General features: G+C 43.6%; 6 protein-coding genes and 1 long non-coding RNA gene across 9 annotated transcripts; 5 read left to right on the forward strand and 2 right to left on the reverse strand.

Moving 5' to 3' along the window:
• Positions 1–379: 379 nt before the first annotated feature.
• On the reverse strand, positions 380–326,037 carry NEURL1 (neuralized E3 ubiquitin protein ligase 1). Of its 2 annotated transcripts, none has more exons than XM_069753689.1 (6): positions 325,485–326,037; positions 72,436–72,677; positions 49,041–49,362; positions 10,726–11,406; positions 6,336–6,482; positions 380–1,671 (listed from the first exon to the last, which is right to left on the reverse strand). In XM_069753689.1, exons 1-6 carry the CDS (start codon positions 325,573–325,575, stop codon positions 1,430–1,432), a joined length of 1,725 nt encoding a protein of 574 aa, XP_069609790.1. In that variant the 5' UTR covers positions 325,576–326,037; the 3' UTR covers positions 380–1,429. The 2 variants fall into 2 exon arrangements, with proteins under 2 accessions (XP_069609790.1, XP_069609791.1); XM_069753690.1 differs by lacking the exon at positions 325,485–326,037 and adding an exon at positions 143,266–143,434 and having other exon boundaries at positions 655–1,671.
• Positions 326,038–383,360: 57,323 nt separating this feature from the next.
• LOC138665821 (calcium homeostasis modulator protein 3-like) lies at positions 383,361–396,072 on the forward strand. The gene is made up of 4 exons (XM_069753691.1): positions 383,361–383,543; positions 386,982–387,267; positions 392,189–392,444; positions 395,315–396,072. The coding sequence occupies exons 2-4, from the start codon at positions 386,990–386,992 to the stop codon at positions 395,663–395,665; spliced, it is 885 nt and encodes a 294-aa protein (XP_069609792.1). The 5' UTR covers positions 383,361–383,543; positions 386,982–386,989; the 3' UTR covers positions 395,666–396,072.
• Positions 396,073–406,115: 10,043 nt separating this feature from the next.
• Positions 406,116–413,133, forward strand: LOC138667791 (calcium homeostasis modulator protein 3-like). The gene is made up of 3 exons (XM_069755881.1): positions 406,116–406,492; positions 411,628–411,883; positions 412,563–413,133. The coding sequence occupies exons 1-3, from the start codon at positions 406,206–406,208 to the stop codon at positions 412,998–413,000; spliced, it is 981 nt and encodes a 326-aa protein (XP_069611982.1). The 5' UTR covers positions 406,116–406,205; the 3' UTR covers positions 413,001–413,133.
• A 36,715-nt stretch (positions 413,134–449,848) lies between these two features.
• LOC138665823 (uncharacterized) lies at positions 449,849–453,744 on the forward strand. The gene is made up of 2 exons (XM_069753693.1): positions 449,849–450,195; positions 450,354–453,744. The coding sequence occupies exons 1-2, from the start codon at positions 449,897–449,899 to the stop codon at positions 451,231–451,233; spliced, it is 1,179 nt and encodes a 392-aa protein (XP_069609794.1). The 5' UTR covers positions 449,849–449,896; the 3' UTR covers positions 451,234–453,744.
• On the reverse strand, positions 452,961–454,190 carry LOC138665824 (uncharacterized). Its single transcript, XR_011318529.1, has 4 exons — positions 453,912–454,190; positions 453,761–453,820; positions 453,584–453,652; positions 452,961–453,020 (listed from the first exon to the last, which is right to left on the reverse strand). It is a non-coding gene; the product is annotated as an uncharacterized lncRNA (long non-coding RNA).
• Positions 454,191–471,786: 17,596 nt separating this feature from the next.
• Positions 471,787–477,800, forward strand: LOC138665825 (calcium homeostasis modulator protein 1-like). The gene is made up of 2 exons (XM_069753694.1): positions 471,787–472,570; positions 476,405–477,800. Exons 1-2 carry the CDS (start codon positions 472,022–472,024, stop codon positions 476,864–476,866), a joined length of 1,011 nt encoding a protein of 336 aa, XP_069609795.1. The 5' UTR covers positions 471,787–472,021; the 3' UTR covers positions 476,867–477,800.
• A 40,607-nt stretch (positions 477,801–518,407) lies between these two features.
• Positions 518,408–532,723, forward strand: CALHM2 (calcium homeostasis modulator family member 2). 2 transcript variants are annotated; one of them, XM_069753696.1, is made up of 4 exons: positions 518,416–518,522; positions 521,481–521,508; positions 522,761–523,346; positions 530,134–532,723. In XM_069753696.1, the coding sequence occupies exons 3-4, from the start codon at positions 522,804–522,806 to the stop codon at positions 530,548–530,550; spliced, it is 960 nt and encodes a 319-aa protein (XP_069609797.1). In that variant the 5' UTR covers positions 518,416–518,522; positions 521,481–521,508; positions 522,761–522,803; the 3' UTR covers positions 530,551–532,723. The 2 variants fall into 2 exon arrangements, with proteins under 2 accessions (XP_069609796.1, XP_069609797.1); XM_069753695.1 differs by lacking the exon at positions 521,481–521,508 and having other exon boundaries at positions 518,408–518,522.
• Positions 532,724–546,042: the final 13,319 nt, after the last annotated feature.

Raw genomic sequence — 546,042 nt, forward strand, 5'->3', positions numbered from 1 at the left:
AAAAGTCTATGTGTTTAGAACTTTACAAAATAAGTCGGTTATCTTTTAACATAACTTGAATGTTAAAATTTTAAGTAATTCTTGTGTATATCACTCAACGCTGCAGATATCAAGGGGGGTATAATTTGGCATGAGGAGATATTCAACATAGCATTCCATTCAGACTGTAAGAAACATTTTTTTCCAGCTCCAATGAAAAGTGAAACTGCAGCCAATCAGTAGTTGCTGATTGGCTGCAGTTGTCATGTGACGACCCAATCAATAGAAGCCAGGAGGCCGATGGGGGTCATAATGCAGAGTACAGAAGAACAATGCCAGTCCGGTTTTTATTTTATGACCCTGGGCCCATTTAGAATGTGTTAGACAACCCCATTATAGGTAGTAGTAACGTAAAAATGATTTATTTACCTAACCATATGTGCCGATCTTTGGATCAATGTGTGTATATTTATACATGGCCCATAATACATAACTGCCCCATGGTCCTGCCATATTGTAATACTAAAAGTGAAAAGATAAGAATGTATTTCAGGCCGATCACACTGGAAACTAGAACTAAGAAAGCAGTGACTAAACGTCCCATATATCATCCTAATACAGCAAGTACAAACATAATCATTACAACAAAATGATTTGGTCATTGCAATTTTTTTTGGGGGGGAAGCACCTTCTGTTCAATTTTTTTTATTACTTCTTTTTCTTTTTTCATTGCCTGCTCATTTGACTATGTGTTATTAGGAAATCGTTATCATCAGCACTTGGGGAATTCTGAAGATGAGTTTCTTGGAGGTTTGAGGACACAAAACATTAGTCGTGATTACCCAAACGCTCATCTAGTTTTCACTGTCTATGAAAATGACTAGTACAAGGTACATGAGCAGCACAATACACATCATCTTGGACCAACGCTATCACATATTTTATCTAAATATGTACCTGTTACTAATTTCATTAAAAAAAACATTGGTAACCCCACTATGGCTCAAATCTTTCTAGTTTGTACTTTCCAACAAACAAAAAAGTTTCCAATATCTACACCTACACACCATGAAAAGGTTTACATCTCTTCAGACAAACTCTTGACCATGTCTAGTGTTTTGAGCAACTATTGCTTAATATTCTTGCTGACAAGAATTGGCCTCCAACAGGATTTCCATTTTTTTTCCAATAAGATTGCCAGATCTAAATTCAGATGATTAAAAAAATCCCAAAAGCTCCAGTGATCCCTATTAAAACCTCCATACAAAGTTTTCAAAAGAATGATGGATGATCACAAGACTATGCTTCCCTGATATCTTGTTTTCCAGAATCGCTGACTTCAGAGTTATAGACACTGTCAGATTTAAGTGCCTCGGAATTCTTCAAGATTATCTTTAAAAAGAAAATTATAAAAGTTTGTCTTCGATTGAACCCAGCCTACTTATTTGCCCTAACTGCTGCGATATGTCTTGATGATGTCTTTGATGAGACGTCTGCAGATCGGACAACAGGCATTGTTCATCTTCTTGAGTTTCAGGCCACATGTGTAGCACAAACACATATGTCCACAGGAGTAGATGACCGTGTCCACCAGGTTCTCATAACAGATGGTGCACTCATCGCTCCAGGATCCTGAGACAGATGGTGAGATCGGTGACTCGGGCATGCTCACAGGGGAATTTGGAGCTGTTCCTGTATGGGAATTTTGTAAAGAAACATAGAGGTTACTATTGTAGTCATTAGAACGCTTATAGAGAATAACATTTAACAATGTAGAATTACGGTAGGTCTGTTTCTTTTATTCAAGGACACAAAGGTTATATCCAAACTATGACACATTAAAACATCATAATAGCCAAATTTTAAATTATACCCATATTTATTTTCCAGCAGAAGAAAATAAAAGGAGAAATATCTAGTAATAAAGGAGTTTTCTCATCAAATAAAATGAAATCAAAAGACTAGGATATGCCCTCATTTCATGTCTGAGGATGATCCAACACTGATGAGAATGAAAGGGATGCAGCCAATGTTGGACTGGGGTGTAAAGGGCCCACCATTATCCAACTTCAGGGACCCACTTTCAAGCTGCATGCAAATGTCACTTTATCCTCAAAAATATATTTTTTTTTATAACAATGAACTGGGTGGATTGTAAATCAATATGATGCTGCCTCTGTCTGTACATAGTGATTAAAATATATTGTGCCAAGTACTGCTCATCTAAGAGAGTAGTGGCCCACTCTTGTACAGGGGCCCACCGGAGGATTCTCCTGTTCTCCTGTGGGCTAGTCCAAGCCTGAATGCAGCATTGATATAGCATTGGAGCCCCTTCACAATCTTTCCCTGCAAAGCTTCAATTAAAAGGGTTGTCCAGGACTATTTTTCTTCTACTATGGGCCTAAAAACTAACAGGCGGGTAGTTGCTAACAGAGGCAACTACTTGCCTCTTCTACCCCGTGCCAGCTCAGAGTGGTCACCAACAGCTCCTGCTGGCAATTCAGCTTCTCCCATGTCAACAGAGCAGCATTTCCTCCTCCAGGCTGTTCTGTCAGAGGAGTGTGACTACTGGCGTTATGCTGATTAACACCCGCCTCCCCGCAGTTGGGCAGCGGAGAGCTGGCTGAATCACCAGCAGGAGCAGTCTGTGACTGTTCTGTGCTAGCAGAGATCTTCACTGGGCACAACAGGTAGGTAGTTAGCAAGCAGGTAGTTCTTAGGCCTATAGTAAAAAAAAAATAGTCCTGGATAACCCCTTTAAGTTAATGGGACCAGCTGCAGTTCCGCGCACAGACAAGTGACTAAATCTGTTACGGATCAGCAGCTCAGAACTAGGGTAGAAGGGGGAACAGCTGACCCTGTACTAGGACTAGGTTGAAACTCTACGATGGAGTGGATGTTTAAAGGTACCTTCACACATAACGATATCGTTAACGATATCGTTGCTTTTTGTGACGTAGCAACGATATCGTTAAGGAAATTGTTCTGTGTGACAGCGACCAATGATCAGGCCCCTGCTGGGAGATCGTTGGTTGCTGAGGAAAGTCCAGAACTTTATTTCGTCGCTGGACTCCCTGCAGACATCGCTGGATCGGCGTGTGTGACACCGATCCAGCGATGTCTTCGCTGGTAACCAGGGTAAACATCGGGTTACTAAGTGCAGGGCCGCGCTTAGTAACCCGATGTTTACCCTGGTTACCAGCGTAAAAGTAAAAAAAACAAACACTACATACTTACCTACCGCTGTCTGTCCCCGGCGCTCAGCTTCTCTGCACTCCTCCTGCACTGACTGTGAGCGTCGGTCAGCCGGAAAGCAGAGCGGTGACGTCACTGCTCTGCTTTCCGGCCGCTGTGCTCACAGTCAGTGCAGGAGGAGTGCAGAGAAGCAGAGCGCCGGGGACAGACAGCGGTAGGTAAGTATGTAGTGTTTGTTTTTTTTACTTTTACGCTGGTAACCAGGGTAAACATCGGGTTACTAAGCGTGGCCCTGCGCTTAGTAACCCGATGTTTACCCTGGTTACCGGGGACCTCCGGATCGTTGGTCGCTGGAGAGCTGTCTGTGTGACAGCTCTCCAGCGACCAAACAGCGACGCTGCAGCGATCGACATCGTTGTCGGTATCGCTGCAGCGTCGCTGAGTGTGAAGGTACCTTTATTCCTTGTGAATAGACCCACCGATGTTTCCTAGGCTAAACTCAAACTAAAGGTACCGTCACACTAGACGATATCGCTAGCGATCCGTGACGTTGCAGCGTCCTCGCTAGCGATATCGTCCAGTGTGACAGGCAGCAGCGATCAGGCCCCTGCTGTGCTGTCGCTGGTCGGGGAAGAAAGTCCAGAACTTTGTTTGGTCGCTGGACTCCCCGTAGACATCGCTGAATCGGAGTCTGTGACACCGATTCAGCGATGTCTTCGCTGGTAACCAGGGTAAACATCGGGTTACTAAGCGCAGGGCCGCGCTTAGTAACCCGATGTTTACCCTGGTTACCATCGTTAAAGTAAAAAAAACAACCGCTACATACTTACCTACCGCTGTCTGTCCTCGGCGCTCTGCTTCTCTGGTCTGGCTGTGAGCACAGCGGCCGGAAAGCAGAGCGGTGACGTCACCGCTCTGCTTTCCGGCTGCCCGGCTGCCCGGCGCTCACAGCCAGACCAGAGAAGCAGAGCGCCGAGGACAGACAGCGGTAGGTAAGTATGTAGCATTTATTTTTTTTACTTTTAGGATGGTAACCAGGGTAAACATCGGGTTACTAAGCGCGGCCCTGCGCTTAGTAACCCGATGTTTACCCTGGTTACCGGGGACCTCGGGATCGTTGGTCGCTGGAGAGCTGTCTGTGTGACAGCTCTCCAGCGACCAAACAGCGACGCTGCAGCGATCCGGATCGTTGTCGGTATCGCTGCAGCGTCGCTTAGTGTGACGGTACCTTAAGGCCTACAGCTAGGGGGGAAGGGTGTGCTTGAACAATCTAGGGACTGGGAACAAAAACAGGTAACCTCCTAGAAGGAAAATAGAGGAAGCTGCAGAACCGAATGGAAAACCAAAAACAAAACTGGCAGAACTAGAGATCCCAGAACTACACAATACCAAATGTAGAAAGCTAACAAGGCACCAAGCCAGAACACTAACAGATTAACACTGAAAAAAAAAGAGGTAAATTATTTGTGCCTAGAGTCTTGAGGAGAGCTTTGTTTGCTGAATGTCATGAGTCTCGCCTGGTGGGTCATCCTTTCTTTTCCTTCCTTGTGCGACCCTCGCATTGCTTAATAAAATGGTCAGCCTTTCCACAATTCAAGTATAGACCCTCAGAGAACCTCTTCTCCCTCTCCTGGGAACGAGAGGACATCGCCCCAAGTTGCATCGGTTCCCCTCAGTCAACGGGGGTATCCTGAGGAGCTGGGTCCAGCATAGGAGGATTCATCTCTTCATTCTGCCTGTCTCTCAATATTCTATCCACAAGATGGTGGATGGTCAAAACGAAATAGATTCTAACAGAATCAGTGCCGCTGTTCTTTAATTCTCACAGTAGTTGGCTGTCCAAGAGGTTTATACCTCAGCGGTCATAAAGTAATACTGAATCCTTCTTTACCCTTAAGAAGGGTAGATTACATTGAATTGAAGCTAGGCAAGGACATATACGAGGGGGTATTGATATAAAGTTGGCCTGGCCTAGAAAAAAAAACTATGGCCCTGATTCATTTGTAACATTTTTGCGTAACATGAAGAATTGCAACTTTTCACGCCAGTTTCGACCAGCTTCGCCAAGGTTTGTGGAGGTGGGTAGAAGCCAATGCGGGATCGTGCATGGCAACACCCGGTCAACAAATTAATCAAGAGTTGCGGCAAACATTTCTGGCAAGGCTCACGGAGGAGCACGCTATTGACGCGATGCACTGAGTTCAATAAATGGCATGCAACTTTTTATGAATTAGGCATGCAGGGCCATCATTAAGACTGGCATACAAAAAACACCAGTCTTGTCACAGTAAATGACTTGTTTACATAGCAAAAGATTTATTTTTGTTCACTAGAAATATTCCAGGCCAAATATTCATCGATACCCTTTTGTATCGTGAAACCTCATTGGCATCTCCCAATGTTGCAATGAAAAATTGTTTTCCAAAAAGGTGGTTACCGCTTCACTTCCTTCTGATAGCACATATCAGGGTGCTCCAGAGACGATGCATACTACTGATTTCAGCTCATCATAAAGATCACTTTCATTCTATTCTTTTCTACACTTTTATTTTTTTATATCTATTTTTATATACTTTTGGTAACTACATTTTTAAACATTTGCCCCACTTCTTCACTCCCTCAGACCATCATAAATCATGAGAAGAGCACATGAATTGTATCTCTCTGACTCCAGCACCCTAATATACCATTCAGCACCCAGTATCCTTTAGACCTGTATACTGTAGGAGAAAATTACAGCACTGGGCACGTGCGGCCACTTACAGGCCCCACTGATCCTCCGTTCTGAGTGCCCGATCTGACAGACCCCGCCCTGCCAATCTATGCTATGTACTATAAAGGAAGGAGACTATGGTGCACTCTTTTGGGTGTCTCAACTCTTACTTTTTTAGAAGTCTCTTACAAGTTTCTGTTAGTCATATGTCATTTTAAAAATGTTATCGTATGTGAAGATCACTCAGTTGGCCACATAAGAACATCTTAAGATTATCTCCTTTGCACATAACTTCTAAGATTAGAATTTGTTTTTCTGGAGAAACAGGAACATTTGGTAACCAGCCTGAGATAACCTTTCATGAAATGCTTGCAAAGGCTGAAATCGGGTGCATCTATCTACATATCCTCATTCCTACTAATACTATGTTGTGGGAACCAGCACTCACCATTGATAGAGTGACACAGAGGTCCTGGTCCACTAATGTTGAGCACAGGGTCGGAGATGCCACTGCACAGAGCTGTTGGGCTGTTTGGTATTGATGTAGGAGAACTTGGAGTTGAGGGGTCTCTGAAATCAGTGGCTAGTGTGGACCCTGTAAAGGAAAGCATAAGGATTACTTTTTAATGTGTTCTATTTTTAAGCAGAGGTCTACAGATATGCCATAGATAGCTCTAATGGGAATATGAAAAATCGGATTGGAAACAAATCAACTAAAGGGAACAAAATACAGCAAAAAAAAAACTATGGGCTCCAAATATATCTCTCTCCGCTCCAGCTCCCTGGTACTTCCCACCGGTCTCGTTACTTGCTTCAGCGATGACACGTCCGTCTACCCACTATACTGTGGCAACCAATGACTGGCTTAAAATGTATGACCAGAAGACACTTAAGGCCCTTCTACACATTAGACAGTTGCTGGAACAACAATTGTTTGGCTGATCTCTTCTGACTCCTCCGTGAACAGGAACGCTCAGTTCGACCAAACGCCCCTGTATTGTCGAAGAAAAAGCTGATACAAGACTTCTCCTGCAATGGTTTATCTGCAGGGATAACGAAAGGATCAAAAGTGTCGATCCAGCGGTAAAATAAAATGCTGGAGTGGAGCTAAAGGGAAAAATCCTTAGTCGAAATTTTAATTTGTTAAATTTATTGTAAAACTTAATGGATATTGTAGTACATTCTATATGAGCCTCAAACAAAGACAACTGCTAAGGCATGGTACAATTCCTACACTACAGTATAACATAGGAGATAATTATGGAGTTTGGATAAGCAGGTCATGTATGCAATTATCAGATAATATTATATCACCCTGCAGACTCTATACACACTAAAACATGCAGTATTCATGAATCCAGTACCATAGTCAGACGATCACATGTACAACAATACGATATGTCATCGCCCCTTTGTGTTGGCCAGAGAGCCTACAGAAAATCCTACCACGGTTCATATTAAAAAGCATCTTTGTGAATAATTCCCCGAGGCAGTTCATCCGATAGAGATAGATCCAGGACAGAGGGATGATATTAGACATGACTACACAAACACTGTCTGCTATATTCCATAATCAATTGGGTGATACACTAGATGAAATAACGACTGCTCCGTAATGGACCATGATAAGTACAGTACCTTCATCATCTGATCATGTCTATAATACCGCAGCGACACAAGGCAGATTATATATCAGGAAACCACATTTGTATTAGTATTTTTCTTGACTTTGAGTACTGGTGTAATGAAAAACAAAAGTACAAGTGCTGTGACCGACAGCCACCCAAAGTGTCTGGGGGGCATCACATTGTCCCGCAGTTATATTCTCATAAAGTAGAACGAAAGCGCAGATAGCAGAGCTGCATAACGTGGAGCGCGGTCACGTGTTGTCTCATGTACTCTATGTTCCACGATCAATTATGTCTATTCTCTGCATGCCGCTGCCTAAGATATCTCGTTTATTATTACCAGCCGCTAATTCCTTTGACAGACGCTCTAAATAATAAATAAGATGGTAACTGCATTATTAAATTGCTGCAGAGATGTCCCATATTTCTCGCTGCCGCCTTTTTCTAAGCAACGGGGTTTTGTTTTATTTTTTTGACTTATTGTCTCATAACACCTAATGACTACACAGTCACAAAAAGGTGATGCATGAAAAAAATTATTTTGCTAAATATACAGTTAGGTCCATATATATTTGGACAGAGACAACATTTTTCTAATTTTGGTTATAGACATTACCACAATGAATTTTAAACAAAACAATTCTGGTGCAGTTGAAGTTCAGACTTTCAGCTTTCATTTGAGGGTATCCACATTAAAATTGGATGAAGGGTTTAGGAGTTTCAGCTCCTTAACATGTGCCACCCTGTTTTAAAAGGGACCAAAAGTAATTGGACAGATTCAATAATTTTAAATAAAATATTCATTTTTAGTACTTGGTTGAAAACCCTTTTTTGGCAATGACTGCCTGAAGTCTTGAACTCATGGACATCACCAGCCGCTGCGTTTCCTCCTTTTTGATGCTCTGCCAGGCCTTCACTACGGTGGTTCTCAGTTGCTGTTTGTTTGTGGGCCTTTCTGTCTGAAGTTTAGTCTTTAACAAGTGAAATGCTGCTCAATTGGGTTGAGATCAGATGACTGACTTGGCCATTCAAAAATATTCCACTTCTTTGCTTTAATAAACTCCTGGATTGCTTTGGCTTTATGTTTTGGGTATTTGTCCATCTGTACTATGAAACGGCGACCAATCAGTTTGGCTGCATTTGGCTGGATCTGAGCACACAGTATGGCGGCTCTGAATACCTCAGAATTCATTCGGCTGCTTCTGTCCTGTGTCACATCATCAATAAACACTAGTGACCCAGTGCCACTGGCAGCCATGCATGCCCAAGCCATCACACTGCCTCCGCCGTGTTTTACAGATGATGTGGTATGCTTTGGATCGTGAGCTGTACCACGCCTTCACCATACTTTTCTCTTTCCATCATTCTGGTAGAGGTTGATCTTGGCTTCATCTGTCCAAAGAATGTTCTTCCAGAACTGCGCTGGCTTTTTTAGATGCTTTTTAGCAAAGTCCAGTCTAACGTTTTTATTCTTGATACTTATGAGTGGTTTGCACCGTGCAGTGAACCCTCTGTATTTACTTTCATGCAGTCTTCTCTTTATGGTAGATTTGGATATTGATACGCCGACCTCCTGGAGAGTGTTGTTCACTTGGTTGGCTGTTGTGAAGGGGTTTCTCTTCACCATGGAGATTATTCTGCGATCATCCACCACTGTTGTCTTCCGTGGGCGCCCAGGTCTTTTTGCATTGATGAATTCACCAGTGCTTTCTTTCTTTCTCAGGATGTACCAAACTGTAGATTTTGCCACTCCTAATATTGTAGCAATTTCTCAGAAGGGTTTTTTCTGTTTTCGCAGCATAAGGATGGCTTGTTTCACCTGCATGGAGAGCTCCTTTGACCACATGTTTACTTCGCAGCAAAACCTTCCAAATGCAGCACCACACCTCAAATCAACTTCAGGCCTTTTATCTGCTTAATTGAGAATGACATAGCGAAGGGATTGCCCACACCTGTCCATGAAATAGCCTTGGTGTCAATTGTCCAATTACTTTTGGTCCCTTTAAAAACAGGGTGGCACATGTTAAGGAGCTGAAACTCCTAAACCCTTCATCCAATTTTAATGTGGATACCCTCAAATGAAAGCTGAAAGTCTGAACTTCAACTGCATCTGAATTGTTTTGTTTAAAATTCATTGTGGTAATGTCTATAACCAAAATTAGAAAAATGTTGTCTCTGTCCAAATATATATGGACCTAACTGTATGCATGTCTGCACAAGGTATTGCTAATCATTTTTAGTTGTCTTATTCCAAATGCACACCATCAGGGGGAGTGATATCAATCGATACTGACCCTATTCACTCTCTGAGGAATCATTGCGAAACATGCCTCGGAGGGTGGGATGGAGGATGAGCAGTGCACTTTGATATAAGGGCAGCAGCACTTGGGATCCGCTGCAATTAGTGATGAGCGAGTATACTCATTGCTCGGGTTTTCCCGAGCATGCTCAATTGTTCTCCGAGTATTTCAGCATGCTCGGGGATTTAGTGTGTTTCGACGCATCTGCATGATTTGCGGCTGCTAGACAGTTTCTCTAACAAAAAGGCAATGCCCACATGTATTCAGGCTGTCTAGCAGCCGCAAATCATGCAGCTACGTCGACCAAAACTAAATCCCCGAGCACGCTGAAATACTCGGAGACCACCCGAGCATGCTTGAGAAAACCTGAGCAACGAGTATATTCGCTCATCACTAGCTGCAATGCTCTTTCTTTGTTTTTATATGTCCTCTATCTATTTGGTGTGAGCACAGCGGACGGAGATGCAGCCGCATTTGGAATTTATATCACTCTTCCACTTAGTTGTACCAAGCGCAACTTGTTCAGGTGAGCAACAAGCCCCCTCATCTCACCTTTACCTGGTGCCTGCGATGTTACACAAGTTGCGCCTCTCGTCTCTTTTCTCTGCATTCTTGTGAATATCAAAATTTTATTGAGTGATGATACAGTAGTTTTCTATTTTTATACATCACTAAATATTGAAAGTATCTCGTCATTCTGAATTAGAGTAATCCACTTAGATCTTGAAAGCAAAGTACGACTTGTACATGTATGGGAGTGAAAAGTACGAAACAGAAAAAAAGGATTTTGAGAAGACTCAAAAAAATGCTTTTCTCTTTTTACCATTGAACAGGGTATTACATAGTATTTGATGTCAGACAAATACACATCCCTAGTAGAACGTTGAGCTATTCAAAGTAAAGTTCTTACCCAATATGCGTATCTGCATAATTGCTCCATGTAGACCAAAGAACATCCACAAAGGCTGTGAACAGTCCACACAGACTTGCATTCCAGTACTGACACCATTATGACTCAAATGTAGTTCACCTTCTGTATTTATCACAAACCCCAAGATGTCCCCACTCTGAAGAGGAACCAGCACTCGACAGACAGCCCAGAACTCCTTTCTGTCGACCAGTGACTCTGGATTGTATGGAAGGTCACTCGGTCTCAATGTGCTGGGATCACAAGATGTCACGCCATAAGACAGATTACCGGACCTTGAAGCATTTGATTTGTTTATCTTGACAAAGATGGTTTCATTTATTCTAAGAGATCTATTGGTAAATACTAAAGTCCGTTCTTCTCGGGCATGCTCCAGCCTGGCCACAGTTTGGTCATCTAAAGTCTTGATATGGGCCCCTCGGAGCTGATGGAACCAGAGATCACTCTCCAACTGTGATGGAAGTAAGTGGGAATGCTGTGAGTTGAGAGAATTCTGTGGAATCGGACACATTGCTGTCATGGACTGAAAGTTTTCTTCCTGCAAATTCAGGTCACACAAGCTGACGGACAAGCGAGTATCTTCTGTTTCTCTTCGTAGGGATGGCCGGGGGATGGCAGTAAAAGATCTCGGCCTCACGGAGTCCGGTGGGATGATTTCACTATCTGTAGATGCAAAGTAGAATTTAGAATTAGTAAAATGTGTTTACTATGAATGCATTCAAAGACTTACATTACAAATTTGTTCTGCAAATTTACTCCTACACAATTCAACCAAGAGTTTGTTTACACAGGATGATGATTGGCTTAACAAATGTCCATAAGAACTCTGGTTCCTAACCCCAAGCCTGTGTAAGGCTACGTTCACATTGGCGTTCCGCCAATGTGCGTCGCTGTTGCGCCGGCGACGCAGCGGCGACGCGCCCCTATGTTTAACATAGGGGACGCGTGCGTCGTTTTGGTGGCGTTTTTCGCCACGTGCGTCGTTTCCGACGCTAGCGTCGGACGCAAGAAAACGCTACTTGTAGCATTTTCTGTGCGTCTGATTTTCGTCGGAAAACGACGCACGCGTCGCAAAACGCGCGCGTTTTTGCGCGCGTTTGCGCGCATTTTAGCGTGCGTCGCGCGTTACGTCGCCGACGCACGGCGGTGCAATGCTAATGTGAACGTAGCCTAAACTTGTCTGATGACCAGAAACTAATGTTCTTGGCTGCATATCCCCTTGTCCTTGTGTGCTGCCAACAATAATGAAATTGTATAGTATCAACCAATGGTAGAAATGAACATTCATCCACACATACTGCCGAAGATGACTGGTTCTCCAATGTATACTTTAGGCAGAAGGCTCTGATCGATGCAGCTGTTTAGGCATAAAGAACCGAATATGGAAAAAAAAATCATTATTACAAAGTATATAATCATATGCACTGGTTTTGCCACTGTTTTGGCATGTGCTGGGTGAATGGGCTTGTTCGAACCATGCAGAAAGCTTTCAAGGAGCATAAGCAGAACAGTGAAGTGTGAACAGAGCCTAAATGTTTTTGTCATCGGGCTCTTACAGTAAGTGCTATAGATAAGTCACCGGTAAGGGGAGGCAATAAGATTCTGCCACCCAAAAATGATTTTAAGAGCTTTGACTATGAATAGAGGAGAGTATATGATTTACCTCCAGATTAGTAGAAGATAAGTAATGCAAATATTTTCCCAAAAAAAGCAAAACATCTGTGTCCTCCATTATATACTCTCAATGGATGAGCAGATTGTAGGACGTTTTATGGATATACATACTGTACATCTATTGTTTTAGAAGATTTTTTCACTACATTACTGATACAAGAAGGTTATTTTATATGGTCATTGTTCTCAAATTCATCTCACAAGGAACATATAGAGTTACTTCATAAACCTAGAGAAAAAAAAACTGGGAAATCGGTCAAATGTAATTGGAAACTAGAAGCTGACCTATTATAACAAGACGCTCTCCAGATAAGAGCCAGGTATGTCACATGCTCAATTAAATGTCTTCTGCTTAATGTGGAACTGAACATGAGCCTCGCAGCTTGGATATAAGAATGTTCCTAGAATGTAATCTTAAATCTCACAGCGTTCTGTTTTATGAGTGCCTGGCAGGCTTCTCACTTTGTCCCCGGGATCTCCTCCTCGCTGAATTTTCAACTTGAAGACCTCACATTTTTACTGATGACTAAGCAGTAAAGTGACTATAATATAAACATAAGCGAAGATGGAGAGTGTCCAGATGGAGAACTACAACATCCATCACCTAAAGGAGCCTCAAACTTGGATTAAAATAGGTTGTCCACTTCTAGACAATATTCGGTCAAACACTATTATTAAGCAAATCTAGCTAAAGTGAAAAATGTTGATGTCACCTATGGCTTGGGCTAAACTAGATGGCATGTGGCTCGTTTGCTCTTATGAGCATCAATTCCAAATTCAGGTGGCCATATACATCAGATAGTTGTCGGCCAAACCCTTGTTCAACCAATAGGTATCGCCCCAGATAAGAATCCGTTATACAGCCGGCCTCTGTCTTTATCAGCAGAGATCGGAACCAGCTCTGATCACTGTTGTTTAACCATTTCCGCTTACTGAGCGCCAAGTGGGTACCACGGCAGCCGCGGGCCTGTTGAAGGTCCCCCATGGCTACCATCTCTCCTGTGAAGCCTCACCACAGATAACTGTGGCATTGCAGTATATAGAACAAGCGATCAAAGAATAGCAGGTTCAAAATCCTTGAGGGGAATAAAAGGTTAAGTCAAGGTTTTTTTTCAAAGTTTTTGTTGAATACATATTCCAGACCTTCAACATGAGGTATGTTTTATTCTGTTTTTTTTCCTGTTTAATCTTTTCCCTGTATTTTCTTTTGCTTTCCTTTTCCCTCTTTTCCAAATTATTTCTATTCATCTCTTCTTTTCCTTATTCTTTCCTTCCTCTTTTTTTTCTCTCTATTTATTCCTGCCTTTTTTCCTTGCTTTTCCCTTTCCCAGTTAGTTATGGTTAGTGTTGAGCCACCTAGTGTTCGGGTTCGGTTTGTCGAACAGCGATGTGTTCGACGAAATGAAATGAAGCCAATGGCAGGCAAACACAAACACATACAAACACATCGAAAACACATAGAAAACACCTTAAAAGGTGTCAAAAATCTAACAAACTGCTCAGAAGACACAACAAACACATGGAAAAGTCATAACTACATATAGTCATGCGAAAAGAAAAGAGGTGGAGGAGTAAAAGGAGGAGGAGACACAGATATAGGCATATCATGCCCTTCTAAAATCAAGAAAGGCTGGAGTAAAAATCTAAACTCACTCTACCAACTCCCAGACGTCTTGACAAAAAAAAGAAAAAAAGAAATATCTTTAGGTAGAATGGCGGCGGGTCCATTCAGAACATTGGGAGTTGTGCCAAAAAATGAACCCAATACATTCAGACTAATCCACCATTTGTCATGTCCAAGGGGCAGGTCAGTAAACCACAACATCGACGCGGAACCAAGTACAGTACTATGTACGGTACCTCCTTTGACGAGGCAATCAGGCAGGTCAAGCAGTTGGTAAGGGGCACCCTAATGGCCAAAACAGACATTGAGGGGGTATTCCGGTACTACCTGTGCCTCCGAATGGTGTCCTCCCATTGGGCTGCTTCTGTGAAGGAGCATACTACATAGATCGCTGTTTGCCCATGGGGTGCTCCATATCCTGCTCATTATTTGAGGCATTTAGTTGCTTCCTCGAATGTGTCGTCATGGACATTTGTAAGGCGGCACATATTATCCATTACCTCGACGACTTCTTATGCCTGGGCCCAAAAGATTCACCACAGTGTGAAAACACGCGGTATGTCCACCTGTGAGAAGGAGAGAGCTGGAGGGAGAGTGGACACTCCAGAGCCGAGGGGTTAGATTGAGAAAGGAAGAAGGCGGTGTAGCTTGCTTCATGGATGGGGTACTCTGCTGAGTAGCAGAAATTGCTACTAGGCCCCAAAGGATTTCCTGGGCCAGATGCCGTTAAAAAAATAGTACTTAGGTAAAAGGCGGTGTAGTTTGCTTCATGGGTGGTGTACGCTGCTGAGTAGCACTAAATTCTTCTAGGCCCAAAAGGATTTCCTGGGCTAAATGCCATTACAAAATAGTACTTAGGTAAACAGGCGGTGTAGCTTGCTTCATGGGTGGGGTATGCTGCTGAGTGGCACCAAATTCTACTAGGCCCAAAAGGATTTCCTGGGCTAGATGCCATTACAAAATAGTAGTTAGGTAAACAGGCGGTGTAGCTTGCTTCATGGGTGGGGTACGCTGCTGAGTAGCACTAAATTCTACTAGGCCCAAAAGGATTTCCTGGGCTAGATGCCGGTACAAAATAGTAGTTAGGTAAACAGGCAATGTAGCTTGCTTAATGGGTGGGATACGCTGCTGAGTAGCACCAAATTCTACTAGGCCCAAAAGGATTTCCTGGGCCAGATGCCGTTAAAAATAGTACTTAGGTAAACAGGCGGTGGGTGGCTGGGCTACTCTGCTGACTAGCAGACACTGAAGCTTTGGAGCAGACCTCTGAATCCCAGGCCATAGTATGAGTAAACAACTCTGCAGACGACCCACCTGGAATTGACGATGGCAATGTCATGTAAAACTCAGCAAGGGGACTAAATAAAAGAGTCTCCATTTTTCCAAAAATTCGGCCACAGACACCACTTAAGTGCCATCAATTTCGCCAGAGTTTTTTAAAACGGTTGGTGAGGTGATTTTCAAAAATCATCAAGCTTTTAATCTCCCCAAGATGACACAGGGGTAGAAAAGTCCTTGCGGATCCAGGATTTGTTCATCTTGATGAACGTTAGTCTGTCTACATTGTCACTGGACAGCCGCGTGCGCTTATCTGTCAGCACACCACCAGCAGCGTTGAACACATGTTCAGCGAGAATGCTGGCTGCGGGGCACGACAAGATCTCCAAGGCGTGAGTGGCGAGCTCAGGCCATTTTTCAAGATTGGAAGCCCAAAATGAGCAAGGGTCCAGTTCCACAGTCATGGCATCGATGTTAACTTGGAGATACTCTTGTACCATCCTTTCTAGGCGTTGGCTGTGCGTCAGACTTCTCCTGTGGCCTTGCAAAGGATGGTCTAAAAAATCTTGAAACGATTGGAAAAAATTGCTGTTACCACCAGATACGATGTTACTGTTACGGTTTGAGTAATGACTGGATAGTCCCACGGTTGGCAAGTAAGAACTCAGAGTTTCACTACGTGCACCACTGGTGTTTTGTGGAAAAGCAGATGTTACAGATGTAACAGTCTCTGCTGATACTCCTGCATGCGTGAATCCCTTTCTATGGCAGGAATTGTTTCGCCAAATTTGCTTTTGTACCGGGGATCTAAGAGTTTGGCAACACAGTAGTTGGCATTACTTCGGATTCTGACAATCCGAGGGTCATGTTGCATGTAGTGCAGCAAGAAGGCACTCATGTGTCTTGCGCATCCAGGAGGACCAAGTCCTTGTTGTCTTGGTGGTGGCGAGGTGAGAATCATGCTTCCTTCGTCTGCCCTCTCCTCCCAACCTCGCACAACAGAAATTTGATCAAGGTCTCCCTCATCTGATGAGTATTTCATGCCCAGCGCCAGTTAGTCCTCCACTTCTTCCTCGCCTCCTGCACCTTCCTCAACAGTTTGGCTGCTACCATGCGCCCTCAGTAATCCCTCTCCCCCAGCCTCCAATGCCAGCCACCTTGGTGCTGCCAACCTTCTTGACCTTGAAGATATGATCCCTTCCACAAACGACTCCTCCTGTTCCTCCTCCTCCTCCTCTTGTTCCCCCACCTGACTCTGAACACTGCTCCAGCATGTAAATCACCGGAATGGTCATGCTGATAATGGCATCGTCAGCACTAAACATCTTCGTTGCTATTTCAAAACTGTGCAGAAGGGTGCATAGGTCCCTGATCTGAGACCACTCCTGTAGCGTGATTTGCCCCACCTCTTGATCTCGTTGGCCCAGGCTATACGTCATAACGTATTGCACCAGTATTGCACAGTCGCTGCAACATGTGCAGAGTTGAATTCCACCGTGTGGGCACATTGCATCTCAGCCGGTGAACTGGCAGGCCCAACGACTTCTGTAGAGATGCAAGTCGTCGAGCTGCGGGAAGCGAACGGTGGAAGTGAGCACACAGCGACCGTGCCCTCTGCAGAAGCCCATCTACTCCAGGATAGTGGGATAAAAATTGCTGGACAACCAGGTTCAAAACGTGAGCCATACAAGGCATGTGTGTGACATTGCCCCTGTGAAGGGCCGCACACAGGTTTGCAGCATTGTCGCATACAGCTTTCCCTGGCTGCAGGTTGAGTGGAGACAACCAATGATGGAACTCGGTCTTCAGAGCTGACCACAACTCCTCAGCTGTGTGACTCACATTTCCCAGACATTTCAATGTAAACACTGCCTGATGCCGTTGAGCCCTGGTGACAGCATAGTGAGGAGGTGTGCAAGATTCCTTCTGCGCAGTTACAATGCGGGTGGCATTACCAGACAGGCTTTGGGTGCAGGTAGTGGACCGAGAGGAGGTTGAGGAGGCAAAAGCAGTGGAGGAACTTCTAGATACAGAGGATCGACGAGCAACTCGTGGGGACGGCAAGACTTGGACAGCAGCCCCTTCTCTTGATGTCGCCGTAGTTACCCAGTGCCCAGTCACCGACATGTAACGCCCCTGTCCATGTCTACTCGTCCAAGTGTCTGTGGTGAAATGCTCCCTGTCACACACAGAGTTTCACAAGGAAGCGGTGATGTTGTGTGCGACATGCTGGTGTAGCGCAGGCACAGCTTTCTTTGAGAAGTAGTGGCAACTGGGCATCTGGTACTGGGGCACTGCAACGAACATAAGGTCTCAAAAATCCTCTGTGTCCACCAGGCGGAAAGGCAGCATTTCTGTAGCCAACAGCTTGCAGATGGAGAAATTCAACCTCTAAGCTTTGTCATGGCTAAGAGGAAATGGTCTTTTACTTGTCCACATCTGAGGGACTGGGGGCTGGCGGCTGTGCTTAGACGGAGTTGAGTAGGGTGTCCCTGGCAAACTGCTGGTCTGTGAGGAAGGTGCAGGCGGAGATGTTATGTTCCCTTGATCAAAAGGTGGTGTTGATGTCGGAGAGCGCTCAACACCAGCAGGTGTTTCCACTTGCAAATGTCACACTGGCTGTTGCGGGTAAAGAGGTGAAAGGTCTGCATCCAAAACCACGTGTGACTGCAGTCCCCACAGTCACAGAGGATGAAGAGGACACGGATGCACTTGATGAGGCAGAGGGTGGTTGACCCGGCCCCACTAGGCCACATTGTAGCACAGTGAGCTTCCCACTGCAACTTATGCCTCATATCCATGTGACGGTTCATGCATGAAGTACTCAAGCTAGTGATTTTTTGGCCTCTACTGAGATTTTGTTGACAAATCTTACAGTCAACATGCTTTGGGTCATCCTTTGCGATGTCAAAAAATGCCCAGGCTATGCAAGGCTTAGAGCCCATGCGACCTGAAGAGCCACCACGACTTCTGGTCTGAGGCAAAGTTGGGGTTGAGGATGCAGGTGTTGACGTGCTTCCAGTACTCCGTCTCTGTCCAGGAAGGCGCACCGTTACCTCGTTGTCAGACTTGTCACTAGCTTCCTCCTCCACCTCCTCTGCTGACCTCATGGACTGGCAGACTGGGGATTGACAGTAAGTGGGGTCTACAACCTCATCATCATCATCCTGTGTGTTCTCACACCCATCGTCCTCAGAGCCAACCTCTTCCTGCCCCGACCGAAAAGTCAAGTTTTCGTTCCAATCAGGTATCTCAGTCTCATCATCATCTTCCTCATTGTCTCCACCAACAGGAGTTACAGTTTGGGAACGAGGGTCTACATTATGCTCAGAACCTTCTTCATCTGGGCCTGGATCCGACTCACAAAGATTCTGGGCATCAGTTCAGATCATTTCCTCGTCTGCATTCACAGAAGCTCTGGAGAAGACCTCTGATTCCCAGGCTATAGTATGCGTAAACAGCTCTACAAACTCAACCATGTGTGTTACCCCATGCTTAGACGGGCAGCTGGAGACTTGGGAGCTGTGAGGAAGCAAGTGCGATTGGGGTGACAACTCTGAGGACTGGAGAAGTTGTGATGTTGAAAACACTCTTTCACAGGCGGTATAGTTAGTTTCACAGGCGGGCTACTCTGCTGAAGTGCAGACACTGCTCCTAGGCTGAAAACTATTAACTGGGTTAGATGCAGTAAAAATAGAGATACACAGGCGGTGTAGCTAGCTTCAGAGGCGGGCTACTCAGATGACTATCAGACAATGCTACTTGACCAAAAGGATTGGCTGAGCTAGATTACCAAATGCTGTGACAAACACTTGCACAGAACTGGCACAGACCTGCCTGGCAAACAGTGCTATGAACTGCTGTAACCTACCCTGAAAAGGGCTGATATTACAACTAGTCCCGACTCCTCCCGACTCCCTAAACCTATCTCTCTGACAATTCACTCCAAAAAAACTCTTAGTCTTTATAGTGCCCACAGCAGCAGCGGTGCCGTCTAACACTAAGCTGCAGCAGTGAGGAAATGGTGGCGACGGGGCAAATGGCTGGTTCTTATAGGGCAAGGACATGTGACGTAAACAGCCAATGACACATGCCCTTGCTTGTCTGCATCACATACACATTGCTGTGTGTGTGTGCACTGCTGATAGGCTGAGAGACTGCACCGCCCCACTGTAAATGCGGGAAAGAAAAAAAAATGGAGATCGGCATTATTTCAGCACAGATCTATCCCCCGCCCACAATACATTGAAACAGTCTATTAGCAATGATAAACAGTGTTAATGTGCAAATCAAGCTACAGTCATGGACAACAATTTTGAGACTGAGACAAAAATTAATTTTTCCAAAGTTTACTGCTTCATTTTTTCTAATGGCAATTTGCATATACTCCTGAATGTCAGAGTGATCAGCTTAACAGCAATTACTGTACTTGCAAAGTCAATATTTGCCCAGAAAATGAAATTTAACCCCCAAAACACATTTCAACATCATTGCAGTCCTGCCTTAAAAGGAGCAGCTAACATCGTTTTAGTGATTGATCCATTAACACAGGTGTGGGTGTTGATGAGGACAGGGCTGGCGATCAATCAGTCATGATTAAGTAAGAATGACATCACTGGACACTTTAAAAGGAGGCTGGTGCTTGGTATCATTGTTTCTCTTCAGTTAACCATGGTTATCTCTAAAGAAACACGTGCAGCCATCATTGCACTGCACAAAAATGGCCTAACAGGGAAGAGTATCGCAGCTACAAAGATTGCACCTCTGTCAACAATCTATCGCATCATCAAGAACTTCAAGGAGAGAGCTTCCATTGTTGTCAAAAAGGCTCCAGGGCACCCAAGAAAGACCAGCAAGCGCCAGGACCGTATCTTAAAACTGCTTCAGCTGCGGGATCGGACTACCAGCAGTGCCGAGCTTGCTCAGGAATGGCAGCAGGCTGGTGTGAGTGCTTCTGCACGCACTGTGAGGTGGAGACTCTTTGAGCAAGGCCTGGTTTCAAGGAGGGCAGCAAAGAAGCCACTTCTCTCCAGAAAAAACATCAGAGACCGACTGATATTCTGCAAAAGGTACAGGGAGTGGACTGCTGAGGACTGGGGCAAAGTCATTTTCTCTGATGAATCCCCTTTTCGATTGTTTGGGACCTCTGGAAAACAGCTTATTCGGAGAAGAAGAGGTGAGCGCTCCCACCAGTCTTGTCTCATGCCAACTGTAAAGCATCCTGAAACCATTCATGTGTGGGGTTGCTTCTCAGCCAAGGGAATCGGCTCACTCACAGTCTTGCCTAAAAACACAGCCATGAATAAAGAATGGTACCAGAATGTCCTCCAAGAGCAACTTCTCCCAACCATCCAAGAGCAGTTTGGCGCCCAACAATGCCTTTTCCAGCATGATGTAGCACCTTGCCATAAAGCAAAGGTGATAACTAAATGGCTCATGGAACAAAACAGAGATTTTGGGTCCATGGCCTGGAAACTCCCCAGATCTTAATCCCATTGAGAACTTGTGGTCAATCATCAAGAGACGGGTGGACAAACAAAAACCAACAAATTCTGGCAAAATGCAAGCATTGATTATGCAAGAATGGACTTCTATCAGTCAGGATTTGGTCCAGAAGTTGATTGAGAGCATGCCAGGGAGAATTGCAGAGGTCTTGAAGAAGAAGGGTCAACACTGCAAATATTGACTTGCTGCATTAACTCATTCTAACTGTCAATATAACCTATTGGTACTCATAATATGATTGCAATTATATTTCTGTATGTGATATAAACATCGGACAAACACTAATAAAAAACAGAGGGCAGCAGATCATGTGAAAATATAATTTTGGTGTCATTCTCAAAATTTTTGGCCATGACTGTAGGCTTTTGGTGAACGAACAGTTATCGAACAGAAACTCGAACATCCCGAATTTTAAGCAAATTGTTTGGGTTCGTCGAATGACTCGAACACAGCCCCAAACAGCTCGAATTTGAAATTGGCGAACAGTTCGACTCGAACACCGCTCATCTCTAGTTATGGTAACAATTTACGTACACTGTTATTGCTCATTATATATATGTATGATGTTTTTCCATCTTCCCCTGTTATAAGTTAAAAATTTCCACAATAAACATATTAACAATAAAAAAAGTTAAGTTAAGAAGAAAATAAAATGTTTTAAAAAAAAAATGAAAATGTGAATCACCCCCCTTTTCCTCAGCTTAAAAATAAATAAGTAAAAAATAAACATAATGTGTCAGATGTAACAAAATCTAAAAGTAGTTAACTTATATGGTACATGGCAAATAAAAAAGGAAACGCCAGACTTGCTATTTTTTCGGTCACTACTCCTCTCTTAATGGAATAAAAAAAAGAGATCAAAACGAAAGTAACTCAAAATAGTATCAATAAAACCACAAGATGGCCACACAAAAAAAAACAAGCCATCACACAGCTGCCAAAAAAGAAAAAAAGGTATGGGTCTAAGAAAATAACAGAAAAATAACTGTTCTGACAAAGTTTTGAATCTTTTTAAGCAATTAAAATAATAATGAAAAACTATACTGGTTTGGTATCGCTGTACTGGTACTAATCTGAAGAATTATGTGATCAAGTCATTTTTACCACACAATGAACACTGTGAAAAACAATCTACTATATAATTGTCTAAGGGTCACTTCCGTCTGTCTGTCTGTCTTTCTGTCTGTCTGTCACGGATATTCATTGGTCGCGGCCTCTCTCTGTCATGGAAATCCAAGTCACTGATTGGTCGCGGCAAAACAGCCACGACCAATCAGCGACGGGCACAGTCCGGAAGAAAATGGCCGCTCCTTAGTCCCCGCAGTCAGTGCCCGGCGCCCGCATACTCCCCTAAGGTCACCGCTCACACAGGGTTAATGCCGGCGGTAACGGACCGCGTTATGCCGCGGGTAACGCACTCCGTTACCGCTGCTATTAACCCTGTGTGTCTATGCGGCATCAATAGTAAAAAAATGTAATGTTAAAAATAATTTAAAAAAAACCCCTGCTATACTCACCCTCCGTAGTCCGACGAGCCGCTCGTGCCGCCCGCCATAATCCGTTCCCGGCGATGCATTGCGAAATTACCCAGAAGACTTAGCGGTCTCGCGAGACCGCTAAGTCATCTGGGTAATTTCGCAATGCATCCTGGCAACGGAAGATGGTGGCAGCCGCGCGCATATCGCTGGGGCTTCGGTGGATGCCAGGGGGTGAGTATATAACTATTTTTTATTTTAATTATTTTTTTAACAGGGATATGGTGCCCACACTGCTGTATACTACGTGGGCTGTGTTAGATACTGCGTGGCTGCTATAAACTACATGGGCAGTGTTATGTACTATGTGGGCTGTGTGATATACTCTGTGGGCTTTGCTATATACTTCGTGGGCTGTGCTATATATTACGTGGCCACTGTTATATACTGCGTGGGCAGTGTTATATACTACGTGACTGGGCAATATACTACGTGGCTCTGTGCTGTATACTACATCGCTGGGCAATATACTACGTGACTGGGCAATATACTACGTGGCTGGGCAATATACTATGTGGCTCTATGCTGTATACTATGTGACTGGGCAATATACTACGTGACTGGGCAATATACTACGTGGCTGGACAATATACTACGTGACTGGGCAATATACTACGTGACTGGGCAATATACTATGTGTCTGGGCAATATACTACGTGGCTGGGCAATATACTACGTATCTGTGCTGTATACTACATGGCTGTGTGCTGTATACTACATCCCTGTGCAATATACTACGTAGCTGGGCAATATACTACATGACTGGGCAATATACTACGTGGCTGTGTTATATACTATGTGGCTCTGTGCTGTATACTACGTCGCTGTGCAATATACTACGTGGTTGGGCAATATACTACGTGACTGAGCAATATACTACATGACTGGGCAATATACTACGTGGCTGGGCAATATACTACATGACTGGGCAATATACTACGTGGCTGGGCAATATACTACATGGTTGGGCAATATACTACGTGACTGGGCAATATACTACGTGGGCTGTGCAATATACTACGTGGACATGCATATTCTAGAATACCCGATGCGTTAGAATCGGCCACCATCTAGTAATAATAATAATAATAATGTCGGAATTGCTTTTTTTTTCATTAATTCAAATTGACTCTTCAGAGAGGAAGAGGACTAGAACTCTAGCGCCACCTATAGGAAGTAGCAATCCTAAAAGTCTATAAGCCTTGTCACATAACTTAGGATAAAAGCCAAAACCAAAATCTCAATTTGCAGACACTGTGTTTCGGGGTACTGACTCATCACACTTGGATTTTTTTCTTCCCATTTTGAAGTACAATATGTGGTCAAAGAAATGATGTTACGCAAGATTACAACACCAAAAAATAACCTCCATGTTTCAAAATGTTCTCGTGATCTGTGGAGGCTGAAGAGACCCCAATGATCAGACATTTATCACCTACCCTATGTATAATTGATAAGTTTTATTTGTGGCATAAACTCCGAATCCTTTAGAACATTTGAGGCTCCTCTCACTCAACAGATTGTGAAAGAAGCAACCTTTACTTGTCCATATTAAAGGGTTGATCTCCTAAAGTCAACCTTTGATATTTAAATGGGTTTTAAAGAACATAACCATAGAAGTTATTGTTTCAAATTTGCCTAGGATACCTACTCCGATACCTGGCCATGAAACCGGAATAATGCAGCACCTTCTGTAGTAACGTGTCGATATATATCGGCCAGTCACAAGGTTTACGCTGTTGCTATCCCTGAACTTTGGTCATTTTCTGCTCATGTCGTCTAGTCCTTGCTGATTTTGAAGTTCTTTTAGTCAGACAGGCAAACCCTTTAAATATTTTCTATATACTAAGACCCTGATCTCTATTTTCTCAGAGATCTACATCTGTTCTTGTGATGGTTTGCAAGCTCAAGCTATAACAGATACCGACTGGCATCTTGTTAATTTGTTTACTAGCTAGAATGAAGGCAAAATCTACTCATGACTTCTATAAAAAGATCTCAGTCAGGGGCCATTTAAGTCTCCATGTAATCATGCACTGTCTTCAAAGCTGAATAAAGAGACTATTTATTACACGCAGCGGATCCATGCAGCTATATTACGCTAAGCTGCTTCTATTCTTGCCCATGAAATGTCAGACACCACGCTACCAAAAGACCAGCACCAGAAATAAGGACGACATTTCTACGTTCAGTCTCTCACTAGGAGAAAGGTATGTCATTGCTTGGACAATGGCAAAAAGGTCACTTGAACAATCCATCAACATTGGCTAAATCCCATTTATAAAAGATCTCTAATAGGGTCCATCGTATAGGTCATATGTTTTCTCAATGCCTTTAATTATTGAATTGCATTAAATTGTTAGAATCTGAGGTTTACAAATTTACAATAAAAAAAAATCCTAGCAAAAATCTTTTTTTTGTGTGTCTTCGGTGTTCATCAATGTCCCCATTCTCCTCACTGGTCTTTCTAAAAGACAACTGTCTGCAGCAGGAGCCTCCCCCCTCTGCTCTGTTTGCAGTAGAACACCAATTGTAAACCCACATCAGCCATTCACCAGCTAAAAATTTAAGAGAAATTACAGGGGTTTTCATGGAATTTTATTTTAATTTATACACTCCCAGTAGGTACAAATAACAAATGGAGCTTTGCTAAACCTTACCTGCTTCAAAGCCGTCACAGGCGACAGTAAGTAGAACTCCATTTGTTATTTTTAAGGGTATGTGCACACATTCAGTATTAGGCAGCACTTTAGACGCAGCACATGTCCTCTGCGTCCAAAGCACTGCCGGCTTTTGAACGCAGGTAATTCTGCATTTGTTCATGGGACCATGCGGAATCACCGGGCCCAATACATTGTACGGGTGAAATTTATCTTGCAGAGGCTCACGTCTCCGCAAGATAAATAGACATGTTGCGGTCTGGAAAGACGTGCCCTATGTCCGTCTCCGCAGGTAAGTCGCGGGCGTCTGTGCATGCATAGTGGACACGGGATTTCTTGAAATCCCATACACTAAACTAACATATGGATGCTGCGGGTTAGACGCTGCTGATGTACTGACCGTGGGAACGTACCCTAAGGGTATGTGCACACGTTCAGGTTTTTTCGCATTTTTTTCGCGTTTTTCACGATAAAAACGCATTACAAACTGCAGACATATGCATCCTATCATTTAGAATGCATTCTGCAATTTTTGTGCACATCATGCGTTTTTTTCCGCCAAAAAAACGCATTGCGGTAAAAAAAGCAGCATGTTCATTAATTTTGCGGATTTTTCGCGTTTTTACCGCTATTCTATGCATTGGGAAAAAAAACCACACACACAAAAAACGTGCAAAAACGTGTCAAAAACGCATCAAAAACGCGTGAACATACCCTAACACGTAACATATACTGTTCCGCAAGCTTTGTAGGGATAATACAATTCTAAATTACTAATTGCCAAGGGCAAATAAACCTCTATACCAAAGACTGTGAATTAACACTTAACTTTTACTTTGTATAAAGTACTAAAGTGAATCTCAAAAAATCAATGTTAAAAACACAAGATGGAGCCTTGCTGGGGGTACATCCCCTTGCTGTTAGCGGTTAATAACCTCCTAAACTTGTTATTTTCACCCAGTGAGAGCCTATGAAATAAAAAAATACATATTGCTGGAAAATTTCTTTATGGCCCCCCCACTTTTGTATTTTCCACCCACTCCTGGCTTTGGCTTATAAAGACTGAGGTAAAATTCTCACCAAACACTGAACGTGTGAAAGTGGCTTGTACGCTTTAGGATTGCTACAAGACTGTTAATCTGCAGGATCCTACTGAAATTGTGTGAGCAAGTTTACTTTCAAAGCTATTATTACTAGACTGAAGGTCATACACATTTGACTACAGTTGGTCGAACTCGCGGATCACCCGACAGTCTTATATGTATTAGGCCTCCTGACTTACCCCCAACAGATGATATCAGGAAAGAGAAAGATTTGGTTTTGGAGATTTCAATGACTTATCCTTTTGTTCGGCAAAGAACTAAGAGATTTTGGCAGCGCATTTCTTGGTGAGGAAACAGGAGTGTTAAGCTGAAGCGGTCTGATCTCTGTATGGTGGCGTCTGGAGAGATTGCTTTTAGCGTAAGGTCCAAATCCCACCGAGGACAACATCTGCCGGGAGTTTGTATGTTCTCCCCGTGTTTGCGTGGGTTTCCTTTGGGTTCTCTGGTTTCCTCCCACATTCCAAAGACATACTGATGGGGAATTTAGATTGTGAACCCCAATGAGAACAGTGAGGATGATGCCTCTGAAACGCTGGGAAATTAATGGCGCTATATAACAGCGTAAAGTGAATAAATAGCTGGGCCCCTTAGTGTCCCTGTATGATAGGGGGAAGATTGCTTTTATATATTGTGTACACATATGTTATAGGCAGTCAGAGCTGGGTGCATTCACACTTTTCCATTCTTTCTATATCATTTTATCGCTACTGATAAGCCCATTAATAATTATTGTCCAAGAGACTTGCTTATAAGGGAAAAAGAAAAAACAATTAAAAGTGAAATGTGTGTCTTTGCAGATAATCTGCGCTATACAAATTATTTTCTGTTCATTGGACACATCTGTTCTCCTCGCCAGTGTCCACACTTACAAACAGAGAGAATGCAATGCTTTAAATGAGGAGACAAAGGCTCGGCAGCCGAGGGTCAGGCCGGGGAGATAAACATGTACCTTTTGTTGGCATTTAAGTGGTTTCTAAGAGACAGGCTCCCACCACCTTTGTCACTGTGAAACACACTCTCGGACGGCTGTTTCCATGGCTATGCAAGTACATGACGAAATTGAGATTTTCATCCCTCCCAACCGGCGCTCTAAATTTTCCACTGCCGTTCTCCGGAGCCATGTGGTTGTCTTCGTGAAAGAAGTCTTTAACATCCACGCCTCTCTTGGCTCACAGGTGCAAGCTGGATTTAACAAATTGTCTACTTAGTCATCTTTTTCGGGTTTTTTTAAATGTTTTTGGCACTACACAAGATATATTTCTAAAGAAGCACACAATGGTACACACCCATGGCATTCTCGTGGCCAAAAGGGCAAGGGAACTGCTGCCAGATGTGAGATACTGGTGGAACATGGAAACGGGAACATCAGATGTTGATATTCTTCTAATACCATGACTTCCAACCTTCGACAACAGCAAGACCTATCCATTTTACAGTAGTGATAGCAGACTTATATAGGGATGTCGAAAAATACTTGGCAGACAAAGCAGTGATGAGTAAACGTGCTTGGATAACATGTTGTTCGAGTATACTTTGGTGTTATCTGAGTATCTTGGGAATGCTCAAATTATATGTTCAAGTCCCCGTAGCTGAATGATTCGCGGATGTTAGACAGTCTCAACACATGCGGGGATAGCCTAACAAACAGGAACTCCCCGCATGTGTTGTGGCTGTCTAACATCCGCGAATCATTCAGCCGCGAAAACTCGAACATATTACTTGAGATTGCCCAAGATACTCGGATAACACCCGAGCATGCTTGGATAACACGGTATGCGAGCACGTTCGTTCATCACTACCACACATCTTTTAGGAAAGGATAAGGCTGTGTAGCTGTTGAGTTTTTGGGACAGAAATTCAAAAATCCTCTTCAAACACTATAGATTTGACATAGAAATGAATTATAGTTCAGTTTTCCAAGAGTTTTTGAAGCAGTATTTTTAGGATGATTTTGGATAGTTTCCATTTCAAAAACTCCTGAAATAACTAAACGAGAACACAACCTAAAGGTTCCCTCAAAGTATAAAAGAAAACAAAATTTTGGGTATCTTTTACCCTCTTTTGCTAGTATTTTTGCACCGTGCTTTATATTATTTAAAATTATTATATTGATAACCTAATACATTTTAGTTGTACAACAGCTCCCACTGAATATTGTTTTGGGATATATGAACCATTAAACAAAATTAAAATGATATGTTGTGAAGTTGCCAGGATTGATCCGGGCTGCTTGGGTATCGTTCATCGCCAGCACATACTGTATATTATAAGAATTTTCTACATAAATAGCAGGTCCAGAGAGATTCTTGTTAGATTTGTGAGCATCGAACAGAGTAATTATGTCATTATTCACATGCAGAAGAAATAAAAGCTAACATGTTTAGTCCAGATACAGGGAGCTAACTGCGAAATATCAGCCACAAGCTTTTATTGCCATTGTTGCTACAGAAAACTAAAGATGATGTCTGGAACTCCGGCTCCAAGTTATGAGGTGATAATACTCAGGGATCCTGAGCCTGGAATATATTATCGTATGGATAGCCATCACTGTTGCCCGGATGCCCATTCAGCCAACATATTTTCTTTAAATTGGCATTGTATCGTTCCTTTGTTATTCCTCTTAGCCATGAATAGTTTTACGAATGGGTGTTACCAGTTGGTGGTGTGTCCCTGCACACACTAAGGCTAGGGTTTGATTATGCTAACCATATTCTGATCAGAGTTTGATCCGATTTTCTCGGACGTGGGGAATACGAAAAAAAATTCTCCGTCTTCTCCATTCTGTCACTCTGTGAAGAATGGACCACACTTGGATGTGATGCGAGTGCAATCTGATTCTTTCCACGCACCCATAGACATGAATGGCTAAGTACGATCCAAGAATAGTATACTGCGATTCTTTTCCTTGGACCGACTCGGTCCAAGGAAACAAGAATCGGACATGTGTATGGCCTCGTAGAATAACATGGTGACTAGTGTTATCCGTCAAAATGATGGATAGCCCTAGTCAGATTTTTATGGTCGTGTGCACGAGCCCTTTTACTGTCCAATCAATAGTGACAGTAACGTCTGTGTAGGGACACACCCTTTAATGAGAAATGGTAATGCCCAGATGTCAATTGATCCCTAAAAACTCAAGAGGAATAACAGAGGAACAGCACACACAATGTAGATCTAAAATTGTGATTTTGATGGGAAATACCAGTATTCACTAAAACTGGCATGTTGGGGAGCTGAAAAGTTCTCTTTAAGTTGCTTCAAACAGTTTACTCACACTTTCTAATATATATTGAGTCAAGTTTTGCAGTTTTCAATGGCTCTGAATTAGCTGCGGAAGCAAAGCTGATTTAGGCTATGTTCACACCTTGCGGCGTCCCTCTGCGGGTTTTCCCGCAGCGGATTTGATAAATCTGCAGGGCAAAACAACTGCGGTTCTCCCTGCAGATTTATCGCGGTTTGTTCCGCGTTTTCCGCTGCGGGTTTCCGCCTATACTATTGATGCTGCATATGCAGCAATATGCAGCATCAATAGTAATGTTAAAAATAATAAAAATTGGTTATACTCACCCTCTGACGTCCCGATCCCTCGGCGCTGCACCCGGCGGTCCGGTTCCAGAGATGCTGTGCGAGAAGGACCCTTCGTGACGTCACGGTCATGTGACCGCGACGTCACCGCAGGTCCTGGTCGCACAGCAACTCTGACCGGACAGCCGTGTGCAGCGCCCAGGAGCTCCGGACATCAGAGGGTGAGTATAACCAGATTTTTTATTTTTTAACCCCAAATATGGTTCCCAGGGCCTGGAGGAGAGTCTCCTCTCCTCCACCCCGGGTACCACCCGCACATTATCCGCTTACTTCCCGCAACGTGGGCACAGCCCCATGCGGGAAGTAAGCGGTTCAATGTATTCCTATGGGTGCAGAATCGCAGCGATTCTGCACAAAGAAGTGACATGCTGCGGGTTGTAAACCGCTGCGTTCCCGCGCGGTTTTTCCCGCAGCATGTGCACAGCGGTTTGCGGTTTCCATAGGGTTTACATGTTACTGTAAACGCTATGGAAACTGCTGCGGACCCGCAGCATCAAAATCGCGGCGGTTCCGCGGTAAAAACCGCTAAGTGTGAATATAGCCTTACAGCTATGATGATATCTATATTGTTGCTACATGGGGATCAATGTCCCTATTCTTTTCGCACAGCTCAATTATAGCCCCTAGTAAGAATGTGAAACAAATAGGGTTTAAAACCAGCAACGTGGTCACATTTTCTGTTTTTGTTGGGTTGCTTCAACAATCAACATGGTTTTTTTTTCCACGTGAGCAAATCATGGTCTTATGACATGTTGCATTGTGTATTAGACATTGGATGCATACATACTATAGAATGATCAGAATACATAAACATTTTATATATAAGGTATATAATGGCCCTTATTGTGCTTAGGTCCATATGGCACAATCTCAAGTAGTCATTAGGTAGCATTCACACAGGCAATGCGGTTTTATTGCTTTCTTAAAACTCCAAGGGATTCAAGGCAAAAACAGCCTTTTCTGGGCACAAAGGTAGAGCAGCAAATAATTAGTTAATTTTGCAGGGTGCATATACGTCAGTGCAGCCTCCCCTGAAAAGATTACAGTCCTCTCCCTCTGAGGTTCTGGCAGAGACTGCCAACACCAGAGGTATTTTTTTCTTCCCAGACATAATAAGCAACATATACAGTCTGTTCTCCAGGTGCAAACTTTACACAAAAAGGAGGTAGTTATATCCCCTTAAACCTGAGCTTCAGCAGTTTCCAGCACCAAACAGAAGTGTTCAACTCCATGCACACTGAACAGGCTGCAGCTTCCACACATTGCTATGCAGCTCCAACACACCCACTGCTCAGCTTTCCTAGCTGACCCTTGCAGTCTCCATTCAGAGAGAGACACTGGCTTATCTCTCTCCCAGCTACAGCTCACATTTTGGCTGGTAACTCACCAGCTTAAACACACTCTTCCCTGCTCAACTTCCCCAGCTCACTGAAAGCTCCCAGGTAAAACACATGCCCTGGTTTTTAGTCAAAGCTAGACAGGTGCATTTAATCAAGACTTGCAGTGCTAGGATTTAACCCAGTCCTACCTGGCTTTCCTATAGGTCATATTTATGTGACTATGGTCTACAAACAGAAAACAGATTGTGTTATTAAAGACATAGGCACTATTAATACATTAGTCTAAGTAGTCGCTATTTTTTGGATTTTTTTTACGGAAGTTTAAAACACACATGTGTGACTTTTTAATTACTGTATTTGATGCAGTCGAAAGTTGTGATCTTGTTTGCTAATTATTGTTTTAGGAGCAGATATGAAAAATAACATCCCAATGTCTTGAACTACATCTCATCTGTACACTTCGTTCTGATTGCTGCTCTTGCATTCTTGTTAAGTTGTTACCATGGAGAACAGACCTGGATTAAATCAGCATTTAGGACATGATGGGACTGATAACATATTTCACAATAACCAGTTAACATTTTACAATACTCCAGTCTCCTCCAGAATGCATTCTATCAACAACTGAGAAGATTGAAGAAAACCTAAATGTATGGTTTGAGTCTCAATGACCTGAGTGGGAATAAGTCACATATTAACTAGTGATAGCACTTAGTTTATAAATTCAGACTTGGCAAAATACTTTGGTGAAACCAATATATATCCTGCCTTGGTGAACACTAAAAATATAAGTAGATCTTTGGTAAAATAATATGTATACACCAAGTGTAAAAATGAATTTGAGAGGAGGATATTTGTAAGATGTTAGTGTTTCTATATTGACAAACTGTTATATAGAAATGTTTTTGTAGTTAAAGAGGACCTTTCACCAGTTTTAGAATATAAAACTAGCTTCATTATGGAAATAGTGACTGCAGAGCTGATCAAAACATAATTTAAAACATTGGTATCGATTCATCAAAGCCTTTAAGCCAAAAAACTAATAAGCTTTGAAAAGTTGTAAAATCTTTGTGTAGTGTGAGGCTAAGAAAATTTTTGCAACTTTTAGCACTTTCACAAGAGCTCCAACAAAGTGCTGCGGATTGATGGGGGATGACGACCCTCACTTACTCTAGTCATTGAGGTGCACACTGTGGCATTCTACTTCACACCTCACCTGATTAATTAAGAAGTGCATGCCTCCTAAAGAATCAGGTGCATCACATTCAACCCTGTCCCTTCATCGATACCGATGTGAAAAATGCCACTCTTCTTGAATCCAGAAAGTTTTTTATTTTTCTCCATTGTACAGATATTAGCTTGCTAAGTTTAATTTTCACTCAGGTTATGTGCACACGTCCGGAATAGCCGCGGAAATTTCCGCGGCTATTCCGGAACTCCCTGCTGTGGGAAAAACGCATGCAGAATTGGCATGCGTTTTCCCACTAAACACTAGCGTTTTAAAAAGCGTAATTAGCTTGCAGAATGGTAACGTTCTCCAAGCGATCTGTAGCATCACTTGGAAAACGGATTGACAGGTTGGTCACACTTGTCAAACATAGTGTTTGATAAGTGTAACCAACTTTTTACTATTGATGCTGCCAATGCAGCATCAATAGTAAAAAGATCTAACGTTAAAAATAATTTAAAAAAATAAAAATTTGTGATATTCTCACCTTTCGGCATCCCCAGCAGTCTTCCTGCTCCTCGCGATGCCCCGGTCCCAGTAATGTCTAGCGGCAATGACCCCAGACGACGTAGCGGTCTCGCGAGACCGCACATCATAACAGGTCATTGCCGCAAAGCATCCTTGGGAACGCGAGCATCACGAGGTGCGGGAAGACTGCCGGGGATGCCGGAAGGTGAAAATATCACAATTTTTTATTTTAATTCTTTTTTTTAACAATTATATGGTTCCCAGGGTCTGGAGGAGAGTCTCCTCTCCTTCACACTGGGTACAAACCGCACATGATCTTCTTACTTCCCGCATGGTGGGTGTAGCCACATGCGGAAAGTAAGCAGATCAATGCATTCCTATGTGTGCGGAATCCCCACGATTCTGTACAAAGCATCAACATGCTGCGTTTTTTTCTGGAATGGGATTCCGCAGCGGAAAAAAACGCAGCATGTGCACAAAAAAATGTTGAATGCATTCTAATAATAGGATGCTTAATGTATGCATTTTTTTGCAGTTTTATAGCGAAAAAAATTGAAGATTCCTGAACGTGTGCACATAGCCTAAGATCAAGGGGGCGTTAGCAGAGATTCTTCTCTATGGGTGTTTACTTTTTCCCCTACATAATGTTGCCCAATCATGAGGAGGTGTTATGCTGTGGGGAAAAAAAACAAGTCCAGGTATTGGACTGCCAGAGATCTGTTATTGATAACCTATCTTAAGAATCAACATCTTAAGCACCAAAAACCCCTTTGAAACAATTTATTTGTGGAGATTGGTCTTTAGGTCTGTTCACAGTGGCGTAGGAAGAAAGGTGCGGGGGGGGCGGTCCGCCCCGGGCGGCACAATGCTGGGGGCGGCCGGCGCTGCAGAAGAAGATAAAAAAAAAAAAAAAAAAAAGACGCCCCTTTAAATCTTCGGGCGGCGCCGTCCGCCGCCACGACCAGGGCCAGCTCCCCCCACCCCCGGGTCCCGCCCCCGCCCCCGCCCCCCGCTCTATACTCACCTCTCCTGGTTCCTGCGGCGCCGGCAGCTGCAGCCTCCTCTGACTCTGCGACGTCTCAGAGCTCTGCCTCTCTGTCCTGAGCGTCGCAGAGCCGGAGAGACGCTGACTGCACCGGACCTGCGCTGGGAACGGGAGAGGTGAGGATTTTACTTTTTTTTTTTTTTCTTTATTTCTGACTGTCTGGGGCTGGGGCAATGCTGGAGACCATGGGGCAGAATGCTGGACACACTGGGGCAATACAGGAGACCATGGGGCAGATTGCTGGACACACTGGGGCAATACTGGAGACCATGGGGCAGATTTCAGGACACACTGGGGCAATACAGGAGACCATGGGGCAGATTGCTGGACACACTGGGGCAATACTGGAGACCATGGGGCAGATTGCTGGACACACTGGGGCAATACAGGAGACCATGGGGCAGATTGCTGGACACACTGGGGCAATACTGGAGACCATGGGGCAGAATGCTGGACACACTGGGGCAGTACAGGAGACCATGGGGCAGATTGCTGGACACACTGGGGCAATGCTGGACACTGGGGCAGATTGCTGGACACACTGGGGGTAATATACTGGACACACTGGGGCAATGCTGGACACTGGGGGTAATATGCTGGACACACTGGGGCAGACTGCTGGACACACTGGGGAAAGGCTGGACACTGGGGCAGATTGCTGGACACACTGAGGGCAGATTGCTGGACACACTGGGGGTAATATGCTGGACATACTGGGGCAGATTGCTGGACACACTGGGGGTAATATGCTGGACACACTGGGGCAGATTGCTGGACAACATGGGGGTAATATGCTGGACACACTGGGGCAGATTGCTGGACAACATGGGGGTAATATGCTGGACACACTGGGGGCAGGACTTGAGGCATGGGCAGAATGTAGATACGGGGCATGATTGGAGACACGGGGCAGGATTGGATCATGGGGCAGGACGGATACGATGGAGGCTGGTGGGGCAGGATGGGGAGATCATATGGGGTAGAATGGATACTCATGAGGGCAGGATACGACAACATATGGCTGGAGCCAGGAATGAGATAAACGGGGCCAGGGTGGGGAATATTATTACCATAGGGGATAATTAAGGGATATTGTTACTGCAGTGATGTATTTATTTTATTTTTTGAGTATACTGTTTTAAATGGGGGGCGGTCCTGTTACTGTGCAGAGTGACACTATATCACCTTTTTTTCTTCATGTGGTGTAATGTAGAAGTTGTGAAAAATTAAGTAATGTGTTCTGCAAGCGGAGCTCGAGATAACTGTGTTATTTCTTGCAGAAACGAGTCCTGGCTGGAAGGAATGATGGCGGTCTGTGCTGGATAAAAGATGAAGGACTTCACCTAGAGACGTCACTGGTGAGTCAGTGTTACCTATACACTGACACTATACACTGTATACTATATAGAGGTCCTGTGTATAATGTCACCAGTGATCTCTGTATTACCTCTACACAGACACTGCATACTAAGTACAGATCTCCTGTGAATACTGGCACTTATGGTGATAGTATTGTGGTTTTTTTTTTATTACTGATCAGTATTGTAGTATTCAGTCACTATGTGGTGGTAATATGTGGTCTGGAAATGGTGCGGTGGTATTTGTCCCTTGTATGTAGTATTATTCGGTCACTATGTGGCCTAGTCATGGTGTGGTGGTATTAAGTCACAGGTGTGGCATGTGGGGGTGACACCATTAGGCCCAGTTTAAGTTCTACAAAACAGGAAAACCATTTTTGGTAACCTTTGTGTGTATTGAGCTGGAGGGGGGGTGGGATGGGGGGGGGGGCGCCAAACTCGGGAACAGCCCCGGGCGGCAAAAGCTCTAGCTACGCCTCTGTCTGTTCATAAAACCAGTCATATAATAATGATTATTATGTTTTGGTTTAGGTTTTAATAATAGACCAATAAAAGTTGCTCCAAACTATGCAACCAAATTTTACAATTCCCAAACCATCTAAAAATTGGAACTAAAAAGCAACTTAGCAATAAGTCTTTTTATCATCATATTGTTTCATTAGCTTCTAAACTGACCTATGTGTCTCCAACAGACAACTGTGCAGTCTAAAGGTACCTTCACACTGAGCAACTTTAGAACGATAACGATAGCGATCCGTGACGTTGCAGCATCCTGGATAGCGATATCGTTGTGTTTGACACGCAGCAGTGATCAGGATCCTGCTGTGACATCGCTGGTCAGAGCTAGAAGGCCAGAACTTTATTTCGTCGCTGGATCACCCGCTGGCATCGCTGAATCGGTGTGTGTGACGCCGATCCAGCAATGTCTTCACTTGTAACCAGGGTAAACATCGGGTTACTAAGCGCAGGGACGCGCTTAGTAACCCGATGTTAACCCTGGTTACCATTGTAAATGTAAAAAAAAAAAACACTACATACTTACATTCTGGTGTCTGTCGCGTCCCCCGGCGTCAGCTTCCCTGCACTGTGTCAGCACCGGCCGGCCGTAAAGCAGAGCACAGCGGTGACGTCACCACTCTGCTTTACGGCCGGCGCTTACACAGTGCAGGGAAGCTGACACCGGGGGACGCGACAGACACTGGAATGTAAGTATGTAGTGTTTTTTTTTTTACATTTACAATGGTAACCAGGGTAAACATCGGGTTACTAAGCACGGCCCTGCGCTTAGTAACCCGATGTTTACCCTGGTTACCCGGGGACTTCGGCATCGTTGGTCACTGGAGAGCTGTCTGTGTGACAGCTCTCCAGCGACCACACAACGACTAAACAGCGACGCTGCAGCGATCAGCATAGTTGTCTATATCGCTGCAGCGTCGCGTAATGTGACGGTACCTTAATTCTGAGGTCCCTTTCACTCTCTTCTAATTTTACCAAAACGTACGAGACATAAAGAAGTTAAGCATCCAGAAATCATACTCTTCATGGTACCCAAAAAACTCATGGAACTATGCGGACTAAACTTTCCCACTCATAAAAAATACATTTTTTTTTTTTTTTACTAAGCTACGCCCTGTTGTGAAATAGAAATGTGATTCCTGAGATAGTGGAAAGATTTTAGTGTATCAGCTAATAGAACAAATGCCAGTTTTAATAACATGAATTTCAGAAAGGAAAGACTTGGATTATTATGCTGTTCACATTAACAGATAGTAAATGTAATCTGATTGCCAATAAATGGTTCTGTTGAGCACTTTATGCCATTTTACTAGGCAGACTCCTGTGCATTTGCCAAATTGGGATGAGTTCTCATTATGATTGTAATTCCAAGAGATAATTCTAGTAAGAACACATTATTGGTTCCCAACTGTTGTCGGCAACGTCACACTGAAAATCGAGAACATGAAGATATAGAGGTGATCATTTCTAGAATCACGTCTTGTAAACATCTGAAGACCAGGTCAAGGTCTGTGAAGATAACTGCATAAAAACATTGTGTGGCATCTCCCTCCCTTTTAGCAAACTCTCTGTCACACATAACGAGATCGTTAGCGGGATCGTTGCTATGTCACAAAAAGCGTGACGTTGCAACGATATCGTTAACGAAATCGTTATGTGTGAAGGTACCTTAAAAGGTGAAAATGATTCAGTACCATAAAGCAGGGGTCCCCAACTCCAGTCCTCAAGGCCCACCAACAGGTCATGTTTTCAGGATTTCCTTTGCATTGCACAGGTGATGCAATTATTACCTGGGCAGGACTAAGGAAATCCTGAAAACATGACATGTTGGTGGGCCTTGAGGACTGGAGTTGGGGACCCCTGCCATAAAGTACCCAAAGTGCCAAAATAACAGAGCTATATCATTTCTAATTTTCCTCATAAGAGCCAAGTGTAGAATATTTATGACGTCGGTCTTGGGTTTTAACACCAAGCTATTGTAAAATTATGGTGTGGGGGTAAAGCTCCTGCTCGAATTTAGTAGGAGCAAGTCAGGTATCCGACTGTGAAACATAACTGGGAACCCAAGGTAGAAGACAGAAGCAGTTTATTACCACTTCTGCCTCCTATTTTACCAGTTACATACAGTTAGGGCCAGAAATATTTGGACAGTGACACAATTTTCGCGAGTTGGGCTCTGCATGCCACCACATTGGATTTGAAATGAAACCTCTACAACAGAATTCAAGTGCAGATTGTAACGTTTAATTTGAAGGGTTGAACAAAAATATCTGATAGAAAATGTAGGAATTGTACACATTTCTTTACAAACACTCCACATTTTAGGAGGTCAAAAGTAATTGGACAAATAAACATAACCCAAACAAAATATTTTTATTTTCAATATTTTGTTGCAAATCCTTTGGAGGCAATCACTGCCTTAAGTCTGGAACCCATAGACATCACCAAACGCTGGGTTTCCTCCTTCTTAATGCTTTGCCAGGCCTTTACAGCCGCAGCCTTCAGGTCTTGCTTGTTTGTGGGTCTTTCCGTTTTAAGTCTGGATTTGAGCAAGTGAAATGCATGCTCAATTGGGTTTAGATCTGGAGATTGACTTGGCCATTGCAGAATGTTCCACTTTTTGGCACTCATGAACTCCTGGGTAGCTTTGGATGTATGCTTGGGGTCATTGTCCATCTGTACTATGAAGCGCCGTCCAATCAACTTTGCAGCATTTGGCTGAATCTGGGCTGAAAGTATATCCCGGTACACTTCAGAATTCATCCGGCTACTCTTGTCTGCTCTTATGTCATCAATAAACACAAGTGACCCAGTGCCATTGAAAGCCATGCATGCCCATGCCATCACGTTGCCTCCACCATGTTTTACAGAGGATGTGGTGTGCCTTGGATCATGTGCCGTTCCCTTTCTTCTCCAAACTTTTTTCTTCCCATCATTCTGGTACAGGTTGATCTTTGTCTCATCTGTCCATAGAATACTTTTCCAGAACTGAGCTGGCTTCTTGAGGTGTTTTTCTGCAAATTTAACTCTGGCCTGTCTATTTTTGGTATTGATGAATGGTTTGCATCTAGATGTGAACCCTTTGTATTTACTGTCATGGAGTCTTCTCTTTACTGTTGACTTAGAGACAGATACACCTACTTCACTGAGAGTGTTCTGGACTTCAGTTGATGTTGTGAACGGGTTCTTCTTCACCAAATTAAGTATGCGGCGATCATCCACCACTGTTGTCATCCGTGGACGCCCAGGCCTTTTTGAGTTCCCAAGCTCACCAGTCAATTCCTTTTTTCTCAGAATGTACCCAACTGTTGATTTTGCTACTCCAAGCATGTCTGCTATCTCTCTGATGGATTTTTTCTTTTTTTTCAGCCTCAGGATGTTCTGCTTCACCTCAATTGAGAGTTCCTTTGACCGCATGTTGTCTGCTCACAGCAACAGCTTCCAAATGCAAAACCACACACCTGGAATCCACCCCTGACCTTTTAACTACTTCATTGATTACAGGTTAACGAGGGAGACGCCTTCAGAGTTAATTGCAGCCCTTAGAGTCCATTGTCCAATTACTTTTGGTCCCTTGAAAAAGAGGACGCTATGCATTACAGAGCTATGATTCCTAAACCCTTTCTCCGATTTGGATGTGGAAACTATCATATTGCAGCTGGGAGTGTGCACTTTCAGCCCATATTATATATATAATTGTATTTCTGAACATGTTTTTGTAAACAGCTAAAATAACAAAACTTGTGTCACTGTCCAAATATTTCTGGCCCTAACTGTAGTTCTGAATGAGCACTATCTAGAGTACAGAGGCATTCACACTGATGATGACCAAGCAATCACGTTTGCCAGGTGTCTGCCTGACATAGCAGATATACTAAGTCATGGCAGAACCCAAATAAGCTCTGCCAGTGACTTCTGTCAATATAGCAGCCCGTTTTTCTCTGTAACTTGGGCTCTTATGGATGGCACAGTTACAGTGGGAAAAAAAAACGATCAATAATGTAAAGAAAAGTTGCCCAGAGATCTTTTATGATCTTTTGGGGAGCAAATAATGTAGAACAAATACATATATAAACACATGCAAAAAACTTAATAAATAATAAAAAGAACTCCCCACTGCAAAAAATTTTGAAAATATCTGATTTTTTGTTTCATATAAAATACTTTTTATTACATACATGAAAAAAAAAAAAAAAAAAAACACAAAATCCCGCACATATTAGCCATCTTCACAAGCATAATAACCTTGAGAGTTACAGGTTATTTGTTGTGAAAGATGAACAGTAAAAAGCAAAAATCTTTTGTTTTTCTCTATTTGCATCACATACATTTTATGCAATTATATATATATATATATATATATTTATATATTGTAGGGGTTTCACTCACTCAGCTGCGACGGCTGACACTCAGGAGACGTGTTCCTTTAAAGTTCACTGGGTTTATTGCTTCATAAACCATGTGGCAAAACAACAGAAAACAAAATAGCCTTTGGTTCAGGCAAAGAAAAGCAAGTGTCCAGTTCTTCCGGCTCAGTCCTGAAGCCGTAACACAGGAGGGTTTCACCTCCACACATATCTGCTGTGTAAAGCATTAGCCAGTCTTAAATAGAGCTAACCACACCCAGTAACCCATCACATGATTAGCCATGTGGTCTGACATTACCACAGGTCCTGAAACACATATATATACATGGTTATGTGCAAGACAGAAATACCCCTGGGCTACCATACAGTAACAAGGCACTTATGTGGCACATACCTCCCATCGACTACACACCCTTTAGCCATGCTACAATATATATATTTATTTATTTATCAATGACTCTGAAGCAGGGCTAAAATAATCATTCTGCCACACAAAAAAAGCCTTATGTTCCACATCAGTAAAATAATAAAAAGGTTGTGACAGAGGAAAAGCGAATAGGCAAAAAAAAAAAAAACAAGAAAAGTAATTCAACTTTCAGGCCTGGTCATTAAGGGGTTTACTATTCACATAGGCCCTAATAATATCGCCATTCAGTCTCTAAATAGCTATGTTATATGATGTCCAATTTTAAAATGCACATACACCTTAAAGGGGTTTTCTGACTTTGGGGTTCAAGTCTGCAGTCACTCTATTTGACTGAAGATTTGTGAATACTCACAGAGCACAGTGCGCACTGTCAGGATTCTACGGTGCCAGGAGGTCATGTGATGTCAAGTATGCGCCATGCATACTCCACATTCTGACTAGACATGTCTGGCCTTGCTCAATTCCCTTGTATTCAGCAAGACCACACAGATTCTACTTGGCACAAGACCACATGTATGCACACCTCAATGCCAGCAGTAGAGATTCTTGACAGCTCGCACACTGTGTGTCGTGAGGATTGACAAGTCTGCAGTCACATAGAATGACTGCAGACTTGTATCTCAAGGCCAGACAACCTCTTTAAGATTGGGCATTATAATAAATTGCCCATATGGCAGTACAGTACAATCTGTGGCACCTTAGTACGTGGTAGGAGGGTGTGTTATGCCATGTGCCAGTGCCGTGTAGTCACAAGGAAATATATACTATAACTACATGTTATGTGACACAGAAGTAATATTTTGATTCTAGATAAAATATGGAATTTTCCACAATGAATTGACTTGTTTAGTCAACACTGAAATGTCATGGGCAATATAAAATATTTTCTGTCGCCTGACCGCAGCCGGTTCTGGTTAAGGCAGTTTTTTAGGTGAATGTTTATAATACACAAAGGTTTAAGAAAATCATGTGAAGGAAAAAATGAGCAAGTAACATAGTAGATCAGCCAGTGGATGATGTAATTTGCTGTAGGCTGAGTTTGCTGAATATATATGTTATAAGCTTTTGCACACCCACTGAAAACAATGAAGACAATTTGTCCAAGTTAATAAACACAAGATTAATGATGAAGCCTAACCCAACAGTAGACGGGGCAGAAATCCACAAATCCCGTCATGCAAGTCAACATCTCATTTTGGGAAAACTATGATAGTGATCTCCATACAATCACTGAGAGGGGACCTCATGGAGACAGCCGCCTATTTAAATGAAGCACTTCTAGTGCTGGCTTCAGAAACGAGAAGTGGACAGCTGCCAATGCCAATGGGAGATGCGGTTGGGTAACATGACTGACAGTCACGGGATCGCAAATGATTTTTTCTTTGAGATAAAATATTGTTTAAAAACAGGCAGGGAAATGTGTTACCTTACAGAAAGAATCAGCTGCTGTGCTGTAAAGTCTGTGTGACTGCCAGACATATGGTGGATGGGAGATATGTATCACAGAGGTGCATGTCCTCTGTGATATAAACCTGGAGCAATGCTCTGGTAAGACGGGTTAATCAGCCATGACAAGTTGATTAGGAGAAGCTGAAGAGTTGGGAGAGAAGGCTGCTCAAAATATCTCCACTCCTGGGTGTTGTTCACATTGTAAAATTAAGCTTGCTTGCCTCACAGTTGCTGTGTATAGAAGTGTGTAGACCTCCTTGATTGTGTGGCTTTGCAAAAGGACTAAGGGTACCGTCACACTATACGATTTACCTACGATCACGACCAGCGATATGACCTGGCCGTGATCGTAGGTAAATCGTAGTGTGGTCGCTGGGGAGCTGTCACACAGACCGCTCTCCAGCGACCAACTATGCCGAGGTCCCTGGGTAACCAGGGTAAACATCGGGTAACTAAGCGCAGGACCGCGCTTAGTTACCCGATGTTTACCCTGGTTACAAGCGTTAAACTAAAAAAAAACAAACAGCACATACTTACATTCTGGTGTCCGTCAGGTCCCTTGCAGTCTGCTTCCCGCACTCAGTGACTGCCGGCCGTAAAGTGAAAGTGAAAGCACAGCCGCTGTGCTCTGCTTTCACTTTACGGCCGGCAGTCACAGTGCGGGAAGCAGAGACGGCAAGGGACCTGACGGACACCAGAATGTAAGTATGTGCTGTTTGTTTTTTTTTAGTTTAACGCTTGTAACCAGGGTAAACATCGGGTAACTAAGCGCGGTCCTGCGCTTAGTTACCCGATGTTTACCCTGGTTACAAGCGAATGCATCGCTGGATCGCATCGCTAGATCGCTAGATCGGTGTCACACACACCGATCTAGCGATGACAGCGGGAGATCCAGCGATGAAAGAAAGTTCCATACGATCTGCTACGACGTACGATTCTCAGCAGAATCCCTGATCGCTGCTGCGTGTCAGACACAGCGATATCGTAACGATATCGCTGGAACGTCACGAATCGTACCGTCGTAGCGATCAAAATGTTATAGTGTGACGGTACCCTAAGAAGCTGGACTCTAAGTCAAGCAGGCAAATCAGCACTATTGTATGGACTGTATGCTTTATGTTTTACTTTGTGCCGGACTAGGGATGTATTTAAGATTTCCAGTAATGTTGTTCATGAGGACTGAAATAAACCAGCCAAACTTTTAAATAGAAACAGTTCCTGTAATACCTCATATCGCAAGTGAGTATCATTGTTACAATTCTCTTTTGCGTCTTCCCCTGCCCAGGAGCTGTGCTACGTTCAGACCATGCTCCTGTACGGTCAGACACAGCCATTACACAGTACACAGCAGGGGCACTTTTATAAGATTATCTCAGCACAGGAACATATTTTTTAAACACATCCAATTGTGGAACTTTGGTTAGGTTCACATTTGCGTTCAGGAGGGCTGTGGATGGCTGCGTACTTCCTCCCTTCTTCCTCCCTGAAGCTGCACCTACTTCTGTATGCGTCCTGCGTTTCCCTGCATACTTATCTTTCAGAATTGTCGTATTATTCTCTCTGTAAGGTTTCAAGTCTGATATTAAAATGAGTATTTTATATCAGGGGTGAAAACGGTAAAAGAAAAAAAAAGATTAGACAGCCATTCTGATATGGATTTTCAAAGCAAGTACACTAGCCTTATCAGGTGCATTTAATAATTTTAACGGAATTTCATTGTTTTATATGTTCAGTCGTGTTTGGAAAGGTGACATAATCTAGAACTAATGGTGCACATCATTCTGCAGACTTTGGTGATGATGTATATTCCTACATTTGTTCCTTTTGACAATACAGCTTCCAAATGTCCAGCTTGTTCCAGCACAAAATATATGCCTCGTGACCTGCCAGGCGGGAGCCTCGCTGCCAGCTGCAGACTCCCATTTAAAAGCCAATTCATGTCTAATTTGGCAGTAAGACTCCAATTTGTGACTCGCTGCCATCGCTCCTGACAACAAGAAGGTTAAGAAGCCAGCTCACGTCTGACTTGGCAGTAAAACAGAAGTTCAATCAAATAGAAGCCTGTATTTTCATGCACTGTTTGCTTAAAGATGAAGTCACAGTTCCAGAAGAAAAAAAAACTCATTTTCCCTGACAATCACACTGCATCGAGGACAATTTACGGAATGTAACTACTTCTGCGGCCTAGGCATGTACATCAGCACCCAACATGGTGGTATCATGCCACTGACATACAGCATATATGATGTGGCTTCAAAAACTGTTGCTTTTCTCATCTAGTTAAAAGGATTATCCAGGACTATATTATTTTTTGCTATGAGCCAGGTTGCTTACTACTGCCTGTTCTATTCCACCCGCTCAGACCAGTCACTGACCGCTCCTGCCGTGGGCTCCCTACAGTGAAGCAGCGGGGAGCTAGCTGTCAATCCACATGACATCAGCAGTAGTGATGAGTGAGTATACTCGTTGCTCGGGTTTTCCAGAGCACGCTTGGGTGATCTCTGAGTGTTTGTGACTGCTCAGAGATTTAGTTGTCCTTGCCGCAGCTGCATGATTTGCGACTGTTAGACAGCTTGATTACATGTGGGGATTCCCTAGCAACCAAGCAACCCCCACATGTACTCAGCCTGGCTAGCAGCCGTAAATCATGCAGCTGCGTCAACAAAAACTAAATCTCCGAGCAGTCACAAATACTCGGAGATCACACTCGCTCATCACTAATCAGCAGTCATGTCCCATAAAAAGAACAGAGCAGAAGAGAAGCTGCAACTCTGTCAATGTAACATCAACAAAAGCTGCAGATTCACTGGCGCCGGGCACAACAGGCAGGTGGTTAGCAACTACCTGCATGTTAGTTCTTAGGTCCATAGTAAAAAAAAAAAAAAAAAGTCTTGGATAGCCTGTTTAATATTTTTTGCTGAAGAAATTAATAAAGTAAATGTAAACTAAAAAGTTCTTTAAGGACTGTGCTGTTTTTGGCCTCAAGAACAGCAATTTTTTGCTATTTCACTTTAGTCTTCCAAAAGCCGTATTTTTTTTAATTTTACCATCAATTTGAGGGCTTTTTGCTTTTTGCACAGCATGTTGTATTTTTTTTTTAGAAAGGCATCATTTTTGGGTACATGCTGATTTATTAACTTTTTCTATTGAGAATTTAAAAAAAAAGAAAGAAAAGAAATTCTGCCATTATTTTTATGTAAGAAATTTTGTGTTATTCACGGTGCAGTACAAATGAAGTATTAGTAGGCCAGCACAATCATGACAAAACTAAAAGTTAAATGTTTTTGTTTTGCTACTATTGCAGAAGAAACATACTTTATAGAGATGAATGAAGCATCTTGTTAAGTTGTTAAGAATTTTCTGAACTCGCCGAATTCTAACAATTTAAGATTCGATTCGTGAAAAAATTCAAAGATGGCTGCCACTGTTGTACATGTTACAGAAGATCGTACCAGACAGAAAAGGCTCACATGGCATCTCCATAATGCCTTGCAGTTATCACATCATATTGTATAGCTCAACCAATCAGGAGGGACTATAATAGCCTGTATAAAAGCTGATGCTGGAAATGCAGCCGCCATTTGGGGTGGACCTTCAGTTTTCACATTAGTCACTGGTATTTTTTAGACTCTAACTTTCTGTTGTTTCAGGAAACAACACATGTACGTTGCCACAATAGTCATTGTGAGGGTAGGAAAAGCAGAGTGAGCTGTGACATCACTTATTGTGATTGTTGGGTTCTGTGTTATCAGCGTTGTATAAAGTTGTTACCTGCCATCTTAATCCTGCCTCTGATGAAAGGAGACTGCTGAAAACTCTTCCTGAAATGACAGGAAGTAAAAACCAAAACGCTAAAAAGTCCCCAATGACCATTGTGATAATTGCGAGCTTAGTAATTTTTTTTTATTTTTTAGAAAAGATTGTAGTATAAAAAAATATTGACAATATTTTTTTTTTTAAATACGGTTATTACAAAAGCCTGATTTAAACAATAGATCATTTTCTGATGATAGCTTCCCTTTAACCCTGCTGTTCTGTTCGGTCTGGGGAGACCTATTTTGAACTTTGGTATTTTTTGGGGTGTTCAAGATGCGGTTCTGAAACTTGTGGTTGATTGACTTAAATGAGGATGGGTCGGTCGGCCACGGGTTTCAGAGCCGCATCTTGAATATTTTAAAGAATATTGAAGTTCAAAGTCGGTCATTTTTGACCAACAGAACAGCAGGGTTAAAGAAAACATAACTTTTACAATCATATTCTCTGCTCTTAAACTACATTTGGTGAAGTTAATTTAAAGTTTCTGGCAGAAGACACTATTGTATTTTAACTTATGGCCGGCAACCAGCATGGTAATATAATCTTGGCACAATTGCCTCGGTCTGCAAAAGTTCTAATAGGCCTTTGTGAGGAGCTGGCGGCTGTGCCCTCTGCTGTCCCGGCTTTGGCTGCTCAGGGACTAAAGCAGCTGTTCTCGGTGAATAGCGTCATGAGACGCAGGCAACAAAGAACTGTATCTATCTTAGTGACAAAAATTTCAATTAATTCTAGATGTGAGAGACGTCGAGATGAGAAGTACAAAAAAATCATTGCTCAATGTGATTTCTTACTTTAACCCGTTATTAACTGGAATCGTTCCATTTTCCTAGACTCGGGCTGCATATTTTTATTAAGTTACTGTATCCAAGAAAATATATAGACAATAAGGCCAATAATTTACAGGTTAATTAATCAATCAAGGCTAATAATAAAAACAATGTAAAGGGAACCTGTCACCAGATTTTACCAATATAAAGTTCGGCCACCACCTCAAGTCTTCTTTTATAGCATTCTAGTATGCTGTATGTCTGTCCCCAGTCCCCTCTGCAAGGCACAAAAAGGACCTTTTATTATAGTCACAGATGGGGCGGTCCGGTCTGATGGGTATCACAGGTCTTGATCCGATGCTTCCTCTTTTCTTATGATCACCGTCCTCCTTCCCAGCTTCATGTGGATGATGTGTCCAACGTCATCCACAAAGTGTCCCTCATCAAAATCCGGTGCACTTCTCTCTGCCCTACTGAGGGCACAACACTCTACCACTCTACTACACATGCGCAGGCTTTACCTGAGGGTCATTGGAGCTCTTTGACCTCTTTCGGCGCATGCGCACTTTAGTACTTTACTCTGCTCCTGGCAGGGCAGTGAAAAGTGCACCTGTGCAATAGCGCGATGGGGGACACTGGGGCCCTTTGATGCAGTTTTAATAAAACCACAATTTTTTCTGCTGTAGATGAGACTCCTAGTCCTAGTCCTAATCCCTGGATTCAAGCTCTCTGCCCCTACATTACCCTTCTCTCAGGTGAAATAGCAAAAATCGACTGACAGACTCCCTTTAAAGAAGACACATTTGCCATAAATATGTCACTGACATAAATGTCACTGTTCTCCTGAATCTGGAATATTTTTTTGCTCCTGGGTCTCTCTATTCCCGTCTATGCCCGTCTAGAGGGCGCGGCCTTGCCCCATATACTTGTATTGAGCAAGGCCGCGCCCCGTCTAGTGATGCGGCCGACCGACCAGGAGACTCTTGACTCCTCTCAGTCTTGAGCCATTCTCTGCCTGCCTGACATTGTCTCCTTGGCCTCATCCACTGTGTTTGCTGCAGATACTTTCTGTTCCTGGTCACTTTTTTTGTTAACATTTAGCACGGAATCTGGGAAAGGTCCTAAAGTACGTGATACGTGTCTAAAGGGCTTCATGAGCTTGACAGAAGCCAAAAATGTGCGCTATTGGCCTTTGGAAGGTTTACATTAGTGTATCAGATGAAATAAAGAAAGAGAAATGAGGAAGCCACGGTACCAGCAGCCGTACAGAGGGGTGGTGGGGTCCGGCAGGTGAGTATGTTTATCTCTTATTTTAGCATCGCCATTCTTAAAAAGTTTTTAAGTAGTGGACAACCCCCTTTGAACACTTTCATCCAACAGAAAGAAAGTGTCCAGAAAGAAAGGGATAGCAAATCGATTACTTGTTCTTTAAACATGGGAGCCTATGTATAACATCTCAGGCATCTATGGAGAATAAGTCAGGAGATGACCACATCTTCTGACAGCTATTGAAATCATATTTTGAGTGGACTACCACTTTATTTCCAGGAGGGCCCCGGTATACAATGTGAATTTCATAATAATATTTAATCCTTCATTGCTTACTATAGTATTATTGAGCCAGACTGTTGGATACAACTTAAGATAGAGAATATTATCAGCTAATACGATGTAATCCTCTATATAAAAGATGTAAATTTACTTTTTAAGAGAGTTACTTGCCAAAGATTATCTTCAGCTCTGAGATGCTAATAAGTCGGATATACTTTGTTTGTTTTCTGAATCAGAGCTTTTCCTTTAAATAGTGACCTTTGAATATTGCAAAATTGCATGAGTGCTCGGCTCTGTGCATCCCATACTTTTCATCTATTTGCTTTTTTTGCACGGGATTCATAACGCTGTGGAAGTAAGAGTTTTCATCCTCCATGATTATTCCTATGTCCAATAATCTATGGAGGTGTCAAAGTCTCAGGTCAGGTTGGCACATGCACCTTGGGCGTTGATGTACCAACTAGGAAGGCACATGGGCAACGAGAACTTGAAACACTGAGAAATCTCAGGAGACGCAGGATGGATGAAGTGGAACCCAGCAGAGATCAAAGCAAGTAAAGCACAGTATGCACAGAAGGTGGAGCACACCAAATATAGAGGTCAAGAGAATTAATCCAAAGACACTGGTGGCTGTCAATGGGTCTTAAATAGGGCTAGGGTGATGATGCCACTGATCCACACCGGGCAACCTGCAATACCCAATGTGGAGCCCAACAGAGGGCAGCGGACCAGGGAGAAGGGAGAAAAGCCTTGTATAGCTGGGACAGGTGTGAAACAAGAGTATAAATTGGGTGCTTTTACGAAGCCAAGTGACATTTCCTAAAGTCTTTTCGCACCATTTTAAGATTATATACATCATGTAAGAAAAATTTGTGATACACTTTTTTCTTAAAATGCAGGTGTGTTTCTGATAAATGAAGGTACGATACATACAGTGCACAACTCAAGATTATAGCTAAAGAGTGAAACATCTGCAACAAATGGACATCAACTGTACTTACCTAGTAACTCTACACCGCGTGTCAACCCATAAACGTCGATCAAAGCCCAGAGTGGTTCCGTGGTCCTGACTCCACTGAAGAATAGCATTGCACCTGAATCATTTACCCTATAAAATACTCGGCCCTTTTTATCCACCCAAAAAGCAATGATGTTTCCTTCATTTGCAAATTCTTCCGGCAATGCCTTGGCCCAGAACCCACTCTGAGACACAAGGTCAGGACAAGCATATTTGGGTAATGTGTCAGGGTTAATCCGTGAAGGATCTTTGGACGTAAACCCAAGTCTGAGCGCCCCACTCCAGCAACATTGCTTCTTCGTAATCTACAAAAGACACAAGAACAATAAACATATATTAAAACCTTGCATTTTTGGATGTTTCCATATTTCTGGAGAATATTACAAAGTAGCAAGATTTTTAAAATTCATTATTAAGAAATTATAATAATCTTTAAAGTAATTTCTGCAAATTGACCAAGTTGGATTAACTACTAGTGGGAAAGCTTAATACATTCAAAGTCAAAGGCACTGCATGTGCCACCATATGGTGATGTATTCTACCCTAGAAAAATGCTGATATTGGCAATGCCCAAGGCTGGTATTGGCAATGCCAAAGGCTGATATTGGCAATGCTAAAGACTAGTATTGGTAATGCCCATGGCTGGCATTGGTAATGCCCAAGGCTGGTATTGGCAATGCTAAAGTCTGGTATTGGCAATGCCCAAGACTAGTATTGGTAATGCCCAAGGCTGGTATTGGTAATGCCCAATGCTAATATTGGCAATGCCCAAGACTGGAATTGACAATGCCCAAGGCTGGAATTGACAATGCCCAAGGCTGGAATTGGCAATGCCCAAGGCTGATATTAGGCATTGCCATTATCAGCCTTGGGTATTGCTAATATCAGCCTTGAAACTCAATGTTTCCCAAAAATGCTAAATAAATCACTTATACATTTATGCAGGTGACTTTGCCCCTATAAAAAAATCACAACTCGAGTAAAGATTTTGGTGGTTTGGTAGGAGCAGCTTTGGTGCACCCTTAGTATGGCAAAAGGCACAGTGCACCATTAGATCCACTCATTTTGCATAGTGAGCACTTTGTAATATTAGGATTGACAGCAGTCAGGTGAACACTGCTTGATCTCACCCAGCATGTCTCAGTACCTCCGCAGGGACACCGCAGGAGACCAGCCGCGCTCACATAGTGTCACTGTGAACTCTCAACGCTGGCTCCTGTTTGCAGCCACTATTTGAAACTGCACTGCAGTCAGCAAACAGTAATGAGAGCACACACTGAGACTTAGGGTACCGTCACACTATAACATTTCGATCGCTACGACGGTACGATTCGTGACGTTCCAGCGATATCGTTACGATATCGCTGTGTCTGACACGCAGCAGCGATCAGGGATCCTGCTGAGAATCGTACGTCGTAGCAGATCGTTTAGAACTTTCTTTCATCGCTGGATCTCCCGCTGTCATCACTAGATCGGTGTGTGTGACACCGATCTAGCGATCTAGCGATGCGATCCAGCGATGCGTTCGCTTGTGTGGAGACCAGACTGAACCAAAGGATCCATTTTGTCTCCCAGATGAAATCTGCTTCTGCACAGCAAACTTGACATTTCCTTTTATAGAAGTAATCACGCGCGCATTTCTCCTTGATATTGTAGCCTTTCACCCACATACCAGATATTGTAACTTTTCACTAGTATAGATTTGCTTTGTAAGTGATTATGAAATATGAGCGCTTGTGCGCATGTCTGTAAATGCCTAACTTCTTACTATATAAAGAAGGGGCAGCGCCCAGTGAGGCAGGCGTGCTCCGGGGCTACCCCTGTTTATGAACACACAACCTTTGTGCTGCGTGTCATTTACTTGGATTCCTCAATCCAGGAAGCCAGGGACGGAAGAGGACTCAACATTTCTTGGCGCCCGAAACAGGGACCCGAGGCGAGAGTGTCTACTCGAGATTCACCTACGGATACGGACAACGGAGATCTGGGATAATGGACGGCAAATGAATTGAAAAACCTGGCCAGGTAAGAGACATTATTAGTTCTCTTTTATCTGCCCTGTATTATCCGAAAGATCTCTACGAGCCGTGTCACGCTGGGTTAGTCTAGTAGTGAGTAGATACCTATAAAACTCGGGTTACCATATTGTATAGATTTATGAGTCCTGTCCCTGGCAGTGTGTGAACAAGTGTGAAGGTTGTGGCATGTTATGAAAGAAGGATAAAAGTACGTAGAACAATAAGCCGAAATTGTTAGGACAAGTCTTATTAGTGAAGTCAGCCTAACTGGGTCATGTGGTTGCGTCCTTTCGGGGAGACCTCCGCCCATGCTTGACTCTCTTTGAGAAACTTGTTCCTTCATTTTTTGGATAAGAGTTTGATAGAATGAGCCCAGGACACGAGTCCATGAGCCTGGGACAAGTATGATAACAGAGACGGAGAGTTTGGTGATCTGTTTGGTGTTGCTGATCCTGTTTGCATGCATTGTAGGAATCAAGTTTATTCTGCACATTAGAAAGAACGGAGCAGATCAGCCCTTCAATATCTTAGCTCCCTAGGAAAGAAGACAACGAGACATCACTCTAGTGAGGTGATTGTCCAAACGTCACCTAGGATAAGTGTAGCTATTATTGAAAAGAAAAATGGGAAATAAACAGACAAAATCCGTCTCAGGACAAGTAGAAGCAAAAGATATCATACAGGAAAGATGTGGAAAGACAGTCAGAAGGCAGATCAGAAGGGTAAGAGAAAAATTGGGAATTTCAGAAGCACTTATGTTTAGCACTGAATAGGAAAGACTGAGTAAAGAACGAGGTGGAATTATCAAAGACAATGGGTGGGAAGAAATCATACACTGTATGATAAAGGTCTCAAAAACAGCTAAAGAGGAGAATTGGAAGTATGATCCAGACACTTCCAAATGGAGTATGGGTACGGGAAAATGTTGTGCCACGACTCATTCAGTTCCTCCTCCTTACCTAGATCCGAATGTTCAACCATTTGTACCTTCTGAAGGAGGACAAACCAAACCAAATTTATATCCTGGGTTAAATGGGGTGGAAGGATGGGTGTGCAAAAATTGTGGCCAGCAGAATCCAGACTGGAGAACTGAATGTTCTGCCTGTGGGGCCCCCAGAGGTCATCAATTGTTAGCTCCTGTTAGGATAGTACCGAAACCCTTCAGAGAAACTGGTGTAGATGGAGCAATGGCAACTAGATATCACCAAACCCGACAATACTTCCCTTGGTCCCCCGCTGAAGGAATGTCTCTTCTACATAATGCACCAGATCCTACCCAGTACCCAGTTAGATTCGCACAGTATATACAGCAAATTATGCAGACTCATGCACCAAAGGGGTTTTGGTAGAGATACAATCACCTGCTAACACTCCTCTGTATCCAGTCAAGAAGAGAACTCTTGATAAGGGTTCTATGCCCAAATATCGTATGGTACATGATCTAAGAGAAATAAACAAAGTTCTAGATCCAATCACCCCAGTTGTACCCAATCCTCATACGTTACTATCACAGATACCAGCCAGTTCTCAAGTGTTTACTGTAATAGATCTTTCAAATGCATTTTTCTCGGTTCCTTTACACCAAGACAGTTGGCATTTGTTTGCATTTACATTTAAGGGCAAACAGTTGGCGTGGACACGCCTTCCACAGGGAATGATACACTCCCCTACTCTTTATTCAAATGCCCTACAAACAGTCCTTCAGAGGTTTGAACCCGAACCACAGGTAGTAATTTTGCAGTATGTGGATGACCTACTACTTTGCTGCCCAGATCTAGAAACTGCAGAAAGGTCCACTGTGAGTTTACTATGTTTCCTAGAAAAAGAAGGGTGTAAAGTGAATAGACAAAAGCTACAAGTTTGTCAGACCAAAGTGGTCTTTCTAGGTCATTGCATTTCTCAAGGTAAAAAGCATCTTACACCTCAAAGAACTGAAGCAATAAGACAGATGAATGAGCCTAGAAATCATAAACAGCTACGAGCATTTTTAGGAATAGTGTCTCATTGTAGACAATGGATTATACATGCCAGTCAACTAATGCAACCACTGTATGACTGTGTAAAAAGTGAACCTTATTTGTTGACAAAAGAAGGTCAGATTTCGTTCCAACAATTAAAAGATGCCCTTGTTTCAGCTCCAGCGTTAGGGCTACCAGACTACACCAAACCATTTCAGCTTATGGCTGCAGAAGTTGATTCCCATGCTACAGGAGTTCTTACCCAGAAGCATGCAGGGAAACAAAGACCAATTGCATATCTTTCAGCAAGGTTAGATCCCGTAGCTAGAGCAGCGCCAACCTGTGTACGTGTAGTTGTTGCTGTCTCACTATTCTTGGACAAAGCATCAGAAATTGTCCTACAACATCCACTCACAGTTCAAACTACACATGATGTTTATGGGATATTAAACCAGGTCAAACCAAAACACATTTCCATGGCCAGACATTTGCGGCTGCAGTGTTCTTTGCTGCTCCCCTCTACTATCACATTTGCAAGGCTTCAGACTCTCAATTTAGCTACACTGCTACCTCTCGAGTCTGAAGGGGGGAATAAGGACACTGATACACACACAAATTTTTTCCCTACAGACACACATGATTGTACAGAGCTCATTTTACAAGAAACGGTAGGCTTACCCAATGTATCCGAAACACCACTTCAAAATCCAGATTTAGAGCTGTTTATAGATGGTAGTAGGTTTGCAGATGACACAGGTAACTTCCATACAGGGTATGCAGTTGTGTCAGAATCTGAAACTCTCAAAGCAGAACCGCTTCCACCGAAACAATCTGCACAAGAAGCAGAACTAACAGCATTGATTGAAGCTCTAAAAATAGCTGAGAATCAGACAGCTAATATATACACTGATTCTAGGTATGCACATGGTATTGTGTTTGATTTTGGAGTAATCTGGAGAGCTAGAGGTTACATGACAGCGTCAGGACAACCTGTAAAACATGCTTCTCTGATCAAACAGATCTTAGAGGCTGCACAAGAAACAAAAGAAGTAGCAGTAATCAAGGTAGCTGCACATGTGAGACTCGACACTAGGGAATCTAGGGGAAATGATAGGGCTGATAAAGCAGCCAAAGCAGCAGCAGTCAAACCCTTACAACAGGTCCATACTGTAAATCCCACGGAAAATACTGAAGATAGACTGAGACAAGCACAGGAAGATGCAGGAGAAGAGGAGAGGGACAGGTGGAAAAAGGAAGGGGCAGAAGAACAAGAGGAAATTTGGAAGAAAAATGGACTAATATGTCTACCTAGAGCCTGGTAGCCGATAGTAGTTGGTGGATTACATCACCCTACGCATGTGTCTGCAAATGCAATGACGCTACTGGCAAAGCAAGTCTGGTTGGCTCCAGGTTTTGGCAACTACGCAAGAGACTATTGTGCTGCATGCGCTATATGCCTGACACATAATCCCGGACAGACAGCAAAGACCCCTATGAAGCACCACGTCCGACCTCTCTACCCGTTTCAACGGTTGCAGATAGACTTTATCCAGCTGCCAAAGAGTAATGGGTATGAGTATGTGTTGGTGTGTGTGGACATGTTCTCGGGGTGGCCAGAGGCCTATCCAGTTCGGAAGGCTTCAGCTAAAAACACTGCTGTAAAGCTAGTTACCGAACTGGTGCCCCGTTATGGTCTCCCTGAAGTGATCGAGTCAGATAGGGGTACTCATTTCACTGGAGAAATATTTCAAAATGTACTAAAAATGTTGGGTGTTGAAAGTCAGTTACACACTCCGTATCATCCTCAAAGTTCTGGTAAGGTAGAACGCATGAATGGAACTTTAAAATTAAAAATACAGAAAGCCATGGCTGAAACAGGAAAGCCTTGGACAGAATGCCTTCCACTGGCCCTTTACTCAATACGCAATACCCCAAGGGGTAAGACTAAACTGTCTCCATATGAAATTTTGTTTGGCAGGACTGCCAATTTAGGATGTTACTTTCCACAGCAACTTGTGTTAAATATTGAATCACTGACTTCCTATGTGCAAAATCTTCAGAAACAATTAACTAAGGTGCATGCACAAGTTTTTGCTTCCCTTCCAGATCCTGATAACACTGAAGGAAGTCACAAGTTGGAACCAGGTGATCAAGTCTATATAAAAAGACACACCAGAAAGGCTCTTGAACCAAGATTTGACGGACCCTTCCAAGTCCTGTTGACAACACCTACATCAGTCAAGCTTGAAGGAAAGGCATCATGGATACATGCAAGCCATTGCAAAAAAGCAGTATAAAACTCATGATATTGATGTTAATAATGTTAACCACAACGAAGGCATGGGAAGGACTAAATTCTTTAGCCCCTTTGAACAATAGATTCGTACAACATCATAGAAAATTAGTGCACGACTTGTTAAACAATACACAAACCCTGACAGATTGTTGGATCTGTACCCATTCGCCGGTATCAGCCACAAGTATACCTTTTCTAGCAGTTCCCGTATTAGCAGAAGAAATATTCGCTTGGCCTAATTGTTCAGACAACCTGGCCAACAACCAAACTGGTAATACTAGGCTATGGAATACTACAATCGCCATACCAATTGTGGGATGGGTAGAATTTCCTTGGTGGCAGGGTAATCTCTCAGGGAGTAGTACACATCTACAATATTTGGCCTATAAGGGTGGAGCCTGGGTCCCTAGGAATAAGACTGGATTAACTAATTTAGGACAGGTCCCCACAGAAAATCTACAGCTCAGTTTCAGTACAACCGCCCTCCCTCTGATGCTTTCAAACCTGTAGTATTGGAAAGATACATACATAATAGAAAATGGGAACATTCTGAGTTGTTCCCCCAAGGTGATGATAACAGTTGTACAAGTAAGCCGGGGAACCTGGTTTGTAATGAATCCAATGAGTATGTCAACGGAATGCATGTATGTGGTAATCCCGCAGCCGGGTACTGTAGCCCCTTGGGACAAAAACCCTCTTGGTGTATGCTTCAAAATGTATCTAGTTTTGTGGATTTGGCTCACAGATTGGTATTGCAGCACTCAGCTCTATGGGATCTGCCTGAAGGTACATTTTGGATATGCGGAGAAGGAGCATATAAATGGCTTCCCGTAGGTATAAAGGGTACTTGTACATTAGGACGCCTAACCCCGGCTACTTTCATAATTTCAAATAAACAAGTGAATATGCAAGCCGTACCCAAGCACACACTATATAAAAGAGCTGCAGATAACTCACCACGTTCCTCAGGGAGGCCACATATAGTACAAATGGGAATTCCCAACAAAATTGCTAGTACCATTTTTATTTATCCTATGTTAACACAAATGTGGGATAAATTAGTTAGAGCCACGGATTATCTAGATGATCAGATCTGGGATATATTGGATATACTAAACACTAGTATAGCTGTACAGAATCAGCTTATAATAGTCGTCAACCAACATACCCTGGTATTGGATTACCTAACTGCCTCACAAGGGGGTATGTGTCAAATCATTGGACCCACCTGCTGTCATTATATAGACCCGAATAGTACTATGAGTATGACATTTAAATTAAAGGACGTACAACGACTCAGAGATCAGTATGACAAAGACAATGACCAGAATAAGGATAGCTGGTGGTCAGATACCTTTTCTTTTCTTAACCCAGCCAACTGGTTCAGAGGGATCGGTGGGTGGGTTGCCGGGATTATGCAGAGCATAATACATATAGTTATGATTATTGTAATCATATATGTGTTATTCAAGATTGTACTCAAGGGTATCTCAGTATGCACAAATAAATTTTGTGTAAGAGTATAAAGTTTATTATTGCCGTACTAATTTTCTTTTATATTTTAGTATACTGCCGCATAAAGAAGAAAATGCACAAGCTTCATGCAAAAATTTATGACAAATAATAAAAGAATATGTCAAAGGGGGGAATTGTGGAGACCAGACTGAACCAAAGGATCCATTTTGTCTCCCAGATGAAATCTGCTTCTGCACAGCAAACTTGACATTTCCTTTTATAGAAGTAATCACGCGCGCATTTCTCCTTGATATTGTAGCCTTTCACCCACATACCAGATATTGTAACTTTTCACTAGTATAGATTTGCTTTGTAAGTGATTATGAAATATGAGCGCTTGTGCGCATGTCTGTAAATGCCTAACTTCTTACTATATAAAGAAGGGGCAGCGCCCAGTGAGGCAGGCGTGCTCCGGGGCTACCCCTGTTTATGAACACACAACCTTTGTGCTGCGTGTCATTTACTTGGATTCCTCAATCCAGGAAGCCAGGGACGGAAGAGGACTCAACACTTGTAACCAGGGATAAGCTCCTGATACTTCACACTAGAGGTTGTAGGGGTTCAGCTTGCGGTAGCTGCTTAGATTCGTACAGTCACAGGGTTTTAATATCAAAACATCACAAGTTTACTTTCCTTAATAAACTTTACAGCTCCAAAACAAAAACAGATTTTCTCCATAAACAGTCCCTCCTTCAGGCACAATGAAACAAGGTACGGTAAATGTAGCTGCCTGACCAATATCAGTATTTCAGGCCATAGCAGCTCCAGCAGTTCACCAAACACACCTCTGATCAGCTTCAGCACAATTTTAACTCTGCTGAGCTAACCCAGCTGCTGTTATTAGTCCTGCAAGTCCCGGGCTGTATTATGGGAATTGCCTTTCTCACCCAAATTCTTTTGGTTTCTCCTAAATCCTGGAGCCAAAAATCCATCCAAATTTACCCTCTCAGTAACCTAGTATTACTGTTACAGATTTTACATTACCAAGGCCAACCACCTTGGCGGTGGATCTGCCATCCAGGACCTTAACTCCTGCTTTTTTCCAATGATTGAGATCAGGCAGTGCAGTTTGCAAATTCAGGGGGTGCACCAAGCCCCTTCATACAAAATAAACAATTTTTTTCCGGTAACTAAACCACTAAAACTTTTATACTAACAGATATGATTTTAATAAGTGCTAAGTCCCCTGCAAGTGTTTTAATGTTTTTTGTTTTTTTTATTTAATGTTTTTCATGTCCTTATAATGCTATAGCATGTCTATGCAAGGGATATGGAGCTCAGGAAAAAGAATGGTGGATCTAAAAATAATATTGTAAAAGGGTGGATATTGACTTTGAATAATAACTAAAGAATCTGGAAAGTGTTATTGGAATCGATCCACAAAACATGGACCCGTTATAACGAGCTGGAACGACATTAACACGATCATAAAAATTACAATAAGGTAACAAAAGATAACAGTCTATGTCTTTTCTGAAATATCCCATATATGTTTTTTTCATAAAAAAATCCTTCAACAAAATATAAATTTTTTTGTTTTAAAAATGGTCCAAACGTTCATCTAAAAAGTCAATCGCTAGTATATTTTGATTGTCAAATACCATAAGAAATCACATACAACAATACGGAGACACCATCGACTTTTGATATCTGGTTTATTTTTGTAGGATAGTCAGCCAAGACAAAGAGGTTGCATGTAATTGGACTTGACAGACTATAACCGCAATCATCACGGCTGGTCCAAATATGCTTGTTCGATCCGTATCCTTTCCTTCAATGTAAATGATGGAAGCCAGGCGTGAAGTTTCTGAGCTGTGAGCAGTCTCCGAGTGTGGCTTCTCTCTCAAAATAAATTGTGTACACACTTTTCCCTTCACTTGTATATTTTAAACGGTAAAGGCCAGATGTTTTTTCTATCTTCATGCCAACTTAGCAAAGAAAATTAACATATCCCGAACAAGAATGACAAGCAAAAGCTGCCAGAAATGTTTTGCCACAATTGGTAATTGACTTGGAGGCTCTGTTATGGCTCGACCATAAGCCATTGCTGGATGAGGTGGAAAGGTGCATGACGGTCAGATTAAGGGTGAAGTGATTCTTGGTACAGTTCTTCATACTTTCTTAATATTGTGGTAATGTGGTATATCCATACGGCCAAATTTTGAAGCTTCAATAATTGTTGAAGTTATGCAACCTTCTACTAATTTAGGGGAATTTATAAAGAACATTGAGTTTCGTTATAGCTTCAAAAGTGGACACAAAGGTGAGCAGCTTTAAATGTGTTTTCCCAAATCGCAATTTAACCTCAACTTGCAGAACGCTGAAAGTCTAAATTCTGGGATTCCTGGAGATAGTAGTTTCAAAGTTCTGAAAGTTGACGGTAGACATAAATCCATTGGATTTATCCTGTAATCTAACATGTTGCTCCAGGCAAACATCCCATGAGACGGATGCTTATTGCCCCATATTAGAGGAAAAATCACTTCCCGAATCCACATACGGTAGTCAGACTAGTTAAATTGATCAACGTCCCATCACAGAAGTTAGTACCCATAACTTGTAATAAAGGACCCTAAGAACAGGGCTTCAGAACCCTGAGAACGGGTCTCTGTAGAGCTCCTCTTTAGTGAAGCAAAGGTAGGTATGTTTGACCCCCATACCATTCAATATCTAGGGGAATACCGGAGAAAGACGTGTACACCGCTTGGCTTTTTCTGGCCGTCCGTTTGACAATGGTTAGAGCAGAGGTTGAAAATGCATACCTATACATCTGTTCATAGGAAGCTATACAGATTAAATAGGGTCAACTAAGTGCCTTATGTTATTACATCGACTATTTACTCCAGCTCATTTCTTTGGTTTTCTACATAACCCTGTTATCCTGTCATCTGTAGGATTTAGTAACCACCATTCTGATGACTGTCATCACCACAAATATGAAGAGATCCAGAGTATATAAAATATCCAATTTTTTATTAATGATAAATTAAAACAAGGGGAAAAAAAGCAGGAATGCCTCATCATGAGAGACACCACAAAATCCCTTAAAGGAATTGACAGTAAATCAGTATAAATATCTGAATACAGCCAGGTATAACATCCAATAAGCATCTGTGCTATAACTATACAAATAGTAGAACCCACACGACACAGGACAATCCCCAACTGGTACTGAGCAAAGACAAACTTAGCAGTGAAGGGGAAAATAAACTGCAGCCAGAAAATGGGGTCTATGTAATATAGCTACCTAGAGGTATAAGTGGTGACTCCCCACCCCGACGCGCATTTCACCGATGGCTTCTTCCAGGGGCCCCTTTAATCCTTTAAGGGATTTTGTGGAATCTCTCATGGTGAGACATTTATGCTTTTTTTATTTCCCATTGATGATATTGTTTTAATTTATCATTAATAAAACTTGGATATTTTATATACTCTGGATCTCTTCATATTTCTGGTGATGACAGTCATCAGAATGGTGGTTACAATATTGATTTGAAGTGTCAGCTTCACATGTATTTTGGACTTTTTTTTCTAATCTGTAGGATTTAGTCAGGTCATGAATAGAGTTGAGCGACCTTGACCTTTTTAGAGTCGAGCCGAGTTTCGCGAAACCCGACTATCTCAAAAGTCGGGTCGAGTGAAATCGGCCGATTATGACGTAAAGTCGGGATCGACCGAAACACGAAACCCAATGCAAGTCAATGGGGCAGCATAGTCGGCAGTGAGTGGGGGCCAGGAAAACACCTAGAGTGCCCATTTTAATGTCAAAACCATCCATTCTTCTTAATGAAGCTTGTCAAGCGTAATTTACCTTTTAATAATTGGAAGGCATTTGAAATTGGGGTTCATTTGGCTAAAGTTGTGGTGGGTAGGGCAGGTTCAAGTAATTAGTGGGCCCAGGAAATCTGGACCACGTCACGGCAGTGGAGCAGGGAGAGGTAAGTATTTCAACTTTGCAAGTGCTGTGAACCTGAGCAAGCAGGGGGGGCCCACTCGTTGGCATTGGCACTGGCACAGGGCCCCTCAAAGTACAGCGGTGTGTTTGCACGGCGGGGGCGCCTCCCACCGTCAGCAACACTTCTGCGTACTATGAGAGGCCCTGTGCCAGTGACGTCGCCAACTAGTATTCCTCCCCCCACCTGATGAAGGAACCTGCACTTTCATCTGCACCTTCCTGTTTGTCCCCGTGTAAGGTGGTATGGTATGCGGGAAGGGGGACCTGACTTTCAGCAGGGTCACAATCTTGCAGTGTAGCGTGCACGGGAAATGTTGCGTTATGGGTCAATGTACCAGCAGACTCATCTATCACTGGCTGGGCAATGGGCAGGATGAGGAGGAAACACAGATATAGGCCCAAAGAATAAAGTGGGCTAAATGCAGTTCAAAATTGGTAACACAGGACTAATCAGGGGGCATTGCAGTAGAGGACAACTGGAATGAGAGGCTGACACAGAGAGTAGGCCCAAATCAGTAAGTAGTCGAAATGCAGTTCAAAATTGGCAACAGTAGTAAACAGGCGGCACAGCTTTGTTCAGTGGAGGAGAACAGCAAGGAGTGGCAGACACCGATAGTAGGCCCCAACCCAACTAGTAGGCCAAATGCAGTCTAACATTAACAACTACTTAACGAGCGCCTGAAAACGGAATTTCAGGACAGGAAACCAGCAGAACAGCAAGGAGTGGCAGACACCGATAGTAGGCCCCAAACCAACTAGTACGCCAAATGCAGTTGTTCCGTTTAACCACAATTTAATGAGAGCCTGAAGATAGAAGTTCAGGAAAGGCAACCTGGAGAACACCTTGGAGTGGAACACACCATCTCTCTACACCCCATACCCAATTTGTAGGTCTAATGCAGCGTAGTTTCCAACAACTACTAAACGAGAGCATGATGATCGAAGCATTGGCGAGGAAACCTGGGGAACACCTTGGAGTGGAACACACCATCTCTCTACACCCCATACCCAATTTGTAGGCCTAATGCAGCGTAGTTTCCAACAACTACTAAACGAGAGCATGATGATCGAAGCATTGGCGAGGAAACCTGGGGAACACCTTGGAGTGGAACACACCATCTCTCTACAGTGGAACACACCATCTCTCTACACCCCATACCCAATTTGTAGGCCTAATGCAGCGTAGTTTCCAACAACTACTAAACGAGAGCCGGAAGATCGAAGCTCAGGAAAGGCAACCTGGGGAACACCTTGGAGTGGAACACACCATCTCTCTACACCCCATACCCAATTTGTAGGCCCAATGCAGCGTAGTTTCCAACAACTACTAAATGAGAGCATGATGATCGAAGCATTGGCGAGGAAACCTGGGGAACACCTTGGAGTGGAACACACCATCTCTCTACACCCCATACCCAATTTGTAGGCCTAATGCAGCGTAGTTTCCAACAACTACTAAACGAGAGCATGATGATCGAAGCATTGGCGAGGAAACCTGGGGAACACCTTGGAGTGGAACACACCATCTCTCTACAGTGGAACACACCATCTCTCTACACCCCATACCCAATTTGTAGGCCTAATGCAGCGTAGTTTCCAACAACTACTAAACGAGAGCCGGAAGATCGAAGCTCAGGAAAGGCAACCTGGAGAACACCTTGGAGTGGAACACACCATCTCTCTACACCCCATACCCAATTTGTAGGCCTAATGCAGTGTAGTTTCCAAGAACTACTAAACGAGAGCCGGAAGATCGAAGCTCAGGAAAGGCAACCTGGAGAACACCTTGGAGTGGAACACACCATCTCTCTACACCCCATACCCAATTTGTAGGCCCAATGCAGCGTAGTTTCCAACAACTACTAAACGAGAGCATGATGATCGAAGCATTGGCGAGGAAACCTGGGGAACACCTTGGAGTGGAACACACCATCTCTCTACACCCCATACCCAATTTGTAGGCCTAATGCAGCGTAGTTTCCAACAACTACTAAACGAGAGCATGATGATCGAAGCATTGGCGAGGAAACCTGGGGAACACCTTGGAGTGGAACACACCATCTCTCTACAGTGGAACACACCATCTCTCTACACCCCATACCCAATTTGTAGGCCTAATGCAGCGTAGTTTCCAACAACTACTAAACGAGAGCCGGAAGATCGAAGCTCAGGAAAGGCAACCTGGAGAACACCTTGGAGTGGAACACACCATCTCTCTACACCCCATACCCAATTTGTAGGCCTAATGCAGCGTAGTTTCCAACAACTACTAAACGAGAGCCGGAAGATCGAAGCTCAGGAAAGGCAACCTGGGGAACACCTTGGAGTGTAACAAACCCTCTCTCTACACCACGGAAGGGCTGATTCTTAGGAAGGAAGGCTGTCGGAAAGAAGCAGGGCGCGTCCGAGGGTGATTATATTCTTATTAGGTATATACTCACCCTCGGACGCGCCCTGCTTCTTTATTTGTAATGAATGTTTATTTGCAATGTGGTTTTGACTTACTCTATTTTTTTGGTAAATAATGATTTTATTATTTTCATTGTTTTGCATCTTCTTGGCAATAATATAAAGAAGACGCGACAGGACAACACTCGGTGGATGCCATATCTGTGTTTAAAATTGAAAAGACCTTTCAGTTAACTACTTGCAGGAGAAAGTTATTGTAGCTGGTGGCCATTTTTAGTACTGTACCAGATTTTTGTTGTATGTGTTTGTTTTTAATGTTAAAATGTCTGCATTTGATATCTCTCCAGTATTTTCTTTTTTATAAGCAAAATACTTATTTTTATATTTTCTGATGTTGGTTCCAGGGGTACACGGGCAGCAGTGGTGTGGTCAGTGGAGGCCTAGTGGAAGGAGTGACCGCAGACAGGCATCGAAGGCCTAAAATAATAACACATGGCTGTAGGCAATTTTAAATTGGTTCCAGGGGTACACGGGCAGCAGTGGTGTGGTCAGTGGAGGCCTAGTGGAAGGAGTGACCGCAGACAGGCATCGAAGGCCTAAAATAATAACACATGGCTGTAGGCAATTTTAAATTGGTTCCAGGGTTACACGGGCAGCAGTGGTGTGGTCAGTGGAGGCCTAGTGGAAGGAGTGACCGCAGACAGGCATCGAAGGCCTAAAATAATAACACATGGCTGTAGGCAATTTTAAATTGGTTACAGGGGTACACGGGCAGCAGTGGTGTGGTCAGTGGAGGCCTAGTGGAAGGAGTGACCGCAGACAGGCATCGAAGGCCTAAAATAATAACACATGGCTGTAGGCAATTTTAAATTGGTTCCAGGGGTACACGGGCAGCAGTGGTGTGGTCAGTGGAGGCCTAGTGGAAGGAGTGACCGCAGACAGGCATCGAAGGCCTAAAATAATAACACATGGCTGTAGGCAATTTTAAATTGGTTACAGGGGTACACGGGCAGCAGTGGTGTGGTCAGTGGAGGCCTAGTGGAAGGAGTGACCGCAGACAGGCATCGAAGGCCTAAAATAATAACACATGGCTGTAGGCAATTTTAAATTGGTTCCAGGGGTACACGGGCAGCAGTGGTGTGGTCAGTGGAGGCCTAGTGGAAGGAGTGACCACAGACAGGCATCGAAGGCCTAACATAACAAAAATGTCAATACAATGGTATTGTCAGTGGCAGGCATTGAAGGATGTCAGCGCATAGACTAAACATTGGTGGAGCTGTGAGATAATTTTGCAAGTGGTAGAGCACTGTTTGAGCTGGGGGGGGAACTGTCTTGTGGCCGGCGGTACAGGCCCAGGGCCCCTCATATTACAACGGTGTGTCTGACGTTGGGTGCGCACCACCACCGCCAGAGACACTTTATTGTACTAGGAGGGACCCAGTGGCAGTGCCGTCGACCAAAAGCGGGCACACCCACCTCTTCAGACAAACTGCACTCTCACGGGTGCTGTCGCCAAGTGTCGATACCACGGCCCCGTGTGGGGAGTTTGGCCATTTAGTGAGGTGTAAACATGTCATATGCTGGACAATCAGGTGCAGAAAATTACGAGATTGGAAAAGGCATTCAGAATAGTCCACAGGCAAGACCTTTTCATAGGAAAGCTAGGTGTCAGCCGGGCAAGGTGGGGCAAAAGATTTCGAAATCCAGTTGTGGTTCATTTTAATGAAGGTTAGATCATCTACATTTTGGGTAGCCAGACGAGTCCTTTTTTCTGTTAGTATTGAACCTGCAGCACTGAATACTCTTTCTGATAGGACACTAGCTGCCGGGCAAGCAAGCTCCTGCAATGCATATTCTGCCAATTCTGGCCAGGTGTCTAATTTTGATGACCAGTAATCAAATGGGAATGACGGTTGAGGGAGAACATCGATAAGGGATGAAAAATAGTTTGTAACCATACTGGACAAATGTTGTCTCCTGTCACTTTGAATTGATGCTGCAGTACCTGTCCTGTCTGCGGTCATAGCAAAATCACTCCACAACCTGGTCAGAAAACCCCTCTGGCCAACGCCACTTCTGATTTCTGCCCCTCTAACTCCTCTGGTCTGCTGGCCCCTGCAGCTCGTGTGAGAACGATCACGGGCGCTGTGTGCAGGGAATGCCAGAAGCAAACGGTCAACAAGAGTTGATTGTTTGGTTGCTAATATTAGTTCCAAGTTCTCATGTGGCATTATATTTTGCAATTTGCCTTTATAGCGAGGATCAAGGAGGCAGGCCAACCAGTAATCGTCATCATTCATCATTTTAGTTATGCGTGTGTCCCTTTTGAGGATACGTAAGGCATAATCCGCCATGTGGGCCAAAGTTCCAGTTCTCAAATCTGCGGTTGTGCTTGGTTGAGGGGCAGTTTCAGGCAAATCCACGTCACTTGTGTCCCTCCAAAAACCAGAACCCGGCCTTGCCGCGCCACCAATTTCCAGTGGCCCCGGAAAAGCTTCCTCATTAAAAATATAATCATCCCCATCATCCTCCTCGTCCTCCTCCTCCTCTTCGCCCGCTAACTCGTCCTGTACACTGCCCTGGCCAGACAATGGCTGACTGTCATCAAGGCTTTCCTCTTCCTCAGCTGCAGACGCCTGATCCTTTATGTGCGTAAAACTTTGCATCAGCAGACGCATTAGGGGGATGCTCATGCTTATTATGGCGTTGTCTGCACTAACCAGCCGTGTGCATTCCTCAAAACACTGAAGGACTTGACACATGTCTTGAATCTTCGACCACTGCACACCTGACAACTCCATGTCTGTCATCCTACTGCCTGCCCGTGTATGTGTATCCTCCCACAAAAAACATAACAGCCCGCCTCTGTTCGCACAGTCTCTGAAGCATGTGCAGTGTTGAGTTCCACCTTGTTGCAACGTCTATGATTAGGCGATGCTGGGGAAGGTTCAAAGAACGCTGATAGGTCTGCATACGGCTGGAGTGTACGGGCGAACGGCGGATATGTGAGCAAAGTCCACGCACTTTGAGGAGCAGGTCGGATAACCCCGGATAACTTTTCAGGAAGCACTGCACCACCAGGTTTAAGGTGTGAGCCAGGCAAGGAATGTGTTTCAGTTGGGAAAGGGAGATGGCAGCCATGAAATTCCTTCCGTTATCACTCACTACCTTGCCTGCCTCAAGATCTACAGTGCCCAGCCACGACTGCGTTTCTTTCTGCAAGAACTCGGACAGAACTTCCGCGGTGTGTCTGTTTTCGCCCAAACACTTCATAGCCAATACAGCCTGCTGACGTTTGCCAGTAGCTGCCCCATAATGGGAGACCTGGTGTGCAACAGTGGCAGCTGCGGATGGAGTGGTTGTGCGACTGCGGTCTGTGGACGAGCTCTTGCTTCTGCAGGAGGACGAAGAGGAGGAGGAGGGGGTGCGAACGGCTACAGCCAATTGTTTCCTAGACCGTGGGCTAGGCAGAACTGTCCCAAACTTGCTGTCCCCTGTGGACCCTGCATCCACCACATTTACCCAGTGTGCCGTGATGGACACGTAACGTCCCTGGCCATGCCTACTGGTCCATGCATCTGTTGTCAGGTGCACCTTTGTGCTCACAGATTGCCTGAGTGCATGGACGATGCGCTCTTTAACATGCTGGTGGAGGGCTGGGATGGCTTTTCTGGAAAAAAAGTGTCGACTGGGTAGCTCGTAGCGTGGTACAGCGTAGTCCATCAGGGCTTTGAAAGCTTCGCTTTCAACTAACCGGTAGGGCATCATCTCTAACGAGATTAGTCTAGCTATGTGTGCGTTCAAACCCTGTGTACGCGGATGCGAGGCTAAGTACTTCCTTTTTCTAACCATAGTCTCATGTAGGGTGAGCTGGACTGGAGAGCTGGAGATCGTGGAACTAGCGGGGGTGCCGGTGGACATGGCAGACTGAGAGACGGTGGGAGATGGTATTGTTGCCGCCGGTGCCCTAGATGCAGTGTTTCCTACTACGAAACTGGTGATTCCCTGACCCTGACTGCTTTGGCCTGGCAAAGAAACCTGCACAGATACTGCAGGTGGTGCGGAAAATGGTGGCCCTACACTGCCGGAAGGGATGTTGCGTTGCTGACTAGCTTCATTGGCCGAGGGTGCTACAACCTTAAGGGACGTTTGGTAGTTAGTCCAGGCTTGCAAATGCATGGTGGTTAAATGTCTATGCATGCAACTTGTATTGAGACTTTTCAGATTCTGTCCTCTGCTTAAGGTAGTTGAACATTTTTGACAGATGACTTTGCGCTGATCAATTGGATGTTGTTTAAAAAAATGCCAGACTGCACTCTTTCTAGCATCGGATACCTTTTCAGGCATTGCAGACTGAGCTTTAACCGGATGGCCACGCTGTCCTCCAACAGGTTTTGGCTTTGCCACGCGTTTTGGGCAAGATACGGGCCCGGCAGATGGAACCTGTTGCGATGTTGATGCCTGCTGCGGCCCCTCCTCCTCCGCTTCAAAACTGCTGCCGCCTGCACCCTGTTCCCCCAATGGCTGCCAATCGGGGTCAAGAACTGGGTCATCTATTACCTCTTCTTGTAGCTCGTGTGCAACTTCGTCTGTGTCACCGTGTCGGTCGGTGGTATAGCGTTCGTGATGGGGCAACATAGTCTCATCAGGGTCTGATTCTTGATCATTACCCTGCGAGGGCAATGTTGTGGTCTGAGTCAAAGGACCAGCATAGTAGTCTGGCTGTGGCTGTGCATCAGTGCACTCCATGTCAGATTCAACTTGTAATGGGCATGGACTGTTAACTGCTTCACTTTCAAAAGCCAGGGACGGTATGTGTAAAGAGCTCCATGGAGTAACCCGTTGTGTCGCCTGCTGCATTCTTCTCTGTTGTTGTTTTTGCTGAAGAGGACAAGGAAGCGACTTGTCCCTGACCGTGAACATCCACTAACGACGCGCTGCTTTGACATTTACCAGTTTCACGAGAGGAGGCAAAAGAGCTAGAGGCTGAGTCAGCAAGATAAGCCAAAACTTGGTCTTGCTGCTCCGGCTTTAAAAGCGGTTTTCCTACTCCCAGAAAAGGGAGCGTTCGAGGCCTTGTGTAGCCTGACGACGAACCTGGCTCCACAGCTCCAGACTTAGGTGCAATATTTTTTTTCCCACGACCAGCTGATGCTCCACCACTACCACTACCCTCATTACCAGCTGACAATGAACGCCCCCGGCCACGACCTCTTCCACCATACTTCCTCATTGTTTTAAAAACGTAAACAAACTAACGGTATTTGTTGCTGTCACACAAATTACACGGTGAGCTATAACTTCAGTATGATTTAGCTACCCCTTTACAGGTGAGTGAGACCATAACGAAAATCAGGCACAAATGTTACACACTCTGTTGTTGGTGGCAACAAATGAGAGAGATGCCACACACGCAGGACTGTCACTGAAGCACAAATGTAAATATTAATCTCCCACTGATTTGATTTTTTTTTTTTTTCAGGGAGACTTTAGGAAAAAAAATATAATAGAATAAAATGATTTTTTCAGGAAGAATTTAGAAACCAAATAAAATAAAATGATTTTTTCAGGGAGAATTTAGAAAACAAATAAAACAAAAAAAGGCTTTCTATGGCCCACTGAGTGAGAGATGACGCACACAGGAGTCAGGAGTGGCACACAAGCCCAGAGGCCAATATTTATCTCCCACTGATTGATGTAGTGATTTTTTCAGGTAGATTTTGGAACCCAAATCAAGCTAAAAAAATAATAGGCTTTCTATGGCCCACAATTGGAGAGAGAGAGAGAGATGGCACACCCAGGAGTCAAGACTGGCACACAAGCAGAAAGGGCAATATTAATCTCCCACTGATTTGGTTTTTTTTTTTTTTTTTCAGGGAGACTTTAGGAAAAAAAAAAAAAGAATAAAATGATTTTTTCAGGAAGAATTTAGAAACGAAATAAAATAAAATGATTTTTTCAGGGAGAATTTAGAAAACAAATAAAACAAAAAAAGGCTTTCTATGGCCTACTGAGTGAGAGATGACGCACACAGGAGTCAGGAGTGGCACACAAGCCCAGAGGCCAATATTTATCTCCCACTGATTGATGTAGTGATTTTTTCAGGTAGATTTTGGAACCCAAATCAAGCTAAAAAAATAATAGGCTTTCTATGGCCCACAATTGGAGAGAGAGAGAGAGATGGCACACCCAGGAGTCAAGACTGGCACACAAGCAGAAAGGGCAATATTAATCTCCCACTGATTTGTTTTTTTTTGTTTTTTTCAGGGAGACTTTAGGAAAAAAAAAATAGAATAAAATGATTTTTTCAGGAAGAATTTAGAAACCAAATAAAATAAAATGATTTTTTCAGGGAGAATTTAGAAAACAAATAAAACAAAAAAAGGCTTTCTATGGCCCACTGAGTGAGAGATGATGCACACAGGAGTCAGGAGTGGCACACAAGCCCAGAGGCCAATATTTATCTCCCACTGATTGATGTAGTGATTTTTTCAGGTAGATTTTGGAACCCAAATCAAGCTAAAAAAATAATAGGCTTTCTATGGCCCACAATTGGAGAAAGAGAGAGAGATGGCACACCCAGGAGTCAAGACTGGCACACAAGCAGAAAGGGCAATATTAATCTCCCACTGATTTTTTTTTTTTTTTTTTTTCAGGGAGACTTTAGGAAAAAAAAATAATAGAATAAAATGATTTTTTCAGGAAGAATTTAGAAACCAAATAAAATAAAATGATTTTTTCAGGGAGAATTTAGAAAACAAATAAAACAAAAAAAGGCTTTCTATGGCCCACTGAGTGAGAGATGACGCACACAGGAGTCAGGAGTGGCACACAAGCCCAGAGGCCAATATTTATCTCCCACTTTTTTTTTTTTGTTCCAGGGAAAATTTATAAACCCAATAAAAAAAATAATAAATAGGCTTTCAATGGCCCACTATCTGAGAGACAGAGAGAGATGGCACGCTTAGGACTGGCACACAAGCCCAAAGGCCAATATTAATCTCCCTTTTTTTTTTAAGGGAGAATTTATAAAACCAAAAAAAAATAAATAAATAGGCTTTCTATGGCCCAGTATTTGTGAGAGAGAAGGCACGCTCAGGACTGGCACACAAGCCCAGAGGCCAATATTTATCTCCCACTTTTTTTTTTTTGGTTCCAGGGAAAATTTATAAACCCAATAAAAAAATAAATAGGCTTTCTATGGCCCACTATCTGAGAGAGAGAGATGGCACGCTTAGGACTGGCACACAAGCCCAAAGGCCAATATTAATCTCCCACTGATTGATTTATTGATTTTTTCAGGTAGAATTTAGAACCCAAATAAAGCAAAAAAAAAGGGCTTTCTATGGCTCACTGAGTGAGTGATGATGCACACAGGAGTCAAGAGTGGCACACAAGCCCTGAGGCCAATATTTTTCTCCCACTGATTGATGTAGTGATTTTTTCAGGTAGATTTTATAACCCAAATCAAGCAAAAAAATAAATAGGCTTTCTATGGCCCACTGAGTGAGAGATGACACAGACAGGGATGGCACTCTAGCAGAAATGTCAATCTTAATCTCCCACAAAAAAAAAAACAGGGAGTGTCCTTCAATTACTATCTCCCTGCAGTAATCTCAGCCAGGTATGGCAGGCAGCAATAAGGAGTGGACTGATGCACAAATTAAATAAAAAGTGTGTACAAACAAAAAAGATAGCTGTGCAGAAAGGAAGGAACAAGAGGATTTGTGCTTTGAAAAAAGCAGTTGGTTTGCACAGCGGCGTACACACAGCAATGCAGCTATCAGGGAGCCTTCTAGGGCAGCCCAATGAGCTACAGCGCTGAGGGGGAAAAAAAAAAAAAAAGTAGCTTCCACTGTCCCTGCACACCGAAGGTGGTGTTGGGCAGTGGAAATCGCTACAGCACAAGCGGTTTGGTGGTTAATGGACCCTGCCTAACGCTATCCCTGCTTCTGACGAAGCGGCAGCAACCTCTCCCTAAGCTCAGATCAGCAGCAGTAACATGGTGGTCGGCGGGAACGCCCATTTATAGCCCCTGTGACGCCGCAGACAGCAAGCCAATCATTGCAATGCCCTTCTCTAAGATGGTGGGGACCAGGACCTATGTCATCACGCTGCCCACACTCTGCGTTTACCTTCATTGGCTGAGAAATGGCGCTTTTCGCGTCATTGAAACGCGACTTTGGCGCGAAAGTCGCGTACCGCATGGCCGACCCCGCACAGGGGTCGGATCGGGTTTCATGAAACCCGACTTTGCGAAAAGTCGGCGACTTTTGAAAATGAACGACCCGTTTCGCTCAACCCTAGTCATGAACTCTTCAAATTTTGCACAGGATTATTTCCTTTTGGTGATGGCACTAAGTAGTTTATGCAAAATGTGGTTAACTTCAAAACCGAGGTCAAGGTTTGGAGACAGCATGGACCTCTGAAAGTGGACTACTCGTAAGGGGCATAGAGACCTTTTAGACACGCTCAGGTTGCTCTAGAACCCTGGTATTGACTGCACTCTCCATAGCCTTGGATGGTATCTGTTCTCACTTAAAACAGAAGCGGACACATCACAACACACTGTCATGTAAGATTACAATCCCATGAACATCACCCCATGACTTAAATGTGCTATCAATAATTGGAAGAGGAGGAAAACATGTCTGGTCACAGGAACAAGATGTGATACACGGCAGAGTATTGTGAGGTTCTGCAATCTCAAGGTTCCTACTGCTCATCACACAGTTGGATGACTGCTTTAGTGGATCACTTGGGAAAGGATAAAGGTACTAATTTCTTGACAAATCGTCTCGGCTCTAATGTTGTGGTCGATACAAAGGGTTTCTTCTATTCCATCTGCACTTGTAGATTTATTAAAGGCCCTAATATAAATCAAGCAGCAGGAATTTCACTTTATTCCTTCATCTTTGCCCGGCCATTGTGATTGCAGTGGTGTGTTCTTTCTCCCCAGAGCAGGTTGTTGAGTCTGCACTTTTACACTGTGACATCTTACTTTCGAGGCTGATTAATGTGTCTTACTAGACTTGTAGAATAATACAAGTTCAATCATCAGTGAAAGTTTATAAAACTATAAGATGTGCACAATCTTATCCGCGGTTATGTAATCACTATATAACAGATTTATAGGATAAGAAATACCAGTCTTAGGAACGGTAATGGGATAAGATCTGGTGCTGCCGTCAGACACTTTCATTCCCGTCAATGACAATGCAACGTACCTTAAGTCGCACTTGTTCGTGTATGACTATGGGTCTGTTGCTGAAGGTGATGGCGTTGCAGAAACTGGCCTGTCTCTTTACTGCTTTCTGTGTGGAATCCATCATGATCTGGGATCCCTTGGCATGGAGATGGAAAAGGAGAGGACTGATTAATAATCCTCCACATTGTGGCATGGGCATACAGTGCTTCTGCTTGTGATGACATCGATGAGAGGAGGTTGGAAATGTCCCACCTAGAGAATCTAAAAAGAAAACAGGATTAAGAAAGAAGAACAATGTCCAAAATATTCATCACATTTAATTTAAAGATTTATTCCCCAAATTGTAAGATATTCTCTATGTACAGCTGTCTGACCCCCAGCAATCCCAAGAACAGGGCTATAGATCCCCAAAACAGGGCTATATATCCTGAGAACAGGGCTATAGATCCCAATCACAAGTCTACATATCCCGAGAACAGGGCTATAAATCCCAATAATAGGGCTATTTATCCTGAGAACAGGGCTATAGATCCCAAGAACAGGGCTATAGATCCCGAGAACAGAGCTATAGATCCCGAGAGCAGGGCTATAGATCCCGAGAACAGGGCTTTAAATCTCGAGAACAGGGCTATAGATTCCAATCACAAGGCTACATATCCTGAGAACAGGGTTATAAATTCCAAGAACAGGGTTATAGATCCCCGAGAACAGGGCTATAAATCCTGATAACAGGGATATTTATCCTGAGAACAAGGCTATATATCACAAGAACAGGGCTATAGATCCCGAGAACAGGGCTATAGATCTCAAGAACAGGGCTATAGATCCCGAGAGCAGGGTTATAGATCCCGAAAACAGGGCTATAGATCCCAAGAATAGGGCTATAGATCCCGAGAACAGGGCTATAGATTAAAATAACAGGGCTATAGATCCCGAGAACAAGGCTATAGATCCCGAGAACAAGGCAATAGATCCCGCGAACAGGGCTATAGATCCCGGGAAATGGGCTCTGCATAAACTAGTCTTGAATGAAAAGGAGGTATACAAGATCAGCCTCTGCTCCATTCATTGTCTATGGGACTGTTGGAGAAAACCCAATATAGTGCTCTACTATTTTTGTCAGTCCAATAGTCAATGAATGGAGCAGAGATCGAGCAAGAGCACAACCTGTTCACTCAAGATGGGGTTCTATTAAGACTAGTTCCTTGGTTACAGAATCTAATTCTCAGAATTTCAGGGCTTCCCAGTGATTGGACCCCCAGGGATCTGTACATTAATCCAAAGGCTAAGGGATAACATATTATTTTGGGAATAGCCATGTAAGGGCACATATGTCTTAAATTAATGATGTACTTAGAGGGCACCCTCTCTGTAAGGCTACAGTATGTGTAAAGTTGTTTTTTTTCTGAGGTGGTAAAAAACGAATGCGGTTTTAAAATATAAATTAATAGGGGCAGTCTTTCAATCATATGTAAAGCATTTTTTAATTTATTTTTGTTTTTAAAGTTTCTTGATATAGTACCATCCATAGGTGTAATATGAGCATATATACATTTAGACCTTTACTAACTGGCAAAGTGAAATATGTTTTTCATATTTACATATATCAGGGCATGTTTATTGTTACTGACATTCGGCCATTGCATGACGTCATAGCCTCCCGATTCCACATACAGATTTTTTTTATTATAGCGCCATTTATTCCATGGCGCTTTACATGTGTAATAAAAAACCAAGTACAATAATCTTAACCAATACAAGTCTCGACTGGTACAGGAGGAGAGAGGACCCTGCCCGCGAGGGCTCACAGTCTACAAGTAGTTTGATCTCCTTTTTTTTTTTGGCGAAACCACTGCCTATTAAACATGTAGCACATAGAGTAAATGGCAAGAACTGCTTCTGATGATAGCGTTCCAGACAGAAAGAGGGAATAGAGTTAAGCCTCTAAATCACTCCAAATTGACTGCGCACCCGGCAATAGCGCCCCCACTGTGAGTAGAATAAGTTGTTAGGCGGCACGGTGTGCTCACATATTTCCTCCAGATGGAAGCGTTATTGAGCCATATGTATCCAGGGAGGGAAAGAAAAACATTTTCTAGGTTAAAGGGACTTGGTAAAGCATCAGCCTGATATCCCAGCCCAGTCTAATATAAGGTTACATGGAGGTACGGACTGGGGCTGAAATTCAGCCCTGGCATCTGAAATCACACAGGCCCATGTTGTCCCCGTCCCCATTAAACCAGATGGGCTACATTACTAATATTACCCTGGATGGAGGAAAGGAAGATTTTCTACAAGACCAATATAACTAATGATACCCGTGGCTGCTGGGGTAAGTGACGGAGCAACTTTTGTGCTCCATCACAACTCTTAACAGTATGGGTGTCTTGAGAACACCAATTCTGTTAACAACGTAGCAGACAAGGCAACCACGACCAGACAGGCCCTTCTGGCATTTGCCAGAATTACCAAATGGCCAGTCCGGCCCTGGTTACATGCAGGTTCTGATAAAATCTCATCTTTGGTATAGGGTGATCTAAAACCTGTTAGAATGCTTACATAATTCAAGAGAATCTCAACACTTTGCCCTGTTCCCTATAGTAGGTGAAAGTAACAAGAGATGGACGTGATGGCCACGGGCACCCGTGCTTGAGCTGTGAGTACATGGAGTTGTGCAAACCATTCAGGCATTAGCTATGGTACTCTTCTCCATGTATACTTTTTGAAAGATTTTCAGTCCCATGTACAATGCATATTGCAAGTTAATACAGGTGGAGAGACAAGAGAAAGCGACACTGGAGACCGGATACCATAGCTTTCCTCTAGCATGGAAACTGACATATACCAGAGGATTTAGGATGTGTGTATATGTCCTGAGACTGCAAAGCAGGATCTGCAATGATATACATCCTATTAAGTGTTGTGGGCCATCCGTGTTTCCATCTTACAAGTCAGAGCAGAGGGAACCCAACAATACAGCTCTCTCCGCACCATTAAAAGTGCAAGTCATAAAGAGAACAGAAAAAAAATGGAAAATGAATCTCCTGTGCAGTACTCTGAAAGAATGACAGGAAGATGCCTTCTCTTCCTCCAAATACGTTCTGTCCAGGTTTCCCCATCCGCACGCGCCTCACTATGTAAATATTTCCTACACACGTTTCTCATCGCCTCGTCTGTCTTCCACCAAACATTCTGCCGTTTCTAACAGTAGATGTGTGGCAAGGCTCGACCTCCCATATTCAGTTCCGTTTAATCATGAAGGCAATGGAAATATATAGAAATTGAAGATTTTTGAAATTTATTTTACTCACTCATATAGCGCCATTAATTCCACAGCGCTTTACAGACATCATCACTGTCCCCATTGGGGCTCACAATCTAGATTCCCTAATCAGTCTTTGGAGTGTGGGAGGGATTCAGAGAACCCGAAGGAAAACCACACGAACACATGGAGAACTTACAACATTTTTGCAGATGTTGTCCTTGGTGGGATTTGAACCAAGGTCCCCAGCGCTGCAAGGCTGAAGTGCTAACCACTGAGCCACCATGCTGTCCAAAAGTTGATATTTTTCTTTTAAATATGGATATTTACAAAAACATTTTTCATTTTTTTTCTGCCACCACTGTCACCACACACTTTGTTCCCTGTACCCCCACTACTTTCCCCCTACAGTAATATACAGAGAGTAGATCTAATGGAAAAGGGTAGAAAGGCAAAATGAGCAATTGTAAGTACACAGTGCTATATAATATGATGAATGCAATAAATTCAGAGGATAAACACTTGGATGGGAGGAGGAGGAGGGCTTCTTTAACTAGATCTCTGTTTCTGCACTGCCTGGTGGTATATGTCAGAATGTATATTGGCCCTGTAAGATACAAGATTGCAAAATAAATAGATTTCTGTTCTCTCCATTCTGTTCTCATAGCATTGCGCAAGATGCTACCTCTCTCCATTTAAAACTTTAAAACTAGTGATGAGCGAGTAAACTCATTGTTACCCCCACAAGCAACCAGGCAACCCCCACAAGTACTCAAGCTGGCTAGTAGCTGTAAATCATTCAGCTGAGGCGATGAAAAATTAATCTCTGAACACTAATACTCGGAAACCACTCGAGCGTGCTCGGGAAAACCCAAGCAATGAGTATACTTGCTCATTACTACTTAAAACCACTCTGTCAGCAAGTTTTTACACTGAATCTGAGAGCAGCTTTATGTAGGGACAGAAAGCCTGATTCCAGTGATGTGTCGCTAGCTTATCAGCTTGCTGTAGGTTCCATACAATCAGTGTTTTACCAGCAGGAGATTATCGCGACAGGACTAAGTGTCACATGCAAACCAGTCCAGCTAATCTGTGTAACCCCACCCCCACCACTGATTGGCAGCTTGCTGACAACATACAGTCTACACAGGAAGTTTCCTATCAGTGGTGTGGGCGAGGTTACACAGAGCTCAGCATCAACTGCAGAGAAAATAGGGATTCTATCAAAACCGCACCAAGTAGTTCAGTAAGGGACACCGCTGGAATCAGGGTCTCTGCCCCTACATAATGCTGCTCTCAGATCCATAGCAACAATCTATTGACAGATTCCCCCTCCACCTTACTGCTGACGGCACCTTACCAGAAGAGGGCAATAATGGCTTCCTGTTCTCACCATAGGTTGGATGGGAATCTATCAGACATTTATAGCATATCCTGCCAATATTTAATAAATATCTAAAATGGAAAGCCTTGTGTAGCATAGGAAACTAAGGCAGTAGCGTATGCAAGCAATGACTTTCCCTATTAAAGGGAACCTGTCAGCAGGATTGTGCACAGTAACCTACAGTGTCAGGTCGGCGTCGTTATACTGATTACAATGATACCTGGTGATGAAATCCGTCTTGTGGTTGTTGTTTAATCTTTATTTGCAGTTTTCAGTTAGGCTGGTTTTACACTAGCGTTCGGCATGGCTGTGGATGGCAGCCTTCTTCCTCTGTGAAGCCCCGCCCACTGCCGCGCCTCTTCCTTCAGCTCCGCTATGTCTGCATGCGTCCTGCGTACCCATCTTTAACATTGTGCACACAGGCCATGTGGATGTATGCGGATGCCTCCACATGCGTCGTTTTGACGCTGCACTGACCTGCGTCAAACTCAACATGCTGCATTTTGTTGCAGTCGGCGCAGCTTCAAAAAGACGCATGTGGAGGCATCCGCATACATCTGCATGGCCTGTGTACCCAATGTTAAAGATAGGGTATGCAGGACGCATGCAGACGTAGGCGGAGCTGAAGGAAGAGGCGCAGGAGTGGGCGGGGCTTCACGGAGGAAGAAGGCTGCCATCCACAGCCCTGCCAAACGCAAGTCTGAAACCAGCCTTCATGATATGCTCGTGCTCTGGGGGGTCTTCATGTGGCGCTCTGATCACTGACCTGACCCCTAGTTTACATACTGAGTATAATATGTATTGGAAAAAAAAATCACATTCAGCAGGCGCAGCGCTGTAGCATGGTCGCATCTATAATATGCATTCAATTATTTTATTTAGTGATATACATTTATTTAAAAAAAATAAAATTCTATCTCAAAATGGCAAGGGCCGCTTCTGCACAGGTGCCGACCGGCGCCATTTTCAAGAGGAAAAAACATTGTCTCCACCAAAATGGTGCCGGCGGCGCCAGCGCAGTAGCATCTATCGGCGATCTGATAGGTGCTACTGCACAGGTGCCATCTTGCTAGAGGAAAAAAATGGTCTCCGCCAAGATGGGACAGTGCTAATGTCACGACTCCAGCACAGTGTCCACTGCAGCCTATCACTGATGAAGATTGGCATGAGCAGCTCAGCCCAGTGATTGGCTGCAGTGGTTATGAGTGCTGTAGAAACTTTTTATAAAGATAAAAGATATAGTCTATGAATATCATGTTGGTGGGAGTCCAACTTTCTATACCGCTGCTGATCAGCTATTGGAAGGAGCTGTGGCACTTGTGAGTGCACCGGCTGCTGCAGGTTACAGTGCTCTGTTATCTACATGCCCCTTACTTATAGGCAGGGCCGCCATCAGGGCATTACAGCCGTGACTGGCGTAAGGGGCCCGGTGAGCAGAGGGGGCCCGCATCGGGCCCCCTCTTACCTGCTCACCGGGCCCCTACCGGCAGCCGCAGGCTGAACCGGGCCCTTAGCGGCGGCCGGCACTGCAGCTGTACGCTATTGACATGCGGGCCCGCGCCCGCACGTCAATAGTTAACAGCCGCCAGCCGCAGCGTGCAGGTCGCCGGCGTCTGACGTCATTGTCAGTCGCCGGCGAGTGCACAGTGCAGCTGCGTGGAGAGAGGAGCGCGGCAGGTAAGTAGAACTTTTTTTTTTTTCTATTGAGAGCGGAGAGCGGAGAGCGGCGATCGGGGGGGAGGTTGGGCAGAAGGCAGCTGGACACAGAGGGGGCAGAAGGCAGCTGGACACAGGGGGGCAGTAAAGCTGGACACAGAGGGGGCAGAAGGCAGCTGGACACAGGGGGGCAGAAGGCAGCTGGACACAGGGGGGCAGAAGGCAGCTGGACACAGAGGGGGCAGAAGGCAGCTGGACACAGGGGGGCAGAAGGCAGCTGGACACAGGGGGGCAGAAGGCAGCTGGACACAGAGGGGGCAGAAGGCAGCTGGACACAGGGGGGCAGTAAAGCTGGACACAGGGGGGCAGAAGGCAGCTGGACACAGATGGGGCAGAAGGCAGCTGGACACAGGGGGGCAGAAGGCAGCTGGACACAGAGGGGGCAGAAGGCAGCTGGACACAGGGGGGCAGAAGGCAGCTGGACACAGATGGGGCAGAAGGCAGCTGGACACAGAGGGGGCAGAAGGCAGCTGGACACGGGGGCAGAAGGCAGCTGGACACAGGGGGGCAGAAGGCAGCTGGACACAGAGGGGGCAGAAGGCAGCTGGACACAGGGGGGCAGTAAAGCTGGACACAGGGGGGCAGAAGGCAGCTGGACACAGAGGGGGCAGAAGGCAGCTGGACACAGAGGGGGCAGAAGGCAGCTGGACACAGGGGGGCAGAAGGCAGCTGGACACAGAGGGGGCAGAAGGCAGCTGGACACAGGGGGGCAGAAGGCAGCTGGACACGGGGGGCAGAAGGCTGGACACAGGGGGGCAGTAAAGCTGGACACGGGGGGGCAGTAAAGCTGGACACAGAGGGGGCAGAAGGCAGCTGGACACAGGGGGGCAGAAGGCAGCTGGACACAGAGGGGGCAGAAGGCAGCTGGACAAAGGGGGGCAGTAAAGCTGGACACAGAGGGGGCAGAAGGCAGCTGGACACAGGGGGGCAGAAGGCAGCTGGACACAGATGGGGCAGAAGGCAGCTGGACACGGGGGCAGAAGGCAGCTGGACACAGGGGGGCAGTAAAGCTGGACACAGGGGGGCAGAAGGCAGCTGGACACAGAGGGGGCAGAAGGCAGCTGGACACAGGGGGGCAGAAGGCAGCTGGACACAGAGGGGGCAGAAGGCAGCTGGACACAGGGGGGCAGAAGGCAGCTGGACACAGATGGGGCAGAAGGCAGCTGGACACAGAGGGGGCAGAAGGCAGCTGGACACGGGGGCAGAAGGCAGCTGGACACAGGGGGGCAGAAGGCAGCTGGACACAGAGGGGGCAGAAGGCAGCTGGACACAGGGGGGCAGTAAAGCTGGACACGGGGGCAGAAGGCAGCTGGACACAGAGGGGGCAGAAGGCAGCTGGACACAGGGGGGCAGAAGGCAGCTGGACACAGAGGGGGCAGAAGGCAGCTGGATACAGGGGGGCAGAAGGCAGCTGGAAACAGATGGGGCAGAAGGCAGCTGGACACAGAGGGGGCAGAAGGCAGCTGGACACAGGGGGGCAGAAGGCAGCTGGACACGGGGCAGAACGCAGCTGGACACAGAGGGGGCAGAAGGCAGCTGGACACAGAGGGGGCAGAAGGCAGCTGGACACAGAGGGGGCAGAAGGCAGCTGGACACAGAGGGGGCAGAAGGCAGCTGGACACAGAGGGGGCAGAAGGCAGCTGGACACAGAGGGGGCAGAAGGCCGCTGGACACGGGGGCAGAAAAGCTGGACACGGGGGGGGGGGGCAGAAGGCCGCTGGACACAGAAGGGCAGTAAAGCTGGACACGGGGGGCAGAAGGCTGGACACAGGGGGGCAGTAAAGCTGGACACAGGGGCGGCAGAAGGCTGGACACAGAGGGGGCAGTAAAGCTGGACACAGGGGGCAGTAAAGCTGGACACAGAGGGGGCAGTAAATCTGGACACAGAGGGGGCAGTAAATCTGGACACAGAGGGGGCAGTAAATCTGGACACAGAGGGGGCAGTAAATCTGGACACAGAGGGGGCAGTAAATCTGGACACAGAGGGGGCAGTAAATGTGGACACGGGGCAGTAAATCTGGACACAGAGGGGGCAGTAAAGCTGGACACAGAGGGGGCAGTAAAGCTGGACACGGGGGGGGGGGCAGAAAGCTGGACACGGGGGGGCAGAAAGCTGGACACAGGGGGGGGCAGAAAGCTGGACACGGGGGGGCAGAAAGCTGGACAGGGGGGGCGGGGCTGAAAGCTGGACACGGGGGGGGCAGAAAGCTGGACACATGGGGGGCAGAAAGCTGGACACATGGGGGGCAGAAAGCTGGACACATGGGGGGCAGAAAGCTGGACACGGGGCAGAGTGCTGGACAGAGATGGGGCAGAGTGCTGGACAGAGATGGGGCAGAGTGCTGGACAGAGATGGGGCAGAGTGCTGGGCAGAGTGCTGGACAGAGATGGGGCAGAGTGCTGGACAGAGATGGGGCAGAGTGCTGGACAGAGATGGGGCAGGGTGCTGGGCAGAGTGCTGGACAGAGATGGGGCAGAGTGCTGGACAGAGATGGGGCAGAGTGCTGGACAGAGATGGGGCAGAGTGCTGGACAGAGATGGGGCAGAGTGCTGGACAGAGATGGGGCAGAGTGCTGGACAGAGATGGGGCAGAGTGCTGGACAGAGATGGTGCAGGATTGGAAACAGATGGGGCAGGATGGATACGATGGAGACAGATGGGGCAGGATGGGGAGATCATATGGGGTAGAATGGATACTCATGAGGGCAGGATGAGAGAACATATGGCTGGAGCCTGAAATGAGACACACGGTGGCCAGGATGGCGAATATTACCATAGGGGCTAATTAAGGGATATTATTATTGCAGTGATGTATTTATTTTATTTTTTGAGTATACTGTTTTAAATGGGGGGGCGGTCCTGTTACTGTGTAGAGTGATACTATGTTGCCTTCTTCATGTGGTGTAATGTAGAAGTTGGGAAAATTAAGTAATGTGTTCTACAAGCGGAACTCGAGATAACTGTTTTATTTCCTGCAGAGACGAGTCCTGGCTGGATAAAGTGATGGCGGTCTGTGCTGGATGAAAGATGAAGGACTTCACCTAGAGACGTCACTGGTGAGTCAGTGTTACCTATACACTTACACTATACACTGTATACTATATACAGAGGTCCTGTGTACAATGTCACCAGTGATCACTGTATTATCTATACATTATATACAGAGCTCCTGTGTGTAATGTCACCAGTGATCACTGTATTACCTGTACACAGACACTGCTTACTAATTACAGATCTCCTGTGCATAATGGCACTGATGGTGATAGTATTGTGGGTTTTTTTTGTATTACTGATCAGTATTGTAGTATTCAGTCATTGTTGGTAATATGTGGTCTGGTCATGATGTGGAGGTAATATGTGGTCTGGTCATGGTGTAGCGGTATTTGTTCCTTGTATTTGATATTATTCGATCACTGTGGTGGTAATATGTCATCTGGTCATAGTGTTGTGGTATTTGTTCCTTGTATGTAGTATTATAGGTCATTTTAAAAATTGAAAAATAAATAAAAATATACCTAAATTGTATTACATATTTTAACAAATATTTAGTAGGTTACAGTAGAGTAGGGCCCGGCCAAAAGTGTCTACCTTGTTGTGGTGGCGGCTTAAAAAATCTTTTGGCCAAAACAAAAGCTGCCGGCTATATGTGTGATCTGGTGATGGGAACTGTCAATGTGTGATAGGTGAGAAGTGGAGATTTTCCAAGAGAGAGTGGTGGGACTGTGGACAGTTCGTGGGGTGGAGCCTGGAGGCGGGGCTGGGGTGGAGCCTGGGCGGAGTTTCAAGGGGGCCCCGAAAATTTTGCCAGTATGGGGCCCCGAAATTTCTAGTGGCAGCCCTGCTTATAGGAACTATGGGGTATAACATTGTCCCGTGCACTTCACTAGGTATGCAACGTGCAGGCACACAGTAGTGTAAGGGCTCATGCAGACATCCGTGGATATCGGTTAAACCCCGACTGCAATGCACAATTGGCCGGGAGTCTCCTGACCGGAGCAAGGCAGCTTTATATATTTCTATGAGGCTGTCACATTAGGGTCAAGAGACCCACGGTCTGCGCTCGGACCAAGAACCGCGGACGTCAGCATGAGCCCTTAGGGCTCTTTCACATGTTACTTTTTCATGCACAAGTGCTATCATTTTTTTCCCGGTGAGCACTTATACCTATGATACTCTGTGGGGCTGTTCACGTGTTGGATTTTTTCCTCAGACCAAGTGGTCTGTGCGACATTGCACAGACATATCTGATATTAAATATCCAAGAATCTAATCAAAATGGTCAATGCAAGTCTATGGGTCAGCGAAAGAATATGACCGCATTCGAATGCCATATGTGTGCTGCCTGTTTTCTTCACCGCTCTGAAGGTGGAGACATTTTTTCCAGTGAAAAAAATTGATAAAATTCTCATGAAGATCACTGATGAAACTCAGTCCATTTTTCTTGCACGTCAAAAAAAACCTGACGTCTAAATAGGGCCTTGCAGTGAAGAGCCTACGACATTTGCACAAGGTTGGGGCCTCCTTTACTTGAGGATTCGAGTCTTACCATCTGATATTGATGGTTTATGCAAATGACACTTCGTCAATATTCCAATCTTGGAGAACTAAGCCGGATAATCAGCATCAAACTGTATTGGAGACAATTTAATTTAATAAAAAGGAAAAAATGTCAACGCAGCCAGGGTTGAATCATACATGTGGAGCAGAGGAGGTCTAGGGATGTATGGCTCCTACGTAATCTGTAATCTGACTGGTCACTAGGCTACACTCCCATAACACGCCTTGTGTGCACATGATATACAGTACCAGATATGACTGCACAATGGGATCTAATATGAACCACATTGCACAACGTCCATCAGCACATTGGTTTTATAAACAGTGATGGAAGTATCAGGACGTATTTGTGTATCCTGTCTACAGCTGTATGCCGGGGTTTCCTTTTTTCTCCATGTTCCTTCTGTCGACATCCTTGACTTGTTGATCAACGCATACTTCATATAAACATCACATGTTCCTAATAACTGCATGAAAGATAATGTCACTGGCCCGGGCTGTATGACCGATTTGGAGAAATGACAAGATCCTGACAATGGACAGAGGACGCTAGACGGATCACATGGCTCATGTAGCTTTTAGAAGCGTAAAATCAATGTGTCTGATATTGTGCTGGTAGAGCTGAGGTCCTGTGACGAGCGCTGTGTGCGGACACAGAAGATAACTCGCGGACAGCAAACGTGCAACAGGCAGCTGGAGCTCTAAGCAGAGGGTGTATCCCATACACATGGGTCATAGTGGAAGTTGCAATTTAAGGTACCGTCACATTAAGCGACGCTGCAGCAATATAGACAGCTCTCCAGCAACCAACGACGCCGAAGTCCCCGGGTAACCAGGGTAAACATCGGGTTACTAAGCGCAGGGCCGCGCTTAGTAACCCGATGTTTACCCTGGTTACCATTGTAAATGTAAGAAAAAAAAACACTACATACTTACATTCTGGTGTCTGTCGCGTCCCCCGGCGTCAGCTTCCCTGCACTGTGTCAGCGCCGGCCGTAAAGCAGAGTGGTGACGTCACCGCTGTGCTCTGCTTTACGGCCGGCCGGCGCTGACACAGTGCAGGGAAGCTGACGCCGGGGGACGCGACAGACATCGGAATATAAGTATGTAGCGTTTTTTTTTTTTTTTACATTTACAATGGTAACCAGGGTAAATAATGTTTACCCTGGTTACAAGTGAAGACATCGCTGGATCGGCGTCACACACGCCGATTCAGCGATGTCAGCGGGTGATCCAGCGACAAAATAAAGTTCTGGCCTTCTAGCTCCGACCAGCGATCTCACAGCAGGATCCTAATCGCTGCTGCGTGTCAAACACAACAATATCGCTATCCAGGACGCTGCAACGTCACGGATCACTATCGTTATCATTCTAAAGTTGCTCAGTGTGAAGGTACCTTTAGAGGCGTCCCGTGAAAATGATTATTCAAACCTCAATGCAGCTCGTCAAATAAAGTGTATTTGCAAATATACAGCCATGAAAAATAGTGTGCGGGTTATCAAATACATTAAACCATTATTACATACATAAATACATTAAACCATTATTACATACATAAATACATGATAAACCATTATTTCTTATTTTTAGGGACTCTATAGCGACAGGGTCTGTTCCGCAGGATTGGCGCATAGCAAATGTGGTGCCAATATTCAAAAAGGGCTCTAAAAGTGAACCTGGAAATTATAGGCCAGTAAGTCTAACCTCTATTGTTGGTAAAATATTTGAAGGGTTTCTGAGGGATGTTATTCTGGATTATCTCAATGAGAATAACTGTTTAACTCCATATCAGCATGGGTTTATGAGAAATCGCTCCTGTCAAACCAATCTAATCAGTTTTTATGAAGAGGTAAGCTATAGGCTGGACCACGGTGAGTCATTGGACGTGGTATATCTCGATTTTTCCAAAGCGTTTGATACCGTGCCGCACAAGAGGTTGGTACACAAAATGAGAATGCTTGGTCTGGGGGAAAATGTGTGTAAATGGGTTAGTAACTGGCTTAGTGATAGAAAGCAGAGGGTGGTTATAAATGGTATAGTCTCTAACTGGGTCGCTGTGACCAGTGGGATACCGCAGGGGTCAGTATTGGGACCTGTTCTCTTCAACATATTCATTAATGATCTGGTAGAAGGTTTACACAGTAAAATATCGATATTTGCAGATGATACAAAACTATGTAAAGCAGTTAATACAAGAGAAGATAGTATTCTGCTACAGATGGATCTGGATAAGTTGGAAACTTGGGCTGAAAGGTGGCAGATGAGGTTTAACAATGATAAATGTAAGGTTATACACATGGGAAGAAGGAATCAATGTCACCATTACACACTGAATGGGAAACCACTGGGTAATCTGACAGGGAGAAGGACTTGGGGATCCTAGTTAATGATAAACTTACCTGGAGCAGCCAGTGCCAGGCAGCAGCTGCCAAGGCAAACAGGATCATGGGGTGCATTAAAAGAGGTCTGGATACACATGATGAGAGCATTATACTGCCTCTGTACAAATCCCTAGTTAGACCGCACATGGAGTACTGTGTCCAGTTTTGGGCACCGGTGCTCAGGAAGGATATAATGGAACTAGAGAGAGTACAAAGGAGGGCAACAAAATTAATAAAGGGGATGGGAGAACTACAATACCCAGATAGATTAGCGAAATTAGGATTATTTAGTCTAGAAAAAAGACGACTGAGGGGCGATCTAATAACCATGTATAAGTATATAAGGGGACAATACAAATATCTCGCTGAGGATCTGTTTATACCAAGGAAGGTGACGGGCACAAGGGGGCATTCTTTGCGTCTGGAGGAGAGAAGGTTTTTCCACCAACATAGAAGAGGATTCTTTACTGTTAGGGCAGTGAGAATCTGGAATTGCTTGCCTGAGGAGGTGGTGATGGCGAACTCAGTCGAGGGGTTCAAGAGAGGCCTGGATGTCTTCCTGGAGCAGAACAATATTGTATCATACAATTAGGTTCTGTAGAAGGACGTAGATCTGGGGATTTATTATGATGGAATATAGGCTGAACTGGATGGACAAATGTCTTTTTTCGGCCTTACTATGTTACTATGTATTACATCTTCATCTGCAGAGGTGCACCATGCTGTATCTTCTGTGGCTGGATTGTAAGTACACGTACAGCGGTGGACGCACATGATCAGTGGTTGTCCTGCTCTGTCCCTCTCCTTTATGCTGTGCATAGGTCTGCCAGTGAAAAGGCTGTTTTTTTTCCGGAAACACGGATAGATAACTACATTTATAGATAGATAGTTACAGGAAGATAGATAGATACGGTGCATTGCGAAAGTATTTGGCTCCCTGGAACTTTTCAACCTTTTCCCACATATCATGCTTCAAACATAAAGATACCAAATGTAAATTTTTGGTGAAGAATCAACAACAAGTGGAACACAATTGTGAAGTTGAACAAAATTTATTGGTTATTTAAATTTTTTGTGGAAATTCAAAAACTGAAAAGTGGGGCGTGCAATATTATTCGGCCCCTTTAACTTAATACTTTGTTGCGCCACCTTTTGCTGCGATTACAGCTGCAAGTCGCTTGGGGTATGTCTCTATCAGTTTTGTACATCGAGAGACTGAAATTCTTGCCCATTCTTCCTTGGCAAAACAGCTCGAGCTCAGTGAGGTTTGATGGAGATCGTTTGTGAATAGCTGTTTTCAGCTCTTTCCACAGATTCTCGATTGGATTGAGGTCTGGACTTTGACTTGGCCATTCTAACACCTGGATACGTTTATTTGTGAACCCTTCCATTGTAGATTTTGCTTTATGTTTGGGATCATTGTCTTGTTGGAAGACAAATCTCTGTCCCAGTCTCAGGTCTTTTGGAGACTCCAACAGGTTTTCTTCAAGAATGGTCCTGTATTTGGCTCCATCCATCTTCCCATCAATTTTATCCATCTTCCCTGTTCCTGCTGAAGAAAAGCAAGCCCAAACCATGATGCTGCCACCACCATGTTTGACAGTGGGGATGGTGTGTTCAGGGTGATGAGCTGTGTTACCTTTATGCCAAACATATCGTTTGACAATGTTGCCAAAAAGTTTGATTTTGGTTTCATCTGACCAGAGCACCTTCTTCCACATGTTTGGTGTGTCTCCCAGGTGGCTTGTTGCAAACTTTAAACAACACTTTTTATGGATATCTTTGAGAAATAGCTTTCTTCTTGCCACTCTTCCATAAAGGCCAGATTTGTGCAGTGTACAACTGATTGTTGTCCTATGGACAGACTGTCCCACCTCAGCTGTAGATCTCTGCATTTCATCCCGAGTGATCATGGGCCTCTTGGCTGCATCTCTGATCAGTCTTCTCCTTGTTTGAGATGAAAGTTTAGAGGGACGGCCGGGTCTTGGTAGATTTGAAGTGGTATGATACTCCTTCCATTTCAATATGATCGCTTGCACAGTGCTCCTTGGAATGTTTAAAGTTTGGGAAATCATTTTTTATCCAAATCCAGCTTTAAACTTCTCCACAACAGTATCACGGACATGCCTGTTGTGTTCCTTGGTCTTCATGATGCTCTCTGTGCTTCAAACAGAACCCTGAGACTATCACAGAGCAGGTGCAATTATACAGAGACTTGATTACACACAGGTGGATAATATTTATCATTAGGCATTTAGGACAACATTGGATCATTCAGAGATCCACAATGAACTTCTGGAGTGAGTTTGCTGCACTGAAAGTAAAGGGGCCGAATAATATTGCACGCCCCACTTTTCAGTTTTTGAATTTCCACAAAAATTTAAAATAACCAATAAATTTCGTTCAACTTCACAATTGTGTTCCACTTGTCGTTGATTCTTCACCAAAAATTTACATTTGGTATGTTTATGTTTGAAGCATGATATGTGGGAAAAGGTTGAAAAGTTCCAGGGGGCCGAATACTTTCGCAAAGGCACTGTATGTATAAAAAAAAAGCACAGCAGCACTCTGTGAATGTCAAGACATATAGTGTCCATGGAAATATCAACTTCCAACTGCATTGCCCCTCAGTAAGATGTACTTACAAAAAAAGCGAAGGTTCTTGGCGCATAGATAGATAGATAGATAGATAGATAGATAGATAGATAGATAGATAAATGATAGATTCTGCTATTCTCTGGTCACATGGGATAAGCTGGTACCTGCCAGTGCCGCAGAAAGTGATGAGACAAGAACTACAGTGAAGATTCTAAAGAGGCTTAAATGCCAGACCATTATACCAGAGAGTTGCTTTTTTATTATTTCAAATAATTCTGTGTTTTATTTTAGTTATTTTTATTGTTTTCTTACATTTTCTGGACTTTCCCTTTGGTACACCATGTGGCTATATAGTTAAAGACTAACCATTGATTTATGTAATGAAAATGAAAAACAATCGCACATTTGAAAATAAACACCTTTTTCGTATATCTTATTAGAGAGATTTGCTTCTTTCTCCTCCCGGACTGATCACTCATTCTGAATTCATGGGTAAAATCTGTATTCAGTGAAGATAGTCTTTCACAGTACTGAGATAGGAGATGACAGTTGGTGCTTTAGAAATTCTATGGAGAGGGGAGGAGCTGGAGGCAGCCATGGGCATTCATCTGCAAGTTCCATAGAAATTATGAGCGCCAACTGTCATCTCCTATCTCTGTAATGGGAAAATCTGTGTTAACTAAAGACAGATATTATTCATGTAATGAAAATTTTAATAATGAAAGATTAAAAAGATGTGGATTTCTCTAATAAAATAAATTACAAAATGTCTTATTTTCATGTGTAATGTTTCAGTAATTGAAAAAAAGATAAAAACAGTGGTTACTTTTTATCTAGTCCTTGTCAAGTTCACATATATTTATGGTTTTTTTTTTCCAAAGTCATTAAGGTGACTTTCTGAAGATGTATGTGTAGTGTTGTGGTGGTGGTGATGGGGAGGGGTATATCGGCAGACCACATCCTTGTTCTCACAGATTCTTGGATTGGTCATGACCTGTCACCTTGTAGTGCTAGAAGATTGCAAGAACTGTCTGCAAGAAGATCACAGGTATCTCCAAACTGGCATGGAATAGTTAATTAACACTTTGAGGGTGTTTCCAGTCTTGACCAAAACTGAAGCCTTAATGAGGTTGTACCCCCAAAAAAATATATTTTTAATGGGCTTCTTTAATGGCCACTCCTGTTTTATTTAAAAAAAAAAATTGTGGACAATCCCTTTAAATGCCTTTTGCTTCAAGGGCCAACCTACTTTTGTATGGATGATGGCCAAGCGCTAGTAAAGTTGCAGTGCTCCCCATACTGCCCGCAGCTCACCAAGGTGTAGCTTAGTTACTAGTTCTATGTTCCCAAACACCAGGCCTAACCTTTCATGTTTTACATTGGTTCTGTCGGTTTTATTACGGCATGAGCGGAATGTGTACATGTTATTGCCATAACTTCAGACAGCGACTCTTAGCCGTGTGCTCGTAACACGTAACATCTGTTCATTTAATAGTTCTGTCCCTCATTCCTCCGTTACTTGACTATGGTGCCCAAAACAGATAGCAATCAACCAGCCCCTGGAGATCTCCTGCGCTCTCCGGCTCTTGACTCCCAAGAAAAATGCATTGGTCCAGACCGGTGTGTATATATAATATAGAGGGAAATAGATAAATCACTGTCACATCCGGAACTAACTAATGAATAGCCGTGCTGATCACAATCAAAATAGAATTAAAATCACATTGAAGAGAATTACAGAGAAGCAATATGTAGAAAGTTGAGTCGATGAAATGCAAAAAGCTTGGATTTAGCAAAATAAAGCGCTTCCTTAACAACAAAATGATTGCTGCTGGATCCACCATGTGCCCTAATTAATCAGATATTCGCAAGAAAACATGGCAGTATGTGTTTCATTTTCCTGCAGCACCTCCAGAGGATAAATGATGTATTACACCACAGCGCACATTCACATCAATGGTTTGTCTGTGTAGTGTGGGACATGACAAGTCCTGGACAACCCCTTTAAGATTTGACATAAAGACAAAACAGCTAAATTTAAACTTCATTTAATTAACTTGATTAGAATAATAAAATATGTCCCCAAAATATGACAAGAAAGGAAAATTGCCAAAATTACCGATAAGTCACCTTGAAACTTTACTCTTATTTTATGTCAATATGTTAGTTTTTTGTTACCCTTCAGTTTTGATGAATTTTTGGCAGCTATCATTTACTATTTATACACTACTACACAAAATAATGAATGGGGGGGGGGAATGTATCATCGTGTAATGACATATTATGAAAATCTGATTTTTATTAGAAACTTATTTTTATAGTCTTTTCTGTTTTCTTTATCTGCTTTACAGGTTCTCCACATAAAAATGTAATAAATATGTCAGTTATCATACATTCCACTAGAGCAGACGCCATAGATGGCTACTTCATGTTTGCTGCAGCTCCCTTGTCAGCTTTGCTGTATAGACTGGGACAGAATCAGCAGAGGAAAGAGATTTTTTTGACTGCTCTTTTGCACACAGATAAGGCACTACGTTAGGAAGGAGGTATTCCCATACACAGAAATAAGACATAGCATCCTCCCTCCACTCCCTGGTCACTTGAGGAAGTGGATGTACATTATTGAATTCCTAGAGAATAAATCACTTACTGCCTGGGGAATAAAATGTTAAAAAAAAAAAAAAAAATTCTAGAAATTTACAAATGTTCAAGAAATCATAATTTTAATGGTCTCTGTATAGTGCATAAGAAACTGTTAGCACTAGAAAAATAAAGTGTCATTAGCTTTTTAAGTGAAAAATATAAGTGTCTAGATGAATAACATCCAATTTTGACAAGGTTAACTGTACATTACAGTGTTCATGTACTTACTGTACATTACATGCCTTTAGCAATAGTGTAGCGGAAATGCCGAAAAATTAAAACTTAATCCGATAAAAGGATAATTTACAACCAGTGGTACCAAGGGGAAATGCTATAGATTGAATATTATTATTATTTATTATTATAGCGCCATTTATTCCATGGCGCTTTACATGTGAGGAGGGGTATACATAATAAAAACAGGTACAATAATCTTGAACAATACAAGTCACAGCTGGTACAGGAGGAGAGAGGACCCTGCCCGCGAGGGCTCACAGGCTACAAGATCATGTGCTAAAGAGTATAAACCAAGCAGAGAAGAGTTCTCTAGGACAAACCTGAGGATTTCTAAGTGAGTCAAACAAACAACATCCAAAGACCTACAAGTCATAAATTAGGATTCAAGCCTCTGAGAAATGTCATCGGTCTGGCTGAAAAGGGTTGGCTACAGGGCTGGACTGGCCCACCAGAGAACGGGAGAATTCTCCGGTGGGCCCTGCCTTCTCCTTCAGGAGAGTTCATAGTACCAACCTTGCAGCTGCTATGGGGCTCTTGATTGGGGGAGAAATTTGCGCTCATAATCAAATCCTCTGGTGAGCCCAATGTTCTTCAGTTTGATACTGGTTGCCTATATTTAAACCTTACATTAAAGGGGTTGTCCAAGACTTTATATTGTTGGCCTATCCTTGGGATAGGTCATCGGTATCAGATAGTGGGGTGCGACCGTTGGCATACCCAAGATCAGCTGTTCTCAGCGCCATAGGGATCAGTTGCAGAGTACAACTACACAGCTCTGTCACCTGTACAGCGGCTGCAGCGGGGTACTGCAGATTCACCCCTGCGCATTCGAATTGGTGCGGTTCTGCACAAATCGGCCATGGTGGCCACTATATAGTTGATGCTGTGTAGTATATATAGTTGACAGGTGTCTGCGGTGTAGTTCCGCTCCACAAATGATCAATCCCGGCACTAAAAACTGCAACTTCACCGATCTTTTAATGACAACCTATCCTAAGGATAGACCAACAATATAAAATCCTGGACCACCTCTTTAATCCAGTACATCCTATTTTAAGCATGTAGTGAATAAGGTCTAAGCCATCAATAGCTTCAATATGCCTAATCCCTTCTGAAAACTGACAGTGGCCCTATAAGAGGAACGAGCGAAAAAAATGCAAAAAGAAAGGGCCTAAGCGGTCATCTTAAAGGTTTGTTCCCATCTCTGTCTGCCATGGACGAGATAAGAACCATCTGGTTCTGGTCATCACAAAGGCAAAGATGGGATAACCCTTTAAAGGGGCGATGCAAAATTAAAGAAAAGAGAATTTTTTTCAATTTAAACAGTGTGAAATACCGCACTACAAGTGTCCAAGACCAAACCTAGAACAAATCGATAGTTTTTTAAAAAAAAATAAGACCATAACAGACCTTCCCGTCCACGAAGGTTGCAAACACCACCTAGTACACAATGTTAATTTTGCAAGCCCGCTTCTTGCTTACCCTATATAAAGTGAGGGAAAAGAAAACATTTTTTTCAGTTTATAACCAGTGCCTCTCTAGTCCATAGGATGTGTCTGGTATTGCCACTTAGACCCCATGCAATGGTCATATCTGGCACTAAAGCTTAGGCCCTGTTTATACAATGCTGCACCCATGTGATAGATTATCCAATGGGAGATCAACCACTAGGACCCCCACTAAAAGCTAGAAGAGGGGATCTTCATCTCTTTCCAATTAATAGGAATCTGTCAGCAGGTTTTTGCTATGTAATCTTAGGACAGCATGAGCTAGGGATTAAAACATAGATCTCAACAATGTGTCACACGTCAGGCTTTGTGCTGTTGTTTACTTACAATGAAGGTTTTATCACCTGATGATTATCATTGCCTACAGCAACATGTGCTTACTAGTCCGACTTCGCCCATTCCTGTGAAAAGCAGCTCATTATCATTAGACAGTGTGCATAGGGGCTAGCTTTCTCAGCTCTGCTGCATTGCTAAATCTAAGAACTCTGGCAGCACGGTGGCGCAGTGGTTAGCACAGCAGCCTTGCAGCGCTGGGGTCCTGGGTTCTAATCCCACCCAGGACAACATCTGCAAAGAGTTTGTATGTTCTCTCCGTGTTTGCGTGGGTTTCCTCCGGGCACTCCAGTTTCCTCCCACATTCCAAAGACATACTGATAGGAATTCTAGATTGTGAGCCCAATCGGGGACAGTGATGATAATGTGTGCAAACTGTAAAGCGCTGCGGAATATGTTAGCGCTATATAAAGATTATTATTATTAAAAAATAAAGATTATTGTGTTAGAATTGCTGCACCCAGTGAACTAAGTGATACACCGTTGGATTCAGGGTCTCTTTGCCTACATCATGCCACTCTGAGATGAGGTAGCAAAAACCTGGTGCGAGATTCCCTATAAACGATCTTGCAGCATTAGCTGAGGATACATACTGTTATGGTAAGTATGGAAACATCCTTCGCTTTGTGAGAAATTTTCATAGCGCCAACATATTCCGTAGCACTTTAAAAATACATTTATTTCTTTCTAATGTGCTAATTTTTTTAATGTCTCACAAAAACTATAAATCTCACAGCATGAAACTCGGGTGACACTGGTAAAAAATGAAACTATAGCAATGCAACAGACAACTGGGGAATCCTCCCCTGCAGGAAGGGATTCGGTCATCAAACACTTGGCTTGAAGACAGTTGCGTCCGATCTCCTGACTTGTGGCAAACGAGAATGTGACAAACAGTACTCTTTATTAATACTATCTCTTTTTTAGGTACTATTAGTATAATGGACCCATACACATTAGACTTAAGGTACCGTCACACTAAGCGACGCTGCAGCGATTCCGACAATGATCCGGATCGCTGCAGCGTCGCTGTTTGGTCGCTGGAGAGCTGTCACACAGACCGCTCTCCAGCGACCAACGATGCCGGTAACCAGGGTAAACATTGGGTTACTAAGCGCAGGGCCGCGCTTAGTAACCCGATGTTTACCCTGGTTACCATCGTTAAAGTAAAAAAAACAAACACTACATACTTACCTACCGCTGTCTGTCCCCGGCGCTGTGCTCTGCTCTCCTCCTGTACTGGCTGTGAGCGTCGGTCAGCCGGAAAGCAGAGCGGTGACGTCACCGCTCTGCTTTCCGGCCGCTGTGCTCACAGCCAGTACAGGAGGAGTGCAGAGAAGCAGAGCGCCAGGGACAGACAGCGGTAGGTAAGTATGTAGTGGTTGTTTTTTTTACTTTAACGATGGTAACCAGGGTAAACATTGGGTTACTAAGCGCGGCCCTGCGCTTAGTAACCCGATGTTTACCCTGGTTACCAGCGAAGATATCGCTGAATCGGCGTCACACACGCCGATTCAGCGATGTCAGCGGGAGATCCAGCGACGAAACAAAGTTCTGGACTTTCTTCCCCGACCAGCGACATCACAGCAGGGGCCTGATCGCTGCTGCCTGTCACACTGGACGATATCGCTAGCCAGGACGCTGCAACGTCACGGATCGCTAGCGATATCGTCTAGTGTGACGGTACCTTAACATCAGCCAAACCTTCCGACATTGACGGTATTGACCATAACCCAATGTGTATGGTGGTCCCTGACATATAATGTAGGGGGAGATAAGTATCCGGCATGTCTGAATCCAGAGTTGTCTATCAGCGGCTTTCTCAAAGAGAACACATGAGCTCTAGAAATGGGAGAGTCAGGCGAGAAAGTTACTGGCTGAACGATTGGGCAAATCATGGGGTCGCTCGAGGGCTATGGGAACCCAATACCCATGGAGGTCCTGCGTCTACCAGAACAAAAGCCATTACTGGTTTTCACCTGTCCACTCTGGCTCACAGGGGTCTGCCGCTTTGATTTGCCCAATACATGTCACTTTATGTCCTTTTATTAGTAATTCTTAAAACAGACCAGTATAAGCTAGATCATACCACTATGCAGTCTCCAGTTTTCCAATTCATCTACTAGTTAGGGCTCACTGTCTGTGCTGTTATATCTCTGCTCTGGTTCTTAAAAAGTGAGTAAAAAACAACGTTAATAACTAAATAAATAATTCAACATATGGAAAAAATGATCTCTAATTCAAGCAATTTACTGTAATGAAATACATTCATCTGTTTTACTGTAGAGCCGTATATTTGGGATAATGTAATACATAATGTCAAGGCAGCTTTCCTTGCATATCGGAGATGTTTTCCCCCAGTCCAAATACTTCCTTCCATCTGTTCTCTGACTTACCCGAAATACAACATTGCAATATCTGATTCTTCGAATGATGGAAACTCCAAAACAAAAAGTATGTGCCATGTGTCTAATGTGTCTACTGAACTGTTATGTATGCTAATGACAGGTGTTATGAAGGCAATCCAGAAACACAGTGTGCTTAGCGATCAGAGCGCACACAGTGATCTGACAAATACCCAAAAATACAAGAACGAGCTCTGAGACGTGGAAACTCTGTAGACTGCACACCTGATCCTATCCTAAACACAACTAAAAGCGGCTGTGGATTGCGCCTAACAACTACCTAGGCAACTCGGCACAGCCTAAGAAACTAGCTAGCCTGAAGATAGAAAAATAGGCCTGACTTGCCCCAGAGAAATTCCCCAAAGGAAAAGGCAGCCCCCCACATATAATGACTGTGAGTAAGATGAAAAGACAAAACGTAGGGATGAAATAGATTCAGCAAAGTGGGGCCCGATATTCTAGGACAGAGCGAGGACAGTAAAGCGAACTTTGCAGTCTACAAAAAACCCTAAAGCAAAACCACGCAAAAGGGGCAAAAAAAACCCCACCGTGCCGAACTAACGGCACGGCGGTACACCCTTTGCGTCTCAGAGCTTCCAGCAAAACAAAAGACAAGCTGGACAGAAAAAAAAGCAACAAAAAAGCAAAAGGCACTTAGCTATACAGAGCAGCAGGTCACAGGAACAATCAGGAGAAGCTCAGATCCAACACTGAAACATTGACAAGGAGCAAGGATAGCAGCATCAGGCGGAGTTAAGTAATGAAGCAGTTAACGAGCTCACCAGAACACCTGAGGGAGGAAGCTCAGAAGCTGCAGTACCACTTGTGACCACAGGAGTGAATTCAGCCACAGAATTCACAACAGTACTTCCCCCTTGAGGAGGGGTCACCGAACCCTCACCAGAGCCCCCAGGCCGACCAGGATGAGCCGCATGAAAGGCACGAACAAGATCGGAAGCATGAACATCAGAGGCAAAAACCCAGGAATTATCTTCCTGAGCATAACCCTTCCATTTAACCAGATACTGGAGTTTCCGTCTAGAAACACGAGAATCCAAAATCTTCTCCACAATATACTCCAATTCCCCCTCCACCAAAACCGGGGCAGGAGGCTCAACAGATGGAACCATAGGTGCCACGTATCTCCGCAACAACGACCTATGGAATACATTATGTATGGAAAAGGAGTCTGGGAGGGTCAAACGAAAAGACACAGGATTGAGAACCTCAGAAATCCTATACGGACCAATAAAACGAGGTTTAAATTTAGGAGAGGAAACCTTCATAGGAATATGACGAGAAGATAACCAAACCAGATCCCCAACACGAAGTCGGGGACCCACACGGCGTCTGCGATTAGCGAAAAGTTGAGCTTTCTCCTGGGACAAGATCAAATTGTCCACTACCTGAGTCCAGATCTGCTGCAACCTATCCACCACAGAATCCACACCAGGACAGTCCGAAGACTCAACCTGTCCTGAAGAGAAACGAGGATGGAACCCAGAATTGCAAAAAAATGGAGAAACCAAGGTAGCCGAGCTGGCCCGATTATTAAGGGCGAACTCAGCCAACGGCAAAAAGGACACCCAATCATCCTGGTCTGCAGAAACAAAACATCTCAGATATGTTTCCAAGGTCTGATTGGTTCGTTCGGTCTGGCCATTAGTCTGAGGATGGAAAGCCGAGGAAAAGGATAGGTCAATGCCCATCCTACCACAAAAGGCTCGCCAAAACCTTGAAACAAACTGGGAACCTCTGTCAGAAACAATATTCTAAGGAATGCCATGCAACCGAACCACATGCTGAAAGAACAAAGGTACCAAATCAGAGGAGGAATGCAATTTAGCCAAGGGCACCAGATGGACCATTTTAGAAAAGCGATCACAGACCACCCAAATGACTGACATCTTTTGAGAAATGGGAAGGTCAGAAATGAAATCCATCGAAATATGTGTCCAAGGCCTCTTTGGGACCGGCAAGGGCAAAAGCAACCCACTGGCACGAGAACAGCAGGGCTTAGCCCTAGCACAAATCCCACAGGACTGCACAAAAGTACGTACATCCCGTGACAGAGATGGCCACCAGAAGGATCTAGCCACTAACTCTCTGGTACCAAAGATTCCAGGATGACCAGCCAACACCGAACAATGAAGTTCAGAGATAAGTTTATTAGTCCACCTATCAGGGACGAACAGTTTCTCTGCTGGACAACGATCAGGTTTATTCGCCTGAAATTTTTGCAGCACCCGCCGCAAATCAGGGGAGATGGCAGACACAATGACTCCTTCCTTGAGGATACCCGCTGGCTCAGATAAACCCGGAGAGTCGGGCACAAAACTCCTAGACAGAGCATCCGCCTTCACATTTTTAGAGCCCGGAAGGTACGAAATCACAAAGTCGAAGCGGGCAAAAAATAACGACCAACGGGCCTGTCTAGGATTCAAGCGCTTGGCAGACTCGAGATAAGTCAAGTTCTTATGATCAGTCAATACCACCACGCGATGCTTAGCTCCTTCAGGCCAATGACGCCACTCCTCGAATGCCCACTTCATGGCCAGCAACTCTCGATTGCCCACATCATAATTACGCTCAGCGGGCGAAAACTTCCTGGAAAAGAAAGCACATGGTTTCATCACTGAGCAATCAGAACCTCTCTGTGACAAAACCGCCCCTGCTCCAATCTCAGAAGCATCAACCTCGACCTGGAACGGAAGAGAAACATCTGGCTGACACAACACAGGGGCAGAACAAAAACGACGCTTCAACTCCTGAAAAGCTTCCACAGCAGCAGAAGACCAATTAACCAAATCAGCACCCTTCTTGGTCAAATCGGTCAATGGTTTGGCAATGCTAGAAAAATTACAGATGAAGCGACGATAAAAATTAGCAAAGCCCAGGAACTTTTGCAGACTTTTCAGAGATGTCGGCTGAATCCAATCCTGGATGGCTTGGACCTTAACTGGATCCATCTCGATAGTAGAAGGGGTAAAGATGAACCCTAAAAATGAAACTTTCTGCACACCGAAGAGACACTTTGATCCCTTCACAAACAAAGAGTTAGCACGCAGGACCTGAAAAACCATTCTGACCTGCTTCACATGAGACTCCCAATCATCGGAGAAGATCAAAATGTCATCCAAGTAAACAATCAGGAATTTATCCAGATACTCACGGAAGATGTCATGCATAAAAGACTGAAACACAGATGGAGCATTGGCAAGTCCGAACGGCATCACTAGATACTCAAAATGACCCTCGGGCGTATTGAATGCAGTTTTCCATTCATCTCCTTGCCTGATTCTCACCAGATTATACGCACCACGAAGATCTATCTTAGTGAACCAACTAGCCCCCTTAATCCGAGAAAACAAGTCAGATAACAATGGCAAGGGATACTGAAATTTAACAGTGATCTTATTAAGAAGGCGGTAATCAATACACGGTCTCAGCGAACCATCCTTCTTGGCTACAAAGAAGAACCCTGCTCCCAGTGGTGATGATGATGGGCGAATATGTCCCTTCTCCAGGGATTCCTTCACATAACTGCGCATAGCGGCGTGTTCGGGCACGGATAAATTAAATAATCGACCTTTAGGGAATTTACTACCAGGAATCAAATTGATAGCACAATCACAATTCCTATGCGGAGGTAGAGCATCGGACTTGGGCTCTTCAAATACATCCTGATAATCAGACAAGAACTCTGGGACCTCAGAAGGGGTGGATGACGAAATCGACAAAAATGGAACATCACCATGTACCCCCTGACAACCCCAGCTGGATACCGACATGGAATTCCAATCCAATACTGGATTATGGGTTTGTAGCCATGGCAACCCCAACACGACCACATCATGCAGATTATGCAACACCAGAAAGCGAATAACTTCCTGATGTGCAGGAGCCATGCACATGGTCAGCTGGGCCCAGTATTGAGGTTTATTCTTGGCCAAAGGTGTAGCATCAATTCCTCTCAATGGAATAGGACACCGCAAAGGCTCCAAGAAAAACCCACAACGTTTAGCATAATCCAAATCCATCAGATTCAGGGCAGCGCCCGAATCCACAAACGCCATGACAGAAAACGACGACAAAGAGCATATCAAGGTAATGGACAGAAGGAATTTGGACTGTACAGTACCAATGACGGCAGACCTAGCGGACCGCTTAGTGCGCTTAGGACAATCAGAAATAGCATGAGTGGAATCACCACAGTAGAAACACAGACCATTCAGACGTCTGTATTCCTGCCGTTCAACTCTAGTCATAGTCCTATCGCACTGCATAGGCTCAGGTTTAACCTCAGGCAGTACCGCCAAATGGTGCACAGATTTACGCTCGCGCAAGCGTCGACCGATCTGAATGGCCAAAGACAAAGACTCATTCAAACCAGCAGGCATAGGAAATCCCACCATGACATCCTTAAGAGCCTCAGAGAGACCCTTTCTGAACAAAGCTGCCAGCGCAGATTCATTCCACTGAGTGAGTACTGACCATTTCCTAAATTTCTGACAATATACTTCTATATCATCCTGACCCTGGCACAAAGCCAGCAAATTTTTCTCAGCCTGATCCACTGAATTAGGCTCATCGTACAGCAATCCGAGCGCCAGGAAAAACGCATCGACACTACTCAATGCAGGGTCTCCTGGCGCAAGAGAAAATGCCCAGTCTTGAGGGTCGCCGCGCAAAAAGAAATAATAATCAAAACCTGTTGAATAGGATTACCAGAAGAATGAGGTTTCAAGGCCAGAAATAGCTTACAATTATTTTTGAAACTTAGAAACTTAGAAACTTAGTTCTATCTCCAAAAAACAAATCAGGAATAGGAATTCTTGGTTCTAACATAGATTTCTGATCAATAGTATCTTGAATTTTTTGTACATTTATAACGAGATTATCCATTGAAGAGCACAGACCCTGAATATCCATGTCCACACCTGTGTCCAGAATCACCCAAATGTCTAGGGGAAAAAAAAAAATGAACACAGAGCAGAAAAAAAAAAAAATGATGTCAGAACTTTTTCTTTCCCTCTATTGAGAATCATTAGTTTGGCTCCTTGTACTGTTATGTATGCTAATGACAGGTGTTATGAAGGCAATCCAGAAACACAGTGTGCTTAGCGATCAGAGCGCACACAGTGATCTGACAAATACCCAAAAATACAAGAACGAGCTCTGAGACGTGGAAACTCTGTAGACTGCACACCTGATCCTATCCTAAACACAACTAAAAGCGGCTGTGGATTGCGCCTAACAACTACCTAGGCAACTCGGCACAGCCTAAGAAACTAGCTAGCCTGAAGATAGAAAAATAGGCCTGACTTGCCCCAGAGAAATTCCCCAAAGGAAAAGGCAGCCCCCCACATATAATGACTGTGAGTAAGATGAAAAGACAAAACATAGGGATGAAATAGATTCAGCAAAGTGGGGCCCGATATTCTAGGACAGAGCGAGGACAGTAAAGCGAACTTTGCAGTCTACAAAAAACCCTAAAGCAAAACCACGCAAAAGGGGCAAAAAAAACCCCACCGTGCCGAACTAACGGCACGGCGGTACACCCTTTGCGTCTCAGAGCTTCCAGCAAAACAAAAGACAAGCTGGACAGAAAAAAAAGCAACAAAAAAGCAAAAGGCACTTAGCTATACAGAGCAGCAGGTCACAGGAACAATCAGGAGAAGCTCAGATCCAACACTGAAACATTGACAAGGAGCAAGGATAGCAGCATCAGGCGGAGTTAAGTAATGAAGCAGTTAACGAGCTCACCAGAACACCTGAGGGAGGAAGCTCAGAAGCTGCAGTACCACTTGTGACCACAGGAGTGAATTCAGCCACAGAATTCACAACACTGAACACATCGAAATAGCCTCTCGCCCTTTCCAAAACATCGTAATCTGGAGCGCCTTCATCATTAACCTGTGTGTCCCTCACCCGGATCACGTGGTGGTAAGAAGGGACAGGGTAAATAAACAATAGATGGAGGACAGAATTTAGGAAACAAGCTGAGATGATAAAAGGAAAAAAGCTACACAAAGTACAATGTAAACACCCAAAACAAAACAATGGAAATTGTACAAAGTCTGCTGAGTATTTTTAAAACAGGTCCATACACATTAGATAGATGATAGATTAGATGATTCCTTGCCCTACAGCTCTCTCCTGACCCCATACACATGCGCGCTTGGCACGAGTGTGCAAGTGTTCACAGTAGGGAGAGCGGTCTAAAGGTACCGTCACACTCAGCAACTTTCCAACGATCACGACCAGCGATATGACCTGGCCGTGATCGTTGGTAAGTCGTTGTGTGGTCGCTGGGGAGCTGTCACACAGACAGCTCTCCAGCGACCAACGATGCCGACGTCCCCGGGTAACCAGGGTAAACATCGGGTTAGTAAGCGCAGGGCCGCACTTAGTAACCCAATGTTTACCCTGGTTACCATTGTAAATGTAAAAAAAAAACCACATACTTACATTCCGGTGCCTGTCACGTCCCCGGCGTCCGCTTCCCTGCACTCCTCCTGCATCCTGTGTAAGCGCCGGCCGTAAAGCAGAGCGGTGACGTCACCTCTGTGCTCTGCTTTACGGCCAGCCGGCGCTGACACAGGATGCAGGAGGAGTGCAGGGAAGCGGACGCCGGGGGACGTGACAGGCACCGGAATGTGAGTATGTGTTCTTTTGGGTAAACATCTGGTTACTAAGCGCGGCCCTGCGCTTAGTAACCCGATGTTTACCCTGGTTACAAGTGAACACATTGCTGGATCAGCGTCACACACGCCGATTCAGCGATGTCAGCGGGTGATCCAGCGACAAAATAAAGTTCTGGACTTCTAGCTCCGACCAACGATCTCACAGCAGGATCCTGATCGCTGCTGCGTGTCAAACACAACGATATCGCTATCCAGGACGCTGCAACGTCACGGATCGCTATCGTTATCGTTGTAATGTTGTTCAGTGTGAAGGTACCTTAAGCCTCTGCATGACTCCTATGGTGTCGGCTTATCACCGCTACATCAATATTTTGCGAAATTGGATTTCAATGCCTCATATTCACATGTAAAGCGCATGGAATAAATGGCGCTATAAAAATGTATAATAATAATAAATAAATGACATCTCCTGTCAGAAGTCCATTAGCTGGTTTGGCCAATAAACACCTAATGTGTATGATCAGTTTACAGGGGTTGCAAAGTGGGGTAAAATGAAAAGTGGTTGTAGAAACGAGAAACTTTTCAATTTACCTGTTAAGAAATACACAAAAATTGAGCTTGGATTAAGTTGGTATACACGCAGCACATAAATGCATGTTCACATTGGCCATAAAGAACACAAAACCTACAAGAAACAAAATGAGCAAAAAACCTGCTGTAACTAAATAAGTAAAAAGCAAAAGTGCATTTAAATAACTCAGAGTTCTTAGTAATACTGTATTTGGTCAAAAATAGCATAAAAGCCATCCCACCGTCATCAAGGTGCCCTGATCGGGACGGTCCTACTTTGTAATATTAAAAACCTTACCATGACCTCAGTGTGTGAATAAGGACAGACAAAAGGACCGGGTCCCAATCTATGGACACCAGTCTGGGGAAGCTTTTAAATGTCAGCTCAGAAAAGGGAGGCCACGTCCCGGCTTGCATAAAATGCAAAAATACAAAGAAAAACACAAAAATTGAGCTTGGATTATAAAACATATCTAATGTGTATGATCAGTTTACAGGGGTTGTTGTCAACCTCTCCAATGAGTAGAATCCAAAGTGGTTGTAGAAACGAGCATCTTTGCAATTTACCTTTTAAAAATCCTCTCTGTTCTCAGGAGCAGATGGAGAGTTAAATTTATAGCATACTGCTTATTGCCTGGGTTACCATCCACCTCTGCAGTCTATCAGAGGAGGTGTTTCCTAGGAAAAGATCACACGCTTGCAAGCTGTTTGCTCTATTGGTAATTATTTGTCTTATGCTGATAGAAAAATCTATACATTTGAATGAACAAATTAATGGATGTGGATCGAATCTCTAACAAAGTCATCCTGAGTAAATCGATCTTATGTCTGTATCCTGCCAGAAGAGAAACATTGTGGACAAGTAGGATAAATGTCAACAATTCCCCCTTCCTCAGCCAACCCTTAGATTAGAGCAGTGTTTTCCAAGCTCCAGTCCTCATGGCCTCCAACACGTCACGTTTTCAGGATTTCCTTAGTACTGTACAGGTGGTGGCATCAGGAATTCTCTTACCTGAAGTCCTGAGAAGATGACCTGTTGGGGCCCGTGAGGACTGGAGATGGGGAAACACTGGATTAGAACATAGTGGTACAAAGAATATGGATAAAGTCTATTCAGAATTAGCCAAACTGGCCCACAATAGAGTCCTCAGGTGGGCATCATTTTGGATCTATAAAACAACTAAACACTAAAGGTTAAGAAAAGAAAACTGTTTGGAGATAATCACTTGCCCCTGTTTGAGGACTATTGCTTATGGGATGATTAAAAAAAAATGGCCGTTGAAATTCCGAAGACCTGAACCCTTTTCTCTTCTGACATCATCTGTCAAGGAAGAATCAGATGGTCCCCATAGACATTGAATTGTCTGCATGTTCGGACAACTTTCATTCAATATATACGGGTGCCTTTGTCTGATTTTTAGTGATATTTGGAGCTTTACTTATTAAAATGTAAAAAAAAGTGTATGTAAAAGAAACCCCAATAAATTATTTAGTTTCTTGCTTCGTTTTATTAATCAGCCTACTACAGTTCTCTTATTGAATCATTATATGACCTTTAGTAGACACCACGCAACGCTTTGAGTTCTGAGGAAGAAACTATAATTAAATGTTCTATTAATATTATCACTGCCATCGATCACTATTCTAAGCAGCAATCAATCACTCTGTGAATTGCACTAAACATCGATATTTAATATGATTTTGGAGGATTCCGAGAACGAGCCATCATTAATTAATGCATACAGGTTCACTCTGCCAAAGAATGAGAGAAAATCAATGATGCAGGAAAGGATCCAAATTTGTAGTAAGGGGTGTTTAATGTGTCAGAACTTGTCCAATGTGCCCATTACACGTGTTGCCTGCATCTTGTCCACTATTAATATCAGTTTTCTAGGAAGTACTGTATGTAACTGATCATGGGATGATAGGATATCTAGTTTTATAACGGCATTGATAACAGCGGGAAATCCCATAACATGGCGCCTTGGATGCTATGATGTAAGTTTGATCTATTTGATCCTCAAGGATTTGGGACTTGCAGCGATAATACAAACCCATATAAACAGTAACATATAAACCTGATGCAGCTTTAGTGATCTCCAAATGTGGAAAGACCACAGAGTAGAAGCAGCGCCCCAGCAGATATAGGTGAAAATTTGTGACTTTACCCAGATAATGTTTCAGATTCTCATTTGAAGCCTTTCTTGAAATAAGAAGCTGAAACGTTGTATGTGTCCAGAAGAATATAATAAACTAGATGGTGACCCGATTCTAACGCATCGGGTATTCTAGAATATACATGTCCACGTAGTATATTGCCCAACCACGTAGTATATTGCCCAGCGACGTAGTATATTGCCCAGTCACGTAGTATATTGCACAGCCCACGTAGTATATTGCCCAGTCACGTAGTATATTGCCCAGTCACGTAGTATATTGCCCAGCGACGTAGTATATTGCCCAGCCACATAGTATATTGCCCAGTCACGTAGTATATTGCACAGCCCACGTAGTATATTGCCCAGTCACGTAGTATATTGCCCAGCCGCGTAGTATATTGCCCAGCCACATAGTATATTGCACAGCGACGGAGTATACTCACCTTCCGAAGGCCCGTTGAAGTCCTGCTATACTCACCATCCGCTGCCTTTCCCGCTCCTCAGGACGCTCCCGGGACCGCTCCATTGCAAGCGGCAGCTTCCGGTCCCAGGGCTGGTGTGCGACAAGGACCTGCCGTGACGTCACGGTCATGTGACCGCGATGTCATCACAGGTCCTGCTCATACCAGCCCTGGGACCGGAAGCTGACACTTGCAATGGAGCGATCCCGGGAGCGTCCTGAGGAGCGGGAAAGGCAGCGGATGGTGAGTATAGCAGGTTTTTTGTTTTTTTTATTATTTTTAACATGACATACAGTGGGGCAAAAAAGTATTTAGTCAGTCAGCAATAGTGCAAGTTCCACCACTTAAAAAGATGAGAGGCGTCTGTAATTTACATCATAGGTAGACCTCAACTATGGGAGACAAACTGAGAAAAAAAAATCCAGAAAATCACATTGTCTGTTTTTTTAACAATTTATTTGCATATTATGGTGGAAAATAAGTATTTGGTCAGAAACAAACAATCAAGATTTCTGGCTCTCACAGACCTGTAACTTCTTCTTTAAGAGTCTCCTCTTTCCTCCACTCATTACCTGTAGTAATGGCACCTGTTTAAACTTGTTATCAGTATAAAAAGACACCTGTGCACACCCTCAAACAGTCTGACTCCAAACTCCACTATGGTGAAGACCAAAGAGCTGTCAAAGGACACCAGAAACAAAATTGTAGCTCTGCACCAGGCTGGGAAGACTGAATCTGCAATAGCCAACCAGCTTGGAGTGAAGAAATCAACAGTGGGAGCAATAATTAGAAAATGGAAGACATACAAGACCACTGATAATCTCCCTCGATCTGGGGCTCCACGCAAAATCCCACCCCGTGGGGTCAGAATGATCACAAGAACGGTGAGCAAAAATCCCAGAACCACGCGGGGGGACCTAGTGAATGAACTGCAGAGAGCTGGGACCAATGTAACAAGGCCTACCATAAGTAACACACTACGCCACCATGGACTCAGATCCTGCAGTGCCAGACGTGTCCCACTGCTTAAGCCAGTACATGTCCGGGCCCGTCTGAAGTTTGCTAGAGAGCATTTGGATGATCCAGAGGAGTTTTGGGAGAATGTCCTATGGTCTGATGAAACCAAACTGGAACTGTTTGGTAGAAACACAACTTGTCGTGTTTGGAGGAAAAAGAATACTGAGTTGCATCCATCAAACACCATACCTACTGTAAATCATGGTGGTGGAAACATCATGCTTTGGGGCTGTTTCTCTGCAAAGGGGCCAGGACGACTGATCCGGGTACATGAAAGAATGAATGGGGCCATGTATCGTGAGATTTTGAGTGCAAACCTCCTTCCATCAGCAAGGGCATTGAAGATGAAACGTGGCTGGGTCTTTCAACATGACAATGATCTAAAGCACACCGCCAGGGCAACGAAGGAGTGGCTTCATAAGAAGCATTTCAAGGTCCAGATCTCAACCGTATAGAAAACCTTTGGAGGGAGTTGAAAGTCCGTGTTGCCAAGCGAAAAGCCAAAAACATCACTGCTCTAGAGGAGATCTGCATGGAGGAATGGGCCAACATACCAACAACAGTGTGTGGCAACCTTGTGAAGACTTACAGAAAACGTTTGACCTCTGTCATTGCCAACAAAGGATATATTACAAAGTATTGAGATGAAATTTTGTTTCTGACCAAATACTTATTTTCCACCATAATATGCAAATAAATTGTTAAAAAAACAGACAATGTGATTTTCTGGATTTTTTTTTCTCAGTTTGTCTCCCATAGTTGAGGTCTACCTATCATGTAAATTACAGACGCCTCTCATCTTTTTAAGTGGTGGAACGTGCACTATTGCTGACTGACTAAATACTTTTTTGCCCCACTGTATTTTTACTATTGATGCTGCATAGGCAGCATCAATAGTAAATAGTTGGGGACACACAGGGTTAATAGCAGCGGTAACGTAGTGCGTTACACCGCGGGCCGTTACCGCTGCCATTAACCCTGTGTGAGCGGTGAGTGGAGGGGATTATGGAGCGGGCGCCGGGCAGTGAGTGCACGGGAGTATGGGAGGGACTAATCGTACTGTGGCCGTCGCTGATTGGTCGCGGCAGCCATGACAGGCAGCTGCCGAGACCAATCAGCGAATGAATAACCGTGACAGAAGGACAGACAGACAGACGGAAGTGACCCTTAGACAATTATATATATAGATAAGCTTTCACATTTTCACCTATATCTACTACAGGTTTGGACTGGCCCACTGGGGTCTGGGTAATTCACTGGTGGGCCCCCTATGTGTATTGTAGTGTATATATATATATATATATATCCAAGTCCAGTTACTTGGATAACACCAGAGCATAGTAGGATAACACGTTATCCAAGCACATTCGCTCATCACTATTTCTGGAGTGTTCTTTTAAAAGATTGTTGTTATTTTTACAACAATCACGGTGGCTCAGTGGTTAGCAGCACTGCATCGCTGGAGTCCTGGGTTCAAATCCCACCAAGGACAACATCTGCAAGGAGTTTGTATGTTCTCCCCGCGTTTGCGTGGGTTTCCTCCGGGTTCTCCGGTTTCCTCCCACATTCCAAAAACATACTGATAGGGAATTTAGATTGTGAGCCACATCGGGGACAGCGATGATAATGTGTGCAAACTGTAAAGCGCTGCAGAATATGTTAGCGCTATTTAAAAATAAAGATTATAATTATTATTATTAGACACAGGTTGCCACCAGCAATGAGTCTTCACAATCAGAATATAAAATATATGGGGTTAAAAAAGTTATCTTCAATAAGCAGCTCTTGACACTACAAGGACAAAAGTAATGGGACATTCCTTTTAATGATTGAATTTAGGTTCTTCACTCAGTCCTCTGCCAAGCCATCTTCCTTTATTAACAAATGTGACAGAATGACTTGTTCTACAGAGTGCAGCGACACCGTTGTGGTCCTGTAATAGGACGTCACCATTGTAACAAGTCATGACAAGACATGACATTTCTTCCCTCCTAAGCGTTCCACCGTTATTATTGAAAAGTGAAAGCATTTAGGAATGACAACCACCCAGTCATATAGTGAAGACCGCATAAAATTACAAAGCGGGGTCCCCAAATGCTGAGGAGCATAGTGTATAAAGGCACCGACGCTATGCTGCCTCCATAACTGGAGTCCAAACCTTCTCTGGCCTTAACAACAGCACAAACACTGTGTGCTACGAGCTTCTCGGAATGGGTTTCCATGGCCGAGCAACTGCATGCATGTTTTACATCCCCAACACAAGGCCAAGTGTTGGATGGAGTGATATAAAGCCGCTAACACTGGACTCTGGAGCAGCGGAAACATATTCCATGGAGTGAAGAGTTATACTGCTTCATCTGGGAGTCTAATGGACTAGTCTGGGTTTTGGTGAATGCCAAGAGAATGATTCTGGCCCGACTGCATTGTGCCAGCTAAAACGTTTGGTGGAGGAGGGACAATGCATTGACCAAGGCCCTTTAGTTTCAGTATCAGCATAGCAAAAACTTTTGGACATTTTCAGCTCTGTAGGAACAGTTTGGGGAAGACACGTTTCTATTCCAGCAGAAATGTGCTCAGTGCACAAAGCAAGGTCCATAAAGGCATAGATGGTGGAATTTATTGCAGAACATAACAAAGCCTGGACCTCAACCCATTCGAACACAGTAGGGATGAAGTAAAGCGTAGATTAAGAGTAGGTCCTCTCGATCAACATCATGGTCTGATGTTCTTGTATATAAATGGGCACATATTCCCATAGACACCCTAGGAACGTTGTTAAAAGCTTTCCCAGAAGAGCAGAAGCTGTTTTAGCTACAACGGAACCAACTCCATATTAATGCCTGTGGATTTAGAATGGGATGTCATAGAACCTCCTGTAGGTGTAATGTGGAGGGTGCACAAGAGGGACCAATGGATTTGGCCACCCGCTTTGAAGCCCAACTGAATGTAAATCCCTTCCAGCCATTACAGTGTGTAGAAGCCACCAGTAATAAATAACATTTACCTTTTCCTACATTGTGTTTATTCAATGAAAAGATTACAGTTTACCTTAAGCAACACCCTTAAGATACACCCAAGACACGGAAGACAAATTGACATCACATTGTTATTTACATGTACGGAGGTCAGTTTACATCTCCATGACTTACGTGTGTAGACAGCCCAGTGCAGATCAAGGACATCTCAAAGGCATTTTTTGATCCCTCTATACTACATGTAACAGTAGAAGATACAGAGAAGCTGCACCATGTCAATCACATGAGACCTAAATACTCTGTATAAAACTATGGAGTTAAATATGGATATTTACTTCAATAATCACATTAGATAATACTGGTATGGTGTATGCTGATGGTAGGAGTGTTAGCCAATCCATTCTTAAGGTGCGTATGTCTAAAGAGTCTTCATTTAAAAACTGCATTTTGTGATTATTTGTGTTATCGTTGACCAATATTTACATTTGTTTGGTGATCGGAAACATATAAGTGTGACAAACATGCAAAAGAATAGGAAATCAGGAAGGGGGCAAACACTTTTTCACACAACTATATATACTGCGTTGTGTATCTATGACATTGCCTACCATTCAGGTATATAGCAATTTTTATAATTCAAGTATATAGAATGCATAGTGATAATAGGTATAGGTAATGTGGTAACGGTATAAACTATACTCACTACAGTAAGATAATCAGGGGACCCAAAGCAGCGTGGCGCCCACTCGACGTGTGTTTCGACGTTGACCTTTGTCAGGGGGTGGCATCATCAAAAGAGGTGTGTGTTTGAAAAGTGTTGTTGGCTAATCAGAAGGTAGAATGTGTGTAATAAGCCAATAGTGTGAGGGGGCGTGGTATGGCATATCATGCTTCTTGGGACAATATCAAACAGAGGGAAGGTGTGTGACCAATAGCATTGAGGGGGACCTGGTGTGATGCATGACGCAGCCAATCAAGCCGGAGAATCAAAAGCGACCGCGTAATGTGATCCACATCGTTAGGAGCACGTAGGAAACCACGTAACCCGACGTCACAGAGAACACAGAGATACATAGAGATAGTGAGGAAAGCTTCGGGAACCAGGATGCGCATGCGTGCCGCCCCGCTCAATCAATAAAATAGAGAACATCAATGGAAGGTAATGGGGAGAATATTGTAACATGTACTTGTCACAAATCATTAAGGGATTCATGGCAGCTGTGGGTCTGCTGAAATATAAATGTTGTTTTTTCCTTTTGGTCCAGCAAACGTTAATGTCAGTCTGTTGCTGGCAGTTCCTATTAGGATGGTCAGCTGATGTTGGTTGGTAACCACTCCCACCTCCCTTTAAATAGTCACATGACCCATCAGCTGATGGTCGGTTATAGAGTTCTTCTATGCAGACCAGCTTGGTGTGTGAAGCTCTCCTGTGATGGTGGTATTGCTGCTGTTTAAGTTCTGATTCCTGGTGCAGTTTTCTCTGCTGCTGCGGAGCGTAGCAGCAGAGCCTCAGCTGAGTATTTTCCTTTTTGTCTGTCCCGTGTTTGTCTCTTCCCCTGTTTGTTACTTTCTGCAGTGATGAGGCTAGCAATGGCATCCTTGCCGGCCAGGGCACTAGAGATGAGTCAGGGAGTAGGTATATGATGGCAGCGGGGAGAAGGACCCACATAGGGCATCAGGGGAGCTTAGGGACAGGCACAGGTTGGAGTCAGGAGGTGTCCCATACCTCACTCCCTACCGTTAAGGCCTTTCTCTCCCTTTTCTATCCTATCGTATTTATATGCTGTGTCGTCTGCTGGACTTACCCATATCTGAGCGTGATATTATCAACTGGTCTGTGTAAAGGATGGTGTGCTCAGGAAGGAGGTGTTTTGGAGATAATAAAATGTAAATAATTGTGATATGCTCGCTGTTATATCCTTGCACTGAATGCAATCTATTTTTCTGTCTGTCATGTCGTATTTGCAATACACAGAAGGAAAATAAGCAGTGACACTTCACATAATCATCAATGATAATGGTCACTATGGAAACTGCAAAACCGTATCAGTACCATTTCCACTTTATCCAGACACCCATTCATGAGTGCACGGCTCACTGAAGGTACAATGTGCTCATAGACACGGAAACATAATGCTAGTCACATAACAGATATATAACTTATAAGACCTAAAACACAGAACATGTGCAAATAATAAAGAGACAATGAATACATCCCAATGCTATAATCTCCACCTAGCACATTATCCTTATTATAACCTCCTGCTACAGTGAGTGATGCTCCTGCTTTACAGATTACATAAGATCTGCTAAAGCCTCTGCATTGCAGGGAGTTCCAGATCAACCCGGATTTACGTTTAGGAAAGTAATAACGTGAGAGAATACAATGAAGCAAAGGCCGAAAGTCTGAAAGAGAACCTGTCGCAAATATGTATTTCTTACCCAATGAAAACGCCGCTGTTCTCCGGAATTTGGCATCGTTTGTTTCCTGTGTTCCTGCACTTCCATTTGGAAAATATTGCCAACTGGGCGTGGTCCTCGAAAAAATGTTCACAGGGAAGAGCTGAGGATCACGCCCATCTGGCTAAATAGGCTACATTTACATATAGGGAAGTCGCTGGAATATTCTAGGAACGGAGAGTTGCAGAAACAAAAGAAAAACAATGCCAGATTCAGAAGGATGGCATTTACATCAGGAAAAAAAAATTATATATAATATATGGCGAGTACAGGTCCTTTTTAAGAAAACGATCAAGTGAACCATTCAAACAAGAATAGGAGCACGGGACGACATAGTATTGGAGCAACCTGGCCCTAAAGATAAGGGGCCACTAATATCTCCAAAGCAGCTGCTGATACAGGGGCCCTATTCTCTCTGTGCCGGCCCCCGGAGTAGGAGACCCTGGTATTGTGGCTGTCATACTACAGAGGCGGCTATAATATGCTTATGCTAAGCCCATATGGCAGGCGGCTAATTACTGTAAAAACAATTGCAGAACTTAGTACATAACTGCAGTTTTGCTTCCTCATTCTTTAGTCATTTCCCCTCTTCCTTTATTTTCACAGTTTGGTAAAATCTTCGGTCAATTTCTTACAAAGTACAGCAGCGTACGGCATAGCAGAGCTGGAATGGTGACTTTTGGCTCTGCTGCTCCTTGTGAAACCTGCGAGGCAAAACTTTGTGGAAGCTGTATGACACCACATACTAGTAGTGTGTTACAGCGGGGTAATGTCCATTTACATAGAGACACAATGTTTATGTAGATCCCTAAAGACGTATCAGATCTATTTACATCACATTTGCATGACATGGCTTATAAGCCTCTTTACACTGGCATGCCAGGCCTGTAACCCTGTTTTTGAAATAAAGCAGTAATATTATTCAGGAGAGATAGGATGCATATCTTTACAGGGGTATTCATAAATTTGGAAGTTATCCCCTATCAATGGGAAAATAGATAACCGAGTCGCTCGGAGTCCGACTGCTGGGACCCTCACTAGAGATGTGTGAAAAGCTCGGATAAAGTCTTATCCGAGCATGCTTGTGTACTAACCAAGTGTCTTCGGCGTGCTCAAAAAATAAGTTTGAGTTCCTGAGGCTGTTAGACAGCTGCAACACGTGCAGGGATAGCCTAACAAACAGGTAATCCCTGCATATGTTGCTGCTGTCTAACAGCCATAAGACATGCAGCCGCGGGGACTAGAACAAATTTTTCTAACACGCTGAAGACAGTTGGTTAGCACACGAGCATGCTCAGATAACACCTTATCCCAGCACGTTCGCTCATCACTATCCCCCAGCAATCCTGAGAGGTGAGGATATGTACATGGTTGATTGTGCGCATTGCCGCGCCATTCATTCTTATTGGGCCAGACGAAGATAGCAGCGAGGTGCATTTGGCTGTTCTTCGGCGCTCCCGTAAGGAATGGAGACGCAGTGCACGACTGACCTCTGCCACATTCACACCGCGGAGTCGGAACATCTTTTCACAGCACTTTTGACTCAGAACAATACTATTCTGACAAAATCGAAATCTGTTGGTTGAATTGAGCGGATGTGGCCAAAACTAATTTCGGAAGATTCACTCACCTGTTTAGGTCTTGGCCTAGGTTACTATTATTAAATGAACTATATAAGCAGATTATTGCTATTTCAATATCAACGAAACACTGTCATATTAATCAATTCATCAATGAACCCACTTCCATTTTCTGTCGCGGCACATCATGGAAGATGAACATCAGTACAATATGTTGTAAGGATTGTACCGTATGCGCCTTAGGTAATCAGGTCCCAGCGTTCTCCTAGGCCCGCATGACGGTTTTCTGTAAAGGCCTCTCCGTTCCACCATGTTTATTACCAGCTGTCGCGGAGCACTGTGATTGCCCAGTGAGCGGCTGTGTTGGACGTCACCGCACATTCCCTCGATGTGCCATGTCTACACGTAGGTACACAATCTGATGGTGGCAGTGACGGCCTCTCTGATGGGAAATTTGGGATGTGACACAATTTCTATTAACAATTTTCATCACAATGGAGATTAATTAGATACTTGTAATTACCTAACTCTCGTGTTTTCCATATTTTCTTAATTGTCTCCCTTGGTATTTTCCTGGACAGATTTAGGTCAGATTCACAACACATCCATTATTACTTTAGCTTTTTTAAATATTACATTATTTACATAATAATGTGGCTGCTCCTTTCCTAAAAAAAACAATGGGGTGGAATTTGTGAATTGTATGTTTCTAATGGCAATCAATCATAGGACAGCTTTTATTTTCCAGCATCAGAATACGAAATGAAAGCCGCTCTGTGATTGGTTGTTATGGTCAATAAGGACAGGATTACAGTTCTGCAAGTATATAGGGCATACAGTTGTGGCCAAAAGTATCGACACCCCTGCAATTCTGTCAGATAATACTCAGTTTCTTCCTGAAAATGATCGCAAACACAAATTCTTTGTTATTATTATCTCCATTTAATTTGTCTTAAATGAAAAAACACAAAAAGAATTGTCCTAAAGCTAAATTGGATATAATTCCACACCAAACATAAAAAAGGGGGTGGACAAAAGTATTGGCACTGTTCGAAAAATCATGTGATGCTTCTCTAATTTGTGTAACTTACCTGTGGCACCTAACAGGTGTTGGCAATAACTAAATCACACTTGCAGCCAGTTGACATGAATTAAAGTTGACTCAACCTCTGTCCTGTGTCCTTGTGTGTACCACATTGAGCATGGAGAAAAGAAAGAAGACCAAAGAACTGTCTGAGGACTTGAGAATCCAAATTGTGAGGAAGCATGAGCAATCTCAAGGCTACAAGTCCATCTCCAAAGACCTGAATGTTCCTGTGTCTACCGTGCGCAGTGTCGTCAAGAAGTTTAAAGCCCATGGCACTGTGGCTAACCTCCCAAGATGTGGACGGAAAAGAAAAATTGACAAGAGATTTCAACGCAAGATTGTGCGGATTTTGGATAAAGAACCTCGACTAACATCCAAACAAGTTCAAGCTGCCCTGCAGTCCAAGGGTACGACAGTGTCAACCCGTACTATCCGTCGGCGTCTGAATGAAAAGGGACTGTATGGTAGGAGACCCAGGAAGACCCCACTTCTTACCCCGAGACATAAAAAAGCCAGGCTGGAGTTTGTCAAAACTTACCTGAAAAAGCCTTTCAAAAAGCACTAGAAAACGGTTTGAGAGAAAGCACTGGAGACTTCTAAGGTGGCCAGCAATGAGTCCAGACCTAGATCCCATAGAACACCTGTGCAGAGATCTAACAATGGCAGTTTGGAGAAGGCATCCTTCAAATATCAGGGACCTGGAGCAGTTTGCCAAAGAAGAATGGTCTAAAATTCCAGCAGAGCATTGTAACAAACTCATTGATGGTTACCGGAAGTGGTTGGTCGCAGTTATTTTGGCTAAAGGTTGTGCAACCAAGTATTAGGCTGAGGGTGCCAATACTTTTGTCTGGCCCATTTTTGGAGTTTTGTTTGAAATGATCAATGTTTTGCTTTTTGCTTCATTCTCTTTTGTGTTTTTTCATTTAAGACAAATTAAATGAAGATAACAATACCAAAGAATTTATGATTGCAAACATTTTCAGGAAGAAACTGAGTATTATCTGACAGAATTTCAGGGGTGTCAATACTTTTCGCCACAACTGTAGATGTCAAACTCAAGGCCCGCCTGCCGAATCAAGTCCGTCACGTCATTCTATGCGGCCCGCGAGGCCAAGACACACTTCAGCACTGATCCATCCAGCTCCATACGAGGAAAGTGGAGAGCCGTTCGGAGCAGTGCTGGAGTGTGTGCCGGAGCTCAAATCTAAGATGGCAGCCACTCCTTGTGCAGGCAAAACCCCATCTACTAAGTACTGGCTGCGTTCTACAAAGACACAGCCAGTGCTTAGCAGAGGGGATGGAGCAGGCACAGGGATGCGATGGAACAGGCACAGGAAGGGGATGGAGCAGGCACAGGGAGCTGATGCGATCTTCAAATCTGAGCAGATGCAGCCAATAGAGGGGGCACAAGAGCAGGCGCCATATTTGTGAGTGAACAGTGCACACCGTGAACACAGTCAGCCTGCAAAAATAGTGAACGCCGTGATTACAGTCAACTAGGACAAATAGTGAACGCAGTGGATGTAGTCAGCCAGAACAAACATTGAAGGCAGAGAACGCAGTCTACCAACAGAAAAAGTGAACGCAGTCAGCCAGTACAAACAGTGAACGCAGTCAGCCAGCACAAAAAGTGAACACAAAGGACACAGTCAGCAAGCACTTTTATGTGGTTCCATTTTTGAATCAGAGCAGCCAATACTTAGCAAAGGGAGCAGTCCATCTTGGACTCTGAGGTATGGTACAGCTCCTCTCTAAGCCCTACTACCTAGGAACAGCTCTCTTAGCCCTACTACCCAGAGACAGCGCTCTTAGCCCTTCTACCTGGGGATATCTCTCTTAGCCCTACTACCCAGGAACAGCGCTCTGAGCCCTACTACACAGGGACAGCGCTCTTAGCCCTACTAACCAGGGACAGCTGTCTTAGAGAACTCCTATCCAGAGATATCTCTGTTAATAGCCCCTGGCCAGTCTGTACATTGCAGTTCAAGTTCGAACCATGCTGCACAAACATCTGCATGAGCCCTTACAATTACAAGTGGCCTTCTGAAGTCAACCATAATGCTGATATGGCCCTCAGTGAAAAAGAGTTTGACACCACTGATATAGGGCATGTCTACAAGACAGTGACAGCTAATTTCCTGATTGGCAGCTGTTGTGTTGTTATGGATCCTCACTCTAATATGGATGAACCATCTTAAAAATAGGTCATCAAAATTATGCGAATGAACCACCTCATTAAATGGGTTCTCAGGAATAAAAAAAAACTGAAAGAAAAGTTATCAGTTACTGTAAATAAATTCTTTTAGTTAGCAAATCATGGTCATTTTGTCTATGGAGGTATTCATTATAGAATTAAAACGGCTGACCCCTTGTAACACTGACCGAAACCTGCCCTAGAAAGTTTGGAGAGCTGCCTGTGAGCATGAGCAGGTTGAAGCTCCTCTGCTGTGACTTGGAGATATCCTATATTATGTACTGTCATTTAAATAGACAAAGCAGACAGGAGTGTGAGCAGCCTCTTCTTACCTCAGCACCTCCTGGTATCTCCAGCATTAGATCAGAAAGAATTGTGGACAGCAATGTAAGCAGTCTCTTCTTACTTCAGCATCCCTGGTATCTCCAGAATAAAATCAGATAGACCAGGGGGGCCAGCAGTGTAAGCAGACTTTTCCAATCTCAGCACCTCTGGTATCTCCAGTATTAGGTCAGATCGAAAGGTTGGACAGCAGTGTGAGTAGTCTCTTCTTACCCTAACATTGCTGATATCTCCAGCAACAGATCACATAGACCGGGTGGTGAGCAGTGTGAGCAGCCTCTTCTTAACTCAGCACCTCCTGGTATCTCCAGTATTAGATCAGATAGACAAGGCGGGCAGCAGTGTGAGCAGCCTCTTCTTTCCTCAGCACTCCTGCTATGTCCAGTATTAGATCATATAGACAGGGCGGACAGCAGTATGAGCAGCCTCTTCTTACCTCAGCACTGCTGGTATCTCCAGTATTAGATCAGATAGACAGGGCGGGCAGCAGTGTGAGCAGCCTCTTCTTACCTCAGCACCCCTGGTATCTCCAGTATTAGATCAGATAGACTGGGTGGACAGCAGTGTGAGCAGCCTCTTCTTACCTCAGCACCTCCTGGTATCTCCAGTATTAAATTAGATAGACAGGGCGGGCAGCAGTGTGAGCAGCCTCTTCTTACCTCAGCACCTCCTGGTATCTCCAGTATTAGATTAGACAGGATGGACAGCAGTGTGAGCAGCCTCTTCTTACCTCAGCACTGCTGGTATCTCCAGTATTAGATCAGATAGACAGGGTGGTCAGCAGTGTGAGCAGCCTCTTCTTACCTCAGTACCTCCTGGTATCTCCAGTATTAGATCAGATAGACTGGGTGGTCAGCAGTGTGAGCAGCCTCTTCTTACCTCAGCACCTCCTGGTATCTCCAGTATTAGATTAGATAGACAGGGCGGGCAGCAGTGTGAGCAGCCTCTTCTTACCTCAGCACCTCCTGGTATCTCCAGTATTAGATTAGATAGACAGGGCGGGCAGCAGTGTGAGCAGCCTCTTCTTACCTCAGCACCTCCTGGTATCTCCAGTATTAGATTAGACAGGATGGACAGCAGTGTGAGCAGCCTCTTCTTACCTCAGCACCTCCTGGTATCTCCAGTATTAGATTAGACAGGATGGACAGCAGTGTGAGCAGCCTCTTCTTACCTCAGCACTGCTGGTATCTCCAGTATTAGATCAGATAGACAGGGTGGTCAGCAGTGTGAGCAGCCTCTTCTTACCTCAGTACCTCCTGGTATCTCCAGTATTAGATCAGATAGACTGGGTGGTCAGCAGTGTGAGCAGCCTCTTCTTACCTCAGCACCTCCTGGTATCTCCAGTATTAGATTAGATAGACAGGGCGGGCAGCAGTGTGAGCAGCCTCTTCTTACCTCAGCACCTCCTGGTATCTCCAGTATTAGATTAGATAGACAGGGCGGGCAGCAGTGTGAGCAGCCTCTTCTTACCTCAGCACCTCCTGGTATCTCCAGTATTAGATTAGACAGGATGGACAGCAGTGTGAGCAGCCTCTTCTTACCTCAGCACTGCTGGTATCTCCAGTATTAGATCAGATAGACAAGGTGGTCAGCAGTGTGAGCAGCCTCTTCTTACCTCAGTACCTCCTGGTATCTCCAGTATTAGATCAGATGGACTGGGTGGTCAGCAGTGTGAGCAGCCTCTTCTTACCTCAGCACCTCCTGGTATCTCCAGTATTAGATCAGATAGACAAGGTGGACAGCAGTGAGAGCAGCCTCTTCTTACCCCAGCACCTCTAGTATCTATAGTATTAGATCATAATATTCATTAGGAGCACATTTTCCTGCACATGAAGAAGGTATGGAGCTTCCTACTGCACATGCTCACAGGCACCTGACATGTCTGAGATTTTAGGACAGGTCTCTGCCAGTGTAATCAGCAAGCAACCATACTATTTCTATAGTGATTGCTTCTCTAGACAAACAATTGTGATTTGCGAATTATAAGTACAGTATATAAGAATTTATTTACAATGTCACTTCCTTAACTTATACAGCCAAACCACAGATGGACAGAACAACATCTACACCTATGTTGCAAATGCCGCATGGCAGCCGTGTATGCTCATCCTATTAGCCTGTGCTTACCCCAGCAGTAGTGTGCCATGGGGCCCATTACTGCACAGTTAAACTATATGCACATTACTGCAGTTTTGAGATTGGATTTTTCACAGCACAATTTTTACCATTTTCTTTTACCATATTTCACTTAAAAAAATTGATACAAGTCACAGATCAATGTGGCACATTCAACTCTAAGGGTCCATGAAAAAGGTGAGCATCCTAATTTCATCCTTGCGATGTCTATTTTTTAGGCTTCTTTTTGTACGTAAGAAAAACTGATAAAACGCTGATGGTGAAAACACACACAATGACCAAAGCATGATCAAGCACGCTGGTGAAAATCGGTCCTTGCGAGGATGAGAACCTTAGAACCTTACTTAGTATTTTGGGAGGTGAGGTCCATTTTTGATGTGTGACACTTTTTGCAAAGTGTAATGTTTTCTCGCGTCTGGTACAATGGAGCATGATGACGATGTTGAGAATTTTCTTTCAATACTCAGCCAACATGGAACACAGAAGCAGCAAACACTGTATTATACTGTACGTCTTCCTGTACAATGTAAATAATAAAACGTCCCACTTCCGTAGGGGTTAAGTGTCAATTTAACATTCCCTTCTGTTCTCTATTATAAGTATCCATAATGAATGAGACGTCTCAGTTTGTACAATGTGTGGCAGAACTTTTACAGAATAAAAACTGACATTCAATCAGATTAAAAGCAGCTTGTGGAAAGATGATCCCTGGCCTTGCGCTGATGCCAAATTGTTGCCTTCGCTGTCAGTAGATCTTATTACTTCATTAGAGTCGCACTAGGTGATCATTGACTGACTGGCCGACTAAGACCTTCATGTTTCCTTCAACAGCACGCCAACAATTCTGCTTCTTCTGTATCTTTAATACGAGTGCAATGCGAGTGAAGAAGCTTCATGAAAAAATGAATTTCCTGTACAAGGGCGAGTGGCAAAATTTGTAGCTCACGAACACCGATGCAAAATCTCGAAAAGAGCCCCCCCATTATCTTAAATAGTAATGGCCTTCTTATAAGCGCAAAAGTAACACCCATAGGCTCCAAGGTTTGGGTGCAATTGCAACCCCCCATATATTGTTAGATGGTTGATCAATCCCTGACATTTGATGACATCATATATCAAAGGAGAGAAGAATCAGTCATGTTTTATTACAACTCGCCTTTTTTTTTTTCTGAAGATAAGGTGCCGCAACGGGTGTCAGGCAGCATCTTACTGCGCTGCTTCAATAGAAAATATATGAACGTTCACTTCAACTGAGCGTAGACGTGTATAGAAAGATTGGGAAAAAATTAATATAATTCAGTAACATAACATACGTAATTTGATAACAAGTTCGATACAAAACTGGGACCATTCATCAATATACTGGTATATTAAGCTATTACAACAGTTTTACACCAATGTCACAACTATTAGAAAAAGGAGAACAGTCTTGTCTTTCAAAATATCACCGTACTTTTAGTTATTTATGTGACAAACACAAGACGATAATTTCCATTGTTTGTGTAAATTTGCAGCCGGTACTTACTGCATGTCTACAAGTCAGGAACAAGAGGGATCGGCCTCATTCGAGTCAATGGAAGATGTGATCTGGTTTGATAACAGACATGACGACAGCGCACCACCATCTGTGACCCTCAGATTTATAGCTGCTTTTTTTCTAGACTTATCAAAGAAGTTAAAGAATACAGGACTAATTTTATATCCACCAACTTGACCAAAATAGATCAAAAAGTGCTGACGTTACATAAGAAGCTCTCATCTGCATGAAGAGCTATATGGAAGAATGACCTATAGGAAATAGGAAGATTATTTTGCAAGATAGTAAATATTGGGACTGTTGATTTTGTATTCTAAAAAATGTTGAAATAGTATAAGGTCAGGTCAAGAATCTAAATATTGATATTGGTCTGAACGCTGAATGGTGTCCAAAATCTATGTAAATAAAGTTTACAGAAGTTCTCCCATGATGACAACTTTTCACCTATCTACAGAATAGATGGTAAGTGTCTGATCACTGGGGGTCTCCATTAATCACAAGAATCGGAGTCTGTTTAGATTAAGTGGCTGAATACTTTGTTAGAGTACAGCGCTCTGCTATCTACTTATGGTCTGTAGACTGAATAGAGGACAGAAAAAGGCAGAAATCTACTCCTCTCAAACAGGCACGGGAGCCTGTTTTTGTGATCAAGGTAGGTTTCTTAATGGTGGAATCCCCAGTGACCAGATACTTAGATAGGTGGTAAGTTGTAATTTTGATTCTGCGGCGTTTCAGAGAAAAACATACTTTTAATAGCTGCCATGGACCGAGCCACACTTATGACTAGTCATACAGGTTCCCCGCTGGCTTCTCTCTGCCCGCTAATAGTGACTGACAATTCTCTGCCTTCTATGCTTGTGCATACCATCTCAATGAAGCTCTGGGCAACTTCCAACTTGTGCAGATTTAAAAAAAAGGATGCTATAGAGGTGCATAAGATCTTACAATATCTCTGTATGCATCCAATTCGACATTGGGTGGTAAGTCGAAAGTCACATGAATTTAACGAAAATTGTAGTATGTTCATCAGGGGCGATAATAAGGAGAAACTGAGACATCTCTGTAGTACTATATACTCTAGACTAGAAGACCATTGTTTACTGCAATTTTAAATGGTCACTTTAATAAAGTTTCAATATATTTCTTGTAGAGATGGCGCTAATTAATTTGCAGGCCATCGGCCATATCAGTAATCTGTGGCCATCGTGTACATTATACATGGTCCACCACCACACAGATCACGCATGTCATGTTCAATGGGAAGGTCAAAAATGCTCCTGAGATATATGCATTATTGGCTCATTAATCTCTAGAGGTCTCAGCAATCTGACTTGGTAAACTGAAGGTGAAGGTTGGAAGAAATATTTTTTTTTAGCTTGGAATAATGTTTTCTGTGTCTATATTGAAAGATTAAAAAGATGATGGCAGCCAGACAAGCAAGTGAAGCCAATACTACGTAAGCCGTAACTACTAGAAGAAAAAGGTCAAAGCTTTAAAGGTACTCTGGACCACCATGGAAAAAAGGGTCAAAGCTTGAAAGATATCCTGGACCACCATATAAAAAATGGTTAAAGCTTGAAAGATATCCTGAACTACCATGGAAAAAAAGGGTCAAAGCTTGAAAGGTACCCTGAACCACCATAGAACAAAGGGTCAAAGCTTGAAAGATATCCTGGACCACCATAGAACAAAGGGTCAAAGCTTGAAAGGTACCCTTAACAACCATGTAAAAAAGGGTGAAAGCTTGAATGGTACCCTGAACCACCATAGAACAAAGGGTCAAAGCTTGAAAGATATCCTGGACCACCATAGAACAAAGGGTCAAAGCTTGAAATGTACCCTTAACAACCATGGAAAAAAGGGTGAAAGCTTGAAAGGTACCCTGAACCACTATAGAACAAAAGGTCAAAGCTTGAAAGATATCCTGGACCACCATAGAACAAAGGGTCAAAGCTTGAAAGGTATCCTGGACCACCATAGAACAAAGGGTCAAAGCTTGAAAGATATCCTGGACCACCATAGAACAAAGGGTCAAAGCTTGAAAGGTACCCTTAACAACCATGTAAAAAAGGGTGAAAGCTTGAAAGGTACCCTGAACCACCATAGAAAAAAAGGGTCAAAGCTTGAACGGTAACCTGAACCACCATAGAAAAAAAGAGTCAAAGCTTGAAAGATATCCTGGACCACCATAGAAAAATGGGTCAATGCTTGAAAGGTACTCTGAACTGCTTTGAAAAGCTGAAGAGACACCAAACTCAATTGTTCTAGTTAGCCACATATACAAAATCACATTGAACTGAAGCCATTGGCAATGGAGCTGCATACAGTACATGGCAACAACTCAAGTATTGTGGAAAAAACTTCTGGCAAATGCTGAAATCTCCGCATTGTCTGCTCATCTCGACGTCCGGGAGTTATTTTACTACCTATGGAACAAATCTTCTTTGAAAGTCTAAGGACAAAGACAATTTTATTACCGATAGTGGGAAGTATTAGATTTCATCATTTATCACACAAGAGACTCTTTATGGACGTCTGCAACGCAAAACGGGATGCAGCTCTACAACTGATTCCAACACTATTACATAACAGTACCTTATTATGAACGCTGCTTCCTCGTCTGTGTGATTAACCATTTCAAGGCCAAACCTTGACATAAGTCACAGGGTTAAAGCAATCTGGTGATGGTGAATGCTGCTTTGCCGCGTAAATTAATGCTGCCTCTATACTCCAGCTAGCACAAAGACCCCCGAGGAGATTTGCACATTTCAATCATTAATCTCTGCACGTCCCTACACAGGGTCCTCTCTCTCTCTGTCTTTCCTTCCCACATGAGATATGCATGTGATGGCCGCACTCTCAGCCTAGGGAAACCTCTCCCAGATCTGGCTGCTGTGTATACACACATGTATGTACAGTATGTCTGCTGAGGACAGAGGATCCATCCATGGTGTATAATGAAATGGTTCTAATAATACAGACTTACATCATATAATGAATAAAACCGTCCGAGAGCGATTCATTCCTTCGGTCCTAGGGTCATAGATGAAAGATTGGTCTATTTGATGTACTGCGTTTAGGTCAAAGTTTAAATATATAATGCAAATATAGAGTACCTGGGCCAAAACCTGAACCCATGCACTGAATAATAGCCTAGATGTCTCACATATTTTAACCATATGACTAAACTGAAATAAATGTCCCATGTACCATGCAGACGAGCAACTTGACGCTCTTGGGCCCCAATGCAAGGTCTTAAAATGTGTCAATTATTATAATGGTGCTTTCCTATGTAACTGTAAGACTTTTGGGCTCATGAGACACCTGGGAGTTGGGTGCATTTGCTACCTCTGTGCCCTCTATAGCTAAAACTCATCACTTTTAACGAACAAGCAGAAATGATGTAGAATTGCAATTTCTTACTATATACCGGAATGGCATATATTTAAACTCACTATAGCTTTCCCGTCACCTTGTCAGTAGAGTCGCGCTTCAGTCTTATAGGCTGATGAGGCTTATAGGCTGTTGAGTTTATAGGCTGAACTGGATGGACAAATGTCTTTTTTCGGCCTTACTAACTATGTTACTATGTTACTATGTTACTATGTTACTATGAGTCTTTCCAGGATTACATTATTGATGGTCTATGCTGAACAGAGACCATCAATATTTTATCAGTGGAGGTCTGACTTGACACCCGTTACCTGTTTAAAGAGGATCTGTCACTTCCCATTCAAATGTAATTCTTTTCTTTAGATTAAATGTCACTGTCCTCCTAAATCTAGGCTTGTTTTTTTGTTTTTTATTGTTCTTGCACCTTAAGATAATAACACTTACTCACCTACAGTGCCGACACAGGTCCTCCTTTTTGTCAGGAAAGCCAGTGCCGACACCGATGGAACGATGTCGGAACTGTCTCTCCCGACATAACAATCACAACCAATCAGCACACTTCATGCTCGTCTCCCTTGGATAAATCAAGACTTCTGGAAAAAAGACAGCCACAGCGCTCACTTCCTCCAGATGTCAATTACCTAAGTGGGGGAGGAGAAAGAAGCGTTGATTGGCCACAGGGATCACGTGACATAACAATGTCATGCAATCTCTGGGAGAGCTAGTGCCGCCACCACTGGAACGGCACCAGCATTGGAGGTGAGTATAAGTATTATTATTTTAATAGGGGGAAACAAGGGGTTATCTGAGTAGAGAACCCTTTTAAGTTAGAGGAGGGTTGCTGTTAGACCTTGCAATTTAAACACTGGAGAGACTGTAGCCCTCACACAAGCACCACAGTCCATTCAAACAGCTGATTTTCAGGGGTTTGAGGAGTCGGACACCAACTGACCTGATATTGATGGCCTGACACGATATTGTGAAACTCCCTTTAAGTTGTACATACCCATTGGATAAATGTTTGGTGAACTTGGAAGCATAAATAAGGGGGAATCAGGAAGGACAGACTCTAATATGGCTATTTCTGGTCGGATTAAAGGTCCAAAGTAGGGATTTCAATTTATATTAGGAGATTGTTGCAATTTTTTTAATTACATCCTCTGGGTACTTGGCAAATGGCAAGATCAGCTTGTGTGTATAGAATTTCTACAATTTACCATTGAATTGATATCTGAGACTAAAGAATGCCTCAAAATGACACTCCGACCCTAGCAAAATAGAGAATACAGTAGCGAAAATTACCAGAACTCTTCTAAAAATGACCTAATAATTACCAAAGGATACATAGGCAGCTGTTATGGACCTGGTGGTTAGGAGCACCCGGAATGACCTGATGGGTAAACTGACACAGGACAAGCTCTGGGAAGTGGGAGCTCTGCTGACCGCAACCCCTAATCCTATCACACAACTAGAAATAGCCATGGAGCGTACCTAACTCTACCTAGACGCCTCTTCACAGCCTAAGAGCTAACTAGCCCTAGAGAAGAAAATAAAGCCTACCTTGCCTCAGAGAAATTCCCCAAAGGAAAAGGCAGCCCCCCACATATATTGACTGTGAGTAAAGATGAAAGTCACAAACACAGAAATGAAACAGGTTTCAGCAAAGGGAGGCCAGACTAACTAAACAGACCGAGGATAGGAAAGGTATCTTTGCGGTCAGCACAAAAAACTACAAAAAGACCACGCAGAGTATGCAAAAAGACCTCCGCACCGACTCACGGTGCGGAGGTGCCACTCTGCATCCCAGAGCTTCCAGCTAGCAAGGCAAAATCATGATACCAAGCTGGACAAGGAAATAATGAACAAATAATAACTAGCAGGGACTTAGCTTCTGCTGGAGTAGACAGGTCACCAGAAAGATCCAAGAGCGAACTGAACCAGTACAAGAACATTGACAGCTGGCATGGAGTAACGATCAGAGTGGAGTTAAATAGAGCAGCCAGCTTAAGACTAAACTAGGTCACCTGTGGAAGGAACCTCAGAACCAGCAGCTCCACTCACAGCCACCAGAGGGAGTCCATGGACAGAACTCGCCGAAGTACCGTTCATGACCACAGGAGGGAGTTCGATAACAGAATTCACAACAGTACCCCCCCCCCTTGAGGAGGGGTCACCGAACCCTCACCAGAACCCCCAGGCCGATCAGGACGAGCCAGATCGGCAGCATGAACATCAGAGGCAACAACCCAGGAATTATCTTCCTGACCATAACCCTTCCACTTGACCAGGTACTGGAGTTTCCGTCTCGAAATACGAGAATCTAAAATCTTCTCCACCACATACTCTAACTCCCCCTCGACCAACACCGGGGCAGGAGGGTCAACGGAGGGAACCATAGGCGCCACGTATCTCCGCAATAACGACCTATGGAACACATTATGGATGGCAAAAGAAGCTGGAAGGGCCAAACGAAATGACACAGGATTGAGAACTTCAGAAATCTTATATGGACCAATGAAACGAGGCTTAAACTTAGGAGAGGAAACCTTCATAGGAACATAACGAGACGACAACCAAACCAAATCCCCAACACGAAGTCGGGGACCAACACAGCGCCGGCGGTTAGCGAAACGTTGAGCCTTCTCCTGGGACAATGTCAAATTGTCCACCACATGCGTCCAAATCTGCTGCAACCTGTCCACCACAGTATCCATACCAGGACAGTCCGAAGGCTCAACCTGCCCTGAAGAGAAACGAGGATGGAAACCGGAATTACAGAAAAAAGGCGAAACCAAAGTAGCCGAGCTGGCCCGATTATTAAGGGCGAACTCAGCCAAAGGCAAGAAGGACACCCAATCATCCTGATCAGCAGAAACAAAGCATCTCAGATATGTTTCCAAAGTCTGATTAGTTCGTTCGGTTTGGCCATTTGTCTGAGGATGGAAAGCCGAGGAAAAAGACAAATCAATGCCCATCTTAGCACAAAAGGACCGCCAAAACCTCAAAACAAACTGGGAACCTCTGTCAGAGACGATATTCTCCGGAATGCCATGCAAACGAACCACATGCTGGAAAAACAATGGCACCAAATCAGAGGAGGAAGGCAATTTAGACAAGGGTACCAAATGGACCATCTTAGAGAAGCGATCACAAACCACCCAAATGACCGACATCCTTTGAGAGACAGGGAGATCTGAAATAAAATCCATGGAAATATGCGTCCAGGGCCTCTTCGGGACCGGCAAGGGCAAAAGCAACCCACTGGCACGAGAACAGCAGGGCTTAGCCCGAGCACAAGTCCCACAGGACTGCACAAAAGAATGGACATCCCGTGACAAAGAAGGCCACCAAAAGGATCTAGCCACCAAATCTCTGGTACCAAAGATTCCAGGATGACCAGCCAACACCGAACAATGAACCACAGAGATAACTCTACTAGTCCATCTATCAGGGACAAACAGTTTCTCCGCTGGACAACGGTCAGGTCTATCAGCCTGAAACTTCTGCAGCACCCGCCGCAAATCAGGGGAGATGGCAGACAAAATTACCCCCTCTTTGAGAATACCCGCCGGCTCAGGAACACCCGGAGAGTCAGGCACAAAACTCCTTGATAGGGCATCAGCCTTCACATTCTTAGAGCCCGGAAGGTACGAAACCACAAAATCAAAACGGGAGAAAAACAGCGACCATCGAGCCTGTCTAGGATTCAACCATTTGGCAGACTCGAGATAAGTCAGATTCTTGTGATCCGTCAAGACCACCACGCGATGCTTGGCTCCTTCAAGCCAATGTCGCCACTCCTCGAATGCCCACTTCATGGCCAACAACTCTCGATTGCCAACATCATAATTGCGCTCAGCAGGCGAGAATTTTCTAGAAAAGAAGGCACATGGTTTCATCACCGAGCCATCAGAACTTCTTTGCGACAAAACAGCCCCTGCTCCAATCTCAGAAGCATCAACCCCGACCTGAAACGGGAGCGAAACATCTGGCTGGCACAACACAGGGGCAGAAGAAAAACGACGCTTCAACTCCCGAAAAGCCTCCACAGCCACAGAGGACCAATTGACCACATCAGCACCTTTCTTGGTCAAATCAGTCAACGGTTTAGCAACACTAGAAAAATTAGCAATGAAGCGACGGTAAAAATTAGCAAAGCCCAGGAACTTCTGCATGCTCTTCACAGATGTCGGCTGAGTCCAATCATAAATGGCCTGAACTTTAACAGGGTCCATCTCGATAGTAGAAGGGGAAAAAATGAAACCCAAAAATGAAACCTTCTGAACTCCAAAGAGACATTTTGACCCCTTTACAAACAAGGAATTCGCACGAAGGACCTGGAACACCATTCTGACCTGGAACACCATTCTGACCTGCTTCACATGAAACTCCCAATCATCCGAAAAGACCAAAATATCATCCAAATATACAATCATGAATCTATCCAGGTACTTTCAGAAGATGTCATGCATAAAGGACTGAAACACAGATGGAGCATTAGAAAGCCCGAATGGCATAACCAGGTACTCAAAATGGCCCTCTGGCGTATTAAATGCTGTTTTCCATTCGTTGCCCTGTTTAATTCGCACAAGATTATACGCCCCTCGAAGATCTATCTTGGTGAACCAACTAGCCCCCTTAATCCGAGCAAACAAATCAGACTGCAGCGGCAAAGGGTACTGAAATTTGACCGTGATCTTATTAAGAAGGCGGTAATCAATACAAGGTCTCAAAGAACCATCCTTCTTGGCCACAAAAAAAAACCCTGCTCCCAACGGTGATGACGACGGGCGAATATGACCTTTCTCCAAGGATTCCTTTACATAACTCCGCATAGCGGCTTGCTCTGGTACAGATAAATTAAACAGTCGGCCCTTAGGAAACTTACTACCAGGAATCAAATCAATAGCACAATCGCAGTCCCTATGAGGAGGTAGGGCACTGGACTTGGGCTCATCAAACACATCCTGGTAATCTGACAAAAACTCAGGGACTTCAGAAGGAGTGGAAGGCGAAATTGACAGCAATGGAACATCACCATGTACCCCCTGACAACCCCAGCCGGACACAGACATAGATTTCCAATCCAATACTGGATTATGGACCTGTAGCCATGGCAACCCCAAAACGACCACATCATGCAGATTATGCAACACCAAAAAGCTAATATCCTCCTGATGTGCAGGAGCCATGCACATGGTCAATTGAGTCCAGTACTGAGGCTTATTCTTGGCCAAAGGCGTAGCATCAATTCCTCTCAATGGAATAGGATACTGCAAGGGCTCCAAGAAAAAACCACAGCGCCTGGCAAACTCCAAGTCCATCAAATTCAGGGCAGCGCCTGAATCCACAAATGCCATAACAGAATAGGATGACAAAGAGCAAATCAGAGTAACGGACAAAAGAAATTTAGACTGTACCGTACCAATGGTGGCAGACCTAGCGAACCGCTTAGTGCGCTTAGGACAATCGGAGATAGCATGAGTGGAATCACCACAGTAAAAACACAGCCCATTCCGACGTCTGTGTTCTTGCCGTTCAGCTCTGGTCAAAGTCCTATCACATTGCATAGGCTCAGGCCTATGCTCAGATAATACCGCCAAATGGTGCACAGCTTTGCGTTCACGCAAGCGCCGATCGATCTGAATGGCCAAGGACATAGAGTCATTCAAACCAGCAGGCGTGGGAAATCCCACCATGACATCCTTAAGGGCTTCAGAAAGACCCTTTCTGAAAATTGCCGCCAGGGCACACTCATTCCACTGAGTAAGCACAGACCACTTTCTAAACTTCTGACAATACACCTCCGCTTCATCCTAACCCTGACACAAAGCCAGCAAGATTTTCTCTGCCTGATCCATTGAATTCGGTTCATCATAAAGCAATCCAAGCGCCAGAAAAAACGCATCTACATCACGCAATGCAGGATCTCCTGGCGCAAGGGAAAATGCCCAGTCTTGAGGGTCACCACGCAACAAAGAAATAATGATTTTTACTTGTTGAACGGGGTCACCAGAAGAGCGGGGTTTCAAAGCTAGAAACAGTTTACAATTATTTTTGAAATTCAAGAACTTAGATCTATCCCCAGAAAACAAATCAGGAATTGGAATTCTAGGCTCTAACATCGGATTCTGAACCACAAAATCTTGAATGTTTTGTACCCTTGCAGTGAGATGATCCACACAAGAGGACAGACCTTGAATGTCCATATCTACACCTGTGTCCTGAACCACCCAGAGGTTAAGGGGAAAAGAAAGACAAAACACACTGCAGAGGAAAAAAAATGGTCTCAGAACTTCTCTTATCCCTCTATTGAGATGCATTAATACTTTTGGCCAGCTGTACTGTTATGGACCTGGTGGTTAGGAGCACCCGGAACGACCTGATGGGTAAACTGACACAGGACAAGCTCTGGGAAGTGGGAGCTCTGCTGACCGCAACCCCTAATCCTATCACACAACTAGAAATAGCCATGGAGCGTACCTAACTCTACCTAGACGCCTCTTCACAGCCTAAGAGCTAACTAGCCCTAGAGAAGAAAATAAAGCCTACCTTGCGTCAGAGAAATTCCCCAAAGGAAAAGGCAGCCCCCCACATATATTGACTGTGAGTAAAGATGAAAGTCACAAACACAGAAATGAAACAGGTTTCAGCAAAGGGAGGCCAGACTAACTAAACAGACCGAGGATAGGAAAGGTATCTTTGCGGTCAGCACAAAAAACTACAAAAAGACCACGCAGAGTATGCAAAAAGACCTCCGCACCGACTCACGGTGCGGAGGTGCCACTCTGCATCCCAGAGCTTCCAGCTAACAAGGCAAAATCATGATACCAAGCTGGACAAGGAAATAATGAACAAATAATAACTAGCAGGGACTTAGCTTCTGCTGGAGTAGACAGGTCACCAGAAAGATCCAAGAGCGAACTGAACCAGTACAAGAACTTTGACAGCTGGCATGGAGTAACGATCAGAGTGGAGTTAAATAGAGCAGCCAGCTTAAGACTAAACTAGGTCACCTGTGGAAGGAACCTCAGAACCAGCAGCTCCACTCACAGCCACCAGACGGAGTCCATGGACAGAACTCGCCGAAGTACCGTTCATGACCACAGGAGGGAGTTCGATAACAGAATTCACAACAGTACCCCCCCCTTGAGGAGGGGTCACCGAACCCTCACCAGAACCCCCAGGCCGATCAGGACGAGCCAAATGAAAGGCACGAACCAGATCGGCAGCATGAACATCAGAGGCAACAACCCAGGAATTATCTTCCTGACCATAACCCTTCCACTTGACCAGGTACTGGAGTTTCCGTCTCGAAATACGAGAATCTAAAATCTTCTCCACCACATACTCTAACTCCCCCTCGACCAACACCGGGGCAGGAGGGTCAACGGAGGGAACCATAGGCGCCACGTATCTCCGCAATAACGACCTATGGAACACATTATGGATGGCAAAAGAAGCTGGAAGGGCCAAACGAAATGACACAGGATTGAGAACTTCAGAAATCTTATACGGACCAATGAAACGAGGCTTAAACTTAGGAGAGGAAACCTTCATAGGAACATAACGAGATGACAACCAAACCAAATCCCCAACACGAAGTCGGGGACCAACACAGCGCCGGCGGTTAGCGAAACGTTGAGCCTTCTCCTGGGACAATGTCAAATTGTCCACCACATGCGTCCAAATCTGCTGCAACCTGTCCACCACAGTATCCATACCAGGACAGTCCGAAGGCTCAACCTGCCCTGAAGAGAAACGAGGATGGAAACCGGAATTACAGAAAAAAGGCGAAACCAAAGTAGCCGAGCTGGCCCGATTATTAAGGGCGAACTCAGCCAAAGGCAAGAAGGACACCCAATCATCCTGATCAGCAGAAACAAAGCATCTCAGATATGTTTCCAAAGTCTGATTAGTACGTTCGGTTTGGCCATTTGTCTGAGGATGGAAAGCCGAGGAAAAAGACAAATCAATGCCCATCTTAGCACAAAAGGACCGCCAAAACCTCGAAACAAACTGGGAACCTCTGTCAGAGACGATGTTCTCCGGAATGCCATGCAAACGAACCACATGCTGGAAAAACAATGGCACCAAATCAGAGGAGGAAGGCAATTTAGACAAGGGTACCAAATGGACCATCTTAGAGAAGCGATCACAAACCACCCAAATGACCGACATCCTTTGAGAGACAGGGAGATCTGAAATAAAATCCATGGAAATATGCGTCCAGGGCCTCTTCGGGACCGGCAAGGGCAAAAGCAACCCACTGGCACGAGAACAGCAGGGCTTAGCCCGAGCACAAGTCCCACAGGACTGCACAAAAGAAAGGACATCCCGTGACAAAGAAGGCCACCAAAAGGATCTAGCCACCAAATCTCTGGTACCAAAGATTCCAGGATGACCAGCCAACACCGAACAATGAACCTCAGAGATAACTCTACTAGTCCATCTATCAGGGACAAACAGTTTCTCCGCTGGACAACGGTCAGGTCTATCAGCCTGAAACTTCTGCAGCACCCGCCGCAAATCAGGGGAGATGGCAGACAAAATTACCCCCTCTTTGAGAATACCCGCCGGCTCAGGAACACCCGGAGAGTCAGGCACAAAACTCCTTGATAGGGCATCAGCCTTCACATTCTTAGAGCCCGGAAGGTACGAAACCACAAAATCAAAACGGGAGAAAAACAGCGACCATCGAGCCTGTCTAGGATTCAACCATTTGGCAGACTCGAGATAAGTCAGATTCTTGTGATCCGTCAAGACCACCACGCGATGCTTGTCTCCTTCAAGCCAATGTCGCCACTCCTCGAATGCCCACTTCATGGCCAACAACTCTCGATTGCCAACATCATAATTGCGCTCAGCAGGCGAGAATTTTCTAGAAAAGAAGGCACATGGTTTCATCACCGAGCCATCAGAACTTCTTTGCGACAAAACAGCCCCTGCTCCAATCTCGGAAGCATCAACCCCGACCTGAAACGGGAGCGAAACATCTGGCTGGCACAACACAGGGGCAGAAGAAAAACGACGCTTCAACTCCCGAAAAGCCTCTACAGCCACAGAGGACCAATTGACCACATCAGCACCTTTCTTGGTCAAATCAGTCAACGGTTTAGCAACACTAGAAAAATTAGCAATGAAGCGACGGTAAAAATTAGCAAAGCCCAGGAACTTCTGCATGCTCTTCACAGATGTCGGCTGAGTCCAATCATAAATGGCCTGAACTTTAACAGGGTCCATCTCGATAGTAGAAGGGGAAAAAATGAAACCCAAAAATGAAACCTTCTGAACTCCAAAGAGACATTTTGACCCCTTCACAAACAAGGAATTTGCACGAAGGACCTGGAACACCATTCTGACCTGGAACACCATTCTGACCTGCTTCACATGAGACTCCCAATCATCCGAAAAGACCAAAATATCATCCAAATATACAATCATGAATCTATCCAGGTACTTTCAGAAGATGTCATGCATAAAGGACTGAAACACAGATGGAGCATTAGAAAGCCCGAATGGCATAACCAGGTACTCAAAATGGCCCTCTGGCGTATTAAATGCTGTTTTCCATTCGTTGCCCTGTTTAATTCGCACAAGATTATACGCCCCTCGAAGATCTATCTTGGTGAACCAACTAGCCCCCTTAATCCGAGCAAACAAATCAGACAGCAGCGGTAAAGGGTACTGAAATTTGACCGTGATCTTATTAAGAAGGCGGTAATCAATACAAGGTCTCAAAGAACCATCCTTCTTGGCCACAAAAAAGAACCCTGCTCCCAACGGTGATGACGACGGGCGAATATGACCTTTCTCCAAGGATTCCTTTACATAACTCCGCATAGCGGCTTGCTCTGGTACAGATAAATTAAACAGTCGGCCCTTAGGAAACTTACTACCAGGAATCAAATCAATAGCACAATCGCAGTCCCTATGAGGAGGTAGGGCACTGGACTTGGGCTCATCAAACACATCCTGGTAATCTGACAAAAACTCAGGGACTTCAGAAGGAGTGGAAGGCGAAATTGACAGCAATGGAACATCACCATGTACCCCCTGACAACCCCAGCCGGACACAGACATAGATTTCCAATCCAATACTGGATTATGGACCTGTAGCCATGGCAACCCCAAAACGACCACATCATGCAGATTATGCAACACCAAAAAGCGAATATCCTCCTGATGTGCAGGAGCCATGCACATGGTCAATTGAGTCCAGTACTGAGGCTTATTCTTGGCCAAAGGCGTAGCATCAATTCCTCTCAATGGAATAGGATACTGCAAGGGCTCCAAGAAAAAACCACAGCGCCTGGCAAACTCCAAGTCCATCAAATTCAGGGCAGCGCCTGAATCCACAAATGCCATAACAGAATAGGATGACAAAGAGCAAATCAGAGTAACGGACAAAAGAAATTTAGACTGTACCGTACCAATGGTGGCAGACCTAGCGAACCGCTTAGTGCGCTTAGGACAATCGGAGATAGCATGAGTGGAATCACCACAGTAAAAACACAGCCCATTCCGACGTCTGTGTTCTTGCCGTTCAGCTCTGGTCAAAGTCCTATCACATTGCATAGGCTCAGGCCTATGCTCAGATAATACCGCCAAATGGTGCACAGCTTTGCGTTCACGCAAGCGCCGATCGATCTGAATGGCCAAGGACATAGAGTCATTCAAACCAGCAGGCGTGGGAAATCCCACCATGACATCCTTAAGGGCTTCAGAAAGACCCTTTCTGAAAATTGCCGCCAGGGCACACTCATTCCACTGAGTAAGCACAGACCACTTTCTAAACTTCTGACAATACACCTCCGCTTCATCCTAACCCTGACACAAAGCCAGCAAGATTTTCTCTGCCTGATCCATTGAATTCGGTTCATCATAAAGCAATCCAAGCGCCAGAAAAAACGCATCTACATCACGCAATGCAGGACCTCCTGGCGCAAGGGAAAATGCCCAGTCTTGAGGGTCACCACGCAACAAAGAAATAATGATTTTTACTTGTTGAACGGGGTCACCAGAGGAGCGGGGTTTCAAAGCTAGAAACAGTTTACAATTATTTTTGAAATTCAAGAACTTAGATCTATCCCCAGAAAACAAATCAGGAATTGGAATTCTAGGCTCTAACATCGGATTCTGAACCACAAAATCTTGAATGTTTTGTACCCTTGCAGTGAGATGATCCACACAAGAGGACAGACCTTGAATGTCCATATCTACACCTGTGTCCTGAACCACCCAGAGGTTAAGGGGAAAAGAAAGACAAAACACACTGCAGAGGAAAAAAAATGGTCTCAGAACTTCTCTTATCCCTCTATTGAGATGCATTAATACTTTTGGCCAGCTGTACTGTTATGGACCTGGTGGTTAGGAGCACCCGGAACGACCTGATGGGTAAACTGACACAGGACAAGCTCTGGGAAGTGGGAGCTCTGCTGACCGCAACCCCTAATCCTATCACACAATTACAAATAGCCGTGGAGCGTACCTAACTCTACCTAGACGCCTCTTCACAGCCTAAGAGCTAACTAGCCCTAGAGAAGAAAATAAAGCCCACCTTGCCTCAGAGAAATTCCCCAAAGGAAAAGGCAGCCCCCCACATATATTGACTGTGAGTAAAGATGAAAGTCACAAACACAGAAATGAAACAGGTTTCAGCAAAGGGAGGCCAGACTAACTAAACAGACCGAGGATAGGAAAGGTATCTTTGCGGTCAGCACAAAAAACTACAAAAAGACCACGCAGAGTATGCAAAAAGACCTCCACACCGACTCACGGTGCGGAGGTGCCACTCTGCATCCCAGAGCTTCCAGCTAGCAAGGCAAAATCATGATACCAAGCTGGACAAGGAAATAATGAACAAATAATAACTAGCAGGGACTTAGCTTCTGCTGGAGTAGACAGGTCACCAGAAAGATCCAAGAGCGAACTGAACCAGTACAAGAACATTGACAGCTGGCATGGAGTAACGATCAGAGTGGAGTTAAATAGAGCAGCCAGCTTAAGACTAAACTAGGTCACCTGTGGAAGGAACCTCAGAACCAGCAGCTCCACTCACAGCCACCAGAGGGAGTCCATGGACAGAACTCGCTGAAGTACCGTTCATGACCACAGGAGGGAGTTCGATAACAGAATTCACAACAGTACCCCCCCCTTGAGGAGGGGTCACCGAACCCTCACCAGAATCCCCAGGCCGATCAGGACGAGCCAAATGAAAGGCACGAACCAGATCGGCAGCATGAACATCAGAGGCAACAACCCAGGAATTATCTTCCTGACCATAACCCTTCCACTTGACCAGGTACTGGAGTTTCCGTCTCGAAATACGAGAATCTAAAATCTTCTCCACCACATACTCTAACTCCCCCTCGACCAACACCGGGGCAGGAGGGTCAACGGAGGGAACCATAGGCGCCACGTATCTCCGCAATAACGACCTATGGAACACATTATGGATGGCAAAAGAAGCTGGAAGGGCCAAACGAAATGACACAGGATTGAGAACTTCAGAAATCTTATACGGACCAATGAAACAAGGCTTAAACTTAGGAGAGGAAACCTTCATAGGAACATAACGAGACGACAACCAAACCAAATCCCCAACACGAAGTCGGGGACCAACACAGCGCCGGCGGTTAGCGAAACGTTGAGCCTTCTCCTGGGACAATGTCAAATTGTCCACCACATGCGTCCAAATCTGCTGCAACCTGTCCACCACAGTATCCACACCAGGACAGTCCGAAGGCTCAACCTGCCCTGAAGAGAAACGAGGATGGAAACCGGAATTACAGAAAAAAGGCGAAACCAAAGTAGCCGAGCTGGCCCGATTATTAAGGGCGAACTCAGCCAAAGGCAAGAAGGACACCCAATCATCCTGATCAGCAGAAACAAAGCATCTCAGATATGTTTCCAAAGTCTGATTAGTTCGTTCGGTTTGGCCATTTGTCTGAGGATGGAAAGCCGAGGAAAAAGACAAATCAATGCCCATCTTAGCACAAAAGGACCGCCAAAACCTCGAAACAAACTGGGAACCTCTGTCCGAGACGATGTTCTCCGGAATGCCATGCAAACGAACCACATGCTGGAAAAACAATGGCACCAAATCAGAGGAGGAAGGCAATTTAGACAAGGGTACCAAATGGACCATCTTAGAGAAGCGATCACAAACCACCCAAATGACCGACATCCTTTGAGAGACAGGGAGATCTGAAATAAAATCCATGGAAATATGCGTCCAGGGCCTCTTCGGGACCGGCAAGGGCAAAAGCAACCCACTGGCACGAGAACAGCAGGGCTTAGCCCGAGCACAAGTCCCACAGGACTGCACAAAAGAAAGGACATCCCGTGACAAAGAAGGCCACCAAAAGGATCTAGCCACCAAATCTCTGGTACCAAAGATTCCAGGATGACCAGCCAACACCGAACAATGAACCTCAGAGATAACTCTACTAGTCCATCTATCAGGGACAAACAGTTTCTCCGCTGGACAACAGTCAGGTCTATCAGCCTGAAACTTCTGCAGCACCCGCCGCAAATCAGGGGAGATGGCAGACAAAATTACCCCCTCTTTGAGAATACCCGCCGGCTCAGGAACACCCGGAGAGTCAGGCACAAAACTCCTTGATAGGGCATCAGCCTTCACATTCTTAGAGCCCGGAAGGTACGAAACCACAAAATCAAAACGGGAGAAAAACAGCGACCATCGAGCCTGTCTAGGATTCAACCGTTTGGCAGACTCGAGATAAGTCAGATTCTTGTGATCCGTCAAGACCACCACGCGATGCTTGGCTCCTTCAAGCCAATGTCGCCACTCCTCGAATGCCCACTTCATGGCCAACAACTCTCGATTGCCAACATCATAATTGCGCTCAGCAGGAGAGAATTTTCTAGAAAAGAAGGCACATGGTTTCATCACCGAGCCATCAGAACTTCTTTGCGACAAAACAGCCCCTGCTCCAATCTCAGAAGCATCAACCCCGACCTGAAACGGGAGCGAAACATCTGGCTGGCACAACACAGGGGCAGAAGAAAAACGACGCTTCAACTCCCGAAAAGCCTCTACAGCCACAGAGGACCAATTGACCACATCAGCACCTTTCTTGGTCAAATCAGTCAACGGTTTAGCAACACTAGAAAAATTAGCAATTAAGCGACGGTAAAAATTAGCAAAGCCCAGGAACTTCTGCATGCTCTTCACAGATGTCGGCTGAGTCCAATCATAAATGGCCTGAACTTTAACAGGGTCCATCTCGATAGTAGAAGGGGAAAAAATGAAACCCAAAAATGAAACCTTCTGAACTCCAAAGAGACATTTTGACCCCTTCACAAACAAGGAATTCGCACGAAGGACCTGGAACACCATTCTGACCTGGAACACCATTCTGACCTGCTTCACATGAGACTCCCAATCATCCGAAAAGACCAAAATATCATCCAAATATACAATCATGAATCTATCCAGGTACTTTCAGAAGATGTCATGCATAAAGGACTGAAACACAGATGGAGCATTAGAAAGCCCGAATGGCATAACCAGGTACTCAAAATGGCCCTCTGGCGTATTAAATGCTGTTTTCCATTCGTTGCCCTGTTTAATTCGCACAAGATTATACGCCCCTCGAAGATCTATCTTGGTGAACCAACTAGCCCCCTTAATCCGAGCAAACAAATCAGACAGCAGCGGCAAAGGGTACTGAAATTTGACCGTGATCTTATTAAGAAGGCGGTAATCAATACAAGGTCTCAAAGAACCATCCTTCTTGGCCACAAAAAAGAACCCTGCTCCCAACGGTGATGACGACGGGCGAATATGACCTTTCTCCAAGGATTCCTTTACATAACTCCGCATAGCGGCGTGCTCTGGTACAGATAAATTAAACAGTCGGCCCTTAGGAAACTTACTACCAGGAATCAAATCAATAGCACAATCGCAGTCCCTATGAGGAGGTAGGGCACTGGACTTGAGCTCATCAAACACATCCTGGTAATCTGACAAAAACTCAGGGACTTCAGAAGGAGTGGAAGGCGAAATTGACAGCAATGGAACATCACCATGTACCCCCTGACAACCCCAGCCGGACACAGACATAGATTTCCAATCCAATACTGGATTATGGACCTGTAGCCATGGCAACCCCAAAACGACCACATCATGCAGATTATGCAACACCAAAAAGCGAATATCCTCCTGATGTGCAGGAGCCATGCACATGGTCAATTGAGTCCAGTACTGAGGCTTATTCTTGGCCAAAGGCGTAGCATCAATTCCTCTCAATGGAATAGGATACTGCAAGGGCTCCAAGAAAAAACCACAGCGCCTGGCAAACTCCAAGTCCATCAAATTCAGGGCAGCGCCTGAATCCACAAATGCCATAACAGAATAGGATGACAAAGAGCAAATCAGAGTAACGGACAAAAGAAATTTAGACTGTACCGTACCAATGGTGGCAGACCTAGCGAACCGCTTAGTGCGCTTAGGACAATTGGAGATAGCATGAGTGGAATCACCACAGTAAAAACACAGCCCATTCCGACATCTATGTTCTTGCCGTTCAGCTCTGGTCAAAGTCCTATCACATTGCATAGGCTCAGGCCTATGCTCAGATAATACCTCCAAATGGTGCACAGCTTTGCGTTCACGCAAGCGCCGATCGATCTGAATGGCCAAGGACATAGAGTCATTCAAACCAGCAGGCGTGGGAAATCCCACCATGACATCCTTAAGGGCTTCAGAAAGACCCTTTCTGAAAATTGCCGCCAGGGCACACTCATTCCACTGAGTAAGCACAGACCACTTTCTAAACTTCTGACAATACACCTCCGCTTCATCCTGACCCTGACACAAAGCCAGCAAGATTTTCTCTGCCTGATCCATTGAATTCGGTTCATCATAAAGCAATCCAAGCGCCAGAAAAAACGCATCTACATCACGCAATGCAGGATCTCCTGGCGCAAGGGAAAATGCCCAGTCTTGAGGGTCACCACGCAACAAAGAAATAATGATTTTTACTTGTTGAACGGGGTCACCAGAGGAGCGGGGTTTCAAAGCTAGAAACAGTTTACAATTATTTTTGAAATTCAAGAACTTAGATCTATCCCCAGAAAACAAATCAGGAATTGGAATTCTAGGCTCTAACATCGGATTCTGAACCACAAAATCTTGAATGTTTTGTACCCTTGCAGTGAGATGATCCACACAAGAGGACAGACCTTGAATGTCCATATCTACACCTGTGTCCTGAACCACCCAGAGGTTAAGGGGAAAAGAAAGACAAAACACACTGCAGAGGAAAAAAAATGGTCTCAGAACTTCTCTTATCCCTCTATTGAGATGCATTAATACTTTTGGCCAGCTGTACTGTTATGGACCTGGTGGTTAGGAGCACCCGGAACGACCTGATGGGTAAACTGACACAGGACAAGCTCTGGGAAGTGGGAGCTCTGCTGACCGCAACCCCTAATCCTATCACACAATTACAAATAGCCGTGGAGCGTACCTAACTCTACCTAGACGCCTCTTCACAGCCTAAGAGCTAACTAGCCCTAGAGAAGAAAATAAAGCCTACCTTGCCTCAGAGAAATTCCCCAAAGGAAAAGGCAGCCCCCCACATATATTGACTGTGAGTAAAGATGAAAGTCACAAACACAGAAATGAAATAAGTTTCAGCAAAGGGAGGCCAGACTAACTAAACAGACCGAGGATAGGAAAGGTATCTTTGCGGTCAGCACAAAAAACTACAAAAAGACCACGCAGAGTATGCAAAAAGACCTCCGCACCGACTCACGGTGCGGAGGTGCCACTCTGCATCCCAGAGCTTCCAGCTAGCAAGGCAAAATCATGATACCAAGCTGGACAAGGAAATAATGAACAAATAATAACTAGCAGGGACTTAGCTTCTGCTGGAGTAGACAGGTCACCAGAAAGATCCAAGAGCGAACTGAACCAGTACAAGAACATTGACAGCTGGCATGGAGTAACGATCAGAGTGGAGTTAAATAGAGCAGCCAGCTTAAGACTAAACTAGGTCACCTGTGGAAGGAACCTCAGAACCAGCAGCTCCACTCACAGCCACCAGAGGGAGTCCATGGACAGAACTCGCCGAAGTACCGTTCATGACCACAGGAGGGAGTTCGATAACAGAATTCACAACAGGCAGCTTGGTTCATTTATAAAGGGCTGTTACATTGCGGACAGATGAAAAATATAATTTATAGCATTAAAAAAAAACATAATTTCAGATTTATTCTGAAAACGGACTCTGCTCAACTAGATTATTGCTTAATGTTTTGTTATTGTAAAACTTCCAGAAACAGGACGACTTCTGCTTTTCTTTAAAATATCGTTAATTCTGCATAATCAGAAAAACTCAAGATCCACACACACAATACAAAATTACAATGTACGTATCCGATCTGTATACAGATGGGGAGCCGAGATGATTATGGGGCGCAACTGATTGGGGAAAACTGATCAATGAATTTTATGTAGAAAATGCATTAAGAAAAATGAAGCAAAGACATCGGAACTGTGACACTTGGTCTGAGCGCGATGCATATGAGCTCCCACCACGTTTTCTAACAAAAAAATTTGGGCAAAGTCATCCTTCAGGTTTAATATTTCCAATAATGGCCAACACCGGACTGATGCCACACCACATGACGTCAGGGCAAAAGAAAGATCGGGTATGTTGACTTTAAATGCCTGATTCATTGGTTGTTGGACGAGATAAGACGTCCCCAGAGGTGTCAGAAAAATAGAATACTCCCCTTTACCCATAGGACAACACATGTCCGCTCATCTGAGCCTAATGGTCATGTATATCAGAGTCAGAAGACAGTTTTGAACACTCTTCCGACAACTATCTTTTGTGTTTTGGGACATTTCATTTTTTCCCTAAAGGTTTTTATATGGGCTGCGAGCGGAACCTACAGCAGTATTATAACATCAAATTTGACTATATCCTCTTTCCAGTGCATATTGTATTTGGACCAGAAAGCAGAACTTGCAGATGAGTAATAAAGTCTTCCGGTTAATTCGTGTTAATTTTTTACTTGCCAAATATAGTAACGAAAAAAGAAAAAAAAAAACCTGATGGGACAAAATAAAATATAAATGGTATACATATCAATTCATAAAATAATGAAATATTAAAATAGTAAACAGGCAAAAAAGTGAAAATCACCTTGATGCCTAACCAAGGTGAGTATATATATATATATATATATATATATATATATATATATATATACACATATATATATATGACTATATATATATAGTCATGGTAAATACCAAAGTCAATATGGGAGGTATATAATAAGATGCATCTCACGAAAGTGGATGGAGCATACAGCAAATATGAACATGAAATCAAGAATAAAGGTTAAAGTGCCAGCACTATTGAAAAGTCCCAAAGAGTAAAATTATATAAAAGTGCAGTAATTCAGATGATAATCAGGACAAATAGTAAGCAAAGTACGGTATATTGATTTTCACCCACCAATGACTTGATGAGAGTTTTGCTCATGCTTCATCAAAGGTCAAATATAGTGCTACAAAGCATACAAGAAAGTATATTTATTATACTTATTTATATTTTTAGTATATTTATGTAATATTTTCATAATAAAACCTCTGCAAGAAGTCAGCATATGTTCATGGCCTGACCCCAGGGTACTATGCTGTCCTAATAATTACAAGCAGCCACCATGGGCACAGAGTGCAGCCTATATCCATCTACCCATAGATGTCATTACTCCCACAGAATTATCACCATCTAGGAGCCAAACTGATTACACATGTAAGATTAATTAAAAGTGCTTTACATTATTGAAAAAAATATAGAAAAGTGCTGTAAAATTGCAATAATTTAATAAACATAATTGTATGATTGCCTGTGGCCATCAGCAGGGTTGTGACGGTAATTCATTCGGAGGCACAGTGACTATACCAGGCACATTTTTAGGATATCATCCACCTAGGATTGTGCAATGATTGGAGTAAGATCACTTTTATAAGCTCATTCAGCAGATAGTAAAGCCTTCTGTAGCCCCTCACACCAGTTTGACTCCTGGGAATAATCAATTATCCAAAGCATTGCAATGGAGAAATGCAGCCATCCAGGCGGAGCAGGGACCAGCACATGCAGCAGGGTCTGACATCCATGTCTTACAATATACAACAAAGGACATAAGGCAACAATGTATCCTGCATGTCATTGCCCCCACACACCAGGCATCCTCCCCAGTGGCCCCCTGTGCTTACCATACAGTGTGCTCCTGGTGACCTGTCCTCCCATAGTAGATGATGAGGGGCTGCAGTCACATCACAGGGCACTGCTCACACCCAGCAGCCTGGCTCATGCTGCACATGTGCATGCACCCAGCTGATCCCTAATAATACTCCTACTACAGCGATGCTCCAAGGAGCTGACACCACAGGAGCCTCCCTCTCCAGCAGCAGCAATGTCATGTGTATGTACATAGGAGGGAGGGACTGTGCCTGCCTGAAATAACAGAGCCAGGCTTAACACCAGGGATCTCCCCTGTGCTGCACACTCCTGCCCCGGAGACACTGCTGCCTGCACTGCCCTGCTGCTATACTATATACTGTGCTGCTGTAATATATACTGTGCTGCTATAATATATACTGTGCTGCTGTAATATATACTGTGCTGCTATAATATATACTGTGCTGCTGCAATATATACTGTGCTGCTATACTATATACTGTGCTGCTGTAATATATACTGTACTGCTATAATATATACTGTGCTGCTGTAATATATACTGTGCTGCTATACTATATACTGTGCTGCTGTAATATATACTGTGCTGCTGTAATATATACTGTGCTGCTATACTATATACTGTGCTGCTGTAATATATACTGTGCTGCTATAATATATACTGTGCTGCTGTAATATATACTGTGCTGCTATAATATATACTGTGCTGCTGTAATATATACTGTGCTGCTATACTATATACTGTGCTGCTGTAATATATACTGTACTGCTGTAATATATACTGTGCTGCTGTAATATATACTGTGCTGCTATACTATATACTGTGCTGCTGTAATATATACTGTGCTGCTGTAATATATACTGTGCTGCTATAATATATACTGTGCTGCTGTAATATATACTGTGCTGCTGTAATATATACTGTGCTGCTATAATATATACTGTGCTGCTATAATATATACTGTGCTGCTGTAATATATACTGTGCTGCTATACTATATACTGTGCTGCTGTAATATATACTGTGCTGCTGTAATATATACTGTGCTGCTATAATATATACTGTACTGCTGTAATATATACTGTGCTGCTGTAATATATACTGTGCTGCTGTAATATATACTGTGCTGCTGTAATATATACTGTGCTGCTATAATATATACTGTGCTGCTGTAATATATACTGTGCTGCTGTAATATATACTGTACTGCTGTAATATATACTGTGCTGCTATAATATATACTGTGCTGCTATAATATATACTGAGCTGCCATAATATATACTGTGCTGCTATAATATATACTGTGCTGCTATAATATATACTGTGCTGCTGTAATATATACTGTGCTGCTGTAATATATACTGTGCTGCTATAATATATACTGTGCTGCTGTAATATACACTGAGCTGCTATAATATACAGGTATATATTGTGCTGCTATAATATATACTGTGCTGCTGTAATATATACTGTGCTGCTATAATATATACTGTGCTGCTGTAATATATACTGTGCTGCTATAATATATACTGTGCTGCTGTTATATATACTGTGCTGCTATAATATATACTGTGCTGCTGTAATATATACTGTGCTGCTATAATATATACTGGCTGCTGTAATATACACTGAGCTGCTATAATATACAGGTATATATTGTGCTGCTATAATATATACTGTGCTGCTGTAATATATACCGTGCTGCTATAATATATACTGTGCTGCTGTAATATATACTGTGCTGCTGTAATATATACTGTGCTGCTATAATATATACTGTGCTGCTGTTATATATACTGTGCTGCTATAATATATACTGTGCTGCTGTAATATATACTGTGCTGCTATAATATATACTGTGCTGCTGTAATATATACTGTGCTGCTATAATATATACTGTGCTGCTATAATATATACTGTGCTGCTGTAATATATACTGTGCTGCTGTAATATATACTGTACTGCTGTAATATATACTGTGCTGCTATAATATATACTGCGCTGCTGTAATATATACTGCGCTGCTATAATATATACTGTGCTGCTATAATATATACTGTGCTGCTGTAATATATACTGTGCTGCTGTAATATATACTGTGCTGCTGTAATATATACTGTGCTGCTATAATATATACTGCGCTGCTATAATATATACTGCGCTGCTATAATATATACTGTGCTGCTGTAATATATACTGTACTGCTGTAATATATACTGTGCTGCTATAATATATACTGTGCTGCTATAATATATACTGTGCTGCTATAATATATACTCTGCTGCTGTAATATATACTGTGCTGCTATAATATATACTGTGCTGCTGTAATATATACTGTGCTGCTATAATATATAGGTATATACTGTGCTGCTATAGTACCCTATAATATACAGGTATATACTGTGCTGCTATTTTATACAGGTATATACTGTGCTGCTATAGTGCTCTATAATATACAGGTATATACTGTGCTGCTATTTTACACAGGTATATACTGTGCTGCTATAGTGCTCTATAATATACAGGTATATACTGTGCTGTATAAATGCACACTGAAATAATAGTAATACATTGTAAAATTAAGACCTAAGTAGAAAGTGACTTACAGTGGCAATAAACATTCCTGGCACCCTGATGGCGTCCACCCCAACGCGCGTTTCGGCACGCTGCCTTTGTCAGGCACAAAGGCAGCATGCCGAAACACGCTTTCGGGAGGACGTCATGCGGGTGCCAGGGATCTTTATTGCCACTGTAAGTCACTTTCTACTTAGGTCTTAATTTTACAATGTATTACTATTATTTCAGTATGCATTTATACACACCTTACTCGGTGCATTTTGAATCTAATGAACTACACTTTGATATTTACTAACTGTGATTTAGATTCTCTCTCCTTTTTGCATTAGCACTTTATTCCATTTTTACACATTTGTCTATATAGTTTTGTGCCTTGTAGCATTGGTTTTCATTTTACCTTACTTTTTTTTGTCTGTGCATATTTACCCTGGCAATTCTATTTAGTATTTTATTCTCCTGGGTGCGTCCTTGTTTGTATGTAATTTCAATGTAAAATTTTTATTGATGTTTTTTTTCTGTTATTGTACCTGTTCAATTAATAAATTATTGTGTTTTCACATTACAATATACGGGACTTTTTTGGTCGGTTTTTCTGTGGTTCTTGCTTTTTTTTTTTTTCATAATATACTGTGATATAACCCAAGAACCCAACCATAGATAGAGGACAATAGCATTACTTTTAGGGTTATGGATGCACTGATTTCATTAAATCTATATTTCTTCACCAATGTCCCACGATTTCCATTTGGAAAAAAAAACCCTTTAGGTTTCTTCACTTTCTGACAGCTGCAAAATGTTTAATAGCAAAGAATTGGAAAAGACCTCAAGTTCCATCATTGCCGGAGCTATAGTCACACGTTAAAGATGTTAGGAACATGGAATACCTGACAACATTGCTTCAAAATAGAGTTGATAATTTCAGCGACATGTCGTAACTGTGAGACTATTGGGCAGAACATCATCTACTAATAGTTGAGGTCCTAATGATCCATACAATCTCCATGCAGCTTATGAGTATTCCAGTAAAGAATATTTAAGTCTATGATCATAGGATCTTCTTCTCCTATTATTTCCCCTCTCGTTTGTATCTTGTCTTGTACTGATTTATCATTTCCCTAATGGCCTTTATTTATTTTTTATTATTGAAATTTCCTTATACTGTAACATTCTAGAGTTATTCAGGTCAAGTCTTCAGCTTATAAATGTTATATTGATAAGAACATTGCAATCATTTAACAATATTTTATTGCTGTATTTGTGGAAAACTTCAATAAATACACCATTAATTAAAAAAAAAATAACCCAACCATTCAATACCCCATATTGTATATATTTTTTCAAGAATTGTTAAACCCCATTTGGTGTAAGCATACTTCCCACGTCATGTAGTTTACTGTTCCATAAATATATATGGCGGAGTGTAAGAAACTGCAGTTGAACAAATTTTGGAAATACTTGTGGCAGAATCCGACAGTGTGGACCTTTACGGGGCCTGGTGATTGCAATCTTTACTGGAGCTTCCATCAGATTGGGCTACTCCAAAAGTGACTGCTGGCTAGGAAGCCTGCCCTATTATGCTGCTGTGGTTCTCTGATGGACTTCCTTCTTCGCACGTGCCAACCTATATACCACTCGCAGGAGTGCAGCAGACACTTTGAAAAGAACTGCTCTGATACTTCATGAACCAGTTGGGCAATTAGAGTTTCAGTCCAAGTCCACAGCATTAAAGGGGTTTTCCTGCCTTGCAATATTGATGCCCTATTTTCCAGATAGGTCATCAATATGAGACTGGTGAGAGGGTTCAATATTCAACAACTCAACTGATCAGTTGTTATCAGCTCCGGTGATAAACAGATGCAAAAGGTGATCGAAGATGGCCAGCAAAGCTCTGCACATTGTGTAGTGGCCAATGCCAACAACTTTTAATGAATTGAATAGATGCATTGAATAAGAGGAACCGTTAAGGGAATTGTCCCAGTGCCAATTGACCCTTTCATTTGAGGGCTGGTCACAGGAGGATAGCCTTACAGTCAGTCCACAGAATAGATGTTCCCCCTGTTTAGCCGTCACGATCTAGGATTCTCTTTTCTCTTCCGAAACTCATGTCCTCTCTGTCTTCTGTCCTAAGCTCTGATGTCTCTTCCTCTGCGTCAGGCCTAGGACCCATGATTATCTCCAATGCTGCCACTGCTGGAGTTTCAGGCTCTAATTAGACCCATGCTGGTGTTAGACTCCGCTTCCTCCCAACTGGAAGGTAGGAAACTCCATTTCCAAGTATTTGACTATTGGCAGAGGCCTGCTAAACATGAGACAAGAGAGAACAGACACCAGGTGGCCAACAGAGTGACACATAATAAGGTTGGTAAGATTAGCCCATTCTACAGTGTTCGCCCCAGGGCAAAGTTAGGGACTTTTAATTTCCTGCCCTGTCATCAATAATACAGGATTTCTTTTTATAAACTCCTTAATGTCTGTGAACACGTTTAAACTGTAAAAAGAAGTGCAGCGAGCAGGGAAATACAGTGCGGACACTACTGTACTGATCGGTCTCAGCAACGTACTTTGTCATATATTCAGTAGTGTAGCTACCGGGGGGGCAGAGGGGGCGGTCGCCCAGGGCCCCGTGCTCTGAGGGGGCTCACCCGGAGTAGCGCGCCGATACAGTTACATTCTGGGGCAGAGCAGGGAGAATCGATCTCCCTTCTCTGCCGCTATGGGGCCCCTGAGCAGGCGGGGGGGCCCGGTGCCAGCAGTGGGCCCCCTGCATGTCATCGCAAGTTCAGCTGTTTCGGCATCTAGCTGATACAGCTCACCGCATTGATGAGAGAAGGAGCGCTACGCTCCTCCCATCATCCCCGTCAGCGTCTGACTTAACCGACACTGACAGTGGGCATGATGATGTCACTGCCCGGCGCTCGCTGTCAGAAGATGAGCAGGAGCGGGAGCTCGGAGCATCGCTGGAGCAAGGAGGAAGAGAGGTGAGTATTTATTGTATTTTTTTTATGGGGGCTGCCTTATACTACAGTGTCTGCCTATGGGGGTACTGCTTTATACTACAGGGTCTGCCTATGGGGGTGCTGCCTTATACTACAGGGTCTGCCTATGGGGGTACTATCTTGTACTACAGTGTCTGTCTATGGGGGTACTGTCTTATACTACAGGGTCTGCCTATGGGGGTGCTGCCTTATACTACAGGATCTGCCTATGGGGGTACTATCTTATACTACAGGGTCTGCCTATGGGGGTACTGTCTTGTACTACAGGATCTGCCTATGGGGGTGCTGCCTTATACTACAGGGTCTGCTTATGGGGGTACTATCTTAAACTACAGGGTCTGCCTATAGAGGTGCTGCCTTATACTACAGGGTCTGCCTATGGGGTGCTGCCTTATACTACAGAGTCTGCCTATGGGGTGGTGCCTTATACTACAGGGTCTGCCTATGGGGGTGCTGCTTTATACTACAGGGTCTGCCTATGGGGGTACTGTCTTACACTGCAAGGTCTGGCTATGGGGGTACTGCCTTATACTACAGGGTCTGCCTATGGGGTGCTGCCTTATACTACAGGCTCTGCCTATAGGGGTGCTGCCTTGTGCTATATTGAGGACTATCTGCTACATTATACTATATGGAGGTTATCTATGGGGCCATCATACAGTGTGGGGATTACAGTGAAGGTGCCATCATACAGTGTTGGAGCCATCAAACAGTTTGGGGGCTACTAAGGGGTCAGTATACTGTGTGGGTGGTAATATACAGTAAGGGGGCATTGTACTGTGTATAAGAGAGCATCATACTGTGTATAGGGGAGCTGTACAGGGGGGAACTCGGGACTTTATTAAATGTAAAGTGGGCACTTATTGATATAGGGCAGAGTTTCTCAACTCCAGTCCTCAAGACCCACCAACAGGTCACGTTTTCAGGATTTCCTTAGTATTGCACAGGTGATAATTTCATCGCCTGCTCAAGAATTAATTCCATCGCCTATGCAATACTAAGGAATTCCTGAAAACATGACCTGCTGGTGGGTCTTGAGGACTGGAGTTGAGAAACACTGTTATAGGGGAACTCAGGTTACTGTGACTGTCAAAGGGGCACACAGGACAATATTACTTTCTAGCGGGCAAAATATGGACAGTGTTTTCTAGGGCACTTGCGCCCAGCATTACTATATTATAGAGGGGTGTTTTAGAATTTAGAGGTCACAGAGAACCACACAGTAGGTGCAGTAATAAGGACACATACGGCAGCAGCGGCTCAGTATTGGGGTATCAGCAGGATGAGGAGTTTGTGCAGGTTGGGAATAGATGGTGATGGCTGGAATATGAGACATGAAACGTGTATTTGTTGTATTCTCTGCAGACAAGTCCTAGCTGAAAGAAGTTGTCATGTCGGTCTGGGCCAGATGGAAAATACGGGAAAAATGAACGATTCCATCAGAAAGAACGTCAGCAGTAAGTCACCATCTATAACTGTGCTGTGCTCTTATAAGTTCTGTAGGGCTGGTATCTACCACTGACCATATGGTGATAATATCCATGTTGGTCTTTATATAGAGATTATCTTGAGTAACATGGTTGTCATCTGCTGAGGTTCTCCTCCACTGCTAGGGTGCGTCACCGAGTTATAATCAAGGTTACCTGGTTAGGGGCCCACTCAGAAGCTTCGCCCCCCTGAACCAAAACCCTAGCTAAGCCTCTGCATATATTGGAGATGAATCATTTGATCATTGGAGGTTGGACACGATGACCCTGGAGGACCCTTCCAACCCTAACATTCTATGATTCTATGATCATTTATTTCATACATTGTGTTCAACTGTATCTACATATTCATGACCACTTAGATGTTACTGAGTGGGGATTGTGACCACCAGCCTGAACACCCAGAGCAAATCCAGGAGAAATTATTATCACCATTTTTTATTTGTACAACTGTATATAGATGATCTATCTATTATCTATCTATCTATCTATCTACAGTACAGACCAAAAGTATGGACACACCTCATTTATAGATTTTTCTGTATTTTCGTGACTATGAAAATTGTAAATTCACACTGAAGGCATCAAAACTATGATAACACATGTGGAATTATATACTTAACAAAAAAGTGTGAAACAACTGAAAATATGTCTTATATTCTAGGTTCATCAAAGTAGCCACCTTTTGCTTTGATGACTGTTGTGAATTCTGTGGCAGAGCTCCCTCCTGTGGTCACAAGTGGTACTTCGGCTGATTCTCTCTATGAGCTTTCGTTGGTGGAGGAAAGTGGTACTGCGGCTTCTGAGTTTCCTTCCTCAGGTGATGTGGTGAAGTCGTTAGGTGCTGCTCTATTTAACTCCACCTAGTGCTTTGATCCTGGCCTCCAGTCAATGTTCTAGTATTGGACTTGCTTCCTCCTGGATCGTTCCTGTGGCCTGCTGCTCTGCATAGCTAAGTCTGCTTTTGTTATTTTTGTTTGCTGTTTTTTCTGTCCAGCTTGCTTATTTGGTTTTTCTTGCTTGCTGGAAGCTCTGGGACGCAGAGGGTGTACCTCCGTGCCGTTAGTCGGTACAGAGGGTCTTTTTGCCCCCTTTGCGTGGTTGTTTGTAGGGTTTTGTGTTGACCGCAAAGTTACCTTTCCTATCCTCGCTCTGTTCAGAAAGTCGGGCCTCACTTTGCTAAATCTATTTCATCTCTACGTTTGTCTTTTCATCTTACTCACAGTCATTATATGTGGGGGGCTGCCTTTTCCTTTGGGGTATTTCTCTGAGGCAAGGTAGGCTTATTTTCTATCTTCAGGCTAGCTAGTTTCTCAGGCTGTGCCGAGTTGCATAGGGAGCGTTAGGTGCAATCCACGGCTGCCTTTAGTGTGGTTGGAGAGGATTAGGGATTGCAGTCAGCAGAGTTCCCACGTCTCAGAGCTCGTTCTATGTTTTTGGGTTATTGTCAGGTCACTGTATGTGCTCTGACTTCTATGCCCATTGTGGTACTGAATTACCTAATCATAACAGTACTGGAGGCCGAAAGTACTAATGATTCTCAATAGAGGGAAAAAAGAAGTTCTGAGACCATTTTTTTTTCTCTGCACTGTGTTTTGCCTTTTTTTTCCCCTAGACATTTGGGTGGTTCAGGACACAGGTGTAGCGATGGACATTAAAGGTCTGTCTTCATGTGTGGATCAGCTCACGGCAAGAGTACAAAATATTCAAGACTTTGTGGTTCAGAATTCTATGTTGGAACCAAGAATTCCTATTCCTGATTTGTTTTTTGGAGATAGAACTAAATTTCTGAGTTTCAAAAATAATTGTAAACTATTTCTGGTTTTGAAACCTCGCTCCTCTGGTGACCCAGTTCAACAAGTTAGGATCATTATTTCTTTTTTGTGGCCAAGAAGGATGGTTCGCTGAGACCTTGTATAGATTACGGCCTTCTAAATAAGATCACGGTTAAATTTCAGTACCCCTTGCCGCTGTTATCCGATTTGTTTGCTCGGATTAAGGGGGCTAGTTGGTTCACCAAGATAGATCTTCGTGGTGCGTATAATCTTGTGCGTATTAAGCGAGGCGATGAATGGAAAACTGCATTTAATAGGCCCTTATCTACAGCATTCTGGAATGCTGCAGATAAGCCCCCGATGTATACTGAAAGATGAGAAAAAAAGGTTAGATTATGCTCACTGGCGGGCCGTCCGATCCGATGGGCGTCACGGTCTGGTCTGGGGCCTCCTATCTTCATAGGATGACGTTCTCTTCTTGTCTTCATGCTCCGGCGCAGGCGTACTTTGTTTTCCCTTGTTGAGGGCAGAGCAAAGTACTGCAGTGTGCAGGCGCCGGGCCTCTAGGACTTTTCCCGGGGCCTGCGCAATGCAGTACTTTGCTCTGCCCTCAACAGGGCAGACAAAGTACGCCTGCGCCGGAGCCACAGCGTGAAGACAAGAAGAGGATGTCATCGTAAGAAGATGGGAGGCCCCGGACCAGACTGCGACGCCCATTGGACCGGACCGCAGTGGGACCGCCCCTGGGTGAGTATAATCTAATCGATTTTTCTCATCTTTCAGGATGCATCGGGGGCTTATCTACAGCATTCCAGAATGCTGTAGATAAGCCCCTGATGTCGGTGGGCTTAGCTTATCTTCCATTTTGGGGGTGACAGGTTCCCTTTAACAGTTGTTGTAGAGATGTGTCTGCTGCTAGAACTCTGTGTGGCATTGACCTGGTCTCTAATCTGAGCTGCTGTTAAACTGCGATTTCTGAGGCTGATGACTCAGAAGTAGAGGTGACTCTTGGTCTTCCTTTCCTGGGGCGGTCCTCATGTGAGCCAGTTTCTTTGTAGCGCTTTATCGTTTTTGCCACTGCACTTGGAGACACTTTCAAAGTTTTCCCAATATTTCAGACTGACTGACCTTCATTTCTTAAAGTAATGATGGCCACTCGTTTTTCTTTACTTAGCTGCTTTTTTCTTGCCATAATACAAATTCTAACAGTCTATTCAGTAGGACTATCAGCTGTGTATCCACCAGACTTCTGCTCAACACAACTGATGGTCCCAACCCCATTTATAAGGCAAGAAATCCCACTTATTAAATCTGCCAGGGCACACCTGTGAAGTGAAAACCATTTCTGGTGACTACCTCTTGAAGCTCATCAAGAGAAGGCCAAGAGTGTGCAAAGCAGTCATCAAAGCAAAAGGTGGCTACTTTGAACAACCTAGAATATAAGACATAATTTCAGTTGTTTCACACTTTTATATTAAGTATATAATTCCACATGTGTTAATTCATAGTTTTGATGCCTTCAGTGTGAATTTACAATTTTCATAGTCGTGAAAATACAGAAAAATCTTTAAATGAGAAGGTGTGTCCAAACTTTTTATCTGTACTGTATCTATCTAATATTAGTTTATCCCCTATGATTTTATTGATCACATACTTGTGCACTGATAACCTTCTGAGGACTCACATTCAGATGAAATGTATTGCTGCCAATCAGAGGGTAGCCAGCTGACGTTGATGTGCAAGTCTCTGAAGTCAGCTGCCATCTTCTGCGCCGGTTATGTAAGAGGACACCGCACGTCAGGGGAGCAGGGGAAGGTGAGTATAATTGGCTGTTTCTTCTTTTATATTTGTTGGAGAAGAGCCACAGAATAGGGACATTATTACTGGAAGAAGTCCAGGATGGGGGGCATTATACCAAGAAAGGGAGACATACCGGGAAGGGATTCAGGATGGAGACATTATGCCAGGATAGGGGACATTATTATTGGAAAAGGAAAAGGATGGAGGACATTATACCTGGAAGGAGCCCAAGATGGGGGATATTATTAGAGGAAGGGGCCAGGAGGGAGGACATTATTACAGGAAAGGGGCACCAGATGGGGAAATAATTACAGGAAGGGGGACATTGTTACATTAGAGGGTGAACACGTATGTCTTCTCAGGATCTGGAATACTGCAATGGCCCATACATCTGAAGAACATGCAGGGGGATCCAAGGTCCAAATTTTGCACCAGGGCACATTGGACTCTAGTTACACTGCTGGTGACTGTTTAATGAAAAAATGTCCAAGGTTATTCATCTGTTTTGATAGACTGATTGTATGTACAAAACAATGGTGTTGTGCCATTCAAGATGACCCCTTTCAAAATGCAACCACTTTGGTGATCATGTGCTATGATCTTTCTGAGGAAATGCAATAGTGCATGCCGGCCATTCAAAATCTTACATTGTGGTTCTTTATTCTGTTTTTATTCTCATTATTGTAAAATACTCCATTATGACCATATGCTCTGAGATATCACAACCTCTTAAAGAGAGAGTCTTTTCAGAAAAAGACCTATTGTTTTCTACGACATTTTATTTGACACATTTGGCGGTAATCATCACTTTCTATGAGCTATCTCTAAAGCTGACCAAAGCTGTCGACTGAGTATTTGTGTTTTCAATGGAGAAATAGAGAAAACAGACACCTCGGGAAGCAGCTTATCTCCCCCTGATCGGGCATTGAAACTCGAACTGATGTCAGAGGAGAGTCGGGATACCCCCATACACATCAGATGGTCAACGGGTTCAGCTGTTATCTGATGTGTATGGGGTCCTTAACAACTGGCTGTGTGAACCTTTGTTATATTTGTGTATCCCTTTTCTTCTTTGAACAAGGCAATGATCTCTTCTCTTAAGTTTTTGGATCTTTGATTTGACAGTGCAAGAATATTAGTGAAGTGGAGGTCATTTCCCATGAGATTGGCAAAGAGTCCTCGGTAACGCTGCCGAAAACTGGTGTCTGGCTGTGCAGCAGGTCATAACCCCCAAAGAGAGCTCAAGATAATTGTTGTAAAAGGGGTTGAATAATGTTATGACCAGAGGAGTCAATAATGGTGATATTTTGGATTGAAATTGGAGAAACCATTAATTATATTAGATGCGTTGAAAGTTTGCAAATGTTGCTAAAAAAGCTGATTGCAATGGGGACTGAATAATTTCAGTGCAACTTTATTTTTCCAATGAAGTCTACTCATCCACAATCAACTGGTACATGTCCCTCCATAGCTGCACATGCAAGCGAAAAGGGGAATGAAGGAAAATGGGGTCTACACCCACTGCTTAGATGATAGTGCTAGCTCTACTTTATGGAGGAATATTATATACTAGATGGTGGCCCGATTCTAACGCATCGGGTATTCTAGAATATGCATGTCCACATAGTATATTGCCCAGCCACGTAGTATATTGCCCAGTCACGTAGTATATTGCCCAGTCACGTAGTATATTGCCCAACCACGTAGTATATTGCCCAACCACGTAGTATATTTCCCAGTCACGTACTACAGTGCCCAGTCATGTACTATATTGCCCAGGCACATAGTATATTGCCCAGTCACGTACTCTATTGCCCAGTCACGTACTATATTGCCCAGCCACATAGTATATTGCCCAGCCACGTAGTATATTGCCCAGTCACGTAGTAAGGTATATTGCCCAGTCACGTAGTATATTGCCCAGTCACGTAGTATATTGCACAGCCCACGTAGTATATAGCAATGTGGGCATCATATCCCTGTTAAAAAAAATAATTAAAATAAAAAATAGTTATATACTCACCGTCCGTTGGCCCCTGGATCCAGGAAGCGTTTACCGACGCTCCTCGCGCGCTCCGGTCTCAAGAGTGCATTGCGGTCTCGCGAGATGATGACGTAGCGGTCTCGCGAGACTGCTACGTCATTATCTCGCGAGATCGCAATGCATGGACCGGTCTCCGAAGCGTCGTGAGGCGCAGGAAAGGCGCCGGAAGGTGAGTATATGATGATTTTTTATTTTTTTTATTATTTTTAACATTAGATCTCTTTACTATTGATGTTGCATAGGCCGCATCAATAGTAAAAAGTTGGTCACACAGTGTTAATAGCAGCGCTAATGGAGTGCGTTACACAGCGGCATAACGTGGTTCATTAGCGCTGCCATTAACCCTGTGTGAGGGCTGACTGGAGGGGAGTATGGAGCGGGCACTGACTGCGGGGAAAAAGGAGCGGCCATGTTGCAGCCGGATTGCGTCCGTCGCTGATTGGTCGTGGCAATGGTCGTGGGCGTTTTGCCACGACCAATCAGCGACTTGGATTCCTTGACAGACAGGGACCGCAATCAATGAATATCCGTGACAGACAGACAGAAAGACGGAAGTGACCCTTAGACAATTATGTAGTAGACTAGATGGTGGCCTGATTCTAACGCATCGGGTATTCTAGAATATGTATTTATGTATGTATATAGCAGCCACATAGTATATAGCACAGGCCACGTAGTATATAGGAGCCATGTAGTATATAGCAGACAAATACTACGTGGCCTGTGCTATATACTATGTGGCTGCTATATACATACATATTGTAAAATACCCGATGCGTTAATACAGGCCACGCAATATATAACAGTGGCCATGCAGTATATAACACAGCCACGTACTATATAACACAGCCCACGCAGTATATAGCAGCCCACGCAGTATATAACACAGGTGACGTAGTATATAACATAGGCCACATAGTATATAACACTGGCCACGTAATATATAGCACAGCCCACACAGTATATAGCAGACACGTAGAATATAACACTGCCCACACACTATATAGCAGCCACGTAGTATATAACACTGCCCACGCAGTATATAACAGTGGCCACGTAGTATATAGCAAGCAGTATAGAACATAGCCCACGTAGTATATAGCACAGCCACATAGTATATAACACTGCCCACGTAGTATATAACACTGACTATGTAGTATATAGCAGCCACGCGGTATCTAACACAGCAAACATAGTATACAGCAGTGTGGGCACCATATCCCTGTTAACAAAATAATTAAAATAAAAAATAGTTATATACTCACCCCCTGGGATCCAGCGAACCTCTGGCGATACGCACACAGCTGCCGTCATCTTCCGTTCACAGGATGCATTGCGAAATTACCCAGATGACTTCTCGTGAGACCGCTAAGTCTTCTGGGTAATTTCGCAATGCATCGCCGGGAACGGAAGATGACGGCAGGCGCGTGCGGCTCGGCAGACTACGGAGGCTGAGAATAGCAGGTTTTTTGTTTTTTTTATTATTTTTAACATTGCATTTTTTTACTATTGATGCCGCATAGGCAGCATCAATAGTAAAACGTTGCGGACACAAAGGGTTAATAGCAGCGGTAACGGAGTGCGTTACCCGTGGCATAACGCGGCATTAACCCTGTGTGAGCGGTGGCTGGAGGGGAGTATGCGGGCGCCGGCCACTGACTGCGGGGAGTAAGGAGCGGCCATTTTCTTCCGGACTGTGCCCGTCGTTGATTGGTCGTGGTTGTTTGCCGCGACCAATCAGTGACTTGGATTTCCATGACAGACAGAGGCCGCGACCAATGAATATCCATGACAGACAGAAGGACAGACGGAAGTGACCCTTAGACAATTATATAGTAGATTCACTAATTAGCTATGTCTAATAATCCTGAGTGCATGGTGCACTTCATTAACTGATTATTCAGAGTTGGATTTTCCCAACCTTACATATGGTTTATTGTAATGACTTCTGCATATCACTGGAACACAATCGCCCTCAGCTACTCATTCACCGAAACATCCTGTTTGATCCTTCGTTCTGTATTATCACAGCTAAGAGACCTTTCTTGAAAAGCAAACAACACCGATCAGCTTGAATTAACAAACCCACAGAACCAGGACGCATAAAGTAGATAAAGTGTCCTCTCCGCGGCTAGGAGAATCACAACGTTCCCATTGTGTTGTCAGGTCCGATCCAATGGTAACAATCTATGCTACAAAATCAATGGGGGTCTGTAAATTACTCCAACTGATCTCTGAAACTGAGGGGGGAATTCTTTGTAATACAGGACTAAATAAAGCATTACTGGTTTGGATACAGGAAACATCAGGTATAATGGAATGGAGAGGACTAGGAATATTGTACTGTGCCGCTTCAGATGAATAGGTAGCCATCATGCTAACTTTGCCAGACTGAGAGCCGCTCACATCATTACATATTCACCCATATACCTCTTCAATATGGGACTGAATGTCCCAGTGAATGGAATAAAAGAATGAAGGACTATTTTTGCAAAAGGAATGGTGCCGCTTTTTCTATACTCAGCACAGTAGACAAATTGGTTCATGGGTTTCCTATAGTAAGATGGCCGCCCGACAGTTCCTTGAGATATGCATCATTGAGGTTGATAGCTTCGGTGATATGAGCTTGGAAGGCATGCTCCAGCACATATAGTGCTGAGAGAGTTATTAGGGCATTCCAAGGCCGGGTTTTATGAGCAGTCAAAAGAGACGGGTGAGAATGACTGCTCATGTATCCCCACCCGAGTGGCGTGGTTTGGCAGATAAAATGGAGACCAAGTCTCTCATTCAGTGTCTGGGGCTGGAGATATGTGTATCTCCTGTGTGTTGTTCTGTGCTAACGCCTTAAGAGCTGGACACTATTTTGAGCGGGCGGACCCACAATATTGCATGGACTTTTTACTTTGTGCTTTCACTTTGTGCCGGAGAAGGCCATGCTTTGTTTGCTTGTGCCTCAGTAGGTTTATGGAGGTTTAATAAACCAGCCTGGATATTTTAACAAAACCACTTCCTGTGCCTACCTCAACCGCAGGTGTGTGAGTGCAAACCTCTCTCTCTCTATACATTGCTCAGTTGTATGCTGCCCTTTGGACTATAAAGAAAGTCTTACAACATTACCTGGACTGCCAATAACAGTGCCATATAGTGGGCAAATAATACCGCTGTTCAATGCATAAAATAATGCAACCACAATGTCCAAATAACAGGTCTATTCACTGTATGTATTTTCTCCATTAAAGAGGACTTTCATATGAATGACTTAGCCTTTAGTTAGTTATTTTGTTTCTAAGACAGGACAGAGACAAAAAATTGCAAAATGGATGTGTGAACAGAGCCTAAGACAGCTTTAACTAGGCAACATCTCGACTTGACTTAGAGTATATCAATTAATAAATTAATAATTTAGTAATCGTGACTTGCTAATGTTTCAATATGTATCAATTTTATGTTTAAGAGTGAATCATTGTCTTACTGGATATATACTGTGTGTATGGCAAAGTGAAGGCAGCTATGCCGGGGCATTGTGCTATGAGGCATCGCCATCTGACACATGCCACGTTGTTGACACATGCCACGTTGCTGACACATGCCACGTTGCTGACACATGCCACGCTGTATAAATATGAACTGAAATTGATTGTTGTCCGGTATCAGTTGGTAAAAGAGGAAGTCCGTTTGAGGAACTCCATGATGACTGTGTACACAATGCAGATAGCTGCTGCCGCTCCGCCTGCCCCTGACAGATGTTATGTGTTTATGGTCAGCTTTTTACAATGTTTCCACAATACTGTGTAAAAGAAGAGAAGACTTTGCTCCTAGCAATAAAGTAACATAACATATTCTGATATGGATATACGGACTATATTTTATTGTGTTCCTATAGTCAGAAGACAAATGGAGGCTTTAGGACAACCCCAGTTGTATTTGTGACTAAACCTGGAAATTGATTCACATAAGGTTGAGAATCTTTATTAAAGATACGGTGCCATTATTTTTTCCATAAATCGTACTATCAGGCACAGCCGATGTATATGCTGAGCTCCTCACAAGTCCAGTCTCATGGGATTAAATATCATTGTATCACTGTATAATTAGCAGATCACCGACCTCCAGATTGAGATTGCAGTTTGTATAGATGGTCTGGTGTCATGAAAAAAACTTGAAAACTAACCTCCAGCAATCGCCGCCATTCAACTTGCTAAAACAGAACTCCATTAAAAATGTCCTTGGTCCCATAGCAATCAAAAAGTTAATTTTCACAAAAATAAAGTTGTACTCTGTCAAGAACAGATTCTTAATTTTTCGTTCTCGGATCTCCCAAGTTTCATGGACGCCTAGGATAGATGCTAAGACTTCTGTTAATTCAAGATGACCTAATATGTTTTTTATCTTCTCATGTGCTTGGACTTATAAAGAGTGTTCCATATCTTTCTATACTTAGCCCAGGTGTTCTCCTTCCACCCATAAATGAGCACTGTGTGTGGTATCTCTATGTTATCTCTACACCTGTTTTAACGATCCTTGTTCGATTTCCTTCCCGAGAAGCAGTTGGCCATAGACAGCTGACAGGTGTGTTACAGGTGGTTTTGTGGGCATTCACACTTGGGTGGGCCGCTATCAACAATGTCTGTGCATGTAAATGCTGTTGCTTTGTGCACACAGTGATTATCTGGTAAACTATCCATTACAAAGAGCAAACAATCCAAACTGTGGCAATCAGCAGGTAGTCATTTGCTTAGTGAACCAGGTCACTAGCCAGACACTAGATCTCTGTTGATCGAAGTAATGGGGAGCCCACTGAAGGCTCCTGTGTCTAGGCTTCATAAGAGAGTGGAATTTTCCAAAACAGTTCAACAGGGGCGTAACTAGAGTACGATGGGCCCCATTGCAAAATTTGGATTGGGCTCCCACCTCATGTGGGTCAAATGTATTCTAGAGCCTATAAAAACATAAGTATTTGCCGCCCATGTAATAATGCCCCGCGTCCTATATCCCTTAAGCAATAATGATCCCCGTCCTGACACCTTCCTGTAGTAATGTCCCCCATCCTGGCCCATTCGAGTAATAATGTCCCCCATCCTGGGCCCCTTTTCGTAATATTGCCCCCTCATCCTATAATAATGTCCTTTATCCTGGGCCCCCTGTTGTGAATTCCGCTCTTGGGCTCCCTCCGGTGGTTGTAAGTGGCACTTTTGTGAGTTCTGCTCTTGGGCTCCCTCTTGTGGTTTCTAGTGGTATGGCTGCTCCTTGGAGTTAGCTGTCATCAGCTGCCTCCACTTATCGTCTCTTCTGCTCCGCTATTTAAGTCTGGTTCTTTCTTCAGCCTGTGCCACTTGTCAATGTTTCCTGGCTGGATTCACATCTCTGCTTGGATTCTCCTGGTTTCCTGACCAGTTCTGCAAAGATAAGTTCTGGCTTTGCTCATTTCAGTCCACATGTTGTGGACTTATTGTTCTGTGCATTCTATATTTGTCCAGCTTGTCAGTATGGATTATTTCTGTTAGCTGGAAGCTCTGGGAAGCAGATTTACCCTCCACACCTTTAGTCAGGTGTGGAGATTTTGTAAACTCTGTGTGGATTGTTTTGTAGTTTTTATACTGACCGCACAGTATCCTTTCCTGTCCTATCTATCAAGCTAGACTGGCCTCCTATGCTAAAATCTGATTTCATTTCTGCGTATGTTATTTTCCCCTCCTCTCACCGTCAATATTTGTGGGGGGCTATCTTTCCTTTGTGGATTTTCTCTGAGGCAAGATAGGTTTCCTGCTTCCATATTTAGGGGAAGTTAGATCTTAGGCTGTGCCGAGGGGTCTAGGGAGCGTCAGGTACCCCCCACGGCTAATTTTAGTTGCGCTGCTAGGTTCAGGGTTTGCGGTCAGTACAGATACCACCTCCTTCAGAGCTTGTCTCATGTTGTTCCTAAACCACCAGATCATAACAGTACAAGTGGCCAAAAATGAATTAAATGTATCTCAAAAGAAGGAAAAGAAAGTTCTGAACCATTTTTTTTTCTGTGCTTTGGTTTGTCTTTTTTTTTTCCTCTTGATATCTGGGTGGTTCAGGATATATGTTTTGGCATGGATGTTCAGGGTTTGTTTTCTCATGTGGATCAACTTGCTGCAAGAGTACAGAGTATCCAGGACTATGTTGTCCAGACTCCGGCTTTAGAGCCCAGAATTCCTACTCCTGATTTGTTTTTTGGGGACAGATCCAAGTTTTTGAACTTTAAAAATAACTGCAAATTGTTTTTTGCTTTGAAACCCCGTTCTTCTGGTGATCCCATTCAGCAGGTGAAAATCATCATAGCCTTGCTGCGTGGTTACCCTCAAGACTGGGCTTTTTCTCTTGAAACAGGGGATCCGGCATTATTGAATGTAGATGCATTTTTTCAAGCGCTTGGATTATTGTATGACGAACCTAATTCTGTGGATCATGCAGAAAAAACCCTGTTGGCCTTGTGTCAAGGTCAGGAAGCGGCAGAGTTATACTGCCAGAAATTTAGAAAATGGTCTGTGCTCACTAAATGGAATGAAGAGGCTCTGGCTGCTATTTTCAGAAAAGGTCTTTCTGAAACCCTTAAAGATGTTATGGTGGGCTTTCCTACGCCTGCCGGTTTGAGCGAATCTATGTCTCTAGCCATTCAGATTGATCGGCGTCTGCGCGAGCGCAAAGCTGTGCACCATATGGCAGTATCCTCTGAGCATAGTCCTGAACCTATGCACTGTGATAGGATTTTGACTAGAATAGAACGGCAGGAATTCAGACGTGAGAATAGGCTGTGTTTTTACTGTGGTGATTCGGCTCATGTTATCTCTGATTGCCCTAAAGGTACCTTCACACATAACGATATTGTTAACGATATCGTTGCTTTTTGTGACGTAGCAACGATATCGTTAAGGAAATTGTTATGTGGGACAGCGACCAACGATCAGGCCCCTGCTGGGAGATCGTTGGTCGCTGAATAAAGTCCAGAACTTTATTTCGTCGCTGGACTCCCTGGAGACATCGCTGGATCGGCGTGTGTGACACCGATCCAGTGATGTCTTCACTGGTAACCAGGGTAAACATCGGGTAACTAAGCGCAGGGCCGCGCTTAGTAACCCGATGTTTACCCTGGTTACCATCCTAAAAGTAAAAAAAAACAAACAGTACATACTTACCTACAGCCGTCTGTCCTCCAGCGCTGTGCTCTGCTCTCCTCCTGCACTGGCTGTGAGCGTCGGTCAGCCGGAAAGCAGAGCGGTGACGTCACCGCTCTGCTTTCCGGCCGCTGTGCTCACAGACAGTACAGGAGGAGTGCAGAGAAGCAGAGCGCCGGGGACAGACAGCGGTAGGTAAGTATGTAGTGTTTGTTTTTTTTTACTTTTAGGATGGTAACCAGGGTAAACATCGTGTTACTAAGCGCGGCCCTGCGCTTAGTTACCCGATGTTTACCCTGGTTACCAGCATCGTTGGTCGCTGGAGAGCGGTCTGTGTGACAGCTCTCCAGCGACCAAACAGCGACGCTGCAGCGATCCGGATCGTTGTCGGTATCGCTGCAGCGTCGCTTAATGTGAAGGGGCCTTAAGCGTACTAAGAGAGTCGCTAGGTCTGTTACCATTAGTACTATACAGCCTAAATTTCTCTTATCTGTGACCCTGATTTGCTCATTGTCGTCCTTTTCTGTCATGGCATTTGTGGATTCAGGCGCTGCCCTGAACTTAATGGACTTAGAATTCGCCAGGCGCTGTGGTTTTTCCTTGCAGCCTTTGCAGAGCCCTATTCCTTTGAGGGGCATTGATGCTACACCCTTGGCCAAGGATAAACCTCAGTACTGGACACAGATGACTATGTACATGGCTCCTGCACATCAGGAAGATTGCCGTTTTCTGGTGTTGCATAACCTGCATGATGTTGTTGTACTGGGATTTCCATGGTTACAGGAACATAATCCGGTGCTAGATTGGAAAACTATGTCGGTGACTAGTTGGGGTTGTCGAGGAGTACATAGTGACGTTCCTTTGATGTCAATTTCCTCTTCCCCCTCTTCTGAGGTCCCTGAGTTTTTGTCGGATTTCCAGGATGTATTTGATGAGCCCAAGTCCAATTCCCTTCCTCCACATAGGGACTGTGATTGTGCTATTAACTTGATTCCTGGTTGTAAGTTCCCTAAGGGCCGACTTTTCAATCTGTCTGTGCCAGAGCATGCCGCGATGCGGAGCTATGTTAAGGAATCTTTGGAGAAGGGGCATATTCGGCCCTCTTCGTCACCATTGGGAGCGAGTTTCTTTTTTGTTGCTAAGAAGGATGGCTCCTTGAGACCCTGTATTGATTATCGTCTTCTTAATAAGATCACGGTCAAATTCCAATACCCCTTGCCTTTGCTTACTGATTTGTTTGCTCAGATTAAGGGGGCTAGTTGGTTTACTAAGATTGACCTCCGAGGGGCATATAATCTTATTCGTATTAAACAGGGTGACGAATGGAAAACTGCATTTAATACGCGCGAAGGCCATTTTCTATACCTTGTGATGCCATTTGGGCTCTCTAATGCTCCATCTGTGTTCCAGTCTTTCATGCATGATATTTTCTGCAATTATCTTGATAAATTCATGGTCGTATATTTGGATGATATTTTGATTTTTTCCAATGATTGGGAGTCTCATGTGAAGCAGGTCAGGATGGTGTTCCAGATCCTTCGTGATAATGCTTTATTTGTGAAGGGGTCTAAGTGCCTATTCGGAGTTCAGAAGGTCTCTTTTTTGGGTTTTATTTTTTCTCCCTCGTCTATAGAAATGGATCCTGTTAAGGTCCAAGCTATTCATGACTGGACCCAACCCACATCTGTGAAGGGTCTTCAAAAATTTTTGGGTTTTGCTAATTTCTATCGCCGTTTCATTGCCAACTTTTCCAGTGTGGTTAAGCCCCTTACTGATTTGATGAAGAAAGGCGCTGATGTGACGAATTGGTCCTCTGAGGCTGTTGAGGCCTTTCAGGAGCTTAAACGCCGATTTACTTCTGCCCCTGTGTTGCGTCAACCGGATGTTTCTCTTCCTTTTCAGGTTGAGGTCGACGCTTCTGAGATTGGGGCAGGGGCCGTTTTGTCTCAGAGGGAGTCTGATGGTTCTTTGATGAAACAGTGTGCTTTTTTTTCCAGAAAGTTTTCGCCTGCGGAACGCAATTATGATGTCGGCAATCGGGAGTTGTTGGCTATGAAGTGGGCGTTTGAGGAGTGGCGACATTGGCTTGAGGTAGCTAAGCACCGCGTTGTGGTCCTGACCGATCATAAGAATCTGATTTACCTCGAGTCGGCCAAGCGGCTGAATCCTAGACAGGCTCGATGGTCCCTGTTTTTCTCCCGTTTTGATTTTGTGGTCTCGTATCTTCCGGGATCTAAGAATGTTAAGGCTGATGCCCTCTCTAGGAGTTTTTCGCCTGATTCTCCTGGAGTCCTGGAGCCGGTTGGCATTCTTAAGGAGGGGGTGATTCTTTCTGCCATCTCCCCTGATTTGCGGCGGGTGCTTCAGGAATTTCAGGCTGATAGGCCTGACCGCTGTCCAGTGGGGAAGCTGTTTGTTCCTGATAGATGGACAAGTAAGGTAATTTCTGAGGTTCATTGTTCAGTGTTGGCTGGTCATCCTGGGATTTTTGGTACCAGAGATTTGGTTGCTAGGTCCTTTTGGTGGCCTTCCTTGTCTCGCGATGTGCGTGCTTTTGTGCAGTCCTGTGGGACTTGCGCCCAGGCCAAGCCTTGCTGTTCCCACGCTAGTGGGTTGCTTTTGCCTTTGCCGGTCCCTGAGAGGCCCTGGACGCATATTTCCATGGATTTTATTTTGGATCTTCCTGTTTCCCAGAAGATGTCTGTTATCTGGGTTGTTTGTGACCAGTTCTCTAAAATGGTCCATCTGGTACCTTTGCCTAAGTTGCCTTCCTCCTCAGATCTGGTTCCATTGTTTTTTTCAGCATGTGGTTCGTTTGCATGGCATTCTGGAGAATATTGTGTCTGACAGAGGTTCTCAGTTAGTCTCTAGATTTTGGCGGGCCTTTTGTGCTAGGATGGGCATTGATTTATTTTTTTCTTCGGCGTTTCATCCTCAGACTAATGGCCAAACTGAGCGAACTAATCAGACCTTGGAGACCTATTTGAGATGCTTTGTGTCTGCTGATCAGGATGATTGGGTGTCTTTCTTGCCGTTAGCCGAGTTTGCCCTTAATAATCGGGCTAGGTCGGCTACTTTGGTTTCACCTTTCTTTTGTAATTTTGGTTTTCATCCTCGTTTTTCTTCTGGGCAGGTTGAGCCTTCTGATTGTCCTGGTGTTAATTCTGTGGTGGACAGGCTGCAGCAGATTTGGACTCATGTGGTGGACAATTTGACGTTGTCTCAGGAAAGGGCTCAACGTTTTGCTAACCGCCGTCGGCATGTTGGTCCCCGGCTTCGTGTGGGGGATTTGGTTTGGTTGTCTTCTCGTCATGCTCCTATGAAGGTTTCTTCTCCTAAGTTTAAGCCTCGGTTTATTGGTCCTTATAAAATTTCTGAAATTATTAATCCGGTGTCTTTTCGTTTGGCTCTTCCTGCCTCTTTTGCCATTCATGATGTTTTCCATAGATCTTTGTTGCGGAGATATGTGGTGCCCGTTGTTCCCTCGGTTGACCCTCCTGCCCCGGTGTTGGTTGAGGGAGAGTTGGAATATGAGGTTGAGAAGATTTTGAATTCTCGTTTTTCGTGGCGGAGGCTTCAGTATCTTGTCAAGTGGAAGGGTTATGGCCAGGAGGATAACTCTTGGGTTGTTGCCTCCGATGTCCATGCTACCGATTTGGTTCGTGCTTTTCACTTGGCTCATCCTGATCGGCCTGGGGGCTCTGGTGAGGGTTCGGTGACCCCTCCTCAAGGGGGGGTACTGTTGTGAATTCCGTTCTTGGGCTCCCTCCGGTGGTTGTAAGTGGCACTTTTGTGAGTTCTGCTCTTGGGCTCCCTCTTGTGGTTTCTAGTGGTATGGCTGCTCCTTGGAGTTAGCTGTCATCAGCTGCCTCCACTTATCGTCTCTCCTGCTCCGCTATTTAAGTCTGGTTCTTTCTTCAGCCTGTGCCACTTGTCAATGTTTCCTGGCTGGATTCACATCTCTGCTTGGATTCTCCTGGTTTCCTGACCAGTTCTGCAAAGATAAGTTCTGGCTTTGCTCATTTCAGTCCACATGTTGTGGACTTATTGTTCTGTGCATTCTATATTTGTCCAGCTTGTCAGTATGGATTATTTCTGTTAGCTGGAAGCTCTGGGAAGCAGATTTACCCTCCACACCTTTAGTCAGGTGTGGAGATTTTGTAAACTCTGTTTGGATTGTTTTGTAGTTTTTATACTGACCGCACAGTATCCTTTCCTGTCCTATCTATCAAGCTAGACTGGCCTCCTATGCTAAAATCTGATTTCATTTCTGCGTATGTTATTTTCCCCTCCTCTCACCGTCAATATTTGTGGGGGGCTATCTTTCCTTTGGGGATTTTCTCTGAGGCAAGATAGGTTTCCTGTTTCCATCTTTAGGGGAAGTTAGATCTTAGGCTGTGCCGAGGGGTCTAGGGAGCGTCAGGTACCCCCCACGGCTATTTTTAGTTGCGCTGCTAGGTTCAGGGTATGCGGTCAGTACAGATACCACCTCCTTCAGAGCTTGTCTCATGTTGTTCCTAAACCATCAGATCATAACAGCCCCCATCCTGTTATAATGCAGCCCCTCCTGGGACCCTTCCTAGTATAATGTCCCCCATCCTCGGCCCTTTCCAGTAATAATGTCTATCTTCTGGCCCCTTCCTGCTATTATGCTTCCCTCCTTCCTGGTCCCCATCCTATAACAATGATCTCCACCCTGAGCCTCTTCCTATTATATTATAATGTTCCCCATTCTGGGCCCCTTTCAATATTAATGCCCCCTCATCCTATAATAATATCCTCCATCCTGGGCCCCAATCCTGTTATAATTTAGACCCTTCCTAGTATAATGTCCACAATCCTCGGCAACTTCCATTAATAATGTCCAGCCCTGTACTGTTATAATGCCTCCATCAATACTGGTCCCCGTCCTATATCAATGATCTCCATCCTGAGCCTCTTCCTATTATGATGTTCCCTATCCTGGGCCCCTTCCAGCAAAAATGTCCCTCGTTCTTCTCCTGCATATTTTAAAAATAAATAAACGATTATTCTTGCCTTCCCCGCTCTCACAACGTGTAGTGTCCTCTTCTATAGCTGGCGCAGAAGCTGGCTTCTGACTTTGGCTTCCTGGCATAGGCATTGTGTTATGTCACTGCCATGCGCTCCTATTATGTGCAGGCCGACGTCAGCTGCCATCCTCTGATTGACTGGTGGCGTGTATTGTAATGCCAGGAACTGGTTGGCCTCTGTGCCGGAATACCCTTTAGCTGTCTGTGCGTCCGAGGACACAAATCCAGGTGAGATAGACACTGGCTTGGATAAGCCCCCCTCCCACATGGGCCTGGTCACTGTCGCACCCCCCACACTTCAATATTACAGCATTATAGTACATTGTACAAAAGATCAAATGAACACATGATCAAGTCCCCTAGAGGGGACTAATAAATAAGTTAAGAAAAAATATATTTTATTTATTTAAAATTTAAATCCTGTCATCAAACACTTTTCCCAAACCATATAACATCTCAAATATAACAAAATGAACATATCTGGTATCGCCGTGTGCATAATTGTCCAATGAAATAAAATATCATAATAATTATCCCATAAACTGAATGCCAAAATGGAAAAAAAATAAATATAAAAATGGCAGAATTTCTGTCTATCCAAACATCACACCTGCACGGTTGGGAACAAAAGCTGCGCAAACACAATGGGCTGTGGGGATGACGTCAGCCATGTCAATCAAGGCAGGAGAGCCAGCGATTTGGGGGACAGAAGAGGCACCGAGCACAGACCAGTGACCCCCATCGTACAGGACCATGCCTTTTAATGTACGGTCGGGGAGTATTATTTCTTTGATGTGTGAAGGAGCTAGGCTCTTATAAACAGGTTGCTGGATTGTTCATCAAGACGTCCTAAAATTGGTGGATTTAGTTTTTTAAGTCAGGAGTTAATGGGTCCCCAAGACAACACTTCCTGTCCTGTGCTCTAGAATTAAACCCCCTAGGCACATCAATGAAATAAATAGGTTTCAATGCCAGCTGCCGGGATTAGGGTTGAGCGAAACGGATCGTTCATTTTCAAAAGTCGCCGACTTTTGGCAAAGTCGGGTTTCATGAAACCCGACCCGATCCCTGTGTGGGGTCGGCCATGCGGTACGCTCCTTTCGCGCCAAAGTCGCGTTTCGTATGACGCGCTTGGCGCCATTTTTTCAGCCAATGAAGGAGCGTGGGCAGAGTGATGACACAGGTCTTAGGGGCGTGGACGCATATCGTCATCTTGTCGCTTGTGCGCTGTAGCGATTTGAAATGTGTAACACCAGCTTTTCTGTTCAGGGACGGAGGGGGAGAGAGAGAGAGAGAGAGAGAGAAGAAAAAAAAAAAATATTCCCATTGACTTTGCATTGGGTTTCGTGTTTCGGTCGATCCCCGACTTTTCGCCATAATCGGCCGATTTCACTCGACTCGACTTTAGAGATAGTCGGGTTTCGCGAAACCTGACTCGACCCTAAAAAAGTAAAAGTCGCTCAACCCTAGCCGGGATCTATAGCATCCAAAGTAACCATTTTACTGCAAACTTCTATACACCCTGATCCAGGGGCGGACACTGACAGCTTGGGGCCCCGACCGGCTGCACTGGCGGTATGTCCGCCCCTGCCCTGACTTTTTGTGCTGTCCCTTTGATAGGGCAGCCCTGCAAAAATTGAAACTGTGTCTGAGAATTACATTTGCAGCATTACGATGATGGCCGTGCCACCCTGCCCCACAGACTGAACACATCTGGTACTTTACTGGTATTATCACCATTGCTTCCCTTATAAAGGGACGTTTTCTGCTCATAGAAGTGTATGATGGAATTGCCGTATAGAGGGAGGTTCACCGAAGGTAATATCTGACACATGGAAAAATGAAAGATGAAATGTAAACTTGGTACAAACGGTGACTCATCTGCCGGAGAACAATGGATTTCAATAAAAATGAGACATTCTGCAATATTGACTCAAATATGAGATGAAATCACAGCGCAACAATCCCCACCGGGTTAACTCTTTGTGGGAAATGCAGCGATAGAAATGTAATAAAATATTTATTGAAACGAATGAGATATTCCGGTGCCGACCATTACATGGTAATAATGGAGAAAACAGTGTAAATCCATCACGTAGCTTATTATACCGCTGCAAGTTTATCCCCCAAGTGAAATGTATTGGTGCTCTCTGTAATTGTATTGTTTGTTATATTACCATATACTGTATATATAATTATATATATATTCCTGATTAAATGACAGGATATTTAATAGGAATATGTAAATAGTGGCAGTCAGCAATGAAGGGGTTACCCGAGACTGTAATATTGATTGCCCGCGCTCAGTATTCCCCCGTTAGGAAGCGATGCCACGTCGCTAGGATTTCGCTATTGCTTTTTGATCAGACAAATCAGCTCATTTTTCAGTCCGTATTTTCCAAAGAGAAAATCCTCTGCATATTACAGTACCAGAATTATGGGTCAGATTTTCAAAAAGTCTTATCCACAAGAAGCAAAGAAAATTCTCAGCGTTAAGTTGCGTGGCACTGCCAATTTATGGGGCAGGTCTTCAATGCCGATGCATAGCATTTCTATAGAAAAAAAACTGGAGTAAAGTCTGCCCCAGGATTTTCTGCATCAGTTATGTGCAGGAAACTCTTCCTAGGAATCTGGAGTTCTGTGCCAGTGAGTGGTTGCAGTGCGCTCACTGAGGATTTACATGCAGATTACTCCTATATCGACAGGTATATAATATTTATGGACGTGACAGATCCATTTAAAAGGGCTTTTTCTATGGAATCTGAGACCATCATGATGTAGGGGCAGAGACCCTCCTTCCAGTGATATGTCTCTTACTGGGCTGCTTGATAAAATCCCTGTTTTCTCAGCTGCAGTTGCTGTAGCTGTCCTATGAATGATGATCTCCTCCCACACCACTGATTGACAGCTTTCTATGTATACTGTACACTGTCAGCAAGCTGCCAATCAGTGGTGGGGGCGTGGTTACACAGATTAACTGGCCTGGCTGGCACGTGACACCTAGTCCTGCAGTGATAATCTCCTGCCAATGAAACACTGATTGCAACGAAACTACAGAAAGCAGCCTAGTAAGTGACACATGCCTGGAATCAGCGTCTATTGCCCTACATTATGCTGCTCTCAGATTATATAGCAAAAACCTGCTGACAGATTCCCTTTAAGGTCTCATTCAGTTACAGACGGTAACGGTTTGCCACATGGCTGATAGCTTTTCTCTGTCTCTCCTATCTCAGAAGACAACAGAAAACACAATGCCCCGCAGAATACAATCAGCAGCAAATAAAGGCGCTATGGAGAGAACGTGGCTCAGGTATTATCTAGAAAGCAGCTGTCGCAATTTCAGCACAGGGGGGGGGGGGGGGATAAAAAAGAACAGCTTCGGTACTGTGCAGTCAGATCATTATGTCCTGCCATGCTTGATATGGGGAAACATTACATGAATACAGAAGTGTATACACAAAGACTGGGATCACCCAGGTATATATATATATATAAATATTACCACATTTACTATTACGTGTTTATAGGAAACAAGCTGTAGTCAAACCAAAGCAAACAGATGCAATAGAAAAGGAAGGCGCAGAGGTGAAAAGTGGAGGTAAAAAGGCCGAACAGGTAAAAAAGTAAACAATCAGCAAAGTTTTATTTCTAGATTCCAGATTGAACATTTTAATGCGTACTGAAAAGATGTGAGAATCAATGGGGACATATAAAGAACAACTCAGCACAACCAGCAAACAAAATAATGATAATACTATAGAGAAAGCATCCATTTAAAAGGGAATCTGTCACCAGGCTTTTGCTACGGAATCTGAGACCATCATGATACAGGGGCAGAGACCCTGATTCTAGTGATATGTCTCTTACTGGTCTGCTTGGTGCGGTTTTGATAAAATCCCTGTTTTCTCAGCTGCAGATGCTGTAGCTGTCCTATCAATAATAATTATCTCCACCCACACCACTGACTGGCAGCTTTCTATGTATACTGTACACTGTCAGCAGGCTGTCAGCAATTTATTTGGATGTCAGTGTTCAACCAGTTGATTTCCAGTTGAAAATCTGAAAATAGACTAAAAAAAAATGTAAATATTTCAACTCCCTCCTGAGCTGTATAAGATATGGTCAGGCCATTGCCTCAAATATTCATTATGTAGGTTTGTATTCCTTGATTTCCTTTTTTTATATGCAACATATTCAGCAATGCTGTGAAGAGATTGTCATCATTACATCCAAATCATAAAAGATAAAGGTTTTAAGGACCTGTGTGTTGGGCAGAATAAATTAATTTCTATGTAATAGTCCGACTTTTATCATTATCCGATTCTATTCTTTGTAATATGACGCAGTATGTCACCCCTTTAAGTATTGATATCTGGGACATTTTTTTCCATCTGGTTGAGTACTTATCGGCAGGTAGTTGCTATCTAGCGGCCTGCTTTGCCGTGTGACAATCTTTCCTGGCTCAGAGCGGTCACGGGACTCTCCTGACAGCGATTCTCCTACTTCCTGAGACGTCACATTGACAGAACGCTTCCTTCTCTTCTGCTTCGCTCTGTCGACGGGGTGCCGTTGTCCACAGCTATTGATCGGCAGCTGACCCCATGTTGCATTAGGCCGAGTCGGCTGTCAATCAACATGATATTAGCAGTGACGGGCCGTCAACAGAGCAGAGTGTAAGAGAAGGAACTGCTCTGTCTGCGTGATGTCACAGAAATCATGAGACTCCCTGGCAGTCGGGGTCCATGGCCACTCTGAGCTGGGAAAGTCGCATGTCAAAACAGACTGAAAGTTAGCAACTGCCTACCAATAACTATTTAGTCTTATAGGACAAAAAAATGAAGTCCTGGATAAATCCTTTAAAGATATGTATAGAAAGTAGATACAAAGACATAAATGGGAAATACTTTTCATCTTACTAACTTATTAATGAGGCTCATCTATTACCATGACGGTTTGATCACTGGTGATTTCCCCTCTATAGTGGTGTTCCAGCACACATTCATTCCAGTATTCCTGTTCTTCAATCAAACCACTGAGTAATATTACAATGTAATCTGTGCTGCGTTTTGTAGTGTAAAGTAAAGACATGGCTGTAATGATGCTGAAACACTGATTACATTGATACCCTTGGTGAAGAAATCGGCTTTGTCTTTCTTCTTTAATCACCATTTGAAGTTTTCTGCTAATTAGATTTCGGTGCACAGAGGCCGGACTGTGCACTGCGTCTTCTCCTCCCTGTCTGTGATTTCCCAGCCCTTCCACCTGCCTCCGGTCTTTGATTGACAGGTGACTGCTGAGATTTCGAACAGAGGAGGCCGATCATTCACAGACCGGAAGCAGGCGGAGGGGACACGGAATCACAAAAGGAGGAGAAGACCCAGTGCACAGTCTGGCCCCTGTGCACCGAAACCTAATTAGCAGGAAAGTGGTGATTAAAGAAGAGCCACAAATCGGATTTCTTCACCGAAGGTATCAATGTGTTCAGTATTATAGAGCCATTACAGCCGTGACTTTATATTACAAAATCGTGCTGACAGGTTCTCTTTAATGGGTGGTCATGAATTTGCAGTTCACTCTGTCTTTTTATGATTGATCCAAGCCATGTCTGCTCTGTGGTGCTTGTGAAAATCTGTGACTAAGGAAGTGATGTGAGAGCTAAACTGGCAGAACGGCATAGGAAAATGCAGAGCTCCAATGACAAATGCCAGGAATGATCAGATAATAATAATTTGCTTTATGGCACAATACTTTTAAGGAAAGAGTTAACTGTCTAATGGATGCAGCAGTCACATGTATGTCCGGAAGGAACACAACGAACAGACTGGCGGATGTTTTGAGCAGTTAAAGATCAGTAGTGGCAGTGGTCAGTACAGTATTCTTTTTTTTTTAAATATTTTAGGTATTTTAAAGTTTTTTTTGTTATTATTTTATTAATGGCAGGACAACACCTGTAAACCCTCCAAAACGACAAAAACTTTGAAGGCCACAGAATCCGCGTGTGACAAATGTTCACTTTATTCTTCACTCGCAGTATGAAAAAAATACCGTTCGGGCTGTAAAATGATAATTAAACCCTTTTAACTGGTACCAAAATAAATTCTTCTGTTAGAAAACATTAGACTTGTTATTGCAACAAAATAGATAAAGCCGTAAATGAACCCAAATAAAGTAAAACAGTTAAAAAGCAAATAATTCAATGGTGATACACTGGAGAAATCTTCATATCTTCAAATCCCGGCCAATTCTCTGCAAAGATGCTGCGTTCTGCTGCATTAATGAAGGCGCTTTAATTTCTATGGAAATGTCTGACATTATCCCTGAGCTACAATAGCGGATATTAAACTGAAAGCATTAACAATTATGAAATGTCATTGCGGATGGCTGGAGTACAGGAGCGAGCTAATTGCACATAAGACACAACCTTATTCCGGTCAAGTGGCCCCGATTATTGCATCCAATACAACGCTCACGTTGCACAACTCGATCTCTAAACATTTTGTTGCGTTCTTGTTTTATGAACGCACAATGGGCCAGGATTGCCTAACACAATTATTTGGCCACTGTACAATTATTCAAGATCTGGCTCCATAATAACTGTTCCTAGCAACATAAGGGTTTACATAAAGCGATGACTGGCCATGCTAGATGACAGCTGCTCTAAGCTGTGACCTCTCAACAATCCTCCCCTGGTATGTGATTGAAGGGGGTCTGTACTTCAGAAATCCCAAATATTTACACAACAATTTTCCTTGCCGGCCCCCTTTTAACAGTACATTGAGATGTAATAGTTCACAATGCCTCATTGGTTACAAGCTCTCTGAAGCAGTATCCATTGTTTACCCCTGGCATCATACATTGTGTTATGAAGCAGCTAAGCCCTGGGATATTTTGGCTTTGGTTACATGTACTCTCTAAAATCACAAAATGTCATAGGGATATAGTGGTCACCATGTCTCCTAGACTCAGACTTTAGTAGACTCTGGCTTTAGTAGACTCCGGCTTTAGTAGACTCCGGTTATAGTAGACTCAGGCTTTAGTAGACTCAGGCTTTAGTAGACTCTGGCTTTAGTAGACTCAAGCTTAACTAGACTCCAGCTATAGTAGACTCAGGCTTTAGTAGACTCTGGCTTTAGTAGACTCTGGCTCTAGTAGACTCTGACTTTAGTAGACTCTGACTTTACTAGACTCCGGCTATAGTAGACTCAGGCTTTACTGGATTTAGGCCTTACATGACTCAGACATTACTTGACTCAGGCTTTACTAGACTCAGACTTTACTTGACTCAGACTTTACTAGACTCAGACTTTACTTGACTCAGACTTTACTTGACTCAGACTTTACTTGACTCAGACTTTACTTGACTCAGACCTTACTTGACTCAGACCTTACTTGACTCAGACCTTACTTGACTCAGACTTTACTTGACTCAGACTTTACTTGACTCAGACTTTACTTGACTCAGACTTTACTTGACTCAGACCTTTCTTGACTCAGACCTTTCTTGACTCAGACCTTACTTGACTCAGCCTTTTCTTGACTCAGACTTTACTTGACTGAGGCTTTGACTCAGGCTTATCCACTAAGGTTTTTAACAAAATCTCAAATGATCTCCAATCCATAATTTAGGGGCTAACTTTCCGATCGCTTGGGTTCTGGTCTCTGCAGAACTTCATCTTGAATGGAACAAGGTTGTGCATACTTATCCTGTTTGTTAGGGAATCCCCACACATGCATTCAAGCTTGTTTAGCAGCCGTGAATCATGCATCTGCGGCGATGAAAACTAAATCTCCGAGCACGCCAAAATACTCGAGAGACCACCCAAGCGTGCTCGGGAAAACCCGAGCAACAAGTATACTCGCTCATCACTAATTAGTACCTGTCTCAGTATTACTGAAGCCAGGCTTCTTCCACCTGATATGAGTCAACATTTTTTAGATTTTAGCACAGGTAAAACTCGCTCAAAATAGCAAATATAACAAGAATTATATATAAGCTGTGAGGTCCCCAATGAAAAGGGGATAGTTTGTCCGTTCAGGAAGTTTTGAGGATGACAATGAACAGTGAGCTAATAGATAAGTAGATTAACATATATCAGACCGGTATGGAGTGTGTCAGCTGCTAAACCACATGGGAGTGGGCACATTCTAGACATTGGACAGCTCTGAAACAAGTGGGAAGATTAAACCTGCTGTTGTCTTCGGTCAAAAACGACCGACCTTGAACTTCAATATTCTTTAAAATATTCAAGATGCGGCTCTGAAACCCGTGGCCGACCGACCCATCCTCATTTAAGTCAATCAACCACAAGTTTCAGAACCGCATCTTGAACACCCCAAAAAATACCAAAGTTCAAAATAGGTCTCCCCAGACCGAAGACAACAGCAGGGTTAAAGACATTTACAAAGAAATAATAATAAGTCATACTCACTGATTAGGCTCACAGTAAGCATCTGCTTGACAACTATAGCTTAAAGGGGTTTTCTAATCTTCATAAATGGGTAAAACCAACATTTTTGCAATTCACTTGTTTTCAAAAATCCTTCTGTTCTCAAGAACAAAGAGTTGTTAATTTGATTGTTTCCTGCTTGTAGCCTAGTCAAGGAGCCACCACTGCAGTCTACTTCCATTGCCAGTTCTCCTAGGCTTACAATCTCTAAAGGTACCGTGACACTCAGCGACGCTGCAGCGATATAGACAACGAGCCGATCGCTGGAGCGTTGCTGTTTAGGTCGTTGTAGAGACGTCAAACACAGCAGCTCCAGAACGATGCAGGAGGGATCCTGTGACGTAACGGCGACTCACTTATCATTCTCGCTGGTTGTTAGCTCCATGTAAAACATTGCTGGCATCGTTGCTTTTGATGTCAAACATGACGATACACGCCGACCTGACGACGAAATAAAGTTCGGGACTTCTAGCTCCGACCAGCGATGGCACAGCGGGATCCTGATCGCTGCTGCGTGTCAAACACAACGAGATCGCTATCCAGGACGCTGCAACGTCACGGATCGTTGATGTTCTCGTTGTAAAGTTGCTGAGTGTGAAGGTACCTTAAGAATCGCTGGAGCCAGTTGCCTACAATGGTTCCAGCCTCAGAGAGAGTACAGTTTGAGCCAGCGAAGAAACTATGGCACAGGTCTGAACTATCAATTAATCACGGTCGATTGCTCGCCGGCAAAGCCTAAAGCTGGGAGGCAGGAGAGCAGTGCACTCCTGAGAATGATCATTTTAAGGAACACTAAATCTAAAAATGAATGTTCTCACTAAGCAAAAAATATTGTCACCCATAATATTTATGAGGGATTTCTGAAACATTGGGCTGGTGGAATGTTGTGAATTCTGCTTTTGGGTTCCCTCCAGTGGTTGTAGGTGGGAATGCAGTTGTCTCTGAGTCGCAGTCCTGGCCAGGTGTATCTGCTGATTGCAGTTCTGACTGGGATATTTAGGTGTGCAGGATTCATTAGTCCTTGCCAGTTGTCAATGTTTCTTGGGAAGTGTTGGATCACTTTCTGGCTTCTCCTGCTTAGCTGCCAATTCAGCAAAGATAAGTGACTGTTTCTTTTTCCGTGGCACACATGCAGTGTGCTTATATTCTGTGCTATTCATTTGTTTTTCTCTTGTCCAGCTTGTCAGTGTTTTCTCAGTCTTGTTGGATTCTCTGGAGTTGCAGATATACACTCCACATCTTTAGTTAGATGGTGGAGTTTTTGTATTTTCTGCTGTGGATATTTGTGGAAGGATTTTTAATACTGACCGCTTAGTATCCTGTCCTATCCTTTCCTATTTAGCTAGTGTGGCCTCTTTTGCTAAATCCTGTTTCCTGCCTGCGTGTGTCTTTTCCTCTACTACTCACAGTCAATATTTGTGGGGGGCTGCCTATCCTTTGGGGTTCTGCTCTGAGGCAAGGTAGTATTCCTATTTCCATCTTTAGGGGTATTTAGTCCTCCGGCTGTGTCGAGGTGTCTAGGATTTGTTAGGCACACCCCACGGCTACTTCTAGTTGCGGTGTTAAGATCAGGGTTTGCGGTCAGTATAGTTACCACCTACTCCAGTGAAAGTTTTCATGCTGCTCCAAGGTCACCTGATCATAACAGTGGAATCCTCCTTCATGGGCTAGTGACATTTGAAGCTCATCTCCTTGGGCAAGAGGTATAGCTTAGATATATTTTGTCCTAGTGCAGACAGGGTAGAGCAGAGATGCTGCTGCTGCAGCCAGTTGTCCTACAGCCACACACAGGAGAGTGAGGAGGATGAACCTGCAGAGCTTCTGAGACACACAGGAAGATTAACTAATAGAGAAAATGCTGGGATTTTTTTGTGCATTTTTTGTTTTAGTATTACATTAGAGCTGTTGATGTAACCTGAGTGCTCACAATTGAGGTAGATCTAAACTTTTTAGTTAAAGGCCAGATGATATTTTTAGGGTATTTTAATAGTGTCCTTGGCGAAAGGTTCCTTTTGAGTCATCCATGAACATAGAAGAACGTCGATATTGTCTAGTCTTAAACTGACCCTCTACTACACCTTCCCTACTTTACCATTAATGGTGACGTAGGAAGAGAACAGACAGTGAAGGACTGGTTCAGATTCTACACAACTCCCTCAAGCTTCTGCCGCAACCAATTTGGAGAGGAAGAAGAAGAAGAAAATGGGGAACTGATGTGACAGATGGAGGCAGCAGAGCAGAGAACATTAGGTTTTGTGATGATACGTTGGTAATGTATAGTCACAATTAATCTTGGGGTATAAATATGCAATCACATTTATTTATATAGACATGCTTTCCAACAAGAAAATTTGATTCTCTCGGGGAAGGCAAAGTCAAGATAACAGTTTTCTGTAGAATGAGGGATTATCATACGTCATGAGTGAGCATGCTCGGATATCGTCTTATCCAAGCATGCCCGGGTGTTATCCTAGTATCTTGGGTCTGCTCGAATATTATGTTCCAGTCCCCGCCGCTGCATGTTTCGCAGCTGTTTCACAGCCGCAACACATGCGGAGATTACCTAACAAATAGCCAATCCCTACATGTGCTGTGGCTGTCTAACAGCTGCAAAACATGGAACATATTACTTGAGCACGCTGAAGATACTCTGATAACACCCAAACATGCTCGGATAACACAATATCAAGATCACCCTCGCTCCTGACTAATGATAATCCATATAATCCCAGTCAGGCCTCCTCTGGAAGCTCTACAACATTACACAATCTTAGTAATACATATCCGTAGATAATGAAAAGCGGGATAAATTACCCAGATGTAAGATTGTTGAGAGTCAGACAATTCACAATGTGATTTTGCAATATTTACCAGGTTAGTCTGTTCCTCCATCGGATCGCTATCTCATCATTCTTCTTACAATTTATGGTAATGGCCTGTATTATGTGAATGTTCCTTGCAAACGACGCTGCCATAAAACATTCTGCAAGAGGACAAGCATCTATTCATGAAGTAATTAGACCGACTTCCTCCTGGCCATGTGTGAAAAATTACAGAGTAATACTATAATGTAAGTGTAAACATGCTGCATATACAGTGAAGATTGGAACAATATGGATCTGATCCCACAAATGTGTATGTAGAGTGTGAGTGGCATATGTGTACGGAATGACTTCAGCGCTGTGCTAGTACATGAGCAAACGGAGATTTCTGGCAAAAAAAGTATCATCATAATCAAAGCAAATCCTTTTCCATAGACCTATGTAGGACATTTTTGTTAACCTCTTTGTTCCCTTTATCTACAAAGATGGGAAAAAATAAAATAAACATTAAAAGGGGTTTTCCATTACATTCTTATAGCACGGTGGCTCAGTGGTTAGCACTGCAGTCTTGCGGTGCTGGGGACCTGGGTTCAAATCCCACGAAGGACACCATCTGTAAGGAGTTTGTATGTTCTCCCCGTGTTTGCGTGGGTTTCCTCCAGGTTCTCCGGTTTCCTCCCACACTCCAAAGACTTACAGATAGGGAATCTAGATTGTGAGCCCCAATGGGGAACAGCGATGACACTGTTGGGGATTTATTCAAAATTGAAGGCATACTGAACCAGCATGGCTACCACAGCATCTTGCAGTGGCATGCTATTCCATCCGGTTTGCGTTTAGTTGGACGATCATTAATTTTTCAACAGGACAATGACCCTAAACACACCTCCAGGCTGTGTAAGGGCTATTTGACCAAGAAGGAGAGTGATGGGGTGCTATGCCAGATGACCTGACCTCCACAGTCACCAGACCTGAACCCAATCGAGATGGTTTGGGGTGAGCTGGACCGCAGAGTGAAGGCAAAAGGGCCAACAAGTGCTAAGCATCTATGGAAACTCCTTCAAGATTGTTGGAAGTCCATTCCCGGTGACTACCTCTTGAAGCTCATCAAGAGAATGCCAAGAGTGTGCAAAGCAGTCATCAAAGCAAAAAGGTGGCTACTTTGAAGAACCTAGAATGTAAGACATAATTTCAGTTGTTTCAAACATTTTTGTTAAGTTTATAATTCCACATGTGTTAATTCATAGTTTTGATGCCTTCAGTGTGAATGTACAATTTTCAAAGTCATGAAAATACAGAAACATCTTTAAATGAGAAGGTGTGTCCAAACTTTTGGTCTGTACTGTATGTAAAGCGCTGCGGAATATGATAGCACTTTAGAGGCAAAGCATAATAAATAAGAAGCATAATTAAGAGAAGTCATCAATATCAGATCGGTGGGGCTGCAGCATCTGATACCTCTTTTGATCAGCTGTTCTCACTTCCGACAATGACTTGATGGAAGCAGATCAGTTTCATTCACATAAATAGGAGCTGATCTGCTGTACCGGGGAGCAGCCACTGATCAGTGTAACAGATCGGTGGTCTGCTCCACACACTGTTTATATCCAGCTGCTTATACACTGCTGAAGGTAATTACTGCTAATTGTATGAGCGTTCCTGATGATATTTCTGATCCATTCTAATATTGATGACCTATTCTAAGGATAGCAGTGGAAAGCGCCTACTGTATAATACAAAAATTTGAAGTTTTGCTTATCATGCTGTTTTATATCTAGCTGTTGATGGTGCTGGACACGTAGAGTATATCCCGTTATATCATAATATCATCTGTAAAATACTGTTAGGTCCAGAAATATTTGGACAGTGACACAAGTTTTGACATTTTAGCTGTTTACCAAACCGACCGCCCTGCCTATGAATCCCAGGCCCGCACTGTGCATAATGCATAACACACTGCGGGGCTGGGATTCCCAAGGTGGGTGCCCGCACTGGCCGCACAGGCGCAGTCTGCAAGCCTGGCTGGGACGTCAGACGGCCAGAGCTTACTGCGCCTGCCCCACACAGTTGTACACAGCGCAGGCGCCGGTTTTGAAGCGAAAAAAGCGCAAAGGGGGCGGCGCCGAAAGCCCCTGAAGATGTGAGTGACGGCAGAGTACTGGTTCAAGCTGGGGGATGAGGACCTGCCTCCATGGACAAAGAGAGGTATTTTGGATAAGTTTCAAAGCGCTTTATTTTGGGAATACATGAACAAAAAACTAAAAGAGCCACCTTGTTAGAATGCAGCATTACTGCTGCACAAGGTGGCTCTTTTAGTTTATAACGGCGGGAGGGGGGTGACAGTGGCCCTTTAATGGTCTGCATGGGTTTTTCCCTTGTTAATACATCACCAATTAAGCAGGTAAACAGTCTGGAGCTGATTCCAGGTGTGGCATTTGCATCTGGAAGCTGTTGCTGTGAACACACAACATATGGTCAAAGGATCTCTCAATGGGAGAGAAAAAGACCACCATTAAGCTTAAAAAAGAAGCACTCCATCAAAGAGATAGCAGAAACTTTAGGAGTGGGCTAATCAACATTTTGATACTTTCAGTAAAATAAAGAGTGAAATGGATGCCTATGGAAGACAACAATGGTGGATGATCACAGAATCTTTTCCATGTTAAAGAAAACCCCTTTCACAGCATCCACCCAAGTGAAGAACACTCCAAGAAGTAGGTTTTTCAGTACCTAAGTCTACCATAAAGAAAAGGCTTCAGGAGAGCAAATACAGAGGGTTCACAACAAGGTGCAAACCATTAATCAGCCTTAAAACTGGAAAGGCCAGATTAGACTTTGTTAAAGAATAACTAAAGAAGCCAGCGCTGTTCTAGGAAAGCATTCTTTAAACAGATGAAACAAAGATCAACCTGTTCCAGAATTATTGGAAGAACAAAGTATTGAGAAAGCTTGGAACGGCTAATAATCCAAAGCACACCGCTGCCTCCATAAAACATGGGGCAGGATTGTGATGACATGGGCATGTATGGCTTCCAATGTCCCTGGGCCACTAGTGTTATTGATGACTAGATGGTGGCCCGATTCTAACGCATCAGGTATTCTAGAATATGCATGTCCACGTAGTATATTGCACAGCCCACATAGTATATTGCCCAGCCACGTAGTATATTGCCCAGCCACGTAGTATATTGGCCAGTCACGTAGTATATTGCCTGTTGTGAATTCTGTGGCAGAGCTCCCTCTTGTGGTCACAAGTGGTACTTCGGCTGATTCTCTCTGTGAGCTTCCGTTGGTGGAGGAAAATGGTACTGCGGCTTCTGAGTTTCCTTCCTCAGGTGATATGGTGAAGTCGTTAGGTGCTACCCTATTTAACTCCACCTAGTGCTTTGATCCTGGCTTCCAGGCAATGTTCTAGTATTGGACCTGTTTCCTCCTGGATCGTTCCTGTGGCCTGCTGCTCTGCATAGCTAAGTTCCTCTTGCTATTTGCTTGCTGTTTTTTTTCTGTCCAGCTTGTCAATTTGTTTTTTCTGCTTGCTGGAAGCTCTGGGACGCAGAGGGTGTACCTCCGTGCCGTTAGTTCGGTACGGAGGGTCTTTTTGCCCCCTTTGCGTGGTTTTTGTAGGGTTTTGTGTTGACCGCAAAGTTACCTTTCCTTTCCTCGCTCTGTTCAGAAAGTTGGGCCTCACTTTGCTAAGTCTATTTCATCTCTACGTTTGTCTTTTCATCTTAACTCACAGTCATTATATGTGGGGGCTGCCTTTTCCTTTGGGGTATTTCTCTGAGGCAAGGTAGGCTTATTTTCTATCTTCAGGCTAGCTAGTTTCTCAGGCCGTGCCGAGTTGCATAGGCAGCGTTAGGCGCAATCCACGGCTGCCTCTAGTGTGGTTGGTTAGGATTAGGGATTGCGGTCAACAGAGTTCCCACGTCTCAGAGCTCGTTCTTGTTTTTTGGGTTATTGCCAGGTCACTGTATGTGCACTGACCTCTATGTCCATTGTGGTACTGAATTACCTTTCATAACAGTACTGGAAGCCAAAAGTACTAATGATTCTCAATAGAGGGAAAAAAGAAGTTCTGAGACCATTTTTTTTTCTTTGCACTGTGTTTTGCCTTTTTTTCCCCCTAGACATTTGGGTAGTTTAGGACACAGGTGTGGACATGGATATTCAGGGTCTGTGCTCTTCATTGGATAATCTCGTTATAAATGTACAAAAGATTCAAGATTTGGTGGTTCAGAAGCCTATGTTAGAACCAAGAATTCCTATTCCTGATTTGTTTTATGGTGATAGAGCGAAGTTTGTGAATTTCAAAAATAATTGCAAACTGTTTCTGGCCTTGAAACCTCGCTCCTCTGGTGATCCAGTTCAACAAGTGAGAATTGTTATTTCTTTTTTGCGTGGCGATCCTCAGGACTGGGCATTTTCCCTTGCGCCAGGGGATCCTGCATTGAGTAATGTTGATGCGTTTTTTCTGGCGCTCGGATTGCTGTACGATGAGCCTAATTCAGTGGATCAGGCAGAGAAGAATTTTCTGGCTCTGTGTCAGGGTCAGGATGAGATAGAGGTATATTGTCAGAAATTTAGAAAGTGGTCTGTACTCACTCAGTGGAATGAAGGTGCGCTCGCAGCTATTTTCAGAAGAGGTCTCTCTGAAGCCCTTAAGGATGTCATGGTGGGATTTCCTATGCCTGCTGGTCTGAATGAGTCTATGTCTTTGGCCATTCAGATCGGTCGACGCTTGCGCGAGCGTAAATCTGTGCACCATTTGGCGGTATTACCTGAGCTTAAACCTGAGCCTATGCAGTGCGATAGGACTTGGACCAGAGTTGCACGGCAAGAACATAGACGTCTGAATGGGCTGTGTTTCTACTGTGGTGATTCCACTCATGCTATCTCTGATTGTCCTAAGCGCACTAAGCGGTTCGCTAGGTCTGCCACCATTGGTATGGTACAGTCAAAATTTCTTCTGTCCGTTACCTTGATCTGCTCTTTGTCATCGTGTTCTGTCATGGCATTTGTGGACTCAGGCGCTGCTCTGAATTTGATGGACTTGGAGTATGCTAGGAGTTGTGGGTTTTTCTTGGAGCCCTTGCAGTGTCCTATTCCATTGAGAGGAATTGATGCTACGCCTTTGGCCAAGAATAAGCCTCAGTACTGGACCCAGCTGACCATGTGCATGGCTCCTGCACATCAGGAGGTTATTCGCTTTCTGGTGTTGCATAATTTGCATGATGTGGTCGTGTTGGGGTTGCCATGGCTACAAGTCCATAATCCAGTATTAGATTGGAAATCCATGTCTGTGTCCAGCTGGGGTTGTCAGGGGGTACATGGTGATGTCCCATTTCTAACTATTTCGTCATCCACCCCTTCTGAGGTTTCTGAGTTCTTGTCTGATTACCGGGATATATTTGATGAGCCCAAGTCCGATACCCTACCTCCGCATAGGGATTGTGATTGCGCTATCGATTTGATTCCTGGTAGTAAATTCCCAAAAGGTCGACTGTTTAATTTATCTGTGCCTGAGCACGCCGCTATGCGGAGTTATGTGAAGGAGACTTTGGAGAAGGGGCATATTCGCCCGTCATCGTCGCCATTAGGAGCAGGGTTCTTTTTTGTAGCTAAGAAGGATGGTTCACTGAGACCTTGTATAGATTACCGCCTTCTAAATAAGATTACGGTTACATTTCAGTACCCTTTGCCATTATTATCTGATTTGTTTGCTCGCATTAAGGGGGCTAGTTGGTTCACCAAGATAGATCTTCGTGGTGCGTATAATTTTGTGCTTATTAAGCGAGGCGATGAGTGGAAAACTGCATTTAATACGCCCGAGGGCCATTTCGAGTATCTTGTAATGCCATTCGGACTTCCCAATGCTCCATCTGTGTTTCAGTCCTTTATGCATGACATCTTCCGAGAGTACCTGGATAAATTCCTGATTGTGTACTTAGATGACATTTTGATCTTCTCGGATGATTGGGAGTCTCATGTGAAGCAGGTCAGAACAGTGTTTCAGGTCCTGCGTGCTAATTCTTTGTTTGTGAAGGGATCAAAGTGTCTCTTTGGTGTCCAGAAGGTTTCATTTTTGGGGTTCATCTTTTCCCCTTCTACTATCGAGATGGACCCTGTTAAGGTCCAAGCCATCCATAATTGGACTCAGCCGACATCTCTGAAAAGTCTGCAAAAGTTCCTGGGCTTTGCTAATTTTTATCGTCGCTTCATCTGCAATTTTTCTAGTATTGCTAAACCATTGACCGATTTGACCAAGAAGCGTGCTGATGTGGTCAGTTGGTCTTCTGCTGCTGTGGAAGCTTTTCAAGAGTTGAAGCGTCGTTTTTCTTCTGCCCCTGTGTTGTGTCAACCAGATGTTTCACTTCCGTTCAAGGTCGAGGTTGATGCTTCTGAGATTGGAACAGGGGCCGTTTTGTCGCAGAGAAGTTCTGATTGCTCGGTGATGAAACCATGCGCCTTCATTTCCAGGAAGTTTTCGCCTGCTGAGCGAAATTATGATGTGGGCAATCGAGAGTTGCTGGCCATGAAGTGGGCATTCGAGGAGTGGCGTCATTGGCTTGAAGGAGCTAAGCATCGCGTGGTGGTCTTGACTGATCATAAGAACTTGACTTATCTCGAATCCGCCAAGCGCTTGAATCCTAGACAAGCTCGTTGGTCGTTGTTTTTTGCCCGTTTTGACTTTGTGATTTCATATCTTCCGGGCTCTAAAAATGTGAAGGCGGATGCTCTGTCTAGGAGTTTTGTGCCCGACTCTCCGGGTGTATCTGAGCCGGTGGGTATCCTCAAAGAGGGAGTAATTGTGTCTGCTATCTCCCCTGATTTGCGGCGGGTGCTGCAAAAATTTCAGGCTGATAAACTGTTTGTCCCTGATAGGTGGACGAATAAAGTTATCTCTGAGGTTCATTGTTCGGTGTTGGCTGGTCATCCTGGAATCTTTGGTACCAGAGAGTTAATGGCTAGATCCTTTTGGTGGCCATCTCTGTCGCGGGATGTGCGTACTTTTGTGCAGTCCTGTGGGATTTGTGCTCGGGCTAAGCCCTGCTGTTCTCGTGCCAGTGGGTTGCTTTTGCCCTTGCCGGTCCCGAAGAGACCTTGGACACATATCTCTATGGATTTTATTTCAGATCTTCCCGTCTCTCAAAAGATGTCAGTCATTTGGGTGGTCTGTGATCGCTTCTCTAAGATGGTCCATTTGGTACCCTTGTCTAAATTGCCTTCCTCCTCTGATTTGGTGCCATTGTTTTTCCAGCATGTGGTTCGTTTACATGGCATTCCAGAGAATATCGTTTCTGACAGAGGTTCCCAGTTTGTTTCGAGGTTTTGGCGAGCCTTTTGTGGTAGGATGGGCATTGACTTGTCTTTTTCCTCGGCTTTCCATCCTCAGACTAATGGCCAGACCGAACGAACCAATCAGACCTTGGAAACATATCTGAGATGCTTTGTTTCTGCTGATCAGGATGACTGGGTGTCCTTTTTGCCTTTGGCTGAGTTCGCCCTTAATAATCGGGCCAGCTCGGCTGCCTTGGTTTCACCATTTTTCTGCAACTCTGGGTTCCATCCTCGTTTCTCTTCAGGGCAGGTTGAGTCTTCGGACTGTCCTGGTGTGGATACTGTGGTGGACAGGTTGCAGCAGATTTGGACTCATGTAGTGGACAATTTGACCTTGTCCCAGGAGAAGGCTCAACGTTTCGCTAATCGCAGACGCTGTGTGGGTCCCCGACTTCGGGTTTGGGACTTGGTTTGGTTATCTTCTCGTCATATTCCTATGAAGGTTTCCTCTCCTAAGTTTAAACCTCGTTTTATTGGTCCGTATAGGATTTCTGAGGTTCTTAATCCTGTGTCTTTTCGTCTGACCCTTCCAGATTCTTTTTCCATACATAACGTATTCCATAGGTCATTGTTGCGGAGATACGTGGCACCCGTGATTCCATCTGTTGATCCTCCTGCCCCGGTTTTGGTGGAGGGGGAGTTGGAGTATATTGTGGAGAAGATTTTGGATTCTCGTGTTTCTAGACGGAAACTCTGGTATCTGGTTAAGTGGAAGGGTTATGCTCAGGAAGATAATTCCTGGGTCTTTGCCTCTGATGTCCATGCTCCCGATCTTGTTCGTGCCTTTCATATGGCTCATCCTGGTCGTCCTGGGAGCTCTGGTGAGGGTTCGGTGACCCCTCCTCAAGGGGGGGGTACTGTTGTGAATTCTGTGGCAGAGCTCCCTCTTGTGGTCACAAGTGGTACTTCGGCTGATTCTCTCTGTGAGCTTCCGTTGGTGGAGGAAAGTGGTACTGCGGCTTCTGAGTTTCCTTCCTCAGGTGATATGGTGAAGTCGTTAGGTGCTACCCTATTTAACTCCACCTAGTGCTTTGATCCTGGCTTCCAGGCAATGTTCTAGTATTGGACCTGTTTCCTCCTGGATCGTTCCTGTGGCCTGCTACTCTGCATAGCTAAGTTCCTCTTGCTATTTGTTTGCTGTTTTTTTTTCTGTCCAGCTTGTCAATTTGTTTTTTCTGCTTGCTGGAAGCTCTGGGACGCAGAGGGTGTACCTCCGTGCCGTTAGTTCGGTACGGAGGGTCTTTTTGCCCCCTTTGCGTGGTTTTTGTAGGGTTTTGTGTTGACCGCAAAGTTACCTTTCCTATCCTCGCTCTGTTCAGAAAGTTGGGCCTCACTTTGCTAAGTCTATTTCATCTCTACGTTTGTCTTTTCATCTTAACTCACAGTCATTATATGTGGGGGCTGCCTTTTCCTTTGGGGTATTTCTCTGAGGCAAGGTAGGCTTATTTTCTATCTTCAGGCTAGCTAGTTTCTCAGGCCGTGCCGAGATGAATAGGCAGCGTTAGGCGCAATCCACGGCTGCCTCTAGTGTGGTTGGTTAGGATTAGGGATTGCGGTCAACAGAGTTCCCACGTCTCAGAGCTCATTCTTGTTTTTTGGGTTATTGCCAGGTCACTGTATGTGCACTGACCTCTATGTCCATTGTGGTACTGAATTACCTTTCATAACAATTGCCCAGTCACGTAGTATATTGGCCAGTCACGTAGTATATTGCACAGCTACGTAGTGTATTGCTCAGCCACGTATGTCACAGGTTAAAAAATAAAAAATAAACATATACTCACCTTCCGAGGGAGCCCTTGTAGTCATGTCACCTGTGTGCGGTGCACTCAGCAGCTTCCGGTCCCAGGGTTGGTAGCGCAGGACCCGTGATTACATCGCAGTCACATGACCGTGATGTCATGGCAGGTCCTTTTCGCGCAGGTGTGCAGGACCTGTGATGAGGTCGCGGTCACATGACCGTGACGTCATGGCAGGTCCTTGTCGCATACCATCCTTGCCACCGGAACCTGACGCTTGCATGGAGCGGTTACCGGAGCGTCGCGAGGAGCGGGAAAGGCGGCGGAAGGTGAGTATATAATTAATTTTTTTTATTATTATTTTTAACATTAGATCCTTTTACTATTGACGCTGCATAGGCAGCATCAATAGTAAAAACTTGGTCACACAGGGTTAATAGTGGCGGTAACGGAGTGAGTTGCCCGCGACATAACACGGTCCGTTACCGCTGGCATTAACCACCCTGTGTGAGCGGTGACTGCGGGGAGTATGGAGCGGGCACTGACTGCGGGGAGGAAGGAGCGGCCATGTTGCTGCCGGACTGCGCCTGTCGCTGATTGGTCGTGGCAATGGTCATGGGCGTTTGCCACGACCAATCAGCGACTTGGATTCCATGACAGACAGAGGCCGCGACCAATGAATATCCGTGACAGACAGAAGGACAGACGGAAGTGACCCTTAGACAATTATATAGTAGATGTGACCGAAGACAGAAGCAGCAGGATGAATTCTGAAATGTACAGGGCGATACTTTCTGCTTAGATTCAACCAAATGCAGCTCAGTTGATTAAACGGTGCTTGACAGTACAGGTCGACAGTGACCCAAAACATACTTTGAAAGCAACCCAGGAGTTTTTTACGGCAAAGAAGTGGAATGTTCTGCAATGTCCGAGTCAGTTACCACATCTCATACCCATCAAGCAGCATTTCACATGCTTAAGACAAAACTTAAGGCGGAATGACCCACAAACAAGCAACAATTAAAGTCTGCTGCGGTAAAGGCCAGCAAAGCATCACAAAGGAGGAAACCCAGCGTTTGGTGACGTCCATGGCTTTCAGACTTCAGGCAGTCATTGCTTGCAAAGGATTCTCTACATAGTATTAAAAATTAACATTTTATTTATGGCAAAGTTAATTTATCCAATTACTTTTGAGTCCTTGAAATAAGGAGGATTTGTAGAAAAATGGTTTCAATTCCTAAACGTGTCACAGGATATTTTTGTAAAAACCTCCTTAATTAAACATAAAAGTCTACAAATCCATTCATGGTAGTTTAATTTAAAATCCAAAATAGTGGTCTGCAGAGCCCATATAATGAAGATTCTGTCACTGTCCAAAAACTTCTGGACCTAACTTTATGTTGTAATAATAGTGCTGTGCTTCTAGTTGTATATTTAGGATTGTCCATAGAAGACCATATCTGCCCCTCCTCAATCCCCTAGCTCTACAGAATAATATAGTACTATGAAATAGTATGCAGGTACTGAGTATGTCACCACGGAACAGACAGACCAACAGTTGAGGGGTTTAATAACAGGAATCAGGTTCTCCTCGCAGGGAGGAAGCAATGGAAAATAACTAGCAATAAAACAGTGCAAAAATATGGGAGTCAAACAGTGTAACAGAAGTAAGCAAGATTTCTTGAGAAAAGAACACCTATCAGTCTGATGAGGACTTGCTTGAAGGGTCATCTTCTCCAACGTAGGCACCGAGAAACAGCGGCACTTGTCGTCTCTCTGTTGTCTGTGGGCTGAGTAGTCTCTAGGAGCCCGCTGCCTGGGGTTTCGTGAGTTAATGTGATATGCACAGGCACTTAAGGTACCATCACACTGGACGATATCGCTAGCGATCCGTGACGTTGCAGCGTCCTCGCTAGCGATATCGTCCAGTGTGACAGGCAGCAGCGATCAGGCCCCTGCTGTGCTGTCGCTGGTCGGGGAAGAAAGTCCAGAACTTTATTTGGTTGCTGGACTCCCCGCAGACATCGCTGAGTCGGCGTGTGTGACACCGATTCAGCGATGTCTTCACTGGTAACCAGGGTAAACATCGGGTAACTAAGCGCAGGGCCGCACTTAGTAACCCGATGTTTACCCTGGTTACCATCCTAAAAGTAAAAAGAACAAACAGTACATACTTACCTACCGCTGTCTGTCCTCCAGCGCTGTGCTCTGCACTCCTCCTGTACTGGCTGTGAGCGTCGGTCAGCCGGAAAGCAGAGCGGTGACGTCACCGCTCTGCTTTCCGGCCGCTGTGCTCACACAGCCAGTACAGGAGGCGTGCAGAGCACAGCGCTGGAGAACAGACAGCTGTAGGTAAGTATGTACTGTTTGTTTTTTTTTACTTTTAGGATGGTAACCAGGGTAAACATCGGGTTACTAAGCGCGGCCCTGCGCTTAGTTACCCGATGTTTACCCTGGTTACCAGCATCGTTGGTCGCTGGAGAGCGGTCTGTGTGACAGCTCTCCAGCGACCAAACAGCGACGCTGCAGCGATCCGGATCGTTGTCGGTATCGCTGCAGCGTTGTCGGTATCGCTCTCGGAAGATTTTCATGAATTCCAAGTTGGGTTCCGCTAAGGATATATCCATTAGGAATTCAAATGAAATCCAGATAAACAACTGGAATGCTCTTGGCAAAAATGTCATGTATTGTATGCAATGCTGGATTCAGAAATAGCACATGCACACGTTTTACTAAGAATATATTTGCATTTTTAAATAATTACTAACATTTCATATGTTGGACTGATCAAATATAATTTGTTCTCTGCATCAAGCATGAAAGAAAGGCAGAAAGGCATACGAGTAAAGTCTGATCAAGGGTCTGACCAATGAAAATATTAAAATTGCATATGGGGGGTCTGTAATCACAATGCATTCCATCTCAATCCAAGACTATGACCGGTCTCAGCCAGATGAAAGCATTGCTATGGTCTCATCATGAACATAGGTCTAGACTACGGAGACCCGTGTGTCGTAAACAGTGCCTTCCCCCATCTCGCCAAACCCGTAATGAGACACAGACAGGCCTGGATGGGTTGAACAGGTCAGTCACGTTTATTAATTACCTCCGCAGAGAAGGACAATTACATTTCATAACGGGCTCATCGCCGAAGGCCCTGTCTGCGACAGACATGCGCGCCGGCCAATGAGGGTTACGAACCTTTGCCCTTCTCTACACTTCCGCTGTGACTTAACAATTTTTTTTTAAATATATTTTCTTGTGCAATACAAAACACTAATGAATTAGGCAATACAAAACACCAATAAATATATAAAAGGGAGGGTGGGACAAAGGCTTCCAGGGGTCAGACAGGGAGAAAGAGAAAGGCACTGACCCCTGGCACATGAATTTAAGCCATGAGGGTGTGGCCAGACGCCCCTTCCCCTTTACTCCCATTGGTCAGTGCATCACCTGGGGAATAGTGGGAGGGGGGAATTAGGCACGGCATTGTATTCCCTCTAGCTTTAGTTATAAGGGACTTCTCAGTCAGAGGCACGTTCCTTGTACAGTACTGTGCCTACCATTCTGGGCACACATTCAGAAGAAGGACGTTCTGGAGCTGGAAACTACAAACAATCTGCTCATTACTAATTAGGAGTCAATAGAGGGTACAGATTTCAGGATTTTGAGTGAAGAATGGCTACAAAGAGCATTTTCCACATTGGAGGATTTTTCATGTCCACGTATAACACCAGCAACCCACTGATTCTAATAATCACTGTGCAATACTTTAGTTCCCCCATGCTAGGCTTCCTTATACTTTCCCATAGATCACTTTTCAGCCTTTTGGGACAGACCGGAATCATAACTATTAGGCAGACCGTTGAGTTGCTGGGAAGACTAGTTATTGCACTTGTAGAATCGGAGCCCCATTGCATGATTGCCCCTTTATGTAGTTGTAAGGAGGTGAAGCACAAGAAGAGTCCGGGGGCGGTTACCTTCTCGGCTCTGTGCCTGGAACCATTGAGCTGTGCTACAGATTCCCCAGGGGGCAGACTTAGAGACTGGGACAGGAAGGAAGCCGGGCAGAGAGCGGGAAAGGCATGTGCGCAAGAAACAGAGCAGTGTGAGCAGCGGTCAGAGCAGGGTGCAGCTGCGCTGCGGGAGAGAGAGAGAGCTCCAGGTCAGAGGACAAATACAGGGAGATTGCCCAGAAAGACTGCATCTTGTGACTACATGAAAGCGGACTTTGCTGTGACTGGAGAGGGGCGCTTTGAGACCCGTGTAGAGACATTGGCCCGTGCAGAGCCTGCGACCCCCTGGTACCCGTGGTATCAGTACAGAGACTGTGACCCCTGGTACCCACGGTATCAGTGCAGAGCCCCTGATTCCTGGTGAGTAACTTGGGGCACCAGTCCAGAACCCCTTTTTGTATGCCTTTCCTGGCTGCCTCCTCTCCTGCCCTGAGCTGTAGGTAAGTATGTACTGTTTGTTTTTTTTTACTTTTAGGATGGTAACCAGGGTAAACATCGGGTTACTAAGCGCGGCCCTGCGCTTAGTTACCCGATGTTTACCCTGGTTACCAGCATCGTTGGTCGCTGGAGAGCGGTCTGTGTGACAGCTCTCCAGCGACCAAACAGCGACGCTGCAGCGATCCGGATCGTTGTCGGTATCGCTGCAGCGTCACTAAGTGTGACGGTACCTTTAGTCTTTAGCTTTTACAGCACAGCCTATCCCAGGAAAACGATGGTCAGTCTATTATTAAGTCTCTCACCAGGAATCAGGGGCTCTGCACTGTTAAGTCTCTCACCAGGAATCAGGGGCTCTGCACTGATACCGTGGGTACCAGGGGTCACAGTCTCTGTACTGATACCACGGGTACCAGGGGGTCGCAGGCTCTGCACGGGCCAATGTCTCTACACGGGTCTCAAAGCGCCCCTCTCCAGTCACAGCAAAGTCCGCTTTCATGTAGTCACAAGATGCAGTCTTTCTGGGCAATCTCCCTGTATTTGTCCTCTGACCTGGAGCTCTCTCTCTCTCCCGCAGCGCAGCTGCACCCTGCTCTGACCGCTGCTCACACTGCTCTGTTTCTTGCGCACATGCCTTTCCCGCTCTCTGCCCGGCTTCCTTCCTGTCCCAGTCTCTAAGTCTGCCCCCTGGGGAATCTGTAGCACAGCTCAATGGTTCCAGGCACAGAGCCGAGAAGGTAACCGCCCCCGGACTCATCTTGTGCTTCACCTCCTTACAACTACATAAAGGGGCAATCATGCAATGGGGCTCCGATTCTACAAGTGCAAGAACTAGTCTTCCCAGCAACTCAACGGTCTGCCTAATAGTTATGATTCCGGTCTGTCCCAAAAGGCTGAAAAGTGATCTATGGGAAAGTATAAGGAAGCCTAGCATGGGGGAACTAAAGTATTGCACAGTGATTATTAGAATCAGTGGGTTGCTGGTGTTATACATGGACATGAAAAATCCTCCAATGTGGAAAATGCTCTTTGTAGCCATTCTTCACTCAAAATCCTGAAATCTGTACCCTCTATTGACTCCTAATTAGTAATGAGCAGATTGTTTGTAGTTTCCAGCTCCAGAACGTTCTTCTTCTGAATGTGTGCCCAGAATGGTAGGCACAGTACTGTACAAGGAACGTGCCTCTGACTGAGAAGTCCCTTATAACTAAAGCTAGAGGGAATACAATGCCGTGCCTAATTCCCCCCTCCCACTATTCCCCAGGTGATGCACTGACCAATGGGAGTAAAGGGGAAGGGGCGTCTGGCCACACCCTCATGGCTTAAATTCATGTGCCAGGGGTCAGTGCCTTTCTCTTTCTCCCTGTCTGACCCCTGGAAGCCTTTGTCCCACCCTCCCTTTTATATATTTATTGGTGTTTTGTATTGCCTAATTCATTAGTGTTTTGTATTGCACAAGAAAATATATTTAAAAAAAAATTGTTAAGTCACAGCGGAAGTGTAGAGAAGGGCAAAGGTTCGTAACCCTCATTGGCCGGCGCGCATGTCTGTCGCAGACAGGGCCTTCGGCGATGAGCCAGTTATGAAATGTAATTGTCCTTCTCTGCGGAGGTAATTAATAAACGTGACTGACCTGTTCAACCCATCCAGGCCTGTCTGTGTCTCATTACGGGTTTGGCGAGATGGGGGAAGGCACTGTTTACGACACACGGGTCTCCGTAGTCTAGACCTATGTTCATGATGAGACCATAGCAATGCTTTCATCTGGCTGAGACCGGTCATAGTCTTGGATTGAGATGGAATGCATTGTGATTACAGACCCCCCATATGCAATTTTAATATTTTCATTGGTCAGACCCTTGATCAGACTTTACTCGTATGCCTTTCTGCCTTTCTTTCATGCTTGATGCAGAGAACAAATTATATTTGATCAGTCCAACATATGAAATGTTAGTAATTATTTAAAAATGCAAATATATTCTTAGTAAAACGTGTGCATGTGCTATTTCTGAATCCAGCATTGCATACAATACATGACATTTTTGCCAAGAGCATTCCAGTTGTTTATCTGGATTTCATTTGAATTCCTAATGGATATATCCTTAGCGGAACCCAACTTGGAATTCATGAAAATCTTCCGAGAGTGTTTGGCTTCAGTCATTTTTCATCACTTGCTCCTGTTGCAGAAATCCTGTTTGAGATGATTTCTAATTAATCATTGTGTGTTTGTAATAATTGAAATTGTGGATAAGGGACCTCTGAAAATGTACAGAATTTTACTTTTGAATGGCATTCATTCTATCTTGTAATGTACTGGAAAACAGCAATAAAATTCCAAGTGTGGCAAAATTGTAAAAAAAAAAGAGCAATTTCGCAATAGTTTTTTTTAAATTTCAGTGCACAGTACAAATGACCTGGCAATATGATTCTCTAGGTCAATGCTACAGTATTATGGAAACACCAAACATGCATCATTTTTTTTTAAATTTAAGTAGTGAAAACAAATTCAGAAATGTGTAACCTTTTCATTTATGGTTGACAAAGCTGTGAGAGGTCTTGTTTTTTTGTGCCCTGTGCTGAGGTTTTCATTGACACAATTTTTGGGTAGATATGAAGTTTTGATAACTTATTGCATTTATTTGCGGTGTTGTGCAACACCCGCTATGGCCGTGGGGCACTCGGAACCGGGTCGGACGAGTCTTAAAGGGGTGGTCACGGCAGCGGTGTCCCGATCCATGGCCATGGATGCGCAATAAAAGGGATGAGGGAATGTTTGTAGGGCATTGTTCGTGACGACACCTGTGGTATTAAGCTATAAATGGCCGACGCTACAGTTCAGGTCCTCTGGGGCAGATGGTGATACAGCTGAGTTGTTATAGCTCTTCACAGGTAGAGCCTAGTCCCCAGGACAGTTAAAGAAGTGTTTGTTGTAAAGTTTTGATGGTGGTAGTGGTGCAGGTCAGGCGTCGCAGGAAAGAATTGAGAGGACACAGCAAGATGCAGTTTTCACGTTTTACTTACAGTTCAGATGTTATTCCCCAGCCAGGATGCTGTGTCCTCCAGGTGAGCGGTCCAGAAAACTCTCCAGTAACTTGGGGCACCAGTCCAGAACCCCCTTTTTGTATGCCTTTCCTGGCTGCCTCCTCTCCTGCCCTGAGCTTCACATCCAGTGTCCAGAGACGGTAGACACGGGTCCTGTCGGGCGACATCTTCACTGTCCCCTTGACCCTCAGTGTCCATCTTTCAGCGAAGTAGGTGTGAGATAGGCTGCCGCTCTTACAGACACGACAGGCTCCGGGTTCCTAGTTGAGTCCTGTAGTTCTTCCACTAGATCAGGGGCTGGTTATTGCGACCTGGTCCCTCCACCTGACGCTGATCAGCCTGGATGTAGGCCCCACAGGTGGCTTCTGCACTTCCCAAGCTCCTAGGACCCTTTCTTCTTCTTCCTGGGAGCGTCTCTCCCTTCTTTTCTCTCTTTCCTGGTGGGACGAGCTCCTACAAGCTCCAGTCTCCAGCTTCAGCTCTCTCTCATGTCTGGAGCGCCCCCAGACACAGGGCCACAGGTTCTCGGTACCGGTCCTCTCTGTCCCGGTGCTGGGGTTGTCACGGTGGCTGGACCCGGTCCGTGACCCTGCTAAGGGGCGTCCAATGAAAGGGGTGATGATAGTTTGTCAAGGGTTCGTGACGCCACCTGTGGTATTCAGTCAGGGTGACCGACGCTGCTTGGGGTCCGCTGGGGTGATGGAATGGCAGCTAGATGGTATACCTTCCCACAGGTGAAGTATATCCCCAGGGCTTCCCAGTAGTGTAGGTGGCGATGATGTGAGGTGCAGTTAATAATGAGGACACAGGGTTGCAGTCTCTGTACTTTTTACTGAAGACTTCGGGATCCTCAATCCAGAGCACTGTTAACAGGGCTGTCTGAGACCGGCCGGTCCGAAGGCACATCCAGAGTTCCCTTTGCAGGTGGAAATCAGTGCTTACCACTAGCGCCTGTGTGTTGTAGTTCTTCCCTGCTGAGCATTCGGGATAGTCCTCACAACTCCCGTGTTCGTTCTTTCTCTCTCTCTCCGTCCCCCAAGTTTATCTGGATAGGACGCACTCATTTGACGGGAAGGCTTGGAGCTATTCTGGGACCCTAGAGACGCCCCTCTCCACGCTTGCCCCCTATGTCTTCTTAGGTGATGTATGGTAGACAGCCAACCTATAATTAAATGTCCTGCGGTATTTGAAGTAATGCTTGAAGTCAGTTACTCCCTCGGTGTTCTGGTCACCGGCTACGCGCCTCAGTAGGATGTTGCCGTTCTCGGGGCACTACTCCTACTGGCTCTCCTTTGTGCTTTGATCTCGTTTCTCACTTTTCCACAATATCCTTCTCTTCGTGTCCTTCCTTGGGATACCGCCGCAAGGTAGTGCAGGCGCGGTTCCGTCACTCTCTATCCTTTCTGCTAGGCCTCTGTCAGGAACCCACCCCTGACAGGTCCTCCCTGGAGCTCTCCCAGGCTGCGTTCTGTTCTAACTTCCTATCCAACCCCCAGTTTTACCAGTGTGAGGAGTGGCCTAATACATAGTGCCTTTTGCTCCCCCTGGTGGCCAGAGTGTGAAGTGTAATGTGTGCTGGTGATACCTGGTCAGGTGAACTCCTTTAGTGCAATCAGACATAACATCACTCCCCTTAGTGGCTGAGCGACATTACTGCAACGACCAGGACTCTGGGGCGCTGCATGTCTGCTCTCTTCTCTTCTTCCCCATAGACTGCTTAACTCCTCCCTCTTGTCTCTCCTGACAACTCCTCACTCTCGACCTACACCTTCTACCTAATCCCTCTCTGGCCTGGGGAGGTATAGTGTTGGGTGTAAGTCTTAGGGTGCTGTACAGTGTCCCCTCCTTACCAGAGAGTTGGGGTACCACACCTCTGGCTGAGATGCAGTGCCTCTGTGGTGACTGGACCTTCAGGGGCACCATAGTTGCGTAAAAAAAAAAAAATTTTTTTGATCTTTATTCTTATGGTCCATTTACTGATCAGGTTACTCAGTTTTATATTTTGATAGATTGAACATTTGCAAATGTGGATATATAGTATATTTCTATTTTTTCTGTTATTTCTAATGGGGGAATAAGGTGATGATTTGAATTTTTATATATTTTTTCAAAAAACAATTTTTATGTTATTTTTTATCGTTTTTTATAGTTCCCTTAACGGCCTTAAACCTGTGGTCATCTGATCGCTTATGCTATATCAAGCAATACCACAGCATTGCTGCGTATTGTAAAAATCATGGTCTTTTATAAATACCAGCCATGTGCTGGCGTTCATAGGAGGATTGTCATGACAGACTCAGGGGTCTTCAGCAGACCACCCTGCTGTTGTGGCAATCTATTGGCACCCGACAGTAATATCATGGGGTAACCAATGGGTGGATTTCTGCTGTTAGAGGCAGATGATGGTTGAATAAAGCTGAATTACATAACCATATAAGCTGGTCTTGGCTTTTTAAATCTTTTTATCAGTGTATGTCTTTTGCATGTTGTGTAATAAAGATTTTTTTGATTAATATATTTAGTGATCCTGACTATTCTACACACTTCTTTTCTTCTTGCTTATATTAAGTGTGTAATTGGTGATCCTATCACAGCAGTAGTGCTCGCAGGTACATAATACTTAAGCCCCTTCACACGTCCTGATGATACCAGTACCTCAGTAAAACTTGCCTAGAATGACCTCTGGTGTTGAGGTACTCAGAGTCTGTGCAACCGAATGTGCTAATGTACAGATAGAATACAGTAGCATCAAGGTGTACCCGAATCGTCATGATCCTAACCTCTAGTATTAAAATCTTACCGAGTATCAAAGTGATGTCAATCTGAACAAGAGCCAAAAAAGCTTGGGTCTCAAATATGGATACCCTGCAAATGGGAAGCTTTATACAGTGGGGAAAATAAATAATTGATACACTACTGATTTTGCAAGTTTTCCCACCTACAAAAAATGGAGAGGTCTGTAATTGTAATTTTATTATACAGACAAAACCTAAGACAGAAACAAAATGAACATAAACCCTGCTGTAAGTAAACAAGTAACGCATACAAGTAACACAAGGTACTTTGTTAACTTAGTGTTTTTCAAGGAGGTCTACAACTGACAGTATCAAAAAATGGTTGATGCGGGTTGTGACAATGCACAAAAATCCTTCCTGTACACTGTTTATAGAAATATGATTTCTCGGCTTCTGTTAGATAAATTGTATACGAGAGCCTTAAAGGAAGATTAGAGCGTTGCGTCTTCCTTTTGAAATGCTAAATTTCTTTTGATCTCCTGTTTAGCGAAAAGCAAATCTCTGAGCCAAGTAATGACAACACGCTGATAAAATCCATAAATGCACATAAAATGCTTTCTGGATTTCCACTTTAGTGTCACAGTGACACTATTAATGTGGTACCGTCAAGATGTCCTAAGGACTACACTTATTTGAGATGGAGAACTCATCTAAATACGGTTTGTAATTAGTCAATATATGTAAAACACCAAACCTGTGGAAGAAATTTAATGAAACAACGGTATTTAATGTGCTGGTATGAATTACTAGAACTTTGGAAAGCTAAATTCTGAAAACTATTCTGATTTTGCTCGTTACTCATTGGGGGTCATTTAAAAAACATTTTTGGCCAGACGATCACATCGATGGATCTCATCCAAGTTTGTTATTTTTGAAAGAGGACAAATGATGAGAAACATACTGACACATCATTCTTCTTTCCAACCTCTGCCTTAAGAGTTGAAAGTTGGCAGGGTTGCAGAATCCAGGTTATGTAAATTTCAGCAGCTTGTTTTTATTGACCTTTTTTCGTGACACCTTGGTGTAATTCCAAAGGAAATGATGTATTGGGGTAATTTCTTACACCTTAGACTAAAATAAAATTGCTCAATCTGCCCTTATTTAAACGGGTCTAGAATTATTGCAGAGTGTTGTGTACATTGATCACATCGTGGGTGATAAATTTAGGACATTTTTAAATATTTTGTTTAGCTTTAAACTACCTCTTGATTGCCTTACTTTAGGCTAATTCATTGTGCCACAATTAAGGCTCAGTGTGGTGCATCTTAAAGGGAACCTGTCACCCCGTTTTTTCAGTAGGAGATAAAAATACCGTTAAATAGGGCCTGAGCTGTGCTTTACAATAGGGTATTTTTTGTCCCCTGATTCCCTACCTATGCTGCCAAAATACCTTACAAAAGTGTCCTTTTTCGCCTGTCAATCAGGCTGGTCAGGTCAGATGGGCGTGGTCACAGCGCTGTTTCTCCCCCACATCTTGCTTAAGTTCCCGTTGGTGGCGTAGTGCTTCTCGCATGTGCAAGTGCCGAATGCACTGCGCAGCTGTCGAAAAAGAGCGCGCTCGCCGCTATTCAGCGGTTTCTTGGTGGGCGCGGCCATCTTCCTGAGGCCGCGTGTGCGCAGATGGAGTCTCCTGCTTCCCGGGGCTTCAGGAAAATGGCCGCGGGATGCCACGCGTGCGCAGATGGACATCGCGGCGGCCATTTTCCTGAAGCCGAGTTTGAATCGGCACTTGCGCATGCGAGAAGCACTACGCCACCAACGGGAACTTAAGCAAGATGTGGGGGAAAAACAGCGCTGTGACCACGCCCATCTGACCTGACCAGCCTGATTGACAGGCGAAAAAGGACTCTTTTGTATGGTATTTCGTCAGCATAGGTAGGGAATCAGGGGACAAAAAATACCCTATTGTAAAGCACAGCTCAGGCCCTATTTAACGGTATTTTTATCTCCTACTGAAAAAACGGGGTGACAGGTTCCCTTTAAATCACGGCACTTTGTGGTACGCAAAGGGAATAATTTATCAAGAGTAAGTTGTTCGAAATGTAAGAAGTGCATCTTTGGGCCAGTCATGCACCAAGAAATAAAATCTAGATTTTAGCTATATTGTAAGCCAGTTTTTTTTACATGAATTGTAGTAAATTTGTTGCACTGGTAGACTATGGCCCTTTGACTTGGCGATGCCAACTTTTTAAGAACATTACTAAATCATAGGCAAAGTAATACTTGTCACAAATTTTGCCACCTTTTGATTCCAGTTTTCCGGTGTAACGGGGATGATAAATTCCCCCCAAAAGGGGTTGTGAGGGCAGAAGCTGTTTCTTAACTGAGAACTGAATTCTGTAAATATCACAAAATAACTAATATTCACCTGTTGTCATTCTCTTGGATGCAAAATCAGGCTGCACCAACGTCTGTGTCGGCAACAGAAGCAATGATGTCACTGTTCAAAATGTCAGGCCTGAACCATGTGTCATTAGACGTATTTCTGATGATGCACATATCAAGTCACCTGATCACAAACCGCAGCGGTCCTATGGCTGGTTGAATGGTGACGTCATTGCTACTGGTGCCGGCGCATATCATAGGGTGGCCTACACTGGATTCAAGATGGTGACAGATGGTAACTATGATTTAACCCCCTTGTTATGACCACATTTTTCCCAAACAACCTTAACATATAATTAATAGGGTAGGTGGCACACCCTTAAAAAAAATGTATGAATTTGCATAGGGTGCTAATTCATTCGAAGCAAACCATTGAGATCCGTAGTGAATGTAAGGAAGAAACTGCACCTCATAAGACACATAAAGATGCTAATTAAGATTTATTCAGCAAATGCTCTCAAAAATAGAAATGTCCAGGATTTGGGGTGTACTCTCCCAGAGCAAAAAGGTAAACCAGGACAAAGTATTGTGTCACACCTCTCACTCTAGCCAATACTTGGTCCTGGTTTGCTTTTTTTTCTCTAGGCAAACCCACCGCAAATCCTGGACTTTTCTAATATTCAGAGAATTTACCGAAACAGACACGTCTGATGAAGATTATCTACTCGAAATGTTACTTTTTGGTCTATACTGATGGTGGTGAAATCTATGGATATGAGATATTCTGAATAGATCCTGATTCAGCAACCCCATTTGCCTTATGGTGTGCAATTCCTTTCTTCCATTCACTGTCTTAACGTAAGTGATATACAGTGTGTGCATATACTGCATAGAGTATATCATATGTACGGTGATGCTTGAAAGTATATATACTGCACTTTTCAGAATTTTTCATATATCTCCATATGCAAATTGCCTCTTCTGAGAAAAAGAGGACTTAAACTCTATAGCGCCACCTGTTGGAAGTAGCGATCCTACAAGTCACAATCAACCCTTTAACGAGTCGTGCAATATGACTTAGGATAAAAGCCAAATCAATATCTCAATTCGCAGACACGGTGTTTCGGGCTGTTGGCCCTTGTCAGTGCGAAGCATGAGAACTGATTTGGCGAGGTGAGAGGCTCTGGACTGGGGTCTAAGGGGTATCGTTTCTCCTTATGGAGATATCTCCATAAATTTGACCTAAAGCTGCATCAGACTTTCACAGAAGTCCTAAAAGTTGATAAATATAACCAAATAAAGCAAATACCATAAGCAAAAAATATGAGACTTGTTATATTTTAAATGTGGGAAATAAACCAATTGTACGCGTCTGTGAAAAGCAAAAAGTATGTGAACCTTTAGGATCAGCACATAATTTGAAGCTGAAATTAAAGCCTAGTGTTTTCAATGGGATTACAATCAACTGTGAGTTGGCGACCTGTTTTATTTAAACAACAGTGATCAATTAAAGTCTGATCTTCACAACACATTTGTGAAGCAGCATCATGGCACAAACAAAGCAGATTCCTGAGGACATCTGCCGGGACTTCACAAACACCATTTTATTACTAATGTAATTTTGTATCACTGATGAAATTGATGTACAAATGTACAACTTATACTTCAGAATTATATTCTAAAATTGTTCAATTATTGTTATATATTTGTGATAATTATCTGTTTATTTTTGTTTTTGTTCCTGAATTATGGAATAAAGTTCAATAATGTGACTATATCAAAACCGAGGAGTTTATATTTGTATTTAACATACTTTATATCTACAACACAAAGCTCCTTTGTGTTAATGTCTGATGATTTCTTTGTTTAGATTATCTCCTATGAAAGGTATCTCTGGGGATGTGCAATCTCCAGATATTCAATTTAACAGTGAAAAAGCCATTAGTGAACTCATTCATGCAAATGGATGAAGACCATGGAGTGGGGCGCTGAGTGGCTGCGAGCCTTTGTTGTGTAATCGTGTACAGATACATCCATTGATTGATGGTGATATATTTGTAGCAGTCGATAACATGGAACAACACTCACAATTTCCTCAAGTCTAGGTTAATAGGTTCATTATAAGTTCAGTTTATAGGGCAGTGAGCAATAACAAAGCATTATTTGCATATGGAAATATATTCCATACACCAGCGATGAGGAACATTTCTCAGGAGCTCTGTACTTGGCCACTGACTTCATAGCTAAAATTAAAGGGAAACTTTCACATTGTACACACAGTCCAATATACGAATAGCATGATGTAGAGGAGATACTGAGCAGAATTATATCTAGGTTTTTTGGAAAAGATTCAGTATAACTTGCATTTTATTCATTGAAATTCCTGGTGTTTGTACACATAGGAGTACAGAGGGCAGTTCTACTAGTGACTGACAGCTCTCTCTGCATGCACAGACATACAGGAAGGACTGCCAATCACTAGTAGGCCCGCCCACTGGACTCATACACCTAGGACTCAATGAATGAAATGCAAGATTTAATGTACATCAGTCTGATCAGATCCTCCTACTCTACAACATCCTGACTACTGATCAGAAACCATTTTCAACATGACAGTGTCATGATCCGTTCCAGGGTTTAATCCTGTCTGCCTTTTTTCCAGGCGGATCATGTCAAGGGTTAACTTTGCTCTGCAACACGACCGAAAAATAAATATAGAGTAGGGAAAAACAATTCCGAAAAAATGTGTAACATGTAATCCCTTTAAAAATATGTTTTCATAATTATATCAATTAAAAATACCAAATCCCAGTGAAAAAGGAAAAAACACAAGATCTAACTGTGCAAATAACCTACCAGATGTCCCTACACTTTACTACTCTCCCTACCTGGCAGTGGAGGTTGGCATCCTAATAGAAACGATTTTTTGGCGCCCCCACTCCGCGGCGGCTATCCCCAACTCGCCCTATATATATTCCTGACAGGCTGTAGGTGGGAAAACAATAAATATACAAAAGAAATGAAGTAAAGCGTTACGTAAAAGGATGTTAAAGTGCACAAACTAATCTCCCTCTCCATGCATATATTTCAGATAAAAAACGCTCAATAATGCATTAACATATAACCACATATACAGTCCTATGATGCATTGGCTATGATAGCCACTCCACAGATACACATTACCACAACGAAATAACTGCAGGGGGGAGATTAAACAATAAACCAGCCTGGTTCAAATAGTGAAATACAATCCATCATGTCTGACATCCAAAAGGATTAATGATGTACAATATTGTGGAACAATGATGGATAAATAAGAAGAGAGCAAAGGAGGGTATTACAGTACCGTTACACTAAACGACTTACCAACGATCACGACCAGCGATAAGACCTGGCCGTGATCGTTGGTAAGTCGATGTGTGGTCGCTGGGGAGCTGTCACACAGACAGCTCTCCAGCAACCAACGATGCCGAAGTCCCCGGGTAACCAGGGTAAACATCGGGTTACTAAGCGCAGGGCCGCGCTTAGTAACCTGATGTTTACCCTGGTTACCATTGTAAATGTAAAAAAAAAAAAAAAACACTACATACTTACATTCCGGTGTCTGTCGCGTCCCCCGGCGTCAGCTTCCCGCACTGTGTAAGCGCTGGCCGTAAAGCAGAGCGGTGACGTCACCGCTGTGCTCTGCTTTACGGCCGGCCGGCGCTGACAGTCAGTGCAGGGAAGCTGACGCCGGGGGACGCGACAGACACCGGAATGTAAGTATGTAGTGTTTTGTTTTGTTTTTTACATTTACAATGGTAACCAGGGTAAACATCAGGTTACTAAGCGCGGCCCTGCGCTTAGTAACCCGATGTTTATCCTGGTTACCAGTGAACAGGGGGTGATCAGAGACCAAATAAAGGTCCTGATCATTCGCAGCGACCAACGATCTCCCAGCAGGAGAAAAGCAACAATATCGTTAACGAAATCATTATGTGTGACAGTACCTTTAGCCCAAGACTACTTAGCTCCCAAACAATCATCTTGGGCTAATACCCTCCTTTGCTCCGTTGTCCTAACTGCGGTGGTGGTGCTTGCACAGATCCACCTAGCTGGGGGCTCCAGTATAATGAAAATTGAGCCAAGATCTAAATCTGCACATGCACCAACACCGGCGCTATTTTCCGGAAGCCCGCACTGAGGTCAATGTGCAAAAGCGCTTTCCGTGTCGCCGAAGTGAAATTTAAAACAAGAACAAGATATGGACACCAGAGACAGCTGAGGGGCTGGAGCAGAGCCGAAGACCCTACCCACAGCCATGCTTCGATGCACGAACAGCTTATTGCACACAAAAGTTTAAAGATAATTAAAGAACAACCAGGCAGTGGACATGTACAGTGACGGTACCTAATAAACCAGTAGGACAGCACCTTTACGCCCAGACATTTAGTTTAACATGCCTGATTCTGATGACAGGTTCTCTTTAAATGTGACAGCTTGATCACAGCTACAATACACAGTAATTCTTCTATTGCAGTGTACTGTAAGTTTAGTGCTCTCCTGTGAAGCCCTTCCCGTGTCCAGTATTTCGGGATGTTTGAATGACTGGATTACAGGTTACCGTATATACTTGAGTATAAGCCGAGATTTTCAGCCCAAAATTTTGGGCTGAAAGTGCCCCTCTCGGCTTATACTCGAGTCACGGTGGGTGGCAGGGTCGGCGGGTGAGGGGAAGAGGGCGCTGAGGCATACTCACCTAGTCCCGGCGGTCCTGACGCTCCCTCCGCCCGTCACACGGTCTTCGGTGCTGCAGCTCTTCCCCTGTTCAGCGGTCACGTGGGACCGCTGATTAGAGACATGAATATGCGGCTCCACCTCCCATAGGGGTGGAGCCGCATATTCATTTCTCTAATCAGCGGTGCCGGTGACCGCTGATAGAGGAAGAGGCTGCGGCACCGAAGACCGTGTGACAGGCAGAGAGTAAGTATGTAATATTCACCTGTCCGCGTTCCACACGCCGGGCGCCGCTCTGTCTTCGCGTCCTCTTGCTCTGACTGTTCAGGTCAGAGGGCGCGATGACGCATATAGTGTGCGCGGCGCCCTCTGCCTGATCAGTCAGTGCGGAGAGACGCCGGGACCTGCAAGCAGCTATGGGGCAATAATGGACGGTGCAGAGCACTATATGGCACAGCTATGGGGCAATAATGAACGGCGCAGAGTACTATATGGCAGCTATGGGGCAATAATGAACGGCGCAGAGCACTATATGGCAGCTATGGGGCAATAATGAATGGCGCAGAGCACTATATGGCACAGCTATGGAGCAATAATGAACGGTGCAGAGCACTATATGGCACAGCTATGGGGCAAGAATGAATGGTGCAGAGCACTATATGGCACAGCTATGGGGCAATAATGAACGGCGCAGAGTACTATATGGCAGCTATTGGGCAATAATGAACGGCGCAGAGCACTATATGGCAGCTATGGGGCAATAATGGACGGTGCAGAGCACTATATGGCACAGCTATGGGGCCATAATGAACGGCGCAGAGTACTATATGGCAGCTATTGGGCAATAATGAACGGCGCAGAGCACTATATGGCAGCTATGGGGCAATAATGGACGGTGCAGAGCACTATATGGCACAGCTATGGGGCCATAATGAACGGTATGGAGCATCTATTTTTATTTTTGAAATTCACCGGTAGCTGCTGCATTTTCCACCCTAGGCTTATACTCGAGTCAATACGTTTTCCCAGTTTTTTGTGGCAAAATTAGGGGGGTCGGCTTATACTCGAGTCGGCTTATACTCGAGTATATACGGTAATTAGTTTTTTTTCAATTCTATGGGCTCATGTACTCAGTCATGTAGCCTGTAAAGTATTACAGGATGGTCATAGGGGTCAAAGTTAAGCATCATGGTTTGATTCATCACTTGAGTTTTTTTGTCACTTTCCCCTTTTGTCTTGTATAAATTGCCATTTTTCATCCAAATGGCAGACGCAGTTTATGAATTTGGTGCAAAGTAAAGAATGGACTTTCTTACTGTCTTGAACTGTTTTTCCAACTCTTGGTGTCCCCATTGTGATGTTTATAGCAGTCTTGGTGTTTCCTATGTGATGAATACAGCAGTATCAGTCTATCTTATGTGATATATACAGCAGTCACAGTGTCTCCTGTGTGATGTATATATACAGCAGCCTCAATGTTTCGAAACTATGTGATTTATACAGCAGTTTCAGTGTATCTTATGTGATTTATACAGCAGTCTCAGTGTCTCCTGTGTGATGTATGTATACAGCAGCCTCAATGTTTCCTATGTGATATATACAGCAGTCTCAGTGTTTCTTATGTGATATATACAGCAGTCACAGTGTCTCCTATGTGATGTATATATACCACAGCCGCAATGCTTCCTATGTGATGTATATACAGCTGTCTCAGTGTCTCCAATGTGATGTATACTTCAGACCTGTCACTGCTTGAGTTCTGTAAATGTTACGTGAGCAGTGATGAATTTCCCAAATTTGAGGAGTCATGCATTGAAAGATGCATCACTGATGTGAGTTCTTTTCAAATCGACTGCACTCCAGATTGAAAAAGCAGTAACTGGTAGCAACATCATCGATACCATCAAACATCACGCTTCTCAGCAAAGAGAAGCAGTTCCAGCCATCACATTAGGGGAGAATTAATTTAATGTTTGGCCAAATATAGTAGGCTAATTTTCAAGTTTTTGTACGGCCCATGAATGATGGTCTAACTATCCAATTAGTCCTTAAAGGTACCGTCACACTTAGCGACGCTGCAGCGATACCGACAACGATCCAGATCGCTGCAGCGTCGCTGTTTGGTCGCTGGAGAGCTGTCACACAGACCGCTCTCCAGCGACCAACGATGCCGGTAACCAGGGTAAACATCGGGTAACTAAGCGCAGGGCCGCGCTTAGTAACCCGATGTTTATCCTGGTTACCATCCTAAAAGTAAAAAAAAACAAACACTACATACTTACCTACAGCCGTCTGTCCTCCAGCGCTGTGCTCTGCACTCCTCCTGTACTGTAGTGTTTGTTTTTTTTACTTTTAGGATGGTATCCAGGGTAAACATCGGGTTACTAAGCGCGGCCCTGCGCTTAGTTACCCGATGTTTACCCTGGTTACCAGTGAAGACATCGCTGAATCGGTGTCACACACGCCGATTCAGCGATGTCTGCGGGGAGTCCAGCGACCAAATAAAGTTCTGGACTTTCTTCCCCGACCAGCGACAGCACAGCAGGGGCCTGATCGCTGCTGCCTGTCACACTGGACGATATTGCTAGCGAGGACGCTGCAACGTCACGGATCGCTAGCGATATCGTCTAGTGTGACGGTACCTTTAGTCCTTGGTAGAAAAAAATGTTTCCCACCTCTGCTCTACATGAGCACATTAATACTGAAAATAATGAAATTATTATTTAGGTAAAAGAAGCGGCTATTGTAGAGGCAATTAAGGAGTGATAGGTTTATCTCTCAGGAAAACCTGAAACAAAATTCCTTTGTCTCCTTATGAAGGATGTAAGATAAACTTTGAAAATCTTTAATCTTTTAAACTCCTCAGATTTCTTGTACTTTTCCACTCACCTGGACAGAGTTCCTATGTGTTCCTAGCGACCGGTGGTAAAGACTACAGTCCAAAGGAGAAGGCTAAGCACCTGAAGATCACCTTGAAGATGTCAGGACTCACAATATATATAAGTCCAGCTATAAAGTCTTAAAGGGAATCTGTCCACAGCATTTCACCTCCAAACTATTTATATGACAAGTTCAGCAATGGCTTTACATGGCCAGTCCATTCCTCAGTTACTGAGAAATCAGGGTTTAGATTGGCATGCAAATGATGCTGAAGGACTATGGTAGATATGAAGCCTTTGTAACGCCAGTTCTATCCCCTATCAAGCACTTCCTCCTCCTACTTGATGGACAGCCTCTATTCTGTATGATCTTAGGCAAAGGAGTGAACAATCAAGCAAGAGAAGGCACCACTGTGTGGTAAATAGAGCTGGAGTGACAGAGGTTTCAGATCTACCATAGCTCTTCAGCTTTCTTTGCATATAATTTCAAATGCCGATTTGTCGGTAACGGAAGAAAGCACTGGCCATGTAAAAGTATTTCTGGACTTGCCTTTGAATGAGCTACATGCACATAAAAATAGTTTGGGGGGGGGAAATCCTGTTCACAGATTCCCTTTTAAGAAGACCTATTCCATCGTATGACCTGTGGGTTTTACTAAATATTTGCATTCTCCAAATAACAATTCTGGAATATCTTTTATTAGAACTGTAGATTGTTCTGTTCCTATATTTTTCCTTCTAGAAGTTTTTGAATAAATTGACACCTCAATGGTACCTGGTGGAAGGGTGTCCCTGCCCCCTTTGACACTGTCCAATAAGTTTTGACTATGTAAGCACACACCCCATTGACAAGGCAAATGGTAACACCCAGATGTCAATTAATTCCTACATTTTTAGAAGGAATAATAGAGAGACAGCGCGGCATTGAGAAAAGATGTTCCATAAAAGCTGACAGACATAAGAGGCTGTCGAGATGTCACATTTAATTGCGGGTGTTGTTGGTATCCATTACAAAAATTTGGACAATGGCAACAATGTTAAACCAAATGGGGTGCAGTAAGGTGCAGTCATTTCAAGAGCGCGCCAGCTCCTCCTGAACAGTCACAGATTGTTAAAGCTTCTATGTATCTCAGCCTTACATAGGTCAAATTCACACTTGGTGCACAATTTTGCTTTCTTGTTGCCTGTATATTTTATTAGGGCTTTTTTTTCTTCTCAAAATGCGTTTTGCTTTTTTTTTTTAAAAATGGCATCCAGTTATCTCGGCTACTACATAGATATGACCTTTAAATGCTATTCTATGGCATGTCCATGCCTATCTGAAGTCCCCATCTGGGGAGACAAAGCCATAACTGCATGGCCGCAGCCGCCATGGTTGAAGGGGTAGCTGCACATATATGACCGTCTACAATTACAACTATGGAAATTCTGGGCACAATTTTGTGCTGTATTCGGAACTTCTGTAAAACTTGATAGAGGGATGAAGGTGGGCGATGTATGTGCAGACATCTCTCCATTCATAGCAGGGGTGGTACCAGGCGGTCGGTAACCTTCGTTCATTCTACAGGTAAGCGAATGTTGTTGGGATCTCCTTCTATCAGACATAGCATAAAATGAAAACATGGCAGCCAACAAACAAAATTTTCTTGTACATTTTTACATCTCTACAGTTGTATTTGAAGGTTTGGGTCAGAAAGGCAAAGCGTCCACCTCAATAAATAGAATATTATCCATTTATCCAGCAAAGAGTTTTACCAATAAAAATGACAAGAGGTTGAAAGGTGGAATTCAGAGGGATTTTTTTTTAAGGTTTTTAATCACTTTATAAAATGAGATCAATTTGTCTGACGGTACAGTGACCATTTAATATTATTTTCTGAGAAGCTAATTCACGCTAATACGGCTGTACTTTCCGATGTCACTTTTGCATAAGTGGTCACCACAGTGCTGAATAGAAAAATGTCAATTTCCCTGGGAGTTAAAAAAAGCCATACTTAGCAAACTTTGCCCCTCGTTCTAATGTCTGATTTAGTCATTTACATGGGAGTTTTGTTTGATATAGAAATCCTCTCCAGACAACACATTGGACCCATTGGCCACTTTTTCTAACTCTACAACTATGCAGATATATGATTTCATAGATTCATAGTTTTTAAGGTCGAAGGCAGACATAAGGCCATCAAGGTTAACCTATAACCAGCCAGGATGGGGGACATTATACCAGGAGGGGGTCCAGAATGGAAGCATTATTACAGAAAGGGGCCCAGGACAGGAGACTTTATAGCAGGAAGGAAGCCAGGATGGGGGACATTATACCAGGGAGGGAACCAGGATGGAGGATATTATACGAGGGAGGGAGGCCAGGATGGGGGACATTATACCAGGGAGGGAACCAGGATGGGAGACATTATACCAGGGAGGGAGCCAGGATGGGGACATTATACCAGGGAGGGAGCCAGGATGGGGGATATTATACCAGGGAGGGAGCCAGGATGGGGGATATTATACCAGGGAGGGAACCAGGATGGGAGACATTATACCAGGAAGGGAGCCAGGATGGGGGATATTATACCAGGGAGAGAGCAAGGATGGGAGACATTACACCAGGGAGGGAGCCAGGATGGGGGATATTATACCAGGGAGGGAACCAGGATGGGAGACATTATACCAGGGAGGGAGCCAGGATGGGGGATATTATACCAGGGAGGGAGCCAGTATGGGGGATATTATACCAGGGAGGGAGCCAGGATGGGGGATATTATATCAGGGAGGGAGCCAGGATGGGGGATATTATACCAGGGAGAGAGCCAGGATGGGAGACATTATACCAGGGAGGGAGCCAGGATGGAGGATATTATACCAGGGAGGGAGCCAGGATGGGGGATATTATACCAGGGAGGGAGCCAGGATGGGGATATTATACCAGGGAGGGAGCCAGGATGGGGGATATTATACCAGGGAGGGAGCCAGGATGGGGGACATTATACCAGGGAGGGAGCCAGGATGGAGGATATTATACCAGGGAGGGAGCCAGGATGGGGGATATTATACCAGGGAGGGAGCCAGGATGGGGATATTATACCAGGGAGGGAGCCAGGATGGGGGATATTATACCAGGGCGGGAGCCAGGATGGGAGACATTATACCAAGGAGGGAGCCAGGATGGGAGACATTATACCAGGGAGGGACCCAGGATGGGAGACATTATACCAGGAGGGAGCCAGGATGGGAGTCATTATACCAGGGAGGGAGCCAGGATGGAGGACAATTAAACCAGGGAGGGAGCCAGAATGGGGGATATTATACCAGGGAGGGAGCCAGGATGGGAGACATTTTACCCGGAGGGAGCCAGGATGGGAGTCATTATACCAGGGAGGGGGCCAGGATGGGAGACATTATATGAAGGAGGGAGCCAGAATGGGGGACATTATAATAATAATAATATTTTTATTTATATAGCGCCAACATATTCCGCAGCGCTTTATAGAGGGGACTTGTACAGACAATAGACATTACAGCATAACAAACACAGATCAAAACAGATACCAGGAGGAATGAGGGCCCTGCTCGAAAGCTTACAAACTATGAGGAAAAATGGAGACATGAGAGGTGGATGGTAACAATTGCTTTCGTTGTTCGGACCAGCCATAGTGTAAGAATCGGGTGTTCATGTAAAGCTGCATGAACCAGTTAACTGCCTAAGTATGTAACAGTACAGACACAGAGGGCTATTAACTGCATAAAGTGTATGAGAACATGATGCGAGGAACCTGATTATGGTTTAAGTTTTTTGAATGGGCCACACAGGGATAGCTAGGTTAATGTGTTGAGGCGATAGGCCAGTCTGAACAAGTGCATTTTTAGTGCACGCTTAAAACTGTGTGGATTGGGGATTAATCGTATTAACCTAGGTAGTGCATTCCAAAGAATTGTCGCAGCACGTGAAAAGTCTTAGAGCCCGAAGTGGGAGGTTCTGATTATTGAGGATGCTAACCTGAGGTCATTAGCAGAGCGGAGGGCACGGGTAGGGTGGTAGACTGAGACCAGAGAGGAGATGTAGGGTGGTGCTGAGCCATGGAGTGCTTTGTGGGTGAGGGTAATAAGTTTGTACTGGATTCTGGAGTGGATGGGTAACCAGTGTAATGACTGGCACAGGGTAGAGACATCGGTATAACGATTGGTGAGGAATATGATCCTGGCTCTAGCATTCAGGACACATTGGAGAGGGGAGAGTTTGGTAAGAGGGAGGCCGATTAGTAGAGAGTTACAATAGTCCAGACGTGAATGATTAAGAAAAACAGTAAGAGTTTTTACAGAGTCGAAAGCAAGAAAAGGGCGAATTCTAGAAATGTTGTTGAGATGCAGATAAGAGCGAGCCAGTGATCGGATGTGGGGGGTGAATGAAAGCTCGGAATCAAGGATGACCCCAAGACAGCGGGCATGTTGCTTGGGAGTAATGGTGGAACCACACACGGAGATGGCAATGTCAGGCAAAGGTAGGTTAGTAGAGGAAGAGAACACGAGGAATTCAGTTTTTGACAAGTTCAGTTTCAGATAGACGGAGGACATGATGTTAGAGACAGCGGTAAGACAATCACTGGTGTTTTCTAAAGAGGCAGGCGTGATATCAGGAGAAGAGGTGTATAATTGGGTGTAATCAGCATGGAGATGGTACTGGAAACCAAATCTACTGATTATTTGTCCAATAGGGGTGGTATACAAAGAGAAGAGGAGGGGGCCTAGGACTGATCCTTGAGGAACCCCAACAGTAAGGGGAAGGTGAGAGGAGGAGGAACCAGCAAAAGATACAGTGAAGGAGCGGTCAGAGAGATAGGAGGAGAACCAGGAGAGAACGGTGTCCTTGAGGCCGATGGAGCGGAGCATATTGAGGAGGAGCTGATGATCCACAGTATTGAATGCTGCGGAGAGATCCAAGAGAATTAGCATGGAGTAGTGACCATTAGATTTAGCTGTTAGTAAATCATTAGAGACTTTAGTGAGGGCAGTTTCAGTAGAGTGTAAAAAGCGAAAACCGGATCGTAGAGGGTCGAGAAGAGAGTTATCTGAGAGATAGCGGATAAGACGTGAGTGGACCAGGCGTTCGAGGAGTTTGGAGATGAAGGGAAGATTAGAGACAGGTCTATATTTAGCGGCACAGTTTTGGTCGAGGGATGGTTTTTTAAGTAATGGATGTATGATGGCATGCTTAAATGAGGAGGGAAAGATACCGGAAGAGAGCGAGAGGTTGAATATTTTTGTTAGGTGAGAGGTGACAGCAGGGGAAAGGGACTGGAGAAGAAATGACAGAATGGGGTCACTGGTGCAAGTGGTCGGGCGAGAAGATGCAAGGAGCCTGATTACTTCTTCTTCTGTAACTGGTTCAAAATCAGAGAGTGAGCTAGATGCAGTGGGGGAGGGAGGACAGTGCATGGTATGAGTGGATTGGGAGATAATTTCCTGTCGGATATGGTCAATTTTTTCTTTGAAGTAGTTTGCCAGATCGTTAGCGCGGAGATCCGTGGTTGGGGCCTGCACTCTTGGGTTGAGTAGGGAATGAAAAGTGTCAAAGAGAAGTTTAGGGTTATTGGACAGTGAGGTGATGAGGGTGTTGAAATAGGTTTGTTTGGAGAGGTGAAGGGTAGAGTTGCATGTTTTATGCATAAACTTATAATGGATGATATCTTCGGGTAGATTAGATTTTCTCCACAGGCGTTCGGCGCACCTGGAGCACCGCTGCAGGAAACGTGTTTGCAGCGTGTGCCATGGTTGTCGCCGTCTGTGCCAAGTTGTTCTATGTATAGGAGGTGCAATTTCATCCAGGGCACTTTGCACGGTTTCATTGTAATGCTTCAGTGCAGAATCAGGACATGAGATGGAGGAGATAGGGGCGAATGATGACTGCAAGTTCTTCATAAGTTTCTGGGTGTTAATGGCCTGTATGTTTCTATAAGTGTGGAAAGTGGGGGTGACCTGAGCGGGATGGCAGTTCTTGATAGATAAAGAAAGAAGGTTGTGGTAAGAGAGTGGGAGAGGGGAGTTTGTGAAATCATCCACTGAGCAAAGCCAGGAGAAGAACAAGTCGAAGGAGTTTCCGTCTTATTCCATTATACCAGGGAGGGAGCCAGGATGGGAGACTTTATACCAGGGAGGGATCCAAGATGGGAGACATTATACCAGGGAGTGGAACAGTATGGGAGACATTATTCCAGGGAGGGAGCCAGGATGGGAGACATTGTTGCACAGTTTGGTCGCAGAAGAAAGTTGTGAGAGTAGATTATATGGGGTAATTCAACTTTTATCTTCACAGAACATGAGGTACATGCATCAGATTCTTAATACAGCATAACTGGAAGTCTGAAGAATCTTTTACCAGAGAGAAAGTGAAACCAAAGTACAACAAGTGTATGCATTGCATTCATCTAAGCATATAACAGTAACAACAACGCCATCTACTGTCAGAAAAGTATAAACTCCCCCTGCACACAAATAAGTCTGTATCTGTGGCATATCTGCCAACAGACATTATACCAGGGAGGGAGCCAGGATGGGAGACACTATCCCAAGGAGGGAGCCAGAATTGGAGACATTATACCAGGGAAGGAGTCAGGACGGGAGACAATATACCAGGGAGGGAGCCAGGATGGGGGACATCATACTAGGGAGACAGCCAGGATGTGGGACAAACATTATACCCAGAGGGAGCCAGGATGGGAGACATTATACCAGGGAGGCAGCCAGGATGGGGGACATTATACCAGTAAGGAGCCCAGGATAAAATCATTCTTACTGGAAAGGGTGCAGGATATTGGACATTATTATAGCAAGGGGCCAAGAATTGGGGACATTATTACTGGAAAGGGCACAAGATGAGGGACATTATACTAGGAAGCGGCCCATGATGGGAGACATTGGTACAGGATGGGGGGCATTATTACATTATGGGGCAATCTGTGTGTCTTTATAGGATGCAGAATGCTACAAGGGCTAATACATCTGACCAACATGTAGGTAGGGGTCCATGTCCAAATTTTGCACCGATGCCCATCGGACGCTAGTTCTGCCACTGTGGCCACCTTTACACCCAAGACTTTTTTTAAATGACAGTTTTACCTAATGTTTTACCACTTAGTACATAATTATAATTATTTTATTTCCTCTGCCCAACTGCATAACTTTTCTCTAGCAAATCAAATACATTTTGTAAATTGAAAGGTAGATTTGTTCAACGGTTGAGTTTGTTGGTCACTGGGCTGTTTTCTATCACATGAAGTGTATGTAGCTAGAGCCAATCTAATTTATAGCTCTATTTAATCATGTGATATTGCAATATTTCACGTGCCTTGCGTGGAAAGACAAAGCTCCTGCTGACATTTCAATTACATTGATTGTGATAGTTGTTCCCACAACAAGTGGTGCAGGTCGTTGCATGCCTGGTCCATGTGGCTGATATGTGTGCTGCTTACATAAACACGGACACGGTACACAGAAACAGCCTTTCAAATGTCTATGCTTACAATCACATCCCATGTGTGACAGATGGTTGCGCCAGCCCCACCATGTGTGGCTAAAATAGAAAATACAGGATACAAATACCTAATCTTCTTCTAAGAGAGGTTACAGTTCTGTATGGGAGATTAACTCTGTTATATCGATCTGATGTAACATAATGTTAAAGTGTTCGTATCACATGGGAAAATGTATTCTTCAAACCTAAAATCTATCTATCTATCTATCTATCTATCTATCTATCTATCTATCTATCTATCTATCTATCTATCTATCTATCTATCATCTATCTATCTATCTATCTATCTATCTATCTATCTATCTATCTATCCATCATTTTGATATACTATAAATGCAAAACACTGTATGTGGACACCTGATCACATATGTATGACCTTGTTAGCAATCCCAATCCAAAACTAAGGACATTAAATGGGGTTGTCCAGTTGTGGGTTCAGGCGTGCAGTGACTGTCATGATTGTCCAATGCTGATACTGGGCAGGGAGAGGCATGTGACTGCAAGTACCGGTATGTCATTTACATACATGCAGTCACATCACATGCCAACTATACGTGCGTTATGTCGTTCAATAGAAGTGAATTGAGCAAGGCAGGACACGCAGGACAAGATGTACTAATAAAGAACTTAGATTGTGAGCCCTAATGGGGACAGTGATGACCATATGTGTAAAGTGCTGCATAATATGATGGTGCTATGTAAGTACTGTAAGAATAGAAAATAAATATAGTGCCCAAATAATTCAATCATTACTGGGTGCCTACCCAAATGTCACATGAGCGGAACTGCAATTTTTTTCCCATAATGGGAGAGAACTGGAAGTACCATTCACAGCTATTACACAGTATGCGGAGGGTGCCAGGAGTCAGGTCCTCACCAATATGAAATTGATGACTAAAGATAAGTCAAAAATAAGAATTAAAAAAACTTTGAGTTTGGATGTTTTTATTATTATTTTGGAATCAGTTTCTCTATGTGAATTTTATTGTTGCAAAAACACTAAAGGAGTTTTCTGAGACTTTATTACTAAATGACCAGGCCCGGACTGATAATCTGCCCTATTGGGCAAATGCCTGGTAGGCTGGTCAGGTGGCTGCTGTTGTCAAAGTACCATTGTGTAGCAGTGAGTCCTGGCCGCCGGCCCACAAGGTCCTGTCTGTAGTTAGCCCATTCTGTGCAGAGCAGGGCTCACCGCTGGCTCGCCCCTCTCTCTGGCTGCGGCCCTCCCGCTTAGGGCAGCTTCTGACTCCAGTGGAAGTGGTGTGGTGAGTCTGAGGATGTTTGTCTTTGTAGATAAATAAACAAATTACCAGATAACTGTGATGTTAGTGTTTTAAGAGTTTAGGAAGTCACCCCACAAAGCATCTGGACACAGATTTCATTGAATAGCAGGTCTCCTATATCGTACATTAACTGGTAGCTTCTATGCTCCTGACTGCAAGTATCTCAAGGCTCTGAAGAGACTCCAACCCCTGAACCAGTCGAAGTCACGCCCCTGCATAGGGCTCCATTCACCAAGCAGAGGCCAAAATGGATGTACCGGTACCTTTCCCCTGCTTTTTATGGTTTATTTCATTTTTTTCCTTGTGGTTTGTAACAGCATAGTATCGTACTCTTTTTTATACAAAGATAAAGGCCCCAATTATTTAAGACCGATGTTTTGTACACCAGTAGTGATGAGTGAATGTGCTGGGATAATATATTATCCAAGGGTGCTAACCAAGTGTATTCGGCGTGCTTGGAAAATATGTTCAAGTCCCTGCGGCTGCATGTCTCGCAGCTTTTCGTCAACCACAACACATGCAGCAGCGTGGACTTGAACATATTTTTCAAGCACGCCGAAGACACTCGGTCTAATAAGAGGAGTAAAGGAATAAGATGTGCCAAAATCATTCCGAGGCACAAGCCATGAATGTAACTCCAGTCCGAGACTAGAGAGTGGTCACTACTCGGACAACTCCCTTCTCAATTACCATATTCTCCCATGTAAAAAAAAAATCAACCTGTACTCATCTCAGCCAGTGCTGTTCCAGAGTCATCAGTGTTGAAACTCCCAGGGCTCACATAACGTTGTTGTTATGAGTACAAACTATTTATATTTTACATAGAGAATTAAGTATTTGAGAAGGGGTTGCCTGAGTTGTAGACAACCCCTTTGGGGAGTGACTAAACAAAACTGTCTGTCGACCTTTGTGTGCCACAATTTTTCTGCAATGTTTGCACTTTGGGGGAAGGATATGTCGTTGATGGTAGGGTTTGTTTGTCACGGCTGCTTTTAAAGAGGTTGTCCACTACTTTTTCATTGATAACCTATACTTAGGATAGGTCATTAATGTCTGATCAGCTGGGGTCTGACATCGGGAACCCCCGACGATCAGCTGTTATTGGTGTGGCGGCGGCAGCTCAGTTATGGAGCTGATAAATTTTCTGGTAGTGGCCGAAGCTTGGTACTACATATTCGCCTCCTATTCAAATCAATAGGAGGTGAATGTGTGGTAAACTGCGGCGGCCACTATCAGAAGACGAAACAGCTCCTCAAGTGAGTACTTCTGGCCGGTAGCTGCTGCCACTGCCACTGGTATCAGCTGATCGGCGGAGGTGACCGATGTTGGACCCCGGCCGATCAGACATTGATGACCTTTCCAAAAGAAATGTCATCAATGAAAAAGTAGTGGACAACCTCTTTAGGTCTCAGTCCTGCCCGACTAATGACATACTTAGAGGAGAGGTCATCAATATCAGATTGACAATTCTCTCTAATTCTGGCAACATGCTTGGAGATTCATTCATGGCTTCCGCATAATAAATGGAGCAGAGCCACTTCCTGCGTTCCTCAATCAGATAATTGGCGGGTATGCTGGGAGCCGGACGCCCACCAATCTTATGTTGATGGTCTACCTTAAGGCTAAGCCATTATTATTAAAGTCATAGGAAAACTTTTCACAATTGAGTTTAGAAAATGTAAGAAAAAACCCTGAAAATGAAGCATTTCTGATTTCATACATTTAGGTCAGATGAACATTTGCACTGTAGAATGAAGACATTTTAGCACCGGAGACACCGATTATGTCTGTGACCGCTCATTATGCGGAATTAAAAAGTTGTGGCCTATTAACATTATATTTTATTATAAAAGTTCAGGGTTCATCCTGTTGGGATTTAGTGGTCATTTAACCTTCTTCCACGGTGTTTGCAGAGTAGAAAGGTTTATTTCATCCACTGCTACACCTTGCTGTAATGTTATTATTCATCCTCATCTTTTATGTATTTGCCAGCTGTCCCTGTACTAATGATCATGCATAAGCAGAAGAGAAGTCTGGGCTTTATACTTCTAAAGGGCAGACATCAAAGGAAGAGATCATATGAGATCCTGGGTTCTGCCCTTTTTGTTGTTGTAAAAAGGAAAATGACATCTAAGCCAACAAACAAGAGACATATATTTATGTTAGTTTATTAATTCTGTTGGCAATAGATGTGAAGCATTACATTAGAGTATGGGCTCGTGTAGGCCACTGCATAAATGGAATGAGTGCTATCGGTGGTTTTTTCGGATGGCATTCATCTCCAGGTTATTCTATGGGGCTGTGCACATGTCCAATTTTTTCCTTTGACAGAGTGGTCCAAGGAAAAAAATCACAGCATGCCCGATTTGCCCCCTAAAATCGGATGGCACTCAGCCACTCATGTCTTTTGGTCCTTATGGACTTCGTGGAAGCCATACCATCACATCCGGGAACCCTTGCTTTTCTTTATGCTGAATATAGTTCTCAATTTCATTGGCTGTTTGCTTGGGGTCCTTGTCCTGCTGCAGCCGATCAGGCAATTTGGAGCCAATCAGATGCCTACCTGATATATGGCACCGCATGGGAAATGGGCAAATTTGAAGGCCTTAGACATTGTGGTCGGCCAAAGAAACTTAGTGCAGCAGATGCAAGATGTCCAGCAGTGCCATCAGTTCAGAACTGGCAGCAAAAAATTGGGACCCAAATACACCCATCTACTGTTCATAGAAGCCTGGCCAGAAGTGGTCTTCATGGAAGAATTACGGCTAAGAATCAATACCTTCGGCATGGAAACAAGGCCAATTGACTTAAATATTCATGAAAACATGGGAACTTGATGCAGAATAATGGCAGCAGCTGCTCTGGACTGATGAATCTAAATGTGAAAAATGTGGCTATAATAGAAGGCAATTTGTTTCCCACAGGGCTGGAGGGTGATACGATAATGAGTATTTGCAGACAACAGTAAAGCATGGTGGAGGGTCCTTGCAAGTTTATGGCTGCATTTCAGCAAATGGAGTTGTAAATTTCGTCAAATTTAATGGAGTCTTCAATATTGAGAAATACAGGCAGAAACTTATCCATCATGTCATACCATCAGTGAAGTGTATGACTCCAAATCTATTCTGCAGCAGGACAAGGACACCAAACATAAAGACGATGTCATTAAGAACAATTTTCAGAGAAAAGAAGAACATGGAGTCCTGACAATGATGATATGGTCCTCACAGAGCCCTGATCTCTACATCACCGTGTCTTGTGGGATTACCTGAAAAAAGAAGGATTTGCACAAGCGACATCCAAAGAAGATCTGTGGTTAGTTCTCCAAGATGTTTGGAACAAGCTCCCTCCGGAATGGCTTCAAAAACTATGTGAGTGTACCTAGAAGAACTGATGCTGTTTTGAAGGCAAAGGACAGGCACACCAAGTATTGATTTCATTTAGATTGGGTGGGTGTTATCAGATAGCAAGTCAAACAGGGAGAAGAACTGTCCTCAGGGAAAGGTATCTGATAACACCTACTGGGACTCATTAGATACTTTGATTCCTAATATGTTTGCAACGCAGCGTCGAAGTTTAAAAAAAGTTTTATTCCGTTGCGGACAGTATTAAATTGTGTGTCCAGCTCAACATGAAAAATTTGGTGAATGGTCTTATTTCTATTTGTCTGCTGTGTCCGATGAATGCTGTAAGTCCTTGGTCTGGTGTATACAGTAGCGGGATGGGTCGTTTTTTACTAGTCATGTGAGTTGAGTATTTTGTTTTCTGTTGGCCTGGTACAAGTTAGTAGTAAAAAATGGGGTAATAAATATTTTGATGCGGTTTATATTATATATTATTATCTAATATATAAAGCTGAATGTGTGTATGTATGTATGTGTGTATGTCCGGGATTGGCATCTGCAGCTACAGCCACAAAATTTTGCACAGTCACACGTCTGGACCCCGAGAGCGTCATAGGCTATGTTGTGAGGTGAAATTTTAACCCCGTGCTTTCCAATTCACCAAACCATTTTGCCCCTATCTACATAATGGGGAAAAAGTGAAAGGAAAAGTGTTGGAGGCAAATTGACAGCTGCCAGATGTGAACAAGGGGGACTTAAAGAATGAGAGCGATGGCGCCAAAGAGTATATACCGTACAGTTGCTAAGGTGGGGCCCCAACATGGGATACTCACCACACACGGGGATATGAACACACACACAAAATGCGCCACACACTACCACGTGCTTGAACACATATACTACCCTCAGAACACATTTCACCACACATACACCAACCTCGCCACATAAAAGTCGAAACACAAAAGTCACCGCTCAAAACTCGCCACGCGCAAAACTCGCCACATGCAAAAACTAGGCTCACGCAAAACTCGCCACAAGTGCAAAACTCACCTCATGGAAATCTCGCCACACGCAAAACTTGCACACGTGGAAAAATTGCCACATGCACAAAAGTTTCAACACATGCAAAAGTTGCCTCACACAAAACTTGCACATACTCAAAAGGCACCACACATAAAACTCGCCACGCGCAAAACTCGCCATGTGCAAAACTTGCTGCACACAACTTGCCACACTAACCTGTCACATGCAACTCGACACACAAAAAGTTGCTACACGCGTGTCGCCCGACAAAACTCATCTCACAAAAGTCGCTACATGCATGTCGCCACACGCAACTCAACACACACAACTTGACACATGAAACTCGCCCTAAAACACACACAAGTCTGGTATTAGCCTTCAAAAATAAAAATCTGATTAATAAGCAGACAAACTATAAGAGCAACAAATGTACCATATAGTAAATACGGCAGCTGTCAGTCACATGACCTGTCTATTATGTGTATGTGTGAGCTAATATATACTGCCAGGGGGAGGGTTTCCTGTTGGCTGGGGATTTATCAGGCTGCCAATTTAGCTTACAAATACTGAGGTAAAAATACTGAGCAAATAATGTGTGAACGAGGTCTAATACAGGAGGAGATGACACACAGGTATATACTATATACAGGAGAGATGAGACACAGGTATATACTATATACAGGAGGAGATGACATACAGGTATATGCTATATATAGAAGATGACATACAGGTATATACTATATACAGGAGGAGATGACACACAGATATATACTATATACAGGGGAGGTGACACACAGATATATACTATATACAGGGGAGATGACACACAGGTATATACTATATACAGGAGGAGATGACATACAGGTATATACTATATATAGAAGGAGATGACATACAGGTATATACTATATATAGGAGGAGATGACATACAGGTATATACTATATACAGGGGAGATGACACACAGCAGGTATATACTATACACAGGGGAGATGACATACAGGTATATACTATATACAGGAGATGACATACAGGTGTATACTATATATAAGGGAGATGACAAACATGTATATACTGAGGTGAAAATGAGAGGTGTGAGGTGAAAATGAAAAGGTGTGAGTGCAAAATGAGAGGAGTGAGGGAAAATAGTGGAGTGATCGGAAAATGACAGATGTGAGGTCGAAATGACAAGTGTTAGGGGGAAATGAGAGGAATGAGGGAGAAAATGAGAGGAGTGAGGGGGAAAATGAAAGATGTGATTGGGAAAATGAAAGATGTGATGGGGAATATGAGAGGCGTGATGGGAAAATAAGAGAAGTGAGGTGCTATAACTAACCACAGATATTTACTATGCCCAGGCAACGCCGGGCTCTTCAGCTAGTTATATATAATTTCTATATTGCTTCTAGTTAGTATGAAGCTGGAGAAGGACAGAACCAGCATATGGCTATCCACCATCACATCCAGTCCCTGCAGCCCTCGGCCGGCACAGTCTCTCACAGTCACAGTCTGCGACTGTCAAACACTTTTCCTTCTTTTCCTTCACTCTAGGAGCGCCTCCTGACAGCTGTTCCTTGTGCTGGGGTACCATGAGGTGTGGTTAATTAAGAACATGCGGTGCAGGGTGCTCATTAATGAAATGGACGACATACACAGCAACAGCAAAGCATCCCGGGGAGGGAAGGAAGATGGATGGAAAACAATGAACATTATTCCTAAAAAGGAAGTTTATTGCTCGGTTTCTTGAGCCGCTTGGTTTGGACTGTTTTATGTTAGTAGGACAAAGACTAAACAGACCTTCATATTTTCAGTATTAACTACTAAAAATGAAAAATTGATTGTTTACTCTCATAGAGGAGGCAAAGGTCTCAGAAATACAGCAGCTTCTGAGGAAAGAGCCTGCTAATTCGAGTATTCTTCATTCTATTGTTTGGTTGCAGACAGATCTCTCTCTTCATTTTCAGATTAAAGGGAATCTGTTTTTTCTATGTAATCTGACAGCACGATGACGTAGGGGCAGAGACCCTGATTCCAGCGATGTGTCACTTAACCCCTTTCTGACCTTGGACGGGATAGTATGTCCGAGGTCACATCCTCTGCTTTGACATGTCAGCTGTTTTGTACAGCTGATATGTGCGCGCAATAGCGGCGAGTGGAATCGCAATCCACCTGCCGCTATTAACTAGATAAATGCCACTGTCAAACGTTGACAGCGACATTTAACTACCGCTTCCAGCCATCCGGCCGGAAATGCGCGCATCGCCGACCCCTGTCACATGATCGGGGGTCAGCGATGCGTCGGCATAGTGTCTATGGTTGCTGATGCCGGCTTGCTGTGAGCGCCACCTTGTGGTCGGTGTTCATAATTGAATGTAATTCAGCTACATAGGAGCGATCTGTTGATTGCTGAGGCTGCCGTCACACTAGCAGTATTTGGTGAGTATTTTACATCAGCATTTGTAGCCAAAACCAGGAGTGGGTGATAAATGCAGAAGTGGTGCATATGTTTCTATTTTCTGGAAAGTGGATTAGTCATTAGTCAGTTGAATGGCCACCAAGGTCTCCCGATCTGATCCCGTTAGACTTTTATCTTTGGGGTCATCTGAAGGCAATTGTCTATGCTGTGGAGATACGAGCTGTGCAGCATCTGAAACAATGGATACTGGAAGCCTGTGCTAGCATTTCTTCTGCGATGTTGCTATCAGTGTGTCAAGAGTGGGAGAAGAGGGTTGCATTGACAATCCAACACAATGGGCAGCACTTTGAAAACATTTTATAAGTGGTCATAAAGGTGTAAATAACTCATGAAAGAATAAAGTTAACTTAAAATCAAGCACACCATTGTTTTTCTTGCGAAATTCTCAATAAGCTTGATGTGTCACATGACCCTCTTCCCTTTGGAAAAAATAAAGTTGGATCCAAAATGGCCAACTTCAAAATGGCCGCCATGGTCACCACCCATCTTGAAAAGTTGATAGGGAGTTGATATCACCAACCATTCCCATTTTATTTAGTTGTATCCATACAAATGGCCCACCCTGTATTTTAATTGCAAAAAAAAACCAACTTGCTATATTCCAAAGTGACATTTCAACAATCAAAATATTTAGTGAAATTATTTGTAAAAGAAATCATTAGAAAATAACAGCATAAAAACACAAAATGTGAATGCATCCTATATGCATGTAGAAAAGCCGCGGAGACACCAACACGTGTTTCTCAATGCAAGTAATAAATAGCCAGGTCTTTCACCGGGAAGGAACAACCACGGGAAGGGCAGCATCCAAAAAGGAAAACCACCTATGCCAAAACATGGTATCCATCCACAGACAGCTGTTTCGGGGTATTTGCCCCTCATCAGTGTGGAGTAGGAAACTGGCTATTAGGAGCAGTAAAGGACTATAAACATAAGGATGAATGACCTCGGGGAGATCAAAACATCCAACACCGCGGAGACACCATCACGTGTTTCTCAACACAAGCAATAAATAGCCGGGTCTTTCACCAGGATGGGGCAGTGTTCTGGACCACTGCGTTGAGAAACATGTGATGGTGTCTCCGCAGTGTTGGATGTTTTGATCTCCCCGAGGTCATTCATCCTCATGTTTATCATGCATATTATATGCACCTAGAATGTATTTGTTATCAGCATTCAATTTGGGAATTCCAAGTATTTGAATACTTTCAGCTTATGTAATTACCATATCCAGCCACTAGGTGGCACATGAACAAATGTGAATGAAGGCAAGATTTCTCTTTGTACATCCACAGTAGTAACCATTGATAGCCCAGTTAGAACTGAACTAGCCAATTCTAGTCATATAACATGATATTACCAGTGTCTTGTAGATTATTAAAGAGATCTGCCACAATGAAACCTATGAGCTGATTGACCCTGCTGCGATGGTGAGAATGCAAAGGTCTGCAATTGTACTCCATTAGTGTATGATCAGCAGAGATCAACATCAATGGAACATCTTATAAAGATTCAATTATGTATTACAGGAAATATAACATTAAAATTAAATTGTGGGAAATGTACAGTTACATTCCTTTAAGCAAGACCCTGCTAATACAGAAAGTCTGAAAATCTGGCACCTGTCAAGTCCAATAAATAAGGGATAAAGGAATGTGTCTGCATGTAAGGCCTCATTCACATGTCCATGTTTCATGAAGGTTTTCTCTCCATGTGTTTTATCAGCATCACATGAGAAACATGCACAAATTCTCTCTTCACAGAGGAAGAGGACTAGGACTCTAGCGCCACCTAGAGGAAGTAGCAGTTGTGAAAGTCAATATCGCCCCTTTAACGAGCCTTGTTACATGACTTAAGGTACCGTCACACATAACGATATCGTTAATGAAATCGTTATGCGTGAAAGCGACCAACGATCAGGTCCTTGCTGGGAGATCGTTGGTCGCTGGGGAATGATCAGGACTTTATTTCGTCGCTGGATCACCCGCTGACATCGCTGAATCGGCATGTGTGACGCCGATTCAGCGATGTCTTCACTGGTAACCAGGGTAAACATCGGGTTACTAAGCGCAGGGCCGCGCTTAGTAACTCGATGTTTACCCTGGTTACCATTGTAAAAGTAAAAAAAAAAAACACTACATACTTACATTCCTGTCACGTTCCTCAGCGTCAGCTTCCCTGCGTCCCCCAGTGTCAGCGCCGGCCGGCCGTAAAGCAGAGCACAGCGGTGACATCACCGCTCTGCTTTCCGGCAAGCGCGCTTACACAGTGCAGGGAGCTGACGCCGGGGGACGCGACAGGAATCTAAGTATGTAGTGTTTTTTTTTTAACTTTTACAATGGTAACCAGGGTAAACATCGGGTTACTAAGCGCGGCCCTGCGCTTAGTAACCCGATGTTTACCCTGGTTACCTGGGGACTTCGGCATCGTTGGTCGCTGGAGAGCCGTCTGTGTGACAGCTCTCCAGCGACCACACAACGACTTACCAACGATCACGGCCAGGTCGTATCGCTCAATTTGTTTCAGGGTACTGCCCCTCATCAGTGCAAAGTGTGAGATCTGGTTTGGTTTCTCCTTGCGGAGAGTGGCATGTCAAGCATGCCGAGATAAAAAATAGTAATACAGGTCTATGGATCCATGAAAATCACAGACGGCACACGGATGACATCAATGTACAGCACGGGTGCTGTCCGGAATTAGCTTTGCGGTGTGATGGAAACGCTTTATCATTTATTTATTTGTCCATCCATGGAAAACACTGATGGCAAAAACGGACACACGGACCAAATACTGCTGAAATTTGTACCCTGATGACACTCAGACAATTGGATACATGAAAAATTACAGAAATCTGATTGAGGCCAAATCAGCAGGTGGATGAAAGGGGTTAGAGCAAATGCAAATCTGTAACAGGAGCCTAAGGCTGTATGCACACGTTGCTGATTTTTTGGGTTTTTTTCATGTTTTTTCGCTATAAAAACGCTATAAAAATGTGAAAAGAACACATACATTATGCATCCCATCATTTAGAATGCATTCCGCATTTTTTGTGCACGCAAAAAAAAAAAACACATCGCGGTAAAAAACGCAGCATGTTCATTAATTTTGCGGATTTTTTGCGGATTTCCCACTATATTATTGCATTGGGAACCTCTGGAAAAATCCACAAAAAAACGCACCAAAAACGCGGTAAAAACGCGAGAAAAACGCATGCGGATTTCTTGCAGAAAATGTCCGGTTTTGGTCAGGAAATTTCTGCAAGAAATCCTGATTGTGTGTGCACATAGCCTTAATCTTATTATGCAATTCATAGACCAGATATAATTTGTATTGGGAAATATAAGGCTTCATTGCGAAAAGCAAATGAAAAACAATATATTATTGAAATAATGTACACAGTGATGTCACAGTGCGGGAATAATGCACACAGTGATGTCACAGTGCGGGAATAATGTACACAGTGATGTCACAGTGCGGGAATAATGTACACAGAGATGTCACAGTGCGGGAATAATGTACACAGTGATGTCACAGTGCGGGAATAATGCACACAGTGATGTCACAGTGCGGGAATAATGTACACAGTGATGTCACAGTGCGGGAATAATGCACACAGTGATGTCACAGTGCGGGAATAATGTACACAGTGATGTCACAGTGCGGGAATAATGCACACAGTCATGTCACAGTGTGGGAATAATGTACACAGTGATGTCACAGTGTGGGAATAATGTATACACTGATGTCACAGTAAGGGAATAATGCACACAGTCATGTCACAGTGCTGGAATAATGTACACAGTGATGTCACAGTAAGGGAATAATGCACACAGTGATGTCACACTGCGGGAATAATGTACACAGTAATGTCACACTGCGGGAATAATGTACACAGTAATGTCACACTGCTGGAATAATGTACACAGAGATGTCACAGTGTGGAATAATGTACACAGAGATGTCACAGTGCTGGAATAATGTACACAGAGATGTCACAGTGTGGAATAATGTACACAGAGATGTCACAGTGCGGGAATAATGTACACAGTGATGTCACAGTACGGGAATAATGTACACAGTGATATCACAGTAAGGGAATAATGCACACAGTCATGTCACAGTGCGGGAATAATGTACACAGTGATGTCACAGTACGGGAATAATGTACACAGTGATATCACAGTAAGGGAATAATGCACACAGTCATGTCACAGTGCGGGAATAATGCACACAGTGATGTCACAATGCGGGAATAATGCACACAGTGATGCCACAGTGTGGGAATAATGCACACAGTGATGCCACAGTGTGGGAATAATGCACACAGTAATGTCACAGTGCTGGAATAATGTACACAGTGATGTCACAGTAAGGGAATAATGTACACAGTGATATCACAGTGCTGGAATAATGCACACAGTAATGTCACAGTGCTGGAATAATGCACACAGTGATGTCACAGTGCGGGAATAATGTACACAGTGATGTCACAGTAAGGGAATAATGTACACAGTGATTTCACAGTAAGGGAATAATGCACACAGTGATATCACAGTAAGGGAATAATGTACACAGTGATATCACAGTGCTGGAATAATGCACACAGTAATGTCACAGTGCTGGAATAATGCACACAGTGATGTCACAGTGCAGGAATAATGTACACAGTGATGTCACAGCGCGAGAATAATGTACACAGTGATGTCAAAGTGCGGTAATAATGTACACAGTGATGTCACAGTGCGGGAATAATGTGCACAGTGATGTCACAGTAAGGGAATAATGTACACAGTGATATCACAGTAAGGGAATTATGCACACAGTGATGTCACAGTACGGGAATAATGCACACAGTGATGTCACAGTGTGGGAATAATGCACACAGTAATGTCACAGTGCTGGAATAATGTACACAGTGATGTCACAGTAAGGGAATAATGTACACAGTGATATCACAGTAAGGGAATAATGCACACAGTGATGTCAAAGTGCGGGAATAATGTACACAGTGATGTCACAGTAAGAGAATAATGTACACAGTGATGTCACAGCGCGGGAATAATGTACACAGTGATGTTACAGTAAGGGAATAATGCACACAGTGATGTCAAAGTGCGGGAATAATGTACACAATGATATCACAGTAAGGGAATAATGCACACAGTGATGTCACAGTACGGGAATAATGTACACAGTGATGTCACAGTACGGGAATAATGTACACAGTGATGCCCTAGTACGGGAATAATGCACACGGTGATGTCACAGTATTAGAATAATGTACACAGTCATGTCATAGTATGGGAATAATGTACACAGTGATGTCACAGTACAAAAATAATATAGACAGTGATAATGAGCAGATTCTCATTCACCTCCCATTTACATCATTCACTTGAAACTCATGACCTTGGCAAGGTTGACTCTCTGTGACCTTCCCCCCTTTTCCCTTGAATAAACACGCCACACCAGTACTTTTGGATAATAACAGCCACAGCAGACAATTTATTATTATTAATAATAATAATTAAAGACCTTGGTGGGGCCCTCGAAGCTAACACGATCCTGGTCTGGTGATTAAATTGTCGGCATTGCCTCTTCCCTCCCAGCCTTACTTCCAGCCGCGTTTTCCTCCAGGCACGGAAGCACCATGAATTGAGGGAAGAGGTTGCCTCCACACCGTTAAACCTGTACCCGACTTCCATCGTCGGGTACCCACCCATCGGTACCGCGCACCCTACCTCCAACATCAGGTGGCCCTCTGGGTCCCATAATAATGTGACCTCTGACTTGCCTCATCGGGTATCACCCAAGTCTCACCAGACCACCAACAACCCATAACCATCCACTTTAGGAGGGGCCCCGCAATGCAAGAACCCCCCATACCAAACCTTTATGCCAGCTTCGAGGACCCACCAGCGCTCAAATCACTATTCCGTTGATTATAACAGAACCTCAGGCTCACGAAGAGCCATCCGACACCAGTCAGAAGAGGAAAAAACCCCTGTGGGGGAAGCCTCCAGGGAACCATGGCGATTGCCCTTCCCTTGGGCTTAAAGGTAACTGCCAAATTAAACACGTTTGCATAAGTATCCTTCATATCATTATTCGGATAGTTGATCCGGCCACTGCGACCCAATCGTTCTTCTCCTCCTCTGGGATGGGTGGGTGGGACTTGTTGTCTGGCCGTTCTGGGAGTGAAAGAGGGTTACAGCTCCTCCCTGAATCCTTTTATCGCCCTTGATCTCCCTACTTCTCCCCCATGCATAGGTCACTTCCCCTATGTCATTTCCCCCTTTGTCAATCCTTTACTTCCTCCCCCACTCCTTCCTTGTTGTTCTCCCTGCCTTTACCAAAATTCCCAATCAACTGGTCACTGGCTACCTGCCCCGGTCATGTCCCCCTCCTTCCAACCCTCAGTGCCTCATCCAGGGGTTACTATGTTCACATTGGTCATTTTTTTGTCTTTTTTCCCATTGTCTTCAATCTCCTTTTCCTGTAGTTCTTGGAATCGTCCTACGTTGAGGGAAATGCAGCCAGACATGTAATTTAATGGCAGAACTTGTCCCTGTGCCCCAAAGAATTTGAGCCCAGAATTGCAGATGCAAAAAAAAGTGTTGTTACTAGAACATGGCTGCTCGGTACAACATAGGTAAGAGAGAAACCTTAGCTATGTAACTTTCCTGCTCTGTACATATTACGTAAGCTCTTCACATATTTGCATTTCTGTTTATTTTTCCAATTGCAGAGCCGTCTCGCTACTAGAGATGGAGGCGAATGACTCCTATGGTTTATCCAACACAGTATGTAACTAATTGTAAAAGGGACAGATAAGAATATTAATTATTTATTGTTCTGTTCCCTGTGTGTCAGATTCTGGCATTCCTTTATCGCTCTGCAGATTACTGTCAAGAGAGTAGTCACATAGGACGGCCAGTATAAACACTGGCGTTTTATTATTTCCAAATGATGATGGATAAACGATTGCAGACTGGAAGCTTCTGCAGTTTCATAAACTTGCAAAAGCTAATAGAAAAAATAACATGGGGACATGAAAACCCAGTTAAAGAGGTCCTAAAAAATGCACGCGAATATGCAAAATATGGTGTACTATGTATAATTAAGGAGGTATTACACCTTATAGAGAATCCATCAGCAGGTTTTAGCTATGTAATCCGATAGCAGCATGATGTAGGGACAGAGAGCCTGATTCCAGCAATGTATCACTTACTGGGCTGTGTGTTGCTATTTCAATAAAATCAGTGTTTTATCAGCAGGAGATTATTACTACAGGACTAGGTGCCTCATGCCTCTTAGTCAACTACCATGTGTAACTCCACCCCATCACTGATTGGCTGCCTACGCACAATGTACACAGAAAGCTGCCAATCAGTGGTATGGGCGGGGTTATACACAGCTCAGAGAACTGCAAGATCAGTAGACAAGTAAGTGACACATCGCTGGAATCATGGTCTGAGCCCCTACATCATACTGCTTTCAGTATGTACATCTATCCGTCAGACAGGATCCGGCGAATTTTTGAGAAAACGGATTCGTTGCAAATAGTGAAAAACTGATGCAACTGATCCGTTTTTTTGAGAGAGAGAGAATGGAAAATGTGCATGATTTCAATGGAAAAATGCATGAAAAAACGGATTCATCATTTCACATCTCAGTTTCATACGTTTTTTGCCGGATCCGTTGCCGGGGTTTTTTTGCCGGACAGAAAAACCGTTCTTCTGTACGTTTTCTCCGTCAGCCAGAAACAGCTTTTCTGACGAATCCAGCAAAAAACGGATGAAATGTGAGGCCATCAAGTGCAATCCGGCGCTAATACAACTCTATGAGAAAAAACGGATCCGGCGGGAAAAAAAGCACGGATCCGTTTTTTTCAAAACTCACCGGATTGTGCCTGACAGCAAAAAACCTGATGTATAAAAGTAGCCAGATAGATATATGGATAGATATATCTATGTATCTACAGATATAACTATCTATAAATATATCTATAGATCGATATAGTCATAGTTATATCTATAGATATATCCATAGTTATATCTATAGATATATCTATACATACATCCATAGATATCTATGTATGTATAGATATATAGATTTATCTATGGATATATCTATAGATATATCCATAGATATATAATAGCGAGGACTAGGTTTCTTAATGAACGTTTAATTAAAATAAAAACGGCGTGGGCTCCCGCGCAATTTTCTGCACCAGAGGGGGAAAGCCGATGGCCGGGGGCCAATATTTGTAGCCTGGGAAGGGGGTAATACCCATGGCCCCCTCCCAGGCTATGAATATCAGCCCGCATCTGTCTGCATAGCCCTTACTGGCTATTAAAATAGGGGGACCCCCCAAAAAAATGACGTGGGGTCCCCCTATATTTTATAGCCAGAAAGGCTACGCAGACAGCTGAGGGCTGATATTCATAGCCTAGAGCGGGGCCATGGATATTGCCCCCTCCCCCCCCCAGCTACAAATGCCAGCTGTTGTGAATTCTGTGGCTGAGTTCACTTCTGTGGTCACAAGTGGTATTGCAGTCTCTGGGCTTCCTCCCTCAGGTGTTTTGGTGAGCTCGTTGGCTGCCTTGCTATTTAGCTCCACCTGAGTCTGTCTTCCTTGCTCCTTGTCAATGTTCCAGTGTTGGATCTGAGCTACTGCATCTTTCCTTGGGCCTGCTGCTCTGCTAGATAAGTGCTTCTAGTTTGTTTTCTGTTTTTTTCTGTCCAGCTTGCTATTGTCTTTTGCTGGAAGCTCTGAGAAGCAGAGGGGTGCACCGCCGTGCTGTTAGTTCGGCACGGTGGGTCTTTTTGCCCCTTTGCGTGGTTTTCGTTTTAGGGTTTTTTGTAGACTGCATAGTTCTCTTTGCTATCCTCGCTCTGTCTAGAATATCGGGCCTCACTTTGCTGAATCTATTTCATTCCTACGTTTGTCTTTTCATCTTGCTAACAGTCATTATATGTGGGGGGCTGCCTATTCCTTTGGGGTTTTTCTCTGAGGTAAGTCAGGCTTGTATTTCTATCTTCAGGCTAGTCAGCTCCTCAGGCAGTGCCGAGTTGCATAGGTAGTTGTTAGGCGCAATCCACTGCTGCTTATAGTTGTGTGAGGATAGATCAGGTACTGCAGTCTACAGAGATTCCACGTCTCAGAGCTCGTCCTATTGTTTTTGGTTATTGCCAGATCTCTGTATGTGCGCTGATTACTGCACGCTGTGTTGCCTGATTGCCAGCCATAACAGTACAAGGAGCCCCACCAATGATTCCCAATAGAGGGAAAAAAGAAATCCTGACATCATTTTTTTTTCTTAGCTCTGTCTTCAGTCTTTTTTTTCCCCTAGACATTAGAGTGCTTCAGGACACAGCTGTGGACATGGATATTCAGGCTCTGTGCTCCTCAATGGATAATCTCGTTGTAAATGTACAAAAGATTCAAGATACTATTGATCAGAAATCGATGCTAGAACCAAGAATTCCGATTCCTGATTTGTTTTTTGGTGACAGAACTAAGTTCCTGAGCTTCAGAAATAATTGTAAGCTATTTTTGGCCTTGAAACCTCATTCTTCTGGTAATCCTATTCAACAGGTTTTGATTATTATTTCTTTTTTGCGCGGCGACCCACAGGACTGGGCGTTTTCTCTTGCACCAGGAGATTCTGCATTGAGTAATGTTGATGCATTTTTCCTGGCGCTCGGATTGCTTTACGATGAGCCTAATTCAGTGGATCAGGCTGAGAAAAATCTGCTGGCTTTATGCCAGGGTCAGGATGATGTAGAAGTATATTGTCAGAAATTTAGGAAATGGTCAGTACTCACTCTGTGGAATGAATCTGCACTAGCGGCTTTGTTCAGAAAGGGTCTCTCTGAAGCTCTTAAGGATGTAATGGTGGGATTTCTTATGCCTGCTGGTTTGAATGAGTCTATGTCCTTGGCCATTCAGATCGGTCGTCGCTTGCGCGAGCGTAAATCTGTGCACCATCTGGCGGTACTGCCTGAGAGTAAACCTGAGCCTATGCAGTGCGACAGGACTATGACTAAAGTAGAACGGCAAGAACACAGACGTCTGAACAGACTGTGTTTCTATTGTGGTGATTCTACTCATGCTATTTCTAATTGTCCTAAACGCACTAGGCGGTTCGATAGCTCTGCCGTTATTGGTACTGTACAGTCCAAATTCCTTTTGTCCATTACCTTAATGTGCTCTTTGTCATCGTATTCTGTCATGGCGTTTGTGGATTCAGGCGCTGCCCTGAATCTGATGGATTTGGATTATGCTAAACGTTGTGGATTTTTCTTGGAGCCTTTGCGGTGTCCTATTCCGTTGAGAGGAATTGATGCTACACCTTTGGCCAAGAATAAGCCTCAGTACTGGGCCCAGCTGACCATGTGCATGGCTCCTGCACATCAGGAAGTTATTCGCTTTCTGGTACTGCATAATTTGCATGATGTGGTCGTGTTGGGGTTGCCATGGCTACAAACCCATAATCCAGTATTGGATTGGAACTCTATGTCGGTAACCAGCTGGGGTTGTCAGGGAGTACATGGTGATGTTCCATTTTTGTCTATTTCGTCATCCATTCCTTCTGACATCCCAGAGTTCTTGTCGGACTTTCAGGATGTATTTGAAGAGTCCAAGTCTGATGCCCTACCTCCGCATAGGAATTGTGATTGTGCTATCGATTTGATTCCTGGTAGTAAATTCCCTAAGGGTCGTTTATTTAATTTGTCCGTACCTGAACACACCGCTATGCGCAGTTATGTGAAGGAGTCCCTGGAGAAGGGACATATTCGCCCATCGTCGTCACCATTGGGAGCAGGGTTCTTTTTTGTAGCCAAGAAGGATGGTTCGCTAAGACCGTGTATTGATTACCGCCTTCTTAATAAGATCACTGTTAAGTTTCAGTATCCCTTGCCATTGATTTCTGACTTGTTTGCTCGGATTAAGGGGGCTAGTTGGTTTACTAAGATTGATCTTCGTGGTGCGTATAATCTGGTGAGAATCAGGCAGGGAGATGAATGGAAAACGGCATTTAATACGCCCGAGGGTCATTTTGAGTATCTGGTGATGCCGTTCGGACTTGCCAATGCTCCATCTGTTTTTCAGTCTTTTATGCATGACATTTTCCGTGAGTATCTGGATAAATTCTTGATTGTTTACTTGGATGACATTTTGATCTTCTCAGATGATTGGGAGTCTCATGTGAAGCAAGTCAGAATGGTTTTCCAGGTACTGCGTGCTAATTCCTTGTTCGTGAAGGGATCAAAGTGTCTCTTCGGTGTGCAGAAAGTTTCATTTTTGGGGTTCATCTTTTCCCCTTCTACTATCGAGATGGATCCGGTTAAGGTTCAGGCCATCCAGGATTGGACTCAGCCGACATCTCTAAAAAGTCTGCAGAAATTCCTGGGCTTTGCTAATTTTTATCGTCGCTTCATCTGTAATTTTTCTAGCATTGCCAGACCATTGACCGATTTGACCAAGAAGGGTGCTGATTTGGTTAATTGGTCTTCTGCTGCCGTGGAGGCTTTTCAGGAGTTGAAGCGTCGTTTTTGCTGTGCCCCTGTGTTGTGTCAACCTGATGTTTCTCTTCCGTTCCAGGTCGAGGTTGATGCTTCTGAGATTGGTGCAGGGGCGGTTTTGTCACAGAGAGGTTCTGGTTGCTCAGTGTTCAAACCATGTGCTTTCTTTTCCAGGAAATTTTCTGCTGCTGAGCGTAATTATGATGTGGGCAACCGAGAGTTGCTGGCCATGAAGTGGGCATTCGAGGAGTGGCGTCATTGGCTTGAGGGTGCTAAGCATCGCGTGGTGGTATTGACTGATCATAAGAACTTGACTTATCTCGAGTCTGCCAAGCGCTTGAATCCTAGACAGGCCCGTTGGTCGTTATTTTTTGCTCGTTTTGATTTTGTGATTTCATACCTTCCGGGCTCTAAAAATGTGAAGGCGGATGCTCTGTCTAGGAGTTTTGTGCCCGACTCTCCGGGGTTATCTGAGCCGGCGAGTATCCTTAAGGAAGGAGTCATTGTGTCTGCCATCTCCCCTGATTTGCGGAGAGTGTTGCAGAAATTTCAGGCTAATAAACCTGATCGTTGTCCGGCCGAGAAACTGTTCGTCCCTGATAGGTGGACTAGTAAAGTTATCTCTGAACTTCATTGTTCGGTGCTGGCCGGTCATCCAGGAATCTTTGGTACCAGGGAGTTGGTTGCTAGATCCTTCTGGTGGCCATCTCTGTCACGGGATGTGCGTGCTTTTGTGCAGTCCTGTGGAATTTGTGCTAGGGCTAAGCCCTGCTGTTCACGTGCCAGTGGGTTGCTTTTGCCCTTGCCGGTACCGAAGAGGCCTTGGACACATATTTCGATGGATTTCATTTCTGACCTTCCCGTTTCTCAAAAAATGTCGGTCATTTGGGTGGTCTGTGATCGCTTTTCTAAAATGGTCCATCTGGTGCCCTTGGTTAAATTGCCTTCCTCCTCTGATTTGGTGCCTTTGTTCTTCCAGCATGTGGTTCGTTTACATGGCATTCCTGAGAATATTGTTTCTGACAGAGGTTCCCAGTTTGTCTCGAGGTTCTGGCGAGCCTTTTGTGGTAGGATGGGCATTGACCTATCTTTCTCCTCGGCCTTCCATCCTCAGACTAATGGCCAGACCGAACGAACCAATCAGACCTTGGAAACATATCTGAGATGTTTTGTTTCCGCTGACCAGGATGATTGGGTGTCATTTTTGCCGTTGGCTGAGTTCGCCCTTAATAATCGGGCCAGCTCGGCTACCTTGGTCTCTCCATTTTTCTGCAATTCTGGGTTCCATCCTCGTTTCTCTTCAGGACAGGTTGAGTCTTCGGACTGTCCTGGTGTGGATTCTGTGGTGGACAGGTTGCAGCAGATCTGGACTCAGGTAGTGGACAATTTGACCTTGTCCCAGGAGAAGGCTCAGCTTTTCGCTAATCGCAGACGCCGTGTGGGACCCCGACTTCGTGTTGGGGATTTGGTTTGGTTATCTTCTCGTCATATTCCTATGAAGGTTTCCTCTCCTAAATTTAAACCTCGTTTTATTGGTCCGTATAGGATTTCTGAGATTCTCAATCCGGTGTCTTTTCGTCTGACCCTCCCAGACTCCTTTTCCATACATAATGTATTCCATAGGTCGTTGTTGAGGAGATACGTGGCACCTATGGTTCCATCTGTGGAGCCTCCTGCCCCTGTTTTGGTGGAGGGGGAATTGGAGTATATTGTGGAGAAGATTTTGGATTCTCGTGTCTCTAGACGGAAACTCCAGTATCTGGTCAAATGGAAGGGTTATGCTCAGGAAGATAATTCCTGGGTTTTTGCCTCTGATGTCCATGCCCCAGATCTTGTTCGTGCCTTTCATGTGGCTCATCCTGGTCGGCCTGGGGGTTCTGGTGAGGGTTCGGTGACCCCTCCTCAAGGGGGGGGTACTGTTGTGAATTCTGTGGCTGAGTTCACTTCTGTGGTCACAAGTGGTATTGCAGTCTCTGGGCTTCCTCCCTCAGGTGTTTTGGTGAGCTCGTTGGCTGCCTTGCTATTTAGCTCCACCTGAGTCTGTCTTCCTTGCTCCATGTCAATGTTCCAGTGTTGGATCTGAGCTACTGCATCTTTCCTTGGGCCTGCTGCTCTGCTAGATAAGTGCTTCTAGTTTGTTTTCTGTTTTTTTCTGTCCAGCTTGCTATTGTCTTTTGCTGGAAGCTCTGAGAAGCAGAGGGGTGCACCGCCGTGCTGTTAGTTCGGCACGGTGGGTCTTTTTGCCCCTTTGCGTGGTTTTCGTTTTAGGGTTTTTTGTAGACTGCATAGTTCTCTTTGCTATCCTCGCTCTGTCTAGAATATCGGGCCTCACTTTGCTGAATCTATTTCATTCCTACGTTTGTCTTTTCATCTTGCTAACAGTCATTATATGTGGGGGGCTGCCTATTCCTTTGGGGTTTTTCTCTGAGGTAAGTCAGGCTTGTATTTCTATCTTCAGGCTAGTCAGCTCCTCAGGCAGTGCCGAGTTGCATAGGTAGTTGTTAGGCGCAATCCACTGCTGCTTATAGTTGTGTGAGGATAGATCAGGTACTGCAGTCTACAGAGATTCCACGTCTCAGAGCTCGTCCTATTGTTTTTGGTTATTGCCAGATCTCTGTATGTGCGCTGATTACTGCACGCTGTGTTGCCTGATTGCCAGCCATAACAGCCAGCCCCCAGCCGCCCCAGAAATGGTGCATCTGTGAGATGCGCCAATTCCGGCACTTAGCCCCTCTCTTCCCACTTCCGTGTAGTGGTGGGATATGGGGCAATAAGGTGTTAATGTCACCTTGCGATTGTAAGGTGACATTTAGCCGGGTTAATAATGGAAAGGCGTCAATAAGATGCCTATCCATTACTAATCCTATAGTAGTTAAAGAGGTAAAAAAGAGTTAAAAAAATAAAGACACAGCCAGAAAAAAGTATTTTAATATTCTTAATTTAACCATACTTACCATACTCGATCACCTGTAAAAAAATTAAAATAATATGCCAACCGTATACTACTAGTCTGCCGTAGTCTAATTAATAACGAGTGTCCCACGATGATCTCCCCTATAGACCAGTGACATCGGGTGCTGTCACTGCTCTATAGGCCCTCCAGTGACACACTGGCAGGAGACAATGGCTCCTGCAGTGCATCACTGAGGTTACCTGAGTTCATTGGTCTCACTTTATGGCATTGCTGGGTGGGAACTTTCTCACACAGCAGTGCCACAAGTGAGACTAGGGACTATTTTTCACAGTGGCAGAGGAATACAGTGCGGAAGGATACCTTCCGTCATTGTATTCCTGGAGCCCCTTGAGAGTGGTCGCATCAGCTGATGATGCTGCTCTCCAAGGGAGGTCGTCGTGGGACACTCATTTTAATTGGATTCCTGTGGATCAGCGAGTATAGTGTTTGTTTATTATTTTAATATTTTTCAGGGAGTATAGTGTTTGTTTATTATTTTAATATTTTTTACAGGTGACACTGGCTTCGGGGATCAAAGTGACAAGTGATGGTGAGTATGTACTCTATGTTGAATGTACTGTATGTTATATGTATGTATTGTATGTAATGTATGAATGTACTGTATGTATTGTATGTTATATGTTGTATGTTATATGTTTTATGTTCTGTTATATGTTATATGTTACATGTTATATGCTGTATGTTCTGTTATATGTTGTATGTTGTATGTTCTGTTATATGTTATAAGTTATATGTTGCATGTTATATGTTATATGTTATATGTTATATGTTGTATGTCATATGTTGTATGTTGTATGTTCTATTATATGTTATATGTTGTATGTTATGTTATATGTTGTATGTTATATGTTCTGTTATATGTTATATGTTGTATGTTGTATATTATATGTTGTATGCTATATGTTGTATGTTCTGTTGTATGTTATATGTTGTATGTTTGTGTTTTTGTTTGTTTTTTTTTACATTCAACACATTAGCCGGATGATTACTACTGTCCCATCATTGGCTAATGTGTCAATCACTGTCATTGTAGCAGGCATAGCCCGATGGGACTTGTAGTCCCATCGGACAATGCCTGCACACACACAAAGACCCCCGGCAGCCCGCACAGACCCCCGGCAGCCCGCACAGACCCCTGTCATCCCGCACAGACCCCCAAGAGGCCTGCACAGACCCCCAAGAGGCCCGAACAGATCCTCGACAGGCCCGTACAGACCCCCGACAGGTCCGCACAGACCCCCGGCAGGTCCGCACAGACCCCTGACAGGTCTGCACAGACCCCCATCAGGCCCGCACAGACCCCCGAAAGGCCCACACAGACCCCCGGAAGGCCCGCACAGACCCCCGACAGGCCTGCACAGGCTCCCGAGAGGCCCGCACAGACTGTAGACAGGCCCGCACAGACCCCCGACAGGCCCGCACAGACCCCCGACAGGCCCGCACAGACCCCCGGCAACCCACACAGACCCCCAGCAGGCCCGCACAGACCCCGCCCGCACACACAGACATGCACAGTCACCGCCCCCACTCTGCCCACACTCTTCCCCCTCCCGATCTGCAGCGTTTTCACCCGCAGCTAAACCGCAGATCTTTTTTACATCTGCGGTTTTTCTGCGGAAGTGCCCGACTCAGTACAAGTCAATGGGTGCAGAAACGCTGCAGATCCGCACAAAGAATTGACATGCTAATGTCAAAACTAATCAGTTTTTATGAAGAGGTAAGCTATAGGCTGGACCACGGTGAGTCATTGGACGTGGTATATCTCGATTTTTCCAAAGCGTTTGATACCGTGCCGCACAAGAGGTTGGTACACAAAATGAGAATGCTTGGTCTGGGGGAAAATGTGTGTAAATGGGTTAGTAACTGGCTTAGTGATAGAAAGCAGAGGGTGGTTATAAATGGTATAGTCTCTAACTGGGTCGCTGTGACCAGTGGGGTACCGCAGGGGTCAGTATTGGGACCTGTTCTCTTCAACATATTCATTAATGATCTGGTAGAAGGTTTACACAGTAAAATATCGATATTTGCAGATGATACAAAACTATGTAAAGCAGTTAATACAAGAGAAGATAGTATTCTGCTACAGATGGATCTGGATAAGTTGGAAACTTGGGCTGAAAGGTGGCAGATGAGGTTTAACAATGATAAATGTAAGGTTATACACATGGGAAGAGGGAATCAATATCACCATTACACACTGAACGGGAAACCACTGGGTAAATCTGACAGGGAGAAGGACTTGGGGATCCTAGTTAATGATAAACTTACCTGGAGCAGCCAGTGCCAGGCAGCAGCTGCCAAGGCAAACAGGATCATGGGGTGCATTAAAAGAGGTCTGGATACACATGATGAGAGCATTATACTGCCTCTGTACAAATCCCTAGTTAGACCGCACATGGAGTACTGTGTCCAGTTTTGGGCACCGGTGCTCAGGAAGGATATAATGGAACTAGAGAGAGTACAAAGGAGGGCAACAAAATTAATAAAGGGGATGGGAGAACTACAATACCCAGATAGATTAGCGAAATTAGGATTATTTAGTCTAGAAAAAAGACGACTGAGGGGCGATCTAATAACCATGTATAAGTATATAAGGGGACAATACAAATATCTCGCTGAGGATCTGTTTATACCAAGGAAGGTCACGGGCACAAGGGGGCATTCTTTGCGTCTGGAGGAGAGAAGGTTTTTCCACCAACATAGAAGAGGATTCTTTACTGTTAGGGCAGTGAGAATCTGGAATTGCTTGCCTGAGGAGGTGGTGATGGCGAACTCAGTCGAGGGGTTCAAGAGAGGCCTGGATGTCTTCCTGGAGCAGAACAATATTGTATCATACAATTATTAGGTTCTGTAGAAGGACGTAGATCTGGGTATTTATTATGATGGAATATAGGCTGAACTGGATGGACAAATGTCTTTTTTCGGCCTTACTAACTATGTATGTTACTATGTTACTATGCTGCAAAAAAAACAACTCTGCGCTTCCGCACATTTTTTTCCGCAGCATGTGCACAGCGGATTTGGTTTTCTGTAGGTTTACATCGTACTGTAAACCGCATGGGAAACTGCTGCGCATATCCGCAGTGTCAAAAATGCCACGGATCCGCTGTAAAAACCGCAACGTGTGAACAAGGTCTCATGTTGCCTAATAGGGCTCACTGATTGTCTGCAGTGGTATCAGACTGACATCACCAAATCAGTCAAACAACAGAAACCCGGGTAGCGACAGAGAGACAGTGCTGAACCTAGGGAGGATAATTACAAAGACTTAGTCTGTTTTATAGCAACTAACTAAACTACCGTATTTTCCGGCGTATAAGACGACTGGGTGTATAAGACGACCCCCAACTTTTCCAGTTAAAATATAAAATCTTCTCAAAAGTCGGGGGTTGTCTTATAGGCCGGGTGTCGTCTTATAGGGTGGGTGCGGAGCAATCTGCGGTCGACGTATATAGTGGGGGGGAGTGGTCCCGATGACGAGGTGAGGGAGCGCCTCACCAGGAAGGTGTAAGTGAAGCAAACTGTCAGCGTCTGGGATGCCAGGGTTATGCAAATAAGAGAGAGAGCGGTGCTGTGCCTAGAAATACACTCCTCTTTCACTCATCTGGCTCGCCCTTGTATCCTATTATCTCCTTCTCTGCCTCTGCTTCACTTACACCTTCCCGGCGAGGCAAAGTAAACCAAGCAAGAGGTTGTGTAAAGTTAGACAAAAAATGTCCAAAAATGTGAGACGTGTGATACTCTGAGACGGTTGGCAAATTTTCAGTTTGTCTAAAGGTATGTTCACGTAGTTTGGACACAATTTTCTGTCTAAAAATCTAATATTTCCTACTAAAAGACATGTAGGGATAACAATAGAATGTGTTTAGGGGGGAATTTCCATTGCAAAAACGTTGCCAAAAACACATTAAAAAACTGCATTAAAAACATGGTTATTGCCCTGATTCACAGGCGGAAAATGCTGCAAAGAATTGTCATGACACTTTTTCTACCTCCCTTTTTCTTATTCCGAATGGGAAGCTTGCGGCAAGCATACTTTAAGCATTTTATTGTTGATGTAGATTTTGACCCGAAATTTGCAACATTAAAAAAACATGGTAAGGCTTTGTGAACTTACTGCTGGGACGGACAACACCGACAATGGAGGAGTGGCGCAGGTCTGTAACGTCAGTATAAGCTTTTTTTTTATTATTATTTTATATGGGGGATTTTTAGCAGTTAAAAAGGGGTCGTCCCACCTGATTAATATATCTTCCATAATATTTTTTTATACCGGCAGCACGATGGCTTAGTGGTTAGCACTGCAGCATTGAGGTCAAAACTTACCAAGGACAACATCTGCAAGGAGGTTGTATGTTCTCCCCGTGTTTGTGTGGGCTCCTCTGGGTACTCCGGTATACCCCCCACACTCCAAAGACATACTGGTAGGGAATCTAGATTGTGAGCCCCAATGGGGACAGTGGTAATAATGTCTGTAAAGTCCTATGGTATATGAAGGCACTATATAAGCAAAGCATAATAAATAAATAATGCAGTGTAAGTATGCTTACTTCTACTGAAGCCGGGCGATGGCCGAGTGATAGAATATGTTGTAATTTGTGGGGATACATCTACAGGGACCTTAATTAATTATCACTAGGGGATAACTTATAGACCATCAGCAATCCTCAGAATGAGGCCGGCCTCACACTAGCGAGTTTTACGGACGTAAGAGAGGTGCTGAAAATACGGATTGCATACGGTACAATGCTTCTCTATGCCCCAGCTCCTATCAGCCGTATTTTACTGATCCGTATTATACGGTCTTCTACGGCCATAGAAAATCGCAGCATGCTGCGTTTGTCACCGTATTGCGCCAATGAAAGTCTATGGGGGCCAGAAAAATACGGATTACACAAGGACCAGCAGTGTGACTTGTGAGAAATACGCAACGGTGTTAGAGAGAAAAGCCGGCAATTCAGCGGGGTGTACAGTAAAATCACACTGACAGCTTACAATAGAATATGTAGAATAAATGTGTACACATAGAATAGGTATATATATATATATATATATATATATATATGTCATTGAGACACATATATATATATATATATATATATATTAATATTTAATACAGCGCTAGATCGCTTTAAAGCCGGTAATTCAATTGCCGGCTTTTGCTATCTCCTTCCTAAACCCGACATGATATCAGACATGGTTTACATACAGTAAACCATCTCATATCCCCATTTTTTTGCATATTCCACACTACTAATGTTAGTAGAGTGTATGTGCAAAATGTAGGCTCTCTAGCTATTAAATTAAAGGGTTAAATGGCAGAAAAAATTGGCGTGGGCTCCCGTGCAATTTTCTCCGCCAGAGTAGTAAAACCAGTGAATGAGGGCAGATATTAATAGCCTGGAGAGGGTCCATGGTTATTGGCCCCCCCCCCTGGCTAAAAACATCTGCCCCCAGCCACCCCAGAAAAGGCACATCTGGAAGATGCGCCTATTCTGGCACTTGGCCAGTCTCTTCCCATTCCCGTGTAGCGGTGGGATATGGGGTAATGAAGGGTTAATGTCACCTTGCTATTATAAGGTGACATTAAGCCAGATTAATAATGGAGAGGCGTCAATTATGACACCTATCCATTATTAATCCAATTGTATGAAATGGTTAAAAAAACACACACACATTATTAAAAATTATTTTACTGAAATAAACACACAGGTTGTTTTAATATTTTATTGTTCTCACAATCCACCTGAAGACCCTCACTCTGTAGCAAATAAAAAATAATAAACCAACGATATACATACCTTGATCTGTAACGTCCCACGATGTAAATCCATCTAAAGGGGTTAAAATATTTTACAGGCAGGAGCTCTGCTATAATGCAGCTGTGCTCCTGCCTGCAAAACCCCGGGGAATGAAGGTAATGTAGGTCAATGACCTGTAGTTACCTTCATTCGCGGTGATGCGCCCTGGATGAAATATTAATATATATATATACATATATGTGTCTACTGACATATATATATATATAGACAGTATATATGTTTATATGATTTTTTGAGCCCATGGATCCATTGTCCGTATGTCGGTTTTGCAAGGCTGCGAGAAAAACACGCAGTACGGATGCCATACGGATTACATACGGAGGATGCCATGCGCAAAATACGCTGACACACCCTGCCTACGGATGAGATACGGACCACTATTTTGGGGACTTTTCTGCGTATTACGGCCGTAATTTACAGACCGTATTTTTATACTCTGAGTGTGAGGCCGGCCTGAGCCCCATCCTAAATAAAGCAGCAGTGTACAGCTGAGCATTGTATTCATCGTCAGGATGTTAAACATTCACATCTCCACTCCATTGATGACGGAGCCCCATTCTCGGGATCGCTGGGGATCCAAGCAGTCAGACCTCCAGCAATCAGTAAGTTATCCTCTACCCTATGGGTGGATAGGACATTTTGGGAATGGCCCCTTTTATATTTTAGATATGATGAAAAAAATGTTGCATTTGAATCGTTTATATGATGACATCTATTAGAACCACATGTATCCAGGAACATACCTCGGAAAATTCTCTCCTTCTGTTGAGTTGAAGGACACATTTAAATACATTGCTGCTGACATACAAAGTAGAGGAAATCATATACAGATAAGATAAGGTTGAAAACATTCCAAACTAATTAAATTTTGCTGAAACTTTGATGAAGCGATGTTGGCGATTATCCAAATGTCATAGTAGGTTATATGACTGAGGTGATCTCGGGCTCCATGATAACATTAATTGCATTTTAAAGAATTATCTTCCAAGACTCCATTATGGAATATCATTTCATCATTTATAATGGCCTTATAGAAAAAATGGATGAAGTTGTGCTTTGATTATCCAAACTCATCCAAACTCATCCAAACTTACCCAAACTTTTTACCATTTAACATTTTGTTTCCGTGGATAGAGGGTGTACCAAAACATGCCAATCATAGAAGATCAATTTTAGCTTGTCAGCAAAATGCACCCTCCCTTGTACAGATCAATATATTAAAAGTAGTCTGCGGAACAAGAGACGCCATTTATCATCATCACAGAACCCTGTGTCAGCAATCGGCTGTCAAACATTACCTTGTAATCATTTTATCACGTCTGCCTTTTTACCATATATAGAGTGTACTGTAAGGGTATGTGTACACGTTCAGGAGTTTTCGCATTTTTTTTTGCCTTTTTTCAGCCATTTTCTGCGGAAAAAAAAGCTTAAAAAAAGCTTACATAAGCATCCCATCATTTTTAAGGCCTGTCCCACACGTCCAGATAATTCCGGTACCGGAAAAATCGGTACCGGAGTTATCCGTGTCCGTGTGTCCGTGAGCTCACGTAGGCCATCCGTGTGGCACACGTGCGGCACACGTGTGCCGCCCGTGTGCCGACTGGGTACCACATGGAGCGTGCAGGAGACAGCGCTAGAGATAAGCGTTGTCCCCTGCATCTGGAGCTGAAGCCGCCATTCATATCTTCTCTCCAGCAGCGTTCGCTGGGAGGAAGATATGAAAAATCCTTTCTTTTTTTTTCGTGTTTAAAATAAAGATCCCTGTCCCCACCACCCTCCCAACCCCTGTGCGCCCGGCCGCTGTTACTAAAATACTCACCCGGCTCCCTCACAGCGTCCTGTCCTTGCCGCAGCTTCTCCTGTATGAGCAGTCACGTGGTGCCGCCCATTACAGTGATGAATATGCGGCTCCACCCCTATGGGAGGTGGAGCCGCATATTCATGACTGTAATCGACGGCACCATGTGACCGTGGGGGGTACAGCGCTTACTGTAGCGCTGTCTCCTGCACGGCACACGGACTGCACACGGACAGCGTCCGTGTGCGCTACATGTTTTACACGGACCCATTGACTTTAATGGGTCTGTGTAATCCGTGCGCTCCCACGAACACTGACATGTCTCCGTGTTTTCCACATGGACACACGGTCCGTGAAAACACGCTAACATGTGCAGAGACACATTGATTTCAATGTGTCTACGGGAGTCAGTGTCTCCGGTACGTGAGGAAACTGTCACCTCACGTACCAGAGCCACTGACGTGTGAAACCGGCCTCATGCATTCCGCAATTTTTGTGCACATCGCGGTAAAAAAATGCAGCATGTTCATTAATTTTGCGGATTTTACGCGTTTTTGCTGCTATATTGTTGCATTGGGGAAGCTCCGGAAAAAAACGCAGTAAAAACGCGAAAAAAAACGAGAACGGACTTCTTGCAGAAAAAGTCCGGTTTTGTTCAGGAAAATTCTGCAGAGATTCCTGAACGTGTGCACATAGCCTAAAGTTCATTTTGAGTCATATCAACATTAACATTAGTTCCTATTGGATAGTGCACAATATCTTAGTACATGGGGATAGAATAAACTTTATACAAACAACCTTCAAAAATTGTATTGTATGTTATATGTAATGACTATTTGACACATAATCCGTAAACCTGTCTGCTGTCACATCACCATTATCTATGAGGAAAGGCTCCGCTATAGCGGTCAGTGTGTGCCCACCGGTCAGTGTGTGCCCACCGGTCATTGCGTGCCCACTGTGCTCCTGGATAAAGCTTGACATGAAAGTCACAGCAGTTCTGACATGGATTATTGCCGGTAATTGAGTGTAAATTGGATGCGGATTGCTAATGCTCATGCACTGTGGGATTTGTGCCTGATTCTTTTCTGAAATCTCACAGAGAAAGTATATTGGATTTTTACCTCTCGGATGCTTTTGTTTTTCCTCTTATATGTTTTATGGCTCATTATTTCCCTACAAAGAAGTAACAAAATAATTTGGACATGGAAGAAAATTATAAAAAAATAAAATCTCTTCACTTTTTCCTTTTGTTCCTTTAGTAGTAATAACCTTTTTTTCTTGGTCGATTTCTGATTTCTTTTTAATCCATTTATTTGGAAGCCATTTTACCATTTTTTTATTTTTTTGTTTCAGCGTTCACCATGTGAGATAAATATTATAATGTAATTAATGTAATATATTATAATATAATTTTAAGTTTGGACAAATACAAAATACCTTTTTTAATCTACTTTTTGTATTTTCTTTAGACTATATTAATGCAAATCGGGAAAATTAGGATGATTTGAACATATATATCAATATTTTTTAGCATTTTTATTGGTATCCCTAGGGAACCCGCACTTGTGATTGCTCCTACAATACACTGCAGTAATGTAGTAGTGCAGTGTATTGTAAAACTACCGTTCTCCTATGAAGCTCAGCCACATGCAGTGCTTTATAGTTATACAAACATGTCAGACACGGATGAGGGCCTTTGGTCAGCTCCTGATCTTCATGACAATGTCATCGATGCTCCATTTCCCACCTTTTAAGTGGAGACATAAATGACAGCATCATCTAATGGGTTAAACTGCTGCTATCGGAGCTTGTGCCGATCACAGAGGTTGGACTTGGGTGCCAACTGTAAAACACAGATGGTACCTGGGCTTATAGAGCTGGCTAAGTTCTTGATCCCGCTCCATACATGTAGTGCAGGACAGAGTGGCGGCCGCCAATATGGACTGCCGCCGTGGGCAGTGGCCTCTGTCTGGGTTTACTGGTTGCTGGCACCTGCCCTGAATAGGAAACATTTATAAATAAAGTTATATTCTGCTTCCCTGTTGCATATTTGTTTAAGCAATTTTCCAAGCAAATAATAGCGCACTTGATGGTATTTTTACTTCAGTAGGAGACCCAGCAAAAGATGAAATGGGGAAAAAAAAAGAACTTTAAAGTGCCAATTTCACCCTCTTCTCCAATTATATCCCTAATCAGTGACTTGCGGTATGAAAGGAAGCTGTAATTGGCACTTATTGTGATCTCCCTCCACCTGTAATACAAGGCTTTTTATCCCAAACCTCTGGGATGCGTTGCCAGGGAAACTGTATGCATTCTGAAGACTGTTGTCAGGGCAACCGGGACAAATTAGATGCATTGCTATTGGGCTCCGACACTAAATTTGCATTTCTTAGGAAATAAGATTATTTACTGATCCTAAAAATAAAGCAGTTGAGTTTGTACATCAGAGAATGATACTTGGCGATTTACTTTCGCAGCCAACACTTATCCATATTATTAGACGCAGCGCAGCGCATATGGCTGCTCGTTTGCTTAATTTAATTTGGGTTTGATTTTTTTTACATTGCTCAGATGTTCACTTTTTTACTATGTGATGACTGGGAGCTAAAAAAAAATGTATCTGTTACCGATTAGGAAATCAAATCAGTGTCTGTTGGCGAGAATGAATAGTGAGATAAGAGCATAAAGAGGAGAATTAGCAGAGGACGCAGGTAGCACGAGCCGCCGGGGAGGATGGCACCAAGACTGTCACCGGCGCCTGTCACCCAAAGTAAACACGTCAGGGCTGGGTGATGCTTGAGTGATCATTTATCTATACAAATTGCCGTTGCGCCAGTGACTCATCTGAGATGTATGAGATCATCCCTGCCTAAGTTACGGACTGGTGGGCATGTTTTTAGTGGAATTACCCTGTATTAACAAATTCTACCATATGAAAAAAACACATGCAAAAAAAAAGGGCAGGCATGGCGGGGAAGATTTATCAAAGCACTGCAGCTGCTAAACTAAATTGAACCTCATATTCTATTACTGACTACTAGCAAACATCTGCTTTTCCATCTTCCTAATCATGCGCCTATGCACCAATATATCACAGCTTTATATACCCTGCAAGTTATACGACACTCCCTCTATAGGGAGACCATTTGTCTTGGATGCTATACAGATTCGTACAGAAAAGAATATTATCACATGCTCCATCAGATGCAAGTTTGTTCTTCTGCAGAAGAGGGTAAGCTGCTTCTCTAGCACTACCTATCAGAGGTAACTAGCCTTTAATGAGAAGCCGTTATCATAAAAACACCTATTGTTTAAATAAGTTTATTTAGCATATCACAATCTGCATGAATCGGTATCACAATCTATTTTTCACACTGGCCACTGAGACTTTTTTTTACTTATACGTCCTGTTGTTTCAGGAAACAACACATGTACAAAGTCACAATGGTTGAATCCCAATTTCCAACCCTTTATTTTGCACTGAAGTGTCTAATGAGCGTATGCAAAGGTTGATTGTGAAGGGAGTAGGAGCAGGGTCAACTGTGACTTCACCTATTGTGATTGGTGGATCTCGCCTAATCAGCTGTGTATTGAGGTGTAACCTGTCTTTGTGTTACACACCTGTCCATGGTATTCTTGGCTCTGCTTCCTTCCCCAATGTCTGCTCTCCTTTGTTGTGCGCCATGACAGGTGTTCCAAGTTGCCCAGTGTGGATCAATAACATCATCTCCCTAGACCTCTTTAAGACCCATTAAGACACACCTGTGTTGTGCGATTGAGAGTGCTCCACCTTCTTTGCATACTGTCATTTTACTTGCTTCCATCACTACTGGGCTCCACTTTATCCGTCCTGCAGCTCCTGAGATTCCAGAGTGTGCCAGGTCCTCACTGCCCAGGTGCCTTCCAGCTTGCTGCATCAATGCCCAGGGACCATGTGCCCACCCATCTCATCTGATGAGCCTTAGGCTGCCGTCACACTATTAGTATTTGGTCAGTATTTTACATCAGTATTTGTAAGCCAAAACCAGGAGTGGGTGATAAATACAGAAGTGGTGCATATGTTTGTATTATACTTTTCCTCTAATTGTTCCACTCCTGGTTTTGGCTTACAAATACTGATGTAGAATACTGACCAAATACTAATAGTGTGATGGCGGCCTTATACATTGTAATCCAAGCTCTGATGATAAGGAGCCTGCTGAAAACTCTTCCTAAAACTACAGGACATATGAGTCTAAAAAAAGCTCATTTGTTTATTCTTTTAAATAATGAAAGTAGACAAAAGTTCATCAAGTTCAACCTATACCCTAATATTTTGATTCAGAGGAAGGCAAAAAGCCCACTAGATAGATGCTAATTATATAAGGCCCAAAAAAAACAGTTTTGCTGAAATTCACACTAACTGAATCTCCCAAAATTTCTATTACTCCTGACTTCCCATATACATGAATGGTCATCTGAGTAAGTATGTGTTTTCAATGGGGAGAGGGGAATAGGCTTCTGCCAGATACCTGTGGCAATGTCTTATCTCCAACAGGAACAAAGGATCTAGCATGTAAAAATCCAACCTGCCTGATCCTTCTATCTCCCCCTCTAGCTGCTTACAGCTCAGTTATACATTAGATAGTTGTTTAGTCCTGGTGACTTTTATAGCATGTGCATAGTCACAATCTTCGGATAAAATCTACGATTAAGATGTTTTTATCAGGAAACAAAAATTAGATTTTTGTATCATCTCCATTTGTACAGTATTATTTTATGCATTAAAAAATGAACAAATATTTGATATATTGAATAAAAATTGTATTTCAAACTGTTTTGTGCAGCGCTGCATTGAGCAAAAGAAAAGAATGTGCGTGTATCTTGAGAATGACCTCTACAAAGGGTATATGTTGCTGGACATTTTGCTCAGCACAAAATTATGCAGTGACTGTCAGACAAAATTACTTTCTCAAGCTTTTAATGCTTTATAAATGGAGCGCTATCCAAAATTAGAATGATTGATTTAGGAGGAGGACTTGTGGGCACTAGTGTTCTACTGTAGGGGAACCAGCTTCTCTTTTACTTAAAGGGACACTGTCACCTGAATTTGGAGGGAACAATCTTCAGCCATGGAGGCGGGGTTTTTGGGTGTTTGATTCACCCTTTCCTTACCCGCTGGCTGCATGCTGGCTGCAATATTGGATTGAAGTTCATTCTCTATCCTCCATAGTACACGCCTGCGCAAGGCAAGATTGCCTTGTGCAGGCCTGTACTACGGACGACAGAGAATTGTCACGGGTCACTGCTCCGTGGTGTCACTTATTCGTCACGTGCCTGCTCTCACACGTGACTTGGGGTTGTGCCTGCAAGGGTTAATCTATCTCCCCACTCTCAGTCCAGCATTCAACCTTTGTCCTATGCTGTAATGGAAGCATAAATCACACACCGACCCAGGCCACACACCCGCTCATATGCGCTGCCACCACTCATCGAATACACGGGCGATGAGTCCCAGAAATAACTAATACAAATATGTTTATCACTCATAAGGCTCACACACCTCTAGGCTACAATGTTGTGCATAAATATGTGATTCTTCAGAATTTGTTTTAGTCTTTGCCTGATGAAGAGACGTATGTAGTCTCGAAAGCTTGCAATTTGTTACCATCTTTTCAGTTAGCCATTAAAAGGTATCAACCACTGAGGACTCTCAATTCTAAATAATTTTTTGACAACTTTTAATGTGAATATAATAAAAGTTTAATTTTTAATACATCCTTTTATTTTGGTTTATTTACCCTTTGGGTAATTTGGTAGTAGGAACTTTCATCCCAAGAGGGGTGTGTACATGACTCATATGATGACTAATCCACTGAATCTGTGGCATATCAAACTGCAAATCTGTGCCAGGTTTTTCCAATGAAAAAATTTGTTGCGAGAACTGAAAAAGATTAGTAAAAGCATCTGAGCAATTTCCCTAGCCCCCATCGGTCATTCAATATCTCCCCAATAGAATAACATTTTTACACAATTTTGTGTAGCTTCACAAGTACCAGTCAGACTGACCCTGTAAGCACCAGCTATAGCAACATCATAAACATTTTATTAACTCCTGAATTATAAAAAAAAAGTCATACAGATGTCTTATGGGTGGCATATAATGATGATAATCAAATGAAAAATCATTTATTTTTCCTGAATGAAAATTGAACAGTTTTTTTATATGGTCGTGTGAACTTACTCTAAAGGGTGCAGTCTTGATGGCAGTATAGATTGGAATGAGATTGGAAAGCATTGCACGGACTGGCCGGCGGCTCTTCCTACCCGGGCATGACAGCTTCATGTATTCTTATGCAGGTGTCATGCTCAGCTAAGGAGTCAGGAGAGCTGCCGGACAGTCCGTGCAGTGCTTTCTCTATTTTCCCTATTAGAGAAAACAGCAATTCAGGCTGGGTTTCTTTACAGTATGTCCTTTGCATTCTGCTCTGGTTTTTGAGACTGATACACCTCAATGGATCACAACTGATGGAAAAGTAGATGCAAAAATGCATTAGTTGCCATCACTGTTATCTAACCATTTACACCCAGGTGCTGGTGTGCTGCTGGACCACCACCTTCATCTGTTTGGCTAGGTAATCAATGCTACGAATAGGTGCCAATCAATCGAATCAGTTTCTCCTTCAATCTGGTTTGACTAAAGGCCCCTTCACATTAAGCGACGCTGCAGCGATACCGACAACGATCCGGATCGCTGCAGCGTCGCTGTTTGGTCGCTGGAGAGCTGTCACACAGACAGCTCTCCAGCGACCAACGATGCCGAAGTCCCCGGGTAACCAGGGTAAACATCGGGTTACTAAGCGCAGGGCCGCGCTTAGTAACCCGATGTTTACCCTGGTTACCAGCGTGAAGGTAAAAAAAACAAACACTACATACTTACCTACCGCTGTCTGTCCCCGGCGCTCTGCTCTGCACTCCTCCTGTACTGGCTGTGAGCACAGCGGCTGGAAAGCAGAGCGGTGACGTCACCACTCTGCTTTCCGGCTGACCGATGCTCACAGCCAGTACAGGAGGAGTGCAGAGCAGAGCGCCGGGGACAGACAGCGGTAGGTAAGTATGTAGTGTTTGTTTTTTTTACTTTCACGCTGGTAACCAGGGTAAACATCGGGTTACTAAGCGTGGCCCTGCGCTTAGTTACCCGATGTTTACCCTGGTTACCAGTGAAGACATCGCTGGATCGATGTCACACACGCCGATCCAGCGATGTCCACGGGAGATCCAGCGACGAAATAAAGTTCTGGACTTTGTTCAGCGACCAACGATGGCACAGCAGGGGCCTGATCGTTGGTCGCTGTCACACATAACGATTTCCTTAACGATATCGTTGCTACGTCACAAAAAGCAACGATATCGTTAACGATATCGTTATGTGTGAAGGTACCTTTAGCCACAAAATGGAAAAAATGATGCATTGCCAGCGATGTGTGAACCCAGTATTCTGCCCATTAGGGCAAAAGACAAGTTTAAAATTACTGTAGTCACTTTAATAAGCTGTAATACTCTGTTAGTGACGTCTAATGTGGTAATAGCACCATCTGGTGACGTTTAATTGTATTGCATTTTGTTTTTCTGTGAACCTGTCAATTGCATTGTGGGAAAAACCAATGCATTTTGGGTAAGAAGGTCCTGGTGAAGCAGTCATTTTGTAAGAAGCAGTCTAGCAGATCAGTTGTGTAAATTTTTTCCTGCATTATGTTACTAAAACCACATAATCCTTGATAAAGTATTTCTGGTAAGGGAACTCGCTCTGTTCTGTGATATTGTGTATTCAAAATTGTTGTTAAAGCAGACTGTGATTGTTACTAAGTCATGTGTTCACATGTACAAGCTCCTAGTTGCTGTGTGCTTTCACTGCTAATTGTAAATGTCATAGTTATGTGATATTCTAATACTTATACCTGTTATTTGTATTCTTGTAGTTTTACCACCCACACACATACATTTCGATTCATATACATCAACCTGTTGACCAATAAACAAGTTAGACTACAGAGATGGTCTGCTTATTTTAACTACCCGGATATTAACTGGGAAACAGAAACCTGTGAAACCCATAAAGGCAACAGGTTTCTGCTAATAACCAAGAAAAATTATCTTTCACAATTGGTGCAGAATCCAACCAGAGGAGCAGCACTTTTAGACCTAATACTATCTAATAGACCTGACAGAATAACAAATCTGCAGGTGGTTGGGCATTTAGGAAATAGCGACCACAATATTGTGCAGTTTCACCTGTCTTTCACTAGGGGGACTTGTCAGGGAGTCACAAAAACATTGAACTTTAGGAAGGCAAAGTTTGAACAGCTTAGAGATGCCCTTAATCTGGTAGACTGGGACAATATCCTCAGAAATGAGAATACAGATAATAAATGGGAAATGTTTAAGAACATCCTAAATAGGCAGTGTAAGCGGTTTATACCTTGTGGGAATAAAAGGACTAGAAATAGGAAAAACCCAATGTGGCTAAACAAAGAAGTAAGACAGGCAATTAACAGTAAAAAGAAAGCATTTGCACTACTAAAGCAGGATGGCACCATTGAAGCTCTAAAAAACTATAGGGAGAAAAATACTTTATCTAAAAAACTAATTAAAGCTGCCAAAAAGGAAACAGAGAAGCACATTGCTAAGGAGAGTAAAACTAATCCCAAACTGTTTTTCAACTATATCAATAGTAAAAGAATAAAAACTGAAAATGTAGGCCCCTTAAAAAATAGTGAGGAAAGAATGGTTGTAGATGACGAGGAAAAAGCTAATATATTAAACACCTTCTTCTCCACGGTATTCACGGTGGAAAATGAAATGCTAGGTGAAATCCCAAGAAACAATGAAAACCCTATATTAAGGGTCACCAATCTAACCCAAGAAGAGGTGCGAAACCGGCTAAATAAGATTAAAATAGATAAATCTCCGGGTCCGGATGGCATACACCCACGAGTACTAAGAGAACTAAGTAATGTAATAGATAAACCATTATTTCTTATTTTTAGTGACTCTATAGCGACAGGGTCTGTTCCGCAGGACTGGCGCATAGCAAATGTGGTGCCAATATTCAAAAAGGGCTCTAAAAGTGAACCTGGAAATTATAGGCCAGTAAGTCTAACCTCTATTGTTGGTAAAATATTTGAAGGGTTTCTGAGGGATGTTATTCTGGATTATCTCAATGAGAATAACTGTTTAACTCCATATCAGCATGGGTTTATGAGAAATCGCTCCTGTCAAACCAATCTAATCAGTTTTTATGAAGAGGTAAGCTATAGGCTGGACCACGGTGAGTCATTGGACGTGGTATATCTCGATTTTTCCAAAGCGTTTGATACCGTGCCGCACAAGAGGTTGGTACACAAAATGAGAATGCTTGGACTGGGGGAAAATGTGTGTAAATGGGTTAGTAACTGGCTTAGTGATAGAAAGCAGAGGGTGGTTATAAATGGTATAGTCTCTAACTGGGTCGCTGTGACCAGTGGGGTACCGCAGGGGTCAGTATTGGGACCTGTTCTCTTCAACATATTCATTAATGATCTGGTAGAAGGTTTACACAGTAAAATATCGATATTTGCAGATGATACAAAACTATGTAAAGCAGTTAATACAAGAGAAGATAGTATTCTGCTACAGATGGATCTGGATAAGTTGGAAACTTGGGCTGAAAGGTGGCAGATGAGGTTTAACAATGATAAATGTAAGGTTATACACATGGGAAGAGGGAATCAATATCACCATTACACACTGAACGGGAAACCACTGGGTAAATCTGACAGGGAGAAGGACTTGGGGATCCTAGTTAATGATAAACTTACCTGGAGCAGCCAGTGCCAGGCAGCAGCTGCCAAGGCAAACAGGATCATGGGGTGCATTAAAAGAGGTCTGGATACACATGATGAGAGCATTATACTGCCTCTGTACAAATCCCTAGTTAGACCGCACATGGAGTACTGTGTCCAGTTTTGGGCACCGGTGCTCAGGAAGGATATAATGGAACTAGAGAGAGTACAAAGGAGGGCAACAAAATTAATAAAGGGGATGGGAGAACTACAATACCCAGATAGATTAGCGAAATTAGGATTATTTAGTCTAGAAAAAAGACGACTGAGGGGCGATCTAATAACCATGTATAAGTATATAAGGGGACAATACAAATATCTCGCTGAGGATCTGTTTATACCAAGGAAGGTGACGGGCACAAGGGGGCATTCTTTGCGTCTGGAGGAGAGAAGGTTTTTCCACCAACATAGAAGAGGATTCTTTACTGTTAGGGCAGTGAGAATCTGGAATTGCTTGCCTGAGGAGGTGGTGATGGCGAACTCAGTCGAGGGGTTCAAGAGAGGCCTGGATGTCTTCCTGGAGCAGAACAATATTGTATCATACAATTATTAGGTTCTGTAGAAGGACGTAGATCTGGGTATTTATTATGATGGAATATAGGCTGAACTGGATGGACAAATGTCTTTTTTCGGCCTTACTAACTATGTTACTATGTTACTATGTATTTTGGAAGACAAAGAAGGTTTATGCTGTATGTCAGATTGCACACCGTGAGAACGTGTAAGCAGACAGAACACCCAGCCTTAGGCTAGGTTCACATTTGCGGTTGAGTCCGCAGCGTTTCATACGCAACCGCAGACGCATGGCAAAACACATGCAAATGCATGATAATGCTGCATTTTTTATCCACATGAACTTATGCATGACGGATAAAAAAAAATGCAATGTTTGCAAGTGTTTGCATGCGTTTTTGCATGCGTTCGCATTGTTTATGCGCATGCGTTATGAAAAAATTTTTCAAGGAGGATTTCATTGACACAAGCCGTGCCCAATGGGCGTGGCTCATGTGATTTCTGTATATAGACCCTTGAGCAAATGCAAGAGAACACATGTACTTGCATTCATATGCGTTCCCATAGACTGTATTGTGTTGTTTTGACACACTCCTTCCGCAAGCATCCGCATGTGTGTGACGGCGGAAACTTGACTCCAAAAAAATTCTAACATGGTGCGTCAGCCGCGACCAGCCACACACCGTGAAAATACGCATGCGTAAGCAAACTCGGGTGAACACATGCCAACGCATGCACCTGCATCTACAATGTTAAAGAGAGGAAATCAAGACTCATGCGGATGTATGCATCAGAAACGCTGCGGACACAACCTCAAATGTGAAACCAGCCTTACTAACTTCATCAACTTTCCTATGCAGCACCCTAGGGTCCTGGTCGTTACAGTAATGTCATTTTCCTCTAGGGGGGAGTGATGTTACGTTTGGAGGCAATAAAGGAGATCTCTTTACCAGGTACCGCAAACATACAACACATTTCATACTCCAGTCCACCAGGGGAGCTATGCTCCTATTTATTAGGGCACTCTTCACACTTAGGTAAAACTGGTGGCCTGGATAGGAAGTTAGGCAGTTGCTGGCTGAGCTTCGCTCAGGGAGTTGGTCCATGACAGGGGTGGGAGCCTGTCAGAGGCCTGGACAGAGGGACATGGAGCTGCGCCTGCCCTAAGTGCGGCAGTTCCTAAGAAAGGACACGAAAAGAGAACTGCATTGTAGAGAGGGTGAAGAAGTCATAGCAAAGGAGTGGAAACCAGGAGGAGTTCTGCCCTACACAGGCTGCCTCCTTCTGAGGCGCAGGATCCCGGTAGCCGGAACACAGAGGGAGCAACAGTCCTTTATGCCTTGCTCCAGAGACTGGCAGGACAGCTAATTGCAAGTTACTGATCCGGCCCTACACCCAGGAGGCAAGGTGGCACCCATGAGAGGCCAGGGCATGATAGAGTCCCTGTAAAAAGCCTCAAGCCACCGGTCATACGGGTTTGTCCTATCCATCTGGGGGACAGAGAGAGAGATAACATCGATAACATCTACAACATCTGTGAGGACCTTATGAGAGGCTTAGCAGTAAGGTACTACAACACCAAGGCGCTAGAGGAAGGCTACTGATTTCTATCTGGATAAGGGGACTGTGGATTTGCCTCCAAACCGGCCGGACTCTGCCTGCCCTGTCATCTGGTGCTCTGGACTGTGGATGCTGAAGCCTTCAATAAAAGGTAAAGAGACTGCAACCTTGGGTCCTCGTTCTTCACTGCGCCTCACACCATCCACCATTCACCATCTACACTCTGGGAAGCCCTGGGAACACACTTCACCTGTGGGAAGGTATACCATCTAGCTGCCATAACATCACCCCAGCGGACCCCTTAAAGCAGCATCAGTCACCCTGACCGAATACCACAGGTGGGGGTCACGAACATTTCCCCTTTAAAGACCTGTCCCTTTATACACAGACGTCCTGAGGGCCACGGGCCGGGTCAGCCACCGTGACATCCCCCTGAGAACCAAAGGACCCGGTACCAAGTACCCCACTGCCCTCGGGGGGCGCTCCACCTACATTGTATGATGCCCTGGATACATGAAGTAAAGAAAGAAAGAATTTAAAAAAGGGGGAAAAAATGTGTTAATTTCCATCAGAGATTGCACAACTAACATTATCTATCTACAGTATGTCCTGAAAACCTGCAACTTTAAGCACACCCAGATAGATACAGGCTGTCTTCTAGTTGAAGTTTCACAACAGTGGGAGAGCCCTGGGTTACATATCTTTGTAATTTTAAGATACTCCTTTTCCATCAATCTATCAATGTATATTCTTGAGAAATTTGCAGTATGTCATGCAATGCACTAGTCATACAATACTCAACTTACAGGAAATACTTATCGCAAGTCCCAACAACAGAGGCACAAAAATCACTACAGCCTCAAAGTCTTTACACATCACCTTAAACTTCTGAAAATATTACTGTAAAAAGGGCATGGAGGGTAGTAGATGCCTTAAGCAAAAGGTCATTCAGTTTCCTTGTCATCTAATGTCTCTTCTGATATTTTATACAAGATGCAGAAAATCCTGTATTCTACAAGAAAAAAAAGAAAAAAATAAATATATATATATATATATATATATATATATATATATATATATATATATATATGTGAACAAAGCTCTCAACAGTCTACAAGGATGTGCTAGGCAATACTTCATAAATACACAATTTATTCATAAAGTGCTATACACTTTGTGAAACTGAATAATTATCTATATTTACATTACAATGCACCAAATACAAACACGTGATATCCATTCCTTATTACAGCCACTAGCCCTCTATATCTGATATGATAGCTATAGCTTTTCCCTATGCTATGGTAAATTAGCAAAAAATTGCCTAGAATTAAGAAGCTTTAGTCAACCCTAATCAATATTCCAAATTAGCACACATGAGTGTACATAATAGAGGTGATCTTTATTAGCCAAAGCAAACATCTGATGCACAAAGCAGCTTGTCCAATTGGGACTACCAGGACAACTCTTTTCTATGTAATGCATCCTTCAACTGTGGACCACTGGTGAAGTAACTGGTGGCCTTTGCCTTGTTATGCCATGTAATGCTAAGTTACGCCTTGAGATTAGAGCTGAGCGAATATATTTGGAATCGGTCGCCAAATCTGAATTTGCAATTGTAACACCTCAGGTAACCAGTTGTTACAGTGGCATTGTTTTCCTCTCGGGGAGGGTGATGCCATGCCTGGAAGCGAGGAAGGATCCCTTTAACAGGTAACAAGTACATGCAACACTGTTCTGACTCCAGGCGAGAAGGGGGAGCTCTGAACCCGGATTCAGGGGAACTTCCTTATATATTCTGGCTGGAGGAGGAGTTAGCTGCTGTCTGTAGAGAGTGTGAAGGAGGAAGGAGCAGAGGAAAAGTGAGGAGCTGGAGGGGAGCTGCGACTGGGCTCCCTCCACGCTGAAGCGCAGGAACTGGACACTGGGAGTCTGAGGCTGTGTGGGACTGTATGCCCCACAGCAGAAACTGGAGGGCAGGAGACCAAAAGTCACTACTACGCAACTACACCCGAAGGCACAGCAAACTACAGAGCCCAGAGTCGCCGCAACCAGACACCTTTGTAAAACAGCTTGAGTTGCCTGTCATGCAAGTACTGTCCCAGGACAGAGAGAGAGAGAGGACCTTGAGAGAAGCCTTAGGCAGCAAGGGCTGCACCTTGAAGTGCAGTAGGAAAGCCCCCAATCCCACCTGGCTAAGGGGATTCCTAATCGTTTCCAGGCTGCCCGTATCTTCCCATCACCTGTGATCCGTACCCTGGATTGTGGCAGACTACCATCAGTAAAAGGTAAAAAGACTTTAACCCTGTGTCCTATGATTCTTTCTGGCACTACACCATCTACCATCTTTACCCACTACATCGGGAGCCCTGGGGATCTAGCTTCACCTGTGGGAAGCCATACCATCCCTGCTGCAGTACCATCATTCCCAGTGGACCCCTTTAATCAGCGTCGGTCATCCCTGACTGAATACCACAGGTGGCGTCATGAACATTCTTTATTCCTTTAAAGTCCTTCCCTTTAACTTGGATGCCCAGCGCCACGGACCTGGTCGCTACCTCCATGACCACCTCTTTAACGACCACCGAACTCGGTACCGAGTATCCCCTAGGCCCTAGCGGGCGCCCCACAATATTCGAACCATATTGGTGCCCTATTCGTGCTGAATTTATGTTTGATGATCAGTTACGAACATATTCGGTCATTTCTACTCCCATTGACTCCAATGACGTTCAGCTGTGTTTGGTGAATATTGCAAAAAACTATTCCTAATCGGAACCGAATTTTGAAAACTTTGCTCAACTCTACTTGTGATGCCATGTTATGTTATACATGAGGATATATGACGTTTAATGTAATATTCAGGAACTGAAACATATGCAGGTGTAGCTGTTCATACATGGGTTCTATAAGGCCAGTGGTCATACATGCAAATGGTGTTAAGAAGTGTTAACACTAAGATCCAACAGGCAGTTTTGAATTGCTGCCTGTGGGCTTGCTCCGGATTGCTATTATTTTTTTATTTGTAGGCCTGATGGAGTGAGAGCTCTGGATATTGCAAAAAATTCCAGCCTCTAGCCTTTATCATGGGTGAATACAAGCTGAGATGCCTTTGTTTATGAAAGTGGTGTAAGACCTAAGACCTGAAACCACGTTGTGACATACAATGTGAACTATGCTTAGAGGCTGTTCCAGCTGTGTGGCCACCAAACTACACTCCTTAACATTGAAATTGCAAGACCAAAAAGGAAAAGAAATGTAATTATGGAATCACAGGATCAATAGATATGTTAATGATATGCAAATTATGAAAGAATGGAAACAAATTTTTCAAAACATATGAATTCATTATCGAGTTTGAATACCATGTGCAGAAATACATTAACTTATACGTCTTGACTGCTATCAATGAGGTTATTAATTGATGTCTGAGGAATATTGAACATTCTACTGCACTGAATGCACTGGAGCAAATCATCAGGATCCGCTGCTGGCAGCTACTTTTGTGATTGTCGACCAATGATGTTTCAGATGTGCTCGATAAGAGTCGAGTCCAGAGAGGAGTGCAACCCATGGTGGCTTGTTCAGGCCATGCAAGCTGCTTACAGCGGCACGAGTAACATGCCACCTGGCATTGATGTGTCATAAAACAGCTCCTTGGACACATTGGAGAAATGGCCGTTCCAGTGGTTCAACGATTGATCTGTTTGTAGTGCAACTGAAAATGTACATCACATACTGGCGGTCTGATACAACCGCTGGTTGGTAAACTTTTCCTGATCTTCGGTTGATGGAATGCACTGCCGAAAACGATGAATTTTATGCTGCATCAAAGATCATTTCATGCAATGAATGATCTTTTTGCTCATTCATCAAGTGATCAGCAGTCAGTTTACATGGCAAGATAATCTTGAAGCGAGCGTTTTTAAGAACATTTATTCATGATTATCTTGATGTGTACATGCCCCTTAAGCTGTCAAACAGCATCTATAGAAGCCATTAGAAGGTGTTTTGCACAACATTTGACCATGAGCCAGAAGTCCTACTATCCTACCTCATGCCATTGCTGTCAAATGCTATCATAGAGTAGATTAAGACGATAATGGAGGCTGATATGGAGGTCTATCATCTAAGTCTATAAGTCCTGCTTTTGTCTTGAATGCATCGATATTTTGATATTGGTTTGGAGACAACATGGGCAACACTATGGAGAAATGTTACATCCGGGGCTGAGACGAGGGGTAGGTAGGGTAGGCACCTTCCTAGGGCACTAACATCAGAACCATCATCACTACCTGAATACATCACCAGAACCATCAATAGTACATGAATACAGTACCAGAACAACCATTACTACATGAAGATGTCACAACAACCACCATCAGTACAGGAATACAAAACCATAAGCACCATCAGTACATGAATACGTCACCAGAACCACTATCTATAAAAGAATATGGCACAGAACCACCATCAGTTTTTTTTGCAGAAGGATATAAAAATCATCATATGTATCCCTTTATAATGGGGTCTGTTTAGCTTCCATTGGGGTATCCTTGAAATGTTGTATACCTTAACTGAAACCAAACTGCCCCAATTATAGTTAAGTCATATTAGTTTCCATGACTACCCTTGGGTTTGACACTTAAAATACAGGATGTCAGGGATAAATGTCTCTATTTTTCCCTGGTATTGTGTAAATGGTCTTCAAGCAATGAATGATTCCATATCTATCTATGAAAACACACTCCCTGTTGCATCTCACCTCTGAAGTACATCACTTTTTTTTACTTTTGCTGGTGACTTTTGGTGAAACAGGTAACAATTCTAGTGGAAGTGGTTGTCAAAGCCTTGTTACCTGACCCATCGGAGGGGGTGCATTAGGGATCCTGTTACCTTTAGTCTCCAATTTATTCTTTTACATGGGACTGAGGGTTCATGTGGGACGGGGTGCCATTGGCTTCATCTGCCTAGGGCACCAAAATACCTTGTCCCGACACAGGTTACACCTATTCCTGAGATTATGGTGTTGAGTGGCATAAAGTACGGTAGCCGGACCCCTCCAGTCTGGATTCCATGTACACGAACAGCTCAGAGATAAATTGATTTGGCCATGGCACAAGTCTTATGCATATTCCTGTAAAAGTGTCCAATAAACTGTTTTTTAACACTTCCCCACGAGGCCACAAGTTGCTTGTGCTACTTTAAGCAGCTAGCATAGCCTAAATGTGCTACTGTACCAAGCCCTGCAACATCTCCGACTCATCTCCCATTGCGCAGATTTTTTTTCTCCACAAATAAAATATTTCCCTGTGACGAGAAAAGGAAAAAGTAAGAGTACATCTTGGTTCAGCCCCTCAGGGAGTAGCAAATAGATCAAGACTCGTTCCCTTTGGAAGCTGAGAAGTCTTAATCATAGGAAGAAGGCTACAATTAGAGCAGCGGTTAACATTTAGGCTGACCTCTGGTGCTCAGCGTAATGATGTAATAGTCATTTCTGACTTTCTATTACATATATGAAAATAAAGAAGAAAGAAGTAATCTTATTTAAGATCAAAAATATTATGTAATAAGGTTTAGAGTGTTCTAAAGGGCCTTTTAGGAAATGTCTCATCACGAACAACATCTTTAACATAAAAGCCACCCAAGAGCTCCAAAGAATCATTGATTTTACCCAGGAGAGTGGATGTTGGATGGACAATTGCCCTTCTGGGGCTCATATTTGTTGATTGCATGATGATCAAATCCTTCCAAGGAAAATACCTGTAAAGTATTTGTATGGGTTTCTTCCCATACTCCAAAAACATACGGTACTGGTTGGGAACTTGTGAGCACCAACTGAGACTGTAATGATAATGCCAGTAAAGTGGAGTGGAAAAAAATGGCGCTATGTAAATAATAAAATACATTTTTCTTTCACAATTGACTTTCTTATACACCCGCACTTAGTATTGTAACAGCCTGAGCATAAGATTCCCTAATCTAACATAAAACAAAACTCTCACATTGAAGCGCCACGAGAATCTGCTTATTCATTCAATGCAACATTTTAATTAAATCAAATAAATAATTATTACTAGCTCTAAAACAGAATTATGCTCCCAGTGTTCAGAATAATATGAACCAAAAAAATAGGACAATCAAACAAAAATATATAGGGTTTAAACCAAAAAATGGGTAGGAAGACGAAAAATATATACACCTAGTCACTGGCGTATACAGATAGATAAGGACTAGTGATGAGCGAGTGTACTCCTTGCTCGGGTTTTCCAGAGCACGCTCGGGTGATCTCCGAGTATTTATGACTGCTCGGAGATTTAGTTTTCCTTGCCGCAGCTGGATGATTTGCGGCTGCTAGACAGCCTGATTACATGTGGGGATTCCATAGCAACCAAGCAACGCCCACATGTACTCAGGCTGGCTAGTAGCCGCAAATCATCCAGCTGCGGCAAGGAAAACTAAATCTCCGAGCAGTCATAAATACTCGGAGACGACCCGAGCGTGCTCTGGAAAACCCGAGCAACAAGTATATTCGCTCATCACTAACAAGGACCCCTGTGCAAAAACAATCTGTGGTCCCCTTGGAGTTCAATAACTCATCGTAATGCACAATTCAACCTGTTTTAAAAGTGGAAAAGGGCCTCTGTTATGAAAGGCAATTCAGAATCACAATGGACATGGAGGTCAGAGCACATACAGTGAACTGACAATAACCCAAAATAATAGAACGAGCTCTGAGACGTGGGAACTCTGCAGACCGCAATCCCTAAGCCTATCAAACCACACTAAAGGTAGCCGTGGAGCGCTCCTGACCAGAACCTAGGCGCCTCGTCACAGCCTGAGAAACTAGCTCATCCTGAAGATAGAAAAATAAGCCTACCTTGCCTCAGAGAAATTCCCCAAAGGAAAAGGTAGCCCCCCACATATAATGACTGTGAGTAAGATGAAAACACAAACATAGAGATGAAACAGATTTAGCAAAGTGAGGCCCGACTAGCTGAACAGAACGAGGATAGGGAAGATAACTTTGCGGTCAGCACAAAAACCTATAAAAAACCACGCAGAGGGGACAAAAAGACCCTCCGCACCGACTAACGGTACGGAGGTGGTCCCTCTGCGTCTCAGAGCTTCCAGCAGGCGAGAAAAACCAATAAAGCAAGCTGGACAGAAAAATAGCAACAAAATAACATAAGCAAAACTTAGCTTTGCAGAGCAGCAGGCCACAGGAATGATCCAGGGAAAAAAACAAGTCCCACACTGAAACATTGACAGGAAGCATAGATCAAAGCATCAGGTGGAGTTAAGTAGAGAAGAAGCTAACGAGCTCACCAGATCACCTGAGGGAGGAAACTCAGAAGCTGCAGTACCACTTTCCTCCACAAACGGAAGATCCCAGAGAGAATCAGCCGAAGTACCACTTGTGACCACAGGAGTGAACTCTGCCACAGAATTCACAACAGTACCCCCCCCTTGAGGAGGGGTCACCGAACCCTCACCAGAGCCCCCAGGCCGACCAGGATGAGCCACATGAAAGGCACGAACAAGATCGGGAGCATGGACATCAGAGGCAAAAACCCAGGAATTATCCTCCTGAGCATAACCCTTCCATTTAACCAGATACTGGAGTTTCCGTCTTGAAACACGAGAATCCAAAATCTTCTCCACAATATACTCCAATTCCCCCTCCACCAAAACCGGGGCAGGAGGCTCAACAGATGGAACCATAGGTGCCACGTATCTCCGCAACAATGACCTATGGAATACGTTATGTATGGAAAAAGAATCTGGAAGGGTCAGACGAAAAGACACAGGATTAAGAACCTCAGAAATCCTATACGGACCAATAAAACGAGGTTTAAACTTAGGAGAGGAAACCTTCATAGGAATATGACGAGAAGATAACCAAACCAGATCCCCAACACGAAGTTGGGGACCCACACGGCGTCTGCGATTAGCGAAAAGTTGAGCCTTCTCCTGGGACAAGGTCAAATTGTCCACTACCTGAGTCCAAATCTGCTGCAACCTGTCCACCACAGTATCCACACCAGGACAGTCCGAAGACTCAACCTGTCCAGAAGAGAAACGAGGATGGAACCCAGAATTGCAGAAAAACGGTGAAACCAAGGTAGCCGAGCTGGCCCGATTATTAAGGGCGAACTCAGCCAAAGGCAAAAAGGACACCCAGTCATCCTGATCAGCAGAAACAAAGCACCTCAGATATGTTTCCAAGGTCTGATTGGTTCGCTCGGTCTGGCCATTAGTCTGAGGATGGAAAGCCGAGGAAAAAGACAAGTCAATGCCCATCCTACCACAAAAGGCTCGCCAAAACCTCGAAACAAACTGGGAACCTCTGTCAGAAACAATATTCTCTGGAATGCCATGCAAACGAACCACATGCTGGAAGAACAAAGGCACCAAATCAGAGGAGGAAGGCAATTTAGACAAGGGTACCAGATGGACCATCTTAGAAAAGCGATCACAGACCACCCAAATGACTGACATCTTTTGAGAAACGGGAAGGTCAGAAATAAAATCCATAGAGATATGTGTCCAAGGCCTCTTCGGGACCGGCAAGGGCAAAAGCAACCCACTGGCACGAGAACAGCAGGGCTTAGCCCGAGCACAAATCCCACAGGACTGCACAAAAGCACGCACATCCCGCGACAGAGAGGGCCACCAAAAGGATCTAGCCACTAACTCTCTGGTACCAAAGATTCCAGGATGACCAGCCAACACCGAACAATGAAGTTCAGAGATAACTCTATTCGTCCACCTATCAGGGACAAACAGTTTCTCCGCTGGGCAACGATCAGGTTTATTAGCCTGAAATTTTTGCAGCACCCGCCGCAAATCAGGGGAGATGGCAGACACAATTACTCCTTCCTTGAGGATACCCGCCGGCTCAGATAAACCCGGAGAGTCGGGTACAAAACTCCTAGACAGAGCATCCGCCTTCACATTTTTAGAGCCCGGAAGGTACGAAATCACAAAGTCAAAACGGGCAAAAAACAACGACCAATGAGCTTGTCTAGGATTCAAGCGCTTGGCAGACTCGAGATAAGTCAAGTTCTTATGATCAGTCAATACCACCACGCGATGCTTAGCTCCTTCAAGCCAATGACGCCACTCCTCGAATGCCCACTTCATGGCCAGCAACTCTCGGTTGCCCACATCATAATTACGCTCAGCAGGCGAAAACTTCCTGGAAAAGAAAGCGCATGGTTTCATCACTGAGCAACCAGAACCTCTCTGCGACAAAACAGCCCCTGCTCCAATCTCAGAAGCATCAACCTCGACCTGGAACGGAAGAGAAACATCTGGTTGACACAACGCAGGGGCAGAAGAAAAACGACGCTTCAACTCTTGAAAAGCTTCCACAGCAGCAGAAGACCAATTGACCACATCAGCACCCTTCTTGGTCAAATCGGTCAATGGTTTAGCAATACTAGAAAAATTGCAGATGAAGCGACGATAAAAATTAGCAAAGCCCAGGAACTTTTGCAGACTTTTCAGAGATGTCGGCTGAGTCCAATCATGGATGGCTTGGACCTTAACAGGATCCATCTCGATAGTAGAAGGGGAAAAGATGAACCCCAAAAATGAAACCTTCTGCACACCAAAGAGACACTTTGATCCCTTCACAAACAAAGAATTAGCACGCAGGACCTGAAAAACCGTTCTGACCTGCTTCACATGAGACTCCCAATCATCCGAGAAGATCAAAATGTCATCCAAGTACACAATCAGGAATTTATCCAGGTACTCTCGGAAGATGTCATGCATAAAGGACTGAAACACTGATGGAGCATTGGCAAGTCCGAACGGCATCACGAGATACTCAAAATGACCCTCGGGCGTATTAAATGCAGTTTTCCATTCATCACCTTGCTTAATTCGCACCAGATTATACGCACCACGAAGATCTATCTTTGTGAACCAACTAGCCCCCTTAATCCGAGCAAACAGATCAGATAACAATGGCAAGGGGTACTGAAATTTAACCGTGATCTTATTAAGAAGGCGGTAATCTATACAAGGTCTCAGCGAACCATCCTTCTTGGCTACAAAAAAGAACCCTGCTCCTAATGGCGACGATGACGGGCGAACATGCCCCTTCTCCAGGGATTCCTTCACATAACTGCGCATAGCGGTGTGCTCAGGCACGGACAAATTAAACAATCGACCTTTTGGGAATTTACTACCAGGAATCAAATTGATAGCACAATCAAAATCCCTATGCGGAGGTAGGGTATTGGACTTGGGCTCATCAAATACATCCCGGTAATCAGACAAGAACTCTGGGACCTCAGAAGGAGTGGATGACAAGATTGACAGAAATGGAACATCACCATGTACCCCCTGACAACCCCAGCTGGACACCGACATGGATTTCCAATCTAATACTGGATTATGGGCTTGTAGCCATGGCAACCCCAACACGACCACATCATGCAGATTATGCAACACCAGAAAGTGAATAACCTCCTGATGTGCAGGAGCCATGCACATGGTCAGCTGGGTCCAGTATTGAGGCTTATTCTTGGCCAAAGGCGTAGCATCAATTCCTCTCAATGGAATAGGACACTGCAAGGGCTCCAAGAAAAACCCACAACGCTTAGCATATTCCAAGTCCATCAAATTCAGGGCAGCGCCTGAATCCACAAATGCCATGACAGAATATGATGACAAAGAGCAGATCAAGGTAACGGACAGAAGAAATTTTGACTGTACAGTACCAATGGTGGCAGACCTAGCGAACCGCTTAGTGCGCTTAGGACAATCAGAGATAGCATGAGTGGAATCACCACAGTAGAAACACAGACCATTCAGACGTCTATGTTCTTGCCGTTCAACTCTGGTCAAGGTCCTATCACACTGCATAGGCTCAGGTTTAAGCTCAGGTAATACCGCCAAATGGTGCACAGGTTTACGCTCACGCAAGCGTCGACTGATCTGAATGGCCAAAGACATAGACTCATTCAAACCAGCAGGCATAGGAAATCCCACCATGACATCCTTAAGGGCTTCAGAGAGACCCTTTCTGAATATTGCTGCCAGCGCAGATTCATTCCATTGAGTGAGCACTGACCACTTTCTAAATTTCTGACAATATACCTCTATCTCATCCTGAGCCTGACAAAGAGCCAGCAAATTTTTTTCTGCCTGATCCACTGAATTAGGCTCATCGTACAGCAACCCAAGCGCCAGGAAAAACGCATCGATATTACTCAATGCAGGATCTCCTGACGCAAAAGAAAACGCCCAGTCCTGAGGGTTGCCACGCAAAAAAGAAATGACGATCCTAACCTGTTGAATTGGGTCACCAGAAGAGCGAGGTTTCAAAGCCAGAAATAGTTTACAATTATTTTTGAAACTCAGAAATTTAGTTCTATCTCCAAAAAACAAATCTGGAATAGGAATTCTCGGTTCAAGCAAAGAATTCTGGACCACAAAATCTTGAATATTTTGAACTCTTGCCGTGAGCTGATCCACACATGAAGACAGACCTTTAATGTCCATTGCTACACCTGTGTCCTGAACCACCCAAATGTCTAGGGGAAAAAAAAGACAAAACACAGTGCAAAGAAAAAAAAATGGTCTCAGAACTTCTTTTTTCCCTCTATTGAGAATCATTAGCACTTTTGGCTTCCTGTACTGTTATGAAAGGCAATACAGAATCACAATGGACATGGAGGTCAGAGCACATACAGTGAACTGACAATAACCCAAAATAATAGAACGAGCTCTGAGACGTGGGAACTCTGCAGACCGCAATCCCTAAGCCTATCAAACCACACTAAAGGTAGCCGTGGAGCGCTCCTGACCAGAACCTAGGCGCCTCGTCACAGCCTGAGAAACTAGCTAATCCTGAAGATAGAAAAATAAGCCTACCTTGCCTCAGAGAAATTCCCCAAAGGAAAAGGCAGCCCCCCACATATAATGACTGTGAGTAAGATGAAAACACAAACATAGAGATGAAACAGATTTAGCAAAGTGAGGCCCGACTAGCTGAACAGAACGAGGATAGGGAAGATAACTTTGCGGTCAGCACAAAAACCTATAAAAAACCACGCAGAGGGGACAAAAAGACCCTCCGCACCGACTAACGGTACGGAGGTGGTCCCTCTGCGTCTCAGAGCTTCCAGCAGGCGAGAAAAACCAATAAAGCAAGCTGGACAGAAAAATAGCAACAAAATAACATAAGCAAAACTTAGCTTTGCAGAGCAGCAGGCCACAGGAATGATCCAGGGAAAAAAACAAGTCCCACACTGAAACATTGACAGGAAGCATAGATCAAAGCATCAGGTGGAGTTAAGTAGAGAAGAAGCTAACGAGCTCACCAGATCACCTGAGGGAGGAAACTCAGAAGCTGCAGTACCACTTTCCTCCACAAACAGAATATCCCAGAGAGAATCAGCCGAAGTATCACTTGTGACCACAGGAGTGAACTCTGCCACAGAATTCACAACAGGCCTCCTTACCTCTTTGGCCCCTGTGCCATTGCACCAATGACATGTCGCCCCTGTGCCTAGTATAGTCTTCTGTCTATCCGAGAGAGATACTGGAGAAAGAAATGTCACATGCTACCAATAGAGTCACCAGTGTAGTAGGTGACTACGTTGGGGTAATGAGCTACCACCACTGAAAACCTAGCAGAACTCATCTCTCCCCTTCCAGGCACATACAGCCCTGCGCTGTGTATATGTGATGGGATGGGGACCCACTCCGCCACTGCTGCATGACACATCTTTACACAGCGATCTAGGCATAGATCCTGTATGGACATCTACATCAGGGGTGTCAAACTGCATTCCTCGAGGGCTGCAAACAGGTCATGTTTTCAGGATTTCCTTGAACTGCACAGGTGATAATTTAATCACCTACACAAATAATGACTTGGTGATTAAATTATCACCTGTGCAGTACAAGGAAATCCTGAAAACATGACCTGTTTGCAGCCCTCGAGGAATGCAGTTTGACACCCCTGATCTACATAGAACGCAGCCAATCCACTCCAATAAAATCAGAAATTATACAACCAAATTTTATATGGTATATCCACCCTAGAAACACTTCTTTTTTTTTTGCTGTAATACAGGCTGAACTAAAATGGACGTTTAAGGGGTTCTTAAAGAAACCCTGTCACCAGGTCATCAGTGGACAGTTTTTTGCCATTTTTGCTGATCCCCATAGTATTTTTTTTAAGATCCACCATGCAGTTCCAGAGATACAAAAGTTTCATTAAGTGATCATTTTCATGATCTTTACTAAAGGGGTGCGGCCCAGAGAGTAATATTGCAAAGCAGCCTAAAAACAAGCACCCCAAAAATCCTGTGAGCACAGCCCCATTGGAAAGACTAAAAATTATCACTGAATAAATAGATTCATATCTTTGAACCATACAATAGATTTTAATAAAAACAAAAAATTACTCAGAGGAGCAGCAAGAATAAAGTAAGAGCAAAAGCTGGATACTTTTTACCTGGTGATCAATGTGCTTCAAAATTGTAAGAAAATTGTAAGAAAAAAAATCTAATTCCCCCCTACCCCATCCTACATCTCTAGTTAAAACTCTTCAAAAAGTGAGGGATGAATGAAAAGAATGCAAAGGAAGCGCTCAAATAAGCCTAAATTCACAAACGTGCGACACATGCACAGGATTACACTTAAAAAATATCTGCATTTATATAAAGTATATTTTTTTATTTTTTTATCAACAAGCTTTTGATACAGCTACAGAAATGATACAGATAGGAAAACATATACATTATAGAAGTTAGTGAAGTGCACTGCTATACATTTCAATACTTTTCGCTTTCAGAAAATGGAGTAAAATACTTTATTTTTGGACCAAAAAAACGTGGTCCAAAATTTTTTTTGTACATCCCAAAAAAATGCACTATAGCAAAAACCTAATAAATTAATTCAAAAGAATATTTTTACTATGTCTTGCCTATTTTAGTCTAGGGACGCGTTGCCATAAATGATTGAATATACCGTATATACTCGAGTATAAGCCGACCCGAGTATCAGCCGACCCCCCTAATTTTGCCACAAAAAACTGGGAAAACTTATTGACTCGAGTATAAGCCTAGGGTGGAAATGCAGCATTTACCGGTGAATTTCAAAAATAAAAATAGATCATTATTTCCCCATAGCTGTGCCATATAGTGCTCTGCACCGTTCATTATTGCCCCATAGCTGTGCCATATAGTGCTCTGCACCGTTCATTATTGCCCCATATCTGTGCCATATAGTGCTCTGCACCGTTCATTATTGCCCCATAGCTGTGCCAGATAGTGCTCTGCACCGTTCATATTTACCATAGCTGTGCCATATAGTGCTCTGCACCGTTCATTATTGCCCCATAACTGTGCCATATAGTGCTCTGCACCGTTCATTATTGCCCCATAGCTGTGCCATATAGTGCTCTGCACTGTTCATTATTTCCCCATAGCTGTGCCATATAGTGCTCTGCACTGTTCATTATTTCCCCATAGCTGTGCCATATAGTGCTCTGCACCGTTCATTATTTCCCCATAGCTGTGCCATATAGTGCTCTGCACCGTTCATTATTGTCCCATAGCTGCCATAAAGTGCTCTGCGCCGTTCATATTTCCCCATAGCTCTGCCATATAGTGCTCTGCACCGTTCATTATTGCCCCATAGCTGCCATATAGTGCTCTGCGCCGTTCATATTTCCCCATAGCTGTGCCCCATATAGTGCTCTGCACCGTTCATATTTCCCCATAGATGCTCCACATAAATCTGTGCCGCTGCTGCAGTAAAAAAAAAAATGCCATACTCACCTCTCTTGCTTGCAGCTCCCAGCGTCCGGTCCCGGCGTCTCTCCGCACTGACTGATCAGGCAGAGGGCGCCGCGCACACTATATGCATCATCGCGCCCTCTGACCTGCACAGTCAGAGCGGATAGACGCCGGGAAGATGGAGCGGCGCCCGGCGGCTGGAACGGGGACAGGTAAATATGCGATACTTACCTGGTCCCGGCGTCCGGCTCCTTCTCCCGGACAGCTGGTCTTCAGTGCCGCAGCTCTTCCTCTATCAGCGGTCACCGTTACCGCTGATTAGAGAAATGACTATGTGGCTCCACCCCTATGGGAGGTGGAGCCGCATATTCATTTCTCTAATGAGCGGTCCCACGTGACCGCTGAACAGTGGAAGAACTGCAGCACCGAAGACCGTGGGACAGGCGGGGAGCGTCAGGATCGCTGGAAGTAGGTAAGTATGCCTCAGCGCCCTCACCCGCCGACCCTGCCACCCACCTTGACTCGAGTATAAGCCGAGAGGGGCACTTTCAGCCCAAAAATTTAGGCTGAAAATCTCGGCTTATACTCGAGTATATACGGTAGTTTGTTTGCAATTTATGTCCAGTGAAATGCAATGTGCAAATGTGAACCGAGCCTAATTAGAGCCAAAGTCTTGTTTTATTTCCATTGAGGATCCTGCAAATATAAAGTGATGTCAGCTGCCAGAATAAGTAAAACCCAGATTAAAATGACATAATGCTGAATTAATCAGATTTCCTACAGCTTTGAAGTGATCTTGGGATAAATGGTGTTGGAATCTAGAAGGTAAGGAGGGCATGACTCCAGAACAGCTGTTCCTACTAAAGGTTAGGGCACAATTCCATATAGTCACGTATAGGTGATCTGGAATGTCGAGTATGTAAAACTGATAATGTTTTATGCAGATTCCCACTGTATGTAATGAGTCAGGTGCAGACGATGACATATGGGAGAGTCAGGACAAATTAAAGGATTAGTGTAATGTGATCAGACGGCTCTAATTGGGTCAGGGTGCAAGTCAAAGGCCATCACGTAAGTGGAGATTGAGGCTACCAATGATAAGAGGTAGACATTTATTAAAGCAGGCATGTTGGAAAGAGTGTGAAAGAGATTTTTAAGCACTTTGGATAGTTTTACATATACTTCGGTTCATAATAATGGTAGTTTCAAGTAAAAAATCAGTTGTGCATAATCCATATTCCAACTAGGTACAGATCATGACAACTTGGCAGTCATTTTAAAGAGGACCAATTAAAAGCGATATTTTATTATATAAAAAAGTAGACTCCAAAAAACTTTTTCCAAACTATAACAATTAAATAAAGTAAGGCTAGTGGCACATTGTGTAAAGCTGCAAGATCTCACAACTACGATTAAAATCAGCACAGATGTGTCTTTCCATAACTTTCCTATTGGCTCAACTGCCTACAACATCCTTCAGCATGACCGGTTTGGCAGTGGGTCAGTAATGGTGTGGGGTGGCATTTCTTTGGAGGGCCACACAGCCCTCCATGTGCTCGCCAGAGGTAGCCTGACTGCCATTAGGTACCGAGATGAGATCCTCAGACCCCTTGTGAGACCATATGCTGGTGCGGTTGGCCCTGGGTTCCTCCTAATGCAGGACAGTGCCAGACCTCATGTGGCTGGAGTGTGTCAGCAGTTCCTGCAAGATGAAGGCATTGAAGCTATGGACTGGCCTGCCCATTCCCCAGACCTGAATCCGATTGAACATATCTGGGACATCATGTCTCGCTCCATCCACCAATGTCACGTTGCACTACAGACTGTCCAGGAGTTGGCGGATGCTTTAGTCCAGGTCTGGGAAGAGATCCCTCAGGAGACCATCCACCGCCTCATCAGGAGCATGCCCAGGCGTTGTAGGGAGGTCATACAGGCACGTGGAGGCCACATACACTACGGAGCATCATTTCCTTGTCTTGAGGCATTTCCACTGAAGTTGGATCAGCCTGCACTTTAATTTTCCACTTTGATTTTGAGTATCATTCCAACTCCAGAACTCCATGGCATATTCATTTTGATTTACGTTGATCATTTTTATGTTTTATTGTTCTCAACACATTCCACTATGTAATGAATAAAGATTTGCAACTGAAATATTTCCTTCAGTGATATCTAGGATGTGGGATTTTAGTGTTCCCTTTATTTTTTTGAGCAGTGTATTTTGTGATGTGTGGTGCAAAATGACCAGCAGAGAAAAAAAAATAATATTTTCTGTTACTCTTTCACGAGATATTTATTCTATATGTGTCAATGTCTGGACACCTAGCGATTGTGATATGGGTTGTAGCCTGGATTTTACTACCATGGAATTTTTCACTTTATATCATGATATTCATGAGCCAAAGAGATGTGAAGAACACTACAGCTTATTAATGGTCTCTTATTACACATAATCTTATACAGCCCTCTGCATTGCAGTCTAAAATTAAATAAAGAGGCAAGTAATACTTTCTAGGATTCCCGCAGACATCAATGAGAGCATGAGCAGAAAATGTGGTATCTAGAAAGCTGGAAATGAGAGTCACAGGATACCCTTTCTTTCTATAGTTGAAGATCCCAGAAAACAGGCCTGCATCTATCATGCAATTATGGCATACACATGCTAAAGATGGAAGAGCTCTTGTCTCCACATCTCCAGAAGATAATCCTCTGCCATATGCATCCAGAGCAGATTTTCAGTTTTGCATCATTGATCTGTCAGCATCAGGCATAAAACACAGGTCAGCCCTACTTGTATCCGCTATGCTGTGCCTTGTGATTACAAGCTCCATTTTGCAGATAGAGCAGAGTGAAGTGCAGAACTGTTGATCTGTGCTGGAAACCAGGTAACAGATCAATACCACAAAAACACATATGTAGACAGGTTGATGCAGATAGCAGAAAATAACTGACGGACAATTGTTCAGGACCCTACAGTGCACAGAATAATAAAGTGTTTTTTAAATATACATTAGCTTGATGATGTGCTGATGTGCCACATATATGTAGTGTATGCAGCTGAGCTTGGCACAGTATAGTAGAGCTATAGTGGAAGCCGGTGTTATTATATGCATTCATCAGTCAGCCTGCATTCAGCACAGCACTGAGTCCTCAATTCACAGGGTAGGGCTAGTCCAGAGCACAAAGCAAAGGGAGGGAGGTGCCTGCAGCACTGAGGAGTAGCAGGGCATACAGGTAGGAAATATCTTTCAGAGTATAAGAATAGGATCATACATTCAGCTATGTTCAGCTGGATACATAAAGTGGCAGATGGTGATGGAAAAAGACAAAAAGGTACAATAAAGAATATTTATTTGGGGCTTGGTCTGTATATTAACAATGAGTATATATTTTCTGCTCTTTAAAAAAAATGGATGATGGTCAGAGAAGTAACTTGAAACTTGTGGGCCCCAATGCAGAATCTTCAACAGGGCCCCCAAATAACACAGATTTTTAAAAGTATGAACCTTTTCATGTAGGGCAAAGGGATCTTTTGGGCCTGGGTGTGATTGCAGCCGCTACACATATTATAGTTACACCACTAATGATGGTCACAGCTCACCTCCTTCCCCTCCCTGTACAATGACCTCTGCACAGATCATAGAGCATGTTTACAGCACTCTCCTATAGAAATCATTAAACATCCTCAGACTATAGCTGTGTATGGCCCGTATGGTTGCTATAAAGCATACAGTATCTCTGAATCAAGGGAAAAAAACAGAATAGAGTAACCCACATTTAGAAAAATAGAACAGATTAGAAAAAACACATTAAACATTAAAAATAATATACTGTAGGTTATGTTTGCCAGACAATTTTTGGAATTCCTGCACAAATGAACAGCTAGAGTCACGCATGTGTAGCCAACACAAACTCAGGCAAAAGGTCCCTTTCTCCAGATAATAACGAGTCCCGGTGGTGGGACCAGTATCTCTCATACAGTTACTGAGTAGCCTCGGGACGTGCTGTAAAGGTACAATATAGGATTGAGATAACACTCATTAAACAGAGAAAAACAGTATGTGCTATGTACTGTATGTATTTGTTTTTTTCTGACTCATGCGTGCTCCTGGGTGTCTTCCTCCTACAGTTGCCCTAGTACGTGAGGCAGGGTAGATAATGAGGTGGGAGGATAATATCTCAGACCAAGCGTGAGTCAGATTTTTCATCCAATATCATTTTCATATAATACACAAAGATATTTTCGGTTTTCTCCTGAGGGGAGCAGTAGGAGACTTTATACCAGTAATTAGTCAGAATGCAGAAAGTAAAGGAGTAAAGTTAGGCTTCCATCTACAAAATAAACAATATGGTCATAAAACTCTGCTCTCATCTATCAGAAACGTTCCAAAATGAGAACTTCTGGGACATGGGAACAGCCTGATCATGCAGATCTGAGGTTTCTGGAAATTCTGAATTTAGCCATGTTCCAGGCCATACTCCAGATCTGGGTTGTGAATAATACGGTAGGAATATTACAGCAGAACCCAGACATAGACTTCAGGGGGCACAGTTTTGGTTGCTTAGCCTCCAACACAACGGCATTTTCACATTTTATCTGAAGGTCTATTCCAAGATTTATGGCATACCCATTGCTAGTAGGAGCTCCACTGATCTTCCAACAGGAAGTACAAGGTTTTATGTCAATATGGGAGGAATTTAACCCGTTCACCCCGGGCCATTTTCCATTTTTGCATTTTGGTTTTTTTTGCCCCCCTTCTTCCCAGAACCATAACTAGTCAATATGGCTATGTGAGTTGTACTTTTCAACAACACCATTGGTTTTACCATATAATGTACTGGAAAACTTAAAAAATTCCAAGTGCAGTGAAATTGCTAAAAAAAAGTGCAATTCTACAATTTTTTTTTGTTTTACCATGGTCACCAAATTCTAAAACTGACCTGCCATCATGATTCTCCAGGTCATTACGAGTTTGTAGATACCAAACATGTATACCGTAGGTTCTTTTTTATTTAAGCAAAAGAGAAAAAACAGGGATAGATCAGCTCACCAAATAGATGGGCGTAGTAGAAGTGGAGTTGTCGGAAGCCACGCACGGATCCAGTCAGAGCACATGTACAAAAATGAAGGGAGAAAGGATCCAGTGGGAATGGAGGCTTTCTTTTAAAAGAAAAACTTAGCATTTATTCAAGTGTGAAACACTCCATAAATACAGGCAATGTTGTATAAAATACTGTTAACAGGACTTACTAGTTTCGACAATCTGTCTTACTCCCGGTCTGTTAGAATAAATGCTAAGTTTCACTTTTAAAAGAAAGCCTTTATTCCTGCTGGATTGTTTCACCCTTTATTTACGTGGGGAAACAAAAATCAACACGTTTATTTAAAAAAAAAAAAAAAGGTGCCATTTTCCAAGACTCGTAGCGTCTCCATTGTTTGGGATCTGGGGCTTGGTGAGGGCTTATTTTGTGTGTGCCGAGCTGATGTTTTTATTAATACCATTTTGGGGTAGATATGATCTTTTGATTGCCTGTTATTACATTTTATTGCAATGTTGTAGCGACCAAAAAATGTACTTTTGCCGTTTTGATTTTTTTCTCGTTACGCCGTTTACTGATTTAATTTATACTTTTTATATTGGGAGTTTCTGAACGCGGCAATACCAAATATGTGTATTTTTTAATTATTGTTTTATTTTGAATGGAGCAAAAGCGTAATGATTTGAATTTTTTTCACTTTTTGTATGCTTTGATAGTCTCCATAGGAGACTCGAAGCTGCGATCTTCTGAATGCTTGTGCTAATTTTGTAATTTTTAAAATGTAAAAAATGACAATATATACAGTATATATACTGTATATATATTTTCCCTGAAATACAAAGCAAATGTGTCATCTTTAATTTTATTCTTTTTAGAGATCATTTAATCTTCAACTTGCTTAACTGTTCACAATAACAGTAATTTTGAACAGGGGTTCCCAAACTTTGACATGCTACTGTAATATGATCGATTTCTCCCTCAACCACAAATCAGTCGGCATTTCCATACAGATTAAACAGCTGAACCCGTTGATATCCGTGGGTTCGGCCAACATTTTTCATTTGTGTTTGGGGGTCTTTAGGAAAGAGTAGGATGGCAGATTCCATATCTGTGAAGTGATTATCATGGTGACTTCTCCACGAGTAGATGGACAACTCTCCACTTTTGCTTCCCTTTCACCTAAGGAACAACAGAGGTCACAGGAACCTCTTTCTCCCTACCAGTAGTAATAACAGCAGGAAGAAAGTGGCTAACACCCAGTCACTGAGGATCAATGCCATCATTGTAGAAAGGGGTTGACTTTGTATTATCATTGAAGAACGAGGACACTCGGTAACGGTCACATAGATGCTTGGGAATCCAGACATACTTAAGAAGAGACAAAAAGACTTTCTGCTATTTCTGTGCCATCTGTATATCAGTATCTAATCCCCTGCAGTCCTCACTGACTGCATGATTTAGGAATGTGACTAAGATTACCACCTTGTCTAGGTCTTATGAGAAGCAACTAATGAAAATCAACATACTATAAGATTCAACTTAATCTACAAAGCTCTAAATCCTAAATACACAAGTCAGACACTGCTAAAGATCACCTAGGGTTTCCCAGTGTATGACTGCTGGGACTCCGTGATGAGTTCTGTGACTTCTGGTAAAAACAGAGGGGCAGTAATCCAATCTATGCCCTCGACAACAACAACTCTACATCCGTCTGCTCTTCCAATGAGCACAAACCCTTCCACCGACATAGCCTAGTCTTTTTTATAGGATTTCTTATAATCATCCCATCAAAATACAGCTCTACAGTACAGGAGGGGTTTATAACCATAGCTGAAAATTCAATAATTCAGTTAGCTATCATTGATTGCTCCAAGCTCTCAGAGGGATCGCTTGATAGATTGACCCCTGGTTCTAGAATCATTGACTGATTTTTGTCATCATTAAGGTGCCCTTACAACTTCGGTAGTTAATAGCTGTATCCTCTTGTCTGACAGCCATCTCTCCCAATTCCACCATACAAATGATCGCTCAATTCGGTCAAGTGTTTGTGTTTTCAATAGCAGTGGAGAAAGCCACTGCCGGACAAGTCCGTAGGTGACATTTCCCCGAAGAAGAAAGAATTGGGTGTTCAAATTCAACTTGCCCAATTCTAATCTCCTGACCCTGCCCCTATTTATATGTCTTCTGAAATGTGACGGTCAGCAGGTTCTATTAAACTATCCAACTTTAATCTAAAGCCAGCCATACACATTAGATGGCTATCGGCTGAATGATGCTTCAGCCAATCGTTTGGTCAACAGTCATCTTAGCCGACCCCTTGCATACACAAATTTTCTAGTTCAGCCAAGTGCAGCTGTGTTCTCCGCGAGAAAACTTCCGACAGACATGAATGCCAGTGGCTTATCTCTGGGAGGACAATGCGATCAGCCTCAATACACATTAGATTACACTGGTCTACAAAAAAAAAAAAAAAATTCTGGCATGGACTTTAAGAACAGTTTTAGACTAATTTGAGGGTGCTGAATTCCAATCTGATCTTATAATTTCTCAATCACATCACGTTTTTGCTCTATAGGTATATAGCCCATTTTCATGAATTCCATGATAAATATAAGTAGTGTATGAAAAGTGCCAGTTTATACGGTTCACTAAGGTAAATTTAGTTTTCATTTAGTCTCCCAATAAATGTGAGAATTTCTTTGTTTTCTTTGAACATGCATAATTCCCATTTGTTATGATAACACCCTTGTTTTCTGTGCTACTGGGACAGTAGAGCTACAGCAGAGCATTGGGTGAAAACTGAATGGACTCAGCAACAGAGTTTGGCATCTGGCGATAAGAATGTCATCCATGATCCTCTAGTGGATAGGAAGGACATTGTCTTTCCTCCCTTACACATAAAACTTGGAGAAGCAGTTCGTCAAAGCTCTCAATCACAGTGGAGAATGCTTTAACTATATATGTTCAACTCTTCCTGGTCTTAGTGAAGAGAAGAAAAAGGCTGTAATATTTGATGGACCTCAAATAAGAACACTTATGAGAGACCCAAATTTTATGACATCAATGAATGAGACTAGTGTTGAGCATTCCGATACTGCAAGTATCGGGTATCGGCTGATACTTGCTGTATTAGAATTCCGATACCGAAATCGGTATCGGAGTGTGCGGTGCGTATGGTTCCAAGGGTCTGGAGGAGAGGAAACTCTCCTTCAGGCCCTGGGATCCATATTAATGTAAAAAATAAAGAATAAAAATAAAAAATATGGCTATACTCACCCCTCTGAAGAACCCTGGCTGTCACCGCTGCAAGCGTCCGCCTCCGTTCCTGAGAATGTAGTGAGTGAAGGACCTTCAATGACGTCACAGTCAGGTGAGCGGTCATGTGAGCGGTCAGGTGACCGGTCCTTCACTCTCTGCAATTCTCAGGAACGGAGGCGGAACTGAAGGAGACCCTGGGAACCATTGAGGATACATTCCGATATTTGTGTCCGATTGACTTGTATTGGTATCGGGTATCGGTATCGGCGAGATCCGATATTTTGCCGGTATCGGCCGATACCATCCGATACGATACTTTCAAATATCGGAAGGTATCGCGCAACACTAAATGAGACAGAAGAAAGAGCTTGGAATGCATTTTGTAATGTGGTGCAGAATTTTCTAGGGAATAAGAAAGCAGACAACTATGAAGAGATTGTGGAAGAGCTACTAACGAGTCTGCGAAATCTTGGATGTAGAATGAGTATCAAGATTCACTATTTACACAGCCATTTGGACTTTTTTCCAGAGAACCTTGGGGATGTGAGCGAGGAACAAGGGAGGCGTTTTCATCAGGACATTAAAATAATGGAAGAACGGTATCAAGGCCGGTGGGACTCACATATGATGGCTGACTATTGCTGGAGCTTGATGAGAGACAACCCAAAAGCTGTACATCACAGATCAGCCAAGAAAAGAAAGTTCAAATAACTGCCATTTGCCATTCATCTGTGTGCCATATATATGTGTTTTTATATTTTGTAGTTTAATTCTGTAAGTATATTTGATTTGCTGTACACAAACTTTGTAATCTTTGTTATTTTTTGATTAAAAATATACAAAATGTAGTCCCGAAAATCATGCATTTTTATCATAAAACATTAGGAGTAATTTTCATCAAAAACTGAAAATATCTCGAAATCCTGATGTGATAGGCAAAAACGGAGTTCATATTCATAATCAGCAGCCAAAATTGACTTAGAATATGTTTTAAAACCTTTTGCCAGAAAAATTGCATTGACCAGTGTTATCGGCTATTGAATGAATGATTAACCCCTTAGCGACCGCCGATACGCCTTTTAACAGCGGCCGCTAAGGGTACTTAAGCCACAGCGCCGTTAATTAACGGAAAAAGTACATAGCGCCCCCCAGAGGCTGATTTTCTCCGGGGTCCCGGCTGTCGGGGGTAGCCGAGACCCCAGAGAACATGATTCGGGTCGGTTTTCACCGACCCCGCTTTTGCGATCGCCGGTAATTAACCGTTTACCGGTGATCGCAAAAAAAAAAAAGAAACGTATTAGTATTGTGTTTCTCTCCCCTCTAATGTGATCGGACATTAGAGGGGAGAGAAATAGGGTCCCCCGAGCCCCCCACGGTACCTTATGTACCGGAGAAGGTGCCCCCCCGGTCCCCGACCCTCCTCCTTCCTGTCCGGGCTCCAAAATGGCGGGCGCATCTGCACAAAACCTTACGTCCCCCAGTGTATTGGGGTCGGTTTTTACCGACCCCCTGGAGCGATCGCAATCCCGGGGGTCTTTACAGACCCCCGGGGTTGCGATCGCTGCAAATAGTTTGAACAAAAAAAAAATGCTTTGCATTTCTCTCCCCTCTGATGTGATCGCACATCAGAAGGGAGAGAAATAGAGCCCCCGAGCCCCCCACCATACCTCTAATAGTCCCGCTGATGTCCCCCTGTCCCCGGTCCCCGGTCCCCAGCCCACGGCTCCTGGCCCCCCTTCTTCTTCTCTGCTGGAAGAAAATGGCGGGCGCATGCGCAGTGCGCCTGCCATGATCTGCCAGCAGAGACCCAGCAACCTATGAGAATTTTCTCATTGTCTGCTGGGTTTTGATTACTGTAATATGTCCAATTACAGTGATCAAAACCCCAAATGTTTGATAAACATGGCAGCACTTGGGCTGTACCTCTCTCTTCTCTCCTTGTAGTTGTTCTAGGAGAGAAGAGAGAGAGACTACAGTTCAAGTGCTGCCCTGTCAGTTATAAAAAACACTTTATTTATATCCGCCAGCATCCAATTTACCCACCCCCGTTCTCCGTAATCCCTGCATCATCAGCAGAGGATTATAAAAAAAAAGAAAAAAAAATTATAATTTTTTTTTTAAAATTTTTTAGGGTTAGGGTTAGGGGAGGAATTAGATAAAATGGCCCACAGAACTTTTAGCGTGGAGCAAGCTTACAGCCTGCTTTGCTCCGGCAGCTCCGGCAGCGAACCAGATTCTGCCCCTGAAGCTGAGCAGCTTTCAGACAGTGATGACGACTCTTCCTCCACGGGATCCCCCAGCCCGGTGGTAGCGGAGTCGGTCGTCACTGCTGAAGCTTCAGAAGCAGGACCAAGTACCGCAAGCCCCCCCACCCTCCCCCCCCCGCTGTGGTATAATGACACCTCATTTTCCCCTCAAATTCCCCCTTTTTCTGCAGTCCCTGGAATAAAAGTAGATGTCGCCAATTTTACCCCCATTGATTTTTTTGAAATTTTCATTAGCCCCGAAGTCCTGCAATTAATCGTCCACCAAACAAACCTATATGCCCGGCAATATATTTCCCAAAAACCCACTGCCTTTCATTCCCGTTCCTGGATCCCCACAAATGTCCCCGAAATTAAAAAATTCTTAGGCCTCACCCTGAATATGGGTATACTAAAAAAAAACACTCTCCGCTCTTACTGGGCAACAAAAGCTGTCCACTGCACCCCTGTATTTGCAGCCATCATGTCCCGAGCCCGTTACGAAGCCCTGATGAGATTCCTCCACTTCAGTGACAATTCCCAAGCTCTCCCAAGAACTGACCCCAACTACGATCGGCTAAATAAATTAAGACCCCTAATTTCCCTCCTAAAAACTTCCTTTCTAAATTCCTATACCCCAGAGCAAAATGTGGCAGTCGACGAGTCCTTGATAAGCTATAAGGGCCTTTCATTCCCGTTCCTGGATCCCCACAAATGTCCCCGAAAGACCCCTAATTTCCCTCCTAAAAACTTCCTTTCTAAATTCCTATACCCCAGAGCAAAATGTGGCAGTCGACGAGTCCTTGATGAGCTATAAGGGCCTTTCATTCCCGTTCCTGGATCCCCACAAATGTCCCCGAAATTAAAAAATTCTTAGGCCTCACCCTGAATATGGGTATGTGGCAGTCGACGAGTCCTTGATGAGCTATAAGGGCCGTCTGGTATTCCGCCAATTTATTCCCTCCAAGAGAGCCAAATACGGCTTAAAATTATATAAAACTTGCGAGAGCTCATCAGGGTACACGTCCACCTTCCTAATTTATGAAGGTAGGGACCGCCAAATAAACCCCCCAAACTGCCCCCAGACAATTGGTATCCCAGGCAAAATTGTCTGGGAGCTAATGACACCCTTTCTCAATCAAGGGTACCACGTGTATACCGACAACTATTACACGAGCATCCCCCTATACAAATCCCTCCATGCTGCAAATACAGGGGCCTGTGGGACAGTGAGGAAAAACAGAGTGGGGTTTCCGTCACAGTTGGTGTCCAGACGTTTGGAGAGGGGGGCGTCATTTTCACTTGCAAGCGACCAACTACTTGCAGTGAAGTGGAAAGACAGGAAGGACGTCTATATGCTTTCCACACTGCATACGGACACCACTGTGACGGTCAGAGAGAGGGGTGCCACCAGGGACAAAGAAAAACCTGTCTGCGTCACAGACTATAACAGACATATGGGTGGCGTAGACCTGTCAGACCAGGTTCTGCAACCATACCTGGTCAAGAGGAAGACCAGGGCGTGGTATAAAAAGGTGGCAATCTATCTAATTCAGACTGCCACATATAACAGCTTTGTCCTATATAAAAAATCTCAAGGACCGTTAACTTTCCTGCACTTTCAGGAAAAAGTAGTAGAGAGCCTCATGTTTGAGTCCATGGCACCGGGGGAAGCCTTCGACTCTGAGGATTCCCGGAGACTTTCAGAACGCCATTTTCCTCACCCTGTCCCTGTCACTCCCACCCAAAGGTATCCTCAAAAAAGGTGCCGAGTTTGCAGAAAGCATGGCAGACGGAGTGATTCCCGATTCTATTGCCCCACATGCCCATCCCAACCAGGCCTTTGTATCTCCCCCTGTTTTGAGACCTACCACACCACCTACAATTATTAGTTTGTTTTTTTTCAATAATTTTTATTTTCTGCTTAGTGGCCCCAGTAGTACAATTTGGAACAATTGATAAATAATATTTTAATTAGTAGATCCCATTTTACCCCATTTCACAATTAATTCCAGAACTTGATCAATCCCATACCAAACTACTATCCCAACAAATTCTCATCCACGTACCCACATCTGTACGCTCTAGAGTGTGGACCCCACAAATGTTCTTGCAAAGTCAGGTCATCTGAAAATTCTACGACTCGATCAATCCCATACCAAACTACTATCCCAACAAATTCTCATCCACGTACCCACGTCTGTACGCTCTAGAGTGTGGACCCCACAAATGTTCTTGCAAAGTCAGGTCATCTGAAAATTCTACCACTTGATCAATCCCATACCAAACTACTATTCCAACAAATTCTCGACCACGTACCTATGTCAATAAGCGTTAGAATGTGGACCCCAGAAATGATCTTGAAAAGTGAGATTATCTGAAAATGAATTCTAGGACTTGATTACTCACAAACATTTTTGACCATTTATCTAACTTTGACTGTTTTTATAACTGTCTTGCTACACAAAACTTTGGCTTCCATTTATATTACTTATATTTATGTTGATGATACGGGCATGATAATTTTATTGTAGGATTTCTAAAAAATGAGGAAGTTCCGTACTTATACACTATGGGCTTTACTTTATGGTTCTTGCCGAACCTCTGGTACCAGACAATGCTTTCTATAGAGAACTGGTTGTTTTGTGCATATAGCGGTTCTGACCTTGGCAGGTGGGAGCTTGCTATGGTGTACCACGTCTATTGGCACATTCGTCTCTCATATAGGGATTGATGGAGCTAAAAGGACGTTGTACGACCAGTCTCTGAAAGTGTCTGCCATTCTAGCCCTGATGGTGTTCTTTCATCTTTGGAACAAACTCCGCTTTGCCACATAGTTAGCTGCATTTTCCTACACATTTTGCCCTTCATTCCAGTACAGTTTATTCTTCCTGCTACAATATACGCAAATGCGGGACAACTGTTTTGTTAGCAAGACCAATTTTATAGTCAGCCATTGTGTTTTAGGAGCATGCCTCCCTCTGTGAGTAATAATTCCTGGAAGGATTTTCTTTTTTGCTCAATGTCTCTAGAAGCTTTGAATGGGTCCTGGATCTTCAATTTCAAATAAAGCCAAATTTGTCACATTGTGCCCCTTTCTGTCCAAGCCCTGCCATTTGTCCAAACAGAACTTTTTTACTACATATGGGATATCGCTGCACTCATAATAAAGTGGGTAACGAATTGTGGGGTCCTCTTTTTGATGTTATTTCTGAAAAAGTGAGACATTCAGGTCTAAAACAAGATTCTCGTGGAAAAAAATGAATTTTTTTAATATGACGACCTAATGTTATCAAACTCTGTGTCACACATGTGGGTTCAAATTGCTCAATATACCCCTGATTAAAATCTTTGAGGGGTGTAGATCCAAAACGGGGTCAGTTGTGGGGGGTTTCTGCTGTTAGGCACATCTACAAACCCAAAATGGCGTCCGCTCTCACAATTAAGAGATTAAAAAGTCAAACGGCGCGCCTTTCCTTCCAAGCTCCGCAGTGCACCCAAACAGAGGTTTACCCCCACATACAGGGTATCAACATACTCAGGACAAATTGCACAACAACTTTTGGGGTCCACTGTGTCTTGCTACCCTTGGGAAAATAAAAAATTGGGGGTGAAAAGATCATTTTTGTGAAAAAAAAATGATTTTTAATTTTTTCGGCTCTACGTTATAAACTTGTGTGAAGCACTTGGGGGTTCAAAGTGTTGACCACACACCTAGATAAGTTCCTTAGGGGGTCTAGTTTCCAAAATGGTGTCACTTGTGGGGGGTTTCCACTGTTTAGGCACATCAGGGGCTCTCCAAACACGACATGGTGTCCGATCTCAATTCCAGGGAATTCTATGTTGAAAAAGTCAAATGGCGCTCCTTCCCTTCTGAGCTCTACTGTGCACCCAAACAGTGGTCCCTCCCCACATATGGGGTATCGGCATTCTCCGGACAAATTGCACAACAAATTATGTGGTTCATTTTCTTTTTTTACACTTGTGAAAATAAAAAAAATTGGTTCTGAAGTAAAATGTTTGTGAAAAAAAGTAAAATGTTCATTTTTTCCTTCCACATTGCTTCCTGTACAGCAACTGAAGGGTTAATAAACTTCTTGAATGTGGTTTTGCGCACCTTGAGGGGTGCAGTTTTTAGAATGGTGTCAATTTTGGGCATTTTCTGCTACATAGACCCCTCAAACTGACTTCAAATGTGAGGTGGTCCCTAAAAAAAATGGTTTTGTAAATTTTGCTGTAAAAATAAGAAATTGCTGGTCAAATTTTAACCCTTATAACTCCCTAATAAAAAAAAAAAATTTCCAAAATTGTGCTGATGTAAAGTAGACATATGGGAAATGTTATTTATTGACCATTTTGTGTGACATATCTCTTTGATGTAAGGGAATAAAAATTCAAATTTAGAAAATTGCTAAATTTTCAAAATTTTCGCCATATTTCCATTTTTTTAATAAATAAAAGCAAGTAATATCAAATAAATGTTACAACTAACATGAAGTACAATATGTCACAAAAAAACAATCTCAGAATCAGCGGGATCCGTTGAAGCGTTCCAGAGTTATAACCTCATAAAGTGACAGTGGTCAGAATTGTAAAAATTGGCCTGGTCATTAAGTACCAAATTGGCTCTGTCACTAAGGGGTTAAATATAATGTGTCCATGAAGTCATGGTGCACTTTTATAGTTTACATTTTGGCACCCTTTCTCTGGCCCAATCATTTCAGACCTGTTCATGAGGAGAGATAACAAGAACCAATCAAACAACACAAACTCATTTAAGCTGTTGCTGAGCCAGATTAACCCCATATAAACTGAACTCTAATTAATACACAGCCGGGTCTGTGACATCATGCAACCACAAGCTTGTGCTATCGTCTGGATGTGTGTAGGGCAACAAATGGAGCCCACATCGAACTGCACTGTATAGGTATGAAACTGGGAGAGTTTTTCTTTTATTTGGAGCAGATTTCACATTTCTATAGTTTTTTTGTTGCTTTCCAGTGACTGGTCAAAAGTGCACCATGACTTTACAGACACACTGTATATAGATGGCAGAGCAGTTGTCTGCCCAAAGAGAGCATATAAACCTATAAATGTGACATACAAATATTTTCAAAATATAATCTTTAATCTATTAGTACGTTAAATATAAACAGACATATAACATTGATACAAGGGAGATAACATTTCACAAAAAAATACTGTAGGTTATAATAAGTCCATAATTTAATCACTCTAGGGCGGAATAATATGTGCACAGTTTGGCATTCTCAGGATGGGTGACCGCACTGGTTTTTCCCTGCAGAGTCAATTATCCGTGATCCTGCGTTGATGATTAGAAAACCTGAAATCTGTGCTGAGAAGGTGAAACAAGGTAAGGCTGCTATCGGGTACTCAGGTGGTTAAACATTGACCCTAGAAATGAATGGCCCAGGGGAAGGTTATGGAGTTTTTCACCATGTGTAAGCATTGTAAATGAAGGGAAAGTACACAGAATAAATCATGTTTAGAAGAGGGGGAAGTCACTGAGGTTGCAAGAAGTATACATTAGAAGTATTGCCGGATCTAAGCCTGCAATAGCTTTCGATATATACTACTATTGTATATAGACACAGAGGCATATGGCAAAAAAACCCACGTCATTCATTTTTTTATTTGCTGCCTTTGTACAGTATATTAGAGCATAAGCAAATGTTATTCTATTGAATAGAAAAAAAAGGGGCACTTTTCTTGGCCTCCATGGGGCAAATAACTTTTGACATACACTTCAGGAGTATACACTAAACATACACTGCAAATGCATCATAAGGCCCCATTCCTACTTCGGTGTTTCATGTATGTTTTTCATTGATAGAACATGAAGCTATTCTAAAATTATAAGTGCATTTATTTGTTGCTTTGTTTGTGAGCTGATGGTCAACCCCCAAAAAATGAAGATATGTCCAAGTTTGGTTTCATTCATGGACCCAAAACACATCCATGAATTAGTCTGTGATGTAATGGGCGGCACACGGATGCATGACTGGGTCCTAAAGGTATGTGCATAGGGAGTTTTTTGAGTTTTTTTGAGATCCTGCATTAGGAAACGCTCCTTCTTTGGAGTTTTTGGCTCCCTGAAATGGATTTGTAAAGATTTTGAAGCATTTTGATTTTTTTCCTGAAATTTTTTTGCAGCCTCTTGTTTAGACAGTACCTAGTTCAAAGCAGTAGTCAATCACTCTCTTGCCTAAGGCAAAATAGAACCCAATTTCCCCAATCATTGTATTATTTATATTATAAAACTTAACCTTTCATTGGAAATTCATTGCATAGTCTAGGAAGTGTTAAAATTAGCAAGGATTAGGACAATTACTATAAATTATCTAGTCAATTATTAGAAAGTCCTGAACTCTGAAATGGGCAGAATTATATTATTTAATACTTAGGGTTCCCCAGGACTTTGCTAATAATTGACTAGTTAATTAATGGTAGTTGTCCTCAACCTAGACATAGTAATGAATTTCCCATAAAGACTAAGTTTTATAACACGAATAATAAATATAGTGGTTTGGGAAACTGAAATCTAATTTCTAAAATATAATGAATGACTCTAGGTTTGTTAAAGAGGTTATCTGTGACTATATTATTTTTTTACTGTGGACCTAAGACCTAACAGGCAGATAGTTGCTACCTACATGCCTGTACTGCCCTGCACCGATCTCCACCGGCACAGATCAGTCTGCAGCTTCCACTGACGTCACGTCAACAGAGTAAGGACGGCGTCACACTAGCGAGTTTTACGGACGTATGAGCGCAGAAAAAATATGCATTGCACACGGCCCAATGATTCTCTATGGGGAAGCTCCTATCTGCCGCATATTACGCACCCGTAATATACGGTATGTTACGGGCGTAGAAAATCGCAGCATGCTGCGTTTGTCAGCGTATTGCGCAAAAAATACACCAATGAAAGTCTATGGGGCGAGAAAATTACGGATTACACACGGACCATGCGTGTGACTTGCGAGAAATACGCACCGGTGTTCTATAGAAAAGCCGGTAATTCAATTGCCAGCTTTTCCTATCTCCTTCACAAACCCGACATAATATGAGACATGGTTTACATACAGTAAACCATCTCATATCCCTTCTTTTATTACATATTCCTCTTTACTAATGTAAGAAGTGTCTTCGTGTCAAATTTGGGGTCTGTAGCTATTAAATCAAAGGGTTAAATCCCGGAAAAAATTGGCGTGGGCTCCCGCGCAATTTTCTCCACCAGAGTGGGAAAGCCAGTGACTGAGGGCAGATATTAATAGCCTAGAGAGGGACCATGGTTATTGCCCCCCCCCCCCCCCCCCGGCTAAAAACATCTGCCCCCAGCCACCCCAGAAAAGGCACATCTGGAAGATGCGCCTATTCTAGCACTTAGCCTCTCTCTTCCCACTCCCCTGTAGCGGTGGGATATGGGGTAATGAAGGGTTAATGTCACCTTGCTATTGTAAGGTGACATTAAGCCAGGTTAATAAAGGAGAGGCGTCGATTATGACACCTTTCCATTATGAATCCAATAGTACGAAATGGTTAATAAAACTCACACACATTATTAAAAAGTATTTTAATGAAATAAAGACACATGGTGTTTTAATATTTTATTATACTCTCAATCCACCTGAAGACCCTTGTCACCTGAAATAAAGTAAAAAAAAACAAACAACAATATTCCATACCTTCCGTCGTTACAGTCTTGCCCCATGCTGTAAATCCATCTGAAGGGGTTAAATCATTTTACACCCAGGAGCTCTGCTAATGCAGCTGTGCTCCTGACTGTAAAACTTGGTGAATGAATGGAATGCAGGGGAATGTACTGTAGTTACCTCGAGTTGCAGTTATGCGCCCTCTGCTGGATGAACTCATATGAACTTGAGCGTTCCCAGGCTTGAGTTCATATGAGTTCATCCAACAGAGGGCGCATAACTGCAACTCGAGGTATATATATGTGTGTCTCACTGACATATATATATATATATAGACTCTATATATGTTTTTAAGAATATTTGAGCCGATGGATCCATGAAGTGTCCATTTTGCAAGCCTGCGAGAAAAAAATCTCCGTACGGAAGCCATACGGATGCCATACGGATGACACACGGATAAATTTGTGCATAAAAATCGCATCCTCGCATTGAATACGGAACAGTGTTTTGGGACAATTACTGCGTATTACGGCCGTAAAAAATGGACTGTATTTACTTATGCCTAGTGTGACGCCGGCCTAACAGCTTCTCTTCCACTGTTGACTGTTGATGGGGCGTGACTGCGATGTCATGATGATTAACTGCTGGCTCATCGCTGCTAATGGCGGGGAGCTGGCTATCATTCAGCATGATGTCGACAGACATGACTTGTTGATAGAGCAGTTCAGAAGAGGAAGAGCTGCTCTACAATGTGGAGCAACTGAGTTGGAATGGTCAGTGATCACAATGAGCCGGCGCCGCATAGAACAGACCGGTATTTAGCATCTATTTGCCTCTTAGATTTTTGTATCATAGTTACAAATTAATATAATCCTGGATAACACCTTTAACCCTCCACACAGAAGGTACTTAGCGATTTCCAGTATGGAGCAGATTCTATCAGAAGACCCTTCAAAGTGACATGCATTTTTTTCCCTCCAGCACTTTTCGAAACCTGAAGTGGAAAAATGCTCAAACGACTAAACATATGAACTACAAAGTGGTTTAACAATGAAAATGAATGGAAGAGACTTTTAAGTGTTTTTGATGAGTTTTCAGGAATTTTTTGAAGCAGACCCATTTAAAAAAAAAATCCTTGAAAAACTCAGTGTGCACATACCCTAAAGCCCCGATATCGGGTTCAGCAGAGACTCTAATGTGTATGGGGCATCGGACAATTGATTGATGGGGAGATGCCAATCGGAAATATGCAGTTTTGGACTGTCAATTACTTTGCTCTCCCAGAGATAAGCCGATGGCAGAGGTGTCTGTTGGCGGCTTTCTCATAGAGAGCACTCTGACTCGGCCTAATAAGTGCTCCTGAGAATGAGAGTGATGGTTGAGATGGTTGAGTTGGCTGCTGGCAGAATAATTGGCTAAAGCATTGTTTGACTGACAGCCATCTAATGTGTATGGGGGCCTTAACAGTGTACAACTTTTATCCTAAAAGGGAGAGCCTAATTAAGGACTTGCTTACACCAGTGTACACATCGGACGAGTGCTATCCAATTTTTTATCGATTAGAACTCGTACCGATGTTATTCAGTGGGGCAGTGTTCATTACCATTTATTACCATTTTTTACAAATAAAATCACAGCATGCTGTGATTTCACTGTGAAATTGGATGACACGCATTCAAATTTATGGATACCTGGAAAACATTTAACTGTACTTGGATGATATCCGAGCGCAGTCCGATTTCCACGGATTGACAGAATGTAGAAGGTGGAGAAATTATGTTCAGGAAGTGTCAACTCAAGTTAGAGAAAGTGCGGTGAAGTGATAGCAGTGGTCATAGGAAGTAGGCTGCTAAGGCCAACGTGAGCCTGTTACTCAGGGCAGTGGATTGCCATAAAACCCTTCTGTGCAAATCATTTAGTTGGCCTAGGGAATTTTAGATTGATATCCTGGCCTTTGGGCACACTAAGCATGCAAAGCTGCAGGGCAAGATGGACTCAAACTCTAAGCGGCGGGAGATAATGGAATCCGGGTGCACTGCTTGTGGTGGAGAAGAATTGCTAGTGCTAGAGGAGTTAGCAAGAGTGATGCTCTACCCATACCGAGAACTAGGGTTGAAGTTATGTCAGGTACCTGTGGGGAAGACTTTATCCTCTTGTGCCCTATCCTACATGCTTCATTGTGATGACCGTAAACTGCCAAGTAAAAGTTTGACTGTTTAAATGTATTCAGTGTCCCCTGGATTGTGTGCTGCCAAGGTTCTGGAAGATGAAAGCCTAGAACCAGCGGAGACCTATGGGCCACAAGAAAGTGTGATGCACCCCACACACAGCAGCACACCAGGACTGGGACACGGTCTTCATGTAGAATGCCAGAGCGAGGAGAAGCAGCAGCTCACCCACGACTACCTCACTCAGGCACCTTACACTGTCGGGAAATAGAACCAAGTGCAATGTACTGTGCATGCAATGACTGTGGCATCCACTTTTTCATGATCAAAAATTATTTGTGATTAAGTAAAAAATAATCCAATAAAATAAAATAAAGCATATATATTATTGGAGCAGCACACTGCTAAGTGGGATGAGATACGCACAGGCAGTATCTCTGTATTATGTCCCCCCACTATACGATAACCGAATGCGTGTAGCATGAAGAACAACAAATACATAAATGCACAGAGCAGTACTGACTATTCAATAGGGAACATTTGCAAATAAACCAGAGCTTGTTCCACATGTCTGTGAATATGTATTAGTTTATTCTGACAGTAATTGAAGTTCAAGGATGGGCTTACTGTATAAGGCGATGTATAAGATTTCCCCGTTCACAGCTGTCCCATTAGGAAGTCCCTGCAGAGCGCATAGTTTGTGGCGGAGGTCAGACGACGTGCGTTTACATAATGCAGCCCACTATCCCATCTCGTAATGTACTTCATGTGTGGATCCTCATCCACATACTCCACGGTAATTAAACCGCATATAATAATACGCTGTAAGCAGGGAGCGTTTTCCTGCTCGTCATCCCTTCTTGCTTTGTAATATTTCCAGCATAACATAACACAATCTCTGCTTTCCATTACCGGAGCGATTTATGCTGATTTTCGTCTAAGACTGCAGCAACGCTCCATTATTGTCACATCTTTACATTCAACAGATTTGACCGCTGCAGGCTGCCCTGTCAACCGTGAGCACTTCATCCAGGATCCAGTTCTGAGCGCTCATCACACTCCGATCACAGCATATCCCAATTTGTGACTCTCCTCATTCTCAACCACCTAAAACAAGTCACTTCTAGAATTTCACTTAGACTCATTAGAGCTGGCAAACAGCACCCGGTAAACATGAGCTGTGAGTCACGACTGGTAATGATTTTATTCAGAGCCGACATTCCCTCACTTTTCCCGTTGATTGTGCCAGTTTTGTCTCTCCAGCCTCATCCATGTCTTTCTTTATGATTTTGATTGTCTCTTCCTAAAGGTATCGACCATATCTTCTTACCTAATCCTGTTCCTGATTTTCCTTAAGGAACTTCTGTCACCAGATTTCACACTTCACAACAAATTATTTAATACAAGAGATTGCTGCCGAATCCTAATTTTAAATGAGATACTTCAATTTATGAGTCCATGAGCGCACCACGGTCTCCTCCACTAGGCTCCATTTCTGATACACTTAAAGTCCTTAAAGGGGTTTTCTGATTTCAGAAAACCCCTGTTTGTTCCCTAGAGACAAAAACAGACACTGGCAGCAATGTCAGAGACTCAACGATGGACCCGTCTAGGGTATGTAAAGCAAAGTTTTCTGGTTTTCTATAAATAGAAGCTACTATAACACAACAAGACCCCTGACGAAAGACTTGATCCGAAACGCGCGTCGGGGCACGTTCCTGTTCGCACCAACATGACCACACAGGTAATTACCCCTCACGTGACTATCTAGCCTTACTAAGCATTTCGTAGCTTCTCTGCCTTGGTGCTGCATTGCCACTACAGTGATTATCCACACAGCACCGTGGCTTTCTGGCACAATCTTGGACATCTCACATTCAGCATTTTTTTTGCTATTACTTACATTATACTTCCAGTCCTTTTGCGGTATCATGGATACCCTGTTTTGCCTATATGCACATGCACTTTACCGCCACTTTGCTTTTCATATACGGTATGTAGCTTACCTGTTTTATACTTTGAGGTACATGCCAGGATTATATTCTACCATACAGACATCTTTGTACTGACACACACGTAGTTTTCTTTAGTATCAAGTGCTTGTTGTTTACTATATCTGCAGATGACATGATCCAGTGTTATTCATTGTTGATTATTTCTGCTATAATATACCTGTAAAGCATTCCTGTCAATTATACATTGGTTGTTCCTCTGGTCTGTTGTGTCTACTGGCTGATATACACTTTGTGTTGTCACTATCATGGTACCATCCTTTGCTTCCTTGTTTTGTCTTAATCAATAAACAACGTATTTTGTACTATATACATTTATTGTTTTTCATTTTTTCATACACTGGACCTTACAGTTAGTTTTTTTCCTTTTATTGTTGCTATTAGGGTATGTAAAGCAAAGTTTTCTGGTTTTCTATAAATAGAAACTACTAGGATCCTCTTCAAATACACTTTTTTCCCCCACGAGATGCTTTTTTGTATCAGCATTTGCAACTACCCATAAATACCTGCTTAGGCCTCTTTCACACTTCCGTCTTTCAGCTCCCATCACAATCCGTCGTTTTTTGAGAATGCAGGATCCTGCATTTTCCCATAGACTTGTATTAGCGACGGATTGTGACAGATGGCCGTCCATTTCATCCATCTTTCTCTGGATCTTGCATAAAAAAAATGGTTCGTCGGGCAGAGAAAACGTTCAGAGGAACGTTTTTTCTGCACGTCGGAAAATCGGTCAGCGACGCATCCTGCGCTGTCCATCACTAACTACAGTAGTAGCCTATGGACGCAGGATGTGTCGCTGCCTGTGAATAGCAGGAATCCAGCGACGGGTCTCACCTTTTCAAAGAGAGCACGCGTGGAAGAATTTCCCATCAGGGAAATTCTCTCTCGCTTGCTCTCTTTCTCTTTTTACTATTGATGCTGCCTATGCAGCATCAATAGTAACAAGATATAATGTTAAAAATAATTTAAAAAAATAAAAATCGCAATATTCTCACCTACCGGCGTTCCCGCGCAGCGTCATCAATATTCCCGGCAGCTAGCGTTACTTCCTAGTAATACATTGCGAAATCTCACGAGAAATCGCGGTCTCGCTAGCTGCCGGGAGCATCGCTGCGCGGGAACGCCGGTAGGTGACAATACTGCGTTTTTTTTTGTTGTTTTTTTTTTTAACCTGGCTTGTGTTGTGTATGCGTTTTTCGCAGCGGAAAACGGCTGCGAAGACGCATACACAACAGGTGCACCTAGGCTCGACGGGTCCGTCAGAAAGACGGGCCCAGTGCACACGTTTTCCGCAATCTGCACAGGATCCGTCATTTCAACTTCTTGACGGATCCTGTGCAGATTTGGAAGGCGGAAGTGTGAAAGAAGCCTTAGAGAACAGTGATCTGGAGGCTTGCACTATTTTCAAGATTTTATGAGAAGAGATGTTAAGATCGTGGTGACTTTACAAAGAGCTAATAAAGTGCTAGTAAAGTGTTCTGGTACTTTAACATGACTTAAAGTGTAACCATCTTTTTAATTTTTCTTTCATAAATCAATAGCACAAGTGAAATTAAGGAACTTTGTGATATACTTGCGCAAAGAAATTTGCTTCTTTCTCAATTCACAGGTAAAATCTGTATTCAGTGAAGACAGACTTTCCCAAAACTGAGATAGGAGATGACAGTGGCTACAGACAAGATTGTATCTAAGCTAGATAGGAGGGAGCTCTGCTTTTATCTCCAACCTCCTCCGTTTTGCATAGAATCTTACGAGTAGAAGCCGCCATCTCAGTAATGTAATGTCACTGAACACAGATTTTACCTGTGAATTGAGAACGTTGAAAATAAAATATAGATCTTGGCAGAGAAAGAAGCAGATTTCTCTGATTAGCTAGATTACAAAGACGCTTATATTCAAATTAACTAATGATTTATTAAATAAAATTAAAACAACGGTTAGGGCCTGTGCACACGATGCAGATTTGTCTAGTTTTTGCCTCTTTTTTTTCTGCTCAGATTTGTGACAAAACGTGAATGATTTCCTAGTACCAGCAAAGTGTATGAGATTCCTAAAGTCTCGTGCGCACGTTGATTATTGTCCTTGCAGATTTGGTGCAAATTTAATTCTGCAGAATGTAAATTCTTTCAGCATTTTTTGCTGCAGATTTCACCCATACTAATGAGTTGGGAAAAATCTGCAACAAAAACTCATGTAAGAAAAGAGACAAAAACTCACCCATTATACGTCACTGTCATGCGCCTGAATGTCCGCGACTTAAATGACTGAGGAAGAGGACGTCGCTGGACCGTGGCCACGTAAGGAGAAGCTTTATTTTGTACTGAAATCCGGGGGAGACATATGTGGGGTGGGAAGGATGGAGACATGGGGTGGGGGGGGCAGTATGGACACTTTTGGGGTCAGGAAGAGAGGACATATATGGGAGCAGGATGGAGACATATGAGGGCAGGATGAGAGGACATATATGGGGTAGGATGGAGACATATGGGGGGCAGGATGGAGACATTGGAGGAAGGATGAGAGGACATATATGGGGGCAGGATGGAGACATATGGGTTGCAGGATGAGAGGACATATATGGGAGGCAGGATGGAGACATATGGGTTGCAGGATGAGAGGACATATATGGGAGGCAGGATGGAAAAATTGGGGGGCAGGATAGAGACATATGGGGCAGGATGAGAGGACATATATGGGGGCAGGATAGAGACCTATGGGGCAGGATGAGGGGACATATATGGGGGCAGGTGTTGTGAATTCTGTGGCAGAGCTCGCTCCTGTGGTCACAAGTGGTACTTCGGCTGATTCTCTCTGTGAGCTTCCGTTGGTGGAGGAAAGTGGTACTGCGGCATCTGAGTTTCCTTCCTCAGGTGATGTGGTGAAGTCGTTAGGTGCTGCTCTATTTAACTCCACCTAGTGCCTTGATCCTGGCCTCCAGTTAATGTTCTAGTATTGGACCTGTTTCCTCCTGGATCGTTCCTGTGGCCTGCTGCTCTGCATAGCTAAGTTCCGCTTTGCTATTTTGTTTGCTGTTTTTTTCTGTCCAGCTTGTCTATTTGTTTTTTTTCTGCTTGCTGGAAGCTCTGGGACGCAGAGGGTGTACCTCCGTGCCGTTAGTTCGGTACGGAGGGTCTTTTTTTGCCCCCTTTGCGTGGTTTTTGTAGGGTTTTGTGTTGACCGCAAAGTTACCTTTCCTATCCTCGCTCTGTTCAGAAAGTCGGGCCTCACTTTGCTAAATCTATTTCATCTCTACGTTTGTCTTTTCATCTTAACTCACAGTCATTACATGTGGGGGCTGCCTTTTCCTTTGGGGTATTTCTCTGAGGCAAGGTAGGCTTATTTTCTATCTTCAGGCTAGCTAGTTTCTCAGGCCGTGCCGAGTTGCATAGGGAGCGTTAGGCGCAATCCACGGCTGCCTCTAGTGTGGTTGGAGAGGATTAGGGATTGCGGTCAGCAGAGTTCCCACGTCTCAGAGCTCGTTCTATGTTTTTGGGTTATTGTCAGGTCACTGTATATGCTCTGACCTCTATGTCCATTGTGGTACTGAATTACCTTATCATAACAGTACTGGAGGCCCAAAGTACTAATGATTCTCAATAGAGGGAAAAAAGAAGTTCTGAGACCATTTTTTTTTTCTCTGCACTGTGTTTTGCCTTTTTTTTTTCCCCTAGACATTTGGGTGGTTCAGGACACAGGTGTAGCGATGGACATTAAAGGTCTGTCTTCATGTGTGGATCAGCTCACGGCAAGAGTACAAAATATTCAAGACTTTGTGGTTCAGAATTCTATGTTAGAACCGAGAATTCCTATTCCTGATTTGTTTTTTGGAGATAGAACTAAATTTCTGAGTTTCAAAAATAATTGTAAACTATTTCTAGCTTTGAAACCTCGCTCCTCTGGTGACCCAGTTCAACAAGTTAGGATCATTATTTCTTTTTTACGTGGCGACCCTCAGGACTGGGCATTTTCTCTTGCGTCAGGAGATCCAGCATTAAGTAATATCGATGCGTTTTTCCTGGCTCTCGGATTGGATCAGGCAGAGAAAAATTTGCTGGCACTGTGTCAGGGTCAGGATGAGATAGAGGTATATTGTCAGAAATTTAGAAAGTGGTCCGTACTCACTCAATGGAATGAAGGTGCACTCGCAGCTATTTTCAGAAAGGGTCTCTCTGAAGCCCTTAAGGATGTCATGGTGGGATTTCCTATGCCTGCTGGTCTGAATGAGTCTATGTCTTTGGCCATTCAGATCGGTCGACGCTTGCGTGAGCGTAAATCTGTGCACCATTTGGCGGTATTACCTGAGCTTAAACCTGAGCCTATGCAGTGCAATAGGACTTTGACCAGAGTTGAACGGCAAGAACACAGACGTCTGAATGGGCTGTGTTTCTACTGTGGTGATTCCACTCATGCTATCTCTGATTGTCCTAAGCGCACTAAGCGGTTCGCTAGGTCTGCCACCATTGGTACGGTACAGTCAAAATTTCTTCTGTCCGTTACCTTGATCTGCTCTTTGTCATCGTATTCTTTCATGGCATTTGCGGATTCAGGCGCTGCCCTGAATTTGATGGACTTGGAGTATGCTAGGCGTTGTGGGTTTTTCTTGGAGCCCTTGCAGTGTCCTATTACATTGAGAGGAATTGATGCTACGCCTTTGGCCAAGAATAAGCCTCAGTACTGGACCCAGCTGACCATGTGCATGGCTCCTGCACATCAGGAGGTTATTCGCTTTCTGGTGTTGCATAATCTGCATGATGTGGTCGTGTTGGGGTTGCCATGGATACAAGTCCATAATCCAGTATTAGATTGGAAATCCATGTCTGTGTCCAGCTGGGGTTGTCAGGGGGTACATGGTGATGTCCCATTTCTGACTATTTCGTCATCCACCCCTTCTGAGGTTCCAGAGTTCTTGTCTGATTACCGGGATGTATTTGAGGAGCCCAAGTCCGATACCCTACCTCCGCATAGGGATTGTGATTGTGCTATCGATTTGATTCCTGGTAGTAAATTCCCAAAAGGTCGACTGTTTAATTTGTCTGTGCCTGAGCACGCCGCTATGCGGAGTTATGTGAAGGAGTCCTTGGAGAAGGGGCATATTCGCCATTGGGAGCAGGGTTCTTTTTTGTAGCCAAGAAGGATGGTTCGCTGAGACCTTGTATAGATTACCGCCTTCTAAATAAGATCACGGTTAAATTTCAGTACCCCTTGCCGTTGTTATCTGATTTGTTTGCTCGGATTAAGGGGGCTAGTTGGTTCACCAAGATAGATCTTCGTGGTGCGTATAATCTTGTGCGTATTAAGCGAGGCGATGAATGGAAAACTGCATTTAATACGCCCGAGGGCCATTTTGAGTATCTAGTAATGCCATTCGGACTTGCCAATGCTCCATCAGTGTTTCAGTCCTTTATGCATGACATCTTCCGAGAGTACCTGGATAAATTCCTGATTGTGTACTTGGATGACATTTTGATCTTCTCAGATGATTGGGAGTCTCATGTGAAGCAGGTCAGAACGGTGTTTCAGGTCCTGTGTGCTAATTCTTTGTTTGTGAAGGGATCAAAGTGTCTCTTTGGTGTTCAGAAGGTTTCATTTTTGGGGTTCATCTTTTCCCCTTCTACTATCGAGATGGACCCTGTTAAGGTCCAAGCCATCCATGATTGGACTCAGCCGACATCTCTGAAAAGTCTGCAAAAGTTCCTGGGCTTTGCTAATTTTTATCGTCGCTTCATCTGCAATTTTTCTAGTATTGCTAAACCATTGACCGATTTGACCAAGAAGGGTGCTGATGTGGTCAATTGGTCTTCTGCTGCTGTGGAAGCTTTTCAAGAGTTGAAGCGTCGTTTTTCTTCTGCCCCTGTGTTGTGTCAACCAGATGTTTCGCTTCTATTCCAGGTCGAGGTTGATGCTTCTGAGATTGGAGCAGGGGCTGTTTTGTCGCAGAGAAGTTCTGATTGCTCGGTGATGAAACCATGCGCCTTCTTTTCTAGGAAGGTTTTGCCTGCTGAGCGAAATTATGATGTGGGCAATCGAGAATTGCTGGCCATGAAGTGGGCATTCGAGGAGTGGCGTCATTGGCTTGAAGGAGCTAAGCATCGCGTGGTGGTCTTGACTGATCATAAGAACTTGACTTATCTCGAGTCTGCCAAGCGGTTAAATCCTAGACAGGCTCATTGGTCGCTGTTTTTTGCCCGTTTTGACTTTGTGATTTCGTACCTTCCGGGCTCTAAAAATGTGAAGGCGGATGCTCTGTCTAGGAGTTTTGTGCCCGACTCTCCGGGTTTATCTGAGCCGGCGGGTATCCTCAAAGAGGGAGTAATTGTGTGTGCCATCTCCCCTGATTTGCGGCGGGTGCTGCAAAAATTTCAGGCTAATAAACCTGATCGTTGCCCAGCGGAGAAGCTGTTTGTCCCTGATAGGTGGACGAATAAAGTTATCTCTGAGGTTCATTGTTCGGTGTTTGCTGGTCATCCTGGAATCTTTGGTACCAGAGAGTTAGTGGCTAGATCCTTTTGGTGGCCATCTCTGTCGCGGGATGTGCGTTCTTTTGTGCAGTCCTGTGGGATTTGTGCTCGGGCTAAGCCCTGCTGTTCTCGTGCCAGTGGGTTGCTTTTGCCCTTGCCGGTCCCGAAGAGGCCTTGGACACATATCTCTATGGATTTTATTTCAGATCTTCCCGTCTCTCAAAAGATGTCAGTCATTTGGGTGGTCTGTGATCGCTTCTCTAAGATGGTCCATTTGGTACCCTTGTCTGAATTACCTTCCTCCTCTGATTTGGTGCCATTGTTCTTCCAGCATGTGGTTCGTTTACATGGCATTCCAGAGAATATAGTTTCTGACAGAGGTTCCCAGTTTGTTTCGAGGTTTTGGCGAGCCTTTTGTGGTAGGATGGGCATTGACTTGTCTTTTTCCTCGGCTTTCCATCCTCAGACTAATGGCCAGACCGAACGAACCAATCAGACCTTGGAAACATATCTGAGATGCTTTGTTTCTGCTGATCAGGATGACTGGGTGTCCTTTTTGCCTTTGGCTGAGTTCGCCCTTAATAATCGGGCCAGCTCGGCTACCTTGGTTTCGCCGTTTTTCTGCAACTCTGGGTTCCATCCTCGTTTCTCTTCAGGGCAGGTTGAGTCTTCGGACTGTCCTGGTGTGGATACTGTGGTGGACAGGTTGCAGCAGATTTGGACTCATGTAGTGGACAATTTGACCTTGTCCCAGGAGAAGGCTCAACGTTTCGCTAATCGCAGACGCTGTGTGGGTCCCCGACTGTCCCCGACTGTTATGAAAGGCAATTCAGTATCACAATGGACATGGAGGTCAGAGCACATACAGTGATCTGACAATAACCCAAAATAATAGAATGAGCTCTGAGATGTGGGAACTCTGCAGACCGCAATCCCTGATCCTCTCCAAACACAACTAGAGGCAGCCGTGGATTGCGCCTAAAGCTCCCTATGCAACTCGGCACAGCCTGAGAAACTAACTAGCCTGAAGATAGAAAAAATAAGCCTACCTTGCCTCAGAGAAATACCCCAAAGGAAAAGGCAGCCCCCCACATATAATGACTGTGAGTAAGATGAAAAGACAAACGTAGAGATGAAATAGATTCAGCAAAGTGAGGCCCGATATTCTAGACAGAACGAGGATAGGAAAGATAACTTTGCGGTCTACACAAAACCCTAAAGAAAACCACGCAAAGGGGCAAAAAGACCCTCCGTACCGAACTAACGGCACGGAGGTACACCCTTTGCGTCCCAGAGCTTCCAGCAAAACAAATAGACAAGCTAGACAGAAAAAATAGCAACAAATAGCAAAGAAGCACTTAGCTATGCAGAGCAGCAGGCCACAGGAATGATCCAGAGAAACACAAGTCCAACACTGGAACATTGACAGGAAGCATGAATCAAAGCATTAGGTGGGGTTAAGTAGAGAAGCACCTAACGACCTCACCAGATCACCTAAGGAAGGAAACTCAGAAGCAGCAGTACCAGTTTCCTCCACAAACGGAAGCTCCCAGAGAGAATCAGCCGAAGTACCACTTGTGACCACAGGAGGGAGCTCTGCCACAGAATTCACAACACCCGACTTCGTGTTGGGGATTTGGTTTGGTTATCTTCTCGTCATATTCCTATGAAGGTTTCCTCTCCTAAGTTTAAACCTCGTTTCATTGGTCCGTATAGGATTTCTGAGGTTCTTAATCCTGTGTCTTTTCGTCTGACCCTTCCAGATTCTTTTTCCATACATAACGTATTCCATAGGCCATTGTTGCGGATATACGTGGCACCTATGGTTCCATCTGTTGATCCTCCTGCCCCGGTTTTGGTGGAGGGGGAGTTGGAGTGTATTGTGGAGAAGATTTTGGATTCTCGTGTTTCAAGACGGAAACTCCAGTATCTGGTTAAGTGGAAGGGTTATGCTCAGGAAGATAATTCCTGGGTCTTTGCCTCTGATGTCCATGCCCCTGATCTTGTTCGTGCCTTTCATGTGGCTCATCCTGGTCGTCCTGGGGGCTCTGGTGAGGGTTCGGTGACCCCTCCTCAAGGGGGGGTACTGTTGTGAATTCTGTGGCAGAGCTCCCTCCTGTGGTCACAAGTGGTACTTCGGCTGATTCTCTCTGTGAGCTTCCGTTGGTGGAGGAAAGTGGTACTGCGGCTTCTGAGTTTCCTTCCTCAGGTGATGTGGTGAAGTCGTTAGGTGCTGCTCTATTTAACTCCACCTAGTGCCTTGATCCTGGCCTCCAGTCAATGTTCTAGTATTGGACCTGTTTCCTCCTGGATCGTTCCTGTGGCCTGCTGCTCTGCATAGCTAAGTTCCGCTTTGCTATTTTGTTTGCTGTTTTTATCTGTCCAGCTTGTCTGTTTTTTTTCTGCTTGCTGGAAGCTCGGGGACGCAGAGGGTGTACCTCCGTGCCGTTAGTTCGGTACGGAGGGTCTTTTTTTGCCCCCTTTGCGTGGTTTTTGTAGGGTTTTGTGTTGACCGCAAAGTTACCTTTCCTATCCTCACTCTGTTCAGAAAGTCGGGCCTCACTTTGCTAAATCTATTTCATCTCTACGTTTGTCTTTTCATCTTAACTCACAGTCATTACATGTGGGGGCTGCCTTTTCCTTTGGGGTATTTCTCTGAGGCAAGGTAGGCTTATTTTCTATCTTCAGGCTAGCTAGTTTCTCAGGCTGTGCCAAGTTGCATAGGGAGCGTTAGGCGCAATCCACGGCTGCCTCTAGTGTGGTTGGAGAGGATTAGGGATTGCGGTCAGCAGAGTTCCCACGTCTCAGAGCTCGTTCTATGTTTTTGGGTTATTGTCAGGTCACTGTATATGCTCTGACCTCTATGTCCATTGTGGTACTGAATTACCTTATCATAACAGGCAGGATAGAGACATATGGGGCAGAATGAGAGGACATATATGGGGCATAATGGAGACATATGGGGCAGAATGGAGAAATAGGGGGGTAGGATGAGAGGACATATATGGTGGCATGTCAAGACATGGGAGGCAGGATGGAGACATGGAGCAGGATGGAGACATGGGGAGCAGGATAGAGACATATAGGGTGCAGAATGTAGACATTGGGGTACAGGATGAGAAGACATATATGGGGGCAGGATGGAGACATATGGGGTCAGGATGAGAGGACAAATATAGAAGCAGGAATGAGACAACTGGGGGCAGGATGGAGACATGCGGGGGACAGGATGGAGACATATGGGGCCAGGATGGGAGAACATGTGGGGGCAGAATGAAGACACATGATGGGAGGACATAGGAGGACATATAGGAGCAGGCGTGGCAGCCAGGATAGGGGACATTATTAGATGAAGGTGTCAGGATGTTGGATATTATTGCTGCTGTGATGTATTTTATTTTGAAGATGCTGTTTTCAGTGAGGGGTGTCCAGTCACTGTGCAAGGCGGCAATGTCACTTTTTTTTCATCTGTTTTTATCATCTGGTGTAGTGTAGAAGCTGGGTAAAAAGTGGAGAATGTGCTCTAGATAACTGTTATTTTCTGTAAAAATAAGTCCTGGCTGGAAGAAGTGATGGCGGTGAGACTGTGGAAGGTTCGAGGGGTGGAGCCTGGCCGAAATCTCAATGGGGCCCGGAAATCTTCCCAGTTTGAGACCCTGAAATTCCTGGCAGCAGCTCTGATTGTTTCAATGAAAACAATAAGTAATGCACTCAACCTCCATAGCCTGTATGCACGCTCACCACACAAGACTCCATTGTTGAACTAAAAGTATGTTCAAGAGCATTTACAGTTTGCTTAACAACATTTAAACAAGCGTGCGAAATACTGGGAGAATATAGTCTGGTCAGATGAGACCAAAATTGAACTTTTTGGATGCCATAATACACACCATGTTTGGAGGCCAAAAGACACTGCATATCACCCCCAAAAGCACCATAGTAACAGTGAAGTTTGGCAATGGAAACATCATGGTGTAGGGCTGTTTTTCAGCATACGGCATTGGGAAACTTCATGTAATTGAAGGTAGGAGGAATGGGCAAATGTACAGAGACATTCTTGATGAAAATCTGCTGCCATCTACCAGGATGATGAAGATGAAACAAGAGTGAACATTTCAGCAAGACAATGATCCTAAACACACAGCTAAGGAACCTCTGCATTGGTTCAGATAAAGAAAATAAAGCTGCTAGAATCGCTTAGCCAATCACCTGACCTGGATCCAATAGAAAATTTAAGGGAACTAAAGCTCAGAGTTCACACAGTAGCCCATGGGGCCTTCAGGATGTGAAGAGTGTTTGCATAAAAGAATGGGCCAAAATCACGCCTGAGCAATGCCTGCGGCTAGTTTCTCCATACAGGAGGCATCATGATGCTGTCATCACCAGCAAAGGATTTTCTACAAAGTATTAAATACATTTCAGCAAACTTGTTCAATACTTTTTCCCTGAGTGATTCTCATTATTACACATAACTCAATTTATGTACATCTATTGATTTATTTGCCTGTTTGCATTGGATGGGTTGTTACCGACATCTGCTGATAATTTCATGTCAATAGTACTTTCAGAAAAATATTTACTTAGAAAATTGGTGACATGTTCAATACTTATTTCACCTGCTGTATTTGTCAAATCGCTGGCAAAATAATAATTGAGCCACTACATGAACAGTACTAGAGCCTGATATTAGCCAAGAACTATTCCACCTCCTTTAAAATGAAGATAATTAGAGAAAATACAGATGTTTTCTATTATATACTACTTTATCCAGTAGAGGTAGAGGTAGCAGCACTCCCAGTAGGAAAGATTCTTTTTTTTCTAATTCTTCATTGGAATTGTATACCCAAGGCCATTCCAGTTTTAATAAACTGCACTTGGTCAAAGCAATATAATCTCAGAAAATGAAAGTTTTACATGGAAAATTCTAGACAATTACTGGTGCGAGAGCCAAGCAGAATAAACAGCAACATATGGCACTATGAGAAAACTAATACAGAGACTGGACAATGTCTATACATAAATGATGGCTGGAGTAGGACATGGTGACTTGACCGGGGGCTTTGTCTGGTATTGCAGTTGATCCCTATTCAGGTGAATAAGACTGAGCTTGTGCTAGATGCAGTCTGCAGTCAAGTGAATGACGCTAAGCTGCAATGTCAGGCACTGGACGGACGCGGAAATGTGACCGAGGTGCCACGAGTGGAAAAATAAGCAGATCTATTTATTTTTACTCTCAAGCTAAACTAAAATGTCCAATGGTCAAATAATGTAAATACTAGATTTGCCCAAAAGGATGCCAAGATAAAGGGATAAAAACATCAATGTATCAAATAGATTTGTATTTATTAAATAATTGCACATTGAAAAAAATATCTTAAAAAACATACATAACGTTAAGAACTCAAACAATGTAATAGTTCCAACCCCCGAATACCGAGACGACCACCCCCAATCAGTACATAAAAATCATACAAAGTGTATATATCCATGACATAAGAAAGGGTACATATCCAAGAAAATAGTATAGATATGATAAAATGTGCACAGTGCGTGATAAGTGATGACGCTACCTGTACGGCCCACAACTATGGTCAGATCACTACTTTTAGCCACTTCACCGCTTTTGACTTGGGTAAAAGAAGCTTAGAAAGATGGAGCATGTGCACACGTTCTTTGTTTCATTTTTTAAGTGCTTTTTCAGGTGGGTTACAGAATGTATCTTAGCCTTAAGAAGTAATGAAGGCAACGTGAGTCAGCTACTCTAGGAAACACGTCATCGTCAACCTTTACATCCCACATATTCAGAGTATTAAGAGGAAGTAAGTGGAAGACTGAATACTGTATGATCCATTTAGAATACCGCAATATCCAATAGCAGAAGTTTTAGGTGGTGTTTAATATGTCATTAATAGTGATGAGCGAAAATGCTCAGATAAGGTGTTATCCAAGCATGCTCGGGTGCTAACCCAGTGTCTTCGGCGTGCCCAAACAATATGTTTGAGTCCCTGCAGCTGTCTAACAAACAGTGAATCCCTGTCGAACAGCTATGACACTTGCAGCAGCGAAGACTCGAATATATTTTTCGAGCACGCCGAAGAATAGCACACGAGCATGTTCAGATAGCACCTTATCCAAGCATGTTTGCTTATCACTAGTTATTATCCCTTCCTTCACGTAGACAGTATCCTGTATACATGTCACGGGTATGTCAGAAGCTGCAGACAGTCGCACTGCATCCTTCTGCAGAAGGTCTCTGTGTTTGGCTTTGCAGACACCTTCTTAAGCCTTCTGACTTCTGGACCCAGTGGCAACCTCCCTCCGGCTCTAATTGACATACCTGGACCTGGGTGTTTATAGACTCCCAGCCTGCTGCTGAGAATCACCGGTGATATTTTCATTTCCCCCTGTTGAGGCTTGGAGCTATAGTAATCAGCTATCTTCCTCTTTGGTGTTGCTGGAGGACGTCTGTGTTACATCTCTGAGTCTACTCAAGATAAGTGTTCCCCATGTTAGTCTATCCCAGCTGTCTTTAGTTGTAGTGGTGATCAACTAGTGCACACCCCATTCTTCCCTAAGCAGGGTTTATTGTCAGGGTCAGGGAGGAATTAGGTTCCTGGTCAGCAATAGGTTCAGAACCTATATAGGGACGTTTAGGGCAGACAGGGTGACTTTAGATCTGTCTAGGGGTCTCTACTTCCTCCTTCCCTAGTGTTGGGCTCCCTTCCCCTCATCCCTTAGTGTTGGACTTAGTCTTTCCTGCACTATGCGTGACAATAGACCAATAATATTTCGCCTCACTCTGATGTTAGTACAATTAAAAAAAACAACTATTTTTATCAGGAGTTTAATCCAATTTTCAATCACTTTTGTTCCATGTGTCAGTTTTTACCATCAGACTGGCATCAGTTTTTATTACATGTACGAAACAATAATCCAATCTTCTCCTTCTGAGTAGACAGTAAAAAATGGACAATACTCGGATAACACATGGAAGCATCCAACTGCTAGAGCTATATGTCTGTGTGTGCACAGTAATTGTTAGCGTTTTCTCATTATAACTTTGTTGTACAAGAATAAAATTGGCAAATCAGCAGTAAAAAAAATGTGATTATGCACTTTTGGTATTTTCTTTATGCAGCAGCATTGTTTGTGTTTCTCATTGTAATGATATAATTGTGAGATTTTTGCAGTCAGTATCTGGGGTTAGTGTGAGGTTTCTTCATTCCAGGCAGCAGGACCCTTCTGTAAGCTGACGGAGAACTGACGTCACACCCACATAATAAGGAAGGAACTGAACTAAGCTGCAAATGGCATTTGGTAGTAATTGCTGTTTCTAAGCCTGCCATCTGCCTCACTATCTGTCTGGGAATGATAGATAGATAGATAGATAGATAGATAGATAGATAGATAGATAGATAGATAGATAGATAGATAGATAGATAGATAGATAGATAGATAGAGTGAGTGAGTGAGTGAGTGAGTGAGTGAGTGAGTGAGTGAGTGAGTTATGGCTGAAAGTGTTAGCACCCTTGAAATGACTCCAGAAAATTAAGTATTTATCCCAGAAAATTATTGCAATTACACATTTATTTCCTTTGTGTGTTATTGGAGCAACACAAAAAAAACAGGGACAAAAGGCAAATTGGACATAATTTCACAATAAACCCCCAAAATCTTCTGGAATAAATAACTGCAATCAATCACTTCCTATAAGCATCAACAAGTTGCTTACACCTTTCAACTGGAACTTTGGACCAATTTTCTTTTGCAAACTGCTCCAGGTCTCATATTTGAAGGGTGCTTCTGCCATAGCGTTTTATTTCACTCAAATGTCAACAGATAGTTTGCACTGACATTGATGCCTCCTGAGCCTGCAGGACATCTTGAATTTCTTTTTAACGGGATTGGGGATGTTTATCCACTATCCGGACTATTCTACTTTGCAACCTTTCACCAGTTTTTCTCTGACGTTCACGTCCTGGGAGATTAGCTACACCACCATGAGTTGGTAACATCTTTATTAAGTTGTGAACCATTGATAAAGGAACATCAAGATCTCGAGATGGATTTGTAACCTTGAGATTGTTGATATTTTTTAACAATTTTGTGCGACACTATTCACTACTGATGGACAGAAAGAGAGAGAGAGAAAAGTCAAATGTTCTAGGGTCAATACCAAGAGAGTACATAGAAGACCAAGCGAAAAGACAAAGGCATAAGTCAGGTCACAGTCCAGGGTCAATAACAAGAGATAGTTGATCAAAGCCAATGGACAAGACAAAGGGGTAGTCATAACATGGTCCAAAGGTTCAGGCAGCAGAAGATCAGAACTCAAAACAACAGAATCAGTCTGACACTCACCAGGAAGCACAAACTACGTCTGCCAGGGATCAGGGGCAGCTCAGTTAAGTAGCTGGGTAATCTCCAGAACACTGAACACCTGGAGAAAGTCCCTCACCTTCCAGTCAGATTGTACAGCTGAGCTATCAAACAAAGTACCAACAGCTCAGCAAGCCCATCACAGGATTGGACAGCCAAGCTGTCAATTAAAACTCTGACAACTCAGCAAGACACAGTTTCCATAGGACAACATAGCAATTACTCACTGAGCAGAGGAATAGTGATATTTTGGTTCTCAAGTCCTCAGACAGTTCTCTTCTCTGTTTTTCATGCTTAGTTTGTCACACACAGACACACAACGCAGAGATTGAGTCTACTTCTCCCCTATTTATATGGTTTCAGGTGTGATTTTAATATTGCCACACTTGTTACTTGGCGCAGGTGAGTTTGAACGAGCATCACATGCTTGAAACAAAGTTCTTTATCCACAATTTTGGAAAGGTACCAACAATTTTGTCCAGTCCATATTTGGAAGTTTTGTGTGAAATTATGTCTAATTTGCCTTTTTTCTACTCTGTTTTTTTTGGGGGTGTTGTTCCAATACACAAAGGAAATAAACGTGTATAATAAAACATGTGTAATTGCAATAATTTTCTGGAATACTCTCCCAACCTGAGCGTGATTGCTGCATAGGAATATATGAAGCGGTCACATTCGGTTCAGGAGAGCCGCCAGCCAGTCTGTGCACTGAGTTCTGACTTCATTCTGATTTATATGGCCATCTGACTGCGCCCTTAGATAGATAAAATAGGAAAATTTGGACATGTAGGCAGCACTTCCAATGACTCAGATACAAAATAATACTGATTTATTTTCCCATGTGCACAAAATCAATGTTTCAGCTCATAAGTAGTTGAGCCTTTTTTAAATAGATGGATTGCTAGATTAATGAGAATATAGGTAGGTAGAAATAGAGATAGATAGATAGATAGATAGATAGATAGATACATACTGTAGATAGATCTACTTCAGAAGACAGTTACAGTCATGGTCAAAAGTATTGACACCCCTGCAATTCTGTCAGATAATACTCATTTTCTTCCTGAAAATGATTGCAAACACAAATTATTTGGTATTAGTATCTTCATTTAATTTGTCTTAAATGAAAAAAACACAAAAGAGAATGAAGCAAAAAGCAAAACATTGATCATTTCACACAAAACTCCAAAAATGGGCCAGACAAAAGTATTGGCACCCTCAGCCTAATACTTGGTTGCACAACCTAAACCCAAAATAACTGCGACCAACCGCTTCCGGTATCCATCAGTGAGTTTCTTACAATTCTCTGCTGGAATTTTAGACCATTCTTCTTTGACAAACTGCTCCAGGTCCCTGATATTTGAAGGGCGCCTTCTCCAAACTGCCATTTTTAGATCTCTCCACAGGTGTTCTATGGGATTCAGGTCTGGACTCATTGCTGGCCACCTTAGAAGTCTCCAGTGCTTTCTCTCAAACCATTTTCTAGTGCTTTTTGAAGTGTGTTTTGGGTCATTGTCCTGCTGGAAGACCCATGACCTCTGAGGGAGACCCAGCTTTCTCACACTGGGCCCTACATTATGCTGCAAAATTTGTTGGTAGTCTTCAGACTTCATAATGCCATGCACACGGTCAAGCAGTCCAGTGCCAGAGGCAGCAAAGCAACCCCAAAACATCAGGGAACCTCCGAAATGTTTGACTGTAGGGACCGTGTTCTTTTCTTTGAATGCATCTTTTTTTCTCCTGTAAACTCTATGTTGATGCCTTTGCCCAAAAAGCTCTACTTTTGGCTCATCTGACCAGAGAACATTCTTCCAAAACGTTTTAGGCTTTTTCAAGTAAAGTTTTGGCAAACTCCAGCATGGCTTTTTTATGTCTCTGGGTAAGAAGTGGGGTCTTCCTGGGTCTCCTACCATACAGTCCCTTTTCATTCAGACGCCGACGGATAGTATGGGTTGACACTGTTGTACCCTCGGACTGCAGTGCAGCTTGAACTTGTTTGGATGTTAGTCGAGGTTCTTTATCCAACATCCGCACAATCTTGTGTTGAAATCTCTTGTCAATTTTTCTTTTCCGTCCACATCTAGGGAGGTTTGGGCTTTACACTTCTTGATGACACTGTGCATGGTAGACACAGGAACATTCAGGTCTTTGGAAATGGACTTGTAGCCTTGAGATTGCTCATGCTTCCTCACAATTTGGTTTCTCAATTCCTCAGACAGTTCTTTGGTCTTCTTTCTTTTCTCCATGCTCAATGTGGTACACACAAGGACACAGGACAGCGGTTGCGTCAACTTTAATCCATGTCAACTGGCTGCAAGTGTGATTTAGTTATTGCCTACACCTGTTAGGTGCCAAAGGTAAGTTACAGGTGCTGTAAATTACACAAATTAGAGAAGCATCACATGATTTTTTGAACAGTGCCAATACTTTTGACCACCCCCTTTTTTATGTTTGGTGTGGAATTATATCCAATTTGGCTTTAGGACAATTCTTTTTGTGTTTTTTCATTTAAGACAAATTAAATGAAGATAATAATACCAAATAATTTGTGTTTGCAATTATTTTCAGGAAGAAAATGAGTATTATTTGACAGAATTGCAGGGGTGTCAATACTTTTGGCCATGACTGTATATCTAGGGATTTACTAGTAGAATATGTGTTGTACTATGAGAACATTATATGTTCTTAGTAGAGTTGGTGCGAATCGATTCATGGAACTTTGTCGACCTTGATCGATGACACTTGCATCACGCCGCAAAAAAAAAGCTGTGGATGTAAAAGGTAGTTCTCAGGGCTATTGCCAAGCGGCTGGAAAGTACCGACGTTACCGTTGAACCCCATCTGGTAAATTGATTTGTACTAACTCTAGATCTCTAGATGAAACATGTAATATATACGCTAATGTGCATTATAATATGGTTATGGCTATAGTTTAGTAGACGGATATGGCCATAGCTCCATTAAATGTGGCTCCACAGTTCTGGGTAAGAATTCTGACCGATTAGGCTACTTTCACACTAGCGTCGTTTGGCCTCCGTTGCAATGCGTCGTTTTGGAGAAAAAACGCATCCTACAAAGTTGCCCATAGGATGGGTTTTTTCTCCATAGACTTTCATTAGCGACGCATTGCGACGGATTGCCACATGTCGCATCCGTCGTGTGACGGATGCGTCGTGTTTTGGTGGACCGTCGGCAAAAAAAAACGCTACATGTAACTTTTTTTGTGCGTCGTGTCCGCCATTTCCGACCGCGCATGCGTGGCCGGAACTCCGCCCCCTCCTCCTGGGACCTTACAATGGGGCAGCGGATGCATTGTAAAACTGCATCCGCTGCCCCCGTTGTGCTTTTACTTCACAGCATGCGTCGGTACGTCGGCCCGACGCACTGCGACGGGCCCGTACCGACGCTAGTGTGAAAGTAGCCTTAGCTCAAAATAACCAATATGACATAAGAGAATGAATGTGGCTTGGATGTAATTGATGTTCGCAATCCAGGCAATAACAGAAGGACTGTATGTCATGTATAAGCAGGTGTCTGGTATCAAAATTTTGACAGCCTGTACAAATAATATTCCTATCTGGCTTCACCATTACGTGGGAATGGATGTTCATAAATGACAATTAGACTGAGCTGGGAGGAACATGATAAAATGAACTGGTGAGATCATCCTGCAGTTCCTATGACTCATACTCCAGGTTTCAAGAGTATAACTAACGAGTGACTACTAATAAATGGCTGCTAGGGTACATGTGTCAGAATATAAAAGACCGGGAACAAGAGGGACAGCGTGGGATGATCACTGGAGCACCATTGACGCTGGTAAGGGTTGAGATCCTTCTCCCCATTTTCCGGGAGTAGAGTCAGTGAATAAGGATGCTGAGGATTGCAGCACTGAGTCACAAAATAAAGAAAAAAATCAATGCTGACAATAAAGGAAAGTGGCAGAAAGCTTCATAGAGTAATATATAAATCAAGCCACTATTCAATTTCTCCAGGGCAATATCGAAATTCAGTAGTTAAAATTAAACAATCCATAAAAACATATCCGAGCGTAGAGGAAAAATATATTTATTGTAAGGAAAATCCACGTGAAAGCCTTACAGAAATTCTGATTTAACCTTTTGCAATGAGAGATCTGCAGTAAAAATCCTCGAAAAAGTTAATTTCTGCTGTGGATTCCTGAAAATCTCATATTCTTTTGCTGGTATTATAATGAGTTATGATGAGCTATTGGACTGCAAAGGGCCCATATATTGTTCTTGCACAGGGCCCTCTTCTCTCTATGTCCGCCAATGACCTGTTGGGTCTACAATTGGTGCGAATCGATTCATAGGACCCAGTCCAGCAGCCAGGTCAATAATCTGTGGCCATGCGAGGGGAGACCTCAGAATAGCCTTATACCTCCTGAAATTGGTGGTTCTTGCCTTAATTATCCAACAGGACATGATGACATCGTTGCGGTATGATGCACATGTAAGGTTCTGCCAGGCCGGCTAATCAAAGGAAGAGCTGTAGATGCCGGGAGGTAGGAGGTGATTCTCAGGGGTCCCGTTCCATGTCCAGAGATTAATGCTGGACTAGTCCAGAGAATCAATTTGCACGAACTCTAGTTGGGACATCCGGTGAGTGCTGCCTCCATAGCTAAAGTTCATCTTCCTCAACCTAGCCTTGGATAATTACGCGGTCATCACTCACTGGCTTAACATTAGGCTTTGCTAAGTTCCTGTCTGCGCAGAGGTGTGCTTCTAAACTGAGTATGCTGTTATCCGTGTTAGACTGGGGAGCCGAGGGCTCACCAATTACCAACTCCAGGACCCCGCTTTTCAGCTACATACAAATGTAACATTATCCACAATCACAAATTTATATAACAATCAACTGGGTAGATTGTTAAATGAATAAGATTCCGCCTCTGTAAATAGTGATTCAAGTGTATAGTGCCAAGTACTGCTCATATAAGAGGGTGGTGGTCCACCTCCCACTCTTGCACAGTGGCCCACCGGAGGATTGTTCTGTTCTCCTGTTGGCCAGTTCAAGCCTGGCTGTTATTAATCTGACTGTATCCTGATCTCATTTCCCTTCTTCGACCTGCCCAGACCAGAAATTATAGGAGGAAAATGATTAAATTCCTTAGATTCCACTCTTCGGTGAAGCCCTAAAAGTGTTCCAACCTAATGGATACACCACACCTCTTCTTGAGTAGAAGACAACTCTTTGTATTGTGGGAGCCTTTCTGTATTTCATGCTGCCTGTAGTTAGAGCAGCATTAGTCGTCTGACAGGTTCCCGTTAAGACAATAATATATTAAGGAATCCTTAGATTCATTCCCTATACAGTGAGAAATGATCTAATAAAGCATCAGATTATATTGAATCATCCCTTGTGAGTTCTTAGTCATCCAGCCAACAAATCAAGGCCACTTTCCGTCAGTCTATGGCTGGTACATTATACTGGCGGCAGATATTCAGGGCAGTGGTGAAATGTGAAATTCTCTTATTGGTTGAAGTTACGAGTTGGAAAGCTGAAGATGAGCGTGAGATAGGCTGAGCATCGCAAGCCATTAATGGATTCGTAGTACAAGTTACCTATGGTACAGACTGGTCCCTATTCCACAGGGCTCTCCATCCATGACATCCATATCACAGAGTAGGATGTATAGACATGGTCTACTATCCTGAGACAACATAATTAACACATTTCCAACGAGAGTATTAAAAGGGTTGCTTCCCCCAAAGAAATAGGGCCATTTTTTCCATCGCTGTGCCTGGTATTCAAAATCAGACTAATTCAATTTTGGCTTTTTTTTTTTTTTAATACCGATGCCAATTTAGATTGTTTTCTAAAATAAGAAATATCTTGAAAAACATATGACTAATTTTTATAGTGTTTGAGATCAATACATTGTGGTAAAGAACGTAATAATTGGATATTCAGAGTTTTATGGCTCTATTTGGCCTCATTCACACATCCAGTTTTTTCAAGTACGAGAAAATCAGAGCAATTATTCCAATCTGACTCTGATCACAGTGTGGTTTGAGTGTCATCCAATTTTCTCATATGCGGAGAAATTTTACAAAAGACTCTCCACCTTCTCCATTTTGACAGTCCCTGAAAATTAAATTGCACCCAGATGTCATCCGAGTGCGGTCCAATTTTTTCACGAACCCTTTGATTTGAATTGCTGGTTTTGATTCGACCCTCAGATCAAAATGGGACATGTCTTCGATATATTCGGTGGACCACCCGGTCAGGGGAAAAAAAAAAAATCGGATATGTGAATGGCCCCATAGACAATCACAGGTATGAGTGCTATCGGTAAAAAATATGGATAGCGATCATACGTGAAAATCGGGCGTCTGAATGCGGCCTTACATCTAATGACTATCTCCATATTACTTTATGTATCAGATCTTTATATTCATGATGAAAGCTGTGGAGGTAAATTGAAGCTATTGTGTCTCATAGTGAATCTGTAAAAAAAAGTTACCAACGTGCATCACACATCCAGGGAGAGCTTAATATGATCCCTGTCTCTTTATGCTGTGACGTCGCCTACAGCAAAAGACATATCATCTCTTCATTTTATTTTAATCATAAAAGAAATGATTTCTTTGTATCCGGTAAGTCCCACCTTGGAGCCACTTTATATATTTGATTCGTCAGCAATTCCATATAATATATCTAATATCAGAAGCCGTCCCATTACTGTTTGTTGGAATAAAGCAGCACAGTACTGGGGAAATCTAGTTCTCTGCAACTATTGTACCCTGTAAGTGCCGAAATAAGAATATAAATGTTACCTAAAATGAAAATAAAGGCTTACATAAAATAAAGTCACTTAAAGAAACACTCCTTCTCCCATCAAAGTTTTAATCCTCTTAATATAAGGCAGTCATCATATAATATGCCCCTGTGTACTTACAATTGCTCATTTTGTCTTTCGACCCAGTTATTTATTTTATTTTCCGTTGTTTCAAAACTAGGTGAACCCTTCTGAGCTCTATGTAGAAACAGGAAGTTTTTTTCCTGCGTGAGTCATCATTAGAACTACAAAGTATTTTCGGTAACATAGAATTGTAGTTCTAATGATGACTCATGCAGGGGAAAAGAAACCACAGTGATTGGTAAGGAGTGGACTTTTTGTAAGCACTCCTCTCGATCACAGAAGAAGCTACTTTTGGACTATTAGACGCACATTTTAGATGCCACATGGGATCCAATGGAACCATCTCTTTTTGGTCAGCTGAGACAAACAGTCCAGTTCGCCAATTACTACACTGAACACTGAGGCTCCAGGATCTTCCATGGTATCAAAGTCATGTGATCATTCATGAGAAAACTGGGTCACACAGGGACTCAGAAGCCTTTATACCGAGTACTATATGCTGAATTTAGAAACCATGCTGGGTGATGGGAGGCAGATGAAGAAAGCACCAAACAGGTAAAAAAAATGAAACTTTGACATGTTTAGAGGTCTTTAGTAGACAGTAATTTCATTTTCGTTTGATTTTTTTCTCTGTTAGCAAAAAATATAATAGAAGTGGAAGAATATGGATGCAGGATCAGACTACGCAGAGATTGTTGTCTGTTACCAAGGAGACACATAGGTCTGTATAGGAGCTGTAGATCAAACAAAAAAGTGAGATTTTTATGTATTGCAGACCTGCTTTCTTTTATTTTAGATGCAATTAAACAATAAGAAAATGTTGGTTGCCTAGGTGGCCATAGGATTTGAGGGTACCGTCACACTATACCATTTCGATCGCTACGACGGTACGATTCGTGACGTTCCAGCGATATCGTTACGATATCGCTGTGTCTGACACGCAGCAGCGATCAGGGATCCTGCTGAGAATCGTACGTTGTAGCAGATCGTTTAGAACATTCTTTTGTCGCTGGATCTCCCGCTGTCATCGCTAGATCGGTGTGTATGACACCGATCTAGCGATGCGATCCAGCGATGCGTTCGCTTGTAACCAGGGTAAACATCGGGTTACTAAGCGCAGGGCCGCGCTTAGTAACCCGATGTTTACCCTGGTTACAAGCGTAAAACTAAAAAAAAACAAACAGCACATACTTACATTCTGGTGTCCGTCAGGTCCCTTGCCGTCTGCTTCCCGCACTGTGACTGCCGGCCGTAAAGTGAAAGCAGAGCACAGCGGCTGTGCTTTCACTTTCACTTTACGGCCGGCAGTCAGTGAGTGCTTGAAGCAGACGGCAAGGGACCTGACGACACCAGAATGTAAGTATGTGCTGTTTGTTTTTTTTTAGTTTTACGCTTGTAACCAGGGTAAACATCGGGTTACTAAGCGCGGTCCTGCGCTTAGTAACCCGATGTTTACCCTGGTTACCCAGGGACCTCGGCATCGTTGGTCGCTGGAGAGCTGTCTGTGTGACAGCTCTCCAGCGACCACACTACAATTTACCTACGATCACGGCCAGGTCGTATCGCTGGTCGTGATCGTAGGTAAATCGTATAGTGTGACGGTACAAATCGAGGATATAAGTGATTTTATCTATGCCTATCAGGTGGTCGCTTAGCAAACAAAGGCAAGCGCTGCAGATAAACAAAAGAGTCCAGGCAGCGGTCGAGAATCAGTGATGGACCAAGGGAGGGGAGCTTGTTTTTTGACTATCACAGCTTACAGTTTATGAAAGGGGACAACCCCTTTAATGTCTGTTGCACTCCATTTCTTTAAACGGAAGCCATTCCCCTTGACATTCATGTTTTTCTATTCTGCCTCTAAACCTAAAGAAAGCTGTCAGATCTTATCAGCCTTGTTTATTTCCCATGTAAATGTAAAACCTCAGGCATTTTGCAGGCACCAGTAACTAAGCGGCGGACCGTGGCATAAAGGGAGACAGCTATGATCTATGCTACTGCAAGCTCAAAGTGAAGCTGTCACCAGGTTTATGCTGCCTGATCTCAGCAGTGACAGAGACCATGATTCCTGCACTTAGTCACTTACTGGCTGTCCTATAGTGGTTTCCATAAAGCCCCCCTTTATTAGATGAAGCACGAGTCAGCGCTAAGCCCCAGTATTTATGAGCTATGTCATTCCCTGCCCTCCTGTGGCTGATTGACAGCTTTCTTCCTATACTGTACTTAAATGGTTAACAGGTCTTTTTTTAGGGCTGTGTTCAGACTGGTACACTGGATATATATATAGATCCCTTAGTCAGATCAAGGGTATGTGTCCACGTTCAGGATTGCATCAGGATTTGGTCAGGATTTTCCATCAGTTTTTGTAAGCCAAAACCAGGAGTGGGTGATAAATACAGAAGTGGTGCATATGTTTCTATTATACTTTTCTGCTAATTGTTCCACTCCTGGTTTTGGCTTACAAAAACTGATGAAAAATCCTGACCAAATCCTGATGCAATCCTGAACGTGGACACATACCCTTAGTCTTATGCTATGAGCTATGTTACAATTTATGGGACAGAAAAAAAAATCTCTTGTGGATTTTGTTGCAGATCTCAAACAAAAAAATTAATGAGTTGCAAGCAGATTTTGGTGCTGATTTCACCTTATGCAAAGCAAAGAATGACATCTGTGATGAAATTCCATAGAAAGAATTGACATCTTTAAAAGGGTTGTACGGGAGTTTAATATTGATGTTCTTAGGATAGGTCATCATTCTCTGATTGGTGGGGGTGCAACACCTGACACCCCTGTTGAGCGGCTAGTCCCGATGTCGGCAGTGACCGAAACTGCACAGCTCTGTTGACTGTATAGTGGCCATGGCTGGGTACTGCACATCTGACCCCTATTCAAATCACTAGATGGTGGACATGCAGTACCTGTCTGCAGCCACTATTCCATCGATGGAGCTGTGCATTTCCTGCCGCCACCGACGTCGGGAACAGCTGATCGGGGGTGGGGGTCCGGGTGTTGCAGCCCCAATGATCAGACACTGATGACCTATCCTAAGGATAGTCCACATTGCTGGTCAGTTTCCACCCAGAAATAATGCAGAGTGCTTAGATTAGATTTTTGAAATCTCATCCACCCGGCTGTTACTGTAATCCGCTGGCTGCAGATTTTCTCTCCGCAAATCAGGACAGAAAATTCGTAATGTGTGAACAAGTCCCTAGACAGTAGGCTGCAGTCAGGTCACGGGCTGACAGAATTACAAAAGCAAATTAAAATTTGATCCATCATTACTTCTGAAATGTCTGATTTAGTATTTGCTTGTATTCCCCATGAAATAGCAAATCTGGAGCCTTTTTCTCATAACCCTGAGGTGTTGTGCTTTTCCTCTGTTACTCCTCCTGGAGAGATCTAAGAAAAGATGTCTTCTTATAAGGAATCCTAGTTGGTCTGTGCAAAATTTTCGCACATGTTGTCGGGGGCGCAGGCAATTTCAGGAAAATCAAGCTGGTCAAATGTTAATGTATTTAATGAGATGATGAACTCAGAGAGGTATTTATATATGTAGATTGGCAATACAATAAATTGGTTTGATAAATAGAGGCTAAAAAAATGTCTTGAGGTTGTGGTGCCACCTGCAGGTTATTGTTTTTTTCTGCAGGTTTCTGAAAATGAATGTTAAAACTGTATTTATCGATCAAATCATGAATGTGTGGTTTGTTTGTGTCTTTTCTTGCTGAAGGGGGCAAGTTTACCTTTTAAATTGTGTACTATTTGTGTGTGTGGGGCAAAGTAATCACTGAAAAAGCAGTGCATGTTTACAAATGTGTTTGCATATGTGACTCACCTGCAGTGAAGTGTGCAATCCTCGAATTGGGCAAGGAGTTCGGCAAGCTGGAAAGCCCCCAAGGCAAATGTTAGGATTTGCTTGTGATGTCTGTAAGCAGCTTTTGGGGTAGTGTGCTTTGGGGTAGTGTTGTGCCACCTGCAGGTCATTTTTCCTTACTGCAGGTTTATGAAAATTAATGTTTAAACTGTATTTTGTGATCACATCGTGGATGTGTGGTTTGATTGGCTATTTTCTTGCTGAAGGGGCAAGTTTACCTTTCCAATGGTGTATCATTTGTGGGTGTGGGAGCAGTATGAATGGAGATACAAAGTAAACACCAAAAAAGAGTGTTTAGAAATAATATATAAGGACAGATAAATATGAATTAAAGTTAACATTTCAGAACAGCGGACAGGTCTTTATTAAATATTTGACAAGTCTTCTGTATTTGACAGAAATAGTATATTTCTTTTTTTCCCATTTCTGTACTCGGGATTGACGTCTTTCAGATACAGTGGGGCAAAAAAGTATTTAGTCAGTCAGCAATAGTGCAAGTTCCGCCACTTAAAAAGATGAGAGGCGTCTGTAATTTACATCATAGGTAGACCTCAACTATGGGAGGCAAACTGAGAAAAATAAATCCAGAAAATCACATTGTCTGGTTTTTTTATCATTTTATTTGCATATTATGGTGGAAAATAAGTATTTGGTCAGAAACAAACACTCAAGATTCTGGCTCTCACAGACCTGTAACTTCTTCTTTAAGAGTCTCCTCTTTCCTCCACTCATTACCTGTAGTAATGGCACCTGTTTAAACTTGTTATCAGTATAAAAAGACACCTGTGCACACCCTCAAACAGTCTGACTCCAAACTCCACTATGGTGAAGACCAAAGAGCTGTCAAAGGACACCAGAAACAAAATTGTTGCCCTGCACCAGGCTGGGAAGACTGAATCTGCAATAGCCAACCAGCTTGGAGTGAAGAAATCAACAGTGGGAGCAATAATTAGAAAATGGAAGACATACAAGACCACTGATAATCTCCCTCAATCTGGGGCTCCACGCAAAATCCCACCCCGTGGGGTCAGAATGATCACAAGAACGGTGAGCAAAAATCCCAGAACCACGCGGGGGGACCTAGTGAATGAACTGCAGAGAGCTGGGACCAATGTAACAAGGCCTACCATAAGTAACACACTACGCCACCATGGACTCAGATCCTGCAGTGCCAGACGTGTCCCACTGCTTAAGCCAGTACATGTCTGGGCCCGTCTGAAGTTTGCTAGAGAGCATTTGGATGATCCAGAGGAGTTTTGGGAGAATGTCCTATGGTCTGATGAAACCAAACTGGAACTGTTTGGTAGAAACACAACTTGTTGTGTTTGGAGGAAAAAGAATACTGAGTTGCATCCATCAAACACCATACCTACTGTAAAGCATAGTGGTGGAAACATCATGCTTTGGGGCTGTTTCTCTGCAAAGGGGCCAGGACGACTGATCCGGGTACATGAAAGAATGAATGGGGCCATGTATCGTGAGATTTTGAGTGCAAACCTCCTTCCATCAGCAAGGGCATTGAAGATGAAACGTGGCTGGGTCTTTCAACATGACAATGATCCAAAGCACACCGCCAGGGCAACGAAGGAGTGGCTTCGTAAGAAGCATTTGAAGGTCCTGGAGTGGCCTAGCCAGTCTCCAGATCTCAACCCTATAGAAAACCTTTGGAGGGAGTTGAAAGTCCGTGTTGCCAAGCAAAAAGCCAAAAACATCACTGCTCTAGAGGAGATCTGCATGGAGGAATGGGCCAACATACCAACAACAGTGTGTGGCAACCTTGTGAAGACTTACAGAAAACGTTTGACCTCTGTCATTGCCAACAAAGGATATATTACAAAGTATTGAGATGAAATTTTGTTTCTGACCAAATACTTATTTTCCACCATAATATGTAAATAAAATGATAAAAAAACAGACAATGTGATTTTCTGGATTTTTTTTTCTCAGTTTGCCTCCCATAGTTGAGGTCTACCTATGATGTAAATTACAGACGCCTCTCATCTTTTTAAGTGGTGGAACTTGCACTATTGCTGACTGACTAAATACTTTTTTGCCCCACTGTACGTGTGAACACAATCGGGATCAATGCTCCGACTATGGAATGAAATGCTACAAACATAGAATCAGTATTCCCTACACAGAAGAAAGTCATAAATATTCCCCAAATCACAGCTCTGACATGGGATCCGACTTTTGGAAGGAATGTTCCGCTGGTAGGAAGGCTTCAGCTCCAGTGAAGCTTGACGTTGTGTAAATCCTGTCTTTCAGGATTTTTTATCGTGTGAGTTTATAATTCTGTGTACAATGAAGTCATTCCCCAGACTGTCATGAATTATAAACAATGCTTCATACACATTTCATATACCAAGTCATTATTATAAATCGCATTTGGAGCGCAGCAATTCATCATGCACCGTTCCGTAGGATTTCGAGCGCATACGATATTGCCCGGAACAATGCCATGTGCATAGACCTCTGCTTGTTTGGAGCCCTTTTCCTACGATGAAACTAGAACAAGTTCCTCAGATCTGTTGGAATATTATTTTCAAAACTCTTGTTTTAAAAAAATCCATGTAACAACCATATTCAGATTTATGGAATGGTTTTGGATGCGCGAACATATCCAACGACGAGAAAAAACTCACAGCATGACTGAGTTTGATCCAATATTCAGATCGCACTCGGCCATGCAAGTTAGTGGAAACCATCATACTGCACTCTGATGACATCTGAGTGCAGTCAAATTTCCATGGACAGACAGAATGGAGAAGATGGAAACATTTTTCTCCATCTTCTCCTCATCCGAGAGAATTGGATCACACTATGAGTATGATTAGCATAATTGACCCGATTCTGTCCAATAATTGAACATACGGTCGTGTGACCCTCGCCTTAGTTCCTTCCTATGGGATGGATATAGATAACCAAGTGCTATATTTGGCAAACCCATAGACAATGAATAAAGAGGAAGCTCACATATACGGCCACCACTGCATTACTCTGGGGTCTTTTTTTCGATTGATGGTCCCAGCAGTTGAACCGCTACCAATCAGCAAGTCGCCTTGTGTCCTGTGTTTAGATAGTCACTTAAAATGTATGAAAGAACCCTTTAAGGGTGTTATGACGTGCACTTTAAAGGGACTCTGTCACCTGAATTTGGCGGGACTGGTTTTGGGTCATATGGGTGGAGTTTTCGGGTGTTTGATTCACCCTTTCCTTACCCGCTGGCTGCATGCTGGCTGCAATATTGGATTGAAGTTCATTCTCTGTCCTCCGTAGTACACGCCTGCGCAAAGCAATCTTGTCTTGTGCAGGCGTGTACTATGGAGGTCAGAGAATGAACTTCAATCCAATATTGCAGCCAGCATGCAGCCAGCGGGTAAGGAAAGGGTGAATCAAACACCCGAAAACTCTGCCCATATGATCCAAAACCAGTCCCACCAAATTCAGGTGACAGGTTCCCTTTAACAGCTGCAGGTGGCTCACTTGCTTTTCCCACTGACAACAGGACATGTCATTTGTTTCAAGCTGCTGCAAATCCAGATGCCGCCCAGCAATTAGCATTAAATTGAGTGGGCTACCAGCGGCTGCTAACACACATGGCCCCCAATTAGGGGATATCAGGAGATTAATATTGATTAGTAAAATCAGTAGGAATGTGGTTTCGTTGACCACACGCCTCCCATTAGGTATTTTAGCAATTATGTGCCCTGCCGTCATATAGCAGTCTGCACTGTACCCCAGCGCTGTGATCACGCGGAACATTGTCATTTTGGAAGTGAAGGTCTCGTTCACATCAGGGATCATGATTATGGTTTTCCACTTTATAAAATATGCTAAACTTCACTTTCTAATCATTTATATAAAATTCAAGACAATTCCGACATAAACCGTCTGACATATGATCGTATCAGTGGAGCTTCCTAAAAGTTTGATAAACCTGCGACTCCGTATAACAAATCGAAAGTTCTGCATGCCCGCCTAATAAATATGGTAACATATGCATACAGGGTTTATAAGAGATCCTTCCATATAATGACTAATCCAATGAAATCCGACCCTATAATTAGACAAAGAATCGTAGACTGGGGAAGACAGGAGCGGCGGCTCTGACGGGAACATCTGTACAGGACACCTGTAGGCTGCCATTTATGCCATCCAACAGTTGGAGATCGTTAGGCAGTGAAAGGGTAGAGTATGTGGAAGATGTAGCAGAGCTGCCTGTGCTATCACGTGCCATAACATACGATTCCACGTAAACCCACCAATGCATCCCCCCCCCCCATTTTTTTTTTAAAATAATCAGCGTGCATCATTCTTATCATTCTTATGACCTACCTTTAAGGTGGTGCTGCTGATGGACCCTGTGGATCCTGGTCTGGCTTCCTCTGGGGAATGTAGGGATGCTGCTGGACAAACTGTTACCCATGGCATCTAAATACAGAACGTGCCCAAGGAAACGCAGATCTGCTGCTGACAATCTGTAGCTCCTTGTATCATCTAATATCTCCTTTTCTGCCACAGAGGGACTTGAGACCTCACTCCCCCTCCCCTTTGACTGTTATTGCTAGCTGCTGATTCTCCTCTGTGATTTGCTTTAGATCCTTCGTCTTTTTTTTTATACTTCGATGCCCCTCTTTAAAAGAACAGGGGGGGGGGACTTCTCCACCATACGGCGTTCTCACCTATCAGCGCTGCCTGCTACTCTTGGCATCTCTGCCGGCTACCTGGCATTGTCTGAGCTCCCTAGGAATAAAGGCATCATCTGGCCAATCCATAGTCGTATCCGCCCATCTCTGTGGGCTTCAAACTTTAAGCTCCCCAAATCCTGAATGCACGTTATCATGCTAGTTACCAACCCGTCTCCTCCATCATTGACACCCTGGAAAGCGAACGGAATCACCAACAAGCCTCAGATATATCTTACTTTAATTAAAGCTGCTCTGCAAGTGACGCCTCGAGAAGGCGCAGAGATTTTCCTGCCATCCGACTTCATTTTCTGATGACTAGAATATTAGCACCGTATGCATCACCAGCTATACGATATTCCAAAAATCAATTAACCCTACAATTTCTTATCTCTGAGTTTTGGCTCCAATTAGAAAAAAAAAGCCTTACACTAATTTAAAATTATTTAAAAAAAAATAAAGAAAAAGCCAAAACAAGGAGATCCCTTTATTTTGTCTGCCCCTGGATACACTGGGGTATTCTCAAAATTGTTTATAAAATTACTGCAGTATTTTTTTTATTTCACATACACATACTGTATGTACATAAAAAAATTACTACAGTACTTTTTATTAAGAAAAAAAATAATTATTTGGAGCATCATGCATACCAATTCACTAATTCTATATTACATCCACACAGTGTGAGCTCTTCATCATGGGCAGCTGTGTCATGTGACCTCCTATCTGGTCACCGGTTCCGTTCATGTCGTTCATTCTTGTGATCACATCATCAAATCCCTGGGCAGCTCTCAGACCCCAATCCTCCCCAAGCTGTTTTGTTCTCTTTGTGTCACTGGACTACCGCGACAGAGAGGTTCCAGAGAACCGCAGCGCTCTGGGCCTCGTTCACACACAGTGAACAGAAGCTCTTCATCTGTATTCTGACCTGGCTGCTTTGTGCCAGCAGTGCAGGAGTTAACCTTATTGCTGAGAGCTGGGTCTCTCTCAGCAGAAATGGATTTCTTAATCTGATCCTCTATATAGACCCAGTCCTGACTACAGCTAGTGTCAGTGATCAGTTCTGCTGCCTGGCTTGGAGGTTGATGGAGCGTAGTGTTGGTGTTGGAGGTTTATTTACAGAGATTGGTGTCTACTGTTTTGGTTGCTTGTTAAACCTGTTTTCCTTTCTAAGTTTATTCCTTCTCTTCCCTTCTCTGTGTTCCTCTGTGGTTGTGTGAGCATTTGGTGAGTTTGAGTCTTTTAGTTACCTTGTCTGTATACCCTGTTATTTGTTGTATTATTACACTGGTGCAGTCCACCTCCTTTGGGGAGAGAGGGGGCCACTGATAGGGCCTGCACAGGAGACAGGGATACGCTGGTGGCTCGGACCTCCTAACCATAATAGGTACTCCCGAGATAAGGGAAAGCCAGGGCCACCTTAATGTGGTAGGGACAGGTGCGGGTCCCAGTACGCCGTCCTGCCCCTTTATCGCCGCTTGCGGCGTGACACCTTGTCTCTCTATGTCCATCCATGCAGCTAAAGAAATAATTTCAACATGATATAAAAAAAAATCCCATATTAGGTGAATCTATACAGGAAATAGCTGCTGTTATTAGACTCCCCTGCCTTACACTATACAGTGGGGCAAAAAAGTATTTAGTCAGTCAGCAATAGTGCAAGTTCCACCACTTAAAAAGATGAGAGGCGTCTGTAATTTACATCATAGGTAGACCTCAACTATGGGAGACAAACTGAGAAAAAAAAAATCCAGAAAATCACATTGTCTGTTTTTTTAACATTTTATTTGCATATTATGGTGGAAAATAAGTATTTGGTCAGAAACAAACAATCAAGATTTCTGGCTCTCACAGACCTGTAACTTCTTATTTAAGAGTCTCCTCTTTCCTCCACTCATTACCTGTAGTAATGGCACCTTTTTAAACTTGTTATCAGTATAAAAAGACACCTGTGCACACCCTCAAACAGTCTGACTCCAAACTCCACTATGGTGAAGACAAAAGAGCTGTCAAAGTACACCAGAAACAAAATTGTAGCCCTGCACCAGGCTGGGAAGACTGAATCTGCAATAGCCAACCAGCTTGGAGTGAAGAAATCAACAGTGGGAGCAATAATTAGAAAATGGAAGACATACAAGACCACTGATAATCTCCCTCGATCTGGGGCTCCACGCAAAATCCCACCCCGTGGGGTCAGAATGATCACAAGAACGGTGAGCAAAAATCCCAGAACCACGCGGGGGGACCTAGTGAATGAACTGCAGAGAGCTGGGACCAATGTAACAAGGCCTACCATAAGTAACACACTATGCCACCATGGACTCAGATCCTGCAGTGCCAGACGTGTCCCACTGCTTAAGCCAGTACATGTCCGGGCCCGTCTGAAGTTTGCTAGAGAGCATTTGGATGATCCAGAGGAGTTTTGGGAGAATGTCCTATGGTCTGATGAAACCAAACTGGAACTGTTTGGTAGAAACACAACTTGTCGTGTTTGGAGGAAAAAGAATACTGAGTTGCATCCATCAAACACCATACCTACTGTAAAGCATGGTGGTGGAAACATCATGCTTTGGGGCTGTTTCTCTGCAAAGGGGCCAGGACGACTGATCCGGGTACATGAAAGAATGAATGGGGCCATGTATCGTGAGATTTTGAGTGCAAACCTCCTTCCATCAGCAAGGGCATTGAAGATGAAACGTGGCTGGGTCTTTCAACATGACAATGATCCGAAGCACACCGCCAGGGCAACGAAGGAGTGGCTTCGTAAGAAGCATTTCAAGGTCCTGGAGTGGCCTAGCCAGTCTCCAGATCTCAACCCTATAGAAAACCTTTGGAGGGAGTTAAAAGTCCGTGTTGCCAAGCGAAAAGCCAAAAACATCACTGCTCTAGAGGAGATCTGCATGGAGGAATGGGCCAACATACCAACAACAGTGTGTGGCAACCTTGTGAAGACTTACAGAAAACGTTTGACCTCTGTCATTGCCAACAAAGGATATATTACAAAGTATTGAGATGAAATTTTGTTTCTGACCAAATACTTATTTTCCATCACAATATGCAAATAAAAAGTTAAAAAAACAGACAATTTGTTTTTATGGATTTTTTTTTCTCAGTTTGTCTCCCATAGTTGAGGTCTACCTATGATGTAAATTACAGACGCCTCTCATCTTTTTAAGTGGTGGAACTTGCACTATTGCTGACTGACTAAATACTTTTTTGCCCCACTTTAAATGCTGTGGGAAAAATCTGCATTGCATTGAACTGCAGCTTGAGTCTGTATCCATTTTTCTGGCTTGTAGGAGTTAACAGGGAGCTACCTATCACAAGCAGGAGGAAGGGGATATTACATCATATGCAGTAGAATATACTGAGACTCTGCAGTATACATCACGACACAGCAATAGTATATCAGTATGTCACTAATCTATCACTACTGATGTTACATAGGACTCAAAATATACTTGCTAACATCTCAATTGATAAAATTGAGCCAAAACTACCCCAACACATCAGACTCTCGCCTACCACAGAAACTTTCAAAAAGAACCTGAAGACCTACCTCTTCCGACAAGCCTACAATCTGCAGTGAGCCTTAGTCTGCTGAACCGCCGCACAACTAGCTCTACCCTCTCCTACTGTATCCTCACCCATCCCCTGTAGACTGTGAGCCCTCACAGGCAAGGTCCTCTCTCCTCCTGTACTTGTGTGTGCCATGTTTTACTCATGTTTATTGTACTTGTCTATAATTGTCCCTTCCACGTGTAAAGCGCCATGGAATAAATGGCGCTATTAAAATGAATAATAATTATAATGAAAACTGTGTCCTTTTATGCACTGAGCTATCGAAATTTTGGACTGTTTGCAACTATGTGTATGATAACACATCATATTGTTTCAGAATAAGTTGTTGTGTGTGTATGTAAGGTACTAGCAGGAACGTGGGATGCAGTGACGAGCAGGAGGCAGAACAAGAGTTAGCGGGTTTTTGATAAAGCCTTATTATAACAGTTAATACTCCACGCAGTTAGAGAGATAGTGAGTAGTGATGAGCGAGTATACTCGTTGCTCGGGTTTTCCCAAGCATGCTCAGGTGATCTCCTAGTATTTGTAAGTGCTTTTAGTTTAGATTTAGTTTTTTTTTTACTGCAGCTGCATGATTTACAGCTGCTAGCCAGCCTGAGTACATGTGGGGGTTGCCTGGTTGCTAGGGAATCCCCACATGTATTCAATCTGTCTAGCAGCCGTAAATCATGCAGCTGAGCTGACAAACCTAAATCTCTGAGCACTCACAAATATTCGGAGACCACCCGAGCATGCTCAGGAAAACCCAAGCAACGAGTACACTCGCTCATCACTAATAGTGAGGGAATAAAGGTGAACAGAAGTACACAATTATAGAGCAATAATATAAGTTCAAATAACAGGTTAACTTATCAGTTTGTGGTTCCTGGATGGGGGAGGCTGGAAAATCCCACGATTGGGCCATAGGTGACGCGAGAAATCTCTGAACTGATCCCAGAGAAAGGTGAAGCACTGTCTCTTTATGGCAGCGACGTATTCTGGCTTTTCCAAGCATAGTCTTGTGGCCCTGGAACAAGGAACTGCTCGAGTGGTAGTCTGTGGCACCCGTAGGCCGAAGCGAAGGCCGCGATCACGCTACTTGCTTCGGCATGCACCGTCTGGAAGGTACTATGTTGTGCGCCTGCAACAGTCAGAGGTACAGACCGGTTTGTACTAGTAATGTCGGAGACCGTAGGAGTAAAGGTCTGTGGAGGTGCACAGTCTATCTGCATGGGGGATAAGAGTGTGCAACGCGGGCCTGCTTGTTGGCGTCGGTCTGCGAAGAGGGAGTCAACCATCTCCTGTAACACACGCTGTCTTCCCACCAAAGACCTCGTCCTAGAGTGCCCCGTCCCTTTTATCTCAGACCCACCCCCTACAGTCAGGTGCAGAGGTCTCTTCCAGTAAGAAAGTGCTTCCCCCGGCAACAATGGTGGCAGCTCCAACAGTTCCGGCCCTGATACGAGAGAGATACAGTATCACTAGCCCGGTCTATCTCCCTACAGGTACATGAGAAATAAGACTGTTTTACCAGTATTTCCCTCTCCATGTTCCATTGGCAGCTGTCAGTTGTCCCAGAGGTAGCTACTGTAAAGTCTCCCATACACAGCAGACGGACACAGTCTCTAAGCAGTGGCATCATGGAGGACGTGGTACAGCAGTATTGAGCACTGTAAAGGTGAATCTCAAACTTGGGTGAGATCAAACACTTACTAGAAAGAAACAGCACAATCTGTCTCTGTTGCTGTCACCTGATCCCTCAGTGATTTGGCAGTTTTTCTTTTCTTGAGCAACATTGCTTTTAGTAGTTTTTCAGACAGAATGATGAGTTTAAGAGGCAGGGAAGGGAAAATGCAGGGATTATGAATATGGAGGACTATATTACAGCAGGTTTACTAGTCCTCTAGTGATAATCTACTGCTGATAAAAAATAGTTTACACAGAGAACTGCCAATCAGTGCTGATAGCGGGGTTATACAGAGATCAACATGGAATCAGGGTCTCTGCCCCTACATCATGCTGTTGCAGCGCCCCAGGGTCCTGGTCATTGCAGTAATATCATTCTCCTCTAGAGAGGAGTGATGCTACGTTTGGAGGCAAAGAAGGACAACTGAATCCAGGTATCACAAACATACAACACATTTTGCACTCCAGGCCACCAGGGGGAGCTATGTTCCTATTTATTAGGGCACTCTTCACACTTAGGTAAAACCGGTCATACGGGTTTGTCCTATCCATCTGGGGGACAGAGAGAGACATAACATCTGTAACATTTTTAACAGTTGTGAGGACCTTATGAGAAGCTTAGCAGTAAGGTACTACAACATCACGGCGCTAGACTAAGGCTACTGATTTCTACCTGGACAAGGGGACTCTGGATTTGCCTCCAAACCATTCGCCTGCCCTGTGGTCTGGTACCCTGGACTGTGGATGCTGAAGTCTTCAGTAAAAGGTAAAGAGACTGCAACCTTGTGTCCTCGTTCTTCACTGTGCCTCTTACCATCCACCTTCTACACACTGGGAGCCCTGGGGACATACTTCACCTGTGGGAAGGTATACCATCTAGCTGCCATAACATCACCCCAATGGACCCCCTTAAAGCAGCGTCAGTCACCCTGACCGAATACCACAGGTGGCGTCACGAACATTTCCCCCTTAAAGACCTTTTCCTTTTACACGGACATCCCAAGGGCCATGGACCGGGTGAGCCACCGTGACATCCCCCTTGAGAACCGAAGGACCCGGTACCGAGTACCCTGCTGCCCTTGGGGGCGCTCCACTGTTCTCAGATGGGGCAACTGAAACCTGGTGACAGATTCCCTTTAACCAATCAGATCATGTATCGCCTGAGTGGTTACTTTTATGTAAAAGGTCATATAGCACATATGAACAGATCCTAAAGTCTTGGCTTATAGACTTTTACCTTCCTAACAATTTGTTTACGTGATGAGATATTTTCCTATTTTGCTTTTAATAAAAAATGCTTCCAGGTGAAGCAAAAACCATAAACATGAAAGTGAAAAAAAGTCATAGCAAAACATGTACTAAAGGGGCACTCTTTTTATAATTTTGAGTATTCCCAGAACTTACCAAAGTTATAAAACTGATCGCTCAGAGTTTCTGAAGCTGGACCATGACAATCAGCTGAACCCTGGATCAAAATAAACCAAACCTCTTAAATTAATATATATCTCTAAATTCCTTTTTTATGGTTATGAAATGTAGACAGTAACAGAATTCACCTACCAACACTGGAAGATATCCCTTCCCTCACTGTTACTGACAGAAAAGGATCAATCAGTAAGGGGTCACAAAATGCCCAGTTCTCCAGGCAGTACATTTTCACTGCAGGAGGTCCATCCAAACTCCACATTGTGCTGTGTAATTGAAAATGTCTCTCTATGCACTAAGTGCACATTATTAATTATATTGTATTTTTCCTGGGTCTAATAAGCATTAGATCATATATACAATAACTGCAAAAATAAATACCATCAGTGACACAATTCATTACAATATATAGTCTACGTGCAGAAATAAAACATTTGATGGTGCTAACACAGTTCTTGAAGTGTGACCCTTAAAATTAGAAAATGATTAACAATTACACTTGTAGTCTCATTTACTAAATAAAAGTAAGAAAAGGTTAAAAAACTCTATATTGAAAGAGAAATATATATGTTGCTTTACTTACAGGAAAGTCATTAAAATGAGGGAAAAAGAGACATAACAATGACCTTAAGCCAGTGAATCCCAACATTCCTACAATGGGAAAACAAAAATGTTTTTATCTCCTGGAGAAAACATATTCTCATTCTTACCTCGAACAGACAAATACAACATTCTCTTGATCTTTGCTATAATCTCCATGAAATGTGGTAACTGGTTTTCCCAGTATTGAGTTACCACCAACCCTACAGTTATAGGGTTTACAGTATATAGTTATCTATATGTTTGGGTGACCCTTGACCAAGTTAGGTATTAGGCCATGTTCACATGTCCAGTAATCATCCGTTAGGCTGGAGTCACACTTACCATATAAAAATTTGGTCCGTTTTAAACGAGAATTGCAGAAATGTTCCCTAAACAGTGATCCGTATGTCATCTGTGTGCAACACGAGGATGCGATTTTCTTGCATCTTAGCATCCGTATGGCGAGACTTTCTCGCCGGCTTGCAAAATGGCCTCAAATATTCATGAAAACATATATACAGTATATATATATATATATATATATATATATATATATATATATGTCAGTGAGACACATATATATATCTTTATATTTCATACAGAGCTAGATAGCAGAATAGCCAATAATTCAATTGTCAGCTTCTGTAAAATCATTACCAAACCCGACAGGATATGAGACATGGTTTACATACGGTAAACCATTGCATATCCATTAGATTTTAATGTGTCCCTCACTTATAATGTTAGTAGTGTGTGTGTAAAATTTTGGAGCTGTAGGGGTTAATTTAAAGGATTAATTAATGGCGTGGTCTCCCGCGCAATTTTCTCCACCAGAGTGGTAATGCCAGTGACTGAGGGCAGATATTAATAGCCTGGAGAGGGTCCACGGTTATTGCCCCCCCCCCTGGCTAAAAACATCTGCCCCCAGCCACCCCAGAAAAGGTATATCTGTAATATTCTATTCTGCCTATTCTGGCACTTAGCCTCTCTATTCCCATTGCCCTCTAATGGTGGCATATGAGGTAATAAGGGGTTAATGTCGCCTTGCTATTGTAAGGTAACATTAAACCTGGTTAATAATGGAGAGGCGTCAATAAAACTCCTATCCATTATTAATCCAATAGTAAGAAACACACACACATTAAAAATAAAGTCTTTTAATGAAACAATTAAACACACATTGTTGCCATCTTTATTACACTCCCAATCCAATCGAAGCCCTTGTTCTCCTGTAAAAAATCCAAAATAAAAAAGCAACAATATCCCATACCTATCTGCCGTACAGTCATGTCCCACACTGCAATCCATCTGAAGGGGTTAAATAGTTTACAACCGGGAGCTGTACTAATGCTACCGCCCCGACTGTAAACCAGTTTTATACAAAATAAAATATTTTGAGTTATAATTTTTCTATCTTTCTGCCAATAGTCAAGTTAGGGTTTGGCTTTTGCAATATGAGTTGATGTTTTTATTTGAATCAAATGGAATTCTCCTCAAGTTTTTATTTTTTTTTTAAATTGGCTTAATTTACTTTACGCTTTGGGAAGGAGTAAAAAAAAAATTATATTCACCTCAACAGCCTGTCACCTGTATGGCCCACAACCCCTCTTCAGTCTTCTATTTTGCTCCCTGGCATCTTGGGCTCCTCTACTCCAGTCTATTTTTCTATTTTCTTCAGTTGTGCTTCCAGTGTTGACCAGGTCCAGTGCCGTTATAACATTGCGGGGAAATTTACGTCATCGTCCTGATTAATCACATTTCCTGGTTGAATCTGCAAATTTCAAATTTCGGGAAATCCTCTCATCAGTGTAAAATAGCGAAAACCAAATTGCAATTAGTTAAAAAACAATAAACCAAGAACATCCCATACATTGAACAAACATACAGTATTGGCCACCAGAGCCTTCATCCCAATCTTCATTAGTGTTGACCGTGAGCCGACCTGTTTACATTCACATAAATCTCAAGTGAAAGAGTTACGAGTCAATGAGAAGTGGGTGGAATGGAATCTCCCCATGGAGGAGAGAAAGCCCCAGAAAGTGGATGTTTATACTGTAGAAATGATCTAGTAGTGTACACGGCCCCACTATGATTGCTCCAGAATGGACTCATGGCTCCGGTACCAGTGTTTATACTCATAACAGAAAGGGTTTATTATGTGAAAATGAACATTCATTATATTAGACAAATGCTCAGAGGACTTTCCTTAAATTCGATCCTGATTCAAATCTGATGTTCGCACGGCCCGAGCTGCGCATGGAAGTAATGGTATGTCAATAACAAAGAATTGTACAAGCAGGGGGTAGGTCATGTGCAATGTATTAGAAAACCGCAATGGCGTTCATGTCATCACACTGCTATTAGCTGAAGGTTGGAGGAGACCTGGACGTCATCTCAAGGTCTTGCAGTTGCGTTGTGAATCAGTGTCTGTGGTTTGTTATTGCTGACGTTCGCTCCATGTGGAGCATGTAAAATTCTGAAGAGAGCTGTGGAAATTGCTGCTTGTGTTACTGGTACTTGCTGGGAAGTACTGATTAATCTCCTGAACTATTTGCTAAGAGAAAGTGGATGGTTACAGAACTACAGAGTAATGCACTTACCTGCTGCACCTATGTCATCAATTTACAGATAGAAGAAGCCTTGCTAAGGGCCTTCAGAGCAGGAGGAAACAGAGGGAAAAAGAAGAAATATTATAATACATAAGAAGGATGCTGGATTTTTATCCCAGATACCAAAATATGCACTTTTGTAGGATTCCGATCTGTCACTGTAAACCCCACCATACACATTAGATGGCTGTTTTTTAGCCGGCAGCCATCTTGGCCATCTCTCCCATATACAGGAGTGCACACTCAGTGGAATGCTCCTGTGTTTGTTATGAGAGAATCTAAAGAGATGGACATACTGCCACGTGCCCCCCTTGAAGAAACAAGTTTCATGTTATATAGTATAATGTGAAATGTGATGTATAATGTGAATTGTGATGTGCATTAAAGATGATAGTAATATTGCCAGCGTGTGTAGTTTGACAGTAGGGAGAGTGAGAGTTAATGTTTGGGACTAGCCCAGAGTTGGGAGGAGATTAGTTGAAGGGAAAGTGACAATTTCCTGTTAGAATATTAGATAGGGCTTGTAGTACATAGAGACTGGGTCTAAGGTTCTGGTCTCCGGCCTCCACTAGTGGGGAGACCAGGCGTTAACATCACCTGAGTAGTGGACACCACCTTTAAGTGTCCTGTATGTGAGACAAGGCCAGCACATATATTAAACATAGAAATAGACAACTAAAATATTGCATATAGCCAACCTGACCCCTCTCGGACATGTGATGTACCTGAATGTCACATATAGGGTGCGGCAAACTCTGACAGCACTATTTAATTGGTGTGACCCCAGGGACGTGCTGGTTCCAGCACTCATGGCTCCACCCCTACCATCCATAACGTGATTGCAGAGTGTGAATGAATTGTCATAATGACGGGAACCGCTGAACCCACATCCGCCCCTTCCCATCGCTGTCATCTTGGCATTCTTTTAGAGCCAAGCTATCATTTATTTAGAAATGTTTAGAATTTTTTTTAAATACTAAAATAATACAAATATTAGATACGTTTGGTATTGGCTTAAAAGGGTTGTCCAAGAATTTAACAATGACAATCTATCCTTAAAATAGGTTACCAATGTCTGATCGATGGGGGTGTGACACCCGGCACCTCCGCCGATTAGCTGTTCCTGATGTCAGTGGCAGCTGGAACTGTCAGTTATGGATATACATAATTCTGTCAACAGAATAATGGCCACAGCCAGGTACTGCACATCTGCCCCCTATTGATTTGTGTAGGGGTCGGATGTGCAGTACCTGGCGGTCACTATACAGCCGACAGAGCTGCACTGTGCACTTCAGTAACTGAGTACTTCCGGCCCACATCGGGAACATAATCGGGAGGGGTGCTGGGTGTAGCACCCCCACCGATCAGAAATTGGTGACCTTTCCAAAGGAAAGGCCATGAAAGTTAAAGCTCGAGACCATTCCTTCAATGAGTGCATAGAAATAAACCCCGACTCCCTACCAAAAAAAACAGAGGGATTGAATTTGCTTTTTACCATTTTCGCTCGCTTGGAATTTTTATCTTGTTTTTTTAATGCATTACACTAATGTGAAGTGGTTCTGAAGGGGTTAAAGGCACAGATGCCTTTTTCACATTTCTTGGGCTTAATGGAGAATCACCCCTGCACATAAGCACAGATCACTACAAGTTACTACTATATAATCAATAGATGACCCTATAGAACAGGGGTGGGGAATCTTTTTTTCTGCCAAGGGCCACTTGGACATTTATACCATCCTTTGGGAGCCATACAAATTCTGCCCACAAAGTACATCCTGACTCTGGCACTGGTTTCAGGATGTAATCTTTCATTGCATGCCCTTCTGTTCAGTAGTGAACACTGTGTGTGTGTGCTAACAGAGCAAGAAGAAATTAATGAGCTGGTTGTAATGAAAATACACCTCCTTGCTCAAGAATGTGGTCCCTGACAATCTGCTCGGGGGCCTGATTAAAAGTCATCAAGGGCCGTAAATGGCCCTGGGGCCTGAGGTTCCCCACCCCTGCTATAGACCCAGCCATTCATAATGATCAGCACGAGGCAGGAATCCAGTTAGCTATGTGCAGGACTGGGGCACTAGAATATTAATTCTCTGTAGCAGGAAGAAGGGGAAACCTCATTAATGGTGCGAAAATGCAGAAGGTAATACAGGAAATCAGAATTCTCGAAATTTGGGTAGGTACTTATAAAAAAAAGTATCTAAATGTCTGCATAATATTATTTGAGTAACACAAAATCAAAATAACGATAATAAACTCTAAAGTGAAATAATTGTAACAAAAGAAAAATCTTTATTCTACAATGATCACTTTTGATGTCCGTTTTTCCTAAATAATTGGACTCTCTAGTATAATGAAAATTCTGGAGCACTTTTTTTCTATTAAAGGTGTGGTCTGAAATACAAAAGAATTTTCATCCTAAATCCCTATTTAATTCCAGACTCTAAAGTATTTTCTAATATACTGTAAATGAAATCCCCCCTTCCCATTACATTGACCTTTGTGTCTGGTAGCGTGGGAATTTTTCTGACTATTTTCTCACGCTAGAGTTCATATGAGTTTATGCCACCAGGGGGCGCATCACTGCAAGTCTACGAAGCTACGTTCACCTGCACTCCATTCATTCCCCAGCATTTACAGCCAGGCGCAGCTGCATTAGCAGGCTCCTGGTTGTAAAATTATTTAACCCCTTCAGATGAATTAACATCGTGGGACATGACTGTATGGTGAACAGGTATGGGATATTGTTTTTTTTTAAAAATTTTCCTTATTTTTCAGAAGATCTTGGGTCGTCGGTTGGATTGAGACTACAATAAAGATATTAAAACCCCATATGTTTATTTATTTCATTAAAATGCTTTATTCTTAATGTGTATGTGTTTATTTAACCCTTTATTACTATTGGATTAATAATGGATAGGTGTCTTATTGACATCTCTCCATTATTAACCCCTTTCTGACATCGGACGTACTATCCCGTCCATGTGGGGTGGGCCCCTATGACCATGGACGGGATAGTACGTCCAGCGCGATCGGCGGCGCTCACGGGGGGAGCGCCGCCGATCGCGGCCGGGTGTCAGCTGCCTATCGCAGCTGACATCCGACACTATGTGCCAGGAGCGGTCACGGACCGCCCCCGGCACATTAACCCCTGGCACACCGTGATCAAAGATGATCGCGATGTGCCGGCGGTGCAGGGAAGCACCGCGCAGGGAGGGGGCTCCCTGCGGGCTTCCCTGAGCCCCCCGCAGCAACGCGATGTGATCGCGTTGCTGCGAGGGTCTTACCTCCCTCCCTCCCTGCTCGAGCCCCGGATCCAAGATGGCCGCGGATCCGGGTCCTGCAGGGAGGGAGGTGGCTTCACAGAGCCTGCTCAGAGCAGGCACTGTGAAGCAGCCTGCACTGCTCTCAGATCGGTGATCTGACAGTGTGCTGTGCACACTGTCAGATCACCGATCTGTATTGTCCCCCCCTGGGACAAAGTAAAAAAGTAAAAAAAAATTTTTTCAAATGTGTAAAAAAAAATAAAAAAAAATATTCCAAAATAATGAAAAAAAAAAAAATATTATTCCCATAAATACATTTCTTTATCTAAATAAAAAAAAAACAATAAAAGTACACATATTTAGTATCGCCGCGTCCGTAACAACCCGACCTATAAAACTGGCCCACTAGTTAACACCTTCAGTAAACACCGTAAGAAAAAAAAAAAAAAACGAGGCAAAAAACAACGCTTTATTATCATACCGCCGAACAAAAAGTGGAATAACACGCGATCAAAAAGACAGATATAAATAACCATGGTACCGCTGAAAACGTCATCTTGTCCCGCAAAAAACGAGCCACCATACAGCATCATCAGCAAAAAAATAAAAAAGTTATAGTCCTGAGAAGAAAGCGATGCCAAAATAATTATTTTTTCTATAAAATAGTTTTTATCGTATTAAAGCGCCAAAACATAAAAAAATGATATAAATGAGGTGTCGCTGTAATCGTACTGACCCGAAGAATAAAACTGCTTTATCAATTTTACCAAACGCGGAACGGTATAAACGCCTCCCCCAAAAGAAATTCATGAATAGCTGGTTTTTGGTCATTCTGCCTCACAAAAATCGGAATAAAAAGCGATCAAAAAATGTCACGTGCCCGAAAATGTTACCAATAAAAACGTCAACTCGTCCCGCAAAAAACAAGACCTCACATGACTCTGTGGACCAAAATATAGAAAAATTATAGCTCTCAAAATGTGGTAACGCAAAAAATATTTTTTGCAATAAAAAGCGTCTTTCGGTGTGTGACGGCTGCCAATCATAAAAATCCGCTAAAAAACCCGCTATAAAAGTAAATCAAACCCCCCTTCATCACCCCCTTAGTTAGGGAAAAATTAAAAAAATGTATTTATTTCCATTTTCCCATTAGGGCTAGGGTTAGAGTTAGGGCTAGGGTTAGGGCTAGGGTTAGGGTTAGGGCTAGGGTTAGGGATAAGGTTAGGGTTAGGGCTAGGGTTAGGGCTAGGGTTAGGGTTAGGGCTAGGGTTAGGGCTAGGGTTAGGGCTAGGGTTAGGGCTAGGGTTAGGGTTAGGGCTAGGGTTAGGGCTAGGGTTAGGGTTAGGGCTAGGGCTAGGGCTAGGGTTAGGGCTAGGGTTAGGATTAGGGTTAGGGCTAGGGCTAGGGCTACAGTTTGGGTTGGGGCTAAAGTTACAGTTAGGGTTTAGATTACATTTACAGTTGGGAATGGGGTTGGGATTAGGGTTAGGGGTGTGTCTGGGTTAGAGGTGTGGTTAGGGTTACTGTTGGGATTAGGGTTAGGGGTGTGTTTGGATTAGGGTTTCAGTTATAATTGTGGGGTTTCCACTGTTTAGGCACATCAGGGGCTCTCCAAACGCGACATGGCGTCCGATCTCAATTCCAGCCAATTCTGCGTTGAAAAAGTAAAACAGTGCTTCTTCCCTTCCGAGCTCTCCCGTGTGCCCAAACAGGGGTTTACCCCAACATATGGGGTATCAGCGTACTCAGGACAAATAGGACAACAACTTTTGTGGTCCAATTTCTCCTGTTACCCTTGGGAAAATACAAAACTCGGGGCTAAAACATATTTTTTGTGGGAAAAAAAAGGATTTTTTATTTTCACGGCTCTGCGTTATAAACTGTAGTGAAACACTTGGGGGTTCAAAGTTCTCACAACACATCTAGATGAATTCCTTAGGGGGTCTACTTTCCAAAATGGTGTCACTTGTAGGGGGTTTCTACTGTTTAGGTACATTAGGGGCTCTGCAAACGCAATGTGACACCTGCAGACCATTCCATATAAGTCTGCATTCAAATGGCACTCCTTCCCTTCTGAGCCCTCCCATGTGCCCAAACAGTGGTTCCCCCCACATATGGTGTATCATCGCACTCAGGACAAATTGGGCAACAAATTTTGGGGTCCAATTTCTCCTGTTACCCTCAGGAAAATACAAAACTGGGGGCTAAAAAAATAATTTTTGTGAGAAAAAAATTTTGTTTTATTTTTACGGCTCTGCATTATAAACTTCTGTGAAGCACTTGGTGGGTCAAAGTGCTCACCACACCTCTAGATAAGTTCCTTAGGGGGTCTACTTTCCAAAATGGTGTCATTTGTGGGGGGTTTCAATGTTTAGGCACATCAGTAGCTCTTCAAACGCAACATGGCGTTCTAGCTCAATTCCTGTCAATTTTGCTTTGAAAAGTCAAACGGCGCTCCTTCCCTTCTGAGCTCTCCCATCCGCCCAAACAGTGGTTTACCCCCACATATGGGGTATCAGCGTACTCAGGACAAATTGTACAACAACTTTTGGGGTCCAATTTCTTCTCTTACCCTTGGGAAAATAAAAAATTGGGGGCGAAAAGATAATTTTTGTGATAAAATATGATTTTTTATTTTTACGGTTCTACATTATAAACTTCTGTGAAGCACTTGGTGGGTCAAAGTGCTCACCACACCTCTAGATAAGTTCCATAGGGGGTCTACTTTCCAAAATGGTGTCACTTGTGGGGGGTTTCAATGTTTAGCCACATCAGGGGCTCTCCAAACGAAACATGGCGTCCCATCTCAATTGCAGTCAATTTTGCATTGAAAAGTCAAATGGCACTCCTTCGCTTCCGAGCTCTGCCATGCGCCCAAACAGTGGTTTACCCCCACATGTGGGGTATTGGCATACTCAGGACAAATTGTACAACAATGTTTGGGGTCCATTTTCTCCTGTTACCCTTGGTAAAATAAAACAAATTGGAGCTGAATTAAATTTTTTGTGAAAAAAAGTTAAATGTTCATTTTTATTTAAACATTCAAAAAATTCCTGTGAAGCACCAGAAGGGTTAATAAACTTCTTGAATATGGTTTTGAGCACCTTGAGGGGTGTAGTTTTTAGAATGGTGTCACACTTGGGTATTTTCTATCATATAGACCCCTCAAAATGACTTCAAATGAGATGTGGTCCCTAAAATAAAATGGTGTTGTAGAAATGAGAAATTGCTGGTCAACTTTTAACCCTTATAACTCCCTAACAAAAAAAAATTTTGGTTCCAAAATTGTGCTGATGTAAAGTAGACATGTGGGAAATGTTACTTATTAAGTATTTTGTGTGACATATCTCTGTGATTTAATTGCATAAAAATTCAAAGTTGGAAAATTGCGAAATTTTCATAATTTTCGCCAAATTTCCGTTTTTTTCACAAATAAACGCAGGTACTATCAAAGAATTTTTACCATTGTCATGAAGTACAATATGTCACGAGAAAACAATGTCAGAATCACCAGGATCCATTGAAGCGTTCCAGAGTTATAACCTCATAAAGGGACAGTGGTCAGAATTGTAAAAATTGGCCCGGTCATTAACGTGCAAACCACCCTTGGGGGTAACGGGGTTAAACGGAACCTGTCACCCCCAAAATCAAAGGTGAGCTAAGACCACCGGCATCAGGGGCTTATATACAACATTCTGTAATGCTGTAGATAAGCCCCCAATGTATCCTGAAAGATGAGAAAAAGAGGTTAGATTATACTCACCCAGGGGCGGACCTGTTGCGGTCTGGTCCGATGGGCGTCGCGGTCCAGGCCTCCCATCTTCATCAGATGACGTCCTCTTCTTGTCTTCACGCTGCGGCTCCGGCGCAGGCGTACTTTGTCTGCCCTTACATTAGTAAGGTGACATTAACCCCTTCTTACCCCATATCCCACCGCTACTCGGGAGTGGGAAGAGAGTGGCTAAGTGCCAGAATAGGCGCATCTTAAGTCTTGGAAAATTGTAAAAATTGTATAAGTTTTGTGGAATCATGTTTCCAGGTCATTTTTTTTACCATACAAACCAGAAAAAAACAAGTCCCCCCCCCCAAAAAAAAAAAAAAAAAATAGCAAAATTGCATTTTTTTTTCATTATTTTGTCACACTTTTTTAATTTTTTTTCTTGTTTTGGGGTAGATTTTAGGGTAAAATGTATGGTTTAGTTTGAAAACAATAGCTTGTACTGTACTGTTCCTAATGGAAAAAATAAAAATAAAATATAACTCTTGGAAGAAAGGTTGAGAAAGATTCAAACATGAAAAGGAAAATTGTCCATGGAGGGAGGGGTTAATAAAATGCTGCCTTATTGGGTAATATATCATCTATAGGTCATCCTTCCTAATACAGTACATTATAAAAGTCACATAGTAAATATCACCGGTTCCTTCTGGGGTCTGTGGATCGGGTCATTGTAACCCAGTATTGCAGCATTTTCTGCAGGATCGGGGCACTGTATCACCAAATCATCACATTTGATATCCCGCATAATTTCTACATAGGACCTGTCAACCTGATGAATGACAAAATCTTAAATTCGCACAGTAAATTTCCAGTAAACCTATGTGTAGTCACATGTTTCATTGTAACAGTAGTAAATGGGTAACTCGCTATGTGCGGTGACATTCTACAAGTGAGACACAATCACACAGTATTTGGGCAAGGAATTTCTTCCTCTGGTCACTTGAGCACTTGATTTGTTCTCACATTATTTTCAATGCAGGCTGAAATGTATTTATAACAAATACTAACACCTAAAATAAAACATTACAAACAACATAATAGAGGCTTGTATCATATTATCAAAGAAATCTAGAATATCTGTTGCCCCCTGCTGGTCAGGAAAGAGTTAGACAACTTTTTTCAAGGGTTTGGTGATTTTTATTTGTATTTATTTCGAATATCACATGTTTACATAATAAATTATCTGTGCAACCTCCTGGATATACCAATGCTGTTTTTCCATATGGTAATTTTTCCTTTCAGGAACTTTTGGATTATTCTATTTTACGAGATTTGCAATCCCATTCACTTGAAAAAGACTGTAATATGAATAAGGATTTTGGTACATCTAATGCTCTATTCTATCCAGTACAATCCAGACCCACTGTCTTGGACACCTTCCAAGAACTGGTAGAGAGGGATTTAATGAAACTGGACAGTAGCATAAATTTTGTGCATGATAATCTGACTGTTTTGGAAAGACAGGCCATAAGTAATTTACGCCATAATGAGGATTTATTGATCAGACAGGCTGACAAAGGTGGGGGGGGGGTAGTTATTTTGAATGCTGGTTTATATTACGTGGAAAATCTTCGCATTCTTAGTGATTGTTCTACTTACACCCAAATTCCATATGATCCCACAAAAGAATTTCAGATACATTTAAGCTATATTCACACGTTGCGGTTTTTACCGCGGAACCGCAGCGATTTTGCCGCTGCGGGTCCGCAGCAGTTTCCATAGCGTTTACAGTAACATGTAAACCCTATGGAAACCGCAAACCGCTGTGCACATGCTGCGGGAAAAACCGCACGGGAACGCAGCGGTTTACAACCCGCAGCATGTCACTTCTTTGTGCAGAATCGCTGCGATTCTGCACCCATAGGAATACATTGAACCGCTTACTTCCCGCATGGGGCTGTGCCCACGTTGCGGGAAGTAAGCGAATAATGTGCGGATGGTACCCGGGGTGGAGGAGAGGAGACTCTCCTCCAGGCCCCGGGAACCATATTTGTGGTTAAAAAAAAAAAATTAAAAATAAAAAATCATGTATACTCACCCTCTGAAGTCTCAGCGCTGCACGCGGCTGTCCGGTCAGAGTTGCTGTGCGACCAGGACCTTCGGTGACGTCGCGGTCACATGACCGTGACGTCACGAAGGGTCCTTCGCGCACAGCATCTTTGGAACCGGACCGCCGGGTGCAGCGTCGAGGAGATCCGGACATCAGAGGGTGAGTATAACCAATTTTTATTATTTTTAACATTACTATTGATGCTGCATATTGCTGCATATGCAGCATCAATAGTATAGGCGGAAACCCGCAGCGGAAACCGCGGAACAAACCGCGATAAATCTGCAGGGAGAACCGCAGTTGTTTTGCCTTGCAGATTTATCAAATCCGCTGCGGGAGAACCCGCAGGGACAGGACGCAAAGTGTGAACATAGCCTTAGAGAAATTATTAGTAGATGGCCTATCCACAGGTGCTATTCTAACCAGCCTGTCATATTTTCTCAATAAGTACAGCATGTACAAACAGGAGATTCAATCTTTTATTATAGATTCAGTTTCTTTTTTGTTGACCCATAATTATTTTTCATTTGACAGGTTGTTTTTTATTCAAAAAAAGGGCGTTAGTATGGGAGGGAAATGTTCCCCTTCATTAGCCAATATTACAGTAGCGGTTTGGGAAGAAAAATATATTTTCAATGAGAATAATCCCTTTTCTAATAACATTGTATTTTTTGGTCGCTATATCGATGATTTGATTATAATTTGGAAGGGGGATGATATGCTGATTACGGATTTCATAAAATACGTGAATAATAACGATTTTAATCTCTCCTTTACTTTTAATACCTCCAAGACTTCTATTAATTATCTGGATATTTCCTTATCAGTAAATGAAAATACTAACTTAGTTGCTGTTTCCCCTTATAGAAAATCTACTGACAGCAACTCAATTTTGGAGGCACACTCTTGTCACCCAAAACATGTCATTAAGAATATACCAGTGGGTGAATTTATCAGGCTAAAAAGAAATTGTAGTTCAGCTGCACAATTCACACAGGAAACGGAGTCTGCAGTTTTCAGACTTAGGGTATGTTTCCACGGTCAGGATGGCCGGCGGTATCGCCGGAGCGGCTTAGCCGCTCTGCGGTAGCCCCGCCCCCTTTCTGGGACGCGATGATGCCGGATGTGTTCACAGCACACATCCGGCATCATCGCTCCCCACCATAGGGCCCTGTGCTATATCTTGCGGCGACGCAGCGGCGACGCAAGATATACGGACATGCTGCGATCTGAAAAGACGCGCAGCATGTCCGGAGTCGCAGGGCCGCCGCGTGCGTGTCACCACGCATAGTGGAGACGGGATTTCATTAAATCCCCTCCACTATGCTGTAACATCTGGACGCTGCGTGTCTGACGCTGCGGCTCTATGCAGCGTCAGACACGCAGCGTTTCCTGATCGTGGAAACATACCCTTAAAGATCGCGGTTATCCTAATTGGATGCTACACAGAGCAAAATCAGTGACAAAAGACATTGATAGGAAGTCTTTATTATGGAGTGATAATGAGGATTCAGGGTCTCTTTCTAGGAACCCCAACAAGAATAATAATAAAATGAAAAAAATTAAAAGAAAAAGGTTTAATAACAATAAACACACAGAGTCTGCCTCTCACTCTCTGAGTACGATTAATTTTTCCACAGTTTATAGTCCGCAGTATGCAGAAATAATTCAAATTGTGAAAAAGTATGTTCCTATTTTATATAGTGATGTGAAGCTAGCACATATTTTAGCTCGTAGTCACATACGATATCTTGCCAAAAAAGCACCTTCCTTACGTGACATCCTATCTCCGAGTCTTTATCTCCACAATAAATTGACTGCAGGAAATAGTGCCTGGTTAACATATAAGGGTTTTTTTAAATGTGGTCACCACCCGTGTAAAACGTGTAATTTCGTAAGAAAAACTACTAGTTTCACCTCTAGTGTGACAGGCATTACTTATCCGATTCGAACGCACATGAATTGCAACTCAGAAGGTGTCATTTAGGCTACGTTCACACTAGCGTTGTGCGCCGCTGCGTCGGCGACGCAACGCACAACGCACGCAAAAACGCAGCAAAACGCACGCAAAAACGCTGCGTTTTGTGACGCATGCGTCGTTTTTTGCCGAAAATCGGACGCAAGAAAAATGCAACTTGTTGCGTTTTCTTGGTCCGACGCTTGCGGCAAAAAAGACGCATGCGTCGCACAACGCAACAAACAAAAACGCATGCGTCCCCCATGTTAAACATAGGGGCGCATGACGCGTGCGTCGCGGCTGCGTCGCCCGACGCTAACCCGACGCACACTAGCATAACGCTAGTGTGAACGTTACCTAACTTGATAGAATGCGATTTATGTAAACTGCAATATGTGGGCTGCACAGTGGGCCCTCTAAAAAGAAGGTTTTGTAAGCATATCTCAGAATCTGCACTTAATAATACATCACATAACATTTCTGCAGTCTCTCACCACTGCAAAACAATCCATGCAGGTAATACCAGCATGATTAAAGTGACTGCTATTGAAAAAGTGCATAAACCCCCTAGAGGCGGTGATCATAGACGTAAGATATTAAATCGTGAATCCTTTTGGATATTTTCTCTACAGTCAAGGGTGCCCTTAGGGCTGAACAAACGTCTTGACCTCATTTTGCAGTTAGATTAATGTAATAATTTCATATATTTATTTCATATAATCCAATTTTTTTTTTCTTCTCTCCATAAGAAGGTGATATTTAATATTGTACACACTGTGAATTGGTTCTATTACTCCGGCTAATGTAATTTTTTGATACACCGTTGTGGTTCTTTTTCCATAGATATGTCTTTCTCTTTTGCGGTTCACAGGGGGTTAATCTAATGAATGTTCTGATTGCCCACCTGAGTTTTAATCTAAGCACTTGTTCTTTTAGTGTTCTGTGTTGTATAAAATGTTAATATGTGGTTCCATTATCATGCCATGACTAAGACCTGATGGTCGAAACGCGTCGGCGTTGACCACCTGGGACCCCCATCTTTTTTTTTTTTGCAAATGTTTGCATTTTAAAGTGTTTTCAATAAATTGACTTTTTAGAAGATCCATGCTGGAGATTATTTTTTCTTAATCATTCACACTGGCCCCTAAGTCTAATTATTGGCTGCTCTGCAGATAACACTTTTTAGCAGTCATTTCATTAATTTATCAGGCAGGATTACAATGAAAGGTAGCACCTATGTACAATATATAGCATAGAAGCCACCATTCACATAGGGGATCGGCACAGCTCACCTACATCTCTCTCTGCACAATGACCTCTGCACAGTTCACAGAGCATGTCTAGAAAACTCCAATATTTTACTATGTGGTTTTAATTTTAAAAAAACTAATCAGGTTGAAAAGTTTATTATGTTTTTACTATACTTCTTAAAAATTGTAAAAAATAAAAAAAATGACAAAACTGTTAATTTATCTTAAATATTTACTTCTAGGAGATGGAAATCTTCCCTTGTCATATACAGTGCCTTGCAAAAGTATTCAGCCCTAAGGAACTTTTGAACTTTTTCCCACATATCATGCATCAAACATAAAGATACCAAATGTAAATTTTTGGTGAAGAATCAACAACAAGTGGAACACAATTGTGAAGTTGAATGAAATTTATTGGTTATTTAAAATTTTTGTGGAAATTCAAAAACTGAAAATTGGGGCGAGCAATATTATTTACTTTCAGTGCAGCAAACTCACTCCAGAAGTTCATTGTGGATCTCTGAAGGACTACCTGGAGGACTTCCTGGAAAAGTCCATGTTTGGGGTCCCTTGATGGACACTAGGTGTTTGGTATGGACCCAGAACTTTACCGTTTGGGTTCGCCCATTACTACCCCCTACATCTGTGAGATATTGTGATGAACACCTCATGCCCCTGGGACTGTTGTTGGTTGTCCCCTGCTACATGGAAGGTATAGAGCGGTATGTATTGGTAAGTGACAGGGATAGTCAGTTGACCTGGACGGAGTGTTCTGAGTGTGTATTAGAGTACCTGTAGACACTTCAAGAATCAAGAGTGTCAGCATTGGTGGCCCTGCTCCGGTTGTCTGGGTTTAGTTTTTATTATAAATAGAGGTATTTGGTAGATATCTTAAGAAGGTTTGTCATCCGTCAAGGCCTTAAGAGGTGGAGAACGTTAGAAGGGAGTGCATCCGTCCCATTTCATATTCTTTGCTGGTTTGTCTATTCCTGGCACTTAGCCAAGTTTGCTCTGGTCCTGATGAATCTGCATTATATAAAGTAGCTTTCTACTTAGTCGTCTTCGAGGCCCTCAGAATCAGTGACTTGGACCCTCCATCTAAGTCAGACCTGCCCAAGATACGGCCCGGAAGGCCGTTTGTTGTCCGCCGCAGGATTTCCTACAGCCTTCTCAGAGAAAGAGTAGAAAGCAGCTTCTCTTCTTTCTCCATTCAATTGTATTCACGTCTTTAGGATGCAAATACATTTGACAGCATGAGCGCTGTAACAGGAGCAGAGGAGCATTCATCAGCTACCTGCCCAAACATACAGCGGCATGTTGAGCTCATCACACTGCGGAACTGATCATGCTACCGCCCTCCCTGCTGCACCGAAGTGGCATCGAAGACAGTCGGGAAGGTAAGCGCTCTATGAAGATAAAAATTGTACAGACTTTTATTGTAGATGGGTGGTGTAAATGTGAGTGCACAGTATGGTGAGTGCAGTGTGAAGAGGAGGCAAAGTGTGAGAAAGGACACAGAACAGAGAGGTAGCAGACTGGTAAGGACAGTATGGAGAAGTGGGATTATGGGAGGGACTGTATGGATAGGTGGGACAATATGGAGAATATGGAGAGAGGCAGTGCGTTGCGGCAGTATGTACGTTAGGATTTGTTCACGTTGAGTTTTTGGAACAGAAACTCTCTAAATCCTACCTATTGGTCCATTCCAGGTCAGGTGTGGTCATATGCCATAGCAACTTAAGACCAGATGGTAAACACGTAAATAAGATTGGTCAAAATGTATTTTTGTCTGTCAGAATTTCAGGACGGGGTCAAGCAGGCAGTGAGAACTCAATGGGAATCAGAGGTCCATGTTGAATGTTGAATGGAGAGCTGATGGAGCCAGAGACTGCCTTGCCCACTGTGAGCCAAGGTGATGAATATCATTACGGATTCCCTGAGTTATCATGTTTGTGCTTTAACACAGGTAATGAGAAAAAAATATGATAATAATAAAGCTGTGGCCAAACCTGTCCAACAGAAGATTACTGATGTCTGTGTATTCAGGTTCCCGGGAGCAGGAAATGGGAGACAGTATCTATAATTTCTGCAGTCAAATCATTACCTTATTCCCATTAAAATTAGCAGCCTACCATAAATTAGCATGAGCTAAACTACTTGTTGACAAAAATGCCTCTTTGTGAGCAGGGAACTTGGGGAGCATGCACCGAAAAAGAATGCCAAGAATGTCAACTGGTAGATTGTCTCTGCATATTCAGAGTAATGCCCCTCTGGTGTCGATATACAACATATACATTCACACCTACATTATGTTTCTTTTAAAATTTAGGTAAAAATTCTTGACTTGTTTTTGTGGTGGAATACTCGAACGTTAAACATCAATCCATGGTTTCTGTTATTAGTTAGTGCTGACATATTGATATGTCCCTGGGTCATTCTTTCCAAACTTCATTGCATGAAACACATTAGTGAATTAAAAAAATGAATATAATGAGCTTAGTGAAATGCAAGCTAAGGTCTACCTGGCATATAAGGTCACTTTACATCATAAGCTATCATATGTGTATGTAAGCAATACCAGTATTGCTGGCCATTATGTGACCATATGTCTCATTTTTCAACAGTTCTCTCATATGCAGACTCTATACCTAATTGTCAGTAGTCATTGAGTTAGTGGCTTGGAAATGGCTGCTGTTATGATCAGGTGACCTTGGAGCAGCATGAAAACTTTCTCTGGAGTAGGTGGAATCTGTACTGACCGCAAATCCTGATCTTAACACCGCAACTAGAAGTAGCCGTGGGGTGTGCCTAACAAGCCCTAGACACCTCGTCACAGCCGGAGGACTAAATACCCCTATAGATGGAAATAGGAATTCTACCTTGCCTCAGAGCAGAACCCCAAAGGATAGGCAGCCCCCCACAAATATTGACTATGAGTAGTAGAGGAAAAGACACACGCAGGCAGGAAACAGGATTTAGCAAAAGAGGCCACTCTAGCTAAAATAGGAAAGGATAGGACAGGATACTAAGCGGTCAGTATTAAAATCCTTCCAAAAATATCCACAGCAGAAAATACAAAAACTCCACCATCTAACTAAAGATGTGGAGCGTATATCTGCAACTCCAGAGAATCCAACAAGACTGAGAAAACACTGACACAGTCTAAGCTGGACAAGAGAAAACAAATGAATAGCACAGAATATAAGCACACAGCTTGTGTGCCACAGAAAAAGAAACAGACATTTATCTTTGCTGAATTGGCAGCTAAGCAGGAGAAGCCAGACAAAGATCTAACACTTCCCAAGAAACATTGACAACTGGTAAGGACTAATGAGTCCTGCAAACCTAAATACCCCAGTCAGAACTGCAATCAGCAGATACACCTGTCCAAGACTGCAGCCCAGGGACAACTGCATTACCACCTACAACCACCAGAGGGAGCCCAAAAGCAGAATTCACAACAGGCTGCTATGTTATCTCCCATACACAGAAAATCCTACAAACATAAGGGATTCCTTCTTTCCTATCTCTATATAGTACATGTTCAGAAGCAGTTACATGGAGGACATTATATATTAGTACTGAGAAGTGTAGCTGTGAATCCAATACAGATATTACATTAAAAAAGTACTGTTAAAAAGCAGCAATTTAGCGTGCTCTCCTGCATCTGCTTTGACGTCTCCCAACCCCTTATTTTTGGCTTTTATGAGGCAGCATATTACATAATCCCTCAGTGAATTATACAGTATATTAGTCCTGAGCATTGTAGATGTTAATCCAGTACTCTAGTTAGAGAAAAAACATCCTAGAAAACAGCAAAAATATATCTGGGCCCTTCTGCAGTTGCTTTGGCCTTCTCCACCCATTATTATGGGGTTATACAGGCAGCATGTAACATAATCCCTTAGTAAATTCTATATTAGTTCTGAGCAATGTGGCTGTGAATTCAGTACTATAGTTAGATAAACAAAAATCTTACTGGAAAACAGCAGCAATGTATGTGTGTCTGTCTGCAGCAGCTTTGTTCTTCTCTCCGCCCTGTATTAAAGACTTTTTTGGGCAGCATATAACATGATTCCTCAGTGAACTGATAATTTCTCTTTTCTCTCAAGATGATTTTAGCCATGAATTGAGAGTAAATGCACAGCTTGGGAGACAAAATAAATGAAAAGAAGTTGATCATAAGTAGATAAAGGATCATATTTCTATTTATTCATATTTCTACGATATATTACAAAGGAGCCATTATTGACTTTGTACTCTTGTTTTATGGAAAGTTTCTTGAAAGTACACTGGTCATCTACTATATAATTGTCTAAGGGTCACTTCCGTCTGTCTGTCTGTCTTTCTGTCTGTCTTTCTTTCTGTCACGGATATTCATTGGTCGCGGCCTCTGTCTGTCATGGAAATCCAAGTTGCTGATTGGTCGTGGCAAAACGCCCACGACCATTGCCACGACTAATCAGCGACGGGCACAGTCCGCCGGCAAAATGGCCGCTCCTTCCTCCCCGCAGTCAGTGCCAGTGCAGCATCAATAGTACACAGATCTAATGTTACAAATAATAATAAAAAAAAACGTTATTCTCACCCTCCGACGTCGCGTTGTCCTCGGCAGTGCAAGCGGCAGGTCCGGTGCCAAGGATGCTAACGCGTGCATCGCACACAAGCGCCAGTACTACAAGGGGCCTTCGGAGGGCGAGTATATGTTTATTTTTTATTTTAAGTCTTTTTTAACCTGTTACATACGTGGCTGGGCAATATACTACGGGACTGGGCAATATACTATGTCACTGGGCAATATAGTACGTGACTGGGCAATATACTACGTGGCTGGGCAATGTACTACGTGGCTGGGCAATATACTACGTGACTGGCCAATATACTACGTAGCTGGGCAATATAGCACGTGACTGGGCAATATACTATGTGGCTGGGCAATATACTATGTGACTGGGCAATATACTACGTGGCTGGGCAATATACTACGTGACTGGGCAATATAGTACGTAACTGGGCAATATACTACGTGGATGGGCAATATACTACGTGGCTGGGCAATATACTATGTGACTGGGCAATATACTACGTGCCTGGGCAATATACTACGTGGCTGGGCAATATACTGTTGTGAATTCTGTTGTCAAGCTCCCTCCTGTGGTCGTGAATGGTACTTCGGCTGGTTCTGTCCATGGGCTTCCTCTGGTGGTTGTGAGTGGGGCTGCGGCTTCTGAGTTTCCTTCCACAGGTGACGAGGTTAATTCGTTAGCCGGCTGCTCTATTTAACTCCACTTAGATCTTTGCTCCATGCCACCTGTCAATGTTCCAGTATTGGTCTTGTTCACTCCTGGATCGTTCTTGTGACCTGTCTTCCCAGCAGAAGCTAAGTTCCTGCTTGTTTTTCTCTTGTTTGCTGTTTTTCTGTCCAGCTTGCTATTTTGATTTTTGTCTTGCTTGCTGGAAGCTCTGGGACGCAGAGGGAGCGCCTCCGCACCGTCAGTCGGTGCGGAGGGTCTTTTTGCGCCCTCTGCGTGGTCTTTTTGTAGTTTTTTGTGCTTACCGCAAAGTTGCCTTTCCTATCCTCGGTCTGTTCAGTAAGTCGGGCCTCACTTTGCTAAATCTATTTCATCTCTGTGTTTGTAATTTTCATCTTTACTCACAGTCATTATATGTGGGGGGCTGCCTTTTCCTTTGGGGAATTTCTCTGAGGCAAGGTAGGCTTTATTTTTCTATCTTCAGGGCTAGCTAGTTTCTTAGGCTGTGACGAGTTGCATAGGGAGCGTTAGGAGCAATCCACGGCTATTTCTAGTGTGTGTGATAGGATTAGGGATTGCGGTCAGCAGAGTTCCCACGTCTCAGAGCTAGTCCTATATTATTAGTAACTATCAGGTCATTCCGTGTGCTCTTAACCACCAGGTCCATTATTGTCCTAACCACCAGGTCATAACAGTACAGGTGGCCCAAAGTACTAATGCATCTCAATAGAGGGATAAGAGAAGTTCTGAGACCATTTTTTTTTTCTTTGCAGTGTGTTTTGTCTCTCTTTTCCACTTTACCTCTGGGTGGTTCAGGATACAGGTGTAGATATGGACATTCAAGGTCTGTCCTCTTGTATGGATAATCTCACTGCAAGGGTACAAAACATTCAAGATTTTGTGGTTCAGAATCCGATGTTAGAGCCTAGGATTCCTATTCCTGATTTGTTTTTTGGGGATAGATCTAAGTTTCTGAATTTCAAAAATAATTGTAAATTGTTTCTTGCTTTGAAACCTCGCTCCTCAGGTGACCCTGTTCAACAAGTGAAAATCATTATTTCTTTGTTACGTGGCGACCCTCAAGACTGGGCATTTTCCCTTGCGCCAGGAGATCCGGCATTGCGTGATGTTGATGCATTTTTTCTGGCGCTCGGATTGCTTTATGATGAACCTAATTCAGTGGATCAGGCAGAGAAAATCTTGCTGGCTCTGTGTCAGGGTCAGGATGAGGTAGAGATATATTGTCAGAAGTTTAGGAAGTGGTCTGTACTCACTCAGTGGAATGAATGTGCATTGACAGCAATTTTCAGAAAGGGTCTCTCTGAAGCCCTTAAGGATGTCATGGTGGGATTTCCCATGCCTGCTGGTCTGAATGAGTCTATGTCTTTGGCCATTCAGATCGATCGACGCTTGCGTGAGCGTAAAGCTGTGCACCATTTGGCGTTATTATCTGAGCATAGACCTGAGCCTATGCAATGTGATAGGACTTTGACCAGAGCTGAACACAGACGTCGGAATGGGCTGTGTTTTTACTGTGGTGATTCCACTCATGCTATCTCCGATTGTCCTAAGCGCACTAAGCGTTTCGCTAGGTCTGCCACCATTGGTACGGTACAGTCTAAATTTCTTTTGTCCGTTACTCTGATTTGCTCTTTGTCATCCTATTCTGTTATGGCATTTGTGGATTCAGGCGCTGCCCTGAATTTGATGGACTTGGAGTTTGCCAGGCGCTGTGGTTTTTTCTTGGAGCCCTTGCAGTATCCTATTCCATTGAGAGGAATTGATGCTACGCCTTTGGCCAAGAATAAGCCTCAGTACTGGACCCAATTGACCATGTGCATGGCTCCTGCACATCAGGAGGATATTCGCTTTTTGGTGTTGCATAATCTGCATGATGTGGTCGTTTTGGGGTTGCCATGGCTACAGGTCCATAATCCAGTATTGGATTGGAAATCTATGTCTGTGTCCAGCTGGGGTTGTCAGGGGGTACATGGTGATGTTCCATTTTTGTTTATTTCGTCATCCACCCCTTCTGAAGTCCCGGAGTTTTTGTCGGATTACCGGGATGTATTTGATGAGCCCAAATCCAGTGCCCTACCTCCTCATAGGGATTGCGATTGTGCTATCAATTTGATTTCTGGTAGTAAGTTTCCTAAGGGCCGACTGTTCAATTTATCTGTGCCAGAGCACGCCGCTATGCGGAGTTATGTAAAGTAATCCTTGGAGAAGGGTCATATTCGCCCGTCGTCGTCACCATTGGGAGCAGGGTTCTTTTTTGTGGCCAAGAAGGATGGTTCTTTGAGACCTTGCATTGATTACCGCCTTCTTAATAAGATCACAGTCAAATTTCAGTACCCTTTGCCGCTGCTGTCTGATTTATTTGCTCGGATTAAGGGGGCTAGTTGGTTCACCAAGATAGATCTTCGTGGTGCATATAATCTTGTGCGTATTAAACAGGGCGATAAATGGAAAACAGCATTTAATACGCCCGAGGGCCATTTTGAGTACCTGGTTATGCCATTCGGGCTTTACAATGCTCCATCAGTATTTCAGTCCTTTATGCATGACATCTTCCGAGAGTACCTGGATAAATTCCTGATTGTATATTTGGATGATATTTTGGTCTTCTCGGATGATTGGGAGTCTCACGTGAAGCAGGTCAGAATGGTGTTCCAGGTCCTTCGTGCGAATTCTTTGTTTGTGAAGGGGTCAAAGTGTCTCTTTGGAGTTCAGAAGGTTTCATTTTTGGGTTTCATTTTTTCCCCTTCTACTATCGAGATGGACCCTGTTAAAGTCCAGGCCATTTATGATTGGACTCAGCCGACATCTGTGAAGAGTCTGCAAAAGTTCCTGGGCTTTGCTAATTTTTATCGTCGCTTCATCAGTAATTTTTCTAGTATTGCTAAACCGTTGACTGATTTGACCAAGAAGGGTGCTGATGTGGTCAATTGGTCTTCTGCAGCTGTGGAAGCTTTTCAGGAGTTGAAGCGTCGTTTTTCTTCTACCCCTGTTTGTGCCAGCCAGATGTTTCGCTCCCGTTTCAGGTCGAGGTTGATGCTTCTGAGATTGGAGCAGGGGCTGTTTTGTCGCAAAGAAGTTCTGATGGCTCGGTGATGAAACCATGTGCCTTCTTTTCTAGAAAGTTTTCGCCTGCTGAGCGCAATTATGATGTTGGCAATCGAGAGTTGTTGGCCATGAAGTGGGCATTCGAGGAGTGGCGTCATTGGCTTGGAGGAGCCAAGCATCGCGTGGTGGTCTTGACGGATCACAAGAATTTGACTTATCTCGAGTCTGCCAAACGGTTGAATCCTAGACAGGCTCGTTGGTCGCTATTTTTCTCCCGTTTTGATTTTGTGGTTTCGTACCTTCCAGGCTCTAAGAATGTGAAGGCTGATGCCCTGTCAAGGAGTTTTGTGCCCGACTCTCCGGGTGTTCCTGAGCCGGCGGGTATTCTCAAAGAGGGGGTAATTTTGTCTGCCATCTCCCCTGATTTGCGGCGGGTGCTGCAAAAATTTCAGGCGAATATCCAAGGAGAACCAAGAGTCAAATACACTGCCGAGACTAATATAACCAATTAAAATAATATTTATTGAAAATTATACAAAATATGTTAAAATTTGTACCACATATGTAATAACAAGTGATAAATCCGTAAATACATAAATACAACAGATCCCAGATCGGACCACCATCAAATATACAACATACAACCAATGTGCTTTGTTAATAAATGTAGCCCTGCTGACAAACCATGGCATTTAGATTGCCCATTGTAGTTCATATGTAAAGTACCAGTGGTATGTAACAGCTGCCACACCGCCAAGCCGGTCAGACATAAATCAATAGTGATGCACAATGGAGTAAGGTCCAATGGTTTTATTTACCCATAGTTGGCGTGGCAAGTCCCGTCCTGGTCTGCTGTAGGTTACCCCAACGCGCGTTTCGCGTCTGGTGATTACCGCTTCCTCAGGGGGCGTAGCCTAATTCGGATCTCCATCCGGTTTATATACAGGTCGTCGCCAATCAGGCGACGATAGTGCCGATTCTAGTGCGCATGCGTGAACCGCATCCCTGCGTTCCAGCCCTCATGCTCCGTCGGCTCTCCACTATCACGTGAGCGGGCTAGCGCTACGCCCACATCACGTGACAAGCAGTCGCCTTTGAACACGGGGCTGAAAATCAGGTGCGTATAAAGTGACTAGTGCCAATAAAAAGTGACAAGTGCTATCGTTCTCAGTGGTCGGTCAAATAAGATAGCCGGCTACCACAATATAATAGGTCAAATTCTCTACTGGGGGTACAATCCGCCTAACTCCATGGGCAGAAGTCCCCTCCAAAATAGAAAAATGATACGGTTCACGTGCCATAAGGCACAGTGAATTAAATAGTGCCAGAACAGCCTAAATGTAAAACAAAAAGTGAGAGTGACATAAAGTGAGCCATTACATAATGTGGAATTACATAACCTATATTAAAATCATCAATCCCACTGTCTATTCCGAGATACAGGGGCAACCCATGAAAAGGAACAAGATAAATGTTTATATATCAGTAAATCACTCATATCTACTTATAACCATACCAACTGATTAGCTTATGTATCAGAACACACCAACAGGATCACTGTGTATGCTCTGTGACACGTAACAAATATATCATTTCATGACACTTTGTAATCCTCAGTGTGTTCTATTTAAGAAGTTCATGTGATTTCTTCAGGCATGGATAACTTCCTGTGCCACATCCATGTAGACGTCCCCAATCACGGAAAGCAGTCGGAAAGAATCAGACTCACAATATTCTAAAATAAAACAATGACAGAGAAACAAATTAAAATCGATGGCTAATGGCAAAGGACAGAAAAGCATACCCGACATAATCTATAGGAAGGATGAAAAACCCTGGGTTTCATTAAGACCCATGGGAGCCATGGTGCCCAATAGGGTAATCCAACGGCACTCTCGCTGTGCCAGTATACGCTTAACATCACCTCCTCTTATGCCACAGACGACGTGATCTATACCTCGTGCTTGAAATGTTTTGGGACAACACCCATGAAATTGTCTAAAATGACGTGGTATTGTCTTTAACAGCGACACATCCGTCACTGTTTTTGCGGCCATAATGTCGCGTACGTGCTCACGTATGCGAGTTCCTAAACGTCGAGATGTTAAACCCACATAAACTTTTGGACACCCGCACACCGCATAATAGACTACTTGAGTTGTATTACAGTTGATATGATGGTTAATAGTATAAGTTCTATCACCGTCCACTGAATCAAAAGTAGTGGTCCGGCAGATATTTGGGCACGTAATGCAGTTTCCACATGGGAAACACCCTTTGGGTGGTCCCCCCGAGCCAAAGTCATACACAGTTGTTTTTTTAGGGGCATAGTGGCTGGAGACCAGCAGATCTCTCAAATTTTTACTTTTTCTGGCAGTCATTGCAGGGTAATCAGTAAGGCATTTAGAGAGCGTTGGATCACTCCTAAGGATGTCCCAATGTTTTTGGAGACAGCCCCTCATTGTAGACCATTCACTGTTGTAAGTTGTAATATACCGTACAACATCATGTTGTTCATTCCTTTTTTGTTTTCTTCCTCCTGAGCATAATAATTCATCCCGTGGTGAATGTCTAGCTCTCAAATATCCCTTTCTAATACTTCTATTACTGTACCCCCTTGCTTGAAATCTACTTCTGAGATCAGCTGCCTGTGCTTCAAATTTAGCAGTAGAAGAGCATATCCGCTTCATTCTTAGGTGCTGACCAACCGGGATGGCCCTAATGGTGCTATATGGGTGGCCCGAGTCCACATGTAGCAGTGAATTGACAGAGGTGGACTTTCTGAAAACATCTGTCTGTAAATACAGATTTTCATCAACCTCGATTTTAATGTCCAGAAAGTCCACCTCGGTCCTGCTTGTCTGATATATCAGCTTGATGTTATATGCATTATTGTTTAATTCTTGCATAAATTCATGCAACGCGTCATCAGGCCCCTGCCATATGATGAGCAGGTCATCAATGTAACACAGCCAGCACTGCACATGGTCCACGGCCTGCGGCCCCCCTCCGCCAAAAATCTCCCTCTCCCAGGAAAAGGTTGGCGAAGGAAGGCGCACAGGCCGCGCCCATGGCAGTGCCACGCTGCTGCAAATAAAAAACATCCCTAAAGACAAAAAAGTTCTTTGTCAAAATGAAAGTCAACAAATCCATGACCAGCTCACACATGGCACCATCCCAATTGCTTGCACCCAAGAAGAAGCGAACAGCCTCCAGCCCCTGCCTATGGCCAATACAAGTATACAGTGACTGCACGTCTGCAGTCACCAGACACATGTTGTCCTCAAGCTGTATCCCATCGATCCGGCGGAGCACGTCCGACGTGTCCCTGACATAGGAGGGGAGCGACTCCACAAGTGGTTTAAGATAATAATCAATAAATTTGCAAACAGGGTCACTCAAACCCCCTATGCCAGAGACTATCGGACGACCCGGCGGATCGATGGGATTTTTATGTATTTTAGGAATGAAGTAGAGAGTGGGAACTCTGGGGAATTTTGTAAGTAGGCCATCCAGCACCTTCTTCAGGATGACGCCTCTATCATGGGCATCCGTTAATATCCCTTCAAGTTCATGGAAGAATGTGTTGGTTGGATTAGAATCCAATTTTTTATACGTTTCTTTATCCCTGAGGTGTTTGAATGCCTCTTTCTCATAAAGTGAGTTGGGCCACAGGACCACATTTCCCCCCTTGTCTGCTGGTTTGATCACTAGGTCATCATATTTGCGTAACTGTTCTAACGCTGTTCTTTGTCTAGATGTTAAATTGTCATTGTTACGTTTTGTGGATATACCTTGAAATTCTTTGATAACCATTTTAGTGAATATATCCACTGCAGGACACAGAGACAAGGGGGGAAAGTTGGTGGACCTGGGCCCACAATCTCGTGGAAACGTACTCACCGTTGATGTTTGTTCATTAAGTAGATCCTCCAGTGCCATCAATGCCTCCCTCTCCGCGTCATCAGTTGTTTGAATACAGCCATCCTTTTCAAAGATTTTTTTGAAAATTAATTTCCTTGAGAAGAGGAACAGATCTTTGACGGCTGTAAAAAGATCGAATTTATTAGTCGGAGAAAAAGTCAGACCCTTTTGTAACACCTCTAGTTGGTCATTCGTAAGTGTGTGCGTTGAAAGATTTATTACCTCCAATCCCTTTTTATTTTTCTTAGTTGATTGGCTGGTTTGGAGATTTTTACGTCTGACCACACTCCTATCTCGATTTAAGCCAGAATTACGCAAATCATAATATCTGGGCTGTGTTGGGTTTGACTCTTCACTTGATGCGACTGACACAGTGGAGGCAGATCTGGCACGGGAGGACCCTCTCATCCGGGTACCTCTTCTATTCCATCTATACACCGTGTTTGATTGCTGATCATTCATATCACGTTGGAATTTTTTAGATTTATTTTCACATATACCTTTCTCCCACTTACAGAACTCACTATCTAGTTCAGCATTAAATAGGGCTAAGGCTTCAGCAGATAGGTCTTGTTTAAGTTTTATTTGTAATTCCTCAATTTTTTGATCAAGGGTCTCCAGATTGTTCTGATTGTTTTGCGCTAAAAGCTCCATAAACCCCCTCGAACACGTCGTAGCTAGTTCTTCCCATTTCAGCCGAAATGTAGTGTCCTCAACCTCAAATGATGGAAAGACCTGAACACGGAGTCCCCGTGGTATCAACCCCCTCTCCAAATATTTGTTCAAAAAAGCACGGTTCCACCACATCCTAAGGCGTTTATTGAGATGATCTTTTAATTGTCTGAAAATCTCTTGCTTGTCCCTGCCATTACCCATCGATGGTGTACCAGGATCATCACAGAATACATCATTAAGTTGTGTCAGCCACGTCTGTTCACGGGCTTTATAGTCCATAGTGGAACTGACTTTAGAAGCTGTAAAACATACAGAAAATAAGCATATATATATAAACAGAACATCAGTAAAAGTTATCTATCCAAATAAATAATGGCGACTCAAATCATAATCAAATATCCAAGGAGAACCAAGAGTCAAATACACTGCCGAGACTAATATAACCAATTAAAATAATGTTTATTGAAAATTATACAAAATATGTTAAAATTTGTACCACACATGTAATAACAAGTGATAAATCCGTAAGTACATAAATACAACAGATCCCAGATCGGACCACCATCAAATATACAACATACAACCAATGTGCTTTGTTAATAAATGTAGCCCTGCTGACAAACCATGGCATTTAGATTGCCCATTGTAGTTCATATGTAAAGTACCAGTGGTATGTAACAGCTGCCACACCGCCAAGCCGGTCAGACATAAATCAATAGTGATGCACAATGGAGTAAGGTCCAATGGTTTTATTTACCCATAGTTGGCGTGGCAAGTCCCGTCCTGGTCTGCTGTAGGTTACCCCAACGCGCGTTTCGCGTCTGGTGATTACCGCTTCCTCAGGGGGCGTAGCCTAATTCGGATCTCCATCCGGTTTATATACAGGTCGTCGCCAATCAGGCGACGATAGTGCCGATTCTAGTGCGCATGCGTGAACCGCATCCCTGCGTTCCAGCCCTCATGCTCCGTCGGCTCTCCACTATCACGTGAGCGGGCTAGCGCTACGCCCACATCACGTGACAAGCAGTCGCCTTTGAACACGGGGCTGAAAATCAGGTGCGTATAAAGTGACTAGTGCCAATAAAAAGTGACAAGTGCTATCGTTCTCAGTGGTCGGTCAAATAAGATAGCCGGCTACCACAATATAATAGGTCAAATTCTCTACTGGGGGTACAATCCGCCTAACTCCATGGGCAGAAGTCCCCTCCAAAATAGAAAAATGATACGGTTCACGTGCCATAAGGCACAGTGAATTAAATAGTGCCAGAACAGCCTAAATGTAAAACAAAAAGTGAGAGTGACATAAAGTGAGCCATTACATAATGTGGAATTACATAACCTATATTAAAATCATCAATCCCACTGTCTATTCCGAGATACAGGGGCAACCCATGAGAAGGAACAAGATAAATGTTTATATATCAGTAAATCACTCATATCTACTTATAACCATACCAACTGATTAGCTTATGTATCAGAACACACCAACAGGATCACTGTGTATGCTCTGTGACACGTAACAAATATATCATTTCATGACACTTTGTAATCCTCAGTGTGTTCTATTTAAGAAGTTCATGTGATTTCTTCAGGCATGGATAACTTCCTGTGCCACATCCATGTAGACGTCCCCAATCACGGAAAGCAGTCGGAAAGAATCAGACTCACAATATTCTAAAATAAAACAATGACAGAGAAACAAATTAAAATCGATGGCTAATGGCAAAGGACAGAAAAGCATACCCGACATAATCTATAGGAAGGATGAAAAACCCTGGGTTTCATTAAGACCCATGGGAGCCATGGTGCCCAATAGGGTAATCCAACGGCACTCTCGCTGTGCCAGTATACGCTTAACATCACCTCCTCTTATGCCACAGACGACGTGATCTATACCTCGTGCTTGAAATGTTTTGGGACAACACCCATGAAATTGTCTAAAATGACGTGGTATTGTCTTTAACAGCGACACATCCGTCACTGTTTTTGCGGCCATAATGTCGCGTACATGCTCACGTATGCGAGTTCCTAAACGTCGAGATGTTAAACCCACATAAACTTTTGGACACCCGCACACCGCATAATAGACTACTTGAGTTGTATTACAGTTGATATGATGGTTAATAGTATAAGTTCTATCACCGTCCACTGAATCAAAAGTAGTGGTCCGGCAGATATTTGGGCACGTAATGCAGTTTCCACATGGGAAACACCCTTTGGGTGGTCCCCCCGAGCCAAAGTCATACACAGTTGTTTTTTTAGGGGCATAGTGGCTGGAGACCAGCAGATCTCTCAAATTTTTACTTTTTCTGGCAGTCATTGCAGGGTAATCAGTAAGGCATTTAGAGAGCGTTGGATCACTCCTAAGGATGTCCCAATGTTTTTGGAGACAGCCCCTCATTGTAGACCATTCACTGTTGTAAGTTGTAATATACCGTACAACATCATGTTGTTCATTCCTTTTTTGTTTTCTTCCTCCTGAGCATAATAATTCATCCCGTGGTGAATGTCTAGCTCTCAAATATCCCTTTCTAATACTTCTATTACTGTACCCCCTTGCTTGAAATCTACTTCTGAGATCAGCTGCCTGTGCTTCAAATTTAACCCAGGGTTTTTCATCCTTCCTATAGATTATGTCGGGTATGCTTTTCTGTCCTTTGCCATTAGCCATCGATTTTAATTTGTTTCTCTGTCATTGTTTTATTTTAGAATATTGTGAGTCTGATTCTTTCCGACTGCTTTCCGTGATTGGGGACGTCTACATGGATGTGGCACAGGAAGTTATCCATGCCTGAAGAAATCACATGAACTTCTTAAATAGAACACACTGAGGATTACAAAGTGTCATGAAATGATATATTTGTTACGTGTCACAGAGCATACACAGTGATCTTGTTGGTGTGTTCTGATACATAAGCTAATCAGTTGGTATGGTTATAAGTAGATATGAGTGATTTACTGATATATAAACATTTATCTTGTTCCTTTTCATGGGTTGCCCCTGTATCTCGGAATAGACAGTGGGATTGATGATTTTAATATAGGTTATGTAATTCCACATTATGTAATGGCTCACTTTATGTCACTCTCACTTTTTGTTTTACATTTAGGCTGTTCTGGCACTATTTAATTCACTGTGCCTTATGGCACGTGAACCGTATCATTTTTCTATTTTGGAGGGGACTTCTGCCCATGGAGTTAGGCGGATTGTACCCCCAGTAGAGAATTTGACCTATTATATTGTGGTAGCCGGCTATCTTATTTGACCGACCACTGAGAACGATAGCACTTGTCACTTTTTATTGGCACTAGTCACTTTATACGCACCTGATTTTCAGCCCCGTGTTCAAAGGCGACTGCTTGTCACGTGATGTGGGCGTAGCGCTAGCCCGCTCACGTGATAGTGGAGAGCCGACGGAGCATGAGGGCTGGAACGCAGGGATGCGGTTCACGCATGCGCACTAGAATCGGCACTATCGTCGCCTGATTGGCGACGACCTGTATATAAACCGGATGGAGATCCGAATTAGGCTACGCCCCCTGAGGAAGCGGTAATCACCAGACGCGAAACGCGCGTTGGGGTAACCTACAGCAGACCAGGACGGGACTTGCCACGCCAACTATGGGTAAATAAAACCATTGGACCTTACTCCATTGTGCATCACTATTGATTTATGTCTGACCGGCTTGGCGGTGTGGCAGCTGTTACATACCACTGGTACTTTACATATGAACTACAATGGGCAATCTAAATGCCATGGTTTGTCAGCAGGGCTACATTTATTAACAAAGCACATTGGTTGTATGTTGTATATTTGATGGTGGTCCGATCTGGGATCTGTTGTATTTATGTACTTACGGATTTATCACTTGTTATTACATATGTGGTACAAATTTTAACATATTTTGTATAATTTTCAATAAATATTATTTTAATTGGTTATATTAGTCTCGGCAGTGTATTTGACTCTTGGTTCTCCTTGGATATTTGATTATGATTTGAGTCGCCATTATTTATTTGGATAGATAACTTTTACTGATGTTCTGTTTATAAAAATTTCAGGCGGATAGACCTGACCGTTGCCCAGCGGAAAAACTGTTTGTCCCTGATAAATGGACTAGTAGAGTTATCTCTGAGGTTCATTGTTCGTTGTTGGCTGGTCATCCTGGAATCTTTGGTACCAGAGATTTGGTGGCTAGATCCTTTTGGAGGCCGTCTTTGTCGCGGGATGTGCGTTCTTTTGTGCAGTCCTGTGGGACTTGTGCTCGGGCTAAGCCCTGCTGTTCTCGTGCCAGTGGGTTGCTTTTGCCCTTGCCGGTCCCGAAGAGGCCCTGGACGCATATCTCTATGTATTTTATTTCGGATCTCCCTGTCTCTCAAAAGATGTCGGTCATTTGGGTGGTTTGTGATCGCTTCTCTAAGATGGTCCATTTGGTACCCTTGTCTAAATTGCCTTCCTCCTCTGATTTGGTGCCATTGTTTTTCCAGCATGTGGTTCGTTTACATGGCATTCCGGAGAACATCGTTTCGGACAGAAGTTCCCAGTTTGTTTCGAGGTTTTGGCGAGCCTTTTGTGCTAGGATGGGCATTGATTTGTCTTTTTCCTCGGCTTTCCATCCTCAGACAAATGGCCAAACCGAACGAACTAATCAGACTTTGGAAACATATCTGAGATGCTTTGTTTCTGCTGATCAGGATGATTGGGTGTCCTTTTTGCCTTTGGCTGAGTTCGCCCTTAATAATCGGGCCAGCTCGGCTACTTTGGTTTCGCCGTTTTTCTGCAATTCTGGTTTCCATCCTCGTTTCTCTTCAGGGCAGGTTGAGTCTTCGGACTGTCCTGGTGTAGATACTGTGGTGGATAGGTTGCAGCAGATTTGGACTCATGTGGTGGACAATTTGACATTGTCCCAGGAGAAGGCTCAATGTTTCGCTAACCGCCGGCGCTGTGTGGGTCCCCGACTTCGTATTGGGGATTTGGTTTGGTTGTCGTCTCGTTATGTTCCTATGAAGGTTTCCTCTCCTAAGTTTAAGCCTCATTTCATTGGTCCGTATAAGATTTCTGAGGTTATCAATCCTGTGTTGTTTCGTTTGACCCTTCCAGCTTCTTTTGCCATCCATAATGTATTCCATAGGTCGTTGTTGCGGAGATACGTGGCGCCTGTGGTTCCATCCGTTGATCCTCCTGCCCCGGTGTTGGTTGAGGGGGAGTTGGAGTATGTGGTGGAAAAGATTTTGGATTCTCGTATTTCGAGGCGGAAACTCCAGTACCTGGTCAAGTGGAAGGGTTATGGTCAGGAAGATAATTCCTGGGTCTTTGCCTCCGATGTTCATGCTGCCGATCTGGTTCGTGCCTTTCATTTGGCTCGTCCTGGTCGGCCTGGGGGCTCTGGTGAGGGTTCGGTGACCCCTCCTCAAGGGGGGGGTACTATTGTGAATTCTGTTGTCAAGCTCCCTCCTGTGGTCGTGAATGGTACTTCGGCTGGTTCTGTCCATGGGCTTCCTCTGGTGGTTGTGAGTGGGGCTGCGGCTTCTGAGTTTCCTTCCACAGGTGACGAGGTTAATTCGTTAGCCGGCTGCTTTATTTAACTCCACTTAGATCTTTGCTCCATGCCACCTGTCAATGTTCCAGTATTGGTCTTGTTCACTCCTGGATCGTTCTTGTGACCTGTCTTCCCAGCAGAAGCTAAGTTCCTGCTTGTTTTTCTCTTGTTTGCTGTTTTTCTGTCCAGCTTGCTATTTTGATTTTTGTCTTGCTTGCTGGAAGCTCTGGGACGCAGAGGGAGCGTCTCCGCACCGTGAGTCGGTGCGGAGGGTCTTTTTGCGCCCTCTGCGTGGTCTTTTTGTAGTTTTTTGTGCTGACCGCAAAGTTGCCTTTCCTATCCTCAGTCTGTTCAGTAAGTCGGGCCTCACTTTGCTAAATCTATTTCATCTCTGTGTTTGTAATTTTCATCTTTACTCACAGTCATTATATGTGGGGGGGCTGCCTTTTCCTTTGGGGAATTTCTCTGAGGCAAGGTAGGCTTTATTTTTCTATCTTCAGGGCTAGCTAGTTTCTTAGGCTGTGACGAGTTGCATAGGGAGCGTTAGGAGCAATCCACGGCTATTTCTAGTGTGTGTGATAGGATTAGGGATTGCGGTCAGCAGAGTTCCCACGTCTCAGAGCTCGTCCTATATTATTAGTAACTATCAGGTCATTCCGTGTGCTCTTAACCACCAGGTCCATTATTGTCCTAACCACCAGGTCATAACATATACTACGTGACTGGGCAATTTACTACGTGACTGGGCAATATACTACGTGGCTGGGAAATATACTACGTGACTGGGCAATATACTACGTGACTGGGCAATATACTACGTAGCTGGGCAATATACTACGTGGCTGGGCAATATACTACGTGGCTGGGCAATATACTACGTGGCTGGGCAATATACTACGTAGCTGGGCAATATACTACGTGGCTGGGCAATTTACTATGTAGCTGGGCAATATACTACGTGGCTGGGCAATATACTACGTCACGTGGACATGCATATTCTAGAATACCAGATGCGTTAGAATTTTGCCACCATCTAGTTTAAGTATATAAATATGGACATCATAATAATGAACTTAGGGTTAAAAAAATTAAGATGCAGGTCCTAATATTCTAACAATATATGTTTCATAATGTATTGATGACAATACTATTTTTTGAAGAACTGCAATGTATCTTGTGTCCCATTCATGACCTGTAAACATGTAGGATGCGGACTTCACTGTCTGTGGCCCATAAGGGAATGAAAGGACAGCAAGTGCCCTGCATGTATTTTTTTGGTTTAGCTGCTATAGGGAATGATTCTAATATCAACTGATACTGATATTTCTATAACATATGCAACATACAATATGTAGCACAGATAAAAAAAAGAAGTTCTGTAATATTCTCAATCAAGCATTCCTGTGGAAACTTGGCACATAAAAAAGGGTCTTTTACCTTGTAAAATTAGTCAGCTTTTGTACAGGTGCGATCCGTTGCAGGAGGGCAACTATTTGTGATCCTTCTGTAACAGCTAGGATTAATGTACTCATCAATCCCGGCCAGAGTCCATCCAGTGGGCGTGGAATTGCTTCATACACTTATATAGAGCGAGGCCACGCCCTCTATTTGGCTACACCCACTGGATAGCCACGTCACTAGATGGGGCACGGCCTCACTCTATACAAGTGAATGGAGCGAGGTCATGCCCCCTAGTTGGGCTCTGGCTGGGTGTATATATAATGCATACATACCCTCCGGTCCCAGATCAGAAACCCGGGTATCCCCTCAGCGCAGAGTGTCCACCGGGGCATTCATAAGTCTGCAGTCACACGGAGTGACTGTGGCAACTGGAGAGGAAAGGATGCGACCGCAAGTATGTGATTTGTATACTTGCGGTCACGTGCCATCTAGACTGTATCCGGCTTCACTCAGTGCAATTGTATTGATACAGCCTAGTTCAGGGGTGTCAAACTGCATTCCTCGAGGGCTGCAAACAGGTCATGTTTTCAGGATTTCCTTGTACTGCACAGGTGATAATTTAATCACCAACTCATTATTTGTGTAGGTGATTAAATTATCACCTGTGCAGTACAAGGAAATCCTGAAAACATGACCTGTTTGCAGCCCTCGAGGAATGCAGTTTGACACCCCTGGCCTAGTTGGAATGTGACCGGAAATAAGCAAAACGCATGACTGCCCTCACCCGACACTGGAGAATCCTCACATCGCACAGTGCGTATGATGTAAGGATTCCAAGTATGTAGTCACATAGAGTGACTGCACGCTTGTAGTTTAAGACTGGACAACTCTTTTAATAAGACTATTTTACCATTAAAGAGCTCAAAACAGGTTCAGTACAGTCCTAGGAGACTGTTATACACTAGTGATGAGCGGGCGTGGTCGAATAGGGTGTTGTCCGAGCATGCTTGTGTGCTTACCGAGTGTCTTCCGTGTGCTTGGAAAATATGTTTGAGTCCCCGTGGTTGCATGTCTCGTTGCTGTTTGACAGCCACAACACATGCAGGGCTTTGGCATGCAGATGTGAGGATTCGAACATATTTTCCGAGCACGCTGAAGACACTCGGTTAGCACACGAGCGTGCTCGGACAACACCCTATCCAACCACACTCGCTCATCACTATTAGGCCGGGATCACACATGCGAGAAACACGTCCGTGTCTCGCATGTGAAACCCAAGCTCTGGCGCTGGCACTTGGGAGCGGAGCGTGCGGCTCCCTGTGTTCCTATGCGGCTGCACGCTCCGCTCTGGAGTGTCGGCGCCAGAGCTTGGGTTTCACATGCGAGACACGGACGTGTTTCTCGCATGTGTGATCCCGGCCTTATACACATATTTTTTCCTAGCAATTAGAGACTTTTCTGCATAGTGATTTGCTGCAAATGTATTTGTCGAAAATTTAACTGTTTTGGAAAATTGGGCAAAGTGAGTGATTTCAAATTTCCACCCAACTCTAAAAAACTTGTCAATTAAACTGAATAGTGAATATTACAAAAAAAAAATCCCAAATCACTGTTTCATTTGGTAATTCCAGCTTCCAAAATGTGGAAAAAACCTGATAAAAAAGCATTAGGTTTTGTTCCCACAATAAACTTTTAGTATGTTTTTAGGCTGTGTATTCAAAAAAAAACAAAAAAAACCCATAAGTAACCTATTTTACTTAATGAGGGCAGAAAATCTGTAACATCAAAAACTCACTAAAAGCTCATAGGGGGAACATAGCTTTATGTAACAGAAATTGGTTCCACTAAAAACTTCTTCACCAAATGTATCAATGTAATCTGTATTAGGGCTCATACTCACAAGAAACTCAGATGAGTCCCGCATGTTAATACCCGGCATTGCCGCCGTCACTCAGGAGCGGAGCGTGCGGCTGCATGTATTGCTACACGGCCGCACGCCCCGATCCGGGTGCAGTGCTGGGTATTGACGAGCGAGACTCCTCCGAGTTTCTCGCATGTGAGTATGAGCCCTTACAGCGCTGTTAGAGCCATGTATTTACTTTACATAACAAAATCATGCTGACAAGTTTTCTTTCTTTCAATTTAAAAAAAAAGCAGAATATTTTTTTCTTTCTTCCCATAAAGAGTTAAACAAATTAGGAAATAAGTTATATTTACCCCAAAATGGAGCCTCTGAAAAATACAACAAATCCTAAAAAACCAAGCCCTCATAGATCTATGCCAACAAAGAAATAAAAATATTGTGACTACTGGAATGCAACGAATAAAAGGAAGAATGCTTTGTTTTAAATACCCAAAATGAGCCATCGCTTAGACCTGATATCTTCACTAACCTAAACAAGCCAAATACCTAAAATAATCAACAAAACGAGCCGTAAGATCCTCCCTCAGAAATCTCATCTGAAATTCACTTTTTATTCTACCTTAATTAATAATTTTCTCAGTAATTGGACTCAGGAGGACGATCCCATGGAGAACAGCCCCACTAGCAGTGCCTTGATCTCCTCTCCTGACACTAGTCCATGCAGCTGCTGTCATATGACCTGCGAGAATGAGGTAATACTAAAAATTCACCAGAGGTTATTACTGAGTTGTTACCATTCATAAATTAAGCTTGCCTTCCCACGGGAAAGAGCTTTTTTCCCAGTTATAAATTATCTCTCACTACCAAGATTAATCCATGACGTTTGTGTTGAAAGTCAACAATCTTGTTCATTACAAATGATAAAACTGTTTCAAATATTGCTGTGTGCCAAGGCAAAAGACAGAACCAAAAGTCATTACTCAGTCATTATTCAGGTTTCACAAAAACAGGTTTCTTCCTTTCATATTGAAAGAGAGAAAATTAACTTGATATTTCTCATTGGGAAGGCGTAGAATACTCTCATACTACATTTCTGTACATAAAAAATTGCAAGGCAAACCGTTTTTCAGTACCTAAACTTTGTACCTGAGGTCACCTGCACTGCAGTTTGGACCTCCATCTTTGCTAGCTATATTTCAAGACAGATGGTGTTTCGAGATTCAGCTAGGGATGATCTTCCCTTGTTAATCTCTGTCGCTTTTCCTATGGATTGTTTGTGTGTCTTCCTCTTCAGTACTCTTTCCTTTATTATACGTTTGTCGCCTGGGAGGTTTTCAGTTTGTTGTGGGGGATTTTCTTATTTTCTTCTTTCTTTCATGTATGAGTGTGTGAACACATCTTTGTCCTTGTATCTCACTTTCTGTCTGTGTACATTATGTTTTGCTGTGGTTGTTTTGGGATGCACTCTGTGTATAGTTGAGGGTGAACATTAAGACATTCAATGTAAGCCGACATTCAGTGGGGGCACCACTGTATAATCTCCGCGGTCAGGCAGGGAAAAATCACGGTCAGGTTAGAAATGTACCTAGTCTGTATACAGTTGTGCTCAAAAGTTTACACCCCGGCAGAATTTTTGCTTTCTTGGCCTTTTTTCAGAGAATGTGAATGATAACACCAAAACTTTTTCTACACTCATGGTTAGTAGTTGCGTGAAGCCATTTATTATCAAACTATTGTTTTCTCTTTTTAATTCATAATGACATCCCAAAACATCCAAATGACCCTGATCAAAAGTTCACATACCCCATTTCTTAACGCTGTGTATTACCCCCTCTAACATCAATGACAGCTTGAAGTCTTTGTGGTAGTTGTGGATGAGGTTCTTTATTATCTCAGATTGTAAACCTGCCCACTCTTGTTGGCAAAAAGCCTCCAGTTCCTGTAAATTACTGGGCTGTCTAGCATGAGCTGCGCACTTGAGATCTCCCCAGAGTGGCTCAATGATATTGAGGTCAGGAGACTGAGATGGCCACTCCAGAACCTTCACTTTGTTCTACTGTAGCCAATGACAGGTTGACTTAGCCTTGTGTTTTGGATCATTGCCATGTTGGAACGTCCAAGTTCCTCCCATGCGCATATTCCGGGCTGATGATTGCAAATTTACCTCTAGTATTTGCAGGGCCGCCATCAGGGCACTACAGCCGTGACTGGCGTAAGGGGCCCGGTGAGCAGAGGGGGCCCGCATCGGGCCCCCTCTTACCTGCTCACCGGGCCCCTACCGGCAGCCGCAGGCTGAACCGGGCCCTTAGCGGCGGCCGGCGCTACAGCTGTACGCTATTGACGTGCGGGCCCGCGCCCGCACGTCAATAGTTAACAGCCGCCAGCCGCAGCGTGCAGGTCGCCGGCGTCTGACGTCATTGTCAGTCGCCGGCGAGTGCACGGTGCAGCTGCGTGGAGAGAGGAGCGCGGCAGGTAAGTAGAACTTTTTTTTATTTTTATTGAGAGCGGCGATCGGGGGGTGGGGGGGGGGTTTGGGCAGAAGGCTGGACACAGGGGGGGCAGAAGGCCGCTGGACACAGGGGGGGCAGAAGGCCGCTGGACACAGGGGGGGCAGAAGGCCGCTGGACACAGGGGGGGCAGAAAGCCGCTGGACACAGGGGGGCAGTAAAGCTGGACACAGAGTGGGCAGAAGGCCGCTGGACACAGGGGGGCAGTAAAGCTGGACACAGGGGGGGCAGAAGGCTGGACACAGAGGGGGCAGAAGGCCGCTGGACACAGGGGGGCAGTAAAGCTGGACACAGAGGGGGCAGAAGGCCGCTGGACACAGGGGGGCAGTAAAGCTGGACACGGGGGGGCAGAAGGCTGGACACAGAGGGGGCAGAAGGCCGCTGGACACAGGGGGGCAGTAAAGCTGGACACAGGGGGGGCAGAAGGCCGCTGGACACAGGGGGGCAGTAAAGCTGGACACGGGGGGCAGAAGGCTGGACACAGGGGGCAGTAAAGCTGGACACAGAGGGGGCAGTAAAGCTGGACACGGGGGCAGAAGGCCGCAGGACACAGGGGGGCAGTAAAGCTGGACACAGGGGGGCAGTAAAGCTGGACACAGGGGGGCAGTAAAGCTGGACACGGGGGGCAGAAGGCTGGACACAGAGGGGGCAGTAAAGCTGGACACAGGGGGGCAGAAGGCCGCTGGACACAGTGGGGCAGTAAAGCTGGACACAGGGGGGGCAGAAGGCTGGACACAGGGGGGCAGTAAAGCTGGACACGGGGGGAAGAAGGCTGGACACAGGGGGCAGTAAAGCTGGACACAGAGGTGGCAGTAAAGCTGGACACGGGGGCAGAAGGCCGCAGGACACAGGGGGGCAGTAAAGCTGGACACAGGGGGGCAGTAAAGCTGGACACGGGGGGCAGAAGGCTGGACACAGAGGGGGCAGTAAAGCTGGACACAGGGGGGCAGAAGGCCGCTGGACACAGTGGGGCAGTAAAGCTGGACACAGGGGGGGCAGAAGGCTGGACACAGGGGGGCAGTAAAGCTGGACACAGGGGGGGCAGAAGGCTGGACACAGAGGGGGCAGTAAAGCTGGACACAGGGGGGCAGAAGGCCGCTGGACACAGGGGGGCAGTAAAGCTGGACACGGGGGGCAGAAGGCTGGACACAGGGGGCAGTAAAGCTGGACACAGAGGGGGCAGAAAGCTGGACACGGGGGGGCAGAAAGTTGGACACATGGGGGGCAGAAAGCTGGACACGGGGCAGAGTGCTGGACAGAGATGGGGCAGAGTGCTGGACAGAGATGGGGCAGAGTGCTGGACAGAGATGGGCAGAGTGCTGGACAGAGATGGGGCAGAGTGCTGGACAGAGATGGGGCAGAGTGCTGGACAGAGATGGGGCAGAGTGCTGGACAGAGATGGGGCAGAGTGCTGGGCAGAGTGCTGTACACAGATGGGGCAGAGTGCTGGACATAAATGGGGCAGGATTGGAAACAGATGGGGCAGAATGGAGACAGATGGGGCAGGATGGGGAGATCGTATGGGGCAGAATGGATACTCATGAAGGCAGGATGGGAGAACATATGGTTGGAGCCTGGAGTGAGACACATGGGGGCTAGGATGGCGAATATTACCATAGGGGCTAATTAAGGGATATTATTATTGCAGTGATGTATTTATTTTATTTTTTGAGTATACTGTTTTAAATGGGGGGGCGGTCCTGTTACTGTGTAGAGTGATACCATGTTGCCTTCTTCATGTGGTGTAATGTAGAAGTTGGGAAAATTACGTAATGTGTTCTACAAGCGGAACTCGAGATAACTGTTTTATTTCCTGCAGAGACGAGTCCTGGCTGGATGAAGTGATGGCGGTCTGTGCTGGATGAAAGATGAAGGACTTCACCTAGAGACGTCACTGGTGAGTCAGTGTTACCTATACACTGACACTATACACTGTATACTATATACAGAGGTCCTGTGTACAATGTCACCAGTGATCACTGTATTACCTATATATTATATACAGAGCTCCTGTGTGTAATGTCACCAGTGATCACTGTATTACCTGTACACAGACACTGCTTACTAATTACAGATCTCCTGTGCATAATGGCACTGATGGTGATAGTATTGTGGTTTTTTTTTTTTATTACTGATCAGTATTGTAGTATTCAGTCATTGTTGGTTATATGCGGTCTGGTCATGGTGTAGCGGTATTTGTTCCTTGTATGTGATATTATTCGATCACTGTGGTGGTAATATGTCATCTGGTCATAGTGCTGTGGTATTTGTTCCTTGTATGTAGTATTATAGGTCATTTTAAAAATTGAAAAATAAATAAAAATATACCTAAATTGTATTGCATATTTTAACAAATATTTAGTAGGTTACAGTAGAGTAGGGCCCGGCCAAAAGTGTCAACCGTGTTCTGGTGGCGGCTTAAAAAATCTTTTGGCCAAAACAAAAGCTGCCGGCTATATGTGTGATCTGGTAATGGGAACTGTCAATGTGTGATAGGTGAGAAGTGGAGATTTTCCAAGAGAGAGCGGTGGGACTGTGGACAGTTCGTGGGGTGGAGCCTGGAGGCGGGGCTGGGGTGGAGCCTGGGCGGAGTCTCAAGGGGGCCCCGAAAATTTTGCCAGTATGGGGCCCCGAAATTTCTAGTGGCAGCCCTGAGTATTTGCTGATAACATGCTGCATTCATCTTTTCTTCAACTTTGACTAAGTTTCCTGTGCCTTTGTAGCTCACACATCCCCAAAACATCAGTGATGCACCTCCGCACTTTACAGTAGGAATGGTGTTCCTTTCATCATAGGCCTTGTTGACCTCTCTCCACATGTAACGTTTATGGTTGTGGCCAAAAAGTTCAATTTTGGTCTCATCACTCCAAATGAAACAAGAAACCCTCATGCCTGTTTTTCATGTGTATAGAAGACATTACTCCTGCCATTCTCCACCTACTAGCTCAGAGACAACTGAAAATTATAAGATCGTGCCTGTAAAGTGGAAAACTAGTTAAAAAAATATAGAATGACAGTTATATAATTGCCAAGACTGAGAGCGGTTGCTCGTAATGTGTAAACCCATGTCCTTTCTTCCATTCTGTATGTTTTTTTTTTCATTATTTTTACTCCCTTGTTTTTAATGGTCGCCAATAAAATAATGTTTTAACATACTTACCTTTTTCCTACGGATACTAAATTTCCCTGTTTGCTGCTATATTCTCCACCCAGAAGCTGGTCTGGAGTCTCCTTACACCGCACCTTATATCAAGGCATTGTCCAGCTCTTGGGGAGCCGATATAACTTTTTTTTTTTCCAAAGACATACTGATAGGCGATTTAGATTGTGAGCCCCAGGCTCTGACATAAATGATGTGCACCAGGATAGCAGCAAAGAAGAATAACTTCATTTGGAGCCAATTTTGCACTCTATGGAGTCTATAATGTATCTATATATATAATTGTCTAAGGGTTTTTCCGTCTGTCTGTCTTTCTGTCTGTCTTTCTGTCTGTCTGTCTGTCCTGGAAATCCCACGTCTCTGATTGGTCGAGGCCGCCAGGCCTTGACCAATCAGCGACGGGCACAGCATCGACGTAGAAATCCCGTGCCTCTGATTGGTCGAGGCCGCCAGGCCTCGACCAATCAGAGACGGGCACAGCGACGATGATGTCATAATGGTTGCCATGGCGACGATGGTGTCATAAAGGTTGCCTCGACCAATCAGCGACGGGCACAGTCTGCCGCGAATTCTGGAATCATCATTGTCCATATACTACGGGGACATGCATATTCTAGAATACCCGATGCGTTAGAATCGGGCCACAGTCTAGTTTATAATAATTTTCTTGTGCTATGAAGACAAGTACAATGATGATACAATTAAAACGCTTTGAATAAATTGACAGGTGACCATAGTGCCTAGAAAAATACATACTGTGTGCTTCTGATAATAGGTCAAGTAACGCCAAGTGTTCTGCTGATACACAGACACTATGAATAACAGTGCAAACCACAAGAGGGCATTGTCGATACGCATTTACAAAAGTTTGCTTGATGCCTACGTGTTCTCTAGAATTCTTTCACCTTTAGAATAATGGTTGGTTTCCTATATGTAGTGTAATATTGTCAATAATTCATTAATTAAAAGCGGAAAATAACAGATCTGGTGTTTGCAAGAGATCGAGATGGACATTCTTATCTCAAGAAGACTTACTTGTAAAAGTTGAAGGCTGTCATGAAAGCCCTTGTGTTGCACAGAGAGCATCACTCTACCAGAGCTTCATGTACAGTAATGGTCATTTGTTGTGATTTGACTACTATAATTGCAAGACAATTTATACTGCTGCTCGTGTTCATATGAACTATATAGAAATTGTAGTCCTAGCTTCCAGCGTTTGGTCACATCAGCAGTCCCAATTAGAAAACCGAGCTCATGAGTCACGAACAGTGTTTTTCGATGGTGTCTTCTATCCTTCCAGTAGATGGGCATGGCACCAGGAGATGGAACAGGATCCTTGATGCAAACAACTGGCTAAGACGATGGTGCAGACAACAAGGATTTGGATTCCTGGACCACGGTGTGAATTACTGGTATGATGGACTCCTCGCCAGAGACGGACTACACCTCAACAAACCTGGGAAACACACATTCGCCAGAAGACTCGCTACACTCATCAGGAGGGCGTTAAACTAGAAGAAGAGGGGACGGGAAGAAAAACATTAGACTCGAACAAAGACGACCCAGGAAAACATACTCAGAAGGGAGGTAAGAACATTTCTAAAACAATCCACAGTGAGGAGATTGGAACAAAACAAAATCCTCTAAACTGCATGCTCGCAAACGCCAGAAGCCTGACAAACAAGATGGAAGAACTAGAAGCAGAAATATCTACAGGTAACTTTGACATAGTGGGAATAACCGAGACATGGTTAGATGAAAGCTATGACTGGGCAGTTAACTTACAGGGTTACAGTCTGTTTAGAAAGGATCGTAAAAATCGGAGAGGAGGAGGGGTTTGTCTCTATGTAAAGTCTTGTCTAAAGTCCACTTTAAGGGAGGATATTAGCGAAGGGAATGAGGATGTCGAGTCCATATGGGTTGAAATTCATGGAGGGAAAAATGGTAACAAAATTCTCATTGGGGTCTGTTACAAACCCCCAAATATAACAGAAAGCATGGAAAGTCTACTTCTAAAGCAGATAGATGAAGCTGCAACCCATAATGAGGTCCTGGTTATGGGGGACTTTAACTACCCGGATATTAACTGGGAAACAGAAATCTGTGAAACCCATAAAGGCAACAGGTTTCTGCTAATAACCAAGAAAAATTATCTTTCACAATTGGTGCAGAATCCAACCAGAGGAGCAGCACTTTTAGACCTAATACTATCTAATAGACCTGACAGAATAACAAATCTGCAGGTGGTTGGGCATTTAGGAAATAGCGACCACAATATTGTGCAGTTTCACCTGTCTTTCACTAGGGGGACTTGTCAGGGAGTCACAAAAACATTGAACTTTAGGAAGGCAAAGTTTGAACAGCTTAGAGATGCCCTTAATCTGGTAGACTGGGACAATATCCTCAGAAATGAGAATACAGATAATAAATGGGAAATGTTTAAGAACATCCTAAATAGGCAGTGTAAGCGGTTTATACCTTGTGGGAATAAAAGGACTAGAAATAGGAAAAACCCAATGTGGCTAAACAAAGAAGTAAGACAGGCAATTAACAGTAAAAAGAAAGCATTTGCACTACTAAAGCAGGATGGCACCATTGAAGCTCTAAAAAACTATAGGGAGAAAAATACTTTATCTAAAAAACTAATTAAAGCTGCCAAAAAGGAAACAGAGAAGCACATTGCTAAGGAGAGTAAAACTAATCCCAAACTGTTCTTCAACTATATCAATAGTAAAAGAATAAAAACTGAAAATGTAGGCCCCTTAAAAAATAGTGAGGAAAGAATGGTTGTAGATGACGAGGAAAAAGCTAACATATTAAACACCTTCTTCTCCACGGTATTCACGGTGGAAAATGAAATGCTAGGTGAAATCCCAAGAAACAATGAAAACCCTATATTAAGGGTCACCAATCTAACCCAAGAAGAGGTGCGAAACCGGCTAAATAAGATTAAAATAGATAAATCTCCGGGTCCGGATGGCATACACCCACGAGTACTAAGAGAACTAAGTAATGTAATAGATAAACCATTATTTCTTATTTTTAGTGACTCTATAGCGACAGGGTCTGTTCCGCAGGACTGGCGCATAGCAAATGTGGTGCCAATATTCAAAAAGGGCTCTAAAAGTGAACCTGGAAATTATAGGCCAGTAAGTCTAACCTCTATTGTTGGTAAAATATTTGAAGGGTTTCTGAGGGATGTTATTCTGGATTATCTCAATGAGAATAACTGTTTAACTCCATATCAGCATGGGTTTATGAGAAATCGCTCCTGTCAAACCAATCTAATCAGTTTTTATGAAGAGGTAAGCTATAGGCTGGACCACGGTGAGTCATTGGACGTGGTATATCTCGATTTTTCCAAAGCGTTTGATACCGTGCCGCACAAGAGGTTGGTACACAAAATGAGAATGCTTGGTCTGGGGGAAAATGTGTGTAAATGGGTTAGTAACTGGCTTAGTGATAGAAAGCAGAGGGTGGTTATAAATGGTATAGTCTCTAACTGGGTCGCTGTGACCAGTGGGGTACCGCAGGGGTCAGTATTGGGACCTGTTCTCTTCAACATATTCATTAATGATCTGGTAGAAGGTTTACACAGTAAAATATCGATATTTGCAGATGATACAAAACTATGTAAAGCAGTTAATACAAGAGAAGATAGTATTCTGCTACAGATGGATCTGGATAAGTTGGAAACTTGGGCTGAAAGGTGGCAGATGAGGTTTAACAATGATAAATGTAAGGTTATACACATGGGAAGAGGGAATCAATATCACCATTACACACTGAACGGGAAACCACTGGGTAAATCTGACAGGGAGAAGGACTTGGGGATCCTAGTTAATGATAAACTTACCTGGAGCAGCCAGTGCCAGGCAGCAGCTGCCAAGGCAAACAGGATCATGGGGTGCATTAAAAGAGGTCTGGATACACATGATGAGAGCATTTTACTGCCTCTGTACAAATCCCTAGTTAGACCGCACATGGAGTACTGTGTCCAGTTTTGGGCACCGGTGCTCAGGAAGGATATAATGGAACTAGAGAGAGTACAAAGGAGGGCAACAAAATTAATAAAGGGGATGGGAGAACTACAATACCCAGATAGATTAGCGAAATTAGGATTATTTAGTCTAGAAAAAAGACGACTGAGGGGCGATCTAATAACCATGTATAAGTATATAAGGGGACAATACAAATATCTCGCCGAGGATCTGTTTATACCAAGGAAGGTGACGGGCACAAGGGGGCATTCTTTGCGTCTGGAGGAGAGAAGGTTTTTCCACCAACATAGAAGAGGATTCTTTACTGTTAGGGCAGTGAGAATCTGGAATTGCTTGCCTGAGGAGGTGGTGATGGCGAACTCAGTCGAGGGGTTCAAGAGAGGCCTGGATGTCTTCCTGGAGCAGAACAATATTGTATCATACAATTATTAGGTTCTGTAGAAGGACGTAGATCTGGGGATTTATTATGATGGAAAAAATATAGGCTGAACTGGATGGACAAATGTCTTTTTTCGGCCTTACTAACTATGTTACTATGTTACTATGATGACCCAGGTCACACAGTTCTCTATCAGCACATTGACCATTTACATATATTGGATAGAGACTAATTAAATCCAACACAAAGTTATCCTGGTGCTTCCATTTGACTATTGCAATCCCTGCGGTAACAAGTACCCTGATGTGAGAAATGCCAACTAGTCAGGTTAATTTTAAAGCGTAAGTGTTGTTTCAGTGAATAGCTTTTAGAATAAGCTGTTTTGTGTCTAAATGTAGAATAACCTGATTTATGGCAATTATTTGACTTGTATCCTGCATTTTTTCTTCCTCGGGCTCTATCTCTGATTTTCAGTTGTCTCTGAGCTACTGGGTGGTGACTACCTGCTGTAATATCTCCAGTACAAAGTATACAGATACATGTGGGATTTCTGCTCTCTCTCACTAGTTCAGCTGAAAAAGCATGGCGGACAGAATGCAGCACTGCTGACTGGTGTAGTTGTGGATCCAGTTGTGTGGTGAGATGAACACTTACTAGAAAGCAGTAACACTGGCTGTGCATCTCTGTGCCCCTCTCCCTGCTCTTCCCACCTTTCCCCTTTCCGTCTCCAAATTCTTCAACAGCTAAATTGAATCTGATATCTGAGAATGTTGAAAATTTGTTCGGACTTTTCATAGCGATTAAGTAATTAATGTGCATTGATAAGTATTTATGCACTTTAATTGCTTAATCACCTTGTATTTTGCTTGAGAAAGGCTCATTGTAAGGACTGGGTCACACTTGTGATTGCAATGCGAGAAACACGCGCGAGTCTCTCACATCAATACCCGGTACTGCCGCCGGCACTCGGGACCGGAGCACTCCGTTGAGCTGCATAGAAATGCAGCCGCACGCTCCGGTCCCGAGTGCGGGCGCCAGTGCCGGGGATTGATGCAAGAGACTCGTGCGAATTTCTCGCATTGCTCTCGCAAGTGTGACCCCGACCTAAGAGCTAAAACATTATACCTCTTTTGGGAAAACTTGCTACGAGATTCATAGTTTGTCTGTGTAAAGCTTTGCCCCTTCTTCCAGAAGAGCATTTGTGAAGTCAGACACTGAAGACAGCCAGGCTCACAATCTACGTTCTAGTTCATCCCAAAGGTATTAGATGGCGCTATAGTCAGGACTCGGTGCGGCCAGTCAGGTTCTTCAACACCAAAGTCACACAACCTTGTCTTTATGGACCTTGCTTTATGCACTAGGGCAGAGGTCCCCAACTCCAGTCCTCAAGGCCCACCAACAGGTCATGTTTTCAGGATTTCCTTTGCATTGCACAGGTGATGCAATTATTACCTGGGCAAGACTAAGGAAATCCTGAAAACATGACATGTTGGTGGGCCTTGAGGACTGGAGTTGGGGACCTCTGCACTAGCGCATAGTCATGGGGATAAGAAAATGGCTTTTCTCCAAACTGCTCCTACAAAGTTGCAGTTGGCCAAAATATATGTGCTGGAGAATTCCCTTCACTGGAACTCAGAGGTCTAGGTCACCTCTGAAAACCCATGCCATAGTATTATCCTTCATCCACCAAACTTTACAGCTGGCACAATGCACCCATGTAGTATCTTATCTAATGTGTTACTGGCAGTCACCAAAATCAGACTCCATCAGATGCCAAATAGAGAAGTGTGATCCGTCACTCTACAAAACACATTTCCACTGCTCCAGCATCCAGTGGTGGCATGGTAACATCATTCTGATGCCTGGCATTGTGCTTGGTGGTGTAAGGCATGCTGCTGCTCAGCCACAAAAACCCATGCCATGAAGTGCCCCGTGGTGGCACAGTTTTGTTCTTATGTTAATACCAGGGGAAGTTTGGACTCTGCAGGTATGGAGTCATCAGAGCATGGGTGACTTTTCTGCCTTCTGCTCCTCAGCACCTGGCATAATGCATATCCCACTGCTGCCACCAATATGTGATGAACGGCATTTCGCAGACCCACCTATTATGTTTGAGGGATCACACAGTATAGTCTCCCCACTTTCACCAATGTGACGTTCCGCACCCCCTAGGAAAACGTATGGTCAGCTTGGCACAGATTTACACAGACATCCCGTTTCCACACTGGTACAGGGAGTTAAAGAGGATGGCCCACGCAGCCACTGGCATGGTACAACACTCACAACCCTGGCAGGCTGTGTGGCCCCTTACACTAGCATCAGTGAAACAGAGCCCTACGAGCCCGGTAGGACTGCCACCAGTTCCTCGCTAGATATAAGAATAGTCTGTAAACAAGATTATATTGGGCTAGAAACCAGCCCCCGTAGCATGTGAAGTTAAACCGACAACACAGATGTGTGGATTCGTGAATCGAGATAAAAGAGACGCCCAAGGTTAAATTATATATTTAATCGCCTTAAGGGCACACTAGATAAAACACTATATACACAATGGATATACTGTACATATACAATGGTCTGTTATGCAAATACAGGTGTAGTGCACAAGGTATAAGCAGATGAAACATGTCAGTTACCATCTTAGTGTTCGGCATTGGAGTTGAACCACATGGGGGTTGTGGGGTGCCAGCCATTTCCTGTTCCTTCCAACACATTACCCAACGTGACTCCCCTCAGAAGTGAACAGCAAGAAAAAGACAGAGACAAGACGCCACAAGGCATCCCAAGAGTGTATAACTGCTTGGTCGGTCACTCCCTTTTCCGCCCCCATCATGGCCCTAATCCCCCTCCCCTGGGTTTTTGTAGCTGAAACTCCAAACCTATGATGGCACATAACTTTTCCTTGAAAGGTCATAGGGTGGTGGTTTTGGCACCATCGTATCTAGCCAGGCCCTGCTATGTTTGGAGACCAAACGCGACTTCTGGCTACTACTAGCTGTTCCACATATCTCCTCATCCTGGGGTGCTAGTACAGATTGAGACACTGGCGGGCGTTCGGCTCATTCCCGAGATCTCAAAAATGTAACCGATATACAGCTAGGATGTACAATAACTCCATAATGTTCTTATGAAATTCTGACAGGGGAATTTTAATGAAGCAGTTACACTGGAGGTAAGAGGGGTGTAAGTTTGTTCCTTTTGAAGCTGATTAAACTAGACCACTTGCTGAGCCAAGTGTCCTGTTTCAGTTTCACATTTTGAAGGAGGATTGTAATCTCGAACTTGATATGATACAGTTGATTGGCATGACATTAAATGGCAAGACATTAAATCAGCCCATATTCTTCACAGTTAGTAAAGACAGACAGCATTGCTAGGGTCTGGATGTTATACATTTGTGCCAATGCATCTATCAATATATAGTATGTATATAATTGTAGAGATATCAAAAATATGGAGGCCATATGCTTTAAGAATGACAGAGCAATCACTGAGATCTCCAGGTATCTGAATGCCAACATAGTTTGGTAAAAACAGAAATACCAGTAAGTAAAAATTACCTATAGCCTTATATTTTAAAACCAGTTATTCCAGTCACAGTATAAGGTGTGCGCTCAAATATTGTGTCTGTGTCTTTATTTTTCTGTGCAAATTCAGACAAACTTTTTAAGAGCGCAATTTGCAAAATTTGTTTTCCAAACACCGATCCAAATTTATAAGGTGATCAGACAGGATTAAAAGAAAATCTCCAAGTTCTAATTGGTTTCCTACAACTAAGGTAGGTTTATGCTTATTCTTTCCACTTCATGTGACATAAAACACCTGAATAATAGAAGTGAGATAACTATACTACTATATGATCCCTCACTCACATTTTCCAGGGGCACTTATCACTGGCAGTGGTCTGGTTTTTATACTTACAGCAATTGAACTGATATTTATCACTTTAAGCAAATATTACCAATAACCACCATTGTTAAATAGTTAATTTATGTTAAACGGCAGGTGACTTTGTTATATTATTCTGTGTGTGCCAAAAGAGTTTTCATTGATAGGCGACCATTGCATCCAGGTAAACTGATCAGAATACAACCCCTGGCAAAAATTATGGAACCACCGGCTTTGGAGGATGTTCATTTAGTTGTTTAGTTTTGTAGAAAAAAGCAGATCACAGACATGGCACAAAACTAAAGTCATTTCAAATGGCAACTTTCTGGCTTTAAGAAACACTAAAAGAAATCAAGAACAAAAAATGTGGTAGGCCATGTTCACACGATCCTTTTTTTCATGCGGAATTGCCGCGATTTTCCCGCTGCGGGTCCGCAGCTGTTTTCCATGCAGGGTACATTACATTGTACCCTATGGAAAACAGGAACTGCTGTGCCCACAATGCGGAAAAAAAAAAAAAAAAAACGCGCTGAATAGCTGCGGGAAAAAAGAAGTACCATGTCACTTCTTTTTTCGGAGCCGCAGCGGTTCTGCACCCATTGACCTCCATTGTGAGGTCAAACCCGCAGTAAAACCCGCAGATGAAAAAAATATCTGCGGGTTTTACTGCGGTTTGTGGTGCCGAACCGCTGCAGCAGGAAGTGCGGGGAAGCGGGCGGAAGTGCGTGGGCGGAGTGTGGCTGCCCCCCCGTGCTCCGATCCCGCCCCCCCGTGCTCCAATCCCACCGCCCCGTGCTCCGATGCCCCCCCCAGTGCTCCGAGGCCCCCCCCTGCTCTAATCTCCCCCCCTTATACTTATCCGGCGTCCGGTGTCCGTCCGGCCGTCTTCTCCCTGGGCGCTGCCATCTTGCAAAATGGCGGGCGCATGCGCAGTGCGCCCGCCGAATCTGCCGGCGGGCAGATTCGTTCCAAAGTGCATTTTGATCACTGAGATATAACCTATCTCAGTGATCAAAATAAAAAAAAATAGTAAATGACACACCCCCCCCCACCCCTTTGTCACCCCCATAGGTAGGGACAACAACAAAAAATTAAGAATTTTTTTTTTCCCACTAAGGTTAGAATAGGGTTAGGGGTAGGGTTAGGGGTAGGGTTAGGGTTAGGGGTAGGGTTAGGGGTAGGGGTAGGGTTAGGGTTAGGGGTAGGGTTAGGGGTAGGGGTAGGGTTAGGGGTAGGGTTAGGGGTAGGGTTAGGGGTAGGGTTAGGGGTAGGGGTAGGGTTAGGGGTAGGCTTAGGGGTAGGGGTAGGGTTAGGGTTAGGGGTACGGTTAGGGGTAGGGTTAGGGTATTTTCAGCCATTTTAACTGCATAGAAAACTGCATAAAAAAAAGGATCAAAAAAAGGATCAAAAAAAGGATCAAAAAACGCATCAAAAAAGGACAAAAAAAGGACCAAAAAAAGGACCTGTGTTTTCTGCCAAGAGCTGCAGTTTTTAAAAAAACAGTCCTGAAAAAAAAAGGATGGAAATCAGGAACGTGTGAACATACCCGTAGTCAGTAATGGTTACTTTTTTAACCAAGCATAGGGGAAAAATTATGGAATCACTCAATTCTGAGGAAAATATTGTGGAATCACCCTGTAAATTTTCATACCTAAAAATAACACCTGCATCAAATTAGATCTACTTGTTAGTCTGCATCTAAAAATGAGTGATCACACCTTGGAGAGCTGTTGCACAAAGTGAACTGACAAAATTAAACAACTGAATGAACATCCTCCAAGGCCGGTAATTCCATAATTTTTGCCAGGGGTTGTAGATGGTCATCTGTTATGTCATTCATTTAACTAATCTATTTTAGCCCCTTCCTTACAATTTTCTTCATTTTTGCACTTTTTTTTCCTCCCCTCATTCCAAAAGTTGTAACATTTTTCAATCGGCATGGCTGTAAGGGGACTTGTTTTTTATGGGACGAGTTATACTTTTGAATGACACCATTCATGTTTACATACATTGTGCTAGAAATTAGGGACACAAATACAAGTGCGGTACAATAGCAAAAAACAACCAAAACCCTGCAATTCCACCAGTGTTTTTTGGAGTTTGGGTTTTTTACCACTTATTTTACAGTAAAAATTACCTGATAAAATACATAAAAAAAATAAATCTCAATTTATTCAGTATCAGGTATGATCTGCACATACAGAAATCTCCGCACTTAAACACTTTGGCTGCTATCAGTGAGATTATTAATGGTTTTCTGAGAAATGTTCTACCGCACTGAAGGCACTTGGGCAAATTATCAAAGTCCGCTGCTGGCAGCTCCCTTTACAATTATTGATCAATGCTGTCTCGGATGTGCTCACTGACAGACAAATCTGGAGATGATGTATACCATGGTAGCACGTTTTTCAACACGATAACACAATAGGCTGCATGTTGTTCAAGTTATTCAGAGCAGCCTGCGTGACCTGACCTAAACCATACCATAGCCTGCAGTATCACCAGACTTGTCTCCTATCAAGTACTGTACATCTGGGACATCATTGGTCAGCAAATACAAAAGGAGCTGCCAGCAGTGGATGTTGATTTGCCAAAATGCATTAAATGAAGCAGAAAATTCCCAACACAATCATTAATAAGACCAAAAAGACAAAAAACTGCACTGTCAAAGCAAAGCCAAGGCCGCTCCACTCCTGGAGCCAGGTGTTAATCAACAGTCATTGCACTGCCAGCCACATATGCTCAGATCGGGTGCTCTTCAGAATGAAGCAGACAAATCCAACAGTGCAGGCAAGAAAAAAGAAGGCACTCACTGATCTAAAAGTGCTGTGCTGTGCACGCCGATATAGTTACAGTAGCGTAGCTCCGGATGGGCCCCCTCTGAGCATCGGGCCCGGGGCCACCGCCCCCTCTGCCCCCCCCCGGTAGCTACGCTAGTGCTTCCATGGTTGAGTGTGATCCAAATATCGGATACAACTCAAGCATGCTGTAATTTTCTCCTTTTAAAGTCTCGCTCTATGCTATCCCATGGTTTGTCGGATCGCACTTGGACCGAAAATACGTTTAGTGATCAAGACATGCAGGACCTTTACTCTTCCCTGACAGATGACATTGGGGAATAGAAGGAATATTGGTATGTTGACTTTGGAGATAAGCATATGAAAGAGGAGTCTGGCAGCAACCTAATCAACTTACCCTGTTGAAAACACTCGTATATCTATAGAAATAGCAACCGCTCGACAGTCATCTAAAATGCATGAGATGAGCACCTTTACAATAAAGTCCTAAAAATTATAAATAAAAAATTATTTTTATGTTTGTGCTGTAGAAATCATCATGGAAAGGGTTATGAAATACTTGAAGTCGGGAGCTGAAGCAAAGCTGAACATAGTTTGCGGGGCAGTCCTTCTAACGAGCATGGTCGTTTTCAAGGCCTATGAATTCAAGTGTCCGTGTGTACCAGGCTTCAACAAACCTTATTCTCTGATGGTCTTGTTGGCTCCACCAATGATCTTCTTCTTTGTTGGGGTTCTTGTCAGTCAGTATTGTGAATCATTGACAATCGAATATTCTAGACCTGAAGGAAGCCGAGCGAAAAACAAGAAAGTTTTACGGTAAGGCTGAAAAATATAAACAATTTCCAATCTACTGCTATTTGTTTACTTACATATATAGCACCATTAATTCCTCGGCGCATTACAGACATTATAATTGCTGTCCCCAATGGGGCTCACAATCTAAATTCCCTATCTGTATGTCTTTGGATTGTGGGAGGAAACCAGAGAACCTGGAAGAAACTCACACAAACATGGGGAGAACATACAAACTGCTTGCAGATGTTGTCCTTGGTAGGATTTGAACCCAGGACTCCAGGACTGCAAGGCTGCAGTGCTAACCACTGAGCCCGCTATGACATTATACAGTCTGTGTAATGCAGTGCAGTATAGCGCAACCTCCGCCAGGGGATGGTGGTGAGGGAAGAAAGGCTGCACAGACAGCGTAACACCACTGAGCAGCAGCACAAGCTCCACCTGGTGGCAAAGGAGTAGTCAGACAGGCCGAGTCAAAAACAGTCAGAACAAGAAGTACCAGAGGTCACAGCAATACACGTGGTCAAATACAAGCAAGAAGTTAGAGCCAGATGGGAGCAGCGATAACAGAGGTGAGAGACAGTCAAACAGGTCACAAGACAAGCCGGGTCACATGCCAAGAGGTCCAAGAACAGGGAACGAATACTAAGACAAGCGGGGTGGCAGGAAAGGGAAGTCACGGGAACAGAGTAAACGGGCAGAGGACAAAAAAACGGTATCAAGCGGTCAGCTGCTCTAGCCTGGGAGCATAAACTATCACTGACATTGGTCTGCAGGCACACCAGACTAAAATAGCCACACCGAACGCAAAACAAGGCAGAAAAGGTTAACCCCAGCATGACCAGACAGGGGATAGAATAACATGAAACAAACCCCGGCCTGGATCATTCAGTCTGCTCCTCGAATCCAAACATGGACTTGGATTGATACAATCTCCATTCCTTTTCATTGACCCTTGGGACAATTCCTCACTCTCAGATACTTCACAGATTCTCATCAACCACTGGCAATTGGTAAATAACAACGAGAGTGGGTCAATTCTCCCTGATGGCATCACGGTCTTCCTCTATGGTATAGTATGAACATTCTTGCACTCCTGTTGCAATTATTGAAGGCAGTTAGTGTCCGGTGCTAAATGCCAAACACGGACTTCTTCCGGAAGTCCGTTGCAAAGTTGGGAGTTCCGAGAGAAGTCCGTTGCATATAGAGAGAATTTTCCAGCTCAAAAGTTTGGTCCTCATTGTTCAATGGATTTTGGGTACACTTCTGTTACCCGAATCGAACTTTGGAATAAAGTTCAGTTCGGGTACCAGAACCCGGACTTCCATGGGTCCGTTCAACCCTAATCAGAAGTTATGAAGTTGCTCTTATCTACTATATAAAGCTGAATGTGTGTGTGTGTGTGTGTGTGTGTGTGTGTATGTGTGTATGTGTGTATGTCCGGGATTGGCATCTGCGCCGTCGCAGCTACAGCCACAAAATTTTGCACAGTCACACGTCTGGACCCCGAGAGCGTCATAGGCTATGTTGTGAGGTGAAATCTTAACCCCGCGCGTTCCAATTCACCAAACAATTTTGCCCCTATCTACATAATGGGGAAAAAAGTGAAAGGAAAAGTGTTGGAGGCGTCGCAGCTAGAGAAACAAAATTTTGCACAGTCACACGTCTGGACCCTGAGAGCATCATAGGCTATGTTGTGAGGCGAAATTTTTAACCCCGCGCGTTCCAATTCACCAAACAATTTTGCCCCTATCTACAATTATGGGGAAAAAAGTGAAAGGAAAAGTGTTGGAGGCGTCGCAGCTACAGACACAAAATTTTGCACAGTCACACATCTGGACCCTGAGAGCGTCATAGGCTACGTTGTGAGGTGAAATTTTAACCCCGTGCTTTCCAATTCACCAAACAATTTTGCCCCTATCTACATAATGGGGAAAAAGTGAAATGAAAAGTGTTGGAGGCGTCGCAGCTACAGCCACAAAATTTTGCACAGTCACACGTCTGGACCCTGAGAGCGTCATAGGCTATGTTGTGAGGTGAAATTTTAACCCCGCGCTTTCCAATTCACCAAACAATTTTTCCCCTATCTACATAATGGGGAAAAAGTGAAATGAAAAGTGTTGGAGGCAAATTGACAGCTGCCAGATGTGAACAAGGGGGACTTAAAGAATGAGAGCGATGGCGCAAAAGAGTATATACCGTACAGTTGCTAAGGTGGGGCCCCGACATGAGATACTCACCACACACGGGGATATGAACACACACACAAAATGCGCCACACACTACCACGTACTTAAACACATATACCACCCTCATCACACATTTCACCACACATACACCAACCTCGCCACATAAAAGTCGAAACACAAAAGTCGCCGCTCAAAACTCGCCACACGCAAAACTCGCCACATGCAAAAACTAGGCTCACGCAAAACTCGCCACAAGTGCAAAACTCACCTCATGGAAAACTCGCCACACGCAAAACTTGCACACGCGGAAAAATTGCCACATGCACAAAATTTGCAACACATGCAAAAGTTGCCTCACACAAAACTTGCACATACTCAAAAAGCACCACACATAAAACTCGCCACGTGCAAAACTCGCCATGCGCAAAACTTGCTGCACACAACTTGCTACACTAACCTGTCAGATGCAACTCAACACACAAAAAGTTGCTACACGCATGTTGCCACACAAAACTCATCTCACAAAAGTCGCTACATGCATGTCGCCACACACAACTCAACACACACAACTTGACAAACGAAACTCGCCCTAAATCACACACAAGTCTGGTATTATCCTTCAAGAATAAAAATCTGATTAATAAGCAGACAAACTACAAGAGCAACAAATGTACCATATAGGAAATACGGCAGCTGTCAGTCACATGACCTGTCTATTATGTGTATGTGTGAGCTAATATATACTGCCAGGGGGAGGGCTTCCTGTTGGCTGGGGATTTATCAGGCTGCCAATTTATCTTACAAATACTGAGGTAAAAATAATGAGCAAATAACGTGTGAACGAGGTCTAATACAGGAGATCACACAGGTATATACTATTAACAGGGGAGATGACACAGATATATACTATATACAGAAGAGATGACACACAGGTATATACTATATAGAGGAGGAGATGACATACAGGTACATACTATATACAGGAGGAGATGACATACAGGTATATACTATATACAGGAGGAGATGACACAAAGGTATATACTATATACAGGAGCAGATTACCTACAGGTATATACTATATACAGGAGGAGATGACATACAGGTATATGCTATATATAGAAGATGACATACAGGAGGAGATGACACACAGATATATACTATATACAGGGGAGAAGACACACAGATATATACTATATACAGGAGGAGATGACATACAGGTATATACTATATATAGAAGGAGATGACATACAGGTATATACTATATATAGGAGGAGATGACATACAGGTATATACTATATACAGGAGATGACATACAGGTGTATACTATATATAAGGGAGATGACAAACATGTATATACTGAGGTGAAAATGAGAGGTGTGAGGTGAAAAAGAAAAGGTGTGAGTGCAAAATGAGAGGAGTGAGGGAAAATAGTGGAGTGATCGGAAAGTGACAGATGTGAGGTCGAAATGACAAGTGTTAGGGGGGAATGAGAGGAGTGAGGGAGAAAATGAGAGGTGTGAGGGAGAAAATGAGAGATGTGAGGGGGAAAATTAAAGATGTGATTGGGAAAATGAGAGGCGTGATGGGAAAATAAGAGAAGTGACGTGCTATAACTAACCACAGATATTTACTATGCCCAGGCAACGCCGGGCTCTTCAGCTAGTATAACATAAATCTTCATCACTATGACAGAAGATGTAAGAAAAATGGTGAGATTTGTGTTTGTAACAGTTCCATAATTATCACATGGAGGAGATGACAGATATCATGTCTTGGACCAATCGTCCTGATGGGTTTTAGATGCCCCCTATCATGTACTTTCTTACTTACAAGATAGTAAAACCCACTTGGATCAAAGCATGTAAGAAGACCATTATGAGTCCCACTGGTGAGGACACAGCTTATTGTAAAGATCAAGGCCGCTAATGTGAATTAATTTGCCCAGTGAGTAATTATAATGAATCATTCCATTCATTTTACAGAGCATTAAATAGGTGTCCATTATATTTCTCATGCAGGTCCATATGCCAATAACCATTGTGTTTCAGGGTTTTCAAGCCTTTTAACTTTCATCCAGTGGCATTGTACAGCTGTGTACACACTGCTTCAAAGTGAATGCATCTTCAAACTAGTGAATGATGCTATTCCACCCATATAGTGTATGCATCCTCGTGAGAATGGCAATGAGTAACCAGGGTACTTGTCCTCGAGTCACTTACATGTGTATCTAAGGGCTGAATAGTTTTATTTCTATAAGTTTCTCCTATTTTATCCAGATTAGTCTACCAGTTAGTTCTGAGGCCATCATACATGATGGAAAACACAAAAAAATTGCCAAAAATACTACTATCTCCCGCTAATAAATGGACACTGCAAAACAATGGTCAAAGTTTCATATTTTGGACACTGCCTCACAATGATAATATGTTTAACTCCTTACCAACATCTGTTGTAGATGTATGGTGCAATTCGGTAGAGGGTGTGTGGAGCAGACTTACCGGGTGAGGTCAACCCATACCCAGCAAATTATGGCTGTGTGGCATGAGGTGCCACCTGTGATTGCTAACTTGTTAAATGTCAGACTCTGACAGCAGCATTAATAGCACCCGGCATGGGGGGCGTATCAGTATTATTGTCCTGGTACCCAAGTGGCAGAGAAATATTTTGTTTTTCTGATAAGGGAATCCTACAATGTTATGCAACATCACAGATTCCAAACCTTTAATATAGCACTCACTGGTATTCTCTTGTTTCAGGCAGATGTTCATTGCAATGATGATTAGAGCATTGGCACCACCCATCGTGTGGATACTGGTCTGCTTTTTAGATGGAAAGTTATTAGTATGTGGATTCAGTGAGACACTTGATCCTGACCAATTTGGGGGATTTGATGACTTCCCTGAGTATGATACGTCAGTCCTACTTGCTAAAGTGCCCTGCAAGAACTTTGACTTGCTCCGACAGTCCTCAACCCGGAAGGCAATCTCCAGGTTTCTCAAATTTTTATCACAGGTAAAAGCTCAGAAAAAATAATGATGTATATATATATATATATATACATATATATATATATATATATAACTATGGTATATATCTAGCTGGCAGAAAGAGCAATGTTGTTGTAATCCAGCACAAATAGGTTCCTAGCAATCTGCACTAAATTTATCCAAAGGTAATGTAATGCCAAGATGCCATAGGTCACGCCCCATGTGGTGTGAGGATGGTATCACTTTGCTATGGTAGGGACAAACAAAAATAGGAAACGAAGTTTGTGACGCCAGGATCCACTTAATTGACCTCTGCTTCCTGCTTATCTGATGTAATGTGGTGCATTCAAAATAGTCCAGAAAACAGGAAGGCCTGAGAAGCTATTGATAAACTTTATTTGTTGCACGTATACACAGGTACATCCAGATAAACCAGGATTTAATAGAGATTCAATTCTAATGGAGAAATTACAGTTGCTTTCCAGCATAGTAATGGTGCAGTGATTTTTGAGTCTCCACTTCTGCATTTATGTACAGTCCTTATCACACAGCTATCCAAGCTGAGACTGTGGTTTACATGACTTTTGGATATGGGATGGACCCCACTCCTTCTTAAAATCACCATAACTACTGTAAACCTAGGTACTAAAATAAATACACAAAACACATTATTTTGGTTGTCAAAATGGCCACAGCTTTTATTCAAATTACAGGATTAAATAATCACAGTAGCAGTCAGGTGGAGTGCTAGTACATTGGGATTCACAAGTACTGCGATATCCCCAGCTGTCTGACATACAGCACCAGGACAGACAGCCATAAAGGGGCGGCACGCACTGGCTTGCCATTCAAGCAGAGCCAGTAAACTTTCAGGGCACCAATGACCCTATTATCCTCACTCCTGTGCTTAACCACTGTGCCCGCCCCTGATTGATGTTACCATTACAACGTCCTTGAGGCTGGCCACCAAAGCCGAGCCTGCTCACCACCATGAGGTTTTACATCCTCTATTAATTAAAATGAGTCCACCTTAACTTGTCTGCAACTTCCACCTGACTCCTAAACCGCAAAGCCGTGACGGGTTATAAATTCCAAGTCTCATTTAACACCTTTTGTTTTTTTTCTTTTAATAATTAAATCATTTTTCTAAACTTAAAAACTAGGAGTCCCTGCAAAAGTATTAATGGGACTAAACTTGGCAAACCCCCGACTCACAAAGAGTCATCCAACAGCGCTCAGGAGAGGAAAAAACCCCTGTGGAGGAAACCTCCAGGGAACCATGGCTGAAGGATTGCCCTTCCCTTGGGCTTAGAAGGTTACCGCAAATAATAACTCTTTACAGCCAATGTACAATTGAACCTGGTACAAGATATACAATGACAAATTCAAAAATACAATAAAGCATTTATCATTATACAAGCAATAATTAAAAAGTTTAAGGACAGAGATTATAAACAGGGTGGGAGGGCGGGTAATGTTTCCTCCTGTCTATCCTGTGAAAGAAAGAGGGAGAGCCAGAGTTGCCTCCCCTATATAAACACCACCCTCCTCACAGTAATACACCAGGCACAAACATCTAAACTCCTTCCTCTTAAAGCAACAACACTCTTGTTTAAAATCTACACCGCAATACAAACAAAAGCTGCAGGAATTCTCAGTCCACCCATCCCCAAGTCATGTCCACCTCCGTCTAGTCTCCGGTGGTTTCTGGAGTTCTGCCTGTTTCGTATCTGTTCCTTCAATATTTCTAGGCAACTCACTTGTGCATACAAAATGTCTTCTTCTCTCAGTGCTAAACAAGGACTGGTCATGTGGTCTAACCATGTGACATTAAGGCCTTGTAAGGAAAGCCGGGCTGCTTTGTTAACTCTTTACAGCCTCCTGATAGCAGAATATAATAAGTACATCAATTTGTGCCTATATAAACCACTTCTATGTACTGAATTCTCATGTACATTATCTGCAATTGGAAATGTGAACATTGTGCAAACCTAATGAGGTAGCAGCTAGCTCTGCTACATGTTAACAGTAACATCAACTTTGGGGCATTACAACAACGCCCCTATAAATAAGAGGTATAAATGTATATAGAATTACCATATCCCTCTAAATAAGTCTTATATGAGACTCCAACATCAAAGCTGCAAACTAAGTAGTAGTCTCAGGATTTTCAGACGTTTAAAAATTAAAATAAGCTACCGTAAGTAGTTAAACTGTTTTTAAAAATGATATAATAACTATTTCTATCCTACTCAATCTCCCATCGCGCTTGAGCTCCAGTGGTCCAAACCAGTCCTGCTATGATAATTTCCTATACGTTAAACACAAAACTGCTGCAGGCAATCACACGCCAAACACATCCAAACAACGCTGCCAGCAGTTATTTGCTGCAGCATCATGAGAATGATGGACAGGACATCATCAATGCAGGAGAGGAGGGAACTACCGAAACCGTATGATTACTAAGTGGACACTGTACATGAATGTAGACTTTCATGGGAAACTGATAGCTGATACCTACTGCCCGATCCACAGGCTGCAGTTATCAGTCACTGTCTGTATGATTTTAGCCATATAACCCTGAAACATTTTCAGAGAAAAACATACGTTAAAAGCAGCCATGGTCCAAGCTGCCTAGGTGACTAGTGGAACAGGTGGGTCTTTGGCTTCCTCTCCCCGCCTTCTGCCAATGACTGACAGGCCTCTCTATACACATATAGCAAGAAACATGTCACTACAAGGATGCGGGAAGAAAGAAGCCACTTGGAACCCGCCTGTCTGACTAGTCTGTCGATTCCTTGGTGGCTTGTGAAGTATCTGCTGTCAGGTTCCTTTTAATTCCTTTGTCTTCTTTAGATTGATATCTCTTGTCCTTTTTTTCTTGTGTCTTTTCAGGGTATTGGCTATATAGCAGTTCTTGCACTTATTCTTCTTGGTGCCATTGCTCGTTGTGTGTTGCCGCTTTTTGCCACACATGAAACTCTACAAGTCCGCTACTGGAACAAATACTCGGACATGGAGGAGAAATGTTTTGAGGAAATGTGCATTATGCACAATCATAAGGTTGCTGAGAAGTGTGTGAAGAATTATTTTGAAAAGACAAGAAAGGAAAAAGAAGAGGAAGAAGCCTATCACAATAGAAGAAAATTCAGCGATGCTCAAGTGGACACACTGGTGTTCGTGCACCAATGGTACCAATGTCGCCCACCAATACTTGGTGGAGATATCCCAGATAATGAAAGCTAAATAAAGATACACATCTGACAAGAAACTGAGAGATACTGAGTATGGTTGTATTGTAAGAGATGTGGACCTGACTGTCATGTTCCTACCCTTGAAGACACCAGTCGCATTGTCTTGTGTTTTTATATATATTGTGTCATGTGAATTGTGTTGTAATGTTTCACCACTTCCCCCCCAAAAGCCTGTTTTCACCTTCCTGATCAGGCCAAATTTTACAATTCTGACCAGTATCACTTTACGTGATTATAACTCTGGAATGTTTCAACGAATCCCACTGATTCAGAAATTGCTTTCTCGTGACTTATTGTACTTCATGATCGTGGTAGAATTTGTTCGATATGACATTTATTTGTGAATATATCGGAAATTTGGTGAAAATAATAAATAACGTTTCCTACATGTCAACTATATATCAGCACAATTTTTAAAACATATTTGTTTTTTGTTAGGATGTTATAAGGGTTAAAATTTACCATCAATTTCTCATTTTTGCAGCAAAATTTACAAAACCATTTTTTTAGGGACCACATCACATTTGAAGTGACTTTGAGGGGCCTATATGACAGAAAATACCCAAAAGTGACACCATTCTAAAAACTGCACCCCTCAAGGTGTTCAAAACCATATTCAGGTTTATTAGCCCTGCTTCACAGGAATTAAGATAATGTGGAATGAAAAAATTAACGTTTAACTTTTTTTCACAAAAATTTTACTTTACAGACAATGTTATTTATTTTTGCAAGGGTAACAGGAAAACTGGACCTCAAAATTTGTTGTGCAATTTTTCCTAAGTACATCGATGCCCCACATGGGGGGAAAACCGCTGTTTGGGCACACGTCAGAGCTCGGAAGTGCCATTTGACTTTTTGAATGTAAAATTTGATGGAATAATTAGCGGACTCCATGTTGAGTTCAGTGAGCCCCTGATGCGACTAAAGAGTGGAAACCCCCATAAATTAACCTATTTTAGAAACTAGACCCCTCAAGGAATTTATCTAGATGTGTGGTGAGCACCTTGTTTTCACAAGGTTAACAGGGGAAAATGGACCCCAAAATTTGTTGTGCAATTTATCCTGAGTACACCAATACCCCATATGTAGCTGAAAACTAAATTTGAGGCACAGTGCAAAGCACAGAAGAAGCTTCATATTGGAGTTCAGATTTTGACTCCATGGGTGTTTTCCAGAAACAAGCCGCAGTGGATGTTGCTGAGTGAAAATTGCAAACTGCCATTGTGGTGACCATACCTTGCAGTCACCAGTATGTTGCAGTCACCAGTACATGGTGGTGCCCAGCTCATGCATCTGGAGACATGTACTGAAGCGTAGACAATTTGCCAAAGAACATATCAACTGGCCTAAAGAGAAATAGAGAAATATTTTGTAGACTGATGAAAGTAAAATTGTCCTGTTTGAGTCCAAGGGCCGAAGACAGATCGTCAGATGATCCCCAAACTCTGCATTCAATCCACAGTACACTCTGAAGACAGTGAAGCATGGTGGTGCAAGCATCTAGATATGGGCATGTTTCTCTTACCATGGGGCCGGACCTATTTACCACATACCAGTATCATGGACTAGCTTGCATATATTAATCTCTTTCTGACCTCGGACGGGATAGTACATCCGAGGTCAGAACCCCCGCTTTGATGCGGGCTCAGTAATAGTGCCCCCTTTATACCTTCATATAGTAATAGTGCCCCTTTTGTACATTCTGTGCTTCTTTATAGTAAAACCTCCCCCTCTGTCCCTTCACATAAGTACCTCCTCTATACCTTCTCATAGTCACAGTGTGTCCCTTCTGTAAAGTAACAGTGCCTCCTCTGTGATTTTACATATTAACCCCTTTCTGACCTTGGACGGGATAGTACGTCTGAGGTCAAATCCCCTGCTCTGATGCGCGCTCCAGCGGAGAGCCCGCATCAAAGCCAGGACATGTCAGCTGTTTTGTACAGCTGACATATGCTCGTAATAGCGGTGGGTGGAATTGAGATCCATCCGCCACTAATAACTAGTTAAATGCCACTGTGAAACACTGATCGGGGGTCAGCGATGCATCGGCATGACAACCAGAGGTCTATTGAAGACCTCTATGGTTGTTGATGCCGGATTGCTGTGAGCGCCACCCTGTGGTCGGTGCTCATAGCAATGCAGCAATTCTACTACATAGGAGTGATCTGAGCATCACTCCTATATAGCAGAGCCGATCAGGCTATGCCAGCTTCTAGCCTCCCATGGAGGCTATTGAAGCATGGCAAACGTTTAAAAAAAGTTTTAAAAAATATGAAAAAAATAAAAAATATATATAAAAGTTTAAATCACCCCCCTTTTGCCCCATTCAAAATAAAATAAAAAAAATCAAATATACACATATTTGGTATCACTGCTTCAGAATCGCCCGATCTATCAATAAAAAAAGGATTAACCTGATCGCTAAATGGCGTAGCGAAAAAAAAAATTAGAAACGCCAGAATTATGTTTTATTGGTGGCCGCGACATTGCATTAAAATGCAATAAAGGACGATCAAAAGAACACATCTGCACCAAAATAGTATCATTAACCCCTTCATGACCCAGCCTATTTTGACCTTAATGACCTGGCCGTTTTTTGCAATTCTGACCAGTGTCCCTTTATGAGGTAATAACTCAGGAACGCTTCAACGGATCCTAGCGGTTCTGAGATTGTTTTTTCGTGACATATTGGGCTTCATGTTAGTGGTAAATTTAGGTCAATAAATTCTGCGTTTATTTGTGATAAAAACGGAAATTTGGCGAAAATTTTGAAAATTTCGCAATTTTCACATTTTGAATTTTTATTCTGTTAAACCAGAGAGTTATGTGACACAAAATAGTTAATAAATAACATTTCCCACATGTCTACTTTACACCAGCACAATTTTGGAAACAAAATTTTTTTTTGCTAGGAAGTTATAAGAGTTAAAATTTGACCAGCGATTTCTCATTTTTACAACGAATTTACAAAACCATTTTTTTTAGGGACCACCTCACATTTGAAGTCAGTTTGAGGGGTCTATATGGCTGAAAATACCCAAAAGTGACACCATTCTAAAAAATGCACCCCTCAAGGTGCTCAAAACCACATTCAAGAAGTTTTTTAACCCTTCAGGTGCTTCACAGCAGCAGAAGCAACATGGAAGGAAAAAATGAACATTTAACTTTTTAGTCACAAAAATTATCTTTTAGCAACATTTTTTTTATTTTCCCAATGGTACAAGGAGAAACTGAACCACGAAAGTTGTTGTCCAATTTGTCCTGAGTACGCTGATACCTCATATGTGGGGGTAAACCACTGTTTGGGCGCACGGCAGGGCTTGGAAGGGAAGGAGCGCCATTTGACTTTTTGAATGAAAAATTGGCTCCACTCTTTAGCGGACACCATGTCACGTTTGGAGAGCCCCCGTGTGCCTAAAAATTGGAGCTCCCCCACACGTGACCCCATTTTGGAAACTAGACGCCCCAAGGAACTTATCTAGATGCATAGTGAGAACTTTGAACCCCCGGGGGCTTCACAAATTGATCCGTAAAAATGAAAAAGTACTTTTTTTTCACAAAAAAATTCTTTTAGCCTCAATTTTTTTCATTTTCACATGGGCAACAGGATAAAATGGATCCTAAAATTTGTTGGGCAATTTCTCATGAGTACACCGATACCTCACATGTGGGGGTAAACCACTGTTTGGGCACATGGTAAGGTTCGGAAGGGAAGGAGCGCCATTTGACTTTTTGAATGAAAAATTATCTCCATCGTTAGCGGACACCATGTCGTGTTTGGAGAGCCCCCGTGTGCCTAAACATTGGAGCTCCCCCACAAATGACCCCATTTTGGAAACTAGACCCCCCAAGGAACTTATCTAGATGCATATTGAGCACTTTAAACCCTCAGGTGCTTCACAAATTGATCTGTAAAAATGAAAAAGTACTTTTTTTTTTCACAAAAAAATTATTTTCGCCTCAGTTTTTCATTTTCACATGGGCAATAGGATAAAATGAATCCTAAAATTTGTTGGGCAATTTCTCCCGAGTACGCCGATACCTCATATGTGGGGGTAAACCACTGTTTGGGCACACGGCAGGGCTCGGAAGGGAAGGCGCGCCATTTGACTTTTTGAATGGAAAATTAGCTCCAATTGTTAGCGGACACCATGTCGCGTTTGGAGAGCCCCTGTGTGCCTATGCATTGGAGCTCCCCCACAAGTGACCCCATTTTGGAAACTAGACCCCCCAAGGAACTTATCTAGATGCATATTGAGCACTTTAAACCCCCAGGTGCTTCACAGAAGTTTATAATGCAGAGCCATGAAAATAAAAAATAATTTTTCTTTCCTCAAAAATGATTTTTAGCCTGGAATTTCCTATTTTGCCAAGGGTAATAGGAGAAATTGGACCGCAAATGTTGTTGTCCAGTTTGTCCTGAGTACGCTGATACCCCATATGTGGGGGTAAACCACTGTTTGGGCGCACGGCAGGGCTCGGAAGGGAAGGCACGCCAATTGGCTTTTTAAATGGAAAATTAGCTCCAATCATTAGCGGACACCATGTCACGTTTGGAGAGCCCCTGTGTGCCTAAACATTGGAGATCCCCCACATATGACCCCATTTTGGAAACTAGACCCCCAAAGGAACTAATCTAGATGTGTGGTGAGGACTTTGAACTTCCAAGTGCTTCACAGAAGTTTATAACGCAGAGCCATGAAAATAAAATAAAAATTTTATTTTCTCTAAAATGATTTTTTAGCCTGCAATTTATTATTTTCCCAAGGGTAACAGGAGAAATTTGACCCCAAAAGTTGTTGTACAGTTTCTCCTGAGTACGCTGATACCCCATATGTGGGGGTAAACCACAGTTTGGGCACATGTCGGGGCTCAGAAGGGAAGTAGTGACTTTTGAAATGCAGACTTTGATGGAATGGTCTGCGGGCGTCACGTTGCGTTTGCAGAGCCCCTGGTGTGCCTAAACAGTAGAAACCCCCCACAAGTGACCCCATTTTGGAAACTAGACCCCGAAAGGAACTTATCTAGATGTGAGGTGAGCACTTTGAACCCCCAAGTGCTTCACAGAAGTTTATAACACAGAGCAGTGAAAATAATAAATACGTTTTCTTTCCTCAAAAATAATTTTTTAGCCCAGAATTTTTTATTTTCCCAAGGGTTACAGGAGAAATTGGACCCCAAAAGTTGTTGTCCAGTTTCTCCTGAGTACGCTGATACCCCATATGTGGGGGTAAACCACTGTTTGGGCACACGTCGGGGCTCAGAAGGGAAGTAGTGACTTTTGAAATGCAGACTTTGATGGAATGGTCTGCGGGCGTCACGTTGCGTTTGCAGAGCCCCTGGTGTGCCTAAACAGTAGAAACCCCCCACAAGTGACCCCATTTTGGAAACTAGACCCCCCCAAGGAACTTATCTAGATATGTGGTGAGCACTTTGAACCCCCAAGTGCTTCACAGACGTTTACAACGCAGAGCCGTGAAAATAAAAAATCATTTTTCTTTCCTCAAAAATGATGTTTTAGCAAGCAATTTTTTATTTTCTCAAGGGTAACAGGAGAAATTGGACCCCAGTAATTGTTGCCCAGTTTGTCCTGAGTACGCTGATACCCCATATGTGGGGGTAAACCACTGTTTGGGCACATGTCGGGGCTCGGAAGTCAAGTAGTGACGTTTTGAAATGCAGACTTTGATGGAATGGTCTGCGGGCGTCACGTTGCGTTTGCAGAGCCCCTGGTGTGCCTAAACAGTAGAAACCCCTCACAAGTGACCCCATTTTGGAAACTAGACCCCCCAAGGAACTTATCTAGATATGTGGTGAGCACTTTGAACCCCCAAGTGCTTCACAGACGTTTACAACGCAGAGCCGTGAAAATAAAAAATCATTTTTCTTTCCTCAAAAATGATGTTTTAGCAAGCAATTTTTTATTTTCTCAAGGGTAACAGGAGAAATTGGACCCCAGTAATTGTTGCACAGTTTGTCCTGAGTACACTGATACCCCATATGTGGGGGTAAACCACTGTTTGGGCACACGTCGGGGCTCGGAAGGGAAGGAGCACCATTTGACTTTTTGAATAAAAGATTGGCTGGAATCAATGGTGGCGCCATGTTGCGTTTGGAGACCCCCTGATGTGCCTAAACAGTGGAAACCCCTCAATTCTAACGCCAACACTAACCCCAACACACCCCTAACCCTTATCCCAACTGTAGCCGTAACCCTAACCACAACCCTAACCCCAACACACCCCTAACCACAACCCTAACCCCAACACACCCCTAACCCTAACCACAACCCTAACTCCAACCCAACCCTAACCCTAAGGCTATGTACCCACGTTGCGGATTCGTGTGAGATTTTTCCGCACCATTTTTGAAAAATCCGCGGGTAAAAGGCACTGCGTTTTACCTGCGGATTTTCCGCGGATTTCCAGTGTTTTTTGTGCGGATTTCACCTGCGGATTCCTATTGAGGAATAGGTGTAAAACGCTGCGGAATCCGCACAAAGAATTGACATGCTGCGGAAAATACAACGCAGCGTTTTCGTGCGGTATTTTCCGCACCATGGGCACAGCGGATTTGGTTTTCCATAGGTTTACATGGTACTGTAAACCTGATGGAACACTGCTGCGGATCCGCAGCGGCCAATCCGCACCGTGTGCACATAGCCTAATTCTAAAGGTATGTGCACACGCTGCGGAAAACGCTGCGGATCCGCAGCAGTTTCCCATGAGTTTACATTTCAATGTAAACCTATGGGAAACAAAAATCGCTGTACACATGCTGCGGAAAAACTGCACGGAAACGCAGCGGTTTACATTCCGCAGCATGTCACTTCTTTCTGCGGATTCCACAGCGGTTTTACAACTGCTCCAATAGAAAATCGCAGTTGTAAAACCGCAGTGAAATGCGCAGAAAAACCGCGGTAAATCTGCCATAAATCCGCAGCGGTTTAGCACTGCGGATTTATCAAATCCGCTGCGGAAAAATCCGCAGAGGACCAGAATACGTGTGCACATACCGAAACCCTAACCCTAACCCTAACCCTAACCCTACCCCTAACCCTACCCCTACCCCTAACCCTAGCCCTAACCCTACCCCTACCCCTACCCCTACCCCTAACCCTACCCCTAACCCTACCCCTAACCCTACCCCTAACCCTAGTTCTGACTCCAACCTTAGTGGAAAAAAAAAAAAATTCTTTATTTTATTATTGTCCCTATCTATGGGGGACAAATGGGGGGGGTCATTTACTGTTTTTTTATTTTGACCACTGTGATAGATTATATCACAGTGATCAAAATTCACATTGGAACGAATCTGCCGGCCGGCAGATTCGGCGGGCGCACTGCGCATGCGCCCGCCATTTTGGAACATTGCGGCGCTCGGGGAAGAAGACGGACGGACCCCGCCAGGATCGGTAAGTATAAGGGGGGGAGATCAGGGCACAGGGGGGGGAGATCAGGGCACAGGGGGGGGAGATCAGGGCACGGGGGGGCGTCGGAGCACGGGGGGGGAGGGATCGGAGCATGGGGGAGAGTGATCGGTGTGCGGGCGGGTGGATCGGTGTGCAGGGGGGTGGATCGGTGTGCAGGGGGGGGTTGATCGGAGCACGGGGGGGGATCGGAGTGCGGGGGGGTTTGATTGGAGCACGGGGGGTGTGATTGGAGCACGGGGGGAGCGGACAGGAGGACGGGGGAGCGGAGCACAGGACGGAGGGGAGCGGGCCACAGATCGGGGGGCTGGGGGGGCGATCGGAGGGGTGGGGGCACATTAGTATTTCCAGCCATGGCCGATGATATTGCAGCATCGGCCATGGCTGGATTGTAATATTTCACCATTTTTTTAGGTGAAATATTACAAATCGCTCTGATTGGCAGTTTCACTTTCAACAGCCAATCAGAGCGATCGTAGCCACGAGGGGGTGAAGCCACCCCCCCTGGGCTAAACTACCACTCCCCCTGTCCCTGCAGGCCGGGTGAAATGGGAGTTAACCCTTTCACCCGATCTGCAGGGACGCGATCTTTCTGTGACACAGCATATGCGTCACAGGTCGGATTGGCACCGACTTTCATGACGCATACGCTGTGTCACAGGTCGGGAAGGGGTTAAAAACGTCATCTCGGCATGCAAAAAATAAGCCCTCACCCAACCCCAGATCACGAAAAATGGAGACGCTATGGGTATCAGAAAATTTACTCAATTTTTTTTTTTTTTAGCAAACTTTGGAATTTTTTTTTGACCACTTAGATAAAAAAATAACCTAGACATGTTTAGTGTCTATGAACTTATAATATAAACATAAGGATGAATGACCTCAGGGAGATCAAAACATCAAACATCTTAGGAGCAGTGCCTAGTAAAAGGACTATAAACATAAGGATGAATGACCTCGGGGAGATCAAAACATCCAACACCGTGGAGACACCATCACGTGTTTCTCAATGCAGTGATCCAGAACACTGCCCCCATCCCTTATGGGAAATATGCAAATGCATGTAGAAAAGCCGCGGAGACACCATCACGTGTTTCTCAATGCAGTGATCCAGAACACTGCCCCCATCCCTTATGGGAAATATGCAAATGCATGTAGAAAAGCCGCGGAGACACCATCACGTGTTTCTCAATGCAGTGATCCAGAACACTGCCCCCATCCCTTATGGGAAATATGCTAATGCATGTCCTTTTACTAGGCACTGCTCCTAATAGCCAGTTTCCTACTCCACACTGATGAGGGGCAAATATCCCGAAACAGCTGTCTGTGGATGGGTACCATGTTTTGGCATAGGTGGTTTTCCTTTTTGGATGCTGCCCTTCTCGTGGTTGTTCCTTCCCGGTGAAAGACCTGGCTATTTATTGCTTGCGTTGAGAAACACGTGATGGTGTCTCCGCGGCTTTTCTACATGCATTAGCATATTTCCCATAAGGGATGGGAGCAGTGTTCTGGATCACTGCGTTGAGAAACACGTGATGGTGTCTCTGCGGTGTTGGATGTTTTGATCTCTCCGAGGTCATTCATCCTTATGTTTATAGTCCTTTTACTAGGCACTGCTCCTAATAGCCAGTTTTCTACTCCACACTGATGAGGGGCAAATACCTCGAAACAGCTGTCTGTGGATGGATACCATGTTTTGGCATAGGTGGTTTTCCTTTTTGGATGCTGCCCTTCTCGTGGTTGTTCCTTCCCGGTGAAAGACCTGGCTATTTATTGCTTGCGTTGAGAAACACATGATGGTGTCTCCGTGGCTTTTCTTCATGTATGAACTTATAATGACCTGGAGAATCAAAATGGCAGGTCAGTTTTAGCATTTAGTGAACCTGGCAAAAAAGCCAAACAAAAACAAGTGTGGGAATGCACTTTTTTTGCAATTTCACCGTACTTGGATTTTTTTCTCATTTTCTAGTACATGACATGGTAAAACCAATGATGTCGTTCAAAAGCACAAAAAATAAGCCCTCACATGGCCATATTGACGGAAAAATAAAAAAGTTATTGCTCTGGGAAGGAGGGGAGCGAAAAACGAAAACGCAAAACCAAAAAAAGCTGGGGTCATGAAACGGTTAAAATAATTGAAGAGGTCATGTTGTCTTACGCTGAAGAGGATATGCCCTTGAAATGGGAGTTTCAACAAGACAACGACCCTATGCACACCAGTAAACGAGCAAAATCTTGGTTCCAGTCCAACAAAATTGAGGTTATTTAGTGGCCAGCCTAATCCCCGGACCTTAATCTGATAGAACACTTGTAGGGTAACATTAAAAATGCCGTTCCTGAGGCAAAGCCAACAAGTGCCAAAAAATTGTGGTATGTAGTCCAAACATCCTGTGCTGGAATAACAGGTGATAGGCGCCAGAATTTGGTTGACTCTATGCAACATAAATGTAAAGCAGTTCTAAAAAACTGTGGGTATACAACTAAATATTAGGTTAGTGATTTACAGGAAAGCTAAATCCACAAAAAAGTGCATATTGTGAGTTTGTAAAGACAAATGCATTGTTCATTTTTTTATTTTCCGTAAAGTAGATAAAAATTATATACATTTCTCTTCATGTTTTGAATTAAAAAAAACAGTGTGCAATGTTCCCAATGCTGGAAATAAAAACTAGTATAAAGATTTTGTGATTAACTCATGTCTTTGAACACACTGCTATTATTTTGAACACTACTGTATGTAAAATTGTGCTTTTAGGGGATAAAAGCACCAATAAAATATTTCTACACTATCTGTGTCATTTTCTCCTAATATTCTGTTGAGGTCTTTTGTTATATTCTCATTCCATAAAAGACACGATTCCCTTTCAATAAACCCGTCAGTGATGTATTAAAGAAAACAAACATTTGACTAGCTCATTTACTTACACAAGGCTGACACCACCTCGACAGTCCACATCACGGGCTACAAGAACATTCTGCAGACTGAAATCCTTCGGGAAGAGACCTCCACAAATCTAAGCACTAAGTGTCCATAAAGGCAAAAAACTGCAATTTTTCAGATTTCATCCACATCACATTGGCATAGAGAAGAAATCAGAACACCATGGATCGCTTTAAAATGATATTTCAGTACTTCCAGTCAAACTCAGAGTCGGTGATGAATGGGATTTGCGCACTTTTAGCTCTGGCCAGTGTTAAAATCTACAATTCACTAGATTTTAATTGCCCATGTCTTCCCAGATACAACATGATATATGGCATGGGAATTATGTTTGTGCCTCCAGTCGCCCTTTTTCTTTGTGGTCTTATAGTGAACAGACAATCGGTGATTATGATGGAAGAGTGGATGAGACCCACAGGCGGGAGAAGAAAAGATTTGGCGATTGTAAAGTAAGTGTTAACGTCAACTTTGAATGAAGTTTGGGTTAAAATGTTTCTACAAAAACAGTAAAAAAAAACTTAAGGTGTAGTAATATAAAAGAAATGGATATTAATTAATTGTTTGGGTATAGATATAGGGCTAAATGTACAAATGATAAATGAGATGAATCTGAACTGGGAAGACTTTGACCAATCGGTCAGTACACTGGAAAACCTGTTTATTTCTACTTTCTGACAAAGTGTTCAGTATAATGTTATATTTGCCTAAAACTTTATATTCCGAATAATGATTATAGATGTAGAGTTTGTCAGCTACTATATATTTAAAGGTCTATTAACCCCTTGGTGACTGACTGAGTCCATTTTAACCTTAAAGGGAATCTGTCAGCAGAATTGTGCTCAGTAAACTACAGACAGTGTCAGGTTGGCGCTGTTATACTGATTGCAATGATACCTGGTGATGAAATCTGTCTTGTGGTTGTTTAATCTTTATTTGCAGTTTTCAGTTAATGAGATTCTCGTGCTTCAGGGAGGCCTGTGGGTGGGGCTCTGGGCGGGGCTTTATGTGGAGCTCTGCTTACATATTCATCCTTATGGGCTTATGACAGGTGGCTGATCCCTCAGTGACCTGCCTCCTATTTTACATATTGCATATAATAGTGTTGGCTTTGAAAAAAAGATTAACTTCAGCAAAATAGCGACGGCGGCGGCACATGCCCAGTAGCATCTATTGCTTGCATATAATGGTGTTGGCTTTGAAAAAAAATTTGCTGCAGCAAAATAGCACTGGCGGTGGCGCTTGCACATTAGCATCTATCGACAAGCCAAAGAAAGTAACCTAAATCTGTATTCAGTGAAGTGAAATTTTCCCATGAGAATGCGTAAAGTGAGTGTTTCAATGCAATCCTATGGTGTCGGAATCGCCGTGATTCCGCAGAAATAGTGACCATGCTGCGGATTTTACCGCTATGCGATTCCTCAGCGGGAAAATCTGCAGCATGGGCGCAGCATCTGCGGAATCCCATAGGATTGCATGGGAATACGTTTTTTAAGAATTTTTAAGTGTTTCAGCTGCGGCAAAAACATGTCGGAAACGCATAAAAAGTGCAACGTGGGCACACAGCCTAACAATTATCCAGCTACCCTCCCCCCCGGAGGTCTGGAGGGGGTCCAAAAATTGCTGAAAACTATGTAAACAGCGCTGAAATGGGTAATCAGTGCTGAAATAGAATGGGAACAGCATGGGGAAAAGCATTTCTGAATCCCAGGTCGTTGCCGGGAACAATGTTGTTAGAGTATTACGACACTTTTACGGACTGACAATAAAACATACATAACCACAGTTAGAAAGGATCTGACTGGAAAAAATTTTTAAGAAACATTTTTTCCAGGATAATGGCTTGTATATAAGCTGAACAAAAATGCTCCTCCACGCCTATGTTCACACCTAGTGTGTTTGCTGTGTTTTTTTTCACATTTGCATAGCTTTCAAGGGTGAAAAAAATATTCTAGAGGAAATGTAGTTTTATCATCTTAATACCATATCTGTCCATATGGTGTGTGACATTTCAAAAACCTGACCTGCACATCCAAACATAGACTCAGTGTGAACAGGTGCTGAACCTAGAGTCGCCAACTCGTATATAGTTAAGTAAATAAGGCAGCCCACTGCAGCGCTAGAACATACAAACTTGAAAAACGAAATTTGAACTGCATTACTGCACTAGAAATATGAAAAATGAGAGCTTTTAGCGCATAAAAATGGCGCAGGTCAGGTTTTTGAAATGTATTCTCTAGCCTTCTGATTGTGCACTCCGCCTCCTAGCTTCAGGTGTTTTAATTACAGCAGGTCCAATACCCCTCCACAGAGAGAGAGAATTTTAGTCTAGTAAGAGGTGTTCACATGTACCGCGGATTGCCAGTGTTTTTTGTGCGGATTTCACCTGCGGATTCCTATTGAGGAACAGGTGTAAAACGCTGCGGAATCCGCACAAAGAATTGAGATGCTGCAGAAAATACAACGCAGCGTTTCCGCGTGGTATTTTCCGCACCATGGGCACAGCGGATTTGGTTTTCCATATGTTTACATGGTACTGTAAACCTGATGGAACACTGCTGCGGATCCGCAGCCAAATCCGCACCGTGTGCACATAGCCTAATTCTAAAGGTATGTGCACACGCTGTGGAAAACGCTGCGGATCCGCAGCAGTTTCCCATGAGTTTACAGTTCAATGTAAACCTATGGGAAACAAAAATTGCTGTAAACATGCTGCAGAAAAACTGCACGGAAACGCAGCGGTTTACATTCCGCAGCATGTCACTTCTTTCTGCGGATTCCGCAGCGGTTTTACAACTGCTCCAATAGAAAATCGCAGTTGTAAAACCGCAGTGAAATGTGCAGAAAAACTGCGGTAAATCCGCGATAAATCCACAGCGGTTTAGCACTGCGGATTTATCAAATCTCTGCGGAAAAATCTGCAGAGGACCAGAATACGTGTGCACATCCCTAACCCTAACTCTAACCCTAACTCCAACCTTAGTGGGAAAAAAAAATAAAATTTTTTTTTATTTTATTATTGTCCCTGTTATGGACCTGGTGGTTAGGAGCACCCGAAAAGACCTGATGGTTAAACTAACAAAGGACAAGCTCTGGGAAGTGGGAGCTCTGCTGACCGCAACCCCTAATCCTATCACACACACTAGAAATAGCCGTGGAGCGTTCCTGACTCTCCCTAGACGCCTCTTCACAGCCTAAGAGCTAACTAGCCCTAGAGATAGAAAATAAAGCCTACCTTGCCTCAGAGAAATTCCCCAAAGGTAAAGGCAGCCCCCCACATATATTGACTGTGAGTTAAGATGAAAGTCCACCTCTCGTGTCTCCCCTTTTCCTCATAGTTTGTAAGCTTACGAGCAGGGCCCTCACTCCTCCTGGTATCTGTTTTGAACTGTATTTCTGTTATGCTGTAATGTCTATTGTATGTACAAGTCCCCTCTATAATTTGTAAAGCGCTGCGGAATATGTTGGCGCTATATAAATAAAAATTATTATTATTATTATTATTATGTTTGGGTAGGAAAGGGTGCATGGGAATATATAAGAAAAAAAAACTGAAAAAACCCCCCACTGGATTTGAGTTTATGTTTCTCTGCTGTCATCCAGTGGTGTACAGAAGTCTGGCCAAATCCAGCTCTAAATACAATCTATAACTAATAATAACGCATGTCACAATACACATTATACACCTTAACAATACTCATGTCTTCCAGGGGGAACATGAGCAGCATGTTCATCTCCTTACAAATGCACCAAATCTCTGCTCTGTGCTCATCAGACCCTAACACCAAAATGTATCTGTCAATACATGACACATTTTCTGTGAAACTTTCCGGAGGGGGATATTTGGGAAGAATGATCAAAGCTTGTAACGGTATTCACATTTAGGCCACATTCACATGTTCAGTATTTGGTCAGTATTTTACATCAATATTTGTAAACTAAAATCAGGAATGGGCGAGAAATACAGAAGTAGTGACGCGTTTCTATTATACTTTTCCTCTGATTGTTCCACTCCTGACTTTGTCTTACAAATGCTGATGTAAAATACTGACCAAATACTGACCGTGTGAACGAGGCCTTGCATAAACTGGATAGGTTATAATTTTGGATCTGTGTAGACCACACTGTTGGGAGCCCATCGATCTCCATAGCAAGACACGTTAGACCCCTCTTCTCCTGAAAATGGAGGCCAGGAGAATTGAGTGGAGTGTTGCTAGCTATGCATTGGAAATTGGTCTGTTGCCGGATGGTATAATAGAGACTGTATAAATGTTTATTCTGGCTACCAAGCTCCAATTCCAGCCTCGGCAGAACAAAGAGTTAACTTTAGTGACTGTCTCAGCTTATTTGTCTCGCTTCCTTCTGCACCTTTCAGGCGGTGGGCACAATGGAGTCACTACCCTCAACAGCAGATTTTCTTTAGGGCAGTCTCACACGTCCAGATTATTCCGGTACTGGAAAAATCGGTACCGGAATTATCCGTGTCCGTGTGCCCGTGCGTTTCTGTGGCACATCAGTGTGGCACACGTGTGCCGCCCGTGTGCCGACTGGGTACCACACGCACCGTGCAGGAGACAGCGCTAGAGATAAGCGCTGTCCCCTGCATCTGGTGCTGAAGCCGCCATTCATATCTTCTCTGCAGCAGCGTTTGCTGTAGAGAAGATATGAAAAATCCTTTTTTTTTTTGTTTCTCGTGTTTACAATAAAGATCCCTGTCCCCACCCCCCTCCCACCCCCTGTGCGCCCGCCCGCTGTTATTAAAATACTCACCCGGCTCCCTCGCAGTGTCCTGTCCTCGCCGCAGCTTCTCCTGTATGAGCGGTCACGTGGGGCTTTCCATTACAGTCATGAATATGCGGCTCCACCTCCCATAGGGGTGGAGCCGCATATTCATTTCTGTAATGGGCGGCCCCACGTGACCGCATACAGGAGAAGCTGCGGCGAGGACAGGACACTGTGAGGGAGCCGGGTGAGTATTTTATTAACAGCGGGCGGGCGCTTAGGGGGTGGGAGGGGGGTGGGGACAGGGATCTTTATTTTAAACACGAGAAACAAAACAAAAAAGGCTTTTTCATATCTTCTCTCCAGCAAACGCTGCTGCAGAGAAGATATGAATCGCGGCTTCAGCACCATTTGGGGGAGACAGCGCTTACTGTAGCGCTGTCTCCTGCACGGCACACGGACTGCACACGGACAACGTCCGTATGCGGTACGTGTTTTACACGGACCCATTGACTTTAATGGGTCCGTGTAATCCGTGCGCTCCCACGAACACTGACATGTCTCCGTGTTTTGCACACGGACACACGGTCCGTGAAAACACACTGACATGTGCAGAGACACATTGATTTCAATGTGTCTACGTGAGTCAGTGTCTCCAGTACGTGAGGAAACTGTCACCTCATGTACCGGAGCCACTGACGTGTGAAACCGGCCTTAAACACCTCCACACACACAAACACCCCAGCCTACCCCTTATTTCAAAATAAAAATAGTCAGGACTTGAAATGCGATGATGAAAAAAAAAAAGCTAATTCATAGCTAACTGCTGTATAACTACGTGCAATAATCTATGTTGTTCTTTCAGATACATGTGTACTTCCGTCTTCACACGCGCCATGGTTGCCCCTGTTGTCTGGATTCTGACGACACTCTTGGATGGAAATTGTTTTGTCTGTGCTTTTAGCGGCTCCGTGGACCCTGACAAATTCCCAGGCTTTGCAAATAACACTTCACCAGAATTGCAGATCCTGCTCTACAAGGTGCCTTGTAAGGAAGACGTCTTGATCAGGAACAACACTTCAAGAAAAGCTGTTTCAAGATACTTGAAATGCTGGTCACAGGTGAATGAACACAAGAGACTAGATCAGTAAAAATGATATGTAATGCTCAGAGGTGTAAGCAGCTGCTGCTGATGGATGAATCTGTATATACAATGCATTGGTTTACATGGTACCACCAACTAACGGGCAGCATACTGGGACCGGATGTAGAGTAATTACACTACAACATTAATGGGAGGTTTCCAGTATTAAAGCATTCATGACATGTACTTAGGATAGGCCATCAAAGTTGAATTGGTGGGGACGGTGATGACAGAAGTTGCGGTCACCAGATAGCAGATCAGGATCTTAGCAGTACTAGGCTCAGGGACCTTATGTTGCTTCACTCCACTCCAGGGCTGAAATTAAAAAAAGACATTAGAATGGTGCTTTAATTTGGCTCAAAGACAAAAATAGGCTGTCTCACTGTCTTAAACTGTTTTTGCAACTGTTGGCACCAAAAGTCACAGTAATTACGACAAAAGCGGAAAACAAAGAAAACAGGCGATCACATATAAAATAGATTTCACAAAAGGCACAAATAGAACAATGAATTGGATGCAAATGAAAAAAAGGCGCATAACACCCAAAACTAGGCAAAAAGAGGCATAAAGACAATGATGAGTCCTGGGTCTTTGTTCTTGCATTCACACAGCCTTCGAAATGTTTCATATTGTAATTTATTGTCTCTTCTGTCCAGGCTTTAGGGTGGAGTATCCTGTTGTTCCTTATTATCTTGGCATTCCTTGCCCGAACCCTTAAACCCTGCTTTGATCAAACATCTTTTCTACAAACTCGCTACTGGAGTAACTACATCGATATCGAGCAGAAGATCTTTGATGAGACTTGCTGTGAACACGCAAGAGATTTTGCCCGTAAATGCATTCTCCATTTCTTCCAAAGCATGCACAGTGAGATGAGGGTCGCTCGCATGATAAAGAAGAAAGAGGAGGAGAAGGAGGAGGTGGACCACCTCCATGGCATCACAGACCATGAGCAAGTGAACAAACTCTTAAAGTCTTGGTACCAAAGTAAACCCCCACTGTCTATAAATCTACCAACTCATCGGCAACATGTCAAAGGAAAAAGCAACGGCTGCTGCATGGATGATAACAACAGCAAACAAACAGATGTGTAAAGGGATTTTTTAAAATGTTAATCTAGAAACCCCCAATCTCTGTACGTCACGCCTAATTATCCTTTTCTTTATATGACCAATGGAGATAGTTGAGTGCAACTTTCAGCTGTCTCGATCACTTCCAAAGAGAATGAATGAACCAGCAATGATCATGGGTGACAATGCTGCTCCATTCACACAGGGTAGTTGGGGAACCCCATCACTTTGATTCTTGGGGGTTCCAGTAATAAGACCCCCGTGGATCAGAAACTTATCACCTATTACCTGCATCATGATGGATGTTTTATATTTTCATTAGTGCCATCTCCACAACACTTCTAATCCAACATTCCAAATTCTGTGCTTATTTTTCCCGTCCAGTCCTATGGTTTTCCTCCCATTATAGTCAGTACATGCTCTACCTTAAACATTATTTTGTCGCTACTAGTGATGTGCGAATTTAGTCATTACTCGAGATTTCCCGAGCACGCTTGGGTGTCCTCCGAGTATTTTTTAGTGCTCAGAGATTGTTTTCCTCCCCGCAGCTGAATGATTTACATCTGTTAGCCAGCTTGATTACATGTGGGGGTTGCCTGGTTGCTAGGGAATCCCCACATGTAATCAAGCTGGCTGAGAGATGTAAATCATTCAGCTGTGGTGATGAAAAATAAATTTCCGAGCACTAAAAAATACTCGGAGGACACCGGAGCGTGCTCGGGAAATCTCGAGTAACGAGTATAGTCGCTCATCACTAGTCGCTACTCATTACTCAGTGCTCAGCTATGTATGGCCTTTATGTGTACAGTCAAATATAGTCACTCCTAATGACGCTGCAGATCATGATGAATTGACACAAACTCCCATTTTATCTGTTTATGTAAAAGGCATATTAAGAATTTATCTAGAAGGCATCATGGGAAATAAATAGAGATTGGGAGCCCTCACTCCCAAAATGGAATGAAAAGAGATCAAAAAGTCATAAACAACCCAAAGTCAATATCAATAAAAAAATACAGCTTGCCACACACAAACAAGTCCTCATACAATTCCATTGATAGAAAAAAGTTATGGATATGAAAAAATTGTGACACAAGTCATATTTAAATGAAAAGAAACGTTTTTTTTATAAACGCTAGAAACTATATATGTTTGGTATCAATGTAATCATAATGACATAGAGAATTTTGTTATCAATTCATTTTTTCTTAACATCGAATGCAAAGCTCAAAAAATAATGATCGAATTGTAAGTTTCACTCCTTCATTTACCATTCCATGGAATTGTTTGCCTGTTTTCTCAGTACATTACAGTGATATTAAAAATTACAACTCATCCCACTAGGAACGCTCCCCGTATGCCAACAGTGAAAAAAGTTGCGGCTCTATGAAGAATGGATGTCAAACTCAACAATATTTTGCAATAAGTGCAGATATTAAATGTTCCTATATTTTCCTGTGGTTATACCCAGAATTGCCCTCGTATAAAGTTCCTTCCTATTCAAGTAGCAAAGTTTACGACTATGACATACATGAATTAGGTTCATATCTGTGCTGTCAATCATGACTGAGTGTGGGTCTTCTGTACGAATCACCGAAAAACAAGATTCAGACGTGCCTCTGACTAAGCCATAAACCTCAAAAAGGCAAATTTCAAATTTTTTACTAATTTTGCCTCCCTAAAGTCAATGGCTTCATCAGAGGCACAACTGACAACAGGATTTCCCAAAATCATAAGATACAGAACATAATACAACTCAATCCTAATCTCACAGGTGCATATCCAAAAAGTTCACATTTGGGAACACAATGTCCCCCGATTCTTCATGTGTGGTATTGTTGAAGTGACTTTTTTCTATTGATTTCTTATATTCAATACCGTTTTTTGCACCATATTCTTCAAAGTGGTGCCCGAAGGCTGATTTATTTTTTGCTAACTCAAATCTGCTGTTTTTCTTGTCTTTCACCTATTTTGCTCCATTTTAAAGAAAAAAGTTGCATCATCCTTTAAAAACTTTTCAATCATGTAAAAATAACATTAGACAGGTTCTGTACTCCAGAACTCTGGAGAACAATTGTGCAACAATTTTGTGACGTTTCAAAAAGTCGCAAATGATGACCACCTCCATAATGCTGAATATAGAAGAAAAACAGATGAAAACAGGTAAAGTTAACTTAATTAAAGGCACAAGTTAAATAACAAATAGAGCGCAAACTTTTTTATTTTTTCATGTGACTATCCACAGAATTTTTTTTTTTCCCACACTGGCCGGTACATAAATGACAATAAGCTGAGACTTCTGTTACACTGTAGCTCACTTGTCAGATTCGCTGCATGAAATGTTCAGGATATGGATAAGGAAAATCATCTCATTATCATGCCAGTGTCCTGACAAGTCTCTGCACGTATTTGCCCTTTGTTTTGGAGAAAGGGCCTGTACTCCATCACTTCTGGACACTGTACAAATCAATGTAATTTCTCTGTCAACTGACTTTCATTTATTTCAGCTGCCATAAAGTGTACGCAGACTGGTGAGGTGACTGATCTATATGGGAAATATGGGAAATACAGAGAGGAAGGGTCATTCTCTATTTTGGCTTCTCCAAAAACGGTTTTGTAAAGGAAAAATATATAGCTACAACATTTAACCAAACAAAAAATAAAAGACTAAAGAAGATGGAGTCACATGGTCTGTATATTAAAATTCAATACATCTTTATTTCACATCAAGATTTTTTTATATAAAAAGGCGATAGCGTATACCAAATACAAAAAGACAGGATGATTTGGAAACAAGGACTCAGGTAATAAGAGTCTAAGGTCAGCAAAAACAGTATCAGGATAGGGGTCATTCTTACCCATGTATATCCCTGTGGGACTTGAGACGCACAGCCCCGACGCGCGTTTCACGTGGGCTTCCTCGGGGGGCTGTACTCCATGATTATCGTGTCCAACCCCTTGCTCAATGCAGAATTCACTAAACCATCTCAGACAGATATCTGTCCAGCCTCTGCTTGAAGACTTCCATTGAATGAGAACTTACTATCTCTAATGGCAACCTGTTCCACTCATTGATCACCCTCACTGTTAAAAAGTGTTTTCTAATACCTAATCTGTATCTTCTCCCTTTCATCCCTTCAGATATTTGTAGACAGCTAATAAGTCTCCTCTTACCTTCTTTTTGCAAGTTAAATATTCCCAGATCCATTAAAACCTTTCCTCGTAGGACATACTTTGCAGTCCACTCACCATCCCAGTAGCTCTTCTCTGAACTTGACCCAGTTTTTCTAAGTCTTTTTAACCCCTCTCTGACCTTAGACTTATTATCTCGTCGAGGTGACCTGGGCCTAGTTGACCCTCGATGGGATAGTACGTCATAGCGATCGGCCGCGCTCCCCCCGGTCGCAGCTGACATCTGGCACTATGTGCCAGGAGTGGTCACGGACTGCCACCGGCACAATAACCCCCGGCACACCGTGATCAAACATGATCGCAGTGTTCTGGCGGTATAAGGAAGCATCGCGCAGGGAGGGGGCTCCCTGCGTGCTTCCCGATGTAATTGCGCTTCTCCAAGGGTCTCTTACCTCCTCCTCCCTGCAGGCCTGGATCCAAAATGGCCACAGAGCTGCATCCGGGTCCTGCAGGGAGGTGGCCGGGAAGCCTTCAGGAGTGCACGTCAGATTGCTGATCTGACACAGTGCACATCAGCGATCTCACACTATAACATGTTGCCCCCCCCCTGGGGCAATGTTATAGTGTAAAAAAAATATATTCACATGTGTAAAAAAAAATTAAAAAAAATTCCTAAAAAAAAAAGAAAAAAAAATATTGTTCCCATAAATACATTTCTTTATCTAAATAAAAAAAAACAATAAAAGTACACATATTTAGTATCGCCCGTAACGACCTGACCTATAAAACTGTCCCACTAGTTAACACCTTCAGTGAACACCGTAAAAAATAAATAAATAAAACGAGGCAAAAAACGCTTTATTATCATACCGCCAAACATAAAGTGGAATGACACGCGATCAAAAAGACTGATATAAATAACCATGGTACCGCTGAAAACGTTATCTTGTCCCGCAAAAACGAGCCACTATACAGCATCATCAGCGAAAAAATAAAAAAGGTATAGTCCTCAGAATAAAGCGATGCAAAAATAATTATTTTTTCTATAAAATAGTTTTTATCGTATAAAAGCGCCAAAACATAAAAAATGATATAAATGAGGTATCGCTGTAATCGTACCGACCCGAAGAATAACTGCTTTATCCATTTTACCAAACGTGGAACGATATAAACGCCCCCCAAAAATAAATTCATGAATAGCTGGTTTTTGGTCATTCTGCCTCATGAAAATCAGAATAAAAAGCGATCAAAAAAATGTCACGTGCCCAAAAATGTTACCAGTAAAAACGCCAACTTGTCCCACAAAAAACAAGACCTCACATGACTCTGTGGACCAATTTTACAATAAAAAGCATCTTTTAGTGTGTGACGGCTGCCAATCATAAAAATCTGCTAGAAAACCCACTATAAAAGTAAATTAAACCCCCCTTCATTACCCCCTTAGTTAGGGAAAAAAAAAAAAAAAAAAAAAGTATTTATTTCCATTTTCCCATCAGGGTTGGGACTAGGGTTAGGGCTAGGGTTATGGTTAGGGCTAGGGTTAGGGCTAGGGTGTTATGGACCTGGTGGTTAAGAGCACCCGGAATGACCTGATGGTTAAACTCACACAGGACAAGCTCTGGGAAGTGGGAACTCTGCTGACAGCAACCCCTAATCATATCACACAACTAGAAATAGCCGTGGAGCGTACCTAACACGACCTAGACACCTCTTCACAGCCTAAGAGCTAACTAGCCCTAAAGATAGAAAATAAAGCCTACCTTGCCTCAGAGAAATTCCCCAAAGGGAAAGGCAGCCCCCCACATATATTGACTGTGAGTTAAGATGAAAGTCACAAACACAGAGATGAAACAGGTTACAGCAAAGGGAGGCCAGACTTACTAAACAGACTGAGGATAGAAAAGGTATCTTTGCGGTCAGCACAAAAAACTACAAAAAACCACGCAGAGTGTGCAAAAAGACCTCCGCACCGACTCACGGTGCGGAGGTGCCACTCTGCATCCCAGAGCTTCCAGCTAGCAAGACAAAATCATGATAGCCAACTGGACAAGGAAACAATGAACAAATAATTAACTTAGCTTCTGCTGGAGTAGACAGGTCACCAGAAAGATCCAAGAGCGAACTGAACCAGTACAAGAACATTGACAGCTGGCATGGAGTAACGATCTGAGTGGAGTTAAATAGAACAGCCAGCCAAAGAATAAACTACGTCACCTGTGGAAGGAACCTCAGAAGCAGCAGCTCCACTCACAACCACCAGAGGGAGTCCATGGACAGAACTCGCCGAAGTACCATTCATGACCACAGGAGGGAGTTTGAAAACAGAATTCACAACAGTACCCCCCCCCCTTGAGGAGGGGTCACCAAACCCTCACCAGAGCCCCCAGGCCGATCAGGACGAGCCAAATGAAAGGCACGAACTAGATCGGCAGCATGAACATCAGAGGCAAAAACCCAGGAATTATCTTCCTGACCATAACCCTTCCACTTGACCAGGTACTGGAGTTTCCGTCTCGAAATACGAGAATCCAAAATCTTCTCCACCACATACTCCAACTCCCCCTCGACCAACACCGGGGCAGGAGGATCAACGGAGGGAACCATAGGCACCACGTATCTCCGCAATAACGACCTATGGAACACATTATGGATGGCAAAAGAAGCTGGAAGGTCCAAACGAAATGACACAGGATTAAGAACTTCAGAAATCTTATATGGCCTGTTGTGAATTCTGTGGCCAAGCTCCCTCCTGTGGTCGTGAGTGGTACTTCGGCTGGTTCTGTCTATGAGCTTCCTTTGGTGGATGAGAGTGGTACTGCGGCTTCTGAGTTTCCTTCCTCAGGTGACGAGGTTAAGTCGTTAGGTGCTGCTCTATTTAACTCCACCTAGTGCTTTGATCCTGGCCTCCAGTCAATGTTCTAGTATTGGTCTTGCTTTCCCCTGGATCGTTCCTGTGGCCTGTCTCTCCTGCATAAGCTAAGTTTTGCTTGTGTTATTTTTGTTTGCTATTTTTTCTGTCCAGCTTGCTATATTGGTTTTTCTTGCTTGCTGGAAGCTCTGGGACGCAGAGGGAGCACCTCCGTACCGTTAGTCGGTGCGGAGGGTCTTTTTGCCCCCTCTGCGTGGTTGTTTGTAGGGTTTTGTGTTGACCGCAAAGCAATCTTTCCTATCCTCGGTCTGTTCAGTAAGTTGGGCCTCACTTTGCTAAATCTATTTCATCTCTGCGTTTGTATTTTCATCTCAACTCACAGTCATTATATGTGGGGGGCTGCCTTTTCCTTTGGGGTATTTCTCTGAGGCAAGCTAGGCTTATTTTTCTTTCTTAGGGCTAGCTAGTTTCTCAGGCTGTGCCCGAGGCGCCTAGGTCTGGTCAGGAGCGCTCCACGGCTACCTCTAGTGTGGTTGGATAGGATTAGGGATTGCGGTCAGCAGAGTTCCCACGTCTCAGAGCTCGTCCTATGTTTTTGGTAATTGTCACTTGTGTGGTCTGAACTTCAAGGTCCATTGTGGTTCTGAATTACCTGTTCATAACAATGGCCCAATTAAACGAGGCTTAAACTTAGGAGAGGAAACCTTCATAGGAACATGACGAGATGACAACCAAACCAAATCCCCAACACGAAGTCGGGGACCAACACAGCGCCGGCGGTTAGCGAAACGTTGAGCCTTCTCCTGGGACAATGTCAAATTGTCCACCACATGAGTCCAAATCTGCTGCAACCTGTCCACCACCGTATCCACACCAGGACAGTCCGAAGGCTCAACCTGCCCTGAAGAGAAACGAGGATGGAAACCAGAATTACAGCAAAAAGGCGAAACCAAAGTAGCCGAGCTGGCCCGATTATTAAGGGCGAATTCAGCCAAAGGCAAGAAGGACACCCAATCATCCTGATCAGCAGAAACAAAGCATCTCAGATGTCTCCAAAGTCTGATTAGTTTGTTCGGTTTGGCTATTTGTCTGAGGATGGAAAGCCGAAGAAAAAGACAAATCAATGCCCATCTTAGCACAAAAGGATCGCCAAAACCTCGAAACAAACTGAGAACCTCTGTCCGAGACGATGTTCTCCGGAATGCCATGCAAACGAACCACATGCTGGAAAAACAATGGCACCAAATCAGAGGAGGAAGGCAATTTAGACAAGGGTACCAAATGGACCATCTTAGAGAAGCGATCACAAACCACCCAAATGACCGACATCCTTTGAGAGACAGGGAGATCTGAAATAAAATCCATGGAAATATGCGTCCAGGGCCTCTTCGGGACCGGCAAGGGCAAAAGCAACCCACTGGCACGAGAACAGCAGGGCTTAGCCCGAGCACAAATCCCACAGGACTGCACAAAAGAACGCACATCCCGTGACAAAGAAGGCCACCAAAAGGATCTAGCTACCAAATCTCTGGTACCAAAGATTCCAGGATGACCCGCCTACACCGAACAATGAACCTCAGAGATAACTCTACTAGTCCATCTATCAGGGACAAACAGTTTCTCCGCTGGACAACGGTCAGGTCTATCAGCCTGAAACTTCTGCAGCACGCGCCGCAAATCAGGGGAGATGGCAGACAAAATTACCCCCTCTTTGAGAATACCCGCCGGCTCAGGAACACCCGGAGAGTCAGGCACAAAACTCCTTGATAGGGCATCAGCCTTCACATTCTTAGAGCCCGGAAGGTACGAAACCACAAAATCAAAACGGGAGAAAAACAGCGACCATCGAGCCTGTCTAGGATTCAACCGTTTGGCAGACTCGAGATAAGTCAAATTCTTGTGATCCGTCAAGACCACCACGCGATGCTTGGCTCCTTCAAGCCAATGTCACCACTCCTCGAATGCCCACTTCATGGCCAACAACTCTCGCATCATAATTGCGCTCAGCAGGCGAGAATTTTCTAGAAAAGAAGGCACATGGTTTCCTCACCGAGCCATCAGAACTTCTTTGCGACAAAACAGCCCCTGCTCCAATCTCAGAAGCATCAACCTCGACCTGAAACGGGAGCGAAACATCTGGCTGGCACAACACAGGGGCAGAAGAAAAATGACGCTTCAACTCCTGAAAAGCCTCTACAGCCGCCGAGGACCAATTGACCACATCAGCTCCTTTCTTGGTCAAATCAGTCAATGGTTTTACAACACTAGAAAAATTAGCGATGAAGCGACGGTAAAAATTAGCAAAGCCCAGGAACTTCTGCAGGCTCTTCACAGATGTTGGCTGAGTCCAATCATAAATGGCCTGAACTTTAACAGGGTCCATCTCGATAGTAGAAGGGGAAAAAATGAAACCCAAAAATGAAACCTTCTGAACCCCAAAGAGACATTTCGACCCCTTCACAAACAAGGAATTCGCACGAAGGACCTGGAACACCATTCTGACCTGCTTCACATGAGACTCCCAATCATCCGAAAAGACCAAAATATCATCCAAATATACATTCATGAATCTATCCAGGTACTCTCGGAAGATGTCATGCATAAAGGACTGAAACACAGATGGAGCATTAGAAAGCCCGAATGGCATAACCAGGTACTCAAAATGGCCCTCGGGCGTATTAAATGCTGTTTTCCATTCATCGCCCTGTTTAATTCGCACAAGATTATATGCACCACGAAGATCTATCTTGGTGAACCAACTAGCCCCCTTAATCCGAGCAAACAAATCAGACAGCAGCGGCAAAGGGTACTGAAATTTGACTGTGATCTTATTTAGAAGGCGGTAATCAATACAAGGTCTCAAAGAGCCATCCTTCTTGGCCACAAAAAAGAACCCTGCTCCCAACGGTGATGACGACGGGCGAATATGACCTTTCTCCAAGGATTCATTTATATAACTCCGCATAGCGGCGTGCTCTGGCACAGATAAATTAAACAGTCGGCCCTTAGGAAACTTACTACCAGGAATCAAATTAATAGCACAATCGCAATCCCTATGAGGAGGTAAGGCACCGGATTTGGGCTCTTCAAATACATCCCGGTAATCTGACAAAAACTCAGGGACTTCAGAAGGAGTGGAAGGGGAAATTGACAGCAATGGAACATCACCATGTACCCCCTGACAACCCCAGCCGGACACAGACATAGATTTCCAATCCAATACTGGATTATGGACCTGTAGCCATGGCAACCCCAAAACGACCACATCATGCAGATTATGCAACACCAAAAAGCGAATATCCTCCTGATGTGCAGGAGCCATGCACATGGTCAATTGAGTCCAGTATTGAGGCTTATTCTTGGCCAAAGGCGTAGCATCAATTCCTCTCAATGGAATAGGATACTGCAAGGGCTCCAAGAAAAAACCACAGCGCCTGGCAAACTCCAAGTCCATCAAATTTAGGGCAGCGCCTGAATCCACAAATGCCATAACAGAATAGGATGACAGAGAGCAAATCAGAGTAACGGACAGAAGAAATTTAGACTGCACCATACCAATGGTGGCAGACCTAGCAAACCGCTTAGGACAATCGGAGATAGCATGAGTGGAATCACCACAGTAAAAACACAGCCCATTCCGACGTCTGTGTTCTTGCCGTTCAGCTCTAGTCAAAGTCCTATCACACTGCATAGGCTCAGGCCTATGCTCAGAGAATACCGCCAAATGGTGCACAGCTTTGCGCTCACGCAAGCGCCGGTCGATCTGAATGGCCAAGGACATAAACTCATTCAGGCCAGCAGGCGTGGGAAATCCCACCATGACATCCTTAAGGGCTTCAGAAAGACCCTTTCTGAAAATTGCCACCAGGGCACACTCATTCCACTGAGTAAGCACAGACCACTTTCTAAACTTCTGACAGAACACCTCCGCTTCATCCTGACCCTGACACAAAGCCAGCAAGATTTTCTCTGCCTGATCCACTGAATTTGGTTCTTCATAAAGCAATCCAAGCGCCAGAAAAAACGCATCTACATCACGCAATGCAGGATCTTCTGGCGCAAGGGAAAATGCCCAGTCTTGAGGGTCACCACGCAACAAAGAAATAATGATTTTTACTTGTTGAACGGGGTCACCAGAGGAGCGGGGTTTCAAAGCTAGAAACAGTTTACAATTATTTTTGAAATTCAGGAATTTAGATCTATCCCCAGAAAACAAATCAGGAATTGGAATTCTAGGCTCTAACATCGGATTCTGAACCACAAAATCTTGAATGTTTTGTACCCTTGCCGTGAGATGATCCACACAAGAGGACAGACCCTAAATGTCCATATCTACACCTGTGTTCTGAACCACCCAGAGGTTAAGGGGAAAAGAAAGACAAAAAACACTGCAGAGAAAAAAACTGGTCTCAGAACTTCTCTTATCCCTCTTTTGAGATGCATTAATACTTTGGGCCAGCTGTACTGTTATGGACCTGGTAGTTAAGAGCACCCAAAATGACCTGATGGTTAAACTCACACAGGACAAGCTCTGGGAAGTGGGAACTCTGCTGACCGCAACCCCTAATCCTATCACACAACTAGAAATAGCCGTGGAGCGTACCTAACACGACCTAGATGCCTCTTCACAGCCTAAGAGCTAACTAGCCCTAAAGATAGAAAATAAAGCCTACCTTGCCTCAGAGAAATTCCCCAAAGGAAAAGGCAGCCCCCCACATATATTGACTGTGAGTTAAGATGAAAGTCACAAACACAGAGATGAAACAGGTTTCAGCAAAGGGAGGCCAGACTTACTAAACAGACTGAGGTTAGAAAAGGTATCTTTGCGGTCAGCACAAAAAACTACAAAAAACCACGCAGAGTGTGCAAAAAGACCTCCGCACCGACTCACGGTGCGGAGGTGCCACTCTGCATCCCAGAGCTTCCAGCTAGCAAGACAAAATCATGATAGCCAACTGGACAAGGAAACAATGAACAAATAATTAACTTAGCTTCTGCTGGAGTAGACAGGTCACCAGAAAGATCCAAGAGCGAACTGAACCAGTACAAGAACATTGACAGCTGGCATGGAGTAACGATCTGAGTGGAGTTAAATAGAACAGCCATCCAAAGAATAAACTATGTCACCTGTGGAAGGAACCTCAGAAGCAGCAGCTCCACTCACAACCACCAGAGGGAGTCCATGGACAGAACTCGCTGAAGTACCATTCATGACCACAGGAGGGAGTTCGAAAACAGAATTCACAACATAGGGTTAGGGCTAGGGTTAGGGCTAGGGTTAGGGCTATGGCTAGGGTTAAGGCTAGGGCTAGGGCTTGGGTTAGGGCTACAGTTAGGGTTGGGGCTAAAGTTAGGGTTAGGTTTGGGGCTAAAGTTACGGTTAGGGTTTGGATTGCATTTACAGTTGAAAATAGGGTTGGGATTAGGGTTAGGGGTGTGTCAGGGTTAGGGGTGTGGTTAGGGTTACCATTGGGATTAGGGTTAGGGGTGTGTTTGGATTGGGGTTTCAGTTATAATTGGGGGGTTTCCACTGTTTAGGCACATCAGGGCCTCTCCAAACGCGACATGGCATCCGATCTCAATTCCAGCGAATTCTGCGTGGAAAAAGTAAAACAGTGGTCCTTCCCTTCGAGCTCTCCCGTGCGCCCAAACAGGGGTTTACCCCAACATATGGGGTATCAGCGTACTCGGGACAAATTGGACAACAACTTTTGGGGTCCAATTTCTCCTGTTACCCTTGGGAAAATACAAAACTGGGGGCTAAAACATAATTTTTGTGGGAAAAAAAAGAATTTTTATTTTCACGGCTCTGCGTTATAAACTGTAGTGACCCCTTAGACCCCAGTCCAGAGTCTCTCACCTAGCTAAATTAGTTCTCATGCTTTGCACTGACGAGGGCCAATGGCCCAAAACACCGTGTCTGCGAATTGAGATACTAATTTGGCTTTTATCCTAAGTCATATTGCACGACTCGTTAAAGAGTTGATTGTGACTTGTAGGATCGCTACTTCCAACAGGTGGCGCTATAGAGTTAAGTCCTCTTTTTCTCAGAAGAGGTAATTTGCATATTATATTTCCCAGAGGAGCATTGCATGGCGAATAAGCCTCCTTACCTTGACAAGCCAGAGATGGTATGTCACTCTCCATAAGGAGAAACGATACAACTTAGACCACAGTCCAGAGCCTCTCACCTAGCCAAATTAGTTCTCATGCTTCGCACTGACGAGTGACAACAGCCCGAAACACCGTGTCTGCGAATTGAGATACTAATTTGGCTTTTATCCTAAGTCATATTGCACGACTCGTTAAAGAGTTGATTTTGACTTGTAGGATCGCTACTTCCAACAGGTGGCACTATAGAGTTAAGTCCTCTTTTTCTCAGAAGAGGCAATTTGCATAAACTGTAGTGAAACACTTGGGGGTTCAAAGCTTTCACAGCACATCTAGATGAGTTCCTTAGGGGGTCTACTTTCCAAAATGGTGTCACTTGTGGGGAGTTTCAATGTTTAGGCACATCAGTGGCTCTCCAAATGCAACATGGCGTCCCATCTCAATTCCAGTCAATTTTGCATTGAAAAGTCAAATGGCGCTCCTTCCCTTCCAAGCTCTGTCATGCGCCCAAACAGTGGTTTACCCCCACATGTGGGGTATCCGTGTACTCAGGACAAATTGTACAACAACTTTTGGGGTCCAATTTCTTCTCTTACCCTTGGGAAAATAAAACTTGGGGGCGAAAAGGTCATTTTTGTGAAAAAATATGATTTTTCATTTTTACAGCTCTGCATTATAAACTTCTGTGAAGCACTTGGTGGGTCAAAGTGCTCACCACACATCTAGAAAAGTTCCTTAGGGGGTCTACTTTCCAAAATAGTGTCACTTGTGGGGTGTTTCAATGTTTAGGCATATCAGTGGCTCTCCAAACGCAACATGGCGTCCCATCTCAATTCCAGTCAATTTTGCATTGAAAAGTCAAATGGCGCTCCTTCCCTTCCGAGCTCTCCCATGCGCCCAAACAGTGGTTTACCCCACATATGGGGTATCAGCGTACTCAGGACAATTTTTACAACGACTTTTGGGGTAAAACTTCTTCTCTTACCCTTGGGAAAATAAAAAATTGGGGGCAAAAAGATCATTTTTGTGAAAAAATATGATTTTTTATTTTTACGGCTCTGCATTATAAACTTCTGTGAATCACTTAATGGGTCAAAGTGCTCACCACACATCTAGATAAGTTCCCTAGGGGGTCTACTTTCCAAAATGGTGTCGCTTATGGGGGGTTTCAATGTTTAGGCACATCAGTGGCTCTCCAAACGCAACATGGCGTCCCATCTCAATTCCAGTCAATTTTGCATTGAAAAGTCAAATGGCGCTCCTTCGCTTCCAAGCTCAGCCATGCGCCCAAACAGTGGTTTACCCCCACATATGGGGTATTGGCGTACTCAGGACAAATTGTACAACAACTTTTGGGGTCCATTTTCTCATGTTACCCTTGATAAAATAAAACAAATTGGAGCTGAAGTAAATTTTTTGTGAAAAAAGTTGTGTTCATTTTTATTTAAACATTCCAAAAATTCCTGTGAAACACCTGAAGGGTTAATAAACTTCTTGAATGTGGTTTTGAGCACCTTGAGGGGTGCAGTTTTTAGAATGGTGTCACTTGGTTATTTCCTATCATATAGACCCCTCAAAATTACTTCAAATGAGATGTGGTCCCTAAATAAAATGGTGTTGTAAAAATGAGAAATTGCTGGTCAACTTTTAACCCTTATAACTTCCTAACAAAACAAAATTGGGGTTAAAAAATTGTGCTGATGTAAAGTAGACATGTGGGAAATGTTACTTATTAAGTATTTATGTGACATATCTCTGTGATTTAATTGCATAAAAATTCAAAGTTGGAAAATTGCCAAATTTTCAACATTTTCGCCAAATTTCCATTTTTTTCACAAATAAACGCAGGTAATATCATAGAAATTTTACCACTTTCATGAAGTACAATATGTCACGAGAAAACAGTGTCAGAATCACCGGCATCCGTTGAAGCGTTCCAGAGTTATAACTTCATAAAGGGACAGTGGTCAGAATTGTAAAAATTGGCCCGGTCATTAACGTGCAAACCACCCTTGGGGGTAAAGGGGTTAAAATGTGGTGCCCCCAACAGGACACAGTATTTCAGATGAGGTCTGACCAAGGAGAAGTAAAGGGGGATAATTTTGTCCAGCATGGAAATGTATGAAACTTTGAAAATCACTTTATTATGTAAGTGGTCTTCATTACTGTTAAAAAAAAATGCATGAATGTGGCTTCCAAACTCTCCACGTTTCCTCTATTTGCCTGAGTTCAGTTGCATTAATATTAGAATATACTCATTTGGAGTTCAGATGATAGCAGTGAAGTGGGAGCACCTGAGTCTGAGCAATTCTGGGAATAAGCTGCTGAAAGAGATTCTTCTGATAAACATAACTCTCAGAGGAGGAGACTGGTGGTGACAATTTTACTGCAACTCTCATCACCCCCCTCTACCCTAATAAAGTGATTTGTAAAGTTTCACAACTTTCCATGTTAGACAAAATTCTTAAAAAATAAAAGTTTAGTTACTCTTTAAAGTGTACCTGTCATTTAAAGGGAACCTGTCACCTGAATTTGGCGGGACTGGCTTTGGGTCATATGGGCGGAGTTTTCGGGTGTTTGATTCACCCTTTCCTTACCCGCTGGCTGCATGCTGGCTGCAATATTGGATTGAAGTTCATGCTCTGTCCTCCATAGTACATGCCTGCGCAAGGCAAGATTGCTTTGCGCAGGCGTGTACTATGGAGGACAGAGAATGAACTTCAATCCAATATTGCAGCCAGCATGCAGCCAGCGGGTAAGGAAAGGGTGAATCAAACACCCAAAAACCCCGCCTCCATGGCTGAAGATTGTTCCTTCCAAATTCAGGTGACAGTGTCCCTTTAAAGACAACGGTCTTACATATTCACCTTTATAAAAGACTCCTGTTCACAGACTCAATTAATCAGTCAGACTCTAACCTATACAACATGGGCAAGACCAAAGAGCTTCATGAGGATGTCAGGGACAGGATCATAGACCTGCACAAAGCTGGAATAGGCTACAAAACCATAGGTAAGACACTGGGTGAGAAGGAGACAACTGTTGGTGCAATAGTAAGAAAATGGAAGAAATAAAAAATGACTGTCAATCAATATCGATCTGGGGCACCATGCAAAATCTCACCTCATGGGGTATCGTTGATCATGAGGAAGGTGAGAGATCAGCCTAAAATTACACATGGGAGAACTTGTTAATGATCTCAAGGCAGCTGGGAACATAGTCACCAAGAAAACCATTGGTAACACATTACGTTGTAATGGTTTAAAATAATTCAGTGCCCACAAGGTCCCCATGCTCAAGAAGGCACATGTGCAGGCTCGTCTGAAGTTTTCCAATGAACACCTGTGAGTGATTTGGAGAAGGTGCTGTGGTCAGATGAGACAAAAATTGAGGTATTTGGCATTAACTCAATTTGCTGTGTTTGGAGGAAGAGAAATGCTTCCTATGACCCAAAGAAAACCATCCCCACTGTTAAGCATGGAGGTGGAAACATTATGTTTTGGGGATGTTCTCTGCTAAGGGCACAGGACTACTTCACCACATCAATGAGAAAATTGATGGAGCCATGTACCATAAAATCCTGAGTGACAACCTCCTTCCCTCTGTCAGGACATTAAAAATGGGTCATGGCTGGGTCTTCCAGCAAGACAATGACCAAAAACATACAGCCATTGCAACAAAGAAGTGGCTCAAAAAGAAGCACATTAAGGTCATGGAGTGGCCTAGGATGTCTGCAGACCTTAATCCCATAGAAAACATATGGAGGGAGTTGAAGCTCTGAGTTGTCAAGCGACAGCCTCAAAATCTTAACGATCTAGAGATGATCTGCAAAGAGGAGTCGACTAAAATTCCTCCTGACATGTGCGCAAACTTCATCATCAACTACAAAAAAGTCTGACTGCTGTGCTTGCCAACAAGGGTTTTTTGCCACCAAGTATTAAGTCTTGTTTGCCAGAGGGATCAAATACTTATTTCTCACTGCAAAATGCAAATAAATTTATATAATTTATACAATGTGATTTTCTGGATTTTATTTTTGGCATTCTATCTCAATGTGAAAATTAACCTACCCTTAAAATTAGAGACTGTTGGGCAAATTTACAAAATCAGCAAGGGATCAAATACTTATTTCCTCCACTGTATAGCTCATTCAGACAAGTGTATTTTGCAACCACCTGCTGTCCACATGCGAAACAGACCTCATATGGACAGCACAGGGACCACTGCAAGCCACTGGGTAGAGTTTACATGAGCATTTTAAAAGACCGATTGTCCACTTGTAACCAATCACAACATACACCACTTTGATCCAAGTTTTAGATCATACTTGCTCATTAAACTCAATAGGTACATTATATGTTGCTATGCTGACTACATTCATATGGTTTCCGTTTTTGTATTGGTACGCTAAGGCACGTTCCTCTGAATGAGCCCTTACACAGATGCCATAAGGATGTCATTTTGGTGTAGAAAGTGTCATTTTCCTTGGCATTTCACCCGCAATGTAATGGGCAGACTGAGCGTGTGAAGCAGAATCTGGAGACATACTGTATCTCAGGTGTTTTGTATCAGCAGGATTGGGTTACTTACTTACCTTTAGCTGAATTAGCTGAATTCACTGTAAATAATCGTCACAAATCTACTGTTAAGTTCCCGTTTTTCGGGGCATATAGTTTCCATCCTCAGTTCAGTTCATTTTATAAAAATTGTCCTTCTGTGTTACCTGAAGAGGAACGGTTTTCTTAATCTATTACATCCATTTGGTAGGGGTTTCTAATTATTTGAGGAACATGGGATCCAAATATATGAGTGTGGTTGATAGGAGACTTTTGTTGGGTCCGGACCAGTGTGTTGGTTACTTGGTGTGGTTGTCCTCAAGAAAGATTAAGTTGAAGGTTCCATCTTGGGAACTGGGTCCCAGGTTTATTGGTCCTTACAAGGTCATAGCCATTGTTGATCCTGTAGCATTTCGCCTTGCTTTACCACCTATTTTTAGGATCCATAATGTGTTCCATCGATCTCTTCTTAAAAAAAATTTTACTTCTCCAATACCAGAAATAGGAAAGACAGAGAGCTCATTCACTGCAAAGACACAAGAGTGTCTCCACTCCACTGCACCACCACTGACTCGACTATATGATAAAGGCCATTATTTGGCCGAAACGTTTTTAAATTGTTGCTTCACCTACCAGCATCAAATAAATACTCACCTGAAGCATTATTTTTCTTGTACATGTGCAGTGATTTTTTTTTCTAAACTTCTCCAATACCATCACCACTACCAACATCTTCTATCATTGTCGATGGAAACTTGGAGTTTCAGATAGAAAAAATCATGGATTCTCGTTTTGTCCATCGGTCGCTTCAGTATCTATTACATTGGAAGGGGTATGTGTTATGATCCGTTGACCTTGGAGCAGCATGGAAACTTTCACTGGAGTAAGTGGTAACTATACTGACCGCAAATCCTGATCTTAACACTGCAACTAGAAGTACCCGTGGGATGTACCTAACAACCTAGACACCTCGTCACAGCCGGAGGACTAAATACCCCTATAGATGGAAATATGAATACTATCTTGCCTCAGAGCAGAACCCCAAAGGATAGGCAGCCCCCCACAAATATTGGCTGTGAGTAGGAGAGGAAAGACACACACAGGCAGAAAAACAGGATTTAGCACAAGAGGCCACTCTAGCTAAAATAGGAAAGGATGGGACAGAGTTCTGTGCGGTCAGTATTAAAACTCTTCCAAAAATATCCACAGCAGATTATACAAAAAATTCCTCCATCTAACTAAAGACGTGGAACGTATATCTGCAACTCCAGAGACAAATACACTCAGAGCAGGAATACAATCAAAAAACAAGCACACAGCTTGTGTGCCATGGAAAAAGAAACCGGCACTTATCTTTGCTGAATTGGCAGCTAAGCAGGAGAAGCCAGACAGAGATCCAACACTTCCCAAGAAACAATAACCTCAGAAATATGCCATGCCTAGGTTCAGGCAGCTCATGAAAAATATGTACATCCGAAAAAGCGAAAAAAAGCTATAGCCTTAAAATACAAATGTTTTATTTCAATCAATTATTAAAATCAACACATTGTATAAAACAGAGAGATAAGAAGTTGCGAAGACACTGTGCAAACTGTATACGGACCAGCCTACGGATAAATGGCGCTATGGGCTTGTGTGAAAAAAGGAGCATATAGGTATACAGAAAAAAAGTGTAAATTCACGGTGGGAAAAGGGGGTAAGAAGGGGGTGAAAAAGATCCCCCCTACGGTTAATATATCTGTACCTATATGAGTTTGATTAAGGTTGTAAAAGGCCTAAGTAAAATTATGGCCGAGTAGGGTAACAATGCTCACAGAAGTGAGATTAGTGATTTGTAAGGTGCAAGTGCAGCTTAATAGTTGATTAAGGGGTTAAATTACCCTATCACATAAAGACCCAAGAGTTAAATCGCTCAGTGGCGTAGGCACATTACCTCCGTTGGCGTGGACCAGCAATGTGTTGATTTTAATAATTGATTGAAATAAAACGTTTGTATTTTAAGGCTGTAGCTTTTTTTCGCTTTTTCGGATGTACATACTTCCCAAGAAACATTGACAACTGGCAAGGACTAATGAGTCCTGCAAACCTAAATACCCCAGTCAGAACTGCAATCAGCAGATACACCTGTCAGGACTGCCGCAAAGGGACAACTGCATTACCACCTACAACCACCGGAGGGAGCCCAAAAGCAGAATTCACAACAGTTCCCCCCCCTTGAGGAGGGGTCACCGAAACCCTTCCAAAAATATCCACAGCAGATTATACAAAAAACTCCTCCATCTAACTAAAGACGTGGAACGTATATCTGCAACTCCAGAGACAAATACACTCAGAGCAGGAATACAATCAAAAAACAAGCACACAGCTTGTGTGCCATGGAAAAAGAAACCGACACTTATCTTTGCTGAATTGGCAGCTAAACAGGAGAAGCCAGACAGAGATCCAACACTTCCCAAGAAACATTGACAACTGGCAAGGACTAATGAGTCCAGCAAACCTAAATACCCCAGTCAGAACTGCAATCAACAGATACACCTGTCCAGGACTGCCGCAAAGGGACAACTGCATTACCACCTACAACCACCGGAGGGAGCCCAAAAGCAGAATTCACAACAGTTCCCCCCCCTTGAGGAGGGGTCACCGAACCCTCACCAGAGCCCCCAGGCCGATCAGGATGAGCCAGATGAAAGGCACGAACCAAATCAGCGGCATGGACATCAGAGGCAAAAACCCAAGAATTATCCTCCTGGCCATAACCCTTCCGTTTGACAAGGTGCTGAAGCTTCCGCCTTGAAAAACGGGAATCCAAAATCTTCTCAACAACATATTCCAACTCCCCATCAACCAACACAGGGGCCGGAGGATCAACAGAGGGAACAACGGGCTCCACATATTTCCGCAATAAAGATCTATGGAAGACATTATGGATCGCAAAAGAGGCCGGAAGCACCAGTCGAAAAGACACCTGATTAATAATCTCAGAAATCCTATAAGGACCAATAAACCGAGGCTTAAACTTAGGAGAAGAAACCTTCATAGGAACATGACGGGAAGACAACCAGACCAGATCCCCAACCCGAAGTCGGGAACCAACACACCGACGACGGTTAGCAAAACGTTGAGCCTCCTCCTGAGACAACACCAAATTGTCCACCACGTGAGCCCAAATCTGCTGCAACCTGTCAACCACAGAATCCACACCAGGACAGTCAGAAGGCTCAACCTGCCCAGAAGAAAAACCAAAATTACAAAAGAAAGGCGAAACCAAAGTAGCCGAACTAGCCCGATTATTAAGGGCAAACTCGGCCAATGGCAAGAAAGCCACCCAATCATCCTGATCAGCAGATACAAAGCATCTCAAATAAGTCTCCAAAGTCTGATTAGTTTGCTCGGTCTGACCATTTGTCTGAGGATGAAACGCAGAAGAAAAAGACAAATCAATGCCCAGCCTAGCACAAAAGGCCCGCCAAAACCTAGAAACAAACTGGGAACCTCTGTCGGACACAATATTCTCCGGAATACCATGCAAACGGACCATATGCTGAAAAAACAACGGAACCAAATCCAAAGAGGAAGGCAATTTAGGCAAAGGCACCAAATGAACCATCTTAGAGAACCGGTCACAAACAACCCAGATAACCGACATCCTCTGGGAAACTGGAAGATCGGAAATAAAATCCATAGAAATATGCGTCCAGGGCCTCTCAAGGACCGGCAATGGCAAAAGCAACCCACTAGCACGGGAACAATAAGGCTTGGCCCGCGCACAAGTCCCACAGGACTGCACAAAAGAACTCACATCACGCGACAAAGAAGGCCACCAAAAGGACCTACCAACCAAGTCTCTGGTACCAAAAATGCCAGGATGACCAGCCAACACGGAACAGTGAACCTCAGAAATCACTCTACTAATCCATCTGTCAGGAACAAACAGTTTCCCCACAGGACAGCGGTCAGGTTTGTCAGCCTGAAATTCCTGAAGAACCCGTCGTAAATCAGGGGAAATGGCAGGAAGGACCACCCCCTCTTTCAGAATACCGACCGGTTCTAAGACCTCAGTAGAATCAGGCAAAAAACTCCTAGAGAGGGCATCAGCCTTAATGTTCTTAGAACCCGGAAGGTACGAGACCACGAAATCAAAACGGGAAAAAAACAAGGACCATCGAGCCTGTCTAGGATTCAGCCTTTTGGCAGACTCGAGGTAAATCAAATTCTTATGATCGGTCAAGACCACAATACGGTGCTTTGCTCCCTCACGCCAATGTCGGCACTCCTCAAACGCCCACTTCATAGCCAAGAACTCCTGATTGCCAACATCATAATTGCGTTCAGCAGGCGAAAACTTACGGGAAAAGAAGGCACACGGTTTCATTAAGGAACCAACAGGATCCCTCTGAGACAAAACGGCCCCTGCCCCAATCTCAGGAGCGTCAACCTCAACCTGAAATGGAAGAGAAACATCCAGTTGGCGCAACACCGGAGCAGAAGTAAATCGACGTTTAAGCTCCTGAAAGGCAGAGACAGCCGCAGAGGACCAATTCGCCACATCAGCGCCTTTCTTCGTCAAATCGGTCAAGGGTTTAACCACGCTGGAAAAATTAGCAATGAAACGGCGATAAAAATTTGCAAAACCCAAAAATTTCTGAAGGCTCTTCACGGATGTGGGCTGAATCCAATCAGAACCTTAACCAGATCCATCTCTATAGACGAGGGAGAAAAAATAAAGCCCAAAAAAGAGACCTTCTGCACCCCAAAGAGACGTTTAGACCCTTTCACAAACAGGGCATTGTCACAAAGGATCTGAAATACCATCCTGACCTGTTCCACATGAGACTCCCAATCATCGGAAAAAATCAAAATATCGTCCAAATATACAATCAAGAACTTATCAATATAAGTCCGGAAAATATCATGCATGAAGGACTGAAAAACAGATGGAGCATTAGTGAGCCCGAATGGCATCACAAGGTATTCAAAATGGCCTTCGGGTGTGTTACACGCAGTTTTCCATTCATCACCCTGCTTAATACGAACAAGATTATATGCCCCCCGAAGGTCAATCTTCGTAAACCAACTAGCTCCCTTAATCCTAGCAAACAAATTGGTAAGCAAAGGTAAACGGTATTGAAACTTGACAGTGATTTTATTCAAGAGGCGATAATTAATACAGGGTCTCAAGGAACCATCTTTTTTAGCAACAAAAAAGAACCCTGCTCCCAACGGTGAAGATGATGGCCGAATATGCCCTTTCTCCAAAGACTCCTTAATATAGCTCCGCATGGCGGTATGTTCAGGCACAGACAGGTTGAAAAGTCGACCCTTAGGAAACTTACAGCCTGGAATCAAGTCAATAGCACAATCGCAGTCCCTGTGCGGTGGAAGGAAACTGGACTTGGGCTCATCGAATACATCCTGAAAATCAGACAAAAACTCTGGAATTTCAGAAGAGGAAGAAGAGGAGATTGACATCAAAGGAACATCATTATGAACCCCCTGACAACCCCAACTAGTCACAGACATGGACTACCAATCCAACACAGGATTATGTACCTGCAACCACGGAAAACCCAGCACGATAGCATCATGCAAATTATGCAACACCAGAAATCGACAATCTTCCTGATGGGCTGGCGCCATATGCATGGTCACCTGTGTCCAAAACTGGGGCTTATTTTTAGCCAAGGGTGTAGCATCAATGCCTCTTAAAGGTTCTGCAAAGGCTGCAAGGGAAAACCACAACGCCTGGCAAACTCAAAGTCCATTAAGTTCAAGGCGGCGCCTGAATCCACAAACGCCATGACAGAAAATGATGACAATGAGCAGATCAAGGACACAGATAACAGAAATTTAGGTTGTACAGTACTGATAGTAAATGAACTAGCGATCCTCTTTGTCCGCTTAGGGCAGACTGAAATGACATGAGAAGCGTCGCCACAATAATAACACAACCTATTCTGACGTCTGAATCCTTGTCGTTCCGTTCTAGACAGAATCCTATCACACTGCATTGGCTCAGGAATCTGCTCTGAGGACAACGCCACAGCACGCACAGTTCTGCGCTCCCGCAAGCGCCGGTCAATCTGAATGGCCAGAGACATAGAATCACTCAGACCGGAAGGCGTGGGAAACCCCACCATAACGTTTTTAACGGATTCAGAAAGACCCTTTCTGAAAATTGCCGCCAAAGCATCTTTATTCCATTTAGTCAACACAGACCATTTTCTGAATTTCTGACAATACAATTCTGCCGCCTCTTGACCCTGAGACAGGGCCAACAAGGTCTTCTCAGCTTGATCCACAGAATTAGGTTCATCATATAATAATCCTAAAGCCTGAAAAAAGGAGTCTACATTAAGCAAAGCCGGATTCCCAGATTCCAGGGAAAACGCCCAATCCTGCGGGTCGCCATGCAGCAGGGAGATGACGATTTTAACCCGCTGAATGGAATCACCGGAGGATCGAGGTCTCAAAGCAAAAAACAGTTTACAGTTGTTTTTAAAACTAAAAAATTTGGACCTGTCACCAAAAAACAAATCAGGAGTAGGAATCTTCGGTTCTAAAACAGGAGTCTGAACAATATAATCCGAAATACCCTGTACCCTAGCAGCAAGCTGGTCTACACGAGAAGCTATTTCCTGAACATTCATGCTAGCACAAGGCTCCTCAGCCACCCAGAGATAATGAGGGAAGAGAATATAAAGCAGACTGAAGAAAAAAAATGGCTCAACACCTTTCTTCCCTTCTTCTGAGATGCATTTAACTCATTATGGGCCAGTTGTACTGTTATGATCCGGTGACCTTGGAGCAGCATGGAAACTTTCACTGGAGTAAGTGGTAACTATACTGACCGCAAATCCTGATCTTAACACCGCAACTAGAAGTACCCGTGGGATGTACCTAACAACCTAGACACCTCGTCACAGCCGGAGGACTAAATACCCCTATAGATGGAAATATGAATACTATCTTGCCTCAGAGCAGAACCCCAAAGGATAGGCAGCCCCCCACAAATATTGGCTGTCAGTAGGAGAGTAAAGACACACACAGGCAGAAAAACAGGATTTAGCACAAGAGGCCACTCTAGCTAAAATAGGAAAGGATAGGACAGAGTTCTGTGTGGTCAGTATTAAAACCCTTCCAAAAATATCCACAGCAGATTATACAAAAAATTCCTCCATCTAACTAAAGACGTGGAACGTATATCTGCAACTCCAGAGACAAATACACTCAGAGCAGGAATACAATCAAAAAACAAGCACACAGCTTGTGTGCCATGGAAAAAGAAACCGACACTTATCTTTGCTGAATTGGCAGCTAAGCAGGAGAAGCCAGACAGAGATCCAACACTTCCCAAGAAACATTGACAACTGAGTCCAGCAAACCTAAATACCCCAGTCAGAACTGCAATCAACAGATACACCTGTCCAGGACTGCCGCCCAGGGACAACTGCATTACCACCTACAACCACCGGAGGGAGCCCAAAAGCAGAATTCACAACAGGTATGGTCCTGTGGAGATGATGTGGGTACCAGCATCTGATGTCCATGTGGCCAGACTGGTCAGGGCTTTTCATGTGGCACACCCTGATAAACCCAGTCCTGAGGATCCGGAGCTCCCTCGTAGAAGGGGGGGTACTGTTTTGGGGTTTCCGCAACAGGGAGTAGCTAGAAGAGCGCGGTGTCTGATTACTCCCACTCCTGCACTGAGAAGAAGCACTTCTCTTTCATTTTAATGGTGCTTAATTCTTCTGGAAGAACAGGGATTAATCAGCCATGTTGGAGGGCCCTGAGCTTGCAGCTGAGCTCCATTAGCCACTCCCATTCCCTTTATAATCAGGGCTCTGATGCAAATCCTTGTCAGAGCTAGCATATGCTGGACGGCTTCATCAGGTGTTCATAATAGGAGTATTGGAGGAGTTATCTGTGACTGTTGCGTGGTTTGTAAGTGTGGTAATTCCCTTCCGTTCTCTATTTTTGTTTTTTCCCCTACCTCCACTCCCCGGTGCATTCCTCTGTTATATGTGAGTTAATATTTTGTATTCCTGGAGTTTTCTGTTAAACCATGTTTGTTTAACCTTGTTTGTCGGGTTGGTGTACTGCGGTGTACAATAGCGCCCTTCTTCCCTAGGTGGGGGAAGAGAACAGATGGAGGGCTAACTCAGGAGATAAGGCAAGGGTGGAGGCACCAGCATCTTCACCTTCAGAAGTATCCCAGGAAACAGGGCAAGCTAGGGCACCCCCTAGAGATAGGGACAGGGAAGGAGCCCCTGGTCCCTGATCAGCCAACAGCTGTGTTGTGACATCTAGCCACCGACAAGCCATGGTCCTAAATTACAGCATTTCCAAAGTACTGGCCTTTGAAATGCTGGCATTCTGGCTGGTGAAAACAGACAGTTTTAAAAAACTGATGTCGGTAGCTGTCCCTCAGTATGTTGTTCCCAGTTACCACTAGATTTTCTGGCAGGCCATTCCTGCCCTGCACAAACATGTTGCAGCCCAAATCAAGTGGGCACTGTGCAACGCCATCAGTGGCAAAGTCCACATAACCACCGATACGTAGCCCAGTAAGCACGGCCAGGGACGTTACATTTCCTTAACTGCCCACTGAGTAAATGTATTGGAGGCTGGGGTATAAGCAGAATGCATTCTAGCTCATGTCCTACCACCACCTGGTAGTGCTGGACGTTTATCTGTCCATGTTACCTCCTCCTGCTTTTCTTCTTCCCCCACCGCCTCCTCATTTGGCACAGGAAGTCAGTTTTCCACATCCCTTGCCTGGCGCATGTGCTAAACTTGGTAGTGCAGAGCTTCCTGAAAAACTAGATATCGTAGTTGCTGCTGAAAGTGCAGCAGTGTGTGCGCACTTATTGCCTTCTCACCCCTGCTTCTGCTTGCCTGTTTTTGCAGCAGCGTATTTTCTGCCTTGCCCCTTACCGGCTGATATGCAATGTAACAACAAGGTGGAACTCAAACCTGCGTATGCTGGAGAGACTGTGAGAGCAGCAGCAGGCAATAGTGGAGTTTCAGCACACATGGCTGAGTCGCACTGTAGAACAACACCACTTTACCAAGAATGACGTGTGTGCCGTGTAGCACTGCTTTGAATATTTCACCAATATGGCCAGCGCAGATGACGCCAGCATGATCATTACAATGCCACTTATATTCCTGCTGGAAAAAACAATTCAGGACATGATGGATGAGATAGTGCACAGGAAGAAGTGGAGCAGGAAGAGGAGCACACCGCCCACACCGTTATCAGGCCTGTCGTCCACAAATGGATCGGAGGGTGGGTTACTGTCCCAACATCGGCTAGGTACCCAACTGTACAGCCAGGGGACAGTTTGGGAGGATGATGATAATTATGATGAGGAGGAGGAGGAACAAACGTGTTCACAGCAGGGTGGCACTCAGAGGCAGAAAAACAAGGCAGAGGCAGAAGAGAAAGATGCCAACCCAGTGGGTGTACCACCAGCACCTCAGAAGGCAGGGTTAACATGGACGAAATGTGGCAAAACTTCATGAGCAAGCTACATTCAGCACCACCATCTCATACATCACAAATCACTGTATCATTGTATCAAAGATGCCAATACAGTTGAATGCGGCGTGCACTGGGGGCGGCGCTGGCACTGGGCCCCCTGACTTACAGGCCCCATAGGTGCCACGTGGGATGGGGGCCTCTGAGGGAGTGGGGGGCCCTGGTCTGCCAGCCCTGATAGCGGGCAGTGTTAGCCACTGCCTGCAGCTAACCCTGCCGGCTATAAAAGTGAAATTAATATTCACTCCTCTCCATGCCAATGGGGGCATGGGAAAGAGTGAATATTCATTTCCCTTTAGCAGCGGGGACAAGCTTTATCCTCAGCAGCCAGCTTCTGCCTCCTGTCACCCGCTGCTGCTCCACTGGCACCAGGCGGGCCCCATTTACTCATGGGCCTCATAGCAGCTGCATGGTGTGCCGCTATTAGCGAGACACGACTAGCAGGGGGGCTCCTGGAGCAGTGGGGTCTCTAGCCAGCTGCCGGCCCTGTATGTCAGCAGGTGTCAGCGCCTGGGCCCACTTGAGAATCCTCTGGTTCTCCGGTGGGCCAGTCCGAACCTGACTGTGTGTTATACTATTATAGTATGTATAACATCCCTGTACTGTAATGTCACTGTGTGCATTATTTCAGTATTGTGACATCACTGTGAACATTATCAATGTACTTTAATGTCACTATATGCATTCTCTCTACTGTGACATTACTATGCATATTATCTCTGTATTGTAACATCACTTTTTGCATTATGCGTATTTGCTGGTATTTGGGATTAAAAAATAATTAAAAGTCTCATTGGATATGCTGCGAAAAATGGTAGTGGCGGGGAGAGACAATTTTTTGCTATGGGCCCTATGATCACATGTTACATTTGTGATTTTTAGTATTATTCTGTGTTCCAAATCCTTAATAATTAATTTTGAAAACGTGCACCAAAAGGAACTAGAACCATAAATTAAATTCATGACTATCCTCAGTCCAGAGGTGGCTGCAGGTGGACAGTGATATAAAGGAGAGATGAGTGAACATGCTTAATGTCCCTGTTTCTTCCATGACAGTGGAATATAAGCGTCGTGCGTACACGCATGACCGCATCCCTGTTGAGAATAAAAATATTGCTTGCTCAGAACAGGAGCATGAACTTCTACAGATAAAAATCTATGGATAAAAAGTTCTTGTAGGAAAACGTGTTTACCCCAATTTACACAATATACAAGTTTGCACTTTTGCACATTTTTTACATATTGTTTTTTCATAAAAAATGATGGTGGAAATGTGATCATATTAAAAATCAGAAAGCTTCCTGGTAATTGCCGATCTTCAGATCTGATAAAAACTTCAGCATGATATTTCAATGAGCAATGGTGTTTGTTAAACTCAGGGATGAATTTTGTGTGTTAAGAGTGCTGGCATATGCAAAAGGTCCGATATTTGAGGAACTTTGGTTCCAAACTAGACATTATGCAAAATTATGATGTTCCTTGTGGCCTCTACTCTTATGGAGATCTCCCACGAGCAGGAACATTTGCATGACCTGTTTGCATCCTCTGTACAGCATGACAGGTAGTCCAACACTGGGATAAATGCAAAACATGAGTACTGATATCAATTAAAGGGTCATAGAGTAACATAATTTCAAAATATTAGTGTTCTAATATAATGCAAATAAAGGGGGATTGTTTACTCCAGAAACAACTTAAAGGGGGTTTTCAATTTAGAAAACCCATTTTCATGTATTCTGTTATGTGTTATGTAGGCAATCCAGTGACACAGTGTGCCAGCAATCAGAGCACATACAGTGATCTGACAATAACCCAAAAAACAATAGAACGAGCTCTGAGACGTGGAATCTCTGTAGACCGCAATACCTGAACCTATCCTAAACACAACTAAAGGCAGCTGTGGATTGCGCCTGACACTACCTATGCAACTCGGCACAGCCTGAGGAGCTGACTAGCCTGAAGATAGAAAAACAAGCCTGACTTGCCTCAGAAAAATACCCCAAAGGAAAAGGCAGCCCCCCACATATAATGACTGTTAGCAAGATGAAAAGACAAACGTAGGGATGAAATAGATTCAGCAAAGTGAGGCCCGATATTCTAGATAGAGCGAGGATAGCAAAGAGAACTTTGCAGTCTATAAAAAACCCTAAAGCAAAAAACCACGCAAAGGGGGCAAAAAGACCCACCGTGCCGAACTAACGGCACGGCGGTACACCCTTTGCGTCTCAGAGCTTCCAGCAAAACGAATTAACAAGCTGGACAGAAAAAGTAGCAACAAAAGCAAAGAAGCACTTATCTAAGCAGAGCAGCAGGCCACAGGAAAGATCCAGAAGCTCAGATCCAACACTGGAACATTGACAAGGAGCAAGGAACACCTACGGATTTTTTGAATTCATCCACTTCAAGTGAAAAATGTTAAAAAATGCATCTCCTTTACGTCATGCATCAGAAGGGACAAAATCGTGTTCCTGGACCTGGAATAACGGAATAACGAACTAACGGCACGGCGGTACACCCTTTGCGTCTCAGAGCTTCCAGCAAAACGAATTAACAAGCTGGACAGAAAAAGTAGCAACAAAAGCAAAGAAGCACTTATCTAAGCAGAGCAGCAGGCCACAGGAAAGATCCAGAAGCTCAGATCCAACACTGGAATATTGACAAGGAGCAAGGAACACCTACGGATTTTTTGAATTAATCCACTTCAAGTGAAAAATGTTAAAAAATGCATCTCCTTTACGTCATGCATCAGAAGGGACAAAATCGTGTTCCTGGACCTGGAATTGGGGTATGAAGCGGGGAAAATTATAACAAAAACGCACTTCAAAAGCTGTGATACGAATGGCTACGTGGACTTTAGAAGTGCGCATTATAAAAAATGGATAACTAATGAACCATTCAGCCAGTTCTTAAGGATACGAAAAAACTGTACAAACACTAAAGATTATGTGACCCAATCAGCGATACTGAAGAAAAGGTTCAGTGATAAGAAGTATCCAAAAAAAATTAATCGAGGCAGCATACAGAAAGAATTTGGACAAAGTACAGGAGGATTGTCTCCCAAGTAGGAAGAGAAAAGATTGTAATGCAGAGGAAACTAGAGGGAAAGAACGGCCAGCAAGCAATGAGGAGAATAAGAGAAATCTTTGGAAGTTTAATTTTATAACAACTTATAATAAAGGGAATGTATTGATAAGGAGAATTTTAAAAAAATATTGGTATATTTTAAAAAAAGATGTGATTCTTGGGAAAATGCTTCCAAGGGAACCGGGAGTAACCTTTAGGAGAGGGGCGACAGTGAAAAATATTGTAGCTCAGAGTAAATTAAGAGAGGTTCCAAAAATAAAAAACATGATAGGAAACAATACCAATGTGAATGGAGGGAAGATGAACACAGGAGTATATAGATGCTCTTCAAACAAATGTAAATGTTGTAAGATCATTAACCATGGAGCTCGGAGTATTCAATCTAATACTACTGGTGAAACAATTAAGATTAAGCAGAGACTCACATGTAGAACGGATTTTGTCATCTATGTAGTGACTTGCAAATGCGGGCTCCAATACGTGGGACGAACTTCCCAGGAATTGAGTGCCCGGATGAATAATCACCGCTATAATGCAAAGAACGGGCAGATTAAACATAGTCTGTCCCGTCATCTCCTGCTGAAGCACAATAAATGCTTCTGCATTACGGTCACACCGCTGGAGCATATACCAAAAGGGGCTAATAACAGGAACAAATTATTAAACCGCAAGGAGTCATATTGGATATATAGGTTACAAAGCCTTTATCCAAATGGACTTAATGATGTAGTAGAGAATGTGTAAGGGTTTGTCATAAATAGCTCAGTCGTTCGCGTATGTGTCAATACAACAACACAAAAAAAAAAAAAAAAAAAAATCCCTTTTTTTTTATATATTTTTTATATATTTTTTTTAAATATATTTTTTAAATGTATTTTATCGGATGAATTGATAGTAATGGTACTGATGAGGTATTGGAATGAATCATATTTATGATTGTGTATATACCTATATTTTTAATGTTGTGTTTGTTCGTAACAGTGTAATACCATGTATTTAAAAGCTCATTTTGGATAGAATAGAAGTACTAAACTGCTCTTTTATATATATATAAGATAAATGTGTCTCTTTAGAGGCTACCATGTAGTTAGTCATCAGGAAAGGAGAACCTGATCCCCGGTCCCGCCCTGCTAATCCCTTCTAGGAACCCTCATAAATAAGAGAACTTGGAGGTTGTAACATCATTTTATAGTGCTTATTGTATTGTTTGTTCTTTTTGTTTTTTTACTACCTGATGAAGGCTGCACTGTAAAAATAGCAGCCGAAACGCGTTGTACTGTTTTTTAAAAAAATTTACAAATATATTTTATTTTTTTATTTTGAGAAAATAAATGAATTTTTTAACATTTTTCACTTGAAGTGGATGAATTCAAAAAATCCGTAGGTGCTTAGCGCCACATTTACTTGGAGTTTTTTTTTTTTTTTTCTCTTTGAAATTGCCACCTATGTGGATCTGAAGCAGGATCAACACATAGTTCTCCAAAGTGAGCTGCACACCTTATTGGATTATACAACATACGAAGAAGAGTTGCCTAAAGAATTGATTCCTTGAGAATCTCAACGTGCATTTCTTACCGATAGAAGGTGAGCATAACTACAAATAAAAGAAATGTTTTTAACTTGTTGGTAAAAACGTATTACGCTCAGAGGAAGCGCCGCACTTGTCTCTTTTTTTTTTCCCCCTCTTTCCCTAAACCAGGGTATTTCTAAAGGAGCAAGGAAGACAGAATCAGGTGGAGTTAAATAACAAAGCAGCCAACGAGCTCACCAGAACACCTGAGGGAGGAAGCTCAGAAGCTGCAGTACCACTTGTGACCACAGGAGTGAATTCAGCCACAGAATTCACAACAGTTATGAAGTTCTTAAGTAACGGAGCTGGGGGTTTTCTGTTCTGCAAAATGCAAAGTACAGGTGCATCTCAGAAAATTGGAATATCATCAAAAAGTTAATTTATTTCAGTTCTTCAATACAAAAAGTGAAACTCATATTATATATGAGCTGACATGTGCCGGAAAAGATGTGAGCTCAGCACCAGAGCCCACATCAAATGGAGGGAGTCCGACATCGGCGTACTATTACGCCCGATGTTGGAAAGGGGTTAAATGTACTTGGCTTTTCTTTTTTCCCACACTTACTCTTTCACTATGTTTACATATGCCCTTACAGTTTTTGCTCCACTAATCATCACTCTCCTTCACTATCCCCAAACCCCAGCACCCTCTAAACAAATATACTATCTCTCCTTCCCTCTTGCCTCCCCACCTGACCTCATCTGCAGACCTGCTCCTTAACCTCAGATCCATCCTACTAAAACAAAACAAGCCCCACCTGCTCTCCCTCTCTCTGCTTCTCCTCACTGCTGGCAATGTTTCTCCCAATCCTGAACCCCCATAACTGTTACTTACCATTAATTCCCCCTCCTAGCGTTCCAAGCCTAATGAATCTCTCCTATGTAAAACCTGTGCCTTTGACGCCACCCACTCCCTCTCTCTGGAGCACTCTGGAACACCCACTCCATCTGCAATAAGCTCCACATAATCCTGACAAGTGACAACCTCTTTACCGCTCACAATCTTTCCTTCCTGGGCCTCACCAAAACATGGCTGACACTCTCTGACACTGACTCCCCTGCTACGCTTTGTTGCCGTGCCCTTTTCTTCATCTACTCTCCTCAGACATGGTGGAGGAGTGGATCTTCTCCTTTCTACCTACTGCAACTTCAACATAATCCCACCTCTACCCTCCCTTATCGTCCCTTCTTTAGGAGTGTACTCTGTATCTACTCTCCCTTCAACCTTCAAGAGGCTGTCATAAACCAACCCCCAAGTCCAGCCACTGCCTTTAATGACAAATTCTCCACTTAACTTCCTCACTTTCTCTCTGCTGATATTCCCACTGTCATCAGGAGTGTCTTCAACATTCCCACTGACACCCATCAGTCAGAAGCCTCAAAACTCCTGTCGCTTACTTCATCTTCTGGATTTACTCAGTGGTTCTTATCAGCCACCCACACAAACGGACATACATTAGACCTCATCTTCATCCGTCTCTGCTCCCTGTCTAACCTCACAACCTACTCACTTTCTCATTTTTATCCTCCTCACCTGTCACCCATGTCAAGCAACTAGCACGCCCCTGCAGAAACCACGCACATTTAGACACTCACACACTCTGACTCCATTTTACCACTGGCATCCATATCCTCACTCCATGACACAGACAGTGCAACTGCTTTCTATGCCACTCTCGCATCAGCTATTGACACGATAGCCCCTCTTGTGCATGGCAGAGTGAGACGAATCAATAGATAACCCTGGTACAATAACCTCATTAAAAAGCTTCGGCAAGTGTCCAGGGTTGCAGAGCGGCTTTGGAAGAAAATGCAGTCTTCACTACATTCAAACAAGCAACGCTTGCATTCAAATCAGCCCTCACCTCTGCTAAACAGGCCTACTTCACAACCCTTGTATCTTTCTAATCCTACAACCCTAAACAGTTATTCAACACTTTTACCCTCCTTCATCTCTGGTGAGGACTTTGCCACATACTTCTATCATTGTTAGTTTGTCTACTGTAAGTGATATTTGTATTTTGTATGTAACCCATTCTCATGTACAGCACCATGGAATCATAATTAATAATAATATATGTGCCACGGCTGTGCTCCATCACTATATGGAGCAAACTCAAGACCTATACAGTGCATTATGTGTATAGGTGATCAGAGGATCGCAGGTTCAAGACCTCTAAGGAGACTAAATGAAATTGACAACAACTTCGAAAAGAGAAAAAAAATGTGAAAGTTTAAGCCACCCCCTTTCCTCCTCATAGCCATCTTGAACTTGCAATTCTTTGTTTTACATATTTCAAAATTTCAGTATATAGCAAAAAACGAGATCTCATTTGAAGCTCAGGAGTACTAGAATGGCAGAAATGTGGACTTTTAATAGATTTGGCAATCTATTGGCACCCCACAATCACATCTCAGGGAACTAATGCGAATTCTACTGTTAGGCCGGTGTCACACTTGTGAGTGAAATATGAGAAACTCACGCGAGTCTCTCACATCAATACCCGGCACTCGGGACCAGAGGGTTCAGCTGCATGTATTTCTATGCAGCCGCACACTCTGGTCCCGAGTGCCGGTGGCAGTGCCGGGTATTGATGAGAGAGACTAGCGCAAGTTTCTCACATTGTACTCGTAAGTGTGACCCCGGCCTTAGAGTTTGACATTGACATTTAAGAGGGTTAACAGCAGCAATCGGAGCTAGTTCTGATTGTAGCTCCTGAACCAGCTCTATGCACCCACTCCATAATGTAGTGGTACATCATGGGAAGAAGGTAAGAACTGAGCCAATTTTGATGTTAAGGACCATAGGATATTTTGGTTTTAAAGAGAAAAATCTTTATTTTTCACGTACATGTATCAGTAACAAGACAGCTAGTCTGCCATTCTGTGTTTTTGTTTTTTATTAATGTATTCTTTCATTATGATATTAGGAGATTTGAAACCTGACTTTTTTTTGTTAGGAGATACTAATGCTGTCATACAATGGAAAACTAACATCACATCACAGTGTCACAGTGGACAAAGAACCAATAATACCCATGTTTGCTGTCAGTGGGCCCAACCCACAGAAAATCTTCAAACACAGTGACGGTAAATATTAGGGGCCTTTATGTGGCGAGATCTTTTAGTTATACGAGCCGTTGTTATACACCGGGCACCTAGGTTTCTCACCGATCTCCACTTTAGAAACGATCTGTTTGATTGCTGACTAGTGTTGAGCATTCCGATACCGCAAGTATCGGGTATCGGCCGATACTTGCGGTATCGGAATTCCGATACCGAGATCCGATATTTTTGTGATATCGGGTATCGGTATCGGAACTGTAAAATAAAGAATTAAAATAAAAAATATTGTTATATTCACCTCTCCGGCGGCCCCTGGACATCAGCGGGAGGATCCGGCGTCCGGCACGGCTTCTTTCTTCAAAATGCGCGCCTTCAGGACCTGTGGTATGACGTCCCGGCTTCTGATTGGTCGCGTGCCGCCCATGTGACCGCCACGCGACCAATCAGAAGCCGCGACGTCATTCCTCAGCTAAAGTCCTAGAATAAGCGCCTTTTAGGACCTGAGGAATGACGTCGCGGCTTCTGATTGGTCGCGTGGCGGTCACATGGGCGGCACGCGACCAATCAGAAGCCGGGACGTCATTCCACAGGTCCTGAAGGCGCGCATTTTGAAGAAAGAAGCCGTGCCGGACGCCGGATCCTCCCGCTGATGTCCAGGGGCCGCCGGAGAGGTGAATATAACAATATTTTTTATTTTAATTCTTTATTTTACACTTTAATATGGATCCCAGGGCCTGAAGGAGAGTTTCCTCTCCTTCAGACCCTGGGATCCATGAGGATACATTCCGATACTTGATGTCCCATTGACTTGTATTGGTATCGGATATCGGTATCGGCGATATCCGATATTTTTCGGGTATCGGCCGATACTATCCGATACCGATACTTTCAAGTATCGGACGGTATCGCTCAACACTATTGCTGACATGTTAGATACTAAGATTCACAGATAAGTTCCAAATAGCAGACAGATGACAGAGACAGGTCAGATAGAAGGTTTATTGGAGGTGAAGTAGATGGCAGTCATAATATAATATTGAAAACTTCCCTTAAAGTCATATTATATCACACTATTATAGCATTAAAATACTTGATATGGATTATTCAAGTTTTTTTCCCCAAGACTTCGATATTGAATGCTAATCCTTAAGGGTAAGTTCACACTCAGCATTTTTTCAGTGTTTTTTTTTTCTGCAGCAATACCTGATCTCTTGGCAGGAAAGAAGCTGCAGAAAAAAAAACATTTTTTCTTTGTTTTTTTCTTGCGTTTTTTGGTGCACTTATTGCTGTGTTTTTTGGTATGCTAGATTTGTCTCGTGCGCATGCTGATAAAGTTTAGTGTTGAAAAAAAAAATCCTATTCTACAAAATCAGGTTTTGGCACAAAAAAAGCAGCAAAACCAGATATCTGCATTTTTGGTGCTTTTTTTTTTTAAATGTTTTTCATCACCCATTCATTTCAATGGGTGAAAAACACTGAAAGAAGTGACATGCTCAATTTAAAAAAAAAAAACCTGCAAAGCACAAAAAACCCTGATGACAAAAAAAAAAATAAGGTGTGTGCCTGAGATTTCTGAAATCTCGTAGACTTTGCTGGTACTGTAAAACGCAGCTGAAAATTTGCATCAAAAAATGAATTAAAAAAATGCTGCAATTACGCCCAGTGTGAACTTAGTCTAAAGGTACCGTCACACTTAGCGACGCTGCAGCGATATCGACAACGATCCGGATCGCTGCAGCGTCGCTGGAGAGCTGTCACACAGACAGCTCTCCAGCGATCAACGATGCCGGTAACCAGGGTAAACATCGGGTAACTAAGCGCAGGGCCGCGCTTAGTAACCCGATGTTTACCCTGGTTACCATCCTAAAAGTAAAAAAAAAAAAACACCACATACTTACCTACCGCTGTCTGTCCTCCAGCGCTGTGCTCTGCACTCCTCCTGTACTGGCTGTGAGCACAGCGGCCGGAAAGCAGAGCGGTGACGTCACCGCTTTGCTTTCCGGCTGACCGACGCTCACAGTCAGTACAGGAGGAGAGCAGAGCACAGAGCCAGGGACAGACAGCGGTAGGTAAGTATGTGGTGTTTGTTTTTTTTTACTTTTAGGATGGTAACCAGGGTAAACATCGGGTTACTAAGCGCGGCCCTGCGCTTAGTTACCCGATGTTTACCCTGGTTACCAGTGAAGACATCGCTGAATCGGTGTCACACACGCCGATTCAGCGATGTCTGCGGGGAGTCCAGCGACCAAATAAAGTTCTGGACTTTCTTCCCCGACCAGCGACAGCACAGCAGGGGCCTGATCGCTGCTGCCTGTCACACTGGACGATATCGCTAGCGAGGACGCTGCAACGTCACGGATCGCTAGCGATATCGTCTAGTGTGACGGTACCTTAAGACCAATCAGATACGATTGGTACAGTCTGTCTAGGAGCAACAAATGAACAGCTGATTAAAAGAGCCACAGCAGTCCGGCGAGTGCCACATCCCCTAAATGTTTACCTGTTTTACCAGAGCAGTTTTGTGCAGCTCAATCCCACTGACTCAAGTGGATAACGCTGAGGTACAATACCAATAGGCTAAGCTGAAGGGGATGTGGTGCTCAAAAGCCCCTTCAATCATTTAAACATAGGGTTGCTGGGATCTGATATGGATGACTATGGATGACAAACCATCAATATCGCTGTTCCACAAGACTCCCTTAGGCTAGGTTCACATTGCGTCAAGTACATGGCGTCAAACGGATGCGTTAAACGCATGTACAGAAACGGAGCAAAAATATGTGAAATTCGTCGTCACGGTAACGCTAGCGTTAACGCATGTGATCGCGTTTTTTCATTTTGATGTCCGTTTACGAAGTATCCGTTTGTCTGCGTTTGTCACTGTCAATAAAGTTGTTCTTTTTTTTTTTTTTTTTCCCTTTTGTCATTGTCGGGTGTGGGCACAGACTCATTCTCCATTTTGAAAGCATTGAGTGAACTTCTGCTAGCAAGATGTTTGTGTCTGAGCTCGTCAGATTTCGCTTGATGCGGTTGCGACTTCGGCAGAGAAAGCGTAGTTCGCAAAGGAGATATTGGATCCACGAAGTGAATTTCTTGCGGAGTACATATGGTGCCTTTCACACCCTGTATGTGCAGCTTCGGGATCATCCCTTCAAATTCCAACGCTATCTACGGATGTCCATTGAGACCTTTGATGTTCTGCTCTCACATGTGAAGGATGAGATACATCATCATCGCAGCACTTTTCGTGAAAGCATCAGTGCGGAGCAACGTTTAGTAGTGACTGTGAGGTAATTATACATTTTTTTTATCATTCTATTGACAAAGACTAGATCTCGGTATCGTGTGGCCTAATGTTCATTTTGCAATTGTATATTATATTGTCAACTAGCCTTTAGATGATCATTAAAATCCTAATTTTTTTTTTTTTGTTTTTGAATGTCAACAGATATCTGGCTACCGGAGAAACTTTTGCGTCACTGCATTACCAGTTTCGACTTGGGAAGTCAACAATTTGTCAACTGGTTCGGGAAACTTGTGATGCCATTTGGAACAACTTGCAACCACTTGTGCTACCAACACCAACATCAGAAATGTGGCTAGCAATTTCCCAACAGTTCGAGGATGTGGCTAATTTCCCCAATTGTATTGGTGCCGTGGACGGAAAGCACATTCGGATTCAGAAACCTGCACATAGTGGTTCCCTCTACTATAACTATAAGAAATACTTTTCTATAGTATTGATGGCGATTGCGGATGCCAGGTACCGTTTTGTTGCTGTGGATATTGGAGCTTATGGCCGGACTAACGATTCCAGAGTATTCAGAGACTCCAACATGGGCCAATGTTTGTACAACCAAAGTTTAAACATACCGTCATCACGACCTCTTCCGGGGACCGAAGGCCCAAGTTTGCCCTATGTTTTAGTTGGTGATGAGGCCTTCCAACTAGGACAAAATCTCCTCAAGCCCTACTCAAGCCGTAGTCTAGACTCCAGCAGGCGCATTTTTAATTATCGCTTGAGCCGGGCTAGACGTTATGTGGAGTGTGCCTTTGGGATTTTGACATTAAAATGGCGGATTTTACTAACCTGCATGCAACTGCAACCAGACAATGTGGACCGTGTTGTGAAGGCATGCATCTGTCTGCACAATTTTGTGGCGAGACATGAACCCCAGTTGGTAGACCCCAATGATTGTGAGTCGAACCTCAGTAGCATTGAATCGACTACAGTTCGTTCTGCATCACAAATAATGAGGATTCGTGATCAATTTGCACACTACTTCACACATGAAGGCCAGGTTCCATGGCAAGACAGACACGTGTGAAAATAATTTAAAGTCTTCCTGATGTCGTGTAAAAAGTTACGTAGTGTAAAAAGTTATGTTGTTTAACCTGATGTCGTGTAAAAAGTTACGTAGTGTAAAAAGTTATGTTGTTTAACCTGATGTCGTGTAAAAAGTTACGTAGTGTAAAAAGTTATGTTGTTTAACCTGATGTCGTGTAAAAAGTTACGTAGTGTAAAAAGTTATGTTGTTTAACCTGATGTCGTGTAAAAAGTTACCTTATGTCGTGTAAAAAGTTAAAGTTAAAGTCATACAAGAATCTGAAATTTGAAACAGTTTACTAAATGTTTTTGTATTTTCCCAACAAACTGTTGGTACACAGGTGTAACATATGATATCCCATAGGGATGAAAAAAAAAAGGAAAATAGAAATTAACAACAAAACCCCCCCCCCAAAAAAAAAATTCCAACGCGGTAATTGCACCTGGCTGTGGACAGTGAACTGTACTAAAGACTTTGGTACTGCACGGGAGTATTGTCTGCCCAACTATATGATGGACTACTACATTGTCTTTGAGGTTCCACGCTCGTTTCACCCCGGCCTCTATATTGAGGGTTGTAGGGCGGCATGTCCAGTCTTCTTCTTCCCGATGGAGCGGGTTCCTCGGTGCCCACAAATTCCTCTACAAGCTCGTTAAGTCTTTGTCGAAACATAAGGTTTCTATGTGCCGGGATATTTTGTACTACAGGCACATAGGATAATAAAAGTAGCTTCCACTCATTAGCAGAGTAGACAGACTCGCGTGCTTGCAGCTCGGTAATTTCTCGTCTCAGGTCTTTGAGCTCACTGCGACACATGTCCTCTACCCGTTGGAGTCCATCCACGATAATTGCATCTGCTTCATCTTTTTGAGATGCTCGCTTGCGTCCACGCTGTGATTGCAACCGGGCACTCACACCTGCAGCAACAGTGCTTCTATCCGCAGATCGTGGCTCGGTGATGCCAGACACATCTTCAGGTTGCGTTGGTTCCACTGAAGAAGGCTCAAGTTCCTCTGCTGGTCTAGGAGCAGCGGTACTGCATATCGTGCTGTAACCCAAAAACAAAAATTACTTATTTTCCTTTAAACAATTTAGTCTCGCACACAGACCTTCTTGTACTTACGAGCGCTGAGACACTGTTTTCTGAAGAAAGAGCAGTTGGTCATAATGCACATACGGTGTCACCCGTTTGCCACTTGATCCGCTTGGTGCATTCTGACTGTTCCGGTAGTCACGGACAAAGCGATCGCGGATGGACTTCCAACGGGTATGGACAGCATCGGCTTTAAATTTAAAAAAAAAAAATATATATATAAAAATAGTAGATTGTGTTAAGATATAGGAAAAATTGTTCATAGTTTGCTACGATAGTTGATATATAAATAGTAGATAGATAGTTGTTAGATAAGAAATAGTGTAGAAATAGTGTATAGATAGATAGATATATAGTGTACAGATAGTTGATAATTGAGAGATAGATAGCAGACAACAAGTGGATAGGTTGATAGGATAGAAAATTTTTTTTTTTTTAAACATTTTCCGATGTTACGTCACCAATATTTACCAATTTTTTTCTTTGAGGTTGTCGACTTCTCCATGTATCGGGGATCAAAGTGACAGATTATTTGATCCCACAACTTCCGGTTCTTCACGATGTCATGGTGGGAGCTGTCGCTCTGGTCCCATATGGAGGGGTTGGCTTCCACAAGGTTAATAAGTGTCTCATTGTGGATAGTCAATGGCTCTTCGTCAACGACAATCCTTTTTTTTTTTGGCGCTGACTTGGACTATGTAAACACAAAACGTTATGTTGATAGTGTCAATTTCACTGGATGGCCATATTCATATATACAGAGATAGATAGATACATAGATATAGCAATATATAGATATATAGATAGATAGATAGATGTAGATAGATAGATATACATTGATAGATAGATAGATAGATACATAGATATTGATAGATAGATATATAGATAGATAGATAGATACATAGATATTGATAGATAGATATATAGATAGATAGATACATAGATAGATAGATAGATATAGATTGATAGATAGATATTGATAGATAGATATATAGATAGATAGATACATAGATATAGATAGATAGATAGATAGATACAAAGATATTGATAGATAGATATATAGATAGATACATAGATTTAGATAGATAGATATAGATAGATAGATACATAGATATTGATAGATAGATACATAGATATAGATAGACAAATAGATGGAGCGATAGATAGTTGATAGATAGTTTATAGGTATAGTAGATAGAAAGTGAATAGATAGATTGTTGGTAAATATTGGATAGAATATTTCTATTTTATATTTACCACTGGCAGTTGTGGCGACGACAGACGGCTAGGGACCTTTTTTCTTTTTTGTCCTCCTTGTGCCACAACCTATTGTGTATGTAAAATGTAAAAAAAAATATTTTAACATTAAATAATGTTAACATTCATTGGATCAATAAATTTATGCCTGAAAAATTCAACATGTGTGCTATGTACCTTTGTTGTTTTTGCGTGTTTTTTTGGGGGAGGTCTAACAGCCTTGGGCTCAGAAGACTCCTATTCACAATAAAACAATAAACAGGATTGTTATGCCTAGCTCAATACAATGGAGTTTCACACAACATGGTTTTTTAAAGTGCAAGCCTACCGACTCAGAAGAAAAAATCGCAGACACGCTGCTGCTGCTGACATCTGTATCCGACATCTGTGTGCAACAAAACAATACATTTTTAGTACACACACATCCGACGGACATTACAGACTCCCATGATGTATACAGAGATATATAATATATAGAAATGTACTTACAATTTAGCTACGGCAAAACACTCTGTCACGTGCAGGAGACTTTGTGTGAGTGGGATATTTTAATGGCCGAAGTCACATTTCCTGTCACATGACCACATGTGACCACCTTCAAAAGCTATTAAAACGTGTGGTTCTATTTGGAAATTTTTCATGATTTGCGTCTGACTGCGTTTGCCATAGCCTTCTATGGCAGAATGAACGCTTCCGTTAGTAGTGCGTTAGCTTGGCCGGACCCGAAAACGCTGCAAGCCGCGTTGAAGGTCCGTCAGAAAAAAAACGTTATGTGACAAACGCATACCAATTTAGGGATGCGTCACGATGCGTCAGACAATGCAAGTCTATGGGCGCGTTAGTATGTGCGTTACATTGCGTTTTTACTACTTAAAAACGAGTCCGTTAGACGGACACACCTAGCGCAATGTGAACCCAGCCTTAGGCCGGGGTCACACTTGCGAGTGCAATACGAGAAACGCGCGCGAGTCTCTCGCATCAATACCCGGCACTGCTGCCGACACTCGGGACCGGAACGTGCGGCTGCATAGAAATACATACAGCTGAATGCTCTGGTCCCGAGTGCCGGCAGCAGTGCCTGGTATTGATGCGAGAGACTGGCGCGCGTTAAATTACAGACGCCTCTCATCTTTTTAAGTAGTGGAACTTGCACTATTGCTGACTGACTAAATACTTTTTTGCCCCACTGTATATATATATATATATATATATATATATATATATATATATATATATATATATATATATATATATATATATATATATATATATATATATATAGGCTTCATTAATTTATAAATATAAATGCTATAAAAAATTATAGCAAAAAAAGCAATCATGGTCTCTAAAATAACGACATACATAAAAAGGGTTTTTTATGCCAAGTCTAACGATATATTATATATTCACATTTTATAGCTATGTTGCATTTTTGTCTCAATGTATAAAAAATACCTACATATCCGTGTTGTTTTGATTTTTTACCAAAGTTTTTGTTTTACCAGAAAATTAGGAAAAATGCTGCAAAAGCCTCAACATACTACATGCATGGTTTCACATTATTTTTCTCAGTCTTACATACACCAATTTTGCTTAAAAGAGTATACAGATGGCTTTTATGTGCATGTTTCTGTATTGCTTGAATTAATTTCTAGGACTTTCTTCTATGCACTGGCCAAATTTACTTGAAATTTAGGATATTTTTTCCATCATACATGACGGCACCACGAGAGAGGGGATACGCCCTTCAAGGACAGGAAACCTTCAAGATAAGAGGGGCGGCTCCTCTCTCCACATTAGTTGGTTTCCTGCCCTTGACGGGGAGCCCTCAAGATGAAGACTTCTGATGAAGACAGAAGAGGATGCCTGGGCCTGGGTCGGATGGGTTTGGGCAGGCACTGGTCTGCTGCATCCGTCACCAGGTACCGGTAGTCGCATCGGGGGCCATGTATTCCATGCCCCCCTGAGCAAAGCATGGCCACAACCCGTGAGGCAAACGCCCAGGTGAAGATAGGGCCTCAGAGGCCACGGCAGTGTAACCTCCCTGTACCCGCAAGAAATTCTACCTGCTGTTTAAGTCCACGGAGGCCACAGTAATGTGCCCCTCCCTGTTTACTTATGGTGGTCATGCAGCCTGTGAAGCACATCGGTGCCTGGGCATTTAGGTCTCCTCGATGTATGGGATGCTCCCTGTTGAGCACAAAGCAACCCTCCCCTCCCCATTCCCCGAAGACGGATGGTACCTGCAAGGAGCAGCATGGTGTTTTCTCCAGGTGAAGCAAGGTATGGGGGCAGCATTGCGGGACAGCATGGAGCTGCAGGGGTGAGGGTAAGGCTGTGCACGTGCCCTCCTCGGCGCTCTACACCACGTGACCGGAAGTGAGGGGGCGTGTATGCGGCGTGCTGGAAGCAGGGAAGCGCATCGCCGGCTCTGGACCCCGGATCGAGCGGGAACCAGAGAAGGGGCTGAGAGATCAGTGCGCACCCCGGGGTTGCCGGGGGAGTGTATAAGGCGGTAGAATGCACACACGTTAGCCGGGCCAGCGCTCTGACACAGTCATACAGCGCAGAGGTCGTGCTGGGCGGCCTGGAGAGAGCGCACACCGGAAGTGGTTGCTGGGTGCGCGCTCAGGTATCATTTCACTGCGCAAGCATCGTGCTGGGCGGCCGGCAAAGGCAGGATCAACCAGGTGATTGATTGCATCTTTGAGCACCGGAAGTGGTGCAGGCACAATCAGCCAGGTAATCAATTATGACAGGTGTGCACATGCACCTGACTAATGAAGCGACCAGTAATAGCAGGATCAACCAGGTGATCCATTAAAAAAAAAATGAGAAGGAAGTGAATCTATTTAAACGAACCAGAAGTGCTGCCCTGTGTCACTAAACCAGGCCGGGTTGATTGTGACTACACTTGTTACGTGGTAGTGTGTAAAATGGAGAGCTTTTCACCTGAACATTTATTGCCACAGCAAGAGGTGCAGGAGAGGCGGTCTCGCTCAGGTGAGAAGAGCCAGATCCGCCATGGCAGCAGCAGAAGCCGCTCGGACAGCGTACGGACAGATCGGCATACCAAGGAGGGGTCCCTGGTCTCATTGGGAAACACGGAGAGAACCAGCCAACCTCCGGATCCGGTACCCGTACTTTGAAAGCGTCCGAGTGGTGAGTGAACTTCGAGAAAGTCCAGCACGCTAATGTCTGTTCTTTTCTCTTCTCTTATCTCCGTCTCTCCCTTCTTTTCTTACATACATTTGGGGGGTGGAGTATAGGAGGTCCCTAAAAAATAAAAGGCAAAAGCTAAAAATAAGGAATGTCCCTTATGTGAAAAGCCTTTAAAAACATCCTGGAGTAAAAAACTGTGTCAGGAGTGTATCAACAAGACAGGGGCGGAAGAAACACCCTCTTTTACGGAGAGCCTAAGATCTCTGATCCAGTCAGAGGTCTCTAGGTCTGTAAAAGCATTACAGACAGCCGACACAGATACCAGGCCTAGGGACAGATCCAGCCCCTTAGTAGCATCCCAAAGGGATTCCTCGGCGTCACAGCTCGCTGCTCAGATAGTAACTCAGAGGAGGAAGATGCATTTCCAGCAAAGGTTACGGATAAGCTTATAAAAGCTGTTCGCTCTACCATGGGGCTGGTAGACGAGAAGGCAAAAAAGACAGCCCAAGAACTTATGTTTAGTGGTCTGCAAAAGAAAAAAAGGAGGTCATTCCCTATTAATGAACAGCCACAAGAACTGATTAAAAGGGAATGGCAAAAACCGGAGAAAAAGGTCCCATATAACCACCTCCCTAAAGAGAAGATATCCTTTTGAGGAGGAGGCGTTCTCATCTTGGGATAGAGCCCCAAAGATTGATGTGGCAATTTCAAAAGTTGCCAGAAAATCCTCCCTACCATTCGAGGATCTAGGTTCTCTAAAAGAACCTCTGGATAGAAAGACGGATAGTTGCCTAAAGACAGCATGGGAAGCCTCGGCAGGAGCACTAAGGCCAGCTATTGCGGCCACTTGTGTAGCCAGACCCCTAAAAATATGGATAGACAACCTGGAGGAGCAGGTAGAACAAAGAGTTCCCAGAGAAACTATCCTAGAGGCAATACCAACCATGAGAGCAGCGGCAGTGTTTCTAGCTGAGGCATCAGCAGACTCGGCTAGACTGGCAGCAAAGTCGGCAGCTTTAGCCAACACAGGGCGCCGTGCGGTATGGCTTAAGTGCTGGTCAGGAGATACACAGGCAAAGATGAAACTTTGCTCTTTGCCATGTGAGGGGAGCTTCCTGTTTGGACCGACATTAGACGAGGTGTTGGAGAAAGCCGGTGCCAAAAAATTTTTTTTTTCCAAAGCAACCATTTCAGCCCTTTTGGCATAGAGAATGAGACAGGAGCAACTTTGACAAGCGATCCAGGGGAGGAAAAGGCTTCTATTTTGGCAAGTCCCCCAGGGACACCAAGAAACCCTCCCAGTGACGGTCCTTCTCAGGTGGGAGGGAGGCTCTCTCACTTCCTTCCAGCCTGGGAGAGGATCTCCTCCAGCGTATGGATCCGACAGATTATAGGATCAGGCCTAAAATTAAAATTCCACCACTGGCATCCAAGAAGATACATGCAGACCTTGGTACAGTCCTCACAAGAGAAACAAGACAGTCTGGAAGGGGAAGTAACATCACTCCTAGACAAGCCCGTCTTGGAAGAAGTTCCTATAGAGGAAAGGATGGAAGGATTTTATTCCCCCTTTTTCTCATTAAAAAAAACGGACAATTCTTGGAGGACAATAATAAATTTAAAAGGCCTCAACAAATACCTAATAATTCCATCTTTCAAAATGGAAAAAATAAAATCAGCGGTGAAACTTCTATATCCTCAGTGTTACATGTCAGTCCTAGACCTAAAGGACGCTTACTATCACATCCCAATCAGACAACAAGATCGTCAGTTTCTCATAGTCGCAGTTCAGATGGGGTCCCAGTTGCGTCACTTTCAGTACAGGGCTCTGCCCTTTGGGATAGCAACAGCCCCACGGGTATTTACAAAGCTTATTGCAGAGGTCACAGCACATCCCAGAGAAAAAGATACTCTGATAATACCCTACTTAGACAGCTTCCTGATAGTGGGGAAAAACTTCTCACTGTCAGGAGCAGGTCAGAATAGTGATGGACACTCTACAGACACTAGGATGGCAACTGAACCTCAAAAAAATCCAAACTAGAGCCAGCAATGGTCCAGAATTTCTTAGGGATAACGGTAGACTCTGTGGCGCAGGAGTGGCACCTCCCAGAGGAAAAAGAGGAAAAAACATACACAGCCTCCAAAGTAATCACAATGGACGCCAGTCAATGGGGGTGGGGAGCTCACTCAGACACACTATGGGTACAAGACCCCTGGGCTCAAGAGGAGAAAAATCTATCCTCAAACGAGTGGGAACTCCTAGCAATCAAAAAAGCGCTAAGGAGGTTACTTCCACACTTGACAGGGCATCATGTGAGATTCCTATCGGACAACCGAACAGCGGTCGCATACGTGAACCACCAGGGGGGCACCCGTTCTCAGTCACTGATGCACATAACTAAAAGACTCATGACTCTAGCCAAAAGGCATTTCCTTTCATTATCGGCCCTGCATATTCGAGGTGTGGACAACATAAAGGCAGACTTTCTAAGCAGAAACCACTTAAGGCAAGGGGAATGGTCCCTAAAAAAAGTCAATTTTTCAACGGATAGTGCACATGTGGGGAAGACCCAATGTAGACCTCTTTGCCTCAAAAGCCAACAAAAAAGTTCAAAACTTCTGCTCCCTGAACCCAGCAGACAGGCCGTTGGCAGTAGACGCCTTCAGCATAGAATGGACGTCAGGACTCTTGCATGCCTTCCCACCGATATGTCTAATCCCAGCAGTTCTGAAGGTCAGGGAGGACAAGGCCAGGGTGATTGTAATAGCTCCCTTCTGGCTGAAAAGACCATGGTTTTACTGGCTGAGAGTGATGTCAGTGACGGACCCGTGGGTACTCCTGGAAGACCAGGACCTTCTAACACAGGGTCCCTTCAGCCACCCGCAGAATTCCGGGTTACATTTGACAGCCTGGCATTTGAATGGTTGTTGTTAGAGAAAGAAGGGTTCTCAGCTGGTTTAACCCCTTCCCGACCTTTGACGCACCGTATGCGTCATGAAAACCCGTGCCAATCCGACCTGTGACGCAGCATATGCGTCATGGCCGGATTGGGCTCCTGCAGGCCGGGTGAAAGGGTTAACTCCAATTTCACCCGGCCTGCAGGGACAGGAGGAGTTGTACTTTAGCCCAGGGGGGGTGGCTTCACCCCCCCCCCCCCCCCGTGGCTACGATCGCTCTGATTGGCTGTTGAAAGTGAAACTGCCAATGAGAGCGATTTGTAATATTTCACCTAAAAAACTGGTGAAATATTACAATCCAGCCATGGCCGATGCTGCAATATCATCGGCCATGGCTGGAAACACTGATGTGCACCCACCCCACCCCACCGATCACCCCCCCCAGCCCTCCGATCTGTGCTCCGCTCTGCTTCCCCGTCCTCCTGTTCGCTCCCCCCATGCTCCAATCCCACCCCCGTGCTCCAATCCACCCCCCTGCACTCCGATCCACCCCCCCGCACACCGATCCACCCCCCCGCACACCGATCCACCCCCCCCGCACTCCGATCCACCCCCCCGTGCTCCAATCCACCCCCCCGTGCTCCAATCCACCCCCCGTGTTACGATCCACCCCCCCATGCTCCGACGCCCCCCCGTGCCCTGATCTCCCCCCCTTATACTTACCGAGCCTCCCGGGGTCCGTCCGTCTTCTTTCCTGGGCGCCGCCATCTTCCAAAATGGCGGGCGCATGCGCAGTGCGCCCGCCGAATCTTCGTTCCAGAGTGAATTTTGATCACTGTGATAGGTTTTATCACAGTGATCAAAATAAAAAAACAGTAAATGACCCCCCCCCCTTTGTCACCCCCATAGGTAGGGACATGTTGTGAATTCTGTTATTGAACTCCCTCCTGTGGTCATGAATGGTACTTCGGCGAGTTCTGTCCATGGACTCCCTCTGGTGGCTGTGAGTGGAGCTGCTGCTTCTGAGGTTCCTTCCACAGGTGATTTAGTTTATTCTTTGGCTGGCTGCTCTATTTAACTCCACTCAGATCGTTACTCTATGCCAGCTGTCAATGTTCTTGTACTGGTTCAGTTCGGTCTTGGATCTTTCTGGTGACCTGTCTACTCCAGCAGAAGCTAAGTCCCTGCTAGTTTATTATTTGTTCATTGTTTTCTTGTCCAGCTTGCTATCATGATTTTGCCTTGCTAGCTGGAAGCTCTGGGATGCAGAGTGGCACCTCCGCACCGTGAGTCGGTGCGGAGGTCTTTTTGCACACTCTGCGTGGTCTTTTTGTAGTTTTTTTGTGCTGACCGCAAAGATACCTTTCCTATCCTCAGTCTGTTTAGTAAGTCTGGCCTCCCTTTGCTGAAACCTGTTTCATTTCTGTGTTTGTGACTTTATAATAATAATATAATAATTTTTATTTATATAGCGCCAACATATTCCGCAGCGCTTTACAAATTATAGAGGGGACTTGTACAGACAATAGACATTACAGCATAACAGAAATCACAGTTCAAAATAGATACCAAGAGGAATGAGGGCCCTGCTCGCAAGCTTACAAACTATGAGGAAAAGGGGAGACACGAGAGGTGGACTTTCATCTTAACTCACAGTCAATATATGTGGGGGGCTGCCTTTACCTTTGGGGAATTTCTCTGAGGCAAGGTAGGCTTTATTTTCTATCTCTAGGGCTAGTTAGCTCTTAGGCTGTGAAGAGGCGTCTAGGGAGAGTCAGGAACGCTCCACGGCTATTTCTAGTGTGTGTGATAGGATTAGGGGTTGCGGTCAGCAGAGCTCCCACTTCCCAGAGCTTGTCCTTTGTTAGTTTAACCATCAGGTCTTTTCGGGTGCTCCTAACCACCAGGTCCATAACAGGGACAATAATAAAATAAAAAAAAATTTTATTTTTTTTTCCCACTAAGGTTGGAGTTAGGGTTAGAGTTAGGGTTAGGGATGTGCACACGTATTCTGGTCCTCTGCAGATTTTTCCGCAGAGATTTGATAAATCCGCAGTGCTAAACCGCTGTGGATTTATCGCGGATTTACCGCAGTTTTTCTGCACATTTCACTGCGGTTTTACAACTGCGATTTTCTATTGGAGCAGTTGTAAAACCGCTGCGGAATCCGCAGAAAGAAGTGACATGCTGCGGAATGTAAACCGCTGCGTTTCCGTGCAGTTTTTCTGCAGCATGTTTACAGCAATTTTTGTTTCCCATAGGTTTACATTGAACTGTAAACTCATGGGAAACTGCTGCGGATCCGCAGCGTTTTCCACAGCGTGTGCACATACCTTTAGAATTAGGCTATGTGCACACGGTGCGGATTTGGCTGCGGATCCGCAGCAGTGTTCCATCAGGTTTACAGTACCATGTAAACATATGGAAAACCAAATCCGCTGTGCCCATGGTGCGGAAAATACCACGCGGAAACGCTGCGTTGTATTTTCTGCAGCATCTCAATTCTTTGTGCGGATTCCGCAGCGTTTTACACCTGTTCCTCAATAGGAATCCGCAGGTGAAATCCGCACAAAAAACACTGGCAATCCGCGGTAAATCCGCAGGTAAAACGCAGTGCCTTTTACCCGCGGATTTTTCAAGAATGGTGCTGAAAAATCTCACACGAATCCGCAACATGGGCACATAGCCTTAGGGTTAGGGTTGGGTTGGAATTAGGGTTGTGGTTAGGGTTAGGGGTGTGTTGGGGTTAGGGTTGTGGTTAGGGGTGTGTTGGGGTTATGGTTGTGATTAGGGTTACGGCTACAGTTGGGATAAGGGTTAGGGGTGTGTTGGAGTTAGAATTGAGGGGTTTCCACTGTTTAGGCACATCAGGGGGTCTCCAAACGCAACATGGCACCACCATTGATTCCAGCCAATCTTGTATTCAAAAAGTCAAATGGTGCTCCCTCACTTCCGAGCCCCGACGTGTGCCCAAACAGTGGTTTACCCCCACATATAGGGTACCGGCATACTCAGGACAAACTGCGCAACAATTACTGGGGTCCAATTTCTCCTGTTACCCTTGAGAAAATAAAAAAATGCTTGCTAAAACATCATTTTTGAGGAAAGAAAAATTATTTTTTATTTTCACGGCTCTGCGTTGTAAACGTCTGTGAAGCACTTGGGGGTTCCAAGTGCTCACCACATATCTAGATAAGTTCCTTGGGGGGTCTAGTTTACAAAATGGGGTCACATGTGGGGGGTTTCTACTGTTTAGGCACACCAGGGGCTCTGCAAACGCAACGTGACGTCCGCAGACCATTCCATCAAAGTCTGCATTTCAAAAGTCACTACTTCCCTTCTGAGCCCCGATGTGTGCCCAAACAGTGGTTTACCCCCACACATGGGGTATCAGCGTACTCAGGAGAAACTGGCCAACAACTTTTGGGGTCCAATTTCTCCTGTAACCCTTGGGAAAATAAAAAATTCTGGGCTAAATAATTATTTTTGAGGAAAGAAAACGTATTTATTATTTTCACAGCTCTGCGTTATAAACTTCTGTGAAGCACTTGGGGGTTCAAAGTGCTCACCACACATCTAGATAAGTTCCTTGGGGGTCTAGTTTCCAAAATGGGGTCACTTGTGGGGGGGTTTCTACTGTTTAGCCACATCAGGGGCTCTGCAAACGCAACGTGTTGCCCGCAGAGCATTCCATCAAAGTCTGCATTTCAAAACGTCACTACTTCACTTCCGAGCCCCGGCATGTGCCCAAACAGTGGTTTACCCCCACATATGGGGTATCAGCGTACTCAGGAGAAACTGGACAACAACTTTTGGTGTCAAATTTCTCCTGTTACCCTTGGGAAAATAAAAAATTGCGGGCTAAAAAAATCATTTTTGAGAAAATAATTTTTTTTTTATTTTCACTGCTCTGCGTTATAAACTTCTGTAAAGCAGTTGGGGGTTCAAAGTGCTCACCACACATCTAGATTAGTTCCTTTGGGGGTCTAGTTTCCAAAATGAGGTCATTTGTGGGGATCTCCAATGTTTAGGCACACAGGGGCTCTCCAAACGTGACATGGTGTCCGCTAATGATTGGAGCTAATTTTAAATTTAAAAAGCCAAATGGCATGCCTTCCCTTCTGAGCCCTGCCGTGCGCCCAAACAGTGGTTTACCCCCACATGTGGGGTATCTGCGTACTCAGGACAAACTGGACAACAACATTTGTGGTCCAATTTCTCCTATTACCATTGGCAAAATAGGAAATTCCAGGCTAAATATCATTTTTGAGGAAAGAAAAATTATTTTTTATTTTCATGGCTCTGCGTTATAAACTTCTGTGAAGCACCTGGGGGTTTAAAGTGCTCAGTATGCATCTAGATAAGTTCCTTGGAGGGTCTAGTTTCCAAACTGGGGTCACTTGTGGGGGTGTTCCAATGCATAGGCACACAGGGGCTCTCCAAACGCGACATGGTGTCCGCTAACAATTGGAGCGAATTTTCCATTCAAAAAGTCAAAAGGCGCGCCTTCCCTTCCGAGCCCTGCCGTGTGCCCAAACAGTGGTTTACCCACACATATGAGGTATCGGTGTACTCGGGAGAAATTGCCCAACAAATTTTAGGATCCATTTTATCCTATTGCCCATGTGAAAATGAAAAAATTGAGGCGAAAAAATTTTTTTGTGAAAAAAAAGTACTTTTTCATTTTTACGGATCAATTTGTGAAGCACCTGAGGGTTTAAAGTGCTCACTAGGCATCTAGATAAGTTCCTTGGGGGGTCCAGTTTCCAAAATGGGGTCACTTGTGGGGGAGCTCAAATGTTTAGGCACACAGGGTCTCTCCAAACGCGACATGGTGTCCGCTAAAGAGTGCAGCCAATTTTTCATTCAAAAAGTCAAATGGCGCTCCTTCTCTTCCAAGCCCTGCCGTGCGCCCAAACAGTGGTTTACCCCCACATATGAGGTATCAGCGTACTCAGGATAAATTGGACAACAACTTTCGTGGTTCAGTTTCTCCTTTTACCATTGGGAAAATAAAAAAATTGTTGCTGAAAGAAAATTTTTGTGACTAAAAAGTTAAATGTTCATTTTTTCCTTCCATGTTGCTTCTGCTGCTGTGAAGCACCTGAAGGGTTAATAAGCTTATTGAATGTGGTTTTGTGCACCTTGAGGGGTGCAGTTTTTAAAATGGTGTCACTTTTGGGTATTTTCAGCCATATAGATCCCTCAAACTGACTTCAAATGTGAGGTGGTCCCTAAAAAAAATGGTTTTGTAAATTTCGTTGTAAAAATGAGAAATCGCTGGTCAAATTTTAACCCTTATAACTTCCTAGCAAAAAAAAATTTTGTTTCCAAAATTGTGCTGATGTAAAGTAGACGTGTGGGAAATGTTATTTATTAACTATTTTGTGTCACATAACTCTCTGGTTTAACAGAATAAAAATTAAAAATGTGAAAATTGCGAAATTTTCAAAATTTTCACCAAATTTCCGTTTTTAGCACAAATAAACACAGAATTTATTGACCTAAATTTACCACTATCATGAAGCCCAATATGTCACAAAAAAACAATCTCAGAACCGCTAGGATCTATTGAAGCGTTCCTGAGTTATTACCTCATAAAGGGACACTGGTCAGAATTGCAAAAAACGGCAAGGTCTTTAAGGTCAAAATAGGCTGGGTCATGAAGGGGTTAATATCCACTTTGCTCAGTAGCAGAAAACCAGTAACGACCAAGATCTATGGGAGAATATGGAAGAAATTCCTCTCCAGCTCAGGACCAATACAGGAAGGGGAAGTCCCGATAGTGGCAATACTGGAGTTCCTGAAAAAGGGCTTAGATCTGGGACTAGCTGTTAGTACCCTCAAAGTACATATTTCAGCTTTAGCAGCCTTATTCAACTGTGACCTGGCAAGCAATAGATGGGTGATGAGGTTTATCCGAGCCTGTAGTAGAGCTGACTCTGTTCCATCCCCTACTCCTCCACCATGGGATCTAAATTTAATATTGACAGCTTTGTCGGAAAACCCCTTTGAGCCGTTAAATAAAACTTCAGATAAAGTACTAACATTAAAAACAGCTTTGTTAGTGGCACTTACATCAGCCCGTAGGGTTGGGGATTTACACGCGTTGTCAGCTGACCCTCCTTACACACAAATTATGGACGATAGGGTTATATTAAAATTAGATCCAGTATATCTCCCCAAAGTGGTATCGAGATTCCATAGGGCTCAGGATATAACCCTACCCTCTTTCTGTCCCAATCCTAGTAACAAGAAAGAGGAGAGTCTCCATTGTCTAGATATCAGGAGATGTATCCTACAGTATTTAGAGATGACAAAATCCTGGAGGAAACAGAGGGCTTTATTTGTTTCGTTCCTGGGGTCAAGGAAGGGCCTTAAAGCCTCAAAACAAATTATCGCTAGATGGGTGAGAGAGGCCATTATTCTAGCGTATAGTAGTGCAAGCAGGGTTGTTCCACAGGGTCTGAAAGCCCACTCCACGAGGGCCATGGCGATGTCGTGGGTGGAGAGAGCAGATGCTACCATCGACCAAATCTGTGAGGCGGCCACTTGGTCCTCTCCGTCTACATTTTTTAAACATTATAGGCTAGACCTATCTGCTACCTCTGATCTCACTTTTGGGAGAAGTGTGTTACAAGCAGTGATCCCTCCCTAAAGAGAATACAAATCTCTGTAACTCTCTCGTGGTGCCGTCATGTATGATGGAAAAACACGGGTATTACTTACCTGGAAATGTGTTTTTTCATGAGACATGACGGCACCCTTATATTCCCACCCTTTTGATCACGTCATTAGTTGGGTGCATTATTAGCATTATTTGTATTATACACTCCCTCGGGTGTCGGTGAATAGAACCGTATAGGATGTATTATTTATGTGTACCCTAACAGGCGGAGTTCCTCTCGTACTCTGTAAAACAACTGATGTGGAGAGAGGAGCCGCCCCTTTTATCTTGAAGGTTTCCGGTCCTTGAAGGGCGGATCCCCTCTCTCATGGTGCCGTCATGTCTCATGAAAAAACACATTACCAGGTATGTAATACCCGTGTTTTTTTTTTTTCACTTTTTAAGCATTCAGAGTTACTGTCCCATTGAGGCAGCAGTATCATTATTACATAACCCGGCATGGTATATAAAGCTTACTTGATATTCTGGGTATAAGAAGGTATCGGAAATGTGTAATTCCCATGCAAACAGCAAAGAGGTTTATGAAAATAAGCAAGGATTCCGGAATATTCTCAGCAATTTGTTTAAAACATGCACTAAAAGTTGCTGTGTCATAATTGATGTCACACCTGTGCCTCGAGGAGTCGATATGTGCTACAAAAAATGTGTTTTTCCAAACACAGCTTAGTAATAAAACACTTTCTACAAGTGGAAGAAGAACACCTTTGTTGACTTAATTCCATCCTAAAAGCACAAAAGTGAACTTCTAGCAGAGTTAGGGCTCATGCCCACTTGCAATGAAATCAGACGAATTCAATCCGATAAAAAATTTGATTGAATTTGGACCAATGTTAATCTATGATGGTGTGCTCATCTGCATTTTTTTTTCCAGCTTGGATCAGATCATGATCGGGCTGGAAAAAAATCGCAGCATGCTGCGATTGTAATCAGAAAAGGGACCGCATCCCGCAATAGAAGTCAATGGGTGCGATAAAAAATTGCACAGCACTCGCACTATGCGAGTGCTGTGCAATTTTTACGTACCGTTGTCCTTTGAAAAGTCAGCAATTCATATGCGGCTACTGTAAAAACACACTGACAGGTTATAGTAGAAAAGATAGATTGCACATATACACATAGAATGGGTGTGTATATATATTTATATATATATATATATATACTGTATATATATGTCAGTGACACATATATACAGTGCCTTGCGAAAGTATTCAGCCCCTGGAACTTTTCAACCTTTTCTCACATATCATGCTTCAAACATAAAGATACCAAATGCAAATTTTTGGTGAAGAATCAACAACAAGTGGAACACAAATATCAAGTTGAACGAAATGTATTGTTTATTTTAAATTTTTGAGGAAATTCAAAAACTGAAAAGTGGGGCGTGCAATATTATTCGGCCCCTTAGTTTGTTGTGCCACCTTTTGCTGTGATTACAGCTGCAAGTCGCTTGGGGTATGTCTCTATCAGTTTTGTACATCGAGAGACTGAAATTCTTGCCCATTCTTCCTTGGCAAACAGCTCGAGCTCAGTGAGGTTTGATGGAGATCGTTTGTGAACAGCAGTTTTCAGCTCTTTCCACAGATTCTCGATTGGATTGAGGTCTGGACTTTGACTTGGCCATTCTAAAACCTGGATATGTTTATTTGTGAACCATTCCATTGTAGATTTTGCTTTATGTTTGAGATCATTGTCTTGTTGGAAGACAAATCTCCGTCCCAGTCTCAGGTCTTTTGCAGACTCCAACAGGTTTTCTTCTAGAATGGTCCTGTATTTGGTTCCATCCATCTTCCCATCAATTTTAACCATCTTCCCTGTCCCTGCTGAAGAAAAGCAGGCCCAAACCATGATGTTGCCACCACCACCATGTTTGACAGTGGGGATGGTGTGTTCAAGGTGATGAGCAGTGTTGCCTTTACGCCAAACATATCGTTTGGCATTGTTGCCAAAAAGTCTTGGGACGGCCGGGTCTTGATAGATTTGCAGTGGTATGATACTCCTTCCATTTCAATATGATCGCTTGTACAGTGCTCCTTGGGCTGTTTAAAGTTTTGGAAATCATTTTGTATCCAAATTGGCTTTAAATTTCTTCCCAACAGTATCATGGACCTGCCTCTTGTGTTCCTTGGTCTTCATGATGCTCTCTGTGCTTCAAACAGAACCCTGAGACTACCACAGAGCAGGTGCGGAGACTTGATTACACACAGGTGGATTATATTTATCATCATTAGGCATTTAGGACAACATTGGCATCTTCCAGGGTATCAGGGGGAGGATGAAGTGCCAGAGCGTTCTTTAGAAGGTCAGACAGGCCCTTACGGGACAGCCCACTCACGGCGGCCTCACTCCAAGATACTTCGGCTGCCCAACGTCTAAATTCTGAGTAGAACCATTCAGTAGAGTGCCTCCCCTGTGTCACACTCATCACTATATCCTCTGCCAGATGCACTCTACCAGGCTCATTATAAATGTACCCCAGAGCCTCAAAGAACAGGTTCACAGACATACATTCAGGAGCAGAGGAAGAGAGAGAGAAAGCCCATGCCTCTGGAGCCCCCCTTAACAAGGACATTACGACCACTACCCTCTGCCTTTCATTTCCAGAGGTCCGGGGATGCAATTCGAAAAACAGCTTGCATCCCTCTTTGAAGACCCTAAACAATTTTTTATCTCTGGAAAAATTGTCGGGTAACTTTACTGGTGGCTCGGGGTCCGCAAGGGATAGATCAGTGGGGCCCCCCTCCCAGAACCCCAATGGAGCAGACCCCTGTAAAGCACCTGCCACATCTCTCTGCACCTGTTGGTGCGAGTGGACCATGGCTTGCTGCTCCATGGACAGCTTCTGCATAAGCTCGGAGAACTCATTAACCTGCCTCGTAAGAGCCTGTACCAAATCCATAGCATACTAACATCCCCCCACCAGGGATAAGACTGTACGGTCAGCTATGTCACGACTCTCGGGTACTACTGCTGCGGGAAGAGCTGCACACAGCAGTAAGTGAGCTGAGCAAAGCGCCGGGTAACTAACCAGGTAACAACCATGACCTGAACCATGTGAAGAGTAGGAGGTGGTCTGGGGTGGAGCCAGATGTTAGGGTGCAGAGAAGACGATAACCACAGGACAGTAGTCAAACAAGCTAAGATCAGAACCCGGAGATCATGAGGTACCAAAGAGGTGAGGCAGGGAATTGTCAGAAGGGAAGCCAGAGGTCAAAAATCCAAAAGAACCAACAAGCAGAGTTAAGCACGGAGAGCAAGGAAAACAATTGCAAACTGGGCACACACTCCAGGGGCAGGCACACAGACTAGAGAAAAGTATAGCTGACAGGGAATCCTAGTCTGGAGTGAGTATAAATACCCCTCCTAGATCCAAAGGGAGACCAGCAAAATTAACCCTGAGAGAACAGGACATTAACCATGTCCTAGCCATGACACAAATAATACCACATGCAGGGACAAATACCACCACACCAGGGCCAAACCACATATTACCACCACATAGTGACCGAATAATACCACATACAGGGGCAAACACCATCATACCATGACCAGACCACATATTACCACCCATAGTGACTGAATTATACAACATTCAAGGAACAAATGTTGTCACACCATGACCAGACCAAGTGCAACTTCTCACAACCATCCAGGGGCAATGTAGCAATGAAGAATGTTTTTTTCCAGCATGATGGAGACCATGTCACAAGGCAAAAGTAACATCTAAGTGGCTTGGTGATCAAAACATTGAAATTTTGGGTCTATGACTAGGAAACACCCTAGAACTCAGTTGCATATAAAACTTGTGCTAAATCTTAAAAAAAAAAAAAGGATAACAATAACACAGAAATTGCGATGAACTTTAACCCCTTAGTGACCGAGCCAAATTTTTGAAATCTGACCAGTGTCACTTTATGTGGTAATAACTCTGCAACGCTTCAACAAATCCCAGTGATTTTGAGATTGTTTTTTCGTGACACATTATACTTTATGATAATGGTAAATTTAGTTCAACATTTTTTGTGTTTATTTATAAAAAATATAAAAAATTTGAGAAAAATGTTAAAAAATTAGCAATTTTCTAAATTTGAATGATTATCCCTTTAATCCAGATAGTCATACAACAGCAAACCATTAATAAATAACATTTCCCACATGTCTGCTTTACATCAGCACCATTTGTAAAATGTTATTTTATTTTGTTAGCATTTTAGGAGGTTTAAAAATGTAGCAGCAATTTTTCATTTTTTCAAAGAAATTTACCACATTTATTTTTTTAGGGACTTATCCATGTTTGAAGTGACTTTAAGGGTCCCATATATTGGGAAACCCACAAACGTGATACCATTTTAAAAACAGCACCCCTAAACATATTGAAAACTGCTGTCAGGTAGTTTATTAACCCTTCAGGTGCTTTACAGGAATTAATGCAAAGTGGTATGACAGAAATGAAAATGTGTATTTTTACCACCTAAATGTTGCTAACTTCTAAACAGATTACTATAGCCGTCAGACTCTAAGGCCGCTATTTGGTCATGAATTGCCATGGCAAACATCAGGACAACAAAATCATGATCTGAGGGCACCAATTGGGATAAAGAAGAAGCCCCCACACTCTGTTAACCATTTATAATGATGTAGTCACTATTGACAGCAGCATCTAAGGGGTTAAACAGATTTAGAAGGTGCAAATACCGATCGTGGCTGATACAGCAAGTTGTCAGCTATAGTGCACAACCAACAAATGCTGGATTGTCATCTGTATGGGGAGGCTATTCTCTTATATCTCAGGTCAGTTAAAAGACGTATTGGCGGTCATTAAGGGGTTAAACCTTGAATATGCAAGAATGAGTTGTCATCAATCAGGATTTGGCCCAAAGGCTGATTTCTATTAACCAAGGCTAGTTGCAGAAGTATTTATTAAGTCTTTTGCATAAACCTGATATATTTGTCAATAAAAGGTTAAAATCTTATAAAATGTTAATAATTGCACTTCAGTAACCATAGAAACATCTGACTAAAAGATCTAAAAACACTGATGTAGCAAACTATGTGAAAACCCACGTTTGCCTCAGTCTCAAAATTTTTGGTCACAATTTTACATACAGGTGGGTCATTGTCTGAGAAAGGAAAGGGAGCACTGTCAGTGTCCGGTTCTGGTACAGTATGAAGTAATTGTGCAATCCCTATCATTTCTTATCCCGCAGGACAAGATTGTTTACTAATTGTTTTGTATGGAATAAAAATGACAGCTGAATAAAAAGGAAAAAAACAAGTTCTTCTGCAGTGAGGATTGTGCTCTCCGGGCAGCGATGAGGTGACATGATCGTCAGCTAGCTCCATCTAGTTTTTGCATAGGTGTGTTGAAGGTTGGGTCTCCGTCTGTGGGAGGGAAGACGTCACAGAAACATATGCAAACAACTTTTCATGTAATAGATTTCAGAGAAAAGCCGAGACTGCAGAAGAGACTAAACCAAATATATTTTCTATAACCCACATATGTATTTTTCAATAAACCATCATCGAGCTGAATGGATTGGGCAGAAGGCAAGAATTTAGAAAATTAGAAAAAGACAAAAAGACATCCGAACAGGTAAAAGATCTTCTAACAATTACCCCATCCATCACAAGTCTTGAAGGATCATTTTACTCCGCAACAGGCAAACACTTAGTTTGAGAAAACAGAAAAGATGGATAAATTTCGTATGATCTTCCAATTTCTGCAAGCCAACCAGGAATCATTCATGAATGGAATATGTGGCATTATGGCACTTGCGAGTGCCCAGCTATATACAACATTCGACTTCAACTGTCCATGCCTTCCGAGCTACAACCTATCTTACGCCATGGGAGTTTTGTGTGTGCCGCCTATTGTGTTATTTTTACTTGGATTTGTTATGAACAATAACGTATCGATGCTGGCGGAAGAATGGAAGAGACCAACGGGCATGAGGCAAAAAGACTCGGCCGTACTGCGTTACATGTTCTGCTCAATGACACAGCGTGCGTTAATTGCCCCTGCCGTATGGATCTCGGTGTCCTTATTACATGGCGAGTGTTTTATATGTGCTTTTAGCACGTCAGTACCCATTGATAAACTGGGAAACATAACTGGAATCACTCTATCCGAGAAAGAAATTAAGCGAATACTTGCCAGGATTCCCTGCAAGGAAATTTATGATGGACATCATATCGTACCGCAAGAAGTGGCGTCAAGATATCTGCGCTTTATCTCACAGGTAACACATTGGGCATGAACACCATCTAAAATAATCGGAGCCTCTTTTTATTTATTTATTTTTTAATTCCTAACATACAATAAATATTTATGGAAAAAAGTTTCATAATATACAAATACAATATTCTGTGTAATTGTAAGTTATGTTTTATAAAGTGGGCATTCCAAGGATGCAACTTGGGGGATACACTGCATTTGGGGGATACGCTGCATGTGCATGGAAAATTTGTTATTTATTTATTATGTTTACTTATATAGCACCATTAATTCCACAGCACTTTATATCATCACACAATCTATATTCCCTATCAGTATTTCTTTGGAGTGTGGGAGGAAACCCATGCAAACACGGGGAGAACATACAAACTAGATGTTAGTGCCCTCTTCATGAAATCATTTTCCTACATTCTGCCTCATCTTTCTATTGTTACTATATGAATATATTTTTTTTTAACCCAAAATGTGTTTTTTTATATTGGATTATTGAATAATATTCTTCCTTCGATATGCTCAGTTTAGTTTTTTTCTGCTTTTACATTAAAGGAGGTTTCAAAAATTAGAAAACGATTGAGTCTTTTTTTTTTTTTTACAAAAAAGGAGTTTTCAAAAGGTTAAAAAAACATTGAGTCTTTAAAAAAAAAAAAAAAACAGCGCCACACCTGTCCACAGGTTGTGTGCGGTATTACATTTTAGTGCTGTTCCCTTCAACAGAGCTGAACTGCAATATCAGACACAAGCCTTCCTGCAGTCTCGGGTGTGGTTGTAACCGTAAAATAAAGCAGCCAAAATCAAGTGGCAGTGATTTTTCTTGTAAGCAAAAAAAACCAAACAGATGCACAAAAACGCAAGATGAATGAGGCATAAAGATAAGCCCAACAATGGAGTATATTGCGTCCAAAATAAATATTTGATAAAATATAAAAAAAAAAAACAAATTCATTAATACATAGTGAGAGCAATAATAGCAGGTTGCTATAAAATACAGACATACCAATACTAATGAACCAGTGATTGTAAAAATTATCTGCTGCGCCCTATGAAGTATAGTATGAATCATAGGGAGAAAGTGTATCCAATATAAAGCAGTAGGGCTAAAAGTGCAGACTTACATTGTGGCTGGTTTAGATATATGTCGCTGCCACCACAATGCACTTTTTGCCCTTCTTCATCAGCAGGCGTGTAAAAAGGAGGAAACAAAACAAGTTCTTCTGAAATTACATTTACAGTTCTCCATAGAACTTTATGAGCACCAACTGCCATCTCCTATCTCAGTACTAGGAGAATCTGTGATCACTGAAGTCAGATTTTACCTGTAAATTGGGAATTTTGAGAATGAATTACCAGTCCAGGAGAAGAAAGAAGTCGATTTCTCCAATAAGATATATTATAAAGTTTTGGTTTTTTTACATGTACTATATGCAAAATATGTAAACAACGGTTACTCTTTAATGAAAAGAGAAGAAGCAGCAGTTCAGATACAGTTTTTGTTTACTGGTCAGTTCTTAGAATTGTATCAGATTTTTACATTTTATGACATGCCAAGTAGAGATGATCAAATCTTCTGAAAGTCAAATTCATTTCACTGAATTTTCTCCAAATATTCAATTTACAGCTAATCGATTCTCAGTGAATCGCAAAGTGCTCAAAATGCCCTGAAAAGATGTGCATGACACTCTGAGGTTTCCTAAGACTGTATCCAACTCCTTTCAAGCTCTTTAATGCAAACAGAGTCTTAGAAGTGTCACAGTGACCTCAACAGATATGGCTATGGGTATACAGATGGTACCAGGTTTTCACTGTTTAGGAATTTGTTTACTCTTAGCTGTGACATCTACACATTAGCCAAGCATGGCTGCTGCATTCCCTGTCTTGACTTTTATACAGGCTACAGATAGTTCTTCTGGAATGGCTGTGCTATATCAGATGATAGCTGCAAGGCATTATGCAGTGACTACTACAGGTCCTTCTCAAAAAATTAGCATATAGTGTTAAATTTCATTATTTACCATAATGTAATGATTACAATTAAACTTTCATATATTATAGATTCATTATCCACCAACTGAAATTTATCAGGTCTTTTATTGTTTTAATACTGATGATTTTGGCATACAACTCCTAATAACCCAAAAAAGCTGTCTCAATAAATTAGCATATTTCACCCATCCAATCAAATAAAAGTGTTTTTTAATAACAAACAAAAAAACCAACAAATAATAATGTTCAGTTATGCACTCAATACTTGGTCGGGAATCCTTTGGCAGAAATGACTGCTTCAATGCGGCGTGGCATGGAGGCAATCAGCCTGTGACACTGCTGAGATGTTATGGAGGCCCAGGATGCTTCAATAGCGGCCTTAAGCTCATCCAGAGTGTTGGGTCTTGCGTCTCTCAACTTTCTCTTCACAATATCCCACAGATTCTCTATGGGGTTCAGGTCAGGAGAGTTGGCAGGCCAATTGAGCACAGTAATACCATGGTCAGTAAACCATTTACCAGTGGTTTTGGCACTGTGAGCAGGTGCCAGGTCGTGCTGAAAAATGAAATCTTCATCTCCATAAAGCATTTCAGCCGATGGAAGCATGAAGTGCTCCAAAATCTCCTGATAGCTAGCTGCATTGACCCTGCCCTTGATGAAACACAGTGGACCAACACCAGCAGCTGACATGGCACCCCACACCATCACTGACTGTGGGTACTTGACACTGGACTTCAGGCATTTTGGCATTTCCTTCTCCCCAGTCTTCCTCCAGACTCTGGCACCTTGATTTCCGAATGACATGCAAAATTTGCTTTCATCAGAAAAAAGTACTTGGGACCACTTAGCAACAGTCCAGTGCTGCTTCTCTGTAGCCCAGGTCAGGCGCCTCTGCCGCTGTTTATGGTTCAAAAGTGGCTTTACCTGGGGAATGCGGCACCTGTAGCCCATTTCCTGCACACGCCTGTGCACGGTGGCTCTGGATGTTTCCACACCAGACTCAGTCCACTGCTTCCTCAGGTTCCCCAAGGTCTGGAATCGGTCCTTCTCCACAATCTTCCTCAGGGTCCGGTCTCCTCTTCTCGTTGTACAGCGTTTTCTGACACATTGTTTCCTTCCAACAGACTTACCATTGAGATGCCTTGATACAGCACTCTGGGAACAGCCTATTTGTTGAGAAATTTCTTTCTGGGTCTTACCCTCTTGCTTGAGGGTGTCAATGATGGCCTTCTTGACATCTGTCAGGTCGCTAGTCTTACCCATGATGGGGGTTTTGAGTAATGAACCAGGCAGGGAGTTTATAAAAGCCTCAGGTATCTTTTGCATGTGTTTAGAGTTAATTAGTTGATTCAGAAGATTAGGGTAATAGGTCGTTTAGAGAACCTTTTCTTGATATGCTAATTTATTGAGACAGGTTTTTTGGGTTATCAGGAGTTGTATGCCAAAATCATCAGTATTAAAACAATAAAAGACCTGACAAATTTCAGTTGGTGGATAATGAATCTATAATATATGAAAGTTTAATTGTAATCATTACATTATGGTAAATAATGAAATTTAACACTATATGCTAATTTTTTGAGAAGGACCTGTATATGGGGAAATGCCTGGGTGGTAACGGCTTATATCAGAGTGAAAGTAGCTGCTTGGTGAGGTGCCTGGGGACTACTTTTGACAGCTTTTGCCATACCATAGGGACAAGCAGATTTCGTGTTTGTCTTGTTTATAAAGTTGTCCCCAAATGTACTAATAAATATGACCATCTACCATTTGACGTACCATAGAAGTTCTTAATTTTTCTCTAATCTAAACAAAAATCTAAATTCAACCAAATAACTTTCCCTTTCCGTTCTTGTAGGCATTTGGCTGGACCTTCATCCTACTGATGACTTTTTTGGCCTTTCTTGTGAGAGCCATCCGACCCTGCTTTACACAAGCTGCTTTTCTGAAAACCAAATACTGGTCCCATTACATTGACATAGAAAGAAAACTATTTGATGAGACCTGCACAGAGCATGCAAAAAGCTTTGCAAAACTGTGCATTCAGCAATTCTTCGAGAACATCAATCGAGATTTTAACTTGGGGCATTCACATGTATTGGAGAAAACACTAGAACAAGAAGAAATGGATAAACTCCTGGGAGTCACGAGCCAGAGCACAATGAACGATGTTCTTAAGAACTGGCACAGATGTAAGCCCTCTTTAAACGTGAATTCATATGAACATCAAAATGGGAATGGATGTATTAAAAACAATGAGCAGATGAATAATCTAAACGGACCCAAGAAGGAATCTGCGACGTACATCAGCAAAGTATAACAATGGAAAAGCGGAAACAAATGGATACTAAACAGACATCTAATCTCTGGAAATAAATGCTGCCTGGAAGATCATTAGCAAATAAAGTAAGAAACAAAGGAGAAAGAAAGTTTTCTGAAACAAAGATACTGAAGGACGTTATATTGTTAATAGAGAGGTGCTGATATATATATATATACACACTGCAATGAAGTCACAAGAGAGGTTCTGCAGCAGCTGCAAAACTTGACAAGCCATTGCTAACCAATTCTATGTTCACTGGATTTGGGAAGTTAGAACAAGACACAACATCCAGAGGCAAGATCTGCCATTAGCAATGAGACTTTGTAAAACGTTTGAGCCATTACATTCAATGGTCTTTCAAGGAAGGAGTCTAAAATAAGAATTATTTGTATCAGTATTACTGAGAGAGAGCATTGTACCTTGAAAAATGGGAACTTTTGTGACTTTTTTTACTCTGATAATGGTGCATGAACTAATGTTTTTTTTACTTCACTGGAAATTAAACTATGAAGGACTTTTGTATAAATATTATATAATAAGACTCCAAATAAATAATAATAGCAATAACCAATATTTTGTTTGTCTGGCTTCGCCCTGTATTATTATTATTAACAGTATATTCTGTGATATAATCACTTTTGATTATGTACAAATTAAGCAAAAAAAGCGGACAGATGTGATGTTCCCCATATTGTTTTGTTTACCGCTCTCAATTATACTGGGAATTACATGCAACAGCTTCATTGGTTCCCATAGACCAAGCTCTTTGTTTGGGAACAAGCTACAGTTAATCTGTTTGGATTAAAAAAGCTCTCCTCCCAACAAAATTTATATCTTCTTAATATATTGCACAGGAAAGATATATATCTTGGTACCGTGTTAGCCAGTGGATAGAAAAATGTTTAGAATTGAGAGTCCTCAGTGGTTGATACCTTTTAATGGCTAACTGAAAAGATGGTAACAAACTGCAAGCTTTCGAGACTACACAGGTCTCTTCATCGGGCATAGAGTAATACAAATTGTGAAGAATCACATATTTATGCACAATACAGCCCAGAAAAATTCCATAAATAAGGCAGGTGACGTGAAGCAGAACTACCATTATGTGAGTGATAAACAGTTATGTCCATAAATATTGGAACAGTTCATAGATAAGGAGTGTGAATGTTTTATTGTCCTCTGATTGGGGTCTGGTACTGTGACACTATCAGTGCAGGAATGAATGTGTCGCATGGATTTATGTCTTTTTACATCAACTAAGGAATTTGCACTTCAGACCTTATGGGGCATCATAACAAAGAACCAGACCCCAATCAGAGGACAATAAAACATTAAGACTTCCTTATCTATGAACTGTTCCAATATTTATGGACATAAATCACTCACATAATGATAATTCTGCTTCATGTCACCTGTCTTATCTATGGCATTTTTCTGTGCTGTGTTGTGCATAAGTATGTGATTCTTCAGAATTTCTATTAGTATATGCTTGATGAAGGGCCCTGCGTAGTCTCGAAAGCTTGCAGTTTGTTACCATCTTTTCAGTTAGCCATTAAAAGGTATCAACCACTAAGGACACTCAATTCTAAATATTTTTATTAATATATTGCAGTCATCCTATTACACATCACTGTGTACTTACAATTCCTCATTTTGCCTTTCTACCCAGTGAATTTGTCTCTTTTCCATTAGGCCACGAAGGTGTCACATCCCCCTGGAAGACCAGGAGTTAACAGGTCATGTCGGATAATGAATCACAGGTCTTCTTTAGAGATGGTGTGATTAGTGTCCCATATTAAATTAATTTAGTTTCTTCTCGTGCTGAAGAGGTTAATGACCCTTTCTATGCTGGTTAGAAACTTGCAGCTCCATTTCAGCTGCTTCTGATCTGGTTATTACCTCTTCCTATAAAAACTGGTCAGACCTTCTTGTCCCTGCTGGTGAAAGATTTGTCTTCCTGTGCTGTGTTCTAAAGTGAAGGGGTTGGAGTGGATTGTTGTAGTGTGTTCTGTGGTTTGCTGTAGTACGTGTGTGTTTAGCTCCTGGTCCCTATTCCCATTTAGTTTATTCCCCCCTGTCCCTCTTTCCCTCCCTATTGTTGGTTAGTACTTTTGTATGAAAAGAGGTTTTCTATCCTGGTTTTGTCTGTGTGTCTTGTTTACCTTACATTTTTGTCCCATGCCTCATAGAGTAGGGGAGGGGACAAACCAGCATAGTAAGGTCACAGAGTCAGGCCTCTCTACCTTCAAGAGTACCCCCGGGACAGGGATAGTTAGGGTTCCAGTCCCAGGGCCAGTTTGAGGCCACCTCTCCTTACCTCTCCTGACAATGACATCACCTGATTAAAAACTCACTAGTTGAATCCTCAGGAGCTCTCTTTTCCATGCATGAGTCATCACTGCAAAAATCACTAGCGGGGAGGAGTCATCAGATGGGTCAGAAGTTGAATAGTGGGATGACTCATGCAGGGAAAATTGACTTACTGTTTCTACTTAGAGCTTAGAAGGATTCAGCTAGTCTCTTTATAATCACCTGATGTCACAAACCTAATGGAAAAGAGAAGAATTATCTGGGTAAGCAAAGTGAGCAATTGTAAGTAGACAGTGCTATATAATATGACGACTGCAAAATCTTAAGAGGATAAAAACTTTGAAGGTAGTGCTTCTTTAAAATGTGTATGGGGGAGCCTCCAAAATATCCCCCATGACAGTTGTCGAAGATCAGCCATGTTAAATTCAACATGATTGATCCTCTTTTGCTGTTGCAATTAAAATAAGCATGAGCAAATGTCTAAACCCTACAGGCATGATTACAGCAGAGCGGGGTGAAATAGCAGACTAGGAGCAATCTCGTTGGCACCGCCAGTATGTTGACAGATATAGTTCATTTTGGAGAGAATTGTCAGAATTATATTGTATTTTAATCCTTCAATCCATATTCATGTTTTTTTCTGACATTAAATCAGAATAAACCTTTCCTTTTTTAGGTCAATTAGGATTACCATAACTATTAATATTTGTCAAATGCCAGAATATTGAGAGAGAGAATGTTTTAAGGCATTTTTATTACTTAATGCAAAGCCAAAAGTTTTCAGATATTGATAAAACCATGCATATGTGTCGTTTTACATAGTATATGGAAACTTCTAAAATGTTGATATTTTATTAGAAATACAATAAAAACATTTTTTTAAAAATGGATAAAGAGACAAGAATTTAAGGGGATACCAACAAAAATCAATTACCGAGCAAATATGCCCAGGGAGGTAAGGAGGAGCAGAGATGCTTAACTTTCCCTATATGTATCCCTATCTGGATCCTCCTTACCTCCCTGGATATATGTTTATTCATTTTTGTTTTTGTTCTGTGTTTTTATAGCCTTACTAATAAAATATTTACATTTTAATATATAAAGAATTTTATTTTTCTTTTGTAGATATTTATCTTTCAGCAAATCCAATGTCTATTGCCAAAATACATTTATTTACTGGTAGCGTTTTTCATAATAGCAGTTGACATTTCTCCTATATGTGGACAGGGATGTAGGTATCTATTTATGATGCCTTATCATATAGCAATCTATTCAATTACATTGTACATATGTGCTACTGTATATTCTAAGCAGTCAATATGACGTTCTCCTAGTTATTGGAATAGGTTGATAAGAATGTTATTGTACGGTTGCTTTTCTCCGTAAAGCACAATGCCCATTTAGCATTATGGATTAAAACGTCATTCAGATTGCTGGTCACAACTTAACTGCAACGTGTTGTGAAATGTTTTGATGATTGGTATATTGTCACCTTTTCTGCACTTGCACCTTGTATGGATTTATGGAACGTCTAATAGACTCATAGATGCACCATGCATGGCCACAACTGATAGGAGTTTCTGTATAAAGCTAAAGTGCAACCACACAGATTATGCCTTTAAAAATCTACTTGTCATGGCACAAAATCATGCAAACTACAATCTAAAAAGATCTTTCGTCATGTTTTTCACAGATGATTTAAAAAAAATTTTTTTACAAAAAGCCTCTGAACTTCATGAAACCAAACCAACGCTCCAGGGCTAACAACATTCCAGACCACAAAGCCATTTCAATCATTACTAGTGCGGCACTCAAGCTGACTACATTTGTTAATCTTACATTTTTACGGCAGACACGGACTTTACAAAAATGTGTTGTCCCTTCAGGCATCTTCCCTGTGTAATAGTAAGCATTCAAAAAATACCTACCCTTACAAAAATCACAATCCCTATCTTTCACGAAGTTGCTGTAGAAGTTAACTAGATGTGGTGCTATCAGAAATGGTTTGTCTAAAGTTGGCCAAACATATGAGATAGCCACCATCATGTCTCCCTCCCGATGTTCCCATACACAGTAGCGCTCTGCTCTGTCATCGGTTCCCCCTTCCCTCCCTCATCATCTGTCAGGGAAGAGTTGGGAGACCCCAGGACACATTAGATGGCTGGCTGATGTATATGTCAGTCCTGCTGATTTTTATCTAATGTGTATGTCGGTCAAATAAGAATATTTTGGGCTCTTTATTTAATCAACACTCCCCATGTATATTAAAGGGATTGACTGGCCTTAGAGTATGTAACACCGACGTCCCTATATAACCCCCCTACCCTCACAGTAGGGACGTCTACATGCTCATGACCAGAGCCGTTCAGCGTCTCCTGCTCTGGCTCCCACAGCGGTTCCCAAGTTCCAGGGCCCACGCACGTGATGCAGGTCTCCCGGGAATGAGCTTAGGGCGTGCACGCTCCCCGCTTCTTGCATACTCCGGGAGTGTCCCCAGCCTATAGCTGGGAGGCATTAGGTATTTAAGGCACCCTCCCTTGTAGGGAGGTGCCTGAGCAACATCAGTACCTAGTGTGTGTATTCAACTTAAATTAGAATATTACAAAATAATAAAGGTATGTTCACACATTGCGTTCTTGCAGCATTATTTTTAGTGTGTTAAAGAAGGCGCATTTTACAGTACCAGCAAAAGAAATGAAATATCAGAAATCTTGTGCACATGCTTGTTTTTTTACTGACTGAATTCGAGCACTTCAGCATTTTTGAAAATCTTCAGCATATCAATACTTACAGCGTTTTTGCAACATTTTTTACCCATTCAAAGTAATGATAAAGTGAAAAAACATTGAAAAAAACACAGCATAATATTTGTACTGGACTTTTGCAGCATTTTGGTGAATAAAACTGACATTAAAAACTGTAGGCAAATCACACATATAATAAGCAAACAGCATCGCATTATAACCAGTATTTTTCCTGCCACCACTCAGATTTTGCCTGCAGAAAAAAACGCTGTAAAAAAAGCAAAGTGTGAACATGCCCTTAAAACCCAGTTTTACACTTTAACCCCTTAACAACCGCCGATACGCCTTTTAACGGCGGCAGTTAAAGGTACTTATTCCTCAGTATCGCTTTTAACAGCACTGAGAAATAAGGGTACAGTGTGCCCGCAGCGTTGGAAAATCTCAGGGGTCTCGGCTACTGGGGGGGTAACTAAGACCGACCCCGGAGAACATGATTCGAGTCGGTTTTCACCGTCCCCAGTCTTGCGATTGCCGTTATTCACCAAATAACAGCGATCGCAAAAAAAAAAAAGTCAGATTTCCCATTCATTCCCTCTCCTCTGATATGATCTAGCATACCAGAGGAGAGAGAAATGGGGTCCCCGAGCACTCCCAGTACCTCCGCCATCCCCGGACCCTCCGGCTCAGTCCCCCAGCCCTCCGCCTCTTCTCCCTGAAAGAAAATGGTGGGCACATGCACAGTGCGACCGCTGAGATCTGCTGGCCGATACCCGGCAACAATAGGAGATTTTTCCTATTGGTTCATTTTGATCACTGTGAATATAAAAAAATTAGTAAATCAAAATTCTGTTTGTCAACCCCTTATTTAGGTAAAAATAATAAAATTAAAAAAATGCATTTTTCCACTCTTTGCAGTTAGGGTTAGGGTTGGAGCTAGGGTTAGGGTTGAGGTTAGAACTAGGGTTATTGTTGAGGTTACAGTTAGGGTTCGGCTAGGGTTAGGGTTGAGGTTAGAACTAGGGTTATGGTTAGGGTTCGGCTAGGGTTAGGGTTGGGGTTGGGTCTAGGGTTGGTGCTTGGGCTAGGGATAGAGTTGTTTTGGGGAAAGGGTTGTGTTGGGGTTAGGGTTGTGTTGGAGTTATGGTTGAGGTTACGGTTGTGGGGTTGTGTGTTGTGGTTATGATTGTGGTGTTGGGGTTAGGGTTGTGGTTAGGGTTGGGATTAGGGTTAGGGTTGGGATTAGAATTGGGGGGGTTTCCACTGTTTAGGTACATCAGGGGGTCTCCAAATGCAAGATGGCGCCCACCATAACCTCCAGCCAATTTTGCATTCAAAAAGTCAAACGGTGATCCCTCCCTTCTGAGCCCTGCCATGTGCCCAAACAGTGGCTTTCCTCACATACAGGGTATCGGTGTACTCAGGAGAAATTGTACAACAAATTTTGTGGTCCATTTTCTCCTGATATCCTTGTGAAAATAAAAAAGTTTGGGTCTAAAGTAATTTTTTTGTGAAAAAAGTAAAATGTAAATTTTTTCTTTCCAGATTGTGATGCTAGTCACTTCTCACGGCCAAGCCGTGAGTCAGAGGGGTCAAAGAGTCCAAGATCAGAAGCTAGGAGGGTATGTCATAAAAAGGAAGGAAAAAACAAAAGCTTAGTCAGGTAATGTTCCGAGGTCAGAGTACCGGGAGGATGATGGATCAGAGCTGAAGGGGTTAAACAGGCGGATGGTCAGAATGAAGTCCAAGGTCAGGCAACAAATCAAGCCCACAGAACTCAAGGCACAGGGAAGCACAAACCTCACAAGCTGAATGTACGTCTGGCAGTGGTCTGGGAGAAGCTGCTCAGTTAAGTAGGCATGAATATCACCAGGAATAGTGAACACTTGGAGACAGCCGACGCCTCCCAGTCATAGATTGTATAGTCGAGCTGTCAATCAACACACTGACAGCTCAACACACCCCTGTACCAGATTGGATGGCCATGCTGTCCATCAAAGTACTGACAGTTTCAGCATGCCCCTATACTAGATTGGATGGCCGAGCTGTCAGTAAATACATCCCAGACACCGGGAGGGTTAGAACCATTTTTCTTTTGTTCTCGTGAAACATCTGAAGGGTTGATAAACTTATTGATTGTGGTTTTGAGCACCTTGAGGAGTGCAGTTTTTAGAATTGTGTCACTTTTGGGCATTTTCTGTCATATTGACCCCCCAAACTCACGTCAAATGTGAGATGGTCCCTAAAAAAAAGTGATTTTGTTGAAAAAATGAGAAATTGCTGGTCAAATTTTAACTCTTATAACTCCCTAACAAAAAAAATATGTTTGTTAGGGGTCGAGCTCCCGCTTCTGCACAGGGGGAGTCTCGAGCCATCTCCGCTGCGGTCTCCCATTCTGATCCAGCCGCAGTGGAGTCTGCTCAGCAAAGACGTCGGTCCCAGCATCTTGCTCATTCTCACTCTGTTCTGAGAGTTACTGCTGTTTCTCCAGTCTCTGCCATTAAAGCCAGTACTGGTCTGCAGCGAGCGGACTTCTCTGGGACTAAGTCCTTGTCTGCGCATACTGAGCATGCCCAGGGTAAGATCTCCCGTTGGAGATCGAGGGTCATGTGCTCAGGCTCTGCGGCACATTCCATTGGTCCTCTTGACAGGTCTTGGAAGGGAAAAAGTTCTGTGGCCACTTCCTGTGCTGCAACTATATAAACTGCGCATGACCGCACGGCCATGCGCTAGTATTGTTCTATTATGATATATGTGTGTGTGTAGATGGATGTATGTCGATGGATGAAAGCTCCTAAATATCCCTCCCTAGAGTTGTTGTCTGCTCGCGGATGTTGGTAGCTATCTAGCGCCCGACTTATCATCTGCACGATACACACATTACAGCGTCCTCTTGCTGTGTCCGCCTGTACGGCGCCGTGCGCTTGCCTTGCGCTTTCCATACCCAAGCCTCAGTGGTTGGTGGCGTCCGTCAGCGCGACATTGCTCGCACTCCTGTGCATTATATATTTCCATTTAGTTTCCTTACACACCCAGTTGCGGTGTAGTGCCAGCAAGGGTCTAATCGGACTTCAATCCCAGTTGGGGTTAAGTACGCTGACTACTTGCTCGCGCTTTAGGTGCGGTACCGCGGTCCTGTGACTCAACAGGATTGCTCCCTTCACGCTGGGTGAGGTTGAACCCACGTGTATATACTTTAGTGTACCGCCATATAGTCTGCTATTTACTAGCAGCAGGTTTTCACCTGCACGGTGGACCCCGGACTGCGAACGCATCTCTATCATCTTTCTTGGTGCGTTCCGCCAGTCCTAACAGAATAATAGCGCCAGGGTCTGGCTAGTAAATGGCGGACGATCAGCGTTTACAGAGGTACATCCAGCAGCTGGAGGGAAGGTTGGCGGCTCTAGAGCGTACAACCTCAGCTGTGGATGTCACTGCTGTCGCTGTTCAGGCTGCAAGTGTAGCCGCAGCCAGTTTGTCCGCTGCCACCCCTGCTCCGACTTTATCCCGTCTCCCGCTTCCTGACAAGTTTGCTGGCGACAGTAAACAATGTCGCAGATTCGTGAGCCAGTGCTCCATACATCTTGAGCTCCTGGCGTCACGTTTCCCTACGGAACGGGCGAGAGTGGGATTTATTCTATCTCTCTTGTCGGGCAGGGCGTTGGAGTGGGCAACGCCACTTTGGGAGCGAGATGATCGTGTGGTACAGAGTGCTCCTCTCTTCTTGGACACTCTGAAGCAGGTCTTTTTAGGACCTCGTGTTACCCACGATACCGCGCTCCAGTTGTTGACTATTATTCAGGGCACGTCCGTGGTCAGCCAGTTTGCCATCCAGTTCCGGACTCTAGCTTCTAAGTTAGAGTGGCCAGACAAAGTTCTTATTCCGGTGTTCTGGAGGGGACTGGCAGACCATGTGAAGGACGCCTTGGCCACCAGGGAGATACCCGCCACACTGGAGGAACTTATTTCAGTATCTACCCGCATCGACCTCCGTTTTCACGAGCGGAGGTTGGAGCGGACCCAGTGTAGGCAGAGGTTTCGGCTGGCTCCTACCTTCGCCAGACCTCTTGAATCTCCTGTCTTGGCGTCAGATTCCCATGAGGCCATGGAGGTTTCTCGAGCGGGACCTAAGTCTCAGGCCGCTCGAGTACCCGTGATTTGTAAAAACTGTCATCAACTTGGACATTACGCCAATAAATGTCCGCGGCGGTCGGGAAGACGATCGCGTCTAGTAACCATTGGGGGAGGTTCACTAGACACAGCAGCATTTTCCTCCAAACTGTCCTTTAAAGGGACAATCCTGTTAGGCTCCTCCACTCTAACAGTCGAGCTTTGTGTGGATTCAGGAGCAGAGGGAAACTTCATGTCCTCTGCTTTTGCTCTACGCCATGCTATACCACTAGCCATGCTCGCCAAACCAGTTACAGTTAGAGTTGTGAATGGGGCGACACTTCCACTGCAGATCACACACCAGACAGTTCCGTTCACGCTGTCCATGTCCCCTTCCCACCAGGAGATTATTTCCCTTCTTGTTCTTCCCGAGGGAATGGATGAGATTTTGCTGGGAATACCCTGGCTCCGTTTCCACTCCCCACATATTGAGTGGTCCTCAGGGAAAATATTGGGTTGGAGTAAGTCTTGTATGGGCAGGTGTGTGAGTGAGTGTCTACAGGTCTCTACTACCGAGGTACCCGCAGACCTTTCATCTCTTCCAAGGTGCTATGCAGACGTATTCTCTAAGAAGGCTGCTGAGACCCTACCGCCTCATCGCCCCTACGACTGTCCTATAGACCTCTTGCCTGGAGCTGAACCTCCTCGGGGAAGAGTATATCCCCTCTCTCTCCCAGAGACGGAGGCTATGTCTCAATACATTCAGGAGAATTTGGCAAGAGGGTTTATAAGGAAGTCGGTGTCTCCGGCAGGGGCGGGATTCTTCTTCGTACAGAAGAAGAACGGGGAGTTACGTCCTTGCATTGATTACAGGGGTCTCAATGCTATCACCATTAAAAATAAATACCCGTTGCCCCTAATATCGGAGCTCTTTGACAGGCTAAGGGGAGCTAAGATATTCACCAAATTTGATCTGCGGGGTGCCTATAATCTGATTCGTATCCGTGAGGGGGACGAATGGAAAACGGCTTTCAATACCAGGGATGGGCACTATGAGTACCTGGTGATGCCCTTCGGGCTCTGTAATGCCCCAGCCGTTTTTCAGGACTTTGTCAACGATATCTTCCGGGATATGCTTTCCACCTCGGTTGTAGTCTATCTGGATGATATTCTCATCTTCTCTCCAGATATTGACTCCCACCGGAGAGATGTTGGCAGAGTCTTCGAACTCCTACGGGCGAATTCCTTATATGCAAAGTTGGAGAAGTGTGTGTTTGAGCAGGAGTCCTTACCTTTCCTGGGCTATATCATCTCGGCCCAGGGATTGGCTATGGATCCTGCCAAACTACAGGCAGTGATGGACTGGCAGGAACCCCATTCTCTTAAAGCGGTGCAGCGCTTTATGGGGTTCATAAATTACTATCGCCAGTTCATTCCCCACTTCTCAACTTTGGTAGCTCCCTTGGTATCCCTCACCAAGAAGGGAGCGAATCCCAAATTGTGGTCCGAAGGGGTCTCCAAGGCCTTCGCTTCTATAAAGTCCCATTTTGCTAGCGCTCCCATCTTACATCGTCCCGATGTAGATAAGCCATTCCTTATGGAGGTGGATGCCTCATCCGTTGGTGCTGGAGCAGTCCTCTATCAAAAGGATGCTCAAGGTCGGAAGCACCCATGCTTCTTCTTCTCAAAGACCTTCACACCAGCGGAGAGAAATTACTCCATCGGGGATAGGGAGTTGCTGGCAATGAAGTTGGCCTTTTCGGAGTGGAGACATCTCTTGGAGGGTGCTCGGTTCCCATTCCAAATCTTCACGGACCACAAGAATTTGGTCTATTTGCAGACAGCCCAGCGGCTGAATTCTCGTCAGGCCAGATGGTCCTTGTTTTTCTCCCGGTTCCACTTTACTCTACATTATCTCGCCGGGGAGAAGAACATTCGTGCTGACGCTCTCTCTCGCTCCCTTGTGTCAACTGAGGAGGAGGAGGACGAGCCTCGGCTCATTGTCCCTTCGGAGAGTCTGAGAACCGTAGCTCCGGTTTCGCTTGAGTCTGTGCCTCCGGGCAAGACTTTTGTTCCCATCAATTTGCGACCGGAGGTTCTCTCCTGGGCTCATTCGTCCAGAGTGGGTGGACACTTTGGGGCAAAGAGGACATCAGAGTTGCTGGCGAGAATGTACTGGTGGCCACATATGGTTCGTGACGTCGGAGACTACGTTCGGGCATGTGTCTCTTGTGCCAAGAATAAGTCTCTCCGTCAACGGCCAGCTGGTTTGTTATACCCTCTGCCGGTGGCAGACAGGCCCTGGGAGATGGTCGGGATGGACTTTGTGGTGGGTCTGCCCAAGTCTCGTGGCTGTACCATTATTTGGGTAATCACCGACCATTTTTCTAAAATGGTGCATTTGGTGCCGCTTCCTCGGCTACCTTCTGCACGGGCCTTGGCAGCGTTGTTTATTAAACACATCTTCCGTCTTCACGGTATGCCAGACAAAATTGTCAGTGATCGGGGTCCCCAGTTTGCGTCTCGGTTCTGGAGAGAGCTCTGTCATCTTCTCACTATTGAGTTAAATCTCTCTTCGGCATATCATCCCGAGACGAATGTGTTGGTGGAGAGAGCCAACCAGACCTTGGTCACATATCTGCGACATTTTGTCTCTGCTAAGCAAGATGACTGGGCATCTTTGCTACCGTGGTCGGAGTTTGCTCTTAACAATGCTGTAGCTGACTCCACTGGACAGACTCCATTCCTCCTTAACTATGGTCAGCATCCGCGGGTACCTGTGCCCATGCCCGTGTCTTCCGCCGATTCCAGGGTGGCAGACTGGGCTGTGGAGGCACGGGACATTTGGGATCGCACTCAGGATGCCATTCGGGCTTCCAAGGAGAGAATGAGGTCCTCCGCCGACACACATCGGCGCCCCGCTCCAACCTTTGCTCCTGGCGATTTGGTGTGGCTCTCCGCCCGTAACATCAGGCTGCGAGTTGAGTCTACCAAGTTTGCACCTCGCTACTTAGGTCCTTTTAAGGTCCTCGAACAGATTAATCCTGTGGTTTACCGTCTGGCCCTTCCTCCACGCCTTGGTATCGCCGACACCTTTCATGTGTCCCTCCTTAAGCCCGTCTACATGTCCCGGTTTTCTGAGTCTTCTACTGGGACGTCGGGTTCGTCTACGGACGATTACGAGGTGAACGCTATCTTGGGGTTCAAGGTGGTTCGTGGCAAAAAATTTTATTTGGTGGACTGGAGGGGTTACGGTCCTGAGGATAGATCCTGGGAGCCTGCTGAGCACATCCTGGCTCCGCAGCTCATTGCTGCCTTCGAACGTAGCGAGGCCCTAGGAGGGGGGGGTAATGTTAGGGGTCGAGTTCCCGCTTCTGCACAGGGGGAGTTTCAAGCCAAATCCGCTGCGGTCTCCCATTCTGATCCAGCCGCAGTGGAGTCTGCTCAGCAAAGACGTCGGTCCCAGCGTCTTGCTCATTCTCACTCTGTTCTGAGAGTTACTGCTGTTTCTCCAGTCTCTGCCATTAAAGCCAGTACTGGTCTGCAGCGAGCGGACTTCTCTGGGACTAAGTCCTTGTCTGCGCATACTGAGTATGCCCAGGGTAAGATCTCCCGTTGGAGATCGAGGGTCATGTGCTCAGGCTCTGCGGCACATTCCATTGGTCCTCTTGACAGGTCTTGGAAGGGAAAAAGTTCTGTGGCCACTTCCTGTGCTGCAACTATATAAACTGCGCATGACCGCACGGCCATGCGCTAGTATTGTTCTATTATGATATATGTGTGTGTGTAGATGGATGTATGTCGATGGATGAAAGCTCCTAAATATCCCTCCCTAGAGTTGTTGTCTGCTCGCGGATGTTGGTAGCTATCTAGCACCCGACTTATCATCTGCACGATACACACATTACAGCGTCCTCTTGCTGTGTCCGCCTGTACGGCGCCGTGCGCTTGCCTTGCGCTTTCCATACCCAAGCCTCAGTGGTTGGTGGCGTCCGTCAGCGCGACATTGCTCGCACTCCTGTGCATTATATATTTCCATTTAGTTTCCTTACACACCCAGTTGCGGTGTAGTGCCAGCAAGGGTCTAATCGGACTTCAATCCCAGTTGGGGTTAAGTACGCTGACTACTTGCTCGCGCTTTAGGTGCGGTACCGCGGTCCTGTGACTCAACAGGATTGCTCCCTTCACGCTGCGTGAGGTTGAACCCACGTGTATATACTTTAGTGTACCGCCATATAGTCTGCTATTTACTAGCAGCAGGTTTTCACCTGCACGGTGGACCCCGGACTGCGAACGCATCTCTATCATCTTTCTTGGTGCGTTCCGCCAGTCCTAACAATGTTTCCAAAATTGTGCTGATGTAAAAGTAGACATGTGGGAAATGTTATTTATTAACTATTTTGTGTGACACGACTCTCTGATTTAAGGGCACAAAAATTAAAAGTTTGAAAATTGCTAAATTTTCCAAATTTCTGCCAAATTTCAGTTTTTTTTTTCTTAAATAAACGCAAGTCATATAAAAAAAAATTTAACCACTAACATGAAGTAGAATATGTCACTGAAAAGCAATCTCAGAATCAGTGGGATACGCTGAAGCGTTCCAGAGCCATAACCTCATAAAGTGACAGTGGTCAGAATTGTAAAAATTGGCTTGGTCACTAAGGTAAAAAATGGCTCGGTCAGTAAGGGGTTAAAAAAAAAGAAAAATAAACTGTGTGGATTCATGTGTGGGGTTGTCTTGTAGATCTGCAGTAAATGTCATCTCGCCTACTATTTGATGCTTAGCATACTTTCTGTGTTACTTTCTGTAGCTTTGCATTAAACTGATGTGAATCAAGGGCATAAAGGAGACATTCTTCATGCCTAATGACTGTTCTTTGAAAGGAACTCCATTACTTACACCTAATATAGCAAGAATGCAGCATTTCCAGGTGCAAGTGGTCCGCTAACTTATATTTAGTGCTAACAGGCACATTCCGTGACCCCACATCACTGGTGTGACTCAGACAAACGCAAAAGAAACTATGGTTCTGTTACTGCACAGTGTGCCGTCATCCATCATTCTGATGCAGTTTGTAGACACACAACTACAAAAGGTTTAAAGCTTCATTATCATCTTGATGAAGGTGTAGACAAAGGGTTAACCTATCATCACGATTTAGCATGCTAAAATAAAGGTATAGCCATAGAGGTACTTTTATACTGATCTAATTATATAAATACTAGATGGTGGCCCGATTCTAACGCATCGGGTATTCTAGAATATACATGTCCACGTAGTATATTGCCCAGTCACGTAGTATATTGCCCAGCCACGTAGTATATTGCCCAGACACGTAGTATATTGCCCAGCCACGTACTATATTGCCCAGCCACGTAGTATATTGCCGAGCCACATAGTATATTGCCCAGCCACGTAGTATATTGCCCAGTCACGTAGTATATTGCCCAGCCACGTAGTATATTGCCCAGTCACGTAGTATATTGCCCAGCCACGTAGTATATTGCCCAGTCACGTAGTATATTGCCCATTCACGTAGTATATTGCCCGGCCACGTAGTATATTGCCCAGCCACGTAGTATATTGCCCAGTCACGTAGTATATTGCCCAGCCACGTAGTATATTGCCCAGTCACGTAGTATATTGGCCAGCACAGAGCCACGTAGTATAGAGACTTAAAAAAAAAATAAACATATACTCACCTATAGCCCGTTGGAAGTCCTGCTATACTCACCATCCGCCGCCTTTCCTGCTCCTCGCAACGCTCCTGGGATCGCTCCATTGCAAGCGGCAGCTTCCGGTCCCAGGGCTGGTGTGAGCAGGACCTATGATGACGTCACATGACCGTGACGTCACGGCAGGTCCTTGTCGCACACCAGCCCTGGGACCGGAAGCTGCCGCTTGCAATGGAGCGGTCCCGGGAGCGTGGCGAGGAGCGGGAAAGGTGGCGGATGGTGAGTATAGCAGGTTTTTTTTTTTTTTAATTATTTTTAACATGACCTATTTTTTACTATTGATGCTGCACAGGCAGCATCAATAGTAAATAGTTGGGGACACACAGGGTTAATAGCAGCGGTAACGGACTGCGTTACACCGCAGGCCGTTACCGCTGTCATTAACCCTGTGTGAGCGGTGTGTGGAGGGGATTACGGAGCGGGCGCCGGGCAGTGAGTGCAGGGGAGTAGGGGAGGGACTAATCGGACTGTGCCCGTCGCTGATTGGTCGCGGCAGCCATGACAGGCAGCTGCCGAGACCAATCAGCGAACGAATAACCGTGACAGAAGGACAGACAGGCAGACGGAAGTACCCCTTAGACAATTATGTATATGGATATATACAGCTCTGGCAAAAATTAAGAGACCACTGCAAAATGTTCAGTTTGTCTGATTTTTATATTTATAGGTATATTTTTTCGCATATTATTATCATTTGCTCTAGTATTGTGACATAATCAAGTTATGTTTTATGAGACATTTGTGGCATTTTTCTTTTTTGTTGTTAGTTTGCTAACTTAAAGATGCTGCAGAAAAAGAATGTTTTGACTACTTAACATTTGCTTAACATAACAAAACCTGGATAAACAAGCTTTGTTTAGATTGCAGGATGATGATCAGATTTCATCTTTCCATGCACTGACTCCAGGGTGACTCCAGGGTGAGCCTGAGATAAACTCAGTGGCGTAGGAAGGGGGGTGCGGGGGGGGCGGTCCGCCCCGGGCGGCACAATGCTGGGGGCGGCCGGCGCTGCAGGAGAAGAAGATGAAAAAAAAAAAAAAAAAAAGACGCCCCTTTAAATCTTCGGGCGGCGCCGTCCGCCGCCACGACCAGGGCCAGCTCCCCCCACCCCCGGGTCCCGCCCCCGCCCCCGCCCCCCGCTCTATACTCACCTCTCCTGGTTCCTGCGGCGCCGGCAGCTGCTGCGTCCTCTGACTCTGCGACGTCTCAGAGCAGAGGGCGCGATGACGTCACTACTGTGCGCGCCGCTCTGCCTCTCTGTCCTGAGCGTCGCAGAGCCGGAGAGACGCTGACTGCATCGGACCTGCGCTGGGAACGGGAGAGGTGAGGATTTTACTTTTTTTTTTTTTTTTCTTTATGTCTGACTGTCTGGGGCTGGGGCAATGCTGGACACACTGGGGCAATACTGGAGACCATGGGGCAGATTGCTGGACACACTGGGGCAGTACTGGAGACCATGGGGCAGAATGCTGGACACACTGGGGCAATACAGGAGACCATGGGGCAGATTGCTGGACACACTGGGGCAATACAGGAGACTATGGGGCAGATTGCTGGACACACTGGGGCAATACAGGAGACCATGGGGCAGATTGCTGGACACACTGGGGCAATACAGGAGACCATGGGGCAGATTGCTGGACACACTGGGGCAATACAGGAGACTATGGGGCAGATTGCTGGTCACACTGGGGCAATACTGGAGACCATGGGGCAGAATGCTGGACACACTGGGGCAATACTGGAGACCATGGGGCAGAATGCTGGACACACTGGGGCAATACTGGAGACCCTGGGGCAGATTGCTGGACACACTGGGGCAATACTGGAGACCCTGGGGCAGATTTCTGGACACATTGAGGCAATGCTGGAGACCCTGGGGCAGACTTCTGGACACACTGGGGCAATGCTGGACACTGGGGCAGATTGCTGGACACACTGGGGGTAATATACTGGACACACTGGGGCAATGCTGGACACTGGGGGTAATATGCTGGACACACTGGGGCAGACTGCTGGACACACTGGGGAAAGGCTGGACACTGGGGCAGATTGCTGGACACACTGAGGGCAGATTGCTGGACACACTGGGGGTAATATGCTGGACATACTGGGGCAGATTGCTGGACACACTGGGGGTAATATGCTGGACACACTGGGGCAGATTGCTGGACAACATGGGGGTAATATGCTGGACACACTGGGGCAGATTGCTGGACAACATGGGGGTAATATGCTGGACACACTGGGGGCAGGACTTGAGGCATGGGCAGAATGTAGATACGGGGCATGATTGGAGACACGGGGCAGGATTGGATCATGGGGCAGGACGGATACGATGGAGGCTGGTGGGGCAGGATGGGGAGATCATATGGGGTAGAATGGATACTCATGAGGGCAGGATACGACAACATATGGCTGGAGCCAGGAATGAGATAAACGGGGCCAGGGTGGGGAATATTATTACCATAGGGGATAATTAAGGGATATTATTACTGCAGTGATGTATTTATTTTATTTTTTGAGTATACTGTTTTAAATGGGGGGTCGGTCCTGTTACTGTGCAGAGTGACACTATATCACCTTTTTTTCTTCATGTGGTGTAATGTAGAAGTTGTGAAAAATTAAGTAATGTGTTCTGCAAGCGGAGCTCGAGATAACTGTGTTATTTCCTGCAGAAACGAGTCCTGGCTGGAAGGAATGATGGCGGTCTGTGCTGGATGAAAGATGAAGGACTTCACCTAGAGACGTCACTGGTGAGTCAGTGTTACCTATACACTGACACTATACACTGTATACTATATAGAGGTCCTGTGTATAATGTCACCAGTGATCTCTGTATTACCTCTACACAGACACTGCATACTAAGTACAGATCTCCTGTGAATACTGGCACTTATGGTGATAGTATTGTGGTTTTTTTTTTATTACTGATCAGTATTGTAGTATTCAGTCACTATGTGGTGGTAATATGTGGTCTGGAAATGGTGCGGTGGTATTTGTCCCTTGTATGTAGTATTATTCGGTCACTATGTGGCCTGGTCATGGTGTGGTGGTATTAAGTCACAGGTGTGGCATGTGGGGGTGACACCATTAGGCCCAGTTTAAGTTCTACAAAACAGGAAAACCATTTTTGGTAACCTTTGTGTGTATTGAGCTGGGGGGGGGATGGGGGGGGGGCGCCAAACTCGGGATCAGCCCCGGGCGGCAAAAGCTCTAGCTACGCCTCTGGATAAACTTGTGCCTATACTCATCAGCCAATCTGAAGAGGCAGACCGGAGGAGGGTGGGAAGAGCAGCTGGGGGTGAGAGGTGAACAATCACCATGGAAGAAGCTTACCTGGTCTGATTTCTACTCTAGGGGCATTCTCTCCATTTAGACTCTTGTTTGTGAGAATGTATGTGTATAGTGTTCTTTCCTTCCAATCAATGGAAGAGTCTGCCATCATGTGGACAAAAAGTGCACTGCAGGTAATATATAAGCTCACTGTTAATTTAATGTATCATGATTAGTGATGAGCGAATATACTCGTTACTCGAGATTTCTGGAGCACGTTCAGGTGACCTCCGAGTATTTTTTAGTGCTCGGAGATTTAGTTTTTCTTGCGGCAGCTGAATGATTTACATCTGTTAGCCAGCATAAGTACATGTGGGGGTTGCCTAGTTGCTAGGGAATCCCCACATGTACTTATGCTGGCTAACAGATGTAAATCATTCAGCTGCCGCAAGAAAAACTAAATCTCCGAGCACTAAAAAATACTCGGAGGACCCCCGAGCGTGCTCGAGAAATCTTGAGTATATTCGCTCATCTCTAATCATGATGATAAGAAAGAAGAAAAATATCAAACCAGGTTTTAAAAAAAAATGCAGGAATAAGTTTGGGTTACATTGTGACATTGGAGAAGCTGCACTAAAATCTCAGCTTTACTACAATGCAACCTCAACAATTACCCATAAGAAACAAGGTTGGAGGCAACCATCAGAACCCCAGAAAAGGCGTAAGATTACCCATGGAGAAACCGCGAGGCCGCTTCATAGAGTTATCACAATGTGTGTGGCTGTGTCACAGTCCTAGATTAACAGGGACAGTGTTAGGGTCCATGTAAAGTGCAATATTCAGGTCTCTATTAGGAATAAACTGAAATTCTAGGAGCTCAGTGTTACAGATTCATTAGCATGTGCACGAAACTTAGCAACCTTAACAACCCTAAATTAAGATGAAAATAAAAGAAAGATATGTAACATGCAAAAGAGAACAAGGAAAATATCAGGGATCAATAAAGAAAAGAATTAGTTAACTTGACAACTTAAAGAGAATTGCATTGTTATACCTTGCCACATATGCCCCAAATACCCCACCATTCACTTATACAGGTCCCCAAGTGTCTAATTGTACATAAAAGCAGTTGAAATATTTACTTAGAAAATGACCTATTGTTCAAATCAGGTTTTTGTGTATAGTTTTTTTGGGGGGGTTTTCGCAAACATTTTTTTTTCCCCATTTCACAATCTTAATTAAAAATTAATTATTATTAATTATACTAATAATATGTAGAGGCAGAGAGGGGGCGCTATTAGTAAATGAAGTTACAGAGGGACACTATTACTATATGGAGTTGAAGGAAGAAGGGACACTATAGCTACATAGAGAGAGGTGGCAGTAATATTATTTGGAAGAACAGAAAGGACACTATTATTATGAGGAGGCACAGAAGATAGCACTAATACTATATGGAGGCATAGTGGGGTCATTGCTTATAGAGGGCACTATCTATAATATAACGCTGGGAGCGTCACTCTGTCCGAAGCCTTTATAGACTGCGCAAGCACAAGCGCCGGCACAGTCTGGACCTCACAGAGTGACGCTCCCAGGAGATCGCGGTATGCGTAAACACTGAACGCACACCGCGATCTCCACCGGAGAGGCAGGGACCGTGGACGCGCCAGGAGGGTGAGTATTATATTCACCTGTCCCCCGTTCCAGCGCTGCGTGCGGCTCCGTCTCCCGGGTCCTCTGCCTGTGACGTTCACAGTTCAGAGGGCGCGATGACGCGCTTAATGCGCGCCGGCGCCGCCCTCTGACTGAACAGTCACAGCCAGAGGAGCCGGAACATGGAGCGGACGCAGCGCTGGAACGGGGGACAGATGAATATAGCAAGTGCTGGGGGGCCTGAGCTAGCGGCGATACCGGCACCTGACCCCCACAGCGCGCCGGTGTCCCCGCCTGCTCAGGCCCCCCAGCACTCGGCGCCCAGCGACGATAGGTGAGTATGGTATTTTTTTTTTTTATATATGGCAGCAGCATACGGGGGCATACACACTGGAGCGTCTTATGGGGCCATAAACCATAATGGAGCAGTGTACGGCGGGCATACACTATGGAGCATCTTATGGGGGCCATAAACCATAATGGAGCAGTGTACGGGGACATACACTATGGAGCATCTTATGGGGGCCATAAACCATAATGGAGCAGTGTATGGGGGCATACACTATGGAGCATCTTATTGGGGCCATCAACCATAATGGAGCAGTGTACGGGGGCATATAATATGGAGCATCTTATGGGGGCCATAGACCATAATGGAGCAGTGTACGGGGGCATATACTATGGAGCATCTTATGGGGGCCATCAACCATAATGGAGCAGTGTACGGGGGCATACACTATGGAGCATCTTATGGGGGCCATAAACCTTTATGGAGCACTGTACGGTGCATACACTATGGAGCATCTTATTGGGGCCATCAACCATAATGGAGCAGTGTACGGGGGCATATACTATGGAGCATCTTATGGGGGCCATAAACCTTTATGGAGCAGTGTACGGGGGCATATAAAATGGAGCATCTTATGGGGGCCATAAACCTTTATGGAGCAGTGTACGGGGGTATATACTATGGAGCATCTTATGGGGGCCATAAACCTTTATGGAGCAGTGTACGGGGGCATATACTATGGAGCATCTTATGGGGGCCATAAACCTTTATGGAGCAGTGTACGGGGCATATGGATGGGAGAAGCAAATTAAAGAATGGTGGCGCAGGATGGGAGCAGCACATGACAGAACCGGGGCGCAGGATGGGTGCAGCACATGACAGAACGGGGGCGCAGGATGGGTGCAGCACATGACAGAATAGGGCAGCACATGACAGAACGGGGGCGCAGGATGGAGCAGCACATGACAGAACGGGGGCGCAGGATGGGTGCAGCACATGACAGAACGGTGGCGCCGGATGGAAGCAGCACATGACAGAACAGGGGCGCAGGATGGGAGCAGCACATGACAGAATATGGCAGCACATGACAGAACGGGGGCGCAGGATGGGAGCAGCACATGACAGAATATGGCAGCACATGACAGAACGGGGGCGCAGGATGGGAGCAGCACATGACAGAATATGGCAGCACATGACAGGATGGGGACGCAGGATGGAGCAGCATATACCAGGATGGAGACCATATACCAATATAAATGCTCGCCACCCGGGCGTAGAACGGGTTCAATAGCTAGTTACTATAGCTCACAAAGAGGTCAATATTTCCATAGAAACGCAAAGAGGAGGTATTATTGCTATATGGACCCAAAAAGAAGTACTATTTCAATATGGAGAAAGAGACAAGGAGAATCAGCTCACCCACTGGAGAATCCGGAAGCATGAAACAATGGTGCTGCAACAGATGCCGAAGGGAAATCCAGCTGCTTTTATACTAAGATATGTAACTATGATTTTTCTTTATATGCTTTTTCTAAATAAAACTATTTTGGATGTTAAAATGGACGTTCCTAGAAGCTGGATTTACCATTCCTATTTCTTCAGCATCTGTTGCATTACAATATGGAGGCACAAAGGGGGAACTATTACTTTATGGAGACACAATAGGGACACTATTACTATAGGGAGTCCAACAGGTGCATCTATTATTATATGGAAGGACAGAGGAGGACACTATTACTAAATGGAGGAACAGAAGGGGTCCTATTACTATATGGAAGGGGTCTTGTTACTATATGGAAGGGGTACTATTACCATATAGAAGGGGTCTTGTTACTATATAGAAAGGGGTCCTATTTCTATATGGAAGGGGTACCATTATTATATGGAAGGAGTCCTGTTACTATATGGAAGGGGTACTATTACCATATAGAAGAGGTCATGTCACTATATGGAAGGGGTACTATTACTATATGGAAGGGGTCTTGTTACTATATGGAAGGGGTACTATTACCATATAGAAGGGGTCTTGTTACTATATGGAAAGGGGTCCTATTTCTATATGGAAGGGGTACCATTATTATATGGAAGGAGTCCTGTTACTATATGGAAGGGGTACTATTACCATATAGAAGGGGTCATGTCACTATATGGAAGGGGTACTATTACTATATGGAAGGGGTCTTGTTACTATATGGAAGGGGTACTATTACTATATGGAACAGGTACTATTACTATATGGAAGGTGCACTATTACTATATGGAAGGGGTACTATTACTATATGGAAGGGGTACTGTTACTATATGGAAGAGGTACTATTACTATATGGAAGGGGTACTATTACTATATGGAACAGGTACTATTACTATATGGAAGGGGTACTGTTACTATATGGAAGGGGTACTGTTACTATATGGAAGAGGTACTATTACTATATGGAAGGGGTACTATTACTATATGGAACAGGTACTATTACTATATGGAAGGGGTACTGTTACTATATGGAAGGGGTACTATTACTATATGGAAGGAGTCCTGTTACTATATGGAAGGGGTACTATTACCATATATAAGGGGTCATGTCACTATATGGAAGGGGTACTATTACTATATAGAAGGGGTCATGTCACTATATGGAAGGGGTACTATTACTATATGGAAGGGGTCTTGTTACTATATGGAAGGGGTACTATTACTATATGGAAGGGGTACTATTACTATATGGAAGGGGTCTTGTTACTATATGGAAGGGGTACTATTACTATATGGAACAGGTACTATTACTATGTGGAAGGTGCACTATTACTATATGGAAGGGGTACTATTACTATATGGAAGGGGTACTATTACTATATGGAAGGGGTACTGTTACTATATGGAAGAGGTACTATTACTATATGGAAGGGGTACTATTACTATATGGAAGGGGTACTGTTACTATATGGAAGGGGTACTGTTACTATATGGAAGGAGTCCTGTTACTATATGGAAGGGGTACTATTACCATATAGAAGGGGTCATGTCACTATATGGAAGGGGTACTATTACTATATGGAAGGGGTCTTGTTACTATATGGAAGGTGCACTATTACTATATGGAAGGGGTACTATTACTATATGGAAGGGGTACTATTACTATATGGAAGGGGTACTATTACTATATGGAAGAGGTACTATTACTATATGGAAGGGGTCCTGTTACTATATGGAAGCCAGCAGGAGCAGTATTACCATATGGAGGAACATAGAAGGGACTGTGTAGCAACAGGAGACGTGGTGGAGAGTGAGACCGGATTGTTGAAAAAGAAGATGTTTGTGGAAGTGCGATCACCCCAAAGTCAGGAGCAAGCAAAAATTCCTTACAGAGGCCTAAGCAGTCATAAAGTCTACTGAGGCTGTTTCATCTAAATGAGTCGCCACATCACCCGCACCAGGAATTCCCACCATGAAATTTGAAGTTGAAGGTTCGATCATCACAATGAAGAAAGAGGTGACCATTGGGGAGTCAGCTGCTGCTTCTGAGATTCACCCTCTAGTAGTAGTTGCTGTTGTGGACCAATCAGGTCCTGAAAGTGCCCTAGTTGTTCCTGTTGGGCCAAGTGGTCCAAATTGATAATTATTTATGGAGAGGAACTGTCTCTGTTATTTTAGTTTCCAGTAGGCCAAAGGTAGGCCTGGAAAAGCCATATAGCCTATATTTTTCATTTTATTTTCACTTCTCTTGCACCTATTTCTGCTCGATTGAGAGCACCTAAGCAAGTTGGATGGTTCTACACCCTCAGCTATGGACTGTGGTTTGAAGAGACCGTTTTGCTAGAACTAGGCCTTTTCATTTTGTGTCCATCCTTGTCATTGTAATAGACCGGGGATTCCGGCACCATCTGTGGTTATGTGGCCTGAATGCAGAATATCTGAATGTTACAGCGCTACATCTTGACCCGCACAGTAGGGGTACTATTGCTAAATGGAGGCACAATATGGACACTATTACTATACTTACAGAGGGGGCATTATTTATAGAAGCACAGAGGCAGAGCGAGGTTGCACTAGTATTATATGGCGGCACTATGTGGAGGAATAGATGGTGATATTTCTATTAAAAGAAGGCACAGAGGAGACACTATACTATTCGGACACAACAAAGTTGGAGCGCCCGCTAGATCCTTGGGGTACACAGGCCAGGTCCGGTGGTCATTAAAGGGGTAGTCACAGTGGCAGAGAGCTGGTCCGTGGCCCTGGGTGTCCAAGTTAAAGGGAAGGTCTTTAAAGGGGTTGTTTTGGAATAAAGAATGTTCGTTACACCACCTGTGGCATTCGGTCAAGGATGACCGACACTGCTTAAAGTGGTCCACTGGGGATGATGTTATTGCAGCAGGGATGGTATGGCTTCCCACAGGTGAAGCTTAGTCCCAAGGGCTCCCAGTGTAGTAGGCAACGATGACAGATGGTGTAGAAAGAATTGGAGGACACAAGATTGCAGTCTCTTTACCTTTTTACTAGTAGTATGCAGCCACAGTTCAGGGTATGGATCACAGGTGATGGTGATGTCCGGGCAGCCTTGAAGCGATTCGGAATCCCCCTAGGCAGGTGGGGTTTGAAGCTTTCCTTACTGCGCTGTGTTGTAGTCCCTAGCTGCCTAAGGCTTCATACAAGGTCCTCTCTCTCTGTCTTGCTATCAGGACAATATCCGTATGGCAGGCAACTCAAGCCTTTTTTCTGGTGTCCTTACTTGTGTCAGGAGCTGCAGAACCTTGTGTCTGCACGTCCCCAGCTCTCCTCTAAACTGACTACCTAACTCCTCCTCCAGCCAGAATATATAGGGAAGCTCCCCTGAAATCGTGTCTAGAGCTCCCCCTTCTGGCCTGGAGTCAGAACAGTGTTGTGTGTATGCGTCATCTGTTAAAGGGATCCTCCTCGCTTCCATGCATGACATCACCCTCCCCGTGAGGAAGGCAATACCACTGTGACAGCCGGACTCCTGGGGTGTTACAAAGGGGCACTATTACTATACGGAAACACAGAGCAGGCAGCATGGCAAAATAGTACAACTATTACAATATGGCGGCACATAGAGGAAGGAACTTATTACTATATGGAGACACAATGGGGACACTTTTTTTATAGAGGCAAAAGGGGTACTAATATTACAAGGGGCATCATATAGAGATACAGAGGGTACACTATTTATATGGAGGTACAAAGCAAGCACTATACTATTTGGAAGCCCAATGGGGCACTATTACTCTATGGAAGCACATAAAGAGTAGTATTCCTACATGGAGAGACAGAGGATTGCAAAATTAGTATATGAAGGCACTATTATGATTTTAAAGTACAGACAGGGCACAGTCACTAAATTTGAGACACAGAGGGGCACTATCATTACAACCCAATTCCAAAAAAGTCCCGCTGTGAAAAATGTAAAGAAAACAAGACTGCAAAGATTTGGAAATCTCTAGCCATATTTTATTCACAAAAGAACATAGAACACAGATCAGACTATGAGCATTTGATATTTTACCATTTTGTTTGAAAAAAAGAAACTCATTTAAGAGATTGATGGTAGTAACATCTCAAAAAATTGGAACACACCCGTGTCTACCATTGGGCAGCATCAAGTCTAACTTTTACAAAAACAAAATCCTATATAGAAAATAAATACCAAAATATAACTAACCAATATTTATATAATTAATATCAAATATCAATATATAAACCCAAAGTAATATTCATCAAAAAAAGGTATATAATATAATTATTACTTTATTGATATATAAAAGAAATTATAGCACAAAATATCATATTGAAAACAAGAGACTTTTATTAAAACAAATTAAAATCAAGAAAAATGAAGAATGAAAATTATATATTAAATAACATAAATAAAATATATAATAATTAATAGTGGTACTCAATGCAAATATAATTAATATAAAATCAAAATATTTCAATATCAAGTGAATAAAAAATTAATCAAAATAATAATATATATATACATATAAATGTTAATTAAACATTGGGGGAAAAATATTGTGAAAAAATCAAATGAAAAAAGCAAAGTACTCGTAATATTAAGTCCTCATAATTGAAGTACATAAAATGCATCAGAAAAACAAACAAAAATATACATATATACACATGAGATAAATAATCAAATAAAATTCATTTGTAAAAAGCCAAGTGCTTCATAATAAAAAAAGACATGATAATTGGGTGAAATGTAAACCCCAATGATTCAATATATATATATATACACTGTACATATAAATACCACAAATACCAACCAGTGCTGACACACCTCTGCCCATGCACACACCACTCCAACGCGCGTTTCGATTCCGCTTCGTCAGGGAGTGATGTGGGCAAGGTACAGAGGCATTTTATAAGGAAACTGCAGCTGTGCATACTTATCAATCAGAGAGGCCATACGTATATGGCGCCACTACTAACCATCTGACTGCCGCAATCCCGGAGTCCGAAAACTGGAAGTACGTCACCGAGTGCGTCCATGGACACAGTCAGACGCACCACCCAGGCATCCAACCACTGAACAAAGCAGGCGCATGCGCTGTGTGGCGCACCACATCTCTGCAGCCATATTAGAAATAGGAAAGCAGGATAAAGTGTTCAATTGAAAGTAAGGCATACTTTGATTTACCATGATCAAATTACCTGATGAATAACCACATTAAATAAAATGAAATCTGTGCATGATTAATAATTAATTCATATCATGAAGATCACATATATAGAATTTAATATAATAAAGTGGTGCATGTGAATTAATAACATATAAAGTGCTGATTGTGTGCTAGTGCAAAAATAAAAATGATGAAAAACTATAAAATTCAGTGAAATAAATATGATAAAGTGAATATTGAAATCTATTAAATATTATACAAATGTGTATAATAATTAATAATAATTGATCAAATGCCCCCCAAAAATCATTATTAAACACTAAAAAAATCAAATAAAGATAAATAATAATTAAATAATAATGAATAATGAAAAATACTGAAAAAAAGAAAAAATAATTAAATAATATTTAGCTGAAAAAAAAAAAATATATATATATATATATATATACAGTATATATTTAAAAATAAAACATGAGAAATAAAATAAATATATGTAAAAAAAATATGAAAATAAAAAATGAAAGATGAAAGAATGAAAAATTATAAATTTAAAAATGGAAAAAGAAATATGAAAAATGAAAAAATGCCTCATGTATACCCTGACCAACTACCCATGTGGAAGAAAATCTCAATAACCTGCAATAATTACAAAAAGTTAAAACAGAAACACATGAGCCGTGCACACGGTGAACAAGCCTGTAGGGACATTATTCACACCACCAGGAAATGAAACACAAAAAAGGCACAGTAAAACCAAAAAATGCTCTGTTGCAAAAAATATCAGTAAACAGCAAGTGCTAATAAATATAAATATATATATATATATACATATATATATATATATATATATATATATATATATATATATATATATAGCAAAAAAAAAATATTAACCAAATACCCTGTGCTTTTCCATCCTTTTATTAGCACTTGCCGTTTATTGATATTTTTTGAAACGGAGTATTTTTTGGTTTTACTGTGCCTTTTTTTTGTGTTTCAATAATTACAAAAAACTGGAAAAACCCCACTGTTCATGTAACCCCTTAAGAGTGATCCACTTACACTCCTTCTGCGCTAATCTCTTGCTTAAATCTCCCCATCTATTACCCAAATAAAGTCGGTCAATACCTCTCACTCTCAATAAATGAGACAGGTGAGGGTGGAATTGACGAAAATATCTAGCTATTGGTTTTAGCTTAGAAAGATTTCTATTGTTATCAAACTCAATTTTGTCAGCAGCCTTTGTGTCCTTGATATGTTCCAAAATACGAACACGTAACTCACGTGTGGTCATATCCACATATGTGAGGTTATAAGGACAGGAGACCTGATATATGACATGTAAAATGTTATATTCACGTGTGTTCATGGAACTGTAAAAAACATTTGTTTTTAGCATACATTGGCAAGCCTTACACGTGCCACAACTATAGGATCCCCATTTGGGGCCTTTCGAATCAAAAATGAATTGGGATACAGGGGGTACATAATGACTATGAACCAAAGAATTGTTTTGCTGCGTTTTGCAATGACCAGAGGTTTTTTGGGCAATAATCTTGATAAACTAGGGTCCTGTAAAAGAATAGGCCAACATTTAGATATAATATCAGTCATTTCATACCATCTGGAATGATAATTTGTAATGAATCGCACATGTCCATCTATTTCTTTATCCTTCCTCTTAGGAACCAACAAAGATTGGCGGTCTGTTTGCTTAGCTCTAGAGTAAGCGTTGCGAACAATGTCTCTTCTATGTCCAAGTTGTAAGAATCTAGCAGTGAGATCCTTAGCTTGTTGTTCAAAGGTATCATTCTGGTCACAGATTCGTCTTGCTCTTAAAAATTGACCGGTTGGTATTGCATGAATGATATGAGCTGGATGAGATGATTTTGCATGAAGTAAGGCATTAACACTAGTTTCCTTCAGACATATAGAAGTATGACGTTGTCCAGAATCATCAACCGATATTCTCAGGTCCAGGAAATTAATGGAATCTTGTTTAAAGGGAACCTGCCACCCCAAAAATCGAAGATGAGCTGCGGCCACCAGCATCAGTTGCTTATTTACAGCATTCTGGAATGCTGTAGATAAGCCCCGATGTATCCTGAAAGATGAGAAAAAGAGGTCCGGGTCCAATGGGCGTCGCGGTCCGGGGCCTCCCATCTTCTTACGATGACGTCCTCTTCTTGTCTTCACGCTGTGGCTCCGGGCAGGCGTGGTTTGTCTGCCCTGCTGAGGGCAGAGCAAAGTACTGCAGTGCGCAGACACTGGGAAAGGTCAGAGAGGCCCGGCGCCTGCGCACTGCAGACAAAGTACTCCTGCACCGGAGCCGCGGCGTGAAGACAAGAAGAGGACGTCATCGTAAGAAAATAGGAGGCCCCGGAATGGACCGCGACCCCCATCGGACCTGGACCGCTGCAGGACTGCCCCTGGGTGAGTATAATCTAACCTCTTTTTCTCATCTTTCAGGATACATCGGGGGCTTATCTACAGCATTACAGAATGCTGTAGAGAAGCTCCTGATGCCGATGGCCGCATCTCATCTTCGATTTTTGGGGTGACAGGTTCCCTTTAATGGTACAGGTGAGTTTTATGTTCAATGAAAAAGTCTTTTTCAGCTCACCTGTCCGCTTTGTGCATGGCTGCCATCCCAGGAAAATCTGATACGTAGTGAAAAAGTCCAGCACCAAAAGGTTGCACTCCAACAAACTTTATTCCAAAATCTTCATATAAAAACATAGGCAACAGACAATAGGAAAAATGGCAAAAATACCAGAGGTGCCAGTTATGACTAAGGGGCATATTTGGCCCTGAAACGCGTAAACCGGTGTCTGGGACCTCTGTAATTTTTACTATTTTACCTATTGTCGGTTGTCTATGTTTTTATATGAAGATTTTGGAATAAAGTTTGTTGGAGTGCAACCTTTTGGTGCTGGACTTTTTCACTGAGTTTTTGATGGTATTTCTATTCAAGTATTGAAGAAATTCTTCAAATTGCACTCGTGAACCCTGCCAGACAAACAATATGTTGTCAATAAACCTTATCCATAATATCACTGAGCCTGCCAATTTGTGATCCATATTTTGGACATATTCATGTTCCCATAAGCCCATGTATAAATTTGCATATGATGGTGGGAAAGATGCGGGTTTGACGTGTGAGCCCACATCAAAGTCAGGGACATTACCTTTAACGTACATGTATATCAAAGGTTATGACAGGGTTAAAAACTATGAAACAAAGTACTGGATACACACAACCTCACATCCAGCCTATATTACTGGGAGAAACGCTCCCACAAGAGAAAAATCAGAAACTTAGATTAGATTGCAAACTAAATATTAAGAAAACTAAAAATCACCGAAGGAATGAAACTTAGTGCAATTGTATTAATTATAGGCAATCACTAACGTGTAAAAATCATTTTTCTGCTGCAAAAACATCTACTTTGTGTGAACCTCCTTACTTTTCCTATTATTCTCTATGCCGCACTTTCTGAAGTGTACATTTTTCCTTAATCTTTTTTTATTATACTAGGAATATTGTATTTTTACTTTGTTACACTGTATCTTATCTTTGACATTTTAACAAGGTTTTTTACAACATGAATGTCCTTGAGCGAAATTTGTTACAGTTGTGACTACATGAGCTGTATACATTATTCATACAAAAGTACATCAAATACTAACTATAGGCAAATGTATGCAAAGATTGTTTCAGCTGCTATATTCTCACATAGCTTTATACTATTTTATCATATGATTTCCATTATAACCAGCGCTGTTTTGTGCAGAAAATTTTACAGAGCTCACATTTGTTTGTTTATGATGTTTTCTTGGTTATCTCTTGTCTGCTATTTGGTAAAAGTTGCAGATAGAACTTGAAACGAAAGAGGAAAATGACGTCAGAAAATGAAAATAAGTCACAATATCATGTTTGTTTTTGGTGTTTTCATTAAAGGGATTGTTTGTAAATGGGTAAAATAGTAAAGTAGTTAACCCCTTTCTGTCATCGGACGTACTATCCTGTCCATGTCACCTGAGACCTAATTCCCATGGACGGGATAGTACGTCATACCCGATCGCTGCTGAGTGTCAGCTGATTATCACAGTGGTCCGTGACCGCTCCCGGCACTTTAACCCCAGAAACGCTGCGATCTTGTTTGGCATAGGGAAGCATCGCGCAGGGAGGGGACTCCCTGCGTGCTTCCCTGAGACCTTCAGAACAACGCGATGTGATCGCGTTGTTCCGAGGGTCTCCTCCCTGCAAGCCCCCGGAATCAAGATAGCTGCGGGGTCCTTCCAGGTCCTGCAGGGAGGTGGCTTGTCAGTGCCTGCTTTGCTCTGCAAAGTGTCAGATCAGCGATCTGTCACTATATAGTGATGTCCCACCCTGGAAAAAAAATTAACATGTGTAAAAATATATTTTTAAAAAAATTCCTAAATGAAGAAAAAATATTTTTTTTTCCAAAAAAATACATTTATTTATGTAAATAAAAAAAACCAATAAAAGTACACATATTTAGTATCGCTGCCTCCGTAATGACCCAACCTATAAAACTGTCCCAATAGTTAACCCCTTCAGTGAACATCGTAAAAAAAAAAAAGAGGCAAAAAACTATTCTTTATCATCACACCGCCGAACAAAAAGTGGAATATCACACAATCAATAAGACGGATATAAATAAACATGGTACCGCTGAAAACTACATCTTGTCCCGCAAAAAATGAGTCACCATACAGCGTCATCAGCAAAAAAAATAAAAAAGTTATAGCCCTCAGAATAAATCGATGCAAAAATAATTATTTTTTTATATAAAATAGTTTTTATTGTAGAAAAGCTGCAAAACATTAAAAAATGATATAAATGAGGGATCGCTGTAATCGTACTGACCCGAAGAATATAACTGCTTTATCAATTTTTTTTTCAAAGGCGGAACGGTATATACGCTCCCCCCCCCCAAAAGAAATTCATGAATTGCTGTTTTTTTTATTCTGCCTCCCAAAAATCGTAATACAAAGCGATCAAAAAATGTCATGTGCCCGAAAATGGTAGCAATAAAAACGTCAATTCATCCCGCAAAAAACAAGCGTCTTTTAGCGTGTGACAGCTGCCAAACATACAAACCCGCAATAAAAACCCACTATAAATAGTAAATCAAACCCCCCTTTATCACCCCCTTAGTTAAATAAAAAATAATAAAATAAAAAAAATGTATTTATTTATATGTTGCCATTAGGGTAAGGCTTCTTTTACACATAACGCTGTTTTGCGGCCCCAATAGATTTCTATGGGGCCACAAAAATGGGCAGCAATAATTTCACGGTGCGCCGTATGGCCTGCTCGATCTTTTTCACGGCTTACGGACACGGACCCCATTGAAAATCAATGAGGTCGCAAAAACAGCGAAAGTTTGTTTTTGTGGTGCACCGTGACTTCCGGTTTTGCGGAACGCTGTTTTTTTCTCCAAGACTATTTCCATAGTATTGGAAGCCCAAAAAATGGCAATCCGCAATTTTTTTGCTGTTACTGCGTCAGACCGTGAAAATTGTGGCGATAAAGCCCGCAAAAAAGCCCACAATAACGGGCCGCAAAAACCCAGTATGCGTAAAAGAAGCCTTAGTGTTAGGGATAGCGTTAGGGCTAAAGTTAGGGTTAGGGTTGGGGCTAAAGTTTGGGTTAGGGTTGGTGCTAAAGTTAGGGTTAGAGTTGGGGCTAGAGATGGGGTTAGGGTTTGCATTACATTTACGGTTGGGATTAGGGTTAGGGGTGTGTCAGGGTTAGGGTTATGGTTAGGGTTGGGATTAGGGATAGGGGTGTGTTGGGTTAGGGGTGTGGTTAGGGTTATCATTAGGGTTGGGATTACTGTTAGGGTTGTGTTTGGGTTAGGGTTGGAGTTAGAATTTGGGGGTTTTCACTGTTTAGGCACATCAGGGGCTCTCCAAATGCGACATGGCATCCAATCTCAATTCCAGCCAATTCTGCGCTGAAAAAGTAAAACGGTGCTCCTTCCCTTCCGAGCTCTGCCGTGCACCCAAACAGTGGTTTAACCCCACATATGAGGTATCAGCATACTCAGGACAAATTGCACAACTACTTTTGGAGTCCAATTTCTTCTGTTACCCTTGGGAAAATAAAAAATTGGGGGCAAAAGGTAATGTTTGTGAAAAAACTATGATTTTTTATTTTTACAGCTCTACATTATAAACTTTTGTGAAGCACTTGGGGGTCAAAATGCTCATCACAATACATTTTGCCGTTTTTACAATAGGTGGTGATAAGGAGTACAAGTTTCACCATTGCACAATGTACTGTACAAAGGTTTCCAAAAATTAAAAAATTTTACCCACGTGAGGTATACATATATGACCACTAAGTACTTGTTGCAGAAGCAGGGGGAGTAGGACGTGATTCCCTGAACAAAATGGGTTGGATGGTAAGGCATGGACGTTAAGAAAACTTCAAAAAAAAAAAGATTTGGGCTGCATTTACGTTACGTTGTTGTCATCCATAGGGCTTATAAAGTCAGAGGAAATCCAGCCCCTGTTCAATTTTAGAAGAGTCAGCCTATCTGCATTTTCCATTGACAGGCATGTGCGCTTATCCGTTATGATTGCACTGGCTGAACTAAACACCCTCTCAGATAACACACTTGCGACAGGGCATGGCAGCACCTCCAAGGTGTACAAGAAGAGGTCAGGCCAAGTGTGCAGCTTGGACAAACGATAGTTAAAGGGCACTAAATAATCAGTAAGGACATTGGTATGGTCACTGAAGTCCTCCTTCACCATTCTGGTCAACATCTCCCTCCTTGTCATAGTTACACCCACAGATAGCCCTTGCTGATTGGATGGTCTCAAGAAAATGTCCCAGTTGGTGGATATCCCCCCTGAGTTGCACCTGGCGTGCGTGGCCCTCCCCTGTAGTCCTTGTGTGTGAAAAGAGTCGGGACCTCTGTCAGCAGCATTGTCTGAGGGTAATCTTTTCAGCAAGTCTTCCACAAAGGACTTCTGGCATGCATGCGCTGAAAATGGCATGTCTGCCGCCGACATGAGAGAAGGACATTTCTCCTTCTACCGTGGGTCAAGATAGTGCAGCGCTCCAGAGTCCTGGTCGTTGCAGTAATGTCGCTCTGCCACTAAGGGGAGTGATGTTATGTCTGATTGCACTAAAGGAGTTCACCTGACCAGGTATCACAGTCACACACTACACTTCACACTCCGGCCACCAGGGGGGGTGGTTCTATCTACTAGGCTACTCCTCACACTCTGGTAAAACTCGGGGTTGGACAGGAAGTTAGTCAGAAAGCAGCCTGGGAGAGATCCAGGGAGGACCTGTCAGAGGTGGGTTCCTGGCAGGGACCTAGCAGAAGGAACACAACGCTACGGAGCCTCGCCTGCACTACCTTGCGGCGGCATCCTAAGAAAGGACACGAAGCGAAGTATATTGTGGAGAGGTGAGAAGCGAGATCGTAGCACAAAGGAGATTAGAGCCAGTAGGAATTCGTGCCCCGAGATCGGCAACATTCTACTGAGGCGCGTAGCCGGTGGCCGGAGCACCAAGGAAGTAACAGACTTCAAGCATTACTTCAGACAGCGGCAGGACAGTTAATTATAGGTCGGCTGTCCGACATAAATCACCTAAGCGGACATAGGAGGCAATCGTCGGAGAGGGGCGTCTCTAGGGTCCCAGAATAACTCCAGGCCTACCTGTCATACGGGTGCGTCCCAGCCACATCATCTGGGGGACGGAGAGAGAAAGAACAGGTACGAAAGTTGTGAGAACTATCCCGTGGTGCTCAGCAGGGAAGGACTACAACACACAGGCGCTAGTTGGTAGGCACTGATTTCCACCTGCAAAGGGAACTCTGGATGTGCCTTCGGACCGGCCGGTCTCAGCCAGCCCTGTTAGCAGTGCTCTGGATTGCAGACCCCGAAACCTTCAGTAAAAAGGTAAAGAGACTACAACCCTGTGTCCTTGTTATTCCTCGTGTCTTGCATCACGCACCATCCCCTCTCATTGGACGCCCCTTAGCAGGGTCACGGACCGGGTCTAGCCACCGTGACAACCCCAGGACAGAGACAGAGAAGGCCCGGTATCGAGTACCCCGCGGCCCTGCGTCTGGGGGCGCTCCAACTTGGCATCACGAACAGGATGTACTTAAGCCTGAAGAATCAGGTCATGTGTGCCTTGGAACTGTGACTTATTGCAAAGACTGTGTATCGCTATTTGCCGCCAAAAATCTGCCATTGCCACGCCGTGTGGAGCGCGAAGGGAGGAGCAATAACTTCGTGGGTGGAGCCGGCTGGAAAAGAGAGTGGAGCGGGGAGACGCGGTGAGGTGCCGATCCTGGAAGGAGAACCCCGACCCCGGTGCCGATCCTGGAAGAAGAACCCCGACCCCGGCAGGTTAGCAGGGGGGAGGAACGGCCATGTCGGACCCCGGGGGAGTGGAGGCGGTGGCCACAGCTGCGGACCAGGGGGCACTTCCAGATTCTGTGGCGGACGCAGCCACAAACCCGGTATCACCGCTAGATGCCGCGGGGCTTGCCGCTCCCATCAGCCAGCCGGACACTGCCGCAGCTACGACAGCCATAATGCCCTTCTCTATGCCGTACCTACCAGGAGCCGCCTGGCTCCCGCTATATTCTGGAGAATCCCATACGTTCACTGACTTTAAAGAGGGGATTTGTAGCCTGCTCGAGTTTTATCCTTTGACAGAGCCTCAGAAAGTTCATATGATAACCGGCCAACTCTTTGGAGCGGCATTGAGAGAAGTGAAGTCCTGGCCCGTTGCAGATAAGAGAACTGCAAAACAGATATTTGCAAAGCTTAAAACCACCTTTGACACCCGCACCGCTACGGAAATGAAATTGATGTTCTATGGGTGCAAGCAGAGGCCGCAGGATAGCTTACGGGACTATGCCCTTAATCTTCAGGAGGCGCTGCGGGCCATCAAGCAAAGTGACCCAAACAGCATGCAAGATGAAGATAAACTCCTGAAGGAGCGATTCATCGAGGGGCTCCTGTGCAGTAACCAAAGGGCCCAGCTACACTTCCTGGCCATGCAGAATACAGACCTGACTTTTGCGCAATTTAAAGATAAAGCCATCCAGGCGCTACCAGAGCGACAGCCCAGCCGTGCCACACTTCCCAGGCGTCAAGCCCTCACTTACCACCAGGAGGTGGCACCGGACGCACCCGTTTCCGCCGAGGCCGATGCCCAGACCCTGGAAGACGACTCCCCTGCAGGACTGCGCCTCCAGATACTGGAGCTGACCAGGAGCGTTGCTGCCCTAGCCTGGACCGTCCAATCTCTACAGGAGGCCCCCAAGGAGAAGATCCAGTTGGCTTCCAGACCGGCAGATGTCCCCTGGCAGCGACCAAGGAGAGTCCCGTCGACCAGAGGCAGAGACGACGATCGCTTTCATTGAGATGGACGACCCATCTGCCGCCGCTGCCACCAGGTGGGCCATTTTGCAAGGTACTGTCATTTAAACGAGCAACCCCTGGGGCAGAGGGCCAACCCCCAGGAGTAGAACGGTCAGGCCCACAGAATTGGAGAGCCAAATACATCGGAGGGCGACCAGTTCTCCCCATCGTGATCGACGGTATCCCCATGAACGCTTTGCTGGACACTGGTTCCCAGGTGACAACTATGCCCTACATTCTTTATAGACGATATTGAGAGGACACCGACATCACCCGTGGCCCTGATGACGATTTTACCATAATAGCTAGTAATGGTCAGCCACTGCCGCAAGTGGGGTATAAAGAGGTCACTATTAAGGTGGGGCGGGTGGAATTGAAGGCCCAGGAAATTGTCATTGTTGATATTGACCGACGTGAATGGCGGGTGGAATTGAAGGCCCAGGGAATTGTCATTGTTGATATTGACCGACGTGAATGTAACCCCATGATGACCATCGGTACTAATGTCAAAGAAAATTGTCTTGCCGAAGTTATTGTCTTGTTGCAGCAGGTAGCAGAGACAGCTGGTTACAGTGAACAACGTGCCCTGCAGAAAGAAATCAGAGCCCTAATGCGGAAACAGCAGGTGGAGCTGACTGGTGGTGAAATTGGCCGGGTCACAGTGAGTGATTCGAACCCCATTGCAATACCCCCCCAGGAGTGAAATGTTAATATGGTGTCGGGCAGCCATAGGTCTCGGGGGCAAAGACTATCAGGCCCTAGTAGAACCTGTGTATTCAGATAATAGGCCTACCCTCCTGACAGCCAGAGGGATGGTTGACGTCCGCAAGGGGAGGGTGCCAGTACGTGTTCTTAACTGTGGGGAGGAAGAAGTACACCTAACCAAATATGTCACGCTTGCCAAGCTGTTTACTGTTAATAACAGCATGATACAGGCACCCGGGCCCTTGGTCCCGTCCAATCCGGCGGAGGACAACGGCTCTGCAGGGCAATCGAAAGATTGGTGTCAAGAATTACATGTGGGCACTGATTCTATTCCACCTCACCAGATACAGTGGGCCTACAGGGTGGTTCAAGAGTATGAGCGGGTATTCAGCAAGCACCCCCTTGATTTCGGGCGGGTAAAAGGGATTCAACACCATATTCCCACAGGAGATCACCCACCCATAAAAGAGAGATACCGTCCTGTACCCCCAGCTCATTATCAGTGTGCCAAGGACATGTTACGAGAGATGAAGGAGGCTGGGGTAGTGAGAGACAGCTGTAGCCGCTGGGCAGCTCCATTAGTTCTCGTTAGGAAGAAAGATGGCACCATGAGGATGTGTGTGGATTATAGGCAACTAAACCGCATTACACATAAGGATGCATACCCCCTGCCTAGGATAGAGGAGTCCTTGGCTGCTTTAAAGTCTGCTAACTACTTCTCTACCTTGGATCTCACCAGTGGGTACTGGCAGGTTCCCGTGGCAGTGGCGGACAAGGAAAAGACGGCCTTCACGACACCGATGGGTCTCTGCGAGTTCAACTACATACCCTTCGAATTGTGTAACGCCCCGGGGACGTTCCAGAGGATGATGGAGTGCTGTCTGGGACACAAGAACTTTGAGACCGTGCTGCTATATCTGGACGATGTCATTGTCTTCTCCAAGACCTATGAAGACCATTTGAAGCACCTGGCCGAGGTGTTTGAAGCTCTGTCCAACTTTGGCTTAAAGGTGAAACCGTCTAAATGCCATCTGCTGAAACCCAAAGTGCAGTACCTGGGCCATGTGGTGAGTGCCGAAGGAGTGGCCCCAGACCCCGACAAAGTCACGGTGATAAAGGACTGGCCGCAGCCCGGTAACCTCCATGAAGTCCAACAGTTCCTCGGGTTGGTGGGCTACTACCGGAGGTTTATCAAAGACTTCACCAAGAAGGCCGCACCGTTGCAAGACCTGTTGGTGGGCCAACCCAAGAAACCCAAGGGTAAGAATACCCCGTTTGATTGGAACGACGGACTGGAAGAATCGTTCATCTGCTTAAAGTTGGCGCTGACAGGAGAAGAGGTACTAGCCTACCCTGAATATGACCAGCCGTTTGTATTGTATATGGATGCCAGCAACGTGGGGCTGGGAGCTGTGCTGTCCCAGGTCCAGAAAGGCAAGGAGAGAGTGATTGCTTACGCCAGCAGGAAACTTCGCCCCACTGAAAGGAACCCTGACAACTACAGTTCCTTTAAGCTGGAGTTCCTCGCTGTCGTTTGGGCCGTGACGGAGAGGTTCAAGCACTACCTGGCCTCAGCAAAATTCACCGTCTTCACGGATAATAATCCACTAACGCACTTGGACACAGCAAAACTCGGTGCCTTGGAGCAGCGGTGGATGGCCCGGTTGTCCAATTACGATTTCACCATCAAGTACCGGGCGGGGCACAAGAATGCGAATGCCGATGCATTGTCCCGGATGCCTCACTTGCCTGACACGGGGGAGGATCCAGAAGCATTTGAAGAGGTAGAGCTGCCCGCTTTCCATCGCCCCAAGGCAACCCAGTGTTCCCATCAGGTGGAGAACAGGCGCAGGAATCAACAAGGTGCCCCGTTGGATCCCCTGCCCCATCACGGGTGGACAGAGTACCAGGATGGCGACCCTGCAGTCCATCGGGTGAAAGAGCTCCTGACGCAGGCAGGTTTGCATCCCGGCCCGGATGATCCACCAGAGGCATTACAGTTGTGGAAGGAGAGGGGCAAACTGTTAATCCACGATGGCAAGCTGTGCCGGAGGAGCATCGACCCATCCACTCATGAATTGGTATGGCAGATCGTAGTCCCAAGACAAGATGTGCCAATGGTCCTGGGAGCGTACCACTATGGGGCAGGACACTTCGGGTGGAGAAAGCTGGAGAGGCTACTCCGTGGGAGGTTCTACTGGATTGGCATGAAGAAAGCCATCGAGAAGTGGTGTCGAGAGTGTGGCCCCTGTAGCCTACGCCGGAATGATCGTGACAGCCAACGGGCTCCCTTGCAGCCCATCATCACCAAACGGCCGCTCGAGTTGGTCGCGCTGGATCACGTGAAGCTAACACCTAGCCGGTCAGGTTATCTCTACGCGCTCACCATTGTGGACCACTACTCCAGATTCCTGGTAGTCATACCGGTCAAAGATCTAACGGCTAGGACGGCTGCCAAAACCTTCCAGCAGTACTTCTGTAGACCCCATGGGTACCCGGAGAAGGTGCTAACCGATCAGGGACCAGCATTTGAAGCAGAGGTGTTCCAGGAGTTCTGCAATTTGTATGGGTGTAAGAAGATCAGAACCACGCCGTACCATCCACAAACCAACAGGATGTGTGAGAAGATGAACCAAGTGGTGATTGACTTACTGAAGACCTTACCGGTAGAGGAGCGGAACTTGTGGCCCACAAAGTTACCAGACTTGGTAGACATGTACAACCACATCCCGGTGAATTACACCAACTGCACCCCAGCGTACCTGATGCGAGGAAGGTCTAGCAAGTTACCCGTCGATCTGGACATGGGGGTCCTGACCCCCGAAGATATATTGCCAGATGCGGATTGGGATACCGAGAGGCAGCAAAGGTACCGCAAAGTACAGGAATGTGTAGAAAGAAGTCTCACCCAAGCCAGACAAAAACAAGAAAGGGACTACAACCAGTATGCTTCCGCGGCTCCGTTGTCACCCGGTGAGCAGGTACTCAAACGAAAGAGGAGACTACACAAGCTTGATGACCAATGGGAAGCAGAACCGTATACCATTCTGCCCTCCGATTTCGACAATACGAAGGTCTGTCTCATCAGTAAAGACGGAGGGGAAACCTCAACGGCCATATCCAGAGACCACCTCAAAATATGCCCTGATAAGCTGAGAGATGGGGAAACAGACCCCAAGACTTCTCCGCCCGTGGAAGAGGAAAAGATGATACACACTGTTCTTGGCGATTTTCCTCAGTCGTGGACTCAAATAAATCAGGCCATTGTGGTACCTGTCTTAGCGTTTCGTCAACTGAAACTGCCAGAGCTAAATGTGGTGCCAGGGCATCTGGCCCCGCAAGCGCAGCCAATCCCAAAAGAAGGTGCGATGCCAACAGTCGAGCCAGCAAGCCCTCCCTCTGCTATCGGTGAATCTGCCATACCCATCATTAGTAGTGGCAGCTCTGAGAACTCCAGCGTGCCGGTGCTGCCCAGACTCACCAGGAGTGTAGCTAGAAGACAGTGCACTACACCAGCGATAGCCAGCGTAGTGGGTCCTGTCAGGCCAATAACAACCCTTGTGCTGCGGAGGTCTACGCGTAGCACTAAGAATCAGACTCCACTTCGCTATAAAACTTGGAGATATTAACGAAAGTTGCTATTTGGTTGAAAATGTTTGTGTAAATATCTTTGTTACGGTTTAAGAATGGACAATGGTGTGATGGACAGTGAATTGCTCCAAAACTTTCACAGGGACCCCTTTGTTTACCCGGGGTCCCTGCTATTTCAAGGTTGCACCTACTGAACTGGGAGTCATGAACTATGCATGGCCAATCTTTTGCAACGTCCAAACGTCCTCACCTCCCATAACGGGAAGCACTGTCATATTTACTTGTTCATAGTATTTGAAATTTTGTGTATTTTCTACTAACATGTATTGTTATTCTTCTTTTCCCAGTCCGGGAGTACTGGATTTAACCGGGGGGGGGGGGGGGGGGATTATTTCTGCAGTTACAGCACCACTAACTAAAAGAGCCACCTTGTCAGAATGCAGCATTACTGCTGCACAAGGTGGCTCTTTTAGTTTCAAACGCCTGAGGGGGGTGACAGGTTCCCTTTAAGAAGGAAAATGGAACACTTGTTACCAGTGTCAGACTGGGGTGACAAGGGACCACCAGTAACATTGACTTTGGGGAGGGGCCACTTTTCACCTGCATGCAAATATTATACTACCTTTGTTCACAAATTTACCTATTTCTCTATATAATAATAATAAACTGGGTAGCGTGATTAATGAATGATGAGACGCTGCTTTTTTCTGTACAGAGTCAATCAAGTGAATTAAGCCAAGTACTGCCCATACAGTGAGGTTGGGGGCCCAGATTTACACAGAGGCCCACCGGGGGATTCCCCTGTTACCCTGTGGGCCAGTCCGAGCCTGTCATCGATCCTATAATTTACAAGATTCCATGACTATATATAATCAGTGGTGGAATAGCGGGACAAGAGGTCATGAAATCACATTCTTGCATCCAGCATTACAATCCTGCTCTGGAGCACATAGAAAGAGGCGCAGGGAAATATTCACATCTCTGCTAGAGTTTTGGGCTGGATCCCCCCTTTTAGCGACGTCACATGACGTTTCCTCTGCACACACCCTGGGGAGACTCCTGGACAGAGAAGTCTGTGCTCCTGAGCAGTGTTGGGTTGTCCCTCCCTGGCTGTGAGGTCCCAGACTCCCTGGAGGGGACTGCAGAAAGCTGAGGACCCTCTGAAGGAGCTGTAAGTTTTAACCTTATTATTACAGACCACAGCACATATGCAGAATCCTACAAGACTCTGTGTCCACCATAACAAGGAGCTGGAATCAATGATTCATCCTCCTGGCTTTCCTACTACTTTCTCTATATGTGTCTGCTGGTTGATCTCAAGCTCCTACAGCAGGACTGGATTACTGGTTTATATGACTTTATTTTCTATTGTCGTCATCTGGAACATTTCGGAGATGATCTTGTGGTTGTGGTTGGACTGTAACGGTGATGTGATATTTACCACCCTACAGATTACATGGATCACTCATGGGGGTCAATATATCCCACATCATCGACTTTTTGTAAATTATGGCCCTTATTATTTTTATTGCCAATAAGAGGTAAAGTCCGTAACACTGCCTGATCTTCCTGACATGTTGTATTAGGTACTGAATGATGATTTTCAGCACTCCAGGGTCTGCCGTATGTAGTTACGCCACCACGACTGATTTATAGCGCTGCTTTATTGCATGCATGTGCTATGTGGAATAGCTGTATATTTCTTACCGTTATTTCATGTATTATCGTGGCTATTGGCTGCACCGCTTTATAAGAATGCATTCAATAACTAATCTGTAATTCACGGTAAAACTTAAAGCATTTTTTGCCAAGTAGTTGTCAGCTGTGCAACTTTGGCAGAGTTGCTTTATTTAAATATACCCTAAATAAATCTGTTTTACAAGATGCTTCTGGAAGGACACGCGTCTTTTGGACACTTTTGTTTGGTTCTCTTTAGGCTGGAATCATAAGACTATATTTACTTTCATCCGAGAAAATCGGTCTGATAATGCTAATCACACTCTAATCAGTCTCCGATTATGATCAAAGTGTGATTTGATGAGGGTAAAAAAAAAACTTTTCCCATGTTCTGCATTCTGTCAATCCATGGAAATCGGACTGCACTCAGATGTCATCCAAGTGCAGTCTGATTTTTTTTTTCATTGACTGGCATGGCCGAGCGCGATTCGAATATCAGATCCAAATAGTGTAGAATGCGATTATTATTTTTTTAACCCCTTAGGCAAACGCTGTCCAAGGAAAAAATTCAGACATGTGCACGGCCCATAGAGTAACATTGGTCCAAGGGCAATTGGATGATTTGTCGGGTCGCACTCAGACTGAAAATGCCATCAGCTGCACCAGCCCATACATTGCTGTCATACATTACTTTTGTGCACCTGCCGCGATGCGTACTACTGCAGACTCCTTTGTACATATGGTAGGATTTCCCTTTCGGAATTTAAATGTACACTGGTCACAAGAAGAAATTAGACATAAAAAGTTATAAATATTGCTAGTTTTGCTTCAGAATGTTAGATTTTTTTATGCCGCTCTCATGTGTTTAAAAAAAAAAAAATTGGGCTGATATATACACAGCAGCCTGTTCATTACTGCCCTGAGGGTGGGGAGATGTGCGCCCCACATGAATACACATTTGCACATTTTTATTGTTTTCCAGGACATTTAAACATGTATGCGTTTCCCCACAATGTGGTTAATCTGTGCATTACCTGCAGTGACTGGAAACCCGAGACCCAGCCAAATCCTGCGGAAGCATTTTAAATTCTTTATTTTTCAATCTGTCAAAATGTAAGAAATGCAAAAATTAACCAGCATAAAAATAATGTGCATCATAAACATGTAAAAAGAACCATTGACACAATAGAAACATGTCAGCTGCTCGCCAAACTCGTTCTCTGGCTCCAGCCTTTAGTGTGCAGTTTATTAAGTAAGGCTAGGTTCACATTTGCGGTTGAGTCCGCAGCGTATCGTCCGCAAACGCATGATAACGTAGCGTTTTTAATCCGCATCAGCTTATGCATGACTGCAAAAAAAAAAGCAGCATTTGCATACGTTTTTACATGTATTTGCTCTTTTTATGTGCATGCACTTGACATTTCCAGGAGGGCGTGCCTCAATGGGCGTGTCTAAATCAGTTCCTGGACATGCGCAGCCCGAAGTACGCAAGCGCATCGAACGCATGCGTGCGCAAAGACATGCGTACGCATGCGTTTCCAGAGGCAGTAATGCGTTTTTTTAATGCACTCATCTGCATGCGCATATCTGACTTAAATTTGCCCCCTCAAAAATTCCGACATGGTGCATAAGCAAACGCGGGCGAACGCAAATGTGAAACCAGCCTTAGAGAATGATCCCATGGGACTGATCTGCAGTGAAATCCGCAACAATGTGTACTTGGTATTAGATTTATATTTATTTATTTTAATCACTTTTAGGCTGGAGTCACACGCAATGAATACAAAATCTGTCCGATTTTGTCTGCTGAGAACCGCACAAATGTTCTCCGTATGGTGATCCGTATCTCATCCGTGTGCTATGCCAGGATGCTTTTTTTTCTCATCCATGTGTTGAGATTTTCTCACACACTTGCAAAATGAGCAAATAATGGCCGACCCTTTCCTGTCACCTGCCCAATGCCTGAGAATTTCTCGCAAGTCACACTGATGGTCCGTGTGCTGTGTTTTTTTTCTCGCACCCATAGACTTGCATTGGCGTTTCTCAGCTGAGATACACAGACAATCGCAGCATGCTGCGACTTCACTCGCAAGTGTAATACGGACGAGAAAAAAGCGCATGATAGGAGCTGCCCCATAGATTAACATTGGTCCGAGTTCTATGCGATTTTTTTATCGCTTAGCACTCGTCCGTATTACAGACTAGTGTGACCCCGGCCTTATATAGCGCTACAAAATTCCGCAGCTCTTTACAGTCATTATCGGGACTGTTCCCATTGGGACTCACATTGTAAGTTCCCTATTGGAATGTGGGAGGAAGCCAGAGGAAACCCACCAAACGACCAGCCTTTATTATACATATCATTTTTCTTGGTTTTTTTTTTTTTGTGTGTTTTTTCTCTTCACCTGTTATATCACCCCCACCCTTCTTTCTTTTTTTTTCTCCTTTCTAGGTAACATCCTGGATAGTATTACAAACAGGTCTGTACTAGTTTCTGTAGGGTAACGTTACGTGTTAACATACACAGGGGAATTCTCGGCCGTGGGCGTTGATCTAATATTGCCTCACTTGGGACACTTTCACATACGCTACAGACCTAAAGTTTGGACACACCTTCTCATTTAAAGATTTTTCTGTATTTTCATGACTATGAAAATTGTACATTCACACTGAAGGCATCAAAACAAAAAAAGTCATCAAAGCAAAAGGTGGCTACTTTGAAGAACCTAGAATGTAAGACATAATTTCAGTTGTTTCACACTTTTTTGTTAAGTATATAATTCCACATGTGTTAATTCATAGTTTTGATGCTTTCAGTGTGAATGTACAATTTTCATAGTCATGGAAATACAGAAAAATCTTTAAATGAGAAGGTGTGTCCAAACTTTTGGTCTGTACTGTACATCAGTATCATTTTCTTCTGAAAAAAACCCCAAAATTAATTATTACATCATCCACACATGTTTCCCCTCGCTGCTTATAGACTTGCACAATTATTTCCACAAGTGTTTGATTAAATGTTTTTAATGGAACAAAAATGCAGTCAGATATAGATGCAAGTACGTTCAGACCACCACTGATTGCATATCAATCTAAGGATAAAACATCAATATATATTCCTGGAAAACCTCTAATGTGGAATACAGAGATCAATTTGTTTCCGCATTGTGCTCTATCATTTCCCTGCAGTCTTTTTTTCATACATTGGTATTTTAAGGTTTATTCACAAATTCCAGGTGCGCACCAGACTGTGGCTGTACTGTATCGCCTGGGACTGAACTCTCCTGCAGTACAGAGCCATGGACATGGTCCTGCACATATTTTACGCTGTGTTTTTCCTGCCAAGAGATGCAGAAACAGTGCAAACATTTCTGCCCCAAATACTTAACATGCGCACATACCCTAAGGTTTTGGTTCCTACATTGCCACATAGAGGATTTATGTTTTTTTTTTCATTATATGATTCACAATTTAGCCTTTTATCTAGAAATTGACATTTTGCATTTCGAAGTGCGTTTTGCATGAAATGAGCAATGAACACAAAGTAGTTTGGAACTTTACTTTGCGCTGAGCTCACATTATCACATCACCACAATATTATCTCTACACTGCCAAGTCTGAAAAGGAAATGGAAACAGGAAGAGGCAGCAAAAACATTAAAATAAGATCACATTATCATTTGTATTTTGTTTTCTTTCATTGAATTGAAGTCTTTTTTTTTTTTCTCTGCAGAATAAAGTTTGCCCACTTTTCTGGACCTTGAAACCACAAAAGAATGGCTTCTTTAATATCTGAAAACTTGAAGTTCTTTTCTCTGTTCTTCAAGAGCAGAGATGTGATGATATTCAATGGACTGGTTGCGTTGGGGACGGTGGGCAGCCAAGAGTTGTTCTCTGTAGTAGCGTTTCACTGCCCTTGTTCTCCAGAGAGAAACTATATGTACGGACTGGCAGCTATCGGAGTGCCCGCCCTCGTCTTGTTTCTCGTTGGCATCATATTAAATAACCACACTTGGAATCTAGTAGCAGAATGTCGGAAAAGGGCGATGAGGAACTGTTCGATCCCTGCTACTTTCTTATTATTTGGATCCATAGCAGGAAGGGCGGCTGTAGCCCCCGTGACTTGGTCGGTTATTTCCCTGCTCCGGGGAGAGGCGTATGTGTGCGCCCGCAGCGAGTTCTTAAACCGCAACACATTTCTCGACTTTCCCATTGGCAAAGGACAAGAAGACATGGCTAAATTTCCATGCAAAGACACCCCAACTGAGCTTCTGGTCTTCAAAGAAGAAGTTATACGGAGATTAAAGTATGAATCACAGGTAAGTTCTACAGTCCTGAAATCTGGCCGATAAATACACCCTACATAGAATGTAAATGTATGCAAAAAGATTTTCCAAGTCTCCCATCACATCATAATAAACTTTAATTGTTTTTTTTGTCCCATTAATGACCATTGGAGGTAGGTATCTATTATCTATCAACCTGTGGCTCGGGGGTCCATACTGTGTGGCTCACGGCTATCTGCCAGCTTGGTGCATTAGTGCCAGGTATAAGTAAAACGTTATGGAGAGTAGGTCTCCGGATGGTGACTTTTTTGAGTTATCCTGCACAGAAGAGCAGATCTGGACGCACATATAGTGGTGGTGGGGAAGCTGGAGATACTATCATCCTATTACTTAGCGGGTTTTAGAAGCTGCATGCGATAGTATGGTGGGAATGCTTCATGCGAGAATTCTGAATGTGGGACCCCCTGTATGTCAGTATGCCGCCTTTTAAAGGGAACCTGTCATGTTGTTTTTAGCTATCCAACAAGCCCCCAATGTGCATCACTAAGGGTGGTTTCACACTTGCGTTTTTGTCTGCAGCGTTTTTTTCCCCTATATTTAACATTGAAAACGCATGCGTTTTTTGGTGTACGCGTTTGCATGCGTTTCTGAACGCATGCGTTTTTTACTGCATACGTTCATTTTCAAAAATGCAACTTGTAGTATTTTTGAGGGGGGTTTTTTGGACACAAAAAAACGCATGTGTTTTCATGCATTTTTTTGGGTCAAATACATTGGAGTCAATGGAAACGCATGCGTTTTTGTGTGCATGCGTTTGTTTGCGTTAAAAACGCATGCGTTTTTATATTAAAAAAACAGAAAACACACTGATATGCCACCCCCCACCATAAAGGTTATAAAGGGATCATAACTCTAACCCTAAGCCTAACCCTAAAGGGATCCTACCCCTAACCCTACCCCTAACCGTAAAGGGATCCTAACCCTAACCCTAAAGGGATCCTAACCCTAACGGGATCCTAACCCTAACCCTAACCCTAAAGGGATCCTAACCCTAACCCTAAGGGGATCCTAACCCTACCCCTAACCCTAACGGGATCCTAACCCTACCCCTAACCCTAAAGGGGTTAGGGGTAGGGTTAGGGGTAGGATTAGGGTTAGGATCCCTAGGGTTAGGGGTAGGGTTAGGGTTAGGATCCCTTTAGGGTTAGGGTTAGGATCCCTTTAGGGTTAGGGTTAGGGGTAGGGTTAGGATCCCTACCCCTACCCCTAACCTTAACCCTAGCTATTTATGTTTATAGTGTTTTTTTTTACTTTATTTAGATGATTGGCAGCTGTCACACATTTCTCAGCATGCGTTTAAAAAACGCAAATGCATGGAAAAACGCATGTAAACGCGTCAAAACGCCGCGTTTTTTACACCACATGCAAAAACGCATGCGTCTAAAAAACGCAGCGTTTGCATGCGTTTACATGCGTTTTTTCACCATGCGTTTTTTTTTTCAAGCGCATGCGTTTTAAAACGCAAGTGTGAAACCAGCCTAACATGTTTTTGGCAAATAAAAGCTCCAAGTATTATGTTTAAAAAAAACAAAAACATTTTATATCATTAGGGGATTCCCTCACATACCTTGCTTCAGTTATAGGGGTGGCGATTTTATTGTTTAAGTCACGGATCAGTCAGTGCACGCCAACTGCATTGTGATTGATTGCCATGACTGGACCGACATCACGGCAACCACATAGCAAATCCTGCACAGGCGCACTGCTCACCCACTCCCCGGGCATGCTCACTGACTCAGGGTGTACAGCCCCAGCTTCAAATCAGCTGTGCGCATGCTCTGAGCTGCTCCATGGCTATATGAAGTGTGAGCGCGTCACTGAGTCCAATCTGCGCTCTGGCACATGCGCACATCTGATATGACTCTGGGGCTGTACACTCAGTCAGTGCGCATGGCCGGGGAGCGGATGGGCGGTGCGCCAGCACGGGATTTGCTAGGTGGTTGCCATGACATTGATTGCCATGACTGGCCCAATCGCAATGCTGTGGACATGCATAATCTCAAAACCACACTGACTGATCCGTGACTGAAATGATAAAATTGCCATCCCTATGACTGAAAGCACCTCAAATACCTTTTCTTTCTGTGAGGAAACTTTGGCTGTAATTGGGGCTATGGCGGATACTGCGGTGGGAGAGGGTGGACGCAGTGGATGTGGCTCACGACCATCTCTCAGAACTGAATGCGGCTCTCGAGGTCAGAAAGGTTGGGCACCACTGACTTAGTACATATTTCTTTCCAATCAGTTAGGAACCATTGTTTTTGTTCCCAGTAGGGGTCACAAACCATTTAAATTGGGGAACAGGTAAACTTATGTGATCCATTAATTGGATCCACTGTACCAAGTCTTAAGCTATGGCTCCACAAATTGTGGTAGACATTTTGGGAATGATACCATTACAATGTTTTTTTTTTACTGGATGCAACCATGACAGTAAATCCATCAATGATTTCAGCTGTGACTTACAGTCATGTTTCCCACTTAGGACTCGGCTGGTCCATACATTACATGATCGGCCAATAATCTCATCTTTTCCCGCTCTGTATGCCTCATAGAGGAATTGTTTCACTGATCGTGCACAAGGACTTTCCTTCAGATATTCCCCACTAGCCGGAAATAATCCAATCTCAATAAACTAAGATTTTATGTACTACTGAGAGGCTTTGAATTTCTAGATCCACCTTTTTTCTTGATTTTGGCATATTTTTATATTTTATGTGGCATTACCTTTTTTGTTTGTTTTTTTTACAATGTTCTAACTTAGATGAACTGGTGAGGGGGGAACGGGGTGAGCTTAAGTATTGCTAGATAATGAAAATGTAAAATTGTAATTCTCTGCTTATCGTGCAGATATGCGCCCCTGTTGTTGGGGGTCAGCATCCGCCTTACTCGCTGTAATGTCAAGTGATCAAATAAAGAGATTTCATTTAAAACAATAAATATTCTGCACTAGTAAATTCCTGCCTTTGGGATCTGACAGGTGTTTCCTGTGACCTATCATAAATGCCAGACACATACTGGAAACATGTTCAAGAGGGAGAGGGAAAGCTGTGCTATTTCTGTTCACCCTGTGATATATCTGTGAATATATCTTATAAAGTTTTCAATAGTGTAAATCACCAATAATATTGTGTATATGTGTAAGCAGGTTGCGGGATGCAGTGACAGACAGGACGCAGAGAAAGGGTTAACAAACTTAGCAATTTACTGAAACGGGGTATTAACTCGTCGCAGGGAGATAAATGGTTAAAGAATAGGCAGAAGAAACAACAAGTACGAAATATTAGCAGTCCAGTTATTAAACTTAGTGTCCTTGATGCTCCTCCACCGCAGATGATCCCACAGGGGTTGTAGGACCGGCAACAGCCGGGAAGAGGTCCACAAAGGGGGTCCTCTGAACAATGATCCATCTTCTGGCAGCAGCGATCGGTCTCCAGTACCTTCCAATGAGCTCCTAGTCCATCAACTTGTGCGGACAGAGCAAACCAGGCTGCAGCACTCTCGGGGTGGAACGTGGATTGTCGTCCAGCAAATGGCAGGGTAGGCCGCAAACGAATGTCCGATACTCGGCCGTCTCTCCTCCGCACGTGAGCAGTACTCAGGCTCTTAGTAGCGACACCTCTCTCCTTCTCGGCCCTGCTGTTCACAACGGGAGCCGACAGCCACATCCTATCGCAGCGCCGGTGCTCAGCAGGCACACTCCGCCTGGAGAAAAAAGGGATCCGTGTCTATAGGAGACAGGTCTACTTTACCATGTAAACTATGAATCCGGTCACAGATTGTTTTATTTTTTTCAAAAAAATATAAAAATGTAAATACCGTACTTGTGTAAAATTCTAAATGTTGATACAGTCAATCAACACTCAGGATCAAGAGGGAAAAACGTACTTTTTAGGACAGAGTGGCTTATGTATTGTGGATGTACAGTACGGTGGGTATAGAAAGGATTCGGACACATTTAAATTTTTCATTTTTTGTTTCATTGCAGCCATTTGGTAAATTCAAAAAAGTTAATTTTTTTCTCATTAATGTACACTGCACCCCATTTTGACTGAAAAAAACAAATGTAGACATTTTTGCAAATTTTATTAAAAAAGAAAAACTGAAATATCACATGGTCATAAGTATTCAGACCCTTTGCCCAGACACAGATATTTAAGTCACATGCTGTCCATTTCCCTCTGATCCTCCTTGAGATGGTTCTACTCCTTCATTGGAGTCCAGCTGTGTTTAATTAAACTGATAGGACTTGATTTGCAAAGGCGCACACCTGTCTATATAAGACCTCACAGCTCATGCATGTCAGACCAAATGAGAATCATGAGGTCAAAGGAACTGTCCAAGGAGCTGAGAGGCACAATTGTGGCAAGGCACAGATCTGGCCAAGGTTACAAAAGAATTCCTGCAGTACTCAAGGTTCATAAGTGGCCTCCATAATCCTTAAATGGAAGAAGTTTGGGGCCACCAGAAGTCTTCCTAGACCTGGCCGTCCAGCCAAACTGAGCAATCGTGGGAGAAGAGCCTTGGTGAGAGAGGTAAAGAAGAACCCCAAGATCACTGTGGCTGAGCTCCAGAGATGCAGTAGGGAGATGGGAGAAACTTCCACAAAGTCACCTATCGCTGCAGCCCTCAACCAGTTGGGCCTTTATAGCAGAGTGGCCCAACGGAAGCCTCTCTTCAGTGCAACACATACGAAAGCCCGCATAGAGATTGCTAAAAAAAAAAATGAAGAACTCACAGACTATGAGAAATAAGATTCTCTGGTCTGATGAGACAAAGACCATTTTGGTGATAATTCTAAGCGGTATGTGTGGAGAAAACCAGGCACTGCTCATCACTTGCCCAATACAACCCAAACAGTGAAACATGGTGGTGGCAGCATCATGCTATGGGGGTGTTTTTCAGCTGCAGGGACAAGACGACTGGTTGTCATTGAAGGAAATATGAATGCGGCCAAGTACAGAGATATCCTGGATGAAAACCTCTTCCAGAGTGCTCTAGACCTCAGACTTGGCTGAAGGTTCACTTTCTAACAAGACATTGACCCTAAGCACACAGCTAAAATAACAAAGGAGTGGCTTCAGAACAACTCTGTGACCATTCTTGACTGGCCCAGCCAGAGCCCTGACCTAAACCCAACTGAACATCTCTGGAGAGACCTGAAAATGGCTGTCCCCCAATGTTCACCATCCAACCGGACAGGACTGGAGATGATCTGTAAGGAAGAATGGCAGAGGATCCCTGAATACAGGTGTGAGAAACTTGTTGCATCATTCCCAAGAAGACTCATGGCTGTACTAGCTCAAAAGGGGCTTCTACTCAATACTGAGCAAAGGGTCTGAATACTTATGACCATGTGATATTTGTTTTTCTTTGTTAATAAATATACAAAAATGTCTACATATTACTGTTTTTTTCAGTGAAGATGGGGTGCAGAGTGTACATTAATGAGAAAAAAATGAACTTTTTTGAATTTACCAAATGGCTGCAATGAAGCAGAGTAAAAAATTTAAAGGGGTCTGAATACTTTCCATACCCACTGTACATATACCAGATTCCCCTTATCCTTTCACATCCTTTGGCTGAATTTGATTGACATGTCTTTTCAACAATGTAACTATGTGCCAGCTGCTGAAATTGGTTTCCTGTTACACAATTAATCTCTAACAGAACAATGAAAAAGCTAAAGATCGCGCTATCATAATCTAACGACTGCGGTGTGATCCCAACTCCCCAATACACAGGAACAGTTTCTTGGCCAAACACTCCGGTGTTTTTATGAGAAAGCTGCTGCAAACTTCTCTAGCAATGGCTAATCTCCGTCTTTTAATAAAGCATTGGCCACTGAAATTCAGGAGAGAGAAGATATTGGTGGGTTCGGCTGACTTTATATTAATGTGTACAGTATGGAGAGCTTTAATTAAATTTGATAAGTAGGCTTATAACCACTCAGTGGGGGAGGTATGAGTGGTTGTCTTTTGAAAAGTCTCCCTTTAAGGGCGCCAGAGCTGAGCATAATGGCGTGATGTATTTCTATGCAGCTGTCACTCTCCGGTCAGGAGAGCCAATGGTCAGTCCGAGGATTGCAATGCGATCCTCACACAAGAAATACGGCCGTCTGTCTGCCCATATATATATATATATATATATATATATATATATATATATATATATATATATATATATATATATTATACTGTATAGTCTTATCTGCACCTAGCTGGTGTATTAACTAGGTTGTCTCGTTAGAAGCAACCAACTTCTTGAAAAATGTGTCCTCTCGGGAATTCGGCTGATTGCCCATGTCTATCTCCTATCATTCCTGGCTAATGGCTAATTTTGCAATCGAAAGTCATGGCCAATCAAACAATTTCTATATGGATGGCCTTATGTTTCTCAGTTTGGGCTCTCGGTGAGGCTCGTAATAGCACTTATGCACTTAGGTTGTTTTCATGAGGAAACTTACAAAATTGGTATGTTAAACTGCCGCTATATGCTCCACTTTTTTTCTACGCGATCAGCATCTGTGTCCTTTGTACGTGCACAATAAGGGTCATTATACTCTCACTTTTGCATTTCTTCATCCAGCATCACTAACCAAGTGAATTCTTCTAGATAGGAAGGAAAACTTGGGCTTGATACAAGCAAAAACGTATATACGATAAATAAATGTATCATGTGCTATCACTTTAGTCCAGCAGGTTTAAGTAACATTTTGTTAATCGGTTGGACTCACGCGTTCTTTTCTATTCTCTTGCAGTTTCTCGGCTGGATTCTAATTGGTGTGGTTGCTTCCACTATATTCCTTCTTAAGTGCTTACACCATTGTTGTTCTCCTTTGAGTTACCACCAGGAATCCTACTGGCACCAGTATCGTTTCTCTGAGAAGGAGCTATTTAACCGCACTGCCGAAGTCCATGCCAAGATCTTAGCCGCTGGTAACGTCAAGCAATTTTTTGGTTTTGTTGCTTTGAGTAAAGAAGAAAAAGAAATGGTAGCGGAATATCCGGTGGATGAAGTTCAGCCAAGTCCTCAGTGGAATGAAATAACAGGATTGTACCTGTATCGGGAAAACAAAGGCTTACCATTGTACAGTCGCCTTCATAAATGGGCTAAAAAGGTTATTGGAAATGGCACGGATGGTGGAGGCACAGAAATGGCGCTGCTGGCAGTGTGAAGTAATGATCATTAGACAAACTGTATACAATAGATATAAATACAAGAACTAAAAGGAACTAAAATAACTTAACGAGCACCTTCCTAAAAGGCAAAACAGGTCAATACAAGAGGTCAATCCATTTCTAATTGTGTACGGTGCTCTGGCTACATATCTATCTTGGACGGGGATTCAATTTTATAGAAAAGTGGTATATGCAACTTAACGATGGTTCAGGGAAGGAGTTTATGTATCCGTCTGATGTCTGCAATCACTTTCTTAAATCTGTTGTGTGCCATTTTATACATTCTGCACTGCCAATAATCTTCAAGGCATAAGGGATCCCATCTTGTTGGTGTCTTTACTCTTTATCCATGACTCCATCTGTGGCTTTTGTCTGAATTCCAAACAAAGACGTTCAGACATTCATCAAATGGAGCTTCTATCATGCAAACTGCCTCCGTTTTACCTACTTTCTTTTTTTAGCCAGACTGGTGTAGTCCACTTCTCATTTGCTGACTCATCTGAATCCTGCTTTTTGGGGATTCAGGTGGAAGCCCCAGATGAAGCTCTGAACTGCGAAACAGAAGTGATGCGAGCTCAGCCTACACCGGTGCCTAGTTTAGACCGTTCCCCACATGATGAGTGGTCGATTGGGGCATTATCAGTTCCTCTTTGTATTTCCGTCTCCTCTTTTCTCTAGAAGACTTTTGAAAACCACGGATGCCCACTGATCCCAGGAAGACTAGGTCAATTAAATATCCGCTTCCTTTCTATAGGAGCCGATCACAGATGCTCATAGTGCTGTGAGCCCCACAAGTTTTGCATCTTCAGAAACACAATGACTCTAAAGCAGGGGTCCCCAACTCCAGTTCTCAAGGCCCACCAACATGTCATGTTTTCAGGATTTCCTTAGTCTTGCCCAGGTAATAATTGCATCACCTGTGCAATGCAAAGGAAATCCTGAAAACATGACCTGTTGGTGGGCCTTGAGGACTGGAGTTGGGGACCCCTGCTCTAAAGGGCTTGTAGAAAGTGTAGAGCTTTTAAAGGAGACCTCTCAGCAGATTTTTGCTATGTAATCTGAAAGCCGCATGATGAAAGGGCAGAGACCCTGATTCCAGTGATCTATCACTTAGTTTACTGGGTGCAGCAATTGTGATACAATCAGTTTTCTCTGCTGCAAATCTAGCAGAGCTCTGAATGCTGAAGCCTGTATAACCAAGCCCACACCTCTGATTGGCAGCTTTCTGTCACTATATAGTATACATACAAAGCTGCCAATCTGTAGCAGGGACGTGGTTGAACCAGGAAGCACGAGACACCCAGTCCTGCAGTGATAATCCCCTGCTAATGAAACACTAATTGTAGTGAAACAGCAAGACGAGCACGTGACACATGGCTTGAATCAGTGTCTCTGTCCCTACATCATACTGTTCTTATGTTACATATAAAAACATGCTGACAGATTCTTTAAAAAAAAAAAAAGCATTCTGAGGACACTTATATACTATAATATGTCTAGTGCAGGATGCAGGACCCCATGGGGTGATGTTTACTCGTTCTTTTGGAAGTCTACGTTGGACACAAATGGATCCGTTTTTCTGGGGCAGATTCTTTTAAAAATTAAAGATGTTTATTTTTACTGCAACTGTTGCTGCTGGGACCTCGGACAATCTAGTAAATCTTATTGATGGCTTTGCCACTGGTGTTAAATGTAGAATCCGGCACTTCTATAAAGCTCCAAATCTTTGATACCATGACAAATCGGTGCTTTTGTGAGACCAATGGATTACAGCTGAACATATCTCGGTGGAAGAACAGGAATGTGTATATTGTGCCATTTATATTGGAATCTCTGCTGCAGAACTGGCGCTACATAAAACAAATGATTTGGATCGTTATAGGAGTGCTAGATTCTCAGATTAATTTTTATTGAATGGAGTATGGTCCCACCCGGGTACCGGCTTCTAAAAAATGTACTCTGTTTTTGATATGTAATAAATGCTTTACAACTGGGACTGGCATCCTGAGACCGCCATGGTGGTATGGGTGGTCTCCTCGAAGAATGAATGTTGATTACAGAATCATTCGGCATATTGTTACCTCTTGAATATGCGTTTATGTATAAGACTCAGGGACTCTTTTATTGGGGCATCTTTTCATAATTAAACTTTACATTTTCACATAAAAACTGTTGTAGATTATTTGATTTTATCAAGAAGGAAAAAATTCAGCCAAAAGGTCATCTTGTAAGGTGTTAGATGAGGATGTCAAGAATCGTTTTGATGAACAGGTAGGGCCCTAAGTAAATTGCAGTCCTATGAAATGTTGGTCCAACAAAAGAAGAAAAAATGAAGTGCACTTACCCGTATATGCTGGTCACAATACTTTATTCGGACATGGTACAAAAAATGTGCAGGGAGGGATGTGAAACAAGCGGACAACGGCCGTTTCGTGCCTCAGCACTTCAACGGGTCCTCACCTCGAGATTTCAGAAATCTCATGCACACACCTTGTTATTTTCCTGACTGATTTAGAAAACGTTGTTTCATTTTTGCAGCATGCCGCTTCTTTCAGCGTTTCTTCATCATATTTTTCAGTGCAAAAACACAGTTTTCAGTTTTTGCTGTGCTTTTGGTGCAAAAACCTAAGGAAGTTAAATTATGCTTTTTTTTTTTTTTTTGGGGGGGGGGGCTAATCTCCATCAACATGGACAAGAGACAACAAAAAAACCAACAAAAACTCATCAAAACCTGCTTTTTGTAAGCAACTTCTATACTGCCCAGAGAGTAGGTTTTGCCTAAGGAAAAAAAAAACAGCAAAAGTGTGACCATAGCTTTAGGCTACGTTCCCACAATGAGCTTTTGGTGAGTTTTTGATGTTGCGCCATCTCTGCACCCATTAACTAACATAGGCTACTTGCATCTTTCAAAAATACGCAGAGTGAAAAAACACATCCTTAGAATGTAGCCTAAGGAGAGCAAGTAACACAATGGTTTAGAGCTGTAGCTTTGCTTGGTTAAATCCCACCGAGGACAACATCTACAAGGAGTTTGTATGTTCTCCCCGGGTTTGTGTGGGTTTCCTCCAACACTCCAAACACATACTGATAGGGAATATAGACTGTCTGTAAAGCGCTGTGGAAATTAATGGCGCTGTATAAGCAAAATAAACCAACATTAGTAAATAGAATAAAATAAATAAATCTCCAATGGGCAAAAATTTGGAACAATGAGCAATGGAAAAGCAGAATTTGGTGCAACAACATGAATCATTTTACGAAAGGTAAAGCAAAGCTATTGCACAAAATTCTGTCAGATGCAAACATCAGGTTGGTGGCGGTGGATTTCTGGTTTGGGGAATGTTCTCTTGACATATCGTGGGTTCTCTGATGTCCTGGATGGATGCTTGGGTGGTAGGGGTTGACTAAGCTTTGTGATCTGCCAAGTTCATTACTTCATGACAACTGCCCACTCTTTGTCAAAAGGACAATGCACAATGTGCCACAAGGGTCACTTGGCATGGATTGTTCCAGGACCATGACAGCGGGTTTTCTATGCTTCCCAATGGCAAGCCAACAGTCTTTAATTCTATAGCTAATCTCCAGGATGAGAGGAAACATGTCAGCACCTCCTGCTAATTAGTGGCAACTGAGAGAAGCTATCCTGTCCACATAGGCCCACAATCCTGCCCTATGCTACGACACTGAGTGCGTAGTAAATATATACACTGCTCAAAAAAATAAAGGGAACACTAAAATACCACATCCTAGATATCTCTGAATTAAATATTGCAGTTGCAAATTTTTATTCATTGCATAGTGGAATGTGTTCAGAACAATAAAATCTAACAATTATCAATGTAAATAAAAATGAATATCCCATGGAGGTCTGAATTTGGAATGACACTCAAAATCAAAGTGTAAAATCAAATTACAGGCTGATCCAACTTCAGTGGAAATGCCTCATGACAAGGAAAAGATGCTCAGTCTTGTGTGTGGCCTCCACATGCCTGTATGACCTCCCTACTGTACAACGCATGCTTCTGATGAGGCGGCGGATGGTCTCCTGAGGGATCTCCTCCTAGACCTGGACTAAAGTATCCACCAACTCCTGAACAGTCTGTGGTGCAACGTGATGTTGGTGGATGGAGCGAGACATGATGTCCCAGATGTGCTCAATTGTATTCAGGTCTGGGGAACGGGCGGGCCAGTCCATAGCTTCAATGCCTTCATCTTGCAAAAACTGCTGACACACTCCAGCCACATGAGGTCTGGCAATGTCCTGCATTAGGAGGAACAAAGGGCCAACTTCACCAGCATATGGTCTCACAAGGGGTCTGAGGATCTCATCTCAGTACTTAATGGCAGTCAGGCTACCTCTGGCGAGCACATGGAGGGCTGTGTGGCCCTCCAAGGAAATGGCACCCCACACCATTACTGACCCACTGCCAAACTGGTCATGCTGAAGGATGTTGCAGGCAGCAGATCACTCTCCACGGCGTCTCCAGACTCTGTCAGATCTGTCACATGTGCTCAGTGTGAACTTGCTTTCATCTGTGAATAGCACAGGGCGCCAATAGCGAATTTGCCAATCCTGGTGTTCTGTGGCAAATGCCAAGCATCCTCCATCTGTGGATGTCGGGCACTCAGACCATCCTCATGGAGTCGGTTTCTAACCGTTTGTGCAGACACATGTACATTTGTGGCCTTCTGGAGGTCATTTTGAAGGGCTCTGGCAGTGCTCCTGTTCCTCTCCATGCACAAAGGTGTAGGTAGCGGTCCTGCTGCTGGGTTGTTGCCCTCCTATGGCCCCCTCCACATCTCCTGGTGCACTGGCCTGTCTCCTCGTAGCGCCTCTGGACACTACGCTGACAGACACAGCAAACCTTCTTGCCACAGCTCGCATTGATGTGCCATCCTGGATGAGCTGCACTACCTGAGCCACTTGTGTGGCTTGTAGAGTCCATTTCATGCTACCATGAGTGTGAAAGCACAACCAACATTCAAAAGTGACCAAAACATCAGCCAGAAAGCATTGGTACTGAGATGTGGTCTGTGGTCCCCACCTGCAGAACCACTCCTTTATTGAGGGTGTCTTCATAATTGCCAATAATTTCCATCTGTTGTCTATTCCATTTGCACAACAGCATGTGAAATTGATTGTCAAACAGTGTTGCTTCCTAAGTGGACAGTTTGATTTCACAGAAGTTTGAGTTACTTGGAGTTATATTCTTTTGTTTAAGTGTTCCCTTTATTTTTTTGAGCAGTTTATAATAAAATATGAAAAAAATTAATATATAAAACATAATACAATCTATTTTTTTCCCCATTTTTATTGGTTTATGCTTTCTCATTCATTTGTGGTCCTCATGTAATTTCTTCACATTTGAGTTCCAGCATACCAGGTTCTAGGTGAAAAAAGTTCTGTAAAATTGCAGAATAAGCAAAAAAGATTGTTATCCCTGTCAAGAAACCTTTTCAATGGCCGATAAGGTTTATTCTTTGCAGTAGAATATTTGTCCTAAGAAATCAAACCCAGTTAAAAGAAGGAAATTGCAAAATTACGAATTCTACATTTTTTTTTTTTCATTGCCCTGTCTGAGTCTTATCCCAAAACATATTTTTTTTTCTCTTTCCTGTAGGGGAGACCAAGACAAAAAACAATAACTTTGTTCTGAAAATACTAGAATCTCACACTTCTTGGCTCAGGTTTTTTTTTTTTTTTGTGAGCCTGTGAAGCAACATAATGATTTTCCATGAATTACAGTGAAAACATCTCTGCAGGTTTGGTTCTTACATGGCAGACATGAGGAGCTTATTCGGTTTTAATAGACATCTTGTACTATTTTATTTTCCAGAAATAATTTTAAATTATTTAGATCTCCATAACAACAGTGAAGTCACGTCTGAGTCATGAACTAAAAATAAGCCGCCAAGGGGAGGACTGTACGGAGCAGCCTACATTGTCTCATGGCCCAGAAGGGGCTTTTCTTGTCATAAATCTGATGTTTTTCATTGATTTTGCTTTTTGCATTGTGCGAGAGTTTTGATCTTCTGTAGGTATGGTTGTGTCAATCTGATCTCCTCTTTAACCAGTGACTTCATCTAGTCCTAAACAACTTTTCTGGATTATTTGCAGGTCTGGACAGACCATCTGTCCCCCCCCCCCCCCCAACTATTTATATACACATGTACCTCTTTCAAAGACAAGTCCAGTAATACCTATACATGACCAGTCTGTTCCTCTTGTTAGTGAGAAATCTGCATTTGAAATTATATGTAAATGAGGCTGAAGAGCTGTGGTAGATCTGAAGCCTCGGTCACCCCAGCTCTATTCCCCTCCCAGCACCGCCTAGTCCTACTTGCAGGTGAACGAAATTCCTAAATGCCATCAAAACACTAGCTGGAGGTTCTTCAATATTTGCGCGTGCTCTCCCTTTAAGAGGAGGGAGCTCGCTTGCACTAGGCGTGCAGCCGGGACTCACAAAAACAGGAATTAGACAGGGAGCATGCTGGGGTCCATGATGCATCAGGGGTGCAAGTATGCCAACATCTCTGCATGGTGGGGGAAGGGGAGCCATGTGGGGATGTCGGCAGCAGCGTTACACTTATCTGATGCCATTGATTCAAGAAAATAAAAAATACATATAGTAATAATAGTATATGAACAGCTAGTACAGTTACAGCCTCTCCCTTTGTACCCAAATTATGTCTGCTTACGGGAAGGTATAGGACAGCAGCAGCAGTAGTCAGAGATCATGTAAGGCTACTTTCACACAAGCGTTTTTTTCAATACGTCGCAATGCGTCGTTTAGGGGAAAAAACGCATCCTGCAAAGTTGTCTGCAGGATGCGTTTTTGCCCCGTAGACTAACATTAGCGACGCATTGACACATATCGCAACCGTCGTGCGATGGTTGCGCCGTGTTGTGGCGGACCGCCGGGAGCAAAAAATGTTACATGTAACGTTTTTTGCTTCCGAAGGTCCGCCATTTCCGACCGCGCATGCGCGGCCGGAACTCCTCCCCCACCTCCCCGCACCTCACAATGGGGCAGCGAATGCGCTGTAAAAATGCATCCGCTGCCCCTGTTGTGCGGCGCATTCACTGCTAGCGTCGGTAAACTCGGCCCGATGCACTGCGACAGGCCGAGCCCGACGCTGGTGTGAAAGTAGCCTAATGTAATAATCCTTCAATGCTAATGTGCCAAACCAATAGTGTGTAAATCTAGTTCTTCATGCAAAAGGATCGGCCAAATATTACTAATGACACAAGGGCAGATGACAAAAACAATGGGGTCCTGCGCAAGAACACTTTAATTGTTAACCGCCAAACTTCATGGTACATATGGTATGTACACATCAGAGATTATCTAACTAAAACATTGACTTTGACTAATAAATAAATATATATATATATATATATATATATATATATATATATATATATATATATATATATATATATATGTTGAAAATAGGTCATACTTGCCAATTTGGTCATAACCTGCCAAAAATCTTTTGTCTTTGGGGTGCCTCCTGACTCTCCCCCCAACAGATGATGTTGAGAAGTAGAAAGATCAGATAAGCCAATGGTAGAGGTATTTGGGAGCAGCTTTCTCCTCTTTACTGTAGAAAACATATGAACGCTTTGCCAAGATTTCATTGGATGGGTGAGTCAAGAGAGAGAGCTATACAGCTATGTCGTGTGTATGGCCAGCTTTAGAAGCTTTGGCTGAAATAGTGGAGATGTCAGAGCAGGTTACCTTACAAAGTCAGGATAGCACAAGAAATTCAAAATGGTGTGTACATGCTCCGTATAAAGTATATGGGCCTGTATTCTTGATTTTTCTAGGAAAGAACAGAAAAAAAATAATAATCAGCTTATCTTCCAGAGAGGACAATTCAGTGTGAAATCTACTTGCATTCACATAGGAACCATGGTAGACCTTGTTTGGCAGGGTGTGGTGCATGGAGTGCAGAAACTCATCAGGCTGGTAACCAGGACAGAAATGGAAGAAGGGTCCATGAGGACTGAGCTCCAGCATCAATGAGAAAATGATAAAACAGAACTTTTACTGTACAATTAAAAACATGGTGAGAAAAAAAATAAATAAAGATTAAAACAGCTAAGAATAAGGGTTGCTAATCCAAAGCAAGATGGCCTTTGGAGCCTTAATCTTTTTTATCTTTTGGTTTTTTTTTCTCACATTTTAATTATATAGAATAATATAAACTCTGTGGACACAAAGAACCCATGCGCACGAGACCTAAAGTGGAGTTTACATGCTTTATATTACGTTATACACTGCTCAAAAAATAAAGGGAACACTAAAATCTCACATCCTAGATATCACTGAATGAAATATTCCAGTTGTAAATCTTTATTCATTACATAGTGGAATGTGTTGAGAACTAAAACCTAAAAATTATCAACGTAAATCACAACTAATTTGCCACGCAGGTCTGGAGTTGGAATGATGCTCAAAATAAAAAAAAGTGGAAAATTAAATTACAAGCTGATCCAACTTCAGTGGAAATGCCTCAAGACAAGGAAATGATGCTCAGTAGTGTGTGTGGCCTCCATGTGCCTGTATTAGAGCGCCCCACTAGGGCCTTAGGGTACTCGGTACCGGGCCGGTTTTTAAAGGGATGTTCACAGTGGCAATGACCCCCCGGTCCGTGGCACTGGGCGTCCATTAACCCCTTCATGACCCAGCCTATTTTGACCTTAATGACCTGGCCGTTGTTTGCAAATCTGACCAGTGTCCCTTTATGAGGTAATAACTCAGGAACGCTTCAACGGATCCTAGCGGTTCTGAGATTGTTTTTTCGTGACATATTGGGCTTCATGTTAGTAGTAAATTTAGGTCAATAAATTCTGCGTTTATTTGTGATAAAAATAGAAATTTGGTGAAAATTTTGTAAATTTCGCAATTTTCACATTTTGAATTTTTATTCTGTTAAACCAGAGAGTTATGTGACACAAAATAGTTAATAAATAACATTTCCCACATGTTTACTTTACATCAGCACAATTTTGGAACAAAATTTTTTTTTGCTAGGAAGTTATAAGGGTTAAAATTTGACCAGCGATTTCTCATTTTTACAACAAAATTTACAAAACCATTTTTTTTAGGGACCACCTCACATTTGAAGTCAGTTTGAGGGGTCTATATGGCTGAAAATACCCAAAAGTGACACCATTCTAAAAACTCCACCCCTCAAGGTGCTCAAAACCACATTCAAGAAGTTTATTAACCCTTCAGGTGCTTCACAGCAGCAGAAGCAACATGGAAGGAAAAAATTAACATTTAACTTTTTAGTCACAAAAATGATCTTTTAGCAACAATTTTTTTTATTTTCCTAATGATAAAAGAAGAAACTGAACCACGAAAGTTGTTGTCCAATTTGTCCTGAGTACGCTGATACCTCATATGTGGGGGTAAACCACTGTTTGGGCGCACGGCAGGGCTCGGAAGGGAAGGAGCGCCATTTGACTTTTTGAATGAAAAATTGGCTCCACTCTTTAGCGGACACCATGTCGTGTTTGGAGAGCCCCCGTGTGCCTAAACATTGGAGCTCCCCCACAAGTGACCCCATTTTGGAAACTAGACACCCCAAGGAACTTATCTAGATGCATAGTGAGCACTTTAAACCCCCAGGTGCTTCACAAAGTGATCCGTAAAAATGAAAAAGTGCTTTTTTTTCACAAAAAAAATATTTTAGCCTCAATTTTTTCATTTTCACATGGGCAACAGGATAAAATGGATACTAAAATTTGTTGGGCAATTTCTCCTGAGTACACCAATACCTCCCATGTGGGGGTAAACCACTGTTTGGGCACATGGTAAGGCTCGGAAAGGAAGAAGCGCCATTTGACTTTTTGAATGAAAAATTATCTCCATCGTTAGCGGACACCATGTCGCGTTTGGAGAGCCCCTGTGTGCCTAAACATTGGAGCTCCCCCACAAGTGACCCCATTTTGGAAACTAGACCCCCCAAGGAACTTATCTAGATGCATATTGAGCACTTTAAACCCCCAGGTACTTCACAGAAGTTTATAACGCAGAGCCATGAAAATAAAAAATAATTTTTCTTTCCTCAAAAATGATTTTTTTAGCCCAGAATGTCCTATTTTCCCAAGGGTAACAGGAGAAATTGGACCCCAAATGTTGTTGTCCCGTCTATCCTGAGTACGCTGATACCCCATATGTGGAGTTAAACCACTATTTGGGCGCACGGCATGGCTCGCAAGGGAAGGCCCGCCATTTGGCTTTTTAAATGGAAAATTAGCTCCAATCATTAGCGGACACCATATCGCGTTTGGAGAGCCCCTGTGTGCCTAAACATTGGAGATCCCCCACAAGTGACCCCATTTTGGAAACTAGACCCCCAAAGAAACTAATCTAGATGTGTGGTGAGCACTTTGAACCCCCAAGTGCTTCACAAAAGTTTATAACGCAGAGCCATGAAAATAAAAAATAATTTTTCTTTTCTCAAAAATGATTTTTTAGCCCGCAATTTTTTATTTTCCCAAGGGTAACAGGAGAAATTTGACCCCAAAAGTTGTTGTCCAGTTTCCTCTGAGTACGCTGATACCCCATATGTGGGGGTAAACCACTGTTTGGGCACACGTCGGGGTTCGGAAGGGAGGTAGTGACGTTTTGAAATGCAGACTTTGATTAAATGCTCTGCGGGCGTCACGTTGTGTTTGCAGAGCCCCTGATGTGCCTAAGCAGTAGAAACTCCCCACAAGTGACCCCATTTTGGAAACTAGACCCCCAAAGGAACTTATCTAGATGTGTCGTGAGCACTTTGAACCCCACGTGCTTCACAGAAGTTTATAACGCAGAGCCGTGAAAATAATAAATAAGTTTTCTTTCCTCAAAAATAATTTTTTAGCCCAGAATTTTTTAACTTTCCCAAGGGTAACAGGAGAAATTTGATCCCAAGAGTTGTTGTCCAGTTTCTCCTGAGTACGCTGATACTCCATATGTGGGGGTAAACAACTGTTTGGGCACATGCCGGGACTCGGAAGTGAAGTAGTGACGTTTTGAAATGCAGACTTTGTCGGAATGCTCTGCGGGCGTCATGTTGCGTTTGCAGAGCCCCTGATGTGCTTAAACAGTAGAAACCCCCCAGAAGTTACCCCATTTTGGAAATTAGACCCCCAAAGGAACTTATCTAGATATGTGGTGAGCACTTTGAACCCCAAAGTGCTTAACAGAAGTTTATAACGCAGAGCCGTGAAAATAAAAAATAATTTTTCTTTCCTCAAAAATAATTTTTTAGCCCGCAATTTGTTATGTTCCCAAGGGTTACAGGAGAAATTGGACCTCAAAAGTTGTTGTCCAGTTTCTCCAGAGTACGCTAGTACCCCATATGTGGGGGTAAACCACTGTTTGGGCACACGTCGGTGCTCGGAAGGGAGAGAGCACCAGTTGACTTTTTCAATGCAAGATTGGCTGGAATCAATGGTGGCGCCATGTCGCGTTTGGAGACCCCCTGATGTGCCTAAACAGTGGAAACCCCTCAATTCTAACTCCAACACTAACCCCAACACACCCATAACCCTAATCCCAACCCTAACCACAACCCTAACCCCAACACACCCCTAACCATAGTCTTAACCCTAATTCCAACCCTAACTCTAATTCCAACCCTAACCCTAAGGCTATGTGCCTACGTTGCAGATTTGTGTGGGGATTTTTCCGCACCGTTTTTGAAAAATCTGCAGGTAAAACGCACTGCGTTACCGCGGATTTCCAGTGTTTTTGTGTGGATTTCACCTGTGGATTTCTATTATGGAGCAGGTGTAAAACGCTGCAGAATCCACACAAAGTATTGACATGCTGCGGAAAATACAACGCAGCGTTTCCGCGCTGTACTGTAAACGTGATGGAAAACTGCTACGAATCCGCAGCGACCAATCCGCTGCGGATCCGCAGCCAAATCCGCACCGTGTGCACATAGCCTAATTCTAACCCTAATTCCAACCCTAACCCTAATTGTAACCCTAATTCTATCCCTAACCCTAATTCTAACCCTAGCCCTAAGTGCAACCCTATCTCTAAGTGCAACCCTATCTCTAAGTGCAACCCTATCTCTAAGTGCAACCCTAACCCTAAGTGCAACCCTAACCCTAAGTGCAACCTTAAGTGCAACCCTATCTCTAAGTGCAACCCTAACCCTAACTGCAACCCTAAGTGCAACCCTAACCCTAAGTACAACCTTAAGTGCAACCCTAAGTGCAATCCTAACCCTAAGTGCAATCCTAACCCTAAGTGCAACCCTAGCCCTAAGTGCAACCCTAGCCCTAAGTGCAACCCTAGCCCTAAGTGCAACCCTAGCCCTAAGTGCAACCCTAGCCCTAAGTGCAACCCAATCCCTAAGTGCAACCCTAAGTGCAACCCAATCCCTAAGTGCAACCCTAACCCTAAGTGCAACCCTAAGTGCAACCCTATCTCTAAGTGCAACCCTATCCCTAAGTGCAACCCTAAGCCTAAGTGCAACCCTAAGTGCAACCCTAACCCTAAGTGCAACCCTAACCCTAAGTGCAACCCAAACCCTACCCCTAACCCTAACGGAAAAACAAAAATAAATATATTTTCTGTATGTTATTATTTTCCCTACCTATGGGGGGATAAAGGGGGGGGTTTATTTACTATCACAGCGATCAAAATGTACAGGGAACGAACCTGCCTGGCGGAGGGGAGGGGAGGACGGGGGAGGGTCGGAGGGGAGAGGAAGGGCTTGGGACAGGACGGAGGGGTAGGGAACACTGACGGCAGCTGCAGATCGACGCCGTCAGTCGTGGGGGGGCCAGATCGGGGTCTCCAGCCATGGCCAATGCTATTGCAGCACCGGCCATGGCTGGATTGTAATATTTCACTAATTTTCATAGGTGAAATATTACAGATTGCTCTGATTGGCTGTTTCACTTTCAACAGCCAATCAGAGCGATCGTTGCCACTGAAGTACCACTCCCCCTGTCCCTGTAGGTCGGGTGAAATTGGAGTTAACCCTTTCACCCGGCCTGCAGGGACGCAATCATTCTGTGACACAGCATATGCGTCACAGGTCGGATTGGCACCGACTTTCATGACGCATACGCTGTGTCACAGGTCGGGAAGGGGTTAAAAGGGAAGGACTTTAAAGGGGTTGTTAAATAAAGAAATAAAGTTTGTTTGTGATGCCACCTGTGGTATTCAGTCAGGGATGACCGACGCTGCTTAAAGGGGTCCACTGGGGTGATGTAATGGCAACAGGGATGGTATGGCTTCACACAGGTGAAGCTGGGTCTCCAGGGCTCCCGGTGTAGTAGATAAAGATGGTGTAGTGCCAGAAAGAACTAGAGGACACAAGGTTGCAGTCTCTTTACCTTTTTACTGGTGTAAGGCAGCCACAGTCCAGGGTACGAATCAAAGGTGCTGGTGTGGTCCGGCCGGCTTCGAAGCGATTCAGGAATCCCCCTAGCCAGGTAGGGTTGGAAGCCTTCCTCTCTGCACTGTGTGGTAGTCCCTTGCTGCCTTAGGCCTCACACAATGTCCTCACTATCTCTCTGTCCCTTTTAGTAGGACACTACCCACATGGCAGGCAGCGTGAGCCTTTTTACAGGAGTCGCTCAGTATGACTCTGAGCTCTATGTGCTGCTGTGCCTTCGGGTGTTAAAGATGGGCAGGTGACCTGCAATTTCCTGTCCGTCAGTTTCTGCTGTGGGGCAAAGAGTTACCCCCACAACCTTGGTCTTCCGGCTATCGGTATTCTGCGCTTCAGCGTGGAGGAAGCTCAGTCGCAGCTTCCCTCCAGCTCTTTACTTCTCCTGTGCTTCTCTTCCCCTTTAAGCCTCCTACAGACTGCTCTGTTCCTCTCTCCTTCCAGGAGCTGCAGAACCACTCATCTGCACGGCCCCAGCTTTCCTCTCTCAGACTCTCTCTGTCTGCTTCCTCTCTTCTCACTCTCCTTTCACAATCTGACTAACTCCTCCCCCAGGCCAGAATATATAGGGAAGTTCCCCTGAATCCGGGTCTCGAGCTCCTCTTTCTGGCCTGTAGTCAGAACAGTGTTGCATGTACTGGTTACCTGTTAAAGGGAACCTTCCTAGCTTCCAAGCATGGCATCACCCTCCACGAAAGGAAGGCAATATCACTGTAACAACCGGTTACCTGGAATGTTACAGTATGACCTCGCTACATCGCCTGGGCATGCTCCTGATGAGGAGGTGGATGGTCTCCTGAGGGATCTCCTCCCAGACCTGGACTAAAGCATCCACCAACTCCTGGACAGTCTGTGGTGCAATGAGACGTTGGTGGATGGTGCGAGACATGATGTCCCAGATGTGTTCAATCAGATTCAGGTCTGGGAAACGGGCAGGCTAGTCCATAGCTTCAATGCCTTCACCTGGCAGGAACTGCTGACACACTCCAGCCACATGAGGTCTGGCATTGTCCTGCATTAGGAGGAACTCAGGGCCAAACGCATCAGCATATGGTCTCACAAGGGGTCTGAGGATCTCATCTCGGTACCTAATGGCAGTCAGGGTACCTCTGGTGAGCACATGGAGGGCTGTGCGGCCCGCCAAAGAAATGCCACCCCACACCATTATTGACCCACTGTCAAACCAGTCATGCTGAAGGATGTTGCAGGCAGCAGATCGCTCTCCACGGCATCTCCAGACTCTGTCACGTCTATCACATGTGCTCAGTGTGAATCTGCTTTCATCTGTGAAGAGCAAAGGGCGCCAGTGGCGAATTTGCCAATCCTGATGTTCTGTGGCAAATGCCAGGCGTCCTTCACGCTGTTGGGCTGTGAGCTCAACCCCCATCTCTGGACGTCAGGCACTCAGACCATCCTCATAGAGTTTCTAACTGTTTGTGCAGACACATGCACAATTGTGGCCTGCTGGAGGTAATTTTGCAGAGCTCTGGCAGTGCTCTTTCTGATCCTCCTTGCACAAAGGCTGAGGTAGTGGTCCTGTGGCTGGGTTGTAGCCCTCCTACGCCCCCCTCCATGTTTCCTGGGGTACTGGCCTGTCTCCTGGTAGCACCTCCAGCCTCTGGACACTATGCTGACAGACACAGCAAACCTTCTTGCCACAGCTTGCATTGATGTGCCATCCTGGATGAGCTGCACTTCCTGAGCCACTTGTGTGGGTTGTAGAGTCCGTCTCATGCTACCACGAGTGTGAAAGCACAACCAACATTCAAAAGTGACCAAAACATCAGCCAGAAAGCATTGGTACTGAGATGTGGTCTGTGGTCCCCACCTGCAGAACCACTCAGTTATTGAGTGTGCCTTGATAATTGCCAATAATTTTCATTTGTCGTCTATTCCTTTAGCACAACAGCATGTGAAACTGATTGTCAATGTTGCTTCCTAAGTGAACAGTTTGATTTCACAGAAGTTTGATTTATTTGAACTTATGTTCTGTTAAGTGTTCACTTTATTTTTTGAGCAGTGTATTATTATATAAATATATGATTAAAGCATTTCATGCTTAATAAGAACAT

Source organism: Ranitomeya imitator, chromosome 2 (assembly GCF_032444005.1).
Source record: "Ranitomeya imitator isolate aRanImi1 chromosome 2, aRanImi1.pri, whole genome shotgun sequence".
NCBI lineage: Eukaryota > Metazoa > Chordata > Amphibia > Anura > Dendrobatidae > Ranitomeya > Ranitomeya imitator.

What these genes read in the sequence shown, in the direction of transcription:
- NEURL1 (XM_069753689.1), bottom strand. Translation starts at nt 325,575, where the DNA reads ATGGGTAACAGTTTGTCCAGCAGCATCCCTACATTCCCCAGAGGAAGC. An exon ending in TCAGCAGCACCACCTTAAAG is followed by an intron (nt 72,678 to 325,484) that starts GTAGGTCATAAG and finishes TTTTCTTTTTAG; the next exon opens with ATTCTCTAGGTGGGACATTT. An exon ending in ACGCGGTGTAGAGTTACTAG is followed by an intron (nt 11,407 to 49,040) that starts GTAAGTACAGTT and finishes TTGCATCTACAG; the next exon opens with ATAGTGAAATCATCCCACCG.
- LOC138665821 (XM_069753691.1), top strand. Translation starts at nt 386,990, where the DNA reads ATGGAAAGGGTTATGAAATACTTGAAGTCGGGAGCTGAAGCAAAGCTG. An exon ending in AAAAACAAGAAAGTTTTACG is followed by an intron (nt 387,268 to 392,188) that starts GTAAGGCTGAAA and finishes CTCTTGTTTCAG; the next exon opens with GCAGATGTTCATTGCAATGA. An exon ending in TTCTCAAATTTTTATCACAG is followed by an intron (nt 392,445 to 395,314) that starts GTAAAAGCTCAG and finishes GTGTCTTTTCAG; the next exon opens with GGTATTGGCTATATAGCAGT.
- LOC138667791 (XM_069755881.1), top strand. Translation starts at nt 406,206, where the DNA reads ATGGATCGCTTTAAAATGATATTTCAGTACTTCCAGTCAAACTCAGAG. An exon ending in AAAGATTTGGCGATTGTAAA is followed by an intron (nt 406,493 to 411,627) that starts GTAAGTGTTAAC and finishes TTGTTCTTTCAG; the next exon opens with ATACATGTGTACTTCCGTCT. An exon ending in ACTTGAAATGCTGGTCACAG is followed by an intron (nt 411,884 to 412,562) that starts GTGAATGAACAC and finishes TCTTCTGTCCAG; the next exon opens with GCTTTAGGGTGGAGTATCCT.
- LOC138665823 (XM_069753693.1), top strand. Translation starts at nt 449,897, where the DNA reads ATGTTTGTGTCTGAGCTCGTCAGATTTCGCTTGATGCGGTTGCGACTT. An exon ending in CGTTTAGTAGTGACTGTGAG is followed by an intron (nt 450,196 to 450,353) that starts GTAATTATACAT and finishes GAATGTCAACAG; the next exon opens with ATATCTGGCTACCGGAGAAA.
- LOC138665825 (XM_069753694.1), top strand. Translation starts at nt 472,022, where the DNA reads ATGGATAAATTTCGTATGATCTTCCAATTTCTGCAAGCCAACCAGGAA. An exon ending in ATCTGCGCTTTATCTCACAG is followed by an intron (nt 472,571 to 476,404) that starts GTAACACATTGG and finishes CCGTTCTTGTAG; the next exon opens with GCATTTGGCTGGACCTTCAT.
- CALHM2 (XM_069753695.1), top strand. Translation starts at nt 522,804, where the DNA reads ATGGCTTCTTTAATATCTGAAAACTTGAAGTTCTTTTCTCTGTTCTTC. An exon ending in GATTAAAGTATGAATCACAG is followed by an intron (nt 523,347 to 530,133) that starts GTAAGTTCTACA and finishes ATTCTCTTGCAG; the next exon opens with TTTCTCGGCTGGATTCTAAT.